Source organism: Dromaius novaehollandiae, chromosome 24 (genome assembly GCF_036370855.1).
Source record: "Dromaius novaehollandiae isolate bDroNov1 chromosome 24, bDroNov1.hap1, whole genome shotgun sequence".
NCBI classification, from domain to species: Eukaryota; Metazoa; Chordata; class Aves; order Casuariiformes; family Dromaiidae; genus Dromaius; species Dromaius novaehollandiae.
Genome location: NC_088121.1, coordinates 9583570 through 10131712, shown reverse-complemented (window position 1 = coordinate 10131712; position 548143 = coordinate 9583570). Strand labels below are relative to the sequence as shown.

Below are 548143 nucleotides of genomic sequence, written 5' to 3'. Positions count from 1 at the left end.
GTGGAGGCGGTGGTCGCAGGCTACGGCTGTGATGATGAGGCCGTTGCCCAGGAGGGCAGCCAGGTAGATGCCCAGGAAGAGCAAGAAGTGCAAGAGCTGCAGCTCCCGCGTGTTCGCAAATGCCAGGAGGAGGAACTCGTTGAGGGAGCTGCTGTTGGACATTTTGCTCCCTCCAGGCACATGGGACTGTTAAAGGAGGAAAAGACAGTGACAAGTCAGGAGAGACTTCTCTGTTCAAAACTCTTTCCCGCTCTCACAGACACCCCGAACACAGACACAGACACACACACAGACACAGACACACACACACATGCATTGCTTTACTCCTTCTCAGCAGGACCTTCCTTCAGCTCCCTGCCTGGAGCTCCAGTTCATGCTGGCTGAGTCTGCCATGAAGAGCAGGATCCTCTGCCCATGGGCTCCAGAGGGGTCAGCCCTGCTAGAATGCAGAAGGGCAGTTTAAGTTCTTCACCTCCAGTTCTGAGGCATTTTGACCACAAAAGCAACAGCTTCACTCTTGGGGGGCTTGTTTGTTTGTCTGCTCTGCAGGGTAGGAATATGCACCCTGTCCCCTGCTCTCAGTGTGAAGACTAGTGAGGCCTGAGAAGCAAAAGCTCTCCCTGTGCCCTAGGACAGAGCCAGCACACTGGTCTCCACATCAGTCCCATTCCCAGATGCCTTGGGCATGCACTTCTCTCAGTTAGAGGATAATCTCAACCAGAAGCTATCCTTAAAGGAAACTGGCCTGTGCTGACAGTGGTGTCCACTTGGAAAGCACTGATCTCCAAACCCACCTCCCTTTCTCAGCTCAGATGTTCTGAGAGTGATAGAGAGGGTGTGACGTAGCACATGGCTCCGATGATCAGAAGAAGGACTCTGTGACATGGCTCTGGTGCGGAGAGAGAACTCAACACTCAGTTTCTAGCCAAAGATACACAGTGCTTATTTCAGCTGCCCACATACAGCCACCCCCAGCAGCATTTCCATTTTCTTAGCACCTCTGTGGCTTCTGCATGGGATATTCAGCTATCACACATGTCCTACAGAAGAGCTGTAGGAGCTTGCGATTGGGGACAACTCTGCAGCAGGAACCACAGGGTCTGTGTCAGACTCTGTAGCTGTAAATTTCATCCCCAGAAAGCCCACAAGCAAGAACAACAGCAGCCCAGCCTGGGAGAGAAGCAAGGAACACCACCTTGATGCTTCTGCCTGGGGTGGCAAAGGGAGAAAGACATACGGACACTGAGGAAGGTCTTCCCCTAACCCAGCTGTGCACACCACCTCCCCAGGGGACACAATGCAGGGCAGCTGCTCTCAGCCCCTTTGTCATGTTTCAGGAAATGGGCACATGCCAGGAGAGCTGCTCCTCTCCTCTTCTGGGGCTCTGGCTGCCAGAAAGGCAATTCCTGTCCAATATCCCATGGCCTTGAGGGCAGAGGGCTCTGCTGGGTGGCAGAGGAAAGGTGAAGGGGGCTTGCTGAGGGGAAACCATCTGCACTCCAGGGGCTGGCAGAGAATTTCCTGCATCCCAGCCTCACATGAGGTTTCTGGCAGCAGTTTCCTTTCGCTCTTTGACCATCTCTCTACTGCTTGGAGATGTCTTTTCTGGGAGCTCTTCCTCTGTCCCCACACAGACCCCATCCCACTTGCTGGGCACTCAGTTCAGCCCTATGGAAACCTCCAAGTGGCAGGAAACTGCCCAGCAGCAGTTCCCTATTTCCAGGTGTTAAAGAGCAGATCAGAGAATCTCTGATGAGACTGGCAAGGTGATGTTGGTGCTGACTGTAGGTGAGGGGTGGTGTAAGCACTTGCTGAGATTCCTCACAAACCTATTTATCCTTTGGTATGGTGAAAAGGCTTGTTTAAACCTGACTGTTGCATTGCCATTCCCACCATGCAGAGACAAGTCCTCTTGAAAACTCCACTCTCAAAATGTCCTCATGGTGAGCTGGAGCTGTGAGCAGCCCTGACCCATGCAGCACCATCTCAGCAGGAGAATGAACCCGCCCTGCCAGGGGTCACCCTTCTCACCCAGAGCTTGTCCCCACAGCGCCGTGGGGAGCTCCCTGGGCAGGCTGAGTGCTGAGCTCCCCGGGCAGGCTGAGTGCTGACGCTCACAGGCAGCAGAGTCACTGCCCCGGGTACGCAGCACCCTGGGGCGCAGGGCACTGCTCTGAATTACAGCCCTGTGTAGACCTGGGTGCACACCCTGGCTTCACACCCCTGCAGCCATGCCTGAGAAAAGGGAGCAGCATGCCCTGTCCCTGTGACGGTGTGGCAGGGAATCCCTGCTCTGAAGCATCTCCCCCTTCCCTGCACAGGAGAAGCCAAAGGAGCGATCCTTAGAAAGCCTATCAGTCAAGGGATGGGCTGGGTTCAGAAGACCCCTCCAGGAACCTCAGTAGTATCACTCTGCAGCCAGAGACTTACCATGCAAAGAGCTGTGAAGATTCCTCCCACAGTGAGCTCTCCTCTGTCCTCCCACTCCACACTGCCTTGCACTTCTCTCTGCCTTCTCTCACCTCATGTCAGCAGCAGCAGGCAGTGCCCGCAGCCCTGCTGCTCTTGGCAGAGGAGCTGCTCCTGCACACAGCTGTCTCTGGGCAGTGCTGCCAGGTTGCCATGAGCTCCCTCTGTCTGTGAAGCCTGGCCCCACTCAGGAGCAGAGGACCAGACAAAAATGTGACTCTCTCTGCCTCTCCCCTGGATCCCTCAACATTTTCCTGGGGCTCCAAGGCTGACAGCTCCTGAGGGGCAGCATGGTCCCTTCTGGGAAATGCTCTTGGAAGTGTGCTAACCACCTACAGTCCCTCTCTGGATTATGGAGAGAGACTGATTTCAGCAATGTGCTTTATCCTGTCAGAGGACAGAGGTGGAGAGGGGTGGAAATGTTCCCCTCTGTCAAGCCCTATTCCTGCACCATTACTAGGCAGGAGACCTAGACAGTGACAGGGAGGGCTTCCTTTCCCCTGCGTAGGGCAGTGATTCAGAGGAGGAAATGCAGGCCTTTAATCTCAGCTTAGAAAGCCTTGGGCAGATGGGGATTCAGCTCTCTCCCAGGCATGCCACAAACCCATAGGAGGTAGACTTCCTCTTGCCTCAGTTCAGGTGTGCACAGACGAGGGGCCTGCATGCAAGCCCCTTGCCTGAGCTCCCACGAGAAGCCATAGGAATGGAGCAGGGAGTCAGCAGCTCGCACCCAACCCCCTGGTGACAGCTGAGGTTCCAGGCTTGGTCCAAGTCATTTGTATGTGTCTGCCACCTCTGATGGAGCAATTCTGAGAGACCCACATCCTGCCTGAGCATCAGCTGTGGGCCAGACGGGTGGTGGGGCAGGTTCGCTTGGCCACCTGAAACTACACCAAATTTTTTGACACCTGAACTGTCCTTAGCCATGCATTTCCACGGCACCCACAGAGCTTTTCAGCTGACCAAAAGGAGGAGTTCACCATAAGGAGAGCCTGGCTGCTCTCTAGGCTCTGTCAACTGTATATGCTACAACTCAAGTCCCTGCAGAGCTAAGACATATGCACATCTTGGCATTGCAGACACTTCAGTTAATTCAGGGCTCTCATTTTAAAGGAATAAAAAAGGCCTCTAGTGCTGTGCCAGGTGCCTGAGGTGTCAAGACAACTGCATGTGGCTGGCACATACCACACAGGACCTCCAGGAAAGCCATGTGCTGGTGGAGTGGGTACGGGGCAGACACCACAGGGTCTCTCAAAGGGGTTTGGGGTCTGCCTGCCAGCAACTGAACACCACCACCATGGCATGGAGGGAAGGTCCATCCCAGCTACATCCAAAGTGCTGCAGGACTGGAAGGCCCATCACACCAGAGTCTCCACTCATGTGCCTATGCTTTCAAACCCTGATGGTTCTCCTTTTCCTGAACCTTCTCTCCCACCGATGACAGGAACAGCAAACATGCTAGTGATGTCCACAGCATGGCTAGACCAAAGTCTATCCTACTCCAGGGACCTTTTTAGCAGCAGCTTGTCTTTCTTGGACATCCTCCTCACCTCTGTCACAGGCCCCAAAGTGCTTTGGCATCACCTGGGGCTGCAAACCCCTCTCCTACCAGGGCTGCATGGCCCAGCTGGCTTCTCTCTGGCTTTGGGGACCACAGGGTTTGTTCTCTTCATCAGCACCTTATTTCAGCATCCCATTGCCATGTGCCATCCACTCCAGCATATCTCTGCTATGAAGCAAAGTCTTTGCATATGTGACGTCCTGGGCACTCAGTAACAGGTTTCCCCATCGTAAGGCTGCACTGGGGCCTGGTGCCACAGCTGAGGTGCTGCAGCTCCAATGTGTGCAAATGCCCTCAGGCTGGGGAACAGGCAAGAGGAGCTGGAGCTCTGTGTGCTGTCACAGAAGTGTGGCATTGTTGGAGTAGCTGCTGAGACATGGAGGGACAGCTTGCATGATGACAGAGCTGCAACTGATGGCTACAAGTTCTTCAGGAGAGACCAGGAGGGAAGGTGAGGAGGGAGGATGCCCTTTGTGTGAAGGGGAAGCTCAGCTGTATGGAGCTCTTCCATAGGATGAGCAAAGGGAGGCAGCTCTGAAGGGCAGAGGAGCTCAGGGGTTTGGACAATAGAAACCTGCTGAAGATGTGCAAGGAAAGGTGGCAAGGTGTGCATGATGCGGCAGAAAAAACCCATGCCAAAATATTCGCCTATGGTGCCTCTCTAAACAGAGGACAGAAACCCATTCCAGCATTGCAATTTGTCTCATCAGAGGATGGTTATCTGTGAGAGGTGGAAATGTCTCACTCTGGAAGGCCCTATTCCCATCTCTTAACAAGGCAAGACACCTAGATGGGGACAAGAAGGGAGCTCAGTGAGACATGGTTCAGGTATTGATCCAGATGAGTCAGTCTAGGCATCTTATGCCAGCTCAGAAGCCTCGGGGCTGGAATGGGATTCAGCAAACTCCTGTGAACTCCACAAGCACACCGGAGGTGGGATTCCCCTTGCCCAAGCTGAAGTGAGCACAACAGAGGTGTCTGCATGCGAGCTCCTTGTCTAAGCTCCCATTGGAATCACTGGAGATGGAGGGTGGGAGTCAGTTGCCCATAAACAAGCACCTGGGGACATCTGAAGAGACAGAGGTGGTCCAAGACATATGCCAGCATCTGCTTGCTCTGATAGAGCAACTATGAGCAAGATCCTCCTAGAGCACCAGATGGGGAATTTCCTTGGCCATCTCAAATGACCCCAGATGCCTAATACTGCTAGAGCACCACTCACTGTGAAGTTGAGACACGATCCCTGCAGTGTAAAACCCTAATGTAATTCAGTGCAGACCCTGGATTTAATGACATAGAAATTGGCTGTCAGGGCTATGTCGGATGCCTGGGGTGTCCAGCACAACTGCATTTTTCTAGCAGATACACAATGGGAACCACAGGAAAGCCATGGCTTTTTGGAGTGGTGCTGGGCAAGTGCCCCAGGCCATCTCGGGTTTCCTACCTGTGCCCAAACAAATGAATCCTCCCTCTGCCCTTAGGCACACTCTGTACTGTCCACATGCAAGTGTGCTGTGTAAATGGGAGGCAGAGCACACCAAAGTCTCCACTCTAGTCTCTGCACTGTCAAACCCTTCTTGCTCTCCTCCCTCTGAACCTCTTCTCATCCCTGGATGTTATGAACAGGCACTGTGCTAATGATGACCTCAGAGTGCCAAATCACAGGCTGCCCAGGCCCAGGGACTTCTTCAGTGGTATTTTGTCCTTCCTGGAGATCAGTTCACCTCTGTCACAGGCCCCAAGGTGCTGCGGAGTCAGCTCAGGCAGCAAACCCCTCTCCTGCCATTCCTGCACAACCCAGCTCTGTTTCTTCCTGGCCTTGGGCACTGCAGGGTTTTCCCTCTTAGTGGGAACCTCCTTTCACTATTACCTTGCCACTGCCAGCATGTCTCTGCTCAGAAGTGGGGCCATCGCACATACAGTGTCTTTGGCCCTTGGTAACAAGTTTCACCATGACTAATCTGACTGAAACATTGCTAGAATAACTGAGATGTGGTGGGATCACTTGCACAATAGGAGAGCCCCAATGGTAGGGTACAAGCTCTTCAGGAGAGTCCAACGGGGAAGATGAGGAAGGGGGATGCCCTTTGGGTGAAAGGGCAGCTCAGATGTGTGGAGCTCTTCACACATCAAGGCAAGGGCTTGGGTAAGAGCTTCTGTGTGACAAAGGTGACATTGCAATGGGAATTACAGACCACCCAGTCAGGGTGAGGAGGTGGATGCAGTCTCCTTTAAGCAATGTGAGCAAGTCTGTGGATCGCAGGCCCTTTTTCTTATCAGGGGGACTTTAATCCCCCTGACATTCACTGGAAGGGCAAACAGCAGAGTGCAAGCAGACCAGGAGGTTTCTGGAGGGCATCAGGGACAACTTCTTAGCACAGCTGCACAACAGGCAATATTTGTGATGCTCTCTTGTATCTGGAAATTTGAAACAGGGAGGAACTGATCAGGGATGGGATAGGCAGTGTCTGCCTTGCCTACAGTGACCATGAAAAAGTAGAGTTCCAGATCCTGAATGGAGAGAGGAAGCATAGTAGCAGAGCGCAGACCCTGGACTTCAGAGAAGCAGACTTGGGCCTGTTCAGGGGACTGGTGGAGGATCCCAGGGAAGGCAGCTCTGAAGGGCCCAGGAGCTCTGCACATTCTTGCTTTGGACAGCAGTTCCACTAAACTGGTGCTTCCTTTTTTTCAGTCATCTGTAGTGTCCTGCAGTTCCTCATGCTGTTACCCTGTCAGAGGCACCACAAGACAGGATAAGCCATCTGTACACACACATTAACAGCTGACACAAAGGAGTTTCAGTCCGGAGGGACCTTGAGAAGCTTGGGGTTTTGGCCAACAAAAACCTCATGACATTGTACAAGGAGAAGTGGTAGGTCCTGCATCGGGGACAGAATAACTCATGCATCATGACGGGCTGTGGCTGTCAGAGGAGTGACCCCCTGGACATTATGAGGGATGCCATATGAGCCAGTGGTGCATGCTCACCACAAATGAGGCCAGCTGCATACAGGGCTGCTTTAGGAAGAGTCTGGCCAACCAGGCAAGGGCAGTTCTTATCCCCCTCGACTCAGCAGTGGTGTGGCCACTTCTAGAATAGTGTGTCCCAGTGTGGGCTGCCCAGTGCTGGAGGAAGGGGGAGCAACTGGAAGAGGTCTGCCAAGATGGGGATGGGGGCCTGAAGTACATGGCCTGTATGGAGAGGCTGAGGGACCTGGGCTTCCTTAGCCTGGTGGAGTGGTACAGCTAAGGGGAATATAGCAGTAGGCTGTGACTGCCTGAAGGGTGGTTTCAGAGATGGTGGAGCCTGTTCTGGCAGTAGGAAAGAGCATGAGAAGGGGAAACAGCCACAAACTGCAGCTTCAGAGGCTCAGCTTGGACTCTAGGAAAAAGAAATGTCACTTGAAGGGTAGTGTTGTGGTGCAACAGGTCACCCAGAGGGGAGCCCATGCCTTTGTGTTTCAAAGAACAGCCACTAAGGACAGAGAGACATCAGTAAAGAGGGAGAGATTCTGGAGTGAGAGCAAGGTGGGGAAGCTGGCTGGGTGTCTACAGGCTGCAGGGAAACAGGCACAGGCATGGGAAAGTGCAGGACAGCCTGAGGTGGACGTGGCTGAGGGCAATGCCAAGGCAGAAAGACTCCAGGACAACTGAGGTCCTTCTCCTCTTGGCTATGGCTGTTGTCTCTGCCATCGAGGCCTCTGAGAAGAAACTTTTTTCCCTATGGCACGGGGGCCACATTGCCTGCTTTCCCCCCGGGAACCTAACGTGTGCTGTATCATTGTCCTGCACTTGGCCTTGCACACCTCCACCCTCTTATTGCCCCCAGGAAGAGCCCTGAGCAACATGTCAGAGAAAGGACCACCCTACTCAGTGGCTGGGCACCTGTGCTTGGCTGATCTGCTTGATAATACACATCTGGGTTGACTTGGCATCAGAGCCACCTGCACATTGCCTTTGCCTGCCTGCAATCAAGGCCTCCAACTTTCTGCTCTAATCAGCCCCTGGGGAGGCTTTCTTGGTAATGGCCCTCAGTGGGACCCATCAACCCTCCAAGAAAGAAGGGATTTGCTTCTGACTTTAACTTCTTGAAAGGTTTGTTCAGTCTCCTCTCAGCATCAGGGGTTCGTGGGCTCAGCACCAAATCCACCCAAGGCATCATTAAAATGCAAAAACCCCTGAGGAGCCATGCCTCTTTCCATAATTTGCTTCCGCTCTGCAGTTCTTGTGTGGCTAATTGAGAAGCTTTCAGGAGTGTATTGAAATTAGGAAGATTTCAATGAGCACCTGAAAAAGAAAGATGTCTGCTTCTTAAGTTTTCTTTATTCTTCACTTTTCAGAATAAGTGATACCCACATTCTCCAATTCATACTGACCCACTGGGTCTCCTAATGAAGTCTAGACATGTAGGACAAGCAGTATTTTTCATAGGAGGCATGTATGGACAACCTTCCTCCCCAGCTCCCCAGCCCTGCCAGTTCCCTTATCTGGGGACTTAGATCACTCTGGTTAAAGTCTAACCTTTTTCCACTCAAGGCTGTAGCTGAAGGTTAGAGCTCATGTGCACCAGTTCCCACCTGCTTTCCATAGAGAACTAGCTGCAAACAGACACAGAAGAATTTGTCTTAATTGCAATCAAACTAAGTTGCCTCCAGTGAGGTCCACAGTCTGCTAGGAACAACTTTCCTTGAAATGTTTTTGACAGATAAATAGGAAAGGCTGGATAGACACACAGTGAAGGAGTTGGTTGAAGAGACAATTACACTGCTGAAAGATGACACAAGCTTTAGACTCCCTGAAGCTTAAAGCAGCAACTGGAGAGCTGCAAAGTATCTGAATGATAAAGAGCAAGGAGGAGGAAGACTGGAAAACTATGGGAAGTGCATATGCCCAGATCATCTGATGCAAAGTTGACTTTAGAAATGATCAATTTAATCAGGACATGTGGAAATATGTGAAAGATTAGTGAGGTTAAAGGCACAGCATAGTAGAGAGAGCAGTGGCAATGCAAGTTAAGGGGTAGATCAACATTTCTTCTCCTGAGATCCATGCCCTTCCTCAAAATTTCCATTATGTCATCATGGGAAAACACTGATATTTTATTAAAATTACTCAGTCACTTCAGCTGATGACAGTGTGGTCATAATTTTTTTTAACCTTGAGAACAGTTCTTTACCTTTTCAGGCAGAGCTTGGGTGTCTAACCATAAACATCCACCCAGCATCTCTGAGGTGTCTACTTGGGCCTGGCAGCTCTCACAGAGGACTTGCAGGAGGGTGGAGCCCCTTGGAGTTGCAGATGGAGACTGGGCAGAGGGCACCAGGGCACCTGCAATGGCACCATCTGTCCATGACCTTGTGACTGCATCCCACCCCAGTTCTGAAAATCACTTTTCCTTTCAGACAATGCATAATCACCCCAGAAGACTAGTATACTGAGACAGATCAAATCAAGAAAGACAATAAGAACACACAAAAATGAAAAGCTGGGAAGTATAACAAAACATTTATTTGCTTTAAATCTCCTTTTTTCAATTTCTTTCTTGTTTCATTTTTAATGTCATTTTCTAAACATTTCTGCTGTAATCAGGCCTACACCATTAAACAAGATATTTCTGTGTCTCACACAGAGCCGAGTGCCCAGAAAATCACCCCCTGCCCATGGCTGTCCATGCCACTCCTCGCTCTTTGCACAGAGCACGTCACACTCTGAGGTGTCAGGCTCTCTAGGCTGATGAGGAAAGCAGGGTGACCAGCTTCAAGGAAATGCTCTATCTTTAGGTGGCCAAATTTGTACAAATCTCAACATACCAGTCTTAAAGTGATGTTAGAAAGGAGTCCCTAAAACATCTAGCCGCACTCCCTTTTCATTCCCTGCATGGTCAGTGAAGTGCAACTTCATTTTAGGGGACAACAGGGAGGAGGCTGACCTCACCCCTTGCCAGATCCCATCGGTGCAGATGTGTCTGTCTGACCCATTTGTCTGCACGTCCTTTTCTGGTCAATGGAGGGAAATAGGTTTCTCAACTGATTTGTTTTAAGATACATTTTCTAATGACAAGCTAAGGTTCCATAGGAGCTGCCTCCAAAATCTCTAGCGCCACATGGGAACACAACTATCCCAGGGCATCTCAGGCAGCATCAGCCTCTCTATGTGGTCAAATGAATCAAGCCCCAAAAGGAGATTCTAGTCGTAAGTTGAAATCTTCTCAAAAAATAACTCAATGCAAAAATTGACAAAAAAAAATTCTCTTTTCAAAATCTTCACACATTTTTTAACACTGCCAAATATTTTTTGTCTTTCTTATTAATTGGCAGCACCATGTTCGTGCACTCCAGTAACCATGGCTATGAAGCATAGTAGGGACCAGGGTCCCAGATAAAGCTCTCAGGATGACATGTGTTAAGGGCACATTTGCTCTTTTCTGGCATATCATCTCTACCTTAAGCACCGCAGACCAAGAAACCTTGCTGAGGACTTTTAAAAGCAAAGAACCTGCTTTGGTGCCTCAAGGAGGAAGGTTGCACCCTGTCCCAGATTGTCCGACATCCTGCTTCTACAAAAAGAGCAACCCACAGTAGAAATCAGTCTTGAGGCTCACCAAAGCACCTCAATCTGTGGCCACACTTTGTGCTGTTTCATCCCACGAGACTTTAATCCTGTCTATAAAAAACACTAAATCCCAGACTAACTAGATCTAGGTCCTAGATTCCAACCCAGGTCTGCCCAGTGCAGAGACCTGACAGTACAGGGGCGCAGAACTGACCCCTCCAGTGCCCCCCTTTATATATTTCAAAGTCTTTGGCACCATCTGGAGATGTTCTTGAACAATTTGTCAGAAATTCTTGGAAAATACCTGGGGTGAAGGAAGGCGAGGTGAGGGGAAATCTCTCAGCTCTCTCCCTGGCTCTGCCATCTCTATGGCGGTGACCTACTGAGCCCCCACATGACAGGAGCTGACGTCACAGTGGGATGTGCCGCATCACAGGGAGGTCTCCCTGGTACTGCAGGAGTGTCCTCACTTCCCTGCAACGCCCAGGAGCTGCTGGGCAGTGCTCACGTGCTCCCCACCGCTGCCCTTCGGAGCTGCTCCATGGCAAGGAGGGGGAAGAGGAGACAGTGCGGCCACATTGGGGCCCCTCGATGTCAGGCAGAGGAGCAGGTTGAAGAGGAGTTTTGGGTGACGAGACAGGAAGAGCGTCCCTTTTGCTCAGATGGAGAAGTGAGCCAAGGGCAAGGGAGAAAGCGAAATGGAGGACTGCTGGACCAAGACCATCAGCCTGTACTGCAGTTCCTTGTGCCTAACACTCCTGTGGCTCTCCACCAAGGGTAAGGGCTTTGGGAGCTCCTTCACGAGGTATTGAATAGACATTTGTTAACTGCATTAAGTGCTGTGGACGCTGGGATGCAGGGGTGGCTGGGCAGGGTGGGTGCTGCCACAAGAGCCCTGGCCTGAGGGTCCTGTCTGGCTTGGGGGACAATGTGGCAGCCAGCACTCCTGGGGCCTGGGGCTGGGGCTGGGGCTGGGGCTGCCCTGAGCCCCAAGGCTCCTGTGGAGCTGGCTTCATCTCCTTGTACAGGGTGAAGGGCAATCCATGGCCAGGCTTCCCTGGGAGTGGGTCTCCCTTTGGGATCTGGCTCCAGCAGGAAAGGGGTCCTGTGTCCTGGATGCTGCGGTGTCCTGCAGCTCCCATGGGGCTCTCAAGAGCCTGCTGGAAATGCCCAAATGGGAAAAGAAACCTTCACCTTCTAGTAACTGCAAGCCGTCTACTTATTTGGGAGAACCTCTCTTCCTTCCCCCTGCATCCTTCTATGCTTCCAACTTGGCAGAGCATGTTTTGGGCTCAGAGATCTTGTCCTCAGATGCCCACAGCCCCTGTCCTCCTGCAAACTCGGGTCAAACCTCTGCACCCAAAAGACAGCCTGTTTGGGGGGGCTGCTTGGGAACAGGTTGGGGTGCCATCGCCACCCCACAAGTCCCTGCTGACCCCAAGCCTATTTCTCAGAGCTGTGGGGGCAGTGCTGGGGGGAGCCCAGCAGGGCCATCTCCCCAGCCCCTCCCAGCCCCACACCTCCTCTGCCCAGCACCGGCAGGCCCAGAGCTGCTCTGGCCCTGGCTGCCCCGGGGCTCCTCAGCCTGCGGAGCGGCATGCCGGGGCCCAGCCCCGCCCTGCAGAGAGCTGCCCCTGCCTGGCCACGGCCCAGTCCTGCTGGGTGCAGTGAGAGGTCTGCCGAGCCCTGGGGCTTCCGTGGGAAGGGGGCTGGGGCCCCAGGGGCCCATGACCAGGTGCCCCGCGCTGGCGCCAGGGCCGGCACCAGCACCAGCGCCAGTGCTGCTCCCCCGCACTCGGCATGGCCCTCAGGTGCAGGGCAGCCAGGAGCCCCGCAGGGCCCCTACAGCAAAGCCCAGCCCCTGAGGGGCAGCACTGCCCCCAGGCCCCGCGGCGCCCTGCCACGGCCCGGTGCTGCCGCCTACAACATGGCGCCCCACCGCGGTGTGGGGGGTGGGAGGAGGGTGGGGGGGTGGGGCAGAGCTGGCCGCCAGGGCAGGAGGCTGCAACGTTTCCCTGGCAATGCCCCAGCGCTGCCTCCTATTGGCTGATGTGAGGAGGAGGGCAGGGATGGGATTGACTGTTGGCTCTATCAGCCAATCGGAGGCCACCATTAAAAAAGAGGTGACAGTGGGCCGCGATCAAAGTGGGAGCGAGGGGGCAGGCAAGAGCGGGTGCGAGCGGGGCTGGCAGGACTGTGGGCACGTCCCGATGGTGGCAGGTGCCCTCCCACCGGGGCAGGGGCAGCGGTGCTGCCCCACGGCTGCTTTCCTGCAGGAGCTGCAGCAGGGACTGGTGGGGCCGGGAGCACGGGACAAAGCGCTCTGGCCCCGGGGCAGCTGCCCTGTGAGCCAGATGTGCCGGCTGCCCCCGAGCAGCTGGGCCGGGGCGGCTGGGGGGGTTTGGGGGCAGGAAGCTTTGCCCCTGCCCTGGGTCGTAGACCCGTTGTCCAGCCTTTGCCGGAGCTGCTGCTTTGGGGCAGTAACGGATCCGTAGCAGGTCTTTCACTCCCCGATGAGCGTTGCGAGGCCCCAGGGTGAGTCCAGGTGGCTGCTCAGGAGCTGGCTGAGCCTTGGGGGAGGCAGGGAGAGCTGCAGGCGGCAAATAGCCGCGTGGCCGGGCTGTGGGCAGGGAGGTCACAGCTGTCTGCGAGAGCTGGGCTCTTGGTCAGTAGCTGCCAGGCCAGCAGGAGGCCCGTGCCTTGTCTGCTTGGCTGTTGATGATGAGGTCACTTCTGATGGAGTAGCTGATAGGCCAGCAGCAGGAATCAGGCTTGAATGTTGATGGTGAGGTCATTTGTGACCAATTACCTGACTGGATAGCAGCAGAGTTGTGGGTGGAAAGGTGCTTGTGAGGTCACTTCCAGCTGATCAGTTGCTGGGGCAGCAGCAGGTTCATGGCTGGGACATGTGCTTTGGAGCTCACTTCTGCCTGAGCAGCTGGTGAGCCAGGATTTGTGTCATGGCTGGGGAAGTTATGGTGAGGTAGCTGCTGGCTCAGAGCTTCATAGGCAGGTGCAGATACATGGCTATGAAGGTGACTATGAGGTCATCTCCTTCTGAGTCCCTGATAGGCCAGCAGCAGGCCCCTGGCTAGGAAGTTCCTTGTGAGGTCACTGCAGACAGGACCTGGCAGGCCAGCAGCTGGCCCCTGGCTGGGAACTGACTCTGAGGTCCCTCCTGTCCCAGCAGCCTCTAGGGCTGCAGCAGGCGCATGGCTGTAGAGAAGTGCCTTCTGTGAGAGAAGTCGTCTGGGTGAGAAGCCGATAGGCCAGCAGCAGTCTCTGAAGTGGGGAATGTGCTGGTGAGGTCAGTTGTGTGTCAGTATGTGATAGGCCAGTAGCAGGCCCATTGCTGGGAACTGACTTTGAGGTCATTTCCTCCAGAGCAGCAGGGAGGCCAGCAGCTGGCATGTGGTGGAGAAATGTTTGTGAGCTCAGCTCTGTCTCAGTGCCTGGTAGACTGTGTGGAGGCACATTGCTGGGTAAGTCACTATGAGGTCACTTGTCTCTGCAAGGCTAGCACTTGGCTAATGGCTTGCGTATTTGCTTGTGAGGTCACTTGTGCCTGTGCGTCCGACAGGCCAGCAGCAGGCAGATAGGTGTGGAAGCAGATTGTGAGCTCTGCTAGGTCAGAGTATCTGGTAGGGCAGCAGCATGTTCATGGCAGGGGATGTTATTTCAAGGAAAGTTCGCCTCTGAAGCCCATAGACCATCAGCAGGCACCTGGTGGGGATATGGACTTGTGAGGTCACTTCTGTCTGAGCAGCTGCTAGGCCAGGAGAAGGCCCATGGCTTGGATGCTGGCGGTGAGGTCACTTGTGGGTTTGGTGAGTGTGCTGGGAGGAGGGATTGACACCTGCAGAGCTCTACAGCAATATAGAGATGCAACTAATAAATCAAGCACAAGTAGACAATAATATTCCACACCATCTGATACAAATCTTTTTCCACTCCATCTTCGTGAATTAGAAGTGCTACATTTAAAATGAGGATGATGTTCTCTGGTAAACGTAGACATGGAGTTTGACTTTTTACTTCTTGCTAAGCATAGCTTTATAGCCTGCTCCTGGTGGATGAAGGAGTCCAGCTAGAATTTTTATGCTGCTAAACGAATGAAGTGCTGGTGTGAGCAGGGAGCTCAGTAATCTGATTTCCAGTGTCTGTGTGCTGCAGAATATTCTGCCTCATCAAAATACCAGGGGGCTTGTGAGATTTTTCTCCAAGACCCGAATGATACCTCTGTCCTTGGATTCCTGGAGGTGGGAAGTGAGCAGGCCCAGGGCTGTGCCTGGCTGTTGAGAGGAGGTGGCTGCTGCAAGGCCTTGGAGGGCTCAGAAAAGGGGATGGAAGAGCTGGAGATTTGTTCTGTGTGTGTTTTGGGGCGCTGGGGGTGTCCTAGCTGCCACCATGTGTGGTGCTGTGCCCTGTGTGTCCTTGGTGCAGAGAGGTGTATTGGCTGGCCACCCTCTGTGAGGCCAGGGGTGGAGGTGCAGGATGTCACAATGGTGAGGTCCCCTGTGGTGGGGATGGGCAGTTGCCCCAGTGTCTTGGTGCTGCTCTGCATGGGAGGAAGTGTCTGGAGAGAGCAGTGCTGTGCGTGGGGAGTGCCGCCAGGCTGGGGAGCACTTGGAGGTGAGGAGGCGACTTGGCTCGCAGGGCCCAGGCTGCCCTGGTGGCAAGAGCCAGGGATGCTGGCAGCCTGCTGCCTTCTGTGCGCTGAGGTTCAGGCCTTGAGTTTCCTCTGCTTTTGCCAGGATCTGCAGCCAGGTATCCCACATAGACTGTGAAATACATAGAAATATGCAGCTGAGAGTATTTGCAGTAGAAGAGGTCATCTTTCAGAAAGGGTTCCTTGTTGGAGATTCTTGAAAATAACACTTCTGGGATCTGTCCAACCACAAGGTTTTTTTAGGTTGGAAGCACAGCAGTTGCCTCCCTCTCCTATTGGCAAAGGCTAAGGGCAGATACTACCCGTGCACTCAATTGGTGCAGGCACTCTTTTCTTCCTGTGTGGCAGGACCCTAGAAACTCTTTGCTAATAATGTTGTAGTATCCCCCAATCAGCCATTAATTAACCATCCAATAAACCCCCTGCAATCCAGTGAAGGATAGCTGGGGCGAGATGGTCTTGAGCTCTGCCTGCCGAAGGCCTCGCTGCTTCGGGGCTCTCTGCTGCGACCTGCACATTGCTCAGTCTTGTCCACCAGAGAAGCTGAAAGGCCATCAGCAGGCACCAGTGGGCTTGGTGGGCTGTAATATCACTTGTAGCTGAGCAGCTGATAGGGCAGCACTTGACTAATGCTTGGAGTAATTGCTTGTGATGTCACTTCTGCCTGAGGACCTGACAGGCCAGCAGCAGGCATCTGGCTTGCATGGTGATTGTGAGGTCATTTATAAGTGAGTAGCTGATAGGCCAGTAACAGCTACCTGGCTTTGTTGCGGACTGCGAGATCACTTCCATCTCAGCCTCTGACAGGCCAGCAGCAGTGCCATGGCTGGGCTGGATGTTTGTGAGGTCAATTCTTCAGTTTCTTTTCTGAGTACCTCACAGGCCAGTAGGTGGCACGTGGCATGGCAGTGTCCTCTATGCAGTTATTTCTTCTTGATGACCTGATTGGATAACAGTGGGCACATGGCTTGGATGTTCATTGTGAGGTCATTTCTGCCTGAGTACCTGAGCAGCCACCAGCAGGCACAAGGCGAGGCTGTTGGTTCTGTGGTCGCCTGTGTCCCTGGAGGCAACAGGCCAGCGGCAGGCACATGGCTGGGATGGTGCCTGGGAGGTCACTTGTGTGGGAGTGAATGACAGGCAAGCATCAGGCTCAAATCAGGAGGTGGATGTGCTTCTGAGATGGTGGAAAAGTAAGACAAAAAGCTGAAGCATAGCCCAGGGCTGCAGGAGAGTCAATTTCAGCTAATTGAGGATCTGCTTGGCAGGATCCCCCAGGAGACTTCCCTGGAGGGCAGAGGGGCCATGAGCCCTCTGTAAAGACAGACTAGGCAGAGGAAGAGAGGATGGAGAGGCAGAAGAAGAGAGAGGAGACATGTCAATTTGAATGGAGTAGTTTCTCAGAACAAAGTTTCTCCATTCAGAGTGCTGGCAGGAAACATATCATGAAGAAAAACATATATATTTAAAAACATGTCAACACATATAGAGTGTGCTGCCAATAAAAGAGAAAGAAAACAGTCATTAGAATTGATAAATAACGTTTGAAGTTCTGAAAATCAAGATATTTTCAGTTTTTGCCTAGAGCTATTTTTTGAATAGATTTCAACCTATGACAAGAATTTTACATTCAGGCCTTTATAGACCCATATAGAGGCCATGGCCACCTGAGATGCCCTGTGTAGCTGTGTTCCCATGTGGTGCTGGGAAATGTGACCCAGGAACTATGGGAACCTTTCTGGAGCATTAGCTGGTCACCAGGAGAGGCATCTCCAGACCTCTCAGGGGGACAACTTTTTCCTTTCCATTGACTAGAAAGAGAAGTCCAGGCAACTGGATTAGCCACAGACATCTGCACTGAATGGGTCTGGCATTGGGTGAGAAAATTCCCATCCCTGTTGTCACCTAAAATGGAGTCACACTTAATGACCATGCAGGGAATGAAAAGGGAGCGTGGCTAGATATTCAGGGATTCCTTTAAGACATCACTGTCACACAGGTATGTTGAGATTGGTGCAAATTAGGCCATCAATAAATAGAGCATTTCCTTGAAGCTGATCAAACTGCTTTCCTCTGTCAGTTGTGAGAGCGTGACACCTCATGGTGGAATTTGCTGTGTGCAAAGAGCGAGGAGTGGCAAGACAGATCCTGGGCAGGGAGTGGTTTGATGGGCAGTGGATTTGTGTGAGACACAAAAACAGCTTTTTTAATACTGTAGGCCCCTGTTAAAGAATAGTGAATTGAAACTGTCTAGAAATAGCTGCTTAGCACAACTTATATAAAACTTGCTTAGCATGAGTGGCTAGATTTGCTGAAGCCTTAGGCCGAGCGTGGGAAAAGTAACGAATCTTTACTTAGTTTAATAAAAAGTAGTGCCTCTGAGCTCATTCAGGCTGGGAAAATAAGGAAGCCACACGCAGTCTGTGCACCTGTGTCACCGACTCCGAGAGGGAAGACGCCAAAACAACTGGGAAAATAAGACCTTGGGAAACAGCCGCCAGACCCAACAAAAACAGAGGTACAACCGTCATCAGAGACTGCAAAAAACAAAAATAAGGAGAAAAACAGCTTGCCTCAGAATGAGGATGAGACCCAATGAGGAGCAGGAGACCCCAGACCAAAAATATTGCTATTGGTCTAACTAACGCGTGAGGGGTGGGAAATGTAAGTCGAAAAGACTATAATTACCCAGGATTTGTTTATGTTAGGGTCCCTCTTTGGAGGTACCCAGCTCGAGCTGTAATTACGGCACGCGCGTGATTAAAATTATCTGATTTGTTTTGATTTGGCTCTGAACTTTTCTGCGGGAACCTAGGGTCGAGCCCTGTTATGGAGGCTGACAAGCCTCATTTCCATAACAAGCGCTTCCTTCCTCCAGCTAACAGGAGGGAGACGAGCCAGCAAATCAGAGAGGCTGCCTGTGCCCGTGTGTCTCTCCAAATCATGCTCTTCCAGCGGGCTTGCCTGCTGAGGGTCACGCAGGGCTATTCTGTGCTTCCAGCTGCCCGGGGAGAGCTCCATTCCACTGCTCTCCCGGAGAGGGAAACACAGCTCTTCCATAGCCTGCAAAAAGATAGCAGCCCTCTCATTATTTCGGAAGCCATTTCCTGGCCATTGTTGCCACCACTGGAATGCAGGTTCCAGTGCACAGGAATCTGCCGGCTCCTTGCAGGACTCAATCTGGTGGCAGGAGTCAGCAAGGGGTATTCTGATGCATGTTGTGAGGCAGTGTTCTGTGTGTGCTTTCAGTCAGATGACCTAGAGCAGTTCTTGATGCTCGTGGCATGTGGCCACGACCTGGCCTGTGGCAACGGCCCCGCGTGCAGCACCTTTGCTGGCCTGCTGAGCCAAGTGGCCCTCCGTGCCTGACCTGTGACAGCAGAGATGGGTCTTCGAAAGAGCCTCAGGAAATGGCTCCTTTGGATGAGGAGTGCTGAGAGCCTGATGGAGATGGGAGGTCCGAGCTCCCTGGCAAAGCCTCGCAGAGCTGCTGGAACTGGGAAGCAGGCAGCCTTTCCCCATCACGGCACGAATGGTCCCCCTGAGGACAAGCGACTCTCGGAGGTGCCAGCTCTCCTCGCCTGTGCTTGGCGTCTCACACCAGCCTGCCCCAGTGGGAGGTTGCGGCAGCACAGGCTGTCGCGGGACAACCGACTGTCTTTACAGTCCCGGACCATTAGGGTTTCTTGTGGCACGAGAGAGGGCAGGAAGGAGATTTACTACCTGACTCCACAACTTATTTTAAAGATCTAAGTTTACTACACAAGTTACAACAGTACAAAGCAACCATTCTTATCGACAGAAACTGAGTTCAACTAGAATACTTATTTTCCAATTCTTATTGATCTTACCCATGCATTGCCTGAGCGGCCAACGTGCACTCCTACCCATGCTCTGCCTGAGTAGCCAACGTACACTCAATCCCAGGGAAGTAACTGAGGGAGGGCATCCCCATCCCAAGGGGATTCACAAGTTGACAGACCCGCTGTCACCCGCAAAGAGCCAAAGACAGCCTCCGGGGCTAACCTATTTATACCCTTTATGGGAAGGTGGAGGTGGATTCGCTAGGCCAGGTGCAGGTCTCTTGGCGCAGTCGCAGTCCCTAGCTCTTGGCTGCTGCAGGGTTCAGCTCTCCTCCGTCGTTTTTATGATGATGACACCCACGGTCATGGGCTGGCGGGGGGATAGCCGAACACCCCCAATGGCAGACTAGCTGCCTTGAGCACTCTTCAGCACTGAAGAAAGGCATTTGAGTGGCTGCGAATGACTGCTTTACTCTTGCAGTGGTGGTCCCAAGGAGAGATCCCATCGCTTGGGTAAGAAGGAGCTAATTCCAGTCCCCAGTGATTAACACTGCCCCAGCAGGGAGAGTAGGTGTTATCTCCCAAGCTCCTGAGGAGGAGGAGATAGTCCAGACCACCCTAATTAACACTGTTCTGGCAGTGAGAGGAGGCTTTGTTTCCCAGAGTCCTGGAGCCCAAGCAGGCCTTATTTCACAGCTTTGACATGCTCCCAATGCCCAAGCAGGCCTTATCTCAAAGCCTTGACATCCTCCCTTTCAGAGAATGAAGCACAGGAATGCAAACTGCTTGTAACTGCCACCAGATGGGTGGGGGGTGGGGGGAAGCTGGGAGCATCCCCCCCCCTCCCACAAGAGGCATAGCAGTTGCTTCTCTCCTGGTAACCGAGGCTTCTTTGGGGGTACTACCAATAAACATGATTGGCACAGACCCTCTTTTCTTCTAATATGGCAGTATCCTAGAAACTCTTTCCTTGTAACGCAGTAGTATCCCCCAATCAGCCCTTAATTAACCATCCAATTAACCCCATCAATCCAGTGAAATATGGAAGGGAGTAGTGGTGTCCTGATCTCTCCCTGCCAAAGGACTTACTGCCTTGGGGATCTCTGCTGTAACCTGCACATGGCACACTGCTCCAGGCCCTAAAGCAAGCATCCAGGGCTGACATCCAGGAGGAGGCCGCAGAGAGCAATTTTGACATGGTGGGACTTTTTTCTCTGGCACAGTTAATGAGGAAATGGTCTTGCCATGATGGAGCACTCAGAGGTACTCTTGTGAGTGGCAGTGCCACAGTCATTACCTTTCAAAACGGGCAAATAAGGACAACTTCCAAAGACAAAGTATTTCTTCAGGAAATAATTGGCCTCTTACAAATACGACTACCAGATGCACATACTACAGTGAGTGCTGTCTCAAGGGCTCAGAGCTTATTTGTTGTGCTGAAAATGAAGCAGATTACAGCATTGCTTTTGGACCCTGAAAATTGCTCAACCACTTTCCTGTAAGTTAGCAAGAAATACTTGAAGGCTCATAGTTGAGAATCGGCTTGCCAAGTTGAAGTAGTTTTATGCAAATAAGTCTGCAAGCCCCGCCAGTATTAGGGTTCTCACCTTTCCACATGCTCCTCTCTTTTCTGAGGGAGTCATTTCTAGCCTGACTGTTCAGGTGTCCTGCTTAGCTGAGCACATTTCACAATGTGTCACTAGGTTGGTTGAGGCCTGCAGTTGCTGAAATTCTTGCAGGATCTCCAGCCAGGCTGCTAAATAAACCCCTGCATTCAGCTGATCAGATATATGTAACCTCACAACCAGCATCCAAGCCATGTGCCTGCTGCTGGCCTATCAGCTGCTGAGGCAGGAGTGACCTCACATGTACATGCCCCAGCCATGGTCCTGCTGCTGGTCTAGCAGGACTGAGACAGAAGGGACCTCTCAAGCAAGAGCACAAACCTTGTTCATCAGAGAAGCTAAAAGGCCATCAGCAGCAGTCACTTGGGCTTGATCGATGATTGCAAGGTCACCTCTATCTGAGCAGCAGCCCTTGGCTAATGCCGGGGGCAATTGTTTGTGAGGTCGCTTCTGCCTGAGGACCTGATAGGCCAGCAAGAGGCACAGGGCTAGGGTGTTGATTGTGAGGTCATTTAGAACTGAGTAGCTGATAGGCCAGAAACCGTTGCATGGCTTGGAGGGTGACTGTGAGATCACTTCTCTCTCAGCCTCTGATAGGCCAGCAGCAGGCCCATGGCTCAGGTGGTGATTGTGAGGTCATTTCTGCATGAGTAGCTGGATGTGACTGGATGGAAGCCAAGACCATGCTGAGATCATTTCCATAAGGGAAGGTGAAAGACCAACAGCAGGCCCATTGGGCTGGTAGGTAATTATGAAGTCAGTTGTATCTGATGAGCCAATAGACCACCAAGAGGCTGACAGGTGGGGACATTTTTCTGACAGGAATTGTGTCTCAGAAGCTCCTCAGATAGTAGGAGGCCCATAACCATAAAGGTGTCTGTGAGGTCACTTCTGCCTCTGCAGGTGATGGACCAGGAGCAGGCACATGGGTGGGAAAGTGACCGTGAGGTCACTTCAATGGGTGAAGCTGATAGGCCAGCATTTGACTGCTGTATGGGGTAAGTGGTTGTCAGGTCATGTCTGCCTGAGTACCTGATAGGCTACCAACAGGCACAGGGCTAGGATGCAGGTTTTGTGGTCACTCCTGTCTCTGCAGGTGATTGGCGGCAGCAGGCACATGGCTTGGAATTTGTTTGTGAGGTCCCTTCTGCCCAAGTACCTGACTGGATAGCAGCAGGCACATAGCTGGGTCCTGTCCCATCAGGAAGCTGAAAGGCTGGCAGCTGGTGCGTGGGCTTGGAGGTTCTTTGTGAGGTTCTTTGTTATGATGTCTTGGAAGTTCCTAAGCTTCTAGGAGGACCCTGGCTGTGAAGATGACAGTGATGTCACTTCTGTCTCTGAAGGTGATGGTCCAGCAGCAGGCACCAGGGTGTGGAAGTGCCTGTGAGGTCACCTCTGCCTGTGCAGCTTAGAGGCCAGCAGCAAGTACACAGCTTGAATGTTCATTGTGCGGTCACTTAGGGTGGAGCAGCTGATAGGCCAGTACCAAGTACATGGCAGTGAAGGTGACTGGTGACTGTGAGGTCACTGCAGTATCAGCTCTTGATAGGCCAGCAGGAGGCACATGGCTTGGTTGTTGATTGTGAAGTCACCTCTGCTGTAGTACCTGACTGGATAGCAGCAGGCAAATAGCTGGGTCATGTCCACCAGAGAAGCAGCAGGGCCTGCAGCAGGCACCTGAGCTTGACAGATGATTGTGAGGTAACTTCTTTCTGAGCAGCTGATAGGTCAGCCTGTGGCTCATGCTGAAGGTAATTGTTCGTGAGGTCACTTGTCCTGAAGTATGTGATAGGCAAGCAGCAGGATCACAGCATGGGAATGTGCTTCTGAGATCACTTGTGCCAGAGGCTCTGATTAGACAGCAGGCACGGAGCCTGCTGATGCAGAGCCTGCAGGCACAGAGCCCTTGCCCTGCTGGCAACACTCTTCCCAGTGCAGCCCAGGAAACCATTGGCTTTCTTTGCCACGAGGACACGTTGCTGCCTCATGTTGTCTACCAGCACCCCCAGGTCCTTCTCTGCAAAGCTGCTTTCCAGCCGGTCAGCACCCAGCATGTCCTGGTGCATAGGATTACTCTTTCTCACGTGCAAGACGTTGCATTTGCCTTTGTGGAGCTTCATGAGGTTCCTCTGTGCCCATTCCTCCAGCCTGCCAAAGTCCCTCTGAATGGCAGTGCAAACAGCTGTTGCATCATGGCTGTATTTTAGGAGAAGATTGTGTCTCAGAAGCTTGTAGGCCCTTGGGAGGCACATGACCATGCAGGGGACTGTGAAGTCACTTCTGTCTCTGCAGGTGATGGGCCAGGAGCGAGTACATGAGTTGGAAACTGTCTGTGAGGTCACTTCTGCCTGAGTGCCTGATAGGCCAGCAGCAGGCACATGGGTTGGATTGTGACTGTGAGGTCACCTCTGCCTGAGTACCTGACTGGATAGCAGCTGGCACAGAGCTGGGTCATGTGCCTCTGAGAAGCTGACCTGCCAGCAGCAGGCATATGGGGTTGGAAGATGATGATGAGAGTACTACTGGTTTCTGACGGGTTGATAGGCTCCAAAGCTCAAAGGCCAATCTGAGGCACATGGCCACCAAGGTGACGCTGAAGTCACTTCTGTCTCTGCAAGTGATGGGCAAGGAGCAGGCACATGGGTGGGAAACAGTCTGTGAGGGGACTGTGAGCGTCTCAGTACCTAGGGTGTGATTTTTCTACCTGTGTGGTTTGCACCTCGAAGTAGATGGAGCCATCTTCTCCAGTCTTTCTTTCCTGAAGCTCAGACATGTATGTTTTGCCATCAGGGGAGCTGAATCCCACCCGTGACCGTTAAACCCGTGCCCTGTGTTCATCCAGAGGACAGCAGGGAGGGTTTTCTCCTGTTGGCTTGCTGCCATGCCACATGGGGCTCTCCAGCTGGAATTTGTCTCCCCTTGTTTTGGACAGCCGCCATTGGGAGGTCCGTCCACTCTTGCTCGTACAGGCTTCTCTAACAGCTGACAGAGGGTCTCAGCCCTCATCTGGGGTAATTCATCCTTGCAGCACTATGAACTCACCTGGCTCCTTCATCCTCTCGGCCTCTGGGAGCCTGATCAGCCCAGGCACAGCCTGGCTATTAGCTCGCTCCTGGACTCTTCTTCAGAGGTGGACCCCCTCTGAGGTGAAATCCCAAGTATGGATCTGAAGCTAATTTGGACAAAGGTCCCCTCTTGGCAGTGAGGTGTGGAAAAAAAACAAGTGAGATTCAGTTCCTTCTAGAGTCGTCCAGGGCTGTCCCAGCAGGCCTTGCACAGTTAAACTCACCCACCCATCATCAAACTGTACATTAGAGCATGCAGTGTGACTCCTTCTTGGTATCACAGAGTCAACAGCCAGATAATGGCTGTGCTGTCCCTGGGCTGCAGGGGCAGCGCCCTGGGCTCGGAGGAGATCTAGGCGAGGAGCTGTGCCCTGCTCGGTGACAGGTCCGCTGCAGAGGGGTGAGTCCTGAGCAGGGTGGCCGTGAGCCATGCCTGCCTGCCTGCCGGCCGCGGGCTGCTGGGGTGGCTGCAACAGAGGTGCCCTCACAGTCAGCACCCAGACAGGGCCCTTTCACCTGCATCACCCCCACCCCCCCAGCACCCCCTCCCCAGGGCTGTCATTGCTGCTGGGTGGGCTCTCTGATACACTGGATGACATCACAGTGCCTACTGGCCAGCACATCTGCTGAGGGCCAATCAGGCAGCTGCAGTGGAAGTGACCTCACAATCAACACTGCAGCCATGTCCTTTTTGCCTGCCTCTCCCCATCCTCTGAAGATGCAGAGGAAAGGACAGAGGGGCAGAAGAAGAGATAGGAAATACATCTAGTTGAATACTGTAGTTCCTCAGAACAAAGTTTTTCTATGCAGAGTGCTGGTAGGAAATGTATCGAGAATGAATAACTGTAAGTATATATATATTTTTATATATGTATATAATAAATATATACAATAAAAAAAGAAATTAAAAAATCCATGCCAATTGATAATCGTCTTGGAGATGACAATTTTTTCAGCTCTTGCATAGAGTTATTTTTTAATAGGTTTTACCTTATGACCAAAAGTTGGTGTTGAGGCCTTTATTCATTTGCCCACAGAGAGAGGCTATTGCTGCCTGAGATGCCCTGGAGTGGCTGCATTCCCATATGAAGCTGGGAAATGTGACCCAGAACCTCTGGGAACCTTTCGGGAGCATTAGGTGGTCACCAAGAGAAGTCTCTCAAGACCTCTCAGTGGGACAACTTGTTTCTCTCCCTTGACTAGAAAGGGAAGCCCAGACAATTGCGTTAGACATAGACATGTGCCCTAAAATGGCCTGGCATTGGGTGAGATCAGCCTTATCCCTGTTGTCACCTCAAATGGAGTAGGTTGTTCATGTTATGGAAATTAGGCTCGCTGGCCACCATAGCAGGGTCTGAACCCAGGTTCCCACAGAAAAGTTCAGAGCCAAATCAAAGCAAATTAAATAATTAAATTTTAATGACATACGTGCAGTAATTACAGCTCAAGCTGGGTGCCTCCAAAGAGGGACCCCAAACAAAGAAATCCCTGGGCAATTATAGCTTTTTCCAATTAAGTTTCCCACCCCTCACGTGGTAGTTCAGACCAATAGTAATATTCAGGTCTAGGGTCTCCTGCTCCTTATTGGGTCTCATCATTTTCCCCAGGCAGGCTGTTTCTTTCCTTATCTTTACTGTTGTGGTTTCTGCTGAGGGATGTACCTTTGTTCCTTGTTGGGTCCTGCCATTGTTTCTCAAGGTCCTGACAAGGAGGTGGTAATTCCAGACCACAACAATTAACACTGCCCCAGCAGTGAGGGGAGGCTTTGTCCCTCAAGGTCCTGAGGCCCTGCACAGGCCTTTTTTGAGAGCCTTGACATCCTCCCTTTCGGAGTGTGAGACACAGGAACACAGACTGCTTGTAACTCCGTTATCTTTCCAGCTTGAACCAGCTCTGGGGCCCTTTCTTACTGAACTAGGTGAAAGTTCCTCATGTCGTCCGAGTGCGGCCTAAGGCTTCAACAAATTGAGCTCCTCATGCTAAGCAAGTTTTACAGAAGTTGTGCTAAGTGGCTACCTCTAGACAGTTTCAGGTCAATAACTTCCTTAACAGCGGGAACAGCCTGTTCCTGCCCGGGGGTCGTGCAGGACCTTTTGTGAGGGAGACAAAGGGAACAGCCACTGTGTTGTAGCCACACCGGCTGCGCTCCCCTCTCTGTCTCCCGCTGCAGCCCTGCCCACCCCTGCCCCTGCCCAGACTGCTCTCCCCCTCGCTCCCAGCCCAGGCCCCTCCCCTGGCACCGCAGGGACCAGCTCTGCAGCCAGGAGCTCCCCGGCCCCTGACCCTTCCCACCTCTCCTCACATCAGGGATCCAGCCCCAGCCAGGCAGTGGGATGCCATCCCCTCCGGGGTGAGGTCTTTCTATTCATGGAATTTCAGAGGAGTTCTGCTGGTCTGGATCCAACCTCCCACACAAAGCAAGGCTGCTTAGAGCTCTACAGTCTTGTCCGGCGATTGCTGGACTGTGCCCAACCCCGGTTACCATCCCCAAACCTGCTCTGCTCCTCTTGTCCAGACACTGTGGGATGGCACGTCTTGTTGGTGGGTCACTGCCCCGCCTACCTTGCCGTCACCCTCAGCTGCCGACTCCCCTTCCCATATGGAGCAGCCCCACTCTTGCTGCTCTCAACAACATACTCTTTGTAGCAGAAACCCAGTCACAAATGGTGCATAAACAGTCGAGCTGGGATAGATAAAAAAACCACTCTCCTAACTATGTATGGTTAAATCAGACCAAAGTGGCTGCCCTCACTCTTTCATCCATTTAAGACTCTGTGTGCAGTGTTACCTGGGTAGGGGGTCCAAATCCACCTTTACACATCTACACCTTTAAACTGATCAGGCAAGACTTCCAGTCAGGATATATGGTCACCATTTGGACCTACAGCCTTCTCTGGGATCTGCTCGGGTGCCAGCTTCCCTTGCCAAGGCTTTCTTGGCTGTAGTGAGGGGGCAGATGCGAGACAGAGATGGGGAGTCAGGTCAGCAGGACGGGGACAGGGTCAGGTCAGGACCGGAGAGGTGCAGGGCCAGGCACAGGCATGTCCATGGCATAACTCAGGCCAGACCCAAGGACAAGGGGAGCAGCTCCCTGGCAAGGGGAGGAGGCCCCGCAATGAAGCTGGTCACTCTCAGTCTCCCCTGCACTTGTGCCCAGGAGATCCCCCTCCCTGTCTGCCTGCAGCCCCTCCAGCAACTCCTGCTGCCCCAGGGATAGAACAGCCTGCCCCGAGCTGGGGCGCAGAGAAACCTGTTTCTCGTTCTTGTTTTCTGCCTCCGAATGCTGGCCTGCTTTTCTTCTGGGACGTCCCTGCTCCCCAGAGAGCCTCTTCCCAGGTGAGTGTGTCCCTGCTGGCCTGGCTGTTCCTGCTCCCCTCCCCTATGCTCCCCGCAGGGCCCTGAACTGGTGCTGCTTCTCTGAGGAGTGAGCGGGCTGTGAGGCCACCAGGCCACGGGGTGACTCCCAGCTCTACCCTGGCCATGGTGCTCAGGGCGGGAAGCAGATCCAGGCAGGCATAGCTCAACACCATTGATACTGCTGGTGCGTGTCTGTGTTCATGAGTGGTGCTCAGAGTGATTCCAGGGTGTTTGCAACGGCACAAAGTGTGTTCGGGTGTGCCCTAGCTCCAGCCTGTGGTGTTTCACCGAGGGTGCAGGAAGCACTCTCCAGTCTCCCTGCTCTGGGCCTCCTGAGTCCCCACTGCCTCTCCTGCAATTGCAGAGCCCTTGTTTCCCTACACATACCTGGATTTAGTGCTTTACCTTCTGGTTAATCCACCATGGACCATGGACTTTGCGAGATTCCACTCACTGCCCACCCCAGGCACACACTGTTCCTGGAGATCCCCTGAGCTCTCCTGGGGACTCAGATTCCCCTCCAGAAGGATGGGCATCTGTCATCAGCACGGTCACCTGTGGGACAGCCCCAGGCAGGCAATTCAGAGACCATTGCCCATCTCCACTGGCACTGGTCACTGAGAAATGAGCCCTGAATCCAGCCCTCAGTCCCTAACAGATCAGCCAGGGACTCTGAGCTCATCCCCTGGAGCCCATAGAGTCCACAGGCAGAACAGCAGGCCCTTTCAAGGTGTAATTCTTTGGGAATATTTTTGACTCCAGCTTCTGAAGAAAGGCCAGACTTCAGGCACACCACTGAGGACATCCCCTTTTATTATGGAAATGTTATTGTGGGGGCCATGTCTGGCCTAAAGGTACCCAATGCCTTGTCCTGCCTGTGCTCCCAGGAATGCACAGGCAGGCACAGCCCCACCACCACCATGCTGGAAGAGCACATAGGCCATATACACACATCGGAGCACAGCAGGACAGTGTGGAAGTGAGGAGAGCAGCCCTGAAAGGAGAAAGTTCTACTGCTATTACTGTTTGTGTCTCCAGGAAAGCTGCAGGCCCTCACGCGAATGCTGCAGTGAGGAAATCCTTGCTGTGGTAGTGGGAGAACATTCCTGAGGAGCACAGGGTCTGTCCCCAAAGGCTGCATCCAGACTGCCCTCCTGCTCTGTTTTCAGTGTTGGAGCACTGTAGAGGGAAGGGACCAGCCCATGGTGACAGCTGGCTGCCACCCCTGCCGGAGACCAGTAGGAGATCACACCCTAACCGTGGCCAGGGGACATGAGCTCTCCCAATGGACACGGGACCCATGGTCTCACCCTGTCTGTACTCGTCTGAGCCTGACTCTGTGCCCCTGAGCTCCCTTGCTGTCAGTGCCGAAAGAGACACTGCAAAGGGAAACTCTCCTCACTGCACTGGGGTGGGGGGGGGAGGATTGAGGGAGCTCAGACTAGCGGTCTCTGAGGTTCCCCCATCTAGGCTGATGAAGGGGGAAACCTGGCTTCCTGCTTCAGCACAGTCTCTGGGTCAGGTTCAAGTGAGAGATTCCTGAGGACAAGAGGCATGAACAAAAACTTTTCTTCTTTTTACAAGAACATAACAGAGAAATGTAAGAAAGAAGGAATAAACAGCACAGAGCTTTGATGCCAGATACCTTGGACGTGAGGAGCAGATGCACATGGGACAGTTATTAGTGCTGACATTGCACCCATTGAATGAGTTTGCTCAGTGCCTCCTTGAGCTCCTTGTTCCTCATGCTGTAGATGAGCGGGTTCACAGTTGGAGGCACCACTGCATACAGAACAGCCACCACCAGATCCAGAGGTGGGGAGGAGATGGAGGGGGGCTTCAGGTACGCAAAAATACCAGTGCTGAGAAACAGGGAGACCACAGCCAGGTGTGGGAGGCACATGGAAAAGGCTTTGTGCTGGCCCTGCTCAGAGGGGATCCTCAGCACGACTGTGAAGATCTGCACATAGGACAGCACAATGAAAACAAAACACACAAAGCCCAAAAAGGCATTAAGCACAATAACCCCAACCTCCCTGAGGTAGGAGTCTGAGCAGGAGAGCCTGAGGAGCTGGGGAACCTCACAGAAGAATTGCTCCATGACATTGCCTTGGCAGAGGCGTATTGAAAATGTATTTCCAGTGTGCAGGACAGCATTGAGGAAACCACTGGCCCATACAGCTGCTGCCATTTGGACACAAGCTCTGCTGCCCATGAGTGTGCTATAGTGCAGAGGCCTGCAGATGGCAACGTAGCGGTCATAGGCCATGATGGTGAGAAGACAATGCTCTGCTGACATAAAGAAGAGAAGCAGAAATACCTGGGCAGCGCATCCTGAGTAGGAAATGGCCCTGGTGTCCCACAGGGAATTGGCCATGGATTTGGGGACAGTGGTGGAGATGGAGCCAAGGTCAAGTAGGGAGAGGTTGAGGAGGAAGAAGTACATGGGGGTGTGGAGGCGGGGGTCACAAACTATGGCTGTGATGATGAGGCTGTTGCCCAGGAGGGCAGCCAGGTAGATGCCCAGGAAGAGTGAGAAGTGCACGAGCTGCAGCTCCCGTGTGTCTGCGAATGCCAGGAGGAGAAACTCGTTGAGGGAACTACTGTTGGACATTTGCTCCCTCAGGACCCAGGGGTACCGTCTGAAGAAAAAGAGATTTTGACAAGGTAGGATAGACTTCTCTGAGCAAAGCTTTCTCTTAACCTCCCCCAAACACACACACATTACTTTTCCCCATCTTGGCAGGAGCGTCATTGAGCTCCTTGGCTTGAGCTCCTGTTCACACTGGCCGAGTTTGCTGTGAGGAGCAGGGACCTTGTGGCGGACAGATGAGTGAACTTTTGCCTTAAACATTTCTTGGTACATAAGGTGCAAGCAAACCATAACCCCAAACAAGCCGTCTGTCCCCAGCGGAAACAGGACTAAGCTGCTGTGACCCCCGAAATGGTCTCCCTGCAACCACCCAGGACACACCGAGCCTGCGCTGAACCAGACCACGATCGGGCAGAGACTTTGGGACCTGGACTGTAAATTATTGCCGTTTTTAGCACAACTTCTATAAAACTTGCTTAGCATGAGGAGCTAAATTTGCTGAAGCCTTAGGCCGCACTCCCTAGTTCAGTGAGAAAGGGCCCCAGAGCTGGTGCAGGCGGGAATGATAAGGGAGTTACCAGCAATTTGCATTCCTGTGCACTGCTGAAATAGTGCTAATTGCTGGAGTTACCACCTCTTTGTCAGGACCTTGAGAGATGATGGCGGAACCTGAGGAATGAAGACACACCTGTTTGCAGAAACTGCAACAGTAAAGATAAGAGAGAAAAAAAAGCAGCCTGCCTAGGAACAAGGATGAGACCCAATAAGGAGCAGGAGACGCCAGACCCAAAAATTACTATTGGTCTGAACTACCATGTGAGGGGTGGGAAACTTAATTTGAAAAAGCTATAATTGCCCAGGGATCTCTTTGTTCGGGGTCCCTCTTTGGAGGCACCCAACTCGAGCTGTAACCACTGCACGCGTGCCATTACAATTTATTTATTTAATTTGCCTTGATTTGGCTCCAAACTTTTCAGCGGGAACCTAGGTTCGGACCCTGCTCGAGTTGTAATTACTGCACGTGCATCGCCAAAATTTACACCCAGGGTGAAGAGGACCCACCTACCACCAGACGGGAGCCCCTCCCCCCCCCCCCCCCCCGCCACTGCCGAGACTCCCAAAGGAAGAGGACCAACAGGACGCCGCTGGATCCACGGGTGGTGATATCTCCCTCTCTCTCTCTCTCTCTCTCTCTCTTTTCCCCTTTTTCTCTCTTTTTCCTTCTCTTTTGTTGAATGTTGGTAAGATCTGTTTGAAACATATGGCACGGGACTTGTCTAGCTAGTTGCAGTATTCAAATAAATCTTAAAACTGGTTGGCTGGTGTCGTTTCACCTTAATTCAGTCCAAGGGCATCACGAACTTGGTCGTTGGTCCCAAGGGGAGGGAGGTCGTCCTGAACGAATCCTTTCGGGCCACGACAGACCTCCACTCGTGGGATCCTGAGGAGTCAGCCCTGACCTACAGCAGTGATTACACGGGAACAGGGGTGACTAAACTTTTATACTCACAGTTCTAGTGAGATTTAATCCACTCACAATGTAGAAGGGCTTTTCAGCATCTTCACTCCCAGCTTTAAACACTGTCAATTCCTTAATAATTTTAAGGCTTTTCTTTTAGATGTCACACTTGAGGAGGATTCTCAAAGGCAGAAATCCTCAGCATTGCTACTGCACTCAGAGTCAACAGCTGTGATTCCAGAGAGGCAAAAGGATTCACTCTGGCTTTAGTGCAGAGCAAGGAGAGCTGGTCTGTCCATCTGTCTTGTTCCCAGCTGCCCTGTGCTCGCACATCTGAGGTGGAGGACGATCCTATTCTTGTTACCCTAAAAAGAAAGGAGACAGCTGAGAGCAGAGGAATCCAGGTTCAAAGTGCAGATCAACTGACCCAGCACCCTTCCTCAGAGTACCTGAGTGAGGTCTCAGCCCTCCCCTTCTAGCCAGGAAGACATCGGGCTCCTTCCAGCTGCCCACATCCAGCCACCCGATAGCATTTCCATGGCCTCAGTATCTAAATACTGGGAGAACTCTGCCCTTCTGGAGGGCAGCCTGCAGCTTGAGCACCTCAATGTCAAGGACACGTCTGCATGGCTGGACCTGCAGGGTCAGTGTCTGAACTGCATTGGAAACCCTGCTGCTCAGACAGTCAAAGGGGAATAACAAGAGCAGCATGGAAAGGCAGGAAACAGAGCAATACCATGATATTTCTGCTCGTGGAGGAAGGGACAAGGGAGAGACAGATGGGCACTCCGGAGTTTCCCCTCTCCTGGATGTCTGGCTGCCAAGGAAACAATTTATGCCCTAAACCCCACAGCCTTGGGAGCAGAGGGCTGTGCTGGGTGGCAGAGGAGAGGAGACACTGAAGTCTGTAGTTCCCTCTCACACTTTGAGCATGACTCTGCTGCCTGGAGCCATCCCTGTGGGGAGCTGTTTCCCTGTCTGCACATCTCTCCCCTGTCAGTGCTCACAGACCCCATCCCACCCGCCGGGTGCTCAGCTCTGCCCTGCAGAAACCTCCCGGGCGCAGGGCTCTGCCCAGGGGCACCTCCGAGTTTGTAGGGGCTAAGGAGCAGGTGAGACAAACCTTGCTGAGGCTGGCAAGGTGATGCTGGCTCTGTGTGTAGGCTGAGGGGTGGATGAAGGCATTTGCTGAGTGCCTCCCACAACTGTTCCTCCCTCACTATCGCTGTTTTGGGATCTCAATCCCCTGTTTAATCCTGACAGATCCAATAACATTGCATCATACGCAAAGCGTAAAACTGAAAGCAGAGACTCATGACAGCTCCTTCCCTTTCAAGTATCCCCTGCCTTGACCTTCCTTCTGAAAAGGCCCCTCCAGAAATGTTCTCAGGGTGAGCTGGAGCTGTGAGCAGCCCTGATGCATGCAGCACCCTCTCAACAGAAGAACGAACCTGCCCTGATGGGGGTTGCTCCTTCCACCCAGAGCTTCTCCTCACAGCACCATGGGGAGTTCCCGGCACAGGCTGAGTGCTGACCCTCGCAGGTGGCAGAGTCACTGCCCCGGGCGCACAACACCCTGGGTCGCAAGGGCACTGCTTTGAATTACAGCCCTGCGCAGACCTATGTGCACACCCCGGCTTCACAACCCTGCAGCGTCCCTGGGAGAAGGCAGCAGGCTGCCCTGTCCCTCTGACGGTGTGGCTGGGAATCCCTGCTCTAAAGCACCTCCTGCTCCACACAAGAGGGACTGCGATATCCATCTTGACAGACCCTGTCAGCCATGGGAGGTGGTAGCTCTAGAGGACCTCTCAGGGTATCTCACCTGCATTACCCTGTAGCCAGAGACTTACTGTATTAGGGGCTGTGAAGATTTCCCCACCAGTGAGCTCTCAGCTGTCCTCTCACTCCTGACTGTCCTTAACTTCTGTCTGTCTCACTCATCTTGCTCATCTTCCTTGTCTCGTCTTGGCACCTGCAGGCAGTGCCTGGAGCCCTGCGGCTCTCTGCAGAGGAGCTGCTTCTGGACAGAGATGTCTCTCAGCAGTGCTGCCAGGTTGCCATGAGCTCCCTCCATCCCACTCGGGAATAGCTGCCCAGCTGAAGGTGTGACTTTATCTGTTCTTTGTACTCTCTCCTCCTGGGAAATGTGCACTGAAGTAGACTGAAATAATCACTGATGGTCTCTCGCTAAACACCGGAGAGAGAGTGATTCCAGCATTGCAATTTGCCTCTTCAGAGGATGATGATCTAGGAGAGGTGGAAATGTCCCACTCTGGAAGCCCCTACTGCCATCTCTTAACTAGGCAGGACAGGTAGAAAAGGGGCAATAAGGGAAGTCATTTACCCATGCTTCAGTTGTTGATTCAGATGAGTCCATCTGGGCATCTTATGCCAGGTTAGAAGCCCCTGTGCTGGAGTGGGATTCAGCAGACTCCTGTGAACTCCACAAACACACAGCAGGTGGGATTCCCCTTACCAAAGCTGAAGTGAGCACAACAGAGGTGTCTGCATGCGAGCTCCTTGTCTAAGCTCCCATTGGAATCACTGGAGATGGAGGCTGGAGTCTGTTGCTCACACACAAACACCTGGTAGCAGTTGAAGAGACAGAGGTGGAGCAAGACATTTGCCAGTGTCTGCTTGCTCTGATGGAGCAACTAGGAGACCCACATCCTTTTTAGAGCATCAGCTGGAGGACAGGTGGGGAATTTCCTTGGCCCTCTGAAATGAACCTAGATGCCTACTATGACTAGAGTTCTACTCACTACGAAGCTGAGGCTCATGCAGATGTCTACATTGCAGGCCACTGACGTAATTCAGTGCAGGCACTTGATTTAATGACACAAAAAGAGGCCCTAGGCAAGGCCATGTCAGATGTCCCATACAACTGTGTGTTTCCAGCAGATGCCTCATTAGACCTAGAGGAAAACCATGCCCTTTTGGAGTGGCTGCTGGGCAAAAACCTCAGGCCAGCTCAGGTTTCCTACTTGTGCCCAAAATACTGAATCCAACTCCCTTTAGGCAAAGTCCATCTCATCTACATCCAAACATTCTGCAGAAATGGGAGGCACGTCACACCAAGGTCTCCACTCTAGTCTCTTCATTCTCAAACCCTTCGAGTTCTCCTCTCCCTGAACCTCTTCTCACATCCTGATGATGTGAGCAGGGACTGTACTAATGATGATCACAGGCTCCCCAGGCCCAGAGACTTTCTTGGTTGCACCTTGTCCTTCCCGGAGATCGGTTCACCTCTGTCACAGGCCCCAGGGGGCTGCAGAGTCAGCTCAGGCAGCAAAGCCCTCTCCTGGCATTCCTGCACAGTCCAGCTCTGTATCGCTCTGGCCTTGGATACTACAGGATTTGCTCTCGTAGTGGGAACCTCATTTCACCATTACATTTGCTATTGATGCCAGCATGTCTCATGAAGACCTTGGTCACAGGTTTCCCCATGACTAATCTTGCGGCCAGGAGAAACTTGGGGATTTGGCAACAACAACCTCATAAAGTTGTGCATCTGGATGGGCTGGGTCTTCATGGGCAGAAGAGTGACCCTGAGGAGAAGGGCCTGGACATTACAAGGGATGCCATATGAACCTGTGGTGCGTGCTCACCACAGATGTGGCCAGCTGCATACGGGGCTGCGTTAGAAAGTGAGTGGCCACCCAGACAAGGTGAATTATTATCCCCCTCATCTCAGCACTGGTGTGGCCACATTGAGAACAAGGTGTCCCAGTGTGGGATGCCCAGTGCTGCAGGAATGGGGAGGAACTGGAGAGGGTTCAGAGGAGATTTGCCAAGATGGCATCAGGGCCTAAAGGACAAGGCCTTTATGGAGAGGCTGAAGGACCTGGGCTTCTTTAGCCTGGTGAAGGGGAGGCTGAGGGCAGGAGAGTAGGAGCCTGTGACTACTTGAAGGGTTGTTTCAGAGATGATGGAGCTTTTCTTGGTAGTGGGAAACAGCAAGAGAAGGGGAAACAGCCACAAACTGCAGCTTGAGAGGTTCAGACGTGACATTAGGGAAAGGAAATGTCACTTGAAGGGCAGTGCTGTGGTGCCACAGGTCACCCAGAGCAAGTCTGTGATCAGCCCCTGGCTTTGTATTTCAAGGAAAAGCAAGTGAGGACAGAGAGACATCAGTAAAGGTGGGGAGATCCCGGGGCGAGAACAAGGTAGGGAAGCAGGTTAGGTGTCTACAGGCTGTGGGGAAAGAGGCAGAGGCCTGGGACAGTGTAAGACAGCCTGTGGTGGAGACAACCAAGGGCATTGCCAAGGTTCCAAGCCTCCACAGGTCTTTGCCCTCTTGGCTATGGCTGTTATCTCTGCCACCGAGGCCTCTGACCAGATGCTGTTTCTTTAAAGCACTGTGGCCTCCTTGTCCACAGGGAGCCCAGGAGGTGCCATATCATTGTCCTGTGCTCAGTGTTGCACACCCCCACCCTTACACTGTCCCCAGGAAGAGCCCTGAGAGTGATATCTGAAAGGAGTCGCTAATCATCTAGCCACACTCCCTTTTCCTTCCCTGCACGGTAAATGAAGTGCTACTCCATTTGAGGTGACAGCAGGGATAAGGCTGATCTCACCCAATGCCAGGCCATTTTAGGGCACATGTCTATGTCTAACGCAATTGTCTGGACTTCCCTTTCTAGTCAAGGGAGAGAAAGAAGTTGTCCCACTGAGAGGTCTTGAGAGACTTCTCTTGGTAACCACCTAATGCTCCTGAAAGGTTCCCAGAGGTTCTGGGTCACATTTCCCAGCTTCATATGGGAACGCAGCCACCCCAGGGCATCTCAGGCAGCAATAGCCTCTCTCTGTGGGCAAATGAATAAAGGCCTCAACACCAACTTTTAGTCATAAGGTAAAACCTATTAAAAACATAACTCTATGCAAGAGCTGAAAAAATCGTCATCTCCACAACTTTTATCAATTGGAATGGATTTTTTAATTTCTTTTTTTATTGTATATATTTATTATATACATATATGTAAATATATATAAATACACTTAGAGTTATTCATTCTCGATACATTTCCTACCAGCACTCTGCATGGAACAACTTTGTTCTGAGGAACTACGGGATTCAACTAGATGTATTTCCCACCTCTGCTTCTGCCCCTCTGTCCTTTCTTCTGCATCTGCAGAGGATGGGGAGAGGCAGGCAAAAAGGACATGGCTGCAGTGTTGATTGTGAGGTCACTTCCACTGCAGCTGCCTGATTGGCCCTCAGCAGATGTGCTGGCCAGTAGGCACTGTGATGTCATCCAGTGTATCAGAGAGCCCACCCAGCAGCAATGACAGCCCTGGGGAGGGGGTGCTGGGGGGGTGGGGGTGATGCAGGTGAAAGGGCCCTGTCTGGGTGCTGACTGTGAGGGCACCTCTGTTGCAGCCACCCCAGCAGCCCGCGGCCGGCAGGCAGGCAGGCACGGCTCACAGCCACCCAGCTCAGGACTCACCCCTCTGCAGCGGACCGGCCACCGAGCAGGGCACAGCTCCTCGCCTAGATCTCCTCCGAGCCCAGGGCGCTGCCCCTGTAGCCCAGGGACAGCACAGGCATTATCTGGCTGTTGACTCTGTGATACCAAGAAGGAGTCACACCACATGCTCTAATGTACAGTTTGATGATGGGTGGGTGAGTTTAACTGTGCAAGGCCTGGTGGGACAGCCCTGGACGACTCTAGAAGGAACTGAATCTCACTTGTTTTTTTTCTAAAACTCACTGCCAAGAGGGGACCTTTGTCCAAATTAGCTTCAGATCCATACTTGGGATTTCACCTCAGAGGGGGTCCACCTCTGAAGAAGAGTCCAGGAGCGAGCTAATAGCCAGGCTGTGCCTGGACTGATCAGGCTCCCAGAGGCCGAGAGGATGAAGGAGCCAGGTGAGTTCATAGTGCTGCAAGGATGAATTACCCCAGATGAGGGCTGAGACCCTCTGTCAGCTGTTAGAGAAGCCTGTACGAGCAAGAGTGGACGGACCTCCCAATGGCGGCTGTCCAAAACAAGGGGAGACAAATTCCGTCTGAAGAGCCCCATGTGGCATGGGAGCAAGCCAACAGGAGAAAGCCCTCCCTGCTGTCCTCTGGATGAACACAGGGCATGGGTTTAACAGTCACGGGTGGGATTCAGCTCCCCTGATGGCAAAACATACATGTCTGAGCTTCAGGAAAGAAAGACTGGAGAAGATGGCTCCATCTACTTCGAGGTGCAAACCACACAGGCAAAAAAATCACCCCCTAGGTACTGAGACGCAAGTCCCCTCACAGACTGTTTCCCACCCATGTGCCTGCTCCTTGCCCATCACTTGCAGAGACAGAAGTGACCTCAGCATCACCTTGGTGGCCATGTGCCTCAGATTGGCCTTTGAGCAGCTCTGTGCCTGCTGCTGGCCTATCAGGCACTCAGGCAGAAGTGACCTCACAGACAGTTTCCAACTCATGTACTCGCTCCTGGCCCATCACCTGCAGAGACAGAAGTGACTTCACAGTCCCCTGCATGGTCATGTGCCTCCCAAGGGCCTACAAGCTTCTGAGACACAATCTTCTCCTAAAATACAGCCATGATGCAACAGCTGTTTGCACTGCCATTCAGAGGGACTTTGGCAGGCTGGAGGAATGGGCATAGCGGAACCTCATGAAGCTCCACAAAGGGAAATGCAACGTCTTGCACGTGAGAAAGAGTAATCCTATGCACCAGGACATGCTGGGTGCTGACCGGCTGGAAAGCAGCTTCGCAGAGAAGGACCTGGGGGTGCTGGTAGACAACATGAGGCAGCAACGTGTCCTCGTGGCAAAGAAAGCCAATGGTTTCCTGGGCTGCACTGGGAAGAGTGTTGCCAGCAGGGCAAGGGCTCTGTGCCTGCAGGCTCTGTGTCAGCAGGCTCTGTGCCTGCTGTCTAATCAAAGCCTCTGGCACAAGTGACCTCAGAAGCACATTCCCATGCTGTGATCCTGCTGCTTGCCTATCACATACTTCAGGACAAGTGACCTCATGAACAATTACCTTCAGCATGAGCCACAGGCTGACCTATCAGCTGCTCAGAAAGAAGTTACCTCACAAACATCTGTCAAGCCCAGGAGCCTGTTGCAGGCCCTGCTACTTCTCTGGTGGACATGACCTAGCTATTTGCCTGCTGCTATCCAGTCAGGTACTACAGCAGAGGTGACTTCACAATCAACAACCAAGTCATGTGCCTCCTGCTGGCCTATCAAGAGCTGATACTGCAGTGACCTCACAGTCACCAGTCACCTTCACTGCCATGTACTTGGTACTGGCCTATCAGCTGCTCCACCTTACGTGACCGCACAATGAACATTCAAGCTGTGTACTTGCTGCTGGCCTCTAAGCTGCACAGACAGAGGTGACCTCACAGGCACTTCCACACCCCGGTGCCTGCTGCTGGACCATCACCTTCAAGAGACAGAAGTGACATCACTGTCATCTTCACAGCCAGGGTCCTCCTAGTAACTTCGGAACTGCCAAGACATAATTCACCTCATCATAACTTTGCCATCCATCGTCCTCAGATACAAAGGACCTCACAAACAACATCCAACCCACACACCAGCTGCCGGCCTTTCAGCTTCCTGATGGACACAACTCAGCTATGTGCCTGCTGCTATGCAGTCAGTACTACACAGGGCAGAAGTACACAAGCCATGTGCCTGCTGCTGACCAATCACCTGCAGAGACAGGAGTGACCACAAAACCTGCATCCTAGCCCTGTGCCTGTTGGTAGCCTATCAGATATTCAGGCAGACACGACCTGACAACCACTTACCCCACATAGCAGTCAAGTGCTGGCCTATCAGCTTCACCCATTGAATTGACCTCACGGTCACTTTCCCACCCATGTGCCTGCTCCTGGTCCATTTTTTTGCTTCATACACTGTCATTCTAAAAGTGGGATAGACTTACATTATATGTTATAGACAGGGTAAGTCTACTGACAGACATGTAAAGACGTAATGACAGCTTTCAAGCTAGAGTTGAAAAACTGGAGTTGAGACAATCACTGGCAAAGTCATACGACCTCATCATAGTCTTTGTGCGCTTCAGCTGCTTCTGGGCCTTTTTGTGTGACGACAATATAGAAAAGAGAGCAAACAGCACACTACCTACCTCCAGTGATGAGACAGGTCCGAGGTCAAGCCGGGAAACCAATCCACAGGTCAAGGTCAGCATGAGGTCTGACGAGGGTGCCTGGGGTCAGACACAGTCCAGTGATCAGCAGGTAGGTCCCGGGTGAGGCCAAGAGGTCTGGCCATGGGCCAGGTGTCCATGGCCAGGCACAGGCATGGCTGTAGCTGAGCAGAAGACCAGTGTTCCTACAGTGGTCCTTGGATTCGCCTCAGGAGAAAGCAGGGATAGCCAGCTCCGTCTGCAGGCCAGCAACTCAACTCTGCTGAGCCTACCGAATGGTGCAAAGGGGCTCTTCTGCTGGCTCTCCCAACCTGGGAGCTCCAGAAAGGCAGGGTTTTCTCCACCCCAAAAGCACAGCACAGTTTGGGCTTTGTCTTAGCACTGCTGAAGATGACGCAGCCTCCTCAGAAAGCTCCTGACGCAATGCCAATGGCCACCACAAAGGGAGAAACAAGGGCAGCAGGGGCAGAGCAAGAGGAAGGCAGAGCTTTGTTCCACTGCACGGGAAAGTGGTTGGGCCACCAGCAGGCTACCTCATTTAGCATACTTGATGTGGCACTTGCAGCATTTAACAAAGAAAAGCAGTCAGTGGCAGTGGACCAAAGAGCACCAGCAGGCTTTCGATTTGTGCAAGGAAGCGGTGGTCCAACACACTCTGAGTTATTTACACCCTATGAAGGACAATATTTTGAATGGGAAGTTACAGTTCTGTATAGGCCCATTGCCCCCTTCACAGGGACAAAAGTATATTCTGACTGCCATAGACACCTGCACAAGTCTGATGTGTACGTATCCCACCTCTCAGGCGAATCAATCTGCCACTGTAGGAGGTTTAGAGCAACTGATACGTACCAATGGGATACCTAAAGAAATACAGCGTGATCAAGGTACCCACTTTGCAGGACATGTAGTGCAGAAATGGGCAAAGGATATGGGGATCACCTGGATTTTACACATCCCATACCATCCCCAAGCTAGTGGACTAATACAAAGAATGAATGGTTTACTGAAAGAGCAAGTTTAAAAACTCACCCCAACACAGACATTAAAGCGATGGGCAAGTGTATTGCCCCAGGCACTATTCCTGCTTAACAATAGATGTGTGGGAGTACTTACTCCCTATGAACGAGTGCAGATTAAACCAACATTGGCACTCACCCGCCGAATATCAATTATGGAAGGAGGGGTTGCCCCCCACATGCTTGCCTCACGAGAAGTAGAATTCTATGCACCCAAATCGTTATTAATTGCCAAGCAGAAAAATACAAGCCTACGCTTGCAGCTCGATTGTCCATCGCAGCACGTATGGCTATTCACACCTTTGCTATCTGTTCAAATAACCCCACTTCTGCTAACTTCCTCTCCAGATTTATCGTTCCAGGTATCTGCATCTGCACCAGTAAATATTTCACAAGGAAAACCGATACTGCGAAGAATTTTAGTCCATAATGCTGGAGTACCTCAAATTCAGCAAACACCTTCAACACATTCCTTAGCTAATGTGTGTATATTAAATCCTCACAAGCAAAAATGACCTGGTACCATCCTGGCAGACGGGCCAGGAGCAACGGTCCTAGTGCTCCCTGATGGCGATACAATACCTTTTTATCTCCCTGCTAACAGGTTATCCCCTCGGCATTTGTGAAGTATTGCTGGTATGCTGCATCCTGTGCTCCCCAACAAACGCGATCGACTTGCAGAATCATCCCGCACCACATATAAATACATGGATCTGGCTAGCTCAGCATTTGTCTAACTTATCTGCCTTTTGTATTGCGGGTGGATGGTCTCTCGATGAGGTACTAACCACATGTTATATAGGAATACTAACCTCCCTTCAAATATTACAAAATTATACATTCTTGAGAAATTTTGATATCCAACTCATCCCCTTGAATTTATACGATCTGGGAATAGCCTCTACTAAACTAACACCTTGGACATAATCATTTCAGATTGCCAATGTGTCCAAAGCAGATTTATGTTTTTGCTTTGTCCATGCTACCATACCAAAGTATGATATGACCAATATGCAATTGAAATGTCCACACCCATCACACCCTCATAAAGACTGGGACAGCCTGTGACTAGTACCTCATCTCGGGGGTGGAATATATGGAGTAATGCGGAAGAATGTCAAGGAGACAGGCAATGGGAACTAGGCAGACTGTCCCAGGAGGAAAAAGAAACAGTGTAACCTGTCTTGCACCTCTTATCTGTTACAACTCCTAGCTTGACATGCTTTAGCAGTTATAATATCACACAACCATTTCATGAGCATAATGTAATTCTGCTTACTGCGCATGCGCCTGTTGCATAAAAGCCTATTAGTTCCCCCTCCCCAGGTTCCTCGCCATGGACAAACGCTCAGCAGTGCCAGCAATTCTCCCGTCTTCTTATTGCCTCCATGGGGGATAACACTGGGGAACGCCCCCATAGACATAGAAGTAGTAAACGCCTTCTAAGGATCCTTGTGTGCATTGTATTTGTGTATCTGCCCCTGCCTGGGGCTAGGGCGGTGACCCCACCTTGCACCCACACCCACCATTACCTGCAGCTCTAGGCACAATCTCTGATTCACACTGCCCAGGGATTGTCCTCACCTTTGACTTCCTTCTGCATCAAATCCTCAAACAGAAGAGCAGTTTGCAGCACATGCTAGGGCACGGAATCCCGTGGGAAAGTTTAACTCGGAGGTATCAACTGCAGGCGGGAGTATTGGGCTGCCCAGAGGTCTTGTCCCCTCATGGGGAACCCATACTGGGTAAGCAGTGTCACCTCTAGTGCCTCATGCTACCCAAGCTATCACACTCCGGCCCTGGCTCCAGTGCCCTACCACTGAGCACAGAAGGAGAAGGCACAAACCCCTGCCTGGAAGCAGCTGTTTCATTACCTTTCTTGCCACTGCTGTGTCAGCTTTTCCCCTCTCCCGTTCCTGGGTGGGCTTCACAGGTGCCACAGGCCTCAGAGGTGGAATTCTAGGTGCAGTCTCAAGCTTGTACCTGGAAACAGCAACAACACAGCAGTCTGAAGGGAGGGCACCAAAGCGTCCTTTGCACCTCCTGTTAATAATGGGGACACACGGTCACATGAGAGCTACGGTGAAGTCCCTCCTTCTCCAAAGCAGAATATGCAGAATATGCCAGATGCTGGAGGACTGTATGAGGCAGCTGAAGGACATAATGAAGACCTCCAGTGCTTGAAGGGGCATTAGCTTTCTCATCAGGATGTGCCAGGACTTCCCTGTCCTTCCTGTGAGAAAGCTCATTTTAACCCAGATCCTCTGCGTTGCTGTTGGAGACCATCTCCCATCTCCTGTGGGAGCCAGGGGCAGGGAGCCAGCACCATACTCACTCTGCAAAGACAATGGCATGACCAGAAAGGGTCTGAGAAGCAGCAGTTTTGCTGCCTGAGAGGACTGACTCCCTCGTCTCTGGCATCTGCAAAGGGGAGAGAAACATGTGAGATGATGCCAAGAAAATTATCTTGTTACTCACAAGAGCAGCAAACACTTCCACTGCTCAGAGAAGAAGCTGCCTCTCTGAAATGATGAAACAAAGAACTCGGTTCCTCACAGCAGCCCCTCAGTTAGCAGCTGGAGGGGAATACATGAGAAAGGGCAATAACCCCTGCAAGGCTGAGAAGCCAGAGACTCAGCCCGGAGACCAGGTGCTTCCTAATGCAGCAGCTGATAGAGGTAAGTACAAGAGAAGGCATTTCACTAGCTGGGGTTCCTGCTTGCTGCATTTTTCCTGCTGCCTTGAACTGATGCCTTCTGAGGTGAGAACAAAGGGCTGGTCAGCACAACTAGACCAACACAGTGACAGCAGCAAAAGGGGTGTGCTCCAATCTGGGCTTTGGTCTGCCTGTTCTTCGGCTTCCAGGCATGGATTCAAATATGACCCTGAAACACAGAGGCACTAAACCCTGGTTTTCTGGCAGAAGGGAAGTCTCAGGGCAAAACACACAATAGGTGTGATCTTTTCTTTGAAATTTTCCATGAGCACATGGGAAGGGGATCCTGGGCTGCAGGAAACTTTGGTTTGACCCACTACAGAAATTCCCAGGTCTTCTATGTCACCAAGTCCTCTGAACGCTAGAAAAGAACAGTCCAGGGAGGTGGCATTACTCTAGGTCAGGACTGTCCCTGGGACCAGAGAGGTCATGGCAGGCCAGTAGAAATGCATCCACTTGTACTTTGCTAGGATTTCAAAAGAACAAGAAGGAGAACTGGAGAAATGGAAAACTTACCCCAAGAAGAGCTTCTACCAGCTGTTCAGCCCCATTCAGCTTTTGCAGGATGCAGCTCTGCAGGTCTCGGGCTGCAGAAAGAGCCAAGGATCTCTCCATGACACTGGGGATGACAGTCATCTTTTCTGCAGAAGACGTGCTGCTGTTGATGAGTTCGCCAGGTAACGGAGTTACGGGAGGAAGTAAGCAGGCCGTGTGGCATCCGACAGGAGGAGCGAGAGATAGATAGGATATTCCCAGAGACCCTACAGCTTCAAGAATCTCAACCCCCCCATAGCAGTGGAGATGCAGGTGGGCTCTGTGCCATGTGCAACACTAAGTCATAACTCTGTAGAAGATGAAGGCTGGATCATTCAGTATATTCCAGGCTGGGAGAGATTTAGCTGCGCCACATCACATGAATACAAGGAAGAAGGAAAACACAAGTACTGCGCTACAGCCCTTCCGTTCTTTCAGGCCACCCACAGCACCCTCAGAAGTGCACAGCAACCATCCCTGCTGTTGCCACCAGAGGCCTGTCCCTGAGAGCAGCCAGACTAATGTTGCCGTCACAGAGAAGATGGCATCCTTTGAAAAGAAAGGCCAACTCCAAACACAGCTCTCAGCTCCTGCTGCCCCACAGGCCTCACCCATGTCCACTACATCTGCAGTGCTGGCAGCACTGACCAGCAATCACAGCAAAGCTGGCCTCTGATGGGTTTTCAGGCACACTATGGTCCCCATCTCTCTTTCAAAGCTCTCTACATCTGGCTCACTTCTAAGCAGAAGGAGAATGCAAGAGGCAGCATGAATGCTGGTGTTTGCCTTGACAAGGTCCGGTGTGGCAAGAAACATGGACCAAAGTTTTTAACTAGATCTGAGCACAAGAGGAATCCCCAGGACACTGGGCATGCAGCCAGCTGTTAAAGCAAGTCAGAGAGAGAGGGAGTATAACTGTATTGTGCATTAGGATGCCATGCTAATAATAATAATAAAAAAAAGCTGAAGCGGTTTTCAGGACCTGGTGGAGGAATTCTAAATTTCTACCAGTCACATCTGAACAGCACTTGTGCACATCCCAAAGATGTCCCAAGGAGAAGCCAAAGGGTCAGGCTGTCTTCCTACCAGGAACATAGGCCTTATCATTGATGAGGCTGAGAATCTCTGCAATATGCTTTTAAAGATGGAACACGGGTCTGCGAACAGTCAGAAGATCACGCTTCCCACCACCAACTTGTTCAGTGACAACACCGAAGGTCCCAAATCGAATAATTCTGACTCCCTGAAAACAGGAAGGAAGAGAAGAATTATGAGACTGTTAGGTGGAGAGGCTGATGACTGGTCAGTGCATGGTGATGGTGCTCAGTGCCCTGCCCACTCCTGCTGTACTGGAACGCTTTGGAGAAGCTCTGGAGAAACTCTTTGGAAGAACCTTCCAGGCCCAGGTGGCAGACCCACCTCCTTCAGCGCCAGCTGCTGCACACACACCTCCCCAGGGAGCAAGGGTCTCTGGAAAGTAAGTGAAAGACACGTCATGCTCCGGGAGGGCCAACTCACAACCATTCAGCACATCCCTGACCCAGGAGATGACAAGTGCAAGCGCATTCTAACAGCATCCCCCTCCCCAAACATACCCCATCCCTGACAGCAGCTGCAGAGCTGAGGTGGGGACAGGGGCTTTAATGTGGACCCAGGAGGGGTCTGGATCTGAAACAGAGGCATTAGGGCATGGAGATCCTGCCACGGGACATCCACTATGTGTTCCCGAGCTCAAAGCCTGCTCTGCCGGTCCGGAGGTACAAGCAGATCCAGCAAGAAGGAGCGGGAGGCAGTGGCCGGTCTCCCAGACAGCAAGGCACTGGGAGCTGAGGAAAAGTCCAAGGATTCATTTCCAGCACAGCTGTTTCTGGAAGCCTCTCCAGAGCCCAGCAGGAGCTGCAGGAGCCCTCAGCCTACTTCAAACAGGTCTCCTGTCCTTCCAGATGTAGCTGTCACAAGGGGGACCCCCTCCCTAGGGATTTTGGCAATGGATTTCCACGCAGCGAGAGGACGGTGCTCTGCCCAATGTAGTGCGGGGGCTCAGGGCATCCCGCAGGGTCTCCCCTGCAGGGCCAGGCATCTCCCACTGCTGCCAACAGCCCCCCCACATCTGCCAACAGCCGGGGACTGTCATTGGGCTGTGATGGGTCTGTGTCCATCGCCAGGGCCAGCCATGTGCCAGGTGCTCGCCCCAGGACAGCCATGTGCCCATCCCCACTCTGGACCCGCCATGTGCCGGGTCCTTGCTGGGGCTGGGCCAGTGCTGGGCACCCTGGGCCTGGGCAGGGTGGGGAACCGCTCTGCCCTGGGAGGACGCAGGGCCAGCCCTGCCGAGGGCTGGGCACCCCAGCCTGGAGGTGATCGCTGCAGCCACCACACACCAGCTCCAGCGGCCCGTCCCTGCCCAGGGCAGCAGGAGCAGGCAGCTGGGGCCAGCTCGGGCAGGGCAGTGCTGCTGTGGCGGCAGCGCCAAAGGTCAGGGTGGAGAGAAATACTGTGTCATGTCAGCGCTGCTGCACAGTCCTCCTGCAATAGGACCCAAAACCGCGTTGCTGCCAAATGCCAAGCAGAACTGTAACTTGATCAGCATGCATGATCATGGGCCTTGGTCTTGAAGAAGGAAATGGAATTAGAAAAAGCATAAAGCATAAACAGATGGTTCCTTCCCTTCCCAGGCAGCTTTTTCAGAAAACCGGCAGTTACCCACTGTTACCTGGGATCAGCTCCCCACCAGTCCAGCTTGCTGCAGAGTGGATCAAATGCCAGTGCCAGCACGATGCGGAAGACCGTACTGGAGGGGTAAAATCAGTGGGAGGGAGAAGAAGGGGGGGTTGTTTGACTGATTGTTTGTTTGTTTGTGTTTATGGCAGTATCAGCAGGGCAGGAGAGCCCAGGGCAGCCCTTGGCAGGGGCAGGGCCACGGTTGCCAGGCAACATGGCGGGGGGGCAGGAGGCGGGAGGAGGCCACGTGCCCTGCAGCCAATGGGGTGCGGTTGCCAGGCGATGCAGGGCAGGAAGCAGGAAGCAGGAAGCAGGAAGCCAGGTGCCCGGCAGCCAGCAGGGTGCCGTTGCCGGGCGACAGGGGCGGGGCCTGGCCTGCTCTGGGGGAGGGAGTCCCAGGCCCTGGAGGCGGCTGGAGCCCAGCTGGGGTGGCCATGGCGGGGCAGCGCGTGGGGCCGGGAGCACCGGGGAGCCGGGCCCTGTGCGCCCCGGCCGTGCTGCCCCAGCCTGCTGGGACGGGGGGCCGTGAGCGCCCCGAGGCCTGGCTCTCCGGGGCGGCCATGCACCCTGCGGAGGCGGTGGGTCCCTGCCCTGCCACAGCCGGAGGTGCTGGCCAGGCGGGGAGGCCTGGGCCTGGTGCGGCCCGAGGGGCTGGACCAGCTCTGCCTCCTCCCGGGGAGCCGCATTGTCCCAGGATGTGCTGCGGCGCTGGCCCCAGCATGGCAGGTTTCCCTCTCTCCAGGCTCTCTGGGTGCCGATGTTGTCTGAAAAGCGGATTCGTTGCCCGGTGTGCAATAAGCCAATAATTACACACTCAGGAAAGACATTCGCTTATTTATTTCAGAGTATAATGAGGACAGTTAAGTTAGGGATACATGGACCTCCAATTCTTTTGCCAGATTGGCAATACGTACCTAGAAATAAATCATTTGGATTTAATGTTTCTTTTAGGGCTTTAGCAGTTCTAGGATGCCCTTGATTAAAGAATGCTTCTTTTCAGAAGATAGAGATAGAGGTTATCCTAATCTGCCTAGCTTAAACAACATGAACATTCTTTCTGAGCTTCCAGGGGTGTCTTGTAACAATTCCCCCCTCTGAGACTTATATGACCATTCTCATATTAGTCTCACCCCTTTTAAGAGTTTTCCCTTGTTAACTTTGTACAACATCTAGAAATGCATTGAATCACTAAATAAACACGTACAGAAACTAGTAACACCATTCCCAAAATTGTTAAACACTTTTTAACCCATGAGCTTACATCAGGGAACCAGGAAGTCAACCATTTCCATGTTTCTTCAAATCCGAAAGAGGTATCATCTTTCTGAACCCCATGTAAGATTTCAGTCTGCTTCCAGATTTCATTTAGATCAGTAGAAATTCTCCCGCTTTGATCCTCATATACACAGCAACTAGTATTTATTACTGTACATACTCTTCCCTGAGATGCCAATAACATATCTAGAGGCCTTCTGTTTTGGGTGGTTATTTTAGCAATTTCTTGAACCTCTTCTTGTAAAGCTGCAATGGCATCAGAGGTTTTATTCCCTATTTTCTCAATAACTGCTGAAATATTTACTCTTGCTTTTTCAAGTTCACTCACTCCCAACTGTGGAAGCAGCCACCTTGCGAATGAATGAAGCCCTAGGAGTTCGATCTACTACAGGATTATTGACCCTCTTTTGTCTCCTCATGAATGTTCTTAGCCATGATTTTTGATACTTGTTACTCTATTCTTTTGTTACAGTAATATTCAGGATTATTGCCCCTAGAGTACATGTCTCTAGTTATGGAAATTAGGCTTGTCGGCCACCATAACAGGGCCCGACCCTAGGTTCTCGCAGAAAAGTTCAGAGCCAAATCAAAGCAAATTAAATAATTAAATTTTAATGAGGCGTAGGCAGTAATTACAGCTCGAGCTGGGTGCCTTCGAAGAGGGACCCCAAACAAAGAAATCCCTGGGCAATTATAGCTTTTCCAAATTAAGTTTCCCACCCCTCACGCGGTAGTTCAGACCAAGAGTAATTTTTAGGTCTGGGGTCTCTTGCTCCTTACTGGGTCTCATCGTTGTTCCCAGGCAGGCTGTTTTTCTCCCTTATCTTTACTGTTGTGGTTTCTGCTGACGGTTGTACCTTTGTTTCTTGTTGGGTCTTACAAATCATAACAATTAACACTGCCCCAGCAGTGACGGGAGGCTTTGTCCCTCAAAGTCCTAATGCCCTGCACTGCTCTTATTTCAAAGCCTTGCCATCCTCCCTTTCGGAGTGTGAGACACAGGAATGCAGACTGCTTGTAACTCCCTTATCTTCCTAGCTTGAACCAGCTCTGAGGCCCTTTTCTTACTGGACTAAGTAAAAGTTCCTTATTTTCTCTAAGTGCGGCCTAAGGCTCCAGCAAATTTAGCTCCTCATGCTAAGCAAGTTTTATAGAAGTTGTGCTAAGCGGCTACCTCTAGACAGTTTCAGTTTGCTGTTCCTTAACAGTCCCCCCTTTGTTTTTATGAAGCATCCCTGCTAATACTTTAAACAGAGTTCTCAAAGTTTTTCGAGGCGTACTATTACTTTCCATAGTCTTATGTATAATATGATCCTAAGTAATAGGCATAACACAGTTAGACAAACTTAACACAGCCGCTACTGCGTTGAACACGTGACCACAAATCCCTGTTGCAGTTGGTGACCATCCTAGAAGAGTTTCCCAGCCATGATGTTCTCTGTCCTTCTTTACCCTTTCCAAGACATGGTCTATCTCTTCTGCATCATGATGAATGGCGATTAGAGTTTTTTGTCCATTGTTTCGGGTGCGTTCTAGTAGTCAACGCAAATCATCACATTGTAGTAGTTTCTTTACTAGTCTAAGATTCATTCTGATGGGGGTAGGTAGTAAATTTTGGCTCGATGTATAATTGGATTGTAACAATTGATAAGATGTAATAGGAGCTGAATAATTAAAGTCGCATCCCATAATTTTGGGTAAAGTTACAAATACAAATAGTTGAGTGATTACTTGTATCTACAATAATGTTATCTATGAATATAAGGTTGCAAAGTGTTCTTACACATACACATCCCTTTTCAACATATACAAGTACAGTTCAACTTTAACAGCAAAATAAGAACATAGTATGACAGTATATGGCCTGTTCCATTTAGGTTTAAACTGGATTTTTTGTGAAAATACTTTAACTAAAACTTCATCCCCAGGCTGTATACCAGGCACTTGTATTTCAGGTGGCGTGGATTGATATCATTGAGCAGTTATTTATTTATTTTAAAGATTTTCAAACCTTTTTTGCATACTTAGAACATACTGGGTTAGTCGTTCATCTCCGTCTAACAGGCTGGTCTTAGCTGGAATAATAAGTCCCTGGTACAGCTAAATGTCTCCCGAAGAGAATTTCCGCTGGTGTTAGTCCTATGGTTTGCCGTGGGGCATTTCAAACATCCCATAGAGCTAAGTTTAATGCTTCTGGCCATTTTAGGCTAGCATGTGTGCATATTCTTTTTTTTTTTTTTCTTTTAATGTTCTATTCATTCTTTCTACTTGTCCTGAAGATTGCGGGTGATAAGGGGTATGTAGGTTTCTTTTTATTCCTAATGATTTATATAACTGATTGATTATACTTGCCGTAAAATGGGCACCCTTGTCTGAATCAATGGCTTCTGGGACCCCATACCTGGGTATGATTTCTTTCAGTAAGGCTTTTACCACTCCCCCTGCATTGGCCTTTCTTGTTGTTAAAGCTTCTACCCAGCCTGATAACTGATCTACTATCACTAACAAGTGTTTGTACCCATTGGCAGATGGCATATCCACATAATCTATTTGTAGCTTTTGAAAAGGGAAGTAGGCCCATGGTCATCCCCCTAACTCTGAGCTTGGTTTGCTACCTAAAAACTTCTGGCAGGTCAGGCAGCTATTTGTTATTCTTTTAGCAGCTGCGTAAATTCCTGGAGCAGCCCATACTTTCTGTACCTGCTTAGCTACCGCCTTGGCTCTCCCATGAGCTTTATCGTGAAACCACCTAGCTATAGTAATTAAACTTCTTTTTTTTTTTTTTTTTTTTTTTGGTAGAATTGGTTTTCCTCCACTTGTCCATATTCCATCACCATTTTATTTTGCTTCCCACTATTCCCATTGTTTTTTTCTTTTCCACTGAGCAGTCCTTTTCATACATGGTTTTGGGGTCTATTAAATTTGGCCACTCACTTTGGTTCATCTTTGGAACTGCCCCCATACCTTCTCTCAGAGGCTGTCAAGCTGCAGCCTTCGCAGTGGCGTCAGCTAACACATTTCTTCTACTAATATCTGTAGTATCTTTAGTATGGGCTGGGTAGTGCATTACAGCAATTTCTTTGGGGCAGTTGGACTGCTTCCAGCAAATTACGTATTTCTTCTCCATTAGCTATTTTCTTTCCTGATGACATAAAAAAAAAAAAAAAAAACTTGTTCCTTCCATAACATCCCTGTTACATGACATACTCCAAATGCATGTTTAGAATCGGTATAGATATTTACCTGCAGGTTCTTCCTGATTTTTGCTGCTTGGGTCAATGCTATTAATTCTGCTCCTTGAGCACTTACAGACGGAGACAAAGGATTGGTCTCAAGTACCTCAAAGACGTTAGTGACAGCATAGCTGGAGTGGCACCTTCCGTCCAAATAATAGGATGATCCATCTGTAAACAGAACTAAGTCCGGGTTCTCCAAAGGTTCATCTTTAAGATCCTCCTGGGGCTTGCTCGAGCTGACGACCACCTGCTCACAGGAATAATGCAGCTATCCATCCTCCGGTAGAGGCAATAGCGTTGCTGGATTTAAGATAATGCATCTCTTTAATTGCATGCATTATCTGCATGCAATATTATCAGTTCATAGCGGTGAGCTCTCTGTGGGGATAGTGCTTGAGTTACGTATTGTTTCATTAACAGTTCAGCTTCATGTGGCACATACACAGTCAATGAGTGACCCAAAACTACAGGTCGTGTTTTCTTCAATAAGAGCTGCAGTAGCTGCTATTGCTCTGATGCATCCTGGAGTGCCTTTAGCTACCACGTCTAGCTGTGTGGAGTAAATAGGCCACTGGTCTACGGTGAGGACCTAGTTTTTGGGCGAGTACCCCACTTGCTACTCCCTGTCATTCATGGACAAATAATTCAAATAGTTTGCTATAATCTGGAAACCCTAGAGCAGGGGCTGAAACCAATGCCTTTTTTACAGATGTAAAAGCTTTTCCCCTTTCTGGACCCCAGGCCAAAGGCTCTATCTCCTCCTTTTTTGTTGCCTGTACCAGAGTCTTAGTAAGTTCTCCTAACCCAGGAATCCATGGTCAGCAAAATCCTACAGCTCCTAAAAATCCCCTAAGTTGCTTTTTTGTTACAGAACGAGGCATATTAAGAAGTGTCTTTACTCGTTCTGGAACAATTAACCTGTGTCCTTCCTTTAAAATAAAACCCAAATATTTTACCTCTCGTTGACACAGCTGAAGTTTAGACAGAGATGCTTGGCACCCTTTTTCTGCAAGAGCATTACATAGAGAAATAGTGTCTTTTAAACATGCTGATAATCTTTACTTGCTGATAACAAATCATCCACATATTTATTGTATGAACACTGAATGTCCTGGAAGTTCGATATCTGAGAGATCATTTTTGAGTATACGTGAAAAAATGGTCGGAGACCTAGTAAATCCCTGTGGCAGCTTCGTCCAAGTTAATTGTTGTCCCTTCCAAGTGAAAGCAAAGAGATCTTGGCTATTCTCAGCTATCGGTATACTAAAAAAGGCTGCCGTTAGGTCAATCAAGGTAAAACAAGTTGCCCAACGAGGTATCTGTAATAATGTGGTCAATGGGTCGGGAACTACTGGGTGTGGAGCAATTACATGTTGGTTTATAGCCCTTAAGTCTTGCACAAACTGATACTCCGGATCACCGTCAGAATCCTGCCTGTTCTTTCTAACTGGCCAAATTGGAGTGTTGCACAGGGATTCACAGACTCTAAGAATACCCAGTTTCAAATAATGATTGATTTGTTTTTGGATACTCTTCTCTGCTTCCTTTGGGATAGGGTATTGCTTAACTGTGGCAGGCAATCCCCTCTTTGTTTTTATCAAGACTGGACTAGCTGATTTCAGTAGTCCCACATCCATTCTTGAAGAGCTCCATAATCTTTTAGGAACTGATTCTAAACCTGTTGGAATTTGCAGATTAGTTGACTCTGGTTCTGGTGTCTTAGCCAGAACACATGAACCCATAATTATTAGTTTTATCCCTTCTGGCTGTAAACACATCTGAGTATCCAAGGCTTGCAGGAGATCTCTCCCTAAGAGGCAAGGGGGCGAGTCTGTGGAAATTATAAAACGTCCCCACACTGTTTTACCTCCAATAGTGAGCAATAAGGGCTTAGATAACATTCGTTTGCCTCTTCGCATTACTCCTCGCAGCATTATTTTATCTGGTGACTTGCATCCTTTAGGCTCAACATTTAAAAGGGAAAGGGTGGCTCCGGTATCCACTAGAAAGGGAACTTCTAAACCTTCTATATTTGCCATTACATGGCCCTCAAAATCCAAACCTATATCCCATAAATTTACTCCAATTTCCACAGTATTTTCTGAGTCTCCTATCTCCTGTCATTGTGGACTGACTGGGAATTGCCTGGTCTCATTCTCAGTATTTGATTGCCTCATGCTGGCCCCTCTATTCCCAAGTACACAGGGCCTCACTGGGCATTCCTGCTTCCAGTGCCCTTGTTCCCTGCAATAATGACAAACATCATTAACTCTTAATTGTACACCACATTCACTTTGATTCCATCTATCTCCCCTGGTTCTTCCGCTCCCCTTCCCCTTGCCAGCCTGGCATATGCTCTTTAAAATACTTGTTTGGACCAGGGGCTGCTTGATCTATAAAAGCACTAATTGCGAGAGCATCCTTGAAGTTTTGTGGGGTCATTCCTCCATATTTTAGCAGGGCTTACCACAAAAGTCCCCAAAAGTCATGGGGGTGTTCATCTAATCACTGTCTGCATTCTTGCACTTTAGTCCAATTTACTCCTAACTCTCTGCATGCTCTAATTGCTTCTACTGAACTTCAAAGTCCTGTTTGACACACAGCTCTATGTCCTGCATTATTACAATCCCAGTCTGGATCATTTGCTAGCCAGAGGTTTCTGTTTCCCCTGGCTTGCTGCACTACTTCTGCATCTTTGTTAATTATCTTATCCTGTTCATTTGGTTGAAATAATTGATTAGTAAATACCCTCAGCACAGGAGGAGGGGGACTGGCCCCTCCCTTTCCCCCTGGCTGTAAAGCGGCAGGGTTAGTCAGCACGTTGGAGATCATAGGATAAAGTCCAGCAGCTGGTGGAGTAGAGGGAGAAGGAGAAGGAGAAGTAATGACAGAGAGATCGTCAGGCATATCAGGTGGAGCAGAAACTTTTGGAGCACAGTCCAGGGTACTAGTATCTGCTAGCACAAGTATTACCTTTGGCAGGTTTCTTTCCTCCCTCCCTCCTGGCTCAAATGCTCCCATGCCCATGCCCAGTTCTCCCAAACATACCAGTAATCCATTCGACTTGGAAACCTGTCTTCTAGACGATTTCACAAGACAGTTAGTTCCTGCTGATCAAAAGTCCCTTGCGGTGGCCACCGTTCCGCTGGGTTTCCCTCCTTTGTCAGGAATGGGCAATCCTCCTGACACAGCTGGATACACCTTTTTTCCTTAGATTTTTGGTACCATCAATCTTACTCCAGTTTTCCAGAATTTCAGCTAAGGGCATCCCCTTTTCTATTCTATTTCTAAGTTGTGCTAAGCGGCTACCTCTAGACAGTTTCAGTTCGCTATTCTTTAACAGTCAGCTATGTCTGCAGGCCAGCAACTCAACTCTGCTGAGCCTACCGAATGGTGCAAAGGGGCTCTTCTGCTGGCTCGCAGCACCTGGTGCCCCTTCCTGACACCCATGTTCAGAGTTGCTCTTGTGATGTCAGCTGGCAGACAGGCCATTCTCAGCGAGGCCCTCAGCATGGGTATGATGCCCAAGGAAAGGTGAGGAGGTTATCGAAGAAGTCTGGGAGATGTGGAGACCAGAGGAGGATGCAGCAAAGGAGCGGAAGATGTGTTTGTGGCAGGCTGCGGAGGCAGGTGCAGGCATTAGGAGTGGGCAAGAGGAGGTGGTGGCAGTACAGGTCTGGAAGAGACGGGCAGGAGAGGGCAAGGAGGCAGTGGCCATGGTGAGGCTTCAAGGTGGTGGCCACTTGGAGAAAAGGCTAACGAGGAAAGGAAGGGGATGACAGTGAGGCACAGAGTGTCTTTCCTAGGGCCAGGGGCCCCATCTACAACCATGTGTTTCAGGAGGGGAGGGCCACCTGTCCTGTGACGGCCGAGCCCTGCCATAGGAGAGCTCTGGCCACTCTCCTCCCTGGCCCACTCTAACCCCAAGCCAGGAGGCAGGCACTGAACACGCCTTGGACACAGGCTGCTGAGACACACCCACACCCCCCCCCCCCCCGCCCCCAGGAAGGGCTGGGGCAAAGGCCAACCCTCCAAACTCCCCAGGGCAGGGGGGATGACAAGCCCCGTGGGCAGGAGGGGACTGGCAGTTCCTGACAGCGCAGCTGCAGCAGCAAGCTCTCAGGCCACAGCCAGGACACGCACCACACAACCAGCACACCTAGGAGAGCAGAACAGCACTTTGCTTTTATTGTGTGCATGCAGGCACAGATGACAAGGGGCAGCTCCTCACGGCACGCAGCCTCAAGCCTCCAGCCTTTCCAAACACACTGTGCCCCAGGGCAGGCAGAGACTGAGAGCTGCAGGGCACAGCTGGTGTCTTGGGGCTGCAAGAGCAGGCAGCCACTGGCCTGCAAGGGCGCAGAGGAGCCTTGGCAATGGGCCGTGCTCACTGCTCCAGAGGAAGGCGAAAAACCCCCAGGCACTGCTGCCAATGTGTCCTGGGGGAAAATTCCTTCCTGACCCCAAAGCTGGCGATCGGCTGTTCCCTGGGCATGTGAGCAAGGCCTGCCTCCCGGCCAGCCCTGGCAGGCTTCTCACGCCCACCAGGGCGGGAGACACCAGCGCTGCCCGACCCCTTTCCTCTCTCAGCCTGCAGCCACCTTAGGGGCTCCAGAGAGGGGCAAAACAAATCCCCCACAGACCTGACAGAGCTGGGGGAAAAAGTCTTTCCCGGGCCCTGCAGGAAACCACCGGCTGCTCCAGAGGGTTGGCGGAGAGGTATGAGACTGCGGATAACCACCTGGAACATCCTCACATCCCATCCCCTGCATTTCCTGGGTGCTGCATCTGGCGCCCAAGCAGATAGGCATGGGGAGCTTTGGAACGGTCTTCGGCTGCCCAGAATGGCTGTCCTTGTTCTTTGCAGGCCCCTGAGTTCACTTTTCCCACTCCTCTCCAGCTGAAAAGGCCTGGTGGCCTTGGGCATCTCGAGGGGTGGGGGGGTCTTCTCCTGCGAACAAGGGCTTGGTGCAGTCTCTGCAGGACCACAGCTACATGCGGCTTGGAATCCCAGCCTGCTCGGAGCATGACTTGGATCAGAGCACCTCCAGAGAACTCTTCCAAGGGAAATTCTTCCACGACCCAATGGCTACACAACAGCTGAATCAGCTGTGAGATTCAGCCCCTTGCCTTCCCATCAGGAAATGCCTGGGCACAGTCTCCGCTCCCAGAGGAATGGCTGCTGACCGTGGCGGCAGGTGTCCCTTCCATTTCCCACAGGAGGCATGCAGAGGCCAGCAGTGCCCAGCAGCGCCACACGAGTCCAGGAACAAAGCCTTCAAGACTGCTTGCCTTGGCCTCCTTGGGTCAGCTCAGCTGACAGGGCTTAGAAGAGACCTGCAGCTGGCAGATGCTGACCTCCCTCTGCTTTCCAGAGAGTGAAAACCCTGTGAAAACATTGCTGTCCCTTGGTATTGCTCTCTCCATTTTGGGAGACGTCCCAGGCAGAAGAGGGACAGCATCAGCAGTCTTGCTGAGGCTCAGACAAGCCAAAGGCCCAATCTTAGAGCAGGTGCTGGCCACTGCAGCAGCACTCTCTCCCCCCAGGGACGTGCTCCCCAACAAAAGCCCTTCCCGGCACAGGCCCTTGTCCCACCAGGCTGGAAGCACTGCCTCTGAAGAAAGAAGGCTTTCGGTCCGCAATCAGCAGGCAACCTCTTCTATGCCCGTGCTGCTGCAACCTCCCACCGGTGCAGGCTGGCACCAGACGCCAAGCACAGGCGAGGAGAACTGGCACCTCTGAGAGTCGCTTGTCCTCAGGGGGACCATTGGTGCCGTGATGGGGAAGGGCCGCCTGCTTCCCAGTTCCAGCAGCTCTGCGAGGCTTTGCCAGGGAGCTCGGACCTCCCATCTCCATCAGGCTCTCAGCACTCCTCATCCAAGGGAGCCATTTCCTGAGGCTCTTTCAAAGACCCATCTCTGCTGTCACAGGTCAGGCACGGAGGGCCACTTGGCTCAGCAGGCCAACAAAGGTGCTGCACGCGGGGCCGTTGCCACAGGCCAGGTCGTGGCCACATGCCACGAGCATCAAGAACTGCTCTAGGTCATTTGACTGAAAGCACACACAGAACACTGCCTCACAACACGCATCACAATACCCCTTGCTGACTCCTGCCACCACATTGAGTCCTGCAAGGAGCCAGCAGATTCCTGTGCACTGGAACCTGCATTCCAGTGGTGGCCACAATGGCCAGGAAATGGCTTCCAAAATAATGAGAGGGCTGCTATCTTTTTGCAGGCTATGGAAGAGCTGCGTTTCCCTCTCCGGGAGAGCAGTGGAATGGAGCTCTCCCTGGGCAGCTGGAAGCGCACAATAGCCCTGCGTGACCCTCAGCAGGCAAGCCCGCTGGAAGAGCAGGATTTGGAGAGACACGCGGGCACAGGCAGCCTCTCGGATTTGCTGGCTTGTCTCCCTCCTGTTAGCTGGAGGAAGGAAGCGCTCCACAGTCAAATCCCGCACAGCTCCTGCAAATGCCCAACCAGTCTTCCTGGAGCCCTGCGCAGTGCACTGCCTCCAAGCTCTGCACTAGCACCAGAACACAGCACCGCGCACTTCAACCTCAGCATGTCCCTCCCCGCTGACCTCTCCTGCAAATGCCACTGCCACAGCTCCCAAGATGGAGCAGCCCCAAGACAATTTCCACCATGCCCCCTGAGGGCCTGACAAGCACCAGATGCCTGAGGCCACCACAAGCTCTCAGACGACAGCTCCAAACACCTAGCAGCACTAACACCCTGAGCCAGCACAAGGCAGAACACAGCCAGTCTGGGAGCTGCAGAAAGGCAGGGTTTTCTCCACCCCAAAAGCACAGCACAGCTCAGGCTTTGTCTCAGCACTGCTGAAGCTGACGCAGCCTCCTCAGAAAGCTCCTGACGCAATGCCAATGGCCACCACAAAGGGAGAAACAAGGGCAGCAGGGGCAGAGCAAGAGCAAGGCAGAGCTTTGTTCCACTGCACGGGCAAGTGGCTGGGTCACCAGCAGGCTACTCAGTTCCCTGCAGTCTCTTGCCAGTGGGAAGTGCAGGCCAGCGGGGCCAGAGAGATCACGAGTGCTTTGGGGCTCTCATGTCTCCCTCGTGGCCTGAGGAGGCGGCAGAGTGGTGCACCTCTCTTTGCTAGGCCCCTTCTCTCGCTCTCCTTGGCAAAGAGGCATCCTAGGGTCTCACCATGCCTGTCTTCTCCATCCTGGTTTTCTTCAGGCCGTGTTTAGGCAGCGTTAGGGAGCGGAGCGGCAGACGCAGGCACTCAACGAGCCCGCGAGGCAGAGCAGGGAGTTGTCTCAGCACCAAAGCCGGGCAGAGAAGGTGCAAAGCAAGGGCTGGAAGGACGGTCAGAGAAAGGCCAGGAGGAGGTCTCCGTACCAAATGGAGGTGCAGCTGCTGAGTGCTTCCATCGTTGGGTGGCCGGAGGTGCAGGCACTGGTGCCCCCGCATGTCCTGCGATAATGCCCCGCTCGGAAGCCATCGATAGCCCTGCTGCCCTCGCAGGGGTGCGCTGGTGCCCAAGGAGAGCCTGCCGAGAGCCTGCCGAGAGCCCTTGGCTGCAGGCAGCTCTGTGCTCTGGCAGGGGGCCCGGGAGGCTGCGCCTCTTATGCTGCCCCGGGGCATTGTGACTGCGTTGCCGGGGGACAGCACTGTGACATCGGGGCCCCGGGGCCCCGCCGCAGCCTCCCCTGCCAGCTGCCTGCTGGCCCAGCATCGGCGCGCGGCGCAAGGTCCCTGGGGTGCCAGCCCTCGCGCGGTCCCTGTGCCCAGGACGCCAGGCCACCTGGTCCTGTCCTTGCGTGGCTGCACACTGGGCGTGGCCACGAAAGCCTGCTGGGCTCCTTGCTCTGTGTCCCTGTGCAGCAGGCTGCCCCTGTCACCGCAGAAAGGGCAGGAGTCCACTCACATGCTGCCTTTGGGAAGGGGCTTCTCTCGCAGCTCCACAAGCAGCCGGGGAGCTTGGCAGAGCTGGGCTCAGTGCCAGCAGCTGGGCAGCAGTGACCTGCTGGCAGCTGGAGGTGGGGGTGTTGGAGGGGAGGGGCGAGCTCAGTTGTTCTGGGCACCAGAGCGTGGCCCCGGGCCACGGGTGCAGGCCCATCTTCCGCCCTGCCTCACAGCATCAGGGCCAGGGCCCTAGCTGGACTTTTTCAGGCACAGAACAGCAGCAGGTGCAGCAAAGAAGGGCTCTCTCTTCTCAACACGTCTTCAGCAGAAGCACAACCTCTGGAAGGTTACACAGTGGCTCCTGTGGCTGTCAACACTAAGACCATGCCCTGAGACGGCTGCTGCCAGGCCTTCCAGCTGTTGGCGTGTGCAGTTTCAATCACATGTGCCTAGGATTTTCCCAGACGCCGGCCTCTAAACCTCATCTCTTGAATAGACTCCTGAAGCAAGCCATTTCTGACTGAGCAACTGGGAGCAGGCTTGTTCAGGACAAAGTTAGGGCACAGCCAGATGTGGGCTAAGCTGCCTGCGTGGGGTGGAACTCCAAGTCAGCATTGCCATGAAAGTCTCCAAGGCCAATGCAGGTGACCAGGGATGGAGAAGCTGTTGTCTCAACCGACCTGGCCAAGCACAGACGAGGAGGTTCACCTGGCTAATTGAGAACGCCTTTGGGAGTAACATTTCGGGGTCTGTTTGTTTGTTCCCTGATAGCAGTAATGAAAGGAAATGGCAGTCAGCAAGGCTCTGGAAGTGCAAAGGCTGCAGCACTTTCTGCAGTCAGAGTCTGTAGGAAAGCTGCCATGTCCAAGCGTCTTGAGCAGCGCTGGGAAGGGTTGGCATAGGCTTGGTTTACTGCAGTCAGCCTCTCTACTAAACCTAGCACTCAGCCCCCCTCGCAGCTCGGCAGGAATTTTCTGAGGCCTCGCACATACCCCACTGTCTTCTTGTGTGCATGCCACCTTGTTCAGCAGCTACTTGCACAACTCTGCAAGAGTCAGACAAGACAGCTTCTCGGGCATGACTAGTCTCTTCTCAGGAGACTGACCTTGATAGGTGCAGGCCCATTCTCTCACTCTAGCTTGGACATTGCCAGGGCGCAGCAAGGGCCAGCTGCTCCCTCAGCTGCTCCTGGGAGCTGGAAGCCAAACACAGTCCCACGGCTGCCATGGCAGCGACGTCACCAGCCAGGGCCCCATCCCACAGCAGCCACATGAGGTGAGCGAGGCAGGCCCAGAGATGGCAGCCCGGTTCAAGCAAGAGTCCAGATCATCGGGCGTGCTCGTGGTGATGAGACAGGTGCGAGGTCAAGCCGGGAAACCAATGCACAGGTCAAGGTCAGCATGAGGTCTGACGAGGGTGCCTGGGGTCAGACACAGTCCAGTGATCAGCAGGTAGGTCCCGGGTGAGGCCAAGAGGTCTGGCCATGGGCCAGGTGTCCGTGGCCAGGCACAGGCATGGCTGTAGCTGAGCAGAAGACTAGTGTTCCTACAGTGGTCCTTGGACTCGCCTCAGGAGAAAGCAGGGATAGCCAGCTCTGTCTGCAGGCCAGCAACTCAACTCTGCTGAGCCTACCGAATGGTGCAAAGGGGCTCTTCTGCTGGCTCGCAGCACCTGGTGCCCCTTCCTGACACCCATGTTCAGAGCTGCTCTTGTCATGTCAGCTGGCAGACAGGCCATACTGAGCAAGGCCCTCAGCCAGTGGATGATGCCCAAGGAAAGGTGAGGAGGTTATCTCAGAAGTCTGGGAGATGTGGAGAGCAGAGGAGGATGCAGCAAAGGAGCGGAAGATGTGTTTGTGGCAGGCTGCGGAGGCAGGTGCAGGCATTAGGAGTGGGCAAGAGGAGGAGGTGGCAGTACAGGTCTAGAAGAGATGGGCAGGAGAGGGCAAGGAAGCATTTACCGTGGTGAGGCTTCAAATTGGTGGCCACTTGGAGAAAAGGCTAACGAGGAAAGGAAGGGGATGACGGTGAGGCACAGAGTGTCTTTTCTAGGGCCAGGGGCCCCATCTACAACCATGTGTTTCAGGAGGGGAGGGCCACCTGTCCTGTGACGGCCGAGCCCTGCCATAGGAGAGCTCCGGCCACTCTCCTCCCTGGCCCACTCTAACCCCAAGCCAGGAGGCAGGCACTGAACACGCCTTGGACACAGGCTGCTGAGACACACCCACCGCCCCCCCACCCCCAGGAAGGGCTGGGGCAAAGGCCAACCCTCCAAACTCCCCAGGGCAGGGGGGATGACAAGCCCCGTGGGCAGCAGGGGACCGGCAGTTCCTGACAGCGCAGCTGCAGCAGCAAGCTCTCAGGCCACAGCCAGGACACGCACCACACAACCAGCACACCTAGGAGAGCAGAACAGCACTTTGCTTTTATTGTGTGCATGCAGGCACAGATGACAAGGGGCAGCTCCTCACGGCACGCAGCCTCAAGCCTCCAGCCTTTCCAAACACACTGTGCCCCAGGGCAGGCAGAGACTGAGAGCTGCAGGGCACAGCTGGTGTCTTGGTGCTGCAAGAGCAGGCAGCCACTGGCCTGCAAGGGCGCAGAGGAGCCTTGGCAATGGGCCGTGCTCACTGCTCCAGAGGAAGGCGAAAAACCCCCAGGCACTGCTGCCAATGTGTCCTGGGGGAAAATTCCTTCCTGACCCCAAAGCTGGCGATCGGCTGTTCCCTGGGCATGTGAGCAAGGCCTGCCTCCCGGCCAGCCCTGGCAGGCTTCTCACGCCCACCAGGGCGGGAGACACCAGCGCTGTCCGACCCCTTTCCTCTCTCAGCCTGCAGCCAGCTTAGGGGCTCCAGAGAGGGGCAACCCCCACCTCCATGGACCTGACAGAGCTGGGGGGAAAAAGTCTTTCCCGGGCCCTGCAGGAAACCACCGGCTGCTCCAAAGGGTTGGCGGAGAGGTATGATGCTAAGGACAACTGTTATGGAAAATAGGCTTTCCACAGAAAAGTTCAGAGCCAAATCAAAACAAATTAAATAATTAAATTTTAATCACGCGCGTGCAGTAATTACAGCTCGAGCTGGGTGCCTCCAAAGAGGGACCCCGAACAAAGAAATCCCTTGGCAATTATAGCTTTTCAATCTAAGCTCTCCACTCCTCAGGTGGTAGTTCGAACCAATAGTAATATTCAGGTCTGGGGTCTCCTGCTCCTTATTGGGTCTCAGTGCTGTTCCCAGACAGGCTGTTTCTTTCCTTATCTTTCCTGTTGCCGTTTCTGCTGAAGGATGTTCCTTCGTTCCTTGTTGGGTCCTGCCATTGTCTCTCAAGGTCCTGACGAGGAGGAGGTAATTCCAGACCACAACAATTAACACTGCCCCAGCAATGAGAGGAGGCTTCATTTCTCAAGGTCCTGAGGCCCTGCACAGGCCTTTTTTTATGAAGCATCCCTGCCAATACTTTAAACAGAGTTCTCAAAGTCTTTCAAAGCATACTATCACGTTCCATAATCTTATATGATCGTAAGTAATAGGCGTAACACGGTTAAGCTTAACACAACTACTACTGGGTGCAACACGTGATTATAAATCCCTGTTGCAGTTGGTGATCATCCCAGAAGAGTTTGCCACGCATGATGTTCTCTGTCCTTCTTCACCCTTTCCAAGACGTGGTGTATCTCTTTGGTATCATGATGAACAGTGATTAGAGTTTTTTGTCCATTGTTTCGGATGTGTTCTAGCAGTTGATGCAGGTCATCATATTGTAGCAGTTTCTTCACCAATCTAAGATTCATTCTGATGGGGGTAGGCAGTAAATCTTGACTCAGAGTATAATTAGATTGTAACAACTGATAGGACGTAACAGGAGCTGAATAACTAAAGTCGCATCCCATACTTTGGGTAAAGTTACAAACAAATATTTGAGTGATTACTTGTACTCACAGCAATGTTATCTGTGAATATAAGAATACAAAGGGTTGTTATACATACACATCCTTTTCCAATATATACAGCAAAATAAGAACATGGTATGCCAGTATATGGCCTGTCGCATTTAGGTTCTAACTTGGATTTTTGTACAGATACTTGACTTAAAACTTCATCCCCAGGCTGTATATCATGCACTTGTATTTCAGGTGGTGTGGACTGAGCATATTTTTTAAGATTTTCAAATCCCCCAGAAAAGGGCTGTGGCTGCTGGGGGAGAGAGGGACCCCACAGCAGGGAGTTGAGCACCAGCATTCCCCGTGGAGGTGTGCCTCTATGTTCTTGCAGGACAGGCAGCTCCTGCAAAGGCGAGCTGCTGGCGGTGGGTGGATAAAAGCCCAAACGCTCCAGCTGCCTGCAGTGAAGCTCTGCAAAGCTTCCCTTTGCCAAAGGGAGGCAGCAGCTTCTGCTGTGCCTTCCTCGAGAAGGCTCTCTGGGAAGCCCTGGCAGTGCTCTCATCTTGGGTGGCTCTGCCTGCATTGCAGAGGTTCATATTTCCTTGCAGGATGCTCCCGCCTTTCCTGCCTGCTTCGTGGCATTCCACGCCCACTCCCTCCCAGGGGCTTTAGGCCGGCCCTCACCCATGGAGACACCTACCCTGGTGCACACACTGGAGAGAAGACCAGAAAGAAGTGAAAAGTGACCTTTGTAAGAAAATGCAACATTCAAGTGTTCTCCACAGCCAGCCGGTTATGAAACCAGCAGTCCTGGGTGCCAAGGCAAGCGTGTGCGGGAGGAGCAGGTGGCAACTGGGTGCTGTGCACATAGCCCTGTTGCCTGCCTCGACGCCCAGCCCAGACAAGCCTTAGGAAGCCACTGTTTGCCGACTAGGAAACGTTAGATCCGTCCCAAGGAAGAGCTGCATGGTTCGCCCCACGGAAGAGCCTGAAGAGAGCTGAGCCTTAAACTCTGAAGCCAGTACTTAAGTGGTCTCAGGTCAGGGACAGCCGTGCACTTCAGCCCACGTTTCTGCTTGCACAACACTACGTAGTCCTGCATGGCTCAACAGCAAAGGTGGTGATGTTACTGAAAGGTTCTGCTGGTGCAGTCTCCTGACATCTGCTTCTGAGAATAGGGCTCTTGACCACCTGTTGAACTAGTGGTGGAAGCCTCCAGGTGTGGAGATTCCTCAGCCTTCCTGGGCAACAGACAGTGCTGTTTAGCTGGCCTTACCTTAAGAAACTTCCCTGTGCTGCCTGAGCAGCAGTTTCCTTCCTAGGTACTTCTGTTCCCTACATTGGCTCTTCAGCACTGCAGAGGGCTGCCTTGGAAGGAGACCCAGAAACATCACGGCAGCCCTAAAAGGCTCTGCTCAAGCTGTCTCACTAAGCCAAGGGAAAGAGAATAAAATCCACACAGCTTGCTGGCTGCACGGAGATAGGAGCAGCAGATCATTTCTAGTGCACTGGAGAGGGAGGCACTTTGGTGTCCAAGAAGAGAAACACCCTGGCCCTGGTGCATTCAATGTCATTCATGGATTCACTGTCTTCCAGTGCTCTCCTGTCCCAGTAGGCTAGATGCAGAGGTAGTGCTTTGAAGGTCTATGTGGAAATAACAAAAAATGTGCAACCTAGTGGAAGTTCAGGAGATGCGTCACACTTGGGGAAGACCAGCTCTTTGCCAGGGCCATGGGGAGTTTAATCCCACTCTGTTATCCTTTGACCCTGCTGCCTCTTCTTTTCCTGGTCAGAAAACAGCAGTGGGGCTAATCTTAGACCCAGTGTTGTGCAGCAGCTCTTACCATCAGCCAGAGTTTGGCTTGAGGAAGGTGAGTGAAAAGAGAGGAGTGGTGAAGGGAAAGCTATGTATGAGTCTGAAAAAGGGGGGCAAGGATAGTGGGAAAGGAGAAAATGAAATGCTTCCTTTCTTTGCCAAGAGGAATACCAGCAATCTAAATCTCAATTAAAATGCAATTGCAATCCAAAAAAGATGAGAAGAAAAATTTCAAAATGATGAGAACAACTGCTCTGTCAAGGATGAATTTAGAAAAGAGCAGTGACGTTGTTGAAGAGGGAGAAGTCGGTTGGGGACCCCCGCGGGAGGGTGGCGGAAGTGGGGCCCCGGGTAGCCCGTGGGATGGGCGACGGTGGTGTGTTCCAGTGTGACATCACAGCACACCTCATGCCACCTCACGGCCTCCTGTGAGGTCACAGCCGGCCGCCCCTTATCACCCCGCGGGGACGCAGCTGCCCTCAGCCCACTGTAGGGAGCTCACCGCAGCCTCACGGCTCGTTGCCCTCGGCAAGCGTGCTCCTTTGGGGTCGGTTGGGTCTTTTTGCCCCGTCCAGCACAAAGCGTGTGTGTGGACGGGAGGCAGCGAGCTGCGCGCTGCTCTCCTCCCAGCAATGGGCAGGAGACGGGCTCCCCAGCGGCGATCGTGCCACCTGGAGTCACGGGCAGCCTCCGACGAGTGGGACACCCAGCTGTTGCTGGGGGCCCAGGTGGCCGGGGCTGTCTTCAGCACGGCCAGCAAGGCGCCCGTGAGCCACAGCCACCGTGCCGGGGACAATGCCGGTAAGCTCCGTGCCGCGGAGCCCTCGGGGCGAGCCCCTCCCTCGGACCTCCCTCGGCTACACCGGTGCTTCGTGTGGGAGAGCACGCGAGGCTCAGTATGTCCCTCCCACGGGCAGCTGAACGGTGTGGGGAACCCGCAGAAGGGACCTCAGCAGCGAGACTTCACTTTCCTCTGGTTTCTTGGCCCAGGGAGGATCTTCCGCCTACCTTGGCACCTGGCCACGCTCCTTAGGGTGCTCTGGAGGCGTTGCAGCACCTGCGTCTCTGCCCTGTGAGTATCGTTCCTTTTGGAGTCTGCTCTGCCAGCTCTCTGTCAGCAGCAGGCTTCCAAAATGGCTTCTTTTCAGCCTGGGAGTGAACATGCCCTGGGGAATGGGTTAGCCCAAAGCTGGGAACGTTGGTAGCAACAGGGCTGCCTCTTTTCCAGGCAAAAGATGCCCCTGAAGAAAAGCCGGTGCTTCCAAGTCCTCCTGTGGTTGATGCCTGTTGCTCTTGGTGAGTATTTGTGAGCAAAGAGCTGCCAGCAGTAGCACAGAGGTGCTGGATGCCAGTCTTCCGGGTGAGGCAGAGGCACTGGAATGCAGCTTGGCCTTTCTGCGCTCCAGGGAGCTCCAGAGATGCTCCCTACTACCCTGTGGGTGACAGCTGGCCCAAAAAGTGCTCTAGGTGCACACAGCCTTCGGAAGTGGACCAAGGAGGACCTTTGGGACAGAGGTCCCTCCTGCTTTACAGCTTTCCTATTTGGGTGGTGCGTGTAGAGCCTCCTGTGGCCCAAGGGCTGCAGGAATATGCCCACATCGAAGTCAGCCTGGTGCTCTCCCAGGCACGCTGCTCCTGCCACCTCAACAAGGCCCTTGCTTAGTCTGCAAGCCTGTGGCAGGAGGCTGAGTTGCAGGTTGTGCGCCCGGGCCTGGGTCAGGCCAGCACCTGCGCTGCCTCTGCCAGGGCTGCTGCAGTGGCCCCCTGCTCGGAGGCGTGCTGTTGGAAGCAGAGGCGGTGAGAGGCGGCCAGGGTCAGGCGTGTGCATGGCTTGTGGAGTAGAGCCCAGCTGCACTGGGTCTTTCTTCTCCGGGGGCAGCACAGCAGCAGTGCTGGAGAAGTAGCTTTCCTAACCCATGGCTTCTGGCTCTGGTGCTGTGTGGAGCAGTGAGGGGAAATGGGCAGTAGCTGTGGGGCACGAAGCACTGCTGGAGAGGGTGGCGGTGCAGACCCCGAAGGGCTGCAGGAAGGGCCCCGGGTGGAGCTGCATCCTCCCGCTGCAGCAGTTCCCTGTGGGCTCAGCAAAGCTGTTGCCACCCACGCCTGGGAGGAAGCCCCGGGACTCTCGGGGTCACCTGAAACCCAAGTGACATAGCTGTTTCTTGGTGCTGTGAATTACAGTGGGTGTTTCCTGCGTGGTGTGGCTGCCAGGCTGGACTACGTGGGCAAAAGAAGTGCCACAGGTCAGTGCCTGTGGTTGCAGGACAGGCAGCTCCTGCAAAGGCGAGCTGCTGGCGGTGGGTGGATAAAAGCCCAAACGCTCCAGCTGCCTGCAGTGAAGCTCTGCAGAGCTTCCCTATGCCAAAGGGAGGCAGCAGCTTCTGCTGTGCCTTCCTTGAGAAGGCTCTCTGGGAAGCCCTGGCAGGTCTCCTAGTGGCTCTGCTAATGGGGAGCTTTTGCCTTTCAGGAGCTGCTAGGATGGCTTGTACCGGACCTGAAGGCCAAACAGTGAGACAATTACTGGCAGGGCACTGATGGGGTGGAGCAGTGTCAGCTGAGCATGTGCTAATTGCCCTGCCAGGGCTCCTGTCTTTTCCTTGTGTCTGCCTTTTGCTCAAGCTGGAGTGGAGGGTGGAGGGAAGCACTGCTAAACTGGGGCAAGGAAAAGGGGCCCAAGCACATGGACGTCTTCTCTTCTCTGAGCTTGGGAGGGGTTCCCGGGAGGGGCTGAGCGCCTCTCTAACACCGGCTGCTGGCTCTCTGCAGGGAACTGCTGAGTTTGCTGGAAGAACAGGGCAAACAGATGCAGCTTCTGAAGGAGGAGCTGTCTCGCCTGAATGCAGAGCTTGGTCATATGAAGCAGGTGATGCTACCTTCTGTGCAACAAGGCTTGAATGAGCAGGGCCTCTGGCAAGAGCCTTCCTGAAGATGCTGGTGGGGTTTCCTTGCTTGCCCGAGCCCCCACTCTTTTCCCAGGGGCTTGCTGGTGGAGCTTCTCTGCTGTAAAGCCTCTTCTGCTAGGCAGGTTTAGGCAGGCCTCTTCAGGCAGCAGAGGACTCCTGAGATCCTTCTCTTGGTGTGGGGGGGCCTCCGGTAGCTCTGGGCTGGCCCCCGGAGCAGTGGGGAGACACAGGTGCCCTGCTGGGACCAGCGGGTGCTGGCAGGGCCTGAGCTAGAGAGCGTGGAGGGTGGAGACAGAGGGGTGGGACCTGACCCAGGTGCACACTGTGGCTGTGGACAGGGATGTGCTTCCCAAGTCCTTGCGTTTCTCCTCAGGAAGCACTGTGCCTTGGAGCTCTTGGGACAAGGTCTGTATTGCATTGGCTGACACAGGCTCCTCCCTTGGATCTGTGCTAGGACTCAGTAGTCATCCAGAGCTGCCCGCTGAGGTGGTTGTCTTCTGTGTCCGTTTCTGTCTTTGCCAGGAAGTTCAGCAAATGAGATGGGACATGTTTAACAGGACTGCGGAAGGCTCCGTGCAGATGCCAGACTGGGCTCTGCAAACCTCAGGTATGGACACAGGACGGCAAGTCTCCTGGCGCTGCGCTTGTGTGTAGCATTTGCCAAAGGAGGCTGTGCTGCACACTCTGCTCAGCAACGCGGAGGGAGATGCGGTGACATGTGGGGGTTGAAGAGCAAGGCTGTGGCCCAGGAGTTCCCTGGGACTCCCCCACCGTCCTGCCTTTGGGCTCCTTGCTGGTGCCTCTGGCACTGCCCTAGAGACTTTCTGTGCTGACGGAGAGGGTCTCTTCTCTCCACGGAGTTGTCCTCTGGACCAAAAGGGAACAGCTGCATTGTCCTTTGCTGTCCACACAGCAAGACCTCAGCTCAGCCTCCCTTTCAGGTGCCACAATTGACCTGCAGAGAACCTCCAGCAGCTACGCGGGGGAAGACAGTTGGCTCTGCCGGGCGGTCTGGTTCTTGTGTCCTGCCATGCCTCCAGATACCATTTTGCAGGTATTCTAGCAGAAAGCATCAGTGCTGCTTCAGTTGCTTCCTGTGGAGCTGGGGACAAAGCCCAGGGGCTCTGCCCTCTGTGCAGCAGTATTCCTTTAGGAGCAGAAATACAATGCATAGACAAAAGGCCGCCTGTGCTTCTGCTTACGCGGGTAGTGCTGTTGTCCCCGTCACTCCCTCACCATTCATTGCAGTTGCCTTCTGGTTTCAGCCGGACGTTACTCCAGGACAGTGCTGGTCTTTCCGAGGCTCTCAGGGGCAGGTTGTCATCAAGCTGCCTGCACGAATCCGGCCAACAGCTGTCAGTGTGCAGCACGCGTCCAAGACAGCTTCTCCGTCTGGCAGCATCAGCAGCGCCCCCAGAGATATCGCTGTCTCTGTAAGTCCCTGTCGGGCAGAGCTGGCTGGGGTCTGGCTGTGGGGAAAAGCCATAGCAGGGGCTCGCTTGTCACTGCCCATCTGCTCAAGTGTGTGTGCTGCTCTCTGCTGAGCCCTGCAGTGCCCTAAGGGGATCTTTCAAGCGGTGTGCTGGTTTTATGCCTCCGAGGACGGGCTTAGTGCTTTTTGGGCAAGCCTCTGGGGGCACGAGATGAAAAGCCCAGGAGGAGAGTCAGCTGCACCAGAACCTGTGGCAGGCTGCAGCCAGAGCTGCGGGCGAGGGCGGGCGGAGAACGGGTCCTGAAGCGCTGGGTGCCTTTGCCCTTGCTGGCGTCGGGCCTGACCTGCTGCTCTTGTGCTTTGTCTCTGAGGGGCTGGACGAGGAAGGAGAAGCCACCCTGCTTGGCACCTTCATGTACAACCTTGAAAGAGAGGCCCTTCAGGTCTTCCCGCTGAAGGTACAGTAAGCGCGTGCAGGCAACGGCAGGGAGGAAGGCTGGCAAGGGTGCTGGCAAGTCTGTGTCCTCAGGCAAGTCCTCAGTGGCTGCCTGTGGGGGCAGAGGGGCCTCACCCATGGCCAAGGAAGACACATGGGGCTTAGAGGGCCAAGCAACATCCGGCTGTGGTAGCAAAAGGAGAGGGAGGGCAGGGCCGGACCCATGGGTGCCTGGAGCTCCCTGGCTGCACGCACCACTTGTGGCAGAGCCGGCTGCGCCCCTGGCTGCTGCACCCACAGGAAGCCTGTGTGCTGCCCCAAAACGGGGGCACCTGACGGCAAAAGGCTGCGGGCAGCGCTGCTGAGCCTCATGTCCCACCGCTGCTCTCAGCGCCTTCCTGAATTTGCTCTCCAGATGCAGAGGACTCCTCTTCCAGCCCAATGAAAGAAGGAGAGAGAGACAGAGAGAGGGAAGCTGCCCTCCTTTGGGAGGGCTGGCATGCTTTCCTGAGCAGGACCAGGGCTGGCAGAGGGACGTGTGCTGGTTGTTCGTGTTGCTCTTTACATCCCAGTAACGCTGTTTTCCTTTTCCCGTGTTTTCTTTGCAGAATGAGCTTCACAAAGCCTTTCAGTATATACAAATCCTTGTACAGAGCAACTGGGGAAACCCAGAATACACCTGTATTTACCGAGTATATGTTCATGGAAAAATAGCAACCCAGAACTAATGCTGCCAGCTGGAAGACATCAGGAAAGCTTTTCTGAAAATAAAAATAAAAATGAAATAAAGATGTGGCTGTTCTGTTTAGCATAGAGCACCGTCCTTTCATAGGTGCTCTCAAAACCTGCAAGCAAATAATGGCTGTTTCTTTTTTTTCTTTTCTTTAGTCAAAGTGGCTGAGAAATGGCACAGTCCTGGCAAGTTCTTCTTTCTGCCTTGCAGTCTCTTGTAAAACGAATGCATGGGATTGTCGTCTTTGGTTTCTCACGTGTCTTTTTAATGTTTCCAGTAGTTAGGGACTGTATTGGTACCTTGGCCTCATCTTTCACTGATTTCATTCCTGCCTGCTTTCTGTTCACTGGGCTCCATCTCCATGCAGAAGATAAGGCGTTAACGTTTCACCTTTGGAGGTGCGAAGCAAGAAGGACTGGATGCTGAAGGAGCGGTGTATACCTCCTTTCTGATGGGGGTCTGCCATTGAGAAGAAAGGTACTGCATGAAACCTCCTCCTGGTCACTCCACCGTGTGAATCAGAATGTGGAAACAAGTCCCTCAGCTCTTGCCTGTGGCTTCATCCTAAAGACGCAAGCCAGAATTTGGACTCCTGCTGCCCCAACATCTTAGTACCTCCTGCTGGCATAATAAATTCTGTTCTTACCTAAGTGCCAGCGAGCTGTACAGGAGCTGGTACAACTGGGAAGAAAAGACCTCTCTCGTGTCAAGACTATGAGCTTATGCAGCACTCTTTTACCAGCAGCAAAGGGAGAGGGGTTCTGCCTATGCCCATTCCTGGAAGCAGTACGCAGTCTCCTTGCAGCAGGTTAGTTTCTCAAAACACTATTGCAGGAGCAGAAAGAACAGGCGAGAGCCTGGCAACAGGCTAAACGAATGCAGAGAGGCGATCAGGGTTGTGCAAGTTTTGCATGCTTTTTCTGTCTCTGTCACTGGTTGGAGCAAGAGCCCTCTCTATCACTCTATACTATGGCTTCCCATTCTCTCAGACAGGAATATTCCTACTTGCTATGGAAACCAGCAGCGCTGGTGAGAGGCTGGTGCTGAAGTGCTCTGGGGCATCGTGTGTGCTCCAACAAGAAGACCAAGGGGTTGGAAAAGAGGTGAAATAACCTTGGGCCATGAGAAAGTGATGCATGCTGCCACATCAGAGACTATACATCTCTGTGGTAATCCACACTGGGCTGAAGTGAGTAAGCACATGAAGGGGAGGCTAAAACGCTAGGTTTGGCTGCAACAGGACAGCTGCTGCTCTGTTGGACATGCCCTCTACCCTACCCCAGCCCTCGGTCATTCGCAGAGGTGTAAGCAGCTTGGGGGAGCTCAGTGCAGCGCAGAGCTGTACAGCAGTGCAGTGCAGAGCTTATTGGGCTAAGCCATTACAGATGAGCTTTGACATTGTTCATCCTTCCCCTCCGCTCTTCATCCAAAAGAACACAGACCCAGGACTGCCATGATTCAGGGCTGATTATGGCCCTCAGAGACAAAGGTTGTTGGTAATGCTGACAGCTGAGCAGCTGCTTAGTAGATGAGGAGGGAAGAACCAGAGAGAGGTGATGGCAGATGCGGCGGCAAGCGTGACTGTTGTAGCAGTTGGGACATAAGGGGAGGGTGGGGGAATGAGGCTTTTGCGGCCCTGCTGTAGGGAAGCAGAGGACAGCCTGCTTGTGCTGGGTGCGCTTGTGCTCCTGGAGAAGAGATTTGAAGGAGGAATGCAGACTAGGTTTTCGGAAAGAAAAAACAAAGCAGAGAGATCAACCTGTGCAGCTCTCTCCGCTAATGCGCTAGGATGCCCAGCCTCAGCGGTTTCCAAAGGGGCCGAGACTGCCCATGTGGGAAGCCACTGCAGCCCCGCTGTGCAGATGCTGGGCTTGGGACACAGCGCCCAGGCGGAGCACCTCAGGGTGTGACAGATCTTCCACCATCTCGCCAGATGGTGCTTTCCAGAGCACTTCCAGGGATGCTGAGTGAAGTCACCCCAGGAAACAGCGGGGGAAAACAGCAGCTGCTTTGTTTGGGATGAGTGCTGCGTGAGGAGCCAATGCTTACCTTAATGGGATGTGCTGGAATGTGCCATTCCAGAAAAGCTCCTCCCTAAACATTGCTCTGCGAACACTTTTGGTCCTCTCACAATTCACTTCAGAAAACACGCTTGCGCCTCACTTCCCAGCACTGTCAAGGGAAATTGTCAGAGACACAAAGTGCATTTAAGTGCACATTTCTGCTTGAAGCAGGTGGGTGCCTGCTGGGAACCTCTTTCCTCTCTTAGCATGTAAAGACCTCTCTCGCCTGGTGCTTGAGTCCCTAGGAACTGGTCACTTCCATTTTTAATGGTTATTCAGCACAACAGTGTCATCGACACGAGGTGTGGGTAGGCTGCAGTAGGCAGAGATAACGAACATGGCTTTTGCAAGTCAGGATCCTCTGGGCTTGCTAAGTCAGTAAGACTAGGGGGCTGAGATCTGAGAAAGACTGACGTCCACATAGGTGGACACCACACTGGTGGTACCACCAGTGCACCCCTTGGATGCATTATCAAAGCAATTGCTTTCAGAGAAAGGTCTAATTTTCACGACAGAGATGCTTGGGACAGGAGGCAGAGTTCTGAAAGCAGCCTTTCAGACTCAGTGCCCGAAAAATGGTAAGCCCATGGATGTTTTTACCCCTCCTTGTGTTTGACACTGGTGACCTCTTGTGGTGAGTGACGTGAACTCAAAGGAAATCGTGCCTGTAGGAAGCTGCCTGTGGACCTGCAAGGGGTCTAGGAAAGAAGTGCCTCTCATCTCGGGTGGCTCTGCCTGCATTGCAGAGGTTCATATTTCCTTGCAGGATGCTTCTGCCTTTCTTGCCCGCTTCGTGGCCTGGGGACAGAAAAGCCTTGGCTATAGGTCACTGTGGCTTGTGCTGCTCCAGCTTGGAGCTCTCCCCCTCTCCCCCCAAACAGTCTGTGGAGATCATTTGTGCCTTGCTTAGGGCTGACTGGCATTGCTTTGTCCAGTAGGCAGGGATTAAACCGTGACTGCAGAGCTGTTGGGCTGGTCTCAGAGCAACTCTGCAGGCTCTTGGTCAGTGTTGGTGACAAAGCCACAACAGAACCGGCACAAATGGAGAGAAGACCAGAAAGAAATGAAAAGTGACCTTTGTAAGAAAATGCAACGTTCAAGTGTTCTCCACAGCCAGCCGGTTATGAAACCAGCAGTCCTGGGTGCCAAGGCAAGTGTGCGCGGGAGGAGCAGGTGGCAACCGGGTGCTGTGCACACAGCCCTGTTGCCTGCCTCGACGCCCAGCCCAGACAAGCCTTAGGAAGCCACTGTTTGCCAACTAGGAAACGTTAGATCCGTCCCAAGAAAGAGCTGCATGGTTCGCCCCAAGGAAGAGCCTGAAGAGAGCTGAGCCTTCAACTCTGAAGCCAATACTTCGGTGGTCTCAGGTCAAGGACAGCCGTGCACTTCAGCCCACGTTTCTGCTTGCACAACACTACATAGTCCTGCATGGCTCAACAGCGAAGGTGGTGATGTTACTGAAAGGTTCTGCTGGTGCAGTCTCCTGACATCTGCTTCTGAGAATAGGGCTCTTGACCACCTGTTGAACTAGTGGTGGAAGCCTCCAGGTGTGGAGATTCCTCAGCCTTCCTGGGCAACAGACAGCACTGTTTAGCTGGCCTTACCGTAAGAAACTTCCCCGTGCTGCCTGAGCCGCAGTTTCCTCCCTAGGTACTTCTGTTCCCTACATTGGCTCTTCAGCACTGCAGAGGGCTGCCTTGGAAGGAGACCAGAAACATCACGGCAGCCCTAAAAGGCTCTGCTCAAGCTGTCTCACTAAGCCAAGGGAAAGAGAATAAAATCCACACAGCTTGCTGGCTGCACGGAGACAGGAGCAGCAGATCATTTCTAGTGCACTGGAGAGGGAGGCACTTTGGTGTCCAAGAAGAGAAACACCCTGGCCATGGTGCATTCAATGTCATTCATGGATTCACTGTCTTCCAGTGCTCTCCTGTCCCAGTAGGCTAGATGCAGAGGTAGTGCTTTGAAGGTCTATGTGGAAATAACAAAAGATGTGCAACCTAGTGGAAGTTCAGGAGATGCGTCACACTTGGGGAAGACCAGCTCTTTGCCAGGGCCATGGGGAGTTTAATCCCACTCTGTTATCCTTTGACCCTGCTGCCTCTTCTTTTCCTGGTCAGAAAACAGCAGTGGGGCTAATCTTAGACCCAGTGTTGTGCAGCAGCTCTTACCATCAGCCAGAGTTTGGCTTGAGGAAGGTGAATGCAAAGAGAGGCGTGGTGAAGGGAAAGCTTGTGTATGAGTCTGAAAAAGGGGGGCAAGGATAGTGGGAAAGGAGAAAATGAAATGCTTCCTTTCTTTGCCAAGAGGAATACCAGCAATCTAAATCTCAATTAAATTGCAATTGCAATCCAAAAAAGATGAGAAGAAAAATTTCAAAATGATGAGAACAACTGCTCTGTCAAGGATGAATTTAGAAAAGAGCAGTGACGTTGTTGAAGAGGGAGAAGTCGGTTGGGGACCCCCGCGGGAGGGTGGCGGAAGTGGGGCCCCGGGTAGCCCGTGGGATGGGCGACGGTGGTGTGTTCCAGTGTGACATCACAGCACACCTCGTGCCACCTCACGGCCTCCTGTGAGGTCACAGCCGGCCGCCCCTTATCACCCCGCGGGGACACAGCTGCCCTCAGCCCATTGGAGGGAGCTCACCGCGGCCTCACGGCTCGTTGCCCTCGGCAGGCGTGCTCCTTTGGGGTCGGTTGGGTCTTTTTGCCCCATCCAGCACAAAGCGTGTGTGTGGACGGGAGGCAGCGAGCTGCGCACTGCTCTCCTCCCAGCAATGGGCAGGAGACGGGCTCCCCAGCGGCGATCGTGCCACCTGGAGTCGCGGGCAGCCTCCGACGAGTGGGACTGCCAGCTGTTGCTGGGGGCCCAGGTGGCCGGGGCTGTCTTCAGCACGGCCAGCAAGGCGCCCGTGAGCCACAGCCACCGTGCCGGGGACAATGCCGGTAAGCTCCGTGCCGCGGAGCCCTCGGGGCGAGCCCCTCCCTCGGACCTCCCTCGGCTACACCGGTGCTTCGTGTGGGAGAGCACGCGAGGCTCAGTATGTCCCTCCCACGGGCAGCTGAACGGTGTGGGGACCCCGCAGAAGGGACCTCAGCAGCGAGACTTCACTTTCCTCTGGTTTCTCGGCCCAGGGAGGATCTTCCGCCTACCTTGGCACCTGGCCACGCTCCTTACGGTGCTCTGGAGGCGTTGCAGCACCTGCGTCTCTGCCCTGTGAGTATCGTTCCTTTTGGAGTCTGCTCTGCCAGCTCTCTGTCAGCAGCAGGCTTCCAAAATGGCTTCTTTTCAGCCTGGGAGTGAACATGCCCTGGGGAATGGGTTAGCCCAAAGCTGGGAACGTTGGTAGCAACAGGGCTGCCTCTTTTCCAGGCAAAAGATGCCCCTGAAGAAAAGCCGGTGCTTCCAAGTCCTCCTGTGGTTGATGCCTGTTGCTCTTGGTGAGTATTTGTGAGCAAAGAGCTGCCAGCAGTAGCACAGAGGTGCTGGATGCCAGTCTTCCGGGTGAGGCAGAGGCACTGGAATGCAGCTTGGCCTTTCTGCGCTCCAGGGAGCTCCAGAGATGCTCCCTACTACCCTGTGGGTGACAGCTGGCCCCAAAAGTGCTCTAGGTGCACACAGCCTTCGGAAGTGGACCAAGGAGGACCTTTGGGACAGAGGTCCCTCCTGCTTTACAGCTTTCCTATTTGGGTGGTGCGTGTAGAGCCTCCTGTGGCCCAAGGGCTGCAGGAATATGCCCACATCGAAGTCAGCCTGGTGCTCTCCCAGGCACGCTGCTCCTGCCACCTCAACAAGGCCCTTGCTTAGTCTGCAAGCCTGTGGCAGGAGGCTGAGTTGCAGGTTGTGCGCCCGGGCCTGGGTCAGGCCAGCACCTGCGCTGCCTCTGCCAGGGCTGCTGCAGTGGCCCCCTGCTCGGAGGCGTGCTGTTGGAAGCAGAGGCGGTGAGAGGCGGCCAGGGTCAGGCGTGTGCATGGCTTGTGGAGTAGAGCCCAGCTGCACTGGGTCTTTCTTCTCCGGGGGCAGCACAGCAGCAGTGCTGGAGAAGTAGCTTTCCTAACCCATGGCTTCTGGCTCTGGTGCTGTGTGGAGCAGTGAGGGGAAATGGGCAGTAGCTGTGGGGCACGAAGCACTGCTGGAGAGGGTGGCTGTGCAGACCCCGAAGGGCTGCAGGAAGGGCCCCGGGTGGAGCTGCATCCTCCCTCAGCAGCAGTTCCCTGTGGGCTCAGCAAAGCTGTTGCCACCCACGCCTGGGAGGAAGCCCCGGGACTCTCGGGGTCACCGGAAACCCAAGTGACATAGCTGTTTCTTGGTGCTGTGAATTACAGTGGGTGTTTCCTGCGTGGTGTGGCTGCCAGGCTGGACTGCGTGGGCAAAAGAAGTGCCACAGGTCAGTGCCTGTGGTTGCAGGACAGGCAGCTCCTGCAAAGGCGAGCTGCTGGCGGTGGGTGGATAAAAGCCCAAACGCTCCAGCTGCCTGCAGTGAAGCTCTGCAGAGCTTCCCTATGCCAAAGGGAGGCAGCAGCTTCTGCTGTGCCTTCCTCGAGAAGGCTCTCTGGGAAGCCCTGGCAGGTCTCCTAGTGGCTCTGCTAATGGGGAGCTTTTGCCTTTCAGGAGCTGCTAGGATGGCTTGTACCAGACCTGAAGGCCAAACAGTGAGACAATTACTGGCAGGGCACTGATGGGGTGGAGCAGTGTCAGCTGAGCATGTGCTAATTGCCCTGCCAGGGCTCCTGTCTTTTCCTTGTGTCTGCCTTTTGCTCAAGCTGGAGGGAGGGTGGAGGGAAGCACTGCTAAACTGGGGCAAGGCAAAGGGGCCCAAGCACATGGACGTCTTCTCTTCTCTGAGCTTGGGAGGGGTTCCCGGGAGGGGCTGAGCGCCTCTCTAACACCGGCTGCTGGCTCTCTGCAGGGAACTGCTGAGTTTGCTGGAAGAACAGGGCAAACAGATGCAGCTTCTGAAGGAGGAGCTGTCTCGCCTGAATGCAGAGCTTGGTCATATGAAGCAGGTGATGCTACCTTCTGTGCAACAAGGCTTGAATGAGCAGGGCCTCTGGCAAGAGCCTTCCTGAAGATGCTGGTGGGGTTTCCTTGCTTGCCCGAGCCCCCACTCTTTTCCCAGGGGCTTGCTGGTGGAGCTTCTCTGCTGTAAAGCCTCTTCTGCTAGGCAGGTTTAGGCAGGCCTCTTCAGGCAGCAGAGGACCCCTGAGATCCTTCTCTTGGTGTGGGGGGGCCTCCGGTAGCTCTGGGCTGGCCCCCGGAGCAGTGGTGAGACACAGGTGCCCTGCTGGGACCAGCGGGTGCTGGCAGGGCCTGAGCTAGAGAGCGTGGAGGGTGGAGACAGAGGGGTGGGACCTGACCCAGGTGCACACTGTGGCTGCGGACAGGGATGTGCTTCCCGAGTCCTTGCGTTTCTCCTCAGGAAGCACTGTGCCTTGGAGCTCTTGGGACAAGGTCTGTATTGCATTGGCTGACACAGGCTCCTCCCTTGGATCTGTGCTAGGACTCAGTAGTCATCCAGAGCTGCCCGCTGAGGTGGTTGTCTTCTGTGTCCGTTTCTGTCTTTGCCAGGAAGTTCAGCAAATGAGATGGGACATGTTTAACAGGACTGCGGAAGGCTCCGTGCAGATGCCAGACTGGGCTCTGCAAACCTCAGGTATGGACACAGGACGGCAAGTCTCCTGGCGCTGCGCTTGTGTGTAGCATTTGCCAAAGGAGGCTGTGCTGCACACTCTGCTCAGCAACGCGGAGGGAGATGCGGTGACATGTGGGGGTTGAAGAGCAAGGCTGTGGCCCGGGAGTTCCCTGGGACTCCCCCACCGTCCTGCCTTTGGGCTCCTTGCTGGTGCCTCTGGCACTGCCCTAGAGACTTTCTGTGCTGACGGAGAGGGTCTCTTCTCTCCACGGAGTTGTCCTCTGGACCAAAAGGGAACAGCTGCATTGTCCTTTGCTGTCCACACAGCAAGACCTCAGCTCAGCCTCCCTTTCAGGTGCCACAATTGACCTGCAGAGAACCTCCAGCAGCTACGCGGGGGAAGACAGTTGGCTCTGCCGGGCGGTCTGGTTCTTGTGTCCTGCCATGCCTCCAGATACCATTTTGCAGGTATTCTAGCAGAAAGCATCAGTGCTGCTTCAGTTGCTTCCTGTGGAGCTGGGGACAAAGCCCAGGGGCTCTGCCCTCTGTGCAGCAGTATTCCTTTAGGAGCAGAAATACAACACACAGACAAAAGGCCGCCTGTGCTTCTGCTTACACAGGTAGTGCTGTTGTCCCCGTCACTCCCTCACCATTCATTGCAGTTGCCTTCTGGTTTCAGCCGGACGTTACTCCAGGACAGTGCTGGTCTTTCCGAGGCTCTCAGGGGCAGGTTGTCATCAAGCTGCCTGCACGAATCCGGCCAACAGCTGTCACTGTGCAGCACGCGTCCAAGACAGCTTCTCCGTCTGGCAGCATCAGCAGCGCCCCCAGAGATATCGCTGTCTCTGTAAGTCCCTGTCGGGCAGAGCTGGCTGGGGTCTGGCTGTGGGGAAAAGCCATAGCAGGGGCTCGCTTGTCACTGCCCATCTGCTCAAGTGTGTGTGCTGCTCTCTGCTGAGCCCTGCAGTGCCCTAAGGGGATCTTTCAAGCGGTGTGCTGGTTTTATGCCTCCGAGGATGGGCTTAGTGCTTTTTGGGCAAGCCTCTGGGGGCACGAGATGAAAAGCCCAGGAGGAGAGTCAGCTGCACCAGAACCTGCGGCAGGCTGCAGCCAGAGCTGCGGGCGAGGGCGGGCGGAGAACAGGTCCTGAAGCGCTGGGTGCCTTTGCCCTTGCTGGCGTCGGGCCTGACCTGCTGCTCTTGTGCTTTGTCTCTGAGGGGCTGGACGAGGAAGGAGAAGCCACCCTGCTTGGCACCTTCATGTACGACCTTGAAAGAGAGGCCCTTCAGGTCTTCCCGCTGAAGGTACAGTAAGCGCGTGCAGGCAACGGCAGGGAGGAAGGCTGGCAAGGGTGCTGGCAAGTCTGTGTCCTCAGGCAAGTCCTCAGTGGCTGCCTGTGGGGGCAGAGGGGGCTGACCCATGGCCAAGGAAGACACGCGGGGCTTAGAGGGCCAAGCAACATCCAGCTGTGGTAGCGAAAGGAGAGGGAGGGCAGGGCTGGACCCATGGGTGCCTGGAGCTCCCTGGCTGCACGCACCACTTGTGGCAGAGCCGGCTGCGCCCCTGGCTGCTGCACCCACAGGAAGCCTGTGTGCTGCCCCAAAACGGGGGCACCTGACGGCAAAAGGCTGCGGGCAGCGCTGCTGAGCCTCATGTCCCACCGCTGCTCTCACCGCCTTCCTGAATTTGCTCTCCAGATGCAGAGGACTCCTTTTCCAGCCCAATGAAAGAAGGAGAGAGAGACAGAGAGAGGGAAGCTGCCCTCCTTTGGGAGGGCTGGCGTGCTTTCCTGAGCAGGACCAGGGCTGGCAGAGGGACGTGTGCTGGTTGTTCGTGTTGCTCTTTACATCCCAGTAACGCTGTGTTCCTTTTCCCGTGTTTTCTTTGCAGAATGAGCTTCACAAAGCCTTTCAGTATATACAAATCCTTGTACAGAGCAACTGGGGAAACCCAGAATACACCTGTATTTACCGAGTATATGTTCATGGAAAAATAGCAACCCAGAACTAATGCTGCCAGCTGGAAGACATCAGGAAAGCTTTTCTGAAAATAAAAAAAAAAATGAAATAAAGATGTGGCTGTTCTGTTTAGCATAGAGCACCGTCCTTTCATAGGTGCTCTCAAAACCTGCAAGCAAATAATGGCTGTTTCTTTTTTTTTTTTTTTGCCTATAGTCGAAGTGGCTGAGAAATGGCACAGTCCTGGCAAGTTCTTGTTTCTTCCTTGCAGTCTCTTGTAAAACGAATGCACGGGATTGTCCTCTTTGGTTTCTCACGTGTCTTTTTAATGTTTCCAGTAGTTAGGGACTGTATTGGTACCTTGGCCTCATCTTTCACTGATTTCATTCCTGCCTGCTTTCTGTTCACTGGGCTCCATCTCCATGCAGAAGATAAGGCGTTAACGTTTCACCTTTGGAGGTGCGAAGCAAGAAGGACTGGATGCTGAAGGAGGGGTGTATACCTCCTTTCTGATGGGGGTCTGCCATTGAGAAGAAAGGTACTGCATGAAACCTCCTCCTGGTCACTCCACCGTGTGAATCAGAATGTGGAAACAAGTCCCTCAGCTCTTGCCTGTGGCTTCATCCTAAAGACGCAAGCCAGAATTTGGACTCCTGCTGCCCCAACATCTTAGTACCTCCTGCTGGCATAATAAATTCTGTTCTTACCTAAGTGCCAGCGAGCTGTACAGGAGCTGGTACAACTGGGAAGGAAAGACCTCTCTCGTGTCAAGACTATGAGCTTATGCAGCACTCTTTTACCAGCAGCAAAGGGAGAGGGGTTCTGCCTATGCCCATTCCTGGAAGCAGTACGCAGTCTCCTTGCAGCAGGTTAGTTTCTCAAAACACTATTGCAGGAGCAGAAAGGACAGGCGAGAGCCTGGCAACAGGCTAAATGAATGCGGAGAGGCGATCAGGGTTGTGCAAGTTTTGCATGCTTTTTCTGTCTCTGTCACTGGTTGGAGCAAGAGCCCTCTCTATCACTCTATACTATGGCTTCCCATTCTCTCAGACAGGAATATTCCTACTTGCTATGGAAACCAGCAGTGCTGGTGAGAGGCTGGTGCTGAAGTGCTCTGGGGCATCGTGTGTGCTCCAACAAGCAGACCAAGGGGTTGGAAAAGAGGTGAAATAACCTTGGGCCATGAGAAAGTGATGCATGCTGCCACATCAGAGACTATACATCTCTGTGGTAATCCACATTGGGCTGAAGTGTGTAAGCACATGAAGGGGAGGCTAAAACGCTAGGTTTGGCTGCAACAGGACAGCTGCTGCTCTGTTGGACATGCCCTCTACACTACCCCAGCCCTCGGTCATTCGCAGAGGTGTAAGCAGCTTGGGGGAGCTCAGTGCAGCGCAGAGCTGTACAGCAGTGCAGAGCTTCTTGGGCTAAGCCATTACAGATGAGCTTTGACATTGTTCATCCTTCCCCTCCGCTCTTCATCCAAAAGAACATAGACCCAGGACTGCCATGATTCAGGGCTGATTATGGCCCTCAGAGACAAAGGTTGTTGGTAATGCTGACAGCTGAGCAGCTGCTTAGTAGATGAGGAGGAAAGAACTGGAGAGAGGTGATGGCAGATGCGGCGGCAAGCGTGACTGTTGTAGCAGTTGGGACATAAGGGGAGGGTGGGGGAATGAGGCTTTTGCGGCCCTGCTGTAGGGAAGCAGAAGACAGCCTGCTTGTGCTGGGTGCGCTTGTGCTCCTGGAGAAGAGATTTGAAGGAGGAATGCAGACTAGGTTTTCGGAAAGAAAAAACAAAGCAGAGAGATCAACCTGTGCAGCTCTCTCCGCTAATGCGCTAGGATGCCCAGCCTCAGCAGTTTCCAAAGGGGCCGAGACTGCCCATGTGGGAAGCCACTGCAGCCCCGCTGTGCAGATGCTGGGCTTGGGACACAGCGCCCAGGCGGAGCACCTCAGGGTGTGACAGATCTTCCACCATCTCGCCAGAGGGTGCTTTCCAGAGCACTTCCAGGGATGCTGAGTGAAGTCACCCCAGGAAACAGCGGGGGAAAACAGCAGCTGCTTTGTTTGGGATGAGTGCTGTGTGAGGAGCCAATGCTTACCTTAATGGGATGTGCTGGAATGTGCCATTCCAGAAAAGCTCCTCCCTAAACACTGCTCTGGGAACACTTTTGGTCCTCTCACAATTCACTTCAGAAAACACGCTTGCGCCTCACTTCCCAGCACTGTCAAGGGAAATTGTCAGAGACACAAAGTGCATTTAAGTGCACATTTCTGCTTGAAGCAGGTGGGTGCCTGCTGGGAACCTCTTTCCTCTCTTAGCATGTAAAGACCTCTCTCGCCTGGTGCTTGAGTCCCTAGGAATCGGTCACTTCCATTTTTAATGGTTATTCAGCACAACAGTGTCATCGACACGAGGTGTGGGTAGGCTGCAGTAGGCAGAGATAACGAACATGGCTTTTGCAAGTCAGGATCCTCTGGGCTTGCTAAGTCAGTAAGACTAGGGGGCTGAGATCTGGGAAAGACTGATGTCCACATAGGTGGACACCACACTGGTGGTACCACCAGTGCACCCCTTGGATGCATTATCAAAGCAATTGCTTTCAGAGAAAGGTCTAATTTTCACGACAGTGCTGCTTGGGACAGGAGGCAGAGTTCTGAAAGCAGCCTTTCAGACTCAGTGCCCGAAAAATGGTAAGCCCATGGATGTTTTTACCTCTCCTTGTGTTTGACACTGGTGACCTCTTGTGGTGAGTGACGTGAACTCAAGGGAAATCGTGCCTGTAGGAAGCTGCCTGTGGACCTGCAAGGGGTCTAGGAAAGAAGTGCCTCTCATCTCGGGTGGCTCTGCCTGTATTGCACAGATTCATATTTCCTTGCAGGATGCTCCTGCCTTTCTTGCCCGCTTCGTGGCCTGGGGACAGAAAAGCCTTGGCTATAGGCCACTGTGGCTTGTGCTGCTCCAGCTTGGAGCTCTCCCCCTCTCCCCCCAAACAGTCTGTGGAGATCATTTGTGCCTTGTGTAGGGCTGACTGGCATTGCTTTGTCCGGTAGGCCGGGATTAAACCGTGACTGCAGAGCTGTTGGGCTGGTCTCAGAGCAACTCTGCAGGCTCTTGGTCAGTGTTGGTGACAAAGCCACAACAGAACCGGCACAAATGGAGAGAAGACCAGAAAGAAGTGAAAAGTGACCTTTATAAGAAAATGCAACGTTCAAGTGTTCTCCACAGCCAGCTGGTTATGAAACCAGCAGTCCTGGGTGCCAAGGCAAGTGTGCGTGGGAGGAGCAGGTGGCAACCGGGTGCTGTGCACATAGCCCTGTTGCCTGCCTCGACAGCCAGCCCAGACAAGCCTTAGGAAGCCACTGTTTGCCGACTAGGAAATGTTAGATCCGTCCCAAGGAAGAGCTGCATGGTTCGCCCCAAGGAAGAGCCTGAAGAGAGCTGAGCCTTCAACTCTGAAGCCAGTACTTCGGTGGTCTCAGGTCAAGGACAGCCGTGCACTTCAGCCCACGTTTCTGCTTGCACAACACTACGTAGTCCTGCATGGCTCAACAGCGAAGGTGGTGATGTTACTGAAAGGTTCTGCTGGTGCAGTCTCCTGACATCTGCTTCTGAGAATAGGGCTCTTGACCACCTGTTGAACTAGTGGTGGAAGCCTCCAGGTGTGGAGATTCCTCAGCCTTCCTGGGCAACAGACAGCACTGTTTAGCTGGCCTTACCTTAAGAAACTTCCCCGTGCTGCCTGAGCCGCAGTTTCCTCCCTAGGTACTTCTGTTCCCTACATTGGCTCTTCAGCACTGCAGAGGGCTGCCTTGGAAGGAGACCCAGAAACATCACGACAGCTTTTGTGCAGCAGCTCTTGCCCTCATTGGGGGTTTGGCTTGAGGAAGGTGAGCGTAAAGAGAGAAGCGGTGAAGGGCAAGCTATGTATGAGTCTGGGAAAGGGGGACAAGTATAACAGGAAAGGAGAAAATAAAACACTTCATTTCTCTGCCAAGTGGTGTTCAAGTTAATGGAGCAATCTAAAAAAGACATATTTCTTCAGCCAGCTTTGCAAATACACTGCTGGAAGAATGATAAGCCCGTGTGGTTGTTTTACTCGCTCTTGTAGGTGACACTGGTGACCTCTTGTGGTGAGTTACATTAACTCAAGGTAAACCGTGCCTGTAGCTTCTGCTGGTCTTCTGCAGCTACGTGCTGTTCCTGCATGGTGGAGGTCTGCGATTGGTAAGTATCAAATGTGTGGCTTCACACTGTTGAGATACTATGAATTTTAACAAAATGAAACTGGTTTGGGACTTCTTGCTGAAGAGGACTAATAAATAGGCAATAGCTTAATAAAGTTACCAGAGAAAAGGCAAAGTATGTGTGTAACTGTCAGACCTAAGGAGACGGTTAATGCCACAGTGCAAAGCTGCCTGTCTTGTGTGTGGTGGGCTTCAACAAAATGACACTGATATTTTGTCCTGCCCAAATTTACCGTTGGAGTCCAACATGAAATCAGAACTACCAGCAGTTGTACAGTGCAAGAGATCACCTGATGAGAAAGGTACAAGTGCCAGTTTTGCTGGCCCTTTTAGGCCAAAACACATTGTGATCACTGAGAAGGTAGGAAGTGTCACCACAAGGTAACCGAGTTTGATAGGCCAAATATATCAAGCAAAGTAACTTAGTGGCTACCTGCCACGCTCATCGTGACATGGAGAGCTCTGTCTGGCCCTTGCAGGAAATGTGCATATGTGTTTGTTCCAGACAATTTTACCCAGGATTCAGTTTGTTTTGTTTAAAAGAAAGGGACGTGTCAGGGTGAGCAATGGAGATCAGCAGTAAGGTACAGCTCCTGGGAGTGCCAGCCAAGGAAACTTGACCCTGGGAGCTGCTCCAGCCCTAAGGCAAACAATATGCTGTTGAGAAGTGTTTTTAGGTGCCCCACAGATGCGTTACACTTAGGACTACAAGACTTGCAATGCTTGCAACATCAGCATAACCTTGGATTTCAGTCAAGCACTGTGATTTTGACGCGGCAGACTCCAGAGATTTCCTACCAAGCGGCAGCCCAAGTGCCTGGGGCAGAAACAACACGAGATCTGTGCCGGACTGCACTGGCATTGCCTGCTCCAGCATCAGCAGCAACACAGCATTCAAAAGCAGCAGTGCAGCTGGGGCTGAAATACTCTCACCCCACCTGAACAATCTGGTCTAGGTCTCTGACCAATAGTAGAGGTAAATTATAAAATACGGTCTCAAAGCTGCTTATGTAAAATGCTAGCCCTGCTGAAAGCAACGACAAAGTTCTCAGACAAGGATTATCCGCTGGGCCTAACTCTGCTCCCTCATGTGGTGCGTTGATTAAAAACCTTTATTTTCATTAGGATTGGTATAAGTGGATGCAGAACTTCACCACTGTATGAACATTTCCAGGAGGAATGTTAGGCAGGTTGTCACCACATGAGGCTTAAATTCAAAAAAGAAAATGGAAGTTCTTCATCATTCCTATTATCAAGAAATATGAATGATTGGCCCTATGAAGCTCTACAAAGGTGTAATATTGAGAAATATAAATTGAATATGTTACCCCATTCCCAAGATAATGCTAATATCACAGCCCAGTCTTACAGACACAGATAGACACAAGATCTGCTGCAAAACGGCAGGAAAGGCCAGGCATTCGGACGTGGGCAGTGTGTGCTTGCACATCCAGCTGCCCTCAGCTCTGCTGCCCACATCTCAGGCTGCAAAGCTCATTGCAAATGGGCTCTGGGGGTAGGCTGTGGCTGAGCATCCCTGCAGACATGCAGCGTCCAGCACCGTTTGCTGGTGGCACGTTTAATAGCATAGGAGGTGACGAGTCATGGGACATGTCAGCACAACGGGGACAGCACGGCGACGAAATAGGGCCAGCTGGAGCAGACGTAGACATATTCTTGGCAAGATCCCAGCCCTCCCGCACCCGAGGTCGCATGCTCTTACTCATACCTATTGCCACAAGGAAGTCTTCCTGGAATTTGCTTTCCAGCAAAAGAGGGGAAATGCCAGTCAATCAGTCATCTGCACTACTGTTGGAGGGATTTGGGGATTTACCTGAGGATGTTTCCGATGCCAGAGCAGCTGAAAAGTAACAGCTCCAATTCCCAACCTGTTCAGTCAGTGTGGCCTGTGAAGAAGCTTGCAGCTGCAGAAGCTGCTGCTGTAGCAGTTATCTGCCCTTGTCCCACTGGAGACCCTGAGGATGGGGGAAGGAGGCACTCAACAGAGCTGGCACAAGGTAGCACCAAGCAAGGGCACTCACCGTCCTGCAAGCAGTGAGTCAGGAATACCTGAGTTCCTGGGAATTTTCATGCAACTAAGGAGTGTCTCTGAGTGTTTCAGTTAGAAATCCCTAGCTAGATGCCATATTCTTGTGTCCTTGCTGGTCCTCTCCTCCTTATTAGTCTAAAAAGGAAATTCATCCTCCATCCCCAAAAGATGAACACTGTATTTATGACAAGTTTTGGTTTTCTTTCATTTTTTTCCCCTCTTTATAAAGGGAACAGGGGGATAACTACAAATTGAATGGAAAGAGCAGATATGAATGTTCTGTCCTCAGAGAAACAAGGATTTCTCTGGCCACACTGGCTTTTTCAGTCAACCTTCCAGCCACATGACAGCACTTTATGCTGAAGCTAGGGTCCACTTTTGAAGCCCCAGAAGTCTCCCACACCACCCCAGTCCTGCCAATGCTGCGAACCATACCGGGCATCTTTTCTTTAGGCATGTTGTCCTCCCCTATTCCAGCAGTCTTTGTGGTGTCTCCAGCAAGGTCTGTCAGAGCTCAGCTGTCCCATGGTCCTTTGCTCTGTGCACATCCTGAGACCCCCTCCCGCTGCACACACCAGTCAGCCCAGGCCCTCCCTGACTTCTGAGGATTGTGAGAGATGAGGGGTCAGAGCGAGGGTTGCTCTCCCTGCTCACCCAGGCAAAGACAGAAGAGCCTGTCTCCAAGGAATAACACTGCCAAGGACTTGGTGTCCTGCGATCTAGAGCTACCCAAGGCAATGGCAAAGGCACTCCCCAACAAAGGCTGCTCCGCGCTATTCCACCTTGAATTACTCAGAAACTAGGCACCTAACGAGAAGCCAGAAATGCCCCTCCTGGGATGAGAGATGAAGACTCCATGCAAGGTTCACAGGGCCAACGGAAGTCTCTTGGGTCAGTTTCTCAAGGGAAGCCACCACCTTGCACAGCTCCTGACCCTTTCCACGCCAAATCTCTGCTCCACAGAAGCCCATAACACATAGACTTACCTGAAATCATGGAGGAAAGCAGGACATTACCCGGATGGAGACACATGGAGATTGCCTCCCGCAGTTAAACAATACCCTATCCCAAAGGAAGAAGAGAAGAGTATCCAAAAACAGATCGATCGTTTTTTGAAACTGGGTATCCTTAGAGTCTGTGAATCCCCGTACAACACTCCAGTTTTGCCAGTTAGAAAGAACAGGCAAGATTCTGATGGTGATCCGGAGTATCGGTTTGTGCAAGACATAAGGGCTATAAACCAACATGTAATTGCTCCACAACCAGCAGTTCCTGACCCATCGACCACATTATTACAGATGCCTCGTTGGGCAACTTGTTTTACCGTGATTGATCTAACAGCAGCCTTTTTTAGTATACCACTAGCTGAGGATGGCCAAGATCTCTTTGCTTTCGCTTGGAAGGGACAACAATTAACTTGGACGAAGCTGCCACAGGGATTTACTGGGTCTCCAACTATTTTTTTCATGTATACTCAAATATGATCTCTCGGATGTCGAACTTCCAGGACGTTCACTGTTAATACAATATGTGGATGATTTGTTATTATCAAGTAAAGATTATGAGGCATGTTTAAAAGACACTATTTCTCTATGTAATGCTCTTGCAGAAAAAGGGTGCCGAGCATCTCTGTCTAAACTTCAGCTGTGTCAACAAGAGGTAAGATATTTGGGTTTTAAAGGAAGGACATAGGTTAATTGTTCCAGAACGAGTAAAGACACTTCTTAATACGACTCGTCCTGTAACAAAAAAGCAACTTAGGGGATTTTTAGGAGCTGTAGGATTTTGCTGACCGTGGATTCCTGGGTTAGGAGAACTTACTAAGCCTCTAGTACAGGCAACAAAAAAGGAGGAGATAGAGCCTTTGGCCTGGGGTCCAGAAAGGGAAAAAGCTTTTACATCTGTAAAAAAGGCATTGGTTTCAGCCCCTGCTCTAGGGTTTCCAGATTATAGCAAACCATTTGAATTATTTGTCCATGAATGACGGGGAGTAGCAAGTGGGGTACTCACCCAAAAACTAGGTCCTCACCATAGACCAGTGGCCTATTTACTCCACACAGCTAGACGTGGTAGCTAAAGGCACCCCAGGATGCATCAGAGCAATAGCAGCTACGGCTGCTCTTACTGAAAAAACACGACCTGTAGTTTTGGGTCACTCACTGACTGTGTATGTGCCACATGAAGCTGAACTGTTAATGAAACAATATGCAACTCAAGCACTATCCCCACAGAGAGCTCACCGCTATGAACTGATAATATTGCATGCAGATAATGTGACCTTAAAGAGATGCAATATCTTAAATCCAGCAATGCTATTGCCTCTACCGGAGGATGGAGAGCCGCATCATTCCTGTGAACAAGTGGTCATCAGCTCGAACAAGCCCTGGGAGGATCTTAAAGACAAACCTTTGGGAAACCCGGACTTAGTTCTGTTTACAGATGGATCATCCTATTATTTGGATGGAAGACGTCACTCCAGCTATGCTGTCACTAACATTTTTGAGGTGCTCGAGGCCAATCCTTTGTCTCCGTCTGTAAGTGCTCAAGGAACAGAATTAATAGCATTGACCCAAGCAGCAAAAATCAGGAAGAACCTGCGGGTAAATATCTATACCGATTCTAAATATGCATTTGGAATATTTGATGTAACGGGGATGTTATGGAAAGAGCGAGGATTTTTTTTATGTCATCAGGAAAGAAATTAGCTAATGGAGAAGAAATACGTAATTTGCTGGAAGCAGTCCAACTGCCCCAAAGAAATTGCTGTAATGCACTGCCCAGCCCATACTAAAGACACTACAGAAATTAGTAGAGGAAATGTGTTAGCTGACGCCGCTGCGAAAGCTGCAGCCTGATAACCTCTGAGAGAATGTATGGAGGCAGTTCCAAGGATGAACCAAGTGAGTGGCCAAATTTAATACACCCCAAAACCATGTATGAAAAGGACTGCTCAGTGGAAAATCAAAAAAACAATGGAAATAGTGGGAAGCAAAACAAAGTGATGATGGAATATGGACAATTGGAGGAAAACCAATTCTACCAAAAAAAAAGAAAAAAAAAAGTATAATTACTATAGCTAGGTGGTTTCACGATAAAGCTCATGGGGGAGCTGAGGCAATAGCTAAGCAGGTACAGAAAGTATGGGCTGCTCCAGGAATTTATGCGGCTGCTAAAAGAATAACAAATAGCTGCCCGACCTGACAGAAGTTTTCAAGTAGCAAACCAAGCTCAGAGTTAGGGGGACGAGCATGGGCCTACTTCCCTTTCCAAAAGCTACAAATAGATTATGCAGATATGCCATCTGTCAATGCGTACAAACACTTGTTAGTAATAGCAGATCAGTTATCAGGCTGGGTAGAAGCTTTCCCAACAAGAAAGGCTGACACAGGGGGACTGGTAAAAGCCTTACTGAAGGAAATCATACCCAGGTATGGGGTCCCAGAAGCCATTGATTCAGACAGGGGTGCCCATTTTACGGCAAGCATAATCACTTAATCATATAAATCATTAAGAATAAAAAGAAACCTACATACCCCTTATCACCCACAATCTTCAGGACAAGTAGAAAGAATGAATAGAACAGTAAAAGGAAAAACAGCAAGAATATGCACACGTGCTAGCCTAAAATGACCAGAAGCATTAAACTTAGTTCTATGGGATGTTTGAAATGCCCCACGGCAACCCATAGGACTAACACCAGCAGAAATTCTCTTCGGGAGACATTTAGCTGTACCAGGGACTTATTATTCCAGCTAAGACCAGCCTGTTAGACGGAGATGAACGACTAACCCAGTATGTTCTAAGTATGCAAAAAAGGTTTGAAAATCTTTAAAAATTAAATAAATAAATAAATAAATAAATGCTCAATGATATCAATCCACACCACCTGAAATACAAGTGCATGATATAAAGCCTAAGGGTGAAGTTTTAGTTAGCTTGGATTTTTGTGAAAATACTTTAAAACCTAAATGGAACAAGCCATATACTGTCATACTGTGTCCTTATTTTGCTGTTAAAGTTGAACTGTACTTGTATATGTTGAAAAAGGATGTGTATGTGTAAGAACACTTTGTAATCTTGTATTCATAGATAACATTATTGTAGATACAAGTAATCACTCAAATATTTGTATTTGTAACTTTACCAAAATCATGGGATGTGATTTTAATTATTCAGCTTCTATTACGTCTTATCAATTGTTACAATCTAATTATGCATTAATTCAAAATTTACTACCTGCCTGCATTGGAATGAATCTTACACTAGTAAAGAAACTACTACAACATGATGATTTGCGTCAACTGCTAGAATGCACCCGAAACAGTGGACAGAAAATTCTAATCACTGTTCATCATGATAGCAAAGAGATACACCATATCTTAGAAAGGGAAAAAAGGGACGGAGAACATCATGGCTGGGAAACTCTTCTGGGGTGGTCACCAACTGCAACAGGGATTTATAAACACGTGTTGTACTCAGTAGTAGTTGTGTTAAGTTTCACTGTGTTATGCCTATTGCTTACGATCATATTATACATAAGATTATGGAACATGATAGTACGCCTCGAAAGGCTTCGAGAACTCTGTTTAAAGTATCGGCAGGGATGCTTCATAAAAACAAAGGGGGGAACTGTTAAAGAATAGTGAATTGAAACTGTCTAGAGGTAGAAGAAGGAAAGACAGAGATGCAGAAGTAGATTGGCCTATGTGGTCATTCAAGAACAGAGTATTTCCTTCAGGCTACTCACTGTGCTTCCCTCTCTTAGTCAAGAGAGCTCATCACCTCAGTGTGACTCCCTCTACGCCTAATCTCTCAGTAAGGAGAGTCTGGAGTGGAATGGATCCTCTGAAAGACACAGAAATATCCTTTTTTTAATTACCTAGGCCTAATTATAACAAAAATGTTTGCTCAACAAAACGTTGATAAAAAATGAAACGTATAAGAAATTAAGAAAAAAAAGTGAAGTAATGGAGGTATTTTACTGCATTTTTCACTTTCTACATTTCCTTATGTTCTTATCCTCTTTGTATTTTGGTTTCAATGTTCTGGTCTTCTGTGGGCTGGGAGGTTTGTGTGATGTTTTTGTTGTAAAAGGAAACCAATTTTCAAAACTCGTGTCGGATTGTTACAGGAACAGAGATGTCTGGGGCTCTTACAGACACCCCAGTACATTCTGCCCAGCCTTTTTCTGCTGCTCAGATCTCTTTCCAGGAGTGTGCGACAGTTGACAGTTGCAGAGAAGTACATCAGATATGCTGGGGCCTCTCACTAGATGCTTATGTTTAGGCTGTTGAACTCTGCCTGAAAAGCTGAAGAATTTTTTTAAAAGTTTTAAAAGAACATGAGCATACTTTTATCAGCTGAAATAACTGAATACTTTTAAGAAGATTTTTATGTTTTCTCATGGTGCTAAATTGGAAATTTTCAGACAGTGTATGAATGTCAGGAGAAGAAATGCTGATCTTCCCCAGTAGTTGCATGACCACTGCTCTATTATGCCATGTATTTAATCAAACTCATCTTCCACATACTTTCACATTTATTGATTAAATTGACCATTTCTTAAATCATCTTTTCAGCACGCTATCTGGACATACACATTTTCCACTGTCCATTGAATTGTCCTCCTCCTAATACTCTTATTTCATTCAATTACCTATCAACTCCGTAGTTACTGCTTTGAGCTTCAGGGAGTTTGGAGCTTGCCATGTCTTCCAGTAGTCTGTCTAATTGTCTCTTCAGACAACTCTTTAATTGTGTTTACATCTGTCCTTTCCTATCTATCTGAAATACTTCTAGAAAAGTCATTCCCTGTGGAAAGCGGACTTCAGTGGAGGAAAACTTGGCCTTAATGTACAGCTGAAGGATTTTATGTTTTATTAAATTCTACCGTCCATTATTTTGTTTGTTCGCAATTAAGAAAAATCCTTCTGTGTCTGCATGCAGCTTGCTCTCTAAGTAAAGTAGATGGGAATAGGTGCCTATGACTTGTAACATTCACCTACAGACTTCAGTGGAAAAAAGTCAGATTTGAAAACAAGTGATTTATATCCCAAGTGGCTGATAAGAGAAATGACAGGGCTGGGGTGGGGGGACAAGGACAAGAATTGTCCATATAGTGTCTGACCTTAAGGATACTGCTTTTCCTACATGAATGAACTTCATCAGGAGACATTCTGGATCAATATCCTCCAGAGAATGTTGATATCACTTATTCTCTATGCTGAAAAAGAAAAAAAAAAGAAAAAAAAACACAATACATTTTTATTTAAGTTTATTGAAATCTTCCTCTTCTAGCTACACTCCTCAAATCTCTCCAACTAGTCACACAAGACTTGAAGACGTGGCTTGTTAGGACTTTCTGCATTTTAATGAGCCCCTTGGTGTGTTTGGTGCTGTGTTCCCAAGTTCAGATACTGAAAGGAGATTGAACAAACCACTCAAGAAGTTGGAGTCAGAAAGAAAGCCAGGAGTTTCTTAGGGTGTTAATGCATCCCATTGAGGACCATCACCAACAAAGCCAACCATTAATGGAACCACAAGTTGAAGGGCTCTGCCCGGGGACCTAGTTAGAGAAGAAAGCTGGAGGCACTGGTTACAGGTAGGCAAAGGAAATGTGCAGATGACTGCTATATTGGGTAAACTCTTGATGCATTTGATAAGCAAAATGGCTAAACACTGGCACCTACTCCTTCAGAAAGGTGATCCTCTCCTTCACATGTTGCTCAGGGCTCTTCCTGGGGGCAGTGTGAGGGTGGTGGTGCAATGCTGAGTGCAGGGCACTGTTATGGCATCTCCTGGGTTCCCGAGCAGGGCAAGGGGGCAACGAGGTCCTGGTGCCATATGGAAATGGTGTCTCTTCATAGGCCTCAGTGACAGAGACAAGAGTCATAGCCAAGGGGACACAGACCTCCATTTTGATAGGGGCTTTCAGCCCTGACAAGACCCTCAACTGTCCCCACCACAAGCTGTCCTACAGCGTCCCACACCTGTGACTGTTTCCTTCCAGACTTTAGCCATGCTCCCTGCTTCCCCACCTTAACCTGACACTGGGATCTCCCTAGCTTTACTGATGTCTCTGTCCTCACACACTGTTGCTTGAAACACCAAACTGTTGGTTTCTGCTGATTTGCCTATGCCTGAGTTCCCCAGCAACCCATCTGGCTTCTTTCAAAGCCCTGCTAATGCTCTTCACTCAGCTAAGGTATTCCAGCCCCAAACTTGCTTGCATTTTCAATTTCATACTGTATTCCAGCAGCAAACTGCAAATCCTCATTCTTGTGCTGTCCTAAAAATCACAGCTCTAACTATTTTCCACACCACCGGATCTCTGAGGTTTCCATTCTGTCTGTGATGCACACATTCCTACATGCAAACCACTCTCTCCTTGCACCCCTGCGTGGCCCAGTAACCTTCCTTCTTCCCCTGCAGTTGTGGAACCTCACTTCAGGTCTGCACAACTTCCAAACTCATGGGTCTTTCCTGAGGTCTAGCCAAGTGTGGGCAGTGAAGGAGAGAAGAAGAGCAAGATCAGCTCATGGGATATGACTGAGCTTTGTCCAGCCATGCCCCAGCACCATGCATTCACCATGCCCCTGAGAGGCATATGTACAAGATGGAGGCTTCTCCAGCTTCCCTCAAGGGTCTTCAGCCCTGCCATGTTCCCAGGACTCACCTACTCCTCCACTACCCACAGACAAATTAATTTTCATGTCTGGGCTCAAACATAGGTGTCAGGTTTTCACTGAAGCCCTGATGCACCATTGCCTTTCTCACCACCTTCCTCCCTGACCCTCTATCCCAGTCCTACGCTTTTTGCCCAACACTGCCTCTCAGTTGTGACCCACTGACCCCTTCAACAGAAGTTTTTGGCCTCCTGGATTTTCCTGATGCTTATTACAACCTTCCTCATTCCCTCTTAGGCTCTTAGGATGGCATGAATTTCAGCTATCCATAATAGGGGTCTATACAAGCATCTTTTATGACATGTCATGGAAAGGCACCAAAGGTACACATGCTGAGAACAGCAGTGCTGCAGCAGTCAGCAACATACACATGCTCATAGATAGCGAGCATAGTTCATACCTACAGGACGTGGCATCTTTGATCCAAACACACATGTACAAATGTAGGGTAACCTACGGGAACCTGCAGTACCTGGGCTGAGAGGAATAGCCACCTATGTTGTCGCCCCAGTGAACAGGAGACAGCTGGGTGAATCACTTTGGGGATGTCTTGCCCTCACACTTTATTCTAGGCCCATTGCTATGTACCAGTCACAGTTCCATGAGATAATCTGAGCCTAGCAGCAGAGCCTGATCTACGCAAAAGCTTAGTGGAGCCCAAGAAGAAACAGCTGAGATATTCCTAAGTTTTGGTCTTGCACTCCTTAATTAATAATCAGGGTGAATAATATTCAGCAGGCTGCACACTGATGTCTAAAGTGCAGATATTTAAATCTGATGATGATCTCTTAGGCTGTCTGTAAGTGTAAAAAGAGATCCAGACATCATTTGAACTCTTTTGAAAAATCAAGTTTGGCAGCAAAACTAACTTGAATCATAACTGTGAAATTCTGACTACATTAACTCAAATATGGACTAAAAAAGGGGCAATGACATACCCCTCTCCATTCTTCTCTCTCTCTTCCCATCACTTTATCAGCTTTTGGTCAGAGAGGAAATACTGCTGTTGTTGCTGTCTGGTCAAAGTAATATATTTCTCTCCAAAGAACCTACCTGATGAATTAAAGATTGTAAATTAAAAGTGTTTTTCGGAAGACGATGGTAGGAGGGTAGGTGTCATATTTGAAATGACCTAAGGGTTATTATATTTCAAATACCAACACCAATGTGCAGAGGAGGTGAAGGAGGGAAGAGTCTGTTTGAGGACATGGGGACAGCCTCTGGGCAGTCTGGGCAGTCCCCTCCCTGCCAAGGACAACGGCAGTCTTTGAGTCAGGGCTGCTGCTTTCCTGGAGCCACCTCCATTGACAGTGGTGGAACTTGTTCATCACAAAGCTGATCTCTTTTTCACTTTCTCACCGTCCTCTTGTGCTCCTGCAGCTATAAAAGGTTTGGTGATGGTTCTTCTGTGTCTCCATGTGCTTTCCTCCAACTACCGCCAGGACCAAGCAATGGGCATCTCTGGGTTGGAGCTACACTCCTAATAACATCTCTGTAATGAAAGATGACCTCTTCAGTGCTGGGCATGAAGACTGAGCTCTTCCTCCAGAGCTGGGGTCAAAAATGCACTGAAGGGATTTCCCCCTTAAAAGGACCTGTTGCTCTGCTGGGGTTCTCCATGGACTCAGGCAGATGAGCTCGGAGTCCTGGGGTGACCTGCTGTAGACCAAGGGCTGGATTCAAGGCTCACTTTCCTGGTTCCTCTGACAGCGGATGGTGTCCAGATTCCCTGCCCTGGCTGTCCCACATGTGACAGGGATGGTGGCAGATGCCCAGCTTTCTGGAGTGGAATCTGGATGCCGCCAGGGGAGCACAGGGGATCTCCAGCAACACCATGTACCAGGGTGGGCAGCGAGTGGGGTGTCACAGAATGAAAGACCATCAAATGAGGACTCACCCAAAGCTAAAGCACTGGATCTAGGTATCCACAAGCAAAGGAGTGCTTGGCAATACAGAGAGAGGCATCAGGTCCCACCAGGCACAGGGAACGGAGACTGGAGAGTGAATCATGTCAGTGAAACACAAGTGCTGGATCTAGTGCCAAACCTGAATGCCTTTGGAAATGTTCCATGTTCCCTCTCAGCACCTGCCATGGCCACAGACCCTCAGGGGAGTCAGCGACAGCGAGACCTCTCCAGATGGATCTGCCTCCTGCCCTGATCAACTTTCACAAAATGAGAGACCATTTAAAGTAGAACCAGCCAGAGGTAAAAATCTAAATCAAGGTATGCATAGGAAAAAGAAGAACTCAGGGGAGCTAGTGAGGACTCAACAGGCACAGGGAGGGACCTGAGGAGTGATTCATGTCACTCTCTTTGAAACACCATCGGTTGGATCTAGCGGCACACTTGAACACATCTCAGGGCATCAGAAATGCCCCGTTATTGCTCCAAGCATCTTCCGTGAGCCACAGATCCCTGGGATGGGGAGTCAGCCACAGTGATCCTCGTCCAGCTGGGTCTTGCATCATGTCCTGACCCACTCTGCCAGGGGAGTCACCCCTGGGCCCAGAGGCACCACAGCACACGCATCCTGCAGAGCAGCACCAGCAGCACCTAAGGAGTTGAATCGTGTTTGCATGTGCATGCATTTAACTTGCTAGTAAACTTTAAGCTGGACTAGGCAGAGAGAAGGAGGAGAACCACATCTGGAAAGACCCGAGCCAGTGAGCCAGTGGCCAGGCATGGATATTAGATAAACTTTGAGCCTGTGCTAATATTCAAGGGATCCATGAATGTGAGTGTGCTTGCAAATCTAGAGAGTGATGAGGTGTGTGTTACCACTAATGAACCTCAATCCTGATCAGCCAGGAAGGAGGAACAGGATTGGGCTATCTATACTTATGTTTATGTGAGTTCTGTTGGTGATATATGTGTGCACTCATAATAGTCTGTGTGGTCAGCTCCATATGTGTGTGTGTGTGTGTGTGTGTGTGTGTGCGCGTGCATGTGTGTGCGTGCATACACATGTGCACTTCCAGAATACTCACTCAGCTTCACTCCTGGCCAGATACACAAACAAGAGCAGCAGTTACTGCATCCGTCGGACCAGGAAGGAGAGGTCTCCTGGGTCTCAGGGTGCACCTGGCTGGGCTTCAGTGGTCAGGAAGGAGGATTCCCTTGGTCCCAGAGCCCACTGGATTCTGCCATTTTCATAGCATCCTTAACAGACTTAGGGGCTGGATGCGGACTGGAGCCATTACACTCCTTGCAGCTCTGCTTTGAAAGATCAGTTCACACAGAGCAGGAACCAGCTCTTCAGGTGCCATGTGTCCCAGGAAGCTCATTGGTCTGATCAGTGGGCAATGGCTGGGAGATGACTGCTGGCGCAGGGGCTCGCTCTGGCGCTGGCACTGCTGCCTGGCCTTGCTACGGCAGCCATCAGACTGTGCCTCGGGGCTGCCCCATGCCAAGATGCCACCCAGCACCGTGTGCCCAGCTCAGCTGCCTCAGTGGGAGGCCTCTGACAGAGCCATCGCCCAGCCCTGCCCCAGACTCAGCCTCCCAGGGGCCTCTCCCATCACTATCCCCCACCCCAGGAATGCCCAAGACCATGTCTCCCTTGGGAATAGGCTCCAGGGGGAGGCTCCCAGGGCAGAGCCATCTCTGCCAGGTCCCAGACCCCCAGAGCCGCACTTCTGTTGCACTCGGTATCTCCAGCCTCTTTCACCCAAACTGCTGGGATGCCCAAAAACTGCTCCCAAACCCTTGGCCAGGCAGGGCTCTCCCTCCCCATCATTTCCATAGCTCCTGGGGTGCCCCAAGAGACACCCAAAGGTGGGGAAGTGCAGGGTGAGCAGCACCAGCTTCAGTGTTCCCCAGCAGCCTGTCTGCAGCCAGAGCAGCTCCTGACGGTTGGGGAAGGGACTCGCTGCTGCTCCTGGGGTGTCAGGGGTCTCTTTGGGGCCGCAGCCTCTGGCACTACCTACCTCGAGTTCCCTAGACCCAGCGCAGAGTGTCAGTTCCCAACAGCCAGCAGCTCATGGTGTCTTCCCTCATGCTCCACGGTCTTCTCCAAGGAGCACTGCTGAGGGCATTATTCCCTACCTGGCGTTTGGAAAGGAGCTGTTGGAGTTATTCTCTTCTCAATCCCACTGCCCCAGCTCTGCCCGTGGGCGCTGCCACAGCCCTTCTGCCCTGGCTAATGGTGTGTGTCTGTGCACCCTCCTCTGAGCCCTTGCAGGGACCAGTAACGCCTGTCTCTGCTTGGAACTGGTCACCACACTGCCTGCGCAGTCCCAGGACATGCTGAGACAGACTGTGCTGATTCTCACTCCAAAGAAGATGTTAAGAACAGGCCATGCTCCTTTTCAATCAGGACAAGAAGAAAAGGTAAGGGGGACAAGCAGAAACAACGGAAATTTCAGCTGAGTTTAAGAAGTTGTCACTATGGGAGTGGAGTGGGCAGGGATGCAGAGCCCTCTCTGGCTGTATTCCCAGCAGTCCTTGGACGGGCAGCTGGGTCCACGCTGGGGAAACTCAGAATGACAAACAGGGTCAGCACAACATTAGGTAGAAGAGCAGGGTCCCACACACCTTGCTGGATGACCAAGGCCTGAAGGCTGCAGATCCCACCATGTTCCCTGCAAATCTCCCATCTAGGGGGAAGGGCAGTGCCCACGTGGAAGAGGAGGCACTGCTGGGGGACTAGTGTCACTGGGGTCACTGCCTTTGGAGCAGCCTCTCTCTCTGTAAAGGACTCAGGGCCTTCTCCACATTAGCAGAGCAGTGAGTGTCTCTGCTTCTGCTAACTGGAAAGCTGAGTACTTAATTCCCTGGAGGGAAGGAGGAAACCCCTTTGTCCATGGGGCATATACCTCCCAGGGAAGCCACTAGTGTCTTCTGCTGTATCAGCCTAGCTCCCTCTGGCAGGGCATTTTTGCTTTCTGGGTCTGAAGGAAGGAAGAATGGAACAGCACAGGGATATGGACAGGGATAGGAGAGCCGAGAACAGACAACCACCCTCACAGACCAGCCAACCAACCCAGCAGGGACAACTTGCTAATGGGTTTAAGGTGAGATGCGTCTTGTGACAAAGCTGATATGAAAAAGTTCATTAGCAGTGGGTGGCTTTGATTTGTTGCCTTCTGAGTTGTGGCCTCAGCCCCTGCTGACTGTGCTGTGGGCTCTGCTTGGGGGGTTCAGAGCAGGCACCACCTTTCCCAATACCTAGCCACAGATTTGGCAGAGGCACCATTGATTCCTCCCAGCTGGGCCTGGTCCCTGTGCTGGAAGATGTCTCATGGGAATCCCATAGACATCATTGCTGTGACAGAAGGGGGCAGTGCCTTTGGGCTGTCGCATTTTGGCTATCTCTGACCCTTGCCCATGTGCATGAATGTGGTGACATCTGTGCAGCCAGAGTGGTATCTCTGGAGGTGTGGAGAAATCATGTTTTTGCGCAGAGTCCAGGCGATAAACTCAACAGGCTCTGAGGCTACAACAGAGAAGCAGAGTCTGGTGACAGGAAAGGGACTCTTTCTCCCCTGGGCACTTCTTGCAGGCTATGGGTGATGTGGGCTATGGGTCTTGTGGTGTTGGCCTGGGAGTGAAGGTGCAAGCACAAACACCAACTTTCAGCTTGCACTAGCTGAGGACCCAGGATGCTTGGTCCCACTCCATCGGAGGCTGCTGCTGTTTCAGGTTCCTGGGTCCAGCCACTGCGAAGCTGAGGGCAAATTCCCAACACATGCACACGCACAGGAGCGAGCTTGTGGGTAAGGACCAGAGGACAGGCCAGCACAGGTGGTGATGCAGGTGTCTGCTATGGACCTCCTGGCCAAGAACAGGAGGAAGATGAAGCCTTCTTCAGATCCCTTGAGAAAACCTCACTATAACAGGCTCTGGTCTTCAGTGGGGGGACTTTAACCACCTTTGTATGGGCTGGAAGAGCAATACAGCTGAGTGCAAGCAATCCAGGAGATCTCTGGAACGTACAGAAGACATCACTGGATGAAGGTGATTGATGAACTGAATAGGGGAGAGGGTATATTGGACCTGCTGCTCAAACGTAAGGAAGAGCTGGCTGAAGACATGAAGGTCAAGGGCAGCCTTGGCTACAGTGACCATGAGACTGTGGAGCTGAAGCTTGAGAGGTGTGGACTGGACTTGAGGTCATATTTTGGCCTGTTCAGGAGCCTGCTTGGCAGGTTCCACAGAAAAATGCCCTGGAGGACAGAAAGGCCAAGCAGAACGGGTTGATATTTAAGGGCAGTCTTCTCAGAGCACAAGAACGGTCCACAGCAACGTGAAGAAATTCAGGTCAGCACGGGAGAAAGCCAGCATGGATGAACACAGAGCTCCTGAGTGAGCTCAAACACAAACCAGAAAGTATACAGAGGGCAAACCAGGCACAGGATACTGAGGTAGAAAAGCCACGAGCCTGAAGAGCCCAGCAAAGACCCATATAACCCCATAAAGCCTGGCACGGGCCCATACGAGTCCCATAGAGCCTGGAACAGGCCCATAAAAGACTGAACATTGCAGCACGAGTCCCCGGAGCCCAGCACGGGCCCCACACACGTCCCTGGAGCCCAGCACGGCCAGGATGCAGCTAAAAGCACATGAAATCGGTCTGGGGCACCCCAAAAGCCACAGCCAGAGCAAGGGCCTGGTGGGACAACAAAAGTCCCGCAGGCAGGTCAGGGAAGGACCCAAAGGCACGTCAGGCACTCGGGGCAGCACCCAAAGGCACACCCGGGGATCTGGGGGCACCCCAAAAGGCTCACAGAAAGGGTCCAGGGAGCCCCAAAAGCCACCGCCAGAGCTCAGGGCAGCATCCATGGCCACCCCAAGGGGCTCAGGGGCACCCCAAAAGGCACTGTGAGGAGCTCCAAGCGCCCCAAAAGGCCCACAACAGGGGTGCGGGGCACCCCCAAAGGCACCCCCAGGGTGCTGCAGTGCCCCAAGAGGCACCCAATGGTGCCCAGGGCACACCCAAAGGCACGTGCACAGGCCCGGGATGCACCGAAAGGCACAGCAAGGGGTCAGAGTGGCCCCAAAAAGCACCCCCAGAAGCCCCCCAAGAGGGCAGGCCAGAACCAAGAGCCACAGCAAACGCTCTAGGGAGCAGCACCAGGCCCCCCAAGGGATCCGGGGTGCCCCCAGAGGGACAACAGTGGCTCCGGGCAGCACCGCCAGGCACCTCGAGGGCCCTGCACTGGCCCCAAAAGGCACCTCAAGGAGACCGGAGCACCCTGAAAGGCACCCGGGGGAGTCTGGGCACCCCGAAAGGCACCCCAAGGGCTCAGGGGGGCACCAGAAGGCACAGTGAGGGGCCTCAGGTGCCCCCCAAAGGCACACCAAGGGGTTACGGGCACCCCAAAAGGCGCACAAAAGAGGTCAGGGCACCCCAAAAGGCACACTGAGAGCTCAGGGGTGCCCCAAAAGGCACAACGAGGTGTTTCGGCATACACCAAGAAGCACCCCAAGGGCCATGGGGGGCCCCAAAAGTCACCCCGAGCAATCGCAGCCACCCGGAACAGCACACAAAAGGGGTCCAGGGCACCCCGAAAGGCAAGCCGAGGGGTCCGGCGCGCAATATCCCCATGTTGCTTCTCCACGTCGGCCGCGCTGCGGGAGTCACCGGGCCGGGGAGCATGAGGAAAAAGGCGTCCCAGGGCCCCACAGTGCTTTTTAAATAACTGTATCCTACCTGGGAAAAGCCGCCCAAAAACACAACCCGAGAGAGGCCAACGCGGACTGGAGAAGCCGGACGAATCCGTTGTGGACAGAGGGTGCAGGCGGCTTCCCGGCTCCATCCCGGGACGGTCCCCGGCCAGACGAGGGGAAGCATGTTACAGGAAAATCACATTTGAGGGAAAATTGGGTTGGAGGTTTCCTCCACCCCACAAGCAGCTGCTGCCCCCAGCCAGCACTAACAGCCCCAGCTATCCCACGGATCCCAGGTGTGGGGCAGCTCAGAGGGACCAGCTGCCCAGTGCTGGGGGCCCAAAGACCCCCTGCCAAGCACCCAAAAAGGGGTGAGGGTCCTTGGCCAGGGGGTCAGGGTGCAGGGCTGGGGTGCCCTGGGCGGGGGCGGATATGGGGGTGGGTCTGGCGTGCCTGTGGTTGGGGACCCCAAGCAGGGGGGCAGGACCAGGGTCCTTGGTACAGGGGGTCCCTGCACAGGGGGGGGATTTGGGGGGCAGGAACAGGGTGTTGAAGGAAGGAGATCCCTGCACAGGGGAGCATTTGGGGGGCAGGAGTGGGGCCCTTGAGGCAGGGGATCCCTGGACAGGAGGGGATTTGGGGGGCAGGAGCAGGGTACTCAGGGCAGGGGGCCCCTTCAAAGGGGGGGATTTGGGGGACAGGAGCAGGGCACTCAGGGCAGGGGGTCCCTGCACACGGGGGGATTTGGGGGGCAGGAGCCAGGTGCTTGGTGCCATGGGGCAGCCTGTGCAGGGGCTTTTGGGGGGCAGGATGCCCCATGCAGGGGGGATTTGGGGGACAGGCCCCCCTTGCAGGGATATTTTGGGGGGCAGCACCCCCCCACACAGACTGTGGGCAGGATGCCCCATGATGGGGCACTTGGGGGGCAAGATGCCCCATGGAGGGGGCACTTGGGGGGCAGGAGCGGGGCCCTTGGGGCAGGGGGTCCCTGTACGGGGGGGATTTGGGGGGGCAGGACCCAGGTGCTTGGGGGCAGCCTGTGCCGGGCCTTTGGGGGGGGTTGGGGGGGGCAGGACCCTCCCCCCCCCCGCAGGGGCGTCGGGGTTAGGGGGCAACCCGGCTTCCCCTGCCGCCCCGCCCGGAGTCACGTGGGCTCTCGCCCCGCCCCCCCCGCCCCGCCCCGCCCCGCCTACGGCGCGGTAGCGGCGCCGCCCATTGGCCGGTCGCGCCCGATTGGCAACCCCGCCCTAACCTCTGGCGGCGGCGGCGGGGCGGGCGCTTTCGCGACGGCGGCGCTTTGCGGCGGCCGGTCCGGCGGTGCTTGGCGGCGGCAGCGGCGGCGGCCCGGGAAGCGGCGGCGGCGCTTGGCGGCGGCCGGGTGCCGCCATGCTGCTCACCGTGTTCTGCCTGCGCCGCGACCGCACCGAGCTCACCTTCTCCCTGCAGGTGGACGCCGACTTCGAGCTGCAGAACTTCCGCGCGCTCTGCGAGCTGGAGTCCGGCATCCCGGCGGCCGAGAGCCAGGTCAGCGCCGCCGCCCGGCGGCACCGGGGCTGAGCCCGCCATTTCCCGGGCCCCTGAGCGGGGTGGGGGGGGGAGACCGTGCGCCCCGTTTCCTGGGAGCCGGCGTCCCCCGGTTCTCCCGGGAGCTGGGGGCGGGGGGACCCCATACCACCCCCCTTTCCCCGGGCCTCCCTCAGCGGGAGGATTATTGCCCGTTTTCCCGGTTTTGGGGGAGCCGGGGGTCCCTGTCACACCTATGACCCCCTCCGCCCCCATCGATGCGCAGTGGCTCTGACCCCTGTGGGGACCTGTCCGTGTCCTCACGGGGACCTGCGGGGCTGGCAAATGCCTCCTCTTTTCCCCACGTATCTTCTGCCTAGGCTGTTGTTTTGGGGACCCCTTTTATAGGACATCTGAACCTCCAACTGCCCCCGAGATCCTACCCGTCTCGTGGCCTCCTTGCCCCATCCCAGAGTTTGCTTTTTTTTTTGGCTAGCAGAAACCAAGGTGTTTCCTTCTCGGGAGACACTGGCCTCTTCCACGCTCTCCACACTTCCACCTTTACTTTCACGCAGCGAAACGGTTCTCCTCACTTCTAGAGAGACTCTGGAGCCAGTCAAAGATGCACCAAGATCCTTTTCTTCCTTTTGGTGGTGGACTTTGGCTCTGGCAATTACTCAGTTTCTTGGCAGTCTTCTCTGGGTAGAAGTTTCTCCAACATCTGTCTGGTGTGCCTGTGCTAGCTAAAGGTGAAAGTGAGAAGAGCACTTTATTTAGCAAGTCCCAGGAGATTGGGAAATTGGTGTTTAAATGGGAGAGATTTCAAAGCGAGAGGAATGGCCCCCCCGCAGCTTTGAAAGCAGAGAGCTTCTCTTGAGCTTTTTGCTGGGATGGTGGCTCCAACGTTCAGCTCCTCCGCTGTGGCCTCCTTAACACTGAGCAGACAAGGCAGTGTTTTAGGGAAAGAGTTTTAACGCACAGATTCCCCAGTTTAGCGTGGGGAGGCAGGATGAGGCTTTTGCACGGTTTTGTGCAGGTGTGAGAGGAGCCAGAGGACGAAATGGCACGTCCACGTGGTTTCCCCATGGTGAAGATTCCCCTCCAGTCCGAGCTTAGGGCTTTGTCGTAACGAGCTGCAAAAGGCTTGCCAAAACACCAGAACAGACTGCAGTGTGGGTTTGGAGGTGGTTGTTGTCTGTCCGGGACAGGTTTACTCACTGTTTGGATTTGGTCCTGGTTTTCTTGCGAGTTCTGTCCGTATATCAGTTGGTGACACATTGTTAGACAAAATGATGTCAGCTCTGTCTCCTCTTTTTCTTGGAGTGCCAGCCTCTAGCTGCTTGATGTGCCTGTCAAAGGTCATGAAGTTTTGTGGCTGTTGATCTTGTTTTATGAGCTCTTTCCAACTCTGTATTAATACTTTATTTTTCCAGTCGGGTGAATATTAGTCATTGATGAAAGCCACTGAATTGGTAGCCCCTGTGGTTGATGCCGGTTCCCTTGTAGAGCAGGTTCTGAACACTTTACCCAAGCACGAGCGTCTTCCTTAGGTTGCCTCACTGTTTTGCTTGAACTCCTCTTCAGTGAATCATTCATTTTACTCCCCTGGCAACTGGGATAAGAGGTGCAATTCCCCTCCGGTTCTGAGCCAGAAATGTTTTTGGTGTGGATATTTGCTGAGAATTGCATTGGCGCCTTCAGTTCATTTCACACACGCCAAGAGCGGTTGTAGGTGGTAATGACTTTTGTTGGGAGAGCTTGGAGAAGTTCCCGAGAAAGTGGATAGTGACAATGTTAACACAGAGTTTTGTGTTATTTAATCCAGGCAATTAGCAAATGAAATGACTGACTAACTGATCTCCAAAGTAAGAGTAGGAAATCGAGGGAATGTGGATTTTCCTCTAGGAAAAACTCTTGATCTTTCTCTCAGTAGGTAGAAAGAGAATAAACATGTTATATAAAGGTTCCTGTCCGCTACGCTACAGCAAGTTCCCCGTTTCTGTACTGAACATCTGTACCAGGACCAGTGAAGCCACAGAAATTCCCAGTTGCTCCTGCTTGCCAGTTATGGGGATGGCCTCCACATGTGGGAATGTGCAAGTGCTTGTAGCTGGTGGCCTGAATCTCTCAAGGTGCTCGGAGTGTAAACACCCTGTTTTTCAGATCTGTCCCTCTAGCCTCTTGCATCATTGTAACCTGACAGCTCTAAATCTATTTTAGGATAATGAGGGGTCATGTACTTTCTTGCTTATTTGTGCTGGGAGTTTTCTTCCTTTGAGTTTTTGCTCTGCTGCAATTAAACTGCTGTGGAGTTTTGTGATTATATTGACCGCAAATTGACTTTTCCGTAGCACCTCTGCTTTCTTTCTGTTCACCCATCTCATTTGTGTGTCTTCTATTTTCTTTTTTGACCTTTTCTAACCATTTATTTATTGTTCCTTTACCTACTGTCTCTACCCAGGGGGCTCTGTAAAGTGGTTTTATGACCTTCAGTAGGAAGAAACTTATAAAAATAAAAGCTATTAGTGGTGCAGCTCGTTGTGTGGCGGGATTTTGCTTGTTTAAACCATACTCCAAGAGTAGGTAACTTGGGTTTGGTCCTTGTATTGTATTTGCAGAACTCTGGCTTATTGCAATTTTCTTCTTCAATAACCAAGAAGCACCTTGCTTTAAAGGTGTAGTGTCTGGTTCCTGTCACAAAAGAGAAGACGTGTTTAAGAGTAAGGATCGTGCAGGGTGGAGTAAAGCACTGTTGCGCGTGAAGTGCCTGGCTGTGTGAGCAGTTAATCGGCGTCTTATTCTCTGCTCTTCTGTGAAATTAATTCATGATACTGTAGTTTGAGGTGAGAACTGAAACACTTGGCTGCAAAAGTGTTGTGAAAAGAGGTTTGAACGAGATGGCTGAGGCTGCAAGGCACAGAGGATCAGGAGGGGTGGTGTGAGATAACGGACACCGCTGCTTGTGTGGTGATACGGGAAGCTGGAGCTGGGTGGAGTTGGGGACAGCAGAGAGTGTGCAGGGGAAAAGGGGGAGATCCATTCAGCCCTCAATTATGGAGGCACTGTGGTTTTCTTTATGCTTCTAGGAGGTGCCCACACGTCTTTTCCTGGAAAGAGGTTAGGGAGGATCTCGGCAGAGCTTGCTGAGGGAGCTCTTCTGTGTTCTTCTTGCAGTGCAGTATGGTTTTCTTTTTAATTGCTTTTTCTTTGCACAGTTTGCATCTCCTGACTTTGGCTGTGCACTGCCATGCTGTTTTAGCCAAGGCCAGCTGCAGCCCATCAGTGGGTTGGAGGGCTGGGCCTGAAGAGGTGAATCGCAATGTGGCGGAGGCTGTGACCGTCATCTCCGTCATCTGCCGGGGGAGCTGCACTCACCTCTACTTGCGTTGCTCAGGATTTACAGAACATGCTACTTCAGGAATCATTTATATCCCAAGTTAGAGACAACTTGGAGCCAGAAACTGGTTAGAAACTGAGCAGGAAGATTTAACTGGTTCTGGATTTAGGTTGATTTTAGTGGTATCTAGCAAACTGTCTCAGGCATGGCAGTGTATCAGGTAAGTAACCCATGACAGCTGCTTTATAAGTGATACCAGTCAGCCTTTTGCAAATACTGAGATGTCCCAAAGCCCAGTCTTGAGCAAGATCTGTGGTGGGTTACAGCATGCACAAATGAATTGGAAGTGGCCTTTAGGGATGACAAGGACCCTCAGGTATCTCAACAACGTGAGCTGAGGAGGAGGAGGAGCACGTATTGCTGTTCAGAGTGAGTGCAGCTCTTGTGGATAAGAGAATCACCAAAATACAAACTGAAGTGAGACAGTGCTCCTCTAGTGTGGAGTGACAGTTTGGGAGTTTGTGTGTATGTTGGTTAAGCTTTGAAGTCTTGGGGTTTTTTGGTTTGGGGTTTTTTTTGCTTTGTTTAAAAGAGGGATATTCCTGCTATATGAACTTTATTTTAACAACAGCTGACTTCTTGACTGGGATTCCTTGTTCCATAAAGAGGCTCTACCCTATGACATTGTGCAAAATCTAATTAGTGTTTCATATCCGGGCAGGGAAGCAGGCACTGATTACCTCCAGAAAAGCTCACGTCTAATACCTGGCTGGCTTACAAGCTTGCTTTTTAAAATATGCTACAAACCAGATAATCAAAGTGCAGCAAAATTAAATTAGCATATTTTAACAGCAAAGCGGAATGGATCAAGAGCGTATTAAGCTGTGCTGCTAATGGATGTAGAGTGCTGGGTGCTTAATTCATTGTCCGAGGTGTTACAGCAGAATGTTCATAAATCCAATCCCAGCAAGATGACAGAGGTAAAACCCCACTTAAACTGATTAACTTGTGTCTGCCCAGAGAAACTGTCATTTAAGATTTGCGCGTGCAGCTCAGCCTTGTTACAAGCTTGCTTTCTCTGTGGTCACTGATGTGACTGAATAAAACAGGGAGGGGTGCACTTAGCAATGTGAGAGGATGCACCGGCACTCCTCCCATCACAAACTAACCTTAATAATGCCAGTAATGTCTTACAAACCCATTCTCCATCAGCATAGAGACTATATGCCTTAATATACCTTGCAAGTGGACCTGTCTTGGCTTAGAAAGATCCACGAGCTGGTCTAGTACAATACCAATTGCTGCTGTGAAGCGTGTGTTTAATGAGAAGGCAGAAATCTGACCTTCGTTTCTAATCATGTTGGTTTCTCTATAATTCTGATGATCCTGTTCATTGCTATGACACATACAAGCCTGTTATTTTTGCGTCTGTCTTTTCTTACTTCGAAACCATCATTTACAATGGACCTCTGTTATTAGAGTGAATTGGTGGGTTCTGCATGATATTTCTTAGTTGCTGGAGTAAAGCAGTGAGAGTCTGTACTGTTTGTAAGGAAGGCGATCGCTAATTGTGTTTTGGATCCTCAGCGAGCCGTTGCTACGTGCGATAGCATCAGGTAAAGTCACAGCCCATCCGAGCAAGTACTGTAAAGACTTCTCCCACGCGGCTTTGTCAGTACATGCTGGTCTCGACCTGTGGCAAACCTGTCGTTCCTGTCCTGGCCTTTTCCAGACCAGAGATGCAGTCTTGCTGAACTATGTGGTAAATGTGAAATTTGATTGTATGCCCAGTAGGGGTAGGCTGAGATCTTCAGTGCTTCTTGCTTTGGGCTTCTGCCAGGAGTAGGAGGCTGTTGCGCTCATCTGCCCAATCCCATTGTGCTTTGATAAAAGCATAGAAATCTTAATGCTCAACAGATACTGTTTCTGGGATGCCCAAGACATTTAGCAGGAGCCTTCTTTCTTTTAAAGAGTATCTTTATTTTTGTGGGTTGGTTTTGGGGGGGACCAGAAGCCCAGAATCTCCTTGTTCTTGTATCAGATGAAGCAGAGTAATCCTCGTGATGGTATTCATCTGCAGTAATTGCTTGTTGAAATTTCAAGGGAAATGCAGAAGTAATTCAGGGCATCTGTAGGTATCACAGATCTGATGCTAATAGAGATGTTCCCTAGATGATTATTCATTTTTATTTCAATAAGTTTTTATAGTATAATCTGTGTACCCCTTGTTAAACTTATTTTTGAGTCAGATTATCATAACAGAAAATGAAGTGACTTGGAATTTCTTTTTACCATAAAATACAAGGTAATGGACTGATTGCAGAAAACCTCAGGAGTGGTACCTTGCCAGGCTTCGGGTGCTAAGCCTTTGAGTCTGGATGGAGTTACATCACTGAAATCAGAAATTGCTGAGCCAAGCACTGAGTTCCTCGTAAAACTGGTTGTTCTGGGGAGCCAAGTTGTATGTAAAGACAGAGATCATTGATCAGTAGACCATCTACTCCAATTTCTACTGATCAGCACTGCCTGCGTGTCTACAGTTGACTCCTTGGTCAATAGATGCTGACTTAGGGGAATAACACTTTGGAAAACAGCCACGAATTGGGTAATCGTAGAGATTCAATTGACTAAAATATGTGGCAAATGCACCTGATGCAAGGCATTCTTTTCTTTAAAGATCTTGGTCTCTAATTAAGAGATCAGCCTTTCTCGGAGCTGCTGGGTTTTAAGAAACTGTTAGTGGATTTGCGTAAGACTAATTCTGTGTGGTTGTCCAACCACTTAGGTGTTGAGGTCTTTCCCTGCCTGAGGTAGAGCTGCATTGGCAGGGCCTGTCTGAGCCTGAGACAAGAACTGCTGATCTTCTGTTCTGAAGTCTGAGGTGGCTCCAGAGCAGTTATGGGAATGCTTTCCTAAAAAAAAGACAATTTAATAAATTGCCTGAAATCTTGCCTTTGTCACATGTGCAGTTTTTCATTGCGGTCTCTCTATGAACAGATTGTCTATGCAGAGCGACCTTTAACTGATAACAACAGATCTTTGGCCTCCTATGGCTTGAAAGATGGGGATGTGGTGATTTTGCGACAGAAAGAGAATGTAGAGCCACGGCCTCCCATCCATTTTCCAGGTGAGACTGAATTTATGTTAATTTTTGCCCTTAGCATCCGAAGGCATCAGTGCTTGTCAAATGTGAACTCTGCCTCTTGGTAGTCTCCTTTAATACCTCGCTAGGCAAAACACTTGGGAATGGGGGTGGCTAGGAATGAGGCAGGGGACATTGTTTTTAAATTAGTTGAAGGGCTTGCTATTTAATGGGCTTTTTATTCTGAGAAAAAGAATAACATGTTTCACTTTTCTTCTGAGGAAAGGTAGGGAAAGCAATGGAAGTAACTTGTTCAGAAAAGCAGTTTTTGTAGAGGCATGTAGATTTTCCCAAGACTGCTGATTCCCTTCCCATTCCGTATAATGACGCAATAATATGCGGTCTGTGCAGCTCAGACACATTAAAAGGCTGTTGCGACGTGTGCTCTGCATCTGTATTGTGACAAATACCCAGAGAAGCTGGATCTTAACAAACCTAGTTATGCAATGATGCATGCAAGCCAGGCTCCTCTAAATCCATAATGTACGAGTGGAGCCCTACTCCTATCTTTGTGTTGCCTGCTGCAGTAATTTCTAGCAAATCCCCATCATAAAAGTATCCCTTGAAAAGAAGCAGTGACTGCTAGCTGTAGGAAGGGCTTGGGAGCAGTGGTTGAGGTTTTGATCCTCCTGCCTTAGCTGGAGGCTTGGTACCTGCAATGCAGGTCTGCAGAGATGTTAGTCTTAAGTCTTTTCTTTAATCTTTTTATCTGAGAGATTCAGAAGTGCCATAGAGACAATGGTGTAGCCTTGTGATCCCCCTGTGTGGTATTTGCATTTGTGAAGCTGGAAATAACTGGTCTGCGATTCAGTAAGTACGCTGCTGAAAAAAAGGGCCAGATAGAAGAATAGACCAGTTATATAAATATGTGCTAGCATTCCTAACCTAATAACCTGAGTATGTGGCAGTGTTTCGGTGGAGCCTTCTGACATGGATTGCTATTTAAAGACCTGTTTAAATACTGTAGCATTATGCCCGACTCATCCTTTCCATGTTTTTTTCCAGTGCTTTTTTCAAGTAGAGTTGTAAATACGAACAACTGACCTCTTTTCCCTCAAGGTCTGCCTAGGATAGACTTCAGCAGCATTGCAGTTCCTGGGACGTCCACTCAGCAGCGTCGGCCACCAGCGCAGCATCTTCGCCCATCGCCTCCTGATGCACCTTCCTTCCCTCAGGGTTTGGACAATCCAGCGTTACTACGGGAAATGTTGCTTGCAAATCCGCATGAACTGTCCCTGCTGAAGGAACGCAATCCGCCCCTGGCGGAGGCACTCCTCAGCGGAGACCTTGGTAAGTTGGTTTTTTATTCGCATGAGGTGGTTTTAAATCTGTTTGAGCTCAATTCTAATAAAAGGCAGCCACAAGTGTTTAACTAGCTGGGCTGTTTGCTGCCAATGCAGTGATAATGCTGATAAAAGGTACTAGCTGCGAGTACTGAAGGCAGAGTCCCTCTCCCTCAAACGAGACCAATTTCAGCAACAGCTTTGCCTATTTTTCCCGCTTGGCTTTTTGAACATCCTCTGTCCCCTACTATGAAAGATCAGGTGCACAGATGAGTTGAATTTCTGTGAACAAGAGTGGCTCAGCTTGTTTTCTATGCTAAGACTCTCTGAACGCACTAGTTCTCAGTAGTGGTGTTGCACTTGCTGCATCCCAGAACCCACTCAGACCTCCACAGAAAGCAAGACATTATAAAACCAGCTGCTGAAGAAGTGGACAGTAGAAGGGGAGAGGGAAAGGGGTGTCTGTCCCATTTACTTCCTCCCAGAACCATCCAACAATGGTTTCTTTAGGGAGCTTTTCCCATAGAAATACTGTTGCAAGCTTTTTGCAAGTTTAAAAAAAAGAACTTGGAAGTGTTTATGTATTTTGGGCACATCATGTGGCACAGTTAAATTATAGTATGGTGTCCTTTGCTTTCCCTGCAGGCGAGTAGTTGATCTTGGTGCCTCGTTCCTCATCTGATGAAACTCTGATACAGTGTTTTTTCCAGAATGAAAACTGAGTGGCTTCAGTCATTAAAAGATGTTTGTCAACCTCTGGAAGGGATTCAGTTAGGAAATAAATCTTGTTGAGTTTGGGGAAATGAAGGAAGAGGAGGAGTTTCTAGTGGGAGGCCTTTCTCCCTCTTTTTCCCCCCACTTTTGAAGTTATATCCTAATGATTTCTCCCTTAGTCAAAGGAAGCTAGAAGGGACCTTGCGTGGATGTGGTTGGTCTATTGCATTTTTTTATTCTCTGACTTTAGCTCATGTCCATAGAGCTAAACATGTCCTTTGTGCTCTAAAACTTCTTCACACCTCTTGAGCTCTGTCTGTAGTGCAGAAGAGATGTTCTTCCCCTCACCTTGAGAAGAACGTGCTGGTGTTGGCACAGGAAATAAGAGGTTAAGCCCAAGATGCCCAGAGCTGGCTCATCTGCTAATCTTTATTGCCTGTTATGCACATTAAACTTTGATTCAGGTGTGCATTTTTAGTCCCAAATTGCTGCAGTGGAATGTTAGGAGGAAGCGGTTTTATCTGGCTGTGCTGTCATCGTTTTGTATTGTTACTATTGGTATTTGGGCACAGATCCAGTTCTACTCTTGCTCTAATGTCCAAATATATGCATAGATACTTGCCATATGATTGCACTGCATGCATTGCAAGCACATTAGAAGGCACCTGCTATACAGAAGCCTAATTTTAAAAAATCAAAACACATGCAATGCCTTCTTGAGGAATGGACTTTGGGCCTGAGAGCTACTTTATGGGAACTGCATTACTCAAAGCAGAAGCACAACCTCTTGTGTTTACAGAATTTATAGCCAAGTGTTTTTGTGAATGTATGTGATCAGATTCAAGCAGTAAAAAATAGCCATAGGTCTCCCAAAAAAAGGGGGATCTAAAAAGCTGTGTCCTTAGAAAGTGTGGCTAGACTTCCTGAAGCAAGTGTCCTTGCTAGCTCCTCTCGATTACAGTGGTAGGCCTTCAACTTTAGGGGTTGTAATATCTGTGTCTTGGCCCATGCTGTTTGGGTTTAAAGTTTTGCTGTTAATCTTTTTATGTCTAATTATGTTGGTTCTGCTTTTTGCTGAATCTGCAGACAGTTATTTTTGCAGGGGTTGCTGAGTGTAAAGCATGATATATTCTTGCAATCAGTTCTTGTAGATGGGCCATTTTATTGAGAGTTAAGAAATCTCAATTCTGTCTATGGCTGTGCTACTGAGATACCTTTGCTTCTTCACAAACGGGTATAATGATTGCTGCATTCGTAAAATGCTTTGGTATCAGCAAATGAGAAAATGCAAAGTATTACTGTTACTGTGCTTGTTTTTCTCCTTAGTGGAAAAGAGAGGTTGTCTGAAGACTTTTCAAAATACTCATGTACAATTCAAACTAGAAGCTTGTGTTCAAATTCTGTATTCTAAATTTCTGGTCTGGGTATAATTTATCTGCTGTTTTTGCAGATGTTCTTTCCAAGTATTGTGTAGGCAATTCGTGCTGCAGTAGAAAAACGAATTGCGGTTTTAATAGCAACTCTTTGTAAATACTGTCGTCTTTATGCTTCTGATTTTTCTTTCATACAAAAAAGTGTACGTGCAAGGAAACTCACTCTGATTGCTGTGACAGCATTGCTGTGTTTGGGTACCAGGCACAAGGAGAAATAGCTCCATCCAGTTGTTTTTCATCTTAGCAGGTTCCCAAGTTTGTGACCAGTCCTTTGAGGTCCATCCATACTGCCTTCAGATGAAGCCTTTTGTGACTGTGCTACTCATTCTATCCCTGAGTGCATGCTGGCATAAAAAAAGCTTGCTGTGCCAGAAGTTGATTTGTAAGAGTAATTTCCGGTAAAAAGCATTTCTGTATTTCTTTGTTACTGCAGAGAAATTCACCAGGGTGTTGGTGGAGCAACAGCAGGACCGAGCCCGGCGGGAGCAAGAGAGGATTCGACTCTATTCAGCTGACCCTTTTGATCTTGAGGCACAGGCCAAGATAGAAGAAGACATAAGGTAGCAAGCCGAAATCACACGCAGGCTCTGGAGGTCTTTAGGGAACTCTTTTTTCACAGGGTGCTTCCATCCAGCCTGGTGCTTTTCCCTTGAAGGACGCACAGAATGTGTTTAGATGGCAGATCCTGCCTTAAGACAGAAATTTGCTTGTGGGGCTACCTTGCCTGTGGGAAGCTTGGGAACTCCAGACCTATAGGCACATCCCATCCTTGTAGATAAATCCAGCTGAGCACAGAGCATGAGCTCCAGCACCACTGCCCGTGAGGGTGCTGCCCCAAAACTGTCTAAACTGGGCCACGCCGAAATTGATGGAGAACATGGATGGAAAGCGCTTAGCAAAGATCTTCTTGAGATATAGTGTTCAGATGCCTTGGACATCTCTTAAAGCTAAGCACTGGGCCCTTGCTGGTCTCTAACCTGAGTTCTTTGCACAGCGATGTGGTATCCTTTCTCCCAGCTGCCTTCAATATTTGGTTTCCCTCATTAACTTTTTTTTGTATCTGTGGCTAATTCCAGACTCTGAACCTCACTGCTGTCAAAAGAGTCTTTCTGTAGGAATGATGTTCTGCTCATGGACGTTTGCTCCCCCTTTCTGTCTTCCAAATGTAATTGCATTGGTCTGAGCCTTGATTTCTTAAATTGACTGATAAATCCTTGAGTCAGAACATGGCTAGGGTTTTTTCCTGATGTAGAAATGTCTGTCTTATACAGACTCATAGTTGGTCATGACCAAAATTCATTTGTGATAAGAAAACGAGTTCTTGCATTACGACTGACAAGGTGCTGCTGGAGGATAAATGCTTAGCGTTTATGCATTCTATTTTTCTGCATTGCTATTTAGAGATAGCAAAACATTGCTCTGAGCTGCAGGAGCACTTTACTTGCTCCACAGATGAAGGAGAATTGGGAGGGATGAAGATGATGTGCCCAAGGTTGTGCAGCTGTTATAGAACAGTTTGGGCATCGAACAGTCCCCAAATTTCACACCCGACCTTATTTTCTTTGATCACTTGACATGCCTTCCTTAACTGGATGCTGTCTGCCTGAGAGCTACTGCAAGCATCATATTTTTCAAGCCATGTTTCTCTCCTTTAAGTGTATCATAGGTGGAAGGAGTGTCAAGCAGGGAGGGAAGAGGGTAGCAGTTTTAACAAGAAGGCTGAAACTGAAGTTCAACCACCGTAGTATATCTTATTTAAGCTTAAATGTTAAGAGACGGTACAATGTGTGGTTCTTCAAGTTGTTTCATGAATATCTGAAGTCAGAGTGGACTAGTGGCAGTGTAGCAGGGTGCTTTAGTCCCCAAGAAAGCCAGATCTCAGATACTGCTTGGTTTTTTGGGGAGGGGTGGGGATGCCTGCCCTCTTCCCCCCCACCCCCAAAAAACCACATCTACCCATCTTGTTGTGGGAAGGCTACTGTAGTATACATAAAGGCAAGAGAAGAGTTCAGCTCCCTTCCCCTACTGAGGGGGAAAGTGAAATAGTTTCACAGTCAGAAGCCCTTTTCTGTTGCTAGATAAGCTGTTTCAGATGCAGTCACTGCTGATACCCATCACTTTCAAGATTACTGCAAGGCCTGCAATGTGGTTCGTGAGTGTTTCTTCTGTAGGCTTGAATTTGCAGCAGGGGCTTGTGATCATGGTGGTGTTCTCCCTGCAGATTTGCTACTCTCCTTCCATCCCCGTGCCTGCAAAAGGCAAGATACCAGGGAAACGTTGGAAGATTTTAACGTTCAGCTGCTGTGTGGGATTCCAGTGTTGTAGCTACTGGCAACATCTTCATCATGTGCACTCGGTGCTTTATTTTAGAGTGACTAATAAATATGCAGTTTTTCACCCACAAGTTCTCCTGGTTAACTCTGTGATGACAAGGTTTTGTTGCAAGCAGAAGTTTGTGAGGTGCAGGTGTCTCAGGTCCTAAATGCTGTAGCATGAATTATGCAAGATGTTGGAAGGAATGGTCTTCATTCCTCCTGGGAAGTGACTTGGTATTTCTGGATCAAGACAAAATCATTGCTAGCAATTCCTCTGTTAAGGCTATGTTTAGCTAATGAAGCAGTCTTGGTGGTTTAAAACAAACTGTTTGTAACTCGCTGAACAGTAGCGGGTGGGATTACCAGATCTGTTTGCAAGTCAGAAGGATGCTCACAAAATCACTGGTTTTGCTGAAAGAAGGTCTGATTTTCTTTCATTTATTCTCCACTTAAATTTAGGCAACAAAATATTGAAGAGAATATGACAATAGCAATGGAAGAAGCCCCCGAGAGTTTTGGCCAGGTGGTAATGCTGTATATTAACTGCAAAGTCAACGGACATCCAGTGAAAGCCTTTGTTGACTCAGGTGAATTGCTCACATTTTAATCTCTTGCTCCATACCCTCCTTTGGCTCATTGAGGGAGATGGTAAACAATCCAGAAATTTTGCCTGAAATATTCGCTTTCCCTAGTGAAGCATGATGTTAAAAGATTTTTAAAGCATCTAATTAAAATCTGAGAGCACTCTGGGTGTTGTGTAAGGCAAGCAGAGCAAATTGTTGAGATACTTTGGGAAGCACTGCAAATGAGTGATCGAACACCCCTGGATCAAGGCTTTGGTGGGAATTTCTGGTGTCTGATGGTTGCAGTGCTGGAAAGGTCACTGCCAAATGTGTGCCTTACTTCAGTTTACAGATGAGGGGAATTTTGCTTGCCTGTAATGCTGTACTTTCCATCCAGAGCTTTAAAGGGAAAGTACTCAGGGTTATTTCAGCTCAACAGCAATATGTACTTTACTGTCAGTGCTTATCTCTGGGTATACACACAGAGTAAATTAAAAGCAGGGAGATTCACAAGCAGCACTTTGTGCTGTAGTGCAGTTCCCTGATACAGGTGGTACGGCTTCCTGGCTGCTGAGTGCGGGATTTTCCTCCCTTTCAGGACAGAATTTTAATTTGGGATGACCCCTCAGGATTTAACTCTTAATTCTGTTGCTGGTAGGTGCCCAGATGACCATTATGAGCCAATCTTGTGCTGAAAGGTGCAACATAATGAGGCTGGTAGATCGGCGGTGGGCTGGCATTGCGAAAGGTGTAGGGACACAGAAAATCATTGGCAGAGTGCACTTAGGTAAGTACAGGCATTTTTCTTCTTTGGGCAGCCTTGGTGGCAGTTTGACTGCATCTAATTTAATGCTGTAAATGTTAGAAACTCCCACAGAGTAAAATAAAAAGTGCATCGGCAATATGTTCATTTGACTTGGATGCAGTAATCTGGCTTCTGTCCTGTTTAGTGCTTTTCTTAGTGGAATTATCTTAACACTTTAGTTGAGGGGGGGGTTTCCAGCTCCTGCAGACATAGAGGAGATGTTCACACTGCGTGCAAAAGTGAGTGTGTGCAAAAATGTGAAATAGCAGGATCTTTCCTGCTTGGAGTGTGACTGTTCAGCAGTATGAGTAGCTCAGGAAGAGTTCCAGTACAGCTGAGTGTTTCATATTCCTCCGGGAGGAGAACGCTGTCTGTGTTCTTGTGCAGGTTTTCTGGATGACAGAAGGTTGTCCTTATTGTCTGAAAAATGGATCCTCTTTGCTGTTGTCACTTAGTCTTGTGCTCTAATGAGCTGTGCCATTACTTTAGCTCTAGCTCAGAGGGTTAGATAAGCAGTACTTAAGGCTGTACAGCAGGTCAGCTTTTAAAATAATTCATTACCTGAGACCAACACGTGCCTGATAGTTATTGGGGCTTGCACAGGGCTTGACTTCCTGGGGCCAAAACAGTATGTTGGAGCTCTGGTTTCAGATTTACCCCGCAGGCTTGTGCAGACTTTTCCTAGGCGATGGAAGAACAGAAGGCAGAGTCCTTGTGCTGTTAGCTTGTGAGGTGGTAACTCATCTTCCTTGCATTTCAGCTCAGGTTCAGATTGAAGGGGATTTCCTGGCATGTTCCTTCTCAATCCTTGAAGAGCAGCCCATGGACATGCTTCTAGGACTGGACATGCTTAAGAGGCATCAGGTAACAAAAGCGGTTTTGAAGCAGTTACTGGCTCTTCCACGTCAATCACTAAATATGACATAAATGCCATTCCTGTGTGTGTATTAGGATTTTCTGGAGTGATAATAGTAGATTGTCTTCCAGCCAGTTGTGGAAGAAGTACATATGTGACATACATCATGGCTACCTGTATGGTGTCTGGCTGCTCTCTGAAGTTTTTTTGCTCTGAACAGAGATGCTCGGAGCTTTGAAACAGAATGATTTATTACAAATGAAGGCATCCGGGGGCCCTTGCCTATAGCTGAAGCTCTCAGCCCACCTTTGTTTAGTGTCTGTGAGCTGTTCCTGTTGGAAACGAATTGTTTAACCTGCCTTGTTTTCCCTTTTTCTCCTGGAATCACCTGGTTCTTTTGGGGGCCCTGATATCTTGATGCTCTCCCGCAGTGTTCCATTGATCTCAAGAAGAACGTACTGGTGATCGGCACAACTGGCTCGCAGACCACCTTCCTCCCAGAGGGCGAGCTCCCAGAGTGCGCGAGGCTGGCTTACGGGGCAGGGCGGGAGGACGTGCGGCCGGAGGAGATTGCTGACCAAGAACTGGCAGAAGCAATACAGAAGTCCGTAGAGGAAGCAGGTACCACAAGGAGCCCAACTGGAATATTAGGTGCCATAGTTCTCTTGCTATGTATCAGGATGTCTGTCGGCAGTCACTGGGAGGCCCCTCCTTCCTCTTCTCGGCTCCTAGCGGACGTAATCTAATGCAGTGTCAGTGAGTAAATAGTGGAGAGAACGGTGCTTTCTTGCTCATGGCCTCTAACTGCACCTCTGTCTGTCTTGCAGTATAGCAATATCTGTCAGCATGAAGGCGTTTGGGGGTGCTTGCTGTTTAATTTGTGCTCTCTTTGCAGCTTCCTACCAGCTCTGGTCTCTTGGTCTTTGAAGATGTGGAGATAAATGGTTGTCTCTGGCACCCATTCACCTGGTTCAAATTGTAGTGCCTAGCCAGGGACATGAGTCAGTCAGGTGATATTTTAGTCATCACATAAGTACAGCGTTGTGGCAACTTCTGTGACCCTGTTCTTAGCAGCTACAGCATATAAAAACACAGGAACCTTAACAGTGAGTACACATCTCAGGTGGATGAGCAAATACCCATTTTGGCAACTATTTTGGTTTTACATTTGCAGTGGTCTGGAAGCACATCTGTAGCCAGTTTCTGCCCCTCTGCTGAGGAGCTGTAATTTTGTAAGATGTGTTTCCTGGCAGTTTTTGCCCACCTATTTGCTCTGGGACAATGTAAGTTCATGAGAATTTTTCCAAACAGTACTGTTTCAGCATTTTTTCCTTAACATTCTCTAAGGAATGTGCTTGTGCCCCTGGAAGATAAATTGCTGCTTTTACTGAAGATTACTTTTGCTCTAAATAGCTTATTTCCTATTCATTCAGAAGAGGCAGCTGAATTCACATCCTAATGTACATCATCAGCTGTGTAAAGGCGCTCTACAAAGAGAATTTTCACCCTCCTCTCTTATAGTTTTGTTCCCTGTGACTCTAGAAGCCATAGGCTGCATAGCAGAATTTAGTTAAATGGAGATGCCAAAATAGCTGAAAGCTGAGCTATTAGCCAAACTGTCTGAAACATGGATTTTCTTTTTAACTCCTCTTTAACTTCAGCATAAAACTTCTGAATAAAGGAAATCTTCTCTTTTGTATTTTCCAATCTTTCAGCCGAATGGTGAATAGCTCACAAAGTGTATTCCTTAGGCCTTCTTCAAAACTGACAGAAAGATAACACTTTGTATGCATGTGTGTTAAAGGGAAGAAGACTTTAGAGTTTTTCTCCTACCTGTTCCTTTGAAAGCATACAATAAGATGCCACTTTCCCCTACAAACCCAGAAGTCTTTGCTGGGTTGTGTTTAAGCTGATGGGTTGTGATTTCTTAATTATTTTTATTGCTGTCTTTTAAGACTCTAGTGAAAACATTTGTTCATATTTAAAGTTGAAGTGTGATATTCAGATCTGCTTTTATAATGCACTGAAGTTTTTCTTTAACAATTCCTGTCTATCCCAGTTGCTGCTTAATCATCCAAAGAGTAAGCAGTAACTTAACCTGCAAATAACTGACTTAATTACATTAAGGAGAGCACAGGACTGTGCCCATTTGTCCCTATGACCTGTTTTTCTTCCACTCTGCAGCCCTGGAAGTCTTAGTCTTCAAAACCTCCAGAAGAAGGCCTGCCTTTAATGAATCAGTTCAATGAATCAATGATATGTTTGACTTTTGAAGCCAAGTTTGAATGCTCATTAACTCAAGTTGCAGCAAATAAAGAAACGCAAAGTGTAAAACAGATTTAACCTTGCTGCTGTCAGATTTTGATGTAGCTAAGGGTCAGACTTGGTTGCTTGAGCTATTCTCTCTCGTGTAACCTGGAAGAGAAAATGTAGAGATTAAATATTAGTTCTCTCGTGAAAATTCTGAGCCTGATGCAGCCAAGGCTGATTTTTGCAGTATCTCGCCATTTAAGATCAGACTTGGCAGAGGCCATGGTTGGATTTGGTTGTCGTCTGAAAAAGGGTCGAATAGAAAGCAAAACCTCTGTCTGAAAAATGTGAGTCTATACCATTAAAGCATTTGAGCAAAGTGCTTTAAAATGAAAAAGTGCCTAAAATGACTGAAATCAAAGCTGCTTATGTACCAGTGCAGTCTGGAAGGCCGAGTGGCTTTTAAGGCTAATCAGCAGTCTACTATTTCCCATCGATACTGAGCCCCAAAGGAATGTGAAAGACTTCGGTCTTGGAATAAAAAGGCATTTTGTGTATTCACCTAGTACTTGTAGAATGCTGATAAAGTGAAGGTAGGTCTTGTTTAGATTGACTGTATATAAGTTTTACACATATGACAAGCTTCTGGCTCACAGGCAATTGTTAGCTGCATCTTGAGATGTCAGAGTATTAACATATATGCCCTCTTCCTCTCTTCCAAAACTATTAGCTGCTGCTAGATGGTACCAAGAAAACCAAGTCAAAGAACAGGAAACTGGAGAGGCAGAAAAAGAGAGTGGATATAGTGCAGCGCCAGGAGACTCGGCTCCCCACAAGGCCTGTGTTCTTTTATAACAGCTTGAATTTTCGCTGCCTTCTGGTAGATGGTACAACAGAACTCACTGTGTACATCAATAGGCTATTAAAGTTCTCATTTTGAATGCACCTGGATTACTCTTGAGCCTTATTCAATCCACCGAAGCCCACTTTAGCAAGTCTCATGGTTTTTGTCAGCTGACCTGCTGGTGTTTCGATGCCTATGAAAAAGCAGCTGAGGTGGAGGAGTCCTGGTATGTTTTCTATGTATGGCAAGATCAGTTTGCCTGATCCTGTGATCTACTAGATCCTCCACGTTTGCTTCACTTATGTTTGAGAGCTTGCTCTTTTATTGCCAATATGCAACATGTTCTCCCCTTCTCCCTCTGTCTCAAAACTGGTAATGGCTCAGTGATTGTGGAGAACTTAGAAAACTGACAGAAAAACCACAGCTGGTGTGGCAGGAAGCATTTCCAAGTAGCTTATCCCATATACAGGTTTTTATCCAGAAAGCCTTGATAAGAAGAGCACCTCATCATATTTGCAACTCAGATTTTTCCTACTATAGGGAGGAATTTATCCCTGCTGGTGCACTTTGTGAAGAAGAGTTTGTTCCCAGTGTTAGCTGGATTGGTCTTCTTGACGGGGCTAGGATTCAGCTCCTGTAGATACCCTGTGAGAAGGGTGACAGTGAGTCTCAGAAGGATCATGCTGAGGAGTGCTTGGCAGAATATCAGCTATTTCTGCTGTCTAAATAACTAAGATTCCCTGATGTATTTGACTGATTACACCCTTATTACAGAGCCAGTGAATCAAAGGACAGGCCTGTTCCCTCTCTAAAGGGTTGGTTTTGCAGCAGAGAGCACAAACATAATACTACCATGTAGAAAGAGGAAAAAGATCCCTCCTGTTTTCATTTGTATCCTGTGTCAGAAGCCTCTTTGCCACCCTTATGAAAGATGAGCAGTCTGGAAATCTGCAGGATAATTCTGGCTTTTTAATATTCCAATTTTGTCAAGTTGTTATAGTTGCATTAAAACCAGATGTGCAGCTGGTAGAATGGGTAACTGTGCATCTGCTGCTGTATTTCATACCAAAGTGTATCTGTCAGAGGTGCTGTATCGCAGTGTGTAATGCACCGTCTTTATCTAATGGAGAATAAAAGAAACAAATACCTGAGGCAAAAAAGGCAGATTCCTTCCACGATATTGAACACGGATAAATCCTAGCTGTATGTATGAGCATGGTTAGTCAGCTGTTCCCAGTAAGCCTGCATATCTGTAAAAAGAGGAAGACTTAAGGTAAAACAGTCCTATATTTTTAAGACCATTGAGTTTGGAGGGCTGTGGGAAAGGAGAAGGAATCAGTGAAACAAATCCTACAGAGTAAAACGTGCATAGCTGTTTGGATATCTAACACTTGGACAAAGTAAATCCTAGCATACTTTAATAGAAGAACATGTGCTATTGCAGCAAAGGCTATACTAGTGATTTAATGAGAGCATGAGACCAGATATATTTGCACAGACTGTTAGCAAGATAAGTTCACGTATTTAATTTTGCCTGATAACCAGTGTTTGGTGCTACTGACAAAGATCTGTAATCCATCTGTTCTCCACATGGAGAAGGAGACATTGAGTTGGGTTTGACTTCTGGCTGTCTCTTCACTTGCTCTGCTCTTCTCAGTCTTGGGCAGCGATTCCTTTTTGGGATGTCTCTGACATCTTTCACTCCAGGATCTTTTTCCTTCCCATTCGCAGCAAGCTGAAGTCTGCTTGTTTTCTCTTGCATACGGTGGCACAGGACAAGGCAGTAGCTACTAGGAGTAGAACTGGGGAACTGCGATGCCACCTCAGGTCTCATTTCCCTGCAGTGTGGTTCCTCTTTGTCTTCTGCAGTATGGAGAACTAGTATAGTGCTAGACACATGCCTTTTGCTGCATATATTTTATCAAGTGTGTAGTATCACCCACAGACCACTTTGCAAGTGTAGAAGTACAGGCAGCACAGCCTTTAAGTTGTTCTTCTACAGAGATATTTTTTGACTTGACGTAATGAATTTCCCAGACACAACAGTGGCAAGCAGAACTTTTTTTGGAAGAAGTGAATGGGAAGAGCTCCTGCTGTCCAGTGCACTATCTTTACGGACAGTTGTGGGGGGAAGCTGAGAAATTGCAGGACTATAACCATGCATGTTGTGTGCTTTGAATGCTAATGCAAGTTTGGTGTGTTTGTTTCCTAATCCAAACAGAACGTCAGAAGCCTTGATGCATGTAGTGTGTGTTTACTGCAGCTGGAGTGGGCCACAGACCAGGTATTTATAGCCGTTAGTTTATAAGCTTTCACTACTACATTCACGCTACCGGCAGCAGGGCTGTCCTTACTTTAAACTATACTAGGGAGAAACCCACATGGTGTGAAATTATCAACTCCTTCACTTAAGAGTGCAGAAGAAGGTTCTGCCTTGCTTGGCCAAAGGTAACAAATTTGTTGGGTAAATTTCTTAGAAAAGTTGGAGCCCTTTGTCCATGGAAAGGAGAGGCTTAGAGCTCTGAACTTCCTTTCTGTGCTCTCCAAGCAATACTCACTTATCTAAGACACTTCTGGTGCCTCAACCTGAACTTGTGTTGAGCAGAGACAGCAAATTCCTTAACATTGCTCAGCAGTTCAGGGGAGTCGTACGCAAAATGGACCAGCATGAGACCCTGCTGATAACTGTATGTCCTAATACAAGATTAAAGCAGATCTGGTGAACTGAAATGTCATTGTGCTGTTGTATGTGAATTATTTCTTTGAAACAACATACCGATTAATGCAGCAGGGGTACGTCACAAATCATGCCCCCTCGCAGTCATCAGTTGTTTGGGCTTTTATGTGACAAGCGAGTGTAAACACTTAAGGTAGGGAAATAGTTGGTGATAGTGGACTTTTTAATGGCTTTAACTGAACAGATGCAGCTCAGCCTGTAATGGCTGTATGTGCAGAGTTAAACAATTTAACTAACCAGTTACTTTAGGGAAAAATAGTAGGTTAAGTGGCTGCATTAGATCTGTCATGCATAGCTATCTGATCTGAAGTGAATCTAAGTAAGTCCTGATGGTACTAATTCCTATATTTTGAAAATCTTGCACTCTTTGTGGAGAATGTTAACACCAACATATCTGAATTATGTGATAATCTGCTAACCAGCTGTCTTTCACTTTAAATGTATATGGGTTCCCAGGTGTGTGGGGGTTCTGTAATTAAAGCCTGAAAGGTTGCTTGTTTCTGTTATATGAAAGCTGCTTGAACAGAGGCTTTTCTCAAAGATGCCAGTTGGCAGCTGGTTTCCTTCCTTCACAACAACAAACAACGTTAACTTATAAAAGAATAAGTGTCAAGTATTTTATATCCACAATTACAGTTCAAGCTGGCATAATGTCATGGAGGATGTTTGCTGACCTCTGAATATCTTGCTTTCTAATCGCTGCCTACATTAACATATTGAAGAAAAACACAGAACAAGCAATTGCTCTGTCTGACTAGTATTTTTTCGTTGTTGTCATTGTCACATCTGCCCTGATATTCAGGTGAAAAAATTATGTTCCTTGTCTTATGTTCCTGATTAAGGCAAAGGTTATGGCTAAAAGAAAACCTAAAGTTATTTTAAGCTTCAACAAACCACTGAGTAGCATCTGTGAAGCCTCCCTCTAAAAATACTGTGTACTTGTATGCTGCTGGAGTATCTCTTTTCTGTATCACGAAGAGAAGTGTAGATCTTGCTCTCCTTTGAAAAATGGCTCTTAAAAGTGAGATTTGGGGATTTCATTATCTTCTCAGTGACTCTAGATATATCTGCTCACTTTGAAGTTTAAATGTCCTCTAGTTGTGAGCTCTCAAAGCACCTTGGAACTGGCTTCTTGTGTCTTTTGTTGTCAGTAATTAAGTGTCTGCAGCTGGAGTGTAGTTATTGGATTTGCCCTTAGTTAATATTCAGAGCACTGTGGACAGTCTGTAATAACTCTTCTTGCAATAACTAATGATAAATGGAGCGGTGCTCTGCTGAGTAATTTCCAAACGGATACGGTGTGCCAAGCTGATATGCAAACTATCCTTTTAGCTTGTATTCCAAAGGTAGAAATACTTGAAAAACGGTGGTTCTCATACATCTTAACTGCTTCTTTCTCTTTTTCTGTATGCATAGAGAATAGTGACAAAGAAACTACCTCACTGGAAAAGCCCTCATTACCAGCTTCTGATGGGTTTCAAAATCCAGTCCAGTCTTCAGAACTAAGTTCCAAGATCTGTAATCCCACAAATCAATTACTTGATCGTTCCGTCTCTGCCCCTGCTTCAATTTGCTCACCCATATCTAGCCTCGCAGAGCCCATTGATCCTAGAGCCATGAAGTCTTTGGAGCCTTCAGATGAATGCCAGATAACCCCAGAAAAAGAACATCCTCTCTTATTACGGCATCTTTCCAATAATGCTTCTTTGGCAAATAATGACCGTTCTCCCCAGATGGGGGAGGTAACCTGTCGCAGCCCAGCTTGCCTTTCACAGGACACACTCGAAGAAACATTTGTTGCTGACAGTCTAAAGGAATGTAATTCTAAGGAACAAGGCCGTGGCCAGGAACCTCCTTTGGAAGTGACACAAGAAAACAGCTTGGCTGACGCTGCTGCTAAGCACGGGCAAAATAAAGGAGTACCTTTGTCTTCAGAACAGGAGGAACAAAAGAATGAGCTTCCCGTAGATCATCAGATGTGCAAAGAACCAGTGAATGAACATCTGGAGAAACAAAATGAGGCAACTGACCCAGAACGTCCCTGCAACGTTGTTGGGGTTGAGAAACCTGCTGCGGAAGAAGAGGGTCATACAGGCATCCAGCCAGAAAACTCTCCTGCAGAAACAAGAGGGAATGGACTGGAGAAAGTAGGTTTTTCCTGCGTGAAAGAGAGGATTCAAATGTCAGTGTCCCGTAGCTGTATGCATACGGAAACCTTTATGGAAATAGATGTAGTTGAGCAGTCTGTAGCTGAAGTGCACAGCTCAGCGAGCAAGCAGGAGTGGCAGGCTGAGAATGGAAGTGTATCTGATGTAAACTTGGATCCTCCTTCTATGGAGGTGGAGTCACTGAAGTCTGACTCCTCCTTGAATGATCCGGTTTCCACTAGTGATGTGCTGCAGTCTAAAAGCACCAATGAAATTCCTGCAAAGTATGAGTTAGCTAATTTAACCACTGAAAACAGCTCTTCCCCCTCCAGCATCCCTCAGCTGGACACTGACCCAGGAGCATCCTCAGAAGAGCCATGTTTCTCTCTAGCATCGGCCTTGAAAGAGCTTCACAAACTCTTGATTATCAGTCGTAAAGGAGAATGTAAAATCCTTGCATCTGAAGAAGTCTCTCAGTTGGAAATGGTTCACAAAGAACAAGCAAAACAGAAGGGGCTTCCTGAAGATAAGCATGAAGACTTAGATCCAGACAGCCAGGAACAGAGTTGCTCCTTCTATAAGGAGAGGTCTGAAGGTAGAAATGCAGAGCAACAACTAGGGGAAGAGCACTGTGATTGCGGAATAGAAAAAGTTTGCGTCACGTGCATCAGTCGCACACCATCAGCTGTCAGAAAAGATGCTACAGAAATGCAGGAGCTCTCAGGTAAGAGTGATTCGATCATGCTGAATTCTGCCATGACATCTGCTGACCAGCAAAAGAGCTCTGAGCAGGCAAATATTTTGGCGGAATGTGATCAGAGTCCAACAAATCAGACTTCAGAGCAAAATGCATCTGTTTCTTCTAAACCTACTTTGGATGAAGATATGTCTCAAGATACTCAGAGCTTCTTCACAGGAGCATCTGGGAGAAGCAACACCTCGGCTCCTGAAGGTCTGTGGCCGTTGCGTGGGTTTGAGGAACCTCTGCTGCACCCACCTGCTGGCTCTTCTGAACTTATCTCTGTGGCTTCTCCACTGCCCGCTTTCCCTGCGGCTGACATTGATCGGATTCTTTGCGCTGGTTTTACCATGCGGGAAGCTCTTGAGGCTTTGGAACAAGCAGATGGAAATGCAGATCTTGCTCTTCTCATTTTGCTAGCCAAGAGTATCGTTGTTCCTACATAACTACAGAAGTAGCAGCTGACTGGAGTGTCTTTTCTTTTAAAGGACTTATCTAAATTATACATCATAACACACAAGCAGAATGTTGAGCCAGATTTTTTTAATTATTTGCAGCCAAAGTAACTTGTCTCTTCTGTTTCACTTTTTAGATTTGGCCTTTTAAAAGAAAGAAAACATCCTAGCATTGTATGGACAGGATAGCTTTTAATTCTTATGATGCATACTGGATTAAAATTAATGTTTTTATTTAAATGTACAATTTTAGAATAAGCTCCAATGTTACAAATAAGAAGCAGAAGCCATTAAGGTCGCCGCCGCCGCCCTGTCCAGCACAAAGCCGATTGCAAAGTGAATTGAATGCGCGTATGTGTGTGGCCAGAGGCAAGGCCCAGCACGTGCTGTTACAGGATGAGGTGCGCACTGAGTTCAGTGTGATGCAGGCGCAAAACAGAGCTTGTCCCAATGGACTGTGGATTTGTACCAGTTTTAGCTCTCCTATGCTTTATAACCCAATGTCCATCTGTGATGCTGACAAACAATTACAGTAGCTACTAAAGGTATGTAGATGCCTACAGGTCTTGGGATGTGTAAACCTTTGGGAGGGGGGTGGAGGGGATTTTTGAAAGTGTGCATTTTTGTGTGTGCACATTGAAAGCTGATGCCTACTTTTGCCAAACCCTTTATGCTATTGGGCCAGTGTGTTAAAGTTTACAATGTGGGGATTGAGAGATGGGGAGAAGAAGGGAAGGGATAGAACTTGGTGCTACCAAAAACAAGAGACGTAGTAACTTATTTGAAGATGTGCTGGTATTAGTCGTAAGCAGGGGGAAAGGGAAAAGGGGGTATTTTACATTTTTCTAGCTTTGCCCACATAATGTTCCCCCATACGAAAGAACGAGCTCAGCCCCCAAGGCAAATATTTAGTGATGAGATTGCTTAACAAACAGATCGTGTGTGTTATGGCTCTTGTCCTCCCCCTTCCCCTCCTCTTGCCCCTCTAAGAATAAACTCAGTTTTAGTGGATGCATTCTCTATGCACTGAGTGGGCACGTGATTAGAAATGAAAAAAAATCAGCTTTGCACTAGTTTATCTCAATGTTTGGGGATGACCAGCCTCTCAGCTGTGGAAATGCAAACTGCAGAAAGCCTTTAGTGGCTTGTGGGGTACCAGTTTAATACCTCCTAAAGAGTGAGGGCTCTTTGATAGGGTTTATGAAACAAATGCACTGATGTGGCTTCTGCATTACAACCGTTGTGGCCTTCTGGGAAGTCCTTGGTGAGAAGCCTGCCTGACTAGGACCCATCGAGGCTCTGCTGTAGGAAGCCCTTTCCAGGTGCTTTTTTTGGGGATGAACTACTACTTGATGCTCTGCACAGCCCCAAAGTACTGCGAGGGCTGGGGAAGGGGAGGGAAAGCATGGTTGAAACATGATACCAAATCTGAAGTAGGAACTTTTACTTAGTCCTACTTGCAAATCTCTCAAGTGGCTTTGTGTAAAATGTTAAATCTTTAATTTTCTGCTTTGAACTAAATCTGAAGTGATGACTCAACAGCAGCTGAATGAAAATCCAATGTGTTTTGTTCATGGTTTTCATTTGTTGTTATCGTTGTCTCAGGCCTGTTCCTGGTTTTTTTGTTTTCCCGTTGCTTAGCAGATCTGCCTATGTGTATGCTAGGCTTTTTCATGTGGGGTGGCATTTAAGAACACCACAAATTTGGTTTCATCTGTAAACTTGCAGGAGTTTCTGATGTCAGTGAGTAGTGATTGTCAGATTTTCTTAGGTGCTTGGGTAGCCAAGAGATCCTTTGGAATATAAAACAGCTTTAAGGCATTCCCTTGTCGGTCAAATAGAGCTTTTAATAAACTATGAATGTACCAGCCAGGCCTGGGGCTCCCAAACGCACTTAGCTCATATCCCACCACTTGTGATGCCAGCAGCATGTGTGTGTAGGAAGCAGTGTTTGGCTATTTGGGCAGTGTTTGTGTTACGGGTTGGAAGCCCCTTGCCTGAACAACATGAAGTATCGTCAAGTTCAAATTGAGTTACTGAGACAGGACTACAGCTTCATGATCTCTGCCATGCAGGTGGTAGGAGTTACCCCTGCTGAAGCTTTCAAATAACCTCTTTGCAGGGAGCACTCGAAATCCAGCAAAAGCCCCTTCTGCCAAGGGTACCATTTGGGCTGGTACAAGAATAGTCTCCTCAGATCTCTTCCTAGCAGCCTTAGGAAATAAGATACACTATTAGACCCATCCCCATCTGTATCTGGTTCACTATCAAAAGCAGCAGCTAGCATGAAGCTCCCAGCTCTCAGATCCAGAGTATCCTCTGTCTAAACAGCCAGCGTCTCCTCCCGATTCATGCCACAGGTCTCAGTGAGGTGGTCCTTGGAGCAAGCCCTCATCTGGTACGTGGGGTCAGTGTGCTGAACGTAACCAGCTGCGGGTCTGCCCTCTTGGATGTGCGAGAGCTGAATTTGCACCCTTAGCCTGCAGGTTAATTTACTGCCAGGTTCTTACAGCATCAGATGTTAGCCATTCAATGTTATACCCTTTTCATATTTACACTTAATGTTTTTAGAAGCAATTGCTAATAGCTAGATGAAGTACAGCTGCTTTGCACCAAACCGGTTAAAGTTTCTAGTTTTATGGCCACGTTTACTTAGAGACTGCATATACAGAATTCTGTAAAAGCTTTAGAGCATCAGCCAGTTTGCTTCAATAGTCAGTTTTATTCTTTGTCAAATATAATTTGTTTTTGAAATCTACCCTTCTGCCAAAGCTTTACTGAAGTATTTATCAATACTGTCAGAATTTCCTGAGTAACTTTCTCTGAACTGCTTGAAACAGAAGCCTGACCCCCTCAGTTGATTAATATTTGTAAAAAACAAAAATATTTTCTAAAGTTAGTCCAAGCCTGGTGATTTATATCTCTTAACTTCACAGAGCCTTGCTTTGAGTGAATGGTTATGTGCTGCTAAATTAGGGAAAGATTTTGGCTTTTCAGGAACAAGATTTAGTTAAGTTCAAGAAAGTTCAGGCAGTGGTAAGTACTTATAAAGTTAAAATAAAACACAATAGAAATGTATGTAGTGAACACTGTCTAAAAGTTGTGCTCTGTATTAACATGCGTCTGTGTTCTCTCTGCTGTATGCAAACATCCTTTGCTCAGCCTTTAGCAATTTCTTAACTGGTCTCTGTGTTTACATGGCCCAAGAAGTAGGGATACTTCTCCCTTTTAGCAGGGATGGCAGACTTTGCTAAAGCTCGCTGGCTAGAGTGGAGGATAAAGGTAACACTGAAGGCTGTTCAGGTTTCCAGGGAGCCGAGTCCTGATGTGGTTTCTGTAGTGTGTTCTTAGCTGTCTGTCTATAGGCTTTGCTCATGTTTACTGTCCCCAGGGTCTTTGTCATGTGTTTGAAGATATGCCACCAACTGCTACCACTTCCCCAGCCTCTGCGCAGACCCTCAGTGGTCTAGATGGAGAAAGAGGTCCTCTTAGGCGCTCATGCTTTGGGCAGAGTTGGGAATGCACCTAGGTGCTGTACTATACAATACATCTTGCTGGTGGTGTTCACTCAGAACCCACCTGTAAGACACAATTCCCTGAGTGATAAATGTACCCTGGGCTAAAATGAGGCTCTTTCTGCTCTTCTGATCCTCCTCATTCGTCACTGTTCCAATGTACTAACTGTCATACCAGCTTAGCAAAATGATTCTTAGCATCTTGCTATGAAAAGTCCATCTACAAAGAACAACAACAACACACAGCAACACACAGAAGCTGCTGCTTAAAGATGCCAGTGCCTGTGGAGACCCTTCTGGGTCTGTAGAGTTTGTTTCTGGGTATTTCCTGAAGCCACTATGGTCACGTACGTTCCTGTTGGTTTCTAGAATGTACTCTTTTCCTTAAAAGATACTGAAGGGATTTTTCAGCCTCTTGTTGAATGTGTGTTTCTATAAATGGGACTCCAGGTGATTTTAGAGGTGAAGCTTAGAGCAACATCTGAAAGTTTCTGGACAATAAGTCTGACAAGAGGAAGAAATATTTCTTGGTGACAGTCTCTGGCATGTTTACTTGCTACTGAACAGAGCTAAGCTACACTGAATTATTGTGACAATCTGTCTTGTTGGTAACGTTCAACCTTCTACATAGACACTTGGTCTCCAGGACTGTTAACCTTGTACCTCCTAGATACATTCCCTTCTTTCTGTCTTTGTGTCTCCCTCTTTCTCCAGCCCCTTGCTGTCTCCTTTCCTCAAAAGTAAGCAATATTTAAGTGTACTTGCTGAATGCTTAACTTCCAGATGAGTTTTCTTTAAAACACTATGCCATTCATGAACAAAAGGATCCTAAGAGGTTTCTTCACCAGACTTGGACTTCTTGCCAAATGGCTCCCCCCTAGAACTCGATCATAAATTCAAAGAGGAGAAGTCACCAGGTATTTTGCCTGCCTCTCTCAGAAGTCACCATGGGAAATGGGGTTGGTTTGGTGTACGCCGTTCCCTTGTGAAGCATTCAAGAGATTTCTTCCTGCACTGTGTCGATCTAGCTTAGTCTGTGATCCAAATGCATAGCAGTTTGGGTTACTCTTTGACTGATGCTTTTTAGCTTAAGAGTTTTACAAACTCATTTAAGGAACTTGAGGGAATCAATACTCAGGAATCCTAAAGCTGGTGTTGCATTTGTGTCATTTACTCTTCTGGGCTGAACATACTGTGGTTGTCCTTGCAGGTGGTTGAAGGGAGGAGTGGTTGTGTCATCAGATAATGGGATGTGGTTCTGCCCAAAGTAATACACACTTGATTCTTTTTTGATTTTGTTTTTTAATATCGGGGGACTGTTTCTCAACAAAATTGATGTGTAAAAAATTTGATATTTAAAAAAAGAAGAATAAAAACTTTATCATAATGTTGCTTGATTGGTCTGTCTGTATTTCTGAGGCTGTCATCCCTGCACTCAAATCCTTCTCTGTTTTTTTCCAAAGCCAAGAGGACTTTTTTTTATCATAAATGTTGCCATTTTGAACATAACAGACAGAAATCTACGCTTAAAATAGTGCCGTTTGCAGGAGCTGAAAGCAGGCATGAGAAATGCATGAGTTTCCTTTCAACAGAGATGGGCTGTTGACTTTAAAGTGGAAGAGTGTTAGACTACAATACAAAATGTAGCATTTAAGTTAGCCATAGCACTGTGTTTGCTGGAAAGATGAGTGAGTTACTCCTCATGCTTCCTATGTAGATATCTCACTTCCAGGTAGATTAGAAGACATTTTTTGTTTTTTGCTTTTTTGTATTTGGGGGGGGGGGGGGGGGGGGGACTTGAAGCTAATCTCTCCTTGTGACATCAAAAAACTGGCATTTACGTGCCTAAAAAGCTTTTGACAGTTTGTTTCAATTAAAAAATAACTTTTAAAAAATCCTATTCCCTTAGTTATTTATAGAACAGGTGTAAGAATTGATGCAAGGAGATGTCTTGTTTTGTACCAAGCTGCTCCACTGCATTTTGGCTGCTGGGGCAGATCCCACTTGGTATAGAAAAGGGGAAGTAGGAGATATTCCTCCTCTGAAACCTGTGGCACAGTCAGCTAATCCCAAATGGCAGCATTTGTCTCATGGAGCAGTAATTCCTTTATCATATCTTGAAAAAGAGATGTGCTGTCCCTTGAGACATGCACTGAGTTTTGATTGTTGAGTCTCAGATACCTGGACAGCAGTCAGTGTTAGTACAAGATCAGCAGAGACATGCCTTAAAAAACACTACTGCCTACTACTGCAAGTGGCTGTGTTTTCCTTGTTTATCTTTTATGGACTCCTTAGGAGTAGCACAAGCGATGCCCTCACAGGTCTAGAGTTTAAATACCACAGATTGAGGTTACTGTGGTTAGTCACATGGGTGTGGAAGTTGCAGTGCTACCAGGAGCTGGATCCAGAGAGGCAAGCATTGCATCATACACCTTTCTGCACCAAGATAGGCTGGACAATGGTCAACAAAAGAAATGTGACTTAAATATCGCTCATAAACTCAGCAATGCCAATGACACCAGTCCGCTGCCTCACTTTTCTGCAGCCCCATGGTCTTGCCTCATGCTTTGTGTTGCTCTGCCAAGTCGGCCACCCTTTGGGCAAGTAAGTCACCGGAATGGGATTTGAGAAATCCTGCAGTCCGGCCTGACCTCTGATTCACTCTGGCCTAGAGGCATTTGTGTGCTCTGCTTCCTCTTTCTGCTGGTGGTAAATGGGGCAAAGGATCCCCTCAGAAGCATACTGTGAAGATCACTGCACTATTGCTTTGCTGTCAGAGACAATTATGTATGTTAATTGCAAGGTACTGTCATGATCGTCAATAAAAACCATCTAGTCCTGTGGACAAGGATGTGAATGGTTGGTTGAAATCCGTCACAACAGCAATTGCCAAAGGAGTGACTGGTTTCGAGTCTCTTTGTTAACAAATCAAAATGGGAAATATTTCAAAATCAAACACTTTCTTTCTGGCTGTGGAAACGCAGATGCACTTACAAGGCTGCAGCCACCCCACTGGTAAAGAGATGCAGGGATTGCTGTTTACTCATCCTGATGTTTGGCCTACAGTTTCTTCCCTTTTCTTAATCTTGTCCTGATCCCCAGCTCCCTAGAGGAGTTACCTCCACTCATCATCTTCATACTCCTCAGTAACAGCAAATTGTCACAATACACAGCCCCCAATCCTGCTTCCTTTTTAATGTAATTACACTGGTCTTCAATCTTTCCTCCCTAAGTCTATCCTACTGCCTCCTGAACCCTTTCATGTGCTTTTCTAATATCCTTCCTGAGTATTAGGGCACTTCAGAAGAAGTTTGCTATGACTACACTGTATGATAAGTTATGTATCTTAGGAGGAACAGTGTCTTGCACTTGGCACACTTTGCTATAGGAGATATGATCCACCTTAATGATTCATTCTGTCCTTCCTCTCCATTCTGTTATGCGATGAGCTCCTGATCACTCCTGTTTTTATGGGTGGCATTCTTTGTGCTAAACCTGGGCTGTAAAAACACAGCAAAGAGCCTTCTCCTGCCCCAAAGTGTTGAAAATCTCATGGGAAGAGGGCAGTAAACAGGCTAGGATGTGGGGGGAGTAGGATGGTACATCCTGGGCTTCTGTAGGGAGAATGGGAGCTGCCTGTGAATGCTGGGAGCACATGTTCCTGCAGGAGCTTCTAGTGTAAAACTATAATTGCGCGGTGGATGTTTTAAGGGATTAGAATCAACTCACTGGATGCAGTAAATGTCTGTAATGCTCCCTGCTGTGCTGTACAGCCTTCTGCAGCACGAGCGTGCCAAGTGCCGTAAGGCCCAGGTACAGAGAGGCTGGACGGAGAAACTGCAGAGTCACAGCTAGTAACAGCTTTGTGTGGGAGGGGGGCGAGGGCTTGGAGTAAAACAGAGGCCTGGGGTGCTTAAAACATGCAGGCAAACTGTAAGAGACCAGGAAGTCTGCTGTACCATCAGATTTTACAGGAGTAGACCCTTTGCTGTGTCTAGAGCCTTCAGAGCCATGAAGAATGCAAACAGAGACACTTAGCTGCCAGCTGCTGCTGTACAGCTTGTTTCCTTCATACCCTGAGCATGCTTTAAATCCTAAAATACACCAGTAAGGAATAAAACAGTGTGTTTGATCTGCCATGCTTCTTTAAAGGAGCTGACCTGAGCTTCCTGGTCTGTTTAAGTCTCCACTGACTTGTTAGGGATCAGACATAGATGTTGCATACCCAGATCTGTTACTAAGTAGTTGTGTGTGCATATCTGGTTGGGTTATTTTCCCTCTCTGTCCCACTGAAATCCCCCACCGGTACCTACCTTGTCTATTTTGGTTGTAAGCATTCAGCAAGAGAAGCTTTACCTTCTTCCTCGTCTCTTGAGACGTTAGTAGTCCCGAGCGCTGATCCTTGCTGGAGCTCACACAATGCAACACCTCTGCTGCTTCTGCTGCCGTTGTCATTGCGGGAAGCTGAGGTGGGAAATGAAGAGGAGTTTTAGGGTTTGGCTCTAGCTGTGTTTTAACCCAAGTGCTTATGCACTTGTGTTCCCTTCCCTTCCCTGGGAGAGTCTCACGTAGTTTCTAAAGCTGTCCGACTGGCTGGGCCATTCCTGCGGCGACTGCAGGGAAAGGGCAGACTTGGCCTGGCACATTTGCTCTGTGCAAGCCCTTGCTCAGCCCATCCCGTCCCTGCCAAGACAGTATTTACAGAGAAAGGGGTGGGAATGGAACAGGAAATGTGTTTATGAGGGTTGTTGGCTTTTCCTTTTTCAACTGCTTTTACTTTCAGTTTCATTTCCAGTTATGAGGGTTGAAAGTCGAAAGCACAGCCCCGAGGGCCAGACCGCAAGAAACAGAGGTTGAAAGGCCAAGCCCTTCACCTGCATCTCAGGAGGAGGCTTTATTATTAATACTGCCTTTTATTTCTGTATTTCCCCGTAAGAGCAGTTATGCTTCAGCCCCAGGCCCTAGCTGTGTCCTGCGATGGGTAGTGGGGCTTGCATTTATTTTTCTTCATTTTACTGAAGTTTTTTTTCCCCAGCCCATCAAAATAGCTACTTGTTTTTGTGTTTTCAGATTTGCACTCTATCCTAGTACCTTCTCTAAAAAAAAATGAGTAGTGCTTCTGGTTCCTTACCAGAGCCCATCACGTTGAAAAACAACACTGGTGTTTGACAGGATTTTAAAAGGCTGCTGTGGGCAGGGAGGGACCAGCTCACGGGAGATGGAAACGGGGGTTTTGGTGCTTTTATCGTCAGGAGCTTAACAGTGACCCCCGTAATATTGCCAAGCGCAGACCATCGCAGGTTTGAGCCCTGAGCCACGCTTATTTGGCCCATTTTAGGCCCTAAGGTGCCACACAACCAAGCACACAAACCTCAACAGATGGCACGTCCCCGGCACCCACCTCGTCCCGCGGCCCCTCATGACACCCAACGCCACCTCCCTGGTGGCCCCGTTGCCCCACGTCCCCTCACACCCCACGTCCCCTCACGCCCCAGCCCCCTCGTGCCCCACGTCCCCTCACACCCCAGCACCCTCACACCCCACGTCCCCTCACGCCCCAGCCCCCTTGTGCCCCAGCCCCCTCAAGCTCCACATCCCTCACACCCCGCGTCCCCTCACGCCCCACGTCCCTCATGCCCCACACCCCCTCACACCCCACACCCCCTCACACCCCAGCCCCCTCGTGCCCCACGTCCCCTCACACCCCAGCCCCATCATGACTCACACCCCCTCACGCCCCACGTCCCCTCACGCCCCAGCCTCCTCACGCCCCAGCCTCCTCACGCCCCACATCCCCTCGTGCCCCACATCCCCTCGTGCCCCATGTCCCCTCGTGCCCCATGTCCCCTCGTGCCCCATGTCCCCTCACACCCCAGCCCCCTCGCACCCCACGTCCCCTCACGCCCCACGTCCCCTCACACCCCAGCCCCCTTGTGCCCCAGATCCCTTCATGCCCCACATCCCTCACTCCCTGCGTCCCCTCACGCCCCTCGTCCCCTCATACCCCAGCCCCCTCACGCCCCACATCCCCTCACGCCCCACATCCCCTCACACCCCACATCCCCTCGCGCCCCACATCCCTCACGCCTCAGCCCCCTCACACCCCACGTCCCCTCTCCCCGCCGGGGCCGGGGCCGGGGCCGGGGCCGGGGCCGGGCCGGCGGCGGCGGAGGCGGCGGCCTGCCGCGTCCCTCCCCCTGACCTCAGCTCCTGGCGGAGCGCGGCGCCCGTCACGAGCGCGGCGCGGCGGCCGCTCGGCTCCCCCGGCTCCGCTGCGCTGCTCGGGCCGGGCCGGGCCGGGCCGGGGCGGCCATGGCGCGCTGAGCGGCGGCGGCGGCGGCCCGGGCGGGCGGCCCAGGGAGGCGGCAGGACGGAGGCGGCGGGCGGCGGGCGGCGGGGCGGCGAGGGGCCCCGGCGGGCGGGCCGGGCCTCGGGCTGCGCCGGGCGGGCGCGGCGGCGGCGGGCGGCGGCGGCGGCGGCGGCGGCGGCGGCGGCGGCGGGTGGCGGCGGCGCCATGGAGCCGGCCGAGGTGAAGGACCGCATCCTGGAGAACATCTCCCTCTCCGTCAAGAAGGTGGGCGAGGGGGCCGGGGGAGCCCCCCGGGGGGGCCGTGGGGCAGGGAGAGGCCTGGGGACACCGTGCCGGGGCCGTGGGGCGGGGACATCCCCGGGGACACCCCGCTGCCGGGGCTGTGGGGCACGGGAGAGCCCTAGAGATCCCTCTGGGCCACTCCTGTCCAGGCTGTGGGGCAGGGGACATCTCCAGGGACCCCTGTGGGACCCCCACCACCACCAGGCTGTGGGGCAGGGGACATCCCTGGGGACCCTTCTGGGATCCCCCCCACCAAAGTTGTGGGGCAGGGGACATCCCTATGGACCCCCCTGCTGGGCCTGTGGGGTGGGGGACATCCCTAGGGACCCCTCTGGGACCCCCCTGCCTAGGCTATGGGGCAGGGGACATCCCTTGGGACCTCCCCCCTCCAAAGCTGTGGGGCAGGGGACATCTCTGTGGTCACCCCCCCGAAAGCTGTGGGGCAGGGGACATCTCTAGGGACCCCTCTGGGCCCCTCCTGCCTGGGCCGTGGGGCAGGGGACGTCCCTAAGGACACCCCTAGGGACCTCCTCCGTGAGGGCAGTGGGGCAGGGGACAGCCCTAGGGACTGCTCTGCCACAGCTGTGGGGTAGAGGACATCCCTAGGGACCCCTCCCCACCAGGGCAGCGGGGCAGGGGACATGCCCTCTGCCTGGGGCATGGTGTCACCCCCCCCAGGGACACCCCCCACTGTCTCTGCTAGGGTTGTGGGGCTGGAGGATGGTCCTCAGGATGCCCCTGTGGCAGATGTTGAGGCTGGGGACACCTGGGGGACTGTCTGCCCTGGGAACGTGGTGTCAAGGACACCCCAGGGACATGCCACCACCACCTCTGGGGCGAGGGGACACCTGTAGGGATGCCTTTGCTGGGGATGTTGGTTTGGGGACAGCTCTAGGGACCCCCTGTGCTGGAGGTATGAATTTGGAGGCATCCTCAGGACTCTTTCTTCTAGTGACATGGGGCCAAGGACACCTCGTCACCTCTGCTGGGATTGTGGGGCTGGGGACCCCACTCTGCCAGGGACGCGAGTTTCTATCTGCCTCAAAGCCCCCTGCACCAGACGGGGGTCACAGCCACGTAGGGGAGGACTAAGCCTCGCAGGGGTCACAGTGCCCAGAGCTGGGGCTCCTTGCGTCGCCGCCAAGGTGGCCCTCACCGCCCCGCTGCACGGTGGGGGCATTGCTTGTGGCCTTGCCTGGTCCACATGTGAGCCCTTGCTATGCTTGAGAAAGACCAGCCAACACAAGCCTTGTTTGAGGAGGCAAAATGGTCTTGTTTCTGTTTTCATCACAAGTCTTGAGGAGAAGGAGGCTGTCTGGACTCGCTGACATTTCTCCAGTTACTGGTTTCTGCTGCTTTGTGGAGTAGGAGTTCTCCTGTGACTTGCAGTGTGTCCTGACACAGATCCGTCCGTGAAAATTTGTTGTAAGAAGAATATCATGAGTCGATTCCCAGGACTATTAAGCGAGGGATGGCCCAACCACACCTCCGGGAAGCAGAGGAGATACGCAAACCTTTCCCATCCTTTCTCTCCTCTTCTATGGCTGAGCTTATCCTCTGGTCTCACGTCTCTCCATCCTCTAGAAATTAAGGATGATCTTCTGTCTACCTGGAAATCATTAGATGTTCAGCCTTCTCCAAGCTCTGTTATGATGCTCTACAGCGTTGAGCTTGCTTGCCTCAGTTTCCCCATAAGTAGAAGGATGTGCTACTTCCCCGTCAGGATTCTTTGGACATAATTTATGTGTCTTCAGAAGATCCTTGGGGATCCTTGTTTGGAAATGCTATAAAATCAGCATGGTGATGATTTTAATTATTATCATACCTGAGTGAGGTTTGTCATCTACAGCTCTGCCAACACACCTCTACCTTGACCTGCATTCATCCCTGCTAACTCTCATCCTGGGCAAGCAGCAAAGAGAGACCTTTTGGATTTCTCAGTCCTGCCCTGCTAGGCCTTTTGCTTTCCTGTTCAGCTCAGAGTTACAGAGATCAGGGAAATGCAGGAACCTATGTGAGACTTCTGGCTGACAGACCAGTTTGTACCATCCCAGCGAAACCAAATTCAGCCACGTAGCGAAAGCCTAACACCGGCACACCCCTACTTTTTACCCCGGGACAGACTTCTCCTTCCTCTGGGACATTGCTCCCCTTCAGCTATGGAGTCACTTTTTTTTTTTTCCAGCAGTTCCCTATCTGATTTCAGCCCTCAAGCCCCTGAAACTTGTTTTCTCTGGGTTAGGGGGAAGAGTGAGCTGGTAGGTTAGGGGAGCAGGTACGCCCTTCCACACCCTGATGTAGCGCTGAGAAATCCTGGCCTCGTTCTTCCTCCGCTCGCTACCTCTGGGTCTGTCTTGAGTAATGACTGCTAATCACTGGGATTGTGTTATGAGGCGTGGAAGGTTTTCCAAGTATCTCATCTCCTGATTTCAAAAGCTTTCTATCTGCAGAGGCTGCTTACTTCGTACTTTTGTTGTTGTTGTTGCAGGCTTGATTTACAGAGGAGAGGGTTTGTGCACACCTCTCTGTACCACTCTTCACCCAGATGATGATAAGTTTTCTTTTCTCAGCTTCAGACCCCTGGGAATGAGGTCATGGACCCTCAGTGGTCTGCGGGCCATGAGTCCAACACAATTTTAGAAGACAGCCAGGAGTGAACCCCACCTCAAGAGTGTGGTGCAGAGACTAGGTAGAATAGGACAAACGCAAACCACTGCTGAAGGCTGAGGTACCGGGTTGCAGAATCTGGCTTTGAGGAGCAGCAGAAAGATGTCTTATTTTCACCTAGTAGCCCAGGGAAAACCATCCCAACATGTCTCAGCTTCCCGCTGCCTCAGATGGGGAAAGCAATGGTCCTGGATTTTAAGTGGTTTGTGCTGCAGAGGCCTGCTGTAGTTTGTTGTGGTAACTTAACGGCATTTCAGCCTATAATAGGGAGGCCCAGCTGTGACTTTACTAGGCTCTGACTTCAGTTTCTCCAGGGGGCTTCCAAGTTTCAGGAGTGGCCGGTCAGAAGGAAAACTAAGGGACTTTTTCAGGGCAAAAATAGTGAGTAAAATCCGCACAAATCAACAGTGCAAAAAGCATATCAGTTGCCAGGCAAACAAGTGAATTCCTCAAGCTTCAGTATATAGGATTGTTTCTTTCCTATTTTCTTCCCATAGAGAAATATAACAGGGACAGAGCATCAGCTAGAAAAGGTAGTGATGCAAACCTGCTTGGAGAGGGTAATTACAAACCTAAGGGTAATTCAAGGAACAGAAACACAGGTAGATTAGTGGACAACAGAAGAAATATTTTTAAATTCCTTCTACAAATCCTCATAGAGGTTGGATTTTTAATCAGACGTGTTGCATCTTACTGATGTGGAACAAATCTGTCATGCATCTAGCACAAGCAGGAGGTACAAAAGTAGCTGTTTTATGGCTAGAGACCATTAAATTGTGGAAGCAACTAAGGGGTTTGATGTTTGCGATGATGAGATGGGACGACTTGCCCAGGAAAGTCCATCCCACTGTGGGTTTCTCTGGGTGATACCCAAGTGAAAGGCCTGGCCTGTCCGAGCACTTCACCAGATCAGTGGGAGTTTTGCTGTTGACTGTGGAGGTGTAGGATCAGGTTCTCAACTACAGAGAGGCAGAACGTGTGACTTGGAGACCTATAAATTGTCCCCTCTAGCTGGAGATGTGCCAAGAGGCTCTTGGTGACTTTGGGAGAGGTTGGGGGTGCTCAGCGCTGACAGGCTGGGTCCCCGCTTGCTGTAATAGGAGTGAAAACACCGTTCGCATATCTCTTCCCTTCAGTCCTTCCTGCGCTTGGGGCATGTGGGACTGTTCTCCGTTTCAAACATGCATCCAAGGGAATTGCGAGTATGGTGTTGATTTCCCATCTACAGCTCGTCCTCCCCATCCTCCCTGGGAGATGTACATTAATTCACAGGGAGTGATGCATTTTGCTCTGATTACGTGAACAGTGGGACGATTGCTTCTCTCTTGTGACTGTTTCTTTCCCCCTCTCCCACTCGGGGCTCCCTAGCTGGTGCCTACACCCCGCTTTCTGCTAAGAGGGCACAAATTATTGCGCAAATTGACGCTCGTCCCTTATTTTTTAATGAACAGGGGTTTGACCGAGGCAGAAGGCTGGAAGGCAAATGAATTTTGGCTCCATGTGCATTAATCCCCTTTCTGTACATCTTCTGGTGCGGGGCACAGACCTTGTTCGCTCAAGTGCTTGCTTACTTCTAGCAGATATTACTGTGAGTGGCAGCAGATTGTTGGAAATCTTGTTGGATTTCTGGGCTTTCCTGGACATTGCAGCAGGTTAAGGAGAGATTTATCACTGTCCTGGCTGGAATTAGATAGCCAGAATGGCAAGTCCTTAAACAGTTCTCATCATTGCCAATTCTGGAAGCTAAACTTGGAATCGTAAAAGAGACCCAAATTCATGATTTTGGGGCTATTCTGTGTTTTTCAGGCTTTCGTGCTGACTCTCAAGGACACGCATTCCCGTGAACTCTAGAGTAGCTGATCCTTGGTGCATGTAAATCAGGTGGAGCGATTTTGCCGATGTTGCAGGAGTTCTTGCCAGAAGCCCTGGCTCCCCTCGGTTTATGCATGACTTTGGGAAAGTTTCCACTTCTCCCTGAGCAGCAGTGCCAGTGAATTAATGCTGTGCCTTTTCTGCCTGTCTCCAGATCGAGTTTTCAGCTCTGTACAAGTGAAATGCCTTTGCGGTCCCCCCCAGCTCCCTGAGCTGTGCCTTGCAGCATCTCTGGTTCTGCTGCACAGCGAGAGAGGGTAGATCTGGAGATGCCTCTGTTGCCCCTAATCCTGAGGAGAGGCAGGCACGGCTGGAAAGCGGGCATCCTCAGGGCTCCTCGGATCGTGGAGGGACTCTCTCAGCTCGACGTGGGTGGATTTATTTATCCCAGCTGCCATGACACAGGGGCAGAAGTTCTGGGAAAAAAAAGCCACCGCAAAATAGCGGCTTGTCTCCTGCTTCCCGTTGAGGGGCACCTTGCTGGCTGTGACACTACAGGGGTTTTATCTCTGCCAGGGTATTTCCTCTTGCTCATATTTGCTCCAGGCCACATCCTCTGTTGCAGCAAGGAGCATGCAGCAGGAATCAACGTCCTTACACGCGCGCTGCTCCCATTCGCCATTCTGGCTTGCTGTTTCGCCGTGTACCAGGTTTGTCGGCCGCCAGAGCACAAAAACAGGGCTGGATCTGCTCTCTGCCAGGTGGGAGCCTGATGGCAGAATGATCCCCCCTGCTTTGTGCTGGAGACTCCTTCGACACCATCAGTGTTGTCTGACAGTGTAACCAAGGAGAGTGCAGGACCTGCTGTGTTTTCAACCTTTGCAGCCAGGCTAGCTATAATCCAGCACTTGGAAGCCAGAAGCCCTTTGCTAAAGCTAGTAACAGTCTTACAGAGCTTGTAAGTCAGCACAAGGGCACAGGGAAGGCTTAGGTGCCTTAAGGAAGTCTGCAAACACCTGCAGCGCCGACCGTCTGCATATTTTGGTGGTCCTCTAAGGGCTTTGCCAGTGTGTGATGAGCAAACAAGGCTGTTTGCTAAGAGTACAGCAGTTTATTTCTTAGGTTACTTGAGTATTTCATGGTTTATCTCTTTTTGACGTTCCTAATGCCACATCCTGACGCAGGCCTGGTGATGTTACTGGGTTCATCGTCTGCAGTCGGGAAAGGGGATTGGATTCTGCCGGTACCTAAACTGATGTTGTCTCTCTATACCCAGGGGAGGTGTTTCTGAAAATCAGCTCTGGATCTGCTGATGGACAAAGCAGTGATAGCCTTTTAGGGAAAAAAAATCCCATTTGTTCTCATACCACTAACACAAAGCCTTTTGCTGGGAGAGAAGCTGGTTTAGGAGGCCAAATTGCAACTGTGACAGCAGGTTTTGTATAAGGAGCTACAAGCAATGCCTCTGAGGCTCTCTGCTTTTGATTTCACAAGTTTTGCAATCACAACGTGGCTGCTGAGTGATTTCAGCTTTCCCAGCTCATGATATCCTGGCCCAAGAGGAGCAACTAAAATAACTGCAAGTCAGAAGACTTGGTCTACAGGGAGAGATTCAAAATAATAAAGGCCTGGAGAGCTAGTAAGAAGCAACTATCCAGGAGAGCAGCACCGTTACAGAGACTTGCAGGGCACAAGCCCCTTGCACTTGCTTGTTTACCGACTGGACTTGTTTTTTTGCCTCCCATGAAATCTGTTTTTCTGCTGTGCCGAGCATGTGACCTTTCTGTTTGCTGTCACTAACACGGGGATCCTGTTCCCCGACAGCCACGTGCCGTGCCGAAGCCTCTGCTGCCTGCGCCTGATAAAGCGCACCGGTTGCAGGCGATTCCCCTGCAGCCTTGCCAGCCAGCTCTGCGCCCAGTCCCTGCTCTGCGAGTTGTGTTTGCGATGACAGGAACAGGCTGCTCCCTGGTACTTTTAAGCGGGTGTCGCTGCTGCGGGAAAAAAATCCTGTCCTCAGCTGATCCACGCAGAGGCTCAGCCTGCTGCAAGGTTTACTGCTCAGAAATAATGAACTTCAACTGAAGGAAAGCCCTGAAAAAGCCTTTGGGGTATGGGAGCTATCAAGCGTACGTGCTCCCGAAGATGGCAAACTTTCCGGGGCTGGATTGCACTCAGCCGGGCAAATGTTTTGAAGCTCTGGGCATCTGCATTTCTAGCCACGATGCATCTGTGCTCTGCGTTTTGGATTTGCCTATCTCAGGCTCCCGTCTCTGCACATCGCGAAGGCACTGGGTTTCTCTCCAGGCTGCTCCAGCACCGGCGGTGGTGGTGTCCTTGATGTGCTGCGCCTGCTGCTGTATTTCATGCTCCATAAAAAGCAGGAAAGCCGTGAGACGTGGGCAAAGCGTGCTGAATCGAGGATGGGAAGTTGAGGGCTGAGGCCAGGCCTGGATTGGAAGCTTGCTGTAAGAAATGCTGAGTCAGATCACGTGCTCAACCCCCCAAAACATCCTGCAGAGCTGACATTTCAGTATGTTATATGGGTGTTTTTATAAGTGGTAAATAGAGGCTGATTGGGCTGGGAGTAGGAAGGCAAGGGAGTTCCCTGGGAATCTGTGACAATTCTTAGGAGGCAAGAAAACAGGTTAGCTCCTGATTCATTAGCCGAAAAGCAAGACCTGAATTAGCTGTGAAGCAAAGGCAGCTTCTAAGCAAGCTGTTCTGCAGTGGGACGTGCTACCTCCTGTTTCTGCTCAGAGAGTAACAGAATAACATCCCTGCCTTGAAATTCAGACCACTTTTTTAGGAGATACAGACTAAGTGTGTTCCTGGCACAGGAGCGTGGCCTCCTATTTATCCATTTGCCATTTGATGTCTGTGCTCTCCAGGGCAGGTATGAGAGCGCATGAAGGGAAGGCAGGTTGTGCCTATTCGTATTTGTTTATTCATCTTACATGTCTGTCTGTCCTGTCCCCTGCCATTCCTCACCCTGAGCTTCGCCTCTTTCCCTGGGGCTGAGCTGCCATTGCTTGCCTGGGACAAGGTGAATCATCTGCCTTCGTTTTTTTGGCGCTTGCTGGATCTCCGGGCTTGCTCCCGAGGGTATTCTGCCGTGGACGAAGGCCCAGTTTGCGTATCAAGACCCGGAACTGGCTTCTTAATTAGCGTTTTTAATTGCATGTTAGCTTTGCTGCATGCGTGGTTTGCTCCTGCTGCAGAGGGTTGTTCTGGCTATGCAGTCCTGCAGGTAACATGCAACGATCCTTGCCTCGCCATGCAGCTCGGTGGAAGAGGTGCTGGGAGCAGACTTGGGAAAGCTCTTGAGTCTTGCAGAGGATTTGCATCTCCAGGTGCCTCCCTACCAGGGGGTACCTGGATGGCTCTTGAAATACCGCCCTCAAAGAAAGCCACCTACTTGATAGATCGGAGAAGCTGTCGTTCCAGGTGGTTGAGGAGATAGTGAGAGGACGGGAATTGAGGCAGAAAGAAGGTTGCTGCGATTTCCGTTATGTTTTTGGCTGTCCGCTTGCCACTCTGAGGCACCTTTTTTGTTTTGCATTCCTGCAACCCAGGGAAAACCCCTCGCTGGTACAAGTGGTGCAAGCGGGAAAGTGGATTTTGAAGCATCTCTCTCCTTTCCCGTGCGGAGGGCGTTGTGGTTAGAGGCAGGAGCTGACCCGGAGGAATGCAAGGGGTGCCCGACAGGGCTGTTTGCTTTTCTTTTGTGGAGTGTTTGTCTTGCCAGGGAAATACCAAGCAGAACAAGGGAAATGAGCTTGGCGTTGGAAAGCCGCTAGTAAAATGTCTGCAGGCCAGATTTACTGAGGGGAGATGGAGACTCAGTTGGATTGTGGCCAGCCAGGAGCAGTGCATATAGGTCTGGAGCCTGTATTTCAGTGAGGTTGTAGAAATACTGGAGGGATTTGAAACAAACACCACAAGAATGATCTGAGTTGGAAAATGGGCTTTCCAGCATGGCTGCCACAGTTCGGCTTACTCAGTTTATTCAAGAGAGTGGTGTTGAACCCCTCACAGGAGTCACCTGCAAACAGAAAAGGATATTTTCATCTAAATGCCGAAAATCCCAGCAAACGTGGACTCAAGCGAGGCTCATTCCATCTTGCTAATGACATTTTCAAGAGGATAGTCAAGTGCCAGAGCAATTTCCCAGCCTCAGCATCGCATGGGGTTGGCGAGGCATGAGCAGGTGTCCTTCCAGCAGCCACTCCTGGAAGAAGTCCGTGTCCTGAAGGGCGATGCTTTGGATGCTGTGGATCTCCCAAGTGCCCCATCTCTCCTCCTGCACGGCGATCAGGGTCGAATGTATTACCTGGATAATTCTCATGCCTGCAGTCCTACATCTAGAAGAGCAGGTCTCTTCCAGGGCTCACGAAGGACCTGGATTTCTACTTGAAGCCCAGCTGGTTGGGACATACCTTCCACTTAGTATTCGAGGAGGTAACAGCATCTTTAAGAAACTTCTCTTTGAAATAGCAAAGTGACGTATGAGAACTAGAGCTCAACCTGACAAACACGACAAATCCCTTCCTTTGGATAATCAGTGGAAGAAGGAGGGACAGAAAGGGGCAGGGCCTCACCGATTGCTTTTTGGCATCTCTTTTGGAGTAGAAGAGCTCTGCAAATGGGCCCAGAGCTCTTTGTACTCCTTGAGAACTTAAGCAATTAGCAGGTTATAAAATTGTGCAAGGAATATCCCTCCTTTGTGTGGGCCAGCATGGGGTGTGGTGTATTCCTGCAAAAAAAAAGCACATCTGCAATCAACTCTTGATTGATAAATAGCAGTTAAATCCCACCTTCTCTGCAATGGGATGATACGCGTTGTTAGGAGCGCAAACTCTCCCGTTCATTCAAACAAGCTCTCTGTTCCCTTTGGGCAAACACCCTTCTGCTGCGCTGTGTTCTCAAGTGTGTATTTAACCTGCCAACTTTGAGTATTTGGCTCAGGAGGAGTTTTAGCAACCAGTTTGGCAAGGAGGGTTTCGCCCCACGCCGCTGCCATGCCAGCGATCAGACCCCGTTCATAACTGACGGGCTGCAGGGTGGTCTCGACTTGAGAAATACGCGCTTGGTGAATCACGGGGATGCCTTCAGGATGCCAACAGCACTTATTTTGGCCACTGGTATGTCTATAAATAGCTCCCAAGTCAACACTGAGGCAAGCCGGCGTTCGTAGGGCACTGTGCCCTACACGAGTCCTCCGTGCGGACCAGACCTCAACCACTCATTTTGGCATCCACCTGGTTTTGGAGCGCAAATGAGACAAGGGGAATTGCCCAGAAATGAGCGTTCCTGGAGCAACGCTGCATACAGTTAACGCTTTCTAACCTTTTTGCTTGCCTCTCTCTTGGTTTGTCTGGCTCTGGCCCTGCTCACTGCCCGGATATTTTAGGGAGTTGCTTGGTGGATGCTTCACACATGAAGAGCTGTCAAAAGTTTGATCACCTCTTCCCAAACAGGTTGTATCTGCCGCACAGTGATTAGGGAGAGGTTAGTTTCAAATTGTTCATTTGCGCTTCGTAGCTATTTATGGGTGTAAACACTACATAGAAATGCACGGTTAGTTTGAGATCGCGGGTACTACGTGTCATGCACAGCTCCAAGCACGCTGTTGCTCTCCAGCGCTAACAAGCAGGCAGATTACCAGTGCAGCGTTGTTCAACACAGGCACTTTGTGCTGTAGTAGAGTTGCTCGCTGTTGGTACAAAGTTAATGATGCTTTTCTCCTTATTTTTTGTTTGGTGAGTAGGTTTAAACAGACTCGCTGCTAGGGCATCTCTGCCTATATCCCTATTTTAGAAGAGCTGCAAGGTCACAGATAAGATGTCTGTTTTGCTCTTTCTTTTTGGTTTGTTCTGTACTTCATCATGCCTTTCCTCCACGTGTGTTTTCACCTGTCTTCCCAAGCCCAAAACTCCTCCCCATCAGCTTTGGCAAGCCACAGCCTTTCGCCACCCTCGTGGCTCTCAGCCCCGCGCCAGGGAGATGACTCCACCCAGGAGATCCTGAGGGCATTGCAGAAGCGTGGGCTTGTTCGGTCTCGTTTCCTCCCCATAATGTGGTGGCTCAGCAGGACTTTGCCTGGGCTCTCAGAGCATCCCAGCTCACGCTAACCTGGCCTCGGCATGCTGCATGGCCAGGATCCAGGCTGAAGATGTGCCGAAATGAAGGGCTAGGGACACGGTCAGGGATGAGGGTGAGGATCGGGGGGCAAGGTGTTGGAGCAAGGCAGACTGGCCGCATTATAGCCTCTGTTCGTGTTTTTTATCCTCTCCTGCCCTTCTCTCGCAGGGGCTGCTTGTGCTATGCTGGCAGCAGCACCGTCTCTTGACGTACCCGGGTATGTGGTGGCCCAGCTCCGTGTGGGTAGGAGACACCCTTTGATGTGCTTCCCTGCGGCCAACGCGAGAAACAGCTCAAACCGCGATGAGTCAGAGCGGCCGAGTCTGCCGCGGGAGGAACTGCTGAGCGCGCCTTCCCCGCTCGCAGGGCCCCGCGCACCCGGGGCCGGCCTCACCCCATGACTCTGCGCCCGTTGGCAAAGCAGAGTCACGCAAGCTCGTCGTCTGGCTCCCGACGTCGCGGAGGGCGGACTCGGGCTCCTTGTGGGAGGTTCATCGCTATGGGTCCGGGTTTCCCAGTGAGCAAAAGGCAGCTTTCCCGGGAAGGGGGTGCAGTAAGGGGTTACCAGTTTGTGGCTGGCCTCCAACTCCTCAAAAAGACAAACCAAGGTTGTCTTTTCCCATAGCCTAAGTAGAGCATGTAATTATATGAAAAGTGTTCGTTTTTTCAGTGCGAGGACATCTGAGTGCCCTGCTCTGCATCCACCTTGTGTAGCTAGTCCAGGAGTACCCTCTCCCCAGGAATTTGATGACCAAATTGTGTGCACAAATCCTTCAGGACAGACCTTTCGGTGGCACAGTCCATGGCAAGCTGAAAAGCTGCCTCGGGACCCTGTACCCATTGCCCACGAGACCAGCATTGCTGCAAGGGTGCTGCCGGTGGAGTTGACTCCCAGAGTAGGAGGCTCTGCTCCTTGCAGAGCAACTGAAGGTAACTTCAGGCCTCAAAATCGTGCAGAACGAGGCCTTCAAAACTTAGGTCCCTTCATAGGGAAAGACTTGGCTTTTCTAGGGAGCACAGAAATCTATCTTTGAGAAGTTCCCTGGTGCTTCTCACCATTCAGAGACATTGAGATGAGGCAACCCTCTGGGTTTGCTGACTGTTTGCAAGGGGGCACGTGATGAACTTCCGCTGACGATGGGAGCTGAGGTCCCGGTGAAGCAGTGTCCGTGAGGCAACGCTGAGGAGTCGGAGAGGGTTGGGAGCTGTGAATTGGCTGCAGGGAGGGCTGTTCCAAAGACTGAAATGATCTCAATTATTTTGGGGAAGGAAGGAAAGGAGAAGAAGAACCACTTCTACTTGTTCATCTCTGTTGCTGCCCAGGCTCGGGGTTTGTAATGAGAAAATCCTCCAGTCAGCAGCAAAGACAGGCTCAAGAGTTTTCCTCCGAGATGACCTTTCCGAGCAGCGCATGCACAGAGTGTGGCTCTGTGGTTCCTTGTCGGTAGCGTGTGTTGTGAAAGAAACTCGTGGATAAAAGAACATTTCTATTTTGTGTTTCCTGCCCTCGTTTCCAAATACTGCAGGAAAGCCGCCTCCTCGACTCCAGGGGTTGGAAGAGGACCAGCCGCGTTTCACGCCTTCAGCGCGGTAGGAATCCACGGGGAGCTTTGCAAGCAGCTTAGAGCTGAGCAGCCTTCACGCTCCAGCCAGCAGGCTGGCCAGACATTTATTTTATAAATCACCACATTCTACCCTGTCTGTATTTTTTTCCCACATCTGAGAGCATCCATCTCTTCCAAATCAAGGGGCTTCTCCGAGCTCATATGCAGAAGCCCTCTGTGATCCCCCATGACTCCATCTATCCATCACCTGAGGGATGCAGCTCTAAATTACGGCTTGTTTCTTCCACTGGTGTCCTTGATGCAGGAACGCATTTAAACACTGGCAGCAGATGGCTCCTGAAATAGTTTTTGAACAGCGGGATATGAGGGTGTTCTCCTCCCACCTTGGGCCTTGGCTGCCTATTAATAACGTAATCTTCTCAGACAGCTTCTTCTCAAAAAACAAATAAGAGTGGCTAAGCTGGAATGCATCAGCTCTCAGCTGGGTGTAGTGAAAGTCCACGCGTCGCAGGAGAACCCGCGGGCAGCTCTGCAAACAGACCGTTATTGCACATTTCCTGCCCCAGGGAATTTACCGCCTCGACTAGATGGGGTTGGGACGGGCAGAATTGGGCTATGCGCTCAGACGAGGGAATTTGGCCGTGATTCTTCCAACTTGGCAGTTCTTTCCCACGTAAGGGCTGGAACCAGCTCCATGCAGGAACATGCCTGACTCTCCTGTCTTAGCTAAGAGCTGCCTTTCTCCAGAGAGATACGAGATCTTCAAGCTAGGAGGATGTTGAAGCTAGATATATTCATATTTTTAACAGCTTTCCTGGGAACAGTTCCCCCAGGGACTGTGAGGCCTTCTCTGTCCCCTTGATAAATTTTACATCGAGACTGGGTGATTTCCTCAAAGAGTTTCTCTGGTTGTAGCAGTAATTCAAGAGGAGAAGACAGCTTCTGGCTTAGGGGGACAGTTCAGACTCGACAAACACAATACAGTCAAGTTTTACAGTGTAGAAACATGATTCTTTAAATGCAGAACTTGGCTGTAATTATATGGAGTGTGCAGTACCTTTGCTCTTATCCGATATTTTGCCCGGATAAGTACTAAGGTGTTGCTGATAGCTATGGTGCAAGAGGGCTTTCTTGGGCGACACGAAAGCTTTAAATGGTGCAAGCCTGACATCAGGTACTGGCTAGATTGAATCACTGCTCCGCGATGATCGATGGGGGTTAAGCTTTGCCGTCTCATGTGCTGTCAGGAACTAGGCACAAGTTGTCTTTGGGAAGATGTGAAAGAAGGGTATTACTGACATTTTGTTTGGATCGGGGTAGGATGGCTCTGCGCTAGGTATTCCTAGAGAAAATTATGAGCACGGAGGGGTTGTGCTAGAGCCCTTGCCTGCAAACATTTTCCAAGTGTTGCTCTTGGAAGAGGGACGAGGAGGGAAGGCACGTCAGCGTGCTGCTGAAGCATCTGGCAGGCACATAGGCTGTGAGCAGACGCACGGCAGAGGAATAAACCTCGTACTAATATGCAGAAGGCCCCAATTTTCCTTCCAGGGTGAATTCCCAGTACCTTTAACTAACATATTCGCTCAATCTTCAGGGCACGGAAAAGTTTCCAAGTTCGAGGTTGTTTGTTCTTCGAGCAGCCTGTGATTTCTGGATAGAAACCCACGGCTTGGAAAGCATAACACATTGGTCTGTGCAGCCTTTATTTTCTTAAATCTAACATGTTAACTGGTGAGGCTTGGCAAAGACATATAAGGTCACGAAATCTGTGTTCGGGTGATGTGTTGTCGTGGCTCAGCTGAGCCAGCGAGCTCGCTTGCCTCCAACCAGAGCAGTAAAGGTGGTTTATAGAGTTGAGATTACATCCTGGGAGAGCAACCTCCCTGTCTGAACGCAAAGTATGTGCGAGACGGGGAGCTGAGCAGATCTCTAAGCTCCAGGGTCAGGAGAAGGCTGGTGGGCCAGCCAGGAGGGGAAATAGGATTTGGGTGTAAGGGGATTTCTAGGATTTCTAGCAAGTGATTTTTGCAGAAGCGAAAAAACAATTTACACTCTGTCGAGCCTCCAAGACTTGGTTGTGAGCAGGTTACAGGGCCAGCACTAACGTCAGAGCTAACTTTACCAGCCTCTTGCAGCTGCGAACGGGTTAACCGAGGATGAGTCAAGCTGTCCTGATTTTTGAGAAAGCAACAACTACATGACGTAATGCCCTAGCAGCGATGTAGCCTCACCCAGCAGAGACAAATGACTCCGGATGAATCAGGCTGCCGTTGTCACGTATTTACGCACCTCCGATGTTACCTGTGCCTGCCCGAGGTGTGGACTTTGCCTCAGCACCCTTCGAGCCTCCGGTCTCCTCTTTCTGCCCCTTTGCCTGGTCTGACGGCTTGCAGACCGCTGCCGATCCACACCAGGATCAATCGTTGCACTTTGCAGAAGCAAGGAGCTAGCAGAGACGGCTCCTCCTTTAGCAACCAGGAGACGTGGCACTATCTGAAAGCCCTGAGCCAGGCAATCCTTATCAGCCCGTGTTCGAAAGGCCGCAAGGGCTGGAGCAGCCCTGAGCTGTCTGGTATCGATATCCAGCATCACAGCGTTTACTTGAGCTGCTTGTAACGGGGAAACCTCCGTGACTCCCTTTTTGCTGGACTCGGAGCATCATTTATACCTGGAAACAAAGTCTCTTGCTGTCCAGAGCTTCACAGGCAGGACCTGGAAACCTAGGAGGGGACTTGTCAGTGGCAGAGCCAGAAACAGAGTCCAGAGCCCTGATTTGTCTGTTATTCTGAACTGCTTTACGACAGCTAAACCACTGTGGAAGAACAACCCTGTTGTAGTGTTAGCTCTAAAGCAGAAGGCTGGGCAGCCCGTCTGCCCAGCAAACGGGGAAGTTGCTTGTGGTGGTTAGTCTCCGAAATGTGCATGAATCTCTGTGAGTGAAGTTCCCCCTGTATGTTACTGCCTTTAGAGTCCTGTTAAAACCAATTGCTTCACCCTAAAGGTAACATGTGTCATGATTTAGCAAGCTGAGAGTTACAAATGCTGTTTAAAATGCCGATTGTGAGTGTGCAGGTGTCTCCAGCTGCCTCCTCAGTGGGCTGTAGAGGGCTGTTTCAGCCATCCTGTCTCTTCCGTTTGCAGCTGCAGAGCTACTTTGCTGCCTGCGAAGATGAGACGCCGGCCATCAGGAACCACGACAAGGTCCTGCAGCGGCTCTGTGAACATCTGGACCACGCTCTGCTCTACGGGTGAGTGCAGCCCAACGCGTTTTGGGCCCACCGGATTTCCCCGTGGACTCTCAGATGCTTTTCACCATGCTTTGCCTGTAGACATGTCTGTAGCCTGTTGCTGGGGCCTGCCTCAGCATGGGGAAGCCATCTAAGGAATAGTTGGGATGGGGATCAAGAAGCCTTCGCTTAACCCTCTTCTGGGCCTCTTTTCTTCCAGGCTGCAAGATCTTTCCTCAGGCTACTGGGTGCTGGTTGTTCACTTCACTCGCCGGGAAGCCATCAAACAGATAGAAGTGCTTCAGCATGTGTCCACCAACCTGGGCCGCAGTGAGTATTTGGAGACGCTGCCCTGGCTTTGATGACAAACGTTGGCTTGGGGACATCCAGCAGGACATCCAGGCAGGTTGTGCTGGCCACATATTTTGGGGCTGGGGCTCCAGGCACACCTGGAGGGTTAGTAGGCAGCTCAGTGTTGGGCCCAGCTTGCCTTTTTTGGGCCAGGGAGATGGGAGTCTATGTGATAGTACTAAAAATACAGAGCCAAGAGGAAGGCCGTCCTTCCAAAGATTAAAACTCAACAATCACAGTTGCCAGTTGCAAGCAAGATGCCCCCAAGTCTGTGTTTGGGTGCTCAGATCTGCAGCTAGAAACTCGGCGCTCGTCTGGATCCTAGCAGCAGACCTCAAACACAGCCTGAAGAAGCCGTGCTGGGCCTGTCTGCCGTGTGTCTCAGCCACTTCCAAGCTTTGCACCATATCTCGGAACCAGGTGCTGAGAAGTCAGAGGCCTAGCCGTGCCTCTGCTGCTGTGAAACCGAAGCAATCGGCTGAGAAATGCTTTTGAGAAGGGTTTCTGGCAGGGGCGTATCGCCTGTCTCACCCCAGAACGTCTTGCTGTAGCCACTGTCTGCCTGATGCTTCTTTGACCTGCTGTGAATTGCCGGTAGCGGATGCTTGGGACCAAGGCTGCTTTTGGCACTGAGCAGTACCCAGAGGCCTCCTCCTCTCTGCCTGATTATCCCAACATCCTTCAGCTCCCAAGTACTGGTGAGAGCAGAGCTGAGCAAAGACTCTACCGTCACCTCTCTCTGCACCAGCCTTCGTGTCATATCCCAAATTGCATCTGCGCTGATTTAGAGTGATTTTCCCTCTATCTTTCCTGGCTGCTAGTCCCCGTTGAAAATGCCAGCAGGCTTCCGTCACACTGTAAGGACACACTCGTGTCTCTTTCTCAGTCAGCTGTCACACAGTCTCTTATCCTTACTCCCACTCCAGACCATGAATCTGCCCATTCGTTTCCCTCTGGTGTTTTTCCCACAGATTTTCCCAGCAGTCAGTTGCTCCCCTCAAATGAATGCAAATGAACAATCTTGTGTTTCTTACACATGTATTTGTGATTATTTCCAGGCTTGCCTCTCTCCTCTGGCATTTCCCTACAGATAAATCTCTCTGCTGCTTTGTTTTTAGGCCGGGCATGGCTGTACCTAGCCCTCAACGAAAACTCCTTGGAGAGCTATTTGAGGCTGTTTCAGGAGAATCTAAGCCTGCTACACAAGTACTATGTCAAGTGAGTATCCCAGCTTATTCTCCTTTGGATTTGTGTTGGTATCCCTCCTTTTCAGATCAAGCCCTATTTTGCCAGTGGGGAGCAAGCAGTCTTGCTGATCTTGCCTTGTGGGTTTTCCAGAGGTGCTGCATGATCGTTACAAGGGTCCCAGATGTGGAGGCACTGTCCTACAAGAGGGCCTGCAAGCATCTTTTCTCTTTACTGCTTTTACTCCCAGCCCCAGATGTACAGTTTATATTCTTCTGTGTTTTCCAAGAAGCTGCTGAGCTCTGGGGCTGTTTGCACTGTGGCTCGGGGACATGCCACCAAGAGTGAGAAAACAGAAGGGTGCTTGTAGCTGTTTCTTCTCTTTCCCGCTCCTCTAAAACTCTTCTGTATTCTCCACATTGCAGGAACGCCCTAGTTTGCAGTCACGATCACCTGACCTTGTTCTTAACGCTGGTATCTGGGCTGGAGTTCATCCGCTTTGACTTGGACCTGGTGAGGGGCAGTATTATCTAGCTGTCTTGGCCCTGGGATAGCAGGTGTGCAGAGCAGGGGTGGGGTCCTGGGTGCCACAGATCTCACCGCTTGGTCCAAGGCACCTTCTTGTCGACCTTCCTCCCATTCAGCTGAAAACATGAAGCTCTCACTTGCAGGAAAAGCTCTAGGCTGGGCTCTGTGAAGATCCAGCAATGGGATTTATTTCTGTTGCTCAGTTATTTCTCAGTGCTGCTCTGGTTCTGTCCAGAAGACGCACAGCAGAAATGGGCAGTCGGAGGGCGTTTGAGGGCAGCGCCGTTGTTTGGACTGAGCTGTGACAACAGCGTGCGGTGACTCAGAGCCTGACTCACTCCGTGCCCTTTTCTCTGCAGGATGCTCCTTACCTGGATCTGGCACCGTACATGCCGGATTACTACAAACCTCAGTACCTGCTGGACTTTGAGGACCGCCTGCCCAGCTCAGTGCACGGCTCGGACAGCCTGTCTCTCAACTCCTTCAACTCGGTCACCTCCACCAACCTGGAGTGGGACGACAGTGCCATCGCTCCATCCAGCGAAGGTAAGCAGCCTCGGAGGGCAGAGGGGTTTTTGGAAAGGGGTGCAGTTAGAGCTGCAAAGTCAGTGCTGCGTGTTCCCACCCTCGCCTCGGCTGAGCTGTTGGCCGGACAAGAGGCCAAATGAAGTAGCAGATGATGGGCGAGAGGAGACCAAAGGGAGACCCAGAAGTTTGGCTTTGAACCTCTTCCGTTGGGTGATGCAGCCAGCGGAAACGAGAGGACAGTGCTGCGTTGTGATTTAAGCTGCAGACACCGCCTTTACCTGAGACAGGAGGAGGAGGACTTCCTATGCCAGTTCATCAGGCTGCATTTCCATGCTGGAGCGTGTGTTTTTGCAAGAACTGGTGAAATTTCCCCACGGAAAGAAAGCTGGGCCCATATCTGAGCATGACCCCCATTTCAGTGCAGATACACAGGGCTGCAGAGGACCTTTTTTAAGTGCTTGTTCTGCAGTCCAGAGGTCCATATATGCTGGAGATGGTGAGGAATAGTTTCCAAAATCTTTCCTCCGTGACTGCAGTCTGAGGGAGAGGCAGACAGTCCTTTCAGAGATGCTATTTTTATTCTTCATGCATCTTATCTTGAGCAGCCTGATAAGTTGTTGGACTTAATTCCTTATCCATATCAGAGAGGACTTGTCTGCTGGGTGTTGCTCCTGATGAACTGAGAAGAAATCTGCCTTATGTCTACCCTTACCCCACTCCAGTCTAGAGCAGGGAGCTCTTACGCTGCGTGAAGCATGTTCACATGAAGGAACAGCTCTGCTGCTGTTGTTAATCCAGAATACATTCGGCTGGTTTCTTTTTGGAGGCAGTTTCAATGAAGCAAGATGAGGAGGCTCTGGAATAGATGCGGTGATGTGTTAATTGGATGCAATGAATTCAGGACTGAGTCTGCATATAGACAGCTTCCCCCCCGAGACAAGGGTCTGCTCAACCTGGAAGTAATAGGCTTCCTTTCATCACCAAAATTAGCCGATCATCTATTCTTTGTGAGATAGAAACTGCGGTCCTTAAAGACGTTGAGAAGGAACAGCCAGGGAAGCAAGATGCAGGTGCAGGAGTGGGCATTAGCACCGCTTTAGCACATTTTAGCTGTGACACACAGCACTGCTTTGGGCTCATCCGCGGTGCCTGTGCTCATGCTGCCAGTGTGAAATGGTTCAGAGCCGTGTGCCGTCAAGGAGAGAGCAGTGAGGCATCGTGGTTTGCCAAGGTGCACAGAGCAGCAGCCTCTCGCTGACGTATCACACCGTGACGGTTTCTTTATGTGCCAAAGTCCTGCGTGTTCCCTCCCCCTCCCAGCCAACCCCCAAATCCCTCGGCATGACCAGCCTGTTGGCAGCATCTTAGGTAAGTTGGAGACAGCACAAGTAGCCCAGCAGTAAAGGTCAGGGGAAGAAGCTCCTCTGTCCCCAGAGGCTTGGCAAGAGCAGCTGTTTCACTGCATGCTGCACCCCCTTGGCTTGTTTTGCTCTTTCCCCATCAGCAGAACATGTCCCGGTGCCAGCACATCTCCTACCTGTCTGTATCAGTTGGTCAAGAGGTGTCACTTGGGTTGGGCTCTCCAACCCATCTGGAGGACAGCTCGAGAAAAGAAGGGTTTGGAGTGGGGATCCAAGGGGTTTTGGAGCTAGATTCCAGTTTCGACATCGTCATCCGTTATTCCCTGTGTCCGGGCGGTGGTTGTGATCTGTGTCTCAGTTTTCCCATGTGTAGAGGGGACATAGAAACGCCGTCCCCAGTTGCGGGACCAGGAAGGCGGCCGTGTCAGATCCCTGTAGGGAAGGCATTGCTGCCGTTCTCCCTGTCTGTCTCAGCGGGGTCTCTGCAGCCTTCCCATGCCCTTTCGCTTCATTAACTATCTCACTGCTCATCGTTTTAACAGGAGCGTCTTCCTACCCTGGGAATGTAGGTGGAGTTTGGGATTTTAAGCTCAGAGGACAAGTTTTTTCCCTTAATCAGACCCCTGGCTTTACAAACATTAATGAGTCAAACGTCACAGTATCTGTGGGAGGTAAGTGTGAAGTGGGGAAACTGAGGCACAGAGCGCTGAAATTGCTTCCCAGAGGGGTTCCCTCGTTAGAGCAATGGTGGGGTTGGATACGCAAGCACTGGGTGACACCGTTTTAGCTTTCCAGCAACTCACATAATGGGGCTTTATCCTCCGCTGGTCCCGTTGTGGCTCCCACAATGCAAACATCCAGCAGTAACAACCATCGCGCAGCTGGTTCCCATTTGCATCCATGTTCCCTAACTATTTTCTCATGCGTTTCAGATACCCATGGAAGATTGTTTCATTTCTCTCCCTTACTGTCTCCCTCCCCAATCTCACCCCTCACACGCTCCCCTGTCCCCGTACTTCCCCACTACTTGTATTTCTAATCCTGAGTTTTATCCCTCGTTTTTGTAGATTATGATTTTGGAGATGTCTTTCCAGCAATGCAGTCCATGCCCAGCAGAGACTGGGAAGGTGGGACATACTCATGTGTTACAACCTTTTGGTTTTCTCTCTGCATTGCTGCCATCCTGAAGCTTGCTGCATGCTCCGCAGTTCATTTCTTAACCAGCAAACACCACATCTTGATGGAATTCGGTAAAGGCAGAAAAGAGACAAAAAGATTCCCCTAACGGGGAGCTTGTGCGTCTCATCTCCGGTGAGACCACACGCACAGTTTTTCCCGACTCCCGGCATACGCAGACATACTCCCCTGGCCATACATCCTGGAGCAGAGAGACTGTTCTCCTGCCCCTGTATCTTCTAGACGTGTGTCCTCGGCTGCCCTGGCACTCTGCGTAGCAGACATGCGAGGCTGAAATTTTGAGTGCGGTTCAGCTACGTCTGGCTTTTAGAGCCAAGTGCACGTGTCCACGTTGGAGGAATTTGTTCTCCTTCCTCCACGGGCAGCCTGCGTACCCTGTGTATGTCACAGGAGCAGGAGCCCTCTCTGCTTCACCCCCGGAGGAAATACACCCATGCCTTTGTAACTAAAAGCTGGACAGAGCCTTTAGTCCAAATTGCTTCGGCCAGTACCGCCTAAATATTTGGGGAGGTTCTGCCTGGATTCCATGTGGATGGTTCTCGGGCTCTAACATGCTCCCGCTCACCTTCTTTCCTACCCCGCGCATGGAGATATTTTTGTTGTCGCAGCACAGCGTGAGTAGCCAGGCTGTCACCAGCTGCACCCTTCGTACTGCGATCGCGAGCAAATATTGCAAAGCTCAGGGAGGGGAGGGGATTTCTCTTCCGCCACGGCTCCCGGAGCATTTGCTCTCCCGATCCGCCTGGGAAAGGCCGGGATGAAGCAGCCTGGCGTGTCGCTTTGCAGCCGCTCTTCCCCGCAGGGGAAGACCTTCTGCCTTGTCAGGCAGAAGAGGACTTGGGTTGTCTCTGAGCTCCTGAGTAGGTGACGGCGGGCAGTACTGATGCACTTCTTGCCATTTATACACAAGAGGTTAAGGAGGTTTTTGCCATTCCCTATTTTCAGCAGATGCATTCAGGGTGAAATACTGTATTTTGGACCAAGATTTTTTTGTCTCAACAAAAACAACTAGAGTTTAGGCAAAATAACAGACATTTTTCTGGTAATACAGGCTAGCTGGCTGAAATAACTTTTGAAATAGGCCTTCACAAAACTGCCTTTATGAGATTTTATGAGCAGTTTTGTTTTCCGATGCAAAACGTACACCCTTGTATCGATCTCCCAGGGCAGTTGTTTCATTCAGAAGGGGATTCACTGCCTAGCGAGTGGTTTCTCGTTGGCTTTGGAAATGAACGGTGTTGGAGAAGAGAAGGGGGTAACCTTCCTTAAACCTTACTTTGCGGCTAGATAACACTGAGCATGACTCCTACAGCCCTTTTCCGCTGCTCTTTCTCTCTGTTAAGACTAACACAGGCCAGGTGAGTTGTGCTAGGACCTGCCTGTGCAGCCTGCTCTCCTCTGCCCCCGGTGAATGCTGCATCCTCCTCTCCGCACTTCCAGTCCCCGGCGCGTGCTGTGCAAGCAGAGCAAAGCCGCCGGCTCTGTAAAGCGCTCCGCAAGGATCGTCACTTTACGGACCGGCTCTGTTATTGCCCTTCTAGGCAAGCGAGCATCTTCCTAGGATCGGGGAGAAGGTAGCGCAGAGCAATGCAGGACCCCAGCTCTGCCGGCCCCGGGACTTCCCACGTTGTCCCCCCGTTTCAGGGAACGGGGCAGCGGGTTTCCGATAGTGCCTGTGCAGCTGCTCAGGGTAAAACGCTGCTGGTTTCCCTGCCTCCGCTCTTTGGGGGGCTGCGGGGGACCGCTGGGATGGGAGCCCCAGGGCTTGGGCGCGGATCTAGAGTTCAGACCCCGGGGAGGCAAGGAGCGATGGCAGCTCGACCTCGCGAGCCTGAGTTCATGGTAGGTGCAGCTATTTCCATCCAGTTCCCCCCCGTGCGTTTCTCCTGCCAGCGGCTGTCACCTCGGCAAGGAGCACTGCGGCCACAAGACCCATCAGTTCCTATGCAGGGATGTTGCCTCTACTTTTTTTAATCCACGGGCAACTGAGCCGTCTGAGCTTTTGTTTCCAGGCTTTTTCTTAATTGCAATGGGTGCAAAACGCAGAGCGACGCTGGTTTGTCCGCTGGCCTCTCTGTCCCCCTCGCAAAGAGCCTGGTGTCTGCAGGAGTCCCTGGAGGTGGGACGACAGCGCTCTGCGAGCAGGACTATGACCATTTAGTGCCCGGTCCTGAGCCCCCAGTGCGCAGCTTTGCTTGATTTAACATCCAGCTTTTACAGGGATTCCCAGGCTGGCGGCAACATCATGTTAACCCTGCTTCTCTGCTCTTGTCTTTGCCAGATGGAGACCTCACAGATACGCTCAGCTGCCCGCGCTCCACCGCCTCGGAGGTGAACAGCGGCAAGACCTCCGTGAAGAGCCCCACGCAACGCTACAACCCCTTCAACGAGGAGAAAGCCGATGCACCGTCCTCCGCCGAGACCACGCCAGTGCACACGGCTTCGCAGGAGAAGGCCGAAGCCACCCCCGAAGGAACGGACCAGTCCGAGAGCTGCACGGAGCTGGAGGTCATCAGGTAGGGACAGAGCTGCCGGGGCAGCATAAATCCGTATCGGAGAGCTGAAAGGAAGCCGCGCGCTTTTTGTTTTAAGCTTTCTCCAGCTGGTGGCAGATTTGCAGCGACCTTGGCTCTCAGATTTTCCGTCCCCTCTTTCCTGCTGTTTGTCGACGAGCTGTGGCTAAACTCGTCGAGGGAGATGTGCCCGCAGACCTGTTGGCCTGTGTCCGACTCCTTGCAGCCCCGGGGGTCCCTAGGAGCCCCTAAACCCAGACAAAGAGCACAAAACTCTGTCTGCTTGTGCCCAAGGCCCTAGGGATGGGGCACCCCAAAACCAGCCCAGCAGGCCCGTGCTTTGCCCTCGCGCAGTATTTTTTCCTGGCAGCCTGGAAGCACAGAGAGATCTCTGCCCGGCTCTCCGGCAGAAAGGGGAGCGCTGGGCTCGCTTCCTAAACGGGCCAAGTGACCTGGCAGCAGTTCGGCGCCTTGGGAGCTGGCGGTCTGAACACTTCCGCAGTCGGATTCCCAGTGCGCTGTTCGGCTGGAACGGGCTCCAGGCTGCATCTCCCTCTTCTGGCAGCCGGAGACATGGCATTCCCCGATCCTCTTCCCTCTCCAGGAAAACTACTTCCTTCCCAGCATCCTGCTCACAAACAGTGATTTCTCCCATGCCAGTTTTGCTCCGCATCCCTTTGTGATCCTCTTTGCAGCCAAAGGAGACTCAAGTTGTTACGTCCAGTGGAAGACACCTCTTTGCTCTTCTAGATGGGTGGAAACTGTCTCCGTGTGCTGTGTTTTTTCTGCCTTCCTTAAAATGGTTGGCACAGAGCCTGGGGAAGCCTGGCTCCGGTTAGAGAGGTGGCATCGAATAATGTCCCTGATAGGAGAATTTCTCCGCACTAGGGATAAACCCCACAAGAAGATTTTTGGGGCAGGATGGGACCATCTTTCTGTATTGCAAAAATCTAAGCAGGTGAAGACGAGTGACATCTATGTTGGTCTCTCCCTGTGCAGGTTAGCCAAGAGGAAGAAAGCGGGCAAGAAGAAGAAAGCGAAGCCGGAGGAACCGACGAACACCCCCGGGCCCACAGTGCCTGAGGCCAGCACCCAGCAGGCTGGGGGAGATAGTGGTGTGAATGGGCTGAGTGACAGGGATGACTCACAGGGAGACGATGGTCCTGCTCCTCCAGATGGTGAACCAAGCCCGGCCGGGCCCGAAGAGAGCAGTGAGCGCTCTGCCCTCGGCCAGCTGGCTTTGCGCATCCCCGAGATGAAGGACACGTCCATGGAGAGCGTGGGGCAGCCGCTGAGCAAGGTGATGGACAGGCTGAACGGGCAGCTGGATCCCGGCGGCTGGAACGCCCCGCTCGAGCCCCCCGGGCAGTCCTTTCGGACCGGCACGCCAGGGGAGACTCCAGATGGATCGTCCTCTGGCGACCTTAGTGAGGGGATTTCGGCCCCCATGGACTTCTACCGCTTTACCATTGAGAGTCCAAACGCTCCTGCACCAGGTAGTGGCCACCATGACGCTCCAGGGCCTGGCCAACCGCCACATGTTTCTGGTAGCCTTGAGGCTCCTGAACAAGAAGAAAGCAGAGAAGGAGAAGCAATTGGGGCAGTAGAAGAGTCTGGAGGGGCAGCTGATGAACCCCAAATTGGCCAGACGGAAGCCACCAACCCAGAGGCTGTCTGCGAGCTGAAGAAAGAGCAGCCCAGCCCTTCCCTGAGCAGTGCCGAGGACTCTGGCGTGGAGGAAGGTCAGGGCAGTCCTTCAGAGCTGACCCACCCCTCTGAGTTCAGGTGAGGCTGGCTTAGCTTGACCCAGCTCAGGGGGTCCTTGCGGGAGCACGGAGAGCATCTTCCAAACAAAACAGCCCTGATGCTTGAGCCAGCGCTTTTCCCTTTATCCTCAGTTTGGTGGGCGAAGCCCGTCCTTTTCCAGGATGAAGGTGATGCTCAAGGGATGATGGTCAGGAGGAGGAGATCTTGGGGGCCAACAGGTGCCCTAAACATGGACAGGTTCAATAAGGAACGGGATTGCCCTTCCTGGGCCCTCCTCTGCCCTATGTCTCTCTGTCCTGTCTTTCAGCTTCTCCCTGCTGTCTGTCTTCACAGGGTGGATAACAACCATCTCCTACTGCTGATGATCCACGTCTTTCGGGAGAACGAGGAGCAGTTGTTCAGGGTAAGGCAGTCACAGCGGGTGGGTGCCCCAGGCTGCTCTCCCACCGAGGCCTCGGCTGCGTGCCTCGGCCGTGGCCTGAGAGCTCTTCTCTTTCCTCTCTCTCCGTGCAGATGATCCGAATGAGCACCGGGCACATGGAGGGGAACCTTCAGCTGATCTACGTCCTGCTGACGGATTGCTATGTGTATCTGATCCGGAAAGGTATCCCTTCCCCATGGCCTCTGGGCTTGTCCGCACCGCTGTAACGGCCTGCAGGACTCTTGTTTAGCAAGGATTTAACCCCTTGGAGGGCTGGAAAGCCAAGGGGAGCAAGGGTTGCCTGATCCATGGCTTGCAGCCTGGATTTGGGACGCGTTGGGCTGCTTTGCCCCCCGTTCACACGGCTCTTTGTGTCTGTGCCAGGGGCAGCGGAGAAGCCATACATGGTGGAGGAGGCCGTTTCCTATAACGAGCTGGACTACGTTTCGGTGAGTGCAGGCTGGGTTGGAGCAGCTTGGCTGAAGGTCAGCTGTCCTCGGAAGAGCAGGAGGGATTAATAGGTGTTGGGGGGGGGGTCAGGCCTCATCTCTTTGGTTGCAGAAGGGTCAAGGGCCTCACGGTGGTGCCACGGGGGCTTTCTGCGAAGTTTGGCAAAACTTTGTTCCCCATCCCGCTTCCTTAACCCGTCTTGTGTGGCGCAGGTTGGGCTGGATCAGCAGACGGTGACTCTGGTGTGCACCAATCGGAGGAAGCAGTTCCTGCTCGACACCGCGGACGTGGCCCTCACAGAGTAAGCAGGGACCGTGCAACGAACCGTGGCACGTTCCTTCGGGCGTTCGGGGCCTCTGGCCGGTGCCTTGGACTCCCGGCATGATTTGGGAAACGCGAGAAACTCCAGTGACAGCCCCTCGCTGTCGTGCAGCCAGTGAGGGTTTGAGGTTTGGTTTGATGCCAGCCGCCAAACGCTGCAGACAGCTGGAAATGCTTTGAGCAGTATTAAAAGTTAAAAATCAGCCCAAGGACTGCAGAGGCTTCCCTGGAAATACACTGCAGTCCCCGGTGTCTCCCTCATGGCTGGCAGCCTCGGGCCACTGAGCTATGCAGACCTTGTGTGCCTTGTGATGAGCAGGGATGAGGTCTTGAGTTTCAAGGTCGCAAGTCTTGAGTTTCAAGGTCCCACAGCAAGTCCCCAGGTCTGTCTTTACGTTGTCACCTCAAGGATGCGACCTGTGCCTCCTGAGGGCCTGTGTGATCACGCTGTCATCTGTGTTGGAGATGGGTGTCCGTCTCCCAGTGTGCTCTTTCAGTTCAGAGCTCACCCAGCTCCTTCCTGGACATCAGACTTTGCAGTCCCTGTTGCTTTTGGACTGTGGGTTCATTTCTAGACCCTTCAGTCCAAGAAGCGGGTCCCCAGGGTTGCGCCCCACATCCAGGGGCTCACATCCATCCCTTTTGGCACCCCAGCTCTCCTGGTGCAGCATCAGGCCCTGGCCTCATCAGAGAGCTCTGTCTCCTTCTCAGGTTCTTCCTGGTCTCCTTGAAGTCAGCCATGATCAAAGGGTGCCGGGAACCCCCTTACCCCAGTATCCTCACGGACGCCACCATGGAGAAACTGGCGCTCGCGAAGTTTGTGGCCCAGGAGTCCAAGTGCGAGGTGAGCTGGGATACTCCAGCCATCGCTAAATGCGGCGGAGGCTGCCGGGAGAATCCCTCCCGTTCACTTCTCTGCCCGTCTCTCGCAGGCCTGCGACGTGGTGGTGCGTTTCTACGGCCTCGTCCACTGGGAAGACCCCATGGACGAGGCGCTGGGACCCACTCCCAACAGCTACGCCTCTGCCGAAAACGCGGTCACGAAGGACGGCATCCTGCACTACAAGGCGGGGACCTCGTACCTGGGCAAAGAGCAGTGGAAGACCTGCTTCGTGGTGCTCAGGTGGGGCTGCGAGCCACGGGGCTGTGGGGAGGACATCGCAGAAGGTCCTGGGACCTGGAGGGGCCACCTGGGAACCTGAGATGAAGCCCCCGGTCTTGGCCACGGGCAGGGGGATCACATCCCCGTGGGGGCTGTGTGCGCAGAGGGCGGGAGCAGCCGCGGGATGTTTGCGTGGTCATCAGGGCTGAGCTGACTCCAGTTACCGACCGTGTCTCTCATCTTCCCCAACGGCAGCAACGGGATCTTGTACCAGTACCCGGACCGCACGGACGTCACCCCTCTGCTCTCCATCAACATGGGGTAAGTGGTGGGAGGCAGCAGCCTTCAGACTTGGGAGGGCTCGTTGAGATCTGGGGATCAGAGCTCCTCTAGGTGTTTTGGGGCTGATCGTGACCTAGTCCATGCCGCAGGACGTCTGCACGTCGGTGGCTGGGTAACACAACTCCCTGCTCGCTCCCGGCTGGGCATAGATGCTCATTTGATTTGGCTCCGAGCCCGCTGTGGAGTTGGGTGCGTTTCCTCCCAGATTTTGCATGCCAAGCTGACTCTCCGATGAGGAATCGGCCTCTGACAGGGCACGAGTCCTCCTCCAAGAGCCACACTGGGAGACCGCTGCAAACCCGCCGTGTCCAAGTCCCGCTCCACCGTGATGTGCAGAGATTCCATTCTTGGAGCGACCGCGCGGGGTGCTGGGGATCAGCTCCAGCCACTAAAGGCAGATGGGAAACCAGTGCTGGTGGGGAAAGGGGAGCGATGTGCAGCGCAGAGAGGACAGACGGAAGCAAGGATCATTAACAGGATAGCGCTGGCCGGTCTGTCCCGTTCTTCCCCGCTGATCTTCACCCTCCCCCTCTCTCCCAGCGGCGAGCAGTGCGGGGGATGCCGGCGCTCCAACACCACCGACCGGCCCCACTCCTTCCAGGTGATCCTGACGGACCGGCCCTCCCTGGAGCTGAGCGCCGACAACGAGGCCGACATGGCAGACTGGATGCAGTACTTCTGCCAGGCCGTCTCCAAAGGGGTGAGCGCCCTCCTTCACCCAGGGCTGGCCTTGGGGCTCAGCCTTCCCGCGGTCCTTCCCGTCGTGGGACGGGGAGTCGCAGGGATTGAGCTCCCCGAGATGGGAGCAGTCCATATAGAGCTGCAGAAAGGACCTGGGAGTGATGATTGAGGGCCAGCTAGCAGGGGTGGAGTCTCCCTGTGAGCCAGAAGAAGGGCTTTTCCTCACCGGAGGCACAGGACATCCGTGGAGAGGGACTCCATGCTGGGTTTTAAGTCCCCTTCGCCACCCGCGCAGGTAATCCCCCAGGGCGTTGCCCCCACGCCTTGTGTCCCCTGCTGCCTCGTGCTGACGGACAAGAAGGCCTTCACCTGCCATGAGGACTGCCAGACAAGCTTCTTCCGCTCGCTGGGCACCGTGGAGCTGACGGATGTCACCACCGTCTCCACGGAGGCCGGCAAGGAGTACTGTATCCTAGTGAGTGTGGTGCTTTGGGTGGAGCCTGGCTGGTCCCGGCCTGAGCTAGGGCTGCCATGCTAACGCTCTCGGGCTTCTCCCTTGGTTTTTAGGAGTTTGCTCAGGACCGCAAGCAGTTCCTGCCCCCCTGGGTCCTCTATTTTAGTTGCACTACAGAACTGGAGAGGTTCCTCTCGGCGCTGAACGCCGCGTGGAAGAACATCTACCAGGTGAGCGCGTGAGGCCACGTCACACCCCTCCCGGAGTCGCAGGGCAAACGGGGCCAGCGTGCTCTGAGAAAGGGGACAACGGCTTTCCCTCCCCCAGAAGTGGGGCCAACCCAGCCACCTGGGCTTCCCGCGGAGAGCAGGGCTCTGGTTTTGTAACACGAGGGAGAAGAAAGTGTAGTTCGTCCCAGGGCTACCGCAGCGTCACTGTCCGCCGTCCGCATTTCAGGTCGATCTTCTGCACAAGGCCATCCTGGACGCCGCCGTCAAGAAGAAATGCGAAGACGCTCAGAGCCTCATCGACAGCGCCTGGCAGCGCAGCGACAGCCTGTGCCGTGGACGAGCCGAGCGGGACCCGTGGTGTTAACCCCGGCAGGGCGAAGGACGGCCGACAGGACGATCCCCGGCTGTTTCGGGAGAGAGAGCGGGAGCGAGCACGCTCCCGCCGCTGCGCAAGGCCTGGCGCCCGTATCCGGCTGCCCCGGGGCCACCCCAAATCCTCCTGCCGTCCCGCGGTACCCGCCCGGACGTGCCGGCGGACGTGGGCCCCCGGCCGCGCGGTCGCCCACGCGCTGCCGGCTCCGCGGGGACAAGGCGGGTGCTCGGCCGCGCTGGGGATGAGGCCAGAGGCCGCTTGCGTTGTACAGACCCTCCCGCGTCGCCCAGCTGCCTCTGGACAAGCTGCCAGTCGAGGAAAAAAAGGAGCGATGGGGGGGGGTGGGCTGGGGTTGGGGTGTCCCCCGGTTTCGGGTGGGCACCCGGCGCCGGGACCGACCAGTTGTTCATTTTAGAACAAGGTGGGTCGTGGACGTGGCGAGACCGGAAGCCGAAATCGCTCGCGCGCATGTTTTACCCCTTGCTACTACAATCACCGAGTACGGCACCGCTTCGCCCTCCGCCTTCCCTGCCCCTCGGCGCGGGGGGGTCGCTCCGGCCCCCCGTGAGGCAGAGGGAAGAGGGGACCTGAGGGCCGGAGGGTGGCGGAGCCGTTCCCTGCGCCCGATCCGGCCCCGGTGCCCTCTGCAGACCGGGGCATAGTTGGAGCTTTGAAAAAGGAGCTGGAGACCTTCTGTAATATACGTTCACGGGGCCTTTTTTGGGGGGAGAAAACGTATGTGACCGAATGTATATGTATATACATCTGCTTCCTTTTCCTCCCCCCCCCCCTTCCCCAAATAAATATTCATTGGTAACTCAGATCTGGCCGTATGAATTTCCGCAGCGGGGGCTGCGCTGTGCTTTCCCGGCTGTTTCTTGGGCCCTTCGGCGGACGAAACGCTCCGGCCGGAGCGGAGGGGGATGCTGGAGCTGGCGAGGAAGATGACGGACGCCCCAGGCTGTCGCGTCCGGTTTGCGCTGGGGCGGTTGTGGCCCCGAGGGAGAGTTTGGGAGCTGGAAACCAGCCCGCCGTGGGCACGGAGACCCTACGGAGCCGCATTTAGGATTTTTTCCGGGGGGAACGGGGCAATTCCGCCTTTTTTTCACCGATTGAGCCTGGAAGGGTCTTGTTTTTCCGGGGAGGGGGAAAGCGGCGGCCCTAAAACTAGGAATGCCCCAGGGAAGGGGGGGAACAGCGCCCGCCGCTGCCTTTCGGCCCGGGAGTATCCGATTTCAAAGCGCTTTGAAATCCCAAGGTAACCCGGAGAGGGGCTGACGCAGGGGGGAAACCGCCACAAAACCCCCCCAAAAAAAGCAGGGGCCGGTTTAAGGGCCGCGGCCTCCCCTCCGTGAGCCACAAGCGTGCTGAGCTGCGCAGTCCTCAGCGCGAGCCCCTGAAATGTGATTTTTGTTGTTGTTAGTTATTTCTATTTCCTTTAAATAAGGAAATTGATTTTTAATTAATTTTCAAGGAAATAAATAAGGTCTCCGTCAGCAGGGCACCGGGCGAGAAAGCGGGGCTCAAAGCCGGGAGGGGATCGCGGGGAGGGCGAAGCGGGGCCAAGCCCGCCGGATCCGGCCACACGCTCGGCAGCAAAACACCCCATCCCGGGAGGGATGCTGGCGATACCCTCCTCCTCCTCATTTCACACCTCTCCAGGTGTCGGGGGGAGCTAATTTTTTAGCTGGGGGCGGCCCGAGCGGCTTTTTTAGCTCAGCTGCTCCCGAGCAGGCTACAGCCGCCTCCCTGCAACCAGGCAATGATTTACTAGCCGGCGGCTCCCTCCGTCCGCCTCCGCCCCGCGGACCTTTGAGCCGAGGCGGCCGCCGAAAATGTTCTCCCTGGGCTCCTGGCTGCCGGCTTGGCCCGGCTTGGCCTGGGGCTGGGCGCTGCTGGATGGGCTGCTGCAAGGTGGGAGCTCGGCGGCGGGCGGGGGGGGTGGTCGGCACCCCCGGGTGCCCCTGACCCGCCGGCCGCCTCTTTCCCGCAGGGCTGGTGGGCGCCTGCGCCGTGTCGGTGCTCTGCAGCCTCATGAAGGTTTATCTCTACGTCCAGTGCTGCAAGTAAGCGTCTCGCCCTGCCTCCCTGCTTTCGGCACCCCGGAGGGTCCCGGGTGCTGCTTGCACCCTCCTCTTCCTCCCTCCCGCCACCGCGGCTGAGTGGCTTCCTTCCCGTCGGCAGCGATCCGGAGCGGCAGGCGGAGAAGGAGGCGCTGCGGGCGCGGCGGTGGCTGCTGGACGCCCTGCACGTGCCCCTGCTCACGGCCGTGCTGGCCGCCGTGGGCTCCCGGGTGGCCGCGCTGGTGGCCCTGGAGTTCTCCCTGCGGGCCGCCTCGGCCCTCCTCTCGCCCGGCAAGGTGAGCGGGGCGAGGGCCGGGGGAAACCGAGGCACGGCGGCCGGCTCACGGCATCCCCCCGTTTCCCGCAGGGCGGCCTCAGCAGCCAGCTCTACCTGCTGTGCCAGTACTCGCTGGGCTGCGGCGTCTACTGCGGCCTCGGCTTCTTGCTGGACGGGGCGCCGCACGCCACGGGCAACCTGCTGCTGGCCGCCGGGCTGGCGGGGCTGCTGGCGGCGGCCGCCCGGCGCCTGGCGCGTCACGTCTGCGCCCTCTACGAGCTGCACAGCCGGGCCCGCTACTGCGGCGTCTGCATCGCCCTGCTGGCCGCCGGCCACGGCCTGCCGGGGCTGCTGCGCCGGGCGCTGGCCGTGGCCTTCGCCGTGGCCGACCTGGCCGCCGTGGCCTTGCTCAACCGGGATTTCCTGGGGCCAGCGGAGGCGGCGCGGTTCTGGACGCCGCTCACCATCTGCTACGCGCTGCTGGTGGTCTACATGCAAGGTGAGGCGGTTCGGGGCGGAAAACTCGCTTTTTGGGGGGCGCCTCGGCCCGCAGGGCCGCGTTCTGCAGGGACGTGGTTTTGGAGGACCACCACATTGCGTTGGAGGTACCCTCGTAGGGTGTCTCGGGGCGTCCCCGGTAGGGCGCAACCGGGTGCCGCGGCGCCCCGGTGATGCCACCACCGTGGTCCCCAGCAGAGGAGCAGAAGCAGGGCCCGCCCGTCTACCAGACGGTCTTCGTGAGGATGGGCGGCCTCCTCATCCTCCTGCTCACCGTGGGCCGCTGGACGGACATCCTCGGCGTCCTGGTGTCGCTGGTGGGCGAGATCTGGTGCCTCCTCCGGGTCGGCGTCATGCTGGACGTCTGCCGGCGGCAGGTGAGGGCCGCTGCGCCGGCGGCAGCCCCGACGCCGGGGTGAGGGGCTGCCTCGCCCCCTTCCCAGCTGCCTTTCGGGCTTTCTCCTCCGCAGGATTTGGCCCAGCAGTGGGGAGACCTTTCTGCATCGCCGGAGGCTTCTTCCCGGCGATCCGGCTCGGAGACGGAGTCCTGAGAGCGGAGCGCGCTGCCGAGGACTGGCCGGACGTGAGAAAAGGGGGGCAGCACTTCCCAGCACCCCGAAACGCAGCTGTCCCCCCCAAAATCCTTCCCGCTCGTGGTCCAGAGCCGCCGTGGGTGCACGTGGGCCGGGACCCCGCGGTCACCCGGGCCGGGAGGTTTTGCTCCCTCGTCGCCGCGGGGGCGGTGAGATGTCCGCGGGGTCTCGTGGGAAATAAAGTCGTTCTAGCAAAAGCCCCCAAGTGCGGCTGGGTCGGAGCGCCGGGGACGGCCGAGGCGCTGAGCCCCCACCGATGGGTGCTGGCGGCTGGGTGCAAGTGGCCTGGCGGGGCCTGAGGTGCGTGGGGCCCATGGGGCACCCTGGGGTGTATGGGGCACCCCTAGGGCACATGGGGCACCGTGGGGTGCATGGGGACCCATAGGGCACCCTGAGAGCCCATGGGGCACCCTTGGATCCATGCAGCACCCCGGGGTGCATGGGGCACCCTGAGGGAGTATGGGGCATCCCTGGGTGCACGGCACATGCCAGGACTTATGGGGCATCCTGAGAGCATGTGGGGCACCCTAGGGCCCATGGGGCACCCCGGGGGGTGTGTGGGGTACCCCTGGGGCCATAGGGCACCCCCAGAGCATATGGGGACCCATGAAGCACCCTGAGAGTGTATGGGGCACCCTTGGACCCATGGGGCACCCTGAGAGCACATGGGGCGCCCTGGGGGGTGCATGGGGCACCCCAGGGTGCACGGAGACCCACGGGGCACCCTGAGAGCGTATGGGCCCCCCCTGGACCCATGGGGCACCCTGGGGTGCACGGGGCACCCTGAGGGAGTATGCCCCCCCCCCCGGGTGCATGGGACGCGCCAGGGCTTATGGGGCACCCCAGGGACCACGGGGCGCCCCGGGGGGGGGGGGCATGGGGCACCCCCGGGCCCCCGGCATGGGAAGCGGCGGCCGTGGGGCAGGCGGGGAGGAAGGAGGGAGGAGGAAGGAAGGAAGGAGGAGGAGGGGGGGGGAGGAAGGGGCGGTGATGCCGGGCGGCTCTGCCCCCCCCCACCCCGTCCCGTCCCGTCCCGTCCCCGCTGCCCGGCCGCGCCGGTGCGCCCGGAGCGCACGCAGGGACCCGCGGCGGCAGGTAGGGGACGGGGCACCGGGGGGGGGGGGGGGGGGGGGACAGGGGACCCCGGGGGGGGGACAGGCGATGCCCCATGCAGGGGAAGGGCCCCCCCCCCCATTTAAGGGGTAGCTAAGGGGCCCCCGAAGCCACCCCAGGAGGGGACGAGGGGGCTGCAGCGCCTGTTTGGGCAGGGGACCGGGGGGCGGCGGCAGGTAGGGGACAGGGCACCCCCCAAGTGGGGGGCAGGGGACCCCCCCCAAGTAGGGGACAGAGGGACAGGGGACCCCCCCAGGCAGGGGATGGGGGGCCGCGGGACCACGCCGGGATGGGACAGAGCCCATTCGGGCAGGGGGCCGTGGGGCCACCCCTGGGCGGGGGCGGCGGGACCCACCGGGGAAGGGGGGCGGCGGAGCCGCTTGGAGGGTCCCGCGGGGCCACGCCGAAATAGGGGACAGCGGGGCCACCGCCACTAAGGGACAGGGGACCCCAGGGCCACCCCGGAAAGGGGGCCGCAAGGTCTCCTCCCGCCCTTTTCGGGGCGACTCTTGGGTGCACCCCGCTCCGGGCACCGCGGCAAGGGGGGACGCGGGGCGCGGGACGAGGCCGCTCGGGGACGTTCCCACGCCGGCCTCGGCCGTCCCGCTCCGGCTGCCGCCACGGGGACGCCCGGAGCTCGGCGGCGCCGGCACAAAGAGGAATGCGAGGAGCACATGGTTCCCATTAGCTTTTTTTAGGGTTTTTTTTTTAAGTTTTTTTTTTGTGGGTTTTTTTTTTTGTTTTTTTTTTTTTTGCTCGCTCGGCAATCCCCAGCTCGGCACCGGGGAACTCGGCTCCTTCCGGAGAGGAGGGAACCGGCTGCTCCCCGAGGCCGGGATTTAAGGAGCCAAGTGAAGGAGCCACTTTGGTTTTGCCAGCAGCTCGCTGGATTTTCCAGCGATGCGGGGGGAAACAGGCAGAACCCGGAGCGGCTCCGTGCCTCAGTTTCCCTCCAGAGCGGGGCAGGATTCGCCACAACCGTGGATCCGCCGGGATCTGGGGATCGGCACCGGGCCGGGCGGCCGGGCCGCTATCAAGGCTGCCGGCGGCCTTTGCCCCCTCGCCGCCCGCTTCCCGTCTGGCTCCCGGGGTGCGAGCCGGATCATCGGCACCGACGTGACGTGGGCCGGGCCGCTTATCGCGGCTCCTTTTCCAGGAAGGACAGCACGGGCGGAGGAGAAGCGAGCGGAGAGGAGGGTTGAGCCTGGAGGTGGTTTGGGGAGGGTTTGGCTCATTTTTCGCAATTTCCCCAGGCATCGCCCCCCCCCCTCCCCGCCCCGCTCCGAAGATGCTGCCGGGAAAAGCAGAGAAGCGAATCGCTTCGTCCGTCTACATCACCCTGGCGCCGCCGCGGAGGGAGCCGGCCGGCACGCAGCAAATACAGCCCCAGCTGTGCCCGGCTCCCTCCGAGGCTCCGAAATCTCCGGGCGCCCGCCGGGCACGGACGCCTCCGGAGAGCGACGTGCCGGGTGCCGGCCGGCCGGCCCCGCGCGCCCCAGGCTTGGCCAATGGAGGTGAGGACCGAACCGCGGCAGCGGGACCGCGGTGCCAAGGGACCGCGGGAAAAAGCGGGTGCGTTTTCCCGTCCCGGGGACGCTCGGCGAGAGACGCGGCACTGGGAAAAGCGCGGGCGCTCCCAGGCTTTTCCCAAATTCCTGCCCAACCGAGCGCTTCCCTAAGGAAGGATCCACGGTTGCCGGCTGTCTCCGGCGCCTTATCAGCACTGTTTGCTCCCCTCCGGCCGAGACGGCGTTTGCTTTTTGGGCAGGTCCGCGAGTGCTGCTGCTTCCCGGGGCGGTTGGTTATCGCCGTGCCGGGCTGCTCGCGGCGTTGCATCCGGCATTTCCGCCTTTCGCTCCAGGTTTCTCCGGACCGGCAGCCCGGCGGCCTTCGTCGCCGCCGTTCCTCCTCCTCTCCGAGGCGCCACAGCCGCTGTGCGCGGAGATGCTGGCACCGGCGCTGCAGGAGCTGAACATCGCCGCGCCGGCCGCTCTCCAGGTGGGATTGATGGAGGGGGGGGACGGGAGGTGCCTCGGTTTCCCCGGCACGGCTGAACGTGCTTTCGCCCCGCCTGACAGACGCCCTCCGCCTTCCCCGCCGAACTGAGGCAGCCCGAGCTGCGGGCGACCCGCCTGGAGCGAGCCGGCGAGGGGCCGCCGCCGCGGCACGACGTGAACGGGCATCCGGAAAGGGACTTCTCCAGCGGTAAGATGGGGAAACCGAGGCACGCGGCGCAGCGGGTTAGGCAGAGCCGCGCTGCTCTCTTGCAACACAAGAAGCCGGGGATGGAGGCAAAGCAAGTCATCCCGGCTCTGCATCCCGGTTTGTGGAGCAAAAAAGAGCTGCCGGGGGTCCGAACTCCAATTTTCCGTCCTCCCAGACGTCTGCGCCTTCTGCCACAAAGCCGTCGGCGCCGGGGACCCGACCGTCGAGGCGATGGGCAAGCAGTACCACGCCGACTGCTTCACTTGCAGGACGTGCCAGCAGCTCCTGGCCGGCCAGCGCTACTACCGAAAAGACGGGCGCCCCATCTGCGACGCCTGCTACAAGGTACCCGGCCTCGGTGGCTCCTCCAGGGCGACGGGAGCCAAAACAGCCCCGTGCAAACGCAGCTTGGCTAACGGGTATAAATCCAGCCAGCTCTGGTTCATCCACCTTGCGAGCTATGTTTTCCCCTGGGATGAATTTTTGCAGCGTTTGCACGGTGGGAATTTTTGCAGCAGGTGCATTTGCACCCAGAAAACCGCTGGCGGGAAAAAAGTGATGCATCACACAGGGTTTTGGCTGCGTGAGGCCTCGGAGGAGTGGGGAGGGACGGCGGGGAGCGTCATTTTCTCACGTTTCGCCCCCCCAGGCCACGCTGGAGAAGTGTGCCAAGTGCCAGGCGCCCATCCTCGAGCACATCGTGCGCGCCCTGGGCAAGGGCTACCACCCGGGCTGCTTCGTCTGCGCTGCCTGCGGCCGGGCGCTGGGCGACGAGAGCTTCGCGGCGGGCGAGCGGGACGACGTGTACTGCGTGGACGACTTCTACAGGTGGGCGCTCGCGGCGGGTGGCCGGCAACGGGGATCCGGGCAGCGCACCGCTGGCTCAGCATCCGCTTTTTTTCCCCCCGGCAGGATATACGCCTCGGTCTGCAGCGCCTGCCAGCAGCCCATCGTCCCCCGCGAGGGCAGAGACACCTACAAGATCGAGTGCCTGGGGCGCAGCTTCCACGAGAGCTGCTACCGCTGCGAGGTACGGCCCGGCGCGGTCCCCAAAATCCCTCGGCGGTGATTTATTCCCCTCCGCTGCAAACGGCGCCGATTGGGGCGATGCCTATCGCAACGAGGGTGCAATCGCCGGCCGAGCTGGCAGCACAGATTGCTCCCGTCTCGTTTTAATTTTATATCGCACCCCTTCATCTATAAGTGCTCCAGCGGGAGACGGGCCCGAATCCGTCCTCATTCCCGGGAGCGGGGCTCGGGCTGCGCTCAGCTCCGCGGGAGCTCCCAGTTCTCCCTTCTTTCCCCTCCCCGCAGCGCTGCCGGATCCCGCTGTCGCCGGAGCCGACGGAGAACGGGTGCTACCCGCTGGGCACCCGCCTGCTCTGCAAATCCTGCCACGTCGCCCAGCGCGACGAGTCGTCCTGCTGAAGCCGGGAGCCGGCGCCGCTCCGTACCTGGACCGCGCGGGAAAAGCCCGCCGGGGAGCCGCTTCCCTTCCCGTCGGTTCGTCGCATCCGCAACTAGCCGGAGGACGGGCGTTTTCATCCCCAAAATTCACTCCTCCTACGCAGGAGCCCTTCGCGCCGGGACCGGCCAGGTGGAGAGGCACAGACTTAGCGTCCCGGCGAGGCTCTGCCCTCCGTCCACCCGCTCATTATAAATATAAAAAGCTCTGGCGTGCAGCGGTGGCGGACAGGCTGAGGGGTTTTTTTTGCTTTTTTTTACCTTTTTTCCAAGGCTGGTATTGTTTTGTCGGGTGTTTTTCTTTCTTTTCGCGCTTTCTTGGGGTTTCATTTAAACATCAGGTTTCTCTCTGCAGTGACACAGAGAAGTACCGATTTAGTCGGCGAGCAGTTAAATAAAACCCCGAGCTAAAAATCCTGTTTCTTTCCTCCACCTGCTTCCTGTATTTCAAACTCATAAAATACAAGTAAAAATATGGGTGCATGGGGGGAAAAAGCCACTTAGAAACCGCACCGGGCAGCCTGGGAAACACTGTTTTGGGTTATTTTTTCCCACCTCTGCGAGTAGGATTCTCAGCTTTTTTTCCGTTCTGTGTTGGGGATGTTGTGGCTGTGCTTTTTTTTTTTTGGTTTTTTTTTTTTGCCTGGGTCTGACAGGCTGTAAATCATCTGGGATCATTTCAAACGAGCCCTGGAGCCGGCAGAGGGCAGCCGGAGCACAAATTCCCCTGCTCGGTCAAACGCCAGAAGAAATTCAGTTTCTTCTATACATGACACCGAGCTGGTAGCAATGACGGGAGAGACTGACGCCTGTCAGCCTGATTTCTGCTTTTTTATCCCCGATACCATCGCTCTGCTGCAGAAAGCTTTTTCTTTTCCTGCTCCTTGCAAGTCATGACCTGACTCTGAGAGAAAAAAAAGGAGCAAGATATCAGACCTGGGCTACCGCCTCGTCCCCGTGCATTCGGCATCCATGCGACCGGTCTGCCCGGCGCTTACCTTCTCCACCGGGCACACTTCCCATTTTTGTTTCACGAGGCTTTTGCAAACAGCAGCCGGAGAAATAGGGTTTTTCTTTTTAATGCAAAGTGCCTGTAAACCCACAAATGAGCAGCAGAAAAAAGCAAGAGTACCTGAAACTAATGCTTCACTGATGAAGAAAGGGAACTGATAATGCAGGCAGCAAAGCTCTGTATCATGCTGTATAATGTCTATCCAGCGCACGCTGCATCTGTAAATGAGAGGGTTAATGTATGGCTGAATAGCACCGGAGTCCAGTGAGTGAGTTGATTAATCACACAGGCCCTAAAACTATTTCCTGCTGTCTTTTCCCATCTACAAAGCATATTACTCATGTCCATAATGTGCATATACAGCCATCAGTCGGGTACTAACTATAAATTAGGTATAAACGGGATGTTCATGTAAAATCTGTGGTCTTTTCCAGAGTTGGGACGGTCACACAAGCAGGTGGCTCTGGGTCCGGCTGGCTGGGGACGTGTCCCCTGCCAGGAAAGTCCCGTGGTGGTGGCAGCGGCGCCTGCTCCAAGTCAGCTCTCACTTTCCAAAGCACGGGCTGCCTCTCGCCACGTGGGGAAACCCAGGCTGCGCGAAAGGACACCAGCCGCCCCCTGCAAAAAAGAGAGGGGAAAAAAAAAGAGGAAAAAAAAAAAGAAAAAAGACGTGGGTGCTGCACAGCACCCATGGGTGCTTGGCCAGTTACGTTTTTCCCTCTGCAAACCTAATGCACTTCCCCAGCAGGGAAGAGCGAGCCAGGATCATCTGCTAACAGAGGGGACTGCTGCAATTTTTGGGCCAGCAGAAGGGTTTTTTATCGCTAAGGCCATTTGACAGGGAGGAGATGCTGCAGGAGAAAGGAGTGAGGCAAGGCACTTCCCGGGAATTTAGCAACGCGCCGCCGCAAAGGGATGCAGCGGGGCCGTGTCCTTTCTCAGCACCAACGTGCCCAGGTCAGCCAGCAAAAAAAAAAAAAAAAATAACAAAATATAAAAGTATTCCCGGAGCAAGATGAGGCTCCTGCTCTGCTCCCTGAGACCACCCTGGTGTAAAACCAGCTTGAGGTCTGGCTCATCCCTTCCAGTGGAGAAGGGCAAAGACGCTCTTAAGCCTCCGAAACACACCGGCCAGGCCCTGCCCTTCCCTTGGCTGCTGCAATAACCCCATCTTTTTTAGCAATCCCTCTTGGCAGTCCGGTGCGAGCGGGGAGGGCCCTGCGAGGAAGGCTGGCTCCTCTCCAAGAAGCAGCAAATGCAAATATTTCTGCACTTCAGCCTGGGTGCGGCCGGTGGATAAAGTTTCCCCGGGCTTTCCCAGCAAAGGCAGCTGATCTACGGCGCCGGCGCTGAACCGGAGCCCGCTGCCGGCCCAGTTCGCTACTGGGATTACGACGGCCATCGCTTTGTCCGTGCATCACGTAAAAGATATTGCTTCTCTCACAAATCAAGGGACAGGCAGGCTGAATTCGGGCTGGCAGAGCTTTTAAACTAAAAGACGTGTTAACAGGCATGGCAATACTATTTTTAAATCGGTGGCCAAAGCGTTTCTTTGAAAAAACCAAGTCGTCTCGCGGGTTTTGTTTGCAAGCTGAAGACTTCGGCATGGGGTGAGCAGAGCAAGGCCATAAAGGGAAGCAGGCTGAAACCACCTCCCCTGCTCCCGCCAGCTGCGAGAAATGCAAAAAAAGCAGACGGCGGGCAAACAAGGAGAGACGAAACCAGATTCCTGGCGTTCCTTCCCTCTTTCATCACCGCCCGCGAGGTGCCGTGGGCAACGGAAAGCCGCGGGAAAAGTCTCCTGCGGACGAGGGGAAAAACTCCGGAAAAGCCACGGGAAAATGGCCCCGCGTCCGCTTTCGGGGAGGGGAAACCAAGGCCGAAGCAGGCGGGAAGAGGTCAGGTGAGAAAGGGCAAAGCTCCGCCGGTCAGAGAGCGTGCCGGGGCGAGGGCTGGACGCTTGATGGCAATGACGGGACTTTTTAAAGACCTTTTTTAAGTCCGTTGGCGTGAAGCCGGCACGAACAGCCACAGGAAACCTGGAAGAATCGCCCTGTTTTCTCACAGTTTCCCCAATGAAAACCGGCAGAAGCATTCTGGATTAAAAATCAGCAGGGCAATCCAAGCCCTGGACGTCTCCAGCTTTGCTGTTTTATTTAGAGCACAACCTGGACATACAAAAAAGGACACTATTCCCCTTCTCGCTGTTTTTGCTGAAAAAAAGAGGGCCAATCCAGGCTGAAATGTGTTTACAGGAGGCCTCTGAAGCAGGAGAGATTGTCACCTAAATACCCAGCACTGGGATTTATTTTTAAAGCATACCATGTTTTCAATACATGAGGCTAAATTGATGCAGTCTTGTTATGCAAGCGCACTACCAGGCTGCAAATTATACGCTGGGTTATAAAAAAAAAAAAACAACTCGTTCTGAAAATAGATGCATAGCACATGTCTACAAGCAGGGCTCTGACATTTAATATCCCAGCTTTTCCCAACCCCTTTAACTTCATCATCTCAGAAGCAATTACAGCATCCTGCAGCCCAATTTCCCGGCTACAAACTCACGATTCTCCTTCATACCCGGGTTCGAGCAGCTTACATTATTTATTTTGCAGGGACGTAATTCGATTAGAGCCTGCAGGCTTGTTAACAAAAAAAAAATTAAAAAAAAACCCACACTGGAAAACACATTTCTCCAATAGGTGTTTTGTTTTGTTGTTTCATGGCAGCGCCTTAAGCTGGTTTATTGACCTCGGTGATTTATCACTGAGAAGGAAAAAGCTGGGGGGAGGGGGGGGATATCGCCTCAAAATAAATATATCCCTTAATTCTCGGGGCTGCTAACTTTCCCTGAGCGCCCAGCTGGGGGAACAGACGTTAATCTCCTTTGCACGTCCCCACAGGCTGCCTCCTCCAAGGCTAAATCCTCACAGCGCGCTCGGCCTCATCCCTCTGGCCGCCGCCGCCTCCCCCCACACACACCCACCACGATCCCAGCGCTTTAAGGGCATCACGTAGCCTCCACGTCGTTTTGCGGCTGCCAAAAAAGAAATAAATTAGGCAAAGGAATGTATTCGCCTGCCGAAGGCGGAGGCCCGCGGCTGCCCCTCCCGGGGGCCGGGCACGACAGCGCCGCCTCCGCCGCGCGTAGCGGCCGCCCGCGGTACTGCAGGCGAGCCGCCCCCTTCCCGCCGCCCGCTTCACAAAATGGCCGCGCGGCGGGGCGACAAAATGGCGCCGGGCACAAGGACAAGCGACGCGCGGCTGCGGGGCCGGGGCGGCGAGCGTGGTGGGCAAAGCCGTGCCAGGAGCACGGCGGAGCGGCCCCCTTCGCGCTCGTCCCCGTCAGACGGGCAGCGAAAGCGCTGGAGTGGAGAGGGGGAAAATCTCCCATTTATTTTTCTCCCTCCCCTTGGCGAAGGGAAGCGAAAATGCCCAGAAATGCGCGTTTCCACTCGGCGCCCCCCCCCCCCGCCCCGGCGGCGGGAGCCCCCTCAGAGCCCGCCGACCCCGACCCGTTTCGGGGTGTTTTGTCCTGGTAGCCTGAAAGGTTTTGGCCCAGAATCGCCCCCCGAGGGGAAGGGGTTGGTGCATCTTTTTTCTTCTTTTTCTTTCTCGCCGCTTTTCCTCCTGCGTTGGGGGGGAAAGCGATCACCTCTCGCTTTTCCTCACCGTGTGGAAAACACCCAAACGTGATTAAAAAAAAAAAAAAGCCCCCAAGATTGATTTTTATCCGCAGAGCTGGAGGCTCTGGGCGGCGTGGTGAAGAAGCCGTCTGCCTCCCCCCAACCTGCCCCTCGGTGCGCTTAATTAAAAGCTTATACTTTGTAGGATCAGCTGTAGTAATAGTGTTTTATTTTGTTTTGTTTTGTTTTTACACACCCCGTACACCCCCCTCTGCTTATTGCGGAGCCAACGTACCACACGCACGCTTCGTTTTGAAATGCTGCCTTACCTTTCTCTGCACCAGTTTGTTACAGCCTACAGCATAACATCGCCCCTTCTTTGTTAAAAAAAAAAAAATCACATGCCAAAAATACTAGTCTTTTTTTTTTCCCCCGGAATTACAGACTTAGGCCCATACAGATGTGCTTTTATTTCTACACACACGTACACGCACACACACATATACGTATCTCCTTCTTCCAAGGTCTGCTTACAGAATATAAAATAAAACCACACACCTAAAACAGTATGATTTAATTACATATAATCACTGCAATTTTGGCCCATATATGTTTGATTTTATATATATATATGTATATATTACCTTTGTATTCCTCCATTGGCTTTCTATTACAACATATCCTAAAAACAGGAGAAAAAAAAATGCCATCACCAAAAATAGTAATAAAAAAACAACCCATCTCTTTTTACCAGTCCATGGTGGAAGTTTGTGCCTGAATGTTTTATTTGTTCCACAGAGATGAAGATTTTCCTTGGCATATTTGGGGAGGATGTTTTAATTAAAAGACAAAAAAAAAAAGCCAACGATAGAACAGAAAGAACCAAAAAAAAAAAAGCTGCTCCAGTAACTGAAGCTGCAAATGCAAATAGTCCGGATCAGACAATTCATTGTAACGAAAAGAGGACAAATTAGCTCAACTTAAATGGCAGGGCTTTGCTGTAGATCCAGGAGGAGGGATCAGCTCCTTTTATTCCACCATCTAGCGCTCCAAACACCACCATTTTTTTTCTTTTTTTTTTTTTTTGGTGCTTGTGCGTTGGGGCGTTTTATTCGGAGCCAAGACTGCAAAACCCAGCCGAGCCAACGGCCGCTTGTGGGCATCGTTTGGTTTTTCTTAATTACTATTATTATTATTATTATTATTTGTCCCCCGCCCCCCCTTTCCTCACCCCTGCACGCGTGCAGAGCAGTGCCCCCGATCCCGGCGGATCCCTTTTATTATGTGCGCGCTCTCTCTGCTTTTCCTCTGTAGGGGATAAAGGTTTCGCCGCTCTCCTCAGCTCGGCGGCTCATTCCAGAAGTTTCCACAGCGAGAGGAAACGGCGGGAGGCGGGGGCCGGCGGGGGGGGGGGGGGAGCGGCCACTGCGGCGCCTTTGCCGCAGCGCCGGGCGGGCGTGGCCGCCGCTACCGGAGGAGGAGGAGGAGGATGAAGATGAGGAGGATGCACCACCTCTCCCTCATTCAGCCACCCGCCGAGGTTCCCCCCCGCGCCCTTTCCAAGCCCCCCTCCACTAGATTTCCCTCATCCTTCCACAGAGAGGGTGCTGAGAAGGTGTTGGCGCCCCCCCCCCCCCAATTTCTTCCTTTGCTAAATAAATTAAAAGCAGAGATGGCTCCTGATGAAGATGGATGAGGCTGGGCTGGCGGTGCTGGGGTTGCTCCCTGCCCTGTGCTTCTCCTCATGGCAGAAGTGACCTTTCCCAGGCGGTGGGAGGGAGCCCCCCCGCCGCCACCATGCTCCCACTTGGGATTCATCTTAAATAGCAGCGTTATTATTTTTCACCTTCCCTCCCCCCCCCCCCCAAAGAACAGCTCGCTCTTTCACTGCCCCCCCCCCCAGTAGCCTGTGGGTTGAAGCTTCCTCATGATCGCTTTTTGTGTGTGTGTGTGTGTGTGTTTTGAATTGCGTTTTAAAATTGCCCAGCTGGAGACAAGTCTTGATTAGAGCGGGAACAATAGCTCCATTTTATTAATAATGGGAAGGATTTACAATCCTACGGCACCTTCCTTGGAAGGCTTTCAAAGGCATTTGCAAACAGGCACAAATTTAAGCTTTCACAGCCCTGCCTGTGAGGTGGGTAAGTATTTTTAATGGTGCCACCAAAAATCACGGTCGAGCTCAGAGTTGGTGGCAAACCTCCATTTTTTTAAGCGAAAAATGGATGAGAGCTGTAGAAAAATGACAGAGCTGGTGGGTTTTAAGGCTGCCAAGGGGTGTTGGGGGGGGAGAGGTTGGTAAGTGGGGCTGGCTGAAAGCTGTAACCTAAATCTGTTTAGTGTTCGTCGCAGACGCAGTGTTTTTCTGTATCCTGGGAACTGGGCTGTTACTTCGCAGCCTGCTCCATGCAAATGACCCCTTTCCTCTTGCTCTTCGCTAGAGCGAAGACGTGGACGTGCCTGCTTGTCAATAAACATCTGCTTATAGATTTATTTATTTATTTATTTATTCATTACCTTTTTGTAGTCCCCAAGTGACCTCCTTTAGTGCTGGCTCTGCTGTGGTTTGACCACAGCTTTGCATTAAAGCCGGCTGCTAGCGCTAATGTGTCTCTGTGCAAGCCAGATTGACCTTGCTTGGGGGACTGGGCCCACCTAGCTAATGCAGATGCTCTGCTTTGAATAAACCCTGCAATCTCTTTTTTTTTCCTTTTTTTTTTCTTCTCAGAGCATCCCTTCTCTGTCCCAGGTAGTGCAGGGGAATGTTACAATATTATAGATGCAAGCTGTTTTCTGCCTCTTTTTTTTTTTTTCCTCCTCCCAGGGAAATAAAAGATTGTTTGTGCAACTCCCACTCCACAGCAGATACTTTCTTTGTGAGTATTGTAAAAGTGCAGTGATCTTGGAGACATCTGGGCAGTCGGATCGGGTCTTGCTGAGGAGTATAAGGCACAGTGGTCTGGTTGTGTAAGTGTATGTTGTACACGGGCCACAGAAACCCACAATGTTTCTGCGGTTACTTCTGTCTGGATAACATGAGTAGGTCCCAGGGCTTCCCCTTCCCACCACTTACTATTTCACAAAAGAACAGACTGGTGCTTCTGGAAAGAGCTGTGTTTTGTGGCCTTAAAAAAAAAAAAAAGAAATACTGCTGTGAATTAGTCATTTTAAAGGAAGCTGTGTTTGCCAGTCCCATCTGTGTAGTGCACGTGAGATATTAACTATTAGCTTTATTTGTGAAGCCTGGTAATGTGTTCTGGTCACTGCTCATTGGAGTCCTGCCATCAAAGCTCCCTCGGAGCTGCTGCACCCAAGCTGCTGGCCTGGGTATAATACTGTGCAGGTGGAAAAACTGCCAGTCCAGCTTTTCATGCTCTTCTGTGCTTTTTCTTTTTTCAGTGCTGCTATCTCTGCATTGCCAGGTGTGGAAACATAGAGACCGTAACAACAATAAGCAAGGACAGATGAGCTGCTTTCCTGGGTCAGTTCCAGCTTGAGAGAAGAAGTCCTGGTGCATTTTTTTCCTCGCCTATGGTAGCTTTTACTCCAAGCCCAACTGTTTCTTGTGAGAAGGCTGAGTTTGACCCTGTTGGCTGCTAAAAACAATACTGGTTTTAATCCTTCAGGTAGCGTTCCCTTCCCTGTGGTCGTGTAATGGAGCCATACCATTAAAAAGGTATAGCAAAGCACAGCTGCCTCCCCCCTTCCCCTTTCAGAAAACCTTCCAGAGTTGTGTGCTCTTGAACTGCTGCATAGGCAGAAAACATACAATGCAGTTGTCAGCATTGTGCTGATGTGTGGCGCGCACACACATGTGCGCACGCACGCACACGAGAACGAGTGCCTCCAGGGACTCAAACCGTGGGGCCCCTTTCACTACAAGCGAACAGACCCATGTGCAATAGTATATTACTCTTAATTTTGTTGAGGCAAGTCCAATGGCCAAACATCAGAGGGAGCGTGGCAACGTGCTAAATTGTGTTGGTGAAGATCAGGGTCCCACTGAACTATTTTTTTTCCTGTTAACTTGCTCCTGCGAGATGCTGTTGCTTTATTGCTCGATTCCTCCAGCTCATGCTTTCTTGCCAGGAAATAGGAAAAAGTTTCCTTATTGAGTGCAGTTTCTTTTGTTGTGTTGCAAAAGGTAATAAAAAGCACCTGGTTCTGGGCTCTCCTAGGTCGCACCTGACTGACTTTAGTGACGAGTCTTGGCAGTCACTAGCGTGTGGCACTGTCACAGGAGTGCAAGCGGCAGAGCTTTCTCATCAGCCTCTTTTAATGAGAATATTGGCATTGGCGCTGCATGAACGGCTCTGGCCGACCAGCTGAGGGGCCCTGCCCCGCTGAGCTGGAGCAACATCTTATAAAAAATGCCGTGATTTTATTGCCAGCGAGGCAGTCTGTTTGCTGCAGTGATTTGTAGTATAGCTATGGCTTTATGCTTTTCTGGCAAAACTTAGCTAAGGGTAAGTATGAGGTGTCCAGGCCAGGTTTCATACAGTGCTTTCTGCGGTAGAGAGCTGGGGAAAGTTGGTGTGTGGTGTATGTGAAGCTTGCCAATAGCTCGGTGTGCCTAAGGTCTCATCTGTGCTTGAATTAAACTAGCATGGACAGGGAAATTAATTTTAGTCTCTTGTTAGGGATGTATTTGTTTTGAGATAAGCCTCGTGCCCCTCAGGGGCCTTTGCTGGCATACAGGTACCGTGGGCCAGCAAACTGGATGTTTGGGACGTTTTCCAGGTTGGCACGCTCTGTGGGACTCTGAATTATTTTTCTTTGGCAGTTTGGGGCAAATGAGCAAGAATTACCTTGTGATTGCTGAACTTTTACCACCTCGTGCTTTGGACTGAAGAGTTACTAGAACGACATCTATGAGGTTTCCAAGCTAAACAAAACCTGAATTTCTGGTGCCAAAAAGCAGGCCAGTGATAGAAACCTCTGCTCATCCTCCAGAAGGGGGGAAACCACAGTCTTTCAAGCTTTCCTATTATCCTGAAGAGTTAAAAAGGCGTAAAACTACATCATGAAATCTGCCAAGCTAGTGGTTGGGTGAAATGAGAGCCAAAGCTGGCTGAGAAGCTGTTCTCCTGTGCTGTATTGCTGGAGAGGTTTTCAGGTGCGTGGTTGGTCTCAGTGCACAAGTATTTTCATTTTGTTCCTTTCTCTGAAGTGAGAGAGTAATCATCACCCAAATGTGTATTTAAGCTGCTCCATTTAAAACACAGTCAAGTTGTTTCAGGATCAAAATGGTGTTTGGTGGAACAAAAGCACTGATGGTGACCGGCTCGGTATTTATTTTGTGCTGGGTGTGCCGATCGATCGGAAGGCGAGCGTGGGGAAGAGCAGCTTTGAACTCGGGGATTTGGAGGGTGGGTTTCAAGTTAAACCTGCGTGCTGCAACGTCTCCAGGGTAACTTCTGCCATTCCTCCTGAGCGCTGCGTGTGGGGCCTTTCTGTAGAGGCAATACAGAAATTAAAAAATGGTGAATGACAGGACACACTGGTCTCCCCTGTCCTAGGCGATTTTTAGCCTTTGCAGTCGTGCTCAGATATCAAATCATGTGGGTCTGCATTTTTTTCCTTCCCCCACTTCCTAAAGTGTTATGTTTTGCAGTCTGGAAGATTGAAATCCTCTCCGGCTGGCCGGTGAAATGCAGTGCTGTTTTTTGGGAAAAACCTGCACGAGGCGAGCAGTTACTGCTGTTCAGTACGTACAGAAGTTTGTGGGCAAGGGGAAGCAGGGCAGAAGCTGGCACTGTGCTTTTTCTCATCTTTCCAACAACAGGGAAAGAAATAGGTATTAATTCTAATATTTTTTACTATACAGTAAGCAAGAGTAAGCTCGTTTGCAGTCCTGGGACTACATATGGTATTTTGCTTGGGCGGCTTAGCAATCACACTGTACTCCGCTGTTGAAGAAATGCCTGGTTTTGTATAGCAAAGTATTTTGAAAACAGAAGCGTGCTTTTATATATATACAAATGGGTTCAGTGTAAACCAGATTCCAGGGGCTCCTCGACTGTGTTTACCGTGCTGCAGAAGCTAACTGATGCGAACCCGCTGGCCACAGTGGCTGTATTCTGTGGCAGCTCCGATCCTCGGTGCTGTATGATAAGAACAACGTCGAGTTTGGCTGGGAACAGCTTGAAGATAAATCACTGAATATTGGGAATAACCATTTCTAGAACGTGAAGGGAGTCTTCTCAACATGGGTTATCTCATCTTGAAGATATGGGGCACTTACCCTCAAAGAGGAATGAACCAAAATCAGTAGCTTTATTAATACAAAACCTATACTTCGTGTTACTTAGGATCCAGAATCAGGCTTCGTGTTCAGAATATTATCAGTATATTAGCTGATATCCTCTATCTTGGCAATGTGCGAGCCCAAATATCAAACTGCACCAATTCCTTCTCGGAAAAAAATTATCCGTTGCATAAAATGGAATGGGTAAGCAATAAAATTAGTCCAGTAATTCAGGCTAGCTTAAAAATTAGATAAAAGCCTCGCTGGCAATTTGATATTTAGCTGCCATACTGTCATTTTAATAAATACAGGCAATGAGCAGGAAAGGCACATAAATGAATTTTATATTGGCAAGATGGTGGATGGAGCTGGGAGGCTCGAACAAAGAAAAGCTCTGAGAGTTTCTGGTGATGTTTGAGAGCTCTTGTCTGGGTAACATACTGTTTTTCTGTGAAAAGCGGAGAAAGCTGGGTGCTTACTGGACACTGGTGGGATTATTGCATGCTACTAACGTGACTGCTCTTCTGTCTAACGCGTTTGAGTCTCTGGAGCTCGGCCGATGTCTCTGGCTATGGGGAAAGGCGTAAGGCCTCCTTTGCCCATTTCCAGCTGCCCTGCTGTGAGCTCAAAATGCAGAGCAATTGCTAAGCCAGAACCAAGGATAGGAAGTTACAGTCTTGGCAAATACAGCTCTGGTTGCTGTCCTTGTTCAGTATCTAATCTTTTCTTTTTTAAATGTTTAGCAAGCAGTCTCTGCGACACGTGGCAGTGAGCTCCACCACTTGGGTAACTTGGGTTTACTTGGGTTTACGCTGCATAAAAAATGTACAAACTTGCTTTTTCAAGTGTTGTCTGCTCGCTCTGTAACGTGCCCTCCTATTTATTCGTGCTTCCTCCTAGGTGGGAGGCTGTCTCTGGCTGTTCCCTTTGCTATTTGTGCGGACCCCGAGGATGTTTTCCGATTGTCCTGCCCTTTTTTCTCCAAACTGGAGAGCTGCTAACTTTATTAGCTCCTTATATGGCAGCACCATTTTCTCACGCCTTTAATGGCTCGCTTTTGATCTTTCCTGGTCTTGCTTTGCTTTTCTTGATGTGAACGCAGTGTTCAAGCTGAGATGGGTTTATCACCTGCTCCCCCGTTAATATAGGGCCTGGTATTTTAATCCTTTCCAAGTGCTGATAAGAAACCTGCAGTTGTTTTAACTGAGTGGTCGGGCCGAGATGCCCGGAGATAGCTGGGTTCTCAGCTACACCCTGTGTGCGTATGAGTAATTTAAATTGTGCCTTGCAGCGCGCCGGATTGTGCCCTTGTTTGTCCTGAAGGACAGGAGGCAGTGGGAGAGGTAGAGCAGGTGAAGTCTCCTGTTCCTCGGCTATTTGCCCCTCCGGGAAGAGCAGCAAGCGGGAATTTGTGTCTTGACCCCTGAAGCTTGCCACCAGGTAGGGCAGTGGCTGACGGGGACAGTCCCTCGTGCAGTGACAAGAATGACGTTTGCCACTGCCATGCAGGACCAGTCCTTTACTGAAACGCCTTTGGCCTGCTGAGATGAAGGTTGTGCTCTCTCCGGTCCCTCCTATGGGTCTGTGTTCTTTAAAATCTTCAAGTGAGTTGGAGGGATCTGGTTACAATGGCACTGCCCGAGTGCGGTCGCATGCTGCAACTGGGAACAGTTTACCCCGAAAGCGTGCTAAAAGCATTAGGATGGTCGAGAGGTTCATTTTGCGTCACGGACTGGGGCTTGTGTGCTCCTTTTCCAGCTGGCGTCGGTGTAAACGGAGCCTTATAAGCAGTAATTTCAATCGTTTCTTTTGTCAACCGAATCAATGGCTTTGTTTGCAACAGCTTCCAATCTGCGGACGTCCCTCCCGGCCAGCCGGCTTGCAAGATTCCTGTGTGACAGCAGTGACCCGGTGTGAGGTTTCTTTGAGGGACCTGGGAGTCTGTGTGGTTTTCTCATGTCCCTTGGAGGCGCTTCCCTAGCGGGGAGGGAAGGGAAGAATAGTTAGAAATGCTGTCGCAGCAAGCACGCTCGACTGAAGAGGGGGAAATTCTGCATCGCCTTCAGAAAAGCCATTTGATGCGTGGTTTGGGTGAAGGGGGGGGGGGGTCCTTCCTCTCTGAACTGGATGCCTGTGGAGTCCTTTAAAGGTATAGACAAATAGTTATTGCTCTTTGGGCTTTTGACCAGTGAAAACAGAAAACTAAGCCCATTTCCATGGAAAAGAAACGTGTGGTGGAAAGTGTTGGTGGAGCGTGCTGGCAGTGCATTTTCTTGTGTGCACGTGGCTTGATCACGTGCTTTAAATAATAGATGCATGCAAGTTCTTTTTTTGTTGTTGTTGTTAATCAGTAGATCTCGAATAATTGGGCAGTGCAGCTTAACGCCAGTCATCCCTGGGGAAACTGAGGCACGGGGCTGTAAAGGGATCAGTTTGCAGCCACCCGCAGCAGGGGTAGAGTCGGGGATAAGACTTGGGTCTGCCGAGGCTGGAGCTGATGTGCGTCAGCGATCTGATTAAATCAGGAGATTTGCATGTGTGTTAAGTGATCTATAGCCCGATGACCTTGACTGGCTGCGGAGATGGACTCGTTGCCAAAAGGTTAAAACTGCCCTGGGCAGGGTGCTGCTAGAGCGGGTGGCGCGAGCATGTTGCAAGGCACCCACCGGCTGTTCATGAGCCTGGCTTGAAGGCAAAGGCGGTGTAGTCGCGCTCTGCTTGTCCCAGTAAGAACGTGGTTTTAATCAATAGAAAAGCGCCGTCAGCAAGCGGGACGCTTTGGCCAAGGAAAATACTGAAATACTAGTCTTTGTGGTGAAAGCAGCTAACTGGCTCAGGCGGCTTCAAAAATGTCCTAGCGGCTCCGGATGCGTGTTCCGTTTTATCCTAACCTCAAACCGTTTGCTTGCTGCCGTTCCCAACGTCACAGTGGTAACAAGTCGGGCATTTTCTTTTCCAGACCCATAAACAGGTATTTTTATCTGTGTGTAGTCACATTTTTTTTTTCCTTTACGTGGAAAAATGGAAACTTAAAGGAGAAGACAGCTGGATTTCACTGCCATTAAATCTCGCCGGGGTTAGAAAGCGGCCTTTCGAGCAGGGCCGGGATGGGACAGCGGCCTGGTGAGCAGCGTTAAGTACCTAAATTCCCTGGAAGCAGAATTTCCTACGCTGACGCGGCCACTTTGTCCTTCTAAGGTAGATACGGTGCTGGGAGGCGGCGCGGAGCCTTGCTTGCTCCGTTTAGCTCACTTGGGGGGGAGCCAGTCCTGACTGATCCGTGTCAACAGGAGGGGCCTGATCCTATCAGCGCCCAAACATGCAAATTATTTAACTTCTGCAAGCGTTTCTTACACATAAAATAATAACTCCCAATAAGCACTTAATGGCAAATGGCGCCGCATGCTCTACGAGCATCCATTTGGGGGGGAGACGGGGATGACTTGCAACTTAAAATTTTAAGGGTTGTTTCGTGTCGTTCTCAGGGCGACGTGGACTCGCTGTTTTGGTCGGTGGAAGTTACTCGCCAGCAAGGATCTCGCGGCGGTTTGCATAAGAGTGAGTGCGATTCAGTGACCTCCCTCCCCGCTGCTGTAGCGCTTGGCTGGCAGCCAGCGCTGCCAACCCCGGTTGAGGTTGCATATAGCTCTGAACTTTGGAGCCATTAAAGATAAACGGAGCTATAGGCTTGTAAAAGCTCGTGCAACACAGGGCCCTTGTCCGCCTCGACCTAAATTAATTTTTTACTCGCTTTTGCCGATTGCGGCGAGGCATCAATCTGCTTTTTCACCTCCCTAAAAAAGACGGCTTCGCCTTGCGGGAGCGTGGGGGAGATGCGGAAAGCCCCGACCTCTCGGTCGTATTTGGGGCAACCGTCGGGGCGCCTACGGGTGCAAGGCTGCGGGTTTCCTGGCGAACAAAGGCGCCGTAGCACCCAGCGTCTCGCGGGGACCCCTCAGGGTGGGAGAGGGGGCTTCTCAGTGTTTCTATGGCCTGGATGTGCGGAGAGCTTCCAGGCCGGGTGCAAGCGGGGGCCGCTCGCCCCAGCAAGCAGACGAGGGGGAGCTGCCTTTGCAGCCAGGCCCTGCCTCTTGCATCGCACCTCGGCCGACCTTGCTGCAGGCTCCCGGTGAGCCCCTGGCCGTGCACCCCCCCCCCCCCTTTGCAGTGCAGCCCCCTGCTCGCATGCAGCGCGGGTCTACACCCCCCCCCCCCCCCCCCCGCGCAGGCGCACTGCGGCCGCCCGCACGGGACCCGGGTGTGTGTGTGTGTGTCGGCGCGCGCGCGGGGCGTTGCGTGCTCGCGCTCCTCCTCCGCCGGGTCGCGGCGCGCGCGCGCCCCAGCGCGCACTGCGCCTGCGCAGGGGGCCCCCGTGTGGCGCCGCGAGAGGCGCGGGGAGGGGAGGGGGGGAGCGGAGCGGAGCCGCCACAGGAGCGAGAGCGCGGAGGGGGGGGGGGGCAGGAGGAGGAGGAGGAGAAGGCGGGGGGGGGGGGGCGCCGCGCTGCCGCTGACGGAGGAGGAGGAGGAGGAGGAAGCGGGAGCGAGCGAGCGAGCGACGAGGCGGGGGGAGACAGGGAGGAAAAAAACCCGCGGCGGAGGGGGAGCCCGCCGCCCGCCAGCCGGCCCGCGAGCCAGGGGGCCCCCCCGGAGGGGATGGTGTCGTCCGCCGCCGCCGCCGCCGCGGGGGGAGGCAGCCGGCGGCGCTGAGGGCGGCAGGGCCCCGCGGCGGAAGAGGCGGAGGGCGGCGAGGCGGCGGCGGGCGAGCGGCGGCCGGCAGCGCTGCGCGGGGGGAGGCGGCGGCGGCGGCGGCGGCCGGGAGCCAGGGCAGGGGCGGCGGGCTCGCCCCGCGCCGCGCAGCATGGTCCGGGAAACCAGGCACCTCTGGGTGGGCAACTTACCGGAGAACGTGCGCGAGGAGAAGATCATCGAGCACTTCAAGCGGTGAGTGAGCGGGGCCGGCGGAGGGAGGGGGCTCGCTGCTGCTCCCCTCTCTTCCCTCCCTATTTCTTTTTATTTTGGGGCTGCTTCGCCCCCCACCCTTCCCCTCTCGCCCAGCGGTGGCCAAAAAAAAAAAAAAGGAGGGGGGAAAAAACATATCGGAGGATGGTAGCAGCGCTTGCTGCCGCGCGGCCTGCGTGCGGAGACGGCTCCGCGCCCCGGGAGAGGAGGAGGGGGGTGCTGGTGCGAGCGAGAGAGGAACACGAAATCGCTGTAAATAACCCGCGCACAATGGCGAGGAGCTGTTGCGCCCCGCTGCAAGAGCGAAATCCGGCGGTTTTGTAACGTGGAAGGACCCGCGGGGAGCTCGCCTGGCGCCGGGAAGAGCGCGGACTCGCGGGAGCCAAAAAAAATAAAAAATAATAATAATTAAAGACCCCAGCGGGGATGGAGGAGCAGCCGGTCGAAGAGAGGGAATTCGGTTTTCTGCATGGATTGGATTTTTCTTTGGAGGGGGGGTGCACAGTGTCTTGGAAACAGGCTTGAGCCTGGGAGGCTGGCCATTTTGCTTCTCATCTCCATTATTTTTTCCCCCCCTCCAGTGGTTGAATGGAGGTTGGTTGTTTTTCTCCCCCCCTCCCCTTATATTTGATTTCCTTCACATCAAGTAACCGTAACACCGAAACTCGGCGGCTGCTTCGCTTTCAAGGCGTGAGCAAATTGCCCGTGGTGCCCGCGTCGCTTTCGGTAGCGGCAGCGAAACGGAGCCAGGAGGGTCGCGGTGGGAACCGAGGCGCTTGGAAAGGCAGGCGTGAAACTAAAACCGTAGAAAAACCCCCGGAGGAAACAGCTCCGCTGGATCCCTCCACGAGGGAAGCGTGCTGGAGTGATAGTGTTTTTTGCAGGGGGTTGTTGTTGCGTGTATCAGTCCCGGTCCCGCGGCACGGTGCGTAAGGAAGTAGTAGCTGTTTGTGTGGTTGCATTTCTTTTTTCCCCTCCTCCCTTCTTCATATTTTCGGGTCGATCGCAGTCCGACGCCGTTTCTTGGAGAGACCTAAAGTTGCGACGCTGCCCTGGACGCTGCAAGCTCCCTTTTTAGGCAGGGGGAAAATAAAAATAAAAACACCTCGGTAGCGTGTTCCGGAGCTGGCTGCTCGCTGCCCTCAGCCCGAAAGGGGACGGCGGAGCTGCCCGCGCTGCGCGGAGCCGCCTTAAGCACTGAGTCACCCTGGGAAAAGCAGCTCCGCGACCGCCGCGCCGGGAGGTTGGGCCGGGGGAGGGGGGGGGGGGGAAGGAGCGACCAGCGTGGCTGCTCGCTGACAGATCGTGCTCGTCCCTATATATATACGTTTATATATATATATATATATATTTATATATAGCGTTTAAAAGCGGGCGTGGGGTGAAGCGCCGTTGCGCGGGGCCCGGCGGCGCCGCACGTGCCCGGCGGCGGGTGTGAATGACTCCAAAATGGCGGCGGGGCCCCGCTGTATGGGGGGGGGGGGGGGGGCGGTGCCGGGCGGCAGCCGGCTTCGCTCGCACCGGGCACCACCGTTTTGGGGGGGACACAGGACCCCCCCCCCCAAGCCCATCCCGGGGAGGTGACTGCTCCACGCAGCCCTGTCTGCTTTCTCCCTCATCTTGCATTATCCAAGCTCAGCGTGGTACAAAAGCCCGTTTTTGGGGGGGTGACCCCCAACCTCCCCCCCCCCCCCAAACTGTGTGTTTAACTGCAGGCGCTGGAGCGAAAGCGGGAATCTGGCATTCCCGGGGTCTCATCGTGGCCGATCCGCCTCTTTCGCAAGATGTGTTAAAGCAGGGAAAAGTTGCTATGGCACTGTTGCTTGGAGATGGATGTGGAGGAAAAAAAAATGGCAGGGTCTGAATTGGTAATTGCTTTTTTTTGTTGTTTTGTTTTTACCTCTGTGAGTTTTGACCAGCCATTAGGGGCTGCCAGGAAATACCCTTCATTTCTATAATTTTACGCTTTTTTTTTTCCCCCTAAGCGGATTTTAACAGGTGTGTTTCCAGCGTGTGTTTCACCAAAGCTGCTTTTACGTGAATAAAACAGTTAAAATACGCTCCAGCCACTCTGTTTTATCCAAGGCCTAAACATTCGCCCGTGGATGCGAGCGCTGAGGCCTCGGAGAAAAACGCCAAGCTCCGGCCTTGGCCCCTCCGCGGACCGAAATGCCCCAAATACCTGCCTCGCCGTTTTAGAGCAGCAAATATCTGTTGAATCAGGTTTCGGCAAGCGAGGAGGGATCCTCGTAGGTACTGTACGTGGACAATGGAGCGAGCCCGTCTTTGTATGTTGGTTGCTGGCGTGGGGGAAGGGACAAGTTACACAATAATTGTATCGCCGTCTTGTTTTAGCGCGGTGGGAGCTGAGCCGTGTTGGGGATATACATATGAAAGGCAGCTGCCTAAGCGTGGACGTGTAATGTGTAAGGGCCGCCTTCTTGGAAAGAACAATTCTTTAGTTTGGAGTGAAAGTCTTTTCAGATTTAGCTGATCTTGGCTAAATCGAGTTCCCACCCATCCCCCAGCCTGAGAATAAGGGTAAAGAGTATGCAAAGAGGCTGACCGAGCAGTATTGCGGAGTCGGAGCTGCAGAAGCAGAAATGAGAATTTGTCGAAATATCGCTCAAAATCTAAGCTTGGGTGCAGCCGCGGGGTAGCAGGTTGGTGCCTCGGAGCTTGCGTATAGCCGTGTGTTTGTTTTTTCGCTGCACTTAGGAAATACTGTAATTTCCACGTTGAAGCATATATGCAAACAATCTGCTTGTTGCACAGTCTCTGCTAGAAGCAGGTTTAAGAAGCGCAACCATGTTGATTCTGGAGAAGCAAAATTCAAGGAAGTCTCCTAAAACTTAAACCCATGTACTCAATATAACCCCCCCCCCCCCAATTAATCAGTTACTGTGGGAATCTTCCTTGGTTTTGCAGTATTTCAATTCATTTTTTTTAGGGAAGGAATTAAGATGAAAGAGGTGTTTCGCAGAAACGAGTTCTTTTTGGCAAAATATTTTCTAAGCTGCCCTTGCTCATTTTTTGTTTTGCATAAATTGGAATAACATTCTCTGGTGAAAACTCTCGTCTCAGATGAGAGGGGAATATTGAAGTTAGCCTTAAAAAAGTGCTGGCTTATGTGAGAAGTGTTTGGGGTTTTATTTTTCCCCTTAAAATCTTTTTCCATGTGCCGCCTTGGTATTAAAACAGGTTGCAAAAGAGTGGTTTCATGTGCATATTTAAATATAGAAACTGTTACGGACTTTCTGTTTTGTTTTCATACACGTTGAGACTCTGCAGATATTTTTCCACTTTAAAAAAAAAACTTTACTGTGCTGTATTTTGTTGTAGTTGTGTTATTAAGGCATTCCCAAATTTTAACAGCAAACGGTGCGGGGATCGGAGGCCCGCTGTCAACATGGAATAAGCATCAAATCAGAAGTAGGAAATCAGGGCTGAGTGAACAGTGGCAGCAATAGTTTGGGTCTGCCTAATTAATGCTGCCTTGACTGGTAGGGAAAAAGTCATTCACCATTATTGAAACAGATGCTCAGCAGCTTGCAGGACAAGCCAACTAAATATAGTAACAGTTGTCCCCAGCACAAGTGCTGCCCTTCCATTTTTATTTTTTCCTTCTGTGTGTTTTCTTCTAGTTATCTGAAAGAACATGGCTTTGCCCCTTTATGGGTGTTTTAAAGGGCAGGAGGAGTAAAAGCCTCTTGATTAAGAACCATGTGACTTTGGTATGCCATCTCTTATTTTGTGGGAGAGTTAAGACGTTTAGAGTGGCAACCGAGTCCAGGGAAAAGACTGGCATTCAGGAAGCAAATACGTGCCTTTAAAATTGTTAGCAATAAATCGCAGCTCAGAACAGTCCCAAAGAAGATAAATAACCACTAATGTTGCTCCAAGGCTTTTGAAAAAACCGTGTGCTGCTTTTGGCTGCGTGTTGCTCTGATTTCTGTTTTGAGGAGATGTTTAGGATACCTTCTGTAGAAGTGGTTTACATTTAAATACGGCTGCTCTGAAGAGCCAATCTGCAGAAAATGTCATAAGGGAGAGTCCGTGTTTGTTTTTAGTAACTTCTAAATAACATTTGCTCAGTTTACAACAGAATGTTTCATCTAATGGTTGGTAGTGTAAATTCAGCCTGGGAACATAAAATCTATGTGCTTTCTGTTTCATGCGTCACCGCTAAGGGCAAAGATTGAGTATTCAGATTTTGGTCAACAATTCTACAGATCGTATGCGAGGCAGAACGGTAAGATTACCACTGGTGTACCGGCTTTAAGCCTCAAGAAAAAAAATCTTCACGTGTATTTAGGATCATAGGTGTAGCACTGTTTTCTAACTTTTCTTTCCCCAATTAGGACACCAGCGGTTCTTTCAGTGCCTTTCCACAGAATTAGGCTTCTTGAGTCATGAGTAAATAGTACTTGAGTTTTACTAGAAAAACTCTCAAATATGTTCCCAGACTTTTATTGCTTCTAATCTAGTAGTAGTTCTTGGGTATCATTTAAGATACAAACACATGGATGGTTACACTAAGTCAGCTTTGCGTATAAAGTTCCCTGTGCAGATGTTATTTTAATCTGAGGAGAGGACAGAAATAAGGATACAGAAAGAACTATTTTTTTCTCTATTCATATAATTGACAACATTGTTGATAGATTAGAACCAGCCTTTTCATATCAGACTCTAGGAAGGAAGGGTAAAATTTACACCTGTGGTTTATTATAGTAATTTCTAGAGTATAAGTCATTATCAGGGCTTGGTTACCTGAGTTTTGCACACCTCTCTATAAGGTAATCCTAGTCTTGCAGAATAAAAAAAATCCAAAAAGATGATGGGAAGGCAGAGAGTTAACTTTTCAGTTGGCGGATTAAGGCAAAGGAATTAAATAATTTGCCCAGAGTCACAAGGGAAAGAACGGTGTGGAAGACCTAATGCAAGTCGTACGTTCTTGAGTCTGTGTCCTGCTCCTTAGTGCAAGGAGGCCTTGTAGTACGTGTAGGTTTTCCAGTCAAGTGGCTACTCGGCCACACTGGTTCCAGCGGCGGCTCATGTCTTGGTTTTCTGCCGAACATCCTTTAATAATTCTGTTTCTGGTACGGATTCACTGAACTCCACAAGCAGCACAGACATCCACCTCTTTGGTTTAGCGTGGATGTTACAGAGCAGTTTTGTCTGCAGCCACCTACTCCTTCCCCCAAGACTGAGTCATTTTGAGGAAGGCTCTGCAACAGTTTCAGATGCACGAATCCTCTGGCTGCTCCAGATTTTGTTCCTTGCCTGTGCTTGAGGTTGCAGCTTGTTGACGCCAAACCAGCCAGGGAAATGCCTATATAATCATTTCAAAGAAACTTAATGAAAAGCTGCAAAGAACACAGATTTGGACTAAGCTTCCATTAAGTGTTTTCGTATGCTTAGCTGCGTAAGATAAGTTGATGTCACTTGCTTAGAGAATTCTATAATCTGGTGGGCCGTTTTAGCACTGTTTCTTCTCTGAAGTTTCTTCAGAGGTCCTGGTTGCGTTTATTTGTGATTTGACGAGACCAGCTTCTGTTATCACTGAAAGGCTGCTCCTAAGTTAAGTTGGCTTTTGGTATTTCTTGTCCTGATTCTAAATTCCTTTGATACAACAATAAAGTAATAATCTCAGTGCCCTTTCTTACGCATTGCTGTATGTGCATCTCAGTCATTTAAAAGCTAAGTACTTCCTAACGGCAGTCCTTCTGGATGTATTTGCAAAGCAGATGTTTGTTGGAATTTAATAGTTGTAATGCTGAATCTGGGTCGATTGGAAGCATTTGATTCCATTTGGAATCCATTCTTTTAAATGATAAAACCAGACTTGGGTTTGGGGAACTTAACAGTCATTGCGAGGCTTACCAGGGATATTAAATCCATTCATCAAGTTAAAACAGTGGACTAGAACAGACTTAAAATTTTCAAGTTGTTTTGTGATAGTCTTGTTGACTGTTTTCTTTTTCCTTGCTTTTCATAGGACAGAAAGTCATGCCAAGTTCTCTGGCAGATGACCTTGTTGCTGTCTTAAGGTGTATCCAAAATTAGGTCCTTCGCTGAGGGCTTAAGCCAGCCCTCAGAAGAAGCATTAGCTAGCGTTTTGTCGAAAAAGAAGTAAATATCCAAATGAACAGAGGGCAAGTTCCAGTTTTTAGACAAATTAGTGAGTCAGGATAATCCTGGGCCTCCTCAGGAGTTTTGTTTTCATGAGCTAATGTGTTGCAACTGCAGACTGTCTTGCTGTTGTGGTGGTTTCACCACGTAGGTAGCTTACGAACAGGAGGAGAAGACGACACTTCTTGCACCTGAAGATGCACCGGAGAAATAATATCAAAACAAGGTGTACTGAGAATGGGAATGGCAGGCAGAAACAAAATTGAGGGTTACTGCTCTTAAAACTACTTAAGCCGAGGTTTTGGGAGAGTTGCTGGCAGCAGTTCTGTAAGCTGTTAGGTTGCTAGTGGGGCAGATAAACTCTAGAGAGATACCGAGAAGCAAGCATTTGAGAGGTATTTTGTATGCGTTTTTTATTAAGCTCAGTGAATTTACTGAGGTCCAAGAATGCCCTGAAACTGAAGACTGCAAAGGAGGACATTCTTAAACAATGAACTAAGGAATAAGCTGCAAAATATGATTACCCTCCATAATAAGATTTTAAGTTTAGTTGCCTCTTCAGCACGCCAATTTAAAACCTCTTGGGAAGAATATGAGCCTGAAGATGGGAATTTAAACTGTACGCCCAGCCTCGTGGCTTACCTTCAGCTGAGTCTTTGTAGTGTTCAGAAGATTATTGAAATGGTTAATGAAAAGCAGGGAAAAGCTGCTGCTTTGTCAGCTGAGCTAACAAGTCGCTAGTTCCTCACCTGATGATTTGTATGTACTGGAGTAGCGCAGGAGGTTTTGCCTTTCCGTATGCCTGGAGCGCTCTCGGTGTTCCCTTTGCGGGTGAGTAATGTCAGCTCTGGTCTACTCGAGTCTGAGAAAATGTGTCTAATTCTGTTCTGCAGTAATATTTTAAGATGTGATGACGACTTCTATATAATGAATAAAGCACAGCGACTGCTTTGGTTTCTGTATTTTGGTAGTTATTGTTTAGCCTACTACACTGTGTAATCGCCTCGTGCAATCTGTAAAATCTCACAGTGTGAAGATAACACCCCTTAATAAAAGAATAAACATCGTTACAGGCTTTTCGTAACTATACCACAGTGTATTACAGTATATTACAGAATCTAGTCTGTTAACAGATCTAATATAAAGACCGTGTCTCCAAATTCAACTGAAACAACATATTTCTCAGGACAGAATTTTTGGAAATGTATCTTCAGCATTTTATGTAGCTGACTTTGTGCTGTATTTTGTATATTCATATGTTGTCTGGGGTCCAAATGTTCACAGTGGCTTGGGTGGGAGTGCTGCAGTATGTGGGGTACAAAAGGAACATTAATTTCCCACTCAGGCAAACTAACCATGTGAGGAGAGCAGCCACCTACCTATGACCAGCTTCTGTTTAAAGACACAGACATCTTTTAAGAACAAAAGGGAGCTTTTTATGCTTCCTTTCTCTTCCCTTTTAAATTAAACTTAACAATTTAAAATTAAAAGCACTTTTTAGCTCAGTTAGAGATGAAACTCGAACATCCAAATCTGATCAAAATGCACTGAACATGCTCTGATGAAAACACTGAAAAGCCAGGCAATTCCAAACGTCTTTAGAAGACGCATGAATAGATGATCTACACCCCTGTCTGTTCAATGCTGGTGGCTTTCTCTACAGATGGAGAAATATATCTTGTTCGTATGCTCCTTCTGGATATCCTCTAATCCACATATAATAGCATATATGTCTTTTGGTTACTCTCTGATGTGATAGGAGATTGGAGCTGGGCTCAGACCACGTCTTTGTCACAGGGAGGCTTATTTAAATGTTCCCTCTTCAGACTTACTGTGGCAGCTGTGGGTGTCCTGTAATAGTTAATAGGGCAAAATAAGAAAAATAAATTGCCAAGTTGTATGTTTAGAGTAGGCACCTTTAGAGGAAGAAGTCTTCCGGCCTCATTAACGTCCTAACTGCGAGGAGAATACGAGCTAAGCACTTTGCTTGTACACATAATCAACATCTGATTTCACTTCAGGAGTGTGTACTTGCGTGCTTGAGAACACTGTTCTTGAAAATCCCATCTAAATACGCGTCTGGACACCTGATGATGTGCACAGCACCTTTATCGTATGAAAGTCTAAATAAGCCTTTGGTGTTTTTCTTACCTCTACGACAACTTTGTTTGACGTATTAATAGCAGTGAAGCTTCGCTACATTTAAAAACAAAAATGAGTTTAGCCTTCAGGTTGAAGATTGTATGCTGGCTGAGGGTACCGTGAGACATGTTGTGTTTTGGCAGCAGCTGAGCTCAGGAAACACCTCTTCCTCTGTGTCCATTCAGAGATTACAGTCCCTCAGTTGTACTGGCAATTTGCGCTCTCACCCAGCTCGCATCAGAAGAATCCAGTTTTTAAAAACAAGCAAGCATTTGTAGGGAAAGCTGATCATCAGCTCAGCATAAAATTAGGAAGCAACTTTACTGGTAGTTGTGCTGATACAGCTGGATGGGCTACAGCTGGGATGGTGTGTCTGGCTGTATCCTCACTTTAACTGCAGAAGTAGCCCTTTTGGTCTTACGGTATTAATGCATGTAAAATAAGGGGCTGTTGAAGTCTTTGGGATGAGTAGGCCTCCTTTAGGTAGGCCCGTAAAATGGTGGTGCGATACCTCAGCCGTAATTGCGATGTTAGAATTCAGACTCGTCTGTTTTCAGCTCAGCTTTGCAAAACCTTGACTTGGTGTTACATCAGCATGGAAACAAAAGCCATTACAATGCAGCTGGCTAGCTGAGGATCTCACCTGTGCAAACTTCTGCTGTGGAGAAACTGCCTGGAGCAGGTGCTCACTGTGTAGGCAAAGTACTCAAGTAGGTGCCTCTCCCTTACTAGGCGGTTGTCAGCAATGGGATATGAGTTTCCTTGAACTGACACCTGGCCTCTTTTGAGTGTTGTGCTGCCAGGGGGTTTAGTCACAGTGAGAAGCACTTTCTCCAAGGTGATGGTAGCGTTGAGTCATGAACCCAGGAAAAAATATTTGTACATCTGTATTTGGGTGACTGGCTGGTATGGCAGTATCCGAGCAGTTGGCCAGCAGCTTTAGCTTAAATATAGTTCTTTGTGGAGGAGTCTGTATTGGCTGGGAACTCACAGTTTTTTCAGGGTGATGGGATTTTTTTTCCTCTCTGTTTTTAAGATAGCAACACTTTAGTGGTAGGTGAGCTTTCAGGGTTGGTGATTTGAGTTTGCCTCTGAGTCCTTGGTTCCATAGCTGCTTTCTAACAGAAATTCCAGGCAATCATTTGATCTCTTTCCCCGCGACCAACAATTTGGAGATGCTATAAATGTTACAACAGGTTTGCAGTCTAGTAGACTAGAGATGAAATCGCAACAGGACAAGTTACTGGGCTCCCAGTGTGAAAGAGCTGTGCACAAAATTTTTTGCTGCAATGACCTTCAGCTGCTGCGAGCAGATGCAATCACCTCTTGCATTCAAACCGAGTTACGATTCAAGGGAGAAGAGACTCAGTCATTTGGGATGGTCTAAGAGAGGGGAGGCAGGTAAACTTCAGTTTCTTCTGAAATGCCGTTTTCTTGAAAAAGCACAAAATCGTGTAGGAAAAAGAGTATAAAGTTTGTGCTTCACTAGAGAAGTACGAACCAATGAGCACCAAGACTTATAAAGCCTTAAGATGATACATATTTAAAGTACTCTACAGCATGGCAGGGAGACCATAATGTTATGACTCTGCATTTTCTTCCATCTGCTACTGAATACATGAAAAACAGAGCTTGGAGAAGCGAAGCTGAGATGGGGAATTACCCTTTCATGTACGAATGAAAAACTTGATTAATCAAGAGATTCCCCTTCAGTTATGATGCAATATGTTCTTAAAATTGAGTCTGAACAAATCCTGGAATCAGTCACTCAAAAGAATAGGCTTTAGCTATTCCTGTTTAGAAGGCAGTTAATGTTGCCCATCACCACCAGTATTTTTGAAGCAAATCTGCAGATTATGCTTTAAGCTGGAAGAAAAAATGCCCTGGAGATGGAATCCAGTGGCTCTGTGTCTAGTAACGTGGTAATGCGATATCATACATCTGTGTAGGTTGGAAGATAAAGAATCATAGTGTATCTTACTTGATATCGCATAATTGAATAGGTTTGCTCTTTTGCGGAGTTCTTACAAGCTCACACGTTTCTGTAAGCTCTTCAGGCTGCTTCTGTGAACAGTTGTACCACAAAGGAGCATAATTTATTTTTATTCTCATCTGCTAAGAAAGCAGGATTGATGCGATCTTGCTGTGCCTATGTATTCTCCCTAATCACTTTTGAACCCATTAGCCAGTTTCAGCTAAACTTGAGGGCGAGGGGGGTGCGCGCAGTCTCAAAGATATTATGTTGCTGTGATTTTCATGAAAACAGGCAGTCTAATAGAGGAGAGAGACCTGATTAGCGGCCCCATGGAGAGAAAAGCTGCAGCATGAGTGCAACCCTTATTAGACATTAAAGAATCCACATGGGAGAGAGGTGTTCCTAAGCGTGGGAAAAGCTTCAGTGGGAACTGGCATTTATTGGACGCCAGAGAATTCGACCTCAAGACATGCATCCATAAGAAATGAGTGTTCATTATTTCTGCTCACAAAGCTACTTTGATTTTTTTTTTTTAATAAAACATGTATACCAATAAACTGTGGGGGATGGATGCTTATATACTTTTCCTTAATTGTACAGAAATGACTACTAGTAAAAGTTCCTTAATAGCAGAGCTTCTGTCTCTTTACTGGGTGGCTGAAGTGGCCGTGTGAATGAGAAACTTAAATTGTTCAACGATATTTATGTAGTATTTACTCATAAAATTTTACATTAAGCCCTTCCTGAAAATACACTCAAGATTTGACTTGTGACTATGCAGTATCATGATGTTCTGATGCAATTCTGAGTTAAACTGACGTTGCAGACAATGGAGCTGCTGACTTAGACAATGATATTAAACGCTAGATGTTGCATGCAGTACCGAGGATAAGTGGAGGTTTTATTCGGATAGCTTAACATAATCCCGAAGTTCAAAACACGGGTTCATCTTCCCCTCTGTCATCTTCAGTCTGTGTTAATGCGTTCCTGAGGTTTTTATGAATGTTGTTTCACGTTGTGGTGCTGTTGCAGTGGAACCGAGTTCTGTCTCGAAGAAGGGGTGTATCTGTATTCATCTTTTGAGGACCACCTGATACTGTGTACAGACTAAAATGGCTCAGCTGTAGCATCACTCCCGGCAAAATATTTTGTTACGGGGGTCTTAAAAAAAAATTCCTGCTATGTTGACTGTGGAGAAAAGTATTTGCTACCCACAGTAGCAACTCTGACTAAATGGTTTTAAAAATTATGGTTTTTCCCCCTCTGGCCCTCGTTTAATAGCTTGTAGAATCAACTTTAATTTGGTAGAAGTAGTGGATCGAAATGAAAGCTTGTGTGCAGAAGCACTGAGTAGCTTTTTAAATTTTTGTCAGGTTCCTAATTAGAGGGGGGCAGTATCCCTCCCTAGTTTTCCAGGTAGGAAGAAGTTTTCACTTTTCTGCATGCTTCACAGCCTCCCTCCCACATCCTCTCCAGTGGTACATAATTTCATTTACGTATTAATGCCTCTGCCGTAGCAAAATGGTGACTTGGCAATAACACTACAAATCAGATGTCTTAATTGGGAATTGCTTTTACTTTATGTCCTAAAATGGAGCATTCAGCTGAGCCGTAAAGCAAGAAGTGAACATTTATTTCAGCACAGAGTTATCTGTCAGACTATCTGGTATGTTGTGCATGTTGCTCTTAAATAATAGAGGTATCAGACGTATCAGTGAATGTGCCTATGCTAGCTTTTTAATTTCCTACTTTGTCATCTCTTACGAAGGGATTACAAGTGTAGACAAAGCCCTGGCTGTTTTCGGGGTATGATAGAAACACGTGCTGTATCTCATTAACAAAACCCTTGTTTGTAGTCAGAGTTGGGAGATTTCCCATGAAATGCTGTTTGAGGCTCAAGTGAGCTGGAAAATGTAAGCGTGGATTGGGTTTGACTAACAATTTGGGAGGCAGGGGCAGGAGGGGAGAAAAAATGTTAGGAAAGCCGTGTTAAAGATTCAGCCCAGTCATATAAGCGGTCTAATTTCGCTTCACAACCTGGTCGATGGTTATTACTCCTGAATTTTCAGGATTCCCCAAAGATCTTTATTGCTAGGAGGAGAACTAGAGAGAATGCCCCGAAGAACTTCTTTTCAGAGGTTGAAGAGCCAATAAAGATCACTCTAAACAAGTTTCAAAGTATCCGAGATTGCAATCGGGAAGAGTATGGGAGCTTGGTAATTAGGGCATGTTTCTGAATCATTGCTGTCACAAGGTCTGTTCTCAGTACCGTCTGAAAGCTAGTGCTCCTTGTGATATGAGGAGCTCTTGTTTTTGCACGGTTTAATGTTGCGAAAGTAAAGGTTTTCATGGCATTGCATAGTGTGGATTTCTCTCTCTCTGACAAGGCTTCCTACTCGTGATCGTGTAGAAAACTACCCTGCGCTCGCAATGGCTCATCATTGTGGGAACAGCAATTTTGTGCGGAGAAAGGTAGAATTAGAGAGACATTTAATTTGTTTTATTTTTAGCCATCTCTAACGCGATGTAGCAGCTGGAGATAAGGAGAGCCAATACCATACATTGAATTTCCTCTAGAGGCTGCTGGAAGTGCTCCATACGTTGCTGGCAGCCTTTGTGCTGGTACCCTCGACCTAGTATTTTTTTGTCACTTTTGCATGCTTCGCTTGAAAAAGCATTGCTTCAGAAAATTGGCCCCAGCTGCTGGGGAAGCCGGTGTGTTTGGAGGAGTGGTATTGCTGGGTCCTTAAAAGGTGTGTTTGTTAGATAAATATTTTGGAAAGTCACAGTGTTTTCGGGACAATCAAAATAAAATTGAAGTGCGTACGCGTTGACGAGAGGTCCTTCTGACACACGGAGCCTTTTGTGCGTGAGCTCCATGTAGAACGCGATCGGATGCCCTTGGGAATTAGCGCAAAGACCCTGGCTTCAGGAGGCCTTGGATCAGGTCCTCAGTAACGAGAAACCACGCTGAATTGTCCAAATAAAAACGGCTTTTGGTCTTCCTCGAGTTCAGCTGCTAGCTAGGGCTGTCAGCCATATTAAGCTTCTGAATTTGTCAATAAGCAATTGAGATATCATTTAGCAAATTAAAATCTTCTCCAGGTTTGTTTTGAGTGGCAGTCTTATAAAGACAAGCGATTATAGCTCATCAGCTGACAGTTCCTCAAATGTTTGTTAAAGTCGAAGTGTCGTTTTTCAGGACTATGGAATTCAGTTTTGTATCTCTGTTGAGATTACATTTCAGTTAACTTGCATTATTTTCATCCCAGCCCTGTGCACACGCTTCTCAATGGTCTGTCTCTGGGTTTGCTTTCTTTTACAGAGCAGTATTTATGAAAGAAACCCAACCTAATAATGCTGCCTGTGCGTTTTTGGGTAACTTCTTTTTATTTAATTCATTTATTCCTGTGTATCTATAAGCTCTCGAGTTGTTCTTCCATGCTAGAGACATGATTATATTTGACCAGAGATTTTGCCAGATTTTGAACTGATACTCTGTTGAAAGCATTGGCTGAAACAGAACATAATTCTGAAGACTTAAGTGCTTGTGTCACTCAGGTCTCGAGGCAGTAAAAATACCCTTTCATTCCACTCTTGGTGTGAAGTTCCCTTTAAGAACTAAAAAAATTCGAAACTGTATAAATCTTTTTCCTGGTTGTGCATAGGGTAAGTGAATTATGCAGCTGTAGTGAAAATGAAGCATGAAACATGGTAGTATGCAATATCTTAGGTCAGGCATGTTATAGCTGTTTTATATGGTATGTTTTTATTATATTAATGCCCTTATCGTAATCAATTACAGGGCCTTCTTGTGATTTGCAAATGCCTGTGTAAAAACCTGGTAATGGAAGTCTGCTTTATAGTGGCTGTAGTATTTGTACATCTTGTGTTACCCTGTAACTGGAGATCTGCTTTGTGTGGGGGGGAAGTATAGGACTAGAATAGTCCCCAGCATGGAATATTTGGACTGATTGGTAGTTATAAATAAGGAGAAGAGACACAGACATCTGGAAAAGTATTATTTCAGTTCACATTACTTTGTTACGAAATAGCAACAAAAGGAGAGGAATATGATTGGCCAAGAAAAGCTTCAAACTGTGTGAGTGTTTTACTGAATAATGCAGGCCTTGACTTGTGTTAGTTATATAATAATCTAGGAGGAAGGAGTTTGAGCATTGCACAGAAAAAATCCGTGCTTTTCAAATGGCTAAAGATATCTGGCTTCAGTCAAGGTGAATCCAAGTGAATCCAAAATATTCAGATGTCCTGCTGTATCAGTGCATCTTGTCAGATCATGCTCTTAATGAGTGATGCAGAAACAAACACAAAAGCTTATGAATTATTTTTGATCTTACAATGTGCCTTGCATTTAGTAGTATTTGGACTGAAGTGTTGTGCCAGCTTGTAAAATTATGAAGATGTTTTTGTAAACCAGGATGTAACTGACCTGTAAAATTCAGTAGCAACAGAACTGGGTATGAAAGGTTTCCCCAAGCGTGGCGAGAGCTCAGCCTGAGAAATAAGGGGGTAATATAATTTAAAGTGTAATTCAAGGAAAACAGAGAGTTTAAGGTAAAAAACTGTACTTCTCTCTCTGACTTTAAGCAATGTTTTCCTATCATGTATGTATCAGCTAATAAAGATCCTAGTTGGTTTATAAAATAATAGATCCATATGGAAACATTTGCTTACTGAATATTTGCTGGCCAATATTCTCGTAGTCCATCCTTTGTTTAAAATGGTTTTGTCTGGTAGAAACAGTCCAGAAAAATGAATGGTTAGAGTAAATCCCCAGTCTGTGGCAAAATGAAGCAGATGATGAGAAATAACCATGAGAGGAGGCAGAGGTACCCCCGTGATGAAGTCGTGCTTGCGGTCTGTAGCCGTGCCTGCTTCCCGGGTTGTCTGTAGAAAGTTGTACAGTGAGAGATGACTTTGGCACGTCTCCTCCGCCTCCTCTCCCCGTCAGCAGGGCTTTGTCTCGGTGACACGTTGCCCCTGGGGAGGAGGAATGAGACTGGCCTTGCATTGGCGGAGGGCAGCGTTTCCCAACCCGGCCGCATTGTTTGCCTGTGCGGGAGGAAGAGCTGGGGAGGAGGAAGGGCTGCAGGGAGAGAGAAACATGCAGAGCAGCCATGCCAAGAGCCCAGAGACATTTCAGCTGCTTGATTATAGAGGTGCTTTGATCTACAGTGAATAAACCAATAATGTTTAAATTACGAATTCCTTTTCTTTGTCTGGAAAGCTGGATTAATATAGCTTTGTTAGAACAATGATTATCTAGCAACTTTTTGAAAGGGCCACCAGATTTCTGTTTATTGCTTGGTGTTAGTCATGCGCTAGTAGAGGGGCTTGGTGACATAATAGCTCTTGTACATCCTCATCTCCTCTGATTCTGGCTGAACTATAAACGCCTCTGAAATACAGCCTCAGCCTTCCTCATTACAGTATAGAGCAGGGCTGGAGCTAATGATTAATCGGCATGAGTTACACATGGGAAGAGGCATTAAAAAGCCTTGTTTTCATTAGGGTCTGTGGATTTAGAGCTGAGCAAATGCGCCTCTTTGTTTTCTGTTCAGTCTGCCAGCGATTGTGAAATACAGCCTTCTTGGAAAAGGCTGACGCATAGGTATAAAGATACGGATGAAGGTTTAGAGGAGCTGCTCTGCGAACGTTACCAAAGGTCACGGTGATGCCTCCTGTTGTCCTTTTGTCCCCTCTTCCCAGCCCTCCGGATCTGGACAAAGGTTGCATCACGCGAAGTCGGCTGTTGCTCCTCGGAACGTATTTGCCTCCATCTTGCTTTAACTTGCGATCTGCGTAACGAAACGTCGTGTTATCGCCGCGTCTCCTCCCCCAGCCCTCCCCAAAGTATCGCTTTCTTGTAATGTATTATTCTGCTGCAGTAACCTGTCTTGTGATGCAGCACTGCAGATCTCCCCTCCTCTCCCCTTAGGATCAGATAGCGTGGAGCAATGCAGTTCTCCTCCCAGCAGCGCCTGCCAAGACGGGAGCAGCTCGGAGAGCCGCCAACGGGTGGGGCTGGGTTGGATCACTAGACAGATTAATCTTCACGGTGGGGGACTAAAGGATGTGTGTAATCATAGGACACAGACCACGTTGGGGCACGGAAAATGCAAACCTTCCTGTTTCAGCAGCTGTCCTTGAATGCTTAGGGCTCTTTCCTTCTCAGTTTTCCTTTTTTTCCCCCCCGCTTCTGCTTGCGCTCCCTTTCTCCTCCCTACCCTCTGCCTCCCTCGCTTTCAGCAAAGACGATTGTCACAGATTATCCTCCTGGCTCGTCAAGGGTACAGTGCAGCAGAGCGACCGAGTATCTGGAGAGTGGACGGATTAAAATGCACCATCTCCAGATCGGATGATTTAAGACTGTGGCTGCAGTAGAATACAGAAGTATAGTAGCCTCCCACATCCATTTCTGATTTAAAAAAAAAGAAAAAAAGGTGCATGGAAAATTACAGTTTTGTACCATGAGTATATCTTAGTCTCCTGACAATTAAGGGAAGGCTTTTTTGACTTTCGGCAGAAGGCAGTGTGTATCAGAGCATTTTGAAAATTCTGCTGTAAAACTTTTGAGAGTCCATAGTTGAAGATGCAGAGGATATATATGTAACCGTGTTTTCTGTTTGAAGCAAATGCAAATTACACTCTCACATATTTTACAGCAGCCTATTTTTTTTTCCCCTCAAACGAAAATGGCAAGTAAATGAGGGATCTGAATGTGCTACTTTCAATACAAAATTTGAGCTCTGGCTGAAAGATTTGTGCTTTTATTGGTTGATTGCTTTGGTACATAGAGAGCATATTATGTTGATGTTCCGTATTTCTGCACTTTCTGGGCAGCATTAGCTCGAGTATCTAAACATTTTAACATATTTCTAGACCTTCTGCAGCAAAAGAAAAATAATTGAGGTCTGTTTGTACGTATCGTATAATAACACGTACGTGTTACGATTTCACAATTAGGAAATGAAAGAATTACCAGGGTAGTGAGTGGGAGCAGTCTTTAAGAGAACTATTTCTGATGTAACTGGCAGGCAGTCCTTCATATTAAGTAGGCTATGGTGATTGCAGTCAGAAAGGTCAGTTAGGATTTTAGATCTGAGGAGTCTTAAGACAGTTAAGATTTTTTTACTGAAGACCATAGGCAAAGAATGGACTAATGTTGCCAGAGACTGAATGCGTGTGAACAGTGAGCAAAAAGGAAGTGCGTGCTCTAACCAGTCAGTTCTCTAACTACAATATTTAGAAGAAAAACTCAATGGAAGTGAAAGTTAAAGCACTCCATCCTAGCTCAGTATCTTTGCTTTTTTGTTTCTTTAGAGAACCAGTACCAAAATAAATGTTAATGGGACTTAAGCGATGCTGACTAGTATGCCTAAATTATTTCTCATTATTACTTGTCACAGTTATTCATGGCAGTCAATCTCATTTTATTCAAATAGGCTGCTTTCTGTTCTCCTTCACCCTTCCTCCTTTCCTGTTTCTTCTCTCTTGCCTGGGCCACCTACAAATAGGCTGTGGTGTACCTGTGAGTAACAAAGGCAACAAACTCTGCTCGGGACAGCTTACAAACAAGAACGCATCCCATATGCACCTTCGCCTTTTTATGTCTATCGAGGAGCTTTTTTTGCCCGTGTTTGTGCACGTACTCCTTCAGGAGTACTGTGCCATATTTGGTGAAGTATGAAATAGAGAAAAACGAAATCTAAATCCAAACCAGATCATATAGAAAGTATAGTAGGTCAAATTGGAATGAGAAGCCGGCAGTCAGTGAGGCAGTGTTTCAAACTGTATTCAAGAATTAGTCATACAATAACAATGATGAAATTTTCAGGTATATTGAAAGTCATGCATAAAACAGTGTCCGGTGCAGGTTCTGAAATAATTTACTCCTCTGATATGCAAGTGTATGAGCTTCTTTCCTGTCTGTATAGCTGAAGACAGCATTTCTTGCTTAAGGTCATTTAAATTTGTTCTGCATTGTGCTACCTTTGCGAATCAACAGAAAATGTTTTGTAAAGATTCTTTATAAAGTTGATAAATATTTTTTTATTTGTATATTCCTTTCCGGTTTGTCGGCACATTCCAAAATACGCTTTTTGCCTTGATAATTTTGTTGTCTTGGATTAACAACTGGAGTTAATGCCCGTCCTTGTTTTTCTAAACCTCTTGGTTGAGAGAAATGACTGAAATGCAATCTCCAGTTCCAGGCTGTTTTAAAAGGTCGCTGAGTTGATACTTTACATTTTGTCCTTTTTTTGCATCGGTTTATAAGGCCATTCAAAAACATTTTGACATAGTGTTTTGTCATGGGTGTAAACATGTTGTTTGTTGTTTGTATTTTTTTGCGTGGACGTTTACTCATCCATAAGTGACTACTACTTAACTTCATAACATACATTAAGTAGGGCGGTGTCACGTTCCTGTAAGTCTTCCTCAAAGTGATTATTGTGCGGCTTGTTCCATATTGGGGAGTTTAAGGTTGAACTCCAGAAGCACTCCAGTCCAAGGTACATTTGTAGGTCACTCTCTAAAAGCGTGCCGTGAGGCTATCGTGAACAAATGGGTTAGAGATCAGAAATCGGTATCAGAATGAAGACTCTTGGTTTGGTGCTGAATGGATTAAATATAGATCAGAGTAGTAAATTGCTGTGTCAAGGTCATTATTTCTTAAGAAGATTGTCGGGATGTCTTTATTTTTACTTGTTATGACACAGTTTTGTTTTAATTATGTCTTGCTCGTCAGATTAAAAATTAGAGGTGCCGTTCTCATTCCAAATACCTTTCTATTTCTTCAGCTGCTGTTGCTCTGTTATTATAAAAGAGATTTCATGGTAGGCTAACCAAAAGAGAGGACTTGTAAATATTTCTGGAAAGTGCACATGGCCTTTTTCCTCTTCTTGAAAGTGCCTCCCCCAAATTCTGCTGTGTTTGGAGACAAGTTTTCTTAGCATTGAGGAAGAACAAATGGTTTGAAACTGATGCTGATTTTTCACAAGGCAATGTTATTAAATACGGTCTTTTCCTACTGTCATTAATATATGTGCTTTGTTTTGCTTTTTTTCCAGATATGGACGTGTTGAAAGTGTCAAAATACTCCCTAAAAGGGGGTCAGAAGGTGGAGTGGCAGCGTTTGTGGATTTTGTGGACATCAAAAGTGCGCAGAAGGCACACAACTCTGTCAACAAAATGGGAGATAGAGACCTACGGACGGATTATAATGAACCAGGAACCATTCCCAGTGCTGCTCGGGGATTGGATGATACAGTTTCCATAGCATCTCGTAGTAGAGAGGTTTCTGGGTTCAGAGGAGGTGGTGGGGGGCCCACTTACGGCCCCCCACCATCGCTTCATGCACGGGAAGGACGTTATGAGCGGAGACTTGATGGGTAAGTTCCAAGGTTTCTCTAGGCAGGTATTTTGTATTTGATATGGTGAGAAACACAAACTCGTATATAGGGCCCCCAGATGGATTTAAAATTTTGGGAATTATCTATGTTTCCTATTTTGGGTTGGAAACGGAAGTGATTTCTATCCCAGTGGCTGGTACCTTGTGGATCCATAGAGGATGTTTTCTGCAGCTGGTTGGATATCTACACTTGAAATAAGGTGGTTTTAAGATGGAAGATTTCTTTGGCCAGCATCGATATTGGAGTTACTCTTTTCTAGAAGTAATGATTCCATTTCTTGGATAATATTAAGGCCTTATTCGGATGTATCCCTACTGCCAGATGGAGCTATATTACTACAACATGTGTTGAAGTTCTGTATGGAGTATCTTCGGAATACTAGAACCTAAAATGCTGTGAAAGCTTGATGCCTAGTTCTCAGTTCTCTCTATGTGCAGCTTATATGTTAATTGGATTGTCACCAAAAATTTCTAGTAGACTTTTAATGATGCGGTCCTTTGGATCTACAGACAACATTTAGCCATGGAAATACGCTTGGATGGAGAAGACTGAAGGCAGCTTTTGATGTTTCCATTTTGGATCTACATCATGTCCAAGTTATTGGGATTATTCTTTCTGATGGTATTGGCAAAAAGAGATGATGGACATTACTAAATTTTGGAAATTATAGTTTTTTTTAAATGCTGGGATAAGAACTACTGCCTTGAATTTATTGGATGGTATTACAGTCAAGACGTCAGTAGCCATGGGGAGTGGATTACTATCTAGTCTCTTAAAAAGCTCTTTGCTACTCCACATTAAACGTACTTTAGCTTTAAGGACGTGGCGCTAATAATCAGTTTGTGGATACATCAATCAAAAATGACTGGGCTGGATGGTTACAAAGGCGGATAGAGGATGCCTGCTGGCCAGCACTGATGAATTCCCTCATGCATTGGGTGAACTTCTACCAGCTGCTTGATTCAGACATAGGGCTGGAAATTAAAATAATGGATCTATTTAAGTGCCTACTGTCTCAAGAAAGAAGTCTGGGGGTTTCAGATTTACGGTTTCAGTCTGAGACTACTTGCTTCCAGTGGAATTTTTTTTCTCTTATCACTAAGAATTTTTTTTCTTGTTGGTTCATCTAAAATATCATTTGACACCCTTGCCCATTAAGAAGGTGGATTACCCCTGTAAGAGGGGCCAAAATTGGGGAAGTTATGTTCACAATTCTCTCCCTAGATTTAATTGGGAATATAGGTCGTGTTTCCACACTTGGAAAAGGTTGGTATGTCCTGCCCTGTGTATATTAGCCCCTCTCCTAACCCAGTCAAACCCTCTCTTTCCACTAACTCCAGTAGTACTTAGCACTAATAGATAAATCAAAAAAGCACTGTAGCCATTAGATTTTCAGCTCTGCTAGCTCCTCTGTCTGTCTTCTGTGTCCTTTTCATGGATAAGGACTTTGTTCTTTTATGTCAGCTATAGCAGTAACCCTCTAGAAAATACTGCTTTTTCTCTTACCTCATTAAATCGGCTTTCACTGATTAACACTTTATAGGATGCTAAATGCAATCATTTATAAAATTGTTGATCTTGTTCCTTCAAAAGGGGGAGGGGGGGAGGGAAGAGACACACCTCTGTGCTAGACCCTCAAATATCTTTAAAAATGCCATTGTTGCAAGCAACAGATAATAAAAATAGAAGGGCAACAATGACTTTTAAGCAGATATATATGTTACTGGAATTTTCTGTTGCACTGGTTAGGTTGTTTTTTCTACATAACTTGGGAGAAAAATGCAGGCAAGACATGAGTTAGCTCTTTATGAAGCTTGAAAAGGAGCTATAATTTTAACAATAGAGGATTATATTTAGAGGATTAAAGATGTAGTGATTCATTGGAGAAGGAACTGAAGGAACTTCCTGAGATATTAAACAAAAAAGATTCAAGTCCAATTTTCAGTTTATAAAAGATATCTAAAATATTTCTGCCATTTTAAATAGAAGACAGACTTGCGATGCAGGAGAAGAGGAGTAACTGTAGAGTAGAATTAGGTTATTAGGATTCAGGGGACTGAGGTGACTAATAATTGATTCTGAAGGAAATATCTGAGAAGGCCGAGGAAAAGGATGAAATGTCCTTCGTAAGACGGATAATTAATTTTTAAATTAACTTCGGGTACCCTGACATATTTAGAATTTTGCAAGTATTTTTTAAGCACTCAGAATATCATTCCTGATCTTCCATTTTGCAGATGTAACTTAGACATACCATCCTGGTACTTGTCTAAATTAGAATACTAAACTATTTGTAATGTTCTTTTAACTTCACCTGTCAGTTTTACTATATCTTTATTTGAGAGATCACACTAACATTCTTAAACATAGAACTTTCCTTAATTGACATACAAAATGTTTTAAATACTAAAGCAAAATGGGTCTTAGCTACTTTAAACTAGTGTGCTTATAAGCATAAAAAAAGATACAAATTATATAATTGCAGTAACAATAATAGTCTCAACAAATCTATTGAGAAGTTAATTTATACTCTTTGTGTAGGGTTTTAGTATCTTTTGGGGGCCTGCATCCTTTTTGGTAGTTATAAATACTTGCAATTTAAGTATTCTGACATTAGCATTCAAAATGTTCCTTTGGGTGTGCAGCTTTCCCAAGAATTGAGTGTAGCAGTCTGATAAAAGCAAAGTTAATTGTAAGAGGGTGAAATATTTTAAAACAGCAGCACCAAGAACCCCCCTAATTTTCTGGGCTTCTGTGTGGGTAATACTACCCCTTTTGAAAGCAGCTTCTTACCTCTGGGTCATGCTTTGCACTGAGGCTTTCATGGCTATAGCCCAATTTGTGATGCCATTTTTGCAGAAGGATAATTATAAGATGTGCAGAAATTATCAGATTCGTGAAAAAAATCTGAAAAACAAGCAAAAATGGAGAAAAATGTAATTGCTTTGCTTAAAAAATACGTTTTCCTTGTCTGTGTGAATTTGAAAGAAAAGAAAACAGAACAAAACTTAAATTAGGATTCTGCCCTGGAAAGCAATGTATTTTCCTGTGCAGGCAAGATGCTGGTCATGAAAGCCCCAATATGTGATTAAAACAAAATGATTGCTCAGCTTTATTTTATATGAATATAACTTTGGAGTCAAGTAAAATGTTTAAGTTTGTCAGTGTTTGCTTGATAGGTTATTTGCTGTTTAGTGGAGAATCAGTTGCAAAAATAAATTCAGTGCTGAAGTGAATGTTTGCATGATTTGCTTTTAGTTTTGCTTGCCCCTTTCTGATTGATTAAATATTTTTCCCCCCTCCTAAATGCAGGGCTTCAGATAACAGGGAGCGTGCTTATGAACATAGTGCCTATGGACACCATGAACGGGGGACGGGAGGATTTGATCGGACAAGACATTACGATCAGGATTACTATAGAGATCCTCGAGAGCGGACTTTACAACACGGGCTCTATTATACTTCTCGGAGTCGAAGTCCAAACCGTTTTGATGCTCACGACCCCCGTTACGAACCTAGGGCCCGGGAGCAGTTTACATTGCCCAGTGTGGTACACAGGGATATCTACAGGGATGATATTACACGGGAGGTACGAGGCAGAAGGCCAGAACGGAATTACCAGCACAGCAGGAGTCGGTCACCGCATTCGTCCCAGTCTAGGACCCAGTCTCCTCAGAGGCTGGCTAGCCAAGCGTCTAGACCCACGCGGTCCCCTAGCGGCAGCGGTTCTAGGAGTAGATCTTCGAGTAGCGATTCAATCAGCAGCAGCAGTAGTACCAGCAGCGACAGGTAGGTCACTTTTGGTTACGACAGATGTATTGTTGCCTGATTCAAAGCGGTGGTGGCGAAGGTAAATCATTGCACCGGGGCGTTGGTCGCGTTGTCCGGGCAGCAGTCGTTCCGAGTCGGAATGAGGAACTGCAGCCGGCGCTATCAAAATAGAAGGCGTTTTTGTGGCAAAGCGTTATTCATTGATGTAGAAATAAACCAGCGTGAAATGTATGAAGGCTTAACTTGGCACAAGACAAATCCAAGGGGAATGTTCTTGCCATTGTTGATTATTTTCCATGGTGGATACGTGCAGCATCTCTAAGATGCTAGCTAAAAAAAAATGGGGATGTACAAATCCAAGACTTTGCTACAACACTGGCTACTGCCTCCACGCTCGGTTGGGGAATGGGTTAATTAATTTGCATATGCCATAAATTGAACAAATAAACTATTAAGGTTCAACTGCTTTTTATAGGACGCATTTTAAAACACCGTGGGAAACGATGAGTATTTAATCTCCAATTTCCCTTAATTCCGTATCGCCACTAACATTTAAGAGACTGGTATGTTGTCTCCCCCTTTTTTCCCCTGTTTCCTTGCAGCAAAAATTCTAGACTTGGAAGAATAATTTGTAAAAATCTGAATATGCATTTCCTAGCGATGTGCCCATATCTTTGGTTCTATAATAGCTGCAGTATTTGTGTTATTTTTGTGTTAATTTATAAGCTATGTATGGGAGAAAAATAAGGCTACTAGGGCTCATCAGGCAGTGGATTTCTTTAGCAATTTGAATATTCTTGTCAAACGTCACTTAGATATTTAGTTTTTTAATAGTAAACCTGCCCTAAGGGTGGAAACCAAAAAGTTACCATCATGCCTGCAGATGTTTTATGCTCTATTTGGTGAAGAGCTCTGTTCTTGAGAAAGGTTTCTAGAGTTGGAAACATTGCCTTTGCGTACCAGTTCTTTTCTAAAACCAAAGCTATTCTTTAAAGTAAATAAGTGTGTCGCTGTAATAAATATTTAGTGTTTGATTATCACTTTGAATGGAATTCTACCACTCTCTCATCAAAATAATTATTCTCTTAAAATCTTAAGTGCTTGAACTTGGACCATGAGGGGTAGCTTGGTTGACATTGAGGGGAACGTGCAGAAGTTTCTTCTTTTTTTGATTTTTTTTTTTTCAGTTGTATAAAGAACTTTGAAAGGATTTACTTCCTTCTTTTAATTTTTGTTTTCTCCTCCTGGATATAGAAATCCAGGTTCTCTCTTGATTGGAGAGCTGGTGAAAAGATGGACACCTCTAGAGGGTTTGAGAGGACTCGGACTGCTTTTATATACTAGTTTGTTTATTTCTAACACCTCTCTTTCAGCGAGACCTTAACAGATAAAGACAACCTTTTGTCAAAGATTTAATGGAGGTCTCCAAGAAAAGTAGAGAAGATGAAATGTAAGACGGCCTCCTGGTTGCATTTAAGGTTTTAAAAACCTCAACCAGGGAAAAGTCTCTCTTCTCATGCCTCTCTGCTCCTTGCAAAAAAGGACAGAAGGAAGCTCAGGAAACTTGTAATATTTACAAAATGTCATTCTTGGGATGTCAAGCTGGGATGAAATACTATTCTGAAATTTACAGGACTAAATATGCCACTGGAACAAAGTTTAAGATTTAATCAGACCATAAGCAATGTCTGCTATGCTTTTAGTATCTCATTTTCTTGGCAATTTCTAGTTCTTGTAATGGAAAATTAGATGACACTCCAGAAGGAATAGGGAAATAAACATTTTTTTTCTTATTAATACAGTAAATTCAAATTCAATAGAGCAAGTAATAGAATCTGGTGGATAATATCTTTAATTTTGAAGGATCAGAAAAGAGTTGTACATGTCCATAAGCTATGAGTTAGACAGTAATAAACATTTAACCATTTCTTTACCTTGTAAAACAAAATTTTGCCCAGCCTTAGAGTGTGTTAAAATACAGGTGGACTTTTTCATTTGTTTTGTAACGTGCTTTGAATTCAGCGATGTAGATACATAAATCCCATAATTATTTGTTTAGTCAATTCTGAACAAAGTGGAAGCTTCATATATGTGTTTGTGTGTATATGAAAACTTTGTATTTAGTTCTTCATTTGTGCATCTATTTAACCTTCCTTGACAGTAAAATCTACAATTTAGTAGCTATGCAGCATTCATAGTAAAGTATGTGGATGCCATCTGAGGTAAAGCACATTTCTCACTTTGCTTAAGTTGCAGCTCTGATTTGAGGAGTGGAGGTGTGTGTTTTGTTTCTGTGTTTTTACGGCACCTTCTTCCTAAACAGACCTCTCCATACAGTTCATTTTTTATCCTGTGAACTAGAGGAGCAGGAAGGCTCAGGGACAAGTTGTCGCAAGGTAACAGCAAGAGCTCACAGAGATGCTCTTACCCTGTGTAAGGGAGGCTGACGCGCTCCCTTTTCGAGGAGGTGCCTCACGCTTGCTGGCCGGTATTGGTGTACAAAGCAGCCGTTGGTGTGCGGGAAGTTTTCACATACTCAGACCAACCAGAAATTGGTTTGCATGGCCATACCCTGGACTGTAGCATATTCTGGTTGTGTCATCACTGGAATCGTTTACCAATTCTGTATCTATTTTTCATTTCTTGAGTGGTATTTATCTGGAGTAACTAATGCCTGAATTTGTGCTGCAGAATCTTTATTGTCGGTGATAGGAGGCTTTGGAGAAATTGTATGGCACCATCCTGTAGGTGCTGTGAAACAATGAGCAGAAAGTTAGTAAATGAAAAATTAAGGCTTTATTCTTTGTGTTGTGGCTTTCAAAGAGCTGTGTGAACTAGATATGACTTTCATTAAATGGAGATGATTTTCTGGACAGTAATGTGCGGAAAGATGCTCTGCAGATTGTTTTAGAAAATGAACAAAGCCTTCATTTCATAAAGGTTTGTAGTTTGTCACACTTGATCTCAGCTAAGCTTCATTTTAAATGTGTATTCAGATGCCTTTATAGGGGATTTGTAATGGGAACTGCAAGAGAGTAATTTAGAGGATAAGACCAAAAAAAAAACGCAGTGAAAATAAACCATATTCTCTGAAGCAGGGCTTTAAATCTTTTTTGATATGCGAACCACTTAAAAAAAACTAACGTATGTGTTGGCCTTTCTAGAAATCTCAACTGCTTTGGTTGTTGTGTAGCATTGTTTCTGTTTGTCACCTTTTGTGGGCTCTCAGGAGTTGTGCACGGGGGTCAGATGCATCTAAAACCATGTGTGGGAGTCAAATGTTGCAGCAAGAGTAACCTGTATGGCTGCGAGTACTGCAGTTTGCATTTCGGTGTTTTCTTAGGTGAGATTTCTCATTGCCCACCCAGCTCGTTATGTTACGGAAAAGAGCCTTTGGGGATTTTTTTGATCACCTTGAAGGAGAAAAAAATGGAAAATGGTATTTGCATTTACTGTTACCAGAAGCCTTAATTTTTACGTTCTGTTGATTCAAACGTGCACCACAAATGGTATATTAGCAAACATATTTTTTGTACTGTGTCATGGAAGAAACGGAATATGCATGAAAACTATGTAATCCCATAGGAAGTAAAGCAGATTTTTGTTGTGCCCTGCCCAACCTACTGAAAAGATATACCCCCTCCTTTTTTTTTTTGGTAGAAATTGTTCTTTTCTAGGCTGCTTGTAGAGGTGTTGTAATGAGCTATAGAAAATTGTTCTGTGCATTTTTTTTCAGTTCTGTAATGTCAAATGGCTTTACACATTTCTTACTGTTCCATGTGTTAGTGATTATTTTTAAAGTTTTGCTGCAGCAATATATTGAATCACATGGCATTGAGAGCAGTGGGACGTTTTGCTCTTAAAGTTGGGCATATGTTGAAGTACCTTGTTGAAATGGGATTTAAACTTCTTTACAAAATCCTGGCAGAAGTATTTCATTTCCTATAGGTAGAAGGGCTTTCTTGCCAGAACGTGAAAGAGTGGATTCTGCATGTGTGTGTGCATGTAAGTCTACATACAACTGACCTGAGATTTCCTTTCCCCCCCCCCCCTTTTTTTTTTAAGAGTGCTTCTTCAGTTGTCTGAAGTCTAGCATGTTGCAAGATACTGATTTACTAGTTAGCTGAATGATTAGCTGTGGTTGTTTGTCATGAAAACTGTGGCTTTGATAAAATTATAAAAGCAAATTCAGCAGAGATGCAAAGTAACTATTTGCATTGAGATTTAGGAGAATTTAGTAATTCTTGTAGTGCTGAATTAAAGCTATGGTAGAAATTGTACATGTAGATGTCTAAAAACGTTTTTTTGGTAACTGTGACATACCGTTGTGCTTAAAGCTATAATCACAAATGGGCAGGGCTTTCATAAAGTAATTAGAGATTGTTTTTTAATCATTTTAGATTTATCTGTGATTAAATTCTTTCTGGATCAACAAATGAGTTACAGAAGAAGGGAATATGTATGTGTCTTATTTGTGTCTTAATATTGACATAAACTGAAGAAAAATATTGCCAAGAGAATTTTAATCATGGGAAAAGCAGGTTCAACAAAATCTTCCAGTTTATTTTATTTCAGTGGGGGCTTTCTTAGTATGTTTAAACAACTGAAGTGAAAGTAGAAAATAATGATTTTTAGTTTCATTACATAATGCAGAGCTTTCCCCACCATTGTCTTCATCTCTTTTTCTGATTAGTTTGTCTGCCAGCAAGTGATGAATCACTGACTTAAAAGGGGACTTAGGGGTTTTGAGTGAGTTGAAAGATGCTTGTGCTGGGGAGAGTTAAAAAATAATGAAGAATTAGGTTAAATGCAGCTTTTAAATACTGTGAGGTAGCCTTTGTTAACACTGAGTAAGTCCATATACCTTTTGCACTGAAAATGCCATGTAGAGATCACCTGAGTATTTTTAATTTCTTTTTCTACAGGACAAAAGGTTACCAATCTTTAATGTTGAGCATGTTCCTATTTGTGTGGGAAAATGAACTGAGCTAGGGAAAAATTACAGAGAGTAGGAAGCCTCCTTTTCAATTACTGTGAAGGCACTAGTAAATCCTGGTTAAGAGTCAGGTGAAACATCTAATCTCTACCTTTTGTTCGCATAAAGCCACGTGCTGCTTTGATGTTTTCTCCGTAAAGAGAAAGGTGAATTACGGAAAGGAAAATTAAAAAATCCAGCTCAAATAGGCTCAGTTTTTTTGTTACCAACTGTCTAGCATTTTCACTTTGTTCTTTCTTATTTCTGTTCATGTCTGTCTGAGCCTGTGCTGCATCTAATCTAAATATAACCTAGACCATCCTCTTAAAAAAATGTTACCCTTGGGAGTATATCAAGTTTCTTGAAATTGAGTACAGGCAGAAAAATTTCAGATAGCTTTAGACGGAGAGGAGATATTTTTGCTCTGGAGAGACGAAAATACAGCGAGCCCTCCCTCCCTTCCTGCCTTTAAAAAAAACCCGTGTAAAAAGACTACCTGCGGATTATGTACACGCATGTTTGTGGTGTGATTTACACAGAATGAGCCCTAAGCCGCCTATGGAAAAATACATGGTATTTTGCCTGGCATCTAAGCTCTCCTTGCAGCTGCGGAGTGAATTTTGTGTTCCCTCCCTTCGGGAGGAAAAGCAGTGAAGGCTTATTAGTCCTTTCACCTTGTGAGGAAGATAAAATATTTCTCCCCTTCTGAAATAACACGAATGTCGAGCGCTGAGAGAAATGTTGACTGAGAGGCTGGGGGAGGGTGCAACGTTGCATTACCTCATCTGTATACTCTTCGTGTCATCTATTAAAAATGTGCCTTGCATAATAGATTGTATCTTGCTCTGAAAATCTGCCGCTTTAGGTTGCCCAATATCCTCCCGTGGCATCGCAGGGCTGTCTCGGCATTGTAATGGTGACAGCGCTGCAGCAGCCCGGTTGCCCTGCGCTGGTTCATTCGGAAAATTGGAAAAATAAAGCGATTTTTTTCGGGGGGGGGGCTCACCCGGTAAATGTCGTGTTTGAAGTGAAGCTCAGCTTTAACGGGTGCGTCTTTAAAGGGGGGGGGGACAGCGTGGGGGGCCGCGGCGACCCCCTCCCGGGCGCGCTTTGAGGAGCGGCCGCCGCCGCCGCCTCAGAGCGGGGCGGGGGGGGGGAGGGGGGGTTGTTTGTGTCTCCAGAACCGGTCTGAACCGGCGTGAGCCGGCTCGGCCTGGCGGCGCGCCGCCTCCGGGGCGGGGCCGCCCGCCGCGCGCCGCCCCTCGCAGCCGCCGGCAGCCCCCGGGCAGCGGCCCGCCGCCCGCTCCAGCGGCTGGAAAACGCCGCCGCTGTCGCCAAAACCCTTAAAAAAACAAAATAATAATAATTTTTTTTTAAAAAAAAAACAACGTTCACTCTTCAGCTTTAGCGCCCGTGCCGCTGTTTGGCTGCCGCGCGAAGATTTTCTCACACCGCGGTTGCTCCGCGAAGCCCCGTTGCCCCGTGCGAGCAGTTGAAGCAAGGTGACGCCGCCGGGCTCTGCACCAGCCTCCGAGGCCGCCTCGATGAGCTCACTCGTTATTTTTGAAGCCTCCCCGGCTGCTCTGACGCTCTGCCCGCTGTATAAATAAACCCTTAATTTCCCCACCGGCCCGAGAGCTGCGGTCAGCAGCGGAGGAGCACGCCGAGCCGTGCGTGGTAGGAGCGTGATACAGGCAATCGCTACAAGGGGCAGCTCTAAGTCTGCCCTGTTGCGTTAACACCACCACTGCAATGATATAAAGCAGCTATATTGCAAAACAAAAAGAAATTACCACACCGTTACCTCCCCTTGACCTCCCCCCTTAAAAAATTTTTATATTATGTATACTAAAACCCTTAAGCACATCGCCGTCAAGTATAGATGTCTTATTTTAAAGGCAGTTTTGTTCGCATGACCAGCCGCTTGGAGAGTGGACATGTCACTGCGATTTATAGACTGTTGTTGCTGCAGTACCCCCAGAAATAGTTGTTAATCGTTGGCTCCGCATGACAAAGACGGCAATTCAACCCCTTCCTAAATCTGCAGAGGTCGGTGTTCACCTAAGGTCATCTGTCAGTCTCCGTAGAGTTTTGTTTCTCGGGCAGCAACTGCTGCTCCTGCTTTTTGAAAATGCATCCGATTTCTTTGCCTCTAAAGGCAGAGAAAGATTTCCCTTTCTGTACAGCTTTTTTTTCCCCCAAGTTGCTTTTGGGTTGGGAATCTTAAAACTGCATCATGTTGGGGGATGGAAGCCAAGGAAGGGGACCCTGGGAAAAAAAAAAAGTCTATTTCTGGCATGACTGTTTAGATTGTCGAAACCCACTTTGTTGCTTTGAGGCCTGTTAAGGAGCTTTAAAAAAAAAAAAAAAAGTCTCCTTGTAATTAGCAGTTCTCTAGATCAGAGGCTTTGCTTAGCAAATCTGAGGTTCAGACCAGGGATCCTGGCAGCTGAGTCTAAACCCTGCATGTGAACTTCGCTTATCCTCAGCTTCCTCCACCGAGAAGGAGGCTGAGGAGGGAGCCGCCGGGCGTCGCGGAGATAACGTTTCGAAGTCACCCGTGGGCAGCCGCTGGTCTGAAGGAGCGGAAACCGGTCCCCGGCGCGGCGTCTTGACCTTCTGCAATTGCAGCCGACCGGCCTCGCCGCGTTTTGGGGAAGTGTGGGAAAAAGCTACGGGGCCTTGTCATCGCGGGAGGTGCCGCAGTAGCGAGTTTCGTGTTGCGCTTTTTCTTCAGCCCCGGCAAGTCCCGGCAGCTTCTCACGGTGCAAAATAATGCTTGGGACTGATTTTCTGGTGGACGTTGGAGCCCGAGGAAGGTCTGGTTTTTGTGGTAGATTGGGTTTGACTTTGGGGTTGCATGTTAGTATTAACAAACAGTCACTTACAATCGCGTTTTTCAGGCTTTGATTTTCTTCCAAGTGTTTTGCTTAATCATCCTGAGTAGACTGAGGGAAGGAAAGAATTAGCCGAGGTCAGGGAAGTTGAAGCTGCCCATGTTCCTTTTCAGAAGTGAGGCTTAGCCTTAAGCGTTCCTAAAGGCAGGAAGAAATCTGCCTCTCGTCCTCTTCCTGCTGGCCTCACAGAGAACAAGGAGAAAGCGAGATCCCATCAGGGGGAAAAAAAAACAAAACAAGACAGGGAAATCACGAAGCAAGATCGGCTCTGCGGTGTTTGCTATCAGCATCCGTGCTGGTAGTCTGGTTTGCCTTTCTTAGAAATACATCTAGGATGTGATTCATCGCTAAAATATAGATTAGAGGGATCATAGTCTCGAAGTGCCTGCTTGTCTCCACTGATGATGAAGACAGCTCAGGTGGAGACACGTACGTTACAGGCACCAAAAGGTAGGTGAGAAGATTCCCACCGTAACGATCTTTGGAATAATGGGCACTTTAATAATTTCTAATGAATATTCACATGAAGGAATGAATGGGGAAAGAGGAAAACTTTACCGAACACTCTCTTAAAACAAGAAAAACAAAAAACAGTTGTTGTGACCAAAGGAAAAATCCCACTTCTGTCTGTGTTTAGTCATATATGCTTCCATTAAAAGGTAGACAGAATGTCCCTTCACATCTTAAAGGTTGAACTTGCAAATTTGGTGATTTAGGGTTGTTCCCAAAGATAATTTTTTGGGGTTCTGCCAAAGGCAGGGATGCAGGTGCTGGAATACTTTCCAAAGGAGAAGGTTTTCTTAAAGAACTTAGGATCAGGAAAACAGCTCTCTGTGAAGCATGTTTGTGAGACCTTGGCATTAAGCTTAAAAACAACATTAGCTAGAACATGCTGTGTTTAAGCTAAGGTAACGTGGCTGTGAACCGATGGCAAATAAACCTCACTGGAGAAAACTGAAAATCGTCTCTCTTTACCCATTTTGTTAGCTGTATAACCGATGTGCTTAATTTGCCCTTAACTTCCACGCATCGAGCATAGTCTGCCTACAACTTTGCAAGTGCTGAAACTACTAATGATGGCATCAAGGTATTAAGCGTGAAAGCTTCTTAGTGAGCGATTAGATATCCCTCTACAGATCATTATGGTCAGCTGGTAATGCCATTTTGAGAAGAGAATGCGGCACATTTACAAGTGGAAAATCACAGTCTTGGAGATAAGTAGAGGGCTTCAAAGTTGTATAAAGGGGAAACAATTTGTACGTGCCAGGACATATTCCTAATTTTTTAAATGTCAGAAGCGTGACTGCCTGTTGTGTTCAAGAGAAGCAAAAGCTGGGTTTCCAGAAGGAAAGAGGGAGACGTGTACTATGTAGATGCCATATTTATAAAAATACGCAGATTATTGAAAACCTCACATATTATTTATGAAGTGCCTAACAAATAAGAGAACAGAATTAGCCCTTTTAATGTGTGTAGCATTAAGGAATAAAGCTTCCTTTATGAATGATTTTGTAGTCTTAAAAGACTCCGGTAACAGAAATGGGGGAGACCAAGTATTACTTCTTCTGATACCTGTTAGATTTCAAAAACCAGACATTGTCCTGCCCCCAGCCACAAGTTTTCTCTCTCCTATTTGGAGAAGCAAAATGTGGAGCTTTCAGGCCTTGCAAATACATCTCTCTGAAAAATGTCTCAAGTTCAGTGAGTAATGGTTGCTTTATTTAACTCAAGGTGATGATTTCAACTAGAAAATGCTTAGAAACCTAGGATGGTAGCAAGAGTACCTTTTGGAGAATCCTTTCTACGAGAAGGAAGTGGTTTTTCAGGGCTACTCGTTATTTCTTCCACAGTTGGTTTGCATTTCCCCAGATGCCCAGAAATCTTCATCATTTTTATACCTGGACAAAAAATATGAAAAAGTCATCAAATATCCTAGAAATAAGGAGAAGAATTAAGGTACCTATCAAGCAGATGCAAGCAATAAGGATATTCGCAGTCTAATCCATTTTCTGTCATCTGTTTGAGAGTACAGAATGCCGAAGGTTTGTGCGATAACGCGTGAAAGAAAGGTTTTGTTCTCCTTTTGAAAGTTAATTCCCAAGAATGAATAGTGCAGAGTCCCCACGGACAAATGGTTCCCGACTTCCTTGACCGAGAGATGCAAAGTGCCCTACTTATCCAGGCTGCTGCAGGTTTGACCTCCTTGTATCATCTGACACCTCGTTTGGTAAGAGGTTGCTGCATGACCTCAAATCCTCAAATTAGGTAAGACTTGTAGTCTCGCTTTGAAGTTAGTCCCTCCCTTAAATGTTTGTTTACTCCTCGCTATGTCCTGTTGTGTGGATTGTCAAAGAAGGGAAGCTATCAGGTTAGTACGAATTTTCTCATCCTCTTTGCTTAGCAAATCTGCACGGGGCTCCGTCTATCCCTCTTTCACAGCCAGGGAATATACTGAAGATGTCCTGCACTGCTCGGTGTTTTACCGCGTAAATGATGGCTTGTAAGTTTTTTATTAGCTTGTTTTGAGGTGGAAGGAAGTGAGGAATTACTTGTTGTTGCAGGAGAGAAGCAAATGCTGTCTCACAATTATTTAAGAAGTAGCTATGCTGAATTGGTTGGTTTTGGTTTTAAATATTTCCTTTCCCTGTAATTTTTAAAAATCATGAAATCTGCGTGGGGGAAAAAAAAAGCTTAATTACCACTGCGTGTGTGGCTTGTGGAATATTTCTTGTGCTACAGTCTAGAGGTTTTCCAGTCCGTTCTACATAAGCGCTAAATCCTGCAGCAAGCACGCAGGTGGGGCTTGCAGGCTTTGCACGTGGCAATTCCTTGGGAAGGCTGAAGGAGGAATCATCGGTCCTGTAATCTCCGGCGTACCAGCCACGTTGCCTCACGCTGCTCCTCCTTATCCAGCCCTGCATAACTTGTACATTTTTTCCTACCCATCTCTACGTCCTCGGCCTTGCTTTAGGCGGTTAATGTGATAGAGCGGTCCTAGGTTTTCCTTGTGAAAGGGAGCAGGATGTACATCTTAGTGGGACGGTCAACAAAAACATCCCTCGCGTGAGCCCTGGCCTCCCAAACCACGTAGAGGTTTAATCCATAAATCATAACAAATACTGCTGAATTAAGTTACAAAAGGTTCTTCTTCCAGACATTGAGAGAGAAACGCAAGGACCTTTCTGTAACAGTGTTTTGGTTTTTTGTATTTTTAAGGCTGGCGTTACTCTGCATTGTTGCTTAACAAATGTAAAGATTTCTACAATTTCCATACCAATCCCATATTTAAGATTTAACAGACTATAATACTTCACCTGTTTTATACAAAGATTGTCACAATTTTTTTTCATGACTTAAATATTAATATTTCCATCAATGTGAAATTTTACTGAAAGTTCTACTTTATTAGTTTTATTTTTATTTGCATGTGGGCATAAAATGAAATAATTCCCAACTATAGTCATAGCATAGAGATCCATCTGTTCTTTGCATTTTTAAATGGCAAATTAATCTTTAATATATAACTCATCAAATGTCCTGTCTTCTATATTGTGTGCCAACTGAGATCACAGAAATGCCGTTATTTGCCATGCCTTCTATTTTAGGCGGTCCTTTACATGAGAATAACAGTTTTGGGAAGGATTTGTGTACCCCACCAGTTGTGTGCATCCTTCAGTTGCTATAATTGGTCAAACCAAGGGTAAAAAGAGCCTCCAAATTTTTTCTTGCCTTGGACTAGTTGGCATTTCTTTAAAAGGCTATATAAGGTGCGAGGCGATAGAAATTTTGTTTCGGAAGCATCCTTGATATACAGGCTTATCTCTAATTGCGATTTAGAAGTAGCGTCGTTTTGTCCGTTTTCTTTTCCATTTCACTGTTTGGACAACAGCAACCATTTTTAGAAGTACTAAGCTTGCACGCAGCGTTATCTGCCATAAATGGAATTTCTATATTAAGCTTTGCCCGTTCCAGATTTTGCTTAAGAGGCATTGTTTATCAGCTGTGTATCTTGGCATGGGCTTTGCTGCAGCTCCCATCTGAGGAACAATTATATTTGTTTATAAGAGAGAATACACGGTTTCGAAATCGCTCCGCATCCTAGCGAACGGGAATGGCAACAAATGGCATTTGGTGGGATGCTAAAACATGATCTTGGCGGCGGAGGCAATGATCTCGCCAGCGTTTTGGCAGGGCAGAGTGCGGGGCTGGGGGGTTGCCGTCCCTGCAGGGAAAGCAGCCCGGGGAGGCAGAAGGTAAGGAGCGGCGGAGGGTGGCGTTTTACAGGGTATCTGTGAGGCCAGATGGTAGACGAATGCGAGTTGTCGGGAAAGTAGGGCATAAACACAGTGCCAGGTTTTTTTTTCAGGCAAGGTGGGATGCTTTTCTGAAACATGTTAAGTGCAAACGCCGAAGACGTAAGCAGAATTAATTCGGCAGGCCTGTTTGCCGCGACCTACCCGCAGTTTTGTGTTAGAAAGCTCTTACATGTACGCAAGGCTGAAATAACCTGGAGGCAAATCAGACCCGTTATTTTTCTGGTTTTAATGCATCTACGAGAAAGGCTTTGCTTTTGAAGAATAATGTTTGGTGCTTCTAGATAGGACAGCGCACTTGGCAACGTCTGTAGAGGTAAGGCTGAATGGTTTGAAAATTGTTTTAAGAGGTGTCGACTTCCAGGAAATCATTTTCTACATATGGAAGATATTTTCTACATACAGAACGTATATTTTATATATAGAACATATATAGAACATATCTTTCTACATATAGAACATATAGATCATCATCACTACATATGCTAGTATACTTGGACAGCGTAGTGGTTGCCTTTTAAACAGCACTAAGAATCCCAGCTTATAGACAGTACTTAGATTATTCTTTTTGGTAAGATGCTCAGTAGATTCTTTCATGAAAGCTGCACGGTTGTCATTTAGGAAACTGCCTTTAAATTTTGCTTTCTTGGTGTTTTGAGAAGGTTCGGTCTTCTGCGAGCCCCAAGATCAAGTTTCTCGACCTGCTCTGCTGGTGATTCATTGAATGACCTTGGGCAAAGCCCTCGGCCTCTTTTACCTTGTTTTTCCATCCACGGTGGCGGGATGTTAAGACATACCTGCCTCGCGAGGGCGTCGAGCTAAAGTGCTTTTTTAAAGATTTCTTGTACTCTGAGGCAGCAGTTGCAAAATATTAACCGTATTATGGTAATTTTAGCCAAAGGTTGAAAGCAATTTTTATTCTAGACTGAATGAGCCACTCTGCAGTAGCAGGTGAGCTTTGCCCTACTGTTTTCTTTTAAAAGTTGCAGTGATCGTAGGCTTAACATTGCTTGCAGCATTGAGTGGGAGCTCTTCTGCAGACAAGTCACCGCGGTGCTTGAAATAATTTGGCTGAAAGCTTTCCCAGTTGGAGGAGGTGGGAGTTGTGCGTGGCTTTAGTAGGGCTACTCACGTGCCAGGTGCTTCCACTGCGAGGCACGGGGGTAGCTATTTTAACAGCAGAGAAGCAGCGAGAAGAATTTAAGAAAAAACCCTCCACGAATATGTCCGTCACTTGTGGATCTTCTCAAATATGGTCAGCTCAGGAGGCAAAGTTAGATAAAAAATCAGCATGGCAAACATTTATGTGAATTAGAAACTCCATAGCGTTGCACAACAAGAAGCTCCGTCGTACCTCTGTCCCCGTGTCGCTTTTAGCTGCGACACACAGATGCTTTGAAGCTGGGGTGTTTCTCAGAGGGGTTCGGTCTTGACCCAAGGCTTCCCGCGATGAAGGGGCTGTCGAAAGAGAGAAGCTCTTTGGGATCTCGCGTTCTCACACCCACCCTTTTTGTTCTGTCTTTGCGCTGGTGGAAATCCAATTGTGGGAAAGCTATGCCAAGGAGCCGGGTTTGTACTTCACCCCGAAGGCCTCGATGACTTTAATCTTTCCCAGCGCCGAGTTGTGTGTGATTGCGGCCATGTGCTGAGAAAGCATTTCCTCCCGCGTGGAGGAGTTTCATTCTTGGAAGTCCCATTGTTTCCAAGAAACAGCCGTATTTTGGAAAGGTCGTGGCTGTGGAGGCCGGCGCTCAGGTACCTTGAGCTGCTCATGACGGACTCTGATGTTAGATACCAACACTGTGAAGTTGACTCTGAAGTTAACAGAGACCCAGCACCGGGAGCAGAGGGCGAGGACAGCGTCTTCTTGGCAGTACTAAGCCGTTGTGGTTGCTGAGTAGGCTGTTTGCTAAATAGATAGGCTTATATGTTTTTCACCAATAAACTTTTCCCAGGTTAGGGTTTTTATGCTTGGCTGTACTTAGTTCACCGTAACAGCCACGCCTGAGGACGGGTACACATGGGTCATGGAACTAGGTAGTAACACTGCCTGGATTGGGCAGAGTCTGTAGCAGCCAGGCATGGAGATATACATATATATGTGTGTATATATATATTTAAAAAAAAAGCAATCATAATTGATGGGGTCTTCAGTCACCGCAAAGAATTGACCCCAAAGCTGCCTTGAAGTTCTCAGAGCATGTGGCTTCAGGGGAAGGATGGTTCTGGGAGCAGAAGACTTTCTGTAGTGGTCGTCTGTCTGTCTTAGCAACTCCATGATTAGTTTCAGCCTGCTGCTTCTCACCAAAGTTCACGTTTGTTAGACATTATAATAAAATAACTAAAAAGAGATATGCACACGGCCTGTCCGTGAAGTTGAAAGGTGATTTTAATAAGCCAGTCATCTGATTTGGGTTGGAAATATGGTAAATATTACTTGGAGACTATATCTTAAAACCTTACTGGCCAGATCCAGAGAAAATGGTGTAAATATACTGTTACTTGGCCAGCTAAAACATACAAAGTAGCCATGTCACTCTCATAGCTGTGTTATTTTCCCACGGCCTTTAAACATGATTTCTTTAGGTTTATAATTCCACCCCGCCGTGAGATTTCTTCAGTCTCCTTTCTGAGCTCGGGAAGACAAAAGAAGGTGAGGGAAAGTGGTTGTCCCGTTTTCGTGTGTTCCTGTGTTGTCTACGGCGGTCTCGGCGCTCCTTTCTTCGTAGCGCTACGCGCTTTTGTTTGTTGTGGGCCGATTTTTTTTATCGTAGCTGCTTGTCATTAAACACTTCTGAAGATGTGTGTGTGTGGGACATTTACAAACCAAAGTTCCTTGGGTGGCAACTTCTCAGCGGCTTGAAACAGTGCCAAGAACGTCACGCAGTCACATCCCGGCATGCTTTTGAACACAAATCCTGCGAGTACTGAGAGGCCAGGGTTATGGGCACGGGGTAATTACACAGAGAGGATATTAGATGTAGTTTGTTCCTTTGCTGACTTCCTCTGCCCTCATACGCTGAACAGCCAGAGCCTGCTTGCGTGCTTGTATTGAAATGTAAAAATTTGTTCTGGAAAGGAAGAAGGTTGAACCTCTTTGTGGTATGCAGATGTGGGCTGAGCCTGCTCAGCTGTGTTAGCATGTAGTCTGAAAAATATGATAACAACTTGTTACCTCTTGATCTGTTAATACGAATAAACTTGAGTCGCTTGACTCGGTTTTCTGCCATCTTTCACTTCGGACGCAGCAACTCCTCCTTTTAGCTAGAGAAAAGACTCTGTTTACATGCACAGATCTTATTTCTGCAGTTTTGAGGAGTGGGTTTTCTTACAAACAGGCTGACACTGACTGGTGTTATTGCAGGGCGCGTCGTGTGTACAAAACTACCACCTGCCCATCAGCTTCGAGTTTAGGTCAGCGTCAGAACAAAGTGAATCAGCTCCAATAAAGAGGTGTTTTAACCCTCCAGCCCAACCTCTCGAGGTTGCAGAAGCCGCGCTTGAAATTTCGTCGTAATTATTTCTGCTTGGAGATATCAAGACAGCCGCGTGGATTATTACAGTAATGCCGGCGACTTGACTTTGCTTTGCTACAGGTTATGCGTTAATGAGCGCACGGTTGGAGATGCTTGAAAAAGGACAGGCCGGCCTTCAACTGGAGTTCAGGGAGTCAAAAACTTGCTCATAAGCCCCACTCCCCGTCTGTCACTGAAATCGTACGTATGGGACTTGCGAACAACAGGGACGTTGGAGCACCAGGGCTTTCCAGCTTTGCAATTTAGCACCTGGTTTGGTCTAGAAGAAGTCCGAGTTACTCACATTTGGGGCACAGAAGAACACAAACTCTATAGTATCTGCTTGCTTTGACTTTTTTAAGGAAAGAGAGTAGTTTGATTTTTGTGGGGATGCAATTCTTGGTACGTGTAGTTCAATGTAGGTTTTTAAATCGCACGTATCTAGAGGATGGGGGAAATTCTAGTTAAGTACGTGTTTTAGATTTGTGTAGTATTCAGTAATGCTACGGAAATAGCAGCCTATAATGTATCTGTCCGTGTATTACTTCAGGATATCATTTTTCATCCAGAGGAGAAGTCAGAGTGCTTTATGAGCTTATCAAGGTTCCTTTAATCTATAACTAGAATGGAATATGACACCTTTTAAATGGGTGTTTTTGTTTCTTTTTTTGACAGCCAGCATCATACTTTTGCTCTATGTTGGTTGGCAATAACCCGGGCTTTTTTTCCAAACGGTATATTTTTGCTTTCAGGATTCTTTGACCAATTTTCTGGCACTGGTTTTCCGGAGTTAGGTCCAAGGACTCTACCTGGCAGTTTGTTTCGGTAGGAACTGCATCAAGAATATTAAAAGGATTTGTGTCTTCTGGGTAGACGTTATCAGCGTACAGTGCTGTCACTAGCTGATGTTTGCAGCTGATATTTTTTGCATACAGATCCTCTGCCGTGACTTAACTCCGATCTGGAAAGGGAAGGAGGAGGAAAAAAAGGTTCCTGTTATTTCCGTTTAGGAATTACTGTACGTTAGCTTTGGATTTCCTGACTTGGGAATCTTCTGCTGACATCGACTGGGTGAGGAACCTGCTGTCTTCTGGGAGCCGTGCTGGGGGAGGTTGTCCTGCATTACTGTCCTCAGTGGATCTTTCCAGGAGATGATCTTTGCTTAGAGATTATTTTGACAGCATATTGAATCATAGCTGATCTAGACAGAGTTCCTGATTTCGATTAATTTTGGCAGGAAAAAAAAAAATAGCATCGCCGAATACTTCTGTAAAAGGATTACAGATCATTTAACAGTTCCCGTTAAACATGTTTTAAAGGGAGCTATTAAAAAGCCATTTTATTAAATTTTTTTTCCCTGTTAAAATCTGGTGTAAAATTGAAAGGGCTTCAAATGGTTTTAGCTTGCTCCTTTGTACCTTGCTCTGACTACCGGGGGCTAGGTTTTTTTTAAAAACCTGGAGTTTGGCGGCTCCTTGGCTGCAGTGTGCGTGACTGCTTCCACCGGCTTCATTTGACGCGAACGGCTCCGGTGTCTCCCGGTTGCCATAATGAGGGTAGTCGCCGGAGTTACAGCTGACTCACGGCTCTGAAATCAATTCGCAGAAATGACAATTGTCCCACATTTTAAAAATTGCAAAAGGCAGAGGCAGGTTGTGCGATCCCTTGATTCAGCACAGCCTGCCATTGACAAAAAGCAGCAGGTATCCTGTTGCATTGACTGGCTTGGAGCCTCTCTTTTATCTCATTTTGCTGGGGAACAAAGAGAACGGCTCGCTTTGTCTTCTTTTCTCAAGTGCTTTCATTTTTTCGTACATAAATAGAGCACAACTGCATCGTTTGTGGAACCAAAGAACGCAATTACTTGAAAATGAGATATTTCTGTGGAAATAAGAACCAGTTAAACAGGCAGCAGGACTTGAAATGTCATCTTCGGGGTTTCAAAAGAGAAAAAAGCGAGTTTTGTACGTTCTGCGAGCTGCAGGATGCCGAGTGCTGAACCCGTTGATGCAGGCGCATCTGGAGTCTCATTTTTGTGAGCTGAATCCCGTTCCTAGGTTCTTACACTTCGATATTGCTGGGACTCTGCCCATATGAATGAAGCTGATGGCTGGATTATTAATAGATTTTATGTTGATTAATAGGAAGTAGATGCAGGGGAGACATTTGGGATGAAGAACACGTGCATCTTATTTACTTTGAAAACACTAGAGAGGTACGTGTAAAGCAAATGAGTATTTTTCAAGGGTTTTTGCAGTGCAAGCAACTTAGAGTATACCTGTGAGAATAGTATTTTATTCCCTCTTCCTTATGAAAGTAAAAATGACCTCCTTTATAACTCAGGGTTTCCATCTGATTTCACTGAAATCATAATCAGTGAAATCATAAACCTTACACTTTACATATTTTGCACTCTAATGCCACAAAAAGAGCTGGAGTGAAACTAATTTTAAAAGTTGTGTGCATATCTGAGCCAGACGACAGGGCGCCTAAGAAATCCTTCCCGGTTAAAGCTTCCAGCTCTTGGTGAATTAGCATACGTGACAAGGAGAATTATGAAAAGCACCTCAAAGGCGAACAAAGCTGTAAGGCGAATATGTTTAAAAAAGCAAATTCCCAGCACAGCCTCCCTTTCCGTGAAGCGTGTGTGTTGTGACAGCTCAGGAGATAGGGTTTTTTTCTGCTTGCTGGCATCCTGCTCCCCTAAGTTTACGTGGATGTTGAAGAGCAGGTTTTCCCGTGTCGGGAAAAGGCTATGTGCCAGGGCGCATTCTGCGTCTGGAAAAAATCAGCCCCTATCTCCTCATTTTTCTAGCAAAAAGAGGGAAATGAAGTTACTAAACCGTTTTCGTTAGGCCGTTTTGCTTGCCTCGAGACCTATTGATTACCCGAAGTATGATCAAGGAGCCCGACGATCAGAGCTATCTGCTACCTTCCTACATTAAAATTTCCTGAGCTCTCTGAGCAGTTGTTTCGCTAAAAGCTTTATGAGCTTCCGCTGTTAAATAGATTTTGTTAGAGGAATTTTTAATAACCTCTTTTCCAAGATTTGGCAAAGGACGGTTGTTTTCAGCATCGCTTACAGGGAAACGAAAAGCTGTATTTTCGTTTTAATATTCTGGGAGCGTATCCTCGTGCAGCTTGCGTGTTTTAGTTTTGGGGTATTTTTAAAACCAGGGTGGTTTAAAAGGCGTTTTGGTTTTCTGTTTGAAACTACGTAGAGTTTAAACTCTCGTTGTCGAATTTAGCGTCTTATCGGGCTGTCGTTTGCACGTGGTTCGTTACGAGGGTGTCACCCAGAGATTAGCTTTTCCCCTAAGGGAAAGCTATGATTTTAATAATACAGTCCATGTTTTAAGCATCCTTATAAAAATGCGAAAAATAGCCCGTTCCTATTTTAAAGCCCTGTTTAAATATAAATCCAGCGCTGCCGTTTACTTCAAAGATATGACCTTAGAAAAGTAGAATATTTAAAATGTTTTAGGAGATAGGCAGTCGATGGTAATACAGAGCACGAAGACCTGAGAAGGTCTTCAAACTACAAGAGTAAAAGGGCGGAGGATTGTCGAAGCCTTAAAATGTATTTCAGGCATCCTCAAAGGGAATGGAAAAACATGAAATACTGCTTTCGGTTTGGAAATTATTTCCATATTCTCCCCCCTCCACTTTCTCTGGCTGTTTGTGTTTTAAAAGACATTTCTCTATTTTGTGCCGATTTATTCCCTAGTGGTAGATGATAACTGGTATTACACCTTCAGATCGCTGAAAGCCTGTTTACGCGAGGCCGCTTTTCTCCTGCTTTTCCGCAAAGGTGGTAGAGAAAAGCTTGACTTCGAGGGCTGGAGGCGGTGAAGCATCACCAGCGGTGAACACTTAGCACTGGCTTCTGGGCGAAACAGGGACAGCGAATTGCAGCCGGCTTCATTTTTAGGAATGAAATAATTTGCTATATTAACGCTCTAGAAGAGGGGACGAAAGTGGGTTGCACAGTTGCAGGTGAGACAAAAATAAAACCAAGCACAAATTTCTAAGAAAAACAAGACTGCACGCCCAGACTTCTCAGCGGTAGGAAATTCGGAGCTGGCAAAGGCAAGGCGTTATACACTGGAAGGGAAAATGTCATTATATGTCATATACGGCGCTTCGTTATAGACGGCCGGCGAGCGCTCAGGAGGCAAAACCTTGAGGGTTATCGCTACGATCGCGGGAAAATCCTGTCTTCTGGCGTGAGGTTTGGATTATGCAGGCCGGCTGCTCCTTGGTGAGCTCGTAGCAGAGCTCCGTGCCGGGGAAGAGGGCAAGAGGAAGGGGCCTGGCTTTCCCTGCTTTCCTGGCGTTGCCATGTTTTCTCCGCTCTCCCAAAGCGACGCCGGCCTTCGTCCTTCGGGGACAGCGGAGGAGGAGGAGGAGAGCGTGCGGGAAAAGCGGGAGCGCGGGAAGAAACTCGATGGCAACCAGACTTAAGGGTCAGTCGGAAAAGGAGGGTGGTAATAAGAGACCGGGAGGAGAGTTTTCTCACGTTTCCTATCGCTGCCGTGTTTTGACTTTTTTCCCCTCGGTTTTTCTGTGGTTTTGCATCCTCCTTGGATCATTTTTCACCATTTTCAGAGATTGCCTTCCCTTCCAGGAGCCCGAGGCAGTTGCCCTGAGGCCAGAACGGTAAAGATTTAAGTGGATAAACATAAAGAGGGAATATAAACAGCCTATAAAATAATTTAAGATACCAAAAAAAAAAGATTAACTTCTGTTTATAGTTTCTTACAAGATAGGGAAAGAAAACAAAACCACTTCACCTGAAAAGCAGCAAATTTCAAAGCGATTGGGTTGTTTTTACACGTGGCAAACCTAATTTGGGCAGAGTTTTTTAGAAAGTTGGTCGTGCAATGGAGAACCTCCAGGGCTGTGTCAGACAAAATTATTTTTAGAAACGGTATAAGCCCTCGTGCCTCAGGGAAGAAATCAGCCGCTCCGAAGAAGATGACGTGTCCCCACTGGGCAAGCTTTAATAACATGATTCTATATTTCTCACTGTTCGGCGAAGCATTTACCAATCTGCACTGTCAAAAGTCAGCGGACTAGGTTGACTCCCCGCGTGATCTAACATGCAGACCCTCTTCTGCTGTAATTGTTGTTTATAAAAGCTGTTGGGTCTAAATGCTTTGCACCCTCAAGTTTGCCGTCGCGACCGAGCTTGCAAACAGCGTTTGCTGATTCATACGCATCTATGTAGGTTATTCTCCAGCAGTCTGCAAAAAACGACTGCAAAAAACCAAAAACTTGCCATTTTCTCTCAAGAAACAGCATCCTTTAGAGCTCTTAGAGGTACAAATCCTTTCTTTTTTTTTTTTTTTAAATAAAAAGATGTATAAGAGGCACAAAGGAGCAGTCCGGAGCCAATTTTCGGATGGACAGCGGCGCCCGCGAGCGCCGTAACTTCGCCTTTTCCATGTGAGATTGCCAAGAGGGCTCGTACGGCCCTGGCAGACCCGGGTACCTGCTCTGTATTTTTCCGGTCTTCCCCCACAACTCCTAAGCTGATAAAACATGGCATTACACTTAATTAAATCTCCTCCGCGGATTTTGTAAGGGAATATTTGTAGGATGATTTTGAGTTCCTGTGTACAGCTGGAACCTGTGGTGGAAACCACGTTTTCTGCATCAGACCAAAGAGAAAGGAAGGTCTTCAAAGTGGTCGAATCCATCTCGTTTCCCTTATTAGCACAGTTTGCTACCGAGAATAGATATTTTGGCTTGCATGTGGTTGGAGAGCTGTGTTACCGTGCCTTGTGTACGGCCGCTGTGATATGGCATGGGGGTGGGCAACCAGTCCTGCAGCGCTTGCTGCCGTTGTTGGTGAACATATTCGATCATTGCTCAGAAGAAAAGGGAACAGATGAGTTAAAAATCCAAGCAGAAAACCCAGCCAAAACTCTTGACGTTTTGTTTTTAATTGAAATGCACCATCCGTCCTCTGGTCACTTGGTGTCTCTTTACACTGACGTGTTGTTTCCTTTACGCCTTTTGTAGCAGCGACTCCAGCAGCAGCTCAAGCGACGAGTCCCCGGCACGGTCAGTTCAGTCAACGGCAGTTCCAGCACCTGCATCCCAGCTGCTTCCATCTCTGGAGAAAGATGAACCCCGCAAAAGTTTTGGGATCAAGGTTCAAAATCTTCCAGTGCGCTCAACAGGTACGTTCCTGTGTGCAAGAGCCTCTTCACGATGCCAGAAATGGGGAAAAAAGGAACAGAAGCAGATTATATGATGAAGTAGTGTTTATTGTACATTTTTGATGCTGAATGTGTGCAGTATTTTGAACCTCTTCAATACTGACAAGGAAAACATGAGTGCAGTTTGAGCCATCTTTTATGAAACTTGATTTCAAGGTAATTGCTGCCATAAAAATGCAATGCAATCATCAGATTGCTTATGAAAAGCATGAAGTTTTGAATGAAGATACCTTTGGGAGACTGCAGAGTTGTTCAGGAGTTTATTGACGCTTTAGGACTCTTCACTGAGTTTGACTTCTGAGTTTCCCAGGTCAGAGGGGGAGTCTTCCTATGGCTGTTACAAGTTTTGCCAGAAGCGTAACTTCCTGCATCCCTGAAAGAAAACCTAAATAACAGGCAAATCCCAGAGGCACTGACTACGGTAAAACTTGCCCAGTGCCTGCCCCTACTGGATCCTATTCCTGTTTTTTTTACAGTGTTACCAAACTTCAGTTGTTCAGGCAGAACTTTTCCACAGTTTTTTTCTGTTTGCTGTCTGCCTCATCATAGTTTTGCACCGATAAAGTTAGAGAGAAATACCTTCTTTTTCTCTAAGTAATACTTGTAGGCATTTTGTTGAGAGACTATCACGTCCATGCTTTGGACACTGGAATTGGCGTTGGGTAGGAGGTTGTTTTCCTGTCTGACAAAGGCCTTTTATTTTGTCCCTGTGGAGGAAAAATGCAGTGCAGATTTGGCTATGTTATGGGGGTTTTAAAAATGCCCTGCTGTTGACTGCAACACGGGGGAGGATGCAAGGATAATTATTAGTCTGATAGAAAAGCAACTGGGAGAAGAAACTTTAGGGCAGCTTTGGGCTTCCAGAGTAGATGTTAGGAGATGATAGCACATCAGGTTTTCCCCCAAAGCCTCGCCTCATCTAGTGCAGTGAATTGGATGGTGCTCTCGGGAGGAGTGGTGAATGATAACACCCTCCGTGACCTGGTTTTGTGTTGGAGAAGCTGAGAGGTGTGTATTAAATGAGGCAGGGGCTTAAGGGATGACAGGATTGCGTCTTGGACACAGCAGTTGAATGCTGCCTCTGAAGACTAGATTCTCGCTCTGCTTCTGCCTCAGTTCCTGTGTGATGGTGGGAAAATTGCTTAATTAGTAACCATCTGTGAGAAATTTTGCAAGTCCCTAGCTTGAGTCCCTTGGCTTGAGCACTCGCAGCTACTGGAGCTGGTGCTTTGAAACAGCAGTGTGGATTACTCAGGGGGGAAAAACCAACAGCATCTCCAATTTTTCACTTAGGGCAGTTTTGACCATTTATTCTCACTGAGCCTCGGTTTCTTTTTTCACGTAGTATGAAAATAATAGGGTTTCTTATCATAATGTTAAGTATCATAAAAGACCCTTAGCATATTCATAATAATATTTGAATAGTGCATGCTAAATAATGCAGGGACCCACTCGCTGAAGAGTACAGTGACTGCTGTTTTCTGTGTTGAATAAGGGAGAGATCCTGTGGAAGAAGGAGCATGGGGTCACTTGGAAAAAAAACTGCAGAATAATTCATATATACAAAGGCACTGGCTGAGTTAAAATACTATTTATTAATGTTTTGAGTAGCGTATGTTGCAGTGTTAATATTCTTTCTACAGACTTTTTTTCCGTAGTATTCCTTGAAATGACACGACACCAGAGTAGGTGCCCACAGATACTAGGCAGATCGTATGATCATGAGTCAGAGTTTGCAAAGTCTGGTGACTCTGCACGCCCAGTTATCTTTCTGAATTGACTGAAACAAATGCTATATAACTTCGATTTTCCATTCCAGGTGCCTCATCCTAGCCTTGCAGAACTGCTCTATGCAGTATCTACTTGTTCATGCTTTCGGTGGTGGGATTATTAATGATTATTTAATTTCTTCTTCATCATCTTGAAGGGGATGTCTCTTAGAAGTAATAACTATACCCTCTCAGCTTTTGTCATGTAAAAGCCTGCACAGGTAGTTTCTTGGTTTTAAAAAACAAGGTAAACAGAAGGGTCACTGGGAAGCTTTTTACATGGGCAAAGTTAACATCCAAAAATAAAAAGCCTGACATTATCACTTCCGTGTACATTGAGGTTCAGGTGAAATTGGGTGAAGACATGTTTCGGAGAGAATATCAGATTTCTTCATGTCTTTTATGGTTCTGTTGTTAGGACATGCATTTTTATACTAACATTTGTTTGTTGACTTAGATACAAGCCTTAAAGATGGACTTTTCCATGAATTCAAGAAATATGGGAAGGTGACGTCGGTGCAGATTCACGGGGCCTCTGAGGAACGGTATGGACTGGTGTTCTTCCGACAACAGGAGGACCAGGAAAAAGCACTAAATGCCTCAAAAGGAAAACTTTTCTTTGGCATGCAAATTGAAGTAACAGCCTGGATAGGACCAGGTAAGGTCCATGCGGTTCTTACGCTTTAACTGGGCACATGACCACACGTTCGCTGACTCTTATAAAAAGGCAGCATAGGAGTGAGAAATGTTAAAACTACCTTGCTGCAGAAACAGAATTTAAACTGGGAAATACGCCAGAATAAATTCCAGAGCAGGAAGAGTGGATGCTCTTAGGTCAAACAGGGAGAGAATTCCAGTCTTAAACCGCAGGATAGGAAACCTGCCATCCTCTCACGCAGTGAGATCCTCCGGCCACCGGAAGAGACTATGTAACCTGCCATATCCCAGTGAAGCAGAAGCCAATAGATGCTGAATCTAGCGTAGCACTGAATGTTCACAGGCTTTTTTTCTGCTTTTAATTACAAGGCCTAAGGATGGCAAAATTCTCGAGGCTTCGGCACTGCCTGGTGAAAACTATAGCATTGAGCTCATGGTTTTAGTTCTCACATTGTACTTCAAGTAATTGTTTAGAAATTGATTTGAGAAAATATTTTTTTTTCCATGTACCATTCCCAAAGTACAGTGAAGCCTTATTTGAATTTTCGATAAGCACTAATATTTGTTAAAAGAAAAATTTCGAGAGAAGCAGAGCTAGAACGCAGCTACCTTTCACCTGAGGTTGCTCAAATTCCTCAGCAGTTAGTTACTGGTGTGAGGTAGAGAGTTGAAATTCTCTGTAAATAAAACCATCGCAAGTATAGTGCTGCTGTATTTTTGTCAAAGGCATTGATTAGTCTAGTTCGATCATATCTGCTAGTCTGAAAGTAGATGCGAAGAAGCAAACAGAAGTGAACCAAACCCACATGAAAAATGCCTCAGTATATTACAGATTCCTTGCTCTCTTTTGCTTCTAGAAACAGAAAGCGAGAATGAATTTCGTCCTTTGGATGAAAGGATAGATGAGTTTCACCCAAAAGCAACAAGAACTCTCTTCATTGGCAACCTGGAGAAAACAACCACCTATCATGACCTTCGCAACATCTTTCAGCGCTTTGGTGGAATAGTGGTATGTGGCTTTTTATTTTTCCTTTTTTCTTTTTTCTTTTTTTTTCTTTTTTTTTTTTTAAAGATATATAGAGGTATTGTTGTCCTTTGCTTCTGTACAGACCTGTAAAATTCTATAAGCACTGGTAAACAAAATGTCGATCACAGATAATTCAGTCTTTCAATTTAGGTATTTTTATATATCTATACACACACACACACACATATATATAATTTTTATATAATATAATTTTTATATAATATGATTTTATATATAATTGCTATATTTTGTATAATACTATGTCATTTATCTTGCTAGAATATACCCAAAAGCTTTTCTCTGCATTTCAAGTGAAATCTTAGGACACTTGTACTGGGGGAATAACTTTGCAGTAGAAGCACACTCTTAGGAGCAATAACAAGAAATGTATTTTCTGTTACCTCCGAATGTTTGCAGAAAAACGTAACTAGTTAGGCTGGTTATAAATACGCTTAGTGCTGTTTTCATGCTTAATCAGCACATGTCAATGAAGTCTAAGCTTCCTGTTGATTTCTGAAACAAAAGGTTTAGTTGCTGCATGTGAAAATAGCCATCAGCTATGACAGTCTGTTCCCTAACAATACAGCAGAATAGGCAGTAAGCAGACGGGTTAGCGATGACACACGCAGGATTTGGGTTTTCAACTGAACTGGCTTATCTGAGCGAGACAGACAGAGCAGCAGTCGTTCCCGCTCTCTTCCTCATGCCACTCTGTGTCGAGTCATACCAATATTGGATTAAGAGTTTTCCAGAAAAGTAAAGTAACTATCCACAGTGAGTTTAATTAATATACTGAGCTTCTGCACTGATAGTTTGTCTTGCATCCTCTCTGCACGATGCTCTTCTAGTAGCTGCGGCCGCTTATGGACATGCGGTCCATGCTTATTCATTCTGTTCTGAAATATTTTTGTGACTGCTGAGGCATCAGTCGTACATACCCAAACCCCCACGTGTACTTCCCCTCAAAAAGGAGTGGGGTGGGGGCATGCTTCCACGCACGACGCAGGCAAATATAAAATTTTCATTTTATCGTGAGATCGTCTGGCAGCTCTTATGCATCCTGCCTCTGCTGTAATCTTGACATCAACACTGATTTATGAATTCACGCAGCGTCTGCGGCTTAAACCCTTCTCCAATGTTATACCAGCTGAGCTGTCCTGATAAAGATGCTTATCGGTAGTAGTGCACTGTCTTGTAAATTGGTTTTTCTGTGAAATAGTGCCAGATTGTCAATGTTATTAATCGGCCAGAATTGAGCAGTGGTGCTGCCTTGCAGAATTTCCATGAAAACTTACAAGCTCAGGTGCAAACGGGACCAGCTTTATGACCTTCTCAGTGGATAATGAGCAGAGTAATGATATTTTATTTGCCTGTCAAAAGAAATTGCTTGCCCAGGGTGAGTGGTCAAGTATAATTTGCCGCGGTTGCAATAGCGCTACTTTAGACACTTGGAAATTTAGTCTTCTGTTAGTATTCCACTTAAATCATTAGGCCAGGGCTATAGAAATGTAATAGTTGTGTAAATCTCCCCCTGTTTACTTCTGTTTTCCTAGATAAAAAGCTTGGGTGAAACCGTACCAAACTGCTGCCTTGTCCCTAAATTTATTAAGCATGAAATTAGCCTGTCCCGAACATTGGAACATTTTTGCTTAAATTAGTGTGCTAGCGTTGGCATGTAGCTCACAAAGGAAGCTTGTGCCGTTTAAACAAATAAAACGAAACGCTCTACCTTCTATTTTCAGCTCGGAATGAATCATAATATCGTGAGTTTGTTCAGAGACTTTCGGTACGTTTGCCAGTGCTAGTGCTAAGCTTGAATGTTAACCAAATGTCAACTCCAGGCTTGCTGTTTTTTTCAATTGATTAAAATCAGGCCTTTTTAGGCGTTAGCAGCTTCCCCGTGACTGCACGCACTTTTGAACGGGCCTGTGGTGTCTTAGCAGCAAATATCAGCAGTGATGGAAGTTCAGGAACTTTTTTGCCTTTGCCGTGTCAGTGCCAGGTCGGTTTGAGAGACGAGTCCGGCATCGCTTTGTGTTTCTAAGAACAGGATGGATGGAGTTTATTTGGAAAAGAAGCCTTGCTTGGCTCTTGGCTCAGAAATGAGGATTGGTTGGGAGCAGGTTGTTGTCTCTTGAGCCTTTGCGCGTGAAAATTCATCTCTGTTTCTCCAATTCTGAGTTGTCTTTTCTTGACATCGTGTTACCAAACCAAAACTACTGTTTGTTGATCAGATCAGGCTTACTTCTGTAGGGTTGAGTTTTCAATCTGTGTTATGAAGAGCTTTCCCGGCATCAGTAAGGATTTGGCTTTACCACTTGAATGAGATACAACAGAAGAGTGAAGTTTTTAGCTATCTACTCATGTTCAAATCCTCTGTGAAGAAAACATTACTTAAACAGTGCTTGCCGCAGCATGGGGCTCTAAAACAAGTCCGTTTAGATCTCGTTTACGTTGCTGCATGTCCTTTTTGGCCTGTTGCTGACTGTCGTTTTGTTTTTTCTTTTTTTTTCCCAGGATATTGACATTAAGAAGGTGAATGGTGTTCCTCAGTACGCATTCCTGCAGTACTGTGATATTGCAAGTGTGTGTAAAGCAATTAAGAAGATGGATGGGGAATATCTCGGAAATAACCGGCTCAAGGTAAAGAAATCCTCCCATGGACCGTATCCTTCTCCTTGCTAATTTTGTTTACGGAGTCATAGACTTTTTTGCATCAGCTTAGACCGTGGAAGAGAGACTTTTTTTTTTCTAATGCGTTATGCTGTAGGTCAGATCAGAGAGTGATGATTTCAACCACCACTGTAATTGGGATTAATCGGCATTTTTGTTGGCTGTCTGAGCAAGGAGGCCAAGGATTGGATAGACTTGGAGACTGACATTCTCCGGCCTGTAAAGGTGGTCCTTGAAGGTCCGCGTCTGGTGAGGCGGCGCTGGGAAGCTCTGTCGGCGCCGATGATAAACGGAGGCTGTCAGTCCCCAAAGCTGTCAATCTGTCACCTTCCAGAAGCGTTCAAATTGTACGCAAAACAAATGTCGCCAAACGTTATGTTTGTTTAAGCATGCAGAATTATTTTTATTAATTGCTATTTGATTTTTGCCTTGCTTGCACCTGCGTGAGATGCTGATTTTAGAAAATCTGTGCAAATGACTAGCTTTCTTGAAATAACTCTTAGTTAGGCGTGCTCTGTTCGGTTAGTTTAACACCTGTGAACTGTACTGATGGAAGTTTTGCCCTTTTGTGTTCAGCTGGGTTTTGGAAAGAGCATGCCTACAAACTGCGTGTGGTTAGATGGTCTTTCTACAAACGTTACGGATCAGTATTTAACTCGACATTTCTGCCGATACGGGCCTGTGGTAAAGGTAGGTGGGAGGCTTTGGTGTATGGTTTGAAGTTGTTACTGTCTTCCTTTCTTTACATCCTGTCCTTTCAACCCCGACTGTCCAGGGCTTTATAGCTCAGATAGAGAAATTCTCTCTGGGGTGTCAATTGGCCTACAGGGATCTGTAGCTTTGCATCCCGTCGATCCAATATGTAGAGTAGTTGCTTCGGGTTTTTTTGAAAACAACTATTTTGAATGAGCCGAGATAACGAATTTTGGAACCCGTTTGTCGCTCTTGTGCAGTACAGTCTCTCCCCAACAAAATTTCTTTAGGATGCTGACACTGTAGGAACAGCAGTCTAATTATGTGGTTATTCTTATGCATGCTAATTACATAATTAGACCTAACTATATTTTTCCTAAGACCCCAAAATGACTTTTAAAAGCAGATCGAATAGTCTCACCACCAAAGGTGCATCAGAGAAAAGAGAAAGTCAAGGGTTGTGCAACATACCCATATTATACGGTGGGGGCACGTTAATTGTACGTGGCCAAGTCCCGCCGTGTGTGTAGGTATTAGAGATTTATGCACATGCTTAAAGCTAAGCATGTGAGTTGTCCTGTGTATTTCTGTTGGACATTGGTGTGCTTAAAGTTAAGCAATGTGTGTAAATCTTTGCAGGATCAGGGTCTTGCCTCCGTAAGGATTTTTGTGGGTTTGTGTTGCAGCTTTGACATTCTTTATTGTAGTCGTTGTTGCCTGAACAATAAGCTTCTGTTGCTAAAGGAAGCTGATATTTGCAAACTGAGCATTTAGCAAGTGACGAGTGGTACTGCAGACTGTGATAATCAAACTGTTTCCATTTTGTGATTAAATGTTCCCTTTACCTTTTTTCCCCCCTAAGACTTATTGGAAATTTTTCCAAAAAAGAAAAAAAAAAGTAAACAAAGAGAAAGTACAAAACTGAGTCACCAAAGAAAAAAAATAAAAGTAAAATACAGAAAAACAAAATAAAGGCATAATATACCTCAAGCCACAATATCCACAATTCAAAGCAGTCCCGTGTCCTTTTATTGTCTCTTCAGTACAATATGCCTCATCAGAAAAGCCTGGAAATTTACCTTGCTAAAATTATTTTCTTACTGGTATCCTCATGACTTAGGATTTTGTTGGGACTGACATTAAGTCCTGTGGATGAGGCTCTTATTTGGTTTTTGTTTTGTTTTTTTGTTTTTTACAGGTGGTGTTTGACCGCTTAAAAGGCATGGCCCTGGTTCTCTACAATGAGATTGAATATGCACAAGCAGCTGTAAAAGAGACCAAGGGGAGGAAAATCGGTGGGAATAAAATTAAGGTGTGCAGAATGACCTCCAAAAAAAGAAACAAATTGTATTTAGGCCTTACCCCTTAAATGCTGGCATTTGCAGACTGCCAGTCGAAAGGAATACTTAGCGGGACATGCATGTCCCAGATCTCCAAGGCTTAAAACTATTTTTTTTTATTCTCGGCTTATCAAGATGTTAGGGTATCTTGAACTGTTACTTACAAAGCCTTTTCCAGTATTCTGCCGTTTGTTTCGCTGAACTTGTCTCTCTAAGCTCCTGAGTGTCGGTGTTCGTGTAATTACCTTGTTTACTCAAATCCAAGGCAGTTTTGTCCCTTTGTTTTCACGGTAGATAAATAAAATTCGAAGGTTAAGTTGGCCGTTACCGTGGGATAGCAAATTGCCACCTTTCACCTGCTCCGTGCTGGTGCTCAGGGTTTTGGACCTGCGTAATGCCAAGGTGACCTGAGGCGGTTGTGCCCTCCGCGGCGGCCTGGGGTATCCCATGCCTTCGAGAAGGAGCCTGCACGCAGTTGTCACGGAGCAGCTGATGCATGGCAAGCTGAACGTACGCATGGCTTGTGTGCGGTTTTTTCCTTCTAACAGATAAAATTTAATTAAAAATATCACTTGGGAAAAAAAAAGGAAAAAAGAAGGTACTTTACCCTAGAACAACGCTTAAGCGTTTTATGGGGTCATCTTGGATTTGGGTCAGCGTGGTAATATACCTGTTATGACTGTCCCATCAGTTCCACTAACTGGGGACTTGAGGTGTCTGCCAGCCCTCTGAGTTATCTTCCTCCTTCTCCTTTCTTCTCTCCTAAAGAGCGGGTAATGATTTCAAGCATGATCTCTCCTCTAGTGTATTAACCTAGCAACTTCATACCCGTTGTGGTTAGGAGTTGAATAAACTATCGTTTCTAAGCGTGGTGGTTGAATATGAGTAGCCTTTATACGGAATAAAATTTATGGTCGTTTAAAAGTTTCTGCATCTTGTGTTTGTGGGTCTTGCTACTTAGTGACTTGGGGGTAAACAGCGCCCTTAATGTGTGCATGTCTGTGCTCCATTGCTGTGGTTATAGAGATGTTTAGGCTGATTAAAAGAGATAAAATGTCAAGAAAAAATAAAACAAAACAAAGCCTTATGTGGAATACACGTCAAGAAATCCATTCTGATCCTTAATTCTTGGCATCAGCTATGCCATTAGCTTCTTAATATCGTCACGCTTGGCTAGAAAACGGCAAATCTTAGAGCAGCTAGAATAGGGAGCTGCGATTCAGGACGCTGGGTCCTTTTCCCATCCTGGCCATCACCTTGTTCGTGTAACCCCAGGCGAATAATGTTGAGTCTGAGCTAGATTAATAATACCAACCTGCCTGTAGTGCTGTGTTGAGACGGAAGGCACTTTGTAACCGTAACTGGAGTGGCAGCATTAAACACATCAGTGCTGTAATGATACGTATTTTTCCTGCCAGTTCACTGAACAGAAGCTTTTCATGTGCCTCTCGTCTTGTAGCTAAAACAACATATCCCAATAAGGAGGCAGTTATGTAGTTCCAGACACGTTTACTGAGCTTAGCAGCACATTTCAGAGAGAAAGGTCTTCATTCCTGGGGAGGTGAACAGCCAGTCCTGAGAGGTGCTTGATATTTTCTTGCTAAATTGCTTCATCCCCCATTTTCTATTCTGTTCCCATCTTCAGATTCTGCAGCAGACAGTGAAATGTTGTCAAAATGGGATGTTTCTTTCACTGAACGTGATTTACCCTTTATTTTTCAGGTGGATTTTGCAAACCGAGAAAGTCAGTTGGCATTTTATCATTCCATGGAGAAAACGGGTCAAGATATCAGAGACTTTTATGAAATGCTGGCAGAAAGAAGGCATGTGTCTAATATCTTTATTCCATTCTCTTACTTTTCCAGCGTCGTCTTAAATGTAATTAAATTTTCTTCAGGCCATAATTATTAAACAAGCACTTGTTTTTGTTCATGTCAACTTTGCCCTTCTTTTTAAAAGCTCCCTTAAGTCTCTCTTTGAACTCAGTGCAAGAGCTTTTAGTGGTCATCTTCCCCGACTTTGTATTAAGATGAATGCGCTTTTATATTAACAGCATTTTTAGCATATTTTTGTCTTCAACTTTGACCTTTTCAAAAATTTTTTTAAAATAAATTTAAGTGAGCAGACTTAAACCGTGCAGATTAATGCAGACAGTATATTGCATATCTGAATTATTGTCAGGTATTAAAATTCATATCCAAGTGGAGGTTTGGGCTATCTGCATATCTATATGTTTATCATCCAGTTAATGTGTTGGGTCACCTCGACATAGTTGTGAGTCATTCATCATTTCTTAAGAATACAAAGAATAATCTGCAATGCCTCCCCGTAATATTGAGTAATATACATTACTCAATGTATATGTTAGCAGATTATGTATACATTATGACACTACTACTAGTCTGTGGAGCCGAAGGTAAAATTTAGTCTTTCACTTATCAGTTCTCAGCAGGGTGTTCCCTCTGGACGGGTCGTGTAGCTCTATAGACCCCAGCTGAATGCAGCCTTGCACAGAAATACTTATCATTTTGCTCTTTTTTTTTTTTCCTTTCAAAGGCTGAGTAAAACATCAGTGTTTTCTCTGCTAATGACTCAGGCAAAGGCTGAAAAGAGAAGCATTTTCTTTTCGTGTGGGTGCATTTTTATTGCCTTTAGAGACTGGTTTGAATGTTAGGGTTCTGGTCTACCTGTGAATAAGCCCAGCGTGACACTAGTTGTACCTGCGTGCTAGATAAGTTTCCTGGTTTTTTTAGAGCAAAATAGGTTGGAATAACATGTATGCAAAATTGCCAGATTTAAAAGGGAAAGAGGGTTTGGAAATTGGAAATCAGGATTTGCATAATGGAAATAAATCTGTGCATTCCCTAGGCCTTGCCAAATGTTGTGATGTGCCAGCAGGCAGTCAGTAATAATTTCCTGTGAACTATACCAAATTCAGAAAAAAGCAGCGCATTCATCAGATGTCTTTTAATGCACAGAAGTCAGCTGGGCTTGTCTTCACTGTGAAATATTTCTGACTGGAACACTGATTTTCTAGAACAAGCTGATGCTTGGGTACATGTTAGTCTTGTTTTTTCTGTCGTTATGTTCACACAGTCATTTCTGGATACTTAGGAGTAATGAATCATGGAACGGTAGAGCAGGCTCTGCTGCGGGTCTTGTAATTCTGCACCTTCTAGTCCTCTTCCAAGCTTGTTCTGGCAGTTCAGGGTCCCTAGCGATGATGCTACGAACAACCACACTAACCAGGTTCTCTTAGGCTGCAGTTTTCCTCACTCTAAACAGCACCCAAAAGAAAACAGACATTATAACGATTTTTTTAACTTCTAAAAATGCATTGACATTATGTAGTAATGTCACCAGGTTAATACGGTACGGATCTTAGACCTTTGCTAAAACCAGAGGAAGTGCTGTGCGTCCCTTCTGAAAATCCCTAAAATTTCTTTCTCGCGGTGAGTGCAAAACCAGATTGCGTAATCTTTAACCCTGAATATACTGATGTGAATTCCAGGATATCCAGTTCCGCACATTCTCTGGGCTGTGAAAATACAAATGAGATTTCTTGAGTGGGAGGCCGTAGGCTGGAATATCTTTGCGTGAAGTTAAATTTTGCAATGTCAAAGCTGCTTGGGGTTTTGCACTGTTACTCACAGCCCTGAAGAAGCTTTGGGGGCAGAGGGCAGATGGAGCAATACGAGGTGCATGATAAAGACCTCTTAACAGTTCATAAATTATTTAGCTGTTGCGGGGCTGCTTGCATGTGTGGAGCAGCCATTCTCCCCTTTCTTTCTGTTTGCAAATTGCTATTAAATGCAAAAAGTGCATTTTGATTCTTTTTTTGAATTCGTCGATAAACAGAGAAGTTAACAAACGTAGCAACTCCCTTCTTAGCTATCTGCCCACAGCTACTTTTCATAATATCCCACTTTGCTTGTAGAAAGAGATTTTTGGCTTCCATGCTAAGCTGTATGTTTCTTTGTTTTTGTTTTCCTTACATTTCTTACAGCCTAGAAGCTGTGAGCTTCTAGCATAAAATGTAAATTGTGAAGTTAATCTAAGTAGGTGAAATAGAGCGTGCAAAACGTTCTCTAATGGCGGAGAATTGGAGCATCAGCTATGTTCTTCAAGAATATGAAAATTACCACCCCTATATTCTCCCCTTCCTAGAAGAAAAAGCATGTTTCATGATATAAATGGCATATTCTTGCAGTTTTGAGGTATTGAGATAATTATGCTAATTGCTTGACTTACTTTGCTACAAGCTTCCCATGGATGCACCTGCTCGCATAAACAACCTGATTTTTGTTGACTTGGCCTGGGAATAGGCTATGTCAGCATATCACATGCAGTGAGAGAGCTAATTTTGAAATGAAACGATCACTTGAAGGGTTCAGGATATAAAAAAAAAAAAAAATCCTGTTACCAATTTATTGCTTAGTAAAGGAGAGGTTCTAACCTCGAATTTTTATTTGCTCCGTGTTTCCAGAGGTAGGTAGAGACTGTCTCAGTAGTAGCAGCTTCTTGAGATGAGGTGTTTTTCACATCTGCACGACAGACTGCGTGTGGGTGCCCACGCGCTGTGTAGGTTTTACCTTAATTTAATGCAGTATTTGAATTTGGCAAAAACGAAGCAGTAAGGCTTACTTAAAAAACGCTCGGCAAAGCTGTCGCTAACAAAATGACCAATTAACTTCATACAGTGTTTGAAGCTAACAACGCATTTAATCCACTGTGCACTGATTCATTGTTGTTAAATCTCTCTGTGCAGCTGTGTATAGTTGCCCTGATATGCATATAAAGAAATTATCCTAAAACAATTCCCCTGCATAGAAGAGAATTTTGTAATGCAGTACGTTGGTTGAGAGGGAAAACTAATCATTCTGTTGTTCTTATTTTTGGCAGAGATGAAAGAAGAGGATCTTATGAATATGCCCCTGATCGTACTTACTATGAGACTGTTAGGACTCCAGGGACATATCCTGAGGATCCTCGGCGAGAATACCCAGCTCGAGGCAGAGAATTTTACGCAGAATGGGATCCCTACCAAGGAGACTACTATGACCCACGATACTATGATGACCCACGTGAATACAGGGATTACAGAGGCGATCCATATGAGCAAGACATAAGGGAGTACAGTTACAGGCAACGGGAGAGAGAGAGGGAGAGAGAACGGTTTGAATCCGATCGGGACAGAGATCACGAAAGGAGACCCATTGAACGTAGTCAGAGCCCAACTCACTCCAGGCGTCCGCAGAGTCCTGGAGCGTCTCCCTCGCAATCAGAAAGGCTGCAGAGCGATTCTGAGAGGAGGATCTACAGCAGGTCATCAGATCGTAGTGGAAGCTGCAGCTCTCTGTCTCCTCCTCGATACGATAAGCTTGACAAGGCCCGTGTAGAACGTTACGCTAAAAACGAGAAAACAGAGAAAGAGCGTGCTTTCGACCAAGAGAGAGTTGACAAAGACAAACGCTTGGTGAGAAAGGAAAAGCCAGAAAAACTAGAAAAGGATAAAACTGATAAGCAAAAACGAAAAGCAAAAATCCATTCACCCAGCTCTCAATCTTCGGAAACAGATCAAGAGAATGAGAGAGAGCCCAGCCCTGAGAAATTAAAGGGCAATAGTAAACAGAGTAAAGAGAGAGGTGACAAAGAAGGGACAGCTAAAAACCGCCTAGAACTCATGCCCTGTGTAGTGTTGACCCGAGTAAAAGAAAAGGAAGGGAAAGTTATTGATCAGCCTGCTTTGGAGAAACTGAGAGCAAAGCTTGATAATGACACTATGAAGTCTCCACTTCTTGAACAAAAAACACAGACATCTCAAGCGGAGCAAACAACCAAGTCTGATCAGTCTAAACTGGAACCTGTCAGAACTAAGGTACAAAAAGAGAAAGCCCTTGCCAGTCATGTAGAAGTGGTTGATAAGGAGGGAAAAGTGAAACCCAAAAAGCACTTGAAGACAGAGCAAACTTCTGAGGGGGCAAACGCGGTAGATTTAGACAAATTGGAGGCTCGTAAAAGACGTTTTGCCGATGCAAACTTGAAGCCCGACAGGCAAAAACTGGAAGTAAAAAGAAGCAGCCAAGATGAGGAAGATGCACGCACGGTTTTGAAAAAACAACTTGATGCAACAGCTTCGTCTAGAGAAGCTGCAATGTTAAGGGAAGGAGAATTGGAAAGAAAACCCCTGAGGAAAGAGATGCTTAAAAGGGAATCTAAAAAACTCAAACTGGAAAGACTCATTCCTGTTACTAGTCCCAAAGAAATTCAGGAGACTCTTAACGTTGGTGGGATTGGCTTGCGTCCCACTCCAGATCTGCAGGCTAGGCTAATCGACACAGCTGATGAACCAGTGGAAATCCAAGAGCTCCCTTCTAAAAAAATGAATCCGGTAAAACCCCAGCATAAACAAATACAGCTACTAGATGACCAAGGAACAGAGAGGGAGGACAGCAGGAAGAGTTACTCTGGTCTTCCTGAGGACACACCTGACCATAAACTTAGCCAAGAGAAACCTCAGTCAGCTGATACAGAGGAGAAAATTGGCATTGACATTGACCACACACAAAGTTACAGAAAACAAATGGAGCAAAGCCGTAGATTAAAACAGCAGCTGGAAATGGAGATAGCAAAGTCAGAGAAGTTTGGCAGTCCAAAGAAAGATGTAGATGAATATGAAAGACGGAGCTTGGTCCATGAGGTGGGAAAACCGCCGCAGGATGTCACCGATGACTCTCCACCCAGTAAAAGGAAAAAGACTGACCAATTTGACTTTGAAATTAGCACTAAAAGAGAAAGAAACTACAGGAGTTCTCGTCAAGTGAGTGAAGATTCTGAAAGGACGTCCTGTTCCCCTAGTATCAGACACTTTCCTTTTCATGAAGATGATGACACGCTAGATTCTCCGAGGCTAATGCCATTAAAGGAAACCAAAGAGTCACCTAAAATAGAAGAAAAGGGTCTTTCATACTCCAATATGACTGTGAGGGAGGAGTCTCTGAAATTTAATCCTTATGATTCCAGCAGAAGGGAGCAGATGGCAGAAATGGCTAAAATAAAACTATCCGTACTGAGTTCTGAAGATGACCCAAATAGATGGGAAGCACAAGTGAAACAAGAGCCCGGCAGAGTAGATATTAGCTTTCCGAGCAGCATTGTTAAAAGAGACAGCATACGAAAGCGGTCCGTACGAGACCTGGAACCAGGGGAGGTGCCTTCAGATTCTGATGAAGACAGTGAAAACAAGTCCCATTCTCCTAAAGCCTCATCTTTATTAGAGAGTTCCAGATTATCTTTTTTATTAAGGGACAGAGAAGAGAAGTTACGTGAAAGAGAGGAAAGACTGTCAACTTCGTTAGAAAGAAACAAATTCTACTCTTTCGCATTGGACAAGACAATCACACCAGACACGAAGGCCTTGCTTGAAAGAGCGAAATCTCTCTCTTCCTCCCGAGAAGAAAACTGGTCTTTTCTAGACTGGGATTCAAGATTTGCTAGTTTTAGAAATAATAAAGACAAAGAGAAAGTTGACTCAGCTCCGAGACCTATTCCATCTTGGTATATGAAAAAGAAAAAAATTAGGACCGATTCAGAGGGTGGAAAACTGGATGATAAGAAAGAAGATCATAAAGAAGAGGAACAAGAGAGACAGGAACTGTTTGCTTCTCGATTTTTGCATAGTTCAATCTTTGAACAGGACTCTAAGCGCTTGCAGCATTTAGAGAGAAAAGATGACGATCTTGACTTCATTTCTGGTAGATTGTATGGGAGACAGTCGTCCTCCGATGGGACTAACAGCGCATCTGACTTGGTGCAAGAACCAGTGGTTCTTTTCCACAGTAGATTTGTTGAACTAACACGAATGCAGCAAAAAGAAAAGGAGAAAGATCAAAAACCAAAAGAAGTGGAAAAACAGGAAGACAAAGAAAATCGGCCGAAGACACCAGAAACAGTTCCTGATAATAAAGAATCAGAACACAAAACTTCCTCAGTAGTTGGTCCCTCTTCAGTCACTGTCGTACCGCAGGAACCAGCACCAGTTGCTTCTGAGAAGACAGCAAATGAAAAAATAGTAGCGGATACAGCTTCCGTAAAAGAAGAGAAGCCGTCTGAACCTGCTTCTACAGCAGAAGAACAAAAACCTGTTCCTGAAATCGCTGCTCCTGCCAAAGTTGAACCACCTGAGCAAACTGACCCCCCACCAGTTGTAGAAGTTAACAAAGAAGCTGTTCCTGCAACGCTGGCATCGGAGGAAGACGCTGTGTCAACAGAGCATCCTTCCTACTTGGATACAAAACCTCCTACTCCAGGAGCATCATTTTCCCAAGCAGACATCAATGTAGATCCAGAACCTGAGGGTGCCCAGTTGATTTCACCCCCTCCTAAACTCACTCAAAAGTCTGATGAGGTTACGGAACCTAAAGAAGAAAATCCTCCGCCTTCTGCCAACACCGATGCTAGTTCAAGTCAAAAGGCAGAGGTGGCTGCTGAGGTCCTACCTCCAGTTTCTGACAATGATATGGAAGTCGAACCTCCGGTTGTTGTGAAAGATAAGAAGTCTTACAAGAGTAAACGCTCAAAGACTCCTGTCCAGTCAGCTGCAGCTAATGTCACAGAAAAGCCCGTCACGAGGAAAAGCGAAAGAATTGACCGTGAAAAACTCAAAAGATCGAGCTCTCCTCGTGGGGAAACACAGAAACTTTCAGAATTGAAGGTGGAAGCAGAGAAAGTTTCAAGGAATGCTGCTAAATCCCCTAGTTCCGCTGCAGAGCCAGAAAATGTGGAGCCAAGCTTGCCGATAGGCCGAACGAGGCGCAGAAACGTAAGATCTGTTTATGCTACCACAGGAGACAATGAAGGCCCATCTCCAGTCAAGGACTCCGTGGAGGTCACGAGATCTACCAGGAAGAGAGGAGAAAAGGAACCGCAGGAAACAGTGACGACCGTTCCTACTACACCAAGAAGAGGAAGACCTCCAAAAACGCGCCGTAAGCCGGAGGAAGACATCTCTCCGATAAAGGCAGAACCGGTACAACAAGAGCCTGAGGAGACTGAAACTAAAGAAGCTGTGGAAACTCCTAAGCCTACGGAGGGATGGAGGTCTCCTAGATCCCAGAAGCTAACACACGGTCACTCGTCAGCTGCTACTAGCCAGCAGGGGAAGAAAGGGAAAAACGAACCGAAAGCTGATACCTCGGTAGAATCTGAAGATGCTGCTGAAAGAGCTGGTCAGGAATCAAGCGGTAGTGAAAGCAGCAATAAAGCAAAAGCAACCGAGAAAGAACCAGCCGCAAGTGAACAGAAGCGTGATAAGAAAGAACTTGATGCAGAGAAAAACCAACTAGAAATCCCCACAGTTGAGATCATTGAGAAAAAGCCAGCACCAGAAAAGGTTACGAAATCCAAAAGGGGAAGGTATAAAAATACCAAAACCGTTGTAGATAAAGCATCCTTGTGTCTAAAAAATGTAGAAATACGCCTCAACGTTGATGAAGTCAAGGGTGCCTTGCGGCCAAGCGAGGAAGAGTCAGAGCCTGTGGCAGTGTCACCGGCAAAAATCAAAAGTCCACCAAAAGAGGACATCTTGCCACCCCATTTTGTTAAGAATGAGGTAGAAGATTCATTCCAAGAAACAGAAAAAGAAGTGCCGCGGGAACCGAAGCAGTCCCCAGAAGCTGCCCAGTTAGCAAAACAGATTGAACTCGAGCAGGCTGTGGAGAATATTGCAAAACTCACTGAAACTCCTCCAGCAATTACTGCCTACAAAGAGCCGACAGCAGATGTTTCTGAAGTTCGTCAGGAGGAGGAAGGTGATAAACCTGCACATCAGGCTAGCGAAACAGAACTAGCAGCAGCTATTGGCTCCATCATCAACGATATTTCTGGGGAGACTGAAAGTTTTCCTGCACCCCCGACTTATCCCGCTGAATCGGAAGCAGAAATCCCTGCAGAACCGTTGGTATTGCCATCACCTCGAGAGGAAATGGAGCCAGAAACGGATCAGGCAGTTAACAATATCTTGGAAACAGAAGCTGCTGTTGAGCCCACGGTGCAGCCAGTTGCTGGCTCTGCCCCGTCTGCGGTAGAGGCAGAGAGCAAGGAAGCTGAAGTCAGCTTCAGCGAATCTTCAAATTCGGCACAAGAAACCGAAACCTTACAAGAAGCTGAAGTTGCTCGGAAGGAAAAGGGCCGTCAAAAGACCACTCGGCAGAGACGTAAAAGGAGCACAGGCAGAAAAGGCGACACTGCTGAGGTCAATGCATTTGAGCCAGAGAGGGTCCCGAGCAAGTCTCCCCCAGCCAGCGAAGTAAAGGCAAAACCTGAAGAAACCTTGAAGGAAGACAAGCAGACTAAAACCTCTGCTCAGGCGTCTGCAGAGCCAAATACTTCCGATGCCAACAAGGCTGCAACCACTGATGTCGTCACTGCGCATGAAGCTGTCGCTGAGAGCAGCACGTCTCCAAAAGCCCCACCGCCAGCTCCTTTGGACCTGGCTGCCCCGCCAGTTCCTGTTGACGATGGCAGTCAGACGGGGTTCAAGATACGGTCGCCTATCGAGAACGCGCCCATCACGCCGCCGAGTGCTCCAAATCCAGCTGTTCCTGCAGTTCCTTCGGCAACCACGGCCAAGTTACCCACCCCGGTGCCGGCTGGGATTGTCCCCCTTCATTCCAGCACTGCCAAGGTGCCGGAATGGATCGTAAGGCACGAGGAACCGCGTGCCCGTTCCACGCCACCGCCTGCTCTCCCGCCGGATACGAAAGCGTCAGATATCGATACAAATTCAAGCACTTTGAGGAAGATACTCATGGAGCCCAAGTACGTCTCAGCGACGAGCATAACTTCCACGCACGTGACGACAACGCATGCTGAGCCAGTGAGCGCACCTCGTTTGGAGGAGGCACCTCTCCACCCTGCGGTAGAGGCCATAAAACCAGTTTCAGAGGAGAAGCCGGCGGTTCCCGTCACTAATGCTTTGGACCCACCAGTGGCAGAAGCACCAGTGTTCAGCGAGAAAGAAAAGATAAGTACCGTCATTGCTCCCAAAGCTACTTCTGTTATAAGCAGAATGCCCCACAGCGTGGATCTGGAGGAGGCTCCGAGGATCACCTTAGTGAAGCAAGCTCCCCAAACCCAGACCTGTCTTGTTAACGCTCCCTCGCCAAAATTTAAGCAGAGGTCAAGCGCAAATGATAACAGTAGGTTTCATCCGGGATCTATGTCTATTATTGAAGATAGGCCTGTAGAGACTGGGTCCAGTCCGGGACTGCGGGTTAATACGTCGGAAGGCGTAGTGCTTTTGAGTTACTCGGGACAGAAGACGGAAGGACCGCAGCGAATTAGTGCAAAGATCAGTCAGATTCCCCCGGCCAGTGCTGTTGACATTGAGTTTCAGCAGTCTGTATCCAAGTCTCAGATTAAACAAGAACCTATAACACCGTCTCAGCCAACGCCGAAAGGCTCTCAGACTTCCACAGGCTATGGGACTGTTTCCACCCATTCTTCTTTGGTACTAGGCACACAACCGTACAATACATCGCCCGTGATCTCCTCCGTTAAACAAGAGCGTGGGACATTGGAGAAATCTGACTCGGCCCATCTCGCTGTCCAGACTCCGTCATCTCAGCCCGGGCCTGGTAAAGTCCTCTCACAGACTGTCAACACTCCACCTGTACTCGTTCACAACCAGATGGTTGTGAACAAGAAACTGCCCGATCCAGCTGCTCTGAAAGTGGAGACCAAGACTCTGCAGCCCTCCAACTTGAGTCCTGGAGTCAGTCCACATCACCCGTCCCTGCCTGGGAAAATACATTCGGAAGCAAACCACGTCAGCTCAGGACCCAGCACCCCAACCGACCGGGCTATTTCACATTTGGGGGTCACGAAACAGGAGCCGCATTCTCCACGTACGAGCGGACACTCGCCGTCACCGTTCCCACGGGCTTGTCATCCTGGCAGTACGTCATCTCCGGCTTTATCGAGCAGTACCCCGGTCATGCTGGCACCGGGAATTCCTGTGCCTCAGTACATATCCAGCATGCATCCGGAGCAATCTGTCATCATGCCTCCTCACAGCGTAACGCAGACTGTATCCCTGGGCCATCTGTCCCAAGGTGAAGTGAGAATGAACACCCCTCCTCTCTCTGGTATTCCTTATGGCATTCGCCCAGAAGCGCTCCACTCCCCCAGAACAGCTCTGCAACCTCAGATAGAAATTAAACCTCAGCGATCCAGCACGCCTCAGCCAGCTCCAATAAGAGACATCGTCATGCCCCCTCTGTCTTCTCAGCATCCCCCCGAAGAGGAGATGCACTACCATCACACCACTGTGTGCAGAGGGCCAGCCCCTGTCCAGTCCGACGTGCTGGTGATGCAGCCAGACTATCGCATGCATCCTACGGGCATCAGGCTCGACCAGTACAACGTCCCTCGAGACGTGCGGATGATCATGCACCCCCACATGGCCGCGGTGGGCGAGCACCACTCTGAAACGAGACAATCCCGAACGCCGGAAGGGGCAGGGAAGACTCCCCCCGTCAGCAAGACTCCGCAGCCTGGAAAAGAGACGCCGAAATCCTCCGAAGGCAAGATGGCCCACTCTCCTCACAGCGAGCCCCGGCTCCTCAGCGTCCCTTCCAGCAGCCAGCTTCCTGGACTGCCTTTGACGCAGCCGGTGGTGGTACCTCATGGAGTCCAGATCATGCACCCCGCGGGGAGCTCCTTCCATGATTATAGATCCGTGTATGGTGACATGAGGAATTACCATACAGCCGCGCAGCTCGGGCATCCTCAGTTCCCCGGTGCGTCGCCGATCGGGCTGCCATCCCGGAGCATGACCCCGTCTCAGGTGAGCAACAAAACGCTTTCTTCTCTTTCTGCCTGAAATCTTGAGCGCTCTGAGCTAATCGCAGCCCTGGTGCGGTTCTGTGTGACCGCAGGAGCTGAGTTTAGCTTGTGGTTGGAGTCTCCAAACTCTAAGGTCACGTCTGAAAGCACTAGAGCAGTTATTTTTGTTTGGGGAATGTGGGTTGAACGCTGTTTAGCATTAGCAGGAAGAAACTGAAGAAACCCTTCTCGTTAGTCGTTCTAGAACTCGAAAGGGAAGGTGTGAAGGCTGCGTACGAGTTTCTAGACTTAGAGACGTTTCGAGGGGGAGAATTCTCAGCATTGAGACAGCACGTGGGTCCGACAGGCTGGAAAGAAAAGCTTCCTTGGATGGACACAGTGGTTAAGGATGGCCTTGTGGGTTGGGGCAGCGGAGCAGGATTCAGGAGAGGTGGTTTCAGCGCTCGGGTGCGAGAGAGGCTGCCGGGGTGACCTTGGAAAGGGAGGTTAGTCTGGGCACCGCTGCAGCAGGGCTGGCTCTAGATGGTGGTGTGGAGCAGCATTAAAATGACTCTGCCAGCAAGCGCTAGAAATCTCGCGGTTTCCTGGCAGTCTCGTCGCTGAATGAGCAAGTTCTGATACGCCCGCGGCCTAAAATCTGTCTTTTCTCCCCGCCGCCTGCTTCCTAGAGTCTGCCGGAGGGCGAACACTCGCACGCCAGCCAGCCGGTACGCAGCAAGACTCCTCAGATCTCCCAGGACCCCAAAGGCCCGTCGGCAGCAGGGTCCGAACAGAGTCACCACCCCACGGTAAACCGGCACGCGGCGCAGATAGACCCTCACGTCCATCTTCAGAGGGCGCAAGCGGACACCGGCCAGACCTCCTACCCTTCGCCTGTCGCCATTTCAATGAAACAGGAGCTTCCATCACCGCACCAACCTCAGGCGGTTCCCAAGCAGTCTATGTTTATCCCGACGACATCGGGCCCCGGGGCCCTGCCCCTGAATCGCCCTGAGCCCCAGTCTGCTCTAAAACAAGATCCGTCTCCTCATCCTGTTTCGCAGAGACCTGTGGATATGGTTCAGCTTCTGACAGTAAGTGTTGCTCCGTCTTCTTTCCTCTCTGGGAAGCTGTACGCTTCTTGTGTCTGGGGAGAAGAAAATCAGTGAGTTATCACTAAGCCCCTCGCATTTGCGGCAACAAAATATAATGTCTCTTGCATCGAATGCTTCAGATCTGGAGAGTGCGATCATCTGTCTGCTTTCTGGGCTGTTTCTCTCCCTGGTGAATTCTCAGCCGTGTTCACATTTACATGGCATTTACTAGAGTCTCGAGATAGCACGCTGTTAGCACCACCGCGAAAGGAATGAGAGCAGCCCGTGTTTCTCTCATTACTGTTTCAGACAGCCTGCAGGCTAAGGCAGGCAGTGCTGCATCATTTTTACAGTCAGCTGTTCTCGGGAAGGTTTTCTTCACAGGCAGGAAAGAGCGGTGGTGTATTTAATTTAAAAAAAAGAAAGAGAAAACCCAGCCTCCTAAAGGATCCTATGACTGAGGACGATAGAGAGGAGGGAGATGGCTGAGGAAGAGACGTGTCTGTTGGAGCACTGACCAGGAATCGAGAGCTGTGTTCAGCGCCAAGTCTTTCCTGCGTAACCTTGAGCAGCTCTCCTGGTCCTGCTGTTTCTCAATTCTCTGTAAAACAGAAAATAGCATTTGGTAACAGCCCTGTGTGGGAGGCTGACATCATTTGCGAAAGATTGGGAAGTGCTCAGATGTTACAATGAAGGGAGCCACCCAAGTGTCTTAGCCAGCTGGAAGAAAAAGGACTGAAATACTGATTTAGCAGGACCTAACCCAAGTCCGGACTGGCGCGTACGAACGATGATAAGATGTTACATGTGTACTGAGCGCTTCAAACAAAGCGGTGGTGTCATAACTGCCTGTAAAAGTATCAGAAGCAAATGAGCAGCTCAGATGGGATTTCTTTCAAAATTAAGATCCCTCTTGAACAGATGGAAGCGCTTCTTCTAAGTTCTTTTTACTCTTTGCTCATTTGCATTAAGTTTTCTTCTCCCTCTGCTTTCAGAAATACCCAATTGTGTGGCAGGGCCTTCTGGCACTAAAAAACGACACAGCTGCAGTTCAGCTCCACTTTGTCTCCGGTAATAACGTGTTGGCGCACCGGTCCCTGCCCGCGCCGGAAGGAGGACCTCCGCTGAGAATTGCTCAGCGCATGCGACTAGAGGCTTCACAACTGGAGGGCGTAGCGCGCAGAATGATGGTAAGGGTGGCAGCAGCGTCAGGATACGGGTCAGGCAACATATTTGGGAAGAGCTAATACCCAGGTGCCGAAAACTTGTCTCCTCTTCACATCTGTATCATAGCAAGTGTAGAAGTGAAGTGTGTGTTACCCTGCATTCAGGTGACAGAAGAGGGAGTGTCAGAGTTGGGAAACCATACTTTTGCAGTCCCCTGTCCCCTCACCGAGGAACAAACTCCTGCCAGCTCTAACATGTCTAAGTAATGTGGAAAGGGGAAGGTAGAAGGCTGTGGAAACCAGCTGTTTTCGGTCCTCTTTGCCATGTTCCAGGCAGGCTGAGATTTCGGCATGTCCTTCATAACACCCGCAGTTGCTTCGAAGGAGTTCAAAGAGAGGATTCTCCAGAGAGGGCTTAAAGATAATGAATGTGTGTCAGGAATAGGCCTGTTCCAAGCAAAGATTTGACTTAATTACTGTATTTTCTTTCCAGGTGGAGAGCGATTACTGCCTATTACTGGCCTTGCCTTGTGGACGAGACCAGGAAGATGTAGTGAATCAGACTGAGTCACTTAAGGCTGCATTCATCAGCTACCTGCAGGCTAAACAAGCTGCAGGAATCATCAACGTTCCCAACCCTGGCTCTAATCAGGTATTGGCAAGGAAGCCGTGAAACTTTGTAGATAAAATAAATTGAAGTCATACCTTGATAATGGAACCTAAGGCCCTCCACCCCCAGGTCTTTGCTCAAGATTGTAGTTAAGGTGCACGTTTGTATCCTTGAAACAAAACCCTAACATTTATCATGCCAGCTTGTTACATCACTGGTGAAAAACGTGGTGCAGGAGACTGGTATAATTACTGAAGGGGACCTGCAAAGCCAAGAAACACCCAAAACTAGGTTTGTTTTGTTCTTTGCAGCCCTGAGTCTTTGGGGGGGGGGAAAAAGCACATTTTCCAGCTCTTTTTTCTGCGCTGGAAGTAGAGTCCTTACTTGCCCTGGTTTCTTCCCCACATCCTGTTTTTTTCCAGAACACCTGATGTTTTTTTGTTCTTCGTTGCATAAAGACAAAACGTTTGGGTTTGGTAATTCTGAGTATTTATTCCAGATGTGTTGCTCCATTGAATTAAATTTAATCTGTCACCCTGGGTAAACAGTCCCTCAGAATGAGTGGTCAGCCCTCGGAGCAACCGCTGAAAGCTACCGCTTGAAACAATGGGAATTTTTCTGCGTTTCGTGATAAAATCAGTCAGCTATTATGTTTCTGGTGTGGAAAAATTCCCCACCTTGAGGACCACACCTGCGTTGCTGCTGAATTGCATCTCGTTTTTGTTCCTGCACGTGTACTGTTTTACGAGCATTCTGGAGCACCAAAAAACGTTACCATCCAAGTGTCCTTTCTAAATGTTTTAAGCCAGCGTGGCTGCTGCATGTCTCCTTAACATAAACCGTAACTTCCAGAGCCTGCCGATTTGGGTGGTTGTTAGCCTTTTGGGGTCAACGCTTGGATGCCTCTGGGCAAACGAGGAGCGGAAAGGTTTCCCTAGTTTGTCTCTCATCTTTGTCTTCGGTTCTTTGTTTTCTCCTTCGCAGCCTGCCTACGTTCTGCAGATATTCCCACCCTGTGAATTCTCTGAAAGCCACCTGTCCCGTCTAGCCCCAGACCTCCTAGCCAGCATCTCGAACATCTCTCCTCACCTTATGATTGTCATCGCGTCGGTATGAGCTGTTTACTGGTTACTGACTTTTCCAAGGCCCTGCAGCAAAAAAATATATTAAAAAAAATTAAATAAAAATTAATAAAAAGAGAGAGAAAGTAATGAAACAAGAAAATGCTGCCAGACTACCAGCCTCCTGCCCTAACAGGCCTCGATCAAACTGTTGCTGGGTAGTGGTTCTGCTACCTTGTATGTTTACATATTGCTTTAGCTTATGGACAACTGATGCACTCAACAGGCGGACTGGTATTGGGTTTCTGTGCCTCCTTTTGGGGAAAATAAAGGATGGCTATTTTTTTTAACAAAAAAAAAATAAATAAAAAAGAACCTGAACTGCCTTTGCACTAAATTAGTGACTCGGACCTTTGCACAGTTGGAGACATGCTGTGACGTTATGGATGTCTTGACACACATTAACATGCGTTGTGGACTAAACGCAGGACCTGGGAACTTCTGCTGAAATTTGTGGGTCAAGGATCATTTCACACATTATCTTTTTTTGTTGGTTTTTTTTTTTTTTTTTCTGGATGTGAACCTTCCTCTCCTCCACTTGCCCCTGCTGCAGCCGTCTTCTCTTCATCTGGGATGTACAGTTTACACTGAAAAAAAAAAACAAAACAAAACAAAAGGGAGAGCTATTTTCCTTCCTGGTGGGATATGCAGAACTCAGTGGGTGTGTGTATATATAAATATATATATAATATATATAAATATATATAATACTGACTTTAAAAAAAAAATCAAATCCCCACAACATACATTTTTTTTTAATCTGTGCCAAAAATGTGTTTTCAGAGAAAATCTTATTTTCATACTCAGACTTTGTATTGTCACTCATTTGTAAGTGCGCTTCATTTAAACATTACCTTCCCCTCCCTCATCTCACAATATGTGGAAGTGTTATACACTTGTACAAAAGACTTTTTACCCTCCTCCTCACCTTCCCTAACACTTATTAATTTATGGAACTGTTTTCTCAGCGCAGTTTTGTTTTGTGTGTCCATTGGATTACAAACTTTATTAAAAAATACAAAACACGTTGCGCCCGGATGTGATCCCTCACTCGCTCCGCGGGATGGGGGGAGAAGGAAAGGCGATGTGGGACGACGTGTGCAAGCTGAGGCCAGTCGACAGTACCGATAAGCTACATCCCCTGCAGTGGGGACTTGCTCCTTCCCGGGCAAACTGTACAGAGGAGTTGTTGCAAATGTTTTCCTTTTTCGCGTTGGCAAGCTCATCTTGTTTAAAAGAGAGGGGTGGGGGAAAAAAAGAATTTTATCAGAGTAAACTCTAATCTTTGTTTATTTTTGGTTTCATGTCGTAAATATTTGTTAAACTCCAAAGTTGCTTTTTTTGGGGGGGGGGGGTAATGTCAAAGGCACTTTTAATTTTGATACACGGAACAAAACAACTACTTCCAAAAAAAAATAGCCCCAAAACTGAAGGAAAGGGGAAAAAAAGTGCTTTTTGAGAAAGGTTTTGCTTCTCATCTAAAGCAGCTGCAGCCCGGGAGGGTTGAGGTCTCTGGCTGATGCTGGAAATACAGGCGAGGATCACAGCAGCAGCTGCATGGAAAGGTCCTTCCCGGCGGCCTCCCAGGCGGGTCTGGCACGGCTTTTCCCAGCTCGTGTCCCGGGAGAAAACCTGCCGGGGAGAAGATTCCCGCCGGGGTGGGAGCTTGGCAGCCGGGCTCGGAGGGCAAACCAAACCAGCGGTTCGAGCTGCCACGTAGCAAAACTGCCACTTTGATGGGTTTTTTTTTTTTTAAAAAAATAATCATAATAAAGAAGTCCTTTATTCCGTTAGTGCCTCGGCGACGTTACGGTCTGCGTTCAGCAGTTCGTGCAACCGGCTGGTGACGGGTTTCCCGTTCAGAGCGCGACTCCTGCGTTACCCAGCAGCGAGGAAGCCGGCGGTGCCGAGCGCCCGTCACCACGAGCCGCCAGCTCCACTGCCTGGAGGAAGCTGGGAAGCCCAAAAAACACCCGGCTGCCTGCCCCAGCCCTTTCCTCCTCCTCCTCCTCCGGGGCTGGCCGGGATTTTGGGGGCTGCCCCCCTGTGCCGGTGGCCTCGCTCGGCAGAGGGTCGGGGCCCTCCAGCACAGCCGCTTTGGGGGGGGTTGTACGGCTAAATCGGCTGTGTGGCTGGCTGTACATCTACCTGGTCTTGTGGCTGGTTGTACGGCTGACTGTCCCAGTGTCTGGCTGTGTGGCCAACTGGCCATGTGCCTGGCTGTACAGCCAACTGTGTGGTTGTACATCCAACTGTTGGGGGGGAGGGCTGTGCGTGTGGCTGGTTGTACATCCAACTGTACATGCATCCAGCTGTACGTCCAACTGTCCATGTGTCTGGCTGTAACATCCAACAGTCTGTGTTTGGCTGCGCATGTGTCTGGTTGTATGTCCAGTTGTCCATGTGTCCGGCTGTATGTCCAACTGTCCCTGTGTCTAGCTATATATCCAGCTGTCCATGTGTCTGGCTGTATGTCCACCTGTCTGTGCATCTGGCTGCACGTCTAACTGTCCCTGTGTTTAGCTGTATGTCCAGCTGTCCACGAGTATGGCTGTAAATCCAACTGTCATTTATCTAACTGTATGTCCAACTGTCTGTGTACCTGGCTGTGTATCCAACCAGCCCTGATCTAGCTGTACACCCAGCTGCCTGTGTGGCTGGCGGTACAGCCGGCTGTGCGTCCAGCTGTCCACCTATCCGTCCGTGTGTCCGTTTTTGTGCCCAGCCCTGGTGCCCACTTACTTCCAAGTCCTCCCATCCTCTTCCTCCCCATGCAGCGAGGACCCAGGCGGGTGCTGGGTGCCCGGCGGGGTGCAGGGGACCACCGGGGTCCTGCAGCAAATGCTCCACCAATTTGCCCCAAATTTTCACTTAAAGGACAGGTGGAGCAGAGCCCATTCCCACCCACGACCCTGCACTCGAAGCAGGGAGCTGCTGAGCAACAGAGAGGGCAGCGGGGCAGCGGTAGGTTTTAAATAAGCTTTAGAAAATAATGCAATTTATTTCATCTAGATATTACACAACTTTAGAGCGGATTTTTAGTCTTTTCTCTCTCTCTCTCTCTCTCATTACAGAAATACACTTTTTACATCATTCCAAGGAGCTGTCTTTAAATAAACCGGGTGGCAAAGCAGAGGGAGGGCCAGGCGGCTCCCCGGCCGGCGGAGGGCGCAGAGGAAGAGGGGGGACCCGCGGGTCACTCGGCCGGCGCCTCGGCCGGCGGCGCCTCGGCCAGCGGCGCCGGCACCTCGGCGGCACCGTCGCGGGCTCGGAAGAGCAGCTCTCCCGACTGGATCACCTGCTCCGCTTGCCAGGTCGTGGCGGCGCCGTATTGCTGGTAAAAGTCCGTGTCGGCCTGGAACATGACGAGGGCCTGGGCCGTGTGGATGCGGACGTGCTGGGCCAGGCTGTTGGCGTCCAGGAATTTCTCCCCGCACGAGTCGCAGGCGTAGAGGATCTGCGTGTTGGGGTCTGCAAAGGAGAGGAGACGCCGTGGGACCTCTTTCCCTGCCTCGCGCAGGGCTCCGGCTCCGTCGCCATGAGCCCGGCCCCTATCTCACCTGCTTCTTGCACCTGCTTCACCGCCTTGGTTATCTCCGCTTTAAGTGCTTCAGTCTCATCCGCCGTCACCGCGGCCGCCACAGGCACCACTGTGGAGTGGGAAGAGAAGGGAAAGGTGAGGTAGAGGAGCTGGGGGAGACCATGGGGGAGAACCTTGCAGGGGTTGGAGATGAGACCAGGACATGGGGTGGGACAGGAGCTGGCCCATCGCACTTTGGGAGCAGGCTCCAGCCAGGCCGTAACCTTTTCCCTGCCTTGAGCCAGGGAATGGACCAAGGCAAAGGGTCCCACAGCCCCCGACAAGGCCCACCAGGCCTCTGGGCTGGATTTCGGGATGGCTCCCAGGAAGAGCAGGGCAAGGGACCCGGGCGCTCACCCGTGAGCTGCGTGACAGCGGTAGCAGCCAGCGCCTCGGTGGCCAGCGTCACCATGTCGTCCGAGGCCACCGTGACGATGTTGACCTCGTCGCCTTCCTCCGGCTCCAGGATCTTGATGCCCGCCTTGCCCTGGTGCACCGTCTTCACGTGGGAGCGCAGGTTGTCCACGCGGTTGAAGCCGCGGCCGCACTTGTCGCACAGGAACGGCTTCTCCCCTGGAGCGGGGGGAAAAAAGGGGGACGGTTAGGGGAGGTGACGGGACAGGGGGGCAGCTGGGGCCCGTCCCGGCTTCGTCCCCCACTCCGCACCCACCGGTGTGGATGATGATGTGCTTGGAGAGGTCGCCCACGTTGACGAAGGCCTTGTTGCAGACGGTGCACTTGTGGGGCCGGATGTTGTCGTGGTGGCGGATGTGGTTGGCCAGCTGGCTCGACTGCACGAACCTGGCGGGGCGGCGAGACGGTGGGCTAAACCGCGGCGCCCGGCGCCCCAATGGGACCCTCCCGCGCCCGGGGGGGATAAAACAGAGCGGAGGAGCCGCCGCGGCACCCGACAGCACCCCGAGTGCCTCCGTCCACCTCCCACCCAAGCCGGGTGAGGGGAGACGCTCACCTCTTACCGCAGCGCTCGCACACGTACGGCTTCTCGCCCGTGTGCTGCCGCACGTGGGCGATGAGGGAGCTCGCCTGGGTGAAGGCCTTCCCGCAGATCAGGCACTGGCACGGCTTCTCTCCTGGGGACACGGTGGCAGCGGCTCAGCCTGGTGTCCCGACCCTGCCCCGGGGCCGGGAGCACCCCGAGCCCCTCGCGCCCCTTCCAACGCAGCCGGGCCGGCGTCCTTACCCGTGTGGATGCGGACGTGCCGCTGCAGCGCCCCGGGGTCGGCGAACTGCCGCTGGCAGTGAACGCACACGTAGGGCTTCTCCCCGCTGTGGATCCGCAGGTGTCGCTTCAGGTTGCCTGCGAGCGGCCGCATCTCAGCGAGGCGCCCGCGGAGAAAACCCCGTCTCTAACCTAGGGCTCCCCGCGCCGGGCCGGGCCGCGGCCCTTGGCGTCCGGCGAGCGTCACCCCGTCCTCGAGGCCGGGCACTAGCGCGAGCGTCGCGGCAGCGGGGAAAGCCGAAGCGAGGGGGAGATCTCGCCGCTGCAGCGTCAACCCCCAGCGGGGCTTTAAAAGACCAAGTCTCTTCCTCCGCCTTTGCGGCCGCTTGGGGAGACGGGAGGAGACGTCTCCATCCCCAAAAGCGGCATCGACACCTCCTTCCGAGCGCTCCGTCGGGGAGCGATCCCATGGCAGGACGCCGGCCCGGCCCCGCGGAGGTTTTTAAACCAACCAAAAACAAGGGGAAGACATTAGCGCCGCGTTTGCTGCGCCCGGGCTCGGCTAAAGCTTTACGCCCTCACTTGCCGCGGCCTAAATCCTTCCTCTCGCTCAAGACGCCGCGGGATCCCGCTCGGACCTCCCGGCCTACCAACCCCGCGCTACCTGAAGTGGTGAACTGCTTGCCGCACTCCCGGCACTTGAGGGGCCCGTCCGCGATGTGAATCTTCAAGTGCGCCTTCAAGTTGCCCATCTGGAGGCAAAAAGAGGGATGCAGAGAGCTCCACGCCGTCCCCACCTCCCTCCGGAAGGCCAGGGGAGAGGGGAATCATCTCCTCCCCGCCGCCCGGGGCACGGCAAACCGCGACGGATGCGGCTTCTCCGCGCCTCCCGCCTCACCTGGTTGAACTTCTTGTCGCAGTGGGGGCACTTGTGCTCCTTGTCGGTGTCGTGGGTCTCCAGGTGCCGCATTTTGGAGGTGGGGTCGGAGAAGGAGCGCCCGCAGTAGTCGCACTGGTACGGCTTCTCGCCGCTGTGCACCAGCTGGTGCCGCTTGAGGTTGCCGGAGGTGGTGAAGAGCTTGCCGCAGTCGTCGCAGCGGTACTTGGCCTCCCCCGTGTGCCGCTTCTTGTGGAGGTTCAGCAGGCTGATGAGGCGGTAGCTCTTGCCGCACTCCTCGCAGCCGTAGGGCTTCAGCGGGCTGCGGACGAGACGGGGCGGTCAAGCAAAGGGGGGGGACGCCGCGGGGGGATGCTCTTCCGCGGGGTCTGGGGGGGAACCGGCACGCCAAGCTCTCCTCCCCGCCGCTGACCTCTCACCACCCCTATTCCAGCCCTAACACCGGCCCCAGGCAGATGTTTTTGGACCCCAGGGGATGTCCTGAAGTGCCACAAAAAAGGACACAGACAAACACAAGAGCAGAAAGACCAGGAACAGCGCCGTCATCTCGCAGGCTCCCTCCGCTCCGGCACATAGGACATATTTCGCAAGGGTTTGATCTTTCGCAGCGAAGGCCACACATTTTTCAGACCCCGATGGAGTCTTTCTGCGGCTGGGGCTATCCAAATTAGCTGCCCCAAGTCTCTCTAAGGCCTAACCCTACAACAGAGCTCACTATACCTGCAGAAGAGCATCTTGCTGACCCATGCGGATCAATCCAAGAGGCACAGAGCAGTTCACTCACTCACTGACCTCTTGCTCAAACCATTAAGCCCTCAGGCAGCTACCGCCATTGTCACCAACCTTTCATCAATCCAGCCCAGCCCGGCTGTGCCTTTTCGTCCCCGGCGTGCCATACCTGTGCGTCTTCTCGTGGGCTTTGCACGCAGCCGGGTCAGAGAAGGCCTTGTTACACTCCCTGCAGGAAAAGGGCTTCTCTCCGGTGTGAATGCGGATGTGCCGCTTAAAGTTCCCGGTGTGCGTGAATTCCTTCCCACAGTCCTACAGGCGGAGAGAAAAACGCACACAAATGGGTCCAGAAATGCCTCCCCCGGCGCCGCAGGCCCCGCTCGAAGCCGCGGCCGGCCTCACCTCGCACTTGTGCGTGACGGAGCCGTAGGCTTTCGACTCGGTCCGGTCGCTGTAAGTACCCGAACGCAGCAGCCGGGTTTCGCCCGAATTCTCCTGCCCGGAGTCCGTGCTCCCCGATTCATTATCCTCAGCATTTTCGCCGTTTTCTAACCTGGGCTGCTCTTCCTCGGGGATTTTAGCTTCCTCCTCTTCCTCCGCCGTCGTCTCCCCGTCTTCCTCCTTCCCTTCCAACTCCATTTCTGCAGACGGTTAGAAAATGGGGATGCTAAAAATCAGGGGCAGCACCAGAGACACAAAACCCATCTGTATTTCCTAATTCTAAGCCCGGGTTTAAGGTGATGGGGATTATATCCACATCACACAATACAGGTGTCGCGTACATGCCGAGAGCTCGGCTCAGGGTCAGTTTGGTTATGCGGCACTTTATTATCCCTACAGTCCGGAGCCTGGAGCTCTGGCACGGATGGAGCAGCGTTTGCCCCTCTATCTGAGCTCTGCTCCATGGAAAACTGCTCCCGTGGGCTCCCCGAATCCCAGGAGGCCACGTCGTCACGGCAAAACCCCCGCTAATAAAAATTAAGCGTTCATCCGTTGCCTTTGCTACAGCCTCCCAGCTAGCAAAGAGAAAGACGGCAAAGCCCCCACCAGCGCGGCCCCGCACGAACGCACCTCCCGTCTCCGTGCCTTGCGGGACGCTGCCCTTCGCCGCCGGGCTGCCGCTCTCCGCCGGCGGCCGGTGGCTGGGAAATTCGGCAGGCGGGCCCTCCCGGACGGCACCGTCCGCACCTACGAGCGACAGAGCGTCTTGGGTGAGCTCGGGGAGGAAACGCCGCAGGCGCTCGGCTCCGCGCACGGAGCTGGTGAGCGGGGGGACGACGGTGGGATTTGTGCGCGTCATCGATTGCTCGCTGACCTTCTGCGGCCATTTCTTTGCTCTCCGGTTGCTCCGTCTGCTCCCGGGGCTGCGCTGTGGTGGCCGCGAGCGTCTCCTCCTTCCCCTGCTGCTCGGGAGGGACTTGCTTTGCTTTGTCACAGTCACCCGGTCCTTCTGCCGCCGCCGTTTTGTCTTCGACGGCCGCTTTCTCGGCGCCTGCAAGGGAAGAGGCATAGCAGCAAACCGCTCCAATTTTCAGCCGTCGGGCTTCCCCGTGGCCGCTGGATGAGGAGAACCGGATCCGTGGCCCGATGCGGCCGCGCGGCAGCTACGTACCGATCTCCGCAGGGGCCTCCCGGCTCTGCGCGGCGCTTTCCGCCGGCGCCGCGAGCGACTTGAGCGCGTTGCAAGCGCTGACTATCTCCTGCATCTGGAGGAAGCCGGCCACGGCGAGCACGTCCTCCACGTTGTCGGGATTCAGGCTCAGCTTGGCTGTGTACATGAACTCCAGGACCTGGCCCAGGCCTGCAAGGGACACGGCGGGCGCCGAGCGATCAGAGAGAAGCGATTTTCAGCAGCGCAACGCACGCTAAATAACAGGCCTCCCCCAGCTTCGCCCTTTGCACGGCACCAAACTGCGACTTTTTGCTTAAGCAGCTGATGCCGGCTCAAATCCGGCGCGGCAGAGGGACGTCGGACGAGCCGGTAACGAAACAGGAGAGCTGATGCTCTGCCGCGGCCACCGCTTTGCCTACCTGCCGCGTTGCTGATATCGAGGTGCACCACATCTTTCTGGTCGACAAAGAGCATCCTGAAGTACTCGCTGCAAGCCGCCAGCACGGCTTTGTGGGCCTTGAAGTCGATGCCGTCCACCACGAAGGTGCAGTCGCAGAGCAAACCCAGCTGCCGCTGCTGGTTCAGCTGCTCCAGGACTTGCTTGCTGTGCTGGGGGAAATCCATGGCTGCGGGGAGAAGAGAGAAGGGGTGAGCGTAACGTCGGGGTGTAACATTGGGGCTGCTTCAATGTCTCTAGATTGAGGCACTGAAAAACAGAAGACGCCCGAAGATCGAATGGATCGAGGGAGCCACCGGACCAGCGTTAGATCCGGCTTGGCATAACGGCTACTCCGTTATTTTGCCTTATTCTCTTTCCAGAGACATCCAGTTTCTTCAGTCGAGGCCTGTAAACGAAGGGAGGACGCTTGAGGGCCCCGAAGGGATTTTAAAGGCAGATTAAGGGAACCACGTTAAAACCCTGGGCTGGTCCCTGCTGCTCTGCTCGAGTGGCTAAAGGCCAAACCGTCAGGCAATGCTTCGCTTTAGCGCACAGGCCACGGCAATCCCCATCCTTCGCCCAACGAGCAACACTCAACCCGGAGCTCAAAACCGCAGGAGCAGCCGCGCTCCGAGGCTGCGCGAAGATTTGGGCAGCCTCGGGTAACCCTTAGGGTCTCATCACCCTCTCTGTTAAAAAACCCACCCCAAATAGCAGAACGCAGCTCCTCCGGCACTTGCAAACACCCATCTCCGCTTGCCTCCAGCTAAACACGCCGCCAAAAACCTCTCCTATTTCAGCAGCAGCGCCGGCGCGGGGCCGCAGAGCCGACGGGAAGCGTCAATTTGTTTTTCGCTACGTTAATAGCACTCGAAATGCATTTAAAGCGCTTCGTCCGGCCCCGGCTTCGCGGAGGAAAACCTCCCGGGGACTCCGAAGGGCCTCCGGAGCGGTCTGCTCTGCAAGCGCTAATGCAATCGCCTCCCGCGCCGCCTCGGCGAGCAGCCGCTGTCATTACTCTCGCTGATGGCTGGGGAGCGGCGGGGCCGGAGAGGCCGCTTGGAAAACATCTATCGAAGTCGTCAGGCTCCCGCTAATTTTAGGCGCTTGCGTCATGATACCAAGGGATTGATTTTTTTTTTTTTCCCCTCCCCGGAGTGCTTTGTGCATGCGGGGAGTTTTTGCTGCTCAAAGCACGGCTCGACTCGGGCGAGGGCCGCTGCAAGCCGAGAGACTGTCGCAAACGCTGCAAAACCCCATTTTTAAATCGGATCCGTGCCCGCAGAGGCCGAGGGGTGCGAGCGGCGGGGACAGCGAGGTCTGACCTACTGCCACGCGTTTTCTCCCCGGCTTCGATCTCCAAACGTCCCCTCGGAGGGGAACGGCGCGAGCAAGCGGATCTGCCGGCCCAGCCGACAAACCTCCTTCCCCGAGTCGAAAGCGGGGGTCTTCTCGCCCCGACGGCCTCCGAGGTGGGCGACGGAGCGGCCGGCTTTGCGATACCTCCGAGGCGGCTGCCTTTAAACCGCCGCGGGAAGCGCTCGCGGCGGAGAGAGGCGGCTCCGTCGGCGTCGGAGCAGCTGAGCAACGCGGAGAGCTCGGGACAGGCTCACGGCGGGCGTTTCCGCGTGCCCAAATCCTTACGGTTCCCATCTTTTATCAAGCTCGAGAGCTTAAAAGGTTAAACCGAGCCCTCGAAAAGACAGTCGGCGACTCCCGCTCCGGCTTTCTCGCCCCGGGGAAAGACATTTGCAGGCGGGAGAAACCCGCTCCACAGCAGGCAGCCCTGCGCGGGGCTCATCTGCCGCTCGACAGCACGAGCTCGCTTGGCTAATTGAACTGGGAATAAACACCCGCTTCGCGGCTGGAGACAAGGAAAATGGAAATGGAGGGATGCAGGTGCAGGATAAACCCCGGTCCTGGTGCAAAAGGGCAGGGGAGGCAGGATTTTCGACCGACGCAGCGGCGTCAAGCAGGGGGAACGGGGCTTGCGCCGGGCCGGGGCGCAGGCGGAGGGAGCCTCCTCCTGTCTGCCAAGGGTTGTAGCAAGGCTCTCGGCCAAAGCGCTTGGACGTTTCGGATGCTATCGGAAAGACGGGATATTTTGCAACGGTCTCTCCTGGAAATCCAGCGACGGGCTCTTCTAATCTATTCGACAGCTACGAAAGACGGAGATCCCGGGCGCACGCGATCCCTGCGCTTTCCGCAGAGCCACGAATCACGTCTGTGACCCTCTCTGCCACATTTTTCCAAATCTCTCTTTGCAGCTGAAGCTGTTTAAACTTTTCTTTTCTTTTAACTAACCGTTTTTTCTTGCGCAAGGTTGAACGAGCGGGTCCTGAACGTCGCCTTGTGACTCCTCCGGCGCCCAGCAAACGCGATCGTTTCTGGTCTCGAGGTTGCGAGTAATTAGCTCTGCGCACTTCGGCCTTCTGTTACTACAGAGCCAAAATTCGCTGCCAATCCCCGCCGGTCTGGCGCTGTCCTTGCGAAGGCTGGAAATTTCCACCAGTAGCAGCGACATCACCGGGCTGAGGTTAGAAAACACAATATTCCCTTTTTAAAATCAAGAAATCCCACACAGAGGTTAGTTTCCTCCCCTCTCTCAAGGCATCCCACCTCAGACGGCCTTGGACTACGGAGCTGGCGGGCTGGGAAAAGCCCTGCATTTTCCATTGCGCTGTTCGCCCATCGCTTTTTTCTACCTGGGCAACGTTTCCACAGCCGAAGGTTGACTCCCCAAACGCCTGGGTTTTCTCTCTGCCAACCGCTAAAGCGAGGCAGATCCCAAACCGCTGCTTTTTCCAGGGATCTCCCGAGGTTTCTGATGCAAGAGGAAGTTATGCACGTGCACAAAAAGCTGACGGTTTGGGAATTGCACCCAAACACCTTCCAAAAGATGCTGCTTGTCTTTACCATCAACTCACCACGACGGTTTGCTGCACTAAAAGGCTGGTTTAGGTGATTTGTAGAAGGCACTTTGCATCCGAATTATGATTTTCATTGCTCTGAATGGACTCGGTAAAGCGCCCAAGCTTTGCAAAGGCAGCACACGAGGAAAAATCCCGAGAAATGCAACTTCCCCATAATCCGCCTCCAGAAAAACTACATCTTTCCCGCCCAGGCCGCCGGATCGGAAAGGTTTGCAGCTCCGGTGCTGCGATCGAGCTCTTTTCCCAATCGAAAGGGAACTGCCGGTACACCCGACTGCTGACTAAAGTATCGCACGTTAGCGTAAGCCATTTTTATCGGTTATTTCAGGTAACGGCGCTGCAGCAGCAATATCTGAGGACGCCTGTCTGAGCTTCCCCCCCGTGCTCAGCGCTGAAAAGCAAAGATAAGACGGGAGCGATGCCCCGTCTCGCCCCTCTGCTGCGCTGTGAGCAGCGGAGATATCCTGCAAACGGAGCCTGCAAAGGAGAAGGTCGTGGCTCTGAATTTGCCCTCCACCTTCCCCGCGTTAAAAAAAATCGGATAGCCACCCTGGGAGAAATTCGATGAAAAGCTCTGTCTCAAAATGCAAACTCACTCTCCCAACGTCAGGCGAGAACTGTGGCCACAGGAACGAGTTTCTTGCAGCTTTTCTGTCCTCCTCAGCATTTTATAGCGCCCATCGCAGCGTTGTCAGGCCTAAAAGGCGAGTTAACTCCGCCGCCGGGCTCCGAGGTCGGATGCCGAGCACCCAGAACCAGGCGCCTTCCAGTCTCGCCCTGCCAGCAGCGCTTCAGCGCTGTTTTCCCTCCCGCTCTCTTTCCGACAGAGCTGTCAGGTCTTTTATTAACGTCTCAATCACGGTGACGGAAAGCTTTGGTACCAGAACACCCACCTTCACGGCACGTGCTGACAGGGATAAACACAGCAGTTCGGGTCCCGGCTCGCTTGCCGCACGAGCGAGCGGTCTCTAAGGGGGCTGCGTTTGCTTTCGGGGGGTGTCAATTTGGCAGGGGGGACAGGAGCCAAAGCGGGAAGGCCAAGGGAGCAAAAGGATGCTCCGAGATACCTGCACATCTGCCTGAGCGACAGGCTCGTCCCTCTAAGCAGGTCTCAAATCCTTCTCACGTTATTTTTTTACCGCCTGGTAGTTACCAGTGAGGCTGTTTTTACTCACTGACCCAGTAAAGGGACCATGAGTCCATAAGCTCCCTCGCTTTTCCAGCGACAGCTGGGCCCCTTCAAGACATCAACCTCCCTGTACAAACCTTGCTTCGCTCTATCCTTAAATATCCTTGGATATCACTGTATCAGCTCTGCTACTTCTCATCCGAATGATTTCTATTAAAAAAAAGAAATAAAACCCTACAGGGAGTCCAAAAAAAAAAAAAAAGTGGTTTAAATATGTCTTTAAATGCTGTCACCAGCCACCTGGCCGCTCTCGCGCTGAACAGATAAAAAGAAATAGGTGATTTATTTTCTGCCGGCTGTCATCTCCCTTCTCGTGTCAGCCCAAGAAACAAATCAGCCCTAATCCTGTCAGTCTCTGCGAAGAGCGGCCTGCCCTTGTTTCCAGTAACTCATTGCCTGATTCTGCCGTATTTTCAGTTAAGATGGGAGAGCTGATGCAAAGCCTTGGAGGTACAGGCGTGCCACTGAAGTATGTTATCGCGTTACTACGGTTTCAGTATTAGTTGCTATCGCACCCCTGCATCCTAACGCAACGTGTTTCAGGATCGTTATCGAGTACCGAATGAGAAGGAGTCTAAACCGAGCTGCCTCTTGCGATGCCTAGGACTTTTTAACAAGTGTTTCCATGTTAAAAAAAGTCCCTGGACACAGTACAGAAGGGTGAATGAAACAGAGAAGGACTCTGAAGCCTGTGGTCTGCAGCGAAACTGGAAGGGGAGCTCACGCTCCGCTGCAGGGTGAAAGCAGTTTTCTGAAAAAGCAGAAACCGTGACGGGCCAGAGAGCAGCTCAGCGAAAATGAGCTAAAGGAGTGACAACAGCGGGGAGAGGAGAGCACGGACGCTCCTGACCCCCGCCAGCGTTAGGAGAGACTCTGTCCCTCTCTTTAGCTTTTAGGGATATGGATACGTCCCTGGAAGAGAAATCGCAGACCGCGCGGATCTGCGGCACCCTGAGGCGCCGAGGCCGCCGGCGGGTAACCCGAGTCCTCGGCTGCAGGAGGCAGCGGGCCAGACGCGGCTGCCGAGGCGTCACCGGGCTGTGCCAGGACCTCGCAGCGCGCCCAAGCCGCCCCTGCAGAGCGGTGAGAACCCTCGAGTGTCCCTGTCACCTCTTTTCCACGGGTCCTAGTGCTCCCTCGCGGCCCTCCAGCAGGCATTTGTGGCTCTTCGCTGCATAAACAGCGGCATTTTTGAGGCCAGGGAGTAGCAAAAGGAGAACGGAAGAGTCGGGGCTACCAGGCACGGGGATCTGTCAAAATTAGGGTGAAGATTTTAGCTCCCGCTCCTTGGCATGCAAAACCAGAACATGTCCGTCACCTCAGGCTACTGCTTCAGAAATATATTCAGGGCTCCCTTCACCCCAGGCAGGAAGGGATGGAAATCCCTCTGGGGCAATCCCACGCCGTCACGGACGACGTCACCTTTTTTTGACAAAAGCTCTGTCGGATTTGCAGAGGAGCCAAGCTCCCAGCCCTGCAGACGTCCAGTGACTCCTGCAGGGGAAGAAATAAGAACAACCCATCCAAAACGTCTTCGGAAACATCTTTGGAAACTTTCCGGCAAGTGGCATCGCAGGAAAACGCTTTCGATCTTGGATGCTTCCAGGGTGCAGAGCGAAGCAAAGCAAAGCTCCCTTTGACAGCGACAGCACGGCTTTTGGGCCTGAAGGTTTACGCAGAGACAACAGTCTACGAAGTTACAGAAATGATTTGCTCGGATGCTACACCAGCGCTGAAACTACGCTCGAAGACGCTTTGCTCTCGAATCCCGCCACAAGAAAACCGTCTGTTTCCACAGCCTCAAGCTACAACTTCACCGTTTTCCTCCCCGCAAGGAAGCACCTTCGCGCGACCGCCTGCTATCGCCTCCCTGACTCCAGACGTTTCGGCACGGGCGGGATGTTTCCAACGCGCGAACGCAACGAAGCAAATGCCGCTCGCTCGCGAAACGCGGAGGCCGACGGGGGCCGTGCTGAGGGTCACACAGCGGCCGGAGCCGGAGGGTATCGTTTCTCCCGAGCCGGTGCGCGACGCTTTGCTGTTTGCTCGGCTCTTTCGCCACTGATGTCCTTGACGGCCAGGTAAAAGGCTCCTGCGATGACAAGGGACGACGGGCCGAGCCGGGGTGGCCGGGACGGGCGCTGTCATCCCGCCGGGCTTCACCCGGCCGCTGGCACCGCCGCGTCTCCGGGGAGGGGGGACGGACGTGTCCCCCGGCAGCCGGCCACGACCTGGAAGGGTGAACCCCGCCCCCCCCAGGGCCAGCGGCCCCCTTTTCCCCCTATTTGTCCCCAAATCGCTGCACCTGATCGCTCAGCCCGGTGTCACCGGGGGGGGGGGAGGCAAAGGGGGGGGCAGAAAGGGGAGGGTGGCAAGGCCTGAGGGGGGTGACACGTGCCCTGAAGGGGGGCTAGGGGGGCCCCCAGCAGACACCCCCCCCCAAAACGGGGTGCCCCACCCGGGGGGGGGGGGGTTCTCCCCAAACTGCACTTTCCCACGGGGGATCCCCAGCCCCTGAGGCGGGGCGCGGCCTCCTCCCCCCCCCCGCCAAGGCCACGCACCCCCCCCAACCCCCCCCCTCAGGGCCCTCTACACCCCTCTAAGCCGCTCCCGGCGCCCCCAGCCCCGCCGCCCGGGTGCCCAGCGCCGCTGCGCGGCCCCCGCCGCCGCTACCTGCCATGCCGGGCCCGGCGGCGGCCTCACATCGCCGCCCGCGGCGCTCACCGTGACACGGACCAGACAAAGGGCGCCGCCATCTTGGCGCCGGGCGGAAGCGGCGTCGCCCCCCTCCGCCCACCGCCGCCGCGCCGCGCATGCGCGCGCCGGCCGGGGAGGGAGGGCGGGGCTGCGGCGCCGCGGCGCATGCGCGGGAGGGGCGGGTCAGGTGACACCTCCTTTCTCCCCCCCCCCCACCCCCAACTCGCCTCAGCGTGGCCGCCATGATGGTGGAGGCTGTAGTGGGCTGAGGGGGAGGCAGGGAGGAGGGTTGTGAGGGGGCGAGTGGCACAAGCCCCGGCTCTGCGGCACCCCGAGGGTCGCAGGGACTTGTCTTGCCGGCCTAAGTGTCCCTGGGGGTCCCGGTCCCCCCCACCAGGGCCGCCCCTGCCCCGAGCGCGCGAGCGGGCCTAGGCGTTGCGATGGCGCCGGGGCCTCGTCGCGCAATGCAGCTGCGGTTGGAGCCTCCCAGCTCCTACGGGCTGACTGAAAAGGGCCTCAGGTTGAGCCAGGGCCCTGCAGGCCAGAAATACAGGGGCCAGCGGGGCAGTTTGGGGGGCCGCAGGCATGACCCTCCGCCCCGCGGGGGCTTTGGCCGCGTTTTGGGGGCCCGCCAGTGGTGGGAAGCACCCCAGAGAGGACAAGACAGCAAAAAATGCTCTTTTCCCAGGAATATCCCTGTATCCAGCAGCTTTTCCCCTTGTGCCGGCTTTGTGGCACGGCTGGGCAGCCGGAGCGACGTGGTGTGGGCAGCGCCCAAGCTCCAAGAGAAGCCTTCACCCTCTCCCTTGCTTGGAAACCTCCCTGGGACGAAACCAGCCAGCTTTGGGGAGAAAATGGGCTTTTTAAAAAATTTTTTCCCTCTGGGAGCCACCTATCAGCCTGTTTACCGCTAGATGGCAATCTGTGACCGAGCTGGCTGGCTCGGGTGCCCCGGCTGAGGAGAGCCAGCGGCATTTCGGGACAGAGCGGCCACATCCCAGCGATTAAATCCATGCCTGTATCCCGGTATCCCGCAGGAGGACGGGGCGAGCACGCTCCCAGCCTCCCGCTGTTGGTGGCTCCGGCCTCCCCGCTGCACTGGGGGTCTTTTATAGCCCTTTGACTGTTTTAACTTTTCCTCTTGCAGTGTCCTGTGGCACCGTGCGCGTAGACAACCCCGCTCCACAGCAGCTTCTGTCTCTTTGGAGGTGGAGGGGTGATCGATGAGATACAAAACAGCAAAAAAACCTTAGGGAAGAGCCGCTCGCGCCTCCTGCTTGAGTTTGCACGTGAGTAGCGCGAAACGCAGATAGCGAGCGCCCTCCCTTCGAAGCTACGGGGTGAGGCTGCTCCGCGAGTTTTGGAAACACGGCGTTTGTGGTAGCTATAAACAGCCGCTCGCCCGGCGGGGCTCCGGTGCCTCGCCGTGTGCGCACACGCGGCCCTGCTGTGCCCGGCCTCCCTCGCCCTGGCGTCCCTCCAGGCCCGAGGTGAGTGCTCAGTCGCCGGGAAACGGCCTTCGGGGTCGCTCCGGAGGAGCGTTTGAGCCCCAGAAAGGGAGAAGCTGCTGGGTTTGAAGACCCCTTCGCAGGGTGGTAGCCCAAAAGGGACCAGCACGTTTATTTGAGCCGCTGTGCTGCCTCACACCCCGGTCTCCATCCTCCAGGGCTCCCCGAAAAATCCCCGGGGGCGGCAGGTACGGGTGGGCGAGCGGAGGAGAAGGGGATTCGGTGACCTTGCAGGTGGGCCCGCGGCCCAGAGGTTTAACAGCTGAGGGAAGGGCTCCGAAATAGAGCAGCGGGGAAGAAATGAGTCACCCAGGCTGGAAATAAACTGGAGCAACGGCGCCGAGGGGACCTGGGCCATTCGGGGTGGCCGATGCTCTGGTCTCTCAGGCGGATCCGGACCCGTTCGGTCTCTTCGGAAAGGCTTCTGTGGGCTGAGGCTTCCCGAAACTCATTGCAGGCGGAAAGCAGAGCAGGGGAAGAGGGAGAAGCGGTGACGCGGCCGTGCGCGGGGGTTTATTGCCCCTCGCGACCTCGGGGAGGCCGGAGGCGGGGACAAGGGATCGCTCCTTGCATAGCAGCACCCGAGGGACCGCGGCACCCCGTCCGCTCACCGCTCCATCCCCAAAATTCAGCCCCTGGGGGGGAGTGAGAGGTGCAAAAAGCATCAGGGAAGGAAGAGCCCCAAGAGAAGACATTCTCCATAATTTATGGCACCCCACATACAAGCCGTATATACGCAGACAAGCTCCGGCGGAGGCTCGGGGAAGGGCTCGCGCCCCGGCCTCGCTCCCTGCAGCCCATCTCCGGGGCCGAACCGCTCCCGTGCCCTCCTCGCACGACCGCAGCCATGAATCCCGCGGCCTTTCCTGCCTCTAAGATCTTCCCGGGCTGTGGTGAAGGCTCTGGCTACTGTCACGAGGCCCCAAAATCGGGGCATCCCGAGCCAGGGCTCCCCTCCAGCGCGTAGTGCAGAGCGGGAGGCATCCGGGGCTGTTCCCTCCATGGCGAAGGACGTCCGCCCGCAAGCGGACGTGGCGTCCGAGCGGATACGCACCGATTCCCGTGGGTTTTGCCCCAAGGAGGAGGAGATTTGTGCCCCTAAGAGCGGCTGCAGGTGTCGGGGACGGGATGTTGCCGTGCCTCCCGGAGCGGCCTGCCTGGTGAGCGGGGCCGAGGCGCGATCCCGTCCCGGGACCCCCCCCTCCGCCGAGCTCCCGCACCTAAATAAATACCCGCGTTAGCCCAAACGCTACCCAAACGTGGCCTACGAGGGACGGCCGTGCGCCTGCGTCTACATCTAGAGAGCGCCGGGGCGGCTCGGAGGACTTGAGCCGTTTTGGGCTAGATCCTCCCCGTTTCCCTCCCCGAAATCCCCCCCCCCCCGGCGGCGCCGGCGGCCGCTCAGATTTTGATCTCAGTCCGGAAGGTTTGCTGGACGTGCTCGGCGTGCTTGGCGGGCTGCCGCCGGGCCCGGATGGTCAGCGTGCCGTCGTCGGCCAGCGAGGAGGACACGGACGTGGGGTCCACGTCGTCGGGCAGCTGGCACTTGTGGGTGAAGGTGTTCATGACGGTGCCGTCGGCGGCCAGCTGCGGAGGGAAGGGGCAGCGGGGTCGGAGCGGGATGGCGGCTCGGCCTTCCTCGCCCTTGGGGCGTTAATATTTATTTTTCCCCTCCAGGTGTGCCGGGAGGTGACAGGAGGGACGCGAGTCACCCGGGGAGGGGACGACGGCAGCTGCAGGAACAAAGGTGCTTTTTTTTCGGAGGGTGGCACCCACACTCCCAATTTGTGGGGGGGGGAGCTCAAATTCAGGGCAGGGGGGGCCGCGAGCTGCCTTCAGCGGCGGAAAAAACACCTGGGAAACATAAAACAGCAGGGCCAGGAGGGAGCCGCCGTAGTGACACGAGTTTGTTAGGCCTCAGGTGTCCTGGTCCTGTGGGGCTGAGCGGCCCAGGCAGCGTGGGGGGGTGCTTTCCCGGGAGGGGGGGCATCGAGGGGAGGAAATTGTGGGCCAGGCCGTGCCGGCGCCGAATCAATTAGGAATTGGGCTGGAAGGGGCCGAGCTCCTCCATCCCCGCGAGCCTCCGTTTTGCCTTGAATTGCCGGGAAGGATGGGGACATGGCCGAGGAAGAGGGCTGGCGGTCCCCGCGTCCCCGGGACGAGGCGGCCCGGGGTGGCGGATTTGGGGTGGCCCCGGCGGCCCGCGCTGGGTGCGGGGAAGGAGCGCTCACCTTCTCGGCGTGCACCTCGATCTGGTTGTTGGAGGTGGTGACGATGATGTCCTCGGGGGCGAAGTCGCTGACATCCACCGTGAACTGGTAGGTGTTGCCCAAGGTCTTAATGTTGCCCGCGGCGCCGGGCCGAGCTGCGGGAGAGGAGAGGTGCTCGGGGGACTCCTGGGTCCCTCCGCGCCATGGCCTTTCCGCCCCCTCCGCTCCCCTCGCCGCCGCCGCGCGGGCGGAGGCGATTTGGGAAGCGTCCCCCTTTCCCGAGGCTTTTCCCTCGGCCCGGCCCTCCGTCCCGCCGCCGAGCCCGACTTGCCTGGGAAAACCAGCGGCTCCACGCGCGGCCGCACGAAGGTGCCGAAAAGCTCCATGGGGCGGGCGGGCGACGGCGACGAGCTCCGGTGGAAGCTGTGCTCCGAGCGGAAAGCCGAGGAGGACTTCAAGTTCATCCACCGCCGCGAGCGCTTGCGGGGAAAACGGGGAGCGAAACAGCCGGGGAAAAGGAGGAAAAGCGGCGAGCGCAACCCCGCAGGTGCCGCCCCGTAAAAGCCTCGCAACGCCCGGGGAGGAATCCGGCTCCGAGATGCGAACGGGCAAGACTCGCGGACGGAGCCGGCGAGTTCAGAGGCGGCTCTTGAGCTTATAAAGCCCTGTTAGGCGCTCGGCCGCCTTCCAGACCTCTTGTAAAACAGGCTAAATTTAGGTCCTGCTACATCACTCCGGAGAGCGTGGAAATTTTCCTCTCCCCCCCCCTCCCCGCTCCTCCTCCCAATCCCGGCCACAAACAAGCGGCGGAGGGAAGAATCCGATCCCATTGCTGGCGTTCCTGCCCGCCTGGATAATGCGGCTCCTGGCGGCACCGGGACCCGATTTCCCAAAAAAAGGAAGAGGGGGAAGAGAGCGCAAGGTGCGGGCAAAGGAAACGGCCGCGGGATGCGATTCTCCCTGCTTCTCGCTCCGGTCCCGGCTCTGGTTTCGGGGCGATGGGAGGAGATTTGGGGGCTGCCCCAGAGGGAAGATTTTCTGAGCAAAAAGGCCGGAAGCTGCACCCCGGTAGCGGCATTTCGGGACGTGCTAAAACCGGTGCTAAAACCCTGGAAAAATCGGGTTTTGCACGCTGCGAACAGCCAGCATCGGGGACGGCTCGGCGAACGCGTTTCCCGGGCCCGTCTCTGGCACCGGGCCGAACCTCAGCTCGCAAAATGGGTGCTGTGTCCCCCCCCCGTCACCCATGGGAGGGGTCCTGAGGCGCTTCCCACCCAGGCGATGCCCCGGGAGGCTGTGGGGAGCCCGTGGGTGCCGCCGGGCTGCGGTGGCTCCTGGCGAAACGACCGTCAAGGTCGTGTGAGGTTTACAACAACAATAATAATAATAAAAAAACCCAGGCGTTGAGGGAGAGCCGCGAGTTATTAAAGGCGGAGGTGTCCTTGCGAGGACGCGGGGCTGGCGCGGGGCCAAGCGCGTGGCGCTGGCAGCGCCCTCCGCTCGCTGGCACCGGCGGGATGGGGCGGGGGGGGGGTCCCGTAAGTCGCCTGCCGCGAGGTCCCCGAGGTTGGTTGTCACCCCGCAAAGGTCGCAGCATGTCCCCCGTCCCCTCCCCACCCCGGGAGACGCACGGGCTCTGGCAGAAAGTGCAGCCGTTGGGGTGCCGGTGTGACATCGGGCGCCTGGAGACTGGGCACGTTCCTGCGAGGGGACGTTTCCCGCTGCGGGAGCCGGGAGTGAGGGGCTGAGATTGCGGGTCAGGATTGAGGGGCTGAGATTATGGGCTGCGAGTGAAGGGCTGAGATTGCGGGTCAGGATTGAGGGGCTGAGATTATGGGCTGCGAGTGAGGGGCTGAGATTGCAGGAGGCAGGAGTGAGGGGCTGGGAATGAGGGGCTGAGATTGCGGGTCAGGATTGAGGGGCTGAGATTATGGACTGCGAGTGAGGGGCTGAAATTTTGGGAGCCAGGAGTTAGGGACTGAGATTATGGGTCAGGATTGGGGGGCTGAGATTGCGGGAGCCAGGAGTGAGGGGCTGAGATTGCGGGAGCCAGGATTGAGGGGCTGAGATTGCGGGTCAGGATTGAGGGGCTGCGATTGTGGGAGCTGGGAATGAGGGGCTGAGATTGCAGGAGGCAGGATTGAGGGGCTGGGAATGAGGGGCTGAGATTTCGGGTCAGGATTGAGGGGCTGAGATTGCAGGAGCCAGGAGTGAGGGGCTGAGATTGCGGGTCAGGATTGAGGGGCTGCGATTGTGGGAGCTGGGAATGAGGGGCTGAGATTTTGGGTCAGGATTGAGGGGCTGAGATTATGGGCTGCGAGTGAGGGGCTGAGATTGCGGGTCAGGATTGAGGGGCTGAGATTGCGGGAGCCAGGAGTGAGGGGCTGAGATTATGGGCTAGGATTGAGGGGCCGAGATTATGGGCTGCGAGTGAGGGGCTGAGATTGCAGGAGGCAGGAGTGAGGGGCTGGGAATGAGGGGCTGAGATTGCGGGTCAGGATTGAGGGGCTGAGATTATGGACTGCGAGTGAGGGGCTGAAATTTTGGGAGCCAGGAGTTAGGGACTGAGATTATGGGTCAGGATTGAGGGGCTGAGATTATGGGCTGCGAGTGAGGGGCTGAGATTGCGGGAGCCAGGATTGAGGGGCTGAGATTGCGGGTCAGGATTGAGGGGCTGAGATTGCGGGAGCCAGGAGTGAGGGGCTGAGATTGCAGGAGCCAGGAGTGAGGGGCTGAGATTGCGGGTCAGGATTGAGGGGCTGAGATTGGGGGCTGCGAGTGAGGGGCTGAGGTTGCGGGAGCCAGGAGTGAGGGGCTGAGATTGCGGGTCAGGATTGAGGGGCTGAGATTTCGGGCTGCGAGTGAGGGGCTGAGATTGCGGGAGCCCAGAGTGAGGGGCTGAGATTGTGGGAGCCAGGAGTGAGGGGCTGAGATTTTGGGTCAGGATTGAGGGGCTGAGATTATGGACTGTGAGTGAGGGGCTGAAATTTTGGGAGCCAGGAGTTAGGGACTGAGATTATGGGTCAGGATTGAGGGGGCTGAGATTGCGGGAGCCGGGAGTGAGGGGCTGAGATTGCGGGTCAGGATTGAGGGGCTGCGATTGTGGGAGCCAGGAGTGAGGGGCTGAGATTGCGGGTCAGGATTGAGGGGCTGAGATTGCGGGAGCCAGGAGTGAGGGACAGATTTCAGGTCAGGATTGAGGAGCTGGGATTGCGGGCTGGGAATGAGGGGCCAAGATTGCGGGAGCCGGGAATGAGGGGCTGAGATTGGGGGCTGCGAGTGAGGGGCTGAGATTGCAGGCTGGGAGTCAGGGGCCGAGATTGCGGGAGCCGGGAACGAGGGGCTGAGATTGCGGGTCAGGATTGAGGGGCTGAGATTACGGGCTGCGAGTGAGGGGCTCAGATTGCCGGTTATGAGTTAGGGGCTGAGATTGCGGGAGCCGGGAGCGAAGGGCCGAGGCCGGCGCCGGGGCGGGCGAGCGGCCGGGCCGCGCGGAGGCAGGCAGCGGACCATGTAAGGCTTTATTTCCCCGGGGCCGCGGCGCGAGGCCGGCCGACCCGCCGGGCGGCCCTGCCAAAAAATGCGGCCGGCGGGCCAGGCCGCAACGCGCGCGGCGGGCTGGCGCGTCGCCCCGGGGGGCCTCCGAAACGGGGCCGCCGGGGAGGAGGGCCGTAACGGGAGCTTCAAACCCGATGCTGAGTAATTGCAGCCGGCGCCTGAGTCACCGTTGGCCCGCGGTGGCCCCTTCCCCTCCGTTTTCCGTCCTCCCACCCCGACGGCAGCCGGCGCGTGCTTGCCGGAGCGTCTCGGTGCCGAGGCGAGGAAGGGGCTGAATCCCTCAGGAATAAGTAATTAATCCGCCCCGCGCTAATCGGAGAGTGGCTTCGCCTTGATTTCCGCCCCCGGGATCCCTACGGAGGAGGAGGGCGATGGGCTCGGCAGGGAAAACCCTCCCCTGCACGTTCCGGCCGGCTCCGGCCCGCGCGGGTCGGGCCGACTCGTCAAGGTCGTTTTTAACGAGCTTGCGGCCGGGGCGGGCGCAGAGGCTGGCGGTGGAGGCGGCCGCGCCGCGAGCAGCCCCGGCAAGGTGAGTCCCGGCCCCGGTGGGGCTCGCTGCCCCCCAAGCGCCTTCGACCCCCCTCCCCGGCGATGGTTCATCACGCCGAGGACGCGGATCGTCGCCCGCCCGCTCCGGGGATGGAGCCCACGGATTGCGCCGGTGCCGACGGGCTGCGGGAGGAGGAGGAGGCGGCGGAGCGGGTGCTGGTGTCGGAGAAAAGCTGGCGGCCCTGCCCCAAAAGCCGGAGGCGGCTCCGAGGTGAGACCCACCTGGGCGGGGGGTCCCTTGGGTGCCCTGCGGGGGCTGGCCGGTGACCCGCCACCCCGCAGGGTGCCTGGAGTTCGTGCAAAGGCAGCTCTTCCGCGTCGGCGAGGACTGGTACTTCCTCTTCGCGCTGGGCGTCCTCATGGCCATGATCAGCTTCATGATGGACCTCATCGTCTACAGGCTCTACGAGGGTAACGCCGGCCGCCCCGGAGAGCGGTGGTGGGCGCCGGACCGGTGCCATCAGGGTGTCGGCACCCTCAGGGCACCCCGGCATCGCTCCGGGGCTTGATCCCGGTGGGAAAACGTGGCCGTCACGTGGGTCTGGTGGTAGGATGGGTGGGACAGGGATGCCGGAGGACCTCTGTGGCAGGGTGAGGAGATGCTCGACCCTCCCGGTGGGTCCTTTCCCTCCCGGTGCTTCTCTTCTAGCCCACCGCTGGCTTTACCATGAGGTCGGTGACTACTTGGTGCTCAAATACCTCTCGTGGACCATGTACCCGGTGGCCCTGACGGCCTTCTCCACCGGCTTCTCGCAGAGCATCACGCCGCACTCAGGAGGTGAGCGCGGGACCATCTGCTTCTCCGGCATTTGAGTCACAACAGTCCCCCAAAACCATGGGGAGATGCCCTCAAGCCCAGGGGAAAGGACACCACGGCCATCTCGCCTTTCTCCCCCAGGTTCTGGCATCCCCGAGCTCAAGACCATCCTCACGGGCGTCATGCTGGAGGACTACCTGGCCATCAAGAACTTCGGCGCCAAGGTGGTGGGCCTCACCTGCACCCTGGCCTCGGGCAGCACCGTTTTCCTGGGCAAAGTGGTGAGCAGCCCCGCGCCGGGCGGCGAGTTCGGCGTCGCGCCGGGCACCTGCCACCGCGGGGTCACTCAGTGCCACCATCCCCACGTCCCCAGGGCCCCTTCGTCCACCTCTCCGCCATGGCGGCGGCGTATCTGGGCAAGATGCGGACGACGGTGACCAAGGCGTACGAGGTGAGGCTGCCGGCGCTTCGTGTCGCCCCGTTCCGCTCCCCCCCCCCAAAAATCGAGTGACGCGGTGACGGGCCGACTCCTCCGCAGGACAAGTTCAAGCAGAACGAGATGCTGGTGGCGGCCCAGGCTGTCGGGGTGGCCACGGTCTTCGGGGCGCCCATCAGCGGTGAGAGCGCGGCGGCCGCGTCCCCGCGGCGGCGGGCGACTCGGTGGCACCAACGGGCTTCTTCCCACCCAGGGGTGCTCTTCAGCATCGAGGTGATGTCGTCCCACTTCGCCGTGCGCGATTACTGGCGGGGCTTTTTCGCCGCCACCTGCGGCGCCTTCATGTTTCGCCTCCTCGCCGTCTTCAACAGCGAGCAAGGTGACGGGGGAGCGGGGCGCGGGACCGGCGGGGCGGCCACCCACGCCTTCCCCCCACCCCGGGACACCTCCACGCAGCCCCTTGGGCTCCTTCCTCCTCCAGAAACCATCATCGCCCTCTTCAGGACCAACCTCAAGATCGACTTCCCCTTCGACCTCCCGGAGACCTTCTTCTTCATCGCCTTGGGGTGAGGAGGCCGGAGCGCGGGAAACTCCTTTTTTTTCCCCAAAACGCTTCCTTTTTATCTTTTCCCAGGGGATGGCAGGGACGTTGGTTCGGGGGGCCGTTTCGACGTCCCAAACCCACGCCCCGGGTTGTCCCCTCTCTTTTCGGCAGGGTCATCTGCGGCGTCATCAGCTGCGCCTACCTCTTCTGCCAGCGCTGGCTGCTGGGCTACGTCAAGGAGAACAAGTTCACGGCCAAGCTGCTGGCCACGGAGTAGGCATGGGGGGGGGTAGACTGGGCCAAACTGGGCTGAACTGGGCGCGAGGGAGACCCGGTAATGTGTCCTGTCGCCCCGCAGCAAGCCGGTCTACACGGTGCTGGTGGTGCTGCTGCTGGCGTCCATCACCTTCCCGCCGAGTCTGGGGCAGTTCATGGCATCCAGGGTAAGCGCGGGGCTGGTTTTTTGGGGGGGGTCCTCTCCTCCGTGGGGCTGACGCCGTGGGGGGGCCGTCCGCCGCAGCTCAGCATGAAGGAGTACCTCATCTCGCTCTTCGACAACCGCACCTGGGGCGAGCTGGCCCGCAACGCGTCGCCGGCCGTCCTCGGCGAGCCCCAGCGCCTGTGGCAGGAGTGGTGCCACCCCGCGGTCCCCTTCTTCGGCACCTTGGTCTTCTTCTTGCTCATGAAGGTAGCAACCCGGTCCCAAATCTCTCCATGGGGTGGGGGACCTCCATGGCGTGGTCCCCAGGGAGATGGGGCTTGGGGGGGGGGGGGGTCAGGGGGCAGGATGCGACCCGCTGCCCCGCTTCGCCCCCCCAGTTCTGGATGCTCATCCTGGCCACCACCTTGCCGCTGCCCGCCGGCTACTTCATGCCCGTCTTCGTGTACGGTGAGTCCGCGGGGGGGGGGGACGCGTCCGGCGGCGGGTGCCCAGCGCCGGCCCCGCTCAGCGCCGGCCTCCCCCCCCACCCCCCCGTTTTGCAGGAGCCGCCGTGGGGCGCTTGGCGGGCGAGACGGTGGCCGCGCTCTTCCCCGATGGCATCAACGCGGAGGGCGGCGTCCGGCCCGTGGTCCCCGGCGGCTACGCGCTGGCCGGTAGGAGGGGGAGAAAAAATGGGAAAAATCGGGAAAAATCGAAAAAATCGGGAAAAATCGAAAAAATTGGAAAAATCGGGAAAAATCAAAAAAATCTGGAAAATTGAAAAAATTGGGAAAATCTGGAAAAATCGAAAAAATCGAAAAAATCGGGGAAAATCGGGGAAAATCGAAGAAAATGGAAAAATGAAAAAATCGGAAAAATCGGAAAAATCGAAAAAGCAAAAAAGCAAAAAAAATCGGAAAAATCGGAAAAATGAAAAAATCGATAAAATTGAAAAAATCGGAAAAAATCTAAAAAAGAAAAACCAACAAACCGGAAAAAATCGGAAAAAATAAAAAAGGAAAAAATCGAAAAAATCGAAAAATCGAAAAAATGGAAAAAATCGAAAAAATCGGAAAAATCGGAAAAATGAAAAAAATCGATAAAATTGAAAAAATCGGAAAAAATCGAAAAAAGAAAAACCAAAAACCGGGAAAAATCGGAAAAAATAAAAAAGAAAAAAGTCGAAAAAATAGAAAAATCGAAAAAATGGAAAAAATCGAAAAAAAAGGAAAAATCAGAAAAATGAAAAAATCGATAAAATTGAAAAAATCGGAAAAATCAAAAAAAAACCAAAAAAACGGAAAAAATCGGAAAAATAAAAAAGGAAAAAATCGAAAAAATCGGAAAAATCGAAAAAGCAAAAAAAGGAAAAAATCGAAAAAATCGGAAAAATGAAAAAATCGAAAAATCGAAAAAATGGAAAAACCCGAAAAAATGGAAAAATCGAAAAAATGGGAAAAACCGAAAAACCGAAAAAACCGAAAAAAATCAAAAAATCGGAAAAAATCGGAAAAAATCAAAAAAATCAAAAAAAGGAAAAAATCGGGAAAAAAACCCCCAAAATCGAAAAAATGGGATTTTTTTCCCTGGTCGTCCGTGCGCTGAGCCTGCCGGGCCTCTGCGGCAGGGGCGGCGGCGTTCTCCGGCGCCGTCACCCACTCGGTGTCCACGGCGCTGCTGGTGTGCGAGGCCACGGGGCAGCTGGCCCACGCGCTGCCCGTCACCCTGGCCGTGCTGGCCGCCAACGGCGTGGCGCAGAAGTGGCAGCCCTCCTTCTACGCCGGCACCATCATCGTCAAGAAGCTGCCCTACCTGCCGCCCATCCGCAGCCGGCACATGGCGTAAGCGCCCCGCGGTCGGGAAAGGGTGGCGGTGACGTTTTTGGGGTGTTTCCCCCCTTTTCCGAGCCTTTTTCCCCCGCGCCCTCCCGCCCAGCTCCTACCGGGTGCTCACGGAGGAGTTCATGGACCGCCACGTGCCGTCGGTGGCCAAGGCGGACGGCTTCGCCGAGGTCCTGGCCGTCCTGACGGCGACCGGCGACGCCGAGTTCCCCGTGGTGGAAAGCGCAGGTAGAGGCGGCCATTCGCGGCCGGGTTGGGGGGGGGGGGACCCCCAAACCCCCCCGCGCCGCCCCCCCTCACCTCCGCCCCCCCCCCCGCAGCGGTGCCCACGCTGGTGGGGACGGTGAGCCGCGCCGAGCTGGTGGCCTTCGTGCAGAGCCGCGGCGAGGCCGGGACGCCGCGGGGGGAGAAGGTGGGTCACAGCAGCAGAACCCCCCCCCCCAAAAAAAACTCCTTTTTTATTTTTTTGCTGTTTTTTCCCCCCCCCCTTAATTTGCTTTTTCCCCCCCCTTCGCCTTGCAGCCGGCGGGGACGGTGGGGGACGACTGCGCCATCGAGCCCGTCATGCTGCAGCTCTCGCCCTGGACCTCGCTGCACCAGGTACCGGCTGCGGCGGGGGGGGGGGGGGAGGTAGATTTGGGGGGGGGTCCTGACTCCATCCGTCCGTCCATCCGTCCGTCCATCCGTCCGCCGGCAGGCGCATCACCTCTTCGAGCTGCTGAAGCTGCAGCGCCTCTTCGTCACCCGCTTCGGGGAGCTGGTGGGAGCGGTGACGCGGGCCGAGGTGAGGACGGGGCGCGCTGGGGACCGGGGGGGGGCACCGTGTTTTAGGGGGGGACACCGGGTCCACCCGCTGCGTCTCTTCCAGCTGCGGAGAGCCATCGAGCAGCTCGCCGACCCCAAGTGATGCTGATGCCGCCGGCACGTGCACCGAGGTGGCCCGGTCTCAGCGGGCGCCTCGGTCCCCCACCCAAAAACCCCAAAAGCCGAGAATTTGGGGCGCTCGGCTCCACGTGGCCACCCCAGAAAAAAAAAAAAAACCCTGCTCTGAAACCCCAGGAAAGGCCCCAAAACTGCCGGGGTGCTTAGCCCGGTGATGGCCTCCCCCCCCGAAAAAGAAATTTGGGAGTTTCCCGAATCCCACGGAGCTGCTGCGCGAGGGAAACCGAGGCACGGCGGGAAAAGGGCCCAGGTGTCCGGGCTGGGGGCGAGAGCTGGGGTGCTGACCCATCCGCTTGCCTCCCGGCGCCCCGCGAAATGCTTCTTTCTGCCCCAAAAAGCTGCTTTCTGCCCCCCAAAAGCTCCTTTCTGCCCCAAAATGCTGCTTTCTACCCCCAAAATGCTCCTTTCTGCCCCCCAAAAGCTGCTTTCTGCCCCAAAATGCTGCTTTCTGCCCCAAAAGCTGCTTCCTGCCCTCAAACACTGCTTTCTGCCCCCAAAATGCTTTCTGCCCCCAAACCACTCCTTTCTGCCCCAAAATGCTGCTTTCTGCCCCCAAAATGCTGCTTTCTGCCCCCAGATGCTCCTTTCTGCCCCCAAAATGCTCCTTTCTGCCCCCAAACACTGCTTTCTGCCCCCAAACGCTGCTTTCTGCCCCCAAAATGCTCCTTTCTGCCCCAAAATGCTCCTTTCTGCCCCAAAATGCTCCTTTCTGCCCCCAAACACTTTCTGCCCCCAAACACTTTCTGCCCCAAAATGCTGCTTTCTGCCCCAAAATGCTGCTTTCTGCCCCCCAATGCTTTCTGCCCCCAAAACGCTGCTTTCTGCCCCCAAACGTTCTTTTCTGCCCCAAAACGCTTTCTGCCCCCAAAAAGCTGCTTTCTGCCCCAAAATGCACCTTTTTGCCCCCCAAAATGCTCCTTTCTGCTTCGCTCAGAAACCCCCTTTCCAGGCTTTCCCCTCCTGGCAAGCCGGCTCCGGGTCTGGCTCAGCTTTGGCTTGGTTTTGCAGGAGCAATAATAATAATAATAATAATAATAATAATAATAATAATAATAATAATAAATAATCCATAAAAGACCAAAAAAATCCCCCTTTTTTCCCCCTTTAAAACAACCCTCTGGTTTGTAGAGCCGAGGCAGCTCCAGGCGGGACTCCCGCGGCCGTGTTTCCCCCCCCCCCCATAATTTTATTAAAAATCAAAATAGTCAAAAAAGGACACGCAATTTTATTAAAATCAACTTCACGAAAATAAATCCGTTAAACCTTCGGGGGATCCCAGAGGTGTTTCTAGTTTTTTTTTCTTTTCCCCCCCTCTCTATTGGCAGAAATCTGGCAAGAGCTTTGATTTCTCTCAATAAATATAAAAAAATATAATAAATTACGTTCTTTTTTTTTAAAAAAAAGAGGGAAAAGGTAACACCGGTAGAATAGCAAACGGCGTAAAGGGGGGGAAAAAATAAAATAAACAGCAGGACTGCGGCGCGGGGGCAGAATAAATAGAGAAAAGGGAAGAAAACGAGGAGCCGGGCTGGGGGCAAAGCCACGGCCGAGTGCCAGGGCAGCCCTTCTCTTGAAATGCAGAGAAAAAGAAGGAAAAAAAACCCAAAAAACCCCCTAAACCTAGCAAGAGGGAAGTCCTTGACCCGGACGAGATGCTTTAAATTAAAATATAGGGAAACCAGCCGCCCGGAGGGGGGAAAAATTTAAAAAAAAAAAAATCTGTTTTTTTTCCCGGCGGCTGGCGCCCACGTTTGAAATTTTAACTTGATTTTTTTTCTTTTTTTCCCTTTTTTTCCTTTTTTTTCCTTTTTTTTTTTCCCAGAAAGGGGGTTTCTTGACCCGTTTTTGCCCCCCGCCCCGGGCTTTGCGGAGGAGCGGCATCTCCCGAGCCGGGATGCCCGCTCAAAATAATAATAATAATAATAATAATAATAATAAAAAACCGAAAAACCCCGCTCTTCATCGTAGAAACAATAAATAAACCGGCTCTGCGGCGGCCGGGCGCCCTTCATTGCTCCGCTTCAAGTATTTCGGGGCGGCTGGGGGGGGGTCCCGGCTCAGACGGGGGGGCCCCCGGCGCCCAGCTGCTCCTTCAGCCCCAGCAGGCTGTAAGCGATGCGCTTCTGGTGGCCCGGCAGGCGCACGCCCACCCGCTTGATGTCCCTGGGGAAGGAGGGAGAAGGGGTGACCGGGGGGGGACGGGCTGGTCCTCAGCATCCCCTTGGGGACAGGATGGTCCTCAGCATCCCTTGGGGACAGGATGGTCCTCAGCATCCCTTGGGGACAGGCTGGTCCTGAGCAGCCCTTAGGGATGAGGTGGTCGCCAGCATCCTCTGAGGACAGGTTGGTCCCCAGCATCCCTTGGGGACAGGTTGGTCCCCAGCAGCCCTTGGGGACATTTTGGCCTTGGGCATCCCTTGGGGACACGTTCATCCCGAGCAGCCCTTGGGGATGGGCTGGTCCCCAGCGTCCCTTGGGGACATTTTGGCCTTGAGCCTTGGGGACAGGTTGGTCCTGAGCATCCCTTGAGGATGGGTTGGTCCCCAGCAGTCCCTGGGGATGGGCTGGTCCCCAGCATCCCTTGAGGACAGGTTGGTCCCCAGCATCCCTCAGGGATGGGCTGATCCCCAGGATCTCCTGGGGATGGTCTCATCCCCAGCAGCCCTTGGGGACGGGCTGGTCCTGAGAAGCCCTTAGGGACGAGTTGGTCCCCAGCATCCTCTGAGGACAGGTTGGTCCCCAGCATCCCTCAGGGACGGGCTGGTCCTGAGCATCCCCTGGGGACAGGTTGGTTCTGAGCATCCCCTGGGGACGAGTTGGTCCCCAGCAGCCACTGAGGACGGGTTGGTCCCGAGAAGCCCTTAGGGACAGGTTGGTCCCCAGCATCCCCTGAGGACAAGTTGGTCCTCAGCATCCCTCAGGGATGGGCTGGTCCTGAGCATCCCTTGGGGATGGGTCGGTCCTGAGCATCCCTTGGGGACAAGTTGGTCCTGAGCATCCCTTGAGGATGGGTTGGTCTCAAGGAGCCCTTGGGGATGGGCTGGTCCCCAGCAGCCCTTGGGGAACAGGTTGGTCCTGAGCAGCCCTTGGGGACAGCTTGACCCTAAGCATCCCTTGGGGAAGGGTTGGTCCCCAGCATCCCTTGGGGACAGGTTGGTCCCCAGCAGCCCCTGGGGATGGGCTGGTCCTGAGCATCCCCTGAGGACAAGTTGGTCCTGAGCAGCCCCTGGGGATGGGTTGGTCTCCAGCAGCCTTTGGGGACGAGTTGGTCCCCAGCATCCCTTGAGGACAGATTGGTCCTGGGCATCCCCTGGGGATGGCCTGGTCCCCAGCAGCCCTTGAGGATGGGTTGGTCTTGAGCATCCCCTGGGAACCAGTTGGCCCTGAACATCCCTTGGGGATGGGCTGATCCTTAGGAGCCCCCGGGAATGGGCTGGTCCCCAGCATCCCTTGAAGATGGGCTGGTCCCCAGGAGGCCTCGGGATTGGGTTGGTCCTCAGCATCCCTTGGGGATGAGCTGGTCCTGAGCATCCCTTGGGGACAGGTTGGCCTTGAGCATCCCTTGGGGACAGGTTGGCCCTGAGCATCCCTTGGGGATGGGTTGATCCCCAGCATCCCTTGGGGATGGGCTGGTCCTGAGCATCCCTTGGGGACGGGCTGGTCCCCAGCATCCCACAGGAACATTTTAGCCTCGAGCATCCCTTGGGGACAATCCAGCCCCCCGCATCCCTCAGGGATGGTCCAGCCCCAACCCTCCCATGGAGACAGGGACAGGGACAGGGACACCCGTGCAGCCCCGTGGCGGGGGCCCGGCGCCGCGCCACTCACTCGCTGCTCATGGCGGCCACCTGGGCCACGGTGGTGTAGCCGGAGGCGAGGAAGCGCTCGGCGTACTGCGACATCTTGATGGAGTCGAGCCACTCGGCCACGGAGCGCCCGGGGAGGCCCTCGGCGGCGCCGGCGCTGGGCAGGTGGATGGAGACCCTGCGGGGAGGCCACGCCGCTGCAAACCCCACCGTTTCGGGGGGAAAAAGGGGAAAAAAAAAGCCCCCTCGGGGGTGCTCACCGCGGGTCGAAGTCGGCCAGGGGCTCGAGGGCGTCGGGGGCGTGGAGGAGCTTGTCGAGGATGCCGACGACGGCGGCGAAGTCGGGCCGGCGGCCGCGTTCCTGCTGCCAGCACTGCAGCATGAGCTGGTAGACAGCGGCGGGGCAGCCGAGCGGTGCCGGCAGGCGGAAGCCCTCGTTGACGGCTTTCATGACCTGCCGGCGGGGCGGGAGCGGGGGGTGGTGAGCGCCGGCTGCCCATTCGGGGGACGGCGGGGCAAGGGGGACGGTGGCGGTGCGATGGGGACGGTGGCGGGGCGATGGGGACGGTGGCATGCAAGGGGGACGGTGGTGGTGGTGCAATGCAGCTGGCACTAGTGCAATGGGGACGGTGGCAGTGCAAAAGGGATGGTGACATGCAAGGGGGACGGTGGCGGTGCAGTGGGGACAGTGGCATGCAAGGGGGACGGTGGTGGTGGTGCAGTGCAGCTGGCACTAATGCAATGGGGACGGTGGCAGTGCAAAAGGGATGGTGACATGCAATGGGGACAGTGGCGGTGCTGCAATGCAGCTGGCACTAGTGCAATGGGGCTGGTGGCGGTGCAATGGGGATGGTGGCATGCAATGGGGACGGTCATGGTGCAAGGGGGACAGTGACATGCAATGGGGACGGTGGCGGTGCAATGGGGATGGTTGCATGCAATGGGGATGGTGACATGCAAGGGGGACGGTGCCGGTGGTGCAATGCAGCTGGCACTAGTGCAATGGGGATGGTGGCAGTGCAATGGGGATGGTGACATGCAATGGGGACAGTGGCGGTGTAATGGGGATGGTGACATGCAATGGGGACAGTGGCGGTGCAGTGGGGACAGTGGCATGCAAGGGGGACGGTGGCGGCGGTGCAATGCAGCTGGCACTAGTGCAATGGGGATGGTGGCAGTGCAAAAGGGATGGTGACATGCAATGGGGACAGTGGCGGTGCAATGGGGATGGTGACATGCAATGGGGACAGTGGCGGTGCAGTGGGGACAGTGGCATGCAAGGGGGACGGTGGTGGTGGTGCAGTGCAGCTGGCACTAATGCAATGGGGACGGTGGCAGTGCAAGGGGGATGGTGACATGCAATGGGGACGGTGGCAGTGGTGCAATGCAGGCAGCATTAGCACAATGGGGACAGTGGTGGTGCAAGGGGGACGGTGGTGGTGCAATGGGGACGGTGACATGCAGTGGGGATGGTGGCACACCAGGGGGACGGTGGTGGTGCAAAGGGGACGGTGGCAGTGGTGCAATGCAGCTGGTGCTAGTGCAATGGGGACGGTGACATGCAATGGGGACGGTGGCATGCAAGGGGGATGGTGGCAGTGCAATGGGGATGGTGGCATGCAAGGGGGATGGTGGCAGTGCAGTGGGGATGGTGACATGCAAGGGGGACGGTGGCGGTGGTGCAATGCAGCTGGCACTACTGTAATGGGGACGGTGGTGGTGCAAGGGGGATGGGGACGGTGACATGCAGTGGGGACGGTGGCCGTGCAAGGGGGACAGTGGTGGCGGTGCAATGCAGCTGGCACTAATGCAATGGGGACGATGGCAGTGCAAGGGGGACAGTGGCAGCAGTGCAATGCAGCCAGCATTAGTGCAATGGGGCCAGCTGCGGTGCAGTGGGGACGGTGGCGTGCAAGGAGGATGGTGGCAGTGCGAGGGGGATGGTGGCATGCAAGGGGGATGGTGGCGGTGGTGCAATGCAGCTGGCACTAGTGCAATGGGGACAGTGGCAGTGCAATGGGGACAGTGGCAGTGCAAGGGGGAAGGTGGTGGTGCAAGGGGGACAGTGGTGACGGTGCAATGCAGCCGGCACTAGCTCAATGGGGACGGTAGCGTGCAATGGGGACAGCAGCAGTGCAATGGGGCTGGTGGCAGCGCAATGGGGCTGGTGGCAGGTGCAATGGGGACAGCAGCAGTGCAATGGGGCTGGTGGCAGTGCAATGGGGCCGGTGGCAGCGCAATGGGGACAGCGGTGGTGCAATGGGGCTGGTGGCAGCGCAATGGGGACAGCAGCAGTGCAATGGGGCTGGTGGCAGCGCAATGGGGCTGGTGGCAGGTGCAATGGGGACAGCGGTGGTGCAATGGGGCTGGTGGCAGCGCAATGGGGCTGGTGGCAGGTGCAATGGGGACAGCGGTGGTGCAATGGGGCTGGTGGCAGCGCAATGGGGCTGGTGGCAGTGCAATGGGGACAGTGGTGGTGCAATGGGGCCGGTGGCAGCGCAATGGGGCTGGTGGCAGCGCAATGGGGACAGTGGTGGTGCAATGGGGCCGGTGGCAGGTGCAATGGGGCTGGTGGCAGGTGCAATGGGGACAGCAGCAGTGCAGTGGGGCCGGTGGCAGCGCAATGGGGCTGGTGGCAGTGCAATGGGGACAGCAGTGGTGCAATGGGGCTGGTGGCAGTGCAATGGGGCTGGTGGCAGCGCAATGGGGACAGTGGTGGTGCAATGGGGCTGGTGGCAGCACAATGGGGACAGCGGTGGTGCAATGGGGCTGGTGGCAGTGCAATGGGGCTGGTGGCAGTGCAATGGGGACAGTGGTGGTGCAATGGGGACAGCAGCGGTGCAATGGGGCCGGTGGCAGCGCAATGGGGACAGTGGCAGCGCAGTGGGGCCCAGCAGCAGCACGGGGGGGTGGCGGGGGGGCCCGGCAGGGCCGCAGCACCCACCTCGTGGTTGGAGAGGTCCCAGTAGGGCCGCTCGCCGAAGGCCATCACCTCCCACATGACGATGCCGTAGCTCCAGACGTCGCTGGCCGAGGTGAACTGGCGGCGGGCGATGGCCTCGGGGGCCGTCCAGCGGATGGGGATCTTCCCCCCCTGCGGAGGGGGCCACCGGCGCTCAGCCCCCCCGCCCCGGCACCGGGGTGGGGGGGGGGGACATCCCACCCGCCCTTACTCACGCTGGTGGTGTAGGTGGCCTCGGCGTCCTCCTCCAGCACCCGCGAGAGCCCGAAGTCGGACACCTTGCAGCCGAGGCGGCCGTCGACGAGGACGTTGCGGGCGGCCAGGTCGCGGTGCACGTAGTTCATGGCGGCCAGGTAGCGCATGCCGCCCGCGACGCCCCGCAGCATGGCCAGCAGCTGCGCGGCACCCAGCGCCCCCGCCTTCTCCTGGGGGGGCCCCGAGCTGCGGTTCTTCCCCCCGCCAAAATCCCTTTTCTTCCCACCACCCCCCCCATCCCCAATCCCCAAAATCCACTTTTTTCCCATGCCAAAATCCACTTTTTTCCCTATCTCCCAAATCCACTTTTTTCCCATGCCAAAATCCACTTTTTCCCCCATCCCCAAAATCCACTTTTTTCCCCATCCCCAAAATCCACTTTTTTCCCATGCCAAAATCCACTTTCTTTTTTTTTCCCCATTCCCAATATCAACTTTTTCCCCCATCCCCCAAATCCACTTTTTTCCCCATGCCAAAATCCACTTTTTCCCCCATCCCCAAAATCCACTTTTTTTCCCATGCCAAAATCCACTTTTTTCCCCCCATCCCCCAAATCCACTTTTTTCCCATGCCAAAATCTATTTTTCCCATCCCCCAAATCCACTTTTTTCCCCATGCCAAAATCCACTTTTTCCCCCCATCCCCCAAATCCACTTTTTTCCCCATGCCAAAATCCACTTTTTCCCCCATCCCCCAAATCCACTTTTTTCCCCATCCCCAAAATCCACTTTTTTCCTCTATCACCCAAATCCACTTTTTTTCCCCATGTCAAAATCCACTTTTTTCCCCCATCCCCAAAATCCACTTTTTTCCCCCATCCCCCAAATCCACTTTTTTCCCCATGCCAAAATCCACTTTTTCCCCCATCCCCCAAATCCACTTTTTTCCCCATGCCAAAATCCACTTTTTCCCCCATCCCCAAATCCACTTTTTTCCCCATGCCAAAATCCACTTTTTTCCTCTATCCCCCAAACCCACTTTTTTCCCCATGCCAAAATCCACTTTTTTCCCCCATCCCCAAAAACCACTTTTTTCCCCATGCCAAAATCCACTTTTTCCCCCATCCCCAAATCCACTTTTTTTCCCATGCCAAAATCCACTTTTTTCCCCTATCTCCCAAATCCACTTTTTTTCCCCATGTCAAAATCCACTTTTTTCCCCCATCCCCAAAATCCACTTTTTTTCCCCCATCCCCAAAATCCACTCTTTTTCCTGCGCCAAAATCCACTTTTTTCCCATCCCCAAAATCCACTTTTTTCCCCATGCCAAAATCCACTTTCCCCCCATCCCCAAATCCACTTTTTTCCCATGCCAAAATCCACTTTTTTCCTCTATCCCCCAAACCCAATTTTTTTCCCCATGTCAAAATCCACTTTTTTCCCCCATCCCCCAAATCCACTTTTTTTCCCCATGCCAAAATCCACTTTTTCCCCCATCCCCCAAATCCACTTTTTTCCCCATGCCAAAATCCACTTTTTTTCCCCCATCCCCAAATCCACTATTTTCCCCATCCCCAAAATCCACTTTTTTCCCCCCATCCCCCAAATCCACTTTTTTCCCCATGCCAAAATCCACTTTTTTCCCCCATCCCCAAAATCCACTTTTTTCCCCCATCCCCCAAATCCACTTTTTTCCCATGCCAAAATCCACTTTTTTCCTCTATCACCCAAATCCACTTTTTTTCCCCATGTCAAAATCCACTTTTTTCCCCCATCTCCAAAATCCACTTTTTTTCCCCCATCCCCCAAAATCCACTTTTTTCCCCATGCCAAAATCCACTTTCTTTTTTTTCCCCCCATCCCCCAAATCAACCTTTTTTCCCCATGCCAAAATCCACTTTTCTTTTCCCCATCCCCAAAATCCACTTTTTTCCCATGTCAAAATCCACTTTTTTCCCCCATCCCCAAAATCCACTTTTTTCCCCCATCCCCAAAATCCACTTTTTTCCCCATCCCCCAAATCCACTTTTTTCCCCCATCCCCCAAAATCCACTTTCTTTTTTTTCCCCATCCCCAAAATCCACTTTTTTCCCCGCGCCAAAATCGACTTTTTTTTTCCCCCATCCCCCAAAATCCACTTTTTTCCCCATCCCCAAAATCTACTTTTTTTCCCCCATCCCCAAAATCCACTTTTTTCCCATGTCAAAATCTACTTTTTTTCCCCATCCCCCAAATCCACCTTTTTCCCCATGCCAAAATCCACTTTTTTCCCCTATCACCCAAATCCACTTTTTTTTCCCCATGTCAAAATTGACTTTTTTCCCCCATCCCCAAAATCCACTTTTTTCCCATGTCAAAATCCACTTTTTTTCCCCATCCCCCAAATCCACTTTTTTCCCCATCCCCAAAATCGACTTTTTTTCCCCCATCCCCCAAAATCCACTTTTTTCCCCATCCCCAAAATCCACTTTTTTCCCCCCATCCCCCAAATCCACTTTTTTCCCCATGCCAAAATCCACTTTTCCCCCATCCCCCAAATCCACTTTTTTCCCCATCCCCAAATCCACTATTTTCCCCCATCCCCAAAATCCACTTTTTCCCCCCCATCCCCAAAATCCACTTTTTTCCCCCATCCCCCAAAATCCACTTTTTTCCCCCATCCCCAAATCCACTTTTTCCCCCATCCCCAAAATCCACTTTTTTCCCATGCCAAAATCCACTTTTTTCCCCTATCCCCCAAATCCACTTTTTTCCCATGTCAAAATTGACTTTTTTTCCCCCATCCCCAAAATCCACCTTTTTCCCATGTCAAAATCCACTTTTTTTCCCCCATCCCCAAAATCCACTTTTTTCCCCCATCCCCAAATCCACTATTTTCCCCATCCCCAAAATCCACTTTTTTCCCCCATCCCCCAAATCCACTTTTTCCCCCCATCCCCAAAATCCACTTTTTTCCCCCATCCCCAAAATCCACTTTTTTCCCATGCCAAAATCTATTTTTCCCATCCCCCAAATCCACTTTTTTCCCCATGCCAAAATCCACTTTTTCCCCCATCCCCCAAATCCACTTTTTTTCCCCATGCCAAAATCCACTTTTTTCCCCCATCCCCCAAATCCACTTTTTTCCCATGCCAAAAAATCTACTATTTTCCCGCCGCCAACGACTCGCTGCTGCATCCCGGCTGCCCCGAGCATCCGCCCCATGGGAAACAGGTCCGAAATAACAAAAAAAACCCCCAAAGCATGGGAAACTCCCCCAAAAAGTGGCTAAACAGGGTCCTGGATGGATCCTGCCCGCCGCCGGCCACTTTTCCCATGGGACGGCCGATCCCAGCGGGATTTTCCCATGGGGCAGCGGTGAGTTTTCCCGCGGGGCGGGAGCTCAGGGAGGCAGCCAGCGTCGCCGGGGCGGGGAAACCAGAAAAGGAAAAATAAATAAATAAATAAATAAATAATAATAATAATAATAAAAGATAAAAATAAAAGATAAAAATAAAAATAAAAAAATAAAATAAAAATAAAATAAAAATAAAATAAAAATAAAAAATAAGAATAAAAAATAAGAATAAAAAATAAGAATAAGAATTAAAAAGAATAAAAAAGAATAAAAAATAATAAATAAATAAGAATTAATAAATAAGAATAAAAAAAGAATTAAAAAAGAATAAAATAAATAAGAATAAAATAAATAAGAATAAAATAAATAAGAATAAAAAATAAGAATAAAAAATAAGAATAAAAAATAAGAATAAAAAAAGAATAAAATAAATAAGAATTAAAAAAGAATAAAATAAATAAGAATAAAATAAATAAGAATTAAAAAATAAGAATAAAAAATAAGAATAAAAAAATAATAATAAAAAAGAATAAAATAAATAAGAATAAAAAAAGAATAAAATAAATAAGAATAAAAAATAAGAATAAAAAAAGAATTAAATAAAAAATAAGAATAAAAAATAAAAATTAAAAAAAAGAATAAAATAAATAAGAATAAAATAAATAAGAATAAAAAAAGAATAAAAAATAAGAATAAAAATAAGAATAAAAAAAGAATTAAATAAATAAGAATAAAATAAAAAAGAATAAAATAAATAAGAATAAAATAAGTAAGAATAAAATAAATAAGAATAAAATAAATAAATAAACGAAAGAAAACGAAAAGAAACAACCACAGGCGGTTTCGCCGGCCGTCACGCATCGCCTACCCGCAGGAATTTGTCCAGCGCGCCGTTTTCCATGTACTCCGTGATGATCATGAAGGGCTTGTCTGGAATAAAACCAACGGAAAAATAAAGAGCCGAAACCTCCGGGGCGGCGCGGAAAAAAAAAAAAGAAAAAAAATCCCAATTTTTCCCGCCGGCGTTGGAAGCAGCAACGCCCGCCCGGGTGGGGTTTTTTGGGTTTTTTCTTGATTTTTTCACCGTTTTTCGGCACGGAAACGGCTTGGGGGGGGGGACACACACACTCACGCTTGGAGACCACCCCCTCGAGGCGGATGACGTTGGGGTGGCAGAACTGGCCCATGGTGCCGGCCTCGCCGAGGAAGTCGGCGCGCTGGCGCTCCGTGGAGCCCGCCTTCAAGGTCTTGATGGCCACCGGCACCTCCTTGCCGCCCCGCTTCAGCAGGCCCTTGTAGACCTCCCCGAACTCACCTGCCGCGGGGCGCGGGGGTGAAATTCGGGGCGGGGAAGGCCGAGCCTCCCATGTTTTCCCATCTTTGGCTTTTTGGGGGGGTTACGGGCGGTTTTTCCCCGGGACCCACCGGCGCCGATGACCTTCTGGCGGGTGACGTGGGCCGGGTGGATCTCGGTGGCGAACTTGAGCACCGCCTGGTTGGGGTCCTCGTAGGTGTGCGGGTCCACGTAGGTCTTCAGCGGCTTCAGCTGGTCTGCGGGGGGGGCGCGGCGGCGTGGGCGTCCCCGTCTCTGTCCCCGTCCCCGTCCCCCCCCCACCGGCCGCCCAGCTCACCCGGCTTGGAGAAGCGGACGTCCTCGGGGGCCCGGCGCGGCCGCGAGCGCCTCTTCCTGCGGGGAGGGGGGAGCTGGGGGCGCCCGGCCGGGAGAGACCCCCCCCCCCCCCGGCCGGACCCTGTCCCCGGCCGGCCGCCGCGCCGGAAAAGCCCACGTCCCCCCCCCCCCGCTTTCCCTTTTTTCTTTTTTCCCTTTCTTAGTTTTCCCCCTTTTTTAATTTTTTCCCCTTTTTCCCCTTTTTATTTTCCCCTTTTTTCCTTTTTCCACTTTTTTCCTTTTTTAATTTTTTCCCCCTTTTTCCCTTTTTCCCCTTTTTTAATTTTTTCCTTTTTTCCCTTTTTTATTTTTTCCCTTTTTCCTTTTTGCCTTTTTAATTTTTCCCTTTTTCCCTTTTCTAATTTTTCCCTTTTTTCCTTTTTTTAATTTTTCCCTTTTTAAATTTTTCCCTTTTTTCCCTTTTTTCCCTTTTTTAATTTTTCCCTTTTCTAATTTTTCCCTTTTCTAATTTTTCCCTTTTCTAATTTTTCCCTTTTTCCCTTTTTTCCTTTCTTAGTTTTCCCTTTTTTTTCTCTTTTTTCCTTTTTTAATTGTCCCCTTTTTTCCCTTTTTTATTTTTTCCCCTTTTCCTTTTCCCCCTTTTTTAATTTTTTCTTTTCCCTTTTTATTTTTTCCCTTTTTCCTTTTTCCCTTTTTTAATTTTTCCCTTTTTTATTTTTTCCCTTTTTTCCCTTTTTTAATTTTTCCCTTTTTTATTTTTTCCCTTTTTTCCCTTTTTTAATTTTTCCCTTTTTTAATTTTTCCCTTTTTTCCCTTTTTTCTTTCTTAGTTTTTCCCTTTTTTCTTTTCTCTTTTTTAATTGTTCTCCTTTTTTTTCCCTTTTTTATTTTTTCCTTTTCCTTTTCCCAATTTTTAATTTTTTCTTTAAATTTTTTTCTTTTAAAATTTTTCCTTTTTTAATTTTCTTTCCCCTTTTTTATTTTTTCCCTTTTTCCTTTTTATTTTTTCCTTTTTATTTTTCCCTTTTCCTTTTTATTTTTCATTTTTCCCTTTTTCCTTTTTCCCTTTTTTATTTTTCTTTTCCCCTTTTTTATTCTTTTTCCCCTTTTTAATTTTTTCCCTTTTCTTCTTAATTTTTCCTTTTTAATTCTTCCTTTTTCTTTTTTCTTTTTTCCTTTTTCTTTTTTATCTTTTCCCTTTTTCTTTTTTTTACTTTTTCCCTTTTTCCCTTTTTAAATTATTTTCCTTTTTAATATTTTCCTTTTTCCCTTTTTAAAATCTTTTCCTTTTTTAATTTTTTCCTTTTCCCCTTTTTCCTTTTTCTCTTTTTTAATTTTTTTCCTTTTTAATGTTTTTCCCCTTTTTCCTTTTTTATTTTTCCCTTTATTTGTCCCTTTTTATATTCTTCCCTTTTGTTTTTTAATTTTTTCCTTTTTACAGTTTTCCTTTTTTAATTTTTTCTTTTTTCCTTTTTTCCCATTTTTAAATTTTTTTCCATTTCCCCATTTTGATTTTTTCCCTTCTAAATTTTTTTAGATTTTTTCCTTTTTCCTTTCTTCCCTTTTCCTTTTTTCTTTTGTCCTTTTTTCTTTTGTCCTTTTTTCTTTTGTCCTTTTTCCTTTTTCCTTTTTCCTTTTTCCTTTTTTCCTTTTTCCTTTTTTCTTTTTCCTTTTTTCCTTTTTCCTTTTTTCCTTTTTCCTTTTTCCTTTTTTCCTTTTTTCCTTTTTCCTTTTTCTCCTTTTTCCTTTTTCTCCTTTTTCCTTTTTCTCCTTTTTTCCTTTTTCCTTTTTCCTTTTTTCCTTTTTCTTTTTTCCTTTTTTCTTTTTCCCTTTTTCCCTTTTTTCTTTTTCCCTTTTCTATTTTTTTCTTTTTTCCTTTTTTTTAATTTTTGCCCCCCCCCCCAGCCCCCCCGTTCCCGGGAGAGCCGCCCACCTGCGCAAGCCGTAGAGGAGGCCGCCCAGCAGCAGCAGCACCAGGACGCCGGCGACGGAGCCGCTGATGACGGCGGCGGAGGCCGTGGCCTCGGAGCCTGCGGCGGGATGGGGGGGGGGACACGCTCGGACCCGGCTCAAATCCCCCCCCCCCCCAAAAAAAAACCCAAAAGGGTTTTTTTTTTTTTTTTGCCCCCCCCGCCGCGTTCCCTGCTCACCCTCGGGGAGGGTCTCGAACTCGTGGGGGGGGCTGTAGGCGCCCTGTCCCTCCTGGGTGAGCGCCTGCACCCGCACCACGTACGCCGTCCCCGGCGCCAGCTTGCCCAGCGTCACCGCGGCGTCCTCGCAGCGCAGCACCGAGTAGCTGTTCTCGTCCGCCTGCGGGGGGGGGGGACAAGGGGGCAAGCGCCCCGGCGAGGCGGGCTGAGACCGGGGCGCTCGTGACACATGTGGCCGGGCTGAGACCGGCACATTCGTGACATGCATGGCCAGGCTGAGACCGGGGCACTCGTGACACATGTGGCTGAGCTGAGACTAGTGCACTTGCGATGCATGTGGCCAGGCTGAGACCGGCACACTCGTGACATGCATGGCCAGGCTGAGACCGGCACACTCATGACACATGTGGCTGAGCTGAGACTAGTGTACTTGCGATGCATGTGGCCAGGCTGAGACCAGCACACTCGTGACATGCATGGCCAGGCTGAGACCGGCGCACTCGTGACACATGTGGCCGGGCTGAGACTAGTGCACTTGCGATGCATGTGGCCAGGCTGAGACCAGCACACTCGTGACATGCATGGCCAGGCTGAGACTGGTGCACTCATGACACGTGTGGTCAGGCTGAGACTAACGCACTCATGACACACATGGCTGGGCTGAGACCGGCACGCTCGTGACACGCATGGCCAGGCTGAGACCAGTGCACTCATGACACACATGGCCAGGCTGAGACTGGCTCACTCATGACATGTGTGGCCCAGCTGAGATCGGCACGCTCATGACACGTGTGGTCAGGCTGAGACTGGCACACTCGTGACGTGCATGGCCGGGCTGAGACCGGCGCACTCATGACATGCATGGCCTGGCTAAGACCAGTGCACTCATGACACGTGTGGCCGGGCTGAGACCAGTGCGCTCATGACATGCATGGCTGGGCTGAGACCAGCACACTCACGACACATGTGGCTGGGCTGAGACTGGCACACTCATGACATGCATGATTGGGCTGAGACTGGTGCACTCATGACACGCGTGGCCAGGCTGAGACTAGCGCACTCATGACACACATGGCCAGGCTGAGACCAGCGTGCTCACAACACACATAGCTGGGCTAAGACTGGTGCACTCGCAACATGCAAGAACATGCAAGGCCAGGCTGAGACCGGCACACTCATGACACGCGTGGCCAGGCTGAGACCAGTGCACTCATGACATGTGTGGCCAGGCTGAGATGCACAAGGCCAGGCTGAGGCCAGCACACTCATGACACGCGTGGCCAGGCTGAGACTGGCACACTCATGACATGCATGGGCAGGCTGAGACTGGTGCACTCATGACACGTGTGGCCAGGCTGAGACTAGCACACTTATGACACACATGGTTGGGCTGAGACCGGCACGCTCGTGACATGCATGGCCAGGCTGAGACCAGTGCACTCATGACACGCATGGCCAGGCTGAGACCGGCACACTCGTGACACACATGGCCAGGCTGAGACTGGCTCACTCATGACATGTGTGGCCCAGCTGAGACTGGCGCGCTCATGACACATGTGGCTGGGCTGAGACTGGCACACTCATGACATGCATGATTGGGCTGAGACTGGTGCACTCATGACACGTGTGGCCAGGCTGAGACTAGCGCACTCATGACACACATGGCCAGGCTGAGACCAGCATGCTCACAACACACATAGCTGGGCTGAGACTGGTGCACTCGCAACATGCAAGAACATGCAAGGCCAGGCTGAGACCGGCACACTCATGACACGCGTGGCCAGGCTGAGACCAGTGCACTCATGACATGCATGGCCAGGCTGAGATGCACAAGGCCAGGCTGAGACCAGCACACTCATGACACGCGTGGCCAGGCTGAGACTGGCACACTCATGACATGCATGGGCAGGCTGAGACTGGTGCACTCATGACACGTGTGGCCAGGCTGAGACTAGCACACTTATGACACACATGGCCAGGCTGAGACCGGCACACTCGTGACATGCATGGCTGGGCTGAGACCGGCACGCTCATGACACGCGTGGCCGGGCTGAGACCGGTGCCCTCACGATGTGCATGGCCTGGCTGAGACCGGCACGCTCGTAACACGTGTGGCCGGGCTGAGATGCACAAGGCCAGGCTGAGACCGGCGCGCTCGTGACACACATGGCCGGGCTGAGACCGGCGCACTCGTGACACATGTGCCCGGGGGGTGTGGGGGGGGGGGGGGGGGCCCGGGGCACCCTACCTTCTTGCTGTAGGTGACCTCGTACTTCCAGACGCGGGGACGCTGCCGGGCCGGCACGCTCCAGGAGAGCAGCAGGCTGGTGGCCGTGCGCCCGTCGAGGCTCAGCGCCGTCACCCGCGGCGGCTCTGCGGCGGGGGGGGACGAGGGAGGCCGTCAGGGCCCGACGCCAGGGTGAGGGGCACGGGGGGGGGGGTGAGGGAGGCCGTCAGGGCCTGACGCCGGGGTGAGGGGCACGGGGGGGGGTGAGGGAGGCCGTCAGGGCCCGACGCCAGGGTGAGGGGCACTGGGTGGGGCAAAGGAGGCCATCAGGGCCCGACGCCAGGGTGAGGGGCACGGGGGGACGAGGGAGGCCGTCAGTGCCCGATGCCAGGGTGAGGGGCACTGGGTGGGGCAAAGGAGGCCATCAGGGCCTGACGCCAGGGTGAGGGGCACGGTGGGGGGATGAAGGAGGCCCTCAGGGCCTGACGCCAGGGTGAGGGGCACGGGGGGGGGATGAAGGAGGCCATCAGGGCCCGACGCCAGGGTGAGGGGCACGGGGGGACAAGGGAGGCCATCAGGGCCCGACGCCAGGGTGAGGGGCACAAGGGAGGCTGTCAGCGCCTGACGCCAGGGTGAGGGGCACGGGGGGGGGGATGAAGGAGGCCATCAGGGCCCGACGCCAGGGTGAGGGGCACGGGGGGACAAGGGAGGCCATCAGGGCCCGACGCCAGGGTGAGGAGCACAAGGGAGGCTGTCAGCGCCTGACGCCAGGGTGAGGGGCATGGGAGGGGGATGAAGGAGGCCATCAGGGCCCGACGCCAGGGTGAGGGGCATGAGGGGACAAGGGAGGCCCTCAGGGCCCGACGCCAGGGTGAGGGGCAGGGTGGGAGGGAGGCCATCAGGGCCCGACGCCAGGGTGAGGGGCACGGGGGGACAAGGGAGGCCATCAGGGCCCGACGCCAGGGTGAGGGGCACGTGGCGGGACAAGCGAGGCCATCAGGGCCCGACGCCAGGGTGAGGGGCACAAGGGAGGCTGTCAGCGCCTGACGCCAGGGTGAGGGGCATGGGAGGGGGATGAAGGAGGCCATCAGGGCCCGACGCCAGGGTGAGGGGCAGGGCGGGAGGGAGGCCATCAGGGCCCGACGCCAGGGTGAGGGGCACGGTGGGGGGGATGAAGGAGGCCATCAGGGCCCGACGCCAGGGTGAGGGGCACGGGGTTGGGGGGGGGGACACCGCGGCCCCTCACCGGTGTAGTTGACGCAGACGGTGGCGGCGGCGACGCTGCGGTGCTCGCTGAAGGCCGAGACGCCGTTGCGGGCCTCCACGGCGAAGGTGTAGGCGACGTGGGGCTCCAGGTCGGCGACGGCGAGCGCCGTGGCCCGCAGCCCCCGGGGCGGCGCCCCGTAGCGCAGCCCCCCCTCGCAGGGCCGCCCGGCCCCCGGCCCGGGTCCCCGGCGCTCGCAGCTCACGCTGTAGGTGACGTCGCGGCGGCCGCCCGCGTCGCTCGGCGCCGACCAGCGCAGCTGCACCGTGGCCCCCGCCGCCACCGCCGTCAGCCCCCGCGGCGCCGACGGGGGCCCTGGCGCCACGGGGGGGGGGGGGGGGTCAGCGGGGCGGCCCGCTGCCGCCGAGCCCCACCGCGCCGCCAAGGACCCCGCCGTGCCTCGGTTTCCCCATCCCGCACCTTGGTCCCCCCCCCATCGTGCCTCAGTTTCCCCATCCTGTGCCCCGGTTTCCCCCATCATGCCCCAGTTTCCACCCATCATGTCCCAGTTTCCCCCCGCCGTGCCTCGGTTTCCCCATCCCGCACTTTGGTCCCCCCCCCATCGTGCCTCAGTTTCCCCATCCTGTGCCTCGGTTTCCCCCATCATGCCCCAGTTTCCCCCCATCACGTCCCAGTTTCCCCCCACCGTGCCCCAGTTTCCCCATCCCGCACCTTGGTCCCCCCCCCATCGTGCCTCAGTTTCCCCATCCTGTGCCCCAGTTTCCCCCATCACGTCCCAGTTTCCCCCCATCATGTCCCAGTTTCCCCATCCCGCACCTTGGTCTCCCCCCATCGTGCCTCAGTTTCCCCATCCCGCACTTTGGTCCCCCCCCATCGTGCCTCAGTTTCCCCATCCTGTGCCCCAGTTTCCCCCATCATGTCCCAGTTTCCCCCCATCATGTCCCAGTTTCCCCCCATCATGTCCCAGCTTCCCCATCCCGCACCTTGGTCCCCCCCCCCATCGTGCCTCAGTTTCCCCATCCTGTGCCTCGGTTTCCCCCATCATGCCCCAGTTTCCCCCCATCATGTCCCAGTTTCCCCATCCCACACCTTGGTCCCCCCCCATCGTGCCTCAGTTTCCCCACCCTGTGCCCCAGTTTCCCCCATCACGTCCCAGTTTCCCCCCACCGTGCCCCAGTTTCCCCCCATCGTGCCTCAGTTTCCCCATCCTGTGCCCCAGTTTCCCCCCCCCATCCTGTGCCCCAGTTTCCCCCATCACGTCCCAGTTTCCCCCCACCGTGCCCCAGTTTCCCCATCCCACACTTTGGTCCCCCCCCACATCGTGCCTCAGTTTCCCCACCCTGGGCCTCAGTTTCCCCCCCCATCCCAAACCTTGGTTCCCCCCCCATCCTGTGCCCCAGTTTCCCCCATCACATCCCAGTGTCCCCCATCACGTCCCAGTTTCCCCCCACCGTGCCCCAGTTTCCCCATCCCACACCTTGGTTCCCCCCCATCATGCCTCAGTTTCCCCCCCATCCCAAACCTCGGTTCCCCCCCCATCCTGTGCCCCAGTTTCCCCCCTCACATCCCAGTTTCCCCCCATCATGCCCCAGTTTCCCCCATCACATCCCAGTTTCCCCCCATCATGTCCCAGTTTCCCCCCATCGTGCCTCAGTTTCCCCATCCCGCACCTCGGTCCCCCCCCGCCGCGCCGCAGCCCCCCGGGACACTCACGCGTGCAGGGGTCTCCGGGGGGGTCGCCGGGGGCTCGGTAGTAGCCGTCCTCGCAGGGGCAGGCGCCGGAGCCGGCGGCCGCCGGCAGCGTGTGGGCCGGGCAGGGCAGGCAGTCGCCGGCCGAGGCCTCCGCCTTGAACGAGCCGGGGGGGCAGGCTGCATTGGGGGGGGGGGACAAAACCGCGGTGAGCCCCCAAAACACCCGCTTTTCCCCCCCCCCAAAAAAAACCACCGGGGAAAAAAAAAAAAAAAAAGAAAAAAGTGTGGCATGTCACGAGTTGCCCCGGTCTCAGCCCCCCCCAAAACACCCCCCACCCCAGGAAAAAAATCCCATCCCGTTTCCCAGCGCGGGAAAACCGTGAGCTGAACCCAACCGGGATAAAACCCCACGCGTGTGACATGTCACGAGCTGCCCCGGCCTCAGCCCCCCTGGAGAAAATCCCATCCCGTTTCCCGGAGTGGGAAAACCGTGAGCCGAACCCAACCGGGATAAAACCCCGCGCGTGTGACATGTCACGAGCTGCCCCGGCCTCAGCCCCCCCCAGGAAAAAGATCCCATCCCGTTTCCCGGCGTGGGAAAACCACGAGCTGAACCCAACCGGGATAAAACCCCGCGCGTGACATGTCACGAGCTGCCCCGGCCTCAGCCCCCCCAAAACACCCCCCACCCCAGGAAAAAAATCCCAGCCCGTTTCCCGCCACGGGAAAACCGCGAGCCGAACCCAACCGGGATAAAACCCCATGTGTGACATGTCACGAGCTGCCCCGGTCTCAGCCCCCCCGGGAAGAAAATCCCATCCCGTTTCCCGGCGTGGGAAAACCACGAGCTGAACCCAACCGGGATAAAACCCCGCGCGTGACATGTCACGAGCTGCCCCGGTCTCAGCCCCCCCAAAACACCCCCCACCCCAGGAAAAAAATCCCAGCCCGTTTCCCGCCACGGGAAAACCGCGAGCCGAACCCAACCGGGAAAAAACCCCGCGCGTGACATGTCACGAGTTGCCCCGGCCTCAGCCCCCCCGGAAAAAAAGATCCCATCCCATTTCCCGGCACGGGAAAACCACGAGCCGAACCCAACCGGGATAAAACCCCGCGCGCGTGACATGTCACGAGTTGCCCCGGTCTCAGCCCCCCCGGGAAAAAGATCCCATCCCGTTTCCCGGCACGGGAAAACCGTGAGCCGAACCCAACCGGGATAAAACCCCACACGTGACATGTCACGAGTTGCCCCGGTCTCAGCCCCCCCCCCCGGAAAAAAAGATCCCATCCCGTTTCCCGGCGTGGGAATGCCACGAGCCGAACCCAACCGGGATAAAACCCCGCGCGTGACATGTCACGAGCTGCCCCAGCCTCAGCCCCCCCCGGGAAGAAAATCCCATCCCATTTCCCAGCGTGGGAATGCCACGAGCCGAACCCAACCGGGATAAAACCCCACGTGTGACATGTCACGAGCTGCCCCGGTCTCAGCCCCCCCCCGGAAAAAAGATCCCATCCCGTTTCCCGGCGTGGGAATGCCACGAGCCGAACCCAACCAGGAAAAAAAACCCCACGCGTGACATGTCACGAGTTGCCCCGGCCTCAGCCCCCCTGGAGAAAATCCCATCCCATTTCCCAGCGTGGGAAAACCACGAGCCGAACCCAACCGGGATAAAACCCCGCGCGCGTGACATGTCACGAGCTGCCCCGGTCTCAGCCCCCCCGGAAAAAAGATCCCATCCCATTTCCTGGCACGGGAAAACCGTGAGCCGAACCCAACCGGGATAAAACCCCACACGTGACATGTCACGAGTTGCCCCGGTCTCAGCCCCCCCGGAAAAAAAGATCCCATCCCGTTTCCCGGCGTGGGAAAGCCACGAGCCGAACCCAACCGGGATAAAACCCCCCACACGTGACATGTCACGAGCTGCCCCGGCCTCAACCCCCCCCAAACCCCGCCCCCGGGGCAACGCACCTTCGCAGCTCTCGCCGGCGCCCCGCCGGTAGCCGGCCCGGCACAGGCACTGCCCGACGGGCACCAGCCACTCGCCGTCGGCGGCGCAGTGCAGCACGGGCGGCCGGGCCGCCGCGGCCCCCTCCACGCAGACCCCCCGCACCGCCGCCAGCCCCTGCGCCTCGCCGCCCGCCACGGTGGCGGCGAAGGCGGCCAGGCCGCGCCGCACGCCGGGGCACTTCTTGTAGTAGACGCGCACGGAGAGCAAGGCCACGCAGGCGCCCAGGTCCTGGAAAGCCAGGTAGAAGCCCTTGCGGCTCAGCGGGCCCACGGCGCGCACCTCGGCGTTGAGCCGCACGTGCCGCGCCGCCAAGTCCTCCCGCGCCGTCATCTCGTCCGGCGCGATGGTGTCGATCTTGCGGAACTGCCGCCTCTGGAAGTTGGTGCCGTAGTCGACGTCGGACTCGGCGTAGTAGAGGTTGAAGGTCTCCTTGCAGGCGCCGGGGCCGCCGGGGAAGCTGTTGCAGTCGCGGACGGTGAAGCGGAGCTCGACGAAGACGCGCCGGGCTTCGCCGCGGTAGATCCAGTTGGTGCGCAGCCAGTTCTCCTGCTCGCCCGCCTGCACCTCGCACACGGCGTACATGTAGATGAGCGAGTCGTTCATGACGTTTTGCAGCAGGTCCCACTGCCGGAGAACGGAGAAAAACCCCCCCCGGGTCTCGCGCTGGCTCTGGAGGCCGAGGGGGGGCTGGAAACGGTGTCCCCCCCCCGCCGCCGCCGCCGCCGCTTACCCCTCTGCCGTAGGGCTGGGTGAGCCAGCCCAGCTCGCCCTGGGCCTTGGCGAAGTCCAGCAGCACCACTGCGGGGAGAGAAGGCGTCGGGGCGGGTGGGCACGGCCCCCCCCAGCCCGCCCCAGCTCTGCCGTCGGCGCCCCGCGGTGATCCCCCCCCCCCACGGCCCCCATCCCGCCTCCAGCTCTCGGGGTCAGTGACCTGCAGGGATTTTTGCACCCAAAACTCCCATTCCTGCCCCAATTCGCGTGGTCAGTGACCTGCAGTGATTTCTTCCCCCCCCCACGGCCCCCATCCCGCCTCCAGCTCTCGGGGCCAGTGACCTGCAGGGATTTTTGCACCCAAAACTCCTGTCTTTGCCCCAGTTCGCATGGTCAGTGACCTGCAGGGATTTTCCCCCCCCCCCATGGCCCCCATCCCACCTCCAGCTCTCGGGGTCGGTGCCCTGCAGGGATTTTTCCCCCCCCACGGACCCCATCCCACCTCCAGCTCTCGCGCTCAGTGACTTGCAGGGATTTTTGCACCCAAAACTCCCATCCCACCTCCAGCTCTCGGGGTCAGTGACCTGCAGTGATTTTTGCACCCAAAACTCCTGTCTTTGCCCCAGTTCGCGCGGTCAGTGACCTGCAGTGATTTCTTCCCCCCCCCCACGGCCCCCATCCCACCTCTAGTTCTCACAGCCAGTGACCTGCAGTGATTTCTTCCCCCCCCCACGGCCCCCATCCCACCTCCAGCTCTTGTGGCCAGTGACCTGCAGTGATTTTTGCACCCAAAACTCCTGTCTTTGCCCCAGTTTGCGCAGTCAGTGACCTGCAGGGATTTTTCCCCCCCCCACGGCCCCCATCCCACCTCCAGCTCTCGGGGTCAGTGACCTGCAGGGATTTTTGCACCCAAAACTCCCATCCCTGCCCCAGTTCGCGCGGTCAGTGACCTGCAGGGATTTTTCCCCCCCCCACGGCCCCCATCCCGCCTCCAGCTCTCGGGGTCAGTGACCTGCAGGGATTTTTGCACCCAAAACTCCCGTCTTTGCCCCAGTTCGCGCAGTCAGTGACCCGCAGTGATTTTTCCACCCGCCTTCGCGGCTCTGCGCCACGGGGAGCCCCCGGCCGCCCCCCCCCCCCCAGGAAGAGGGAAACGGAGGCAGGCGCCGGCCTCCCTGCCCGGGCGGATCCGGGTCTCCGCCGGGAGTGGAGCCGAGGAAGGGGAGCGGGTTCCGCGCCGGCCGCCCCGTGATTCAGCCCCCAGGAATGCGCACGGAGGCTCCCGGACGCCTGGGCTCGCCGTGCCTGGCGCCAGGCCGCGGCCGAGGGGGGGTCCCCAGCATGCTCTTCCCCCCCCCCCATCAGTGGGGCAGAGCAGGGTCAAGGGGGGGGTTTTGGGGAAGGGGAAAAGCGGGGAAAGGGGAGCCGCTTCGCCGCAGCAGCCGGATCTGAGACCGTGCAAGCTCGTGACATGCCCTGCCCCGCCGGGGCAAAGTCTAGGGCTTGGCGCAACCGCCCGGCAGTCCCCCCCCCACCCCCCCGCCGCTCTCTCCGGGGCCAGGAAGGACGTTACCGGCGGATATCCCGGCCTTCCTGCGCTTTGGAAGTCCCCCCCCGCTACCCTCCGCCGGAAAAACCGGCGCGATCTTTCGGCCAGCACCCGTGAGATGAGTTTGTGGGGTCTCTGCCGCCCGGCTGCTTCGCCGGGGGGGGGGGGGGGGGGGACAACGGGGTGTCACCCCGTCCCCATCGCCCGCCCCGGTGCCGCTGCGCCCCGTTTCCCGGCCGCGTGACGCACCGGCGATGGGGAAACTGAGGCACGGGGCCAGGCCGTGAGTCAGGCGGCGAAACCTGACTCAAGGCGGCCCAACCCCAGCCGGGGGGGGGGGGGGGGCACCCACATTTTGGCGGCCTTGCCCCCAAATCACCCGGCAAAAATTAAAAAAAAGAATAAAAATCCCCTCCCGGAGCATCTCCCCGCGCGGGATCCGGCCCCCTTGGATCAATCCGGCTCCGCTCGCCGCCGCCGAGACCCCGGGAAGAGCGCAGCGGGTTTCGGGGCCAACGCGGCCCGTTTTGGGGGCCGGGCGGCCGATTTTGTCGGAGTCGCAAAAGTTCAAAATAGCCGAGCGGCTCCAAAGCGCCAGCTCCCGAACCGCCGGGGCGTCGCTCGGCTTTTCCGGGGGGATTTTTGGGGATTTTGGCCCCCCCTAAATCACTATTTGCTGCATTAAACCCTCCTGCCGCTCGCGCTGCGCCGAGCCGTGGGAACCGGCCCCAAATTCCTCCGCACCGGAGCCACGTCGGGCTGGTTTGGGCTGAAATAAAATCAAACCCGGCTTCTCCCCCCACCCCGGCAATTTATCCCCCCCCCCGCCGCCGAGTTTCTCCTGGGGTTAAAAAAGCAGCTGGTTATTTTCCTCCTTTCCCCCCCCCCCCTTCCCAAAATTCCCACCAGCCTCCGGTTTATTTGCACTCGCTGCGATCGGAGCTGGATTCCGGCATCCTTCGGTTTGCAGGAGCCGGATTAAAGGCGAAGCGGTTTGATGCCCCCCCCAGACCCCTTTTTGCAAGGGTGATGCCCCCCCCCGCCGCCCCTTTCCACGCCACCCCCCTGAAAACGCAGCGATTTGCCCCAAAACGGCCCAAATTTGCTCCCAAACTGCTGGATTGGGGGGGGGGGGCAGGCGGGGGGGGGGCGCAAGGTGGAGGCTGCTTGTTTTCCCGAGCACTTTTCGGGCTTTCCTGACATTGTTCTCCGCATTCCTGGGCCGGATCCTGCCCTCGCCAGCCGGATTCCTGGGAATTTCCCTCCACTTTGCCTTTTTTTTAAAATATATATATATTTTTTTTTTGCTTTCGGTGCGTTTTCCCCTTCCTCCCCCCGGTTTCGAGGAATGCGGCCTGGGGGGGTCCGGGGGGGGTCTTTGCTCTTGCAAAGGGTCCGGGTTTTGGAAGCGGCGAAGCAGAGCAGGACCCGACCCCCTCTGCGACCCCAAATTCTTTGCAAACCCCAAACTTTTTGCAGCGTCCTAAACTTTTGCAAACCCCAGACTTTCTGCAAACCCCAAATCTCTGCAAAGCCCCAAATTCTTTGCAAAGCCCAAACTTTTTGCAACGTCCTAAACTTTTTGCAACCCCCCCAAACTTTTTGCAAAGCCCAAATCTTTGCAAGGCCCCAAGTTTTTGCAACCCCCCCAAACTTTTTGCGAAGTCCAAAACTTTTTGCAACACCCCAAATCTTTGCAAACTCCAAACTTTTTGCAACCCCCCAAACTTTTTGCAAAGCCCCAGATCTTTGCAAACTCCAAACTTTTTGCAAAGCCCAAACTTTTTGCAAAGCCCCAGATCTTTGCAAAGCCCAAACTTTTTGCAAAGCCCAAACTTTTTGCAAAGCCCCAAACTTTTTGCAAAGCCCCAAACTTTTTGCAAAGCCCCAAGCGCAGCCCCGATTGCGCATGTTGTCCCTTCCCCCCCCCACCCATCGCCGGGGCAGCAACCCCCGCCCCGGCCCCGCCGCACCCATGGGTGCCCTGGGTGCGGGCGACCCGGCCAAGATTTAGCGCTCAAAACCGGGCTTTTCCTCCCCCCTCCTCCCCCAAAACCGGCTCGGATCCGGCCCCGCATCGGCCCCCCTTCCCCGGGCCGCTCTCACCTTCCTCGGCGCCGGCGGTGGCGAGGAGGAGGAGGAGGAGGAGGAAGGCCGGCGGCCGGGCCATGCCGGCGGCGCGTCGAGGCCGGCGGTGGCTACGGGCGCCCCGCGGCCGCGGTGATGGGCGGCGGCGCGCTCGGGCGCTGTTCATTCATGCCCCGAGCTGATGTCAGCCGGCCCCTCCCGGGAGGAAGGCTCTCGGCAGCGCTGTTAAAGGGACAGAGCCGCTCCCCAGTCCGGCCCAGTACGGCACTGGGAGCCCCACCCCTTCCGCAACCCCTCCCTCCCCGGTGTAGACCCCCCCCCCCCCCCCGCCGTGGAGACCCCCCCGGCTCTGCGGCTTGGCCTGGACTCACAGGCACCTTCCTCATCCTCGCCGCCTCTCCTTGCCCCCCCCCTTCCCCCAATCCCAGTGCAACTGGGACCCCCCCAGTTGGATCCAGTCCCCTCCCTCGCCAGGCCGCGACCTTTCCAAGCGGCTCCTAAATCCCGGCTTTGGGGGTCAGGGGGCGGCTCCCCCCCCCCCCCCGGGGAGGGTCTGGGTGCTGCCTGGGCGTGAAGGGGTTAAAGCGGTTGGGGGGGGGGGGAGCCCCCTCCTCTTTCATTCATAAAGCCGGGGCGCGGGAAGCGCCGGGGCCCGGCAGCCAATGGGGCGCGAGGGGGCGGGGCCACGCAGGTACACCCCCCCCCCCCCGGCACCCCCTCCCCAGTTTGGCACTGGGAGCAGGGGGTGGCCAAACTGGGTGGGCGAAGGGCAGGCGTCACCCTCCAGCCGGCGGGCTGTCTCCTCCTCCATCCACCTGTCTGTCCATCCCTCCGTCCATCCCTCCGGCTGTCCATGAATCCGTCCATCTGTCCAGCCAGTCTCCTGGCCATCCCTCTGTCCACCCATCCTTCCATCTGTCCATCCATCCGTTCTTCCATCCGCCCCTCTGTCCATCCATCCCACCATCCATCCATCCCTCCGTCCTTCCATCCACTCCTGCATCTGTCTTATCCCTCTGTCCATCCATCCCACCGTCTATCCATCCATCCGTCCATCCCTCCGTCCTTCCATCTGCCCCAGCATTTGTCCATCCCTCTGTCCATCCATCCGTCCATCCTTCTGTCCATCCATCCCACCATCCATCCCTCTGTCCATCTGTCCATCCATCCGTTCTTCCATCCGCCCCTCTGTCCATCCATCCCACCATCCGTCCATCCCTCCGTCCTTCCATCCACTCCTGCATCTGTCTTATCCCTCTGTCCATCCATCCCACCATCCATCCATCTGTTCATCCCTCTGTCCTTCCATCCACCCCTGCAACTGTCCATCCCTCTGTCCATCCATCCATCCATCCTTCTGTCCATCCATCTCACCATCCATCCCACCATCCATCTCTCCATCCACCCCTCTGTCCATCCATCCCACCATCCGTCCATCCCTCCGTCCTCCCATCCACTCCTGCATCTGTCTATCCCTCTGTCCACCCATCCCACCGTCTATCCATCCATCCGTCCATCCCTCTGTCCTTCCATCCACCCCTGCAACTGTCCATCCCTCTGTCCATCCATCCGTCCATCCTTCTGTCCATCCATCTCACCATCCATCCCACCATCCATCCCTCTGTCCATCTGTCCATCCATCCGTTCTTCCATCCGCCCCTCTGTCCATCCATCCCACCATCCGTCCATCCCTCCGTCCTCCCATCCACTCCTGCATCTGTCCATCCCTCTGTCCATCCATCCCACCATCCATCCATCCGTCCATCCCTCCGTCCTTCCATCTGCCCCAGCATCTGTCCATCCCTCTGTCCACCCATCCCACCATCCATCCCTCTGTCCATTTATCCCTCTGTCCATGCATCCGTCCATCCATCCGTCCCTTCCTCCGTCCCTCCCTCCACCTCTCCGTCCATCCCTCCTCCCACCCACCCGTTAACCCCTCCGTCCGTCCATCCGTCCATCCTCACGTGGGGCAGGATGCCGGACCCTCTCCCGGCGAGGGGAGAAGGGGGCCCAGAGCGACTCCCCCCTGCCCCACATCCCCCCCCCCTCAGCACCCCACGCCGGGGGGGGGCATCCAGGGAGATAAGAGAAGTATGAGCAGGGAGGGGAACATCAAAGGCTGCCGGAGGGGGGGGGGGACGAGCCCGGACGGTGCCAGCCCGGACCTGCCCCGAGCCCGGATGTGACTCAGCAGAGGCCGGCGCAACTCATCACAGCGATGGAATGTGCCGCCGCGCTTAGCCCGGGGGGGGGGGGGGGGACGGGGACAAAAGGGCTTCGTCAGCCTCCCGCGGGGAAAGGAGGGGGGGGCCCCCGCCCCGCGCCGCCCCGCTGAGGCCCGACGAACTCGGTGCCGCCACCTCAGCCCCCCCCCGGCTTTTTTTCAGCATTTCCGTGTTACCAAAAAAAACGGGGTGCGGGTGGGTGGGAAAAGCAGTTTATTGGGTGGGAGAGGCCTGAGGCGGCGGTGAGGGGCTGCCGGCGGGCAGGAGGCCGGCGGCCAGCTGGTCGCGGCGCCAGAGGCGCTCGGCCAACGCGTCGAGCAGCGGGGCGACCCGGGCCAGCTCGGCGCGGGCCCCGGCGTCCCCGCGGCCCCGGCGTCCCCGTGCCCGCGGCGCGCCGCTGGCCCGCAGCACCGGCAGCCGCCAGGCCCGCTCGAAGGCCGCCACGTCCCGCTCCGTGACGTCCGCCTGCGGCGACAGGTCGAACCTGGGCGCAAGTCAAGGGAGAAGCCGCTTGCCCATCGGTGTGATGAAAGCCGCGTTCTCAGCTCGGTGCCTAAACACCCCCCCCCCCGAAGCGAACCGGGCTCCAGGGAGGGGGGAAGGCGGCCCCGCAACGCGCAAGGATACTTGGTGCCGACGACCACGCGGACGAGGTTCTCCTCCGGCCGCGTCACCCGGGCCACCTGGCCCGGCAGGTCCTCGAAGGAGCAGCGGTCGGTGAAGGAGAAGAGGAAGAGGACGCCGTCCGCCTCCTCCTTGCAGGCCTGCGAGGGAGCAGGCGGGCGTCACCGGGGCGGTCTTGTGTCCCCCCCCCCCCCCTCTCCAAGCGTGTCCCCTCTGTCCCCAAACCCACCGGCAGGATATGGTCGAATTTCTTCAGCGCCGTTTCGCCGCAATCCCAAAAATCGAGCTGGAAGAGCACCGGGCGCCCGGCGTCGCGCACCTTCGCCGGCCAGTACACCGTGGTGGCCTGGATGCCTGCGGAGAGACGGCCCGCGGTCACCGCTGTCACCCCCCCCCCCCCGCCGCCACCTGTCCCCCCCCCCCCCCGGGGACCCCGGCGTACCCAGCGTCTCGTGGTGCCCGGCCGGTCCCTCGGCGCCCGCCAGCGCTGCCACCAGCGCCGTCTTGCCCACGCCGCTCTTGCCGGAGACGAAGAGCTTGTAGGCGGCCGGGGCCGCGGCCAGCGCCGGCGGCAGGGCCGGGCGCTCCAGCAGACCTGGGGGGCAGCGGGTCAGGATGAGGCCCGAGGCGGCGGTGATGGCACACGGGGGACACGGGGGGGGGGGGACACTCACCGAAAAGGCGCCGGCGGCCCTTGCGCAGGATGGCGTCGCGGTGCTGCCGGCCCTCGGGCGAGAGCAGCCAGCCCGGCTCCACCACCGAGCCCGGCGCCACGTCCATGTCCATGGCGGTGCAAGTGGGAGCCCTGGGGCCCCCTGCACCCCCCCCCCAAAAAAAAAAAAAAAACGGGGGGGGTGGGAGGTAGCCCCTGCCAAACCCCCCGGCTGCGGGGTGCAATGCACCCCCTGCACCCCCCAGCCGGTCTCGGTACCCCCAAACCCTGCAAAGGGGGTGCAAAACCTCCCCTCCTGCCCCCCCTTCACCCCCAGGACCCCCCTGCACCCCCAAATCCTGCAAACGGGGTGCAACATGTCCCCTCCTGCCCCCCTGCCCCCCCAGGGCGCCCCCCTGCACCCCCAGGACCCCCCTGCACCCCCAAACCCTGCAAACGGGGTGCAACATGTCCCCTCCTGCCCCCCATGAGCCCCCCCAGGGCCCCCTGCACCCCCAAACCCTGCAAAGAGGCTGCAAAACCTCCCCTCCTGCCCCCCTGCACCCCCAGGGCCCCCCCTGCACCCCCAAACACTGCAAACGGGGTGCAACATGTCCCCTCCTGCCCCCCTGCCCCCCAGGGCGCCCCCCTGCACCCCCAGGACCCCCCTGCACCCCCAAACCCTGCAAACGGGGTGCAACATGTCCCCTCCTGCCCCCCATGAGCCCCCCAGGGCTTCCTGAACCCCCAAATCCTGCCAAGGGCGTGCAAAACCTCCCCTCCTGCCCCCCTGCACCCCCAGGGCCCCCCCTGCACCCCCAGGACCCCCCTGCACCCCCAAACCCTGCAAACGGGGTGCAACATGTCCCCTCCTGCCCCCCATGAGCCCCCCAGGGCCTCCTGCACCCCCAAACCCTGCAAAGAGGCTGCAAAACCTCCCCTCCTGCCCCCCCTGCCCCTCCAGGGCCCCCCCTGCACCCCCAAACCCTGCAAAAGGGGTGCAAGGTGTCCCCTCCTGCCCCCCTGCACCCCCAGGGCCCCCCCTGCACCCCCAAACCCTGCAAACGGGGTGCAACATGTCCCCTCCTGCCCCCATGAGCCCCCCTGCACCCCCAGGACCCCCCCCTGCACCCCCAAACCCTGCAAACGGGGTGCAACGGGTCCCCCCCTGCCCCATTGGCCCCAGCACCCCCCCCAGGGGACCCTGAACGCCCCCCCAGGCCCTCAGCACCCCCCAGGGCCCCCTGCCCCCCCCCAGACCCCTCGCATCACCCTAAGGGCCCCCCGCACGCCCCCAGGGGTCCCTGCATGCCAAACCCTGCCGGGAGGGGGGGGCAACACATCACATCCCACCCCCCCAGGCTCCCCGCACCCCAAAACCGCCGAGGGGGCGCCCCGGGCCCCCTCCGCCCCCCCGCGGGGCTCCCCCCCCCACCCCCGCACCTGGCCCTTTAAGGCGCGGCCCCCGCCGCCTCACCTGCGGCCACTTCCGCCTCGGCTCCCGCTGACGTCACCCAGCGGGGCGTGGCCCGCCCCGCCCCGCCCACCCGGCCGCGGCGCATGCGCGGTGGAAGCACGGGGGGAGCCACGTGGAGCGGGGCGGGGGGCACCCCGGCTATAGGGGGGGGCCCGGCTATAGGGGGGAACCCAGCTATAGGGCGGCCCTCCAGGCCTGGGTGCGGCTCCCCGGGGGGGGGATCTGCCCCCAACACCCCTCTGGGCACCCCATGTGCTAGGGGGGTCCCTGCCCTATAGGTTGTGGGGTGCCCCGCAGCACGGTGGGGGCGGGCAGGGGGCGCAGCCGCCGGGTCCTAGCGCCGGCCCGCTGCGGGGTCCGCCGGGTCCTAGCGCCGGCCCGCTGCGGGGTCCAGCTGCCCAGGGGCCAACACGGGCCCATTTGGGGGTGCAGCCCCCCAGTTTCCCAGCCCCCCCGTTTCCCACGCCGGCTCGCTTCGGGGCTCCCGGTCTCCAATTTCCCATGTCGCGGCATCCTGGTCCCTAATTTCCCGCATTGCAGCATCCCGGTCCCCAATTTCCCGTGCTGCAGCATCCCGGTCCCCAATTTCCTGCACCGGCATCCTGCGGGGTACCGGTGCCTGGTTCCCAGCGCCGGCCCGCTTCGGGATACGGATCCCTGCTTTGGGATACAGATCCCCGCTTCGGGATGCGGGTCCCTGCTTCGGGATGCGGGAGGCCGCCGGCCGTCGCTCGCCCGCCGCAGCAGCTCGGCAAACACATTAAACAGCCGTCCGTTTCTTCCGTTTTTATTTGTTAAACCGCTAAAAATCCATGGGGGAAACGTTAACAAAAAGAGGGGGGAAATCGTGTTTTTTTTTTTTTTTACACAGATTTAAATATCACCGAAATGTCACTTTTCATTCCTACGCTCGGCTGAGCCTAAAACGATGGGTCGGGGAGGTGAATGATACTTGCACACCTGAGTCAGGGGGTGGGGGGGGAACCCTCACTCAGGGCCCCCGTCTGTCCATCCGTCTGTCCATCCGCATGCGGAGACGGACGTTCCCGGCGGCGGGAGCGATTCATTGCAACCAGGCGGGGAAGGAGGAGGAGGAGGGAGGCAAAGCCGCGAAGCCTTAACCACGCCGGGAGCACGAGCATGAAATCCGGAGGGGGAAACATGAGATGCCCCATGGCATCACGCTGCCACCAACCCATTTATTCATTATTTTTTATTTAAGGCTGGACGCGGACCTCGAAGCAAGCCGGGGCGAAGGGCGAGACGTGCAAACACAGCAAGGGAGAGGGAGCGCGGACCCGCCGGGCAGAGAGGGGGAGACGAAACGAGGCGCAAGACGGGACGAAAATCGGGCGCAGAGGCCAGATTTAATGCAGGTTTAGTTACGGCAAATGGCGCAAATGAAGTAAATCCCCCCCCCCCCCCCCCCCGCAGCCCGAATCGGCTCGCAGACCTCCGACACGCAGGAGGATCCGCAAGCGAGCCCGGCAATTCATTAAATCCAGCTCCAAAATAAATCAAGCAGCAAGCAAAATGCTTTTTTTTTTTTCTTTCTTTTTTAAAAGGTTTTAGCAGGGAAATGCAAGCCTCCGCCGGCAGCCAGCCGCTTCCGAGAGCCTCCAAGAGGCCAAATACCGGCGGGAACGGGAGGAGGGTTTCGATCGCCAAAGTTTGGGGGCAAAACTCTGCCCGAAGCGGGCACCAAGCCTAGCAAAAACTCAGTGGCCGGATGGAGAAGGAAAAAATAAAATAAAATAGGGGCCACGTCATAGTACTGCCAGGGCGCAGGGTAACCGCCAGCTCTCCCCTGCGATGCGGGAAGGGTTTTTCCAGCAGAAAGCTGCCCGGAAAGCTGAAAGGGAAGGAAAAAGGGGGACCCAGAAGGACGCACGGGTACAAACCGCCTGCCTTTTCCTCGGTTCGAGTCTTTGCAGAAGGAGGCACGTGCAAAGGTGATTTTCGGTTGCGGCGATGGAGGCGGATGCTGGTCCCCCGCGCTGCTCCTGGCCCTAAGGTGACTGATAGCCATCGCTTTGGCCAGGGGGAAGGAAAAAAAAACCCCCAAAAACTCCCCCAAAATAGTGTTTCCAGGCTACAAGCTGCTGTTTCTGCAAATATTGCCTCGAATGTTTCCAACCGCATAGTCGCTACTGGGAAACGCCAAACTAGCGGCTTGAGCCAGCGCCAATTTTCCCCAGCAGGTAAAATCGGACCTGGCCGGGAGGGGAGGACGGCTAAACCAAGTCCTGCCTAACTAAACCCGCGAGGGCTTTGGCGTTTCAATGCAATGCTTTGTCCTTTCTTCCCTAACGTCCTGCATGGGGGACGGGGACATACTCAGGCCAAGGGGCTTAGAGACCGTAAAAAGGCATCGTGTTTGCGTTGAGCAAAGGTTACACTTGTGATTCGCAGTGCTGGAAGATTTCTTTTTTAGATATTGCTGTTATTTTCCTTATACAGCCATACTTCTAAGTCAAGCATGGAAATAATCAGTGCGTACGAGCTAACGGCCTCCCGTCTGCAGGTATTCGGCGTGTTCCTATAAAACCAGTTTTAATGCCATTCCCTTAAGAGCTGCAGAGACACATGAAGCCTCTTAACCCCCCAAAAAACTTCGGACGAGGATATTGCACGGCAGATTCCCCCACCTGCTCCCCCTAAATCTCGGCCTAGCTAGCGGCAAAGAGCTCCTGCCGAAGCCCGGCGAGGCGGATCCTACGGGCGCAGAGGTCCCTCCCCGCCAGCGACCGCGGGTCTCCCAACTTACCGGGAACGGGAGGGCGGCGCTGACGTTTTTGCTTTGCATTTTATTGGTTTGTTGTTCCCTAATTCACAGTTTCAATGCCTGCGTGACAGAGTACGGACTTAAAAAGAAAGGGGGGGGGGGAGAGAAAGCCGCGGGCAGGGGAGGAGGCGGTGGCGAGCGGCCGGCGCCACATTATCTTTTCGCTCGCACAAAGTACAAGGCATTTGTTTTGGGATAGTACTTCACGTTCTGTTTCTTGTCCATGAGGCCCCCAAATATGATTAGTTCCCCTCTGCCTTGCACCACCGTATGTAAACTGGTCTCGGGCGGCCCCACCACCGAGCTGCTGTTGAACACTTTCCATTTGACTCGTCCTTTCTCCTTGGTGTCTTTAATGTCCAGCACGTACATCTGCATGGGTTTGCAGTTCATGCTCTGGTACAAAGGCTTGCCCACGTTGAGCGACTGCGGAGGATGGTGGCCCAAGCGGCGGGCGATGGGAGGCAAGGAATGGCCGTCGCCTTGGGCGGGGGCCGGCCGCGGCGCCGAGCCCGCGTCGGCGCCGCCGGGGGAGCCCGGCGAAGAGACGAGGGGGGGGCTGAAGGCCGCCGAGGCCGAGGCGCCTTTGGAGGAGAGGGCTTTGACGGCCTCCAGGCTTCTGCGGAGCGCGCCGGGCGAGACGGCGCCCGGCAGGGAGCCGGCGGCGACGGGAGGCGGCGTGTGGATGCCGTTGGTCTGCTCGGGGGGGTTCCTCGCGCCTCCGCCGCCCGTCCTGCTGTCCGCACAGTCCATCTGACAGACGAGGGAAGCCGGTTTCTGCTCCCAGCTCAAGTCGACGGACGCCAAGCGCAGGTCTTTCTGCTCCGGGAGCGAACCCCGCCTGGGCGCCAGGGAAAGGCCGACTTTGAGGTCGTACCCTTCGGCGGCGGAAGGCGTGCCGGGCGACACGACCTGCACGGGGCTGTCCAAGGAGGCCCCGCCGGTCGCGGCGGCTCCGGGCGATAAGCTCCCCCCGTTCAGCACAGGGGAAGCGTCCCCTCTGGCCGGGGAGAGGCTGCCTTCCCGGGATCCCGAGGGGGTCTGCCGCTGCGCTCGGGGTCGCAGGGTGCCCCAGCGGCCGTTGACGCAGGGAGCCTCGTCGGCGCTCCTGACGGGCGACTGCGAGCGGTACTCGCGCGTTTCGGGGACCAGGGCGGGCGGCGTGGCGCTGATGGGAGAGGGGCGAGAGTTCAAGCTGGGGCTCAGCGGAGCTCTCCCGCTGGGAGCCTGGCTAAAGACCACGACGCACTGTCCCACCTGCAAGAGGAGGAGAAGAAAGAGGGGTTACAAACCGCAGCGCGGCCTTTCGCGCCGTTACGCAGACACGGAGCCTTCTGGACAGGCAATAAAAGATCAATAAGGCAATAAAAGATCAATAAATGTACAAGAAAGACCCCATCACACAGCAGGACCAAGCGGTTCGACTCCGGCGCTTTCACAACACCCCTCGGAGAGCCCTCACCGCATCGCTGTCCCAAAGCCGGCCGCTCACCCTGCAAGCGGGATGGCACCACAGCTCCGGCGCTCCGTGGTCCTCGTTCTCCACCTTGAGCGGTTGCCACGTCCAGGGGTTCGTATGCATGTGCAGCAGCCAGGCGTCTTTAAACAGCTGCAAAGCAAAGCGTGACAGATTTTGGAGCCTGGTTTACGGCCAGATCTCCCCGTCGGGGGGGGAGGAACGGAGTTTTGCAGCTGCCTCGCTGCAGACAGAGGAACGGTGACCTAGATTGGGATCTGAAAGCGGAGGAGCGACTACGCCTCGCTACGGCTACGGACAAGTCGCTTCATCTACATTGTCTATCCCATTATAAAATCAGGGCTAATTCTCCCGAGACGCAATTAACCTTGCTGAGCTGCTCAGATAGCGCCTGGGGTGCTTTTTATTAATTAAAGGCGGCTCTAGCCGTAGCGACAGCTTCATCGGGAAATCTAGTGTGGGCGCCCAGATCAGAAGAACGGCAGCTTTGCAGGATACGAAGCCCCTGGTGTCTGGGGGTTGCTACACAGATAACACACAAAATACCCCGCCTCCCCACCCAAGGGGCTCCCATTGTGTGAGACACAGGCAATTCCCGCTCCCCATGGTATACTTACTGCATTGGGACCACCGCAGCCACCAAGGATTAAAATGGTTTCGTCATCTATTACAATCTGAAGGGGGAAAAGAAGAGCGTTTCAGGCCAGGAAGGATGCAGAGCGGTGGCTCACGCTGTCAGTGAGGGCCGCGAGTGCAGGCAGAGGCAGCTGACAGCTTCTCGGCAGCGTAAACACCGCCGAATTTTATCCGCCCCAGCACAGAAGAAGGCAAAAGGCCCACGTGGCAGGCCACATGCTTGGGGGCAATATTTTTTGGATGCTTGCAGCAGGACGGTCCCCCTGAGCTAGTCCCCTAGTCTCCTTTCCCAGCGGACGGGGAAAAAGGTACTTTAAAGCACAGCCCATCCGATCTCTTCTAGGTTGAAGCACTAAACGCTACTCACTGCCCTTCTCGGGGCTGCAAAGGGAAACGGGCTGCGATGTAGACACCCATGTTGAGCCCGGTGACTCCCACGCGCTCACTGCCCTGGGCAGGCAACGAAGAGACACTGCCAGACCCAGGCTCTTAGCGGGGACAACCCCAAGTCACTCGAATCGAGACATCGAGGTAATTAAGGGGGTACCAGCAACACCAACGTGGGATGCTATTTCATCGATCTTTAACTGCCAAGGGTGATGTTAGCTGCTTTTTGCTCTAACAGGCAAAACTCAAATTTCTTTTTTAGAAACGCTCATTACAATTCTGAGTCACATGCAGGACACAGCCCAGTATCTACCTGAACGTTAAGGAGATTTAAGACTGCAACCTCACCAAATAAATGGCTAGAAAACATAGGCCTGGCAGGCAAAGACTGCAAAGATAACTTGGAAATCTGGCAGTAGTTTTCAGGAGAGCCACATGGGGCTGCCTGGAAGCTGGGAAGCAGCCAGACAAGGCTTAATCTCTGGTTTATCTTTTGCAGCGTGCGCTCACGCGAGAGCTGGCTCCGGAGCTGAAGAAGCGAAGGAGAGCATCACCTGAGACTGGCCACCTCGCGGGTGAGGGCTAGGCCCAGAGATGTTCGGCTTGGACCAAGCCCACTGCTCGAGATCCAGCACCCAGACGTCGTTGCTCCTGCGGGGATGAGACAACAAACGCTGAGCCGCAGGCACGGACACTCCCTCGAGGTCCCAAATAAGCACCTGGCTGCAGCGCCTGCACACGAGCTTTCCGCACGCCTCACCTCCCTCTCCGCTGCCCCAGTTCGGGGCACTGTTTTGCACCCTGATGAGCAGGAATCAAAAGCTTGGAAAGCAACAGCACCGTAATCCCCCAAAATGCTACCTCAAGGCCGATACAACACGCTCCTTCCTTGCGGGAGCGCTTGTCGACCGCCTTCCTCCCAAACTTACATTTGCCGAGATCCTAGCGAGCCCCCAAAGACGATCATTTTGTCTTCGATGACGCAGGAGGAGTGTCCCGCCATGGGAGGGGGGCCGTGGGTGGTCACGATGCAGTTCCACCTGGGGGAAGAGGGAAGAAAACATCGACCATCAGATGAGAAAGGGAAGCACTGAATGAATGGCAAAGAAAAAAAAGAAAAAACAAGAAAAAACAAGGGCCAGCAAAGTCCTCAAGAATATATTACAGAAGAAAACCTCAGGGAAAGCTTACAGAGGGCCAAATAATAATGAAACTAATTAGAAATACTAATGTGCTAAACATTTTTAAAACATGACAAAGTCACAAGGCCAAGTTGGAAATATTGCCCCTTTCAATTAAGTTTGCCCTGAACTATATCCAACGCGGCTTAATTACAGCGTTCTGAAGTCGCTGCCCAAAAGTGCATCGGATAATTGACGCTTTTGATGGTTAAAACATTCTCAGGGAAAGAGAAGCAAAAATTCATTGCTACTTTGATACAGCATCGGTTCCTTTCTCACACAAAGATCAGCGGAAAAGTGAAGCCTAAAAGCAGCAGAATGGTGTTTTAAAGGAATAGGAAAATTACTGCCACCTCCTTGGTCACTGCTGGATACATTTTTAGTCTAGGAGGTTTAACGGCAAAGAGCTTTCCAAACTGGCATATACAACCGCTTTATCGCTTTCCCCTTGAAGTGTCACCAGAAGCCTTGAATTCAGACCACCAGCAAAAGCAAAGCCTCCAGGAGTTAAGGGTTTCTCTCTTATTTGCCTCAAAGATCTCAAGCAAACAGCCAAATTAATTCCGTATTTAAAATACATCCAGATTTCCTGCTTGGCTGGAAAATGCTCCAGAAAACACCTGGGGAGTCTGGCGCATTTTAGGTACTTCTGTATTTCTCTAGATTCGTAACCGAGGGGTCTCAGGCAGCACCACGCTCAGGTCTCCGGGGCCTGACCATGATGCCGTGCATTTTTTTTTGGTTTGTTTTAAAAACGGATCCTTAGATGCACCCAGGAAACCAAGAACGTTACCCATCTTCCCTGGCTTTACAAGCTTGTCCCAGGTAAGCATGGAGAGATGCCCTCCAGCAGCTCTCCAGGGCCAAAGCACGCGCTTCCAATCCAGATGTTCTCTTCCTTACCAGTTTTTGGAGGGTGAATAAGTATGGATTTCATCGAAGAACCTCTCCGGCTGGTGCAGAGGGTAAGGGCTCGGCCGCGTCCACCCGCCAAAGAGCACGAGCAAGTCCTTGTAGACGACCAGCGTGGCCCCAGCCTTGGGCGAGGGGTACGAACCTGCGCAGGGGCGGAAAAGGGGAAAGGTGAGGACAGCAGCGTCGACGTGGGCGCCAAGCTGAGCGACAAAAATGCGGCAAAGTGGAAACTCCCCCTTTAAAAAGACGGGAAAGAAGAGAAGACAAAATTAGAGTCGGGAGCCTGGGAAGAAAACTACTGCCAATTTGTGTCATCGTAATTAGTAGGAGCCTGAAAGCACATTTCATGTATGGCAAAACATCTGTCAGTCACTGTCGGGAAATTACTAGCTTTCTAACATACCCCTTTAAATTATTGCCTTAGCACGGAATAAAAGCAATAATTACCTCCAAATACCTACTAACGTCTCTCCGAGGAAGGAGCGAGAACGAACGCCAATTCTAACACATCCGGCATCGCTTACGGCAGGGTACTCCCGAGCGGCAGCGCACGGCGAATCCCGTTTTTGCAAAGAGGCAGGATTAACCCTAAGCCCTCGCCGCGAGAATTAAGTCACTCCTCGACGGCGCAAAGTGTGCCGGGCTGCAACGGCACCCGAGGAAGCCGGCGGCTGCGAAGAGCAACATCGGCTCCCGCGCTCTCCCGTACGTCCTCGATGCCTAAAATCCAGCATCAGAGCAGGTGTTAATTTTGCAAAGCGAAGGGATTTTGCCTCCCACGAGACATTTCCCCAGCTGCAGCAGCTCGTAGGCCAGCGAAACGGGAAAGCCTGGACAACGCAATGCTCCTCTGCTAATTACTAAGGGATTTATGCTTGTCTCCTTCCAGGTTCGAAAGTCTTGCGGATCCCAGGCTGTCGCTCAGCTCAGGCACCTTTGAGGCTGCAAAAAAAACCCCCCAAAACAAAAAGCCCCAGGGGCATCTTGTCACGAGTCGGGTGCCTTGGCCTCAAAAGCGCCGTCGCCCCTCCCTGAAAGGCCGAGTTAACAAACCGACCTCGCCAGTGTCCTAACGGGACTCGGAGAAACATTTTTAGCAGGTAATGACGTGTGGAACGGAGACTATTTTTAAAAGAAACCAGAGCGGCTATTTTAAGACGCTGCAGCTGAGAAAAGCGACCCGCTGGTGATGGTTTCCAGGCGGCGGGCGTTAAAAGCCAAGCCGAAAGCATCCGCCGTCCAGATGCGAAGAGAAACGGCGACAGAGCCCCTGAGCTCTTGGCCTTTCTCTAGGGACCAAACACATTTTGCTGCCGCTCTCGGGTACGTGGCTATGGGGAAAAAGGGGAACAAAGTCATTCAGGAAACCATTCTTATGCTATTTATGTGCTCTAGTATGTCCAGAACTTGACCCAAGGTCTCCTTAAAGATTAAAATGCCCGACGAGGGTCACATTTGGTCACTCTCTGTTCCCAAATTCTAGGTTTCCAGCTTTCCTGGTTCGTTACACGGCTACGAGCAATTAAGTCAGCCCGACGCAGAAAGCTCCCGTTAGGAGCCCACCAGGCTCAAGGCGGCCGGGGAGGAGAAGCTGTTACACCAACCGTTATTCCCGTAGACATCCGCGCCGGCAGCTTTCCAGCATGGATATTTCTCCAGGAGGGCACAAACTCGCTCTCCGAAGCTCAGTGGTCTGAAACGGTTGTTAGTAAATATTCCTGCCTTGCCTTTTCCGTCGAGGATACCGCGAGACGGTGCCAGGCTGCGCGGCAAGTCGGGATGCAGGTGGGCATCCGCGACGGAGATGCTGGCACGAGCCGAAAGCTTCCATCCGATTTTTAAATCGGGACAGGAGTTATTTTTAAACAAAAAGGGTCAGTGAGACTCGTTCCAGCGCAAGTCAGGATGGAGCGATGGAAACAGAGCAGCGCTTTGCTCAAAAACACCCAGATGCCAGAGCGAGAAAAGCCACCGTACGACTGCTGAAACCCGAAGGCCAAACGCCTGCCTCGGACACGGTCCCCAAAGACTCCACAGCAATTATGAGAAGGTCCAAGGTAGACGCTAGGCCTGGTTCTTCCAAGAAGTTTTGCCTATTTTTGGCCATTGTACAGGTGCAAACAAAAGCGAAGCCTCACTCTGCTATGCAGAAATCTTAGTTTTAGAAGTCAAAGCAAAAGTTTACCTTTTAAAACTACGCTCTTCCAATCTGGTAACCAGACAACTGTGGTATTTCCATGGCTTCAAAGGAAGCCGGCAGCACAACGAAGCGTCAAGTTGGAGGCTCCATCTCTGCGAACTCCATCCATGAACGTCAGTTGAAGCACGGAGTACACAAAAAACGGAGCTACGTCTCAATGCAAGATGGCTTTGCACAAAAGTAACGTGCCACAGACTCCTCAGATCAGAGATGACTTGATTTTACCCACCCTGTACTCCAGCAGAAACACATCGGACTGAGGAGAACTAGCACCTCTCCAAAGGGAGGGAAGCAGAGAGGTGCCGGCGTCCCAGGAGCGCAGATCCAACCCAGATGATCAGGAACGCACTAAATCGACGGCAGGATAAAACCTTTACAACGTGGCCAAGGACGCGCTGGTCGCAGCCATGACTATCTGGAGACGTATTAAGGGGTCTGGAATAACCGCACTTAGCTTTTGGATCCCTTCCAAACTCGGGACCGGCAGTTTAAAAGGTTAAGAGTAGATATATAAATACCTCTGATAGAGGTTGGCCGTCCCCGCTCATTGCCACCGCCACGACAAGCACGCGCTGCCACCGCTGCCTTCCCACGCCTCTTTCCCGCAGGGTTCGGAAAAGCCAGGATCATCTCGAGGAACGCAGAGCCCCGACCGCGCCGGGCGAAGCGGAAACGTGACAGCAGCCCGTGTGACGCCAGGTCTCAAGTATGCACGGCGCAAAGGCGAGGTCTGGCATTAGGAACATCAAAGGGAGCCGGCTCAATTACCGGCAGCCCCGTAATGCCGCCCTCAAAGTCAGGGAGCTTTATAGGATGCGCGAAGCGGCATTTCAAAGAGCAGCAGCGGCATCGTTGCCACAGGAGGGCTTCCTCCTCTCCGGGATTTTAATGAATCGCTAGTAGCATCCTGCTATTACGCTTGCAAATGCAAAGTCTTCTGTTCTTCGCCGCCGACTCGAGGATACCAGGGCCTGCAGAAGAGCATCGTTAGCTAATTGCACTGTTTTCAACTGCTTCCTCCCATCAACAGCTCAACCCTGATGGAAAGCGCGGAGAGGAGCTCTTCCTTGCCAAGGGTGAAACGGGTACCCGAGCTCCACACCCTGATAAAGCCCGGCATCAGATTATATTTCCTCAGGGATACAAATTTAAGCACGCGGAGGGTGTAGCACAATTAACTAAACATAGACAGAAACATCCCTTTACAGCTGACGCTGTTTATTCAGTAGGGATGAGTGGCAAAAAGCCGGTCAGAGCTATTTTTTTTTCCCCAACTGATGGATTTTCCTGGCTCACAAAGCAGATATGTACCTCAAAGGGGGGGAAAAAAATACAGCTTCTATGGGTGTTTAAAAAGAAACACCAATCTCTGATCTCTTCTGACATGAGCTTTAGACGCTGCCTATTTATGATACATCCTTAGGAGCTTTTTAAAGCCTATTCAGCTCTGTAATGCAACCGGAGAAGCTCACGCAGCGATCAGGACCCACAAGAACAAATAAAAAACACTGTAAGGGGATGCTTAATGCACGTTTCCAGATGAGCTTTCCATCCGAGCCAGGCACAGCGCGGAGGAACTCCAAAAAGAGGGCATAACCCCCACATTACAGAGTGGAGCTTGAACATAAAGAGGAAAATCGTATGGCTCCGGATGGGATGGCATTGCACAGGTGAAAGAATCAGTTCAGATCAATATAATTTGGGGAAGTATTGGGAAAGAGGAGCTCCACTGGAGTAGAGCTAAGCGTTTGCACAAGCCCCAAAGATATGGAAAGAGCTCTCTGCACTAGGGAGGTAAATACAGTGGGAGTTTTATCATGGAAGACTAAGCTTGCTGGATATAGATTAGAGAAATGCTCCTAATAGCCGGGAGCCGTTATTGCTGCTTCCGACACATTTCTCGGGCAGCCTTAGCTTCCCCCAGAGACGCTGCTATTTTCGATACCGTTCCAGCGAGCCGATCGCAGTCACCACAAGCCTGATTCAATTGACACGAAGAGACGGGATAACCAAAAACAGGCCCGTGGCCTGGTTTCCAATTTCAAAGGGCGAGCCAAGAAATTAAAGCGAGCGAGTCCAGCGGATTGCAACGCGAAGGAAGCCAAGCTCCAAAAGCCGCCCGCAATCTGCGTGCCAAACGCGCGGGACGGTTTTGGGGAAGGGCTCCAGGGTGAACGGCACCTACCTGCACCAGCAAAACGCGATGGGCAGCCCCTGCACGGCAGCTTGTGCTCCGCTCATGAGCGTGAGCAAATTCCCAGAGGAGCTGGGTAAGGATGCACTTAATCCCATGAGATACAGTACCAGTGGGATATATCATTCCCAAAGAGCGTGCGAAAGCCAGAGCGGATGCTGAACTGAATAATCAGATATAAAAACAACGTTGGCCAATGCTGGTGTTCACCAACTCCCCAAGTTAAAAAATTAAAATAGATTCAGATTAGTTGACCTGCAGCCGGGAAGGTCGCACCTTGCCTTGTTCAGCCTGTCGTGAAGCTTTCCAGCATGAAAGCCCCGCATCTTTTCCCCCCATGGGAAGGAAACCACAGAAGAAATAAAATCCCTTGGTTTGCAGTGGATTTTTCCATAGCAGTCGACGGATTTGCCCAAGGCTTTTCCCCTCAGCAGTCCGCCGAGACGGAGCTTACCAGAGCCACATGCAATTTAGCTTTCCTTGAAATACTAGGGGAGGTTTTCCCTGCCCTAAATCTAACTGCGAGAATGTAAAAATCCAGGCACCTAACTTAGCCACGACCGCAACCACCTCGGTTTTTAGAGCAGCCATCCCATAGAAAGGTTTCCTTTGTGCTTTTGGCACACAACTTCCACCCTACAACTGCACTGGCTCACGGTACAAGCACAGGGAAACCCGCGGCATTGAATTTAAGGCCCAGTTTCTTGCTGTCTTTCACGTGGAAGCAGAGATCAGAAATCTCCAGAGAGGATAAGTTACTTCCAAGCTTTGCAAAATCATAGTCATTTGTGCCCCAGAAATTCCCACATATCAGAGCTTTAGAGCCCAATCGGTCTATAAAGCTGTTGCAAGTCATCATCAGAAGCATCGGTATCCTCCGAGCCCTGTGCAACAGGATCGAGTCACTCTTTACCGGCGTTCAAAAATTTCTTTATGCTGCAACACTATCAGCATCAATTCAGTGCCAGCAAGAGCCTGGAGAGTCCTTGCTCCCTTTTCATGTAATAGCGGTTCACCTTTCTTTGCAAAACTCTGCTAAATTATTACCAAAACAGCTCGGATGTGTCGTCCTCCCCGTCAGCTCGTTTCATTCGCTGCAGCGAAGGGGACGTCATGGAGCAGTTTCACAACTTGGAGAAGCCAGTCGGCCCTTCCAGCGCAAGGCAAAATTAGCAATGTTTCAGGAGATCAGTGCTGCGTGATTTGGTGAGCTTCTAGCTACCGAGGGGCTAAAAACCTCAGCTGTTCCTCTTCTTTAAAGAGCATCCTGTGCGCAGTCAGAAAAACCCACCCAAATATGCACACGAAGCAGTGGTGGAAGGGGCAAAGAGACGCCGCTCGTCTCAAAACTGCTGCTACAAAGAAAAGGCGACAACTTACTGAACGCCCGATGTCTGGAGCCCTGGAGTGCTGCCCCCCAGGAAGGGGGGAGAAAAGTCCACGTGCGACATGCTAAAACCTGCTTGGCATTTGGCTCCGCTCTCGGCATCTTCCTTTTAACTAGCTCTTCCCCTACCTGCAGTTTCCCTCGTCATTGCAGCGTTACGGCTGATGGCCTCAAAAAGCCATAGGTTTCTGTACTACACTCTGTCCTCCCAAGAAGCGCACTTTTCTCCCGTAGCTTCCATACTGAATGCCAAACCTTGCTAAATATTTCACATAGGGAGTAAATATTCTCCTCTGGCCTGAAGACAAGCACAATGCGGTGCTTGGTCATCCTGCGTGCCTGCCAGATCCAAGGAGAGATTTTAAAGCATGTTTTTGTGAAAGACGTAAAACCAGGTTGTGAAGCACAAGCATTTGAAGGAGTTTGCTGTCTGAGAGCGCCTAATACTAGAGTACATATTGCAAAGTAGAAATCCTCATGCTTAATGCTGCCTATTCATTGAATTGCATATTTAATCGCTGCGGACGGGATCATTGATGCAATGGCTGAATAGCAGCATTAGCTTAAAGCAGCGAAACTCCGAGTCCGGCCGCGCAGCCGCTCTCTGGGAAGGAGCTGCTGCCGATAGATGTCCCCACAGCCTGCCCAAAGCCGCACGCGGGGCCTTTCCCCAAGCGCCGGCTCCTTCCCAGCAGACAAGGCGAAACCTTCACGCGCCCATAAATCCATCGGGGTAGCAGGGTTTCGCTTCATCGACCGAAACGGGAGCTGTTCCCCTCGCTAAGGCGGGAGGTAACCACCCAGGAGGAGAAAAATAACTCGGCGTAAAGCGAGCAGGGAGCTGGACAAATGCTCCGACGCAACCACGGTACCTCCTGCACCTCTCGCGCGAAGGGGCAGCATCCAGGAGGGGAAAGCGCTGGCCTAGCCCTGGGAGCTGCTTCAGACTATCTGCTTTCTTCCCAGCGCGATGCACGATTTCTATCAGAGGCACTAGTTAAGCCTGTTTGAATTTAAGCCTTCTTTCCTGAAAAAGAAAAAAAGAGAGAGATGGTTTCACAAGTGCTTTGTTTCCTTTGGTTGCTCTCAGCCTCCCAAGGGCTCTTTGAATGCCTTGGCTGAAGTAACCAAACTCAGAGGAACAGAGATCTTAAAGAAATAAAATCCTCTAAGGTTTTGTGAAATCCCGCATCAGGAAGGGGACAGACCCCTGAAAGGAAAGGCTGTTGCAGAGCTTGCTTAGGGCAGTAGGATCCCCACGAATCTACCCCAAAAAAGAAAAAAGCTCTAGAAAATCAGACCTAACTTCTACTGCTCATGGAAATCCCATTTTGAAGGATTACAGCCCTGTACTTTGAGACCATTAAAAAATAAAAATAAAAGCAAATCGCTCTCCAAGCACTAATTTTTTGAGGTCGTATAATGAGTATTTAAGGGTAGATACTTCTACTCAATTTTCCAACAGCAGATGCTCAAAGTTTTGCCCCAATTAGCCAAACTTTCCAAGATGTTAAGCATTCAGACGTTTCCAAACTCGCGGGGAGCTGCTGGGTGCTCAGCACTGTTAAAAAGACGCAACTGCTTACTTGTCCACATAAGGCCTCCTAACCTCGGGAACCTATTTTTGCAGATTACGGTCCTATTCTTTACCAACAGGGCCACAAATAGCTTTCCCCAATTTTGGTATAAAATGCTCGTCTGCCATATTTTCAGATGACCTGGGGTCATGTTTAAAGCGAGCACGCATTCCCCCAAACTCGGAAAAGCGGCCCACATCAAACAGCCCTCGATGGCCGGCCGCCCTTTCCCTGTTCAAGGCTACCTTTGTGCGTCGTTTGGGCCAGAGAAGCTAAAAATTCCCTGCGCCAGTCTCGGACACGGAGGCCAAGAGTGGGAAAAATTCCTCTGTTAATCTCCGGAGGGATCTGCGCCCGGGGACCTTCTTGCTCAGAGTCTAAATCGAACAAGGTTAAAGCAACAAGCTATTTTTCATGCCTTTCTGCTAGATCCGCGCCGATAACGTCGTAAGAGGGGTCTGTTTTCCGGCCACCACTTCTGAGGGAATAAAAACGAAAGAGCGCTCCAAATATAAAAGAAACAGAACCAAATGCAAGGAAAGATTTCAGAAATCATGCTTGAAACACTAACCGAACGCAGGGGGAAGGAGGAAAGGAGCAGACCTGCAGGTTCAGCTGTCTTTATGTCCCTTCAAGTGTGTTGGGAACTGCTTTGCTGCAAAGCAGGCAACGTGACGGAGGAGCCTGGGGACGGTTTCTTTGCCTGCATTTACACTTTCATCAGCCAAGGGCAGGCAGAGCGGCTCAGCGCTGAAGCAAAAGGACTGCTCCGTGCACAAAGGCACGGAGTTTCTATCAGGGATGAACGTCACACGGGCACGTTTCAAAGCCCCAACGCACGGGTTTTCAATCACTCCCCCTCTCATCAGCATTCATTTAGGGGATAGCGTATTAAAACCGTTCCTCGGCAAGTCCGTCGATCCATCGTACGCACGGGTGTGCTGCTGGTTTGACCGCAGCAGGGTTGCCAGCTCCGATTCGGAGCAAGCGCTTCTGAAAACCTCGACTGCAACACGCTAAAGCACGGTGCCAAGCGCCGGTGCGAGTTACGGGGTGCAACGGGAAAGGGAAGGAGAGATGCACCCAGAGGGCTCCTTGCTGGGGCAAATCTGGCCTTTTTCAGGACCCTCTCGATTCCAGCCGACATCTGCGATCTCCAAAAAAGACATCCATATTTACAGACTAAGATACACCCCTCAGCTGAACCAGGATGAATGTGGGGTATCCTCTCCCCTGACTCCGTTTCTGCCCCGACGCAGCGGCTCAGCCTTTCCCTCGCGGTCCAACGCCCTAAAGCGAACCTCAAAGTCCCCGGACCTGTGCTGAGGCAAGCGGAAAAACCAGATCGTCATTCAACTACTTCTCCCACCATCTCCTCTGGCCCTTTTTCCCCGGCCTCTTGCTCCATAAAGCACAATCTATTCCTGCCACGTCGGGCGAACCCGTCCGAGGCAAGACAGCGGCGGCAAAAGGGCAAAGCGAAGGGTTTTCCCCGCAGAACTGACACGGGAAGATCGTGCCTTGCTCGCTTGCTGACGAAGGCAGGCCGGCGCTCGCTCCGAGGAGCGAATTTCCCACAGCAGGGACTGTTTCTTACGTTTTGCATGCAGATGAAGCTTTGCTCGACTCCCAACAGCTGCAGAATTGCTGCAGCGCGCCGAGAGCGGGGCACGGGACAGAGAAAGCACCGGCTGGCTTTTGCCTGCTGAAACACACGCTGCCTTTACCGAGTCTTAACACCTCCACACCAGTTTTTAGGCGTCCCGCAGCACAGACAGCCGTGGGGACACGCACAGCGGGGCCTCGGCTGAGGATGGGAGCAGCCGACGCACCAGGTGAAGGTCCGACGCGGCCACGAATTCATCCCGATTGCATGCCTGTTCCCAGCTCCGCGCAGGCCGACTTCTTTAAAGCAATTCCCACCTGCCTCCGGTGCCTTGGCATCCCTGCGGGAAAGGCGGGGATATTTTTTAATTGCTGAGCAGACCCTCCTTCCCCGTGAGAGAGGAAACGACCAAGAACCACAGCTCCTTTCGGATGCAGGCGCGTTTTAGAGCATCGCTTACAGCTGGATTCTGTAAGATGACGCATTAACAGGTTTCTAGCTATTCCTCCATTTTATACGCTACAGATGTTTGCATTCAAAACACTCGCAAATGGGAGGCACGGGTATGTTTTGCTCTGATACCGGCAGTCCACATCAATCCTATTTCCCTTTCTGCTGGCTAGCGTTTAAGAGCTACCCCTGCTTTATCTCTGAAGCCTTTATATAACGACTGCTCTCAGTGCAGGCTCTGCTCTCTGTATGGAGCAGGGACACGGCCAGAAAGGATCCAAGAGCTTTAAAGCAAGCAGGGAAGAGGGAGGACTTCAGGCTTTCCCTGCCTGGGGTGGTGAAAGCGTAGGCAAGACACACACACGTCCAGTCGGTGCGTATTTTCCATCTCCAAGTCCCTGGCATCACTCACGTAACGCTGGCAAACTGCGAGCTGCACCGTTTCTCAGTCGGCCTCCGAGGAAAGAGCTCACCGCTTTCTGCGACGCTGAAGACACCACCTTCACCGCCATCCAGAAGGGAAGCAGAGTCTCTGAACGCAGCTATCGACAGGACAGACCTGGCGGAAAATCCACCGGCATGGGCAAAAGCTCTGCGTTCGCCTGGGCGAGAGGCAGCGCTAGGTTGTTTCTGAACAAAACAGATACAGATGACAAGAGCCATCATGGCTTAAATGCAAAGAGTGGTCACGAGAGACAAGGACAGGGCCTGGCAAAGCAAAGGGAGGAGAGATGTGTGCTGTAAACAAAACTCACATCACGCATCTGCTCTCCACCGCAGAGCACTGCTGTTGAACCCAGACACCGATGGATTTGTCTCCTGCGAGCCAGCCCTCCAAGCACCCTTCCAACGAGGCTCTGGCGGATTAATTTATAATAGCTAAAAAACTTCACCTGCCAATTTTTTAATCTCTCTGCCTTGAGATGTTTCACATTTCATAAGGCAAATTCCATTAGAGGCATTTCTCTAAACCACCCAAGCAAAGAAACAAATTAACATGCCGCCTGCCTTGCACAGACTAACCGAGGGACTAAAAGGCACCGAGAAGCACCTGAGCACTGTGGTTGCAGAATAGAGCTGTCAAAGACTACCACCACTTCACCGCTGTTTGCTAAGCTGCCTGTAAACCTGGGAGCCCAGAGAGGAAAAAGCTCAATATATTAAAACAGTAAAAGCAATTCCGAGCAACCAGAGGTGCCTCTGTCCCAAAGGACGGCGCGAACGTGATGAGCAGCTCAAACATCTGTACTTGTGCGTACGGAGGCAGTAACTCGTTTTCCCAAAGACCGGCACTGAGGTTTGAGCATCTCTTAATAACACCAGGCATGAAGGCTCCAAGAGGCTTTTGACCACGGTGGAAGAGTCAACGTGGACTTTCAGTGACAACCTGCAAAGTTTTAGCTCTGTGAAGGTGGAAATACGCCCTACATCTACTAAACTCAAAGGCCCATAAGCAATGAACGAACCAGATCAGGCAAAAAGCTAGAGAAAGATTTTACCCTTCCAGGATGCGTTCAGTGCCACAACAGCATTCTTCATTTAGATCTCATCCATCCCAATTTTCAGCCTGAAAGACACTACGCACATTCAGAGGAATTTCCATCTGTTTCATTAACCTGTTCCACTTTGAAGTATCAGACACCTGAAGCCAGCAGCTGTAATCGTAATTAGAGACATTATTCTGTGCCAGACATCAGTTCTTCACTTCTTTTGATTCCCAGGAGGCCAGGAGCTACAACATGGCTTTAGCGTGCTCAAGGTGATCCCAAATTTTTATTAAAAAGTTAGGTGTGCCTTCAATTAAATCGAGCTGTTAAACATCGCACTAAGTTTAGAAATGCACATGTATGCAAGGATCCTTCTACAGCACTCCCTCAAGGGTATATGGCTGCAAATGGAAATAAGTTAGGCTAAATTTTGAAAGTTTATTTTCAAAAGCGCGTCTCCTGGTTTCCTTCCTTGCATGCATGGGAACGTGTTTGTTTTGCTAAGAAACATCTCGCAGGCTGCGTTCTGATGTCTCAGGGATCAGCAGCACCGAACAAGGTTGCTTTGGGGAGACCATTGGCGTGGTCAGGTCAGGATGTTGCTTTTTTCAAAGCAAGGATGTGCCTTAGACCGTTTGCTCTCTTAATGCGAGACAAGTCATTCTGTAACGGGAAAAGAATCGCGATATGGGGCCAGACCAGAGTATTTCAGTAACGCGTCTCAGCAGGGACTGCTATTCACCGCTTCAGAAGAACGAGATGCAAAACACCATCAAGGACAATCTGGGCAATCTCAGGAGATCTTAAGGCATAACAGATTTTGAACAAATCCAAACGCGAGAATGTTTCCGTTATCGAAACTGTTTTTTATTCGTTAAGTCCTGCTAAACCCTTGCACTGCCCTGCAGCCAGGAGTCCCGTGCATGATTTATGTGGTGCACATACAACATTATAACACTGCCGTAGTTTGGGACTGTTGCCTGGCACTTTCATTTCAGCGAAGGCCAGCTCCGTTTCGCGGGTGTGCAGATAAACATGTGCAATTTAACCCTTCTCCAATGAAGCCTGCTTTTCATAAGCACGCACGTCGCTGCCTCCCAGCTCATTCTTGACACGAGGGTTTGAGAAGCAGATGACACTCTCAGGTGATGGCATCCAGCTGCACAACCTCCCTGTACCACCTGGTAACACCTTCGTGAAAAGCCATAGCAAAGAAATAATTAAGTCTCCTTTCAACTCCATAGAGCACGAGAGGCCCTGAACGAGGAAGCTCACCCCAAATCAAGGCTGTTTTGAAGAGTGTTATGAAACATGAACAACTGTTTTGAAAACTTGCCACTTTCTTCTTCAAGAGAAGGTTATGAAAACAGGACTTTTTGCTGGGGGCCAGGTTTTTGGACAGCTTTGTCAAGGGCAAACCACTCCATTTGCACTCAATGACTAAAGGGCAGGTTTCTCGCTCTCTCATGCTGCAGCCAAGACAGCCTCCCACAGCAGAAGGACCACATCTGATACAACCACCTTGGACCGGTGACAGTCCCTCCTCCTACCTCCTTTAGCCTGTTAGTTTTGTTGACACAACATCATCAAAGGCACCTTCCCCTCCGCTCACCAGGGGAAACCCGATCCTAAAGCTCCGGCAGCTCTTACTCAAAACACGGGCCAGCAACGGGCGCTGCTGAAACGGTAAAGACTGGAGATGGACCTGGGGAGACAGCAGGGCTAAGGGAATCAGACATAGATTTCTGCACAGTTACTGCATCATATCGAGGTTATCTGGGGATGTTTTAAGTACAAACTTTAAGCTCAAGCTCTTTACTCGTTTCACTTCTGGCTACAGCAGTGAAACACGGGGAGGATCAGGTCAGGGCATCCAACAAACTCGCTTTGCCTTCGAGCCTGTTTCCAGCCCGCAGTTTTAAGAAGAAGAGAAGCGCTCCCATCTCCCCAGCAAGAGCCAACGCGGCTTAACCGCAGGGAGAGGAAAACACCAGGAAACAAGCCCTGGGAAGTGTTACCCTCCTACCGGAAAGGCGGACTCGGGGCTCGTTGCTTGGCCGGCCTTTTCACAGCAAACAGGAAGAGCCAAGTCCTAAGTCTCCCGACCTCCTCCGAGATCGGAGCGGGAGGAGGGAGGCCCTGCGGCTGCCCGGCAGCAGGAATGCGTAGCGCCTCGAGGGTGGGGATGGAGATTTTTCGCATAGAGTTTTCTTGCCTTCTCATGTAGCTATAGGGAAGACTGCAGCGAAGGAGGGGGATCGCGCTCAGCCAAGGATAAGCAAAGCAGAAGCAACCGGGAAGACGCGCGGGCTCCAAGGCTCCAGCTGGCTCCATTCACGGCCGTTCCTCTCCCCGCAAAGACCTGGTCTTTATAAAATAAACAATGGCAACACAAACACAATAAAAGACTATTTCAAGGAAAGCTTTTCACCTCTACCCAGCAAGCTCCTGGGAGCAGAGGTGGTCTCTGGTGGGACTACCAGCATTTTTCCCTCTCCAGTGGGAAGAAGTATCTGCCAGTCTGGTGCGTGGCTCTGGCAGGCAGAGGCCAAGCGCAGGGCTCCTGCAGAAACTTGAACTAACAAATCCAGGAAAGGAGAAAGTCCGCAGAAAAACACAGTTGCTTTGGAAGCCTCAAGGGCACAGGCGGGTCAGGGAGATGATTGCTTGGAGAAAGGCTCTCATTCCTGCCCATCGATTACCCACTGCAGCCGGAGGATAACAGGAACGTAAAACACTGCTCAGAAGACGACATTAAAGGGTCTGGGTCAATGTTGATGGCTAAGGTAGCTTCTCCTAAGACCTGCCACACTGTTTTCAAAGCACAGAGAAGGAAGGATTCCCATGAAGAGCATTTCATAGACCTGCAAGGAAATGGGACAAGCCTTCCCTGGCATTAGCATAGTAGATCTGCACCCAGGGCCAAGTCCCAGGGGTCAGCAACCACACCAAAACCCTCAACACACAAGTTCCTCCCTCCACCCATTGCACTAGCTCCTCTGGGCCACTGTCCAGTCGGTTTTGGTTTCCTTCACGGCTGTTTCAGCTGCACAAAAGCTGCTTTTCAGGGAGCACTAGAGGACTATCGACACTGGAAGCGATCCTGCCCACGCCATCACGGCAAGAGCAGCATGCTGGAGCTTGAGTTAGAGGAGCGAGACTAACCCCAGCCTCTAGCTGGATAAACAAACCCCCGCTTAAAACACCTGCAACCCTCCATCGGATTATCCTCTGTGCAGATAGGCGAGGAGTCAAAGAAGAGCCCAGATTAACCATGCAAATGAAGCATCCCAACACCTCCCTTCTCCAGGCGTAGGGGATTGCTCCTTGCGAGCTGGGCTCTCCTCCCAGCAGCCGGGCTGAGCTGACAGCAATGAAGATGGGAGGAAAGTGCTCGTGGAGGAAGGCTCCTGCCTTCCACGGAGCAGCTAGCCGAGGAGAACGTTTCAGCTGTCATTTTGTACTCAAAATGACAAAACACAAGATGGTATCATTGATCTGAGTATAAAAGAAACGCAGTAAATTCCTGTGGGTGTTTCAACTCCTCTGCAGCTGGGAGCGACTAAAATTACACCCCAGCAGCAGAAGCTGACAGCAAACAAGCACCTCTCCTCCGCGGCCAGGGAACCAAGTCTGCACATTTCCCTCAAAAAGTAAATAAACCCTTCAGCTTCAGCCAGGCTGACCTCACCCGGCATCCACGCACGTCCTCCTTGCCAAGCTCCCCTCGCGCGCAGAGCGCGACGGTATCCTCGCACGCCTGTCTCCATCGGCACCTCCCCTCCTGGGTTCCCACATCATATAGCCATTAATTATCCTTCTGCTCGAGCTGCATTTGCACGCGGGAGTGAGAAAGGTGTAAAGTAACCCAAGGGGCCAGAAGAGCTCGAGGGAGAAGAGTTTAGAGGCATTCCTAAGATAGAGATCTTGCTAGCTACCCTCCTTTTAAAAAGCATTAAATTCCAGCAGTGAAAAGCGCTACAGAAAAAGCCAAGCATTGACTCCCTCGTTCTGCTACCGTCTAGAAAGTAGAAAGTCAATGCTGTTGTTTGAGATCTAAGCAAAAAGTCCTTTGAAACCTCAAAAATTAGGGTTTTTTTGAGGCAATTATCTCCCTCCTCCGTCTCAAAGACTAAAGAAACACAGCCCAAGTATTTCTTTGAAGGCTAAATATTTACTCCTTCAGTGCAACAGCTCAGACTTGAGATGAATTATCCAACCCTGACGTCATCTAGTCTAACGCCTCCGAGTACGAAAAGCAAAACGAAGATGCAGCTATGAACAAAAAAGGGAGCGTTCTCCTGGACCGCGTAGAGACCTCCACGTAGGGGAACGGGGTGAAGCTGCTTCAGCTCACTTGGGCCACCGCACTGGGCAAGGTCCAAGATACTTAGCTTGCTCCTGGCACCCTACTTTCACTTCCTTTAGCAAGTCCTACGCAGGCGTTTTCTGCTCCAACAGCAAAGTACGTAGAGGCGGAGAAAGTGGACTACAGGAAAAAACAAATTAGCTTCTTGACATAGGAAAGGCAGTCATGGTTGCTCCCTATGGGGCAAAGAACCAAGGACGTGCCACCTGCTCTAAAGAGCAGGTAGATCACAAGGTGAGCCTTAAGCGAGGACTGAAAGCAAGTTGTGAATGCAAGTATTTTTTCAGGACATAAGTAATGTCTCACTAGATTAGATGCCCATGCTAAATTAGGGCAAAAGTTATTGGGTGTCGCCGAACCTCTCCAAGCGAGACTCTGGTCTTGCGGAGAAGCCGTCATCTTCTTCTGGAGAAAGACCTACCCCGCGGAGGCTGTGCGATGAGCTATCTCAAACAAAAGGGTGGGAATTCCTCCGAAACCTCCGGCAGCAATTAGCTTGCCCACACCCCACGCTGAAGCAAGCGTTAATCAATCAAAGTCAGCCTTCCTTTTGAAATCCCTCTCGCATTACTTGCATCTCCCTCCAAGTTTCAAAGCTCTCGGCTTTTGCCCCCTCCAGTCACCATTCTTTCCCAGGCAGTGGGTGCCAACACTTCGGTTAGGGCACCGAAAAAGCAGCTATGTGCAAGAAACCACCACCGGCACAGGCACGGGTGACTCATCTTCTCTGAAGACAGGCGAACAAGAGCGCTCTGTTCGGCGAGACTGCCTCAAGTTTCAGTTGCGATCTGATCTCGCTGCATGTGCTCATGACAGCATGCAGAAACATTTCCTCGGGGGATCTTCCCATGGGACTTAACTCTGACACATATTCCCACAGGACTCGTTCTTTTCAAAGTGCTATCTGTGAGTAAGGCAGCGGGAATTTTGCTTTATAAAAATACCAACGAGGTGACGGAGACGCAGAGCTAGGTGCCGGCAGCCGGGTTCGTCAATGCAGCGCGAGCACTAACTGCGAGTCATGGCCCGCATTGAGTCCAACGGAAGAGCTTGTGAGGCTGCAAGAATAGCTATCCTGGGGCAGAGCAGAGGTCTGCATGGCCCGGCATCCTGTTTATGCTACCCATGGCCTCTTCTCCACCCCTGACCAGAGAGAAAGGAGCTGGAGAACATGACAGCAGAGAAGGAGGAAGAAATAAGTTACTTTCTACATACCTGTCCTGCATCAGCTTTAAGGTTCTGGCTTAGTTTTCTCTTCGTTTTAAATCACACCTTTATATGCTCCATGTCCAACACGGTTTGCTTAATTTTAGCGCTTAGACATCACACGCTACATTTGCCAATTCAAAAATCAAACTTAGTAAAAGTGTTAAGACCCGTGAAACCTTAAATCCAGAGAACTGTCATCACGCACAAAGTATGTGCCAACATTTTAAAGCCACACCTGAGTAACCCCAAGATAACCCTAGCAGGCAGAAACGTCTCAATTTTGGAGGACTTGAGGGAAGGATCTGATGGGAAAATACGGCTTTAAATGACAACCAAGTAGTCCACAATACCAGAGGCACGATACACAGGACAACTCAACAAGGAAAGCACGGCAGATGCTGAGCTATTCTCCCTTTCCTTTTCGTCTTCCCGCTCTTTGTTAAATGTAAAGCTTTTGCTGAAATTGGTACTTCCATACTCACTTTTCACCCACGAAGAGCTTCCCCCCAAATTCTTACACTTTCACCAAAGTTATTCCGGTCAAATACAGAGACATATGACAAACGAGTGCGTCATGTGCGACATTTCAAGCTCAAAACCAGTGTGGGAAAGACTCTGTGGCATTTTCCTGCTCTGCTCGGAGCGTGCGGACTGCAGGAATGTACCTGTTTTCCCACGCTTCCCTGGTGGTTGTGGGTAGCCAGCACGGGCATGTCTCATCCACTCCTCAAAATACCTGAAGTGGCAGCTACCAAAGCTCCTCAAAAACCGCTGTTTTGGGACAACGACTCCTATCAACACAGGCTGGAGACCTCAGTTAAGTGTCACTCATTTTACGTAGGACAGAATAGCACTGAATAGCTTCTCCAGACGAAGAGGAAAGCCAGGAGCAGCTCAATTCATTTCACAGTACAGCGCTGCAGGCATAGAGAGGCACAAATATTCTGCGTTTAAAAGATATATAACCTGAAAACCGTTCAGGCAACAACGTAGGAGGGGAAAAACACAGAATCAAACTGCTTAGCCCTGTGGGCAAGATAAAACCTGATAAAGGCTTCGGTGGTACGGAAGAGAGGCGGGAGAAGGGTTACGGATGGCTGAACATCCGTCACCTCTCACCTGATGCCAGAGGCCGGATCCACTCTTTGCTATTTAGGTCAAGTCTCCAGAGATCGTTGAAGGCAGCATTGCAACTGCTCTGCGTGCAGCCACCGAACACATACATCGACTGATTGGCGTCATAGTAACACGCACCTAAAAGAAAAAGAAAACCGAGATCAGTCATTTCCCTTCTCTGAGCCTAACATTTCTGGTCTTGCGCCCCGGGTTTCGGAGAGGAGAAAACCAAAACAGGCTGCAGTGACTTCAGTGAAACCATGGGCTCACTCATGAGCATCCTTGACCAACGTAAACCTACAGCAAGAGGCTTTTTAAGGCGATTATCTCCCCAAGCAGAGCCGCTCCTGAAAGTGCAAAGAAAGCAGCCTTAGACGCTTGCAGTTAATTAGATTAGCTACGATTAATGCATTCAGCACACTTACCTTTCTAAGTCGGTCCTCGCAGAGCAGCCAAATTTTACTAAGTGACTGCCCTGCGTACCTAAACCTGGTAACTTATCCCTCTTTCCCCAAGATGACAGCATTTTACCTTATCTCATCCTAGGAACACTCCACGGGAACATGTCTTGCATGAGCATCCTCTTTGCTGCTTAGGGGATGGAGTAGGGAAGCGAAAAGGGGGACAGGGAGAAAAACGAGTCTTGACACCCCCTCAGAAACAACTAGCGAGCTTTTGGCCCCCATCTTCGTCACATGAAGCTAAACGGCCCGGGATTCATGCATACATGCTTTAAGGCACATAGAGCGTGAACATGAGACGAGCCCTCCACAGGCAGTTTTGGCGTGGGCCCTACAACCTTTCCATCCCCTGACCTGAAAACAAGTGAGACAGCAACAGGCACGTTCCTCGACCAGATTCTGCTTTTAGAAATGCAATCCTCCCTTGACCTGACACAGCCTGAAAATCTCAATTCTCGGGTTTTCTGCAAGACTCTTTCCCCCAGAGCTTTGGCGAAGGCTGGCAGAAAGGACAAGCTTGTTTTTGAAGGCCTGATCTGTATCTTAAGGGTACTGCTCTGTTAGTTGCTGCATCTCCCGTTATGTACTTGATAGTCTCCAAGCACCAGGAATTTGGCAACGTGCACACAAACAGCCCCAAAACACGGAAGCACCACGTTCACAACCCAGGTTTCTCTCTCTAAAGCCCACCTCGATATACAAGTGCCCTTAAAGTCAAAAAAAGCTAACATTGACCCTACAAATGTGAATGAAGCCTCTACAGCACGGGGAGGAGGTTAAGGAAAGTGCTCCTCATAGATTCCTGGACCACGCGTTATGAAGTCTAGCAGGGCAAAAACATGGCAAATCATTTCCGTACATGTGTATGGAAATGCATGTATGTGCAATATAAAGACCACAATGTTTTATGCTCTGGGAAAGCTAAAGGGTTTCAGCAGGGGCTCGGAAGGAGCAGGACCAACTGCCCTCGCGATGACAAGCGATATATTGCCCAGCAGTGGAAAACCAAAAGCGAATGTCAAAGTTCAGCCAGGCAGCCCACGGCGCAGACCAGCAGCGGTTCTTCGGCTGACACGGAGGCAAGAAGTAATTTTTCTTATGCGGAAAACCCTCCACAGCGGCTCTCCAGGTCCAGGCTCAAGTATTGGCATAAATAACCAGCACGACAAGGGAAGCTACAAGATCAACGGCACGGGCAGGACAGGATTCTTGCTGTGAATGAGGATTTCAGAAAGAGACCAAAGAGCAAGAAGACTGCCAAAAGTTCACTGGAGGACATTTGACAATATTAGCACACAAGTAGAGCAGCTTGGAGCAAAAGCCGGGTTTTACTCCCCGACAAAGTAAGAGCCAAGGTAAGTGTGTTGTGGGGGACACAGCACCTGGGCAAGTTGCACCACTCCTTCTCCTTCTACATCACAAACTACACTTCGGTGTTCACCAACTCCCCAAGTTAAAAAATTAAAATAGATTCAGATTAGTTGACCTGACGGGACATGGGTCTAGGAGCTTGCGCTAAAAAAAGGGCTTTTTTTGTTGTTTCTTTTAAGAAAATGATAAGAAAAGATTCCAAATGGAGTATCTGGAGGGAAAGGAACCATCTGATGATGTTTTCTCTTGCTGCCCCAAGTAGGTTTCAGAGTGCATCGCCGCTGGAAGTCCCTGCTTTGCAGATTTATTCCAGCCCAGCACAAGCGTGCCCCGAGCTTCCAACGCCGCAGCCCTCGTTTTGCAGTCGGGAGGTTTGTACTTCCAGCGGGAAAGAGCTCTTTAACGCAGCCCACCCATACATACGCCGGCGATATTCATCTCGCCGCGGAGAGCCAGCCGGGCCGAATGAATCGCACGCAATAAAACGGCGCGTTCAAGCGCTCGCACACAATACCGCGGCTCAGCGGGGGCCGTGCCGGAGCCCGGCAGCCTCCGCGCTGCGCCCCGCGGCCTGACCTGGGGCTTGTCATGCAGATCACCTGCTGCCCCCGTTGAAAGGCCGCGGAAAAGCCAGCGGCCCTGGTGCCCTTGGCTTTCACCGACGGGTCCGGGGCACTTTGCTGACCGCACAGCGGGGCCGGGGGAGCCGCAGGATGAGGGCAACGTCCTGAGCTGGTTTTCATAACCTGAAACCACCCAGCTCTCGAGCATGGAAACCCCCAGGTCCCTATGGGCAACTAAACACTTGCCATCCTAAACCACATCTTTCCAAACGTTATAGCAATAAACACCTACCTGACCTAACTTCTGAGCTATCTCCCAGGGGGAGGACATGCTGCCAACGTAAACGCTGGGTTAGTAACCGTGCGGGCTTCAGGATTTACCTGCAACGGGATACAAGCTAAGCCAAGTGCTTGGCTTTGCACTGGAGCAGGCAAGGAGAGCTTGCGGGATGCCCCAGCACATCATCCGGGGAGCAGGATCGCTCTCTACGAGGAATAAGAGTATTTTATAGTATCTGTCCACTCCAGAAGAGGAAACCATATAGCTTTTTTACATGGTGACTCCTTGTATGCCAAAATGCCACCTCTACCCAGGAAGACAAGGGTAGCAGCCAACGCCTAATGTAGGTGCAACCAAAATCTGGTGTGCTGCAATGATGTTTTTGTGGGTTTTCTATTTAGTTTCTTGATAGTTCGCAGTTTCCCTAGACATCTAATCACAACAGGTTAAGAGCAACTGGAAGCTACCTCCTCTCCCAGCCAAACCCTCGGCGACCGCTGCTTTCGCACGCCAGCCCAGTCCAGCCAGTTTATTATTTTGGAGGGGAGGTGGCAGCATTCTTCTCCTCTATTTGGATTTAAAAACAGGCCAGCCAGCCAGGCACCGTGACGTCCGCGCAACGTGTATTTTAATCCCAGACCAAAATAATTTCAACTGTGCTTTCCTGCTGCTTCTTCGCAAGCCATTTAAAGCTCCTGAAGCCAAGCAAGACGGATCAGGTTGGCTAAAAGGAAAAAAAGAGACAGTACAGCTGAAAACTCCAGTTTGATACCAGCCTTTCAAATGTGTAGACTAACTCAGGGGAAAAGAGCGTCAGTGGTGCTTCCAGCTTTTTACTGGATGGAAAACAAGAAACCAAAAAGCCACTGGATACATTTTTTTCGTTTTAAAGCCCCAGTAAAAGTTAGGGTGTCGCAGAGTTTCAGTATGCCAGAGACAGCGTATTTTTGCAACTAGAGATGGGGAGATAAATATTTCTAATGTTTGAAGACGCCAATGCCCCGACCGCAAAGCCAGCTTAGTTTGAATATGTTTCTGTTTTCCCCTCTGTGCTGCATAGCAGCAACGAACAAAGCGTCAGAGATTTTCATCCAGAGCGTGAGATAACAAAAATAGAGCTCAGTGGCCTCTAATTGGGAAGGGAAAGCTGAATGCAAAACACGTGCCCTTGATGGCAATTAAAGGGCATTGACTTTTTAAACTTTAGGAATCAAAGTACACCAAATAAAGTAACCTATACACATGGGAGTCGAGTCCAAAGGTCATATTCCCCATTTGAGCCAGAAGGGCAAATCTGGGGGCGGTTGAACTCCCATTTCTATGCAACCCTCAAGCGCAAACATCACGGCAGCTTTGCTGCTAAACGTTGACATCCCCAACGTTATATATATATTATATATACAACGTCTTTCTGAAACTATCCCAGGATGCTGCTCCAATCGGTGCTGTTATCTGCAGAGATCACTTGTCCCAACTTCAAAGAGCTGCAACCGTAGAGAAATACGTGCCCTGCTTAGAAGCACCCTTCAGCTAAGGACGGAAAGCGCAGCCCTAGAAGTGCAGGCACCAGAGCTGAGGTTTAGTAAAGATACTGGTTGCAAAAGCTATCCGCCTCCTTTGAAAAGGGCCCCGGACTTGTAATTATTCCCCCTCTCCAATTCAGGATTATCTTCCCGCTCCTCGTGCGGAGCAGCATTCCCTGGAGCGCCCTGCCGAGCTGCAGCAGGGGCTTGGCATCACGAGGCAAGGGCTGTATATCCAATTATCAGCATCGCTTCCCTCGATGTGCGGTGGGTTTTCGGAGGCAACATCTGCCCGCCTAACCTTGCTTAGCTGGAGAGCTCCAGCGATCGCAACGCCAGGAGGGAGGGCCGCAAATGAAAGGCATCAACATCTCTTACCTTAATCCATGAAGTTATTTGCATTAGTCATCATGCTGGTAACAGGCTCCCCAAACCGTATGGGGAAAATCGGTCTTTAAAATTAGTCACTGCGGTACCAACCCGTCCATCAACGGATCGATACTTCCTGGCACGCCGCTCGCCGTTCCTCTGCTGCTTTTCCCTCCTCGCCTTCCTTCCGCACCTTCCGACACCGCGCTCCGACTGCAGCCAGCTATTTAACTGCATGAGTCACTGCACCGCTATAATTTCTCTAGGTTTATACATTAGGGCTAGAAAGGACAATTAGATGACTAGCACAAATATTACACCTGCAGACAGCTACCCTGTCTCCGGCTTAAAAAGCTACGCCGCAAGCGCGCCTTCTAGTAAGCCTGTACGTTCAAAATTTTTTTAAAAAAACAGCATTACTGACGTGCTGTCATGCTATGCAGCTTAAATCAAACCCTGTAGAGAAACTACAGCCCATCTATAAAGTTTCTCATCAGCCAAACTTGAATTTTGCTATTGCTTCCCCGCGAATTTATGCAAGACAGAGCAACCTCTACCTATCTAAAACTCTCTGCCTTGTCCTTTTAAATACCAGCTCAACATTGGCACTTCTGGGATATTGCTAATAAGACCTGGAAAAAAAGACAGCCCTCGCCAACTCTTTGATGCCGGCTATCGGTGTCCGTTGACTTCGACTGACTCATGCCTGGTAGATGACGTCTCCCCACGAATCCAGGCAAGCCACCCTGTCGCTCCCCACTGAAAGGGGCTTTGCAAGTCCTCCCTCTCTCTCCCCTTCCTAAACCTCTCGTTTTTACTTCTGCTTGGCTCATCACATCTTAATACTGTAGATCATCGCACATTTGGAGGTTGTCTGGACATTTACGTGAGCTGGGCAATTAATTCGTTGCTTCTGTCTTATCCTCGCTGCCAAAAAGGAGGCTCATCCTCGCCGAGGTTTGAGCAAACCTTCCTCCGGGCCCCGATATTGGAATCCACCCACAAATCCACATCACTCGGTTAAGCAAAAAGCGGATCCCACGGATCTGGAGAGCTGTTCAAAAATTAAGCCGGCAAAGCAGCTAACCCAAATTAGCTTTCTGCACGTGAACTACATTAACAGCGCTCCTGCAGCGGCGAAGGGCTGAGAGCACAGAGCGCCGTCAAACAGCCGGGCTAAGAAAGATGACGGGAGAAAGACTCAAAACCCATTCTGGATCCGGTGTAACAGCAGCCCGCTCAGAGGAATCCCCCCCGGGCAACAAAACCACGTCGAAGAGCACGCAGCGAGTCCTTGATGTAATAATTTGGGCTTCTTTGGGTAATTTATAGTTAACCTTAAAGGTTCACCTGGAAGCAATCGCTACCCCACGGTACGCAAGCAGCAAGCACATCGCCAAGACACAAAAAACCCCCTCCAAGGCACTAGAATGGAAAGACAGCAGATGAGATTACCCTGATACACAGCCTGATTAGACGGTCAATACTGCCAGCAAACACAGGGAAATACATGCAAATCTGCAAGTCCCTGCAATCATCTGCAATAAGCACTTTATTAGCATTGCCGCTCAAAAATGAGCTATGAGCTGTGGTGCCTTTTTTATTTATTTTTTTTTTAGCAGGACAAAAATCTTTGAAGAGCACAATGACTTCACCATCATTCCCCCGCAGTGTCTCCTAAGCTTGCTCTGGCAAGAGGCTGCGCGCTCTGCGCATCGCTTGCTTCATAAATTATTACTTGGGAATTATGAAAATTTTATGACCGCTCGGCTCTTGGAATCGCACCACTTACATCACGTTTATTTACCTTTTTAAAAACGACACTCTGCTCTGCGGAAGAACCGTCTCCCGGAGAGCTCAGACCCAGCGACAAAGACACGCGGGCTGAATTTCTGTCATATTTCTATAGGTTGCCTGGCACAGCAATCCGAGGCAGCTGGATGCGACTGCGGCACAAATAAGTTTTATTTAAGCAGCTCTCCCTTAATGGAAACTTCTTTCCACTCTGTTCCAGAAACCTGGAAGCAGGGCCAAAAGAAAAAATCAGCTGTCCAAAGCAAACGTGTTTGCCTCAGTACGTCTCGGGTGCAGCCCCGGGTGCTTTTAATGAAGTGAGCCACATGCAGCCTCCTCCGAATTACAGCACCCTCAAATGTAGAAGATGATCAGAAAAGAAAGCAGCCAGCATATATCCAAGTGTCGGTGGGTATGAGGACTCGTTCGCCGTGACAGTCACTGGATTCGAGTCACTACCGAGCGAGGTCTCTACCGACGGGGACACGGACAGCTCGGATTAGAAGGGGAACTGGTTAAAGAAGTTCGCGTGCAAAATTTGCGGAAATAGCCAAAGGACTGAAGGGGCACAAGGCACACTGAGGGGAAAAAAACCCCCGTGTGTTAATATTTCCTCTTAATAACCTAGGAGCAAAGAGCTGGTAATGACAAACAGCTATTGAATCCCTATTCTCGGGCAAAGCGCTTGCGTTGGCAGAGCCGCGTGTTACGGCAACCAGTTCAAACCCTGCTGCGGTGCCACAAACACCTCGTTCGAGCTTCCCTTCGTAAAGCGGAGCCGAACAGGGGTGAGCCGAGCTTTTCTGAGCGGCTACTTACTGTGCGAGAAGCGTTGCGTGATGGGGGTTCCAGGATAGGGGTAAGTGCGACTCTCCCACTGAATATTTCCTTCTTGCACTGCTTTGATGAAGCCGTGATAACACTGATGGGCCACACCTGGAGAGAGACAAGACGTCAGCAGAATTTGGGGCACGTTGGGAAGGATCCGCGCCTGCACAATTGCACAAGCACATCCAAAAGCAATGCGTAATACACCTATGCAACAGAGGCATTGTCCTTGCTAAAGAGCTTGCTACCATATAATTTTGTGCATATACCCTACTTCGAGTCTAAATACCCTGGTAGAAATTCATAGGGGAATCAAGAAAATAAAGAGCGGGGACTATTCACATGCAGAAATCGGTGACGTTTACAGAAGAGATTTACTACACTTCTTCTCCAACATCTGTCGGCTCCAGGCAGGTAAAAATAAAGCTTGTGTGAATGATAAGCACGTGCAAACCTGTACACACGAGTTCTTGACCCAAAACAGCCGCTAAACCAGAGCTCCACTGCGGACCGAGATGCTCCAACACAAACAGCAAGAGGAACAAGTCAAAGCACGACAGGCGGAGGCCGCGACAGCCGAATTCGGCACGCCGAAACCCTCACCTACTCCTAAGGAAGGTGTCGAGGGAGAAGTGGCACAGCAGGCGCGGGCTGATGAAGGATTCAAGCGCGACGCCACGGCATCTGCCAGCCGGAGCCAGACAGCAAGTCAGGGTGCCAGCGGGCTGCCGGCACCGGCGGTACAATTTTTCCAGCGACGAGCAGCGCTAAGCACGCTTGAGGGTACTATAAATAAGGGCAATCAGGACATGCCTTTTTTTTTTTTTTTTTCCAGCTTTCCCTGCTGCTTCCTAATCACACCCACGCTAACGCCGCGCACAAGCCCTCCTTTCTGCCGGCTGAGCATCTGCCCTCCCTTTAACGGGCCCTGGAGGACGTGTAACATGCAATAATGAGTTTTTAAGCGCGTGCTTGCAGCTCTTGGGCAGGATTCGAGACTAAACACGAGAAGAGACACGGGCGATAAACGTCAGAACGTGTCTTAGCTCGAATTGCTCGTTCTTCACTCCGCGAAGGAGCGGACCCGGCCTCTCTACACCAGAGGTGGTTATAGCTCCTCTGCGGAGCAGGACCAGAGCTGCAGCTAACTGCATGGAGTACGTCTGTCCGTCTGTGCTGAGAGGGGCCAGATCCTGCTCCCCGGGGGAAGAAAACGGCCTGCCGAAGATTTAAGGCTGCACTCGCTGCTCTGCGGATGCTCCGCGGCGTAAAGCACCGGTTCTACCACGCGTCCGCAAACCCCAAGTCGCATCGAGATGCTCAAGCCCGGTACTCGAGAGCAGCATTTGGCCCTTCACGCGTCCGCGGAAGGAAAAGCACTTTCAAGAAAGCGCGTGCCCCGAGGGGAGGATTCTGGTTCAGCTAAACGCCGTCCTCCTCCAGCACATCGGGACCACAGAGGGCATCGACAGCAGCATCCAGCCCCGGAGCTTCCTAAGCCTCAGCCTGCCGCAGAGGACGAAGGAGCAGCTCCTTGCTGGTGACCTGCGCCACGGCAGGAATCACCCTGGCCTGCCGAGATATTTTCCCAACGACTCTCCCAATGAAAGCCCGGTGCCAGGAACACCCCCGGCAAGAAATCGCGCGCTGGGACGCAGAGCCGGAAGCGTTAAAAATGAAGCCCTGCATCGCCAAGCAGCTGGTCCCTAAGAGGCGCAAGGGAAACGCAATCTCGGCTATAGGACTCCAAAGCAGATGTATCCTGAGAAACAGGAAAAATTAACCAGGAGAAAACAAATCATTTACCTCAAGCGACCTCTCTGCTTTGCAGAGCGCAGGTTAGAAATGATGTTTTTTCCCGTAGCCACCGCAAAAGGGACAAGGGCTACCCAGCAGCGCTCGCCACCCACGCTCCCTGGGCTTGGGAGACGAACTAGTCATCGCAACGGCACGTTGCACCTTGGGCTGCTCATCCCTCTCCTACCCTTCAAGGATGTTTCCCACAGTCTCTGGCAGGGTGAATCACATGCTGGTTCATTCCCAGCTGCGTCCTTTCCCTCTCTCAGGATCGCTTCGGGAACATGCGAGCGGGCAAACGTTTCGACGGGGTGCAAACTGCTGCGCTGGCAGTAATGGAGCGAGGTGCCAGCTGACCCAAATTTACACAGAAAGTCGTTTCACAATACTTATTTCTGAGGTAGACGTGTTTTATTCCACCTCCAACCTGTTAAACTCTGCGCAAGGCAGAGAAACACTGGGATCTACGAGCAAAGCTTTACACATGCAAAAAACTCCACAAATTAGAGGTCACCCCACACAACTGCCTGGTTGCACAACTGCCTGGTTGCATGCAGCGGCAAGGGCGGAAACAGAGGTGTTTCTCACTTGATACCTAATAAACCACCCAGCATATTCAGAAAACACCAGGAGCAGAGCTGCAGGTAAAGTTTGGACAAGCATACAAAGCTATTTGCTGTATCGCATATATCTAGCATTTTATACTTTGCCGCTTATCTTAACCAAGAACTGTAAGAGCCAGACAGCTCTGTTTCCAGCCAAAAGCGAAGGTTTTGGGGGCGTAATTACTGATCACTGGGTAGACTTATCGTGGCGGTTTGGGGTTTTCACTCTTTCACGCTTCCAAAGAGTGAGTCCAACTAGGAACAAGCCCCCTCAGCTGAGGGACTCAACTATGCAGCATTTCTGTTGTTAGCAACGCCTTCTACGAGGCAGGTAAACCAATAGTGAAGGTATTTTTTCCTGGCATTAATTTCATGGAAGTCAAATTTCTCAGCTGAAGGGAAAAAAAAAAAGCCTATGCAAATGGGTGAGTCTAAAGCGAAGCAAAGAACGGCTGGAATAACCACAATTAAAAAAAAGAAAGTGCATTCTCACATCAGCTGTTAGTACCTTTGATTAGTCGATACCACTGTTTGCAGACGAGGGCAGCAGTTTTGTGCTCCTGATACGGCGAAAGGAAGGACAGGATATATTCCAAAACCTCTTCCGGGAGCTCCAGCATTGATCTGTTGTGCCTGGTCTCCTCGACCTCCAGCTCGGCGTGAGGCTCCTCGTCTTGCTCCATCGTCCCTTCGAGCACAGCTTCTTCGGGATCCACGGCCATGAAACCATCGTCGTCACTGTCTGAGGAACTGGCCATGGCATCCCACGTCACAGCTTCGAGAGGTGGGGGAAGAAATAAAACACATTAAGGTCACGGAAAAACTTAACAGCTCTGAACCAGGTGCTGCAGAAACGCGGTTGCAAGCTGCGTTGCGAGCGTGAAAGGCCCACGGCAAGCTCTACCCCAGGAAACCCCAAGTCGAGCTCTCAGATTTTGCAAAGCTTTGAGCCTCGCTGAGCAGGGTTTAGCAACAAGCTCCAGACCGAGGTCCCCGATACGTAGAAACAGAGGGTCGACGCCTTTCCTCCCTCAAAACCACCCCCATCACCCAAGCAAGAAAGCAACCACGTCGCGCCGTTCTCCGCGCGGTATTTTCCCAGGCCACTACTTCATTTCTCAGCGCTCTCAGATCTACAGGCAACACGGAGACGGCAAAAAAACCACTTCAGAAATTCAGAAATTTGCAGCCCCTCCTCCCCTGCGAAACCAGTTTTGCCAGCGAGTCTGCTTTACTCGGAGCGCTTGCAACTGCTCCAAGAGCGCGCTGGGGAAGAGGGGAGAAAAAGAAAGAAGAAAAAAGAAAAACCTCTCTGCCAGGCTCCTCTAAGACCTCTCCTTCACTTCATTTTTAAGCTACTTGCGCTCAGTGGCTTATTTGCTGGAGGTGAGGGGGGAAAAAACGCAAGGTTTACTACCTATGAACACCTGGAAATTTTATCTCCAGCTGCTCAGAGCATCTCAAGTGCAAGGCAACATACTGATGACAAAAATGCACTGCGAAATGTTTTGCTTCTCAATGGGTAGTAACCTGCAACGACAGAAATCCTGCAATATTCCCCAAATCCAGGGTTCGCCTGTCCTTGCGTATGCCAAAAACAAGACCGCGCTGGAGACGCAGAGCGGAAAAAGCTTTCCGCGGCAAATTAATTTGCGTCCAGAAAAATTGCTTCAGCCAGAACGACTCTCTGTTTTGTCAGGTCGGCTGATGAAACAGCTTCAGAAAAAGCCACAGTTAAACGCGTGGTGATCAGGCTAACAGATGCTCGCAAAAACCTTCCCGTGCCGGAACCGCTTTGCACAGTCAATGTTATGACAAAGAGAGGCTGGAACCGGGATGCTTCGACAGAAGGGCCGTCGCTGTCAGCAAACAGCGCGTTGCTTGGACAAACACAGCAAATAACATGCAAGCTTTCAAGCTTTATGAGCTAGAAAACTAAAAAAAACCTAAAAAAGGCCAAAGTTGCAATTAAAAAAATCAGGATGGGGGTTGGATCATCCAGATCAGGTATGATGGGACACCTGCGGGCGACTACGCTGAACATAAGCCCGGACAGGTTCACACGACAAATCTGTTGCGTTATTAAGGTTTAGAAGCCCGGATTGTGCTGATATACGTTTCCCAACGGCTTTTATTTACCATTTAAATAACGTACAAACCCTGCTGGAGGAGGTCAGCTGAGGAAGGCAAGAATGAATGCTCTGCTAGCAAGATTTTTTATTTTTTCCCCCCCATCTATAAATAGTCCAATTATTAAACCACAATTTCGATCCGCTGGAGGATGCTCGGGAGGTGATACAACACAGCAGACGAATCACAGGCGCACAGACCTTTCCACGGGATCCAAGAGAAGATGGGAAGCTCTGGGTACCATCAGAAGTGAACAGGTCAAGGAGAAAAGCATCTCCAGGGCGAGTTTTAGAGGCAAGAGGACCAAGAAAACCTCTCGCGGAGAACGTGCCCCTATGCTCGACTGTCCTCCTCCTCCCTATAACATGTTCTTGCACAGATCTGGGGATGGAGAAGTTGCACAGGGCTTTTCTGGTCTCCCCACGCTCGCAGCAGACCGACACGCTCGTGTCCAACGACGGATCTAACAGCTTAGCCGTGCAATGCTTCCCGATGGAAGAAAGCAAGGAAACGAACCTTTTGGGGGGTTTTGGGCAGCTTGCTTCTAGGCACGTCCCTCACAGCCATTTCGTTTCCAACCCTTCATTAAAAGCAAAAAAAAAGCCTACGTAATCTTGCAATTCTCGGTGGAAAAGTTACAGGAAGCGGGATGAAACGGCGTGGAACCCGGGAGGGCACCGGCGGAGCGAGCGCTCGCCAGGGAAACAACGCGATTCCTCTGCATCCCTCAAAAAGAAAGAAAGATGAGTTCAGACCATCCAAGATCTCATTAGAGCTTGCTGTACCAGACCAATTTATAATATTGTGACTATTTAAAAGCGCCTCCTTCGCTAAATCCCGGTTTTTGAGCTTAACAAATAACCATCCTCCAAGCATTAACACCCGCGCTGTTATTTTTCCTAGGGAAAACGTGTCCAACATTCGGAATAAGCTCACAACTCCCAAAAGGCAAGTCGCTGTCAAAATAACCCTTGAAGCCTGACCTTCCACGTACGCCGATCCCGTTAATGCGGCACGGGAACAGCAGGCCGGGAATAGCTACCCCCCGATTGCACAAACGTGCCTCACGCACCCACGGCAAAAGCCTCGCTCAAAAACCTTCGCGAGAAAAGGCTAAAAAATCCCAATCTCCAGCAAGAGACAGCTAAAGCATCCCAGGAAAATCAACATTACCAATGATTTTGCAGACCCACCGAAGAAAATCCCGTGCCAGTGTTTTTGCTGGTTGTCGGAAAAGCAGAACGAAGCATCTGCCCTCCCCTTGTAGGACCACAGTTTTCATTTTATTTCCCATTTCGTGGTTGGTTACTAGATGCTCTCTCTCATTTAACCCAGCTCTGCAAGCGCGTTCTCCTTGCACTGAACCAGGTTTCGGTTTGTACGCAGGCCAAAATTAATATCTGAGCAACAGCAGCTCTCCAAAAAACCCACAACCAAGCGATTTCAGCAATTGTCTCATCAAAAATTAAGTGCAATTCAATTAACTGGCCGGGACAGATCCAGAAGCCCCATTTTGCTTTGGCCCATCGCTACAAAGAGTGACCAGAACGCTTTGAAGCATCATCGTACGTTTTGTCCCTTGCTCCTCCAGACAACTGCATTTATATTCCAGCAGCAGCAACATTTCAGAGCATTTAGCAATTAGCCTAAAGCCCTACCAAAGAAAATAACTGCTTAAAACAATGTGTATAAAAATGCTAAAGCACAATCGAACCAGAACTCTGCCAGCGTTGAGCACATTGCCGTGACCGCTCCTACGAGTTCTTTCTCCGCCAGTTGGCAAAACATTTTATAACCATTTTCCTCACTTCGAAAAATTGCAATTTTCTCTGCCTCCCCTCCCAAATATGTTTGAGAACCTGCTATTATTCTGCTGAAGGGATTATCCACTGTGGTGGAATAAACAGATGAGGAAGATTAATCGCACAGACAAGAAAAATGCTAGGCTTCGACACATCTAGAAGGCTGCTAACTACATCAGACCAGTACCGTGCTCACGCAAAATCCCCATCAAGATAAAAACCAGCCCCTGGGACCACGCACCAAGCCTTTGGGCAGGCGCTTTCAGGATTTAGGCTGCAGGTTTACATCCCCGGAGAAACACCTTGCTGTTCTTCTGCTTGCACATCAGGCCTGCGCTAAAACAGGACGGCGCGAGGTTTCCTTCGGGACGACGAGACCTTTGGCGAGTTATTAAAGCTCTTCCAAAACGAAGTGTCATGTAGGCGCAGCGATACAGCTTCAGGAGACAACACGCTTCACCTAAAGTGACTTTTAAATGAAGAGGTTCAACATACGTTGAAGGTTTCCTACCTGCAGGCACCTTTCCCGGTCCCACAGACCCCAAATCACAGGCAGGGGTAGCATCCGTGGTTCCCATCCCAAGGCCACCGACCCTCCACGGCAGAAGGACCTCAGCTGTTCGAGGAGAAGCGCCTGGACCCCGCAGAGCTTTTGGCCTGGCACTGTTAAGTCAACAGTACTTGGGGGGAAAAAAAAAAGAATAACCTCTAAGGGAAAGGGGGAAAAAAAAAAGAATAACCTCTAAGGGAAAGTCCTTGGATGAAAAGAGGCAACCGTGCAATAGTACTGAGTCAGAGCACATCACCCATTACTCACGAGGGAACGCGCACTTGGACGCGCCGCAAAAAATCCGCTAAGCACAAATAATCGTAGGAGCTGCGATCTCACTTGGAAAAAAAAAAAAAACAGTGTTAGAGGACCCAGCCCTAGCTGGATGAGTGCTTCGCTTGGAAGTAGGGAGGCACTCGGAGCACAATATTTAATTACAGTTGGCAATCCGTTGCTACCGAGCTAATTTAGGGGTGGAAGATATCAGCTGCCTCTAAGCTACTCCCCAGCCTCTTCCACATACTTTGCAACTATTTATTCTGCTTGTCAACAGCCCCAGCGGCATAGCGGAGCAGCATTTAAAGAGATATTTGGATCGTTTACGTCTAATTTCTTGCCCATCTCAAGAAAAAGCATACTCTACAAGGCAGACACTTTTGAGCACAAGTCTTCAGAGCGCTTTCCTTGAAGAAATTTGTATCTTTACTGGGAAGGAGCATTCTTGCATGATATTTTGTTGGATGAAAAAAGATAAGCTTATCTGCGTCAGAGGGCACGAGGCATTCCCGCGCCGCCGGGCCACCGAGGACTCGGGTGGAGACAAGAGCCGCCGGGTTCATTGCGCGTTCCATCAGAGGCGAGGCTGGAAAACAACTATTTGGCAAACAAAAAGGAGGATTTAACGAGCAGGTGAAGAAGATCGCCTGGCTTTAAGCATTCGCTGGCGTCCTTCGAAGGTGCTTTGGCCCACAACGCGTGCACGAGGCTGCGTTGGTTGCTATAAAAGTCACAAGCCACCAGCCACCCCTATGGGCTTTCGTTTCCCTCTCCCCTCGTTTGCAACCGCGGCTTTCCAAGCCAAACCTACCTCCGTAAAGCAAAAAACCCAGCAAAACGCTGCAGTGTCTGGACCCAGAAGTCCACTAAACCAGGGAGAGGAAAAAAGAGCAAAGGACCTGGCAGCTTTGTCCCTCCAATGTGGCTTTTGCTCCTATCCATCACTCTACAGAAGCCACGAGCCTTATACAGCAGGCAAAAATAATGTATTATTTCCTTTACTTAAGAGGCAGACACATACTGCTTTGCCAAAGCAACGGTACAGGAAGGCAGCAAAGGGTGTACCTACAAGAAAAGGGACCTCAAGAAGCCACGGGAAATCTTACAACGCTACTTCAAGCGACAAAACGGTAACAGCAGAGTAAGGTATTTAATTACAGACATATTAGGGAGGAGACACCAATTAGGTTCATGAATAAACGAACCTGTGAATTGCTTGGGATTTGGAGCGGGGAGACTGTTTCCAGGGGCCCTAGAGTCCTGTTAGGAAAAGGAGATTTCTCGGGAAGCGTTCTCCAACAGCGCCAAGTAGCAGATTTTAGCGAGAAACTCTGGGAAACGGCAATGAGCAATATCCTGCGCGGGTATCACACCTAAAATGGCTGCACTGGAAGGATGAACGAGAGAGACCTCGGGGACACCTGCGCCGAGCTTTTCTTTTCATCCCTACAAAACAGGCAATTACAAGTTCTTTGAAGCATAGCTTTTCCCCCTGGTTGCTTCGCGGCAGGAAATGGGTTTTTTTTTCCCTCCCAATAAGACCTAGCTTCAGCCTTGAAAGCAAAGGTTACGCAAATGCCACCTGCAAGCTTCAAACGTGAAATATCTCTTTCTTTACGCTACCTTCCTGCCGCTTGCTTTTGCCTGCTAAACCAGGACTTTTACAAGGATTCCAGAGACAAGTCTGCACACAAGTTGGAAATTACGTAGCTTCCAGCGCAATACGTCCTGCAGTATATCTGTAATAAGACAGCGTGGTTAGCAGCGAATTTTAATTGATATATTGTAATAAAAAGGTTTATAGTTACCAGAAATCCCTCCCATTCCTCCACGTAACTTAGCTGGGGGTAGGTTCACCCTATCCCAGATCCCAGTAAGCGCTCATTTTTACTCTGAACTTTCAGCAAAAAAAAAGAAGTCAGGTAACGTCACGCAGCAAGGTTTAATGCACAAGCAGCACAGCAAGCTAAGAAGTTTATATTCTGCCTAATGCATCTTCCTGCAAAGTTACAGCACAGAAAACATTACAGGAAATAAAGAGGAGGTTTACTCTGGATTTATTCTGCAAATACAAACCCAGACAGCACATACTGTCTACGCTTCGAGTTTGGCATATGGTTCATCAGAGGAAAAAAGAAAAAGAGTGCAGTATTTGAGAACAACACACTTCACGTGTGCACAGGAAAACTTGTCACTAGAATTTGCTAATGCAGTAAACCAGAGCAAGGCAGAGACATCGCAATTTGCCCAAAAGGTTGATGAAATATTAACAAATCAAGAACGATTAACAAATCAAGAACGCAAGCAAAAAGCTAACGCACCAAGGCCGCCTCCCGATATCATTGCAGAAAGCTGTTAAGTAAGCGGAGATCTCCGACATGCAGTCACCAAACCCAGAATGCATCCCCAGCAAATGAATTTGAAGCCTTTCTAGTTTCTTTTGATGGCCTTATTACACCTGAACCAGCTTGCTTCGTCTTTAAAACCCTATTAAAACCTCTTCGAAGCAGGAGCTGGCACAACGAACACAAGCAGGACAAAAGGAGATGCTGTGCTGTGCAGCTTGGTACCGCTGCAGTTCACGACACGCTGCTGGCCCAACAAGCCCCAAATTTAAACCACGCCGTGCATCAAATATATTCATATTGCACGATTCCGACCCCGAAATCTCTGTTATCGCGCAACGCCGTTGCAACCCCGCAGCCAAGCTGAAGATAAATCCAAGCGTCGACCCTACACGGACAGGATCATTCCAGTATCCTAGCCCCAAATTTGGCCCGTTTCGAAAACCGTCCTACCTGGATGCAATAACCAGCTGGACTCTGTCTCGATTTACTCTTGAAATCCGTCGCCCTTGCTGAAGCCACCCCAAATTTTGTAGGGCTTGTAAAGAAATATTTGGGGCTCACACGCTCCCTCTGCTGGCTCCCTCCAAGCTGTTAATTAAAGCTATTCTCCCACCTGTCTGTACTTTCCACAGCAAAAAAAAGAAAAAAATAATCCGCTCCAAACCAAACGAAGGCAAAAATGCACGCACGAAGAAAATAAAATAAAGAAAAATGCAAATAAATGGCCTCAAGAATTCAAAATGCATCGGGAGGTTTCCGAGAAAAAGGTGAGGATGCTTTTCCTGCTGTAACATTAACTGTCTGAGGATAAACACTTGTAATAGTAGCACGGCGGCTGCCTGGATAAGATTGTCCCACACGGACAAGATTTTCGGTCCAAAATTGACCTCCTATCCGATAACATCAACAAAACACAAGACGGCAAATACTGCTATTCCTCTAAGACCGATAGTCTTGAAGGTACCAAGAATAAGCTGCAACATAGAAATTTTCTGTAATTACACTGCAAGACGTCGCCATGCCCATTTTTACCTTCAAATAACACAGAAAACCTGCTTGGGCAAAACGGTCGTATGTAAACACGGGAACATCTCAGGGAGGGGTTTGCTAACAGAACCAGGAGTTGAGCAAGAGCTCCCCAAACATGTTCAGCGAGTTCACTCCTGACTTTCTGACAGACTGAGTTAGATGCTTATTCAGTGCAGTCTGTTTTTTTGTTGTTTTTCTTTAAATAAAGATCTTTTCCTTGTGCGGTATAAAAGGGTGAATCGCCACAGTCGTTTCCAGCACGTTTCCCAACGAACGGCTGCCCGCGTCGAGTCCCCAAGGCGCCGGGGGTCAACCAGACGCTGTGATAGCAAAGTAGCACGATCCTACGCAGCGCCCAACCGCCTTGGCCTGGAAAATCACGGCTTGTACCCACCTCCCTAAGCACTGCCACCAAAATAGGCACCTCAGGAACCAAAAAATGTAGTTTCCTACTGATGCAGCCCTTGTGGTTGAGCGCCGGCACCTACCGCAATCAAGCTGGGGGACCTTCTTCCTCCCAGGTACCTCCTGCTGCATCTTCTCTGGTCTCCATGACATTGAGCTCCTGCTGCCGCCTTTCCTTCGGGAAAGGCACTCACAGCATCCTTCCTCTCCCTTTCTATTCCCTACAAAACTTGGAGGGACTTCACAGCGCCGAGATTTCTCTCAAGGGAGCTCAATAAATAAGCGTTAATCTACAACATTTAACACATTAAATTCAGCAACCTCGCCTTGCTTTAAGGGGTAGGACGGCCGGTCGAGATTCAGGTTTCCAACGCTGCTCTAAAACTCGGGCTTAACGTTTCACTACAGGAAAGAGGAACGAAGCTCTAGCGCTCAATAAAAGTAAACCGCAGCACAAACGCTAGGTCAAGGTCAGGGTTTACTAGCAGGGCAACTTGTCATGCAAGCGCTCGCATCCAAGCCTCTGCTCCCCTCCCAACGTGGTCTTTGCACACAGGCATTTAAAGGAGGAGGGGAGCAGGAGAATTTGGCGTTTGCAGTAGAGCAAACTTATGCCACAACCTAGTTTTAAAACCACCACACTCTAAGAAATTTAAGTAACAAGTAGCCCTGAAGAAGAGCTCAACGTTACCAACTTTCACGCCAGCGAGGATAAACGAGAAAAAGCCGTGTATTAGCATATAAGAGACTCAGCAGCCAATGCTTCATTTAAATCAATATCTGCTGCTTCCAGATGTAGTGCTGACTTAACAGGAGCTTGCTGATGCAAGATTTCTACCTTTGCTAGCAAGGAGGGTATCAAGATATCTACTACCACCTCGACACAGACACCATTAGCACGCAAGCCCTCGCAAATGATGTTCTCCCATCTTCGTGCAAAGCTGCTCGGCCGTAACACGTGTTACGCGGCCAACACGCTCGCCGAGGCACTAAAAGCACACACGGCGACGTCCACCCGGCAAACCGCGTCCCAAATTCGTTTGCCGTCTTCAGCAAACGAGCTGATCTAATCCGTAAAGTGAGGGCTTTAGCGAAAGCTGCCAAGGACAGTGGTAACCCTCCGGCAACGCTCAGCGTCGTGCTGCCCAGAAGGAAGGCTGCATCCCACCGAGCAGCACGGAAACGGACCTGTTCCTGCTCCATTTGCTAAATATGCAACAAAAACAAATAAAAATGCAACAAAATGGAGAATATTTTCATTCGCTCAACAGTCAGCTAAGAGGTTTAGCAGAAACCCTGCCGGCCTGATGGCACGCCGTCCACATATACCTGCCACCCAACTACCAAACACAACCCGAGACGCATCCGCGTGTTACAAAAGCGCGGATCCGCCGGCGTCCTGTTGCCCGACCTGCAAGCGCCGCAGCCGTAATTAACCCCGTTTCACAGGTAAACGAACAAAAGCACCGAGAAGCCGAGGTCGAGAAGCAGCAAGTCCTTGACAGCGCTGGGATGACAACGCCAAGAGATTTCTGGCTCCTCGACCTGCGCTTAGGAAACCAGGCCGTTGCCTCTCTCCAGTTAAGATGAATATTCAGATAGCACCGAGAGCTCTTTTTTTATTTTTGACAGCTCGCTGGAAATAGCCGGCACTGGAAGGGAAACAAAGAGACGCTAACCAAAACATAAAAGGGCGCCGGAAAAGAGGGAGATTTATGGAAAGCAGGGCTTAAGTGCTCGCCTTGACATTCGTAAAGAGGGATTGAATGTATAAATTCGGAACATGCCTGAATCTATCGCCGGTGTCTTTATTTGCGGGATGATAACTAGGCAGGGCGAATGGCTAACGGGTACCGATCGCCGCTCCGTGAATGCAAAGCCGCAGACGCTCTCGCAGCGTTGTGCAACTTGGACCGAGAGAAGGACATCGCCTAAGGGGCCATGCGGCTGGGATACCTATGCCGGCGCGAGGCCATTGGCCGCGGTTTTATGGAGAAAATGGGGAAAAGTAACTGGGGAGGGAGGGCACGTGGGCTGCTGCAGAGGCCAGTGCTCACCCTGAGGCCACACAACATGCTTTTTGTTTTTAGGCATTAGCTTCCCTCTATCAGAGCCTTGCCAAGCGGCAAAGGGAGACTTCAGTATGGGACCGGCGTTGAGGCAATGCTGCTTCTCGTATCGCCAGATCCCGCTGAGCTATCGTTAGCTCCATAACCAGTTGTCTAGACAGTGTCTTTCTTATTAACTGTCAGCAAGGTCTGCGTGAGCGCTGAGCGCCGGCAGAAGCGTTTCCCCAGCGTTAACGACTCTGCTAACCGTGCTTTTAATTTAAAGGCAGCGACGGAGCGTCCCCTCCAACGCTTCAGAAGGTAACAGGCGGGAAGGAGAAGCGCTTTCCTCCCAGGCAGCTCCTGCTACTCCATCATCTGCAATGCAAACGCGTAAAACATTATTATTGAGCAGGAAGGCCTGCTTAACGTCTCCTCTGACGTTTATGGCTTTTCCCCTCTTTTTATCCTGCGAAGACTTGGGAAAGGACCCAGGAACGATAGCAAGGGGTAGGAAACTGCACCGTCGACACGGCAAACGCAGCCTGTGAGCTACTGAGGCACCTACGGGAAAATGCAACCCAACCGCTGTGGCAATTAATTTAAAATAGATTGCACAAGACCCAGTTTTCTCACAGATCTTCACTTCGACACAGCAAACGGGTCAGACGAGTATTTGCTTCTCTTTCCACATGTTTGGAGAATTTGCTTTCAGCAGGTTTCCCCCCCCCCCCCCCAGGAAATTGTCCTCAACTCATTAAAAAAGGCAACACGCCAAGAAACAAAACCGCCACAATTAAGTTAGAAACGCATCACTGCTAAAAATCCATCGGCTGTCATTTTATCCCATGTGCCGTATCTTTCCCAGGGTGTTTACTGAGGCTTATGGATATTAAGCAACAAATAATTCGTAGGAAGTGTGTTTATTTAACCTTCATGCCCACCCCTCACTCGAGAGCTGCCCCAAATCACAGCCTGGCACTCCTGCAACCCGAATGGGCACCGCTTCCTAATTTTAGCTGCAACTTCCCACCGACAAGCACAGTTCATCGCACGGGAGCAGGGCAAACCCCATCTTCAAGGATTTTGGAAACACTGGCATTTCCCAGCAGCGCAGCATCCAAAGCCAGGCTGTACCGCGGGGTTTGGAGCGGGATGAGGCAACGCGCAGGTCTCCCAACGCATCCGCGTCCTCCGGCCAGGTCACCGCTGCTCCAAAACCTCGGCGGCCAAGGGACTTTGTGGAGTCCCCGGCACGACAGGGAAAAAACAGCCAGGCTAAAAACAAACGCAGGAAGAGTATGAATTCAACGGGACGACGTAGAGGTGGCTGCTCAACGGACACGCGAGGAATTGAGCTTGATTTTAGCTCAACGCGCGCGGCAAGAGAATGGATGCGACAACAACGGTGCGAGAGTAGCTGCTACCTGCATTTTGCATTTAAGTTGTTTTTAGCGGGTGCCTCCTCGTTCCAACCAAAGGACTCGATGCAAAACCACCAAAACTTTTTGCACGGGATTTTGCACTCCTTTCGTTTCTAAAAGAACCATAGTAAAAAAAAGAAATGGAATCGGATTAACGGGCAACGCTAACAAAAGGGGTAAACAGCAGCACTGAAAATACTTTCCTTTTGAGGAATTAAGCTTTGAAAATATGTTTAATGCTCCACATATATTTAGCTTCTTCCTCTGCGATTGGAAGCTCGCTAAGAGAATAACTGCCCCTCAGGACCTAAGGGATTCGCACTCTTTTGCTAAAGCAAAAATAAATCACTTGTACCATTATAGTCTCTCCAGCATGATAAAAAACTTAATCTGTGTGACAGAACGACTCCGCTGCTTCGCTATGGGAAAAGTTTTGAGGTGAACAGTTTTGGATGTTTCTGTACCCTGCTTTCTTCCCATAGTCACCTAGACTGAATAGTGCCTTTAATAGTAATATTTTTACATTTAGAAGCTACCTCTTATCCAGAAAATCCTAAAGCATTCAGCTAACCCTACCTTTGCCTACTGAAATACGCACCACTTCCAGACGGACTATATATTTGGTACAGGCAAGAAGAGTAATTTTCTCAGCCTTACAGGCAGCTTTGATTAGGCAGAACATATATACTAAGAGTTTTGCTCAGGCTGTCAGGTATTTTCAGTATTTAGTGGCAGACCCTTGCTTTTCCATCTCCAATACGCGACCAGTCCAGCAGCGTGACGCCTCCCACCATCGTACCTTCAGAATCAATTTAATAAAAGTGTCTTTTTGTCAGAATTAAACGCTGTTTTCTGCTGAGACCTAGGTATCTTCAGAAGCATCGATGGGGCTAATACTACTGCTCTTCGCAGTTTTGACAAGATCAGAGGCAGAAGGGAGCGTTACTGCAGCGCGTCGACTCTAACCTGAAGCTCAAAATGAATTCAGGCAGCGCTAACAACTTACCTTAAACCCTCAAAAGCCCCAGCTGCTGTGGAACCTGCACATGCCATAAAACAACATAAAGCAGACAAATCTTTTAAAATGCATCTAAAAACATGCGAAGAGATACAGCTCACCAAAGCCAAAAATCACAGCTGGCCACACTACGTTCAGCGGGGGGAAAACGCGCATTTTTATCTTCACTCAGGAACTTGTTTAGCTAGCAGATACATATTGCTTAACCTACTACAAAACTGGGATGAGAATAAACTCCATAGTGTGCTCAAATATGAATTAATTGAAGGTCTAAGAGGACATTTGCAGCTCTTGAGATAGTAAGCTCCTGGAGGCAAGAACTGCATTTTCTGCACGTTGCACAATACCGAGTGTCTTGCCACAATTTTGACCCAGCTGTGTCGCACCTCTGCTCTTTTCTATAAAAGCTAAGTGTGCTCGCGAGAAAATTTGACTTCAGTTTCTAAGCCACATCAAAAAGCTGCATTAGCTATCGACGGCAGTACAGCCTGGGCTAAGCCCCAAAAGCAGCTACCTCGATTCAGCCTCTCGGGGACGTCACCGATTGCACGCAGTCCCGCTCAAGGTAGAAAACACGTTCTGGAAGGAGCTCTTATCTGGCAAAACACCCATTAAGTGCATTATCAGAGCCACCAGAGTCCTCTTTTCAAAAGCTTTTATCTAGATTTGGAGCGAGTCTCGCAGCCTCGCACTGCTTTCTGGCTCTACCACCTTTTATAAGCCCTCGCAGACATCCTTGCATGACGCTGCACTTTAAAAGCTAACAAGGGTATTAAACTTATCTGCGCCCAATCTCAAAAATTTGCGAGGGCAAAGTCTGAATCAGTGCTTTGCAATAAACCCTCCCATGACTAAATACACAGGGAAAATAACTTCCCTCAGACGCCGAGCTCTGTTTACACAGAAAGTGGGAACCCTTTTCAAGCAGCACTCAGTCACATCCTGTGGAAATGGCTCGAATTGGCAGCGACCAAAGCAGACGGCATTACGACCAAACAACGCTTTGAAGCCCTGCAAACATGCATTTGAAAAAAAAAAATCATTCCTGTCTGGGAGCGCACGGAGGACACGAGATGCGCCCTTCCACTCCACGACGACGGCTGGTGCCGCTCTGCCCATTAAAAAGACAGAGAGAAAAACACAAAGCTACATTTTTGAGACCAATCAACAGTCAAGTGCATCCCAATATCCTCATAAACAAGAAGACGGGAAGGGAACAGCTAACAATTAATACCGATTGCCTAAAATCCCCCCAAAGCCATCCAAGATTTTGCATACTAGCCACAGTCAGGGCAGTAATATTTGTTCTGCACATGAGATTCATTTTAGGGCTTCTCCAACAGCCAAATACACAAAAAATTTGAGTGCTCGCATGAGTAAACGCTGAAGTAATCTCAGTTTTAAAATCACACATGCTGTCATTAATGAGAATAAAACAGCACAGCATTGTAAATCAGTGCTATCGTAAGCAATAACGAAACCTTGAACTGTGCAGGCGCCTTTCAAACCCAAATGCTTTGCAGTTTTTCCACTTGCCACCATGAAAAAATGTTGCTCGGGTGGAGTAATCTGTCAGCTAAAATACCAGGTAACACCGGAGGAAAGACATGCATAAACATCTTGGCTATGTGAAAACATGCAACAAAAAAACCCACCACACACAATTCTGTTTGCGGAAGAAATATGAATAGGACCGATTCAAAAGCACTGATGAACTAGTGGGGTTGAATAACTGTAATTTCTCCCTCTGCGATAGCTACACCTAGCTTGGAAACAGCCTAATATCTCAAACAAGCTCTCTTCCACTCCCAATCCCGGGCAAGGAAGAGCTGCAGAGACCGCGAAGGAGCTGCCTTAAACGCGTTCAGAGGCCAATTTTCTCAGGAAAAGCAGGCAGAGAGAAAATATCCTCCTTTGAAAAGCCAAAGCAGAGCGGCGTGGAACTTAAATACCGAAAACTGAGAAAGCCCGCTCACGTGCTGGCCATCGCCGAGCGGAAAACCCGACCAGCTATATGCACAGACCTATCCTATTAAATTCTGCCCAAGTTTTAATTCCAACATGAGATTTCCAACCTCGCATTTGATAAGATGGCTTTGACGTGCTCCCCCAATATAGACGATTCCTACCTGGGTGCTTTTTGCAGTTTTCCCCGATTGCCGAGTGAAACGGGCTCTCGGCCACGACCCTTTAATGCGGCTTGGCTTTTCGTTATGGCTACGAGCAGAGTCCAGTTGGCTGCAAGGGTTTGTTCGCGAGCAACAGAAATGCCAAGAAATTCAGGGAAAAAGGGAAAATAACGGAGAGTCCTCCTTGCTACAAAACCGTGGATGAGGTTCAACTAATCAAGCCTAGAGAAGGGAAGGCAGAAGCTGTCCTTTCCCCTTTTCCACCCAGCGTCTCCGCCAGGGACACTTTGCGAGCGCAGCTGTACTGACTTTTACTGCTCAGCGCCTCTGCCACAGCTACTGCTCGTCCTGGCAAGACGCGCGTCTGCTGATATCATTTATTCCAGCACGGAGAAACCAGCTACGCTGGTGCAAACCCACACCGGCAGCGCAAGAAAGGCTTTTTGCTGAAACAGCCCCGTCGGCCGGGGCCTCTGCTCCCACCAGGACCCGCGTGGCAGCAGGCTGAAGCGTGGGTGTAATTATATGGGGGGAAAACCAAAGGGAGCCCCCCAGGCAAATCTGAGGAATAAAACGGAGAAAAAGCACCGGTACGCTCCCATTCCCTGGCATCAACATAGGGAAAAGGAAGGAGAGACGGTGATGGGAACACGCAGGGATAAGGAAAACCTCAGGAGTCCGCCTTAACTCTCGTGTCGCATCTCGCGCACGGATTTGGTTCTCTGCCCGGGAAACTTGCCTTTTCCAAGCCCGGATCGCAACTACTGCATCATGATACGGGACAGGGTGTTAAGAGGCTGCAGCGTCATCGCACACCCGGCACTTCCTAAGCCGGACAACCTGCAACGCAACGCATCGATTAAGGCTTTGGGATGTCAGGCAAAGGGCAGGGTGGGCAAAGATGCCATCACACTCAGGTCCCAAACTGAGGTCAGCAGCAGCTCAAATTAAACGTGTCTTAAACTAACACGAGTCCCCTTTAGAAAAGCGGACAACTTCTACCGAGATCAAAGCTATCCCTGCCCACATACATATTTACAGCACTTCTCCTGCTGAGGCTCCTCCAGTTGCCGACCTGCAGTATAAACGAGTCTCCCTAACGATAATTAAAGCCATTTTAACACAAATGGCATCCCCACCAAGCGACTGGGTTACCTTGCAAACAGCAAACGGTCCCACCTAATGAACTGACTCACTACACCACAAACCCGCGTTTCAGTTTAATAAGGCTTTGCCTGACTTGTCTTTTGTTCTTCCTCCGAGCACGGATGCGAGTTCGGATTGTTAAGCGCGAGACAGCAAGGGCGCTACGCTTGCTCCCAGAGCTAGAGGGAGAAACGCCTGGTATATACGCTCAGATTTGGAAACCTGAAAGGATTTGAGGCAAGAGATGTCGTTCCGGAGAGTTTTAGGCTGCACCTTGCTGAAGATAATCCCCCGGAGCAAGACCGACGCGTGGCAGCGAGCCCTGCAGCAACACTAGTGCGTTCAAGGCTCCGACGCAGCCCAGCTGTGACCAAAAAAAAGCCATTTTTACACCACTGCCAGCAGAACAGCGGATGGTATAAAGTCACACCTCCAGCCACGCTGGGCTGATAAAACACCAGGCTCACAACGCTATTAATTTAACGCAATGCTTGCAGGACAACGAGAAAGGAATTACACTGGGAGAAGAGCACAAATGAGTCGAGAGGTGAATCCAAAGTTACCCAGAGCACCGGGAAACCCCCTGAGACCCGGTTTGGTCCTTAAATAGGGAAAACCTGTCGGTCTCGTTAGCAGCCGTAGCATAACGCGATGCGGGGCTGGAAGGGAAAGGCAGGTAGGTCCCGTGGAGGCAGGATTGGGCGTTTGCTGACATCCAGAGCCGCCTGCGCTGGTTTTCAGAGCGAAACGCCTTTTGGGGGGATTTCTAAAGGGGGGGGGATTTTGGGGGGCGGGGATTTGGGGGGCGGTGGATTTGAGGGGGGGGAATTTTGCAGGTCTCCCCCTCCCCAGGGCCGTCCCCTGGGTGCCGGGCTCCCCTCGGTGGACAAGGAGGCCGCGGCGAGGAGCCGGCGCTGCCCTCGGCGGAGGCTGCCGGGGCCCGGCCGGGCCCAGGGTGGGGGCCGCCGCCCCCCCCGCCCCACACACACACACGCTCCCCCCGGCCCCGGGAGGCCCGGCCCCGGGAGGCCCGGCCCGGGGGGCCGCTGCTCACCTGCCGGCGGCCGCCCCCCTCCGCCGCCGCGGCGCTGCTCAGGGCCGCGGGCGCCGGGGCCGCCCCGTCGCCCCGGTGACGGCCCGCGCCGGCGCCGCCATCTTCCCTCGCCTCGGCGGCCGCGTCCCCGCCGCTCCGGCCGCGGCGGCCAGCCCGCACTGCGCAGGCGCCGGCCGGCCCCGGGTCACGTGAGCGCGGGAGGGCGGGGCGGCGGGGCCGCGCGCCCTCACGTGGCGCCGGCGCGCCATGACGGGAAGGTCAAGCCCCTTTCCTCTTACGGGGGCGCCATATTGGGAAGGTCTCCGCCGCAGTGATAGTGGAGTCATTACCCCCCCCATACGCACATCGCGGCCATGTTGGGAGGGGCGGGCGGGTAAGGCCGCCATGTTGGGGCGGTCGCCGGCGGAGGGAAGGTGTCAGGGCGGCTCCCTCTCCTTCCCCGCAGGCCTCGGCCCTGCCTTCCCCGACAGCCAGGCCTCGGCCCGGCCTCCCCGCTGCCCCGCTTCGTCCCCCTTCCCTGGGGGGGGAACCAGAGCCATGTTGGGGCCTGGAGGCCGTGGCGCCGCCAGCCTCAAGAGTGGGTTGAGCCCACCAAGGCCCGTTCCCAAAGGCGAAATGGCGTCGCGTCGCTCCGGAAAGGGGACGGCGGCGCCTCTTCGTTTTAACGGCGTCGCTGCTCGTCGGGGGGTACCGAGGGGCTGCGGGGGCCGCGGCGGGGATCTGGGGCAAAACCCGCGGGTTCAGGGCATGTCCGATCCCCGCTTCTCCCTCAGGTGCCGAAAGACGGGAGGCTCCAGGGCAGAAGCAGCCGGTGGCGGAGGGGGCTGGCGGCAGCAGGCCGTGAGTATCTACCTGCTTTTTGCTGCAGGTCTTGAAGAAGCCGGTCGCCATCTGCCGGAAAGCTGCAATTCCTGCCTCAAGTCGTGGGCTTGCAGGCAGAAAATTGAGTTTCCGTAACTCCCCGTGGGAATGTTTTGCTTTTTCAGGTAACAGGAGGCATTTAATACTGGATTCACTCCCAGCGGATCTCACCCCAGCGATTTTTCGCTTTTCAAAGCTTCGGCTAATACGTCGGCTTGATAACTATCCCAGATACAAAAGAGGGAAACCCAATAAAAGAATTTTTCTTCTGGGAAATCCACGCCGAAGGTTCGAGCACAAGTTACCCCTCCTGTCCCTTAGGGAGAGCAGTTTCAGACACCGAAAGACCCAGCTGCAAAGCGATACGAATGAGGATAGCACCAAGACGCAGCAACAGGCCCTCAAATTTCCGCTGAACGCACGGATAAACCCGCGTCCGTCTGCCTCTCGGCCAGCCCGGCTGAAGCCTGAGTTCGATTCCTCCTGGCTTTGCTGCGATTTGGAGCACCTGGGCAGGAACAGCCTTTTTTTTCCCCTGTCCTTCCTTTCGTTTCCCGCTGCCGTTAGCGTGCTCCGAGCGCCGCGTGGATCAGTTGATGCCACGCGGTTTTTAAGCCAAGAGGATTTCGGTTAACGTCCTGGTGGAGCTGGGACACCTCGGATAATGCCACTGCTTCTGGATCACGCCTCGGTGCCGGCCTTCTCTCCGAGAGAGCGCATTATGCTGAAAGCAGTGACTCGAGCACAGAGTCTGAACAAAATTTATCTTCGGTTACGTGTTTTTGGGGTTTTTTTAGGACGGTGCCCTTCGCCCACGTGCAGGTGGCCCGGCCGAGATTTATGCCCCGTTGAGTCTCACTAGGGTTTACAAAACGGGCTGCGAGAGGCGTCTGAGCGCTGCCCGGGGTATTAAGGCGTGAAACGCTATGGCTCGCGCTAACGGCTCTGTTTCTTTTCCCTGAGGTCGGCGTGCGGCAGGGCCGGTCCCTGAAGTCACCGTGTTGCTGGCAGCCGCAGCGATGCAGCCGGGAGGCATCGGCGGTTTTTGGCTTCTTGTGCCTTTGCTTAGGACGTGTTCAGGACGCAGCAAGTTTCCTTTCAGTCGCGGCACTGAGTTTCTCAGGTAAGGCCGAGGCCAGCTGGATTGCGGGTGCGTGTCACATGTCACCAGTATGTGGGTGCCCCAGGCCACACGTGTCACGTGTTGGCAGCATGGGGGTGCCCCGGCACGTGCATGTCCCATGTCACCACTACATGGGTGCCCCAGGCCACGCGTGTCCCATGTTGGCAGCACATGGGTGCCCCAGGCCACGTGTGTCCTACATCAGCTGCATGTGGGTGCCCCAGGCCACCCGTGTCCCATGTCAGCAGCACATGAGTGCCCCAGGCCACACGTGTCCTGTGTCACCACTACATAGGTGTCCCAGGACACACGTGTCCCGTATCGGCAGCATGTGGGTGCCCCAGGTCACGCGTGTCCCATATCAACTGCATGTGGGTGCCCCGGGCCACGTGTGTCCCATGTCACCACTACAGGGGTGCCCCAGGCCACATGTGTCCAATGTCACGACTACAGGGGTGCCCGGGACATGCGTGTCCCCTGCCAGCCGCACGGGGGTGCCCTGGGATATGCGTGTCCCATGTCACCGCTCCGTGGGTGCCCCAGGACATGTATGTCCCATGTCACCAGCACGTGGGTGCCGCGGGCGGCGCGTGTCCGGGTCCGCCCGCCCGCCAGGGGGCGAGCGCGCTCCGCCGCGCGCCCCTCACCGCCGCACGTGGCCGCCCGCAGCGGCGCCGCGCGCCTGCGCCTCTCCCGCGCCCTCCCCGCGGCGCGCATGCGCGCGGGCGGCGCGCTGGTAGGCGGCGGCGGCGCAGGCGCCGGGGGCCGCGCGCATGCGCGAGGCGCGGGCTGGCGGCGGCGGCGGAGGAGAATTAAAATGGAAGATGAGGAGGTCGCCGAGAGCTGGGAGGAGGCGGCCGACAGCGGGGTGAGGGCGGGCGGCGGGCGCCCCGGGCCGGCGGCGGGCAGCGGCGGAGGCGGCGGGGCGCCAGCCGAGGGGGGGCCCGGGCGGCAGCGGCGCGGCGCGGCGCGGGCGGCGGCGCCGGCCCCTGAGCGCCTGCTAGGCCTCTTAAAGGGGCCGCGGCCTCCGTCCGCGTGGGGCCGCTCCTCCCACGCGCGGCGGGTGTGTGGGCTGCGCCGCGTGGGCTGCAGCTGGGGTCCGCCTCAGCAGCGGGGCAGAAGTCCTTCCTCTGTGTCACTATACCTCTCCTTAACCCCTTTTTAAGGCGAACGAGGGTGGTTTTAGCACGGCCGGCCCTAACTTTCAGTTTTTCAGCTCAATTTCCTTTTAACAGCCGGCTCCGTGCGTTTTCCACCTGTCTGTCGTGCTGCGAGGCCCCGAAGCGCTCGCGCGTGTCTCGCCGGCGGAATAAAACCCTTTTTTGGGCAGCAGTGTAGGTGGATGATCGGCGGTGCGCTCGCAGCTGCGGGAGGAGAGGAGGGAAAGCATGCCAGACGGGTCGCTGCTTCAGTGACTCCGCGGGCTCCCTAACGAGCGGGGGGCAGAAGGGCTCTAACGATCGCTGCGTGAGGAGGCCGAATGTGACTCCGGTCAGCGCCGTGCCGGAGGAGATTGGGTTACAGCTCGGGGGAACGACAGTAGCGAAACAGAGCTTGTAATTCTATGCCCTCCCCCAGCTGCGTGCGAGATGCCAGCGGCAGGGTAAGGAAAGCCCTCGCCGTGCGCCCTGCCAGCGCTGTGATGCTGCAAAAACGGGAAGTCTCGCGCAGGGCGGTGGAGTTAATTCCAGCGCTCGTTAAAGCCTCCCATGAAGGGACATAACTCGTGTCCCGAGAGCTGATGATAGCTATGGCCTTGAGTAATGGCTTAAAATTGTAGGGCTGTTCGAATCTGAGGCACCAGTTGTCTTTTCCTATTTCTCCTTCTAGCTTGCACCTTTTGCTGGCGTTTTGAAACGCTTATGGGGGAATCTCTTGGTTGTCTAGCGTTTATAAAGTCCTTTTCCAGCACGTCTGATCTGCTGAGCCTTTGCGTTCATAAATTCAGTGGCGCTTGTGCTGCTTAGTGGCGAGCAGAGAGACGTCTTGAGGAGCCGACGCCGCGCTCGCAGCTGCTTTTACAGTTGTCCAGGCGTCGCATGTCCGTAAAAGCAGTTGGAACAACCCCCCCCTGCCTGTTTCCATTGCTGTTACGTAAGAGGAGCGATGGAAGCTGCTTTCAGGTTAGATCTGGCAACCATCACCAGGAGACTTCAGGAAGGTCATTCTCAAACTGTGGCTTGCAGGAAAGGGACCCTCTGCTGCTGCTTGTGGCCGCAGGAAGTCCAAAGCTGCCTGGGATGAAGGAGAAGAGAAGAGAATCTGATCTTCTCTAGCGTTTTTCTTGAACCGGATTGATGCCGGTGCGCGTTGGGTCTCTGAGCTACTGCAGGAATCAAACCTGCCAGGGGCAGGTTCAGAACAGAGAAACAGGAACAAAGTACAGGAAGAGGCTCAGGTGCAGAGCAGGCGGCGTGACTGCCGCGCTCGCTTGCCGGTTGAAAGCTTATTTCAGGCGCGCTTGCTTTTCCTTGGGAAAAAACCTGCTGCAGAGGCAGGGAAGCTTGAGAAGTACCTTGCTGAGACCGATCCGCTGGAAGTGAGAGAGGATAAATTGTGTACAGGAAAAGCTTATGCAACACCTGGTCCTGTGATCACGATAGTTTTTGTCTTAAGGACTTACCTTTATCTTCTTCCACCTGTATCTTATTAGCTGTGGGTTACAAATTGCCCTCTGGGGTGGCACAGGACAGATCCCAAGTTAAAGGCGTGAGACGTGACAGCACGGTCACTACTGAATAGGAATATTCAACAAAACATTAAACATAACATTAAGGAGCAACTCTAACTGTTTATTCTAGTTTTAATACTTCACACAGTCAGGAATATAAACCCGAGCTGTTATTTTACAGACCCTTCGGGAATATAAACCCGAGCTGTTATTTTACAGACCCTTCAGCGCATAAATGTAATACTTCCCAGTTACATTTCTGTGAGGTACGTGCTATCGACTCTTCAGCTGATATTTGTCGCTTAAATTAGGTGGAGTTTGGCCTGCAAAAGATTACACCGTCAGCCTTTAAGCACTGAGGAAATAGCAGAAATGTAATGAGACAGGTCTGTGGTGGGCTTCTGAGATACGTTGCCTGTTTCTTGGCCTGTAATTTCTTATATGCACCCCAAAGGGTGTTGCTTAGAACAGAAAGGATGACAAGCTTTTCAGTGCTGATCCTTCCCTTTTTTGTGGCTCTTCTGCTGTTAGGCTGCTAACCTTCGCTCTAGACCTTGGTGTTGCGCTTTCAGAAGGTAGCGTCGGCAGGAGGCAGTTCTGGGCTGAGCAGCGACGCCGGGGCCTCCTCGTGCCACCGTCGCTTCGTTCAGCTATTGCAGATCCACCTCTTCTGAAACAGGCAGCGCTGAGACCTTAGCAGGTAGAGGGAGAGCGGCTGATCTTTGAAAGGGGAAAGCCCAGACAAAACTGATGCAAATCTTCTGCTTTGGACTTGATCATGCCTTAATACAGCTGCTTAAACCGTCCCCCCGCTTTAACGGAGCTTCTCTTTGTCTTTTAGTTTTCTGTGTCTCCAGAATTACCGCATGTTTGCTGGAAAAAGGAGCTTCTCCTTTGGTATGTGCCGCCACCCTGAGCGACCGTATGCTGAGCAGATGCCCTCTGCTCCAGCAGCTTCATCTCCTCCGAGAATTTTGCAGGCACAACAGCATTAATGAAGAGGTGTGAAATTTTTCACGCTGAGCTGATGCAGCAGAATTATGATGCCTGTAACTCTGGCTGGTAGTATTTGTTATCAAGGCCCTACGTCGTCTAGGCCTGGCAGTCTTAGGTGCGTAGATACTTGACGTTTTTTTGAAATGGGGAGGCCTTGCTCGTCCCCTAGTTGTAGATGAAGGACTGAAGTGTGAAGAACGAGTGAGTTGTCTGAAGTTGTGCAAGAGAGTCGTGGCAGGGTAAGAAATGGAGTGTGAGTCTTCAAAGACCCGGGCTGGGTTAGTAACCACTAGCATTACTTAATGCATAGCTGAGTTTTCTTTTGTGTGGCCTGCCTGGCTTTAGGGAAGAGGGAAATCACAAATGAGGGCTGTATTTGTTACCTCTGAGGTGATTTACCTGGATAAAATCATAATTAAACTTCAAGTTGGGAGCTTTGCTCCAAGACTGGAATGGAAGGCAGGGATCACAGAGAACAGGCAACACGCAAGTCTGAATTGGCGCTCTTTGGTTGAATTGATTGCTTATTCCTGTAAATAAAATATGCCTCTCTAGAACTGGAGTTCACTGTCTTGCTAATTAGTAACTTATTTCAAGTCAGGAATATGTTCGCGTCAATAAAATGTTAGCCGACAACTCACAGTAGTTTAAAAAAGAAAAAAATCTCCCTGTTTTTATTTATCTCAGTTTGCTGGTAGACGGTTTACAGGGCGAAACTGCTGCCTCTGATCTCCCGCTTAAAGCTTAACCTGACGTAGTCCAGAGTCTAGGTCCTTGTCACTTGGTTTGCGTGCGCCTTGCTTCACAGCTCACCGCGAGAAACAGAAACCCCCTCGGATCATCTAATTACTAGCTCTTTGGGGAGGATGTGAGCAACCGAACGCGGGTGACTGAACTTTGTTCCTGGTATGTGTGTTACAGCGAGGGGGTGGGCGCGGGGATTGCCTGCTCGTGCTGCTGCACTTCAAGTGGACTGTTCCCCCGAGATTCCCCAAAACCTCTTGTTCTTACCATCTCTAAATTGGTTGACCTGCAAGTGGCAGCAGGCTGGATTTACCTGCCTTAGACTTCACGCTTTAAGGAGGGCGGCGGATTCAGCGGTTGTAAAGGGCTTGATTTAGGTTTGGGCCAGCCTGTTGCTCGAAGTTGCTAAATGTGATCAAAGTACACAGAAATCAAAGGGGACTATTTAGGCGCGCAATGCTGTGACCTCCGATCTGCGTAGTCGGCTAACTGCTTTTGTGACTAGAGGGCAAATTCGTTGGGGTTTCAGCATGCATTTGTGATTTTCCTCTTCAGGACCTTACGCTGAAGAAAGCCCAAGAAGGCAACTGGCGGTTTTCGATGCTAGGCAGAAATGCCATGAGGATGGGTTTTGACTTCATGGACTAAAATGACTTTTTGTAAAACACTTACTAAGTATTTGCTTTAGGTATTTGGGATTGGTCAAAATGTTGAGATGGGGAAACGAAAGTTTCCGTTCCTACTGTTCAGCGTTGCCTGGACGGAGGCATTTTCTTTGATAAATGATATCCTTAGGTTAGGAACAAGCATCTTAATACTGCAAACTGAATATCAGTGCTGGGATATTGCTGCAAGTCCGGTCTGGTCCTGCCTGAATCACTTGGGAGCAGTCTGTGTTCATTTGATACTTACTTATTTAAAGCAGTTTCACCTTCTTGAGCGTCTGGATGTGCCGACTGACCGTAGTCAGTAATGTGGGTGAAAAAGGCAAGGACGGTCTCCTGCCGATCACAAAATGTACTGATGCCTTTGCACAATGTGACAAAATCACGTAGAAACGCTGTCACTCGTGTCTGAGGCAGCGAAACACTAGCGAGGGCATATGTGGAGAAGGTGGGAAATGGGAAACCGGTTTCTTGGGAGGACTGCAGAAGGCTTTTGCTAGGGTTTAACCGCAGAAGGAGCTGCAGCCCCCTTAAGAGCTCTTCCCTTCCCCCCCCGGTAATATATATCCATGCTGGGAATACCATGTGGTGCCTGTAAGAACGAGCCTCTTGCCAGGTTTGTTCCTAAGAATAGTCTCGTGTCTTGTTTTGCAGTCGCTTAAAACCATAGCTGCTGCGAAGCATTATCTGCCTGTGAAAGACCGAAGCGCCAGCACGGCTGAAAGGAGCTGTGGCTTTCCTGGCATCGCGTCGGGTACGGTCCACTGCCAGGATCCAACGTAAGCAGAGCAACTTAGCGAATTAATTAATGGAGCAGTCTGATTCCCAATAGCCTCAGGAATTGGAATGCTCCAGTAATTAATAGCGTATTAATCTATCTGCAAATGAAAGAAATAGGTGGCTAATGAGGAGTCAGTTTGGAGATATCTTAGCTTTATCTCCTGCTCGATGATGTTTTCAATGTACCGTAGGAAGCAGTGAGTCAGAGGCTTGCAGCTGTGAACGGTTAGGTACCCATTAACAGCTTTTGCAACCTCAGATGCTAAACCCTCTGTTTTCTAAAGAAGAGAACATTAACCAGGCCTTGAAGTTTATCTCCTGTGCTTTATAAAACACCAGAGTATCTAATGGTGTTTTTAATAAGTCGACAAGGCTTGGTTTAGTGTTGGCGTGGGAGGATGCGACTGTGGACCAAACTTGCTCTTCCTGGGTTTGATCTTACAAGTTCAGTTATTTGAGGGAGCAAGGACAGAAGGTTGCGTTGAAAAGCGATCTCCGGTAAATACATCAAAGAATGTGGTTAACGTTTCTCTGGAGCTGGGTAGCTGAAATGTTATATTTCTAGGAAAGCTCAGCTTCCTTTTTCAGTGCCTGCTCTGCGCTCCAGCAGGAGGGATGGTGGGCATCTCCTCTTGCTTTCTGCAAAGTAACCTCATTTTGGAGGTGGAGCGGGGGGAAAAGTCCTCCCACTGTAAGGGATGTGGAGAAGGCTTAAGTTTTGCCCTCTTTCAAACATTCAGCTGCGATTCTGTGGCCACCTGGAAAACAAAGAAAAACCGACGACGGTTATCTTGTTATTCCTTTCCGCCGTATCAGCAGAGCTTGGAGCGGCTGTTATTTGGTCTGTTGGGAAAGCCTTTGCTGGCAACCGTCTGGAGGATGATTCTCTCTACGTCTCTGACGTAACTACGGTTATTCCAGCAAAGTTCCTTAGACAACAGCTAGGGCTAACTCATCCCTCTCTCCGCTACCGCTTTGCGATAAGTCCAACAACAAATTTTGCTTGGCACGGTGCCTAAAGCCGTATAAAAACTGTGATCCGTATGAGCCGACCTCCAGGCGTCCCTTCTGGGAGGGGAGGGCTTCTGATGCCTTGGGGGAGAGCATCTCTCTCTAACTTGCCATCAGTGGGGCAAAACAGCAGCTGTATCGGTGAAGTTGTTAGGCTGAGAGACTGTCGTAGTGTCAGATAAAGCAGGTTTGTGTCTTCCTGGCTGCGTTTGATTACTTTTTAAGGAGTATTTTATTGATATTTTTCTCATTCCTGTTTTTCTCCGGGGCGGATGGAGCTGGGTTTCGGCTTTCATTACGTCGTCCTCCGCAAATGTGGCTTAAATGTCAAAGAACAGTGTCTTCTTCACGCTGTTTGTTGGGGCCTGTTTAGCGTCTAGACATAATGGCACTAAAAATAGTTTATTGAGATTCTTTCCTAATCTTCGGGGAGGGGCTTTTTTAGGGAGAACAGGGACGTAAACCATGCTTTGATGCAAACATACGCTTGGGAAGTCGAAGCTAGAAGAGCCTCCCTGGTGGATTCATGCTGTCGGAAGATTAATAACTAGTTTTGGGGCAGTGCGACCTGCCCAGCTAATGGGTACGTGCAGCACGGTGTCCTCCAGTGCCAAGGCTAATTGCCTTTCCTGCGAGCCTGGTGCCTTTCGGTTGTTGCAGTGCTCCTGGCACTCGTGCTGCGAGTCAGGTCCTAATTTTGTCTCGTTATCCACGCAGCTCAGCGACAGCGCGAGATAGCAGTGGAGAGGAAACCACGTCGGCAGACAGACAGATCTGTGAGGAGCAGCGGCCGTGATCTCTTTTTTTAAGAATAAGCTGCGTCAAGGCGTTGTCGCTTCTCGAGCTCCTAAATGCGTGTGGCAAAATCCCTGGGCCGACCTCACGAAGCGCTGGATGCGTGAGGAGAGGTGGCTAGTGTCCTCGTTTATCCTTGCTGGCTGGTTAAGGGCTGCTCATTTGAATTGGCAATGCTCTCCAAATTTGAGCTCCTTCCTCCCTGTAATTCAAAACGTGGAAGTAGCAGACTTGAGCACAAATAGAGATCAAGAGCTTGCAGTGACTTTGGCTGAGAAAGTACAGGGTTAATCTGAGCACTGAAGAGCTTTTAACGCAGCGAGAAGCATGCCTGAAGTGGGGAAGCTTTTTTCTTATGCTAGGCATTGGTTTTGAACAGAATGGGAAACTTTTTACCCAATTTTTTAGTGGATTCTGGGAGAAATCCAGAATTCCCTCACTGATGACAAGGGTTATTTGGATCACAGATCTAGAAAGACTATTGTTTGGGTAGGGTGAGAGTGATACGTGTGTATTTGGGGCTGATCACTGTAGGTTATTATGCCCTGATTTTTAAGTGTAAAGGAAGCATCCGATTTTGGAGAACTATGTAGCGGCTCTAACAGTTATAGATATTATAATGTAGAGGATGTTTTAGCTGCCCTTTGCGTTGCTGCTTGTTGGCGAGAAGCTCCCCAAATGCAGGGCAGCTGTCAGGTCTGTTGGTGGTGTTTTATAGACCGTGGTTGTGCGTGTTTGCCGAGGGACGGCTGGAAATTACAGTGGGATGAGAGGCAAAAACACGAGGTACTTTGCAAAAGTCTGCACAGTAGTAGGAGAGAGTAAAATTAGACTGTGCAGGGCTCATTTTGGCAGGGGTTAACTACTGTGATGGCAGATTTTGAAGGATTCCTCTGGGATAAGCTTGCATGTGTTGATCAAATTAGGAGAACTGTTTGTTTTTTCTTTCTGGGAGTGGAAGTTGTGGGTCCTGACATCCGAGGATGTATTCGGAGGCCGTCCTGGGTGTGTAAAGTGCGCGAAGAGCTGTCCAGCAGCGCTTGGAGTCGGGGTGACGCTCGCATTAATCAGAGCGTTTTGCAGATGAGGAGGTTGACGTGACTTTTTGCAATGTAAAGAATACAACGGCAGCCCCAGGCTTGACCTGCAAAGCCTGCAGGAATGTGGAAATATGGCTTGTGTACGAGCCATCTCTTGACTGCCAGGAAGGAAAGGGGGAAGAGCAAAACAAGCAACTGGGTAAGTGTCTTTGAATCCCTTGAACGCTTGTGAACTATCTGACACTGTGCCAGAAGCCTAAAGCTCTGGTGCACTTTGGTGCTAGAGCACAGAGGAGGTAACCCCAGCTGTAAAGCTGAGCGTAAGCAGCAAAAGAGTAAGTAAATGCTTATTGAAAAGCATTTATAAACCGAGCGTGGACGTGACATGTAGCCGAGGCAGGAACTTTTTGCGGAGACATGGACTGATTTTTGTGGAATGAAGTAATGGATGAAACTATTGGCAACTCGGTAAGTGCTGCGGCGTCAGGTAGTTTCACAGTGAGCCGTGAAAGGTGAGATCTGCAGGGAAATAGATTGGGGCGTTTCCCGAAAATACAAAAGAGCTAGAAGTGATAATCCCTTCGGAGAGGAGCAGCCAGATAATGCTGTTTGCCAGGAAAGAAACCGAATGATGTTGTCACTCTCGACTTGCTCCGAAGTTTCACATACTAGTAAAAGCAAGTTTTTTCCATCGGCTCGGCCTCTGCTTCGCTTTCCATGTGGCTTTTCTGTAGCTTGTCGTGTTCTCGCGCTCTGCGGTGGTGGCTGGCTGTCCTTGCGGTGGGCTGTCAAGCGTAAGGAGGAGCCCGTCTGCCCTAGATTGACTTTTAAACCTTGCAGCCGAGGACTGGTGGTGTGGTTTTGGCCCGTACTTGGCTCTACGGTTGCTGCGCAGCGTTGAAAAATTAAGTGTTGTGAAATAAATGAATGGAGATGCTCTTAAATGTGCTTCTCCTCCTCCGCCCCTGTCTTCCTGTCCTTGTGCCTCTCCCCTGTGCAATGAGGTATTAAATAAGGGATATTTAAGGAAGCTTCCTTCCGGTCACCCACTTCCACGAGGCCCTGGGGAGACATGGTTAACCCTTGGAGTGTGAAAAAGTGTTTTAAAGACTCTCCTGTAGCAGGATATGACCTCTTCTGGCCGCGTGCGGGCAGATGAGCTAACTACGTTGCCTTAATTTGAGTTTCATTCTTTGCCGCCAGCCAGCCCAAAGTGCTCCCATTTTTGGCCAGGATATCCGTTTCTCTCCTTGTTCCCAGCCGGCCGTTCCTCCGCTTTTGTGGGCAGGAGCAGGAGGCAGCTGATGGCTCTCCACCTCCCGAGCAGCGTTTGGATTTTTATTTCTTTTTGGTCACAAGTTCAAGTGTCCTCTTGGAGAGGAAGGAAACTGCAAGCGTGTTTGCCCTTGATGGCAGGATTTAGCTATAATTCGGCCTTTGCTTCAATGACACGTGAAGCCCCTGGCTGGTTTTCTTATGAAAAAGGCCTCCAAATAAAATAATATAAGAAGAAAGTCTGTATTTTATTTTTAAGTTCAGCCTCCCACCCAATGATACCTTTCCAAAATTGCTTGTAACCCTCTCTTTGCAGATAGAGGATACTGCGGGCTGTAGAGCTGCACGGCCAAGAGTAAACACCACAGATTGGCATCTTGTAGCGACTTGTGTTCGTTCTCAGCTCGCTGGTGCATCAGGGAATTACTGTGCAAACAGACTCTGGGGTGAGGATGTTGGGCAGCGCGGTTTCTTACCGGGTTGTGCCTGCCTGCGGTCTTTGACAGCAGGGCAGGCTCTATTGCCAGCAAGCTTTTACCGTAGTCAAGCAAACCAACCTGGAAAATAGGGCAAATGAGTTCTGGCAGAAAGCTGGAATTTCCTTGAGTATTGCCAGCTATCAGCTGGTGTAACTAGGACACTTCCCGGTTACTTTTCCCCCCCCTCTCATTGATGATTAAATAAAACATATTGCTCTCGTAATAGCGTGGGCAGTCATGTGAATCTAAAGATAGCAGCGAGGTGCGGCTTGTCGGGGAAGGTTATCAAGCGATAGACTTGAATGACTGAAAGCTGGCTTTATTTTTCTGTTTAGCGATGATTTTCCGTGTAATTGTTTGGATTGCAAAATGTGAACACCTTTGCTAAGGAAGGTGTGAGTCTTAGTCAGAAGCTGACAGGCTTAAATCTGCGCTCGGGAGTAATTCATCTGTCTTTTTCGTGTAGCCACCGCTTTGACAGCTCTGTCGGGCAGAGAATTGCATGAAAAAAGCCACGGTTGGATAACGAGGCTCTGCCCAGCGAGTCTTTGGGTGCGTTTCGGGCAGGGCAGGGACTCCTCTGCGAAGGAGGGTTCTCGCGGCAGGAATGCCGACCTGCCGGCTAGTCCTCGGCATGGCTGCCGGCTCTTTCGCCGTGATGCGCAAAATCTGCGGCTTAGCGTTGCTGTATGTGTGTTAATGGCTACAGCAAAACATTTGTAGTTTGCTTTTCCTCTGCCTCTCGATTTGCAAGTCACTCTCGGACTGAGACAAGCTCTCTCTGCCCTTTATATAGTGGGGCATTGCTCTACGGACAATTAAAATATTAAATTAAAGGTATCTGCAGTCAGATTCAAGCTCTGCTCTCCAAGGTGAGCCTTCACTTCTCTTTTTTCCCCTCTTTCCCTTATAGGAAATAGACAGACGGTTGGAAAAGAAGCTGAAGATCACACAAAAAGAAAGGTAATGGCACTGCGCCGTCTGAAAAACCTTATTTTCCCGAGGTGCAGCTGCACATCTTGAAGGCCCGGGGAGCGGGTACAGTGGGAAATGTCGAACCCAGTAGGTAACGTTGGGTTTGAGCTAAGAAATAGGGAATCTCTCTAATCATGCCACTAGATGGCCCTTTCGATCCATAGCAGAGTAGCGGAAAGATTCTTGAGAGTGATTTTATTTCAGAGCCGGGTCTTCAAGACTGGATGTAGCTACAGCTATGGGGAAGCCTTTTAAGAAAAAGACACTCAAAGGAAGAAATGGGTGAGTCAGGTAATCCCAACTCGTAGCCCTAAAGTGGCTTGCTGTGCCTTGCATCAGTAAGACTTCCTTTCCTGCTTACTTTGGGGTGGGGTGGGGATGTGGGGGTGTGTTATTGTCTTCTCCTCTAGCACAATAGTTTCCACGCACTTCTGACAAGTCTTTTTTTTCCTCCCCGTCCCTCTGACTCTTAGTAGACCACTAAAAGATCAGAGTCATGGTGTTATTTCTCTGGGGACACAGAGAAGGGACTGTAAAAATTCGGATGGTGATGCTGGGGCTGAGACTGGCTCCGAGCAGGGTTGAAGTCAAAGGCCAGGAGTTCTGGTGAGAGGAGCTCTAAAAAATGCAGGGAGTGGAAGCAAGATGCTTAAACCAATGTCCTTGAACATAGATGTTTCAGGTTTTCTTTGAAGATCTCTTGATGCTTAAGGTACCTTACAAAGCATCCGGTTTCTGCCCCAAAGAAGGCTAAATTGGCAATCCAGATGCTAAAATCTGAAGTTAATTCTCAGAACAGGTACTAGCAGCAAAGCTTCAGACTCCGTCTAGCTGTTTAAAAGTGAGCTTTTCTGCTCGGTGTTTGCTTCCCCTTCCTTCACTCGAGTTTAAAGATGTCCAACGCGGCAGAGACTGGTTTTCTGTCCCTTATTGAACTAATTTCTTACAAACCCGCCTGTCGCTGTAGTTTAGGGTTACAAATGTAATGAGGTCTTTAATTATTACAGGCTTCCTCTTAGTCATGGGAATGACATCTGACCGGGACGCATTTGCGTGCGAAGCTGAAAACATGCTTGCACTAGGAGACAAATACTGATGGAATGTTTTTCTTTTAAACAGTAGAAAATCAAAATCTCCTCCTAAAGTGCCGATTGTGATTCAGGACGACAGCCTTCCTTCAGGTCCTCCGCCGCAGATCAGGATCTTAAAGAGGCCTACAACGAACGGCGTGCTGAGCAACCCCAACTCCGCTAGCAGGCCAGCGTTCCCCGTGAAGTCCTTGGCGCAAAGAGAGGCGGAGTACGCGGAAGCCAGAAAACGAATATTGGGCAGCGCGAGCCCTGAAGAGGAGCAGGAGAAACCAATTCTAGATAGGTGAGAATGTCTTGGCTTTAGTGGCAGCGCGGCGGCATCGTCGCGCGTAGTCCTTGCGAGCACCTTCGTACCGGAAAGGTTGCGTTCCTTGAGGTGTAAAATGAGGCAGGAGGAGGAGAAAGGGGCGCTTTGGTTGCAAACGGGGCATCGTAAAGCTCAAACGCATGGCAGTTAAAGTGCTTGCGCTTGATAAATGGCCTGCAATAACCTTTAGTGCTTTATGGGTTAGCTCTGGAAGAGCGTGCTGGGCAGGCAGTGAGGAGCGCGGGCAAGCGAGCTGTTTTGGCAGGATGTGTCTGCCTCTTTGCGGAGGTTTTAACTGAAGGGAGCTACCGCCTGTGGGTGGGACGGTTAAACATAAGCGCTTTGAAATGAATGCTGGTTGTTCGAAGGCACCGTGCGCTCCCTTTTAGATGCAGCGTGGTGTCTTGGCTGCTCAAGAATAAGATTTCCAAAACCTCGTGGAGAAATGCAGTGCTGGTTAATTTTCGCTTGCGTTCCTCCTCCCAGGGACCGTGGCGGGACCGTGACGGTCCGTTAGCTGCGGCAGTGGCTTTCCGCCAAAGTGGCTGCAAGAGCGTTTTGTCGAAGGCTTGTGATGTTACGCGGACGTGTTGCCTGTCTGTCTCTGATCTTCTTTCTCCTTGCAGGCCAACGAGGATCTCCCAGCCGGAAGACACCAGACAGCCCAATAATGTGATTAGGCAGCCACTGGGTCCCGACGGTTCACAAGGCTTCAAACAGCGCAGATAAACGTGGGCAGGAGATGATGCTGCAGCGAGCAGGGTCAGCCGCCGCGGGTTGCACTGCCGCGGTGGACAAATGGACTTGAGCAAAGGCAACTACCTGGTTTACTTGCACTGTGATCCCCTTTGCTCTGCCCACTGTGACCTTCAAACCCCACGCACTGTGACCTCCCCGCTCCACCCACTGTGATCGGCATACCGACAAGGGCTGTCCCCAGTCACTGTAAAAGGAAAGGGGAGGGGGGGGTATAAAGGACTCGGACGGGTGCAGAGAGTCGCGTGTGCCACTTTGGTTGAAGCTAGCGCCAGCAATAATGTTTGTTGTCCTCATAACCTGGGATTTAAGGAAAAAAAAGTGGGAAGCCTCCCCAGACGCGCATGTTGTCTTCATCACTTTCAGAGCAAGTTCTGTTTCAAAGGATCTCTTTTTGTTTTCTGTTTGTATATCAGATCAACTTTCAGTGGAGTGCATGGGAAGGGTTTTAACTGTTTAGTTTGTTTTAATTGAGAGAGGTAGTTAAGTGTTCTAAAAGGAGTTTCAATGAATTTCTGCAACATTAATGGCTAGGATTTGGCAAGCTTAGCTTCTCGTTCTGTATTTCTACCGCTGCCAAGCAAATGGGAGCGGACTCCCGGATACCTGGGCTTTCCCGTTGCCTTGGCCTTGGAAGCCGGCGGAGTCTGACCTAGTTTACGTATTGCACCTGTTAAAGCTTGGCTGGTGTTTTCTGCTGGCTTGAGGAAAAACTTAAAATACATCTTTTTGTATTTGGGGAGAAGGGAACGTGGACAGATCCCGTGAAAATGCCTACTGCCCGGTTACTGTTTGCAGCAGAGAGAGCAGGGCGGTGATGAACCAGGGCTCTGTTGCATCTGGACTTACAGGCTAGGAAGGGAACAGGCGGTGCCGCGCGGCTCTCTTCTGGTCCGCGAAATACGTGGCGAAGGAGCCGCGCTCCGTAAAGCCCGTGCTTGTCAAGTGGCTGCGTAACGGCAGGGCCAGGACGACCGCTGCTCCGAAGGTTCGAACCTAAGTGGCTTATGATGGACCGAAGGCTCTGATCTCTCGGTTACGGTACAAGTCAGTGCTGTACCTGATGCATTTACTTCTAGAAATCACAGACGTTGGGAACAAAACGCGTTCAATAAAGTTTGGAAAACTCCCTGTCTTCATGCGTTGTGGGTGGTAACAGCTGGCTTTCTGCTAGGCTGCAGGGAACTGCTTGCTTTTGCTCCCCCAGCTCCCAGAAAAGAGGACAGGGTCTGAGGCAGGGACTCCAGCTCGCGGTCGGAAAACTTTCCTGGATGATAGCTGCCGAGGAGCGAGACCAGGTACCGCCAAACGTGTTTATTGCAAGACACTGTTGACTGTGGATGCTTCGCCTGTGCCCAATGCTGTCTGTCTTATCGCATTGTCTAACTCTGTACCCTAGGCAAGAAAGCTGACCTACTCTTAATATTACTGTCTTGAGAGATTAGATGAACACTAATGCTCTTTTTGGAGGGAATGTAAAGAACGCCGCTTGCATGCAAGCGACTCCGGGCTTAGAAGTGTTTCTGCATGTTGCTAGGAGCTCTTCCTGTAGACGGACCTGCCTGGCAGAGGAACGGGCTGTGCCGCTCGTGACCCCGGCTGCCGACGCAGAAGGCTTTAGACGGTTCCCTCGGCCGAAACGGCCATGGTCCGGCCGGTTACCCCGTTCTCGGAAGCTAGGATATCCCTCTGGTTGTTGGCGGATGTATTCTGTACAGGCGCAGCGTCGCCTACCGCGTGTGCTCAGTAGGTCGAACGGCGAACAACCAAAGTCTTTCTTCTGCCTGAGAAGAAGCAAACGTACAGAGCATCTTCCACCCTGCGTCGTATGGGCGACTCCCATATGCTAAACCAAGACGTGTACGGAAATACAGTATAAAAAAAAAAAAAGAAGTTACTGGTAAAATAAAACTACCTGTGTACAAAGGAATCTGCCAGAAGCTTAATCTGCTATTCGAATCCGTGCCACCCTCCACCGTGAGCCCCCCGACCGGGTGAGCCCCCAGCGGCTGGCGCAGGGTGACGTTCTTCACCCGCTGCACGGTGGGAGAGGTCCCCGCCGGCGGGCGGACCAGGGGTTTGGCCCAAATCTCGGCCTTCGGAGGCCGCAGTCTTAACGTTTACTGAACTCCCTCTCAGGTAGGCGGCTTGGCGGGACGTGTTCCCCTTCTCTTCGCGGGCCGGCGGTAGAGAAAAGCCCCCGGGGAAGAGCAGCTCGGCGAGGGAAGGGTCGGGCAGCGGGAAGGGAGAAGGACACTAGCAATAACTAGTCACCGCGTCTTTCCTTAACTATTACTCAAAATAGCTTTTTCAGAGGGCCAGCTGCTGGCAAAAAAGCTCCCGCCGTGGCTTCGGATACCTTGCTGCCCTTAGACGTCTCCTCCCGCCGGCGTATCCCGCAAGTCCGGTGCCTCCGATCCTCCCTAGTTGCACGTCAGACCTTGTCCGCCGGCACCGACCTCGCGTAAACTAAGACGACTCGGAGCCAGGGCCGAGCGCGGCGCCTTCCTCCAGCTCGGCGGTGAGCCAGGATGCGTCCGACCTGCGGGCCGGGGGGGACGGCATCCCTGGCGCCGCGGGCTTCCCCTCTTCCAGACGGATAACGGGTCGGGGAAATTCCCGTCCGGGAATTGGCGGCGGGGAGAAGCCCCCGTTCGGGTAATCCGTGTCCGTAGGGGTGTGCGTGTGTGTGTGCGTGTCCCCGGGGCGCTTCGCCGGTCTCCTGTACGCGTTCGGCTCGCCCGAAAAACGCGCGGGGTACGGCCCGGGCCTCCCGTCTCCCCCCCGGAAAAGTGCGCCGAAGTATGCAGATAAACCTTTTATAAATTGTATTTTAAATAAATGGTGTTTAAACTTTTAACGGCGTCGTTTTGTTTCGCAGCTCCTCTGCCTTCGCTTTCTTTTATTCCCCATCCCTCTGGCCAGGGGCTCGAGGGACATTTTGGTGGCCACATAACGGGAGATGCAGGGGGGCAGAGATGGGGCAGAAGCGATTACAAAGCAAAACCCCTCTTTTCCCCCCCGGGGTGGATTGAAACTCTGATTTTTTTATTTTATTTTATTATTATATTTTTTACACCGTCTCCAGGCTCCTCTCATGGTGCATAAACCAACTGGAGGGAGATTTTCAGGAGGGATGAGTGCAAGGGGAGAAAAGACAAGAATGAAGCTCTGTCTAGCTCCGATTCCCTCTCTGCAATTGCTTTTTAAGGGCAGAGAGGACAAAAATAATTCAAGTCCCGAGCTGCCTGCTACCTTAAGGGGAGCATGGACTAAAGATTTCCCCAAAAATCTTTAATTAAAAAAAATTCAAATAATTTAAAATAAAATTTTTAAAAATTAATTTCGTAGTGTTCATTTTTAATTCGTTAATTTTAGGGGGTTTTTTTTGCTTTTATTGCTTTTATTCGGTGTGGGTCCGGGTGCGGCGCAGCCTCCCGCCGCAGGGGGGCGCCTGGCGGCGCCTGGAGGACCGGAAGCGCCGGCACCGCCGCCCCCCCCCCGCTGCGGCGCCAGGACCAGCGAGGCGCGGGGCAGAGCGGCGCCGCGCCCAGTTCCGCCGCGACGGCGGCCATGGCGGAGGGGGACTACGAGGCGGTGCTGTGCGTGAAGCCGGCGGTTCATGTGTACCGGGTGCCGCCGCGGGCCTCCAACCGCGGCTACAGGTGGGCGGCCCGGGGGGGGGGGTCTGGCCGCCTGCCATGGCGCGTATGGGGGCTTCCCCCCTCCTTGGGGTATATGGGGCCTGCCCCCCCCATGGGGCGTCTGTGCCCCCCGCAAAGGTATATGGGATCTGCCCCCCCATGGGGTGTCTGTGCCCCCCGCAAAAGTATATGGGATCTGCCCCCCCCCATGGGGTGTCTGTGCCCCCCCTTGGGGTATATGGGAGCTGCCCCCCTATAGGGTGTCTGTGGACCCCCCCCCTTGGGGTATATGGGACCTGCCACAGACACCCATGAAGTGTGTGTGCCCCCCCCCAAAGTATATGGGACCTGCCACCCCCCAGGAGGGTCTATGCTCCCCGCATTGGGGTATATGGGACCTGCCTCCCCTGTGGGGTGTCTGTGCCCCCCCCGCGTTGGGATATATGAGAGCTGCCCCCCCATGGGGTATGTGGGACCTGTCTCCCCATGGGGTGTCTGTTCCCCCCCCCAAAAAAAAGTATATGGGACCTGCCTCCCCTCCCAGGAGGCTCTGTGCCCCCCCCTTGGGGTATATGGGACCTGCCCCCCCCATTGGGGTATGTGGGACCTGTCTCCCCCATATGGTGTTTGTGCACCCGCAATGGGGTGGGTGTCTCCGGGGGGTATATGGGATCGGCCCCCCCATAAATAACCCGCTTGCGCCCCTCTCGTGGAGTACATGGGGCCTGGCCCCCCGAGGCGTCTGTGCCCCCCATCCCGGGGTGCTTCGGCTTGCGCTCACCCCGCTGTGGGGCGCGTGGGATTTGTCCCTCTGGGCTAGGCTGGGACTCGTGGTGGTTCTCCGCCGCATCCCAGTCTCCAAAAGCATCGCGTTTCCTTCAGGGATCTCTTTGCTCAGCCGACGCTTCCCGGCTTGTTCCTCCAGCGTGACACTGTTGTCGTTACTATCATTTCGGGAAGCCGACTAAGAGCAGGGTCGTGTTTCCTAGACACTAAAGAAGCGGCAGTAGTTGTTACCCGAAATGCTGCTTTAGGGCGGTTTAAGTTACGATATTTAACATGGATGTCGCGGCAGAGCCAGCCCGTAGCTAACGTGGCTGCGAGCCACCGTAAAACTGCTTTCGAACCGGAGATCCTGCGAAAAGAGAAGTGAAACCTCGTAGCCTTGTGCAATTCTTGCTGGTTCCCCTCTGGTTCTCGTGCTCGGGGGACACGCCGGAGCGGCAGCGCTCGCGATGAATCCGACCTCGCTTTTCCGAGCGCAGATGGGTGCAAACACTGCCGTGTGCTGCTGCAGCACCGTTAATCAGGGCGATCAAATCGTGGCGCTGCAGCGTGTTATGGCACCGCGAAACACGGACGGCGAGCGAGGTCGGGGCATCGTCTGGCCTTTGGGAGGCTGCTCAGAGGCCGGTAGCTGTTTCCTCTTTCTCCAGAGCTGCGGAATGGCAGCTGGACCAGCCGGCGTGGAGCGGCAGGCTGCGGATAACAGCCAAGGGCAAGATTGCTTTCATTAAGCTGGAGGACAAGACTTCAGGTAAGGCGGGGGGAAACGCCAGGGCTTTTCTCCGGCTTTTCCCTGGGAAGACGCGTTCCTGGCAGGCACGGCCGGACCATTGGCAGGACCGTTCCCAAACAGGAATGCCCAGCGCATGAAGGGTCCCGCTTGTATGACTGTATTCACAGGCGCTTCTATCTGTAGAGTATTTTGGAAGCCATCCTCCGGTTGTTAATGAACCGGTACATCTCCATCAAATACCACAGTTACCCTTTTTGCTCTGGAAACAATACCCTGGAGCACGGGGTAGCCGAAAGGAGGAGCTGACGGGGGGTTAGAGGTTATAGCGCAGAATGAGGAAGGCAAGATTTGGCCTCTTCCCTGCTCTGAGCTCCCTGTGACATATCAGTAAATCATTCAGCAGCTTTTTCCATCTCCGAAATTCTTAATTCTCTCCTGGCTGGAAAACCTGCCGCAGAGGAACGTGGTGGTGTTTGGTTATCTTTTGCGCACAAGTTGCTGTGTCCGTGTAGCCTCTTCGTGATGGGAGATGTGGCACTGAGACGCTGAGCGGTTGCGTTAGTATTTCACCCTTCCTACCTAATTCTTTTCTCAGGAGAACTTTTTGCCCAGGCTCCTGTGGACCAGTTTCCCGGCATTGCTGTGGAGAGCGTGACGGACTCCAGCAGATATTTTGTCATTCGGATTGAAGATGGAAACGGTACGGCTGCTTTTCATCCTGCTATAAAGAGAGAGGTTTGGGGGAATCGTGGAAACGGGGCGCCCCGTCCCTCTTACCCCGCGCCTGCGGCTCGTGCGCTGGTTGGCGGTTCCAGCACTGACGCTTCCTTGTTCCCCAGGCCGCCGTGCTTTTATTGGAGTTGGGTTCGTTGACCGAGGGGATGCTTTTGACTTCAACGTGGCTCTCCAAGACCATTTTAAGTGAGTTTGTCTCTCTCCCTCTGTCCCCTCGGCTTGAGAGGTTGCAGGTGTTCACCGAAAACGGCAGGCGGAGGAAGCTGGTAGCTCCTGACTCACTTGAGCAGGGAAGCGTGATGCAAAGGGGGTTACAGACGGAAACTTCGTGCTCTGTTCAGCCCCCATCCTGTGTGCAGACGGCCTACGTGCGCTTCATCTCTCAAATATTCCCCAGCTTATGTCAGAAAGCTCCCAAATTAGGCTTGCAAATCCCGGATGGGGCAAACTCCCTAATTCCTTTCCTCCTCTTCCCATGCCTGGAAGAGTGGGTGAGTGGCCACGTCTGTGGGACCGGGACGCTGCTGCCAGAAAACGGGGCTTTGGGTAGAAATAGCCTCGCAGCTTGCATGTCGTTGAGCAGAGCAGCATGAACGCGACGGAGCTGCTTTGCCCCACGGCTCGAGTGTCCCGGCGGATCGCCCAAGCCGTGCTGCCGGCGCCTGTGGGGAATCGATCCCTCGGTGCCGCCCCACAGCACGTCTCAGGCCACATCAGACATGTTTTAAGAGCTGTCACCGCGCCGCGGGGCTGATCTCGGCGGGGGAAGCGTCACGCTGGTTGTTCACGTGCCTTTTTGCCTCCCGCAGGTGGGTCAGGCAGCAGAGCGAGCTGGCCAAACAGGCCGAGAACCCGGATCAGGGACCCAAACTGGACCTGGGCTTCAAGGAGGGGCAGACCATCAAACTCAACATCGCGGTGAGGGGCTTCTCTGGCTAAATCCATTGCTTCCACCTCGCGGTGTTTTTCTTTGTGCTCTGCTCAGAGTTTTTTGGAGGGAGCCTGATGCTTGAAGTGGGGGGCTTGGTCCCATACAGCTGTGTTGGATCGCCTCCTCATCTGTCCGTCTCTTTGAATGGTTTGGATCCATTTGAATTCCAAAGCCAGATAAAAATATATTAAGTATAACATATACAAATATAAAATATTAAAACAGCCCCTGTGGTTTTGGTGATTGTCCTAATAATGTGGAGGAGAAACATCACCAAAACCCTTCTTAGCACGTTAGGAAAAGGAAGCGTGAAGAATATTCCCTAGTTCTCTTGCTAGCCTCGTTTCCTGTAAGGTGTTAAATATTACTCTTATGATGAAAGAGATGAGCCAGACTGACTTTTCTTGACCCTCAGCCTTCAGAAATCTGATTTTCCCCTCTGCTGTGCTTGGGTGGCACAAGGGGAAGTAGCGACTGTGCTGAAATCCCCGCGCAGGAGGAAGCCCGGCACGGGCAGCTGCGCGCTCCATGTGCTCTGCGCAGTGGTTTGCAGAGGAGAGCGGTGCCGCTCCGCACCGCACAGCCCAATCCGTGGGATTCACGGATCCAAACGTCCCCCAGAATAAAGCAGCTGAGCCGCTTTGGCCTCTCGTGACCCTTGCTTGGGAGGGGGAAGGGGAATGTCATGCTCCAGCTCTGGATTTGAATGTGTGGTGCCATCTAAGTTCCCTCTCTCATCTCCTTTCAGAATATGAAGAAAAAGGAAGGAGCAACAGGAAACGCCAAACCGCGTCCCGCAGGTCCCGGGGGTCTGAGCTTGCTCCCGCCGCCTCCCGGAGGAAAATCTTCCACTCCGGTTCTTCCCTCCGGAGAGCGGCCGTCTTCGCTCTCGACGCCTGTCCAGGCTGCGGGCATGCCGAGCGCAGGTCTGTGGTTGCAGAGCAACAGCTCTGAGGCTCTTTAGAGTCAGTTTTTATCGTCGAGGTCCCCCCACCGCGTTCATTGCTCTATGTATGGGGCTTGGGAGTGATTTTGGGGGGGGGATTGGCAAGAGTTTGGCAGCAAACTGTCTCTGGGCTGACCATACTTAGGGGTACGTGCAGGAGAGCAGCAACCCTTGTAGCTGATGTGCTCCAGTGACGTTTTTAATGTCCCCGTATCTTTAGCAGCTTCAGAGGGGTCCCTAAAGCACTTGTCCCTAGATCATTTGAGACACGTGCTCTACAGAAGGAGGTAATACTAATGCCCCGTTTAACAGAGGGGAAACTGAGGCACGGGACGAGGTAGGGAGGTTTGCCAAGTCCTTCGGCGGGCCAGTCCCAGAGCAAGACAGCGTCCAGGTCTCTCATGTCCTCTAGTGCTGGTGAGCACCTGGATTCCCTTGGCTCTGCGGAGAAAGCTGCGCGTCGTCTTTGGGAAGACAGCGGGAATTTGGGAATCGCAAATAACCGCTGATATTTGGTCTCTCTTTCTGCTCCTTCGATCTGCCTGGCCGCCGACAGACTCCCTCTTGGCCTGGCCGCAGCCCAGCGCTGCTCCCTCGGCCGCCGCCGCCGCCGACGTCTGGGGCGACTTTGCCAAAGCTTCAGGGTGAGGCCGCGCGTGGTTTGCGTGGAGGGCGGGTTTTACGGGCCACGCTTGCACCCCGCGGGCGCTCCGTAGGCTTGTGGCCTCGCCGCGGTCGGCTGGGTTCCCTGCCTCGGCCGAAAGCATCACCAAAAATAGCCAAGAGGGCTGCGCGCGACCTGGGAAGGACCGTGCTACGGAGCTGCTGCGTCGCTGTTCGAACAAGAGCTCCTGCTCTGCGTGCCCAGGCCTCCAAGCAGCAAGCTGCCGCCCCTGCGAATATCTAAACGTTTTTCCCTTCTCTTTCTCCCTCCAGGTCAGCTCCTAACCCGAATCAGGCGAATGCGGGCTGGGTGCAGTTCTGACCCAGCCCCCTCCTCTGCTTTTTCCTGCGCGGATGCTGAGAAAGGGACCAAAGGATGGGGAGCGCTGCTGCACCCTTCCCCACAGAGCTAACACGCTGCTTCAGGACGCTCCCCTTACGTCTCGCGGTGGTGTCCTGCTTCCCTAATCTTTCCAGGCAAGAAATGAGACCCCAAAACCCGGCCCTTAAGTGCCTTGAGATTGATACGCTGAAGTAGGTGCTGGAGAGCCAAATGAGAAGGTGCCTTAAAACACACTAAGCCGGTGCCCCCAAGGCCTGGGGCCTTTTATTCTCTACCTAAACCACAGCAAACCTTAGAAAAATCACTGCCAGGAGCAGGGGAAACATGACCTGCCTCCCCATCTGCCGCACCACGGTGATTTCTGGCTTCCACCCGTGATCTTTCCTGCATTTTCCTCCCCTGCTTTCTTGCTACCTTGTCTGACATAGCTACAGAAAGCCGACGGCTTCATCACGATCCGAGTTCCCTTAGTAACCTGCGGTTGAGAGCGCTGAAAGCAGCGCTGGAAGACTCCGACTCGCTTGCCAGCCCCCCGTGCCATTGCTCTTTGGTAGGGAAACTTTTTGCCAGCGTCCTGCGCAACAGAGAGGGGTTAACGCATGCGGCGGGGGGCTGGGAGACCCCTCCGCTTCGTGCCGGCCTCGCGGAGCTCACGTGTTCGGGGCTCCGGCAGGCGGAAGGTTTCCCCTCTCCGGGGCTTCCTCCCGGGGACTTTTCACCCGCAAAACCTCGCTTTACTGCCTGCGTCCCGCGGTGCCTTCGCGTCCCGTAGACGGACGTCCTGCAAAGATGCTGAGCGTCGCCCTGCGCGTTTCAGGGAGAGGTGGGGAGCCGGACTGCGAGGTTTAGATAACTGTGTCTGAGCACAGTGCTGAAATTCCCTATTTCTTATCTCAGTAAGTTTTTCCTCTATTTTGAAGAGAGATTTTTACTTCTTTTTGCAGACGTTTTATTAATCTAATGTATAGCTGGAAGCCATGAAGGACAGATCTGAGTTGGTCTCTTTAACAGAGCTGGGGCTGAGATTTCTCTGTGAAAAAAGAGTATTTTCTTACCTATTTATATTAAGGTGAAGGCCTTTAACCGTATGAAGTCCTGCTATTTTTTAAGTGTTTCGAACTTTGTCTTTTTTATTATTTCCATTTTCAGCTGGATGGTGGGCATTTGAGTTTCACTTTGCCTGGCAGAGAGCTCACTGAGCCGGGCGAGACGTGTAACACTTTAAATGAACAATAAAATTGTTTTGAGGCAAAATAGGAGCTTTTTGTTCCTTTTCCTCCCCCCCGAGGCCATGGGGAGAGCGAAGAGGCAGGGATCGGACACCGGGGAAAGGTAATTTCTGGTTTCTTCTCCGTATGGAGGAAAGGGGATGAGCTTCCCCGCAGCATGACTGAAGCGTCTTGCCTGGCCTTACGGGACGGGAAGGATCCCGGGAGGAGAAGGGAAGGCGACAAGCAGGATCGGGGCTGCCTCAAAGGAGCCGGAGGGGTTTCGGGGATGCTCAGAGCAGCTCCGAACGATGGGAAACTCCACGGCCCCAGCTCGGAAAGCGGAGCAGGGAAGCGAGACTGAGAGCCGCCATCCGTCCGGTTCCTAAAGCCCATCAGGGCCGTGGGAAGCCTCAGGCCGGCTCTGGCCTTTGGGAATTGGGACCTGAGGCAGATGGGCAGGACGATTTAAATCCTCCAACGCATCCGTCTGCCCCGACGTGATCTCTGCCTTGCCGTTAATCCGCTAAGCGGCCGTCGGGCGGGAGAAAGGGCACTTTCTCGCCTTGGGCACCGGCAGGGGGGAAAAGCGGGAGGCGGGAGAACGCCGGGGCTCTCCGGAGGGCGAATCCAGCTGGGCGAGTGCTCAGCCCTGATTTTTCCTCTCGAGGCAGCTTTGGCTAAAATCGACCCTCCGGCCGGGCCCGGGGAAGCGATGCTGCGCTAAGGGGGGGCGTGAGCAGGATGCGGCCACCCAAAGCATCCCCCTCCCTGCTCTTTCCATCCCGGCGGGATGCTGTGGCCAATGCAGATCCGCTTTTGTCTCAGTGCCGGGAAAGCCGGCTCCGCTCGGAGCCCGCGGAGCCGGAGGCGTTAGGACCCCCGAGCCGGGCGCCGGCGGCCAGGAAGAGGAGGGTCCCGGAGCCGGGCTGCCTCCCGTCACGCTGGGAGGGGAAAAGCGAGGATTTCAGGCTAATCCAAGCTGGGAAGGAGCCGCTTTCCGCTTGCGGCCGCAGCAGCAAAGCCGAAAAACAGAGGCCAGGGGGATCCGGGGGGAGGGAGGCCCCGAGCGCCGCGGCCGGAGTGGGAAGCTGAGATTGCGGCGGCTTCCCGCGGAGCTTCTCGCCGCTCGGGGATTTATTTTCGGAGCCGGCCGCGGCGGGAGGGGACGGGGCGGGAAGCGGCCATGGCCTCGCCGCTGTCTCCTCTGCAGGAGGAGAACCGGGTGCTGCAGCAGGAGCTGGCCCGCGTCGAGGACCTGCTGGCGCAGAGCAGGGCCGAGCGCGACGAGCTGGCCATTAAGTACAGCGCCATCAGCGAGCGGGTAGGCCGGCGCCTCGGGAGCCTTTTTTTGGGCCAAAAAAGGGGTTTTGGGTTTTTTTTGGGGTTGCTGCAGCGGTAGTTGTCCCGGAGCCGGTAAACTTTTCGGGGCCGGGCCGCTGGGCCGCCCTCGCGCCGTGGTGGATGCCGGGGAGGGAAATCACTGCTTCCCTCTGCGCCGGGGTCGGCGTCGCTGCAGCGAGCGGCTCGAGAAAAGAGGGTTCAAATGCACGGAGTTAATTGCACCCCACGGCATGCAGCACCCCCCGTCTGCCTTGCACCCCGCTGCGTTGCACCCCACGCCATGCACTGCTGTGTTGCACAGAGAAAGGCTCTTTGCACCCAAAAAGCCTGGTGCAAACTGGGCTTGCAACAGGCGCTGGGAGCTTGCAAGGGGCAGCGGGGGCTTGCGACGGGTGCCAGGGGCTTGCAATGGGTGCTGAGATTGCAACGGGTGCCAGGGGCTTGCAACGGGTGCCAGGGACTTGTGACGGGCAGCGGGGGCTTGTGATGGGTGCCAGGGGCTTGCGACGGGTGCTGGGGGCTTACAGAGGGGGCTGGGGGCTTGCAATGGGTGCCAGGAGCTTGCAACGGGTGCCGGGGGCTTGCAATGGGCAGTGGGTGCTTGCAATGGGTGCTGGGGGCTTGCAATGGGCAGTGGGTGCTTGCAATGGGTGCTGGGGGCTTGCAATGGGCAGTGGGAGCTTGCAACGGGTGCTGGGAGCTTGCGACGGGCAGTGGGGGCTTGCAACGAGTGCCAGGGGCTTGCAACAGGCAGCAGGGGCTTGCGATGGGTGCCAGGACCTTGCAATGGGCAGCGGGAGCTTGCAATGGGTGCCAGGGGCTTGCGACGGGCGGCAGAGGCTTGCGCCGGGTGCCGGGAGCTTGCAACAAGTGCCGAGATTGCACTGGGCGCCAGGGTCTTGCGACGGGCAGTGGGGTCTTGCAGTGGGTGCTGGGGGCATGCAATGGGCAGTGGGGGCTTGCAATGGGTGCCAGGGTCTTGCAACAGGTGCCAGGGGCTTGCAATGGGCAGTGGGGGCTTGCAATGGGTGCCGGGGGCTTGCAATGGGTGCTGAGATTGCAATGGGAGCCGGGAGCTTGAAGTGCGGGCATGCAACGGGTGCCAGGGGCTTGCGATGGGCAGTGGGGGCTTGCAACGGGTGCCAGGGGCTTGTAACAGGCAGTGGGGGCTTGCAACGGGTGCTGGGGGCTTGCAATGGGTGCCAGGGGCTTGCAATGGGCAGCAGGAGCTTGCAACGGGTGCTGGGGGCTTGCAACGGGTGCCAGGGGCTTGCAATGGGTGCTGGGGGCTTGCAATGGGTGCCAGGGGCTTGCAATGGGCAGCAGGAGCTTGCAACGGGTGCTGGGGGCTTGCAACGGGTGCCAGGGGCTTGCAATGGGTGCTGGGGGCTTGTAACAGATGCCGGGATCTTGCAACGGGTGCCAGGGGCTTGCAATGGGCAGCAGGAGCTTGCAACGGGTGCTGGGGGCTTGCAACGGGTGCCAGGGGCTTGCAATGGGTGCTGGGGGCTTGCAATGGGCAGCGGGAGCTTGCAGCGGGTGCTGGGGGCTCGCAATGGGTGCTGGGGGCTTGCAACGGGTGCCAGGGGCTTGAAATTGGCAGCGGGAGCTTGCAATGGGCAGTGAGGGCTTGCAATGGGTGCTGGGGGCTTGCAACGGGTGCCAGGGGCTTGCAATGGGCAGTGGGGGCTTGCAACGGGTGCCAGGAGCTTGCAACGGGTGCTGGGAGCTTGCAACGGGTGCTGGGGGCTTGCAATGGGTGCTGGGGGCTTGTAACAGGCAGTGGGAGCTTGCAACGGGTGCCGGGAGCTTGCAACGGGTGCCAGGAGCTTGCAACGGGCGCCAGGGTCTTGCAACGGGCGCCAAGATTGCAACGGGCACCCGCTTTCACGCACTGGCGGAGCAGCCGAGCAGCCCGAAGCGGAGCCCTTGGTGCACCCATCCCACCGGGGCTGGGGGGGGGTGCTTTTTTGGGGGAGGAGGGGGTGCTGCCGGGCCATGCCCTTTGCTGTCGCCCAGCTGGAGCAGGCGCTGCGGCTGGAAGCGGGCGAGGGGGAGCCGGCGGCGGTGGCAAGCCGGGGCCTGGCGCGGCAGCACCTGGAGCTGCGGCGGCTGCTGGGCGCCGAACACGCCGCCTACAAGCGCAAGCTGCAGGCCTACCGCGAGGGCCAGCAGCGGCAGGGCCAGCTGGTGCACACGCTGCAAGCCCAGGTGGGTGCACGTCGCCGGGGGGGGGGGGGGACAGCAGCACCCGGGGGGGGCCGTCACCCTGCCCGCATCCCGCAGGTGCTGCAGTACAGGAGCAAATGCGGCGAGATGGAGCAGCGGCTGCTGGAGGCATCGGCGCAGCTGGAGCGGCAGCGGCTGGAGGTGGGCGCTGGGGGCACCCAAAGTGGGGGGGGGTGGTTTTTTTTGGGGGGGGGTCTCCACGGTGCTGCCCCCCCCCTCCAGGGCCAGCTGGAGGCCGGCAGCCCCCGCGGCGGCTGCAGCGAGCTGGAGACGGTGCTGATCCGCTTGGAGGAGGAGCAGCAGCGGTGAGCGCCGGCGATGGGGCCGGGGGGGGGGGGGACATTTGCGGGACCCCCCCCCCCCCCGATGGCTGACGGTGCCGGGGGGGGGCAGGAGCGGCAGCCTGGTGCAGGTGAACGCCATGCTGCGCGAGCAGCTGGAGCAGGCCAGCGGTGCCAACCGGGCGCTGGGCGAGGACATGCGCAAGCTGGCGGCCGACTGGGCGCAGGCCCGCGACGAGCTGGAGCAGCGCGAGGCGCAGTGGAGGCGCGAGGAGGAGGTGGGGGGGGGGGCGTCGCGGGGGGGGGCTGCGGGGCCGGGGGCGATGCGGCGTGCGGCGGGGGGCAAGGCAGTGGGGTGCAATGCCGCGGGGTGCAGCGGGGTGCAAGGTGGAGGGGGGTGCTGCATGCAGCGGGGTGCAATGCAGTGGTGCATGCTGGGGGGTGCAACGCAGTGGGGTGCAAGGCAGAGGAGGGTGCTGCATGCTGGGGGGTGCAATGCAGTGGTGCATGCTGGGGGGTGCAACGCAGTGGGGTGCAATGCAGTGGGGTGCAATGCTGTGGGGTGCAAGGCAGAGGAGGGTGCTGCATGCAGCGGGGTGCAATGCAGCGGTGCATGCTGGGGGGTGCAACGCAGTGGGGTGCAAGGCAGAGGAGGGTGCTGCATGCTGGGGGGTGCAATGCAGTGGTGCATGCTGGGGGGTGCAACGCAGTGGGGTGCAAGGCAGAGGGGGGTGCTGCATGCAGTGGGGTGCAACGCAGTGGGGTGCATTGCAGCGGTGCATGCTGGGGGGTGCAACGCAGTGGGGTGCAATGCAGCAGGATGCAATGCATTGGGGTGCAAGGCGGAGGGGGGGTGCTGCATGCATTGGGGTGCACTGCAGCGGTGCATGCTGGGGGTGCAGCGCAGTGGGGTGCAAGGCGGAGGAGGGTGCTGCATGCATTGGGGTGCAATACAGCGGTGCATGCCATGGGGTGCAATGCAGTGGGGTGCAGGGCAGAGGGGGGTGCTGCATGCAGTGGGGTGCAACGCAGTGGGGTGCATTGCAGCAGTGCATGCTGGGGGGTGCAATGCAGTGGGGTGCAATGCAGCGGGGTGCAACGCAGTGGGGTGCAAGGCGGAGGGGGGTGCTGCATGCAGTGGGGTGCAACGCAGTGGGGTGCAAGGCGGAGGGGGGAGCTGCATGCCATGGGGTGCAATGCAGTGGGGTGCAAGGCAGGTGGGTGCTGCATGCAGTGGGGTGCAATACAGCGGTGCATGCCATGGGGTGCAACGCAGTGGGGTGCAAGGCGGAGGGGGGTGCTGCATGCAGTGGGGTGCAACGCAGCGGGGTGCATTGCAGCGATGCATGCTGGGGGGTGCAATGCAGTGGGGTGCAATGCAGCGGGGTGCAACACAGTGGGGTGCAAGGCGGAGGGGGGTGCTGCATGCCATGGGGTGCAACGCAGCAGCGCACGCCATGGGCTGCAACGCAGCAGGACGCAACGCGGCCGGGGGGGGGGGGTGCCACAGGCACAGGCCGACCGCCCCCCCCCCCCGCTTTGCTCCCGCAGTCCTTCCACGCGCACGCGGGCGCGGAGCACGGCCGGCTGCTGACGCTGTGGCGGCAAGTGGTGGGCGTGCGGCGGCACGCCGGCGAGGCCAAGGCGGCGGCGCAGAGGTCAGCGGTGGCACCCGTGCACCCGTGCACCCGTGCATGCACCCATGCACCCGTGCATGCATCCATGCACCCGTGCATGCACCCGTGCACGCGTGACGGAGGCCGCCGGCCCGCAGGGAGCTGGCGGAGCTGCGGCAGGAGGTGGCCCGCGTGGGCCGGGCGCTGCAGGCCGCCTGCCAGGCCCTGGGCTCCCGGCTGCGGCGGCGGGAGGCGGCGGAGGCGGCGGGGCGGCGGGCGCAGGCGTTGCGGCTCGCCGGCCTCGAGGAGCGGCTGCGCGACGCCCGGCGCCAGCAGGGCCGCCTGGCCGCCAGGTACCGGCCGGGGTGGGGGGGGGGACACGCTGGGGACGCGGGGGGGGTGCCAGGAGCCCGCGATGCCAGCGGCGCCCCGCAGCTTGGCGCAGGCAGCGGCCGAGCGCGCCGGCAAGGAGCGGGAGCTGGAGGAGCTGCGGCTGCGGCTGCAGAGCCTGGTGAGGACGCACGGACGGACGGAGGGATGCGCGGACGGATGGACCCCCCCCCCCGGTGACGGCGGCGGGCGGGGGGGGTCATGGCCATGCTGATGGGGGCCCCCGCAGGAGACGTCGCGGCCCCCCGCGGAGCTGGAGGTGCTGCAGGCCGAGGCGCGGAGGCTGCGGCGGGCGCTGGCGGACGTCACCCAGGTGCCCCCCGGTCCCCCCCCCCCCCCGGCGTGGGGCCGCGCCACCCCCCCCTCACCCTGTGTCCCCCCCTTTCCAGGCGGTGCTGGCGGAGGCGGACGGCGCCGAGCCCCCCCCCGAGGGCGCAGGGACCCCGTCGCCGCCCGGCTCCCCCCCCGCCGGCACCCGCAGCCCGGCACCCGCGGGGGCGGAGGAGGCTCTGGGTGCTGTGCGTGCCGCCCTGCAGCGGGGGCGGCGGCGGCTGCAGGTGAGCGCGGCCGCGGGGGCGGGGGGGCCCATTTCTGAAGTTTTTTTTTAAAAAAAATCAATAAAAATTCCAAAAAAATCGAAAAATCGAAAATTTCAAAAAATTTGGAAAAGTCGGAAATTTGGGAAAATTCGAAAGAGTAAAAAAATTTGGAAAAGCTCGAAAGTTTGACAGGTTCAAAAAAGTGTGAAAGGGTCAAAAAGGTTTGAAGGATTCAAAAAGGTTTGAAAGATTCCAAAAGTAAAAAAGTCAAAAAGTAAAAAAAAGTTGAAAGTCAAAAGTTCAAAAAAGTAAAAAAGTGGGAAAGATTCAAAAAAGTTTGAAAGATTCAAAAAGTCGGAAAAGTCAAAAAGTTTGAAAGATTCAAAAAGTCGGAAAAGTCAAAAACGTTTGAAAGATTCAAAAAAGTTCGAAAGATTCAAAAAAGTTTGAAACATTCAAAAAGTCGAAAAAGTATAAAAAGTTTGAAAGATTCAAAAAAGTTCAAGAGATTCAAAAAGTCAAAAGATTCAAAAAAGTTCAAAAGATTCAAAAAGTCAAAAAGTCAAAGAATTTCAAACGATTCAAAAATTTGAAACATTTCAAAAGATTCAAAAATTCGAACGATTCAACAATTCGAAAAAATTCGAGTCAAAAATTCGAAAAAGTCAAAAAATCAAAAAAGGTCGAAAGAGTAAAAGAGTCAAAAAGTCCAAAAACTCAAAACATTCAAAAATTCAAAAAATTCAAAAGATTCAAAGATTCAAGAATTCGAAGAAGGCAAAAGAGTCAGAAAAGTTCTAAAGATTAGAAAGGTCAAAAAAGTCAAAAAGTCAAAAAATCAAAAGATTCAAAAGTCAAAAAGATCGAAAGATTCAAAAAATCGAAAAAAATCAAAAAATTCCAAATTCGAAAGAATCGAAAAATTCAAAATTCAAAAAAATCGAAAAATTCCAAATTCGAAAAAATCGAAAAATCGAAAAATCGAAAAATCGAAAATTCGAAAATTCGAAAAAATCAAAAATTCGAAAATGCGATTTTTCGAAAAATTCGAAAAAATTTTCTTTTTTTAAAAAAATCATTTTTAATTTATTTTTGATTTTGGGGGGGTTGGGGGCCCGCAGGAGGCGCGGCGCGGGCAGGCGGCGAGCGCGGAGGCGGCGGGGCGGCTGCAGGGGCAGCTGGCGGCGGGGGCGGAGGAGCGGCGGGCGCTGGAGCGGCGCCTGGCCGCGCTGGAGGAGGAGGCCGGGGGCTGCCGCCGGGCCGAGCAGCGGGCGCTGCGTGACGCCGCCCGCCACCGCGCCGCCGCCGAGAGCCTCGGCAGGTACCGCCGGCCGTCTGTCCGTCCGTCCGTCCGTCTGTCCGTCTGTCCGGCCGTCTGTCCGTCCCGCTCTGCCGTCGGGCCGTCCCCCCGCGCCCGGCGGTCCCCGTGCATCCGTCCCCGTGCGCCCCGGCCCGCTTGTCCGTCTGTGCTGGTGCGTCCTCGTCCGTCTGTCCCCGTGCGTCCACCCCTGCCTGTCCGTCTGTCCTGATCCATCCCCACTGATCCGTCCCTGTGTTTCCATCCCTGTCCGTCTGTCCCTGAGCGCATGTCCCTGCGGGTCTGTCTGTCCCCATCCATCCATGTCTGTCCGTCCCCATCCATCCATGTCCATCCATCCCTGCGCACACATCCCTGCAGGTCTGTCTGTCCCCATCCATCCGTGTCCATCCGTCCATCCCTGCGCACGCATCCCTGCGGGTTTGTCGGTCCCCATCCATCCCTGCGCGTGCGTCCCTGCAGGTCTGTCTGTCCCCATCCCTGTGTGTCTGTCCATCCCCATCCATCTGTGTCCGTCCATCCCCATCCATCCGTGTCCGTCAGTCCTTGCGGGTCTGTCCGTCCCCATCCATCCATGTCTGTCTGTCCCCATCCATCCCTGTCCATCCGTCCCTGTGTGCGCATCCCGGCGTGTCCATCCGTCCCCATCCATCCCTGTCTGTCCGTCCCCATCCATCCGTGTCCATCTGTCCCCGCACACGTGTCCCTGCGGGTCCGTCTGTCCCCATCCATCCGTGTCCGTCTGTCCCTGCGGGTCTGTCCGTCCCCATCCATCCCTGTCCATCCATCCCTGCACATGCGTCCCTGCAGGTCTGTCCGTCCCCATCCCTGTGTGTCCGTCCATCCCCATCCATCCCTGTCCATCCGTCCCAGCATGTCCGTCTGTCCCCATCCATCCCTGTCTGTCCGTCCCCATCCATCCATGTCCGTCTGTCCCCGCACACGCGTCCCTGCGGGTCCGTCTGTCCCCATCCATCCCTGTCCGTCTGTCCCCATCCATCCATGTCTGTCCAACCCCATCCATCCGTGTCCGTCTGTCCCTGTGGGTCTGTCCGTCCCCATCCATCCCTGTCCGTCTGTCCTGGCATGTCCGTCTGTCCCCATCCATCCCTGTCCGTCTGTCCCCATCCATCCGTGTCTGTCTGTTCCAGTGTGTCCGTCTGTCCCCATCCATCCCTGTCCGTCTGTCCTGGCATGTCCGTCTGTCCCCATCCCTGCGTGTCTGTCCGTCCCGGCGCGTCCGTGCGTCCCCATCCATCCCTGTCCGTCCGTCCCCATCCCTGCATGTCTGTCCGTCCCGGCGCGTCCGTGCGTCCGTCCTGACGTCCCCCCTCTTTGCGGCGGCGCAGGGCCAAGGGGGCCCTGGAGCAGGCGCAGGCCGAGCTGCAGCGCCGGCACCGGGAGCTGCAGGAGCAGCGCGACGAGGCCCGCGAGGCCGCCCAGCGCGCCCGCCGCCACCTCGAGGACAGGTGGGTGCTGGGGGGGGGCACACGGCAGCCCGTGCAACCCCCCCCCGGGTCCTTGCAACCCCCCCGGGACCGTGCAACCCCCCCAGGGGCTGCAAAATCCTTGCAACCCCCCCAGGGGCTGCAAAACCCTCCCTGGGGCCCTGCGAGCCCCATTGCATCCTGCAACCCCCCCCGGGTCCTTGCAACCCCCCCGGGACCTTGCAACCCCCCCGGGACCTTGCAACCCCCCCCGTCCCCCCCCCAGGTCCTTGCAACCCCCCTTTGGGCCTGGAAATCCCTCCCTGGGGCCCTGTGAGCCCCATTGCATCCTGCACCCCCCCCCCGGGTCCTTGCAACCCCCCTGGGGGCTGCAAAACCCTCCCTGGGGCCCTGCGAGCCCCATTGCATCCTGCAACACCCCCCCGGGTCCCTGCCCCCCCCCCCCCGCCCAATCTGGGTCCTCGCAACCCCCCCCGGGTCCTTACAAGCCCCATTGCATCCTGCAACCCCCCCCCCCCAGGTCCTTGGAGCCCCCCCGGGTCCCTGCAAGCCCCATTGCATCCTGCAACCCCCCCCCCAGGTCCTTGGAGCCCCCCCGGGTCCCTGCAAGCCCCATTGCATCCTGCAACCCCCCCCCCGGGTCCTTGGAGCCCCCCCTGGGTCCCTGCAAGCCCCATTGCATCCTGCAACCCCCCCCGGGTCCTTGCAGCCCCCCCCGGGTCCCTGCAAACCCCCCCTGGGTCCCTGCGAGCCCCATCGCGTCCTGCAACCCCCCCCCCGGGTCCTTGGAGCCCCCCCTGGGTCCCTGCAAGCCCCATTGCATCCTGCAACCCCCCCCCCGGGTCCTTGGAGCCCCCCCGGGTCCCTGCAAGCCCCATTGCATCCTGCAACCCCCCCCCCCGGGTCCTTGCAGCCCCCCCCGGGTCCCTGCAAACCCCCCCTGGGTCCCTGCGAGCCCCATCGCGTCCTGCATCCCCCCTGCAACTGCTCCCCCTGCCCCCCCCCCTAAAATCTGGGTCCTTGCCCCCCCCGCGGGGCAGCCAGCGGCGGCAGGAGCAGCTGGAGGAGGAGGCGGCGCGGGCGCGGGAGGAGCTGCTGCTGGCGCAGGAGGCCCGCAGCAATGCCGCGCTGGAGGCCGAGGTGGCACGTGGCGAGCGGGACGAGCTGGCCGCCGCGCTGAGCAAGGTACGGCGCGGGGCGGGGAGGGGAACGCGGGCTGAGCCCCGAGGCACTCGGTGCAGCGATGGCCCCGACACACAGAGGCTGAGCCCCGAGGTGCTCGGTGCAGCGATGGCCCCTGGCAGGCGGAGGCTGAGCCCCGAGGCGCTCAGTGCAGCGATGGCCCCGGCACACGGAGGCTGAGCCCCGAGGTGCTCGGTGCAGCGATGGCGCCTGGTACACGGAGGCTGAGCCCCGAGGTGCTCGGTGCAGCAGTGGCTCCCAGCACACGAGGGCTGAGCCCCGAGGCGCTCGGTGCAGCGATGGCCCCTGGCAGGCAGAGGCTGAGCCCTGATGCACTCAGTGCAGCAATGGCCCCGGCACACGGAGGCTGAGCCCCGAGGCGCTCGGTGCAGCAATGGCCCCGGCAGGCAGAGGCTGAGCCCTGAGGCACTCGGTGCAGCGATGGCCCCTGGCAGGCTGAGCCCTGAGGGCTGAGCCCCGAGGTGCTCAGTGCACTGATGGCCCCGGCAGACTGAGCCCCGAGGCGCTTGGTGCACTGATGGCCCTGGCAGGCCGAGCCCCGAGGGCTGAGCCCTGAGGCGCTCAGTGCAGCAATGGCCCTGGCAGACAGAGGCTGAGCCCCGAGGTGCTCGGTGCAGCGATGGGCCTGAGCACGTGGAGACTGAGCCTCGAAGCTCTCGGTGCAACGATGGCCCTGGGCACGCGGAGGCTGAGCCCCGAGGCGCTCGGTGCAGCGATGGCCCTGGCACGCGGAGGCTGAGCCCCGAGGCGCTTGGTGCAGCGATGCCCCCCGGCGTGCTGAGCCCCAGGGCTGAGCCCCGAGGTGCTCGGTGCAGCGATGGCCCCTGGCAGACAGAGGCTGAGCCCCGAGGCGCTCGGTGCACTGATGACCGCGGCAGGCTGAGCCCTGAGGGCTGAGCCCCGAGGTGCTCGGTGCAGCGATGGCCCCTGGCAGGCGGAGGCTGAGCCCCGAGGCGCTCGGTGCAGCGATGGCCCTGGGCACACGGAGGCTGAGCCCCGAGGCGCTCGGTGCAGTGATGGCCCCGACACGCAGAGGCTGAGCCCCGAGGCGCTCGGTGCAGCGATGGCCCCAGCAGACAGGGTCTGAGCCCCGAGGCGCTCGGTGCAGCGATGGCCCCAGCAGGCAGAGGCTGAGCCCTGATGCACTCAGTGCAGCAATGGCCCCGGCACACGGAGGCTGAGCCCTGATGCACTCAGTGCAGCGATGGCCCCGGCACACGGAGGCTGAGCCCCGAGGTGCTCGGTGCAACGATGGCCCTGGGCACGCGGAGGCTGAGCCCCGAGGCGCTCGGTGCAGCGATGGCCCTGGCACGCGGAGGCTGAGCCCCGAGGCACTCGGTGCAGCGATGGCCCCTGGCAGGCAGAGGCTGAGCCCTGATGCACTCAGTGCAGCGATGGCCCCGGCACACGGAGGCTGAGCCCCGAGGCGCTCAGTGCAGCGATGGCTCTGGGCATGCAGAGGCTGAGCCCCGAGGCGCTCGGTGCAGCAATGGCCCCGGCACACGGAGGCTGAGCCCTGAGGCACTCGGTGCAGCGATGGCCCCTGGCAGGCTGAGCCCCGAGGGCTGAGCCCCGAGGTGCTCAGTGCAGCAATGGCCCCGACACACAGAGGCTGAGCCCCGAGGCGCTCGGTGCAGCGATGGCCCCAGCAGACAGGCTCTGAGCCCCGAGGCGCTCGGTGCAGCGATGGCCCCCGGCATGCTGAGCCCCGACGCGCTCAGCGCAGCAGTGTCCCCCCCCCCCCCGCAGGCGGAGGCGAGCGGCGGGGAGCTGGCGGCGGCGCTGGGGGCGGCGCGGGCGGAGGCGGCGGCAGCCCGCGGGGCCCTGGGCCGCCTGGGCGAGCTGGGCGCCGGCCTGGCGGGCGACCGGGCGCAGCTGGAGGGGCTGCTGGGGCGCCTGGAGGGCGAGAGGCGGCGGGCGGCGGCGGCCGAGGAGGAGGGCGAGCGGCTGCGGGCCGAGCTGCGGGAGGGCCAGGGGCTGCGGGAGGAGCCGGGCCAGGTGAGGGGGCCGGGGAGAGGGGCCGGGGGGGCCGGGGAGAGGGGCTGGAGGGATGGGGAGGCTGCTGGGGAGAGGGGCGGTGGGAAGGGAGGATGCTGCGGGGACAGGGAGAGGTGCTGGGAGGGAGGGGAGGATGCTGGGGAGAGGGGCGGTGGGAAGGGAGGCTGCTGGGGGGACAGGGAGAGGTGCTGGGAGGGAGGGGAGGATGCTGGGGAGAGGGGCAGTGGGAAGGGAGGATGCTGCGGGGACAGGGAGAGGTGCTGGGAGGGAGGGGAGGATGCTGGGAGGGGGGAGGATGCTGGGGAGAGGTGTTGGAGGGAGGGGAGGATGCTGGGGAGAGGGGCAGTGGGAAGGGAGGCTGCTGGGGGGACAGGGAGAGGTGCTGGGAGGGAGGGGAGGCTGCTGGGGAGAGGGGAGGCTGCTGGGGAGAGGGGCAGTGGGAAGGGAGGATGCTGCGGGGACAGGGAGAGGTGCTGGGAGGGAGGGGAGGATGCTGGGAGGGGGGAGGATGCTGGGGAGAGGTGTTGGAGGGAGGGGAGGATGCTGGGGAGAGGGGCAGTGGGAAGGGAGGCTGCTGGGGGGACAGGGAGAGGTGCTGGGAGGGAGGGGAGGCTGCTGGGGAGAGGGGAGGCTGCTGGGGAGAGGGGCAGTGGGAAGGGAGGATGCTGCGGGGACAGGGAGAGGTGCTGGGAGGGAGGGGAGGATGCTGGGAGGGGGGAGGATGCTGGGGAGAGGTGTTGGAGGGAGGGGAGGATGCTGGGGAGAGGGGCAGTGGGAAGGGAGGCTGCTGGGGGGACAGGGAGGGGTGCTGGGAGGGAGGGGAGGCTGCTGGGGAGAGGGGCAGTGGGAAGGGAGGATGCTGCGGGGACAGGGAGAGGTGCTGGGAGGGAGGGGAGGCTGCTGGGGAGAGGGGAGGCTGCTGGGGAGAGGGGCTGGAGGGATGGGGAGGCTGCTGGGGAGAGGGGCAGTGGGAAGGGAGGCTGCTGGGGGGACAGGGAGGGGTGCTGGGAGGGAGGGGAGGCTGCTGGGGAGAGGGGCAGTGGGAAGGGAGGCTGCTGGGGGGACAGGGAGAGGTGCTGGGAGGGAGGGGAGGCTGCTGGGGAGAGGGGAGGCTGCTGGGGAGAGGTGCTGGGAGGGAGGGGAGGATGCTGGGGAGAGGGGCGGTGGGAAGGGAGGCTGCTGGGGGGACAGGGAGAGGTGCTGGGAGGGAGGGGAGGCTGCTGGGGAGAGGGGAGGCTGCTGGGGAGAGGTGCTGGGAGGGAGGGGAGGATGCTGGGGAGAGGGGCAGTGGGAAGGGAGGCTGCTGGGGGGACAGGGAGAGGTGCTGGGAGGGAGGGGAGGATGCTGGGAGGGGGGAGGATGCTGGGGAGAGGTGTTGGAGGGAGGGGAGGATGCTGGGGAGAGGGGCAGTGGGAAGGGAGGCTGCTGGGGGGACAGGGAGAGGTGCTGGGAGGGAGGGGAGGCTGCTGGGGAGAGGGGAGGATGCTGGGGAGAGGGGCAGTGGGAAGGGAGGATGCTGGGGGGACAGGGAGAGGTGCTGGGAGGGAGGGGAGGCTGCTGGGGAGAGGAGGGGATGCTGGGGAGAGGTGCTGGGGGGGATGGGGAGGATGCTGGGGAGAGGGGCAGTGGGAAGGGAGGCTGCTGGGGGGACAGGGAGAGGTGCTGGGAGGGAGGGGAGGATGCTGGGGAGAGGGGAGGATGCTGGGGAGAGGTGCTGGGGAGAGGGGAGGATGCTGGGGAGAGGGGCAGTGGGAAGGCAGGCTGCTGGGGGGACAGGGAGAGGTGCTGGGAGGGAGGGGAGGCTGCTGGGGAGAGGGGAGGATGCTGGGGAGAGGTGCTGGGAGGGAGGGGAGGATGCTGGGGAGAGGGGCAGTGGGAAGGGAGGATGCTGGGGGGACAGGGAGAGGTGCTGGGAGGGAGGGGAGGATGCTGGGGAGAGAGGAGGATGCTGGGGAGAGGTGCTGGGGAGAGGGGAGGATGCTGGGAGGGGGGAGGATGCTGGGGAGAGGTGTTGGAGGGAGGGGAGGATGCTGGGGAGAGGGTCGGAGGGAGGGGAGGATGCTGGGGAACCGGGAAAAGATGCTGGAGGGATGGAGGGGATGCTGGGGAGAGGGGAGAATGCTGGGGAGAGGTGCTGGAGGGATGGGGAGGGTGCTGGGGAGAGGGTTGGAGGGAGGAGAGGACACTGGGGGCCCTGGGGAGAGATGTTGGAGGGATGGAGGGGATGCTGGAGAGAGGGTTGGAGGGAGGGGAGGCTGCTGGGGAGAGGGGAGGACACTGGGGAAAGGGTTGGAGGGATGGGGAGGATGCTGGGGAGAGGGTCGGAGAGCGGGGAGGATGCTGCGGGGATGGAGGGGATGCTGTGGATAGAGGCAGCAGGAGGGGGGATGGTGGGGAGAGGGGAGGATGGTGGGGAGAGGGTTGGAGGGAGGAGAGGACACTGGGGGCCCTGGGGAGAGATGTTGGAGGGATGGAGGGGATGCTGGAGAGAGGGTTGGAGGGAGGGGAGGCTGCTAGGGAGAGGGTCGGCGGGGTGGGAGGATGCTGGGGAACCGGAGAAAGATGCTGGAGGGATGGAGGGGGTTCTGGGGAGAGGGATGGAGAGAGGGGAGGCTGCTGGGGAGAAGCTCGGTGGGAGGGCAGGATGCTGGAGGGATGGAGGGGATGCTGGGGAGAGGGTTGGCAGGGTGGGAGGCTGCTGGGGAGAGGGTTGGCAGGGTGGGAGGATGCTGAGGAACCAGGGAAAGATGCTGGGGAGAGGGTCGGTGGGATGGGAGGATGCTGGAGGGATGGAGGGGATGCTGAGGAGAGGGTCGGCAGGGTGGGAGGCTGCTGGGGAGAGGGTTGGCAGGATGGGAGGATGCTGGGGGACCCAGGGAGAGATGCTGGAGGGACGGAGGGGGTTCTGGGGAGAGGGTCAGCAGCATGGGAGGATGCCGGGGGAACCGGGCAAAGACGCTGGCGGGCCGGAGCGGCTGCTGGGGAGAGGGTTGGAGCAGGGGGAGGCTGCCGGGGAGAGGGTCGGGGAGAGGGTCCTCCGGGACCGGCACCGACGGGCGGCGGGGCGCAGGCGGCGGCGCTGCGGGAGGCGGCGGGGGCGCGGGAGGCCCCGGCCCGCCAGGCCACCGCCGCCGCGGAGCAGCTCGTCGCCGGCCAGCGCGTCGCCCGGCAGCGGCAGCGGGAGCTGGCCGCCCTCAGGTGGGTGCCGGGGGGGCGGCGGGGGGCGGCGGGGGGGGGCTGCGGCGGCAGCGGCTGCAGCCGGCTGCGTTCGGCAGGGCGGAGAAGGCGGCGCTGGAGCAGCTGCAGGCCGAGAGCCGGGGCCGGCTGCAGGCCAAGGAGGGGCTGCAGGGTGAGGACGCGTCCCCGCGCCGCGGTGCTGCGCCGTTGCGGTGTGCCGCGATGCCGCGTCGTGATGCTGCGGCGTTGCGGTGTGTCGCGATGCTGCGTCGCGATGCTGCGCCGTTGCGGTGTGCCGCGATGCTGCGTCGTGATGCTGCGCCGTTGCGGTGTGCCGCGATGCTGCGTCGTGATGCTGCGCCGTTGCGGTGTGTCGCGATGCTGCATCGTGATGCTGCACCGTTGCGGTGTGCCGCGATGCCGCGTCGTGATGCTGCACTGTTGCGGTGTGTCGCGATGCTGCATCATGATGCTGCACTGTTGCAGTGCACTGTGATGCTGTGCTGCGATGCTGCACCGTTGCGGTGTCGCGATGCTGCGCCGTGATGCTGCACCGTTGCGGTGTGTCGCGATGCTGCATTGCGATGCTGCACCGTTGCGGTGTGCCGCGATGCCACGTCGTGATGCTGCACCGTTGCGGTGTGTCGTAATGCTGCATTGTGATGCTGCGCCGTTGCGGTGTGCCGCGATGCCGCGTCGTGATGCTGCGCCGTTGCGGTGTGTCGCGATGCTGCATCATCATGCTGCGCTGTTGCAGTGCACTGTGATGTTGTGCTGCGATGCTGCGCCGTTGCGGTGTGCCGCGATGCCGCGCCGCGATGCTGCACCGTTGCGGTGCACCGTGATGCTGCGCTGCGATGCTGCACCGTTGCGGTGTGTTGTCATGCTGCATCGCGGTGCTGCACCGTTGCGGTGTGCCGCGATGCTGCATCATGATGCTGCACTGTTGCAGTGCACTGTGATGCTGTGCTGCGATGCTGCACCGTTGCGGTGTGTTGCAATGCCGTGCCGCGATGCTGCACCGTTGCGGTGTGTCGCGATGCCATGCCATGATGCTGCACCGTTGCGGTGCACCATGATGCTGCGCTGCGATGCTGCACCGTTGCGGTGTGCTGCGATGCTGCGCCATGATGCTGCATTGTGATGCTGCACCGTTGCAATGCGCTGCGATGCTGCATCGCAATGCTGCACCGTTGCGGTGTGTCGTGATGCTGCGCTGCAATGCTGCGCCGCGATGCTGCACCGTGATGCTGCACCACTGCTGCACGTCGCGATGCCGCATCACGATGCTGCGCCGTTGCGGTGTGTTGCAATGCTGCACCGTGATGCTGCACGGTGATGCTACGTTGCTGCACTGTGCCGTGATGCTGCACTGCTGCAGTGCGCTGCAATGCTGCGCTGTAGTGATGCACTGCTGCGATGCACGGCGATGCTGCGCCGCGATGCTGCGCCGCGATGCTGCACCGCGACGCTACGCTGCTGCGCTGTGCCGTGATGCCGCGATGCTGCAGTGCTGCAGCCCATTGCAATGCTGCACCGTGATGATGCATCGCTGCAGTGCACGGCGATGCTGCACGGCGATGCTGCGCCGCGATGCAGCGTGATGCTGCGCCGCGATGCTGCACCGCGATGCTGCACCGCCGCTCACACCCCACCACCGCAGCGGAGCTGGAGGCCGCGCGGCAGCAGCCTGCGGCCGAGCTGGAGCGGCTGGAGGGCGAGAAGGAGCTGCTGGCGCAGGCGCTGCAGGGCACCCGCGAGGCCCACGACGAGGCCGCCGACCGCCTGCAGCAGGACAAGGTGCGGGGGGCACCCGGGGCGGGGGGGGGACGGCGGTGCCGGTGCCGGTGGCGGCCCGGTGCTCACGGTCGCCCGCAGGAGCTGGGCGAGCAGCGGGACGCGGCGGTGCGCGAGGTGAGCGGCCCCCCCCTCCCCGGGGCCGTGCCTGGCCGTCCCCCCGGATTTCCCACGCTATCTCCCTGAATTTCCCACAGCGGAGCTGGCCAAGCAGCGGGATGCAGGAGCTGAGCATCCCTGTGCCCCATTGGGGCTGTTCCCACATTATCTCCCCGAATTTCCCACACTATCCCCCCAAATTTCCCACGGTGGAGCTGGCCGGGCAGCGGGATGCAGGAGCTGAGCATCCCGGTGCTCCAGCTCTCCCCATTGGGGCTGTTCCCACACCATCCCCCCGAATTTCCCACGCTATCCCCCCGAATTTCCCACGCTATCCCCCTGAATTTCCCATGGCGGAGCTGGCCAGGCAGCGGGATGCGGGAGATGAGCATCCTGGCTCTCCAGCTCTCCCTGTCTGGGCTATTCCCTTGCCGTCCTCCTGAATTTCCCATGCTATCCCCCCGAATTTCCCATGTTGGAGCTGGCCAGGCAGCGGGATGCAGGAGCTGAGCATCCCGGTGCTCCAGCTCTCCCCATCGAGGCTATTCCCATGCCATCCCTCTGCATTTCCCATGCCATCCCTCCGCATTTCCTATGCCATCCCCTCGAATTTCCCGCTCCATCCCCCCGAATTCCCGCGGGCAGGCGGCGGAGCTGCGGGCGGCCGGCGAGGCGCGGGAGAGGCGCGGCAGGGATGCGCGGGATGCCCTGGGCGAGGCGGCGCGGGAGACGGAGGCGCTGCGGCGTTCCAACGAGGAGCTGCGGCGTTCCAACGAGGAGCTGCGGGATGCCGTGCGGCACGCCGAGGGCCGGCGCATCAGGTGGGGGCCGGGGGCGCGGGGGGGGCCGGGGGATGCGGGGACGGGGAGAGGGTTTGGGATGGGGGACGCTGGGGATGGAGAGTCTGGGACCGGGAGTCGCTCGGGATGGGGATGCTGGGGATGGGGGATGCAGGGATGGGGGATGCTCCGGATGGAGATGCCAGGGATGGGGGATGCGGGGACGAGGGATGCTCCGGATGGAGATGCCCGGGATGGAGGATGCAGGGACAGGGAGAGGGTTTGGGATGGGGGATGCTGGGGATGGAGAGTCTGGGACCGGGGGTCGCTCGGTACAGGGATGCTGGAGGCAGAGGGAGGCTCCAGATGGAGATGCTGGGAAAAGAGGGATTCTCTGGATGGAGATGCCAGGGATGGGGGATGTAGGGGACAGGGAGAGGGGTTGGGATGGGGGATGCTGGGGATGGAGAGTCTGGGACCGGGGGTCGCTCGGTACAGGGATGCTGGAGGCAGAGGGAGGCTCCAGATGGAGATGCTGGGAAAAGAGGGATTCTCTGGATGGAGATGCCGGGGATGGAGGATGCAGGGACAGGGAGAGGGTTTGGGATGGGGGATGCTGGGGATGGAGAGTCTGGGACCGGGAGTCGCTCGGGACGGGGATGCTGGAGGCAGGGGGAGGCTCCAGATGGAGATGCTGGGAAAAGAGGGATTCTCTGGATGGAGATGCCGGGGATGGAGGATGCAGGGACAGGGAGATGGTTTGGGATGGGGGATGCTGGGGATGGAGAGCCTGGGGACTGGGAGTCGCTCGGGATGGGGGATACCGGGGATGGGGAGGTTTGGGGACAGGGGATGCTCCAGATGGAGATGCCAGGGATGGGGGATGCTGGGGACAGGGAGAGGGTTTGGGATGAGGGGTACTGGGGACAGGGAGATGGTTTGGGATGAGGGATGTGGGGATGGAGAACCTGGGGACAGGGGATGCAGGATGGTCCAGCTGGAGATGCCGGGGACGGGGAATTCTCCGGATGGAGATGCTGGGGATGGGGGATGCAGGGACTGGGGATGCCGTGGATGGGGAATGCTCCGGATGGAGATGCTGGAGATGGGGGATGTGGGGACAGGGAGAGGGTTTGCAACAGGATGCAGGGACAGGGAGAGGGTTTGGGATGGGGGATGCTGGGGATGGAGAGTCTGGGACCGGGAGTCGCTCGGGATGGGGATGCTGGAGGCAGGGGGAGGCTCGGGATGGGGATGCTGGGAAAAGAGGGATTCTCTGGATGGAGATGCCAGGGATGGGGGATGCAGGGGACAGGGAGAGGGTTTGGGATGGGGAGATGCTGGGGATGGAGAGTCTGGGGACAGGGAGTCACTCGGGACGGGATGTGGGGATGGGGATGCTCTGGATGGAGATGCCACAGATGGGAGATGCTGGGGACAAGGAGATGGTTTGGGACAGGGGATGCTGGGGACGGAGAGCCTGGGGACAGGGAGTTGCTCGGGATGGGGATGCTGGAGGCAGAGGGAGGCTCTGGGCTGGGGCTGGGGGATGCTGGGGATGGGGGATGCAGGGATGGGGGATGCAGGAACAGGGGATGCTCCAGATGGAGACACCAGGGATGGGGGATTCTCTGGACGGAGATGCCAAGGACGGAGGATGCGGGAACAGGGGATGCTCCAGACGGAGGCTGCTCCGAATGGCAGTGCCATGGACAGGGGATGCAGGGAGAGGGGGATGCTCAGGGTGGAGATGCCGGGGATGGGGGATGCCCAGGCCAGGGATGCAGCGGGGAGGGGGAATGCCTGCATGGGGGGGGGGCTGGCTCGGCACAGGGCGATCCCTAGCAGGAGGACACCGGGCATGGATGGGGGTGCACGGGACGGGCCCCCCCCCATTCCCAGCTGACGGCCCCCCGCCCCGGCTCCCCGGCAGCCTCCAGCGGGCCAACGAGGAGAAGGAGCAGCGGCTGGCGGTGGCGGAGGCCGGGCTGGCGGCGGCGGGCCGCGAGGCAGCCGAGCTGCGGGCCGGCTTGCAGGAGCTGGAGCGGGAGCGCCTGGAAGCCCGCCGGGAGCTGCAGGAGCTGCGGCGGCAGGTGAGGGGCGGCGGGGCGGCCCGGCGCGGCGCGGGGACCGGGGCGGGACCTCAGCGTCCTCCGCGGGCAGGTGAAGACGCTGGACGGCGAGAGCTGCAGGAAGAGCAAGGAGGTGGCGGAGCTGCAGGAGCGCCTGGCGCGGGAGGAGCGGCGGGAGGAGGAGGGCCGCTGCGAGGCCTTCGGCCTCAGGCAGAGGCTGGCGGAGAGCGAGGCCGAGCTGGAGAGCGCCAGGAAGGAGGTAGTGGGGAGGGGGACGATGACGCCCCGTCCCTGTCCCCCGCGGGTCCCCACCGCTCTGTGCGGCTCTTTGTGCATCCCAACATCCCTTTTGCTTGGTGTCCCCCAGTGTCCCTGTCACCCCGTTGCTCGGTGCCCTGCGGTGCTGAGTGTCCCCATCACATCACGCCTTGCGTCCCTGGGTGTCCCCATCACCCTGCCGCTCTGAGCCAGGTGCCCCTGGGTGTCCCCATGGCTCGGTCCCCTGTGTCCCTGGGTGTCCCCATCACCTCATTGGTCGGTTCCCTGCATCTCTGGGTGCCCCCATCACTCCATCACTGTCCCCTACATCTCCATCACCTTCTCACTCTGTGCCAGGTGTCCCTGGGTGTCCCCATCACTCGGTCCCCTGAGTCCCTGGGTGTCCCCATCACTCTGTCCATTCCCTGCATCTTCATCACCCTGTCACCCTGTGCTGGGCGACCCTGGGTGTCTCTGTCATTTGGTCCCCTGCGTCCCTGGGTGCCCCTGTCACTCTGTGCCCTGCATCCCTGGGTGTCCCCATGACTTGGTCCCCTGTATCTCCATCACCCCATCACTCTGCACCAGGTGTCCTTGGGCATCCCCATCTCTCGGTCCCCTGAGTCCCTGGGTGTCCCCATCACCCCATCACTTGGTCCACTGTGTCCCTGGGTGCCACCAACACCCCATCACTTGGTCCCCTCTGTCCCTGGGTGCCACCAACACCCCATCACTCGGTCCCCTGCATCCCTGGGTGTCTCCATCACTTGGTCCCCTGCATCCCTGGGTGTCCCCATCTCCCCATCACTCGGTCCCCTGCATCCCTGGGTGCCCCCAGCACCCCATCACTCAGTCCCCTGCATCCCTGGGTGCCCCCATCTCCCCATCACTTGGTCCCCTGCATCCCTGGGTGTCCCCATCACTTGGTCCCCTGCATCCCTGGGTGTCCCCATCTCCCCATCACTTGGTCCCCTGCATCCCTGGGTGCCACCAACACCCCATCACTCAGTCCCCTGCATCCCTGGGTGTCTCCATCACTTGGTCCCCTGCATCCCTGGGTGTCCCCATCTCCCCATCACTTGGTCCCCTGCATCCCTGGGTGTCCCCATCTCCCCATCACTTGGTCCCCTGTGTCCCTGGGTGTCCCCATCACCCCATCACTCGGTCCCCTGCATCCCTGGGTGTCCCCATCACCCCATCACTCGGTCCCCCGCACCTCCATCGCCCCGTCACCCCCCTGTCACCCCCCCAGGTGCAGCACCTGCAGCAGCGGCTGGCGGAGGCGGCGGGCGACCGCGGGCGGCGGGCGCGGGAGCTGGCGCGCAGCGTGGAGGCGGCGCGGGGCCGCGAGCGGACGCTGCTGGCCGAGGCGCGGGAGCTGCGGCGGCGGGCGGAGGAGGCGGCGGCGGCGGCGGCCGAGCGGGGCCTGCGGCTCAGCGCCGCCGAGGGCCGGGCCCGCGGCCTGGAAGCCGAGCTGGCCCGCGCCGAGGGGCTGCGGCGGGCCGCCGAGGACCGCCTGGGCGAGCTGCGGGCCGCCCTGCGCCGCGCCGCCGGCATCGGCATCCGCTCGCCGCTCCCGGGTGAGCGACCCGCCCCGCATCATCCCCGCCATCCCCGTCCCGGACGCCGGGGCCCTTCCTCGGGGCATCCGGTTGCATCGTCCTCTCCCGGCGCAGGCGACGCGGCCGAAGGGCCCAGGAGTCCCGGCTCGCCGGCGGCGGGTGCCGAGGCCGACGGGGAGCCCGAGGCGGTGCGGGCCGCCCTGGACGGCTTCGTGCGGGAGCTGCGCGAGGCGCAGCGGCAACGGGTACCGCAACCCCCTCCCCTTCCTCCCCCCCCATCCGTCTTTCCTAAAAACCGCTCATTTCGCCCCGTTTTGCTGCCGCAGGAGGAGCTGCGGGCGCAGGTGGGTGCCCTGGGCCAGCGGCTGGCCGAGGCCGAGGAGCAGCGGGACGGTGCCAGCGCCCGGGCGCAGCAGCTGGTGGCTGAGAGCGAGGAAGGTGATGGAGGGAGGAAGGCGATGGAGGGAGGAAGGTGATGGAGGGAGGAAGGCGATGGAGGGAGGAAGGCCGGGGAAGCTCCTTGCTTCCATTTTTCGGCGAGGCTGGGGGGGGGATTTGCAAACGCTCGCGGTTGGCGCCGTGCTTGCAAATCCCCGGGCTGCCACGCCGCAGCCTTCCTCCTCCTCCTCTTCCTCCCTGATGGTGGGTGGGATGCCGGGGGCCGGATGGCGATGGGGAGACGGAGTCAGCGGTGCTCCAGGGCGCCGGGGAGCCGCCGGGGAGCTGAGCAGCGCCCGGCCGGCATTGCTGCTGCGGGAGGAGGCGGCGCGGCGGGACGGGTGCCAGCGCCAGGCCCTGCTCGACACGGTGGCCGCGCCGGAGAGGAGCCTGCGCGTCGCCGACGGCACCCGCCGAGCCTCCGAGGTGGGTGGCATCGCCCTGCCGGGGACCGAGCCACCGGAGCATCCCGGCCGCTCGGCGCCCGGGTGACACCACCGTCGTCGTCCCCTTGCGCAGGAGCGGCCGAGCGCGCTGCAAGCCGGCGAGGCCACGCCGGAGGTGGCCGAGAGCCGCGGCGCGTGCCCGGAGCTGCAGCGGGCCCGGTGGGCCCTGGGCGAGCGCGAGGCGGAGGCGCGGGAGCTGCGGGAGCGCGACGAGGAGCTCCGGTGGCAGGTAACCCCGGCGGCGGCGGGCCGAGGGGGCCGGGGCTTGCGTGCACGGCGGGGCGGGCAGCCGCGTCCTTGCGTTTCGTGCCTCGCCTCCGCGCCCTTGCATTGCCTTGCATCCCATTTCATTCCTTGCTTCCGCTTCCTTGCATTGCCTTGCATCCCATTTCATTCCTTGCATCCCATTTCATTCCTTGCATTTCATTTCTTTCCTTGCATTGCCTTGCATCCCATTTCATTCCTTGCCGCAGCTTCCTTGTATTTCCTTGCATCCTATTTCATTCCTTGCATCCCATTTCGTTGCCTCCCATTTCATTCCTTGCCTCTGCTTCCTTGCATTTCCTTGCATCCCATTTCATTCCTTGCATCCCATTTCGTTGCCTCCCATTTCATTCCTTGCCTCTGCTTCCTTGCATTTCTTTGCCTCCCGTTTCTTTCCTTGACTCCCATTTCTTTCCTTGCCTCCCATTTCTTTCCTTGCATCCTCTTCCTTGCATTTCTTTGCCTCCCATTTCATTCCTTGCATCCCATTTCATTCTTTGCCTTGGCTTCCTTGCACTTCCTTTCCTCCCATTTCATTCCTTGCCTCCCATTTCATTCCTTGCATTTCCTTGCATCCCATTTCATTCCTCTTCTTGGCTTCCTTGGCTGCATTTCTTTGCATCCCATTTCTTTCCTTGCCTTTCCTTGTTTCCTATTTCATTCCTCGCCTCCCATTTCTTTCCTTGCCTCCTCTTCCTTGCCTCCCATTTCATTCCTTGCCTCCGCTTCCTTGCCGGCGGAGGCAGCGGCGGAGCAGGGCTCGCCGCGGGAGCAGCTGCGGGAGCTGCGGGGCGAGTGCGCCGAGCGGCAGCCCTGCACCCGCGAGCTGGAGGCCCAGGGCCGGCAGCGGCAGGAGGTGAGGGTGCCGCCGGGCTTCCCCAAAGCCTTCCTCCCTGGCCGGCATCCCCCGGCGTCCCCCGTCCTCCCTGGCTGGTGTCCACCGTGCTTTTCCATCCAGGATCCTCCATCTGTCACCATCCCCTGTCCTTCCCAGCCAGCATCTCCCATGCTTTTCCATCCAGCATCCTCCATCCTTCGCCATCCAACATCTCCTGTCCTTCTCCATCCTCCCCATCCGGCATCTCCCATGCTTTTCCATCCAGCATCCTCCATCCTTCGCCATCCAACATCCCCTGTCCTTCTCCATCCAGCATCTCCTGTGCTTTTCCATGCAGCATCCTCCATCCTTCACCATCCAGCATCCCCTGTCCTTCCCTGTCCTTCCCGGCCGGCGTCTCCCATGCTTTTCCATCCAGCATCCTCCATCCTTCGCCATCCAACATCCCCTGTCCTTCCCTGTCCTTCCCGGCCAGCGTCTCCCATGCTTTTCCATCCAGCATCCTCCATCCTTCGCCATCCAACATCCCCTGTCCTTCCCTGTCCTTCCCGGCCAGCGTCTCCCATGCTTTTCCATCCAGCATCCTCCATCCTTCACCATCCAACATCCCCTGTCCTTCTCCATCCAGCATCTCCTGTGCTTTTCCATCCAGCATCCTCCATCCTTCACCATCCAACATCCCCTGTCCTTCCCAGCCGGCATCTCCCATGCTTTTCCATCCAGCATCCTCCATCCATCACCATCCAACATCCCCTGTCCTTCTCCATCCTCCCCATCCAGCATCTCCTGTGCTTTTCCATCCGGCATCCTCCATCCTTCACCATCCAACATCCCCTGTCCTCCATCCAGCATCTCCTGTGCTTTTCCATCCAGCATCCTCCATCCTTCACCATCCAGCATCCCCTGTCCTTCCCTGTCCTTCCCGGCCGGCGTCTCCCATGCTTTTCCATCCAGCATCCGCCATCCTTCACCATCCAACATCCCCTGTCCTCCATCCAGCATCTCCCATGCTTTTCCATCCAGCATCCTTCCCTGTCCAGCATCCTTCATCCTTCCCTGTCCAGCATCCAGCATCCTTCCCTGTCCTTCCCATCCAAGAGCCCCTGTCCTTCCGCCTCCTTCCCGTCTGGCATCCCCCATGCTTTTCCATGCAGCATCCCTCACCCTTCCCCATCCAGCGTCCTTTCCCATCCAGTGTCCTTCCCTGTCCCCTGTCCTTCCCCATCCAGTGTCCTCCCCATCCAACAGCCCCGTCCTTCCTCGCCCAGCATCCTCCTCATCCAGCCTCCCCGCCCGACCGCCCCTATCCTACTATTTTCCCTCTTTTCCCGCGGCAGCCGCAGGAGGGGGAGCGCTCGTCCCTGCGCCTCAAGGACAGGACCGCCCTCGGGAAGAGCCTGGACAAGGTGAGCCCGGGGGGCGGGGGGGGGAAACCCTCATCCCCCCTTAGCCGGCGCTAAATTTTTGCCCCCCTTGGCCGCAGCACGCAGGTTTCGCTGCCCTCCGCACCGGGAGCGGCTTAAAAACACATAAATACAGCTTATTATTAAGTGCGGCGATTAACGTTGGAGGATGCTAAATCTAGAGGTCGTTATCTGAAGGCGACGCTATGAAATATAGTGCACATGATCGCGGGGATCCCGTGTGGGTTCCCGTGCTCACGGCGTTCCCGTGCTTGCGGGGATCCCGTGTGGGTTCCCGTGCTCACGGGGATCTTGCACTCGTGGTGTTCCCGTGCTCACGGAGATCCCGTATGGGTTCCCGTGCTCACGGGGATCTTGCACTCGTGGTGTTCCCGTGCTCGCAGGGATCCCGTGTGGGTTCCCGCGCTCACGGGGATCTTGCACTCATGGTGTTCCCGTGCTCACGGGGATCCCGTGTGGGTTCCCGTGCTCACGGGGATCTTGCACTCATGGTGTTCCCGTGCTCGCGGAGATCCCGTGTGGGTTCCCATGCTCACAGGGATCTTGCACTCATGGTGTTCCCGTGCTCGCGGGGATCCCATGTGGGTTCCTGTGCTCACGGCGTTCCCATGCTTGCGGGGATCCCGCGTGGGTTCCCGTGCTCATGGGAATCTTGCACTCGTGGCGTTCCCATGCTTGTGGTGTTCCCGGTGATCCCGCGCTCATGGGGATCCTGCATGGGTTCCTGTGCTCACGGGGATCCCGCACTTGTGGGAATCCCAAGCTCATGGTGTTCCCACACTCATGGGGATCTCGTGCTCACGGCATTCCCACGCTCACAGAGATCCCGCACAGGTTCCCGTGCTCGTGGCGTTCCCGCACTCGTGGTGTTCCCATGCTCGCAGGGATCCTGCATGGGTTCCCATGCTCACAGCATTCCCATGCTCATGGGGATCCCGCGCAGGTTCCTGTGCTCATGGCATTCCCACGCTCACAGGGATCTTGTGCCCATGGCGTTCCTGCGCTCATGGAAATCTTGCACTCATGGTGTTCCCACGCTCACAGGGATCCCGTGTGGGTTCCCATGCTCACGGCGTTCCCATGCTCACAGGGATCCCATGCTCGTGGGGATCCTGCGTGGGTTCCCATGCCCATAGCGTTCCCATGCTCATGGGGATCTTGCACTCCCGGCGTTCCCACGCTCGCGGGGATCCTGCACGTGTTCCCGTGCTCGTGGCATTCCCACGCTCCTGGGGATCCCATGCGGGTTCCTGCACCCACGGCATTCCCACGCTCACAGGGTTCCCGTGCCCACGGGGATCCTGCACGGGTTCCCGCGCTCTCGGGGATCCCACGTGGGTTCCCGTGCTCATGGCATTCCTGTGCTTGCAGGGATCCCACGCTCGTGGCGTTCTGCGCTCGCAGGGATCCCACGTGGGTTCCTGTGCTTGCGGGGATCCCATGCTCACGGGGATCCTGCTTGGGTTCCCACGCTCAGAGCGTTCCCGTGCTTGCGGGGATCCCACGTGCACGGGGATCCTGCACGGGTTCCCGCGCTCGCGGCATTCCCGTGCTCACGGGGATCCCACGCTCGCGGGGATCCCGCCTGGGATCCCGCGCTCACAGGGATCCCGCGCTCACGGGGATCCCCTGCGGGCAGGCGGAGCGGGAGAAGCCGCAGACGCCCGAGGCCTCGCCGCGGCTCCGCGCCGCGGAGCAGGAGCTGGCCGAGGCCCACCTCCATTTGCCCTTTTTTCCCCCTTTTCCGCCCCAAATCGCAACTGCAGGCGACGGCGCTGGAGCAGCCGGCGGGCGCGGGGCAGCGGGAATCCGTCTGTCCGTCCCGGCGCAGATCGCCCCGGCACCGCCACCCCGACTCCTCCGGCCTCGCCGGCAACTAAAAGCCCCCCCCGTACGTCACACGGCATCCGTGTCCCCCCCCCGAAAAGTCTCAGCCCCGGCTGAGACCGGTGCAACTCATCACACGAATGAGTCGCTCAGCGGCGTTTCGAACCACCTGGGAAACAGCGAGGCCGAAACGGGGGCCGGCCCCCATCCCGCAGAAGCAGCACCGGGCTTATTTTTCCGCGCCGTTCCCTTTCCTTCCTGCTTCTTTTTTTTTAAAAAAAAAAGGAAAAAAAACCCCAAAAAGCACTTCACCGCAGAGAAGACACCACTAATGTATTTTTGATACAGCTCGGGGCCTGACTGAGGGCTTTTTTTTCTTTTCTACCGCAATTTTTTAACAAGAGGTTTGGAAATACTATTTTTTTTTTAACATTCCCCGGAGCAACCGGCCAGGAGCTCTTTGCCTCTTTATGTATATATTTAAAATATATATATATTTTTAAAACGCCTTCCTTTTTCTAACTAAATTCACTGAGCCGGGCACCGCTGCCCCAGTGCGCGGTGAGGGTTTTTTGGGGGGGGTTGGGGTTTTTTTTGGGGGGGGACGGTGCCGGGGCAGGACCGAGGATCGGCGGAGCAGCACCCGGAGCGACGGGCGAGGACGGCGGAGGGACGGCGCAGTGGCAGGTCTGTCCTTGGCGGGGGGGGGACGAAGGGACGGGGGGGTCTTTCCCAAATAACCCTCTCTGCTCCCTGCAGCATCGGAGGCTCTGCAAAACCCCGCGCTCGGCGCGAGAAAATCCTGCTTGGAAGTGCCGGACTCGGCCGTCCCCGTGCGCAGGGACCCGCTGGTGTCCTAAAGCCACCCGGGAGCATCGATAGCCGCCTGCCTCGTCCCTAAAGCCACTTGGGAGCATCCTAAGTGTCTCATCCCTAAAGCCACTGCGGGAGCATCGCTAGCGCCTGCCTTGTCCCTAAAGCCACCCGGGAGCATCGCTAGCGCCTGCCTCGTCCTTAAAGCCACCCAGGAGCATCCTAAGTGCCTCGTCCCTAAAGCCACCCCAGCAGCATCGCTAGCTGCCTGCCTCGTCCCTAAAGCCACCCGGAAGCATCCTAAGCCACCTGCCTCGTCCCTAAAGCCACCCAGGAGCATTGCTGGCCACCTGCCTTGTCCCTAAAGCCACCCGGGAGCATTGCTGGCCACGTGCCTCATCCCTAAAGCCACCCCGGAGCATCGCTAGCCACCTGCCTTGTCCCTAAAGCCACTTGGGAGCATCCTAAGTGTCTCATCCCTAAAGCCACCCCAGCAGCATCGCTAGCGCCTGCCTCGTCCCTAAAGTCACCCGGGAGCATCCGAAGTGCCTCGTCCCTAAAGCCACCCTGGGAGCATCCTAAGAGTCTCGTCCCTAAAGCCACCTGGGAGCATCGATAGCCGCCTGCCTTGTCCCTAAAGCCACCCGGGAGCATCGCTAGCACCTGCCTCGTCCCTAAAGTCACCCGGGAGCATCCGAAGTGCCTCGTCCCTAAAGCCACCCTGGGAGCATCCTAAGAGTCTCGTCCCTAAAGCCACCTGGGAGCATCGATAGCCGCCTGCCTTGTCCCTAAAGCCATCCGGGAGCATCGCTAGCCACGTGCCTCGTCCCTAAAGCCACCTGGGAGCATCCTAAGCCACCTGCCTCATCCCTAAAGCCACCCAGGAGCATCCTAAGTGTCTCATCCCTAAAGCCACCCCGGGAGCATCGCTAGCCACGTGCCTCGTCCCTAAAGCCACCTGGGAGCATCCTAAGCCACGTGTCTCATTCCTAAAGCCACCCAGGAGCATCCTAAGTGCCTCGTCCCTAAAGTCACCCGGGAGCATCACTAGCCACCTGCCTCATCCCTAAAGCCACCCCAGAGCATCACTAGCCACCTGCCTTGTCCCTAAAGCCACCTGGGAGCATCCTAAGCCACCTGCCTCGTCCCTAAAGCCACCCAGGAGCATCCTAAGTGCCTTGTCCCTAAAGCCACCCGGGAGCATCCTAAGTGTCTTGTCCCTAAAGCCACCCAGGAGCATCCTAAGTGTCTTGTCCCTAAAGCCACCCGGGAGCATCGCTGGCCACGTGCCTCATCCCTAAAGCCACCCAGGAACATCCGAAGTGCCTCGTCCCTAAAGCCACCCCAGGAGCATCACTAGCCACCTGCCTCATCCCTAAAGCCACCCGCGAGCATCCAAAGTGCCTCGCCGCGACGCGGCATCCTTGGCTTCTCCTCACGCGGCGGGAGGGGGGAATTAAGGACATTTTTCACTAAACAAACTCTCCCCGGGGGAGGTAAGCGCAGAGGCTGCTTGTAGCCCCCCCGTGCTCTTTAAAGCCCTTGCAAAATGTCCTAAAGTGCCCCCCCATCCCCAAAAAGCCCCCCCAACCCAAGCGCCGGCCCCCAGCACCCTTGTGCAGACGCTCGCTGCCCCCCCGGGAAAGAAAAGAGCCGGGAGCCGCGGCAACCCTTACACTTTTCTTTTGGATACTCTACATAGAAAGAAGGAAAAACCCAAAAAATAATAAAAAACGGGGCTGGGGGGGGGGGGGGGAGGCGGGCCAGGGCAGCGCCGGCTCAGCCTCCCCCCCCCCCCCCGGGCGCCCTTACAAATATAATAACAACCGTTCGTTAAAAAACAATAAACCCCCCTATAATATATGTACGTGCCCAAAATGGACCGTTATGCTGGTTCATGCACTGTTTCTTTAGCACCATGGTGAGGAGGAGGAGGGAGAGCAATGGTGGGGGGGGGGTTTTTTTGGGGGGGGGGATGGATGGATGGACGGGGGGGTTCAGCAGCCGCCGCAGCTCCGGGCGCAGGAGGTGACCACGGTCTGGCAGAGCCCGCTGGTGGCCATCACCCCGCACTTGGAGAACTTGTCGCGGCAGAGGTCGGCTGCGGGTGGGAAACCAGAAAAGAAAAAACCCCGGCGGGGGGGGGGTTAAAAGCCCTTCATCCTGCCCCCCCCCTCCAAAAAACCCCCCCAACTCCCAGCAACGCGCCTCCGAGCATCTCTTTTAACCACGAGCATCCGCTCGGACCAGTTTGCCCCAGTGTGGACCACAGCTGGGAGCAAGCATCCGTCTCGCCTTGCTTTGCCGCTCGGCGCGGGGGGGTTTTTTGGGGGGGTTTTGGGGTGTTTTTCTGGCTTTTTCCCCTTTTTCCCGCAGGCAAAGCCGCGGCGCTCACCTCGCAGCAGCTCCTCGTGGGCGCACACGGTGCGGACGCAGATCTCCTTGTTGATCACGTAAACCCGGCGGAGGCTGCGGGGGGGGGGAAAAAAACCACAGCGATTTACCCCCCCTCCTCCAAAAAAAAACCCACCCCCCCCGGGCCGAAAGCGCGTGCCGGCGCCTACCTGTAGAAGCAGATCTCGTTCAGGCACTGCTTGCAGGGCTTGTGCACCGAGTAGAGCCGGGTGCAGGGGTACTGCTCCTCCCGGCAGTCTGCAACCGCGGTGCCGCCGTTAAACACCGCCCGTTTCCCCCCCCCCGGTTGCATCGCGGAGCCCGGCGTTAATCCGGATTAACCCCCCCGGCGCGCGTGGGCAAAACGCGGCAGCGGCACCCGGCGCGTTGCCAGCTCGCCCGGGGCCTGGGTGTTTCGCGGCACGGTGCAACGCGGGAAATGATGCGATTTTTCCCGTTTTTATGTATTTTTTTCCCCCCCCCCGCCGTCGACAGCGTGGAAACGCGGCGCGGCCGAGCAGCGCGCCGGGCACTCACCGAGCGGTCCCGGCTCCGTGGGCTCGGTCTCCGGGACGGCGGCTGCGGGGAGAGCGAAAGTTAGGGATGCGGCGACGGGGATGCAGCCGGTGGCTGCAAACGGCAGCGGCAAAACGGCGGCTGCAAAACGGCGGCTGCAAAACGGCGGCTGCAAAACGGCGGCTGCAAAACCGCCGCTGCAAAACCCGCCGCTGCAAAACCCGCCGCTGCAAAACCCGCCGCTGCAAAAACGGCGGCTGCAAAACTGCCACTGAAAAATGGTGGCTGCAAAACCGCCGTTGCAAAACGGCTGGCTGCAAAACGGCGGTGGCAAAACCGCCCATGCAAAACCGCCCCTGCAAAACAGGGGCTTCGAAACAGCCGCAGCAGTTTTGCACTGCAAAACGGTGGCTGCAAAACCATTGCTGCAAAACGGTGGCTGAAAACCCGCTGCTGCAAAGCCATCGCTGCAAAATGGTGGCTGAAAAACCGCCGTTGCAAAACGGCAGCAGCAAAACCGCTGCTGCAAAACCGCCGCTGCAAAACGGCAGCTGCAAAACTGCCGCTGCAAAACGGCAGCTGCAAAACGGTGGCTGAAAAACCGCCGTGGCAAAACGGTGGCTGCAAAGCCGCCGCTGCAAAATGCTAGCTGCAAAACGGCGGATGCAAAATGGCGGATGCAAAACGGCCGCTGCAAAACGGCGGATGCAAAACGGCCGCTGCAAAACGGCGGATGCAAAACGGCCGCTGCAAAACGGCAGCTGCAAAACTGCCGCTGCAAAACGGCAGCTGCAAAACTGCCGCTGCAAAACCGCCGCTGCAAAACGGCAGCAGCAAAACGGCAGCAGCAAAACGGCAGCAGCAAAACGGTGGCTGAAAAACCGCCGTGGCAAAACGGTGGCTGCAAAGCCGCCGCTGCAAAATGCTAGCTGCAAAACGGCGGATGCAAAATGGCGGATGCAAAACGGCCGCTGCAAAACGGCGGATGCAAAACGGCCGCTGCAAAACGGCCGCTGCAAAACGGCCGCTGCAAAACGGCGGATGCAAAACGGCGGATGCAAAACCGCCGCTGCAAAACAGCTGCTGCAAAACAGCGGCCGCAAAACGGCGGCTGCAAAGTGGCTGCTGCAAAACCACCGCTGCAAAACCTCTGGGCCCCCCCGCGGCCCCCGCTCACCTGGGGTGGGGGCCGGCACGACCTCCTGCTGCGACTGCTGCTGCGACTGGTACCGAAACTGCTCCTCGGGGGCGCGGGGGGTCACATCTGCGAGCGAGAGCCGCGGCGCTGACGCCCGTCCCCCCCCCCCGGTCCCCGCCACGCGCGCCCCATTTTGGAGCCGGGGATGCAGGACGGGGCGAAGGCGGAGGATGCCGAGGTGCTCAAAGCCGCCCCGGGGGGGCTTTGCAACACGGCTGCTTTTTTTTGGGGTGGATTTTGGCTTTCTGGCCGTTTCCGCGGTGGGGGGGGGAAGGGAGATGGCACGAGCATCCCGCCGCACTGGGGTTTCCCTGCCGGAGCAAAGGGCGGCCGGGAAGAGCATCCTTCCCAGGGGAAAGCGCGGCCGTTTGAAGACTCACCGTGGTAGTCGTAGTAATCCTGGATTTCTAGGGAAAGCAAACAGAGAGGCTCATTGGGAGCGGGACCGCGGGATCCCGGGCAACATCCCCCGGAGAAGAGGCTCCAACCCACCAAACCCCCCCAAAACGCACGGGATGGAGAAGGCAGAGATGCTCTGCAAAGGGGGACGATGCATCGGGCCGCAGCGCGTGGCGATAAGGCAGAAAACGCCCCCCAAAAATAATAAATAAAGGTGGAATGGGAGAGACGGACCTGCTTGCTGGTCGTACTGGGAATACTGCACCGGCTCGGGGTAGGTGATGCCTTCGAACCGGCTGTACTGTCCCTGGACCAGGAGCGCTGCTGGGGAGACACAAGCAGCAGGGCGAGACGTCACCGGAGGACGCTGCGAAAAGCCACCGAGCTCGAGGCACATCGGGGTCTTTCGCTCCGCTCGCGCGCGGTCCCCTTCCTCCATCGCCCGGCATCCCCGACCGGGAGCATCCCGCCCGCCATCCCTCCTCCCCGCCGGCGGCCCCGAGCTCCGGCCGCGCCGGGTAATGTTTTCCATGTGTCCGCTCGCCTCCGCGCCTGCAGTTTTCCTGGCTCGGCGCTGCCCGGGCGCGCTGCCCCGTTCGCAGCGGGGGCCTTTGCCAGCGTGTCCCCCCCCCGCCCCGCTCCCTCCGCCCGGCCCGGGGGGCTTCGCGGCCCCCGCGGCACTCACCTGGCAGGCAGAGCAGGAAAAGAGGCGCCGCTCTCATGGTGACGGCGACGCGGCCGGGAGGGAGCCGGAGCTCGGTCTGCGCGAGGAAGAGGAAGGTGCGCGGGGAGGAAGGGGGGGGGGGGGGGTTAGCCGCCCCCGCGATTCGGCAGCGTCGCGTCCCTCGGGCGCTGCCCCCCGCGGCTTTTTCGGCCGAGGGGGCGAGACGTGCCGCGGGGCGCTTCGCGGGGGAGAAGGGGAAACCATCATCTTCATCACCCTCATCACCCTCATCATCCTCATCACCCTCATCCTCATCGTAACGGCTTGCTTGCACCCAGGTTGAGGGTTTTCTCTTTACGGGTTGCAGGGGCGCGAGCCAAAGCGATGCTGTTTCTGCACCGGGGGACGGCGAAAAGGGGGGAAAACCCCCCAAAACCCCCCAAACCCCCTTTGCAAGCAAGCGCCCGGCTCTTTCCCTTTACGGGTTGCAGGGGCGCGAGCCAAAGCGATGCTGTTTCTGCACCGGGGGACGGCGAAAAGGGGGGAAAACCCCCCCAAAACCCCCCCAAACCCCCTTTTGCAAGCAAGCGCCCGGCTCGGCAGCCTCCGCGATCGGCTCGCGCCGGCGCCGGGCTTTGGCAGCGCCGCCGCCGCGGTCGTCGCCCTCGAAGGCCCCGGCGCTTTCCAAGCGGCGATTTGCATTCGAAGCGTCTGCTGGGCCTGGCGGGGAGACAGGGCGTCTGTGCCGCCGCCGGAGACGGGCCCCTTCCTTCCCCCGGCGCGGGCTGGCGGGCCGCTGCGGACCTCGCCCCCTCCCCACCTCCCCCTCCGAGGCCGAGCAGGGGGGAGGAAGAAGAAAATATATATATATATATTTTTTCCATATATATATATTAAAAATATATATTTTTATTTTTTATATATATATATGTATGTGTATATATATATCTCTCTCTATATATATATATCATTTCTGCCTCCTTCCTGGCCCGCAGAGCCGCTGTTCGCCGAGAAGCCCACCGGCACGCGGATGCCGATGCGGAGCCCGCGGAAAGGTCCCGGCAGCACCCGAGGACGGGCCGTGGCCTGGAGCCCGCTCCCGGCTGTTTTCAAGGCCATTTTGGGGAAGAGAGGCCCAGGGGATGGGCTGCACCATCACTGGAGGGTTGTGCTTTCTTGGGGCCATGTTCTTCACCATCAAAGTGTAGCATCTCCTCGGGACCATGTCTCGAACCACCACCAAAGCATGGCATCTCCTCGGGACCACGTCTTGCACCACCACCAAAGCGTAGCGTCTCCTACGGACCGCGTCTTGAACCACCACCAAAGTGTAACATCTCCTGGGGACCACATCCTGCACCATCACCAAAGCGTAGCGTCTCTTACGGACCGTGTCCCACACCACCACCACCAAAGGGTAATGTCTCCTAGGGACCACCTCCCGTGCCGCCACCAAAGGGTAGCATCTCCTACAGACCATGTCTTGCACCACCACCAAAGCGTAGCGTCTCCTCGGGACCACGTCCCAACCACCACCAAAGCGTAGCATCTCCTAGGGACCACGTCCCGCACCATCACCAAAACATAGCATCTCCTCGGGACCACATCCCGCACCATCACCAAAGCATGATGTCTTCTTGGGACCACGTCCCGCACCATCACCAAGGCATAGCATCTCCTAGGGACCACGTCCCGCACTACCACGAAGTGTAGCATCTCCTAGGACCACGTCCCAACCACCACCAAAGCGTAGCATCTCCTAGGGACCACGTCCCGCACTACCACAAAGTGTAGCATCTCCTAGGGACCACGTCCCAACCACCACCAAAGGATAGCATCTCCTAGGGACCACGTCCCGCACTACCACAAAGTGTAGCATCTCCTAGGACCACGTCCCAACCACCACCAAAGCGTAGCATCTCCTAGGGACCACGTCCCGCAACATCAAAGAGGAGCATTTCCTAGAGACACATCCTGCACAACCAAAGCGTAACATCTCCTAGGGACCACGTCCCACACCACCACCAAAACGTAGCGTCTCTTCGGGAGCACATCCTGCACCATCACCAAAGCGTAACGTCTCCTAGGGACCATGTTCCACACTGCCACGAAGAGTAGCATCTCCTAGGGACCACCTCCCGCACCATCACCAAAATGTAGCGTCTCCTCGGGACCACGTCCCGCACCACCGCCAAAGTGTAGCATCTCCTCAGGACCACATACCGCATCATCACCAAAACGCAGCATCTCCTCGGGACCATGTCTCGAACCACCACCAAAGCATGGCATCTCCTAGGGACCACGTCCCACACCACCACCAAAGGGTAGCATCTCCTAGGGACCACATCCTGCACGATCACCAAGGCATGGCATCTCCTAGGGACCACGTCCTCCTCCGTCCACAGGTACCAGAGATGCTGCCAACTCAACATCCCGTGCAGGATGAAATTGGGGCTTTCCCTGGTTCTCCGAGAGCCGGAAAGCCCATCCCTACCTGATCCAGAGACCGGTAACCAAGCCTGGCCCACGGGCAGGGTTTGGTGGCCCCGAACGATGAGCCTGGTCGCCAGCCCACGCCGGTGTCGCGGAGGGAGCCGAGTGCCGGACGCAGGTTTAACCGGAGCTCAACGCGTCCGGGGATAAGGAGGGATCGCCGGGGATGAGCGAGCTCGGCGTGCCGCTCCGGGCTCCGCAGCCGCTTGGCAGGGAGCCGGGAGGGTTTCGTGGAGCCGGAGCGCCCGCTTCCAGCTGGATCAAGCCGGGACGGCTCAGGGCCATCACGAGACGCTTCGCTCCGTGGGTGCCCTCGCTCCGGCTTTCCCAAAGCCGGAGCCGGGATTAACCCTCGCAGCAGCCTGCCGAGGCCCCAGGAGCTCCTTGGGCGTATTTAGAGGTCTAATTTCCCAGGAAAACCAATCCCTTGGTGTTCCCGAGCCCAAGGGGCATCTCCTCCCACTTGGTCCATGCTGGGAACATCACCCAAGCGATGGAGCTCACCAGCTTCGCCCAGGCCACCACCACGTCCTCCCCCAAGCCGCGACGCCCAGGGTCGAGCCCAAAAAGCAACTTTTTCCACCCGGGGCCCCCGCGAGCGGGACGGCGGCCGGAGGAGCGAGGCCGGTGGCGACGGGGGGGCCTTTCCCCCCCACATCGGCCCTCGCCGTCCGCCCGCTCCCGGAGGAGCCCTCGGCTCCACGCAGGGGTCTGGAGGCTCCAAGCCGCCAGATGTTTTTGCAATACACATCTGGGAACAATCAATCCCAGAGAAAGAACACCACAGTCTCGCTCTTTCATTCTGCTAAACCCCACCTTCCTAAATCCTTCCCCCCTCCCCCAGCTCCCTCCTTTTTTTTTTTTTTTCCTTTTTTTTTTTTTTTTTTTTTTAAAAAAAAAGCTCTCCGGTTGCCAGAGAGTGCGAGAACAAAGGGAATATGAAAGGATTCAAATTTTCTGGCCCCCGACCAAAGGTAAAAACTCCCTGAAGTTCGCCCCGCTCCTTCGACACCGCACGCTCATCGGGGACCCCCCCCGGCCCCCCCCCCTTCGTCCTCCTGGGGGAAAAAAAGGGAAAAAAAAAAAAAAGAAATGGTAAAATCTCCCTTTTTGCACGGTCTGGTTCCGGGAAGGGGGGGGGGAATCACCGCTTCCTTCAGACGTTGGGGTGTTTTTAGGAGCGATTTTCGCGGCGGAGGATCTGCAGCAGCAGCTGTCAGGCTGCAAAGCTGGGAAAGACGGGGAGCCCCCCGCAAGCGCCTCTTCCTTCCCGGCCCCCCCGGACCGATATAAACCCTCTTTTCGCTTGCCCAAAGGGCCGAAAGCGCCTTTGGGGACCTCAGCTCACATCTCCGCTCAAAACCCCCCTCCGGCGCGTTTGAAGTTTGCAAAGAAACTCCGGCACCGGGGCACCCCGAGGCTCCGCTCCCGAAAGATGGAGTTTGGGAAGCGTCGGGGAGTTTGCAGCCGTCCGGGTGCCGGGCGTCGCGGTGGGTCGGGGGGGTCCTTACCGGCTCGGGGTGCTGGGTGCTGGTCCGGTCCTTTCGCAGCGCCGTGGGCTCCTCCGTCTGCTCCCAAAAGCTCCCAAATGAGCGAGAAGCTCCTACCTCCAGCATGGGGGCTCCGCTGGGTCCTAATGCTACACCTGATCCTTCCCCTTCCTCCTCCTCCTCCTCTGCCTGGAAAGCTGCAGCCTAGGGAGGAAAACCGAGAATAATTAAGGAGAAAAATCGAGCAGGCGTCGATGGGACGGTCCGAGCCACGCCGAGGGTTTTCCGCCGCCGGAGTTTGCGTGGAAGCTCGGCGGTGGCCGAAGCGAGTCGGACCTCGGGGGTTTTGCACAGCACCGAGCGCGCGGGCTCGATCCAGGGCGATTTTCACCCGGGGAGGATGAAAGCGGTGGGTGATAAACGTGTGGCGGTCCCTGCTCCTGAGCGGCGGCTCTGGGGAAACGGAGAAAACCTCAAGAAATTTGGGGTTTCCTTCCGTGGGGGGGGGACACGAGGGGGGACTCGCTGCCGGGACGATGCTGCTGCAAGCTGGCGGCGGCGGGGGGGGGATTTGCACCGATTCGGGTACGTGGCCGGCAGGCCGGAGCGCGGGAAAAATCCTACCCCAAAAAAAAGAAAAAAAGGGATTTTGGGCCGGGCTGCAAGCGAGGACCCGCGGCGGCGGCGCTGGTGCACGAAGCCGCCGGCCCGTGGGGCCCTCTTTCCCCCGGCAGCGCGGGAATGCCGCCTGCTTCCCGTGGGATTGCCCCCCTCCCCGGCTCCCGTTAGCCCCCCGGGACGAGCCGAGCGCTCCGGCCGCTTGCAAAGGCGCCGGAGCCGCTTTCGGCATCGCCGTTGCATGGGAAAATTTGGAATAAGCAAAATTTTCACGCCGGGGAGGGGACGGCGGGGAGCATTTCCGTAGGGACACAGTTAGGGCAGGGAGATCAAGCACCCGCTCTTGGCCTGGAGCAGATCCCCGCCTGCATCCGCCAGGATGATGGGGGAAAAACAAGGAAAAACCAGCCCGGCCGTCTCCGAACCGGATCGCGGTGCCGTCCCCGGGGTTTGCCCCCCCTCGGAGGTAGCTAGGATTTTCCCAGGATGGGGAAGCCCAGGGAAAACATCTGTCTCTCTAAAGCCTTCCCGGAGCCGGCGGGAGGCTGGCGCCCTCGGCACGCGGAGGAATTTGCTCCGGGGTAAAAGACGCTGGGAAAGGGAGCCCGATCGGCCCCATCCCGGGGGCAGAGCAAATCACGGAGCCGAGCCCGGATCTCGCCGAGCTGCCGGGGTCGCAAGCGGATAAAACCGCGGCTCCAAACGCATCTATCGGCTTCTCCCATCGCGCTTCTGCGTCACCGAATTCCCAGCGCCGTCCTTGTCCCCAGCTCTGCCCCGCGTTAACCTACCGCTGAGGACAGGAGCCGGCGGTTAATAATTAAGCGTAATTTGCCCCCTTATAACCCTCCCGAGGTCGTTAGCCCGCGAGCAGGCCGGCAATGCCAAACCAAACGCTCCCGGAGGGAAACCGAGGCACAAGCGGGTCCCTCGATCCGGGTCGAACGCCCGGAGGCGACGGATGCTGCGGCGCTTTTTTCTCGCTTTTTTCTGCCCTCGAACCTCTTCATGCAAACGGGAGGGTCAGAAAGTTGCTTGTAATTAATTAAATAGGATTTTTGCAAGCAGCAAAGCGCTGGGGACTTGAGAGAAGGGAAGAAAAGTCGCCCGGGGGGATCTGTTTGGGACGGGTACCTCGACGCGGGCGATGCTCGCGGGTTCACGTCCTGCATCCGCGTCGCACGGGGATGCGAAGCCTCGGTGCCGGGATGATGCCGATGCATCCCAGCGCCGGAGCTGAAAAGCACGCGAACAGCAAAGCAGGTTTTGAGTGGTATCACCCCCCGGCGTGGGTTTCTTTGGGGAGTTTTTGGGGGCTGCAACGTGGTTTTAGCCTCCCTGTGCTTTCAGAGCTGCAAAGCTAAGGCAAAAATCCCTGAGGGTTTGGGGGTTTTTTTTGCTCAGGAAACCTGATTTAATAACTCCAGCCCTGGCTGGGATTTCAGGAAAGCTCTTAGCTCGGCTGGTGCCTCATTTCCCGATCTAATCCCGACCTCCAGGAGGGCAGAGAGGCACCGCGAGCGCGTCGAGGGGCTTAGGCTCCCGCCGAGCCACCCGAGCGCACGCAAATACCAACCTTTGAACCCAAAGCCGAGCTCAGAGGCGGCCAAACCCCCCCGCCAAGAGCCTCTCCGCTGCCAAAGCCGGCGGCTCCCCGTGCCAGCTCCCCGCTCTCCCGCGTCGGCTCCCACCTGCCGAGCCGAAAGCCCTTTTCCTCCGGGGCCCCGGGCCGTCCCCGTCTCCGAACGTCACATCCCCGCCTACCGGCTCTGCCGCGGAAAAACCCGGCGGCGAAGGGTCGCATCCTGCACCCGGGCTAAAAAACGCAGCTCCGAGAAGCAGCCTGCGGGTTAGCGACCCTCTGCTCTCCTCCTCCTCCTCCTCCTCCTCCTCCCGCGCTCACCGGCACCGGAAAGCGGTCGAGAAAATAGCGTTAATTTATTAGCCGCGCTCACGACAGCACCGTCCGAAACCCGAAAGCCGCGTGCCGCTCTCCCGCCTCGGCGCGTGGCAAAGGGGTTAAAAAATAGAGATTTAGGCTTCTTTAATGCTACAAAGCTCCCGTCCGACAGCGGACGGACGCTGCAGAAGCATCGCCGGCGCGTTCGAGCGGAGCGAATGGCTCTAGCCGCTCCAACGGACAAAAACACGGATATATCCACGCGCGTTGTCAGTTCGATGCTGCGTTAAATACTCTCGAGCCCCTCTGCGAAGAAGGGCGGTGGGTTCACAGTGAGCAGAGCCGCGAGGTCAGGGCCGGAGACGATGCCATCAGCAAAGACACCTCTTCCTTAGTGGTTTTGATGAGCCAGGAGAGCGCGAGGCAGGAGGGGAAAAAGCTGAGCTGGTTTCTCCTCCTCTTCTGGACGCCCTCTCCATGGTTTGCTTCTCCATGAGGTTTGGGCAGACCGGCCCGAGCGTCTTCCATGGGCTCCTCGCGGTCTGAGCCCGATCCGACACGGCTGCGGCGTCGGCCGTGGGTTTCCCGCGGGAAGACGAGCTGCGCGGCCGGTCCTGAGCTTCCTGCAGCATCCTTGCCCAGGACGCACATCTCCTTTGGGGTCACCGCGCAGACGCCCGCGGCCAACGTTGGCATCGGGATAAATAAATAACCGACGGCAGCCGAGGGCAGAGCTTGCCTGCGGAGCAGGGAGGAGGGAGGCCCGGCGCGTGCCGCCCGCGGCTATCTCACGGCGATGGACAGCTTGGGCGTAGCGAAGAGCGGCTCGTTAAGGGGCGGCCAGGACGACGGCTGCTGGCTCAGCTCCTTCTCCAGCCTCTTGAAAAGCTTCTTGGACACCTTCTTGCGGCGCAGCTTGCGGAGGCAGCAAAGCAGGCCGTGGTCCAGGGCGGTCTGCAGCAAAGAGGAGGGGAGAACGGGTTTCCGAGGAGGCCCCGAGGGAGGGGACCTGGGACAAGGGGTTGGTTGGGAAGGCCCCGAAGGACGGCACGTGGAGAAGGGCCCATCTGTAGGACGCGCGGCCCTCGCGAGCCCCCGGCCCGGCCTTACCTCCAGCACGAAGGCCGCGAAGAAGTTGAGCGTGGCGATTCCTAGCAGCAGCAGCTTGAAATTCAAGTCGTCGATGCTCTGCAGCTTCAGCAGGGTTTTGGGGAAGCCCAGCGGGTACAGGGTCAACCACACCATGAGGCCGAAGAGGACGACGAGGACCAGCAAGAACAGCACTGAGGGCGAGAAAGAAGACGGTTGAGAACGAAGGCTTGACGGTTCCTCTTGCCCACGCAGGGAGGAGAAGGCACGGCCTTCCCCGGCCGGCCCGTCCTCACCGTTGGTGTAGAGCGGCTCCCGAAAAGGGTATCCCTTGGACATGGCGACGGCCAGGATGAGATACTGGAAGCCCGTGACACAGAAGAGGACCGTGTTCTCGTAGTTGGGCAGGTTCTGGGGGGCCGTCTCCGTGCTGTTCAGCGGCACGTACCTGGGCCGGCGGGGGGGAAAAAGGCAGGGAATCAGACCAGGGCCTGGGCCGCGAGGACAGAGCAGCAGGCAAGGAGAGGGTCTAAACGCCACGCCAGCCCCGTCCTCCGTAAGCACGTGGCGGTTGTTCACTGCGAGGTGGCTCAGCACCTCCTCGAAGGCAGCCGGCGTTGGCCACAGTCAACGACGAACGCCAGGACATCGGATGGGCTTCAATCCTCCGCGCTGTTCCCACCGCTAAACCCGGACAACCGGGTCTCTTACCAGCTCTGCGAGACGGTGATGAAGTAGCTGAGGACTTGCACGGTGATGAGCAGGGCCGTCTGGAGCAGCAGGCTGCCCAGGACCAGGACGCTTATCAGCGCCCCTTGGGGACGTTCCACTCCCAGCTCCTTGGCAGGGCCCGTCCGACCCATCAGCACCGCCACCGTGGTCGTGATGATGAGGTCGAAGAAGAGGAACTGGAAGTCGCTCAGGTTGGTGTTGATCTGGGAGGGAAAAGCCACCCTCGTTCAGCCACGAGGACCCGCGAGGGGCTACGGGAAGATCACAGCTTCGAACCCGGCCACGACGAGGTGACCGGGAACAGCTGGGCTTGGAAACACCCTGCGGTCCCCACGCGCTGTCCTGACGCAGACCCGCTCACCGTGTAGAGCAGCAGCACGGACACGAACTGCACCAAGCTGTACAGGGCCATGTACTTAAACACCCCGAAGGAGGTGACCAGCGAGCACCTGCCCTCCCTGGAGAGGAGAAGAGGGACTTATCCACCAGCTCGGGGACGCAAAGCCCCGTCTGCAAGGAAACACGTCCCTGAGAGGGGACGGAGGCACTAACGCCGCCGAGAAGCTCCCCCTGAATTTTGTCCCCCAGCCCCAACGAAGCCCCCAAAGCCCTGAAGGCCACGGCTTGACCACGGGGACACTCGGGGACATCCCGTTTGGCTCTGCCGCAGCACCGGGCAACCTCGATACGGGCGGAGGAAGGAAGAGGGCCTCGGCAGCCGGGAAGGGCTGGTCGGCGGAGCTCACCGGATGACCACGGGCACGCACTCGACGTTGGCGACGCGGGAGGTGAAAGGCGAGGCCACGGAGGCCTCCGCCTCCGAGAGCGAGATCCCCACGTCGGCCGCTTTCAGGGCGCCGCAGTCGTTGGCGCCGTCCCCGCACATCCCCACGCAGTAGCTGCGGCGGAGAGGGGACGACTGGCAACACCGCGAACCGGGTACGAGCTGCCAACAGCCCCGGGAAAAGCAAGCCCCCGGCCCCACTGCCCTCCTCCGCGCCCCACGTCGCGGGGCTTGGGCACGTACTTGAGCTCTTGCAGGCTGCACACCAGCTGAGTCTTCTGCTCCGGAGACATGCGAGCGAAAATGGTTGCTCGGATGAGGATCTGCAAGGAGGGAAAGGCTTTGCGTTGGCACCAGGGCTTAGGAACGCGTGCCACGGTCCGGTGGCCAGTGCTCGGAGCACAACAAGCCGCAGCTCCCGGGAGGAGCTTGGCCGTTTTGACCTTGAGCTGCAGCAAGACAAGCACGAGGCACTTTGTGCTTCTCCAGCACACCTGGCAGCTCCAAAGCAAAGCCCAGGCGAGGCCAACCGGCCGGTCTCCTCGCCAGGGACCTCCCTGCGCGACGGGGAGCGACCCACCTTCGGCAGCAGGTCGGCGAAGTGCTCGCAAACCACAGCAAAGGACTTGCCGTTGAGCGCGAAGTGGCAGGGCTGCTGCTGGAGGAAGCAGTTGTCCTGCTGGGACAGGCCCTGCGAACGGAGACAACCCACTGGGGGAAGCGACACCCCCTCCGCAGCGGGGCTTTGCCCCTCGCCCGCGTCTCCGCTGAGCAGCTGACGGACGGGAACAGCTCGAGCCAGCGTCCTCAGCCCGCAGCGAACGGGAGGCAAAGCAGCTTCCGCTTAAACTTCCACTTCTGGCAAATAAAATGTCGATTCTTTGAATGAAAAGCTTGTTTCTGGTTCCTCAGTCCTGTATCCTCCACGGGACCAAGCCCGGAGCAGGCACCGAGCTCTGCAAGGAGCACGGGGCAGGCTGCATCCAACACGGGCATCCCACGAGGGGACCGGCGGTCTCCACCCCCCGAACGTCCCCTCCGGCCTCACCTGCGGCTGCCCTTCGCCCTGCGAGTGTTCGGCGAGGACGAATTTCAGGGCGGCGGGTTTGTCGGGGGCGGGCGGCGAGGCGGCGACGAAGATCAGCCGCTCTTTCGGCTCCACCATGCAGCAGCTCTTGGCGACGTTCACGGCCGTCAGCATGTTGTCTCCTGGCAGAAAGGGGCAGCGCGGCAGGGTCTCACCCGGCGCTTGACGTCTCCAGGCCGGGAAGAGCAGCCCAGACCTCTCGCAGCCCTTTGCAACCCCGCGGAGCGGCAATTTGCTTCCCCGCCGGAAGATTTTGGAGGAGAGGAGCTTATTTCTGCCCCAGCGAAGGCAGCAGCTTCCCATAAACCCTGCTGCATGTTGCCTTGCTACACGCTCCAGGCCACCGGCTTCTGGTGGAGAAGCGCTTCATCCCTTGCACAACATCACGGATTCTCCTCCGCATCCGACCTCTTTCCCTCCTCCCCTCCGCGCGGCACGGATGGTACCTGTCACCATGACGGGGCGGACGTTGGCGTTCCTCAGCAGGCGAATCACGGGCGCCGTCTCCGGCTTGAGCACGTTTTTCATGACGAGGAACCCGAGGAAGGTCAGGCTGCTCTCTACAGAGTCCCTGGGGGGGAACAGCTCATCTGTCCGTGCCCTAAGCTGGACCCGCTCCTCCCAATCCCTGACTCGTTGAGGCTGGGACCGTCTCGCAAAGCAGGCAAGGAAAGGAAGGAGCGCACAAGGTCTAAACGGAGAGGAAACCGGTTCACGCCAACCTTGTCAGCTGCAGGGCCTCCTCGAAGGTCGTCACAGCGCTCAGAGCTTTGCAAGCCAGACCCAAGACGCGGAAACCGTCCGTGGTGTAGTGTCGCAGCATCTGGGAGAAATCCACGGGCACTGGCAGCCGCAAGGGAGAACCGAGGTCAAAACGGCTCCCTAAGGACCGCGGGACGCCGAGCCGCCTGCCAGCTACGTCAGCCCGAAGCACCCACAGGAACCCAGCGAGGGAAGTCGCGACTCCGGTTTTCCCACCTCGCGGCTGCTCACGTGGATTCCCACCTTCTCCCCGTGTCCCGGCTCCTATTTTCCTCCCCTAAACGGCTGCAGCTGATCCACACCAAAGCCCCGTTGCTCCAACCAGCCTGGTTGGAGGTCAGCGACGGGCAGTCGCCGTGCCCAGCACGCACCCGTCTCCTTCCTGCAGAGGCTGGCCACCATCTCCGGCGCCCCTTTGACGTACGCTTCCGCGGAGGCCTCGCCGGGCAGCTTCGCCAGGACGCTCATCCTCTGCGAGGAGGAGGAGAAGGGGAACCGCCGGAGGATGCCCACGGGCACGTGGTGCTTCTGGGGAGGAAAGGGAGCGGGTGGGTGTCGGGAGCCGGCAGGAAGACCTGCCTCCGGGATGGACAGGATCCGCCAGGGCAGAGCAGAGCAGAGCATCCCTTGGGGACGCAACCGACGTCGGGGAACCACATGAGATCACGCAACGGTTGACGCCAGTACCACGTGCCCTCCTCACCGCGGCTCAGCCTGGCCCCCCCTCCCCGGGCGTACCGTGTCTCGCGGCTGCTCTTCCACGGGCGGAGGTGTCATCACGGCCAAGACCTTCGTCCCAAACTGCCGGAAGACGGGCGGCTCGTCCTCGTCCTCCTCCAGCATCTCCAGGTGCTGCAACCGAGGCAGCTGCTGATGCAAGCCCCCAACGCCAGCCGCTCCGCAGCGGCACGCCTGAGCCCACGCGTGTTTTTAAACGTCCCCTCTCCTCCCCTGGGGGTTACCGCCCTTCTGCTGCGACGGCAGAGCACGCGTGACAGGCCAAACTTCACCCGCCGCTGTCCCCTCCCTCCTCACCCAGCCCGTGGACTCCACCATCTTGAGGTCCACGGGGTCTCCGATGAGCTGCGTCCGCAGCAGCGAGACGGCGTGGCAGGCGGCCAGCGAGTAGAGCAGGGGGCCGTCGGGCAGGCAGCGGGGTTCGTGGACGATGGGCAAGAAACGGCCGTTTTCCAGCGGGACAACGCCCCAGACGTCCAGGCCCTCCTCCGTCAGGGTTCCCGTCTGCGGAGAGAGGGCAGCGGTCGAGGCCGGTCTCCGAGCCGGTGGCCCCCACGCAGCGACGCTGCCCGAGACCCACCTTGTCGAAGCAAACCAGGCGGATCTTCCCGCACAGGTTGATGCGGGGAGGGCTGATGCAGAAGATGCCCTGTTTCTTCAGCCTGTTCTGGGCGTAGATGGTGCCCACCGTCATGGCAGCCGGCAGAGCCGGGGGCACAATCACGGTGATCAGGTCAAGCGCACGGATGATGATTTGCTCCAGAGGAACCTGGACAGCAAGGAGAGACAGGGCAGCGTAAGCCGGCGGGGCACCCAACATCACCCATCTCCACCAGCGTTGGCTGATGGGCCCAGCATCATCTCCAGTAACTGCACCTGGTTTCTAATCAAGATCAAGATGCTGTAGAGCGTGCCAATAAAAGCTGCGCGGGAGAAAAAACAAGCTCCGTTACGAGGAGAAAGCAGAGGGATTCAACTATTAAGAGGAATTTGGCTGCTCCTGGCAACTCCTCCGCGCTCGGGCGTACCCAGGACGGCGAGGAACAGCACGAACTTCACGGCGTCCTTGTAGAACTTGAAGCTCACGGGCTTGGGGTAGAGGATGGAGCTGATGAGGTCCCCCTTGGCCGTGCAAAACCCTGCGGGAGAGGGGCGGCAGGTCCGCGCGCGCGTGCCCACGGGCAGCCCTCGGAAGGACACGGCCGACGGCGTGCCGCCAGCCCCCTCCACGCCGTTACCTGTGCGGGTCACCACGGCCAGCACCTCCTTGCCCACGTAGGACTTGGCCTGGATGACCTGCGTCCCGCAGAACAACGTGTGCCGCTTGTGCTCCTCGGGGGAGTAGACGGTGTCGGCCGCCCGGCTGCCCGCCGGGAGAGGCGTTTTCATCACCGGCACGCTCTCCCCTGCGGGAGAAACCCACAGCGGTGAGGACCATCGCGTAGGGAGGTTTATCACCCCCGGGGCGTCAGGATCCGAGCAGCCGGTCCGGCGGCCTCTGCACGGGAGCGGGTGGACACAAGGATGGGAAGGGGCTGCCTTAGGGCCGATCAAGACACGAGGTTGATCTTTTCCCCCAAATCCCCAGCGAAAGCCGGGGCTGCGGACACGGGTCCCGGCTCGCTCACCTGTTAGCATGCTCTCGTTGACCATGCACTCGCCCGTCAGCAGCGCGGCGTCGCAGGGGACCAGCATCCCGTCGGAGGGCAGGCTGATGCAATCGCCGGGCACCAGGTCCGCCGAGCTCACCACCGCCTCCTCTGCAAAAAGGGCAGCGCGCTCAGGCACGCAGCCCCAGCACCTTCCCGGGTGGCTTAATCGAGTCTGAAGGCCAAAAGCGAGGAGTCCTCCACCCTTCGGTGTGCTCAACAGCTTGCGTGATGGGGCATAAACCAACCACTCGACTGAAGCCCAACAGATGCAGACAGGGCTGTGCTGCTACCAAACTCAGCGAGACGGCTTCCCCGCCGGCCTCGCTGCTCCCGTGAGCTGGAAAACCAAGCTGTGGCCTCCTCCAAGCAGCCCTGCTAACCGCGGGCACCGCACTCACCTCCGCCGGGGCGGCGGACGCGGACCCCGACCGACATCTTCGCCATGTTCTGCAGCGTGGCGCTTTGCTGCGGGGAAGCGAGCGGTCAGAGGCACCCGAGGGAAGGGCGAGCCCCTCGAAAAGCGCGGCAAAGCCCCCCACGAGCCAGCCCTCGAGCACGCCAGGATGGTGTCCGGAGGATGGAGGAACCTGCCCCACCGCTGGAGGCCTAGGGCAAGCTTGGGCTCACCTAGCAGGGCTTCCCGCACACGATCACCCCACGGTTCCTGCATCTCAGCCCGGACCCCCAAGCTGGGCTGGGATTTGCTAAGCCTTCCCCTAGTCCCTGCCCTCCTGCGGGGCCCAGCACCGACCTTCCTCGTCTCGTAGAGGGACAGCCCTAAGGAGACAGTGGAAATGAGGAAGATGCAGGCGGCGTAGTAGTAGTAGGCGTCGCAGACCCACAGCACGATGCTGAACACTTGGAAGATGTAGAAGGGATTGAGCACCTGCAGGGGAACGAGCAAAGAGAGGGGGTTTTGGGGAGGAGAGCTTCCTCCAGGCCGTCCTGAGACCTAGTAGCAGCTTCTGCAGAGAAGTTGGCCCTTCCTTGGGGTTGGGGATGGACTAGCTGCCTTCTCCGGCCTCCCTGGCTTTGCCTACGGTCAGGGCTTCTGCGGATGCTCCACCACCTCTGTAACCAACCCGGGATGCTCCTGTCTGAGCTAAGAGGCAGGACGGGTCCTCTCCACACCTGCACCAGCTCTGCCTCCTCCGATCTCCTCTCCTAAAGTCCTCTTCTCCCTGCCCAGCGAGGAACAGCCCCTCAACTCAACGCACTCGCAGCGAGACGGGACACGGAGGGCACAAAGCAGGGGAAGGCTTCGCCCGGGGACAACCTGCTCTCCCGAACCACCGCTCAGCCCCACAGCTGCCCACCTCCTCCACCAAGAGCCTCGGGTAGGACTTCACCGGCACCTCGATGAGGTTCGCTCCGTAGATTTTCCTCCTGCGGAGGGGAGAGAAAAGCAGAGGGGAGAGAAAAGCAAAGGGGAAGCAAACGCAGGGCAGGGAAAAGCTGCGTTTCCAAACTGAGGGCCACCACACTGCCAGACCTCCAGGGGAGCCCCAGTTAGACAGAAGAGCCAGGCGAGAGCAGTCCAGGTTGCTTCAGTACCATCTACCTCTTTCGACCACCTCACTGCTGCTACTAACACCCTTTTCTCCCTCTCTCCAGCACCCTTCAGCTCACGAGGAGGTCTAACAGCCCCCCAACGCAAGGTCCCCGGGGTGCTGGGTTCAAATCTCCAACCCGTACGGCGTTGGGAGCCCCAGGATTTGTGCAGGGACCCCCGGTACTGAAAGCCATCCGCTACGACAGCTCTAAGTCGCCAGCCGCCCGGGGAGCAGATGGGTGGGAGAGCGGTCCTACGACCTCCGGGCATCGCTTGGAAAGGGCACAAATTAACCCTGCGCACTCGCTGCCAGGGAATTTCATTAAACAAAACCAACTGCTTTTATTGCAGTAATTTCTTCCTAAGCACAGTGAAGATTTAAGGTATGTAATGCCCTCTGGAGCAGGTGCCCCTGCTACATCCCTACCTGGTGTTGTGGTCTTGCTGGTCAAGCCCCGCCTGGGCGAGATGGAGATCTGCGCAGGTCCAGCCTTCATCCAGGGCGCTGGAACACCAGAGGGGCAAGGAAACGAGAAGAAACGGAGTTAAAATCAGCCAGGAGCCCAAGCCAACACACGGAGAAGGTGGGACAGCCAGCGAGGACTTGGACGCGGTGACAAAAACCCCTTAGGGAAGGGAAGGCATCTTGTTCCTCGGCCAAGGCCGGGAGCAGGAACAAAGGGAGCCGCACGCCAGCATCCGGACGAGCCGGTCGGGGCAACCGCCAAGGCACGTCGCTCCGCTTCCTCTGCCCGTGGAGGGAGGCACGTTCGGCGGCCCGACTCCCGGCCCCGGGGGACTCCCGGACCTCCATCCATCCCGGCGATTCGGTTAAGGGAAGCCTAACTCGGCCTCGCAGGAGGGACGCCGGCTTCGGAGCAGCACCTCTGCCCAGCAAGACGAGGCCTTGCAGCCCATCCTTCCCATGGGTTTGAGCTCGGGCATCCCAAAAGCTCCACGGCAGCAGGCAGGGCACCAAAACGTACCCCAGCATCTCCATCCCACGAGGAAAGCCGGGCACCTAACGCGTTGGTTTTGCAGCGCCCAAGGGCTCTGGCAATTTTGGGGCGCTCAGCGGCCGAGGACAGCAGCAGAGGGACACGGGGACCCTGGAAGTACCTGACTTTGCAGTACGCCTGTCGCCTCTCGATCCAGACGTAGCGCAAGCCCTCGAAGAGAAAGTACCGCAAGACGTTCTTCTGAGCAGGACGGGGTGGAGAGAAGGGGGTTAGCGGCATACGAGGGCAGCCCGGCCGTGCTACGGGGGTGGGATTCGGGGGTGGAGGTGGGAAGGGTGGGTTGCTGGCGTTACCTCCTCTTTCTCATGAAGCCGGATGGTGTCCCGGCTCTCCTCCTCCTCCGACATGCCGATGGCGACGCTGGTTCTCCGGTCCTCCAGCCGGGCCCCCGGGTGATGCTCCAGGCTGCTCGGGATGGAAAACCAAGCGCTCGTCCCTCCGAACCCACCAGTGCCGCCGCGACCCACCTCCGTTGGGGTGACAAAACCACAGCTCGGCAGCTTCATATGGACGGTGTAATGTGGTTGGTGGGGCCGGAGCTAAGCTCGATCCGGAGGGACAAGCTGCTCCCCTTGGCACAACCACCGAGAAGCCGAGCGCTTGCTTGGGGAGGGGGAAACGTCCGTTAAAAGGATGGGGAGAGCTCAGCCCTGCTCCGAGCCCTGGAGCAAAACCCAACCAATTTCGGCTCTCGCCAAGTCAAGCGCTCGGCCACCACCTGCGAGCGACGTTGCACATCCGAGCCCGAAGCATCTGCTCCAAAGGGCCATCGCTGGAGGTCTGCACCCGCAAGCAGCTCCGCATGATGCTGGTTTCACCGTGGTCTGGGCCACCACGAGAAGGTTTTTGGGGTCACCTCCGCCCCGCCACGAAGCCCGCGCGAGCCCGGCTCACCTGCCCTCGCCCAGCGTCTCCGTGCGCACGCGCGTGGTGAAGCACTGTCCGAAGCGGTCCTGCAACGCGCGGGGAGATGAGCGCTCAAGTAACTCGCCCAGGGCCCTTCTGCGAAGCCCGTGGCAGAGGTGGCCCTCGAAGCCACCAAGGCAACCCCGGACCAAGCTCCGGCCAAACGCGGACTTACCCTGATGACGACCCAGTCGGCCTGGCCGAGCGCGCAGCGCTTGCCCTTCGCCCGCACCTCCAGGCTCGGCTTCCAGTGGAAGACGAGGAGCGGGAGCCCCGCGGTGAGCACGGAGAACGCGTGGCACAGCACCACTCGCCACGGCCTCGTCTGGTAGCCGGTGACCTCCTGCAAGGGAATCCCAGCGTCCGCGGCGGCTCCGGGTCCGGCGTCGCGCGGGCCGCGACTCGCCGCCTTTCCCCGCGCGGCGACGTCCCCTCCCCGGGCCAGGCTCGAGGTCACCTCACCCCGTCTTCCTAGGGGGGACGTTTCACTTAAAAATAAATAAATGAATAAACTGAAATGAGGCCATCGAGCGTGCAAACGTCGCTGATGAAAGCCCCGCTCCTTACGGCTGCCGGCACCACGGGGGAGATTTAACCCCGGGGAAAAAACCAGCCGAGCTGCCTCGGAGGATCCGTCTCATCCAAAACGGCTCCGTCTCCGTGTCCGGGGAAAGCCCGCTGCCTTGTGCCGGTCGCCTGCAAACGCCTCCCGCTTTTTGCAGGTGATGAACAGCCCTTTCCGCCCGGTTCGCCGGCCTCGTACGTACCATGCAGGCGCCCTCGGAGCCCGGCCGCAGCGTCCCGTAGCCCGGCGGCTGCTTGCCCAGCAGCCTGCTGCTGTCTGCAAATCCAAGCAGAGGATAAAACCACGTCAGCCGCCGGGAGAGGCGGATTTAACCCGCGGTTTCGGCAAAGCCCAGCACCCGGCTGGATCGCTGCGAGGGAAACGGAGACCGCCGGATGCCGCCGGGATGCTGAGGAGCTCCGGGATCGCGCGGGGATGGAGAGGAGGCGGCCGGTCCCCCAGCGCTCCCCGGCCACCCCCCGCCGCACGTGACCGTCACGCGGGAGCCGGGGACAAAAGCCGGCACGAACAGCGGCTTAGGGCAGGGGGAAGGGAGCAGAGCCGGGGCAGAGCCAGCTCGACGGCGCCGGGAGCTTTGCAGCCGCTTTTGCTGCTTGCCGGCCCCAAAATGCAGTTTTTCCACCCCGTTTCCACCTTGCGACCTAACCCGAACGCGCGGCGGTGCCTCCGGCCAGCAGCCCGCCAGCATCGCGGCTGCCTGCGATTTCCGTGGCTCTCCGTACGGATATAAAGCAGCCAAGACACCTGCTTATCCCTTATCAGCTCGGTTAAATAAAAAGCATCCGAAGAAGCGAGGCCAAAAGGCTGCAAAAGTTTGCCAAAGGCCCGGGAGAAGGCAGACCTCCACGCTGCCGGCTTCCCATTCCCAAAAGCCCCGATCCGGGCTGAATTTTGCAACGTCGGCAGGTCGGACGTGCCCGAACGACGGCCACAACCCGTTTGCTTTCGGGACCTGCCGGAAACCTGGCTCAGGCACCTTCCTGCTTTAATTCTCTGCTGTTTAGCAGCAAAAAAAATAACAGGGCTTTAACCTTTCCCGGAAAAAGCAGATTTCTTGGAGGAGGAGGCTCCTGATGCCCCTTCGATCCGGTCTCAGCGCTGCAAATCTCGCCCGGCTCCTGGCCCCGTATCCCTGCTTTTTCTCACCTCCTGCTCCCATATCCCTGCTTTTTCTCACCTCCTGCTCCCATATCCCTGTTTTTTCTCACCTCCTGCTCCCATCCCGGCTGCTTCCCGCTACCCGCGACCGAGAAAAGGCTTCGCCGGCGCCTCTCGGCTCACGGGGGACGAGCTGCTCCCGGCTCCGGGTCGCCTCCCGCCCGAAAGCGGACGTGTCCGGGAAGCATCCGGCACCGGGGAGGGCAAAGCCGCGCTACCGGTTTGCGGCACGGCGGCGGCCGCACCTCGTCTGCAAACATCCTTCCGCCGGCCCCAAACGGCAGCGAGTTTTGCGGGTTGCAGGGCCAAGGACGCGGTCGGGGAGGAAACCGCGCCGGGGACGCCCCGACATCCAGCTCGCGGGAGCCGAAACCCCCCTCCGCCGGCTGCAAAACGTGCAAACTAATCCTGGGAAAGGCGATTCCCGGCCGGCAGCTCGCCCGGATGGAAAAGCCCCGAGGCTGGAAGAAACGAGGGGGAGAAGCAGGTTTTGCAGGCAAAGGTACGAAACTGGGAGTTGGGAGACGGCAACTCCGCCGTCGCTGGTAACCGCGGGCAGATCGCCCGCTCTCGCGCGTCTCTTTTGCAAACCTTGGAGACGGATAATAAAAAAAAAAAATAGGGATAATTAAAGTCTGTGCAGGCAAGGTGCTTTGCCGGCGCCTGGCAAAGCGGGAGCATCCCCCTCCTAGCAGCCCCATCTGCCTCGAACGCCTCCGGCTCATCTCCCTCTCTCCCGGGGTCGGCAGCTCGCTTGGGAATGCTGGATTTATCGGGAAGCGGCTGCTTTTCCTCCTGCAGCTGGGAGCACGCTCCTCTCCGGCCTCTCATCCCGATTTCCGCCTGCTGAGTGCCAAAAGCCTCCGAGGGCGACGGGAAACGCCGCCCAAGCGACGCGGCCTTTTGCAACGTGAAAAAGCTCCCCGGGTCTCCGCTACGGCCCCGGGCGGGATGCGCATCAGCCCTCGCCCCCCGTTTCCACCCCCCAACTCTGCAAAACGGGAAGAGGAGGAGAGGGAGCGAAGCAAAGCGCCCCTCCACGCCGCGCGTGCAACCCTGCTCTCCTGCAAAACCCGTCTCGCGGGCACGGGGAGGGCAGCGCGGTGCAGCCTCCGCGCACCGTGCACGATACGAGCCCGGGGACGCGCGCGGCGCCAGCTCCGGAGAGCGAACGCAAGGCAACGCTGGGGAAAGGCGCGGTGCAAGGCCAGTCCGAGCCACGGAGGCCGCAGACAACGCAATGCCGGGGAAATGCGGAGTGCAAGCCCAGGGCACGCACGAAACAAGCCTGAGGACGTGCAAAGTGCAAGCTCTGGAGGCCGTACACACCGCAACGCTGGGGAAATGCACGGTGCAACCGTGGGGACGTGCACAGCGCGAGCCCCAGAGACCGTACACAGTGCAATATTGGGAAAATGCAGAGTGCAAGCCCAGGGCATGCACGAAACAAGCCTGAGGACGTGCACAGCGCGAGCCCCAGAGACCATATGCAATGCAACCCTGGAGAAATGCACGGTGCAAGCCCAAGGCACGCACAAAACAAGCCTGAGGACGTGCACGGTGCAAATCCGGCGGCTGTACACGATGCAACACCGGGCAAATGCACGATGCAACACCGGGCAAATGCACGATGCAACACCGGGCAAATGCACGATGCAACCCCGCGGCGTGCACGCTGCAGCCGCGGGGACACGCACCGTGCGGCCCCCAGGGCCGTGCAGGCTGCAGCCGTGGGGACCCCCCCACCCCACGGAAGCCCCGGGGCCCCAGGCGCCCCCCCGCCTCCCCGCCCGCCCCCGGGGCCCCCTGACCTGAGCTCATGGCTGCCGGAGCCGCGCGGGCGCGGACACGCGTGGGGGCCGGCGCCCCGCGCGGCGGAAGGAGGCGTGGGGGCTGCTGGGACTTGTAGTCCCGTCCCCCCCCCCCCCCCCGGCCGTGTGGGGAACTGCAACCGGCCCTGCCGGGAAAGCGGCTTTGCAACATCCCCCCCCCGCCCCGTTTCGCAAGAAAATGCACCGAGCTCTGCTCCAAAAGGGGCTTTGCAACCCCCCCCCCCGCCTTGCAAGAAAATGCACCGAGCTCTGCTCCAAAAGGGGCTTTGCACCCCCCCGCAAGAAAATGCACCGAGCTCTGCTCCAAAAGGGGCTTTGCAACCCCCCCCCGCCTTGCAAGAAAATGCACCGAGCTCTGCTCCAAAAGGGGCTTTGCACCCCCCCGCAAGAAAATGCACCGAGCTCTGCTCCAAAAGGGGCTTTGCAACCCCCCCGCCTTACAAGAAAATGCACCGAGCTCTGCTCCAACAGGGGCTTTGCAACCTCCCCCCCTCGCCTTGCAAGAAAATGCACCGAGCTCTGCTCCAAAAGGAGCTTTGCAACCCCGCCCCCCCGCAAGAAAATGCACCGAGCTCTGCTCCAAAAGGGGCTTTGCAACCCTCCCGCCTTACAAGAAAATGCACCGAGCTCTGCTACAAAAGGGGCTTTGCAACCCCCCCCCCGCAAGAAAATGCACCGAGCTCTGCTCCAAAAGGGGCTTTGCAACCCCCCCCCCCCCCGCAGGAAAATGCACCGAGCTCTGCTCCAAAAGAGGCTTTGCAACCCCCCCCCCGCATGAAAATGTACCGAGCTCTGCTCCAAAAGGGGCTTTGCAACCCCCCAAATGGGGGATGCTGAAGCCCCCAACCCTAAATTTATTTCCAAGGAGGGAGCAGGCTCCCCGGGCAAAGCCTGGCTCTTCCAGACCCCCCCCTTGCCGCAAAACTGCTGGAAAGGAACCAAAGGAATGATGTGCTTCGGCTGCGCCTCGGGGGTGTATTTTGCTCCCCTCCGATGCAGCTCTGATGGAAGAGACGAGATCTCAAAGGACAGAGATGCAGAGGGGACAGCAGTGTCCGGGTGCCGGAGGGGACGACAGGCCAAAACGTATTAACAGCGGGGTCTTTGCACGACCCAGCCAGGGCTGCGAAGCGGTAAAAGCCCGACCGACGCCGGTCGGCACCGCGGCCGCTCTCAGGAACGAAGTTAATTGCGGAAAAATAAGTATTTCCGCACAGGAGAATAAATAGCAACCTCCGCGCGGCTTCCTGAAACACCAGCAAGGGCTCGCTGCTACGAGACAGATAAAAAGTGGGTGAGGAAAAGAAAAAAAAGAAGGAAAAAAAGGCAATTATCAGGATAGGCCCTTCCAGAGCTGTATAAAACTGGTTTTTATACCACCCCGATCTCCTGTTGCTGCCCACTGGCAGCCTACGGGTCAGCGCCCCATGTCTCAAAAGCAGCATTAAACCTAGAAATGGCATGATGGAGTTATATCTATTAAACAGCAAAACAGAGCACCCCTCATTTCCCCCCCCATCTCCATTTCATTTTCGCCAAGATGACTCCAAGTCGGGATTTTGGGAACATACCTCTCGAAGCGAACCACGGTGCGTTTCTCCAGAGTCAAGCTTCGGGGCTGAGGGCTCCATATCGGGGCGAATCCAACCCGGAGAGGGTTTTTCCCTAAGGCACACGGCGCTAGGACTGCAAACAGCCGCTTCGAGCAACATCCCAGCACGAACGGCCCTCGCGGCCCTGCAAGCTGGGCAAATCTGGCGCTTAAAACCCCTTGCGCTACAGCGGAGGAAAGAGAAAGCTTCAGCGTTGCGTTTCACAGTCTGGATAAATCCTACCTACTGCGGGACTTGCAAAATAAGCTTCTCAGCAGGGAAGCATCAACATCCTGCTTTCCCAGGGGAATTCCCACTGGGATTCCTTCTGCAACTGTAGGGATCCCCAGCAGGGATGCAAGGACCTCACCAGCGCTTTGCCGCGTGCCTGCACCCCCGGAGCGCCAGGGCCTTGCTTTGCTCCCTAGCGAGCGCCCAAGCTAGAGGAGATCCCAGATTTTTAGCGCACCCAAAACTACAAGCCAGAGATGTTTGGGATTCTAGCTGCAAATTCACCCCATCACCCAAGAGCTGAAGACAGACATTAGTTCGATATTGTTAATCAAGTAGCAACGCCGATTCGTTCTTTACAGTATTTATTGTATATGCAAACTTATGGAAACAAACAAATCAGCTCCCTGTTGGAACCTTCTTTTCCTAAATCAGATATAAATTCCTTCCAGGTAAAGCACATTTGTGTGTTCCTCTTCCACTCGGGGGCCAGCATTACGCGGCGGCTGCCTTCTCTTTGTACGTCGCCATCATTTTCTTGATCTCGGCAATTGCTTTGCCAGGGTTCAAGCCCTAAAAGAGAGAGTTCCAGTTAGTTCCTCTAGAAATCGGCACGTCAGAGCGCCCTCCCCTTGCCTCTCACAGCAAACACAGCTCTCAGATATGCCCGTCCTCGCTAAAAACAGCTGGCAAAGTGCTCAGCACCCATTTTTAGGAGTTGGAGTCCAGCCTGGTGTCGGGCTTCCCTTGCAACGCTGGTTGGGTACAGCCCTAAACGATGGCCCGCTGCAGGCAGGACAGGCATCGCGGTATGCAGGGACACCTCGGAGAAGGCGCACGGATGCAAATTCATGGTCCTCCAGCCTCGATTCGCAAGGAAAGAGCGAGCCAGGCTGGGGCTGGAGTCACACCGCGCCAGCGGGGAGCGGGTGCAGCTCGGACATCGAGCCTTGGAGCGACAGCACACGAAACTCCTTGTCCGGGGCGATATTCACATAAAAAAGACCTTGTTGCAAACCTTACTGCCTCTACCTGGAGACTAAAACAGCGGGGAACACTTCTGGTTCAAGACAAATTCGACTATGCCGGACTGGTTTTAATCAGCAACCCAAGGATCAAGGAGAAGAACTAGCGGTTGAGTGACAGGAACGCTAATAAAGCTCAAGCAGGACTGAACTCGATGCTTTTCGGTGTATTTGGAGATGATCTCTGGAGGCAGGAAACTGCCTCATAAAAGCTCCACAGCAATGTCACAAGAGCTTGTGTTGTATTTCAGACTGAGGAAAAAAAAAGCTGCACCTTAGAGACTAGGAAAATGTCCAAGCACGCTAAGTCACAGCGTAAAAACGCTCCTCACACACAAACCGCTTCGCTTTCTAAAGGTTTTTATACTATTCAGATGTCAATCACATTGCAAAAGCCCTCTGTGAATCCTGCAGCACTGCTCCCAAGCCAAGCATACCTAATCTCCAAATGAGAGGGGGAACGACAAGTGCCCCGCGACGGCATCGCCACGATTACCGCAGCGGCACCGCGGGACAGTGCGCGGACGGGAAATTGCCCTGCTGCACAGCTCCCCAGGCAGTCTTGCACAGCTGATCGAGACAACAGCCAGGATTAGAGCATGTGCCTGGAAACATGTTATCATCTATAAGTGTCTCCTACTCGAGAAACCAAGCCTCGCTGCGCTATTTCACTGTATTATGGGCATCTGTACACACAGCCAGTAGCTAAGTCTTTGCACTGAATCTTTGCCTTTAGCTGAGCCATGGATCAGACCATGAACTGGCTCCCTACACGAGAAGGAACATCTCTCTACTCAGCGAATCACTTTTTAATACGCAAAATGAGCATCTGCCAAACACCTGCATCCCCAGGTCTCAAGCATCTCACTCTCCCTTCATCTGTGATCTGCTGAACCAAATATTTACCTTCATATTACTTTCATAGCTCGAGAAGAATTTTACTCTGTCACCTGGTGTGACCAGAGTCTGGCTAGAAACTAAAACAGCTGGCAGGAGGATGTAGCTCGATTATCTGTCCCACAACAGGAACAAGCTCATTGCGAGATGAGGAACAGGCAGCTTTGATTTGGAAAAGCTTGCAGTTCTCACTAGAAATAGCAGAGAACCAACCATCTAGGACAGGCCCTTTTGGCAGGACCTTAGCATACAACACGTACCCCAAAAGCATTGAAAGCTTGCGATGGTCTCCTGCATTACCCAAGCTGCACAATATATCACAGACTGCTGTTACTGCTGAGGTTTAAGGTAGAAGTGCTTTGTGGTCAAGCATATTACTTACAACGCAAACATCATCGATTGGATTCACGCAGGACTGACTTCCCCATACCGCTTCCGTCAGCATCCTTCTTTCGAAAGAGCTTTCAAACGGGGTTTGCAAACATGCCGGCAACCCCAGGAGGGAAACGCGCAGGAAGGATACGTACCTTGGGGCAAGTCCTCGTGCAGTTCATGATAGTGTGACAACGGTAGAGAGAAAACGGGTCCTGAAGCTGTGCCAGGCGTTCCTCTGTGTAGTCATCCCTGGAGTCAATCATCCAGCGGTAGGCCTGAAAGTCAGGGTCACTTGACACACCACATCCTCCTTCAAGGTGTTGTAATCAAAACGATATACGAAAAGCAACGCCTAATTTAGGATTTCTGACCCAGGATGGGGACTAGGTAACGCTGTCCCACGTGTGCTTGCAGATATGTGCGCTGCTTTTGGAGGCGCCACGCGACAAAGGGGATCCATCCTTACCTGCATCAGGACCGCAGGGCCCAGGTACTTGTCCCCGTTCCACCAGTAACTGGGGCAGCTGGTGCTGCAGCAGGCACACAGAATGCACTCGTAGAGTCCGTCCTGCACACAGGCGGGAGACCACAGTCAAGCCACGCCGCAAACCGACGAGGAAAGCTTTCAAAAAGGGGATTTACACAAGCACATGCTTCCCTCAGCACCTTCATATCTACTGTCTCGACACAACAGAGTAGCTGTTAACCTTATGCCGAAGAACCATTTTTGGCGTTTGCAGAACTGCGATTCTTTTAAGTGGGTCTTTTGAAACAAGACACACGATCCTCCATTCTTGACCCATGTACTAACTAGGTTCTTTAAAACGACAGGGAGAAAGGCAGTCGCAGAAGAAAAAATGTGAGAACTGCTCTGTTTTCCTGCCTTGCTTGCTTCCAGCTCGTAACTGATTAACAACTCAGGGCAACGTTACAGAAGACGGACCAAAGTCTGCCAAAAAGCCTAGGGAGGAAGTAAAGAACTTGCAGTTTATCATGTGCTCTGAGGGGATTCCCAAGCACTTAGAGTGGCAATGGCACGAGTCTTTCGCCATCGTGTCCCCTTCCTGGAAACGAAGGCCTTTCACGCAGGCCACTGAAGAAACGAAACACAGGCCTACACGAAAGTTACGCTGGGCAAGAGACAGTTAAACTCCAAAAAGCAGAGGTCTCCCAAGTCTGCTTTCCTGACCAACCCTCAAGTTAAATAAAGTCCAGTCTGGCTTAAGCTGTATTCCCAAGCTTTGCTTTGAGGCCACAGTCTCACCAAGTTTAGTTTAGAGAGATACACACCAGAACTCCTCCAAGCTTGTACCAAGTCCACTGCATCAGAGCGGCTGCTTCAATATACTTTGGAAGACTTGCAAAAGAATCGTTACGCTAGAACGACCTTCTTGCTCTAAACTTGTCTTATTTCTAATTGTAACACCCCAAATTATTGAGAATTTAAAGAAAAGGGTGGGAGTTTTTCAATTGACTTTTATCCAACACACTTTCTCATGCACACAGGCTGTTCTGAAAGCAAGAGAAACTTCAAAAAAAAAAAAAATCAGAGAGATTCATGCTTAGCCCTGACAGCTAATTTTAGGTTCACTCATTTCTGCTTAATTAAAAAAAGAGATTTAAAGGATGCTGCTTTATGAAAATCATCTGAAGGGAGTCCTTGTAGAGTTTACCCATGCCATCAGATAACGTAAAGTGGTGCAGAACTGTCTTTTGCCCTTGGATAGAAATTCTTTGCAACTGTAAAATCCTGGGGCTGTTAAGACATCGCCGCACTAGTCACACGGTGCTGCTGACATCTCGGGCACAGGACAAGTCTGTCTATTCACTGGATGTTAACTTCACAGCAAATACTGTAACGGACAACTTTTGAAGATTGCTGCAAAGACCCACACTGTCAGCTTATATGTTTTCAATAAGCCTCCTTTAACCAACCTTCCTCTTTGCTGTTCATACACAACCCTCCTGTACCTTTTACCGAAACCTAGTCTGCCTGCCCACTTTGAACCGAGTCAGCAACAGCACCGCAGCAGTGATTGCGGCAGAGCCCAGGTCTAGCTCTGAATCGTGATGCAACCAAAGGATCCACCAAGACAGGTCAGAGGGAAAAGAGAAATCCTCGATTTAACGATACTTACTGTGGCAGCAAAGGAAATCCAAATGAGAACTCACCAGGAATATAAACTTTTTAAAACCTGCCCATCTCCCAGCTGTTCAAGTGGTTCACACGCTCTTTGGCTTTCTGCAGCGGCTTTGATCCAACGCCACCAAATCCCCCAAAAGCTTACCCCCCCCCAAAATAACGCAGCGCTCGAGACGAAGACCTGCACCAACAGCAAGACTAAAAAGGCATCTTGCTTGTGGCTTTACCTCCAAAAGAGTTTAGCTTTAACCATTAGTTTTAGGGCTATAAAACCCAGCAAGTAGGGACGGGATAGCGTTGCTAACCATGCTTTTGCTAGCCAAGATAAGCATAGCGCTGAGCTCGACAACCTTTATCCCGGTATAAACTGCAGTGCCTTATCTCCACTGCAATATTGCAGACTCAACCCTTCACGGTGTTTTTACAAACAAACGCAGTTTTGCAGCGCGCACACTGGAAATGAGGTCAGAGTCCCCAGCACGGCTGTGTTCTGCATTTCATTAGCAAACATTACCCCTAGTGATGCTGACGCGCCATGATACCGCGTTTCAGGGAGCAGATTCCACCTAAATCAGGTTTACACCAGACAACCCTGTCATGAGATGAAACAGCACAGCGACTGCACGTTAGCATTTAACCCAGGTCTTATCTGGCAGGGATTTCCATGGTAGAAAAGAAGCAATAACCAGTTTCTGACGGTCTTCTATGGACTGCAGGTACTGCGCTTTGCCCTGTTTCGACTCATCCTTCTTCTTCAGGTAAGGCTCAATGGATTTATACTGTGCATAGAAGTTACTCAAGTCCTAAGATTCAAAAGGCAAAAAGGTCACATGTATCACGTTGATCCATCACCTGCTGTCGTTCAAACAGCAAACATTACCTTGCACATCGACCCGCCGCGTTCCTCCAAATGCAAATGGATTTAACCGCTGCTGCGGAGCTCAGACCCACCCATTCCGGAAGGTATCGATAGGAATAAGATGCCAATTGTGGAATATTGCTTTTGTCACCGTCCCTCACACCATCCCGTTCCGATTCAACCCAAACGCCTTGTTACGGGGAACGGCGCGACCCTTGGTCGCAATATACTCACTGGAACAAGATCCTTCACCACGTACATGTGGGGGAGAGGGTAGATTTTAGTGATCTTGCCGAGATCAGTGTCAATTCTTTTGGTGCAGGCCAGTGTGTTTCCTCCAGCAATGTTCATGGCACAAGAACCACAGATGCCTGAGGGGGAGGAGAAAAAAAAATGAGAAAGAGTAAAACACTGGATGTATACCCTCTTATTCTACTTGGGAATAGATCCTCTTTGCCCCAAATTAGCCCCTAGGCTGTCTTCCATTTTGCCATCTTCAAGAACCTCTGTACGTGACAGGGAAAACGCCTGAAGTTGCCACTGGGCTAAACGCTTCGCTATTGAAATAAAGAAAGCAACTTCCATGTTCTTTGAAGTCTAAACGCATCGTCAATGCCCAACTTGCTTCTGCAGCAGAAGACAAGTGGCTCAGACAGCTCATTGCTTTCACATCATATACTACTTAAAGTGGCAGGGGGGAGAGCACAGGTCATCGTGGAAAAATCTCATCAAGTATGCTTGTGACACATTCAGCTTTGTTCCCACGTTTGAAACGCAAAGCTGCACGGCTCCGAAACGGCTAACGCCGAGATTACGGCATGGGAACCAGATGCATCCCCCAGCAGCTCTACAATTACAGTCAAAAGCGTCCCTGAAGGGTGGGAATGTAAAATGAAGTGCTTAAGAAAGAGACTCCTTCCTGTGCCTCCTGCAGCAGGAGACAGTTCTGCCATAAACCAAATTCATTAGTCTCCAAACACGAGAGGATAGAGATTCACAGAACAACAAACGGCACATATATAGCATAACAAATAGATTTAATGACACTGCTAACGATCGCCCAGTAATACAGGGATCAGGTATAGTTAAGGAAAGAGCAAGGTAACGTTCTGGCTTTTACAAGAAAAAAAAAAAGTCACAGAATTGTCACTGACAATACTCAGGTGAAGAGCTCGGGTATCTAATTCAGACCAATGTGTGTGACAGGCATTATATTAGAAAGAAAACAAACGCTGAAAGGATGTAAACCTAATTTCAGAGGATTTGACAAATACCGGTTGATACAAGTCAGACAGAAATCCTAGTGCTCCTCACAGTGGTGAGCTAGTCCTCCTCAGTGCCCAAGGCATTGCCTAGGCATCTCTTCCCCTCGCTGTCAGATAAAGAGGTTATTCCTCCCACCTGAGAAACCGTTCCAAGCATTTTCCAGCCAACTAGAGGGGGAACCGGGACAACTGAAGTGTGCAGAGATGAGCCCACAAATAAGCAATAGGAACACGCGATCGGATTTTTTCCTACGTGGCAGAAAAAGACAAGACTGGGCCAGCTCAGCTTGAAAAACTGACTTCTGTTTCTCAGAGAAAACTATTCAGGGCAATTATTTCTTCTGCTCAGGAACAATGTTTGTTATCTAAATATCGGACACAGGAAAAGAAAAAAACCCAGACTGTATAAAGTGCTTCCACATGCTATGCACGTTCTCCAGGAAACAGCTGCGTTTTAAAGAGCATTTTTCATTTAGTTCTAGGAAAAGATATTTTTATGCATGAGGCAATTGCACCTAAGTTTCTAGTACTTAAAAACACGCCAAGCTAGATCAAAAGCTCATTCCATAAAAGCATCCTCCCTTCTAGCATTTTCACAACAATTATTTCGAGGTCAGCACACCAACATTTCCCATGAATGAGGGCTTGTTACAGGGGGAAAAAAAAAAAATCACCTGGACTGGAAAGTCTTGACACAGTTAATCAAACAGGTTGGTTTGTACCTGTCCGAGAACTGGCCAGTAGGTCGCAGTTTAAGGCCACCTGATGGCCATTTCCTCATCAACCTATTTTCTCAACTGAAGGGCCAGAGAAGATTCCTGAAGCTATTTCCAGAAGTCATACTCTTCCAACTGTGTCCACAGTTATTTCAGCAGCAGCACTATTTGAAGCAGCCTATGCAATTCATTCCCTTCACCATCTTTCCTCCCCCCCCCTCAGAATTTTGCTGTTAAAACCTCTCTTGCTAGATTTCCCTGCAGAACCTCTCACTTGAGGGCAGCAAATGAACAACACTAGGACGGAAACAGGAACAGCTAGAGCTCTTTAAGCACACCATTTATAGCTCATTGGTGTTACATGAATTGGGCCTGGGAATATGAACTCTAACTCCACTACTTGATTCGTTGAGGTATTTCACACACAACAGCTGGAAGAGAAGAGACATTGGGGTCTGTCCCCAAGCTTTCCACTAGCTACAAGCACACCATCAGCTTTAGCTTTTATCAGGCAACAAGTGCCCTTCGAGAACAATTCTCAGTGTAGCTGATTGAAAAACCCTCCTTACCTTCCCTACATGATCTGCGGAAGGTCAGAGTGGAGTCCATCTCATTTTTTATCTTGATCAGAGCATCAAGTACCATAGGCCCACACCTGTAACAGGAAACAAAGTCGGTGAGCCTTTGTAATTCCCCTCTGCCCCAGCGCTGTCTCTCTGGCACCCCACTAAGAAGAACCTGCGAGGCCTTTCATCTTAACTCCAATTAAAAATACATTTTTTTTTGCTAATCCCAGACAACTAGACACATATCGCTTGATCAGCAGCGTAACGCGTTAGGCTCAGCACAGCAGCTCACCGCAGGGCGAGGTGGGAGGGAAGCAATTTCTTCTGCTGATGCATTGAAGATCTGGCTCAGCTGTAGAGGGTTCAGACAGCAGAATCGAAAATGCTCACCCAGCGCCTTGCCACCCATTCTCTCCTTTTAAGTCAGGTTTTGACAAGTCTGCCTGTCCTCACTAGTCACAACAGAGGCAGCAATGCACACAAAAAACAAACAATCTTAGACAACTTATATAATCTTATGTGTGGCAGACAAGGCAACACCCAGAAATTATTAACCAGTACAAGACACAAAGCAGCAAAGCTTGCACTCCCCATCACAGGCTTCTTAAGCAGAGGCATGTGCTTTGTATCTGAGCATCTCAGAATGGGCTTGAGGTGAATTCCTCTGGCAAGAGCACAAAAGTAACTGGAGCTCAAAGAAATCAAGGCATGTGCGCTCACGCGGAGGCTTCTACCCTGCACAAAAGATTGCAGCCTTCTGCAGAGCTGTGCAAAAGCAAGAGCTTCCCTGGTGATGGCTACACCAAAGCATAAGCAGTTACAGCAAGTTTAATATGGCCTGCAAACAATGAAAGTGATTTATTATTAAGCAAACTATGAGAAGAGCTTATAAAGCCTCTGTCTTATCTCCCAGATTTGGGACTGTGAGCTACACTTAAATCATGGCTCTCTTCTGGAACATACCCCCAAACTCACCATATAGACAGAGCCTATGAAAACCATGAACATGTTTGAGCCTTCAGCACGAGTCAGGGACATGGGTAAAGCCTCAAAGAAGTCACAGAATGAAGCCACCATTTTGTCGTGTGGAGAGACAGCTATTACAATGTTTGCTGTCATGATACAGTTTTATTTGTTGTGCTCAGGACCTATTTTCCATCATCTACTGGTTGGTTATACAACCCCACACAGCTGTAGCAAGATGTGCTTTGCCTGGAAGCAGCGTTTGGTCTCACCAGCACCGCAAACAACAAGCTGCTCTGTAACATGACTGAAGCACCGCTTCACAGCCACTCTAACAGGGCTTTAACAATCACTGAAGCCCAATAAAAGTGTTGACACCTTCAGCTGTTTGCTCAAACACTTCTTAACCGCCTTTCCTCATCATTTGTCAGATAACTGGTGCGTACAAATGGTTCTGATGAATCTGCCTGCCAGCTTAGCCAAAGAACCTTCTCCCTAAACAGATATACTCACTTATTCAAATCCACTTCGTAAGTCTGCATGCGGGGCTTGTCCCCGGGCTTATCGGGATCCCACCTGTAGATGGCAAATTTCTTGATACGCGGTGCTGCCTGCGAAGCTGGAGCGGCTGCCGCTGCTGTCTGTGCTCCCCGACATAGCTGCATACAAACAGAAGCAATACAGCCTTTAGAGCCCTTCGGGAATCCTTCAGCTGGGAAAGGAAATAACTAGAGGCCACGTGCTTCGGGGCAAGAACTGCAGGATCCATCACCGACTCTGCGTTTGAGCTTCCGCAAATCCAGAATTATCCCCATCCTGCTAAAAAGAAAATGAGTCTAGGGAACATCACCCCTACCTACAGCTATGTGAAGCTACCAATGCTCCTATGAAGAAATAAATAGCTGCAAAGCAAGACGTCGCAAACATAACTACAACTTCACCTCCATCAGAGCAAAAGGACCTTTAGGTACCCGCTGGGCCCACAGGAGCTGCGGCACAAATGGCCACCTCCAACCTGGGACTCCCTCTTCCCCCCAGGAAAGGGGGAGACAATCCCACAACTAACGGGCCACCCACATGGGTTGCTGCAAGGCCTCCTCCTTCCTCCACAACCCTGCAGCCTCTCCCAGCCCCACGTCAGCCCTGAGAAGCTCCCAGCCACGTTGCTGCCCCACTCCAGGCCCACAAGCAAACCCTCAGCATTTTCCTGCAGCTCCTTCCCCCTCTGAACCATCTGCCCCATCCTGGCTTCCCCCAAACGCCCCCACAGACACCTCCCTCTCCCTCCTATCTCCCACTCCCTTCCCAATCCCCTCTACCACCTCCTGTGCTCTCCAGCCACCCCTCAACCCCCGACTACCTCTAACCCCTGCCAGACCCCCTCCTATTCCTTCCTGCCCCCCCAGACTCTCCACAGGCATGTTCACACCCCCTCATGCCCTCGCCAGCCTCATCCCCCAAACTCCCCCATCCCCACCCCCTCCAGCTCCCCCCCCCCAGGCCCCACCCCCACCCCTCTCGCCCACCCCCAAGCCTCCCGCAGCCCCCCCTGCCCGCCAGGCCCCCGCTTAACTCCCCCCCCCCCGCCCCAAAGCCTCTTCATACCCCCTCCGGCCCCCCAAGCCGCCTGCTCAGACCCCCTCGGCCCCCCCAACCCCCCCCGGCCCCCTCCAGCCCCCGCCCCCCCGGCTTCCCCTCAGACCCTCCCGCCCCCTCAGACCGCCTCGGCTGCCCCCAACCACCTCCTCCGGCGGCCCCCGGCCCGGCCGCCCCGCGGCACAGCGGCTCCCGGCTCCTCACCGGCAGCAGCAGCAGCCGCCCCGGGACGCTGCGCCTCAAGGAGACTGCGACGACAGCCGCCGCCATCTTAGCGCTGGCGCAGCTTCCGCCGCGGGAGCGGAAGTAACCGCCCGGATCATAGAGAGCGGGCGCTGGAGGGCTAGCGCGGAGCCAATGGGCAGCCATTTTGGGTGTGGCTCCGGCCTCCGGACGCCATGTTGAGTGCGGCTCGGGCCGGCGGGAACGAAGCGCGGCGGGCGCCATGTTGCGGCCTCCAGGCGCCCGCGGCCTCGCCTTTTTCAGGGGCTGCCCGGAGCCTTCCCTGGCCCCGGGGCAGCCCGTGCCCCAGCTCTTATCCCTCCCCCTGCCCGCTGACGTCCAGTTATGGCTGGTTTTCCTCCCCCAAAGGCCCAGGTGGCAGAGCTGGCCCCTCCATCCAGCTCCCGGCCTGGGCCCGGGCTGCCGGAGAGGCCGATCCCCACGTCAGATGGCAGCCTCCTCCCCAGCCGTGAGGGGACCATGGGCACCACCGCCATTTAACACCTTCACCTTTGGATTTTGGGGTGGGGTGGGGGGGCTCTGCTTTCCAGAGCTGGGGGAAAACAGGAGCATCACATCAGAGCCCCCCTCTTTTGGGGCCAAAAGCCTGCTTTTTGTCACTCAGAGATGCTGCCACCCCTTGGGTGGCATAAAGGAGGCAAGAACAGCACAGACGAGGTGTTCCTGCGGAAAGAAAGACACTCCTGAACCATTTCCTCACTTTATTCTCATGGGTACAAATTGTTGGCACTACACCTCACTGGAAATTCCCGGTTTTCTCCATGTTTTTTCTCCCCCCATCCTTGCGTCTCCGCACTCCCCTGAGGGCACGAAGGGAGGCAATAACGTGAACCAAGGGCGGACCAGGCAGAGATCCGCGGTGCGCACACACACGCCTGGTGCTTCACGTCTAGGTTAACCGAAGCGCAAACAAAAAAACACACATTCGCAAGCGCCAAAAAACCACCTCCGAGCGCGCGGCGGAGGCAGCTAGGGCATCACGTGCCACCACTTGAAGGAGAAGGGCCGGCGGTGGACGTTGGTGCCGCAGTGGACCTCCCCCAGGTTCTTGTGGTAGGAGGAGACGTCGTCGATGAAGCTGCACATCAAGCCCAGGGGCTCCAGGAGGGAGCGGACGTGCCGCTCCAAGCAGCACTCGCCCTCGACGACGGGGCCGAACGGCTTGGGGATGCCCAGGTCTCGGGAGAGCACGATCATGTTGACCTGCGCGGTGAACAGAGTTACCTCCGCACGGCATCATTTTCCCCTTCTGTGTTTTCAAAACCTTGCGATTCCGGCCAGCTGGCCGGTTCAAAAGGCCTTTCAAGTCATGGCTGGGTTTTCTGAGCCTCATGGTGTCTCTTTCTGGGAAAAGGGGGGCTGCTGGCAGGGGGAAGTGTCTCGCTTCCCTGGACAATCCCAAGGGAAGATTTTGCGGGGCATTTATTGGATTGCATTGGAAGAGGGAGGTAGCCTCTCCTGGCAGGAGTGGAGTAGCCATCTGTCACAGGCTTAAGCCGTAGATTATTTATGGGAAGAAAGCAACTCGATCAGTTTTGCGTTGCCAGGCTTGTCTCTCCATCCAGGCCCGTCTATGTCCTTGGGGAGGCGAGGGTCACGGCCAGGGACTGCCTGCCTCCCTTTCCAACCCACAGCTCCAAACCCACCGGAGCTACAGGACTCTTATCCCTGCTTGATTTTAAAGAGGGAAAAAGGATTTGGCTAAATAAACCTCAAACCCAATCATGCTGACTTATTAAAAAAGCCAAAGTGCTGAAGAACCTGATGAAGATATTTTATCCTGCAATAAAAAAACAAAAAACAAAACAAAACAAAAAAAACCTTTCTGCCTGTAACTGCCAGCCTTGAGGTTTTAGCTGCCTGGCTCTCCCTACGGTGCATCCGTGCAGGATGTCTGCTCCTGGCCCTTCCCAAAACCCCTCTCCCAGCCCTATGCCCGAATCCCCCCTGCGATTCGGTGAGGACCGAGGAGCAGGGACGCCTCTCACCATGTTAGGGAAGTACGCCACGGCCTTGCCCTCCTCGTCCATCTTGAAGAGGGCCGGCAGATCGATGATATCGCTTTCTGTCAAGCCCAGCTCTTTTTTGAGGATGTCCCTGTTCCAGTCGATGCAGCGCTGGAGCAAGGGGAGAAGAGGCTTGGGGTCGGCAGGAGCTTTTGCCGAAACGCGACACCTCCCTAGACATCCCGATGACGGGGCCAGCACATGGGATCACCGTGTTTGTCCCTGCTGCGCTCGGACCTGCAGGTTTCCCTGCCCGGGACCCCGCTGATCGAATGCCTCCCTCCACGCGATCTGTGCGATCTCCGGTTATTACCTGGACGTACTGGTTCTGTCGCACCATAGTGTCGTTGGAGAGGACTTTATTAATGGTGACCCGCTTGGTGTCAGTCCTGGAATAGCCTACAAACACAAATCGCGATCAGGGAAACGAAACGCCTGCTGTCGGCTTCCAGAAGCCCAGCTTGTGGTGCTTAAGACCAGGCACAAAGACAGAAAAAGCCTGAGTTTCACATGCTGACTCCCTGACCGGGGCAGAGGTGGGAGATGCTAGGAATAACGCCTCTGGCTGAGGCTGCCAGGAGTCCCGATAGTTTTTGGAAAACCAGGTGCTAGGGAAATCTCCAGCCATTTCTCAGTAGCTTACCTTGGCCTGGGGAGCATTTTGAAAGGTCAGATAGTCCATCCTCCTGCCCAGGCAATAATTAGCTGCTAAATTTCTCTGCTGCCTCAGTTCCCAGCTCCATAAAATTGGAGCTGTCATCTCCCTATCATCCGGGTGCTGGGCAGATAAATCCAGGAAGAGGTGAGATCACCCTTCGCACCCGGACGGCTGGATCCTGGACAACTGGAAGTGACCTAAGCCCGGAGGGCTCAAAGGCCCCTCAGAGGCACGGATGTCTTTTCCTGATCCCGTCGCAGACGGATGAATTTAACCCTAAGCAAAACTGAGATTAGAAGGTGCCAAACTGCCTGTCCAGAGCAACCTGGACATCACTGCTGCTCTCATGAGCTGGCTAATGCCTTGACTGCTTGCAGATGGTTTATTAGCCAACAGCTGCTCTGCCTGGGCAATAGCTGTTGTTTTTAAGCAGAGATTAACTCTCCAGCACAGCCAGTTTGAAAGAAATCAAGGCACTTGTAGCCCACCTGTGAAGTGCCACTGGGAGGGAAGGGCAGGAGAGGAAAAACTGCCCTGGGAAAACTTCAGTGCCAGTTTGCAGCGCTGGCTCAGGGCGGCACGAGAGCCCACGGCTCCCAGTTGGGCCCTACTGCACTTTCTGCGGCTCTCTGGATTGCACAGCCCAAGCCACGGGAGGTCTGATGGCGTTTCCAGTGGGCAGAGAAGCTCCTCAAGCAAAAGTCACCTCTGTGCAGAGGGTTTTATCCCTCCAGGCCCACTTGGTTTCTCAAAATAGGACGTGAGGGGGCCGGGTATGGCGTGCAGGCTGCCCGGACGGGCAGGCATCCTGCCGCGAAGAAAGGCCCGTCGGCCTCGAAGGACAACGGCTGCACGGGCGGGAGAAGGTGCCCTTCCTCGCGCACGCGTCCCCAGCACCCACGCGTCGGTCAGGTGCGGGCTGGCTCTTCCTCGCTGCCGCCCTCCGGTCCGACTGTCTCACCCGACATCAAAGCTGGCCTTTAGTCCGGGGATGGAGATCGGCGCGTTTCCCCCCAGCCTCGTCGGAAGCTCGCGAAATTCCTCCGGGCTGAAAACACCTCTTTGCTCCGACCCTCCAGCCTCGCCACCCACCCCACTCGCAGGGCTGCACCGCTGTGGCCGCAGCTGCCAGGTGATCCCTTACCTTTGAACATGGTGGCTTCGCCCCGGCCCTCCTTCTGCTTCTCCCGAAACAGCTTGTAGCACGCCGCGGGGCTGGCCATGAGCATCCGAAATCCCTGGGGGAAACGGGAGAGAAGGCGCTCGTTGCAGGGGAGCATCGCACGAGGACAGCCGGGCAGCCTGGCTTATCGGGGCACCAGGCTCCAAACAGGTGGGGAAGGGGGTTAAGAGCAAAGGGGGTTATTTTAAGCTGTCACATCTGTGCCCCTCCTCAGGAAAGCTGCCCTGGAGGGGCTTCAGAAGCATTTTTGGCTTCTGCAAGAAACTCAAGCCTTCAAATTAGGCCTCCCTGGTATCATTTAGGATCTTTCCTGCTACAGTGCTGAGAGAATATATCTAAATGAAGTGCTGAAACACTGATAAATACCCAGCTAACTGCCCCAGGTGGGAGCGATGGGGCAGGGAGGAGGATTGCACCGGGCCGCACCTGGGTCTGTGCCGGCATGGCCCAATCCTGCTCCCCCTGCCCGCCCCAGGCAGGGGATATAAACACTGGGTGGGCAGAGAGCTGTTTGCTTGCTGGGGGATTGGGGGGCTGCTGGGGTCCTTGGGGCTCTGCAGGGAGTGATGCTCCCAGCCTGGGCAAGCTGCAAGCAGGGTAAATGGAGAGTTTGCTTCTCTAGGTGTCTGTGGCGTAGGCTAGTGCTGTGATACCTGCTCCTATATTTCTTTCTCTGGGCTGAAGACACTTAGGCTGGTGCTTCTGTCTCTAATCTAGTGAGGGGGAGTCAGGGAGGGATGAGCAAGCAAGCAATTGTGCTCTGATTCCCTAGGAGAGGGCAGGAAGACAGTGTGGAGCCATGAAAAGCTGGGATTTGTGAATTTGCAGGGCCTGAGCCTTGTGTGTGTTCTGGCTTGCTCCCCTCCAGCAGCAGCAGCAGCCTCCTGCTTCTATGCTGCTGGTTTCTGACCTGCTCTAGGAGCTGCTGAGCAGCTGGGAGCTCTGGTCAGCCCATGTAGATATTGAGTCTTACTAAGCTTCCTACACCACCTTGGCAGGCAGCTCATTTTCCTTGCTCTCATGAAGATATTAGCTAGGCAAATGCCTTTCTGCATTCATGGAGCACTTGTTTTGGGGGCTTCAGAGAGTGAACCCAACCAGTGGCTTGGTTGTTGGAGGTATACAAAATGAGCTGCGGGGTTTTCCTTAAAGGGGTCCAAGTTAGATTGGTCACTTTGGGCTTTTTCCAGGTGCCTTTTGGAGGACCCAACCCTGAGAGCCAAACCACCCTTTGGAGCTGTCTTGAAGTGCAGCAGCACGTGAAAACCTCGGCCTGTCCCTCATGCAGCGAACAGATCTTTCCCAAGACAGCAGAGGCAGGTTTTTGTGCCAGATTTGTGTTGCAAAGACAGTCACGCGTTTCGGGATGCCGCCTGCTTACCTTTGCGCCGGGACTGGGCACGAAGGTGACAAATTCGTCGACGTGGCCCACGGTGAGCCAGTCGGAGTAGAGCTCCACGGGGGACTGCACTTGCTGGGCGTAGAGGAAATCCCGCACCACTTTCGTCATTCTCCTCCCCGCAGATCTGGTGGCAAAATACCCCGAAAAGAGGGAATAAGGGAAATAGTCGTGCACGTGTCCATGCACACGTGATTATCGGGATGAAGGAAGGGTGAAGTGGAGAAGGGAGTGACTGTGAAGGCAGAGATTTAGCACTGGGACTGGCTGCTCCCAAGTGCACCCACTCCACAACAACAGATTTGTGCCTGGCCAGCAAGCTGTTGATTAAGACCCTCAACACAATCTTTTGCGTGGCATTTAGGGACATATTTGCTATTCCTTCGCTCCCAAACTCGTAGGTTCCCCATCTCGCTTACGTGGGGAAGCTGCTCCCGATGAGGATCCTCCCCAGGGGATATTCCTTCCCGCCGACGGTCACCGGCGGGCTGACCTCCAGGTTCCCGAAAGAGTCGAGGCTGGTGACTGCCTCGAACAGGGGCTCTCTGGTCACGTAGCCGAAGTCTGGGCCCTGGGGAAAGAGAAACTGCTGAGGGTTTCATCCCAAATTCCCCCCTCCGTGCCTGCGCTCCCTGAGGTCCGTAGAGACGTGTTTATTGCCCCGGCATTTCTGCGCAGACGCTACCGCGGCAGGGAAAGGGGCTGTTATTCAAGGTGTTAATGGGGAACGGCATAGCGACGGATTACGGCAGAAGCCTGCGAAATGACCCTGGGCACGCGCCCCAGTCGTTTCCCTGGCCCTGAGGGCTTGGCAGCGCAAGACCTCTTCTCCCCTGCGGGGTGGATCCGTCTGTGCTCGCTGCATCCGGGGCTACACCCACTTCCCAGGCAGGAATCCAGCCGAGTTCCTCCGGTATCCGTGAGGCCACGCAGCCGCTGGGGATGCACGGATGAGTTTTAGCTCCCGGAGCGAGGCTCTGCCCCAGGGCTGCACCTCGGCCGGCCCATGGTTGTTTTGCAAGGTCACAGGCTCCCGCCTCGGTGGGGGGACGATCGGGGGCCTCGTTCGGCATGCCAAAACTCCTGGCAGCCGCGCGAGCGGGCGGGAATGCCGCTAGTCTCTCCGGCAACCAGACCCGTTTGCAGGAAAAATTCAGACATGCAAAACATTCCTCCTGCTGGGCTCAGATCTGCTCCGGGGGGTAAAAATAACAAGGGCGAAAGCCATCCCTGGACAGGGGCCAGTCCCTGGAGACAAAGCGGCAGCCCTGGGATGAATAGCGAGAGGATGAAAGCCTCGGAGTCAGCTGGTCTCAGTAATAGATGGCAAATGCCAGGCGCAGAGCTGGAGCGCTGAGCCAGGGAGAGATCTCCTCTGGCATCTCACAGCCACCAGTTAAGTGTCCAAGTTAAGCTAATTACTTAGGTGATGGGGTAGCCTCGAAGCTGACTGTCTAGATGGCTCATGTCAAGTGAGAGCTTGAGCTTGGCCCCAGAGGGTAAATCCACCCTAGGAGTAAGAACCACCTGAAGAGCTATACTCCGCTTAAATCCTATTTAAGCCTGACTTTGAGGACTTAATATACCTGGGATTTAAGGTGCTATTCGTGCAGAGGTAGTTAACCCTTTGTGCTGTGGTTGTCACATACTAAGCTTGAATGCATTAGGGAGAGACTGAAATATTAAAAAATCCAAGGCAAAGCCGACTGCCAGCAGCAGGCCAAAAATCTTGCAATGGTTCTTGCAGGGATCCGGGATGTAATTGCAGTCCATGAGAAACTACAGAGTGTCGGTGCTCATTCTGATTTAAATCAGCATGGTTTTGAAGCTCATGGCAGTGCAATGCAGCTGCTTGAACGAGATCAGCTATCTCCTGTTCTTTTTTCATTAAATCTCACTTCTTACTGTTGCATTTCCTTAGGGGTGAAGCATCCAGCTGAATGCTTTGATTAACAGTGATTTCTCCAGGCTGCCTCCTCGGACGGCTCTCTGTAGACACTGACGTGGCGGTGTTTTCTTTTCTGTAAGAGTATGCTCCTGTCGCGATTCTCTCTCTGTGGGCGCCCATCCTGCGTACCCTGGCAAAGCCAACGTGTGATCCTGTGAATTTTCAGCGTGAGAACTGCAAAGTCCGGCTTAACGCAGGTGCTCGGTGCTCAGCGTCGTCCTGGGGCTGGAGAGATGCGGCAGAGAGATGGGAGCTGCAGTCCAGGAAGAGAAGCATCCAGTAGTGAAATCGAGGGCAGACGCCTGAGGGTGCACAGTTAAGAACCAGAAGTTTGCTTTTTTTAATCGAGGGTGTTTGGAGAAGCTGGGAGCTGCCGTTTCCAACGCCCTCCGTTCCCCGCACATCTCTGAGGCTCTTCCTCCGTCGTGCTACGACCCAGCCACAGAACAAAGAGCTCGTTCATGGCAAGCAAACACAGCTGTAGCGAACGGGAGGCTCTGCCATCGCCCTGTTCTGGAGCGAATCCTGGCAAGTCAGGGGTTCCCACCTCGCGGAAAGCTGGGGACAGCTCTGCTCTGTGGGGGTGAGGCCGGACGCAGCGGGGCTGCCTTTCTCCAAGGCTCTCCGTGCATTTTGGGGTGCCTGTTTGGAGCATGGCTGGGGGTCAGAGATCCTATCCCTGGAGGCTCACGGATGCTGTGGGAGGGACTGAGCATCTAACACCTGCTCTCCCCCTATTTCTATTTAATAATAGAAATTATTGCTCTCAGCCTATTTCTATTTAATAAGCCACGGAGCCAGTACGGTTTCAATTGTCAGGTCACCGTCGTGTTCCTCCCTAGTGCTGTTTCAGCCCAGGTTTGTGGCATCCAAGTCCTACCAGTTCCAGACTGGCTTCGAGGGGCTAATTCCCTCCCGTCTCTTTTTTCCCCCTCGCTCGGGGTCCCAGAGGCTTAGAGCTTTGCCGCGGGAGAGGAGGACCCGTGTGTGCGCTGTGTTTGGCGAAATTGTCCTAGCTGGAAAATGAGATTGGAAAGATAGCGGAGATAAGGGGAGGCTTCAAAGCAGAAGATTGGAATATAATACGTTAGCAGCTCCAAAGGCTGAAATTGCTTCTTTAAATATGAAGCAAAGCAATCCCTAAAGAGGGCAGATACGCGTAGTTGCCTGACTTACTTGTGAAGGAGCAGATCAGCATGCTATTCCCATCCTGCCCGACAAATCCAGGACTGCATGTACTCATTTCAGGCACGATAAAAGATGTATTTCAACACTTTTGAAAGAGATTAGCCTTCCCCAAACTGACACGCAGCAAAGAAGTGAGCTGCTGATGCTAAAATGCCAGCGCGCCGTCCTCTTCTCCAGTTACTGCTATGGAAAAGGGATAGACAGAGGCTGCCGGGGGACGGACAGAGTCCCCTTGAAGCCCTGTGGCTCTCTGGACGAGGCGATAAGACGCGGGGGTCCTTCGCAGCCGCCGGGCTGCCTGCAGCTCTCTGCTGGGAGCTGTCGGGCGGTGAGCAGGCCCCGCAGGAGCCGTCTGTTGCGATGCTGGATGAGTCTGGCTGGGCTTAGGAGGTCAGAGGAGGATCTCCTGCCCTTTCTGTCCCCGGTGCAGGAAACAGCACAGAAGGGACAACATTCAGGTCTCCATCCCTACGTTTGACAAGGCTACGTGATTTAATGTCGCAGGAGGCTGGACTCCAGCTTGGCGAAGTTTCATCGTTAAAGGTTTGGCCTTCAAGCCCTCTTCTGTCCGTGCTCGTCTTCGCTGGGCTCTCCCAAAACGTGTCGTTCAGGGTCACTGCTCTCCTTGGCAGCTCTCTGCACACCCTTCCTATGCTGGCCCGTTGCGTTTGGCGGAGAAACCCTACAGGGATTTGTCGGCAGCTGGTGGCATCTTTCAAGCGAGTAAATTGCCTCCTCTTACATTTTCCTTCCCTCTCCTGCTCAAGAGCTGAAGCATATTCACAGGTGCAGAAGAGGAAAGGAAAAACCAGCCCACGGCTCAAAAATTCGGTGTCAAGAAATCCATCCCGTCCCCGAGTTTGGCAGAAGTCCTTCTTTTCCAGAGAGGCGAGCTCCTTCCTGGCCCCTCTTATCCTGGGGGCCTTCTGGATTAACGGTGCGGAGGAATCGGAGGTTTTCGAGACAGCCTGGGCTCCTGGGGTGACACAAGAGAGGGTGACAGGCCGCGGAGGGACCAGCCTGCTCTTACCAGCAGCTCCTTGATGGGGAAATCCCTCAGCCCTCCGTCTCGGGGGGAGTCCAGCACCACCGGGAAGCTTTTGTGAGGAGCGTGGATGTAGCCAAACTCAACTTCATCCTAAACAAGGCAGGGGGAAAGCCAGACAGTGCGTGTCTGCAGGGAGGAAAGGCAGCCCGTCTGCAGGGCTCGGCTTTAGGGTAGGGTTTTTTGGCCGGTGGCCTGCCCGGCCCCTCCGTACCTGCATCCAGCGGTCCCCGCGGTTCATGTAGCCGTAGCAAACCTTCAGCTTGCAGCCGGCTTTGTCCACTAGGTTCTTTATCTCCTTGAGGAAGAGGTAGTTGTCCTTCACGCTGGGAAGGCGAGAGGGAAGCGGCTGAAGCGTTGGGGACGGACGCTCGCCCCCAGCCTTCCCCTCCGCCCGTCACCTCCCCGGCAGACGGGATACCCAGGCTCTGCCCGCCGTGGCTCGGTGGCCTGGGGAAACCGCGGTTGTAACAGCCCCTAGGTCTGGATCAGCCCAGGCGCTGCTGCAGGACGGTTTGTGGCCCTGTTTTGGGCACCTCAGCTTTTGCGGCTCGTATCTTTGCCATCAGCAAAGCGTTGCACCGTTTCCTACGTCGTGTGGGGTTTCCACTCTCTTGTGAACCGGCTGGATGAATCCAGCCCAGCTGAGCCCTCGGCACGTAGCTCAAATCAACGGAGAAGCTCTCGGGTCATGTCTAGGAAGGACAAGAGCCCACAGCGGGCGCCTGGGAGGGTGCTTAGGGCTGCTAACAGGGTGCCCGTCCCTCCATGACACCCAGCGCCCGTTATAGCCCCCCAAGGAGAGCAGGGAGGCGTGAGGCCGGGGCGGCCCGATCCGGCGGGGAAGGCCTCCTCCGTCGGCCTTTACCTGCAGACGAAAACGTCCACCGGCGCCAGCGTGTTGGGCGTCATGATCCACGGCGCTACCCTGAACGCCACGGTGTCGGTGAAGATGGGCGCGTGGGGGATGCCCTGCGGGGAGGAACCGGGGGCACCGCGGACGCGCTGAGACGCGGGCCGAGGAGGGCGGCAGCAGCTACGCGCACCGGCGCCCGGGAGGGCCAACGGCCGAGGCAGCCGCGGTCTGCTGCGCGCCGAGCTCCTGCGGCCGAGGCCGGCTGCCGTGTAACGAATTGCCCCGTGGTTTTAGCTTGGCTTATCCCCTCTAATCCAGAGCTACGGACTGCAGCACGCCGGGAATTGGGGAGCGTTCCCCTTCTTGCTTTTTTGCACAGCAGCGAGCTGGGGCTGGCTGGGTGAGGGCTCAGCGCCAGCAACCCGGCACGCTCCGGAGACCTGCTTTGCCTCCTGGGATGGAAGCGGAGCAGGGGGATCGCCTGCATTAACAGCAGGGCAGAAATGCCAATTGCCTATCATTTTGCACCAAAGCGAGGGCTAAATCGCTACATAAGGCAGCAAGAACCCTGGCCTGCAGGTCTGTCTAAAAGCTGGGAGATATTAGGAATTATTGGTCTCCATTTACTGCTATCCCACCAACGTATCTTAGCTGTGAGGTCATTTTTGAGTTAAGCTAACAGCTACTCTATGCCCTTTGGCTGCGCGACCGCTCTCCCTGCATCCCCCATCCCCTTCGTCCGTGGCCATCCATCAAAAACCCCTTCTCCGGCCGCCTCCAGACCTCGGCCAGGGACTCCAGGAGGCTGACGTGGATGGAGACGAGCCCGGGGAAGCTGTCGTCGGGGAAGCGGAGTCCCTCCACGAAGAACTCCAGCTCCGCGGGGCCGCCCGTGTACTGCACGGCGTGGTACAGCTTCCGCCTGCCCAGGACGTGGACGTAGCGCTGCCCGAAGAAGGGATCTGGGGGGAAAAATGGGAGCGTTCAGGATGGGCACAGCTGCCGTTCCCTGAATTTCGGTGGTGGCCTAAAACCCGTTTTGCTCATTCGCATCCCCAGAGATGAGGTACCATCTCCAGTGCTGGAGCTATTTCTCTCCTGCTGATGGATGTAGCGTCCACCCAACAGAAAAATCTGAACGCCAGCTCCGTCTCTTGCAATTCTGCAATCACCGGGCAAGGGCGAAGCGTCCCAGATCCTTTCCTTCCCCGGAGCCGCTGTTGAAGGACGTTTTTCGCGGGGCGTCTGCCCTTGCAGCCCCCCAACCTTGGGGGCAGTGGCGCCTGCAGACTCCTAGGTGACGGACTGAGACTCGAGACCCATCGCTCGGCTCTCGGATGCCTTCCTGATGAATTCAGCGGAGCGGCTGGGAGCCCGGGCCGGCGTGCTGTCATCCGAGCTACGGCAGCGAGTGCCGAGCGAGCTCGCCAGGCCGCCGTCTTGGGTTTCCGCGGGGGGAGGTGGATTCGTGGTGCCCTCGAGGGCTGGCCTGGCATGGGGCAGCGAGGAGCCGCTGTCCGAAATGCTCTCCGCTGGGTCCGAGGGGTCCCGGTCCACCCTCCTTGCCCTGCTCCTCCGGGAAGGCAGTGGTTTGCTGCTGGTTTGGGAAAAAAGGCACCTCCAAGAGCTCCCGGCTGCTCCTGCCCCTCCAGCATCCAGTTCTCCGGGCCGCCGGCGTCTACCAGCCCCCGGAGCGAGCTGATCCGCTCCGACCCGCCTGGCTTTGGTCCCTTGCGGGAGGGCACGAAGGGCAGCGGCTTGGGGACTCGCGAGGATTTCTGGTGCCGGTCCGGTCCCTCTCCCGGCTGCTCTACACACTGCGCCTAGGCGAAACGCGTGCCTGCCCGGCCCTCTCCTGGGAAACCCCTCGCAGAGAGGGGTTGAACCACCCACGGGGGCTGCGAGTCCCAACACGGCCAGCATCGCCCTTCTGAAAATGCCAATTTTTCTGTTGCACTGCCAATTTTTCTGTTGCACTGCCAATTTTTCTGTTGCACTGCCAATTTTTCTGTTGCACTGCCAATTTTTCTGTTGCATTGCCAAGCACTGCCTGTTGCAAAGAATCAGCGCAGCGAGGTAGAGTCACTACCTGCTGGGCCCTGCAGCTGCAGGGACGCGGGCAGTGGCCCAAACCTCGGCGAAGACGCCGGCATCCCCGGCTGCGATCCCCGGGGCTGCCAGGAGCAGAGGCAGGATTGGGCTGAAAAGGGAGAACAGTCAAGCCTGGAAAAATTGGGGCGGTTGCTAGAGAAACTGCCCATCAGTGCTGGATAAGGGCTGCCAAGGACACAGTTTGCATCCGGAGCCTGTTTTTTGAGAGTGCAGAGAGGGCAAGGTCGGAGCCAAAAAGAAAAGAGCTTATGGAGGGAATAAAAGCGTCGTGAACTTGGGGAAGGGGCCAAGGAAGCGGCGAGGAAGGACTTACTCTGCACGTAAAAGACCCCGACTTTGTCAGCGTCCGAGACGGGAACGTAGAGAAGGATTTCGTATCCCCGGGGGAGTCTCTGCGGGCCTTCGGTCCTCAGGACCATCCGCGACATGTCCAGCAAATCTGGGGTTGAAACACAGACGAAGTCAGGGTGCGGAGGCAGCCCAATCTTATGCACCGCATAAAAAAGAGGACGGGAGCGTGATCCCGCGTGGGAAGCTTGCTCAGCGCTTCGGGAAGCACGAGTCAGAGCAGTGATCGGCCCGTGGACACCGGTTCCTAAGCAAAACTTAAGCTGCAAAAAGATCAAGCCTGGCTCAAGGAGAGAGGAACGAAAGAGCTTTTTTGCACTGCTCGTTTTTGAAGCGGAGCCTCCGAGGGTGCCGTTGGGCCTGCGTGGCTCTGAACTCAGGCTCCGCAAGCGCACAAATGACCTTTTAAAGCTTAACAATACACGAATAACATGCAATTCTCTATTTTTTGTAAGAATAGGCCCTCTAGCTCTGATAGTGAAGCAGTTTTCCCGTTCACAAGATGCTGAAAGGCAAAACTCAGCTATTTTAGCCAGCAGAGACCAAAAGGATGTGGAAGCTGCATTAACGATGTAAAACGTTAACGTTTGGCTACTGAGATACGCAATTTAGGCTGCAAAAATCATCTCTTCTCTTGCTGTCCCATGGTGTCATCAGCAACAGGGTGACGGAAACACCCCGCAGTGCTTTTAACCCGGCCGTGAGGAAGCGGGGTTGGGGACGGCGGAGGGCCGCGTACCTTCTTTGCTGAACACTCTTTCGTCATCGCAGTCCAGCGCAGGAGTGAAAGGGCTTTCCTTGTCGCAGTTCACGAGCAGGATGGCCCCCTGCCCATCCGGGCCCCACGTCCAGGTTGCCTAAAATACATCGCCTTGGCTTAGCGAGCGGTTGTCACAGACCGGGACGTGCCGGGCACCGGTGACGTGACCCAGGAGGAGCAGCCAGACCCGTGTTTGGGCTCCGGCTTCCTTTCTACGTGCCAAGGGCTGGGTTTGCCCATGGACCTGGCAATAGCATGAGCTGCCAGGTTGTTTTGGCTGCTCTGCTTTCATGGATTTCCCCCCTTGACAGCGGCTGCTTGTCCTGTACGGGCAGACATGGGGACAGGCAGAGCGAGACGGGGCTGTTCCCATTTTCCTCCTGCAAAGCTCTGCACTCCCTAACTTTCTCTTCATGTCAGGAAAGCAGAGGCTGGGTTACCTTCCTGGGGTTGTTCTTCTCCACCACTCCATCCCGATCGGCATCGACGTCCAGCGAGATCCCTGGGAACACAGACACCCGCAGTCAGGCCTTTCCCCGGCCCCGGCTAAGGCAGATTTTGCAGGCAATGCATCTCTGAGCGGGGCCAAAGCATCTGCTTGGGATTCCTGCAGTGGGATGCATCCTCTCCTCTGGCAGAAAGCACCAGGAGCAAGTCCGCGGAGGTGGCACGGGAGCTAGCGACGGACCTGCGCTGGGAGGAACGAGCCCAGTGCTCCTGGGAGCCAGCCCGAGCGGTTTCGAGACCGGTGGAGAGATCTCTGTGGGCTTTGGGCTCCACATTACCGGCCCTGCTCGGAGCAGATGGCCTGAGTTGCCCTGTTAAACGAAGCGGTTCATATTGACGCTCTAGATATTACCTAGGCCCGGGGAAAACACACAGTGCAGGATGATTTATTTTCAGGGTTTGGGCCGGTCCCAATATTCACCCCCCCGAGAGCGCCTGAGAGCACGGCACGGCATTTCTCTCGCCCTCCGCTCCTTCCCTCCAGACACGCTGCTGCTGTGGCAACACGCTTGGATGTTTTCCATCGCGCCGAGGTACCGGAGGGAAGGCGGATTGGGTTTCCAGGCATGTTTCAAGGCACCACGTGAGAGAGCCCAACGGGTGCAGAAGCTGTTTTGCTGCTAAGGCAGGGGGAGGAACAACTTGCAAAACCGTACGGCTTCTTTCAAGCAAGTATTATCAAAGCAGGGGAAAAGGATGGAGGAGTTTAGCTCTCAGAGTGTCTCCCACAGCCCTCTGCACAAGGACTTGCACCCACATCGCCCTGCTAAGCCCTTGAAGGTGACAAAAATGGACTTCACTGGGGCGTTTTTGGAGCAACGAGCTCCTTCTCGTGTTGTCCATGTGTGCTGTTGGCTCTCTCCGTGCGCAGAGCCGCCCGGGTCGCGCTGCTTGCTTTGCTCCCCAAGAACGGGATTTTTGCAACTCTGCAAGCGGGCGAAGAGGGATCGCGGCTCCGGCTGTGCCGTTGCAAAAGCATCGTACTCACCGATGCCCGTGAGGAAGACCCCGGCTTGGTCGATGGGCTGTCCTCCTCCTTCTCCGTAGTAGCTCACGGTGACCTGGAAATACCCAAACACCCATGAGGAGCAAGGGCAGGGTGACAGCGCCCGGTGCCTGCGGTCCACGAGATCCCGGCGCCCCGCTTTTCACCTTGTTGTCGTTGACCTCCGCGCTGGCTCGGCTCATGCTGAGTCTCAGCACCGTCCCCTCCTCGAGGGGCCACCGCGGCCCCCCGTTCCCCGGCGCCGCCTCCGCTCGCTCCCCGGTGACGACCTCCACGTCCACCGCTTCCGTGTGCTTCAGGCTGAAGGAGACCGCGCCGGCCGGAGCCGCTCTGCAAAGACATTTTCGGAGGCTTGTGCTCAGCTGAGGCAGCCCCAAACTTGCCGAAATTCGGAGTTTAACCCAACCCAAAATGCTCAGGTCCCAGAGCAATTACTCTCACTCCTCGAGACGTAACCAAGACCAGACACGCTGGCATCTCCACGCTAGCCACCAGCTCCTCGCTACCTTCCCGTCCTCCCAAAAAGCTGCACGTAACCATCACTGCCTGGGAATGCTTTAAGGGACCATTTTAGGGCAGAACATGCTCTTTTGGGAAAAACAAACCTATTTCGCCAACATTGGTTCTTTTTAGCTCATGAAAAACTAGATTGTTATCTATTACAATTAAGCATTTAGTACTGCCGGAACAAAAGAGCTTGTTTTTCTGTTTCAAAGTTCATTTGAATTCAGATTTTTTTCTGTTTATTTTTAACCTGAGTCAAACCCATTATTTAATAGTTCGCCCTAAGAGCATTTCAACTGAGCCGAAAGCCTTTGCCAGAGGATATTCAAATTTAGGGGTAATTTGTCCGACCTAGAAATAGCAAATATTGCACCACTCCCGGCGTGACCTGCCCTTGCCTTTCTCGAGCCACTCAGCAGATCTCCCTCGCCTCTCTTGGCTCCGGTCCCTCTTTTCCCCTTGTTTCCAGGGTTATTATTTTGGGGAGCTCGGACTGCAAGGTCCGGGCTCGCTTTGAGCGTCGGCCTCGCCAGCATGCGTGCAACCAGCCCCGCTGTATCGCCGTTACGGCATCCTTTACCGCGCTGGCACGGCCGTAAAACCCTGAGCTGGGGGTGGGAGGAAGAGGAAATCTGAGCGCTCGCTTGCTGCCGTCTGGGCATTTCTGAAATGGTTAAATTGCATTCAATTCCCCCTGCAAAACTGGTTTATTTTCCTTGTTTCAGGGGCTTGGGGATCCCACCGGGAGGAGATTTGACGAGGAGAGAAGCCAGATGAGCTGTAGCTGGGCTGTTTGGCTCCAGCATCGAGGGTGAGACTTGCCTAAGCAGCTGGGTGAGGACTGGCACTGCCCATGACTGACTGGAGCAAAGTATTTGAACTTGATATGTTTTCTTTCCTCTTGGGGAACAATTGTTTTGGGGCCTTCTGAAGCGCAGCTATGTTTTGCCTTATGGGTGTGGGGTTTAAGCTGCGATAACTTGCACGCTCTTCCAGGACGCGGCTCGTCACCAGATCTGGGTTTCCTCTCGTCTCCCGGCTGCATCGCCTCCTTTGCCATCTCTCCCCATGGTCTCCTGCTCTTTCCTCCCATGTCCCAGCCCCGCTTATTCCTCTGCTCTGCACCTTTCCAAGGGAAAATCGCTTGCTCACTGGAGCTGTTGACCACGGACGGATCGAGCTGCCTTTGGAGGCCGTACCCTGGGTAAACGCTTTCTTTGTGTCGCGCAAACGCGGACGCCCGAGGCTCTTTGCCGGGACTTGCGCGGATTTGCAAAGCCCGGGGAAGGATCTGCCCGCTCCTCCGAGAGCGCTTGCCCTGCCAGCGCCAGCCTGCCGGAGGTTAACAGGGCGACGTAGGCTGGAGCGCGGGCAGCTAAAACACTTCCTCTCCCTCCTGGATGATATCCACCGGCCAGCCGGGGCTTTTCAGGAACAGGTTTGCGGCTGCACGGCATCATCTGGGAATCACGAGTCTCTGGAAATGAAGCCACGGGATGCCTCGGGGTCGTGGATATTAGTGCCGCAGGACTCGGAGCAAGGTGCAGCCCCGCGGGGAAGCGTCAGACGGGACGGGAATCGCTCGGACGCGGTCTGCACCAGGTTTTAGCCCTGGAGAGGAGCTGGCTCTCTCTGCAGAGGGCATTTTGCTTAGTGCAGGGTCAGACCGGAGCTGCGTCTTCTCCTGGCCGGCAGGACGGAGGTTTCCCCCATCCGAAAACCGGCAGGTCCCGGGAGCGTGTGGGTCTTCCAGCAAGGGCACGCCATGTGCTGGAAAGCGAGGCTGCTTCCTTGGGGAATTGCGTTAAATTGCACGGTTGCCCTCGGCAGAAGCAGAAGGAAAAATGGGGGGGGAAAGGGAGGAGCGGGGTAAAGCATGGAGGAAAAGAAAAGGGAAAAGTCAAGGCGCAGGAGGGGAGGGAGAGGGAAGAGTTAAGGCGTCCGACTCACCCGCAGACATCGGCGGAGATGCGGGTGCCCAGCACGCACAGGGCCTCGATGCGGGTCCCGTACTGCAGCCGGAGCGTGCGTTCCCGCAGCATCTCGCCGCTCCCGGAGCCCGGACGCCGCCGACGATGGGCACGCATGCCCCTCGCACCTGCTGCAGGTGGGAATGAGCCCAGGGCAGCACCCTGAACGGGCTCCTCCTCCCTCCTTCGTCCCCGGCACGCCTCCCTCCTCCTCTTCCTCTACTGGACCCATAGAAAGTCAATCACTCTTTTCCGGGGGGGGGGGGGGGGGGCAGGCCCTCCCTTGAATTTGGGACAACTCCTTTGCCCCCCCCTGGCTGGATTGGACCCTCTGAAGCCACATGAGAATGATCTCAGCGGCTTGGGAGGGAGGGATGGAGAGGGAGGGCGGCTGGCCCAGAGCCCGGCCAGCTCCCAGCCCTTTGCAAGGAGCTCCCCCAGCTGTCCCCAGCCCTCCGTCCCTGTCCCCTGTCCCCGTCCCCGTGTCCCCGGCCAAGAGGTGGATGCGCAGTCGGCCACGCAGGGGGGTTTTGCAGCGCGGGTCGCGCTCGGGGTTTCGGCTGGTGCCTGCGACCGCGGGGTATCGGGTAGCTCTCGCGCCGTCCTGGCCGCGGCCCTTTTCCGTCGCCTAGGGAAAAGCTCTTTGGAAGAGGAGCCGGGTTTTCCAAGCCCTCAGGCTGGCAGGACGCTCCTTTCTTCCCTGCTCCTTTCCAAAGGGAAGCTGGGGAACGAGCTGCCTTTGCTGGTGCCAAAATGGGGAAGATGGAGGTGATTTTAGACAATGAACACGCTGTTTTGCCGCCCCGGCAACGCAGCAAGTTGTGTTGGGAGCAATTGCTGCCCACGCGAGCGTTTGCATTGTGCATTAACATGAAGCTAAATATTCATTTAAAAACCCAAACTTCTTCCCCAGGTTTTGGAATAACCTGCCTCAAGCAATTAAAAAGCGGGAACCAGAGACGTTCGGTTTGTTTATCCCTATTCGTGCTCCTTTTAGGCTTTTCTTTTCAGCTAGGGCGCAGTGAGCAAACTCAAATACAGTTCCTCGTCCAAACCGGATCCTTTTTCTTGCCGTGGCTTGAGCAAACAAGCACGCGACGGGGGCTTTTCGATGCCGAGTTTCCCTGATTTCCTGCCCATGCTGAATAAGTTGGTGGCAAGAAACGCGCTTTATTCAAGGCCGTATGTGTTATCACCAAAGAGCACAAGAAGGAGGTATAAACCACCACCCTCTCGAGCTCTGCCTGTCTCGGGTCATCGTGGTTAGAGCAGCAACGGCCCCGTGCGAAATTCAACGCGGGGACACGCCGGTTGGGGTAAGCGGAGCCCGGTTTAGACGCCCCGGGCCGATACCTGCCCACGCCTGCAGCCCGCAGCTAGAAAACGCCTCTCTTCTGAGAATCATCGCTGTTTTACCCCGATCTATTTAAACCACCGGCTTGCAAGAAATACCGGTGAAAGAGGAACCAGGAAGAAGGAAAAACAAAAACGAAAAACAAAAAAAAACCCGAACCAAACCCGTGCGGTGTTTGCACAAGCCGGCTCTGTCCGCCAGCTCGTGGCTTTGCATCGCGCAGGACTCACCGTGCTTTTTTTTCCCCCTTTTTCCTCCGAAACCAGCCATCGGCGGGCGTCTCCCTCGCACCGTGCTGGCGTCGCGGCCGGCCGGGCCCGCAGGGCACCGATGTCCTGGTGGAAACAGAGGCATCCAAAGGCTATTTTGGAAGAAGGCGAGCGAAGAAAGCAGCTTCTCTTTCGCCACTCTCACTTCCCAATTCCTACGCTTGGGCATTTAGCGTTTCCGTTGCCGGCAAGGAAGCTGAACGCTATTTTAAATCCTCCCTTTTCTTAAAAAAACAACAAAAAAAACCCCCAAACCCTCCCGTCTTCCAGCAAGACCCCAAGATCACCGCATCGCTGGGGATTTTTGACGGCAGCACAAGTGTTTCTTGAAACACGGGCGCTTCACCCTCGCGGAAAAGGCCTTTTAGGTGCTTTAGAAATGACTGCCTTTCGCCCAAATCGGACCTAAAGCACCCAGTCCGCTTCCCAACCTGGCTTTGCCTTTGGTTTCAGCCTTTAGACCCGCAGTGCCGCAGCGGTTCACGACCGCCGCCGTCTTCGCCAGCCGCGGGCGCCCGGGACGTCTCGGCATGCCGCTTGCTCCGGGGTCGGATAGCTCTGGGCTGGCGGGCGGCTGCTGTTACCCCTGCGGTTTCGAGCTTTTTAGCTACATTATTACCTAACTTGTTGTATCTTGGGTTTTGCTGAGCTTTGTGCAATTGTGCGCTCTCCGCATTTACAGCGAAGGATTAGCAAACCCGAGAAATTAAGGCAGAACGAACCCTGCGGACCTGCAGGAGAGGGGAAGGAGTGCAACCCGCTACCAAATCTGGGCTTGAAACGTGTAAAAATAGCCCGGAGCCAGCCCAAAACCGAGGAGAAAGCAGCTCCTCGCCACCGACGCTGTGTCCTCTTTGCTCCTCTTTTGCTTTGGGGGGGCTGCCTGCTTTCGGGGGGCCCTGGCCCACCCCCGGGGTCGGCGGGGATGGAGGATGGGGGGGACCCGAGGCCCCGTGGGGACAGAGCGGTGGTGACGGCACTGCTGCCCGGTCCCACTAGATGTCACCTGCGTCCTCTCCCGCTTGTCCCCAATGTTCCCCCCTCCCCGAGCTTGAGTTTGCGAGGGAAAAAGAGGGGAGAAAGCCCAGTTTTAGGGCAAAAAGGAGGAGGGATGAGAGGGGGCTGTGGGGTTGCAGGAGGAGAGCACCGAGCTGTGGTTCCCACGGGGGCGTTCACCTTCCACCAGCCCCCTTCATCCTCCTCCTCCTCCTCCTCAAAGGGCGTCGTGAGCTCCCAGCTGAGTATCCGAAGGGGCAAACGGCTCCGGGAACGGCCTCGATTGCCCCCGGAGGGCTTGCGGATGGGGGCCGGCTCCTCCGCATCGTCCCCTCTCCCCATCCCGGTCTCTGCCCGGTTCCCGGTGAGGCTTTCCCGGCCGAGCGACTCCTTTCTGCTCGCCAGCGAACCCCGGGGAGCCCGTAGGGGAATATTAAGGGTTTTGATCTTCACCCTGGGGCTTTCCAGGCCTATCTCGCCGCTCTTTGCCCCGAGTCCTCCCGGCGCCGGAGGAAGGGCAGATAGGATCAGGCAGAAGAGGCTGGGACTAACACCGCCGCGTTGCCTGGCCCCGCTCTGCCCGACTCGCATCCCTCTTGCACAAGGGGCGACAAAAGCACCGGCGAGGCTCAGGCCACGAAGCCTGGGAAGCTCCTTCCACCATCTACTAAACAAACCTTGGTTTACAAAGCGAGAACAGGATTTGCCCAAGGCTGTTCTTGGCACAGGCTTTGCCTCGTGCTATCGGGTAGGAGATCGGACGTGGTGAACCTTCACGGGGCGTATGTATATATGTGTACCCACAGATGTCTGGAGGCTCGGGGTTTCACAGCTATAGTCAGTCTGGTCAGAGGAGTTTTCAGGTTTTTAGAAATCAGATCTGCAAGATTAGCAGCTGCTGCACATCAGCTTCTCCCCTGCTGATCGATCTCTGCGTGTCCGAGTTTAGAGGAGCCGGGAACAGGTATCGGCACAGGAGCTTGCAGACGCGCTGGAGGGTTCATCCGCGCGTGTTTCCACTCCGGCCTCCCCTCTCCCTCCGCCTGGGCGATGGGAAAGGCTCACGGTGCCCCACGCACCGCCCCGCGTCTCGTCCCTGGTGCTGGGAGGACCAGGGCCAGATGGAACCAGGACCAGTGGAGAAACAGGTGCCAACAGGCAGGAAGGGGACAGGAGCTCTCTTGGTGTCACCAAGCGTCTCTCCGGGAGAGCGCGGCGTAGGCTGTGCAGCATCGCAAACCTCTTCCAACTTTGTCCGAAACCGCTTGGATCCCATGCAGCATCTCTCATCCGCTGCTTCGAGCCATGCCGAGATCCGCTTGGATCTGTTGAAGTCTCCTCCCAGGAGCTCCCTGAGCTGGCGGTGGGAAAAGCCGGCGTGAACCCGCGTGGCTTGGTGACCATTTCAGGTGGCTTGGCCCGGTGGCCCCGAGCAGCGCCCGCGTGCTCGGTGACGGCAGAGCGTGTCGGGCCGGCACCGCACCGGGATGTGGCCGTAACCCGGCCCGACGCCGCGCTCCCGGCAGACACCGGGCCCGCCGGAGCCTTCGGCCGTGCTCGGAGGCACGTGTCGGCACGGGAGCCTTATTGCAAAGAGTAGGAGTGCAACGTGCCCCCGCGGCGTCCTTGCTAGCTGACCTTTGCGTTTAGGAGGTGCGAACAGGTGCCCGCATGAGTCAGGCCGGGCGTAAGCCACCACGCGAGCCGCCCTCCGTCCCCTGGCAGCCCGCGAAAGGCGACGTTGCCTCCGCGGGACTTTCCACCAGCGTTGGCTTGGCTTTGCAAGCCGAGCCTCTGAGGGCAGCTGCGACCCGCGAGCAGGCTCAGCTCGGAGGCGGCCGGCAGCGCGGGCACGGAAAGCACGCGGTGGGCAGCGGGCTGAATCAGCCGGCGCGGATTCGGGACGGCATCCGCAGCGGGACGATACCAACCCGCCAGGGCGGATGAAGGAGCTTGAGCTACGCCGAGAAGATCCGCGAGTCCGTTGCTGGCTCCGTGGGAGGCATCCAGCCCACCGCGGCGAGGAGTCGGTTTATACGGGCAGCAACCTCAGCGCGATGTGGGAGAGCGCGGGATGCCTGGACACGGGCACCGGTGCATCCCACGACGGGACCTTCAGCAGCGTTGCATGGCAGCTCCTCGCCCTCCTTAGAAATCGCCAGCCGTTTCCCTCAAAAATGCCACCTCGCCAGGATCGGGACCAACCCCTGTCGGGTTTTACCGGGACGGAGGCTTTAAAGAGCTTTTGATGCCGGTCCAAACCAGGCGTTGTGTCCTTCCTCCCCACCTCTGGCCGCGTGTCAGCAGGGAAGGGGAAGGCAGGTTCCCGGGAGCTGACGTGGCACCTCCTGAAACCTCCCAAGCTCAGGTGCACGGGGTGCTGCTGCCACGCTCCACTGGAGGCTTTGCGCTTTTTCGGGAGGCTCTTCACGGTACAGCTACACAGCTAATGAAATAAATCCTCCGGCAAACACGAGCGGGACCTGATAACTGGTTCGATGCCTTGTTCTACTGCCGGCAATTAGGTGGACAAGGCGCTTAAAGTTACTGCAGAGGCAGGGGAAGAAATAATATGTAATTATCAGCTTAAAGAGATTATCAGACTTTCCTTGACGGAGTGACGGGGCAGAACTGGCGACAAAAAACGCCCCGCGGGGATCGGTGCCATTAGGGCTCGGGGACCCGGGGCCGCCGCGGGGCTGCCGGCGGAGCACGAGGGATTGGCGTCGGGTCCGTCCTCAACGGGCTCCGTATCGGCGGGGCAATCGCTCCAGCTCGGCGAGCTCGCCCGCCCCAGGGCGAGGTGGCCGTGCCTCCAGCCCGTCTCTGCCTCTGATGACAGAGGAAGCAGTTCAGCCACGCGACTCGGAGCTGGATGTCTGAGGTTGGGCAAGACCAGAGTGGGAGATGCCTTCAGCTGGTCCCCACCCCGGGGGCTCCTGCCCCCCGGCCTCCCACACTTGCCGCACAACCGCCTCCGTTCAGCCTTGGGACCCCACGTGTTGGCTGGGGGGTCATGGGATGGAGAGAGAGACCGGGGTGCTGTGCTGGTGAGTGCTCCTCAACCCAAATGGTCCCCTCTGAAAGGTGTCTTCCCTACCAGTTGCAGCCAGGGGCTCTGATCCTGCCCCCTCCCACGGCCCAGAGCAGCGGACGTCTCCATCAGTGGTGTGACGTGGGCACCAATTTTGTGTCTCCCAACAGTCTTACTAGCCTGGGTAATGATGCATGGAGAGGGTGAGGTCCAGGTTTGTGCCGGAGCAAGAGCTCCAGCAGCTGAGATTGCGTCAGAAGAGGCACGAGCGCCTGTCCCCGTGGTCGCTACGACCCGGCTGGCCCCGTCCCGCAGCCAGCATCCTTCCCCACGCTGCTGGGGACGTGCCATCCCCACCGGACACGGGCTGTACAAGTTGCCTGGTGAGAACCAGCGTTCGGAGACCCTGTCCTGAATAAGGGAGACATCAGGCAGAAAAACACTTGAAGAACACCCAAAACCAAGCCTGGCCGAGCTCTTGGGTGGCTTGCCGTGGCCAATCGAATCCGATGGAGAGGAGCATCCCTGCGTGTTTCCTAGGAAACCGTGTGCCCAGCACATCATAGGGGTCTGAATTCACCAACTTCTCCCTGATCCATCCTGCACCGGGAATCTTAATAGCAGCCTCTTGAGACAAGGTGTTATTAGGAAGAAACACTCAGCACTGAATGGGTTTAGATGATTTAAAATTGTAATCCTCCCTACTGCTGCATGGGCATGTTGGAGCTAATAGCAGGTGGAGGAGGAAGAAGAGGTGAATGTAGCTACCACCCAACGAAGGCAGTGTGGATTAGGCTTGGGAGAGCAGCTGGAGTTACTGTGGCTGCTAAGAATGTGTCGTGACTAAACATGAGTCTGGCTGCACAATTGGCAAACGTGAGGTTTCGGCGCCACGGCTTCAGCCCATCTCTCCCGGCTGGATAGGATCTCAGGCAGGTTTGGTGGGAACACCGCTGCTCCGGCACGAGGAGAAGCGCACGCTTCTAAGACCGAGCTCCAAACCCCTGGAAGCCAGAAACCACCGTTCTCCACGTTTCTCCAGACTACAGACCGTAACAGTGTGACCCCGTGGGGATTAAGGTGTGTTTTCTGTCCGGCACAGGGCTCAGAACCAGCCGAGCAGGATGAGATGCCAAAATTGCAGCAGACGGCAAGCTCAGCACCATGCCTGGTCTAAACCAGTGCAACCAGCAGCCACGCAGGGAAATCAAACCCCCGGTGTTACATAATGCTCTGCTGGCAGAGGCCTTGGTGTAGCAAAACTCTTTGAGGACAAGATGGGCTCCTGTCTGGAGTCCATGCTGACATTGCTTTTTGCCCCAAGTGGACCGCTTGAAGCTTTTTAGGGGTGTGCGAATGGGGTTGGTGGTGTGGTCTTCACGGGGTTCAGTGTCACCTAGGACTTCTCTGCCCTCGCTTTCTCTCCCTATCCATCACTCGTGCCTCTCTTAAAGCGGGAGCCGCTTCCCGGCTCTCCAGGTCCTGGGCCAGCACCTAGCGCAGTGGAAATCTTCTTCATGACTAGCAGCAAGATCCATATCGCCCACTTTTACGCTTTCAAAGTTAGTTAAGTCTCCTAGGATCGCCTGGAGAGAGATTAGTATCTCCAGAAGGCGATTTGTTCCAATGACTGGGACGTTTGCCGTGCGATGGGATCAACCTGGAGGTGCTGGTCCCTTCCCTGTGGGAGCAGAGACTCACTTTGCCATCAGGCATCTCCGGCAACACAAAAAAGCCACATTAACAAGCACCGAGTCCCCAGTGCTTCTCCGTGTCCAAGCAAAACAGCAAGAATCTCTGATTTCTACCTGAAGCCTCTCGCAGGGTTTTTTCCTGCCTGCCAAATAACCAGTTTTCCCTGAAGTCCTGATTGCGCCCGTTTCTACTCGTAGAGTCCATCAGAAGCTGTTATGAAGGGAAGGACCAGCCCGAGCAAACGCTTTTTTGCTGGAGCAGTTTGTGCTTTATACAGGCATTGCCCTAATGGGGTAGCCGAGGCCGTGAGTCACCTGCTGGGAGACTAGGTGGAAAAATAGGGTTCTTTTAAAGAAAATAGTTTATTTTAATGGTACTATGTATTATAATAACCCTAAACAACCACGTTGCCCAACAGGACATATAGAAATGTTTAATGCATAAAGCTTTGGAGTCCTTATATGGAGTTATAAGGGAGTTCAGAGGAAATCGTTGAGGATTTTCCCCCAAAGATCTCGCTGCTGTGATCTTGGGGCAGGTCTTAAGCTGAGGCGCAAAGCCGTGCTCTGCTAGTCTCCGTCCTGCCCTTCCACCACCTTCCCCTGTACGGGAGAGCCCCAGGGGCTGGCTTATCGCCTTCATCTCCTGAGCGTGCAGCTTCCCGGAGCCGCAACGCGGGATGGCGGAGGTGGAGACGGCAGGGTCTCTGGGTAACCCAGTCATCGAGGGAAGGGAGGAAGGAGGAGTTAAATTCCCCTGCCTTTTAATCCCGTCACGCTGGTTTACCTACAAAACAGGGCAGCCAGGCAGCAGCTCGCTTCGCATGCGTCCGTGGTCCCCGGCAGATCATGGCCCAACGTCAAGTCGTGCAGGTGTCCACCAGTCACGCCTGCTACGCCGTCTGCGTGCTGGGCACCGAGGTCTTTGTGGACATACACCGGTAAGGCTTTCGATATTTGACTACCTGCAATCACCGACACGGGCTTACGCTGTCTCCCCAGACAGGTTCTGGCTCCAGGAGGCTGACGAATTTTGGGGAAGCCCAAGAGCGTTTTGCATTTCTGCTTCTCCTTTGGTACAGGGACAAGGTTTACAGGGGAAAATCAGAGCTCATCTCGGGCCCTTCATCGCCGTTTCGGATTTGTGTTTGGCGGGCTGGTTGGGTGCTCCGGGGATGTGCCCCGAGGTAGCTGTCCCCTGTGTCCTCGGTCACGTCTGGGGACAGAGCTCCCTGCGAGCCCAGAGGAGCGGCGGTAGCTCCTGTAACGTCGAGACATTTAAACATAGACAGCAATGACAGCTTGCAGGTAAAGCCCATGCACACCCCAGATAAGTGGGATCTATTTCTGGCTCCTAAAGCATTAAGCAACAGCAATTCGAGAAGAGCAACTTGTCCAGAGCTAAACTGGGTTAAAGAACAAATGTGTGGCTAAAGCAGAAAAAATCCATGAGTGGGTTTTTTTTATGGGCGATTTAACAAGAAGTGATTTTCTCGCCTAAAACACAGGGGTTGTTTTATTGGCCAGATAAGAGGCTGTATTTAGTCTACTGTTGCATCGTTACTATTTAATAAATGATACTTATAATGATAGCGACTACAGGCCGAGCCAGTTGGGAACACAAACCAGTCAACTATTGGTTTGCATGTTGGAGCAGGGCCAGGACTTGCTGTTGTAGCTAGACTGCCCCTACCACCCTACGCCGTACAAAGGGACTCAAATCGAATGGCCTTGAACCATTACTATTTTTTCCTCAGCCCGAAGGGAATATGACCTGTTATTTGCGATTTTTTCTGAACTCAAACTGGGATGAGCTCAGTCCCATTTGAGCGTGCGCTGGGCCTGAGCCCCAAAATGGGCTGGTTTGGCTCCTTGGTAGCAGATCCGAGCCTTGCTCAAAGGAGCCAAGAGTTGGTAGGAGATGGTGGCTGCTGTTTTAATGCCAGGGCTTAATAATGGGAGTCGCTTCGTTACCGCAGAGCAACAGCGGTAGCGAGAGTCCTCTCTGCAGCGGGGAAAACTAGGTGGTGAATAGGATGGGATTCAGTCATGGTTTGGTCCATTTTTGGCCATAAAGAAGGAGCACAGCGGGAATCCTGCTTCCGTGGCCAGGAGGAGGTGAGAGGGCCATCAAATTGGGGCCCATAGACCCAAATTGCAGAAGTCCCTCCTTCCCTGGGGTTCCCGCTCCCCGTGGGCTCTCTGCGTCACTCCGTTTCCCAGATATTCAGCCCTGGAACTGAAATTTGAAACAAAATTTGCTGCTTCTGAACAGACTTTGGCCGCTCGGACTGGCCGGGCGGCCGTGGCTCTGTGCCACGGAGACGTGCTAGGAGGGAAGGCGTTCGTGTGCCTCGTCCAGCTCCGATAAGCTACGCGCAGGTCTCCCCGCTCCTCCAGAATTGCCCAGGGGACACAAGGACTCGGCTGTAGCAGCGTGCAGTCAATGTGACACTTAGGCTCCTGGGGCACCGAGCACGAGAGCTGCAATTCTGCAAGTCTGCGGGACGATTTATGATGCTGCAACCATTTAAATTTCAGGGGAAGCAAGGGAGATGACAGATTAATCTCTCCTAACAAGCCGCTGCAGGCACCAGCGCTGTCATCCAGAGGGAAACGGGGAATACATTCCTTCTGTATTTTTCTTGCGGTTAAAATTTACCACCTTGTCCATTTTTGTGTGCACGCGGGAAGGCAGGTTGCAAATCGCAGACAGGTCGGAGCACTCCCGCTCCCCGGGTGGAGGTGCCAGGGGTGTAACGAGCACGCAGGCAGCACTTCAAAGGCGAGGGATGGCATAGAGGTGGGGTTGGGGCTCTCCACGCTTGCACCTGGGCCGGACACGTCGTCTTTTATTCGGGCATCTTCTGATTCAGGATAGGGGCCAACGGGTGCCTTTATGGTGGCATGATGAGTCGCTGCTGGCCGTCGGCCAAGCGTGATCCTGCTCTAAGTGTTGGGCGAAGGGCTTAAGCCACAGCTGCTGCCTCCTAAACAAACTGGTTTTCTCTCGTGGGGGGATGCACTTGGGTGGAAAATAGCTGCTCTGTGCACCTCCTTGCTCCCCACGCAGGGACACTAACCACCCATCTTGGAGAGGAGACATCAAAAATTGTCCCAGCTTTTAGTCTGCGTCCAAGCAGACTAATCTGCTCTAGTCTGAGCCCTCAGCTTTGCAGTGTCTTTGGGATGCTGAAAGTGTTGGGGGTTTTTTGCTGTTCTCATTCAGGGAGGTCAAAATGATGAAAGCTGGATCTTGAAGAAAGCATCTCTACTTAACCACGGACAGACGTGCTGAAGCTCCTTTCCTTCCAGCAGGAACTGTGCTTGCTCAGCACCACCACAGAGATAGCAGATATAAAACTCGGATGACGCACCCAAACATGGTTCTCATGTTACCAGTTCCTGCTGGATTTCATTTCAGCGAGCCCAGTTCAGCTCTTCTGCTCCACAGAAGGCAACAGGAGGGACAAGTCTGTCCGTAACCAAGCGCTGCTTTCTGTTTCAGGTCTATCCCCAAAGATGCTGCGTCATTTGAGGTCCATGCCACCTCCGCGGTTACGGTCCATGTCATCCACAGCCCCGTGACAAAACCCATGAGTACCTCCCGATGGCCGCTGGATCCTGATATAGAGGTTGTGGTGACCATTGATGTCACCAGCAGAACTGTCAATGACAATAAGGTTAGTTGCTTTTTATGTACGGAAAGAGTCTGGAAAAATAACTCGGTTTTTCCAGGAAGGAAGGAAGAAGCATGTTGCTTGATCATTTCCAGATAGCACTGATATCAGGCAAGTTTCCACAGAACAAACTCAAACCTACACAGAAGTATGTAATTGCTGTGTATGAAAAATGAAACTAAGAAAGGGGAGGCCACATTTTACGACCTAAAAATGAGATATTTGTAGCAAAAGCTGGTGTTAAATACTTCATGCAAGACCATGAAAATACTTTAACCTTTCTTCTTCTGTGCCTGTTTTGTGCTGAAGCAGACAAATGATTCAGCTTAACCATGATTGATGGTGCACAGCCTTTATGGTCCCACCAACAACTTCTAGCACTGCTGGGCCAACGCAGTGAGTGGAAAGACCTACTCAGCATGGCAGGATGCAGGACCCAGGAACGAGTAGTGATCTGGTGGTGTCTTCACAGGTTAAGATTTCCTACTACGGACGGGAAGGGAATGAACTTACCGTGGCTTGGCTGTATCTCACCTGTATAGGTGAGTATTTCAGCAACACTTCTCTGAAGATAGTCTGCTCTTTCAGACGCCCAAATCTAGTTTCATTTATTGAACTGGAATTAACCCACCAGCCTGAGTCCGCAGTGCAGGTTTGGGTGTTAACAGCATGTCCTGGCGAAGAGGAGAGAAATAATTAAAATGTTATTGTGCTGCCTTATATGGCACAAAAACGCTGTGCTATGTCCCCACCCAACGCATGCACCAAGCCAGCCTTCTCTGGACGCTAAGACCATTTGGTTGGCAGAAAAGGATTCAATCAAGACCATCTCACCTAGCTTTAGACAGTGTAGCCATCTGCAACGCTGCTCGCTTCCTCAATCTTCACTGTAGCTAGTGGAGAGAAATATGCACCAAAGTGTAGCTGTCTGACCTATTTTGGAAGTATAGGATGAGATGAATCATTGCCTTGAGATGCCAATTCCCTCTGCTGAATACAAAGGGAGTCTAGACAACTAGTCTGGATGCAGAGACTTATGTTTGGATGGGTTAATTATCCCGGATTTGGGATTTTCTAAAGTGCTCACATGATGGCCAGCCCTGTGTCCTGAAGTCATGCACACGCTTGTGAAACCTGCACCTGAGGAGGTTGATGGTTTCCCACGTCCCGTGGCTCCGCTCTGAGCCATCCCTGGCCATTGCCTCCCACAGAGTTTTCGGGTTACAGGCATGGCTCAGCTTGTCTACAAGCTCCTCTCTGCACCGTGGAGAAGGATACTCTCTTCTTCTGTGCCTGTATTTTCTGCTCACATTGTCCTCCTCCCTCTGTGCCATTTGGGCCAGTGCAGCAGGCCGAGAGCCGTCATTCGGATAGGCTTATTACAGATTTACATAGGCTCAGGGAGAAGTAGTCGGTGAACCTCCTCTTTATTCCAGCAGAGGCAGAGATTTGGGCCGAGGGAGAGCTCTGCAAGGGAAAGTCTTCCTCCAACATTGCATCACCCTTAGTAATTGCTTAGGTGTCCGTTTGCCCATGGTGAAAACACTCGTTCATGCTTCCACCTCGTTTCACCTTCGTTCACCAAAAAATCGCCACTGTCAATTTGAAATGGGTAAAAATACGAAAGAAGTGGGTATGCCCCTGCTAGGGAAATCAAGATGGGAGAAGATAGCTGGAGACCAAAGGGGGAAAACCAAGAAAAAGTGGTCAGACTGGCTGTTAGAGAAGGGTCGTGTTCAGGTGTTGGGCTTGTCTGGGGCGATGCAGGTGGGGTTGGCGTTGGCTGACTCACGGCTAGCGTGCAGGGTGAGTCCCAAAGCGCGCCGTCCGCGGAAAGCTCGGTCTCTTGGTAGCTGCCATCTCTCTCTGTGATGTTCCAGACATATCCCTGGATGTTGACCTGGGCCGTAATGGCAGAGTGAGGAGCAAAGGAAAGGACAAGGTAAGGAGAAACGCTTCACGATTTCGTGCAACGTAGAGATTATGGAGGGTAAATGCAGGGTGGATCCACTCACAGTCTGTTTCTTGAAAATCTCCAGGACTTGGCTGATGTTAGCCTTTCCCTGGTGTCTGAATTAGAATTTGCTGTGTTATTTTCCCTTAGCCTACTAATCCAGGAGGAAAGACTTTCTTTTTTTCCTCTGTGCCAAAGTCTCCTGGCTCTCAAGTCCAGTCCCAAGGATGCTGGAAAGAAGCAGCCATATAGGAGAAAAGACTCTGCCTTTTTTTTTTTCCTTTTTCTTTTTGGACATGAAACGTGCCACTAAATGAGTCAGCCGTAGGTTTTGCAAACAGCAAGAGATTTACCCCTTTGGCCATAAATCTGCATATGCCCAAGCACTTATGCCTGTGTAATTAGCTACAGCTCAATCAACAGCACAATTTATATATCAAGATCAGACACACTTCTAGAAATGGCATGTTCTTGTTCAAACAAGGCCTTATGGATATGGTCTGAGCTGTTAGAAGATAACGTCTGTTTGCAATAGCCCTTGTGACCCTGCTAGAAGCTGTAGTTTTCATGTGGGTTAAGAGGTTAGGAAATCTCGTGGGTGAAAAGCATCGCTGCCCTCTCTACACCAGGGCTGACTGCGTGTTACATAACTCCTGTTGTGGGTGTCTCCTCCGAGCGTGGACGTGGCCATGGGGTTTCCTCCAGCCAGGATGCTGCTGGGAGGAGGACAGGAGGGAGGAAATTTTGTGGGTTTTCTCCCATCTTCTGTTGGTACTTCTTCTCCAGGCAAAATGGACGTGGGGCCCGGACGGGCAAGGCGCCGTGCTGCTGGTGAACTGTGACCGGGACAGCCCCAGCTCCGCGGGGACGGACAGCAGTCAACCGGAGATACGGACCAGCGCAGGTACGCGTGGCACACCCCTGGGCCAGCCTAAAAGACGGCACGTCTTCCTGGCCGGGCACACGCATGCCCGTGTAGCAGGCCCAAAGCACGTAATCCAAGGTGACTCCTTATACGCAGCACCCAAGGGTATCCGAAGGTCCTTCTCTGCGTCTCCTTGCGCTTGTGACACCTCTGTTCCTCTTCTTCCCTGCTATGAGCCATGCTTGGACATGTTTCCACGTCTGGTGATGGTGATGCTGCCTGCAAAGATAACGTGCACAGACCTATGGCCTTAGGTGCTTGCAGAGCACTTAGGAGCATGGGCGTTGCTTTCACGCTGTCATCTGATAGTCATCAACAGATGCTCAATTTTCTAACCTGCTTCCCCATTGCAACAGAAACGGGCTCTGTCCCTGTGCGCCATCACCTTCCCACATCTCTTCAAAGCACCTTTGCCATCACCTCTGTTCCCCTCCCAAGGCAAGGACGTGTTTTCTCTTCCCAGGCATCTCTATAAAACCAGTGCTAGCCGCATGCGTGATCCCAGGAGGTATATCCTATAAATCTATAGGCGAACAAAGTCTGGGCAGAAGATACCAGTAGCTACAGTCAGTGCTTGAGGCTGGAAACCTCCCCAGGTCCCTGCAGTGAGACTCCCGCCTCTCTCTTTTCTTGTAGACCTTGAAGATATGTCTGTTATGATCCTGAGGAGTCAAGGCCCCAGCGCTATCTTTGCTGAGTACCAGCTGGTCCTTCACGTCCCTGAGTCGGATGCAGACAAAGTGAGAGTTTTCCACGCTAGTCGTGAGTACTTCTCCCTTCCTTCCCAGATCTTTGGGCAGTCCTATCATCTCCCTGTAGGACCCTGAGGTGGGTGAACCCTTCTTTTTATTAGTGCACTAAAGTTCGCTATAGTTAGGGAACAAGCGCCTCTGATCTCTGGAAATGCTTGGTTACTTCAAAAGCTCCTCTGCTCTTGCTCTGGCTGTTTAGAAGAGTGAGTTATGAGAAATCCAGAGGCTGTTTAGGGAAAAGTAATAAAGAATGCTTTTTTCGGTGTGACTGCTGAAATTTCAAAGGCAAGGCTTGTGTCTCGTGCTAGCCTCTCCCAGTGAAGAGCGGGCTTTGAAGGCACAGGCTCTGCATACACCAGGCAGATCTAAAAGTGCCGACGTCTTCCTATCCCTAAAAAAACGAGCCGAGGATTCGCGACTGCATGTTGCTGCCATTGGGGTGTAGATGCATAGGCAGGATTTTCCAATGGAGGAAGCTCGGGAAGCTCCAGGTGAGGATGACGTAAGGAGGAAACTGGTGTCACTGACGCGAGAGGATGAGAGCAGGCCAGATCCGCAGCGGGATAGTGCTGGTCGCCTGGGCGAGGGAGGGTTTCCGCCCCCGCTGTCACCTCCCACCTTGGTGTGACACTGCGTGCACACACGCGTGCACCCAGACGCGCACGCCCGGTCTCACGGGCACGGCTCCAGCGCTGCGGGAACGGTGGGGTCCAGCAGGACTCGGGGCTGATAACCCACACGCTGCTTCTGGCACCAGCTCCCTGATTAACGCTGGATATGACGCAGCGATCAAAGCAGCCCATCTCCGCTGGGCTGCACACATTTCCCTTTGAACACCCCGGTAATCGGATACCTGCAGTTCCCCACTGAAAATCAGGTTAGGGAACCTAAGTGTATCATGAGATGCTTAACTCTAGGCATGCACCTTAAAAGGGTTTGACCTTAGGGTATAGAGTCCTCTTTGTACGAGGAAGATCAAGTTGTTCCCTAGAGAAGAGGGGGCACACCCACTCCTGTGCAAACCGCGTCGGCATCAACCACCTCCTCTCTGTTGCCTCTTTCCATCCCCATGGAGGAGCTGGTCACCTCGCGCTGTGCTGGATATTTCGTTGTCTCTCCAGGTTGTGACTCAAGCCTCCAGTATAAAGCTGTGTTGGGTCCGAATAAGCTCTCCTACGTCCTAGACCGCGTTAGCGGAGGAGACAGTACTTTCTACGTAGAAGGACTTTCTTTCCCAGACGCTGACTTCTCCGGGCTGGTTTCCTTCAGCGTCAGCTTGCTGGCGATCACCCACGAGGTACGAGCGACTCGTGGACCGTGGCTGTGCGGGCAGACAGATGTTTGCTCACACTGCGGCGGCGAGGCTTGGCATCCCTCCGTCTCGTGCCATCCCAGAGCGTGTCCTGTTGGCAATAGGATTTTCCCTGCGGCTCATGGGTGTTTGGCCTCTTGCAGCATTCACCGGGCACCCCGATTTTCACTGACACGGTGGTTTTCCGAGTGGCTCCCTGGATAATGACCCCGAACACCCAGCAGCCTGTGGAGGTTTTTGTCTGCAGGTAGGAGGGACACGACTGAAGACCAGAGCATCGCACTACCTCTCTTGGGAGAGAGAGACTCTCCCAGGAGGAGCTTTCAACCCTTTCCTGCTACCCATCAGCTATGGGGCAAGCCATGCTTTGTGTGTGCTGTGCAGGGGTCTTAATATATCGGTAGGGACCCAGGCTGGCACTGTTGCACCCATTGCAACCCCAGGGAGAAAGGATGGAGGCTCTGTTTGGCCCTGATGCCACGGAGCTTGACCCTCTCCAAGGGTAACCCCATGGGTGACAGTTACCTAGCGCACTGAGTGAGGAACACGCTGCGTGGTCGGGCGGTGGGGACGCTTGTCATGAGCCCTTGGGCTCCCCGCTCCCCGTCTTTACTCCGTGCTCTCCCCGCAGCATTAAGAAGGGCATAACCTGCAACGACGTCTTTCTGGAGGGTCTCCAAGTCCTGCTGAGGAGAGCCAGCTGCAAGCTGACCATCTGCTCAGAGGTCGAAACCCGGAGTGACCGCTGGATCCAGGTCCTAAATCAATACAAGTAACACTTGGCTCTTGCATGGCACTTCTTACACGCTCAGAGGCTCTCACAGGGATGGTAGGGCCTAAGGACCGCGCGGTGCTGCAACAGGGACCTGCACACGCTGGGTGCATGGGCTGTTTGCTCCCCACGGCGTGCACGGGCCGTGACACCGCTGTCCTCATGTCCTGGGACACTGCGGCCGCAGGCTTTCTGCTCCGGGGCAGCCTGGCTCTGCCAGGGCTGCGTCGGCCGCGGTGGCAGCCCCTGGTCCCCTGCCTCCATGGGTGCAGAGCTGCCTCCCTTTGGGTTGGGTCAACAGGAGACTTTTCTCGGCTTTTCCTGATTTCCTGCTCCACCCTCACCGCCTGCTTTGCCTACCTGGCGCGTTCCTCCTGCTCCCGAGATCGCTATCACCCAAAGAGGATCCTTCCTCCTCCTCTTCCCACAACAGGACGAGCTGGAGTTTGGCTACGTGGAAGCGCCTCACAAGACATTCCCCGTGGTCTTCGACTCGCCCAGGAACAGAGGCCTGAGGGACTTTGCTTTTAAAAAGATCCTGGTACGTAAGGTTTCCTCCGGCGTGAAGCTGACCCCCTTCTCCCTGGGGCCCCCCCGGGTCCTCCCCAAGAGCTTGCCAGGCTCTCGGCTACAGGGAAAACCCATGTCAGCTGAGACCTGACGTGGGGATGCACTTGTGAGGCTGCCGATGGGCAGAGCCGGGCTGGTGGAGGTCCCGCTGGCACGTCTTCACCGCTCCCCTCTGTCTCAGGGCCCCGATTTTGGCTACGTGAGCCGAGAGCCCCCCGGAAAAGAGGTCTCGAGCCTCGACTCCTTCGGGAACCTGGACGTGAGCCCGCCGGTGACGGTGCGAGGGAAGGAGTACCCTCTCGGAAGGATCCTCATCGGGAGCACCCTGCCTTGGTGAGAAGGAGACCTGAGAGCCCGGCTTGGTCCAGCCCTCGTCTTGGTGGGACGGCGCGCATAAAAGCTGGGCACGGGAAAGCGTTCCCGGGGGGATGAGAGAGGGCAGCGGGGGGACGAGGAGAGATTTCGGAGAGGGCCTGCCCTTGCTGGTTCAGCTGGAGGAAGCCCTGTCCCACCGCCGTGGGGATTTGTTTTAATTGCATCTGAGCTGCAGTAGAGCCTAAGGAGCTAAAAAAAGGCCTGGGGAACGCGTCCCCTCCTGCCTAACCCCCGAGGAGGACAGCAGAGGTCTGGCTTGCAGGGGGTCCGTGCCTCCTCGCCGTCCCTTTTGCATCCCCCAGCCCCGTTGCTGCTTTGGCACGGGGACGCGGGGCCAAAGCCCGGCCGCAGAGGTGCATGCGAGAGGCATCCGGGGTCCTGGCTCTTGCAGGGCTTAATTCAGCTCCCGGGATAAGTGTAGCAGGAGCTTATTTCCCTGTCCGGGGCAGGGAAGGTGGCTGCAAGGGCAGCAGTGATTCCCAGAGCGCACAACTGCGGCGTTTGAACAGGAGTCCTGCTTTCCCCTCCAAAGAAAAGGGCTTTTTCGGGGGAAAAGAGGCTTAATTGGGCAGAGCGAAGGCTTCCACTGAGGGATCAGATGGGGAGACCCAGGCAGAGCCGGCACTGGCCCAACAGGGGTCTAAACCAAGTCCCTCAATCTTAAATCACAGGCTTAGGCCAATTTACATCAGTTACATTAATAACACCCGGGTTTTGGTGTGGCCAGGGGCACGGATCCGGCTCCCGGGACCTGACCTCACGTTCCCATCTCCCCGCAATCCTCTTTGCAAGAGCTGCTCAGCAGCCGGAGATCAGATTTAACACGCGAGCCGGCTTCCCTCTTCCCACGCCCCTCACGAAATGCTGCGTTTTCCCTCTCCCCAAATTTTGTGCTGATGCTTTCGCTCCGATCCCTGCGGCACCCAAAGCACCCAGGCTATTTATTTTAGCTACGTTAGGTAGCTCGTTTACCGCGGCACGTAAACTTAGTTTTCGCACACTCATAAGAGCCGTAATTATCCCTTATTAGAAGAGTGTCGTGAAGTTTAATTAATGCTTTCGCAGCCTGTGTGAGGGCTCCTGCTGCTGTCTGCCTAAGAATACTTCACCCGCGCCACGCATTACATAAGGAGTGATTTAATACTCACAAGGACTAGTTAAATTAAGCCTTGTGCCCCTTTTAAAGAGGAAGATGCTGAAGCGGAAAGGGGCAGGTAATGCATATATAAGTTGCCCTGTGTGCTACACCAGTGGACTTGAGCGGGAGCTTGGGGCCAGCCTGATGTGGGACATTAAAACCGAGACACTGCGGGACAACCCAGCGATGCTGAACCGATGGGAAACGGTGTAATCTCTTGCAAATCGATGCCTAACCTCTTTGTGCCCCTGTCCCTCCGTGTGTGCTTTCTCCTGCTCCCTCTGCTTCCCAGGGCCTCCGGCCGGCGGATGTCCAAGGCAGTCAGAGATTTCCTCTATGCCCAGAAAGTGCAGGCGCCCATCGAAGTCTACTCGGAGTGGCTGAGCGTGGGCCACGTGGACGAGTTCCTGACGTTCGTCCCCGCTTACGATAAGAAGGTACCGTCCACCGCTGCTGCTCCTTCCCTGCAGCGATCCCTGCTCCTGCACGGGGAACCCTCTGCTGCAAATGCAAAAAGCCCTTTGTGGGAGTCTAAGAAAAAGAAGTCGTGTCGGATTACGGGGAAATTGGGGCACCGTGAAAAGGCACAAGTGGCTCCACATCGCGTGGTGAAGCAGCGGCGGTGCTGGGAACGGTGCCTGGCTCATCGCTCCCCTGGTTTGGGGCTCCTCATGGGGCTGGTTACCGAATTCACCTTCTTTTGGTGCCGTTCCTCAGGAAACATCTGGTTTCTTGGAAACAACCCGTGCGGCTTGCAGCTCGTGGGGTTGGGTTTGCAGCCGACAGGCACCGTGGCACCGGTGTGTCTCACCTGAGCTGGGGCCGCTGAGTTGCTTGAAGGGCCGGTGACACGAAATAATATCTGTATCATACCCAAGCCCAAGCTCTCATCACCTCGGCTCTCTCCCTGCAGGGTTTCCGGCTCCTCTTGGCCAGTCCCGACGCCTGTTACAAGCTCTTCAAGGAGAAGCAGAAGCAGGGTTACGGCGATGCCACCCAGCTCATCGGTAAGGAGCCCGGCGAGGGCGTCCTCGAGGGCCGGCCGGGGCCACCGAGGTCCCTTACCGCCGCCTCGCTCCCCACGCAGGGCTGAAGGACGCGGAGCAGATGACCATCGATGAGATCCTGGAGGACGAGAAGCTGAAGAAGGACAACAGCCACGCGCAGGTGGGCGCCAGGAAAGCCGCAAAGCGCCGGGCAGCACCAGCAAGTCCGTTATCGCCTCTCCCTCGCCGTAGCAAGGCAACGCGTGTCGGCGGCGACGCCGAGCAGTTAGCCGAAGCCTGAGCCGTGGTGCTTCAGAGCAGATCAGAGAGATGGGCTGAGCGTGGGGGCCCCTGGGTCACGGCTCTGCGGCATCCAGGCACGGAGATCTGCTGCATCCACAGTGCCCTGTCGGCTTTAGCCGGAGGGAGGACTTGCAGCATCCCTGGGCGTGCCCGCGAGGACTAAACCAAGGCAAGGCTACCCTCAAAACCGTGCCTTAGCAGAGCCCACGAGGACAGCCGCCTTGGGAAGTGTGCTCCTCTTCGAAACCTGGCTCTGTTTGCTCCATCAACGCCCTCCCTACAAAAATCCCTTCGGCTTACACGTTGCAACCAGATGATTGGTGCAGGGATCATTTTTAATGAAAAAGATAATTAGCCGTGCGAGAAGAGTGAGCAAACCCGCCAAGAATAGCGTTGGCATGTGCTGGACGAAAGCACGTGTGCCAGGGAGAGCAGCTACCAGGGGGCAGGCACCATATGGGACCAGCTCGTCCGAGCCCACGTGGGTCCTGCCTTTAATCCCGTTGGGAGATGTCCTAAGTGCTTCCACAGGCACAAAAAGTCAAAGAGGGAGCTCAGGCAGCGGGTTGGATGCAGGAGGTAGCCCGAAGGCTCTGCTCTTCGGAGCCACGTGTAGCCGAAAGGGATGGGACGGGCAACCACATGGGACTGCATGGGATTAGGGAGGCCGGGCTGGCCAGGGATCGCGAGTAAAGGCTCCGGTCCCGCCTTCGGTCTGGATGGAGATCCGAACGCGGTGTCTGACCGCGAGCGGAGCATAGGGTCGGAGCGTGGAGGAAGAGGCGCCTCCGCCGCGTGCCCCATCCCCACGCGCCTCCCTCCTTCTGCCCAGAGCTGCATCGACTGGAACCGCGACCTCCTCAAGCAGGAGCTGGGCCTGAGCGAGGACGACATCATCGACATCCCCCAGCTCTTCGTGCTCAAGAAGTCCCGAGCGAACGCCCTCTTCCCGGACATGGTGAGGCCCTGGCAGAGGTGGTCGTGCTCCTCCCCACGCCAAAGCTGCGCCTCTGGCAGACCCTTTCCCTCCCCTTGGCTTCTTCTCCTCCATCCCCTCTTTCTCCATCCATCCCGCTTTGCTCCTTGGGGGCCTCTTGATGGCCTGATGGCGCAGCCAAGTGAATCAAGCGCCGGGCGGCTTCTTGCCGCGTAGAAAAACCTTCTGGTCTTCCTCGCTGCACGTTCCCCAGCCTCTGCTGTCCTCCGCAGGTCAACATGCTGGTGCTGGGCAGACACCTGGGCATCCCCAAGCCCTTCGGGCCGGTCATCCGCGGGCAGTGCTGCCTGGAGGAGAAGGTCCGCTCCTTGCTGGAGCCCCTGGGGCTCACCTGCACCTTCATCAACGACTACTTCTCCTACCACGTGCTCGCCGGCGACGTCCACTGCGGCACCAACGTCCGCCGCAAGCCCTTCGCCTTCAAGTGGTGGCACGCGGTGCCCTGAGCCCGGCGGCTCGGGCCCTCTCCTCCTCCCAAAACCGAGAAGCGAGGATGAAGTCAGACTGGAGCCTGTCCACCTAAGCGGTTTCGGCAATAAAGCAGCCCTCGACTCCGTCAGCGTCGAGGTGGCAGCTCTTCCTCGCGTGCTGTCCCGTCTCGCTCGGACACGTCCAGCCGGGCGGGATGCTGCCTACGTGCCGACCCCCGTTAGCTTCCCCGTGCGCTTGTCCTAGGTCCGGAGCAAAGTTTCTGTGCCGGCAGCAGTTTCTTTTCAAGCTGATAATACCCCCTCCCTATATGTATATGTATATATATATGCACACATATATTTTGCCCTTGACTTTGGGCCCTGCAGCTCGCTCGCAGGAGCTCGCCGGCTCTTCCCGGCGAGCCGTCCCGTGCTGCTGCGCTTTCCAACCCTGACGCCATCCCAAACCTTTCTGCCCGTCTTATCCAGCTGAACCAAGCTATTTCCTCGGGTCAGGCTTAAACCGAAGCCCTCTGCCCCCTCCCCGCGCAGGCGCTTCCCGGGGCCAGCAGGAAGCTGCATCGGGAACCGAAACCGTCCCAAACCAAGCGAGTCCTTCGGCACGGGCGGCCGGGCGAGGGTCACCCAGCACCCGGGAGGGTTTTGCGCGGCGGCCGGCGAGCGCCGGCTTTCGCAGGCAGGGGCGAGCGCTCACCCCGCTGCCCCTGCACGGCGTGGGAAACCATCGCCGCGTTAATGCCAGCCCGAGCGGAGCCAGGCACGGCTGCGCTTTCTCGCCTAAAAAGGCGCCGGGGCAAAACGAAAGCATCCCGGACAAGTGCCAGCGGCTTTCAGGCTGCGCCCGTGGGCGTAGGGCTGCGCTGGAGAATTTGGGGTCAGAAGTTCACGGAAAGGGCCACGTACTCCGGGCCGGAGGGACCATCCGGCGCAGCCCTCGCTGCAGCAGAAGCTGGGAAGATACCGAGCCCCACGGGGTGTTTTTTCCCCGTGGGTATGTCTTTGCTGAGTTTTCCTACCTTTTCCAGCCTGGGCAATGTGAAGAAATCCTGGATTTAGTAACACACGCACCGTGCTGTGAGTTGGTGGGGGACAGGTGCATCTGCACATGTGTCTCCTACGCCGGGGAGGTTATTTAAGTAAAACAAGGACTGGCAAAGCCTGGCTTAGGCTGCAGCGGGGTTTGATCCCCCGCGTTGCGGCAGAGCCAGCAAGAAGCGGCAAAGAGCGGGTGCTGAGCGCTTCCCCCCCCGTTTTGGGTGCTGAGTTTAAGCTGAGCCTTGCCCCCAGCATCCTGCTCCCAGCAAAACGCACCGCAGGCCGTGGCCGAGAAAATCAGAGCGTTGCAAACCCCTCTCCCCAGAAAAGCAAGTTAGACCGGGACCCTTTGCATCGCAGGGAAAGGGAAAAGGAGGAAAAAAAGCTGGGAAAAGGAGGAAAAAAAGCTGGGAAAAGGAGGAAAAAAGGGAAAAAAAACCCCTCTCTCTCTGCCTCGGAGGAGCTTCGGGACCGGCGCCCGCAGCCGCACCTGCGCGGCGTGTTGCGGCAGCGCCCGGCTCCGCAGCTCCCTCCGAGCCCCGCGCTGGCACGCAAAGTATTTCACGCCGTGGGTTTACCGCGAGCTACGGCGTCTATTAATTTCGGTGTGTCTCCGGGGCGGGGGGGGGGGGAATAGCCAAGGGGAAAAAAAGCCCCCCAAGGAAGGCCCGGCGCGGGAAAGCGGGGGGCTGGCGGAGACGGCCCGGCGTGCCACCGGCCCCCGCCACCCGCCCGCCGGCGTGGCACCGAGCCCGGAGGTGGGATCAAGCCGAGCCCCGGCTAATCCCCTCCCCGTGGCCTCGGGGCTTTATAATCCGCCCCCCCGCCCGGGGCCGGCCGCCGCGGCACTCAGCATGGCCCAGCAGCGCCTGGTCCAGCTCTCCACGCAGCGCCCCACCAGCACCGTCTGCGTGCTGGGCACCGAGCTCTCCGTCGACGTCTGCGGGTAAGCAGCCGCGTCCGTGGCCCCCCTCCCCACCTTGATGCCGGGTTTAAACCCCCGGGGTGAGGCAAGACCCCCCGGTAAAAATAGCTCGCCGTGGGCTGAGCCGGGGCGAGGAGAAGCTTTTGCGGTCGGCTGAGCGGAGGAGCCCCGGGGTGCTTTGCCGGGGTGAAACATCAGCGCTTGCTGGCCTGCAAAAGGGATGCTTTACGGGGAGCTGCTAAACAGGAGGGGGAAAAAAGGGGGGGAAAAAAAAACCCAAAACCCCAAAATAGCTTTTCTAATGTCTTATTGCAAAAGTGGCCGGTAGGGATGGATGCTGCTCCTCCGGGTGCCTCGGTGGAGGACCGGACCAGAGCATCCCGCTCCGAGCCCCGGGGGTGATTAACCCCGAGCGGGACGGGGCCAAGCTTTTTCCCCTGCCGGCTCCTCCGTGGGGAGAGGAGAAATCATCCCCGAGGCTTCGCCGAGCTTTCCAGCCGCCCGGCCCCGCCGAGGCCGAGCTTTCCCATGCTCGGGGGGCTGCGGAGAAGTCAAACCGCAGCTTTTCCTGCCGGGGCACGTTGCCTGCGTGCGTGCGTGCGGTTTCTCAGCGTTTCTGGCCCCAAACCAGCTCCGAGCGCTTTTCCTGGGCAGGTTTCCGCTTCCCTGAAGCCCCACGCTGAGCTCAGGTGGGAGCTTGGCTTTTTCTGCCTTTTTTTTCGCTCCTGCTGCGAATACGAGCCGATCCGCGGGCCGACGCGCCGCGTCCTCTCCGCAGCATCCCCTGCATCCCGCATCGGCTCCATCCCCGTCCTCCGGAGCCGGGGCCGCGCTCCCGGCGGGCAAAATCCTGGGACGCCTGTGCTCACCCTCGGTTCCCGCGCAGGGCAGCGCCCAAAGATGCCGCCTCGTTTCACGCCCAGGGCACGGCGGGCGTGAAGATCTACGTGGTGCACGACACGCAGAGCGTGAAGCTGCCGTCGAGCGTGGCCCGCTGGCCCCTGGGTGCCGGCGTGGAGGTGCTGGTGGCCATGGAGGCCCTCAGCAAGGACGTGGGCGACGAGAAGGTGGGCGGCGGGTCGCGGGTCGCGACGGCTCCCGGTCCCCGCGCTCCCGCCGCCGGGCCGGCTCCCAGCGCAGCCTCTCCGCCGCAGGTCCGCGTCTCCTATTTCGGCGAGGACGGCGGGGTGCCCGTGGGCAGGGCGATGCTCTATCTCACCTGCGTGGGTAAGCAGCGCCGAGCCGGGCGGCCGCGCCGCGTGGGTACCGCCGCCTGCCCGCCCCGAGCATCCCTCCCTCCGCAGACGTCTCCCTGGACGCCGACACCAGCCGCAGCGGGGCCGTGAACAAGACGCTGGCGGAGAAGGTAGGATGCCGGGCGCCGGGGCGGGGGGGGGGGGGGGGGAAAGCTCCGGATCGGGATCCCGAATCCGCTCGCGATCCCGCCCTGCTCCCCGCAGCGCACCTGGACCTGGGGCCCCGAGGGCCACGGCCCCATCCTGCTCGTGAACTGCGACCGCGACGAGCCCGCCGCCGGCACCGATGCCGCCACGCGCTCCTACAAGGGTACCGCCAACCCTTCCCTGGGGCTTTTTGCATCTTTTTTTAACGCCGGAGAGCATTTGCAGCTGCTTTCCCTTATTTTTTATAATTTTCATTTTATTGCCCGTTTTCCCGGGGGGGGCCGTTTGCGAGGGATCCGCTCTCCCCGGGATGTTTTTCCCGGCGATGGGAGCGGCGGCTCCGCGGCCACCGAGGACCTCGCTCCTTTTTTCCCCCCACCCCAGACCTGAAGGACATGTCGCAGCTGGTGCTGCGCACCCGGGGGCCCCGCACCATCTTCGCCGGCCACCGCCTCGTCCTGCACGTGAGCTTCAGCGACGCGGATAAAGTCGGCGTTTTCTACGGCGGCAGTGAGTCCCGGGGCCATCTGCGGCATCGGCACCGGCCATCCACCACCCCCCCTTCCCGGCTTCCCCTTTCGAGGCTAAAATCATGGATGGGAGAAGCAGGCAACGGGGTAGCTGCAGATCCCTATCTCCAGGATCTGAACGCATCCCCTGGGATTTGGGGTTTTTCCCCCCAAGGATGCTGGGCACCGGGTGGCTTTGCCGCGTGCGGTCCATGTCCTCGCTCCGAGGTGCCCGGTGGGCAAAAAAAACGGGATGCACCGTGCTCCTCCTCCCTGCAAACCTTCTCCCGAGCATCCCTGCCCGGTCCCCGATGCCACCGCCTTGTCCCCGCAGACACCCCCTCGCCGGAGGAGTACAAGCACGTGCTGGGGGGCGAGAAGCTCTCGTACGCCGTGAAGCCCAGCCGCTACCAGGAGGAGAGCGTCTTCTACGTGGAAGGGCTCTGCTTCCCGGACGCCGGCTTTGCCGGGCTGCTGGCCTTGCACGTCACCCTCCTGGACAGCCCCGAGAAGGTACCGCCGGCGCCCGGCGCGGTTGCCCGCCGTGACGCCCGCCCCACCGCTCCTCTTCCTCCTCCAGGGCCTGCTGGAGACGCCCGTCTTCACGGACACGGTGGTTTTCCGCGTGGCCCCTTGGATCATGACGCCCAACACGTTGGCGCCCGTTGAGGTCTACGTGTGCAGGTGGGTGCCACCACCGCGGGGCGGGCGGGCGGGCGGCCGTCCCGGGGTCCCCCCTCAACCTCTTCCTCCTTTCGCTTCCAGCGTGGCCGGCAACGAGGACTTCGTGGCTGCCGTGAGCGCCCTGGCCGAGCGAGCCGGCTGCCCCGTCACCGTCTGCCCGCTGGTGGAGAACCGCCACGACCGCTGGATCCAGGTGGGCACGCGCGCGGCCCGGCCACCCCACCACCCGCCCGCCGACGCTCCGGCGGCTTTTCCCACCTCCCCGTCTCCATCGGCAGGACGAGATCGAGTTCGGCTACGTGCAAGCGCCCCATAAGACGTTCCCCGTGGTCTTCGACTCGCCCCGCGACCGGGGGCTCAAGGACTTCCCGGCCAAGAGCATCCTGGTACCCGGCTCCCCCGCGGTGGCACCCGGACCCGAGGCGGTGGCATCCTCATAAATATGTCGGGGGGGGGGCAGGAGGCTCCATGGGTGTAGCTGGAGAAGGGATTTGGGGCCGGGAAGGAGATTATTTGGGACCACCACGCTTGGGGTAGAGGAGGTCTTGCAGCCACCATGGGTTTTGGGGGGCTCGTGGGCACAGGGGGCTTTTTGAAGCGTATCGCTGCTTTGTGTGTGTGTGTCCCCCCCCCCGGTAAGGGCCCCGATTTCGGCTACGTGGCCCGGGCGGCGCGGGAAGGCGTCTCCAGCCTCGACTCCTTCGGGAACCTGGAGGTGAGCCCCCCCGTGACGGTGCGGGGCAAGGAGTTCCCGCTGGGGCGCATCCTCGTCGGCAGCAGCTTCCCCAGGTGAGCGCCGGCCTCGCCGCTCGTCCCCAACCCAACCGCGCTCCTTCGGCCTCATCCCGCTCCTCCTCTTCCTCCTCCTCCAAAAAAAAAAAGGTTCGGCGGCCGGAGGATGGCGAAAGCCGTCCGGGATTTCCTGATGGCCCAAGGGGTGCAAGCGCCCGTGGAGCTCTTCTCCGACTGGCTCGCCGTCGGCCACGTCGACGAGTTCCTCAGCTTCGTCCCCGCTCCCGATCGGAAGGTGATGCCCCCCACCCCGGCTGTTTCGAGGCCTTCGGCCCTCGGGTTTGCCGGCACGGACCTTCTCCGCCGTCTCCCCGCAGGGTTTCCGGCTGCTCCTGGCCAGCCCCAGCGCCTGCTACCGCCTGCTCAAGGAGAAGCAGGACGAAGGCTACGGCGAGGCGGTGATGTTCGAGGGTAGGGTGGGCGCCCCGTGCGCGGCGGGAGGGGGAAAAATAATAACAACCATCATCGTCACCATCATCATCATGGTTGTCATCACCATCATCATCATTGTCGTCACCATCACCATCATCACCACCATCGTCGTCATCATCACCACCATCGTCGTCATCATCACCACCATCGTCGTCATCACCATCACCATCATCATCCTTGTCATCATCATCATCACGCACCCTTGGGTGTTTTCCACCACTCATCATCACCATCACCCACCGTTGGGTGTTTTCCACCACCGCAGGGCTCAAGGAGGTCCCCAAGCCAACGGTCAACGAGCTCCTGGCCGACGAAGCCCTGCGCAAGTACAACGCCTTCGCCCAGGTGAGCGGGGCGGCGCGGCTCCCGCCGCGGGGCAGGGGCCCCGGCGTCCCCCCGCCCCAGCTCACGGCCGGCGCCCCTCGGCAGAGCTGCATCAGCTGGAACCGGGACGTCCTCAAGCGGGAGCTGGGCCTGGCCGAGAAGGACATCGTGGACGTGCCGCAGCTCTTCAGAGGCGACGGCGACGCGGGCGCCCGGGCGTTTTTCCCCGGCGTGGTAAGGACCCCGGCGGCCGGCGGCGACGCGAAGAGGGGGGCCGCATCCTGCGCTCACGGGCGTCCCGCCGCAGGTCAACATGCTGGTGCTGGGCATCCCCAAAAATGGGGGATGGTGGACCCCAAAAGGGTCCCCAGACCTTTCCCTCCCCTTGGCTTCTTCTCCTCCATCCCCTCTTTCTCCATCCATCCCGCTTTGCTCCTTGGGGGCCTCTTGATGGCCTGACGGCGCAGCCAAGTGAATCAAGCGCCGGGCGGCTTCTTGCCGCGTAGAAAAACCTTCTGGCCCTTCCTCGCTGCACGTTCCCCAGCCTCTGCTGTCCTCCGCAGGTCAACATGCTGGTGCTGGGCAGACACCTGGGCATCCCCAAGCCCTTCGGGCCGGTCATCCGCGGGCAGTGCTGCCTGGAGGAGAAGGTCCGCTCCTTGCTGGAGCCCCTGGGGCTCACCTGCACCTTCATCAACGACTACTTCTCCTACCACGTGCTCGCCGGCGACGTCCACTGCGGCACCAACGTCCGCCGCAAGCCCTTCGCCTTCAAGTGGTGGCACGCGGTGCCCTGAGCCCGGCGGCGGTCCAGCGCCCGGCCGCCCCCCCCCCCCGCATCCCCGCTCCATCCTCCCCGCATCCCGCCCCCCCCGCCCCGAGCGCGGGGATTAAACACGAGCGTGATGGAAAGCCAGCGCCGAGTGGGCTCGTGCGGCGCCGGGCTTCGTACCCACCGCCTCGAGGTCCCCCCCCAACCCAAAAATACCGGGGGGGGGGCCGGGCGGTGATTTGGGGAGGGCCCGCGGAGCCGCGTGCCGGCAGGCTGCTGCCCTCTAACGGCTACGGAGCCGCTCCTTCCTCCGGGAAACCCTCGGGACCGGCAAAAAAAAAAAAAGAAGATTAAAAAAAATTTAAGCTTAACCCCCCCCACATCCCATTTAAGATTAAAGTTGCGGCTCGGTGCCGCCGCGAGCCGAACCGGCGCGGAGAGAGCGGAGCCCAAAGCTTTACACAACGACGGCGTTTATTTAAACATTTACTCCGAGAAGTATAAAAAAACCCCCGAAAACAAACAGAACGACCGAAAAAAAAAAAAAAAAAGACACTTACAGCACTAAACCGGGGACCTTTTGTCGCACCTAAATTAAAAACCCGTTCCGGGAGCCTGGTACTTTATTATTATTTTTTTTTTCCAGCCCCTCCTCCTCCACTCGCCCACGGGCAGGACGAGGCGGCAGCCGGGCAGAGAAGTCCCCAAAAAGCACGAATAAAATTCCCTTTTTTTGCTTGCGGGCGGCATCCCGCCGGCCTCGACAAAGCCAAGCAAAACGACCTTTTTTTAATGTGTTTTTTTTTAAGAGAGGGCTGAAAATGGGTTTTTTTTTGCCCTCCTCTGGAAACCCTTTCCCGGGGCCGTCACGCTGCCTCCGAACATATCGCACGCGGCGAGCGGGGAAGGTGAATATTGCTAAAAAAAAGCCCCGGAGCCGAACGTGCAACTTCTCCGCCCGGCTGCTCTCCTTGTCCCGGAGGATTTTTTTTTTTAACCCTATCCAAAAAAAACCAAAACAACCCCAAACTTCATTAAAAAAAACCCCGTTTCGGTTAAGTACTGCAAGACTCCCAGAACGGCCGCGGAGCAGAAACCGGGCAGCGTCGCCTCCGCGGAAAAGGCACCTCGTTTCTGCAGCACAGTGCGAGAGGCGGCGGGGGCTCGGGGCAGAGAAGCAGGCGGCAGCCGAGAAAAGACGGGAACGGGAAAATGGGGGGGAAAAAAAAAAGAAAACCACCCCCCGAAACCCTGGGCGAAGCTTCGGGGCGCCGCTCGTCATACCTGAGACCCCCCCGGTGAGGGAAGGGGGCGGCCGGGGTGCCGGGAAAAAGGAAGATTAAAAAAAAAGGAAAGAAAAGAAAAAAAAGCCACCGGGGCCGCCGGGCGTTTTTATATATATATTTTTTTATAATTTAAGAGCTGCCCGCTGCTGTTTAACGCCACGTTTCCCGGCAAAGGGGGAAAGGGGGGGGGGCCGGGTCGCAGCCTCCTCCCGGTCCTGAGATCCCGGCCGGGCTCGGTGGTGGTGGGGGGGGCGGGGGGGGGTTATCCCTTGCAAAGAGCCGCCCCCCCCGGCGGGAAAAGGAGACCTTCCCAGAGGAGGGTTCCCGAAAAGCAGGGGGTTCCCGAAAATCGGAGTGCCCAAGCCGCAGGATGCCCCGGCGGGATGGTGAAACCCCGCGGGAAAAGCGGCGTCTCGCAGGGTTTCGCCTGCTCCCGGCCGGGGGGGGGGGCGGGGGGGGGGGATCCAGCTCCGCTCCGGGCTCGACCCGCATTTCCCCCCCCCCCCCCCCCCCCACAAATTGCAAAATTTTTTTTAAAAAAAGCCAAAAAATAAAAGCCTGCATCTGCCCAAAGGCCCCGCTCCGGAGAGGTCTTCGACGTGCCGAAGGAGCCAAGGCTTTGGAAAGCGGGAGGCGAGCCGGGGCCGGGGGGGGGGGGGGGGGCGCCGGCGGGGGGGGGGGGGCCTCACAGCGTGCGCGGGTTGTACTCGGGCAGCTTCTTCAGCCTCTCCTTCTCCCCTTCGCTCTCGTCGCGGGCGATCACCAGCGAGTGCGCGTAGCCCATGGCCACCTGGGCGAGTTGGGGGGGGGGGATAAAAAAAATTGGGGGGGCCCACACCCGGCTTTTTACCCCCCCCTCCACCTCCCAGAGGCGCCGCTTTGGCGGGTTTCCCAGCCAGCGTGCTTGCACTGGTGTCTCGAGCGTGTCAGGTCTCAGCACACCCCCCTCCCCGGGCGCTTTTTGGCCAAAAAAAGGAGAAAAAATGTGGTTTTTATTGCGGGGGGGGGGGATGAGCATGAATATTTCGGACGCTTCCCCACCTGCTCCGTGTAGATCCCGTCCAAGGTCTTCACCTCCTGGGCGGCCGTGGACGACTTGGGCTTGTGGTCGCCGTAGCCCTGCGGGAGCGAGCGGCCGGCGTTGAGCCCCCCCCCCGCGCTGCCCCCCCCCCCTTAAACCCCCCCCCCGCGCCCATCCGGGCCCTCACCAGCTCCCCGAAGGTCGGCGACGGCCCCCAGCTGATGGTGCTCTCGTCGGCCGCCACGAGGATGCTGCTTTTCCTGCGGGGAAGCGGCGCCCGTCGCCGGAAAATCCCGCGGGACGCATGGCGGGGGGGGGGGGGAAAGGGGCGCCGCCTTCCCCGCGGGGCTTTTCCGCCCTCCCCGCCGTCATTCGGGTGGGAAAAGCGGAGATTCGGGCTTCGGCGGCGACGCTTTCCCGCAGAGCCGCGCTGCTCCATTGGGGGGGGGGGGGAAATGCCGGGGAAAAAAAAAAAAAAAGATGGATTTGGGGAACTGATCGCTTACCCGCAGGCCAAGCTGCGGATCTTCCAGCCGCACAGATCCTGCACCGCTTTGGGGTACATGGTGGACTCGCGGGAGGTGTTGGTGGCTCCCCAAAAAAAGAGGCCACCTGCAAACGGGGGGGGATTAAAAAAAAACAAAACCCGGCACGGGGAAGGCGAGCGCCGTCCCGCGCCCGCCCGCTTTCGCGGCGCCCGACCTGTCTCGCTGACGGCGAAGGAGCACGTGTAGCCGGCGTAGACCTGCGCCGCGCCGCGGCCCGGGAGGTCGAAGAGCTTCACCAGGCGCGGCACCATCTCGTCCTTCTGCTCGGCGTGGCCCAGGCGGCCGTAGCCGCCGAAGCCCCAGGAGAAGACGCGTCTCTGGGAGTCCAGCACCAGCTGGGGAGAGCGGGGACGGGGTGGGCGGCGGGGGCTGAGCGGGGCGGCGGGGGGGGCGGCGGGGGGGGGGGGTTTTTTTTTTTTTACCGTGTGGTTGGCGCCGCAGGCCACGTCGCGCACCACCACGTTGGGCACGGGCAGGACCTGGCCGTCCTTGGTCTTCTCGACGAAGATGGCCACGCGGCGCGGCAGCAGCTCGCAGTCGTACTCGATGCGCTGCGCCCGGGCGATGAACTTGCCGTCCGAGTTGTGGCCTGCGGGGAGCGGGGTGAGACCGGGGGGGGGACAAGGGGGGGGGGAAAAGGGGGAAAAAAGAAAAGGGGGGGGAGAAAAAAAGAGGGGGGGAAGTGGGGGGGAAGGAAAAGAAGGGGGGAAAGAAAAAGGAGATGGAAGAAAAAGAAGGGAAGAAAAGGAGATGGAGGAAAAGGAGATGGAGGAAAAGGAGATGGAGGAAAAGGAGATGGAGATGGAAGAAGAGGAGATGGAAGAAGAGGAGATGGAAGAAGAGGAGATGGAAGAAGAGGAGATGGAAGAAGAGGAGATGGAAGAAGAGGAGATGGAAGAAAAGGAGATGGAAGAAAAAGAAAAGGGGAGGAAGAAAAGGAGATGGAAGAAAAGGAGAGGGAAGAAAAAGAAGGGAAGAAAAGGAGATGGAAGAAAAAGAAAAGGGGGGAAGAGAAAAAGGGGGGGAAGAGAGAAAAAGGGGGGGAAGAGAGAAAAAGGGGGGGAAGAAGAAGAAAGGGGGGGAAGAAGAAGAAAGGGGGGAGAAGAAGAAGAAAGGGGGGAGAAGAGAAGAAGAAAGGGGGAAGAAGAGAAGAAGAAAGGGGGAAGAAGAGAAGAAGAAAGGGGGGAGAAGAAGAGAAGAAGAAAGGGGGGAGAAGAAGAGAAGAAGAAAGGGGGGAGAAGAAGAGAAGAAGAAAGGGGGGAGAAGAAGAGAAGAAGAAAGGGGGGAGAAGAGAAGAAGAAAGGGGGGAGAAGAGAAGAAGAAAAGGGGGGAGAAGAGAAGAAGAAAAGGGGGAGAAGAAGAAAGGGGGGAGAAGAAGAAAGGGGGGAGAAGAAGAAAGGGGGGAGAAGAAGAGTAGAAGAAAAGGGGGAGAAGACGAAAGGGGGGAAGAAGAGAAGACGAAAGGGGGGAAGAAGAGAAGACGAAAGGGGGGAAGAAGAGAAGACGAAAGGGGGGAAGAAGAGAAGACGAAAGGGGGGAAGAAGAGAAGACGAAAGGGGGGAAGAAGAGAAGACGAAAGGGGGGAAGAAGAGAAGACGAAAGGGGGGAAGAAGACGAAAGGGGGGAAGAAGACGAAAGGAAGAAAAGGAGATGGAAGAAAAAGAAAAGGGGGGAAAGAAAAAGGGGGGAAGAAGAAGAAAGAGGGGAAGAAGAAGAAAGGGGGGGAAGAAGAAAAGAAGAAAGGGGGGAAGAAGAAGAAAGGGGAGGGAAAGAAAACGGGGGGAAAGAGAAAAAGGGGGGAAAAAGTGAAGAAAAAAGGGGGGAAGAGAGGAAAAAAGGGGGGAAGAGAGGAAAAAAAGGGGGGGAAGAGAGGAAAAAGGGGGGGAAGAGAGGAAAAAAGGGGGGAGGAAAAAAACCCCCCTTTCTCCCCCCCGGCACCCGCCGTACCCAGCTGGCCGTATTCGGGGCAGCCGAAGGAGTAGAGGTTGCCCTTGCAGTCCATGATCATGCTGAACTCGGCGCCGCACGCCAGCTTGGTGATGGGCTGCCCGTTGTACATGATCTGCGGGAGACCGGCGCTCAGCGGCTCCGGGGGGGGGGTCGGAGCCCCCCCAGAGCCCACAACCCCCCCCCGGTGGATTTTCCCCATTGCATTTCCCATTTTGCTTGCAAAACCGGGAAAAAGGGGGGAAAAACCCAGCAATTAGGGGCTGCATCCCGCCGTCTCCCGGGGCGAAACCTTGGGTTTTCCGCTCTCAGGGCTGCGGGAAACGTTGCAAAAGGGGCAAAAAGAAACGCGGAATTTATTCCCGCCGGGAATAACGCGGGAAGGAGGCGGGAAGGAGGCGGATCACCTGCGTGGGGCTGGGCACGGCGTCCGTCTGGTTGCCGAGGCCGAGCTGCCCCATCTTGTTCTCCCCGAAGGCGAAGACGGAGCCGCTCTCTGCGAAACCGGCCGAGGGGGGGGGGGAAAAAATGGGTTTAAATGGGGGTGATGCAGAAACGGGGGTTTTTCCCCCCCCCGGTCGCCGGCCCGGTACCCGTGAGAGCCAGCGTGTGATTGCGGCCGCAGGCAGCCAGCACGACGGCCTCCCCGCCGAGCGCCTCGACGAGCCGCGGTGCCTCCACGCGCTTGCTGTCCCCGTGGCCCAGCTGCCCCTTCTCGTTGCGACCTGCCAAAAAAAGCAAGTTTTCCCGCTGCGAAAAACCCCATTTTTGGGGACGGGGGGGGGGTTTCGGGGGGGGGCGGCTCACCCCAGCTCCAGAGCTTGCCCTCGGCGGTGATGAGCAGGCTGTGAGCGGCGCAGGGGCCCGACACCACCGTCCGCACCCGAATCCCTGCGAGACACCCGTACCTGTGCGGCCCCCACAGGTTTTGGCCCAGGTTACGATACGCGACTGCGGCGGCAACGGGGAAAAAAAATATAAAATAACCAAAAAAACACATAAACATACGGAAAAAAACCAAAAAAAAGGCGATGCACGCGTGAATTTTGCAACGCGGCCCGGAACGAGCCGCGAAGCGGCGAAACGCGAGTCGCCCTCCGGACGCTGTTCCCAAACTCATCCCGGCTCCGTCGGGGCGGATCAAGCGCCCCGAGCTGCCGCTTTGGGGGGTTTTTTGCAGCTTTTTAGCAGTTCAGGAGCTCCTGGAGCTTCGGGACGGGCAGCGGCATCTCCCCGGGCAGGACGCGGCGGGTATTTCTCACCTTGCTGCTTAGGCACTTCTTTCCGGCCGATCAAATCCCAGTTGGTGGCTCCGAAAATGAGCAGTTGTCCCCGGCACTTGGAGCCTTCCAGTTTCTGCCAGGGGCAGAGGGAAAAAAAAAAACCATCAGCTTCCTCGGAGGAAGGAGCGAAGAGGAGGGTTTGCAGGGCTGAGGCGGCCGCGGGAAAACGGGGGCGGAAATTCCCGCGCATCCCGAGCCGATCTCACATTTATCAATCGAATTTATCAAATTGGGGGTTTTTTTTGGCCCCCGATCCGAGGAGCGACAGCACGATGCCGCCGAGGAGGAAGGGGAAACGCCGGCGGAAAAGGGCCGGCGGCGCCGCGAGCTCCCGAAGGGGCAGCCGGGCTGGGAAAAGCGGCCGCCCGGGGCTGCCGCCCATCTGCAAAATCCCGTTTTTCCCGGGGAAAAATATCCCGGCGCCGAGTTTGCCCGGAGAGGAGCCGGGAAAAACCGAGTTTTTTATTTTAGCCAAAAAAAGTGCCGGAGGTTTCGGCCCCGGGATGCAGCGGGATGCACCAAGCTGCTCCAAAGCGGGGCCTAAACGCGGCTTAAATCCGCTTTTCCGTCGCGGAGGTGCCCCAAAACGCCGGGAAACCACCCGGATCCGTCGGCGGCGCCGCCGCTTTGCGCTAAACCGGAGCGGTTTTCCCGGCTTTTCGCCCAGGAGGGAGTTAGAGGGAGCTATAAACTCCGGCCGGAAAAGCCGAGCGGCTGCCGGAGCGCCGGGATGGACGGACGGACGGACGCGCCGGCGAGGGGGGGGGGGGGACGGATACAGTTCGGCCTCGGGGCAATTTGGGGTTCGGAAAAGTGGGAAAAGGGGGTGCAAGCGCCCCGCTGCCGGGGGGGGAACAAGCCGAGGGGCATGGAGGTAAAAATTGCCCAAAACGGGTCAATCTTCAAAAAAAAAAAAAATTGGGGGGGTTAAGCCCCCCCCCCCAAAAAAACCCATCCCGAAAGGGATTTTTACGGATTCCCCTCGGCACGAGCCGGGCCAAAGCGGGGGGTCTCCGCTCCCGCGGGAAAGGGGGGGCTGCCGAGGATGCAATCCGGGGGGGGGGCAATGGAGGGGGGGAAATTTGGGGGTTCATGGGGGGTGCGATGAAGGGGTGCACGGGGGGGGCACAACGGGGGGGTAAAACAGGGGGCCTAGGGGGGTGCCTTAGCGGTATAGCGGGGGCTCGGGGGGGGCACGAGGGGGGTGCAACGAAGGCAGGCGTTAGGGGTGCACGGGGTGCAAAGAGGGGGTGCAGTGGGAGGGTGCAAAGAGGGGTGCAATGAAGGGGGCCCATGGGGGGTGCATGGGGGGGTGCAATGAAGGGGGCCCATGGGGGGGTGCAAAGAGGGGTGCAATGAAGGGGGGCATGGGGGGGTGCATTAAAGGGGTGCAATGAAGGGGTTCACGGGGGGGTGCAATGAAGGGGTGCAATGAAGGGGGGTGCAATGAAGGGGTCCATGGGGGGGTGCAATAAAGGGGTGCAATGAAGGGGTGCATGGGGGGGTGCATTAGGGGGGTGCAATGAAGGGGTCCAAGGGGGTGCAATGAAGGGGTTCACGGGGGGGTGCAATGAAGGGATGCATGGGGGGTGCAATGAAGGGGTTCACTGGGGGGGTGCATTAGGGGGTGCAATAAAGGGGTGCAATAAAGGGGTGCATTGGGGGGGTTAACTGGAGGGTGCAGGAGAGGGTGCAATAAAGGGGTGCATGGGGGGGTGCATGGGGGGTGCAATGAAGGGGTCCGAGGGGGTGCAACGAAGGGATGCATGGAGGGTGCAATGAAGGGGTTCACAGGGGGGTGCAATGAAGGGGTGCGTGGGGGGGGTGCAATGAAGGGGGCCATGGGGGGTGCATTAAAGGGGTGCAATGAAGGAGTTCAGTGGGGGTTGCAACAAGGGGGTGCAATGAAGGGGTGCAATGAAGGGGCGCATGGGGGGTGCATTGGGGGGTGCAATGAAGGGGTGCAAGAGGGTGCAATGAAGGGGTTCACTGGAGGGGTGCAATGAAGGGGTCCGTGGGGGGGTTGCACTGAAGGGGTGCAATGAAGGGGTCCGAGGGGGTGCAATGAAGGGGTGCATTATGGGGGGGTGCAATGAAGGGGTCCATGGGGGGGTTGCAATAAAGGGGTGCAATGAAGGGGTGCATTAGGGGGGTGCAATGAAGGGGTTAACTGGAGGGTGCATGGGGGTGCAATAAAGGGGTGCAATAAAGGGGTGCATGGGGGGGTGCATGGGGGGGTGCATGGGGGGGTTAACTGCAGGGTGCAGGAGGGGGTGCAATAAAGGGGTGCAATAAAGGGGTTCACTGGGGGGGTGCAATGAAGGGATGCATGGGGGGTGCAATGAAGGGGTTCACTGGGGGGGGTGCAATGAAGGGGTGCAATGAAGGGGTGCATTAGGGGGGTGCAATGAAGGGGTTAACTGGAGGGTGCAGGAGAGGGTGCAATAAAGGGGTGCAATAAAGGGGTGCATGGGGGGGTGCAATGAAGGGGTCTGAGGGGGTGCAACGAAGGGATGCATGGGGGGTGCAATGAAGGGGTTCACAGGGGGGTGCAATGAAGGGGTGCAATAGGGGGGTGCATTGGGGGGGTGCACGAAGGGGTGCAGCGGGGGGGGGAGGAGGCACATCGGGGCGCAAAGGGGGGGGGCAGAAGCCGGCGGGGGGGGGGGGGGGGGGCGCAGCTGCTCACCACACGCTCCTTGCTGTGCTCGGGCTCGCAGATGACCACGGCCTGGCCGCGCGCGGGGCCGCCGGGGGGGCCGGGGGGGCCGGCGCGGGGGGGCCGCCTGCCAGCCGCCCCCCCCCCGCCGCCCCCCCCGGGGCTGCCGGCGCGGGGCCGCCGCTCCCGCGGCGCCTCCTCGTCGCTGCTGCCGCCGCTGCTGCCGCCGCCGCGCTCCGGGCGAGGCCGCCGCCGCCCCCCCGCCGCCGCCGGGCCCCCCCGCTGCCGCGGCGCCGTCCCGTTGCCCGCGCCGGGCTCCCAGGGCGCCGCCGTCGCCTTCCTGCGGGGCATCGCTGGGACCCCCCCGGCGGGCGGAGCGCGAGCCTTCCCCCCCCCCCCCAAAAAAAAAGAAAAAAAAACAACCCAAAAAACCATTAATTCCCCCCTCATTGCAACCCCCCCCCCCCCCCCGTTGCACTCGGCCTGGCTTTGCGTGGAAGGTTAAGGGGGGGGGGGGGAAATAATAAATAAAGCCCCCCCCCCCGGGCCGAAAATAAAAAGAAATGAAGAAATTGCAAGCCGGGAAGTGAGTTTTGCTGCGCCGCCCCCCCCCTCCGCCCCGCTGCGAAGGGAAGCAGAAGCTTGGGGGGGGATGCAAAAGCTTGGGGGGGTGCAAAAGCTTGGGGGGGTGTAAAAGCTTGGGGGGGGGATGCAAAAGCTTGGGGGGGGGATGCAAAAGCTTGGGGGGGTGTAAAAGCTTGGGGGGGGGATGCAAAAGCTTGGGGGGGGATGCAAAAGCGAGGGGGAGTGCAAAAGCTTGGGGGGGGATGCAAAAGCGGGGGGGGGTGCAAAAGCGAGGGGGGGGTGCAAAAGCGAGGGGGGTGCAAAAGCGAGGGGGGGTGATGCAAAAGCTTGGGGGGGGTTGCTGCAAAAGCGGGGGGGGTGATGCAAAAGCGAGGGGGGGGAGCAAAAGCGGGGGGAAAAAAAGCAAAAGCGAAATTAAAAAAAAGAGGTAAAAGCGGAAAAAAAGCAGCCCCCCCCCCCCTCCGCGGCCGCGGACCCCCACACCTGCTCTCGGGGGGGGGTTTTGCTGCCGGCTGCCGCCGCGGCCTTTTTTTTGTCTGCTGGGTTGGGGGGGGTATTGGGGGGGGGGATCGGTTGGGTTTTGTTTCTTTTTTTGGCTTTTTTTTGGGGGGGGGGGGGCGGGATAAATCAAGGCGAAGCCGGTGCCGCGCGCGCGGCCGCTGCCGCCGCGGTGCTGCGGGGGGGGGGGGCCCAGCCCGCGCCCCCCCCCCGCGCTCCGACTCCCCCCCCCTTATTTTTTAATATATATTGATTTTGAACAATGGGATCTCTGTCTGTCTCCCGTTAAACCACGTGGATCCGCCTTCCTTCCTCCTCCTTTTCTTATTTTTTTTAACCCCCCCCTTTCCCCCCTCCCCTTAACCCCCCCCCAACTTCTCCCCCCCCCCCCGGCCACGATTGCAAACCTGGTTTTTAGGGCGAAGGGTGCAGCATAAAGCCAAGCCACAACTCGGGGCCTTTGCAATATTTTTGGTGGTGTTTCCTGTTGCAGGAAAAAAAAAAAAAAAAAAAAAAAGGAGGGTTTTGGGTGTGTTTTTTTCTTTTTTTTTTTTTCCTCCTCTCTTTCTTTCTTTCCCTTTCCTCCCCGAGCGCCCACCCACCAGATGCACTTAAAATGTAAATACGAGCCGCCAGCACAAATGCTACAACACAAAACAGAAACACATGTACGGGCAGGAAAGGAGGGAAGGGAAAAAAAAGGGGCAGCGGAGGAGGCGGCTCCGCCGCTCGCACAGCTCCATCTCCAGGCCGGGAAGACTCGGCGGGGGCAGAGCGGCGCGGGGGGGGGGGCAGAGCGGGCGGGGGGGGGTTCCCCTGCTTGCAGGGAGGAGAGATGCACGCAGGAAGGGTCTTGCAAGGAGAATTTCTTTTCCAGGAGGGAAGATGCACGCAGGAAGGGTCTTGCAAGGAGAATTTCTTTTCCAGGAGGGAAGATGCACGCAGGAAGGGTCTTGCAAGGAGAATTTCTTTTCCAAGACGAAAGATGCACGCAGGAAGGGTCTTGCAAGGAGAATTTCTTTTCCAGGAGGAGAGATGCACACAGGAAGGGTCTTGCAAGGAGAATTTCTTTTCCAGGAGGGAAGATGCACGCAGGAAGGGTCTTGCAAGGAGAATTTCTTTTCCAGGAGGGAAGATGCACGCAGGAAGGGTCTTGCAAGGAGAATTTCTTTTCCAAGACGAAGGATGCACTCAAGAAGGGTCTTGCAAGGAGAATTTCTTTTCCAGGAGGAGAGATGCACGCAGGAAGGGTCTTGCAAGGAGAATTTCTTTTCCAGGAGGAGAGATGCACGCAGGAAGGGTCTTGCAAGGAGAATTTCTTTTCCAAGAGGAGAGATGCACGCAGGAAGGGTCTTGCAAGGAGAATTTCTTTTCCAGGAGGAGAGATGCACGCAGGAAGGGTCTTGCAAGGAGAATTTCTTTTCCAAGAGGAGAGATGCACGCAGGAAGGGTCTTGCAAGGAGAATTTCTTTTCCAGGAGGGAAGATGCACGCAGGAAGGGTCTTGCAAGGAGAATTTCTTTTCCAGGAGGGAAGATGCACGCAGGAAGGGTCTTGCAAGGAGAATTTCTTTTCCAGGAGGGAAGATGCACGCAGGAAGGGTCTTGCAAGGAGAATTTCTTTTCCAGGAGGGGAGATGCACGCAGGAAGGGTCTTGCAAGGAGAATTTCTTTTCCAGGAGGAGAGATGCACGCAGGAAGGGTCTTGCAAGGAGAATTTCTTTTCCAGGAGGAGAGATGCACGCAGGAAGGGTCTTGCAAGGAGAATTTCTTTTCCAAGAGGAGAGATGCACGCAGGAAGGGTCTTGCAAGGAGAATTTCTTTTCCAGGAGGGAAGATGCACGCAGGAAGGGTCTTGCAAGGAGAATTTCTTTTCCAGGAGGGAAGATGCACGCAGGAAGGGTCTTGCAAGGAGAATTTCTTTTCCAGGAGGGAAGATGCACGCAGGAAGGGTCTTGCAAGGAGAATTTCTTTTCCAGGAGGGGAGATGCACGCAGGAAGGGTCTTGCAAGGAGAATTTCTTTTCCAGGAGGAGAGATGCACGCAGGAAGGGTCTTGCAAGGAGAATTTCTTTTCCAAGAGGAGAGATGCACGCAGGAAGGGTCTTGCAAGGAGAATTTCTTTTCCAGGAGGAGAGATGCACACAGGAAGGGTCTTGCAAGGGGAATTTCTTTTCCAAGAGGAGAGATGCACGCAGGAAGGGTCTTGCAAGAAGAATTTCTTTTCCAGGAGGGAAGATGCACGCAGGAAGGGTCTTGCAAGGAGAATTTCTTTTCCAGGAGGAGAGATGCACGCAGGAAGGGTCTTGCAAGGAGAATTTCTTTTCCAAGAGGAGAGATGCACGCAGGAAGGGTCTTGCAAGGAGAATTTCTTTTCCAGGAGGAGAGATGCACGCAGGAAGGGTCTTGCAAGGAGAGTTTTTTTGCAAGGGGAAAATAAGCACGGAGGAGGGTTCTTGCAATGAGAACTTTTTTTGCAGGAGGAAAGATGCAGGCCAGAGGGGTCTTGCAAGGAGATTTTTCTTTTCCAGGAGGGAAGATGCACGCAGGAAGGGTCTTGCAAGGAGAATTTCTTTTCCAAGAGGAGAGATGCACGCAGGAAGGGTCTTGCAAGAAGAGTTTTTTGCAGGGGGGGACAGATGCACATAGGAAGGGTCTTGCAATGAATATTTTCTTTTCCAGGAGGAAAGATGCATGCCAGGGGGGTCTTGCAAGGAGTATTTTTTTTCCAAGAGGAAAGATGCACGCAAGAGGGGTCTTGCAATGAGATTTTTCTTTTGCAGGGGGGAATATGCACGCAAGAAGGGTCTTGCAAGAAGAGTTTTTTTGCAGAGGGGAATAATGCACATAAGAGGGGTCTTGCAAGGAGAATATTTTTTTTTCCAAGAGGAAAGATGCACGGAAGAGGGATCTTGCAAGAAGAGTTTTTCTGCAAGGGGAAAAGATGCACGCAAGAAGGGTCTTGCAAAGCGATTTTTTTTTCCGGGGGGAAAGATGCACCCATTCACCTTCTTGCAAGGAAGGCGTTTTTTTGGGGGGGGGGGGGGGGCAGATGCACCCATTCCCCTTCTTGCCAAATGAGCTTTTTTTTCCACAAAACCTGGGCCTGACCCCGCTGGGCATCTTCATTACTGCCATTCCCGCGCCGGGGCATCGTTCTCCGCGGTCCCGGCTCTGCCGCGATGCGCAAGGCGCTGCACAGGCACCCCAGAAAGTTTCAGCGCTATTTAAAAAAAAACCCAAAACCCCCCAGGGATGGAGATCCTGCGCTTCGAAATTGCATCCAATTCCCTCTCCGGGGAATTCTTCCCGCTGCGACCCGGAAAAGTGGTTTTGCAGCAAAACCTGCAACCGGGGCCGAGGATGGGGAAGGTTTTTTCCCCCCTTTTTCTGCACCCAAGTATCCGGGCGCGCCGGTGCAGGAACCGGTTTCCCTGGGGCCGCCCCGGCGAGACGATTTGGGGAGCGAAGAACTGGTCCGGCCTGTTGGCCGGCGGCTTCACCTCGAAAGGCCTCGGCCGCGCCGAGGGGGCGGATTTCGGCTCCGGGTTGCAACAACCCGCCGGGGAAGCGCGAGGGGGATTTTGCAAGGGAATCGGGAGAAATGCAGGTAGCGGGCGGCTGCAGGGGGTCGCGTTTTGGATGCACCGGGATGGGCTTGCGAAAGCAAACGCGGCCAAGGCCAAGTTTGCAAAAGGAAGCTTTGCACGAGCTAGGGTGGGGAAAAATAAATCTGAATTCAAAAGCAAAATCTTTCCAAGCTGCCGTTGCAGCTGCATAAATTAGGGTGAAGCAGGAGGATGAGCAAAACTAGCTCCGGTGGGTTTCTTGCATCCCGAAGCCCCGTGGCCGGGGTATCCCGCTCCGACGTGCCGGACGATGCCAGCAGAGGGCATCCCCAGCCCGGCTCCCTGGCCGCGGATGCGGATATAAAAAACATGGATATACACGTGCACGCACATATACGTATATATTTTTGCACGGACCGGTTATCTTTAAATACGCCCCATGCACGTGGACATCGCTTGCCTCGCAAGTTCATTTTCCTGACGTGTTTTTGGGTCGAAGGCTGCCCCAAAACGAGATTTCATTCATATATTGCATTTATTTATATACAAAGCGAGCGCCGTGACTCAAAGGAAAGCATTTTCCAGGGAGTGTCGGTGTTTTGCCAGGCTGGTTGGTCCGGTTTCGGGTGCAATAACCTGGCAGACGTGTTTTATTTGGTTGCAATTAGTGTTTTCAAGCCGAGCCGGCGCCGGCCGTGACGGGCAGCAGCCTGGCTGGTCCCCGACCATCCCGGGGTGCCGAGAGGGGAAAATTCCCAATAGTGTCCGGCATCCAAAGAAGTCACCGGCCTTGAACGCGGATCCATCCGGATCCCGTTGTTTGCCGGTTCCCATCCCGGCACGTTCATCCGCTGGCCAACCCTCTGCGTTTTCTCTCCTCCTTTATTTCTTTTCCTCTCTTTTATCCTTTCCTCCCTTTTTCCCTCTTCCTCCCTTTTTCCTTTTCCTCCCTTTTTCGCTTTCACTCTCTTTTTTCCCTTTTCCTCCCTTCCCCGATGCCGCAAATGATTCCCATGCTGAGCCTCGCTGCCGGGGATGGTTGGGCCTTCGGGAAAGCCGATATATTGGGATAAAATCCTATCTCACCTGCTGTGTTAAAAAGAAAAGAAAACCATAGGGTTGAGGTGGGAAAACCTCCAGGTGCCGGGGAGCTGCCTCGATGCCCCGCGCTGAGCGGCGAGATAAGGGCAGCCCGTGGCTTTTCGAGCAAGGCGCAAGCGGCTCGGGTGTATAAACTTCCAGATGTCAAAAGTCCCCGTTCCTTGGGAATTTGGGAAGCTCCTGCTGCAAAGTGGAGGTGGCAAAACCCTCCGAGTATGGGGGAGCGACGGGGTTAACGGAGGCAAAAGTAGCAGAGCGGCAGCCCTGGCGCGCAGAGGGTTAAACGGGAGGGAGGGAAAACCCTGCCTGGGAGGGGGGATCCGGCAGGAAAAATGCTGGCTGGCATCCTCGGCTTATTCTGGGGTGCGGGAACCCAAATCCGTGCGCTCCACTCGGCCCATCCCGGGGTTATGGGGACCCAAATCTGTGCGCTCCACTCGGCCCATCCCGGGGTTATGGGGACCCAAATCCGTGCGCTCCACTCGGCCCATCCCGGGGTTATGGGGACCCAAATCCGTGCGCTCCACTCGGCCCATCCCGGGGTTATGGGGACCCAAATCCGTGCGCTCCACTCGGCCCATCCCGGGGTTATGGGGACCCAAATCCATGCGCTCCACTCGGCCCATCCCGGGGTTATGGGGACCCAAATCCGTGCGCTCCACTCGGCCCATCCCGGGGTTATGGGGACCCAAATCCATGCGCTCCACTCGGCGCATCCCGGGGTTATGGGAACCCAAATCCGTGCGCTCCACTCGGCCCATCCCGGGGTTATGGGGACCCAAATCCATGCGCTCCACTCGGCCCATCCCGGGGTTATGGGGACCCAAATCCGTGCGCTCCACTCGGCCCATCCCGGGGTTATGGGGACCCAAATCCGTGCGCTCCACTCGGCCCATCCCAGGGTTATGGGGACCCAAATCCGTGCGCTCCACTCGGCCCATCCCAGGGTTATGGGGACCCAAATCCATGCGCTCCACTCGGCGCATCCCGGGGTTATGGGAACCCAAATCCGTGCGCTCCACTCGGCCCATCCCGGGGTTATGGGGACCCAAATCCGTGCGCTCCACTCGGCCCATCCCGGGGTTATGGGAACCCAAATCCGTGCGCTCCACTCGGCCCATCCTGGGGTGCGGGAACCCAAATCCGTGCGCTCCACTCAGCTCATCCTAGGGATGTGGGAACCCAAATCCGTGCGCTCCACTCGGCCCATCCCAGCATCCCTCGGAGGCGGCGATGGGGAGGGCGGCGAGGCCGGGGGGCCGAAGCTCGGCGAGGAAGGCGAGCGGGGGCCTCGCCGCCCCTTTTGTAAGGGCGCGACAAAGGCGGGCGAGCCAGCGCGCCGGCGTCCTCCCCTTCCTTCTGCTCTTCCTTCCTTCCTTCCTTCCCGAGGCGGGATTAGCCAGCTGTCCATTTCTATCCGGCCCCGGCGGCGGCGGAAGCACCGCGGCCCTCGCCCAAACCGGGGGGAAAAGCCGGGGGCCGATGCGGACACAACGCCGGAGGAGCAGCAGCCTGCCCAGGTCAGCGAAAATGTCCGTCCTCCCCTCCCTCCCCTGCCTTCTCCCCGCGCCGCGGCGGATAAATATCCGTGGCGGCTCCGTTTCGCCGCCGGCGCCGGGAGGGAGCCGGTGCGGACGGGGGTTTCATGCACCTTTCGCCGGGCGAGGGGCAGCAGGGCCAGGAGGGGGGAAAAATGGGGTAAAATCGCTCTTTTTCCTCGCCGCAGAAACGCCAGGCAGGGAGGCTGCTCCGGTCGCTGGGCTTTCCCGCAGCCGGCCAGCACCGCGGGAACCACCGTATACGTCTATATCGATATCTATATTTTCATCTATATCATATACGTCATCTATCTCTAGCTCTATATTGTCTCTGTCTCTGTGGCATCTCTATCTCTATCTGTATCTATAGCTCTATAGATCTATATCTGTATCTATATATCTGTATCTATGTATCTGTATCTATATATCTGTATCTATATATCTATATCATCTATTTCTCTATATCATCTTTATCATCTATATCTATATTATCTCTATCTCTATCTATATATCTATATATCTGTATATTTCTATCTCTATATATCTATATATCTGTGTATCTATATATCTATCTATATCATCTCTGTATCTATATCATCTTTATCATCTATATTTCTATAATCTCTGTCTATATATATCTATATATCTGTATATCTATATGTATCTATGTATCTATCTATATCATCTCTATCTCTATATCTATATCATCTATATCTTCTCTGTCTCTGTAATCTCTATCTCTATAATCTCTATCTCTATCTCTATATATCTCTATCTCTATATCTCTATATATCTACATCTATCTCTATATATCTATCTCTCTATATATATCTATCTCTATATATCTATCTATATCTATATATCTATATCTATATCTATATATCTATATATCTATATCTATATATCTATATATTTGTATATCTATTTATCTGTCTATATATCTATATCTCTATATCTGTATCATCTTTATCATCTCTATCTATATTATCTATATCTATATCATCTCTATCTCATTTTTATCAACTATATCATCTATATCTTCTCTACATCATCTATATTTATATCTATATCTTCTCTACATCATCTATATTTATATCATCTATATCTATATCATCTCTATATCATCTATATCTATAGCATCTCTTTCTCTACGTCGTCTGTATCTATGTCGTCCCTATCTCTGTCTCTGTATCATCTATATTTATGTCTGTACCTATCTCTATTTCTCTCTATATATCTGTTTATATCTGTTTATAGCTATTTTTGTCTCTCTGTGCTCCTGGGTCGCGTCCCGCCAGCCCTGGCGCTCGAGGCCCCGTTTCCAGCCAAACGCAGCCGCTTTTTTTGTCCGTCTGTTTTTTTCCGCGTTGGTTTTTTTGCTGTCCGGGGGGGTGACGACGGCTGTCACGGCGTTTTGCCCGGGCGCTCGGGTGGCTTTACCTGGGGGGAATCGCGGCGTTGCACAAATCGCCCCGTTTTTCCCAACGGGCCCCAAAAACCGCCCCGAATCCGCCCCCCCTCCCGCGCCGGCTCCCGGGCCGGTTTTAGCAGCGCGGCGGGACGCTGGCCACCTCGCTCCCCCCCGGTGCCGAGGCGCCCGCCGCCGAGCTGTTCCTATACGCTATTCCCCGAGCCGCAGGGACAAAAAAACAGCCTTTTCCCACCTTTTCTACCCCATTTTGGGCTTCAAATTCTGCTCCGGCGTCGTTAAGGGCGATAAGCTCCCCACTTGGAGCAAAAAGGCTTTGCAAAACTCAGCACCGAGGTTTAGGCGAGTCTAACTGGGAGGTTTGGGGGCAGAATTGAGGTTTTCTCGCCGCTTTTTTGAGCCCGCGGGTAAAAATCCCCGGGGAAGAGGCTCCTTTGTGCGGAGCGGGAGCCTTCCCGCCGCGGGTCACGGCCGCGCCGAAACGCCGGGAGTTTTTTCCCAGGAGCTTTCCCTGCCGCTGCGTTCGACCCCGGATGCAGGAGCGACCGGGAAGGCCCGGGCGAGCGCGGCAGCAAGCCGCGAGACACTTTTTAAGTGACATAATTCCCTTTTTTTCCCTGATTTTTTTTTCCCTGATTTTTTTTCCCTGCTTTTTTTTTCCCTGATTTTTTTCCCCTGATTTTTTTTTTTCCTCCCCGTTCGCGTTTTCTCGCGGCGTGAGCGGGACGAGATTTTTTTTTTTGTTTCTTCTTTTTTTTTCTGCTTCAGCAGCACCATTGAAAAGCCGGATAAAGGGAGGGAAAAAAAAAACCCCGACGGCGGGTTTTAACGCCGGAGCTTTTGTTTTCGCCGCCGAGCGGGCTGCGACCGCGGGAATCGCCGCAGACAAGTGCTGGTCGGCAGCAAAAAAAGGGCCAACGCTCGCGAGAGGCTGAGTTAAAAATCCGCAAAATAGGAGAAAAAGCCTCGAGGCCGTGATTTTTGGCCGGTTTCAGTGGTTTCGGCCACCGCAGTGGGGCCGGATCCTGGCGCCACTCGGCCGGCGAAGGGTTTAATCCGCGTTTCTGCCCACACCCACTGGAGCGGGTGGTTTCTGGGCGTTTTACGGCCGGGGTGGGGAGCGGGGAAACCGGGTGCGGCGGCGGCCGAGGAGGCCGGGAAGCTGCGAAAGAGCCGGGAGGAAAAAGAATTTGGGGGGAAAAAAGCTGGTTTTGGCAAGGGGAGCATCTCGCCGCGACGCAGGTAGCAACGTGCCAGCGGGTCGTCGGGATTTTGGGGGGTTCGTGACGTCCCCAGCGGGGTTTTGGGCAGGAGCCGTCGCTCGGGAGGCTGAAAATAAGGAGAAAAAGGAAAATATTTGCGGGGAGGCAGCTTTTTCCTTCGGCTGCTGCAGGCGAGAGGCTTCGCCGGCTCGCAAGCGTTAACGGGAAGCAGCTCGGGCGAGATGAGAGCAGCGCGAAAACACGCGCTGGCTGCAACACGCTTTCCGCGCCGAGGGCCTGGGAAGGCGATCGAGGAGGGAAAAAGCCTCCCCGGCTGCTCCTCCCGCAGAAATCACCGCTCGTGTATTCCCACGGGCAACGGGCTCGTGGTGAAAACCGGCGGAAAGGGATATTTACGGCCGTTCGGAGAGGCTGGGGCAGCAGGAAGGGTGATTTTCCTCTGCTTGGGGCTTTTACAAAGTGCATTTGGGTTTTGTTTGGGTTTTTTTTTTTTGCAGTAATCGTTGCAACGCGGCGTTGCAGCTCCCCAGCGCTTTGCAACGCGCCGCCGGCGTTTGCAGCCCCGGGGGCTTTTGCAGCCGTCGGCGGGGCGGTTTTGCTGTGTTTTTCCGCCTTTCTCCGCGGAGCCGGGCAGGGTTCAGCAGGGCACGCGCGGCTTGGGGCAGGTTAATGATTTCCCCGCCTGTTCTCGCCTGGCCTTCCTCATTCCTGCCCTCTTCTTCGTCCCTCCCCTCGGCCCAGCTCTGCCCGCTGCTGCCCGTGCGGCGCGGCGGGATTGCGCCGGCGTCGGCTCCCTCCGGCCCTGCCGGAGGTCTAGGGTTTCCCGGGCGGACGCGGCATCGATCGCGCGGCGCTTTCCGCCTTCGAACGCTGCCGGAGATGGATTAATTGAGCCGTGTGGCGAAACCGCCCGGGGATCGGCCGTGCTACCTTGTAAATCGGCCGTGCAATGGGACAAACTGGCCGTGCGATGGGGCAAACTGGCCGTGCAATGGGGCAAACTGGCCGTGCATAGGGCGAATTGGCCATGCAATGGGGCAAATTGGCCCTGCAATGGGGTGAATAGGCCCTGCAATGGGGCGAATTGGCCGTGCAATGGGGCGAATTGGCCCTGCAATGGGGCAAACTGGCCGTGCATGGGGCGGATTGGCCGTGCAATGGGGCGAATTGGCCCTGCAATGGGGTGAATTGGCCGTGCACGGGGCAAATTGGCTGTGTGATGGGGGGAACTGGCCATGTGGCGGAGGAATTGGCCATGCACAGGGGGAACTGGCCTTGCAACGGGGCAAGTTGGCCATGCACAGGGGAATTGGATGTGCAACGGGATGAATTGGCCGTGCACGGGGGGGAATTGGATGTGCAACGGGATGAATTGGCCGTGCACAGGGGGAATTGGATGTGCACGGGGGGAATTGGATGTGCAACGGGATGAATTGGCCGTGCACGGGGGGAATTGGATGTGCACGGGGGGAATTGGATGTGCACGGGGGGAATTGGCCGTGCACGGGGGGAATTGGATGTGCAACGGGGGGAATTGGATGTGCAACGGGATGAATTGGCCGTGCACGGGGGGAATTGGATGTGCACGGGGGGGAATTGGATGTGCCCGGGGGGAATTGGATGTGCAACGGGATGAATTGGCTGTGCACGGGGGGAATTGGATGTGCACGGGGGGAATTGGATGTGCAACGGGATGAATTGGCCGTGCCCGGGGGGAATTGGATGTGCACGGGGGGAATTGGCCGTGCACGGGGGGGAATTGGATGTGCACGGGGGGAATTGGATGTGCAACGGGATGAATTGGCTGTGCACGAGGGGAACTGGATGTGCCCGGGGGGAATTGGATGTGCACGGGGGGAATTGGATGTGCACGGGGGGAATTGGATGTGCAACGGGATGAATTGGCCGTGCACGGGGGGAATTGGATGTGCACGGGGGGAATTGGATGTGCAACGGGATGAATTGGCCGTGCACGGGGGGAATTGGATGTGCCCGGGGGGAATTGGATGTGCACGGGGGGAATTGGCCGTGCACGGGGGTAATTGGATGTGCACGGGGGGAATTGGATGTGCAACGGGATGAATTGGCCGTGCACGGGGGGAATTGGATGTGCACGGGGGGGAATTGGATGTGCAACGGGATGAATTGGCCGTGCACGGGGGGAATTGGCCGTGCACGGGGGGGAATTGGATGTGCCCGGGGGGAATTGGATGTGCAACGGGATGAATTGGCCGTGCCCGGGGGGAATTGGATGTGCACGGGGGGAATTGGCCGTGCACGGGGGGGAATTGGATGTGCACGGGGGGAATTGGATGTGCAACGGGATGAATTGGCTGTGCACGAGGGGAACTGGATGTGCAACGGGATGAATTGGCCGTGCAACGGGGGGAATTGGATGTGCACGGGGGGAATTGGATGTGCAACGGGATGAATTGGCCGTGCACGGGGGGAACTGGCCGTGCACGGGGGGGAATTGGCTTCACCTTCTCCCCTCCTCTCCCGGGGACGTCCAGGGGGGCAAATTCCCTGTTTCTGAGCCCATTTCTCCTTGTGCCCCCAGGAGAGCGGCGGGGAGGGGCCCCGGCGGCGCCCCCGGATCGCCGGAGCCATGGCTTCGTCCCGCCTGCCCCCGGCCCCCGCAGTAGGTACCGTCGGCGCTCGCTTTCCGGGGGGGTTGGACGCCCCACCCGGCGCCGAGACGGAGGAGGACCCCGGCGAGGCCTGCGCCGTGGAGGACAGCGAGGAGGAGGAGGAGGAGGAGGAAGAGGAGGACTCGGAGGCCGGGCTGCGGGCTCCTCCTCGCCGCCGGCGCCCCTCGCCCGTGCAGCCCCAGGCCGAGTAAGCGGGGCGCCGGCAAGGGAATCCCCCCCCCCCCGGCACAGGGATCGACGGCAAAGCCAAGGGGAACCGGGGGCCCGGCGCCGTTTGGAGCCGGTTTCTCCGGCGGCGTTTTCCCACCGCCCCAAAACCGGAGCGGGCAAAGCGCCGGCTGGGACAGGGCAGGGACCCCGACCCCAGCATAGGGACCCTGACCCCAGGGTGGGGACCCCAACTCCAGCATGGGGACCATGACCCCAGGATCAGCACCCTGACCTTGGCATAGGGACCCTGAACCCCAGCATAGGGACCCCAACCCCAAGATGGGGACCCTGACCCCAGCATAGGGACCGCAAACCCCAGGATGGGGACCCCGACTCCAGGATGGGGACCTTGACCCCCAGCATAGGGACCTTGACCTCAGGATGGGGACCCTGACCCCAGGATGGGGACCACGACCCCAGGATCAGCACCCCGAGCTCGGCATAGGGACCTTGAACCCCAGCATAGGGACCCCAACCCCAAGATGGGGACCCCAACTCCAGCATAGGGACCTTGAAACCCAGCATAGGGACCCTGACCCCAGGATGGGGACCCCAATCCCAGGATGGGGACCTTGAACCCCAGGATGGGAACCCCAACTCCAGGATGGGGACCCCAACCCCAGGATGGGGACCATGACCCCGGGATTGGCACCCTGACCTCGGCATAGGGACCCCAACTCCAGCATAGGGACCCTGACCCCAGCATAGGGACCCCAATCCCAGGATAGGGACCTTGACCCCAGGATGGGGACCTTGAAACCCAGCATAGGGACCCCGACCCCAAGATGGGGACCCCAACCCCAGCATAGGGACCTTGAACCCCAGCATAGGGACCCTGACCCCAGGATGGGGACCCCAACTCCAGGATGGGGACCCCAACCCCAGGAGGGGGACCATGATGCTGGGATTGGCACCCTGACCTCAGCATAGGGACCCTGACTCCAGCATAGGGACCCTGACCCCAGGATAGGGACCTTGAACCCCAGCATAGGGACCCTGACCCCAGGATGGGGACCCTGACCCCAGCATAGGGACCTTGAACCCCAGCATAGGGACCTTGAACCCCAGGATGGGAACCCCAACCCCAGGATGGGGACCTTGAACCCCAGGATGGAGACCCTGACCCCAGGATAGAGACCTTGGACCCCAGCATAGGGACCCCGGGACCAGCACAGGGACCCCGGGACCAGCCTCGCTACCCGTATCTTCATCCCGACCTCCAGCATCACCACCCCGGAGCAGCCGGGCCTTTCCTGCCCAAAAAGCACCTGCAGCACCGTCCCCGGGGCCACGAGCATCCGCTGGTGGCCGGGGTGGCTGCGAAGCCTTTCCGGGCGCGGGGGACAAATCCGGCTGCGGGATGCTCCCCGCTGGCTGACGGCACGTCCCCCCTTCCCGCAGGCTCTTCCCAGGGGTGAGCAACGGCGAGGCCGGCTGCGGCTCCCACGTCCCCGCTTTCGGCTGGGAGAGAAAGAGCTGCTGCCGAGGTAGGGGGGGATTCGGGGGCCGAAATATCCCCGCGGGCTCGGGGTGGTGGAGGGGGTTCGGATCGAAAGGGAGCTCCGGGGATTCGGGGTGAATCCCTCGCTCCCAGCGCCGCTCCGGGTGCGGAGCGGGGTGTTTTCCGCTCGCTTCCCGTCGCAGGCGAGCGCTTCGAGTTCCCGGCCGTGGAGGACGACGTGATCTACGACGACGTCCCGTGCGAAAACCTCGAGGCCGAGCAGGACGGTAGGAAGAAATCACCGCGGGACTCTCCATCCCAGCTTGGGCTTAGACCCAGCTCGGCCCCCGCTCCGAGCTCCCCAAGCCCCCCGGAGCGATGCCGGGCTCCGGGCTGTCTGCCGGCAGCCGGCAGGGATCGGATGAGCCGCAGCCAGGATCCGTTTCCCGGCGGAAACGAGCTGCCGCGGCGGCCCCGGCTCCAGGTGGGCCCGGGGGAGCCTTCCCGCAGCTGCGGCTCCGGGGGCGATCCCAAAGGTGCTGACGCGGCACCTTCCCCCGGGTTAAATGAAGCTCCCGGGTTGCAGAGCAGCTTTTTCCTAGCTGCCTTCACCAGGTGCGATGGGTTATAACCCCGGCCGAGGAAGCCGGGTGCATTAATGCAGCCCAAGCTGAGCTTTTTTTCCCTCTGGGAATGGTTTGCCATTGCATGGAGCGGGATAATCCCGGGAGCCAGCATTGGGCTGCAGCTTTGTAGCAGCGAGCGCCGTCGGATGGGCGCTGTTTGCAGGGCAGGAGCGAATAAAAGCAAGGGGTAGGGAAGGAAAGCCCCCAGTAAACCAGTTTCCCATGGGAAACCCCCCCAATAAACCAGTTTCCCATGGGCTGCGGTGCCGTTTCGGTTTTTCCCGGTGCAAACCCGTTTTCGGGGCCCCGGCAGGGCCGGAGCGCGGCCTGATCTACGAGGACGTGCAGCGGGATGAGGGGCCGCGGGAAGCGGAGGATTTGGGCTGGAGCTCCAGCGAGTTCGAGAGCTACAGCGAGGACTCGGGCGAAGAGGCCAAGGCCGAGCCGGCCAAGCACCGGGCGTCCTTCCAGCCCAAGGTAACGGCGGCGTTCCCGCGCGGGAAACCGGTGCTCCCAGCCGGGCTCGCACGGCTTTCCTATGCCTTTCGGTCTGGCTCGCGGAGGATGCTCTGCCCCACGTCGTCCCGTCGCTTTTTCACTTCCTTTCCTTGTTTTCCTGGTTTGTCTTGATACCTCCGACCGAGGAATGCCTCCGGGATGAGGAGCAAGTCTTGGAGAGCGTATGATGCCCGGCAGCGATTTCCGCTGCCGTTTCGCTGCGGCCTCCCGCGTCGGGATCCCGTTCCCACGCTCGCCCTGCCGTTTTCCCGCGGGAGCCGGCACGGCAACGGCGCTGGGCACGTGGGAAAACCACCTCAGAAGTCGTCGAATTTCTTATTTTTTAATTCTTTCTTGCATTTTGGTGCTCGCTGCCTTTCCCCGCCGGCTTGCGCTTGCTTCCCTTCTCCGCTTGCGCCGCCGGACGGGAGACGTTCCCGTCGGAAAAGCGCCCCGCGGCGCCGCCGCCCGCGGATGGGTTTCTCCTCCCGGCGCGTTTTTGGCTGCTTAACCCGACTCTCTCTTCTCTGCCCTCTCTTCCCTGCCGCTGCTTCTCCTTTGCTCGGGGCCCAGCTTTCTCCAGACCTGAATAGACTAAAGGAGAGATACGCCAGGACTAAGCGGGACATCCTGGCTTTAAGAGTTGGGGGGAGAGACATGCAGGAGCTGAAGCACAAGTACGATTGTAAGGTACCGTCCCTCCTTCGGACCCCTCCTCGCGGGGCCGGGCGCGGGAAAAGCTGCCCCGGAGGGCTTTCGGCCCCAAAAAACGGGGGTGTCCCCCCTTTCTCGCTGCCCTGCTGCACGTGCGGCTCCTCGCTGCAGCCCAAAGAGCTGCTTTTTGGGTTTTTGGGGGGCTTTTTATTTTTTTTGTGGATAAAGCTAGCTGTAGGAGCAAGATGCACGTGAGGATAAACAGGTCCGAGGAGGTTTCCCGCGGTGGGAGCAGCAGCGCGGCCGTAGCGAACGGCCGCAAAGCCCTTGCGGAGGCTGGTGCTAGACGCGCCGCCGTTTCGGGAGATGCTCCGGGTACCCGGCTCTCGCCTCTCTCTTTCCTCGCCTCCCCGCTCGCTTCTCGCTGCACGCTCGCGCCCGGCGGCATCTCTTCCTCGCCGCTCCGAGCCCTCGCGCCGTCCGGGGAAACAGCTCCGGCCGGACCCGGCACGGGGTGATGGGAGCAGAAATTGCTCCACGGGCTGGAAATGCAAAAAGAAAAAGCCCGGTCCGTGGCAGGGAAGCGGTCGCAGCAGCGGAGCGGAGACGGCCGGAGCTCCCCGATCCGCTTGGCCGCCTCCAGCCTCCCGTCTCCTCTCCCGACCCTTCCCAGATGACTCAGCTGATGAAAGCCGCCAAGAGCGGCACCAAGGACGGGCTGGAGAAGACCAAGATCGCCGTCATGAGGAAGGTGACTTTCCTGCACCGCAAAGAGGCACCAGGTAAGCGGGGCGAGGGCAGCCGGGAAAACTCCTCCTTTTCATCCCGGAGCAAAAGAAAAGCCCGTCGAGGGTAGTTTTGTTTAATCCGTGCGTTCACATGGATCCCTGTTGCTTTTAGCTTTTCCCGCTTGCAATTTTTTCCCGGCGTTTTAAGCTTTTTTTTAATTTTTCCCGTTGGATTTCTTTCCCTCTTTGCGTTCCCGGGCAAGCGCAATCTGTGCGGTTCACTCCGCCTGGCCGCCTCCCAGCACCCGCATCCCTCGGCCGCTCCGGGTGACGCTACCCGTTGCTGCTTCCCGGCAAAAGCCGGGAAAACGGTGGCTTCGAGCTTATTTGGGAGATGCCGGGGCTCCCTGCTGCCCGCCGGAGGCTTTTGGGCGGCCGGCGAGCATCCCGCGGCCGGGCGGTGGTACCCGACGCGGCCCCTTCGCCCCCGCGAGCGCGCGAGGGGCTCCGAGCCGGGCGGCCGGGCGCCGCTGATCCTCCCTTTCCAAAATTAGGGAAGGAGAAAGGTCAGCGGGCCGCGGCGCGCCAGGCAGCTGCCCTGCCTCCTCCGCGCCGGGCCGCCGGCGAGCTTCCCCTCCCCTCCGTGCCGGCTGCTATTTATACGCGGCGCCGCGATGGGAGCGGGGCCGGGGGGAAAGGGGAAGCGGCCGTAGCGGGCGATGCGGACGGCGGCATGTGGAGGAGACGGCCGTCCGGCAACGGAGCCCTCGCCCGCTCGCCCTCCTCCTCCTCCGCTGCTTCGGCCTCGGGTAAGAGCAGCCGCCGCTCTCCTCCCTCCCTGATTTATTTTTATTATTATTTTTCCCCCCTCTTCGCGTGGCTTCGCTGCTTGGCGTCGCCTCCCCCGGCGCGGGTGGTTTTTTGGGGGAAAAGGGGGGCGGCGGGGGCCCGGCCGCTCGCTTCGTCCCCGGCGCCGGCGCTCGGGTTCCCGCGGGCTGACTCATGCAGCCGGTGTCCGGTGTCAGCCGCGGGCTCGGACGCCATCGGAGCAGGGCCGCAAGCGCTTGGACACGGCAGGCCTGCTGCAAAAACCCCAAAATGAGGGTTTTTTGGGGGTGGGTGGGCTCTGCTTCCCAGGTGACTCGGAGGAGGAGGACACGGGCTTTCTGGAGGTGACCGTCTCCGACATGAAGCACCCGCCGCCGGAGCTGAGCCCCATGCCGGAGGGGCTGAGCCCCCAGCAGGTCGGACTACTGCTTTTTTTGGGGGTGGAGGGGGGCGGAAAAAGGCGGCTTCCCCTTCGCCGCCGCCGCGGGAATTGCGCAAGCCCCGATCCGGGCGGGAAGCGGGTGCCACGGGGCCGCGTCGGCGTCGGCATCCCCGGGCGCCGCTGAGCCGGCGGCACCTCGCAGGTGGTTCGGCGTCACATCCTGGGCTCCATCGTGCAGAGCGAGAGGAGCTACGTGGACTCCCTGAAGCGCATCTTGCAGGTAGGCAAAGGGGGGGGGACACCCCCCTTTTCGGGGGCGTTGAGGCGTTTTTTGGGGGGGGCGCCGGAGGAAGAGGGTGGCCGGCCGCGGGATGAAGGCCGGCGCTGACGGCGCGGTGCGGCCGGCAGGACTACAGGAACCCCTTGCTGGAGATGGAGCCCAAGGTCCTGAGCGCCAGGAAGTGCCAGCTGGTGTTTTTCCGCCTCAAGGAGATCCTGCAGTGTCACTCCATGTTCCAGATCGCCCTGGCCTCCCGCGTGGCCGAGTGGGACGCCACCGAGAAGATCGGGGACCTCTTCGTGGCCTCGGTAGGAGACCGCGGCGGGGGGAAGCTTTCCCAGCGCGACGGGCGGATTCGGAGCAATTTGGGGACCTTCCCTCATCCCCCCCCTCTGCCCGGAGATCCCCGGCCACCTCCAAAAACGCACGAGCATCGTGCACGTCTCCTGCCCGCTCCTTGCCCTGGTGCTGGGGGTGGACCGGTAGCTGGACCAGCTTGCACCAAAGCTTGGCTTTTCGGGAGCTGCTGCGTGTGGTTTAGTTGCAAGAGCAGCCCTGAAACCGGGACGAGAAGAAACCTCCAAAAACGCCCTCCGCCTTTGCTGGCTCCCCGAGGTGGCTCTAACTCCCCCCGTTTTGATGCCCCCAGTTCTCCAAGTCGATGGTGCTGGACGTGTACAGCGATTACGTCAACAACTTCACCACGGCCATGTCCCTCATCAAGAAGGCCTGTCTCACCAAGCCCGCCTTCCTTGAGTTCCTCAAGGTCGGTGCTCCCGCTTCCCACCTCTCTTTGCCGTCGGGATGGTTTTTCCGGGCTCCGTCTCCCTTCTGGGTGGTGAAGGGAGGGTTGGCTGAACCTGGTGCATCCCTTGGTGGCTTGTCCGTGGAGGAGGAGGAGCAGAAGGAAGAGGAAGGAGGGTTGATGGTGTGGAGACCATCTCGTTCATCACCTTCAGGGCCCTGGGTGGGTAGGGAAGAGGAGGGAGGGATGAAGGTGGTGTGGAGACCATCTTGTTCATCATCATCAAGGTCCCAGGTGGGTAGGGAAGAGGAAGGAGGGATGAAGGTGGTGTGGAGACCCTCTCGTTCATCACCATCAGGGCCCTGGGTGGGTAGGGAAGAGGAGGGAGGGATGAAGGTGGTGTGGAGACCATCTCGTTCATCACCATCAGGGCCCTGGGTGGGTAGGGAAGAGGAGGGAGGGATGAAGGTGGTGTGGAGACCATCTTGTTCATCATCAGGGCCCTGGGTGGCTAGGGAAGAGGAAGGAGGGATGAAGGTGGTGTGGAGGCCATCTCGTTCATCATCAGGGCCCTGGGTGGCTAGGGAAGAGGAAGGAGGGATGAAGGTGGTGTGGAGACCATCTTGTTCATCACCATCAGGGCCCTGGGTGGGTAGGGAAGAGGAGGGAGGGATGAAGGTGGTGTGGAGACCATCTCGTTCATCACCATCAGGGCCCTGGGTGGGTAGGGAAGAGGAGGGAGGGATGAAGGTGGTGTGGAGGCCATCTCGTTCATCACCATCAGGGCCCTGGGTGGGTAGGGAAGAGGAGGGAGGGATGAAGGTGGTGTGGAGGCCATCTCGTTCATCATCATCAGGGCCCTGGGTGGGTAGGGAAGAGGAGGGAGGGATGAAGGTGGTGTGGAGGCCATCTCGTTCATCACCATCAGGGCCCTGGGTGGGTAGGGAAGAGGAGGGAGGGATGAAGGTGGTGTGGAGGCCATCTCGTTCATCACCATCAGGGCCCTGGGTGGGTCAGGGATCCCCACGGGTGCTGCTGGGGGTGAAAACTCCCCGGGGTTGGACCCCCATGGGTGCCTCCTCTCCCGGCAGAAGCGGCAGATGGCCAGCGCCGACCGGGTCACGCTCTACGGGCTGATGGTGAAGCCCATCCAGAGGTTCCCGCAGTTCATCCTGCTGCTGCAGGTACGGTCAGGAGAAGGACCCCGGCTTTGCAGCCCGGCCGGTTGCTCCCGTTTGGGGTCAGCAGCTTTCAGCCGTGTCCCTGCTTCTCCTTCCCGTCCTTCTCCCGGCCAGGACATGCTGAAAAACACCCCCAAGGGCCACGCGGACCGGCTCTCGCTGCAGCTGGCCCTCACCGAGCTGGAGACGCTGGCCGAGAAGCTCAACGAGCAGAAGCGCCTGGCCGACCAGGTGGCCGAAATCCAGCAGCTCGGCAAGAGCATCAGCGACCGCAGCGGCCTCAACAAGGTGGGTTAAACCCGACCTAGGCTTTTTCCGAGCCGGTCGCCGTCCAGGCAGGGAAAATCCTCCCCGGGGTATAGGAGTTTTGCGCCTAGCAAACGTCCTCGGAGCAGCAGCTCCTGCATCCTCGGTGCTCCGGAGGGAGGGATTTCGGGAGCTGCCATCCCGCGTCTTCCCGGCAGACGGCGAGAGCGAACCGAAAAGCGTTCGGCAGAAATTCCCCTTCCCGGCACTGACGATTCTGGGGGAAAAAACCCCAGGGTGAAGGCGAGGAAGGGATGAGCTTGTGTTTTTGGTTACCGGCTGTTGCTGCCTCCGCCCCGCCGTCCATCTGCCTGATTTTGCAAGAGCTGGTGGAAAAAAAAAACCCCAAAAAAGCCTGATTGAAGCTGTTGCAAAACATCCTGTGCATCAGGGAGACGGGCTGTCCCGTGGTGGCCTCTTCCGCCCCGAGGGGAAAATGGGGGCCTGACGGCCGGCTGCGGGAGGGCTGGGGGTGGTTTCGGCGCGGCCAGGACCTGGGTTTGACCTGGGCTTGGAGGACGGGCCGTGCGGTGAAGCTCCTGCTGCCGCGGGAGAGCAGATCTTGGAGACACGGGGTGGGAAGCGCGCGCGCGTCCCGGTTGCACCGCGGCGTCTTGGTGCGAAGCTCGCGGAGAAATCCCGGCGGGACTGACGCGCCGGCTGCCTCCCCGCCGCAGCTGCTGAGCTCGGGCCAGCGGCAGCTCCTGCTCTGCGAGACCCTGACGGAGACGGTCTACGGCGACCGGGGCCAGCTCATCAAGTCCAAGGAGCGCAAGGTCTTCCTGCTCAACGACATGCTGGTCTGCGCCAACATCAACTTCAAGTAGGTCGCGGCGGGGCGCCTGGCTCCAATCGGGGTGGCTCGAGACCCCAAAACTCGGGGGCAAAGCGACATTTTCGGCAGCTTTCCCCAACCACACGTTCCCCAAGGGCTTTCACAACCAGCTTTGGGCACCTCCTGATGCCCCAGGAGATACCTGAGGGCTGTCCCAGCAAAGCAGCTGCCCCAAGGGTTATCCAAGCAGCATTTTGGGGTCATTTCCCCCCATTTTAGCTCCCCAGAGGCAGCCATGGCCAAGCCCCATCCTTGGGGGCTGCGGGGTCCGGGAGGAGCCGGCGCGAAGGGACTCGGTGGACGTTGACACTAGCAGCGGTGCTGGGGCCTCTCCTCTCCTAGGGCCGAGAGAAGAGGCTGGAAAATAGCTCTTTGCAAAGTTATACCTCTTTATTAAACTTTTTTCCCCCCTCCCTCCCTCCAGGCCCATGAATTCAAGGTAGGACCCGAGTGTGGTGTGCTCTGATTTTTTTGCACCCCGGTGCAAGGGATGCAGGTCCGGCTTGCAAAGCTTGCAACAAAATTAAACCAAAATCATAATCCGGAGGGGCTCCTTGCATGAGCTGCTCGCTTGGCCGGGGTGCAGGACGGTGGCGGATGATGCATGGCCATGAACTGATTTTTTTTTATGATTATTATTTTCTTTCATGTCACTTATTTCCCCCCGTCCCCGTCCGCTCTTCGCAGGGGGCAGCTGGAAATCGGCAGCCTGGTGCCGCTGGGCCCCAAGTACGTGGTGAAGTGGAGCACGTCGCTGCCGCAGGTGCAGGTGGTGGAGGTGGGACAGGAGAGCGGCGCCTACGACAAGGACAACGCCGGCGGCCACAACGCCGGCGGCCACAACGCCGCCGCCAAGAAGCACGCGCCGGCCGGCCAGGCGTCCCACAGTGAGTCACCGCGAGCCCCCCCCCGGCCCGGCTCCTCGTCCTCGCCGCCCCCCCGCGTCCCGGCCTCGGGGGCGAGGAGGTGTCTGCAGCCTTGCCCTGCTTTCTCCCCCCCCCTCCAAGACAAGGTCTACCTGGGGCCGCCGCGGCTCTTCCAGGAGCTGCAGGACTTGCAGAAGGACCTGGCGGTGGTGGAGCAGATCACGCTGCTCATCAGCACGCTCCACGGTACCTACCAGGTAGGCTCCGGCCGAGCCCATTTCCCCAGTTTTTTTTTAATTTATTGCAAGCTGGAGGCCGGCTCGTGACTCGGGTGCAAGCGGGGAGGCCGGGAGCGGCCGGCTCCTCCATCCCACCGGCTCGTGGTTGCAACCACGATGAGCATCGACGGCCGGTTCCACCAGCTCCGACCACTCGCGGGAGCCTTTTGGGTGCCGGCACCTCCGCGATGGATTGATTTTTGGTTTTCCTCCCTTTTTTTCCCCCCTCTTGTCCCAGAACCTGAACATGACGGTGGCGCAGGACTGGTGCTTGGCCCTGCAGAGGATGATGAGGGTGAAGGAGGAGGAGATCCACTCGGCCAACAAGTGCCGCCTCCGGCTCCTGCTCCCCGGGAAGCCGGACAAGTGAGTCGCGGGCGGCTCTGCCCCGTCCCCTCCGTCCGTCGAGGGTGGCCGAGGCTGAGCCGGCCGCCTTCGCCCCTCCCCAGGTCCGGCCGGCCCATCAGCTTCATGGTGGTCTTCATCACGCCCAACCCGCTGAGCAAGATCTCCTGGGTGAACCGGCTGCACTTGGCCAAGATCGGGCTGCGTGAGTAACCCCGTTGCCACCTCTTTGGCGGCATCTTCGGGACCCGAAGGTGAGCCGGGTGTCACGAGCTGCTCCGGTCTCTGCCCATCACCCGGGCGCTTTGGCTCCTCGCCCACCCGCAGCCCCCGTCGCCTCGTTGCACCCACCTCCCTCTCGGCGCTTCCCTCCCCTTGATTTCTATTTACCTCCACGAGCCACTGCAGCAAAGAAAAAAAAACTTTAATGGAAGAGAGGAAAATCACTCAAAATCGCATCTGAGCGTGTGGCTCCCCCCAGGCTGCAACGATTTCGGATTCTGTTGTTTCTGAGAGTCTCAGGGTTTTTTATTGTATTTTATTTTGTTGATTTGTTTGTTTTCAAATCTGGGGCGCCTGGAGGATAATCCTGTATCCGCGAGTTAGAAATGAAAATGCATCAAAGCCTGGTGTGAAGAAGCATGTTAGGGCTCTCTTTTCTTTATATATATATATATAAAATATATATATGTATATTTTTGCTGCTGCTCAGTGCAGTTGCTTGGCTGGGCGCTGCGGGAAGGGGGCAAAGACGCACCCGGTCCCCATCAGGGAGACGGCACGTGGGAGCGGGTCCTCCCTCGAATCCCGGGAAACCCCCATTCCCGCACCCTCTCCCTATCCCAAAACACCAGTTTTGGGCTTGTGCCTGTCCGTGGTGAACCCTGGGAGTGCCAGGATATTTTTTCCCGTGCCAGGGGGGTTTTTCCCCACTCCAGAATTTTTTTTTCCATGCCAGGGTTTGTTTTTCCCCACTCCAGAATTTTTTTCCCCATGCCAGGGTTTTTTTTTCCCACTCCAGAATCTTTTTTTTCCCATGCCAGGGATTTTTTTCCCCACTCCAGAATTTTTTTCCCATGCCAGGGGGGTTTTTCCCCACTCCAGAATTTTTTTCCCATGCCAGGGGGGTTTTTCCCCACTCCAGAATTTTTTTTCCCGCGCTGGGGGGGTTTTTCCCCACTCCAGAATTTTTTCTCCCATGCCAGAGGGGTTTTCCCCGCTCCAGAATTTTTTTTCCCATGCCGGGGGGGTTTTTCCCCACTCCAGAATTTTTTTTCCCATGCCAGGGGGGTTTTTCCCCACTCCAGAATTTTTTTCCCCATGCCAGGGGGGGTTTTTCCCCACTCCAGAATTTTTTTCCCATGCCAGGGGGTTTTCCCCACCGCAGAATTTTTTTTTCCCGCGCTGGGGGGGTTTTTTCCCACTCCAGAGATATTTTTCCCCATGCCAGGGGGTTTTTTTCCCCCACGCCGCCACGCGAAGCCCCTCAGGCTGCCGCCCCTTTTCCGCAGGGGAGGAAAACCAGCCCGGCTGGCTCTGCCCCGACGAGGACAAGAAGAGCAAAGCGCCTTTCTGGTGCCCCATCCTCTCCTGCCACGTCCCTGCCTTCTCCTCCAAGGCCCTCGACCTGCAGGTAGGAGCCACGTCCCGCCGCCCCGGGGGGGTAAATCCCCATGCAATTTGCCTGCTGGGGGGGGGGGGAATAAAATAAAATAATTAAAGCTGGATGGATCCAGCTTGCGATGCCTTGAGATCGGGGAGGAAGGCGCCTGCGGCGATCCTGAGCCCTCCCAAGCCCTCTGTGACTTTTTTTGGGGGGAAAAGAGGGAAATAAAACCTTTTGGGGTGAAAAGGAGGGGGGAAAAAGGCGAATGGGGTGGTTCGGGCTTTGCTGATGGCATTGCCCCCCCCCGGGTCCGTCCCGCAGCTCGGTGCCGCCGTGCACAACCCGGTGCAGTCCTCGCTGCTGGGCTTCTCCGCCGTCAGCACCTCGCTGCCGCAGGGCTACCTCTGGGTGAGTAGCGCCGAAACTGGGGGCGAGGGGGGGGGGGAAACCCAGCCGATGGGTGCAAAACGCTCTTTTTTGGGCCTCTGGCAGGTCGGGGGGGGCCAGGAAGGGGCCGGGGGGCAGGTGGAGATCTTCTCGCTGAACCGCTCGGCCCCGCGCACCGTCAAGTTCTTCCCGGTGGCCTCGCCGGTGCTGTGCATGGAGTACGTCCCCGAGGCGGGGGCCACCGAGCCGCCGGCCCCCGCCATCTGCCTGGGCTTGCGCGACGGCAGGTGAGCCTTCGCCCTCCTCTTCCTCCGCGGGGCCGCGCTCCCGCGGCGGCTCACTTTCGCTTTTTTTTTTTTTTTTTTTTTTTGCTTTTTTTCCGCTTTTTTCCCTCTTTTTTCCCCCCCGCCGTTCGCCGCCGCCGCAGCATCGTGGCCTACGGCAGCGTGGACGCCGGCACCCAGTGCCTCCTGACCCGCCGCAGCCCCCGCTCGCAGCCCGTCCTCTGCCTCAAGCACAGCCCCGACTACCTCTTCGCCGGGCTGCAGGACGGCACCGTGGCCGCCTACGCCAGGCACGACGGTGAGCGCCGCGCCCCAAACCCCCTCCCCGAATTCCCCCTGCCCGCCCCGGGGCGCTTCGCCAGGGCTCTTGCATGCGACGGCCAAAAAATCTGCTGGGTGCTGTAATTCTTATTTTTTTTGCCAGGAGCGTCCTGCAAGGTTTGGGGTGAGTTTGGCCAAAAAGGGCTAAAAAGAAGTTCAAAAATGGGCGTGCAAAAATTGCTGCGCTGAAATAAGCCTGGGCAGGGGGCTTCCCAGGGCAGCTTGCGTGCTCCCGGAGCATGCAAAAAGCTGGGGGTGTTGGAGATGGAGGAAGCGGGGTGGTTTTTCTTCTTTTGGGGGGTTTTGGGGGTGTTTTTCGAGGTTTTTTGGGCTGCATCACCAGCTCCTTTCGCCTTATTAGCACGCTCAATCCCTACCGCTTGCTTTAATAATTGCATTGGAAAGACGATGCTTTTAGGGGGATAAAGGGGGGGGTCTGATAAGGTGGTAGGGGGTGGTTTTCCCCCCCCGGATCGGGAAGCAAAGCCGGCGCTCAGCCCTTCTCCGGCGTCGCTTTTCCCGCAGGGGGTCCGGGGCGGCTGGCGGAGCAGCCGGCCTGCCTGGCCGTGGGCACCGGCCCCGTGCGGGCGCTGCTGGCCCTGGACGAGACCCTCTGGGCCAGCTGCGCCAACCAGGTCACCGTCCTCGACGCCGGCAGCCTCCAGCCTCAGGTAAACCACTTTTTTTTTAATTTATTTCCATTTTTTTCTCCTTCCCCTCTTTGCATTTAGCACCCCGACGGGAGTTTCCCGTAAGGATTTTCCCAGCTCCGCAAAAAGTCCCCCCCTGCTCCGCTTATGGTCTAAAAAGGATTTAAGAGAGCTGTGCAATAGGCTCTGGCTCCTCAAACACGGGATCGGCAAATGGATAATAACCCACCGGGGAAGAAATCCCGCGTCGGCCGGGAGCAAACCTCCCCCCGGCTCGAAGCAGCCCGATTGCACCCGTTTTTTGGGATTCGCTCTGGTTCCCCTACCCAGGCAGAAGGATCCCGTTAAACCGGGGCTCGTGTGTATCGATAGCTCCTTTTTCCCTTAAAAACAACAAAAAAAGAGAGAGAAAAGCCAATTTTAATGCAAAACCTGCAGGGGAATTTAAGGCCGCTTTTTGGGGCTGTTCCTACCCAAATACCGAGCCGCGTTGCAAAAGGAGCAAACCGGGCGCAAGGAAAGATCCCCAATATTTTTAATTTTCCGGAGCACATCGGGCCGGCCCCGGCGTGACTTTGCTTAATACTAATATGTCTTTTAATGCCTCGCCGGCTGCCCTGGGGATTTATAGGGGCTCTGCTTCACGCAGACGTTCCCGGGGGCAGAAATACGACGCCGGCGCAGGTAAAGCGACGTCAGGTTTTTCCAGCAATTCGGGGTTTTACAACGCGGGGCCGTAAAATCCGAGCTGAAATCACCGCTCTCCACTTCTGACCCTTTTGGAAAAAGGGTTTTATAGGAAAAAGGCGGATGTTCTTCCCCTTTTCTGGCCCAGAAGTCGTTGTGCAACAGCAATAAAATCTAAGCAGCCTCCAAAAATGAGAAAAAGGGAGGAAAAAAAGAAAAGCTGGCATTTTGCAACCCCTCGGTGTCCGTTTGCAATCAGCATCAAAAATGGAGAAATTGGGAATGCTTTAACTGGGTTGGAAAGGCCGGATGGTCCCTGAATCCCCCCCCAGCCGCCGGGGTGTTACGGGAGATTTTAGCTTTTCCTGCTGGCGCGCTCGGAGCTGTACGAGCCGGGAGGGGGGGAAAACGCGATCCCGGCCCGCGGCCCCGAGGGGAGAAATGCTGGAACGCTCCCAGTATGGAAATGCAAAGTCGGAGAGCTTGGAAAATCGATTTTTTTTTTTTCCCCTCCCCGAAAAAGCCCGTGGAGGGGGTTCAAATGGCTGCATTACCCTACCAGGGAAGGGAAAAAAATGGATTTTTTTTCCCTGCTCTTATTCGAGGCTGCGTCCTCTCCCTGCCACTGAAACCCGGGAGCTTCTCAAGGTCACCTTGTTTCGCAGCCGCGAAATCAGCCGCTAGAGAGAGCCCGCGCGAGCCGCTATTTCGGGACGCGGCGGTGGGGAAATCACTGCCGAGCCACTCGCGGCGGCGCGGGAACGGCCCCCGGATGCCTCCTGCCCGGAGCAGCTCCCACCGGGCATCCTCGCTTTAACCTTTACTTTTTAATTATTTGTTGTATTTAATTTTTTTCCGCCTTATCGCCGCCGGCAGCAAACCTTCGAGGCGCACCCGGACGCCGAGGCCAGCGTCACGCACATGATCAAGGCCGGCAGCGGCGTCTGGATGGCTTTTTCCTCCGGCTCCTCCATCCGCCTCTTCCACACGGAGACCCTGGAGCATCTGCAGGAGATCAACATCGCCACGCGCACCACCTTCGTCCTCCCCGGTGAGCTGCGGCCCGTCATCCTCACTCCTCCTTTAAGCTTTTTTTCCCCTTTTTCCCCTTTTTTCCCACTTTTTTTTGGTGGGGGGGTGTTAAAATACTTATTGCTCCCTCTTTTTCCCTGGGAGAGGGAGCGCTGGGGGTCAATGCGCTCTCCAAAATCGCACCCTCCTCCTTTCCTAGGCAGGTGGTTGATAAAATCCCGGTGGCTCCATGATGAAATATTCATTGCACCTTAGTAATCACCCTTTTTTTAAAGTCTCTATTTATTTATTTGGAGGAATTGGAGAAAACAGCCTCCGTCATGGAGCCAGGGAGGGTTTTTGCAAGCTTTTTGTCCCGGGATCTGAACTTTAAGCTCTGGGCTCACCCCACCGGTGCCAAGCGAGCCCTTAAATTTCTTTAGTGGTGGTCGTGGAGGTGGCGGGGGAGCAGCGGGGTCACGGCGGCGTCTCTCCCGCAGGCCAGAAGCACGTGCGGGTCACCAGCCTGCTCATCTGCCAAGGTCTCCTCTGGGTGGGCACCGACCAGGGCATCATCGTGCTGCTGCCCGTGCCGCGGCTCGAGGGCATCCCCAAAATCACCGGTGAGCTCCCTCGCCTCCAAAAAACCCCCCTAAAACCCGAAAAACACAAAGAAAAAAGCAAAAACTGGGTGCTCTGCTTGCTTGCAAGCTCGGTGGCCCCCAAATGCTGGTTTTTCCCCACGATATTCCCGTGGGCCGTCGCGATATTCCCGCGGCCCATCGCGATATCCTCGTGCCCTCCCTCTCTGCCCCCAGATGCTGGTTTTTCCCCGCGATATTCCTGCGCGCCCGTCGCGATATTCCTGCGCGCCCGTCGCGATATTCCTGCGCGCCCGTCGCGATATTCCTGCGCGCCCGTCGCGATATCCTCGTGCCCTCCCTCTCCGCCCCCAGATGCTGGTTTTTCCCCGCGATATTCCCATGCACCCGTCGCGACATCCTCGTGCCCTCCCTCTCTGCCCCCAGATGCTGGTTTTTCCCCGCGATATTCCCATGGGCTATCGCGATATTCCCGCGCCTGTCGCGATAGCCTCATGCCCTCCCTCTCTGCCCCCAGATGCTGATTTTTCCCCGCGATATTCCTGCGGGCCGTCGCGATATTCCTGCGGGCCGTCGCGATATCCCCGTGCCCTCCCTCTCTGCCCCCAGATGCTGGTTTTTCCCCGCGATATTCCTGCGGGCCGTCGCAATATCCTCGTGCCCTCCCTCTCTGCCCCCAGATGCTGGTTTTTCCCTGCAATATTCCCGTGGCCCGTCGCGATATTCCCGCGCCCGTCGCGATATCCTCGTGCCCTCCCTCTCTGCCCCCAGATGCTGGTTTTTCCCTGCAATATTCCCTCACCTGTCGCGATATTCCCGCGCGCCCGTCGCGATATTCCCGCGCGCCCGTCGCGATATCCTCGTGCCCTCCCTCTCTGCCCCCAGATGCTGGTTTTTCCCCGCGATATTCCTGCGGGCCGTCGCGATATTCCTGCGGGCCCTCCCTCTCTGCCCCCAAATGTAGTTTTTTCCCCGCGATATTCCCGCGAGCCGTCACAATATCCTCGTGCCCTCCCTCTCTGCCCCCAGATGCTGGTTTTTCCCCGCGATATTCCCACGGGCTATCGCGATATTCCCGCGCCTGTCGCGATATCCTCATGCCCTCCCTCTCTGCCCCCAGATGCTGGTTTTTCCCCGCAATATTCCCGCGCGCCCGTCACGATAGCCTCATGCCCTCCCTCTCTGCCCCCAGATGCTGGTTTTTCCCTGCAATATTCCCATGCACCCGTCGCGATATTCCCATGCACCCGTCGCGATATTCCCATGCACCCGTCGCGATATCCTCGTGCCCTCCCTCTCTGCCCCCAGATGCTGGTTTTTCCCCGCGATATTCCCACGGGCCGTCGCGATATTCCCGCGGCCCGTCGCGACATCCTCGCGCCCTCCCTCTCTGCCCCCAGGCAAAGGCATGGTGTCGCTCAACGGGCACGGCGGCCCCGTGGCCTTCCTGGCCGTGGCCCTCAGCACCCTGGCGCCCGACGTCCTCAAGAGCGGCAGGGAGGAAGAGGAAGGCGGCGGCGAGGAGGAAGAGGAGCCGGCGGCCCCGCGGCCCGGGGAGCTGCGGAAAAAAGGGATTTTGCTGCAATATCGCCTGCGCTCCACCTCCCACCTGCCCGGGCAGCTGCTGTCGGTGCGGGAAGCGCCGGCGGGAGCCAGCCCGGAGCACACGGAGGAGGACGGCTCCGTCTACGAGATGGCCGACGACCCCGACGTGTGGGTGCGGAGCCGGCCCTGCGCCCGCGACGCCCCCCGCAAGGAGATCTCCTCCGTGGCCATCGTCTCCGGCGGCCGCGGCTACCGCCGCTTCGGCACCGCCGGCCGGGCCCCGGCGCCGGGCAGCGAGACGGACAGCACCCTGCTCATCTGGCAGGTCCCGCTGATGCTATAGCCCCGGCGAAAACCTATTTTTTTAAGGAGGGGAAAAAAAAAAAAGGACTTCATTGACTTTCCCCCCCTTTTTTTTTTTTTTTTTTCCCCCCTCTGAAAAACCAGCTCGTTTTTTTGGGGAAAAGGGATGGGGTCTTTTAACGGGAACGGCGGCCTCCCTGCAGGCTTTGGAGGCGCCGGGATTTCGCTGGGCTCTTCGGAAGAAGGCGTGGGCTGGCTGTGTGCGTGTGTGAATATATATATATATATAAAAAATATAAATATATATATATATATAAATGATGTATATTATTACCTGTATAGAGAAGCAAATCTGTATATATTGGGGCACTCGGAGCTGCGGAAATAAAGCGGAGGTGTGAACGCGAGCGGGAGGCGCCTGCCTCTGAAATGTGAAATATTCCCTGTTTCAGCCCGTTTCGGTGCTTCGGGTAGTTTTTGGCATCGGTCGGATCCTGAATCCCGGCTGATTTCCGTGTGCCCGGAGCGGGGATCCATCCTGCTGCCTCGGGTCCGGCAGCAGCTAATGGACCAGCCCAAGCAGCAGGCTGTGATTTTAATATTATTTATCACATTATTTATTTAACCATTTTCCCGCTATAGGGTGGAAATAAAAACCCTGCAGGATTTGACAGGTTTGCACCAAAAATGCCCTTTTTCTGCCCCAGGACGGTGGGAAAACCGGCGGAGGGACATGGCTCCGTGTTTTATCCGGCTGCGCCAGCGAGGTGGCAATTTGTTGGGGCACTAAATCAATTTATAACAGTTTTGGTTTGGGGCTTTTTTTCCTTTTCCATCACGTTACAATTATCAAATTGATATTCCCATTGGTTCAGCCCCGAAACGGGACGGCGGAGCCCACGAAGCCGAGATTATCCAACACGCACAGATTTCTGCGCATTTTTCTAATAAACCATCAAATGCACTTTTTTCCTCCTTTTTCTTTTTTCTTCTTTTTTCCCCCCTTTCTTTTTTTTCCTTTTTTTTCCTTTTTTTTCCCCCTCCCTCAAAGTCGTTCCTGATTAAGCT

The 548143-nt window shown here is 54.0% G+C and overlaps 24 protein-coding genes and 4 long non-coding RNA genes across 80 annotated transcripts in view; 14 read left to right on the top strand and 14 right to left on the bottom strand.

Moving 5' to 3' along the window:
* The window catches only part of LOC135323581 (olfactory receptor 14A16-like), a 936-nt gene extending 774 nt beyond the window's left edge, over positions 1–162 (bottom strand). The window contains exon 1 of the mRNA XM_064497180.1: positions 1–162. This exon is cut by the window's left edge and continues 774 nt beyond it. Within this exon, the coding sequence (XP_064353250.1) occupies positions 1–162 (162 nt within the window).
* A 28620-nt stretch (positions 163–28782) lies between these two features.
* LOC135323580 (olfactory receptor 14A16-like) lies at positions 28783–29715 on the bottom strand. Its single transcript, XM_064497179.1, has one exon. It carries the CDS (start codon positions 29713–29715, stop codon positions 28783–28785), a length of 933 nt encoding a protein of 310 aa, XP_064353249.1.
* A 72629-nt stretch (positions 29716–102344) lies between these two features.
* On the top strand, positions 102345–124439 carry DDI2 (DNA damage inducible 1 homolog 2). Of its 2 annotated transcripts, XM_064497174.1 has the most exons (10): positions 102346–102625; positions 108939–109068; positions 110143–110373; positions 112947–113073; positions 115288–115415; positions 116050–116178; positions 116957–117060; positions 117484–117673; positions 122368–122430; positions 124300–124439. In XM_064497174.1, the coding sequence occupies exons 1-9, from the start codon at positions 102488–102490 to the stop codon at positions 122382–122384; spliced, it is 1194 nt and encodes a 397-aa protein (XP_064353244.1). In that variant the 5' UTR covers positions 102346–102487; the 3' UTR covers positions 122385–122430; positions 124300–124439. The 2 variants fall into 2 exon arrangements, with proteins under 2 accessions (XP_064353243.1, XP_064353244.1); XM_064497173.1 differs by lacking the exons at positions 122368–122430; positions 124300–124439 and adding an exon at positions 120033–120247 and having other exon boundaries at positions 102345–102625.
* Positions 111868–136170, bottom strand: LOC135323577 (uncharacterized). 6 transcript variants are annotated; one of them, XR_010385059.1, is made up of 5 exons: positions 134308–134658; positions 134053–134203; positions 121294–121396; positions 119397–120791; positions 111868–118037 (listed from the first exon to the last, which is right to left on the bottom strand). It is a non-coding gene; the product is annotated as an uncharacterized LOC135323577 (long non-coding RNA). The 6 variants fall into 6 exon arrangements; XR_010385058.1 differs by having other exon boundaries at positions 111868–119467; positions 120650–120791; positions 134308–134504; XR_010385056.1 differs by lacking the exon at positions 134308–134658 and adding an exon at positions 135942–136170 and having other exon boundaries at positions 111868–120791.
* RSC1A1 (regulator of solute carriers 1) lies at positions 124430–131130 on the top strand. The gene has a single exon (XM_064497172.1). The coding sequence runs from the start codon at positions 124500–124502 to the stop codon at positions 126213–126215; it is 1716 nt and encodes a 571-aa protein (XP_064353242.1). The 5' UTR covers positions 124430–124499; the 3' UTR covers positions 126216–131130.
* Positions 136171–136192: 22 nt separating the features above from the next.
* Positions 136193–166371, top strand: PLEKHM2 (pleckstrin homology and RUN domain containing M2). Of its 8 annotated transcripts, none has more exons than XM_064497163.1 (21): positions 136193–136313; positions 151661–151767; positions 151967–152076; positions 153216–153315; positions 153708–153795; positions 154170–154356; positions 156242–156370; positions 156767–156826; positions 159178–159412; positions 160409–161194; positions 161510–161579; positions 161690–161780; positions 161982–162046; positions 162260–162348; positions 163080–163212; positions 163301–163491; positions 163726–163791; positions 164353–164512; positions 164789–164968; positions 165061–165177; positions 165404–166371. In XM_064497163.1, the coding sequence occupies exons 1-21, from the start codon at positions 136254–136256 to the stop codon at positions 165539–165541; spliced, it is 3162 nt and encodes a 1053-aa protein (XP_064353233.1). In that variant the 5' UTR covers positions 136193–136253; the 3' UTR covers positions 165542–166371. The 8 variants fall into 8 exon arrangements, with proteins under 8 accessions (XP_064353233.1, XP_064353236.1, XP_064353234.1 ...); XM_064497169.1 differs by lacking the exon at positions 153708–153795 and adding an exon at positions 142087–143278 and having other exon boundaries at positions 136251–136313; XM_064497168.1 differs by lacking the exon at positions 153708–153795 and adding an exon at positions 142087–143343 and having other exon boundaries at positions 136251–136313.
* Positions 166372–166840: 469 nt separating this feature from the next.
* TMEM82 (transmembrane protein 82) lies at positions 166841–169178 on the top strand. 2 transcript variants are annotated; one of them, XM_026117160.2, is made up of 6 exons: positions 166841–167464; positions 167544–167616; positions 167735–167909; positions 167981–168389; positions 168584–168765; positions 168859–169178. In XM_026117160.2, exons 1-6 carry the CDS (start codon positions 167386–167388, stop codon positions 168937–168939), a joined length of 999 nt encoding a protein of 332 aa, XP_025972945.2. In that variant the 5' UTR covers positions 166841–167385; the 3' UTR covers positions 168940–169178. The 2 variants fall into 2 exon arrangements, with proteins under 2 accessions (XP_025972945.2, XP_025972946.2); XM_026117161.2 differs by having other exon boundaries at positions 166846–167464; positions 168587–168765.
* Positions 169179–171382: 2204 nt separating this feature from the next.
* FBLIM1 (filamin binding LIM protein 1) lies at positions 171383–174180 on the top strand. Of its 2 annotated transcripts, XM_026117177.2 has the most exons (7): positions 171383–171608; positions 171956–172092; positions 172173–172299; positions 172475–172644; positions 172949–173127; positions 173212–173329; positions 173614–174180. In XM_026117177.2, exons 1-7 carry the CDS (start codon positions 171383–171385, stop codon positions 173725–173727), a joined length of 1071 nt encoding a protein of 356 aa, XP_025972962.2. In that variant the 3' UTR covers positions 173728–174180. The 2 variants fall into 2 exon arrangements, with proteins under 2 accessions (XP_025972962.2, XP_064353232.1); XM_064497162.1 differs by having other exon boundaries at positions 172949–173329.
* Positions 173991–179618, bottom strand: LOC112993482 (uncharacterized). The gene is made up of 3 exons (XR_010385053.1): positions 178731–179618; positions 174896–174993; positions 173991–174112 (listed from the first exon to the last, which is right to left on the bottom strand). It is a non-coding gene; the product is annotated as an uncharacterized LOC112993482 (long non-coding RNA).
* Positions 179619–189124: 9506 nt separating this feature from the next.
* Positions 189125–260989, top strand: SPEN (spen family transcriptional repressor). Of its 2 annotated transcripts, XM_026117174.2 has the most exons (15): positions 189125–189589; positions 208949–209269; positions 212603–213079; positions 234789–234949; positions 237215–237415; positions 238272–238423; positions 240959–241084; positions 241691–241804; positions 243006–243119; positions 244870–244970; positions 248050–255994; positions 256662–257066; positions 258062–258256; positions 258726–258884; positions 259827–260989. In XM_026117174.2, exons 1-15 carry the CDS (start codon positions 189507–189509, stop codon positions 259956–259958), a joined length of 10686 nt encoding a protein of 3561 aa, XP_025972959.1. In that variant the 5' UTR covers positions 189125–189506; the 3' UTR covers positions 259959–260989. The 2 variants fall into 2 exon arrangements, with proteins under 2 accessions (XP_025972959.1, XP_025972960.1); XM_026117175.2 differs by lacking the exon at positions 243006–243119.
* LOC135323576 (uncharacterized) lies at positions 202342–205870 on the bottom strand. 2 transcript variants are annotated; one of them, XR_010385052.1, is made up of 3 exons: positions 205770–205870; positions 205538–205675; positions 202342–204857 (listed from the first exon to the last, which is right to left on the bottom strand). It is a non-coding gene; the product is annotated as an uncharacterized LOC135323576 (long non-coding RNA). The 2 variants fall into 2 exon arrangements; XR_010385051.1 differs by having other exon boundaries at positions 202342–205675.
* A 1939-nt stretch (positions 260990–262928) lies between the features above and the next one.
* ZBTB17 (zinc finger and BTB domain containing 17) lies at positions 262929–275353 on the bottom strand. 5 transcript variants are annotated; one of them, XM_064497158.1, is made up of 16 exons: positions 275248–275351; positions 270706–270932; positions 268382–268588; positions 267963–268151; positions 267666–267842; positions 267422–267538; positions 266753–266991; positions 266520–266662; positions 265622–265922; positions 265388–265475; positions 264745–264861; positions 264514–264634; positions 264214–264344; positions 263901–264116; positions 263524–263613; positions 262929–263434 (listed from the first exon to the last, which is right to left on the bottom strand). In XM_064497158.1, the coding sequence occupies exons 1-16, from the start codon at positions 275277–275279 to the stop codon at positions 263160–263162; spliced, it is 2670 nt and encodes an 889-aa protein (XP_064353228.1). In that variant the 5' UTR covers positions 275280–275351; the 3' UTR covers positions 262929–263159. The 5 variants fall into 5 exon arrangements, with proteins under 5 accessions (XP_064353228.1, XP_064353229.1, XP_025972951.2 ...); XM_064497159.1 differs by having other exon boundaries at positions 275197–275328; XM_026117166.2 differs by lacking the exon at positions 275248–275351 and adding an exon at positions 271021–274734.
* Positions 275354–275440: 87 nt separating this feature from the next.
* On the top strand, positions 275441–280345 carry LOC112993476 (uncharacterized). The gene is made up of 3 exons (XR_003261721.2): positions 275441–276509; positions 278406–278475; positions 278838–280345. It is a non-coding gene; the product is annotated as an uncharacterized LOC112993476 (long non-coding RNA).
* HSPB7 (heat shock protein family B (small) member 7) lies at positions 277409–279402 on the bottom strand. The gene is made up of 3 exons (XM_026117167.2): positions 279270–279402; positions 278960–279093; positions 277409–278315 (listed from the first exon to the last, which is right to left on the bottom strand). The coding sequence occupies exons 1-3, from the start codon at positions 279400–279402 to the stop codon at positions 278130–278132; spliced, it is 453 nt and encodes a 150-aa protein (XP_025972952.1). The 3' UTR covers positions 277409–278129.
* Positions 280346–282020: 1675 nt separating the features above from the next.
* LOC112993480 (chloride channel protein ClC-Kb) lies at positions 282021–288095 on the top strand. The gene is made up of 19 exons (XM_064497157.1): positions 282021–283256; positions 283328–283456; positions 283695–283823; positions 283944–284083; positions 284176–284253; positions 284341–284419; positions 284492–284617; positions 284720–284804; positions 284954–285055; positions 285141–285225; positions 285303–285470; positions 285602–285671; positions 285767–285877; positions 286831–287044; positions 287139–287272; positions 287365–287456; positions 287567–287644; positions 287742–287828; positions 287913–288095. The coding sequence occupies exons 1-19, from the start codon at positions 283088–283090 to the stop codon at positions 287949–287951; spliced, it is 2115 nt and encodes a 704-aa protein (XP_064353227.1). The 5' UTR covers positions 282021–283087; the 3' UTR covers positions 287952–288095.
* A 1096-nt stretch (positions 288096–289191) lies between these two features.
* On the bottom strand, positions 289192–313846 carry EPHA2 (EPH receptor A2). Its single transcript, XM_064497156.1, has 17 exons — positions 313587–313846; positions 309951–310018; positions 309181–309844; positions 307230–307385; positions 305538–305870; positions 304313–304437; positions 302065–302224; positions 301848–301944; positions 299917–299972; positions 299711–299836; positions 299418–299600; positions 299154–299215; positions 294970–295179; positions 294737–294886; positions 292053–292246; positions 291815–291970; positions 289192–290149 (listed from the first exon to the last, which is right to left on the bottom strand). The coding sequence occupies exons 1-17, from the start codon at positions 313732–313734 to the stop codon at positions 290044–290046; spliced, it is 2994 nt and encodes a 997-aa protein (XP_064353226.1). The 5' UTR covers positions 313735–313846; the 3' UTR covers positions 289192–290043.
* A 2146-nt stretch (positions 313847–315992) lies between these two features.
* On the bottom strand, positions 315993–318649 carry CPLANE2 (ciliogenesis and planar polarity effector complex subunit 2). Of its 2 annotated transcripts, none has more exons than XM_064497154.1 (6): positions 318550–318649; positions 317095–317235; positions 316863–317015; positions 316650–316774; positions 316424–316560; positions 315993–316280 (listed from the first exon to the last, which is right to left on the bottom strand). In XM_064497154.1, the coding sequence occupies exons 1-6, from the start codon at positions 318632–318634 to the stop codon at positions 316010–316012; spliced, it is 912 nt and encodes a 303-aa protein (XP_064353224.1). In that variant the 5' UTR covers positions 318635–318649; the 3' UTR covers positions 315993–316009. The 2 variants fall into 2 exon arrangements, with proteins under 2 accessions (XP_064353224.1, XP_064353225.1); XM_064497155.1 differs by having other exon boundaries at positions 318516–318562.
* Positions 318650–319320: 671 nt separating this feature from the next.
* FBXO42 (F-box protein 42) lies at positions 319321–370657 on the bottom strand. 9 transcript variants are annotated; one of them, XM_026119464.2, is made up of 13 exons: positions 360673–361222; positions 359498–359613; positions 357866–358471; positions 357560–357728; positions 353625–353891; positions 350706–350822; positions 343529–343663; positions 325919–326072; positions 324764–324874; positions 324389–324485; positions 323429–323485; positions 322827–322943; positions 319321–322591 (listed from the first exon to the last, which is right to left on the bottom strand). In XM_026119464.2, exons 4-13 carry the CDS (start codon positions 357624–357626, stop codon positions 321488–321490), a joined length of 2226 nt encoding a protein of 741 aa, XP_025975249.2. In that variant the 5' UTR covers positions 357627–357728; positions 357866–358471; positions 359498–359613; positions 360673–361222; the 3' UTR covers positions 319321–321487. The 9 variants fall into 9 exon arrangements, with proteins under 9 accessions (XP_025975249.2, XP_064353214.1, XP_064353215.1 ...); XM_064497144.1 differs by having other exon boundaries at positions 357560–358471; XM_064497145.1 differs by lacking the exon at positions 360673–361222 and having other exon boundaries at positions 359498–359617.
* Positions 370658–373171: 2514 nt separating this feature from the next.
* On the top strand, positions 373172–388904 carry SZRD1 (SUZ RNA binding domain containing 1). Of its 6 annotated transcripts, none has more exons than XM_064497150.1 (5): positions 373172–373327; positions 383829–383878; positions 384095–384172; positions 385013–385264; positions 385915–388904. In XM_064497150.1, the coding sequence occupies exons 1-5, from the start codon at positions 373175–373177 to the stop codon at positions 386015–386017; spliced, it is 636 nt and encodes a 211-aa protein (XP_064353220.1). In that variant the 5' UTR covers positions 373172–373174; the 3' UTR covers positions 386018–388904. The 6 variants fall into 6 exon arrangements, with proteins under 6 accessions (XP_064353220.1, XP_064353219.1, XP_064353222.1 ...); XM_064497149.1 differs by having other exon boundaries at positions 385010–385264; XM_026119468.2 differs by lacking the exon at positions 373172–373327 and adding an exon at positions 379256–381360 and having other exon boundaries at positions 385010–385264.
* Positions 388905–389557: 653 nt separating this feature from the next.
* Positions 389558–396079, top strand: NECAP2 (NECAP endocytosis associated 2). The gene is made up of 8 exons (XM_026119472.2): positions 389558–389709; positions 391125–391225; positions 391803–391907; positions 392047–392128; positions 392752–392860; positions 393622–393799; positions 394376–394463; positions 394756–396079. The coding sequence occupies exons 1-8, from the start codon at positions 389618–389620 to the stop codon at positions 394802–394804; spliced, it is 804 nt and encodes a 267-aa protein (XP_025975257.2). The 5' UTR covers positions 389558–389617; the 3' UTR covers positions 394805–396079.
* A 725-nt stretch (positions 396080–396804) lies between these two features.
* Positions 396805–423889, top strand: CROCC (ciliary rootlet coiled-coil, rootletin). 2 transcript variants are annotated; one of them, XM_064497131.1, is made up of 28 exons: positions 396805–397357; positions 399397–399588; positions 399664–399747; positions 399829–399911; positions 400000–400165; positions 401439–401545; positions 401662–401856; positions 401939–402014; positions 402123–402206; positions 402283–402450; positions 403554–403753; positions 405100–405219; positions 406239–406383; positions 408151–408399; positions 411470–411597; positions 411675–411748; positions 413240–413376; positions 414118–414293; positions 416185–416344; positions 416415–416582; positions 417834–418161; positions 418258–418388; positions 418470–418581; positions 418844–419007; positions 419101–419256; positions 420049–420147; positions 421467–421535; positions 423320–423889. In XM_064497131.1, the coding sequence occupies exons 1-28, from the start codon at positions 397220–397222 to the stop codon at positions 423431–423433; spliced, it is 4023 nt and encodes a 1340-aa protein (XP_064353201.1). In that variant the 5' UTR covers positions 396805–397219; the 3' UTR covers positions 423434–423889. The 2 variants fall into 2 exon arrangements, with proteins under 2 accessions (XP_064353201.1, XP_064353202.1); XM_064497132.1 differs by lacking the exon at positions 420049–420147 and having other exon boundaries at positions 396807–397357.
* A 1971-nt stretch (positions 423890–425860) lies between these two features.
* On the bottom strand, positions 425861–435784 carry MFAP2 (microfibril associated protein 2). Of its 3 annotated transcripts, none has more exons than XM_064497141.1 (10): positions 435542–435784; positions 433369–433551; positions 429386–429461; positions 428935–429024; positions 428682–428708; positions 428281–428367; positions 427125–427166; positions 426758–426845; positions 426589–426662; positions 425861–426294 (listed from the first exon to the last, which is right to left on the bottom strand). In XM_064497141.1, the coding sequence occupies exons 1-10, from the start codon at positions 435767–435769 to the stop codon at positions 426191–426193; spliced, it is 999 nt and encodes a 332-aa protein (XP_064353211.1). In that variant the 5' UTR covers positions 435770–435784; the 3' UTR covers positions 425861–426190. The 3 variants fall into 3 exon arrangements, with proteins under 3 accessions (XP_064353211.1, XP_064353209.1, XP_064353210.1); XM_064497139.1 differs by lacking the exon at positions 435542–435784 and adding an exon at positions 433972–434223; XM_064497140.1 differs by lacking the exon at positions 435542–435784 and adding an exon at positions 433972–434223 and having other exon boundaries at positions 428935–429021.
* Positions 435785–435884: 100 nt separating this feature from the next.
* ATP13A2 (ATPase cation transporting 13A2) lies at positions 435885–451478 on the bottom strand. Of its 6 annotated transcripts, none has more exons than XM_064497133.1 (30): positions 449742–449830; positions 447981–448391; positions 446954–447027; positions 446362–446529; positions 446175–446233; positions 445574–445685; positions 445381–445460; positions 444689–444766; positions 444026–444095; positions 443461–443595; positions 443108–443174; positions 442686–442817; positions 442296–442463; positions 442086–442196; positions 441934–441980; positions 441638–441826; positions 441355–441561; positions 441058–441171; positions 440691–440847; positions 440280–440400; positions 440004–440128; positions 439519–439679; positions 439051–439161; positions 438714–438793; positions 438433–438585; positions 438048–438144; positions 437666–437889; positions 437251–437402; positions 436976–437148; positions 435885–436819 (listed from the first exon to the last, which is right to left on the bottom strand). In XM_064497133.1, the coding sequence occupies exons 2-30, from the start codon at positions 447991–447993 to the stop codon at positions 436649–436651; spliced, it is 3549 nt and encodes a 1182-aa protein (XP_064353203.1). In that variant the 5' UTR covers positions 447994–448391; positions 449742–449830; the 3' UTR covers positions 435885–436648. The 6 variants fall into 6 exon arrangements, with proteins under 6 accessions (XP_064353203.1, XP_064353205.1, XP_064353207.1 ...); XM_064497135.1 differs by having other exon boundaries at positions 445381–445457; XM_064497137.1 differs by lacking the exons at positions 447981–448391; positions 449742–449830 and adding an exon at positions 451334–451478.
* Positions 451479–451933: 455 nt separating this feature from the next.
* LOC112994551 (protein-arginine deiminase type-2-like) lies at positions 451934–481362 on the bottom strand. Its single transcript, XM_064497142.1, has 23 exons — positions 481308–481362; positions 479704–479854; positions 477396–477579; positions 477232–477304; positions 476177–476238; positions 475716–475833; positions 474942–475067; positions 473300–473478; positions 472529–472632; positions 471875–471986; positions 471646–471753; positions 467899–468050; positions 467462–467606; positions 466042–466135; positions 464553–464638; positions 464222–464350; positions 460908–461053; positions 459435–459520; positions 457119–457255; positions 456712–456828; positions 454349–454450; positions 454035–454157; positions 451934–452158 (listed from the first exon to the last, which is right to left on the bottom strand). Exons 1-23 carry the CDS (start codon positions 481345–481347, stop codon positions 452081–452083), a joined length of 2652 nt encoding a protein of 883 aa, XP_064353212.1. The 5' UTR covers positions 481348–481362; the 3' UTR covers positions 451934–452080.
* A 6465-nt stretch (positions 481363–487827) lies between these two features.
* On the top strand, positions 487828–501413 carry LOC112994550 (protein-arginine deiminase type-1-like). Its single transcript, XM_026118975.2, has 16 exons — positions 487828–488011; positions 490579–490753; positions 491223–491292; positions 492631–492692; positions 493491–493608; positions 494266–494391; positions 495503–495678; positions 495837–495940; positions 496325–496448; positions 496899–497006; positions 497217–497368; positions 498841–498985; positions 499462–499555; positions 499636–499715; positions 500670–500795; positions 501047–501413. Exons 1-16 carry the CDS (start codon positions 487920–487922, stop codon positions 501278–501280), a joined length of 1986 nt encoding a protein of 661 aa, XP_025974760.2. The 5' UTR covers positions 487828–487919; the 3' UTR covers positions 501281–501413.
* Positions 501414–502937: 1524 nt separating this feature from the next.
* On the top strand, positions 502938–508512 carry LOC112994548 (protein-arginine deiminase type-1-like). Its single transcript, XM_064497129.1, has 16 exons — positions 502938–503246; positions 504112–504292; positions 504380–504452; positions 504530–504591; positions 504686–504791; positions 505013–505138; positions 505472–505650; positions 505718–505821; positions 505903–506014; positions 506100–506207; positions 506462–506610; positions 506704–506848; positions 506931–507024; positions 507311–507390; positions 507475–507603; positions 507933–508512. The coding sequence occupies exons 1-16, from the start codon at positions 503155–503157 to the stop codon at positions 508164–508166; spliced, it is 1974 nt and encodes a 657-aa protein (XP_064353199.1). The 5' UTR covers positions 502938–503154; the 3' UTR covers positions 508167–508512.
* A 1420-nt stretch (positions 508513–509932) lies between these two features.
* On the bottom strand, positions 509933–521259 carry RCC2 (regulator of chromosome condensation 2). The gene is made up of 14 exons (XM_064497130.1): positions 521077–521259; positions 518376–518452; positions 516916–517269; positions 514206–514299; positions 513751–513894; positions 513537–513668; positions 513351–513439; positions 512944–513058; positions 511419–511585; positions 511151–511331; positions 510955–511060; positions 510636–510708; positions 510469–510546; positions 509933–510217 (listed from the first exon to the last, which is right to left on the bottom strand). The coding sequence occupies exons 1-14, from the start codon at positions 521117–521119 to the stop codon at positions 510113–510115; spliced, it is 1758 nt and encodes a 585-aa protein (XP_064353200.1). The 5' UTR covers positions 521120–521259; the 3' UTR covers positions 509933–510112.
* Positions 521260–523604: 2345 nt separating this feature from the next.
* ARHGEF10L (Rho guanine nucleotide exchange factor 10 like) lies at positions 523605–547482 on the top strand. Of its 10 annotated transcripts, none has more exons than XM_064497124.1 (28): positions 523605–524155; positions 529386–529663; positions 531088–531173; positions 531331–531414; positions 532067–532230; positions 532825–532941; positions 533579–533687; positions 534771–534877; positions 535046–535123; positions 535363–535431; positions 535773–535889; positions 536960–537052; positions 537164–537337; positions 538033–538178; positions 538615–538629; positions 538878–539077; positions 539198–539313; positions 539573–539700; positions 539784–539884; positions 541191–541312; positions 541607–541693; positions 541778–541959; positions 542100–542254; positions 542381–542401; positions 542803–542948; positions 544491–544665; positions 545126–545248; positions 546628–547482. In XM_064497124.1, exons 1-28 carry the CDS (start codon positions 523631–523633, stop codon positions 547113–547115), a joined length of 4206 nt encoding a protein of 1401 aa, XP_064353194.1. In that variant the 5' UTR covers positions 523605–523630; the 3' UTR covers positions 547116–547482. The 10 variants fall into 10 exon arrangements, with proteins under 10 accessions (XP_064353194.1, XP_064353192.1, XP_025974168.2 ...); XM_064497122.1 differs by having other exon boundaries at positions 523606–524155; positions 535252–535431; XM_064497127.1 differs by lacking the exon at positions 523605–524155 and adding an exon at positions 526705–526844 and having other exon boundaries at positions 535252–535431.
* The last annotated feature ends 661 nt before the right edge of the window (positions 547483–548143 follow it).

Bases quoted from the DNA above. Each gene is read 5' to 3' on its own strand.
- NECAP2 (XM_026119472.2), top strand. From the start codon at position 389,618: ATGGCGGAGGGGGACTACGAGGCGGTGCTGTGCGTGAAGCCGGCGGTT. The intron at 391,908-392,046 runs GTACGGCTGCTT...CTTGTTCCCCAG, and splicing joins TCGGATTGAAGATGGAAACG to GCCGCCGTGCTTTTATTGGA. The intron at 394,464-394,755 runs GTGAGGCCGCGC...TTCTCCCTCCAG, and splicing joins GACTTTGCCAAAGCTTCAGG to GTCAGCTCCTAACCCGAATC.
- ZBTB17 (XM_026117166.2), bottom strand. From the start codon at position 271,070: ATGCAGGGCTTTTCCCAGCCCGCCAGCTCCGTAGTCCAAGGCCGTCTG. The intron at 264,117-264,213 runs GTGGGTGCGGAG...CCCCCGCTCCAG, and splicing joins GCACATCATCATCCACACCG to GGGAGAAGCCGTTCCTGTGC. The intron at 263,435-263,523 runs GTGAGATAGGGG...TCTCCTTTGCAG, and splicing joins GAAGCAGGTGCAAGAAGCAG to ACCCCAACACGCAGATCCTC.
- SPEN (XM_026117174.2), top strand. From the start codon at position 189,507: ATGGTCCGGGAAACCAGGCACCTCTGGGTGGGCAACTTACCGGAGAAC. The intron at 241,085-241,690 runs GTAAAGAAATCC...TTTTGTGTTCAG, and splicing joins TCGGAAATAACCGGCTCAAG to CTGGGTTTTGGAAAGAGCAT. The intron at 244,971-248,049 runs GCATGTGTCTAA...TATTTTTGGCAG, and splicing joins GAAATGCTGGCAGAAAGAAG to AGATGAAAGAAGAGGATCTT.
- FBXO42 (XM_064497144.1), bottom strand. From the start codon at position 357,626: ATGGGAACCACGGATGCTACCCCTGCCTGTGATTTGGGGTCTGTGGGA. The intron at 350,823-353,624 runs GTACTAACAGCT...GTCTCTCTCCAG, and splicing joins GTGGTATCGACTAATCAAAG to GTGTGGCCCATCAGTGTTAT. The intron at 323,486-324,388 runs GTGATGCTCTCC...TTCCCCCTTCAG, and splicing joins CGCGAGGTGGCCAGTCTCAG to ATTGTAATAGATGACGAAAC.
- ARHGEF10L (XM_064497122.1), top strand. From the start codon at position 523,631: ATGGGAACCCAAATCCGTGCGCTCCACTCGGCCCATCCCGGGGTTATG. The intron at 539,078-539,197 runs GTGAGTCACCGC...CCCCCCTCCAAG, and splicing joins GGCCGGCCAGGCGTCCCACA to ACAAGGTCTACCTGGGGCCG. The intron at 542,949-544,490 runs GTAAACCACTTT...CGCCGCCGGCAG, and splicing joins CCGGCAGCCTCCAGCCTCAG to CAAACCTTCGAGGCGCACCC.
- DDI2 (XM_064497173.1), top strand. From the start codon at position 102,488: ATGCTGCTCACCGTGTTCTGCCTGCGCCGCGACCGCACCGAGCTCACC. The intron at 110,374-112,946 runs GTAAGTTGGTTT...TTGTTACTGCAG, and splicing joins ACTCCTCAGCGGAGACCTTG to AGAAATTCACCAGGGTGTTG. The intron at 115,416-116,049 runs GTGAATTGCTCA...TGTTGCTGGTAG, and splicing joins GAAAGCCTTTGTTGACTCAG to GTGCCCAGATGACCATTATG.
- CPLANE2 (XM_064497154.1), bottom strand. From the start codon at position 318,634: ATGCGCCGCGGCCGGGTGGGCGGGGCGGGGCGGGCCACGCCCCGCTGG. The intron at 317,236-318,549 runs GTGAGGCGGCGG...GGGGGGGTGCAG, and splicing joins CGAGGCGGAAGTGGCCGCAG to GGGGCCCCAGGGCTCCCACT. The intron at 316,775-316,862 runs GTACGCCGGGGT...GTCTCTCCGCAG, and splicing joins CGGGCACCACGAGACGCTGG to GCATCCAGGCCACCACGGTG.
- SZRD1 (XM_064497149.1), top strand. From the start codon at position 373,175: ATGCGCGCGGGCGGCGCGCTGGTAGGCGGCGGCGGCGCAGGCGCCGGG. The intron at 373,328-383,828 runs GTGAGGGCGGGC...TTTCCCTTATAG, and splicing joins AGGAGGCGGCCGACAGCGGG to GAAATAGACAGACGGTTGGA. The intron at 383,879-384,094 runs GTAATGGCACTG...ATTTTATTTCAG, and splicing joins AAGATCACACAAAAAGAAAG to AGCCGGGTCTTCAAGACTGG.
- MFAP2 (XM_064497139.1), bottom strand. From the start codon at position 434,208: ATGCAACGGCGATGCCGAAAGCGGCTCCGGCGCCTTTGCAAGCGGCCG. The intron at 429,462-433,368 runs GTAAGGACCCCC...TTCCTCGCGCAG, and splicing joins GCACCCAGCACCCCGAGCCG to ACCGAGCTCCGGCTCCCTCC. The intron at 428,368-428,681 runs GTGAGTCTTCAA...TCTCGCTCGCAG, and splicing joins GGATTACTACGACTACCACG to ATGTGACCCCCCGCGCCCCC.
- LOC135323580 (XM_064497179.1), bottom strand. From the start codon at position 29,715: ATGTCCAACAGTAGTTCCCTCAACGAGTTTCTCCTCCTGGCATTCGCA.
- TMEM82 (XM_026117160.2), top strand. From the start codon at position 167,386: ATGTTCTCCCTGGGCTCCTGGCTGCCGGCTTGGCCCGGCTTGGCCTGG. The intron at 167,465-167,543 runs GTGGGAGCTCGG...TCTTTCCCGCAG, and splicing joins GCTGGATGGGCTGCTGCAAG to GGCTGGTGGGCGCCTGCGCC. The intron at 167,617-167,734 runs GTAAGCGTCTCG...TCCCGTCGGCAG, and splicing joins CTCTACGTCCAGTGCTGCAA to CGATCCGGAGCGGCAGGCGG.
- LOC112994551 (XM_064497142.1), bottom strand. From the start codon at position 481,347: ATGGCTGGTTTCGGAGGAAAAAGGGGGAAAAAAAAGCACG. The intron at 475,068-475,715 runs GTACGCGGCCCT...TTTCAACCCCAG, and splicing joins AAGAGTGTTCAGCAAAGAAG to ATTTGCTGGACATGTCGCGG. The intron at 461,054-464,221 runs GTGAGAGGCGTC...GTTTGTATGCAG, and splicing joins TGGCGTACTTCCCTAACATG to CTATGTCGGGGAGCACAGAC.
- LOC112993480 (XM_064497157.1), top strand. From the start codon at position 283,088: ATGGTTCATCACGCCGAGGACGCGGATCGTCGCCCGCCCGCTCCGGGG. The intron at 284,805-284,953 runs GTGAGGAGGCCG...TCTTTTCGGCAG, and splicing joins TTCTTCTTCATCGCCTTGGG to GGTCATCTGCGGCGTCATCA. The intron at 285,878-286,830 runs GTAGGAGGGGGA...CCTCTGCGGCAG, and splicing joins CGGCGGCTACGCGCTGGCCG to GGGCGGCGGCGTTCTCCGGC.
- RSC1A1 (XM_064497172.1), top strand. From the start codon at position 124,500: ATGAAGTCTTTGGAGCCTTCAGATGAATGCCAGATAACCCCAGAAAAA.
- CROCC (XM_064497131.1), top strand. From the start codon at position 397,220: ATGGCCTCGCCGCTGTCTCCTCTGCAGGAGGAGAACCGGGTGCTGCAG. The intron at 399,748-399,828 runs GTGGGCGCTGGG...CCCCCCCTCCAG, and splicing joins TGGAGCGGCAGCGGCTGGAG to GGCCAGCTGGAGGCCGGCAG. The intron at 402,015-402,122 runs GTGAGGACGCAC...GGGCCCCCGCAG, and splicing joins GGCTGCGGCTGCAGAGCCTG to GAGACGTCGCGGCCCCCCGC.
- EPHA2 (XM_064497156.1), bottom strand. From the start codon at position 313,734: ATGAACAGCGCCCGAGCGCGCCGCCGCCCATCACCGCGGCCGCGGGGC. The intron at 309,845-309,950 runs GTAAGCGGCGGC...GTTCTCCGGCAG, and splicing joins CCCAGCCCTACGGCAGAGGG to TGGGACCTGCTGCAAAACGT. The intron at 302,225-304,312 runs GTAGGGTGCCCC...CCCCCCCCGCAG, and splicing joins AGGTCACCTACAGCAAGAAG to GCGGACGAGAACAGCTACTC.
- FBLIM1 (XM_064497162.1), top strand. From the start codon at position 171,383: ATGCTGCCGGGAAAAGCAGAGAAGCGAATCGCTTCGTCCGTCTACATC. The intron at 172,093-172,172 runs GTGGGATTGATG...CCCGCCTGACAG, and splicing joins CCGCGCCGGCCGCTCTCCAG to ACGCCCTCCGCCTTCCCCGC. The intron at 172,645-172,948 runs GTACCCGGCCTC...TCGCCCCCCCAG, and splicing joins TCTGCGACGCCTGCTACAAG to GCCACGCTGGAGAAGTGTGC.
- ATP13A2 (XM_064497133.1), bottom strand. The intron at 442,464-442,685 runs GTGAGCGAGCCG...TTTCTCCCGCAG, and splicing joins CAACGAGAGCATGCTAACAG to GGGAGAGCGTGCCGGTGATG. The intron at 440,848-441,057 runs GTACGCCCGGGG...TTTCCTCCCCAG, and splicing joins AAGAGCAGCCGCGAGACACG to AAGCACCACGTGCCCGTGGG.
- LOC112994548 (XM_064497129.1), top strand. From the start codon at position 503,155: ATGGCCCAGCAGCGCCTGGTCCAGCTCTCCACGCAGCGCCCCACCAGC. The intron at 504,792-505,012 runs GTACCGCCAACC...CCCCCACCCCAG, and splicing joins CGCCACGCGCTCCTACAAGG to ACCTGAAGGACATGTCGCAG. The intron at 506,849-506,930 runs GTGATGCCCCCC...GTCTCCCCGCAG, and splicing joins TCCCCGCTCCCGATCGGAAG to GGTTTCCGGCTGCTCCTGGC.
- HSPB7 (XM_026117167.2), bottom strand. From the start codon at position 279,402: ATGAACTTGAAGTCCTCCTCGGCTTTCCGCTCGGAGCACAGCTTCCAC. The intron at 279,094-279,269 runs GCAAGTCGGGCT...CCTCTCCCGCAG, and splicing joins GGAGCCGCTGGTTTTCCCAG to CTCGGCCCGGCGCCGCGGGC. The intron at 278,316-278,959 runs GTGAGCGCTCCT...TTCCCTCCGCAG, and splicing joins TCGAGGTGCACGCCGAGAAG to CTGGCCGCCGACGGCACCGT.
- RCC2 (XM_064497130.1), bottom strand. From the start codon at position 521,119: ATGCCCCGGCGCGGGAATGGCAGTAATGAAGATGCCCAGCGGG. The intron at 517,270-518,375 runs GTTTGCAATCGT...GGGGGGGGGAAG, and splicing joins CCCTTCGCCCTAAAAACCAG to GCTCGCGCTCCGCCCGCCGG. The intron at 511,061-511,150 runs GTCGGGCGCCGC...CCCCGTTTGCAG, and splicing joins CTTCGCCGTCAGCGAGACAG to GTGGCCTCTTTTTTTGGGGA.
- LOC112994550 (XM_026118975.2), top strand. From the start codon at position 487,920: ATGGCCCAACGTCAAGTCGTGCAGGTGTCCACCAGTCACGCCTGCTAC. The intron at 493,609-494,265 runs GTACGCGTGGCA...CTTTTCTTGTAG, and splicing joins GGAGATACGGACCAGCGCAG to ACCTTGAAGATATGTCTGTT. The intron at 499,556-499,635 runs GTAAGGAGCCCG...CTCCCCACGCAG, and splicing joins CGATGCCACCCAGCTCATCG to GGCTGAAGGACGCGGAGCAG.
- PLEKHM2 (XM_064497163.1), top strand. From the start codon at position 136,254: ATGGAGCCGGCCGAGGTGAAGGACCGCATCCTGGAGAACATCTCCCTC. The intron at 161,580-161,689 runs GTAAGGCAGTCA...CTCTCCGTGCAG, and splicing joins ACGAGGAGCAGTTGTTCAGG to ATGATCCGAATGAGCACCGG. The intron at 162,047-162,259 runs GTGAGTGCAGGC...TGTGTGGCGCAG, and splicing joins ACGAGCTGGACTACGTTTCG to GTTGGGCTGGATCAGCAGAC.